The sequence below is a fragment of the Prinia subflava genome, chromosome 1 (genome assembly GCF_021018805.1).
Source record: "Prinia subflava isolate CZ2003 ecotype Zambia chromosome 1, Cam_Psub_1.2, whole genome shotgun sequence".
Classification (NCBI taxonomy): domain Eukaryota; kingdom Metazoa; phylum Chordata; class Aves; order Passeriformes; family Cisticolidae; genus Prinia; species Prinia subflava.
Genome location: NC_086247.1, coordinates 9,030,127 through 9,606,842, shown reverse-complemented (window position 1 = coordinate 9,606,842; position 576,716 = coordinate 9,030,127). Strand labels below are relative to the sequence as shown.

The 576,716-nt window shown below is 40.8% G+C and overlaps 2 protein-coding genes and 1 long non-coding RNA gene across 9 annotated transcripts; 1 reads left to right on the top strand and 2 right to left on the bottom strand.

The window, feature by feature from the left end:
- Positions 1–172,032: 172,032 nt before the first annotated feature.
- CYRIB (CYFIP related Rac1 interactor B) lies at positions 172,033–268,780 on the bottom strand. 5 transcript variants are annotated; one of them, XM_063411747.1, is made up of 14 exons: positions 268,701–268,780; positions 214,587–214,665; positions 202,837–202,873; positions 190,124–190,206; positions 189,040–189,122; positions 183,075–183,196; positions 181,284–181,389; positions 180,217–180,353; positions 179,510–179,587; positions 179,299–179,415; positions 178,114–178,193; positions 176,868–176,994; positions 175,240–175,310; positions 172,033–172,823 (listed from the first exon to the last, which is right to left on the bottom strand). In XM_063411747.1, the coding sequence occupies exons 5-14, from the start codon at positions 189,110–189,112 to the stop codon at positions 172,760–172,762; spliced, it is 975 nt and encodes a 324-aa protein (XP_063267817.1). In that variant the 5' UTR covers positions 189,113–189,122; positions 190,124–190,206; positions 202,837–202,873; positions 214,587–214,665; positions 268,701–268,780; the 3' UTR covers positions 172,033–172,759. The 5 variants fall into 5 exon arrangements, with proteins under 5 accessions (XP_063267817.1, XP_063267730.1, XP_063267642.1 ...); XM_063411660.1 differs by lacking the exon at positions 268,701–268,780 and adding an exon at positions 247,953–248,165; XM_063411572.1 differs by lacking the exon at positions 190,124–190,206.
- A 5,502-nt stretch (positions 268,781–274,282) lies between these two features.
- Positions 274,283–419,424, bottom strand: ASAP1 (ArfGAP with SH3 domain, ankyrin repeat and PH domain 1). 3 transcript variants are annotated; one of them, XM_063411061.1, is made up of 30 exons: positions 419,160–419,423; positions 400,275–400,361; positions 389,582–389,711; positions 345,088–345,160; positions 336,290–336,435; positions 332,716–332,790; positions 332,334–332,383; positions 331,867–331,996; positions 331,023–331,108; positions 330,212–330,287; positions 329,309–329,395; positions 322,758–322,858; positions 322,278–322,347; positions 321,065–321,152; positions 319,947–319,995; positions 314,210–314,373; positions 312,551–312,684; positions 311,406–311,497; positions 310,662–310,848; positions 308,149–308,234; positions 306,507–306,622; positions 304,240–304,307; positions 301,682–301,789; positions 300,120–300,348; positions 290,589–290,750; positions 287,667–287,733; positions 285,605–285,663; positions 282,796–283,298; positions 278,875–278,997; positions 274,283–276,945 (listed from the first exon to the last, which is right to left on the bottom strand). In XM_063411061.1, exons 2-30 carry the CDS (start codon positions 400,331–400,333, stop codon positions 276,871–276,873), a joined length of 3,393 nt encoding a protein of 1,130 aa, XP_063267131.1. In that variant the 5' UTR covers positions 400,334–400,361; positions 419,160–419,423; the 3' UTR covers positions 274,283–276,870. The 3 variants fall into 3 exon arrangements, with proteins under 3 accessions (XP_063267131.1, XP_063267261.1, XP_063267196.1); XM_063411191.1 differs by lacking the exon at positions 290,589–290,750 and having other exon boundaries at positions 419,160–419,424; XM_063411126.1 differs by lacking the exons at positions 400,275–400,361; positions 419,160–419,423 and adding an exon at positions 390,181–390,311.
- On the top strand, positions 390,427–407,889 carry LOC134557939 (uncharacterized). Its single transcript, XR_010082230.1, has 4 exons — positions 390,427–390,561; positions 391,051–391,780; positions 400,286–400,383; positions 407,578–407,889. It is a non-coding gene; the product is annotated as an uncharacterized LOC134557939 (long non-coding RNA).
- Positions 419,425–576,716: the final 157,292 nt, after the last annotated feature.

The following is a 576,716-nucleotide window of genomic DNA, read 5'->3' as shown; positions in this document are numbered from 1 at the left end:
ACACATTGGATTGGGGTAATGCAGTGGTCAAACCTATTGATTGCCTTCTACCTGGATTATTTCTGGGATGGATGGCCATAGGGCCTTGATAAATGTCTGTATGGACCAGCTGGTGATGAAAGGCACAAAAATGGTGCTTTCAACATTTTCCTGGGAACAAAGGTTCACTAAAGAAAGATGGATCCCTCAAAGGAAAAACATTATTTATCTATAAATGCCAAAAATCAACCAGTAACCCCCCCTAAATTGCATTCCATGGTAGATTCTCCTAGCATTTTGAAGCTTTTTACATGTCTAGCAATTTTTTAGACATGAAAAATTATGATCTATGTTCAAATTGGGTGAAATTCTCATGGCAAATGGATTTTTTCATTTAGTCTCCTTCAGATTATACTACTTGACCTCTATTGATTTTTATTTTCAGAATATTCAGTCATATCCTCCCAGATTAATGATCCATTTTGCACACTCAAGAAAAGAGATGCCATACTGGAACAGAACAATGATTGTAGGTCTCCTTCCTGTCAGTAACAGTTTATACCTGTGCTTCAGGGGCATTTGAAAAGTTAGCACTATAAACAATGCTGGTAATGTAATACCCTGTTAGTAATTCAATTTACTATCATTCAAAACAATGTAGAGTAATCCCTACATGATTCAAATTCTTTCTACTATTCAGCTGTGAAGTTATAGAATGTCAAGAAAAGTTCATATTTATTTTCATTCAAGCACTGTCCTTTTCCATTATTCTCATTGACTTCTTAGGTATGTTCACAAAAGTATGTTCAGGTGACTGAAATGAGCAGGTCTCATCTGTCTTTCAACATCCATTTTCACAGGGGAAAGTTAAACATAACCTGCTGATGATGGAGGTGCCAGTGCTGACTTTTAGTACCATTCAGAGATGTACAATGTACAGTTATTACACAATACAATGTGCATTAATATATGCTTAAATTTAGCATTTAAATAAAGGCTCTGAATAAATTAATGAGGTTTATTCTGACAGGAACTTCATCCTTCTCTGTGTATAGATTCTCATCCTTGGATAAGAATCTAATATACTGAAATTAATTATTCAGGAGCAGCATTTTCTCTGATCAGACTGAATCTTTCATTATAACAGTTTTGTGGAAAAGTCCATGTTTATACTACACCAAAGAGCAGGTTATTTGGGTGGGATTGGAAATAAAGATATTGAACATCTTTAATATGCTGGAGTAGATCGTTGCCAGCTTTTTCACAAATTCACTGGATACTTATGCAGGTTTGGATGGTTTACCTTGCATTTGATTTTCCAGCTGGCATTTAATATTTCCCTTCTCCAAATCAAGCTGTCAGATACTCCCAAGGTGCATCTCCAAAGTTAGTTGTGACTTTTAGAAATCTGGCCACCAACCCTCAGATCTTGTGTTTTCAGCTGTGGATACTATTGGTGTCTGTTTTTGAAAGAAAAATATGAATCTGAAGCCCCTTGTCCCTTGGGTTTTGCTGTACATCATGACCAGCTCTTACTTTTGAGTGCCACTACATCACCACTATCAAGATTTTTTTCCTTATTCTTGCATCATCACTGCAGTTTCCACCTCCACTTGTGTAGTGCAGAAGCAAACAATTGAACGGTGCTTAACTGAGGAGAGCACTTAGCCTGCATGTTCATGGTACTTAGCAATCACTCTCATTCACAGTTTAGGTACTTATTCTATGTGTATCCTTTGCAGTGAAGCATTTAGCCCATGTTGTGTTCATAAATAAGCTACTGTCACTAGAATCTTGGAAGTCACAGCTTTAAAATCAATTTTATTTACTGGCAAGTAATGATCAGTTCTTATTTATGAAGCTCAGTTAAGGATTGTTGAGCCTTCTCAGAATATAAAAGGAATTATAATCAGCTACAGGCCCTCTCTGGACCTTCCAGCCAAGAAAGTTTCAAGTGATGTGATTTGCCTGCGCTGTTTGTCAAACGCGTTTCCATGTCTCCAAGAAACAAATAATCTTGACACAGTGGAAACTTAAGGGATACTCCATATACAAAGAGGAGAAATCCTGCCTTGCCAGCTTCATCCCAGCTGTAAACCTTTTCAGTAGGCTGGCTCTGTGGTATGTGGAGAGCACAGGGCCTGCTCTGTACGTAGGGCCAAGACTCACTGATCTTAATCCTCCTGCTGCCAGTGTGGAGGGACTCAGTCTCATTCCCTCCATGGACTGAAGCCAGGGGTTTGCACCCTGGGGAGCTGAGAGGTGTTTTGGCCCCATGTTCTCACTTCTTTCTTTAAATAATTAAGGGAAAAAAAAAAAAAAAAAGTGATTTGTGCTTAGAAGCTTTAAACCTTCCAGTAACCTAAGAAAAAAAAGAAGTCCCTTTAACAAGTCTAGTACTCTGTCAAGTGAACAAGCACTAGGAAGAAAAAGCTCTTCATCCCACACAGAGGCAGATTTCACTTCTCCAGGGAGCACTTGGGGGAGCAGATGACTCCAGGACTTTTGATCTGGACACCTACAGTCATGAACAGAATAAGGACTGCTCTTGGCTCCCAGGTCTGAAGGAAAAAATTATCATCAGCTCCACAATCAGGTCTCCCCTAGGTCCTCTGGTAAAAGTTTGATATAAATCAAGTATGTTACCATGGCAGGGAGCCCAAGACTTCTGGGAAGCACACTCAAACAGCTGTTGTGCCAGAGACCTCAGCAACACTTCAAGAATGGAGGGTGAGCAGGCTATAATTAGGATGTTAAACTACCCATGGTTGTTTGCTCAGGAATCCTTTGGAAACCTCAGACAGTGAGAAGACGCTCACAGTGTATTTTCTGTTCAGGGGCAGACCACTGCCACAGACCTCCTTCATGTGTGAGTTAATGATTACTTTATCATCTGGCCCTTTGTTTTAGCTGTCTTGCCCCACTTTGCCCTTTCCACCATGCCTCCTTTTGCTATTACACAGATTTTAGATAATTCTCCTGAAGACAGAGATACTCAGAGGTAGACTTCCTACTCGTGTACTGCATCACTCCAGAGCCAGCATGCCCACAGCAGGACTTTAAACTCCTGTTTCTTGTTCAGTTTTGTGTTATCTCTCATACACTCCTTTCATTCTTTCTTGTCTCTTACAGAGTGGCTGTATTTTCTATTAATGAAATTTCAGAGGAAATATTACCATAATCCAATAATCAGTTGGATCTTTTTCTCCCAGTAATACTCTCTTCCCAAACAACAGAATATCTGCAAAGGAAGGGGCACTTATCACTAGTAAAAAATTTCAGCCATAGCTGTAGTAATCTATTGAACTGTTTCTCCCATTGTCTTTGGATGGATTTTTATAAAACAGAGGGGCACAGCTCTGCTCCACAGATTTTCAAGGAAAGCATTCTGTCAAACAGGACTGGCAAAGGTGAGTAGCACAATCCCCCTTTCCCCACCACACATGCCAGGACATAGAGACACCAGTCTGAGAATAGGTATGAGAGTGTCTGAAGCAGCAGTATCTACACCATGTGTGAAATTTGGGATGACACCTCCCAGTCTCAGTCCCCTGGGCCATAACAGGTTCTTGTAAGGGCAATGGGAGGAGCTGGTCTCTTCTTGACAGGTCTGGACCTCAGCCCTACAAAGCAAAAAACACAGGAAATGTTTATGCCAGGTTCAGGGAGAAGTTCACACTGGAGGATCAGGGTGTGGATTCACAAAGCACCAACTCCCCTTTAGTGTGGGTGGGCACAGCACCACAGCTTTGCAGGACACTCCATAGAATATTCATGACTAGACACTATCTTCTGCAGAGGGAAGGGCTCCTCAAAGGCATATTCAAAGAATCAAAGGGGGGTTCTTGCTCTGAAGAATTTTTTCCCCACTCTTTCCTTTGAATAAAGAGGAATACTAGAGGCAAAGACGGAGTAAAGTATTTTAGAGAAGTACTTACAGAATAGTATCATCTTCTTGTAATGGTCAGGGTTACTTGCAATATGTTCCTGATCAGACTTCAACCATTATATTCTACATTTTTGATGGATTTGAGTAGTCACGACAAATATCTCTAAGCCAGCAATAGCCAGCATGTCTGGTTGGTTGTACCAGTAACAATTTCAGTGTGTGACCTTTACCTGCTGCTCCCAAAGATATGGTGAGTTTGTATCCATTTCAAAGATCAGATAATTATTAGATGGTTTTCTAGGAGTAATTCTGCAATAAAGTCTTTGGTTTTACAGTCTCAGGGCGTGACTGAGGAGATTAGAAAGTAGTAATTCACACTCTTGATACCTGAGATTGATCTTGAAAGGAGCAGCTGTTCTCTCCCTCCCACAACCCCCAATTAGACACTTTGCATATATATCACACCATTATTTACTCTCCACAGTGCTATCTTCGTGTATACTCTGAAGAAATCATCAATGTTTCAGCTAGAACTATAGTGAAGAATTAAATACTCACAAACAAGGCATTTATCGAGTCCATCTTTCATAACATCAAATCAAAACCCACAATGCACAATTCATAAACTCTCAGAACTAGAAAAGAGTGATGAAATTTGCTAATCCATCATTTTGACTATGTGAGATTATTTCTGGCAGTGTGTAGTGCTCTGATACTGTCTAGACTTACAGAATTAAATGATCAGCTGTGCAGAACTGAGACCATTTAGTATGTTTGTCTATATGTGTCAAAAGCGGGATGATTTCTGGTATTTATCCCACATGTTTTCTCAGCGAAGACAATTTCTTTGAATGACAAGAGCATGATAAGGTGACAGTTTTTGATAAGCAAAAAGATTTAGATGTGCAGGTTTCTTATTTTATTTTTAACTGCAAATACTTTGATCGTGCATGTTTCTTGACTTGTGTCCTGGAGTCAAGGAGTTAGAATGTGAGTTTACTGCATCCATCTGCCATGAAAGAACAGCATCTGTTTACATTTAAAGACTTGTACTACCAACTGTTAGGGGAGATTCATCACCACCATCTACAGTAGGATAATGAAGCTCACTGATTTTGAGAAGTTAAGTTGCCATGAAATGGCTTAAAATCCTTTTTGAACATGGCTGCAAGAGGTAAGTCCCAAGTCATCCTTGTTCAAGTTTCTACCAAAGCATTTATTAGATATTAATTCTAATAAACCCTTTTCCACTTCTGAGCCTCTCATTTTTTTTAAATGTACAAATTTGTACTTGCCTATCACAGTGGTTGAGTATTAAGAGAAAAGAGTAAAATTCCATTTTTCTGTGACAATAAAAATGAGTCATAGTTCTTCTAAGATGAAAAACATCTTTCAAATGTTATTCAACTACTAAATACTGTCCCAGCTTCAGAATGGTGTCAGAGTTGAGCATGATTTGCTAATTACATATGACAAATCTTACTTTTTGAACTTTTTTTTTTCCAAAATTCCTGGGTTCAATATTCTTGGACAGTGGACAAGACACAGTTCAGAGCTGGCACTGAAGATGGCAATTCTTGCATCCCTTACATGCCATGCCAAATGCCTGAGACTGACCAAAGTGGCAAACTGAGATACCCCAGTTGACTAACTGTGGTTTTAATGGCAATCCTTGAGGAACAAAAGCCCAGTGAAAGAAAACAACACACCAGTGTCAGTGTGTTTCCAAGGACTGGCCAGAAATAAATAATCTGAAATGTAGTTTTATTCATGGCGTCATAAAGTTTAAGAACAAAAGTGCTAAGGCAGCAAATTCCAGTAATACTAACTAGCTAGAAGAAATAAAAGTAGAGACCACACCAACTGCTTAAAATGTGAATCAGTTTTGTGTGTATCTGCAAGAGAGAACTCAGGCTTTGTCCACTCTGAAAACCTCTTCCCAAAGAAAAGTCATTTCTCATCTGTGGTAGAGAAGGGCTATGGGGTATTTTCATAACTGAAAGTAAAGACAAGACAGTGAAAGCAAATGTTTTTTTGGTTTTTTTATCATGCTAGATTTCTTCATTTCTTCTGAACAGTTTTCCAGTCTAATCTCCATATCCTTTAGCTTTTACTTGGCTGAAAAACCCCAATCATCTTGTCTGCTGTTAAAATGCATAAGTGTGAATTAAATATATGAAACTAAAATTGATGTATTAATATAAGTAACAATTCCAGTGCCAAATCTGAGTGGGCTTTGTGATCTCTGATTCAAAGCCCAAGTGCTGCAGGTCTCTGGTGAGAAAGAGCCTTTTTGTCCCTGCAGAAGCAATTCCTCAAAGAGGATGTTCTCCTCATTCACTAAAAGCTTAGAGAGCAAAAGTGTGAGATGGAGCCATCCCAGAGCTTGCTTCATTGCTGAACTGATGGGTAGGACAGAAAAAAGGAGGCCCAGGAGAAGTGGAAAACATCTAGTAGCCTCTGCTTGACAGAAGGGGAGTTGTCTACATAGATTAACAAATACTCAGGATCCAGCCACCAGTTCTACTGCCCAGCAATGAAGAAGCCCAGGCATAGCCTCAAGTTAACTTTTCTGAACCCAAGCAGGTGATGAGTTTTGGTAGTCTCCACAGGAACTTATATTTTGCTCTACCAGTCAGTGTGTGAAAGAAAGGAAATGAGGAAATCCCTCAAAAATACTCACATACATTAGCTGTTTGGTGTATCACCCACCAGTGTTTGCATCCTGCTCAGAAGCCACCGTGAAAGGTCAGATCCTGATAGATAGAAACCATGATGTTGGGAGAAAAATGGTTCCTCAGAAGGTCTGGCTTCTAGTTATTGGCACATTAATGAGAAAGAGACAACCCGAGATGCAGTTGTCTCTCCTAAACTCCAGGATGCCAGGCATGGACATGAGTGCCTTACACTTATTTAAATTTCCTTACACCACCAGTGTAGCAGGGCTGCCACCCTCAGAACCACACAGCCTTAGGTATTGCTGCACATCCTGGTAGTGAGCATGGCCAAACCCAAGTTCAGAGGCATGCTCCAAAGTTAACAAATACATTTCTGGATTGCAAATCTTTATTACTTTTTAAGTGAGCCAATATACTGTAATGTAAAATGACATTATCGCTAATGAAATAAGGTAATTACACTAATGGCATGACCAGTGATGGTGAGTTCACGTTGTACAAGTTGTAATGAGGCTTCTGGATCAATAAGTAGCTCTTTGGCTGGTCACATCTGATGCACAGGGTACAACATTTGTGAGAAAAGCATTTAGGGAATGAAGATGGTTAACTCTAAAGATGCTGGTACAATTCTTCAAAGTCCTGGTTTTACTCTAGTTGCCCTAATCCGTCTTACTGCATATTTCACTAAATGAAGTGATACAGTTCTGTGTTAGAAAAACCAGCAAGCAAAAGGGTGTCATTTTTCTCATTTCCTGTAAATTATGAATGGAACAGGCATTATTGTTATTCTTTGGAAGACTTAAATGCTATTCATTCATTTAGGATGAAAAAATCACTAATTTTATTAGTAAAATCTTCCTGATAGAACCTTTCCCAAATAGTGAAATATTTTTCAATGCTTTTCTATTTTCCTTCTGGGAAAAAAAAATTATTCCTGTGCAAAAATATTTAGAAAAAAATATATTTCTCTGAAAAATCCAGTTCAGCATGATGCCTTAAGTAGGCATCACATAAGCAAAGCATTTCTCTGTGCCTATCTCACTGTTACTGCTGCTGGCAAAGAACATAAGGACAACGATACTGGAATCTTTTACCTGTCTTTTTCCCATGGAAAATTTTTATTATCTCTCCTCCCAGTGGAAAATTCTGTACAGTCCATATAATTAGGCTCTCCTTCTTCAGGAGCCAGACAAGAAAGAAATAAGTATCAGAATCAACTGGTTGGGAAGTAGCTTTGCAGCTGTGCCCTGTCCTCCAGCAGAACACCACAGTGTGCACACCATGCCCAGCCCTTCATCACACCCAGCAGCAGCACAGAGGGGGTGTGCAGCCAGCAGACCTGTCCTCCTGGGAATCTCCCTGGCTGTGCTTGGTGAGGGGCTGAATGCCTAAGGAATCAGAATTAGAGGGAGAAAATGGATATGGCTGAAAGCAAAACCATCTGAGCACAGGAACTGTCCATGCAGATCAGGATGACCCCATTTCAATCAGCCAAAGAAGGCTCCAGGCTGCTTTAGCTGCAGTCCTGAATTGTCTAGGGATATTGCTATTGATGGAAGCAACATGAATTCCCCTGGCAAGTTACTCATGGGACTTGAGGGCATTCACAGGACTTAGTGAGACTCCACTGCTATTGCCAAACAGCAGCAACAGCAAAAATAAGTACAGGGTATGACTTGAAATATCCCAGTAAGGATTTTTGTTTCTCTGAAGTTCTTTACAATGCACTTTCCACTATGTATATGCAGAAAAATTTACAGCCTTCTGCCTGAGGAAGGTATTAATAAAAACAGTGCTCCAGGCGTTGTGTTGGGGCTTTGTGGAATGACTAAAAGGCAGGAGAAAATGATAAATGACAACTTTAATAATAAACAACACTAAAATGTGTTCAAGTACTGTTTTGGTTGGTTTTCAAGCCTTTATTTGCCATTATTGAACTGGGTTAGAAGATGATTGCTTAATTGCTGTCCCACTGGGCCCATCTCGGAAATGAGATGTGTATCTCAAAAGCTTATCCCTCAGAGTTATGTTTTAAATAAGTTCCATGTCAGCTAGGTGATTTAGATGTAAAACTGATGCTGAGCAAGAGCTTACAAAATGAAACTGGTGATAAAAGAGAATTTCTAGTTTTCTGAAGAAATTCCATCATTATGAGATGTGTTTTTATCCAGTTTCAAAATATTTTAATGATATATAATCAGATGTTTTAATTGCAAAATATTTTAAATCTAGAATTTTATTCAAGTTTAATGCTATTAGTATTCCTTTATTATAACATAATTACAGGAGATTTCTATTTAATTGTAGCTGTTCAAACTGGAAAAAAAATTGTTCCCATGCCCCTTTTGTTTAATTTCTGTGTGTGGAATTTCCTACAATTTAATAAAAAGGAAGTAGTTTGGTCTAGGACAAGTATTAAAATATAAGTAGCAATTCTCTAGTGATTCTGAAATAAAATTTAAAAATTATAATCCGTCATTACAATAAGAAGCTGTAATTAAGTGACATAAAATGCCAAATGTTACAAGCTGATATTAGGGTTGGCAAAAAAATTATTTGGAAAGAATTCCAGTTTCAAGAAAAGCTGGTTTTAATGCAGAAAGCTTCAGTCCCACTGGTATTGGGAGCCACAGACTAACAAACCTTGGCAGTGCCTGTAGCACAGAACAGCTCACACACCTGAGTGGCTCCTGCCCCTCTTTAGATTAGGGACATCATACAGAGTTATTAGATAGGAACTTTTCTTCTGAAGTCTGTGGCTTAAAGGCTCCCCAAAACAGAGACCATGGGTTTGCATTTCAAAGCTGTTTGGGTCACTCTTCTGTGAAATTCTATTTGAATTTTTAAGCAATTCATGAGTTTACCACTCAGCATCCAGATTGTCAGCCAAGTTTCTTAGCCAGAGTTTTCATCAAGAATATCCTTACAAAGGCATTCAGCAATTGACCCATATTTGCTTTATAAAATAGTAGAAAGGATTCCATTGTCTCAAATGGAAAACTCAAAATTTATTTTTTTTAGGTCCCCAGTCTTCTTAAAAATGCCCGTTAAAAATCATTGCATAGACAAAAAATATAGCAATATCATTTCTATGCAATAATATTTCTATTATATACAATCCAAATCTATGGGTTTAAAGAGGCTGATTTTTTTTTTCTCTCAGAATTGAGTATGAGGAACTTTAAACACACCTGTCATTTTAATTATAACCCATTTCTCCAGTGGAAGCTAAGTCAGAAAATAGAAATTTCTAGGTAATTTCTGACTGAGAAAAAATCTGCTCACATCTTCAGTGAGGAAAACAAACTAAGCCTTGGTTGAAGGGAACTAAGCTAATCACATTCTGCAATTATTGAGGACAGTTAAAACATCATTTATAAAATAATGATTGTGTAAGTTATCTTATTGAATCCATTTGCCAATCCCTAATAATTTTTTTATTGCTGATCAGAGGAAATAGCTTTGCTATTGGCATCAGCTTGTCTATGCAATAGATTTTAGCAAGAAGCAGCTAAATATCTATATCAATCAACCAGCCTTGCTTTGCTTTGTTTCTAATATATTTTCTAAAACCCCCAAACAAACAAACAAAACTTTTCAGGTTCACACTCTGCAAAATAATTATTCAAATCCTGATGTCAAATAATTTTTAAGGTGTATGGGTTTCCTTTTTTTGGTGTTGAATATTGCCAAGTAAAGATGCCAGATTAATGTTTATGACAGTTCAGATCATGAAGATAAAAAATATGTTTTTGTGAAATACACATAAATTAACCCAATCTGACTGGCTGTTGTGTTGCTAAATCACTTGTTTCTATTCCCATGGTAACAAAAGGAGTCACCCCAAGCAGCCTCTCTCTCAGCAGTGTATACAGATTCTTGCAATGTAGCAGGTCTAACTTCCTCAGATTTTAAATTTCCTGTATTTCCAGGCACTCACTACCAAGATTATTTTTTTCTTCCTTAGCAAATTTAACTGCCTTTCCTGTTGAGAGAGGATGGTGGGAAGAGAGTCTTTATTTCTTCTAGCTTTAATGCAAATTTCTTCTATGAACATATTTATCATCAACAGCAGATAAATTCTACCCCTCCCATGACTTTTTCTGCTTTTCTCCATCAACTCTTCCTCCCTCCCACCAGTGGCCTGGCCATTCATCCCCCCAAAGAATCCATAGAGATCTTGCTCTCAAATCCTCTCCCAGCTGTGCAGGAACTGCTTTAATTTCCCTAGCAAAGGCTACGGCTGCTAACTAAATTATGGCTGCTTGATAGTGTGGAAGACTGGAACGAGCACTCTAAAAATGCAGATTCCCACCTCCATAGCCTTAGTTAAAACACCTGTATTATAGTTCATATCCTCTGCCCATGTACACGTGTGAACAGTACAGCTGCATGACAGCCAAGAAACTTTCATGTTTCAGAGGAACTTAATCCCAGAAAATAGTTATCACATGTAATTAACTCAGTGAGAGAGACACAATTGTCATGTCTGGTTACAAACAACAGCAGAAACAAAAGCATGAACTGAAGAAATCCTGGCTAGCTATACAGATATATTAAAGTCTCTGCTCTCCATAGACTGCAGTCATGTATTTTCCCATAGAGTAGGTTATCTAATTTTATCTAAATGGGGAAAACAGTGCTATAAAATATCTGTATATTAATTATGTATAGAAGTCTTTTTCATCATTTTTTTTCAAATCCCTCTCTGAAAAGTAAGTGTGGTCAGCTGACCCACAACAAGAAAAAAACCTTATAAAACATTTGTAAATAGGTGAGAAATGTGATTCACAACTGCAGGAAACAAGGGAGAAAACACAGAAGAAAACAAAGACCAAATGAAAGATGTCAAAGTTACTTTGAGCAATAGAGTTGAAAAATTACAAAGAATTCCAACCCTCGAGAAGAAACTGCAGACTCAAACCTGTCAGCATGATGGAGACCTTGGATGCCACGGCTCTCAAAGCCATCTAAGAAAGCTAAAAGTACTGCAACATGAGATTATTCTGACTTTTGGCAAGGGTTACAGAGCTGCACTTTGAAAAGCAGCAGGGACTCGTGAGAGTACATTACTTTACCATTCAGTCTCAATAGGCAGTTTGCAAGATCTTGCAAACTTTCCCTTGAGCGATCATCACGTTCTAGTGAATGGTACTTAGTGGAATGGCTGGAGGTTAATTTTTAAATCCCTCTGTGTCATGGTGAATTGCACTGCTTGTAACTGGCAATAAGATAATATACAGAGCAGAGTCAGGGCTGGCACATGTGGAATTAGTGAGACTTAGAGTGACTTTCTGTGTATTGCATCATTCCAGTTTTCTACAGTATTAGTGGCGTCAGTTGTTCATTTTCAGTTTGTTTAGATCTTTTTGGACTTCAGATGACCTTTTGTGGTAACATTAATTAAGCACAGTACAGGATATTTTTTTATGAGCTGTGAAGCCACACACCTATCATACATTTTATGCTATAATAATAGCAAAGAACAAAGAAATAGGTTTTTTCCCTACTTTCCTGCCAAAGATGAACAAGAAAGAGCAGGAGAAATGAAGCATAGCTCTCAGATCTGTTCTTCTTCCTTTTAACTGTATATGAAACCTTTTTTATGCTTTAGATATGCAGAAATAATAAGTGGCTCCTATGAGAGGTAATATTTCTGGAAGTCTAGAGAAACAATCAGTAGCTGCTGGGTAATTTATGTGCCTTTGCTTCAAAATGGCCCCAGTGTTTTTTTGTTCTAGTGTCTAAGAAGCACTGTTATAATTAGAAGCTTTTGAAGCAGGCAACCTGGTCCTCTGGTGGTATTTGCAGGGTTCCACCTCACATGTTGATCTGCTCCTCAAACTCGTCATTCCAGATTTATTTTCATTGCTGTTTTTATGTTTCCACGGTGTAACATTATTTTGATCTATTTTACAGGCCATAAAAACTGCAAAAAGGTTTTGCATGTGCAAATTCCTTTGAAATTGTGGAAGCTGATCTGACTGGCGTGCACTGTGCCATTCCTTCAGTCCCAAACATGTTCAGCGTTGCTCCGTAGTCCTGGATGGCTGCATTGCCTCCGCTCCTCTGGAGATGCATTTTTAATTAATTAATTCCAGCAAAATGATATAACTTTCTCCTATTCCTCCAAAGTAATGGTGCAGAACACAGTGTGCAACATATTTGATGTTAAGATCGAAATTAAATTAATCATATAATCATATAAACACACACTTTACACCCCTCCCATAAAGCTAGCTTTTCTTCACAAACACCGTTGAGATTTTTAAAAATAAACTAACAAAATAAAGTAAAAGAACACTGTGTTCAAGCTGTTTATCCAGGCTTTGTGCATAAAAAGGAAAGACACAGTTTTTATACTTTGATCTAGCAGCTTTAATGTGAAAAAATGGAGAGGAAAGACCTAATTTGTTGGTTTGAAAAAGTAATGCCACTCATTAATCAGAGCACTGAAGAGAGAAAACACAAAGTGACTTGAGTTGGCTTTTATCACACAGGTCTGATGATAAAATATCCACTTCTACTGGAAACCCCTCCATCCCATTTTCATTGAATACACAGTAATTCAATCATGACTAGGAATAATTTATTTGTAACAAGGAAGGTTTCTGTTTCTTCATAATGAGTTGATTATATCTTGTCAGAGGAACCTTAAACCCATCAAATGTCAAATGAATTATATCAAACATATTATTTCCATAGCAGCTGGATATGTGTAACTGATGAAACAGAGCTCTTTACTTTCATTTTGTATTGTGAATGATAAAATGTAGCTCATAAAATGGAGCCTGTGACACAAATTCATGCAGGTCCCTAATTTCCTACCTTTAAAAGGTCTGTTTCATAAATTTGATCTACTCATTAACTCCAAATATTAAGTTATAATTTGCTGGGGGAATTGTACATCAGAATGTTCTTCTAGGATTTTTTTTTAACATATAAATGAAAGTAATCCCTGTTCATGATGCATGCCCTGATAATGCACTTATCCAAAAATTAAATTTGAGATAATATTCGATCCCATCTGTCTCTAGAAGCACTTCCTGGAAACAGGAGTGTGGCAGGGGCACTGCTGCTGGCCCAAAGGATGGGACCAGTTTGGTACCTATGGCCAAGAAAACAGATATGTGGCTGGTCCAAGGGTGGGAGAGGGAGAGGGAGAGGGAGAGGGAGAGGGAGAGGGAGAGGGAGAGGGAGAGGGAGAGGGAGAGGGAGAGGGAGAGGGAGAGGGAGAGGGAGAGGGAGAGGGAGAGGGAGAGGGAGAGGGAGAGGGAGAGGGAGAGGGAGAGGGAGAGGGAGAGGGAGAGGGAGAGGGAGAGGGAGAGGGAGAGGGAGAGGGAGAGGGAGAGGAGCTCCTTGTAAGCATAACTGGAAGAAGAATCATGGAAAGACAGTGAACAGATTAAACACAGTCTGCAGCAGCTTCGGTAGAACTTTAAAGCAGATATTGACCTGTTTCAGAAATATGCAGTCCTTGTTCACTGCTACATGGAGCACCCCATTTTGTTAAACTTTTTGATGTATCAGAGACAATCTTTGGAGCAGACCAGGTTCAGCTCTCAGAAGGAAAGAAGAGGCTGCCATATACACAAGGAATTATTTTCCCTGGATGAAAGTAGGAGAAAGCAAGAGAGAGTGTGCAGCTCACACCCATCCACCTGTCCACGCTCCTGGTGTTCATGGGCACCAGTGTCTTCTCCCTCTTCATTGCTACACCTGAGTAGATAAAGTTTGCTCACTTTTTAAGTAAAAAAGCCCAGTGTTGTCCTGTATTTGTTTGGTGTAGAATTTAACATTGAACATTAACTCTTCCATAGGAAATGGCTGCTATGGACAGATAAAAACTGTAATCCCTCTGTATGATCTTGGGAATAGTACCTTTCAAATGGGATTTTTCTGAGCTTTATTCTATGTCCTTGAAATGCATAAAATGCTGAGCTTGCCACAATCCTCTAAGGGAGAGGGGGAGCAATGGACAGCAGCTGCACATTGGAACGAGTTGTTTGTCACTCCACACGGGGATAGCAGAAATTGCAGCTAAGAGATGAAATTTTCTTCTCTTTTACCTTGACTGATAACCTGAGGAGCCTCCAGAAGAGACAGAAACTCAGAGCTGGGAGGTAGCAGGACTGAGCAAGGCAAGGTAAAAGAGAAGCCAGGATTCACATCTTGTTGTAGGAACCAGCTCTGTGACAAATTATGCTTTTGACACATCACCCCTGAGAGTTTTGTAATGGGATTTTCTAAAGATGGTTGGGCAGCAGGAGGCAGCATCAAAGATGTTTCTTGTTACAGATGACTGCAACAAAATTGAGTAAATCCAGGTAATAATTCAATCAGGATCAGTAAAGCAAAAGTCTGTGCAACTGTTTCATACAGTGATCCAAGGACCAATTTTAGAGAGTGAAGACAGACCTTGTATGCTTGGAGGTGCTGAGATCCACCTCCAAAACCATGAGATAAATGTGTCAGAGAAAAAAAAAATTAAAAAAGGAAGTGAGTGGGTTTTTCTTTTAGGAAATTCACATCTTTGGACAGGGAAATGAAATAATGTCTGAGTACCACCTTCTCTTTGGATTTTTTTCCCCCAGATCCTAAACTCATTCTCATTTATAAAGTATTTCCTTGTTTTATACAGAATTCTTGTTCCTATGGCTACAGAAACACCACTTATGAAGAGAACCTGGGGGAGGTATTTCTTTATCCTGTGTTTAAGGAAGTGAGGTTCAAGCTAGAAGTATTTCTCTGTTTTACAAAGAAATATAGTTGTTTTAAATTTATCTCTTGCTTTCAATAATACATTGCCAGTAACAAAAATATGTCTGGGTGAGGAGTTAATAGGAACTGCCTCATTAACATTAGCACATTGCAATGTTGGTAAGTGTAAGTTTATTTGGGTTGTTGACATCAACAGTGGGTCAGAGCAGGTTGTACTTTGAACCAGGTACTACAGGACTCAGTTTAGGAGAAAATGTAGAATGACATTGGGGTTGTCAGCTATTTCAACACTCCTCCCTATATATTTCGGTGTGGTCAGTGGGCAGACAATAGAATTGGAGTAGGGAGGCATCTCCCTTATGCAATTCTGGTTTATTTTCAGCCTTAAATATCTTATTTGAATACAGAGTCAAATAAATTGGCTAGCTTATAAGGCATCGTAAGGAATCATATTTGTAAAGAAAAAACAAAACTTCTTCCAATCCAGGCTAATAGCACTGAAAAAAATCATTTGTGAACAAGAAGGTATTTGGACATTTAGTAACTGGTCTTACTGAACAGAATGCCAGACCTGAAACCCAGGATCCAGAACTTCTTAGTTATATTTTTCCCATTAGAATAAGGAGATGAAAGAATTTTGGTAAAACATTTCTGTTCACAAAACTGCTGTTTTATCAGTGTGATCATTCTCTAAGTGAATGGAAATATTCTGGAGTTTCCCAGAGTTGTAATATTTTAAGATAAATTATGAATGTATCTAATATTTTCTGTCCCACTGGTAGCCTTGCTCCTTCATTTATACCAGGAAAAAGTCAGAATAAGTGTGTACACCTCAGTGAAAGCTGTTCTGTTTCCTACACCCTGCAAGTGAAGTGGGCCTCCCACTCCTAGAGCCAGCCCTTCAGGAAACCTAGACGCCACTGCACTTTAACTGTCTCAATCTCACTGAGCTGTGGTTGTAGTCAAGTATGTAACAGCATTTCACACTTCTCCTCTCATCTGGATTACATAATAATGTGCTGATTTTATAAACAGCAACTACTCATTCTTGTGGTCAAGTTTTACTGGATGCACAAGAGAAGCATCTAACTAAATAAAGCTGGAGACAGGAAAATTGAATGCAGAGGAAGGGCAGGCATTCCTGGGCACATGTAAAACCAAACCTAGGCACATGTAACACCATGCCAGGGTTTGCAGACTGCAGTGCCACCATGAAAGGCCCCTGCATACACTTCCAGCCAAAAGATCATAAGAACTCACTTTCTTGTGGTTGTTGAAAGTTCTTTTGCTTGGCACATGCTCTTAAAACCCCTGCAAATGCCACTTACACTATTAAGGGCACGGGGCGGGGGGGGGGGGGGGGGGGGGGGAGGGTAATTAACTATTCATCTGCAGGAGATCAGCAATGCCAAAAAGTGTTAAAAATCAAAAGACTCCACATGTATAAACACAAATGTTTAGAGTGCAGTAAAACTAGTGAGGCAGACCCTCAAGCAGTCTAAATGCAATGGCTCTGCTGACCTCAGCAAAGCTCCATCAGCCTGGGCTAATCTGGGCTGTGCTCTGGTAAATACCTCCAGACCAGGCACCTGTATCTGTGCTGGACTGGAGCTCTGTGAAACAATTTTCTCTTAACTATTGTCTAAAGAGTGTGATGACTTACACTCTGTGATTGTTACTACTACTGGAGCAGCATGAATGCTCAGGGAGACCTTTCATGCAATGCTTCATTCTACAGCGAAGGACTTCAATTTCCATGTTGTTGTACTATGACAGTGGGAGGAAATACCTCTGTTGGACATAGGCCAGCTGAAAGAATGCTCAAGAACATTTACAAACTCATCTCCTACAGAGAGGTTCTGAAGTACCAGTATTTTGTAAATTTTTTGAGAGCCACATGAGTATATATACTCTGGACTGAAAACAAGGTTTGTAGTCCCTACTTAAAAAATATTCCATTGAAGTGGGCTGCTACTCCTCTCGGCCTGAGAAAAATTCAGCAAGGCCAAGTTTGAGGATGTGCCTCTGGGTCAGAGCAGCCCCCAGGATCAATACAGGCGGGGGAGGAAGGGATTCAGAGCAGCCCTGCCAAGAAGGGCACAGCAATGCAGGGAAGAGCCATTCCTCATTTGTTACCTTGTAAACTGGAGCATGGTGTGAGTCCTGCACTCAGCAGGAAAGTCAAGAGGTCTGCATACCTGTGAAATAAGAAAGAAAAAAGGACATTATGGAAGTTCCCTAAGTCAGAATGCCTACAGTTTAGGAATTCACAGCTGAGAAAACCATCTTGGATGTCATTATAGTCAGTAAAGACCCTGCTACTGAAATGTATGGAACTATCTCAGTTTAAATAGGTGCTGTGAGATCAAATGAAGGCAAATCAGCCTCCCCTGGCCCTTACTGATTACACCTGAATGAGCTTAAACAGGAGGCAAGCAGGTAGCTCAGATGCAAAGACCCGTGCTCTAGACACCTAAACTAAACTGCTTTTACTAAGCGTATATTAATATACTAAAGGAGACTTTAAATACCTGTATCTTAGAAGGAAGAAAGCCTTTTTGGCTACAGTCTCATAGTTCAGGCAAATGTGTGATCAAGGTGAAGTGTCTGTAATGTACTAGTGCAGCAACAGGTAGTATATGAGTGATTTTGACCCCACCTTTGGTTCTCATTTCTCATTGTTCCATTATATCAAGATGCAGCCTTGGAGAAACCACCTTAACTGTCCATGACCTTCCCTCATTTGCTGCAGTGTTTGGTTCTGATTCACTCTGTAAAACCTAAAGTCATCAATTTAGTTGGAAGTGAACAAAAATAATCCTAACCAGTTTTCTGTTTGTTTCTTTTTTTTTTTTTTTCCCTGAATCACAGTGGTTCTCCAAAGACGGTATCTCATAGGTTTAAGAATGAGGGTTTCAGAGCTCACTCTGGACTGAGCCATTTAGAATTGGACCCATCCTTCCATGTGGGAAAGACATCATACAGTCAGGTCACTCCTTTATGGGCCTCAAGTAGCCCAGTGACAAAGTAAGTCAGGCACAGATCTTTGCCATCTAGTGGATACTGTTTATCTCTAGAATTGGATTTTAGCTGTTGCATCCAGATCAAAATTCTTAAACTTGATGTAGAGCTCACATCTGAGGTTTCTCATCGCCTTTTTTGTTTGTGACTCCTCACCAGACAGCCCAGAAATGTTAAATAATCTCAGAAAACGTGGTTGGAAGTGTGCTTCTAGGAAAACTTTCAACTGAGTAGGGGGGAATTTTTCAGCAGAATTTCTTTTTATTTTTTAAACAATGAATGGCCAAGTTTAAGGAAACACTCAAGTCTCTGTGATAAATATACACCAGAGTCTTCCACTTGTTGTCAATAGATTTCTCTTTGTTCCAGTTGTCTGCAGCTTCTTATCTTTAAAACCCAGTTTCTTTTGTTTCCAAAACTTCTGGATATGAGAGAAGGTTCCACCTTGTTACAGTAATTTAGAAACACCTGTCACCATATATTTTAATGTGGCAGTTATGCTGGAACTAATCCCCACATAATCTTAATACGAAGTACTATGGGCATGGTCTACAGATAGAGGCTTTGCATTTCATGTCTCACTAGATTTAGAACTTAATTTTACTTCCGATACTTCCACAGTGTGTCTAAATGTGTCTTTCTTTGGCATGGTTGGTTTTCACCAGTTTTAGGGAAGAAAAATAAATCCTACACTTTCTTTTTTCTCTTGTTAAATACCAGTTATTCCCACCAAGTGATTATCTCTGGTCTTCCTCCTTTGGCCTGGTTGAACAGCAGCCTTTGTCAGCAGCATGGTGCTGCTCACTTGTTCCCCATGGAGAGATGTGGAGCTGTGTGCTCACACTCTCACTGTCTCAAGGATGAAGAAAAACACTCGAACAGATGCTCAACTTGAAGCATGATTCCACATCCTGTTGATAACCAGACACCTTCAGTGTAAACAGTAGGATAATAAACTTCAATTTAGAAAATAATTCTAATATGTAATTTGGTTTTTCCATGCTATTAATGTACCATTATCACATTAGTAATTAAACTTGTTTATTCAAAATCCTTTTGCCTTCCCTCCTGACTGAAAGTCATCAGCTGTTTGAGCTCTCACAGACAAAATTTTGTTTGATCATTCACACTGTTGGTCTCATCTTTATTTCTGGTTCATGATGTTTCGTGGGTTTTAACCTCTATTTTGATATATTTTAAAATATTTAAAAATACCTATTCCCTACACTTTTTATTTAATTATAACTCAAGAATATCTGTACACAGTCTGTATACAAAAGGCTATCTGGTTTGGAGGAATATGCATATTCTGGAGTGCATAAATACATATAAATACCCTTTTGTTTAAAGAGCAATAAGGTGGTGAGATCAAGTAATCATCAGTTAGGAAATGCCATCATTAAGGATGAATATACAGCTTCAGTTATACCTTGTGTGCACATTTTATCAAATAACCTTTAATTACAGAATGACAGATTTTTTTTTCATGTGCCCTCTTTACTATGCAAAGCAATTATACTCATTGAATTTACTCATTGCATTTTCACCCTCCAACCTCGCTAATAAGCGTCTGCTTTCATGTTTGTTTAGCACACTGTCTACCAACACTGCTCCAGATATAACTACTCTGGCTTTTATCTCATTTCTCCACAGACATTGGAACACTATTATTTTTGTGATTTTTTTCAGAAGTACTATCCCATGTAGTGGATTGAGATCCTTTGAACACCTAGGCTAAATTAAATACTAATACTAATACTAAATTAAACAAGGCTACAAATTTTGCTTCACTCAGCAGCTGTTTGGAGAAGAAGCTGTTATTCTCCTTCTACAAGTAGACAAAGTGAAAATAATCACCATGATTTTTCAACTTCCTGTTGCCCAGATATTTTTTTATGCACCATCTCTCCCAGACTCTGAAAACCAGTTTCAATTTCAGATCACTCCCAGGAGTGTTGGTTTCATATCTTGTCCGTGCTCTCCCTCCAAACTGAGATGACACAGCAGGGAACATCAATTGTCTGCACATTCTGCAGCTTCTCAGCTTCCCATGAAAGGAAAGATCAAGTTTTAGGCCAGAAGATAACTGTGAGGTACTCAGAACAGACTATTCAGCTGGATAGTAAAGTAGGGGAGTCCAAAATATTGGACTTTTCATGGTTTCAGCCTTCTTTCCTGCCAGGCTTGTTCTTACTTAACTACCTCTTAATAAACCCTATTCACCTTGCATGAATATCAAGATTAACCATCTCATTTACTCCAAAGTCCCCTGGATCATTTACCGAGCAAAAAAAAACCCCAGCACTACAGGTTTCTTCCCAGTTGACAAAAGTGTTGATATATTGCAGTGCTTCATGGTCAATAAGAACAGTAAGAAACATAGGGAGAAATTGCTGGGGAACTGGCAAAGAAAGTAACAAAATTCATTGTTTTGGTACATGCAGACACATTTGTTGTACCTGTATGTTGCCATGTTCTCTCTGCTTGGTCTGGCTTTTATCCCATCTGAAGCTGAGGGAAGATTCCCTCGTGTCACCACACCAGGATTTGGGTATCAGGCCAGAGGCCAGAGGATCACACCAACACAGTCTGGATCAGAAGTTGTGGGGAGAAGGGTATTCAGCTTGTGCTGTGCCATCTCAGAATGATATCCATGAGGAGAGAGGATTTGGAAAGTCGTCTGTCCCAAATACAATTCAGAGCAACTGTTAACTAGGATTTTTCCTTTATTTATAACTTAGCTGCTTATGCTGGGATTTCCAACATGACTTCAGCAAGAGATCTATCACTAATAAAGTTCACAAACCTCCAAATTTGAAACACTTGCTTCAAAACATGGTTTTCATAAAATGTGGTTCAACAGTAACAAAAATTCATATTTTCCCCCCTAATCTTTTTCATTAAAATAACTAGGGGTTTTTGCTGGAACTTATAAGTAAATCCCTCTCAGGCATATGCACAAAAAATAATCTCCTGAAACAGAGAATTGTCCAAAAACTTAAATGAAATTTTTTGCTGTTGGTGAAGCTAAAGTGCTGAAATCAGAGTCACTGTGAAATGTCAGACAAACATCACCATATATTTTCAAACAACCAGTCCTTTAAAACCCATAAACCCAACAGCACACAATGCTGTTGAACCCATACACAATTATACTTATACATTAACTTTTGTGTTTGGGTTTCAACTGATCTTTTTTTCCCATGTTTTCTGAGTTTCAAGGAGCAGAAAACAGAGTTTCCAGCACTGTACAGAATGCTGCAGACAGCTGCTTCATGCAACATTTGCAGAGCTTTACAGCAATGCTCTGCAGGAAAGAAAGCCTACTACTTCCCTGGAAGGGCAACTCAGAACCAGGAATGTCCTTTCAACAAATTGCCACAAAAATGGCCCTGGTCTCTGCAAATGCATGAGGAACCTCTCTTGAATTCATCTTACAGAAGCTGTAATACTTTAAGGTTGTATTTCCATTGAAAATCATAGCCTTTGCAACATTTTGGGCCACTTCTCTAAAAGAAGTACCAGCTACCACCCTTCTCAATTTCAGATTTTGAAAACAGTGAGATTCAGAGGTGGGAATGGCCCTACCACTTCTAGTGTGAAGCTCACCAAATACCATACACAAGCTTAGCTCAACATCTGTGAGTGTGGACACAAGAGCTGATAGTACTCATAGGGCTTTCCTCTCTTCATGCCATGTTCCCCTTAGTGTCAGGGCCCTTTAGAGCTAGGAGCTGTCCCTCCCTGCCCTTGGGATTTGCATTTAAACTGAGGTTTTGTCACTGGCCCTTGCCCATTGGAGTGGCATCACAGCTGTGTCTCTGCCTGGCCTTATACCTTCTCTCTTCAGCTGTCTTCACAAAAGCTGTTACCAACAAAGGTAGATACAGACAGATGAACTCCTTAACTCTGGAAAGGAGATGCACTCAGGATCTTGAGATTAGCACATGCATTCATTCTGATAAATTACGTATACAGAGGTTTTCACTGCTTCCTTTAGAATAACTATTTTCTCAAGCTCCATTTATACACTCTACTCTTTGATATCATGGCCTTTCTAGTTCATTTCTATGCTCATGGAAGTCTTTGCTTTCCTTCAAGTCTCTTGCTCTTTAATTTATTGCTGAATGAATATTCAGAGTTCTCCATTGGTCTTCCAGGACTTCATGACTGGTTTATAACCAGTGTTTTTTCCTTCCTTCTCATTAACTTCTTTGCCTGTACAACTAGACAGACTTCAGCTCTCAGCAGTAACCAAACCACTAAATTAGCAGGACAGCAATGCCTTGCAGTTTTTCACAGTTTGGTTTTGTTTCTCTGTAGCATATCTTAGAGGGAGCTATTTACTGTGACTGAGAAGCCCAATCCATTGGTGATTTAGAGCTGTAACAATATTGATGCAGATGAGCCTCTGCAGAGATATTTAATGACATTATGTAAATGTAATCAATGGGCTCGATAAAGCAAAACAATAAAAAAATACTGTTCATGTTATATATAAATAAATGCACATGGACACATCTATGTGCTTCCTACATAATTTCTGTAACAATGCCTATTTATACTACTGATTTTCCAGCTCTCTATATGCCATTTTAATAGTGTCTGTTTATACAGCCTTATTGAATCCATAACATTTAACTTGCTGATTAGGATCCTGACTTATGCCAGAAGATCATGAATCTTCTGACAGGAAGGAAAAAAAAAAAAAAAAGTTGAAATTAGAGCAATCCAAAATCATCAAATGTTGCTGTTCAAAACTTTCAAGTGTTTCTTTTTTAAAAAGAGAAATATATCAGAATTTTTTGGTGACATTCTGTCTACAGCTTGATTTCAGTACAGAGAGGTGAGTTTATAGTCTTCAAAAAGAAAGAGAAAAAGAGAATAAAATACTGTTGGAGTTTTTTGTTGCCAGGCTATATGACATTATCTCTTTAATCTAAAATTTCTACAATTACAGATTGAAGCTGGATTGTTAGGTAGTACAATATGGAAAAAATGGTAGTAAATTATGGAAAAAAAATAATGAATGGAGGAAGCTGTGGTAAGCCAATGCTTTCCCAGCTTCAACTGCTGGCTGACTACTGACTGTATCAGCACAGACTTTTGGGGGAATATATAGGTGTTAAAATGTTTATACATGAATCCTGATCTCACAGTACTGAATTAGATCTCTCAACAGGACCACAGGAAAAGCTCTGGTCCTTCATGTTGCATGCTTTCAACTACATAATCAATATAGGGTATAATTTCAGGTAACTGCTTCGATTCATGTTGGAGGTGATTAATAAATTGGGCCTCATTGTGATCAAGCTTAGAAGATGATACAATGTGTACTATATTGTGAAAGTACATGGCATTTCTCAAACAATGTGGCATGATATGATTTCAGTCTTGAAGGTCATAAAAGGATGACAGCGCCATAATACTACTTGTAGCACTCTAATGGAAGAAAGATGGTCCAGTGTTTAAGGCAGAAATATAAGGACAAAGCTGGATAGAAAAGGAAAAGTGTATTTGGCAAACTGCTGCTATTTTAACATTTGCTTCAGGATATGCTTTTCATAACATACTGTAGGAAAAAACAAGATCACTCTATCATCAAATAGTTTGAATGATGACTTTCATCAGGACACCTCTTCTGATGCAAATACTCGGGGAGGGTTCCCTATGAATGGATGAACACACAGGGTGTGTGGTCAATGGGGCTGTGCAGTCTGTGTCACTCTGAACTAAATGAAATTATTGCTCAAAATGGAGCATGTCCCAAAAGAGGGGATGATGCCCTGCCACTTGCTAGGATGCTTACGAGGAAAGTGGGAACTCAAAGTTCACTTGTCTGTTCTGAAAAAGCCATAAAGGTTATGCAGGATGTTTCACTTTGAACAAAACCTGCATCTTGACACAATTTTTCCACTACAACAATTTGGCATATGTCCAGGTCATTGTCTTTGGATTATCTGAGTTCAAATACTGGGGTTTTTTGGTGGTGGGTTTTTTTTTTGTTGTTGTTGTTGGGGTTTTTTTGTTGATTTTTTTGCGGGGTGGGGGGGAGATTGGTTTTTTTTCTGTAGGCATTTTTATGTAGATGGTAGAAAGAGATAGCAGTTGCCAACTTGGATTAAGATTTAGCTGGGTTGAGTAGTACTCTGGAGATAATTATCTTTTTCTGATAGCTATTTAGTCGAAGCAGTGTTGACTACACTCATAACTTAGTTGTCTCATTTAGGTATTTAATGTTCTCATCCATGAGTTTCATCTCTTCTTTTAAAATGTGTAATTCTTCCTCTCCCTGACAGGGAAGCTATAAACAAGTAATGTAAAAATGATCAAAAGTCTGATGATAGATGCAATTCTTTCTCCATTGATATCAGAGCAGAGAAGCAAACTACCTTTTAGTGTGACACAGACTAAATGAACAATGACAATTATCTCTACATGGGACATTGGGAGGGAAAGAAAAGGAAAAGAGAAAGGAATTCAGAGCCACAAAATTCACAGATTCCTAACAAAATGGAAGAGGGTGTATTGAAGAGGAGAAAAGCTGAACTGGAAGGAGGAAATAGGATGATAAATGGACAGGGGACAGTACATTTAGACTAATAAAAGACAAGAAGCAATCTTTGTTACTGTGTTTCAGTATCACTTCACTTCAAGTGCCACCAGGAACGTAAACAAAGGGAAGTGTTAACTAAATTTCCATCCCTTTTTTCCAACCTCTTAAAAAATTATTTGCCTCAGATTTCAGGCAAGAACTGGAGGGACTTTTTTCTTTACCCAGTTGAGATCTTTGTCACACCATTTTAAATTCATGAAGGTAGCTACGTCATTCATTAATACATTCTTTCTCTTTTTGAGTTTAATTATAGTCTGATCAGCAACTTGGAACTTGATATAAATCTCAAGGTAGAAGCTGCTTAAGAACTGCTTAAGTTCAATCTAGTAATTATTCTTCCTTAAAAAAAAAAAAAAAAAAAAAAAAAAAAAAGAAAAAACAGAGGGAAAGAAGAGAAAACCATGGAAGTCTTTGAAACAGCTGGGGTCAAAGGAGCTGTGCTTTCTTCTAATTGCCCCAATAAATTTTAAAGATGTTATTACTCTGTAGTGATTAAGAAATGGTAAAAAGAGATGCAATGCTATAACATCAAGGCCATTAAGCTTAATAGTCCTTAACTGATTGTCACCCCTCCCCAACAAAAATAGACACGCTGTTCCCGGCTCTCCCGTCCCTCCTCCATTACCCTTCCCCCTCACTCGAGGGCTTCTAAAATCACCTCCAGCCAAACCAAGGGAATTTATACTTCCTGCAATAAAATCCAAAGAACAGAACAGCTGGCAGCTGAACTTAAGATTGCTAAAACAAACATTGTGACATTGATGTGGGGAGGGATTTGGTTATTATTGCAACACGGCAAGGCTGGTTCTGCAGGGAAAAGATGCAAGCAGAGCTTTTTTTCAGCATGCAAATAAAAGGCTTTTTAAAAAACCAGTGAAACAACAAAAGCAGCACTATTTGCTCTAAAAATACCTAGAGGGGGGAAAAGAAAAAAACATTGAACTAAATTCACAATATCGGCTGCCTAAAATTTAGATTCAAATGACTGAAATTATATGAATAATGTTCCACAGAGATGCTGTTGTAAATAGGCCTGGCAGGATCATTATTAATTGATCTATTCTGACAAGTACAAAATATGCAAATGAATACATTATTTCATAACAATCCAATATATATCATGCTCAGCTTCTCTGGTGTATTGAGTCCTGCTTCCTGTGATAACTGTTAGCAATCTTCCAGAAACCACTCAACATTAACTTGAAGGTTTCATCAGACAGCCCATGACCATAAAATCTAAGCAAGTAATGAAGTATTAATAAGTAACTAAAGGCTGGATTGATGACAAGGGGTGGTAGATTTATAACAAGAGCAAGTGGATTGAAACTCCATTGTTACATGCTTTTCTCGTTATTATTCCACAGCAGAATATCTTACATTGCAGATTCTGATGAGAGTATTCCTTTTTCCATCAGGTTCAAGGACAACCCCTAAGCTTATTTAACCACCCCCTAAAATTTGGAATTCCCAATACAGAGAGTTAAGAGAGAGATTTTTTTTTCTCCCATTGAGGTTGGGCACCTAAATTAATGGTCTTTATACTAGATAGATTATTAGATAACTACAGATAACCTTCCAAACTACTCTGCACTGAGAGCATTGGTTGACTGGTCTTGACTTCTTCCTTAATCTGAAACCTTCCATTGATTTCTTCAAAATTCACTGATGTTTTTGTCTGCAGGATCCTATTGTAATGAGGACTGTAGCCTTAAACACTGCAAGGGCTAAATAAATAATCTAAGTTCTTGTTATTTGCACTTGCTAGTCTTTTGTCCTGTGTGAAAAGAGACATTATCTGGCATAATTTGCACTGAGTTGAAGCTATTTTTCTGGATGGAATTAAAAGCTTGAGGTGATATTGCAAGATTGCACATGCTGAGTAATGACAGAAAATTACCAGTCATCCTAAAAGGTATGGGGAAAAAAAGTGTTTCCGTGTTCCCTGCTTGAGAAAATGGGTTCAGGTTTGGGTCAATCAAAGATTTAATCAAAAGTGTCAACATCTCAACTGAAGAGAGATAAGCATATGAAATACAGGTTTCCATTGTTCAAAATGCATTAAATAAATAGAAAAGGGAATAAAATAATAGTAAAAAAGTTCATATATGTTTTTTCTAAGGTGACTCTGTTTATTCACAACTGTCCCAAAGTTAAGAAGCTCTGGCTTCAAGGGGAAGGAAACATTTGTCTTCAGATTCCAGCTATAACAATCTGCCTGTTTGCCATCATCTTCAAGTAACAATAGTGCAGCCAGGTCACTGCACATCACAGAGGCCTCCTCTTTGTAGATACAGGAGAGGGCAGAGGGAGACTAATCTCTCAACTATGCAAGAAAAGGGTGGTGGAACACAGGTCAGTACCCTAGGGAAAAAACAGCCTTTGCTTCCTAGCTGGGTGGTGGCAGCCCCCACAACTCCAGATGCTGCTTCTGACACCAGATGGTTCCCTGGTGGTTTCTACCTTTTCCGAACAGGTGTGAAAAATCTGTTTGATGATGAATTGCTCTGGGTTTCATGGTTGAGTTTTCAGTTAAAGAAGAGAAACCCGCTGATGCTTTGTCACCTGGGAAGTTTAGTCTGGGACATTGACATAGCTCAGCCATTAACCACATTATCTTCCAGGTTCATTGTTCAAAACAGCTTTCTAAGTTTTAAAATGAATATGCAGGGCTGAAGCAAGGCCTTTAAAAGAAGAATTCTCAGTCATACTTTAATTTATATATAGCTGAATACAACAGAGTCTTGGAAGTGTCCACGCTGAAAATGTGGATAATTCCCATCACAGACTCTTCCTCTCGGGTCTTTGAACCTGCAGCTTGTGTCCCAGTTTAGCTTAAGTGTGGGCCTTAATCTTGGCATTAGTTTTATTGGAGCTAAATGTATGTGGGAAGCTGCCTTACAGGCTTGGCTTGATTTCTGAAGCAGGAGACAAATCCTGATATGTTTTACAATTGTACAAGCTGAGCACTTTTTCCTTTAGGTCTAAAGTAATTCTGTGATGTAAATACACAAGAGCAACTATCTCACATCAAAGGTCAGTTTAGCCCCATTGTAGATCCCCATGGAAGAGCTAGGGAAAGCATTCAGGGATACTTTCCCAGAAAAGCATCCCAGCTGCCAATAATTTGCAATTTAGTGGTGTTCTAAACCAGACTTAGAATTTTTTGTATTTAATAGCCCTCAATGGATTTTTCCTTCATGAAGTGGTCCAGTTCCTTCCTGAACCTAGATCCCCCACATCCTGTAGGGAGCAGTCCTATAGCTTAACAGTGTGGTGTATGAAGAGTTGTCTCTGGACTTGTTTCCTAATACTTTTACATGACATCCCTCTATTCTGCAAGAGGCGCTTTCCCTGTATTGTTTATGATTTTACAGACTTCTGTCATTACTGTCTATTCTCTGGGTTGAAGAGTCATGATCACTTAGTATTTACTCAATAGGACTGTCCACGCATTTTATCACCCATTCTCCAACCCTTTCTGGTGTGGCTGAGGATGTGATCTTGCAGATTATGTTTAAACTGTATGGCCAGATCAGCTCTGACAGAAAGAGTTCTAGGAGTCCAAATATTCCAGCAGAAGTCACTCTAGTTTTGACAGTTTTATGGTAATAAAACTGATGCTGTTCTAAATTTGTCTCTAAAGGTCTTCTTGGTATGGCTTCTGCTATAACTAGAAGCAGAAATATACAGGTCTTCCAAACTAATACAGGGAGAAGAAGGGAGAGAAGGGACCTTGCTACCATTCTGTGCATCAAAATAATCATAGAAATCATCAAAATAATTATAGAAATACCTTTTTAAGAATCTGACACTGAAATGGCACAAAGTCACCTAATGTATCCGGTATTATAACTTTCACTGCCTTGGTCTTTCACTCTCTGTGTATTCATGTGTTGTTTTTAGGTATCCTTTGGTCACAAGCTGTTGGGTATGTGTACAGCTCTTAGCTGCATGAGGCAATGTAAGGTCCAACTTAAATAAAAAAATTAATAACAAGTCTTTAACCACTCAATTATTTCTTTGTATTTAATGGAACTTTTTTAGCCCTGGAACTTGAGCTACTCCTGAGAGTGTAACCATGCTCTTTCTCATGCAGTAAAAGTTTAGTATTTTACATTATCATTTTCCCACATCCTGAATCAGCCTAGATAAATAATTCCCTGCTTACTTATACTTTGGAAAGGAACTCTAGATACCATAAATTTTATCCAAATGATACCAAGAAATTGCTTATGATTTTACTAAAGTTTTATTCCATAAAAATATTGTCAGTTCTGATCAATTCCATGTTTTATGATTAGTAACACCTAATGTCTTTCCATTAGAAGATTGTGATCTTAAACTGACACAGCTTTGACTTACTTAATAGGAATATGTACCTTAGTCTTGAAGGCTGAGGTATTATGGATGCACCATACTGTGCAGAAGGATAAACCTTTTAGGGGCTGATGTTTTCATGGCAAGGAAGCAATATCAAGTGGAGGCTGTCACATCTCAATGTTGCCTCACACCAGCCCATGTACAAAAATAATTCTGTCCCTGTGGATGTTGATCAATAATTATACAATGAAGGCTTACATGATGATACATTTATAATCTTTTACACTTATGTCACTATTACTATTTTTCCATAGGCATTTGGAGGGGATGGATGACTGTTAGGAAACTTCTAACTGTATTTTAAAAGGTGTCTTTCATAGCACTTTTTAACAGCCTGATTTTTCACTGGCTGCCATGGGAAATTTGAGAATCTCCTATTCTCTTTTAGGATGTCTCAGAAACATGGGCCAATTTTCCCACTGTTTTTAGTTAAATAATCATATGTGTTTAAGCATCCTGAACTTGGTCATGACTATGCTGTGGAAGGAAATAAGTAGATGGTCCAAATCCCAAACAGGTATCAACATAAATCAGAAGGCTGAAGGTACATAGATGTAGGCAAGAAAACATGAACTACACCAGAACTACAAATTTGCTTTTGTCAGTTAAGATTTTATTTGGCAAAAATACCTTGAAGAAACCAGTACTGCTGACATGATGCTTTTTGAAGCTATGTCATGGGCTGTACTGGCCACCATTAAAATATCCACAGGGGTTTTCTGTCACCTAGTGTTGCCATGGTGTAGTTGGAGGATGAATCAACCCGTGCAAACAGCTTTAGGAATGCTCTATGGCAGAACACAGCTGCATTGTTAAGGTGAATGTGATGAACAGGGCTGACCTCTGTTCCTTATTGCAGGCCTGGGATGGGTTATTCTGGGGAAAGACTAAATTAAGTTTTTTGAAATCCCTACAAAAAGTCAAGAAAAGAGCTGTTGAATCAATGAATAAAATATTTCTACAGAGCTCTGTAAATTTAAACACTAAACTCTGCTGAAATGTTTACCTAAAAAATTAATATTTCCATTAAAATTTAGCAATATTCAATTGTATGTTCTGGTCCACATTTGTATAAGCAAAACACAAGAAGTGAGAAATTTCCCTGAAACTGTTTAGTTTATACTTGTGAGGAGGGATTCAGCCGGCATTCTACATCATTTGACATAAAGATGGAGAAGGAACATAACTTCTTCCTAAGACAGTTTTTAGACAGATACAAGCAACAAGACGAGGGAAAGAGCAGTGAAGAGACCCTGACAAATCTGAGGACTGGGCAATCATCCTCCATATGAAGTTTAACCAAAGCAAATGCCTGTCTCGATGATCCTTGTGGGTCCCTTCCAGCTCAGGTACCTATGATTCTATGAACATTGGCTAGTGGGATTCTGAAGAGCCCTCCTCATGAAGACAGAAATAAGGAACGCAGAAACTGCTCCACAGTTTTTTTAAGTTATAGAAGTTATAGAAGGTTTTCTTACTAGACCTGTCTAGGGGTTTTCTTATATTACACTCCATCTGAACTTAGTCTACAAGTTTTTTTTAAGTCAAGGGCAGTCTTTATTTAAGTACTACACCTTCAGTGGCTTGGGCCACTGAATGCTATTTTTAAGACAAGTGATAAAATTAAAAATGCAAAGGATTTTTGGATAAACTACTGATTTGTAGTCATTTCATCTGGGCTATGTACATAAATTTGTTAGTAGGAAAGTTAACATTTTATGCTTTGGAATGTCTTCCTTTTTCAAGCACAGGAGCTCATTAATGGAAGCTGTGCTCCTCCAGTGGAGGCCCCCACCACCATTAATATAACACCTCCAGGGAGCAACCAGAGGCACCACCCAGGTAGCCTGGTGTAACAGGAGTAATGTTAAAAGTGAAGTTAAACCCTTGTGCAGAATCTAGTCATATGAATTTGTTTCCTGTCTTCCCACTCCATTAGGGACCTCACAAGACAGTTAATTAGGGTCTTAGAGGATGGCTGATTATGGTGAGAAAGGAAGGAAAACCCCACTGGGAGCAGCAATCCTCCACAGCCTGGAATCTTTGTACTAGCATCAAGCTAGAAACTCTTCTATCTGTATCTGTTCACGTTGTCATGGGTTTATTGTTTTTTACCTTTGAGAAGAAGTCAATGGAGACATTTTTTCCTCAAAACAATACAATATTTTTTATCACTTTTAAACCAACACCTATGGAAGGCAATTAACATTGATTTCAGTGAATTTGGGGCTGAGGGTCAACTGTTTATCCCAACAAGAGAACAAGGGACACATACTCTTTGCTGGTCCTGTGCCCACATGGAAATCTTGTTGATCTTATGTACATATGGGCAGAGCAAAGCATAGCAGGAGGAGAGGCTGCCCTGAAGTTAGAAATGGCTTACAACTACTTAAGTTTCATCCATTGTAGCCTAAGCATTAAAGCCCATCCTTTGTTTCTAATATGATCCATGTGACAACAGTTGTTAAATTTTTCACTGTACTTAAGATGAGCACTAACTTAACCTGTAACATCTGACTGCCCACCACAGGAACCAAATCCTAATAAAAAACTCTCTTTGGGAACCAAATTAGAGATGTGGTCCAGAGCTCATCTCATACTCAGGGTCCTTGTGTTCTCCCAGGTCCCCAGCTGAGGTCTCTGGGTTTATGTGTTTACCAAGGGCTGTGTCTGGAGAAGCTGCAGTCATGTCAGCATATTCAGCGTCAAAACAGATATCCCTGTGTCCTCTGTGGGAAACTGGTCCACAGCTCAGAACCAACCCCAGGATCCCAGCTGACCCTCCAGATTAAGACCTTTCAAAAAGCTACAGGTAAATAAATGATTGTTATATAATTATTCAAAAGCTCTGACCAAAACAGTTGCTTACTGATTTTAGCACAAAGACCAGGAAAATATGTCAGGACTTTTAATGAATGAGAAGATGGTCTCATGGTCCCTTCTGAGCAGAAAGGAAAAATGAAGCAGTGGGAAACAAATCTTTTTTACCTTAAGGCCTCCACGTTCCAACCTGCTGGGAAGGAGGAAATGTTCTAAATTCCTCCCTGGATAAAGTACTGCAGCAGAAGGGGAAGACCTTGACCAAAGGGACACGGAGGGTCCTGCATTTGACATTTATGAGTGGGAGGCAACATTACCAGATGTTCATAAAAGCACAGCTTCCAAACTGAGTTCCGTGAAGCAAAATATCTCATTTCATTAGGTTTTCTGTTTCCCCTGTTGACTGAGCTATCCAAGAGGATAATCCCATACTGCAGGGGGCTGGGCTTCAGCAGCTAAGGCAGCTTTTCCATCTCTGATTACAGTTAATCCTCAAGCTTTTATGTGACAGAATACAGGACACTGCAAGCTGCTGATGGGTGTATCTTCACACATGGCCCATGTACAATCCCATGTCAGCCCAGTGCAGACTGTGTTCAGATCTCACTTGGAGAAAATCAACTCAGCTACCAGGTCAGATCAGTACAATATTTTTCTTGCCTTTTCCCTGTTATCTGGAGTAAGGCATTTGGAAGGATTGGACTCCACCCACACTACTGCCACCAGTGTTTCCCCAGAATCTCTAACTGCATGTTCTTCCTGTCTGGGCAGCAGCTTGGAGAAACCAGTGCTCCTCAGGCTTCATGTGAGGAGCAATTCCATTTCTGGATCTTACTCCAGAGACCTGGCTCCTAAATATCAAACATTACAGCACTTTACTTCTAGACTCCCAAACTATGCAAATCTGACCTTGAGCCACTCTAACATCTAAACATTGATCTTATTGAGCAGTAAGACAGATAGCCTCAGGTTTTTTTGCTCCCTGATATACACAGAACCTAACAAAACACTTTGCATATCTTTGCATCACATGGAAGCAATGGAATAATTTCATTATTGCAACTCCTCACCCTTGAAATCTAGAGCAGCCACCCTCATACATCCTGCCATTCCCCCCAGTTTTTATCTCCCTCACATGGAGGCATGATCCCACTGGGTTCTTCTTGTTGGGAGTTGAACAACACAGCCTTGTTGAACAATGCAGCCTTGCCATGACTAGCTGCACTGAGGCTGCAATTATCCTTTATTGCAGCCTACTGCAATTAAGCATGTCTGCATATGCACAAATCCATGTGTATGACACTGAGGGGTTGAAAGGATCTTTCTTCGTATATTGCTGGTCCCTGGGTCATAGGATTTAAACTATCTCTTCTGCCTTTTTAAACAGACACTGTTCCTTGTTGTTTCTCTCCAACAGCTGTGGGCTGCATCCTGCCAGCTGTTTGGTAGACACTTGGATCAGCTGTTAGGGCTGCATGTCAGCTGGATCTGGAACAGGGCCTCTTGGCTCAGCTACAAATGTCCTCACATATCTTGGTTAGACCTAGCCAAACAAACCTTGCATTAGCTCTCAAGATGAAGGAATGAGTTTTGAAGTGAATTAATCATATCCATGGGAATACAAGGAAAGGAAAATAATCACTAAGATGATGAATTGCTCTGTGAATGAGTTTGGGTTGTGTATGCATATGTCACCACAGATGTATTTCTGACATCTGTGCAACAAATGTTATGTATTTCAGGTAGGAACTCTAAAGGTTTATCACAGCCCAGCAAAAAAAGGCTTGGTGGTAGAGATTTAGTACTGGATTTTCAAATCCAGTGAAGTAGACTGGTAACAAAATCTCCAAATGCTTCAAATCGTCTTCTTTTATTACATTCAGTATTTACAAAACAGGTTTGCAGGCTAGTCAGAGAAGAATGACTGTGTGTGAACAGGGAGAAAGTTATCTGAGGCAGAAGACAAAGAGGGACTCTTCCAACTTTCACCTGTTAAAAAGTATAAAATCCAGACCAGAGTTAAAATTACTGGGAGCACAGGTGAAGCAGGTCAGCAACATGCTCCCTAGGATAATGTGGGACTCCACCACTGTGGATATCACCAGGCACCAAGAAACAGTGTGTCCCTGCACAGGTAGCCCAGAAAACAAGAATGGAGTGCAAGTCAGGATGGTGAAGGTTTTATGAAGACAGTTTAAATTCCACCGTTCTTAATAACTTTGTTACTTTGCCAATACATCCACTTAATGTGCTTGTCCTAGAGCTTCCAACTGGCTCCCAAGGCCTTTCCAGGTGTCTAAAGCATCAGCTATCCACTCTACAGCTGTCAAAACATACATCTTCACTTCTGACAGTTCCTTTGATGCAGTTTAAAATCTGCCAGTCCAAACTCTGTGGCACATTGGAAAATGGCAAGGACAGCAAAACTTGTGTTGAGTGTGATATGAACATCAGCAACCAAGGACTGACTTCCTCAAATTCAAATTTTTCCTGTCTCTGTCATCATTTTATCTACATTCATTGCATGGGAGAGGGTGAAAGCAGTCACTGTCCCTCATCTAAGAGCTGGGATTTGCTCTTCAGATTGCAAGCCCTCCCATACAAAACAGCTTCTAGTCAGATGTGCCAGCACTCATTCATCCCTAATGTGTGGGTTTCATGACAAAGGGATGAAAGGTGGGAGCTCCCAGATCTGCCCTTCTGAAAGCTGCTACAGGGAAGAATGTTGGGGACAAGTGAGCCTAGAGAAAGTAGGCTGGGGATTCCTCTTCAATTTCCTTTTGTCTCTTTTCAAAAAGTATATGCATTTTCTGTGCTTGTGCCAACATAAACCCCTGCTGAGCAGAGCTGGGAGCAGCAGCAGTGCAGCCACATTTGTGTGCAGATATGCATCTGAGACGTGCTGCCTGCTGGAGTTCTGTGTCTGGTGTTACCCACACCACTGGCATGGGCAGTCAGCAGAATTCCAGCTTGTTCTTTTCCCTCTGCCTTCCCTGCACAATGCAGATGTAGCATGAGGCCCCTTTGTGCCAGGGGCAGCATTCTGCATGGACAAAGCAGGGTGGAGCACATGTCTTCACTGCTGGACAGAGATGAGAGGTGTGGTTAGCAAAAGGCAAAAGAAGAGGAAAAAAATCTCTGCTCTCTAAATTTCTGATTGTTTTGCTGTTGTTATGATGATGGTAGTTGCTGATGTCTGTCTTCAAATTCTTCTGCCCAGGGCCCTTTTTATGCTCTGTGCTTGTGCAGTGCTTGAAACTGCAGCCATGCTTAGCAATCACAATAATAAGAGTGGAATGAAATACAAAGCTTTAATGTGCTACATATCAAGCAAGTCTGTGTCCATGCAGAAATCACCAGTGAATGCATGTGCAGAAAGGCAAGTATGGACTTGGTAAGTTTTATCCAGGCAAGAGGGGGCCAATAGGGAACTGACTTGGTGAAAATCAGGATAGCAGCAAGGCCCACGCGTGTGGTCAGCAGTAAAACAAAGAGACTCTGGGAGTTGAATAAAGCCCATTGTTTTCCTTCTACCAAATTTTTTTATTTTATGTTTGTTTGTAGTGGCAGACACAAATGTGTGAGGCCCTTTGCAACCTCAGTCATGCTGCAGACAAAGCAATTGGATAGAGATGAAGGCAAGGGTGATGCCTCACAAGCAAGTCCAGTGGCAATTCTTCACTTCCCAGCAGGACAAGGTTTAAATCTGGACGTTATGTACCCATGCACGTCTGGGTGCACATATGAAAAACAGTTCAGGTGTTTTCCTTTATTTAGCCATAAGCTCTACCCAAGTGTATACTGGATCACAGCCAGCTGAGTGAAAGAACATAATGAGGAAACTTGCAGAGGATGATGCTTTTAATCTTGGCAAACTTTTCATTGCTCTGATTTTCTCAGCCCTGAACACTCCCGGCTAGCATTTATTCACTTACCGTCTGCTCCCAAAATGAGCTTTCCCCTAGGTCTTCAAAAGACAAACCTCTCTTCCCTCACCAGAGCCTAACTTTGATCTTGGGGCTCTGCAGGGCATTTATCCAGACCAAAGTGCATTCAGAGATGTCTACACCTGTTCATGCCTTAAAATTCCACATCTGGTTATGTCATACTGAATCAGCTGAATTCCTCCATGTCTCACTGCCTCCTCCCCTCAGAGCTGGCAGCCCCAGCTCCTGGGTGTGCAGAGCACAGCTGAACCACTGCCATGGTGACTTTCTGCTTTTAATGCCTGGACACTGCTGCTGGTTCTCTCCCTGCTTGTTAGCATTGCTCTTCTGCTCTCTCAGAAGAGAGGGCTGCAGCACGCTCCCTCCCCTCCCTTGTAGGTGCATATTGTCACTCAGGGATTTGAAATTGGGATGTTAGACTGGTCCATGTCAGGAGCAGACCTCCATGAGTTATCAAACATGGACTAGTGTTCCTACTTCTGTGGTTTTCAGAGATTTTCCTTTGAGACTAGTCAACAACCAAAACAGTACTTCAGTTTCAGGTGTTTTTTCAATGTCTGCTGTTACCTTCAGAAACTGTTAAAAGAGGGCTTGCTTTCTTTCTTTACTGTTTGTACATAAGCTTCATTCACTATTTTTTTTATATTTTATGTCCATTAGAGGCTGGCAATTGTACAATGGTAAGTGGTAGTTTCATGACTTGTCATATAAATCAGTGGAGTTTAATAATTGCATAATGAATCTGTGTCATGTCTCTGAAGTCACATTCTTCTTGCTATTGGTTCTTCCTTGAATTGTCATTTTCTACTACCTCCCTTAGTTAGACACTCATAGCCTGGTGAAATTTTCCAAATTAAAAGAAGAATAAACCCCAGACTGTTTCAAGGAATAATCCCCTTTATAGGACTTTGTTGCTTTGATGTGGCTGTGGTTTCACATCCAAGTTTTTGCCCACTCTTGTATCTGCACTCCTGTTGGCACACTGACTTCTGGTGGGAAGATCAGTCCTAAGCTTGTTTCTTTGCCAGTTCTGAGACAGTTTTCCACTATACTCTCCAAGACTTCAAGTGGTACAATCATCTCAACAGCTGGTCCTCTGAATGCACTTTCATTTAGACATGTGGTTTTCCAAGTGTTTTGAATCAAAAAATGTCGCCTTTTGCAGGAAGTTTTAGGACAATTTTCTGCAATGCTGCCCCAGTGGCAAGTCATTTAAAAGCAAATAAGGAGCAGGCTGAACACTGAAAGCACTGTTTCTTCTCCTATTTTGTTTGCAGCTGTGGAATCAGGTGTTTGTTTCATTTTTGTATTTTTAAAGTCATGAACATTGATGAGAATTATCTGACACTACTGTTTGATAAGCTACTAACAAAGTAAAACAATTTAAATCAGTTTTCTGCAAACTCTTATTTTCAGATGATTTGTCCTTCTAGAAAGAACTATTCTTGAAGAGTCCACCTCTATTTTTTTAGAGTGCTCCCAAAAATTTGACATTTTCAAATTACTTTTATCACAAAGGGAGATGATATTACAGAAATAAAATCTTTGTGACTTAGATATGTTAGAAAATATAGTATGGCTCTGACATCAGGTCAGCAGTGTGATGACAAAAAAAAAAAATTCTTTACTAACTCCAGCACTTTTAGCCCTCTGAGAAAATATCAGAATACAATTGAGCTGAAGGATTTTCACAGGTGTTGCTCACAAAATGTGTACCTTGGAAATTCCAAAAATACATTTATTGGAGTCTCACACAAGAAAAGTGTTGACAGAAAACACACAAGCTGGGCTTATGCTCATCTCTCTTACCAAAGCAGGTCTTCAGCCTCTGTTCAGAGCACTTTTCTTTCCCAGTGAAGCTAAGGACAGTCTGGTCTGTAAAGAGAGGGGACCCAGTCCTGGCTCCTGACAACAGAGCAGAGCAGCAGACTCCTCTGTACCTACCCTGGCAGAAGTGCTGGGTTCACAGGTTTCCCAGAGGAGGTTGGATGTATCACTGGGCTGTGTAAGAACTGGCAGAGCTCTCCCTGGACAGTGCAGATGGGTGGTGAGGAGGAGCTGGCAGCTCTGGGAGAGAAAGTCTGAGCTAGAGTTTGTTATGCCTTTGCTAAAGGAGCTTAACTCCAAGAGGAGTGACAGTAAGCTGACACAGTTGAGTGGTTTGTCCTCTGGAATGTGGGAGGGTTTGTTTTTATCCCCTTTGCTAATGCACACAAAGGACATAGGCACTGTGGATCAGCTGGCTGAGGGACAGGATCACTTCCAGGAGATCCCACTGCAATAACAGAAGATATGTTCCAGTGATTGAGCAACCAGAAGCTGCTTCCCTGGCTGCCACTAGTCCTTTAGCACTCAAGAAAATCTTCCTTGTTTATATTTACCTTAACTGAATCCTTATCAGTGTGAAAACAACTCCAGAGGCATCAGCCAGCCTCTTGTTAAAGGTTGTACATTGTCCTGTGGCTGAAAATGCACTCTACAAGGTTGTCAAAAATGCCAAACCAGAGTAGCTGAGATTAAAGATCTTAGGACTTTTCTGGGAGCACCCTACTGTACATCTCACATGTCAAACAGGAAGCAGCCTGAAATCAGGGAAAGGCCTCAGCAGGAGAGGGGTGAGGATTTGCCTTTCCCTTTTTAAACTATTGTTGTACTCCAGGGATTTTTGATTTCCCTACAAGGAATGGAAGGGAGGGCAGTACTGGGAGGACTCCATGTTCCTCTTAATGCTGTCTCAGTTCTTTATCTGAGATGCAGCAAGTTTAATTCAAACACAAATTTTGTGAACTTCATGTGTGTTCCAAGCCCCAGAATTAAGAATATTCTCAGATGAGAATAAATTATAAAGCACCATGGAAAAAGAGAGTGAAGTTATACTGCTTTTAGCAAAGTTAGAACCTGATACTCTTAATAAGCTCATAGTGTAATTCCTCCTTAAAACAGTTGTCTTTGGTGCAGACAGAGGACAGACAGGTTCACTTTTTTGTCCAGCCAGTTTGCCCTGACAAGATGGGAGTGGCAATGATGTCAGTGTAATGCTCTGAAGAATAATAATGAAAGTTCAGAATAGTACAGTAACACTAAAAAATGCAGTGCTGGGGCAGTGGTGGGGAGGGGAGGTCATGAGGGTCATGAGAGCAACAAGTTACTCCTCTTTTAGTGGATGTAGGTAAAGCTGAACAGCAAAGTTCCTTTTTCTGTTCCTGTTTGCTCTTGTGTGAACCTTCTAACATAAGCCAAGATGACCAGATACTGAACCCATCAGCTGCACAAAGCAGCTGCATTTCTGTCTGACTCTGTGTCCCCTCTTCAAACATTTTTGCACCTTCAGCAGAATTTAATGGGGCATTTTGTGGCTTTGTTCATGTTCTGGGTCCACTGTGCCAGGCATTCACTCTGAGGTAGCCTTCACATAGATGTGGAGGTACTATGGAATTGGAGAACAAAAATGGTGAAGAGTCTGAAGGGGAAGCCATGTGAGGAGCAGCTGAGGTCACTTGGCTTGTTCAGCCTTGAGAAAAGGAAACTGAGAGGAGACTTCATTGCAGCCTACACCTCCTTGAGAGGGGAAGAGGAGGGGCAGACACTGATCTCTTTTCTTTGGTGACCAGTGATAGACTCAAAGGAATGGCCTGAAGCTGTGTCAAGGGTGGTTTAGGTTGGATATTAGGAAAAGATTCTTCACCCAGAGTGTGTTTGGGCACTGAAACAGGCTTCCCAAGGAAGTGGTCACAGCACCACACCTGACAGAGTTCAAGCATTCAGACAATTCTCTGAAGCAGATGATGTGATTTTTGTGGTGGTCCTGTGCAGGAATTGGACTCAACGATCCTTGGGGGTCCCTTCCAACACAGTGTATTTTGTGATTCATATTCTATTGTCCCGTGAGGGTGATGGCTGCTGAGCAAGAGACACATAGCAGCATCTCATGTCTGGTACAAAAATCACACTGCAAACCAGTGTTGTGGCCATCTGACCCTTCATGGCTACTTCCCACATGAGAAAAGATATCCAAATACACGGGGGGTAGTGTGTATGTTGTAAACAGACCTGGAAAACAGGTTTTTGTATTGACAACCCTGGCTCACTTCAGAGGAGAAGTGCTGTAGAAAGTCAGCCTGGGAAGTTGCAGCTGTTTGCAGAAACTGGCAGGGAATGATGGTTTAACAAAGTCCTGGTTTGCAAGGTTCAGGAAATCCCACCTTAGCTTCCCAGATTCTTTCACTTCTACTGGGTGGTGAGAACACAGAGTACTCAAAACATGGCAAAATGGGCTTGATATGATTCAGGTCAGCCACTGATGTTCCCTGAAATTTATAAAGGGTTGGATTCCTGCCCAAAATGATAACCCAGGTCAAGCCTTATTCCAGTTCTTTCATGGATAAGAGAAATTACTTTCTTGTTTAAGCAAGTCAGTGCTTCATTCTGGAGCTGTGATTTCAGACCTTTGCCTCAGACAGATAAAGGAGGAGTATTCATGTCATCGGACTTCAGATATCTAAGTAAGATCCTTAAAGGAACTTTCAAACTTTCATTGAGCAGAGCAGTAGCCTCAGCTCCTGAATTAAAATTAGCAATTGTAAATCCCATTAGGTGTTAATAGCCTTGAATTGAAGGAAATTTGCAACCCACAAGGAGCCTAAGTGAAAAGGTCCCAAGTTACAAATAGAATTATGCAGTGTAAATCTAAGTACAAATTGATGTTTGGGTCTTCATGACAGGCCACTGAGCTTATAATGACAGTTACCAATGTCAGAAGTATGGGAGAATGTGCTTGTTATTTTAGAGTTACAGAATGGCTTGTGTTGAATGGGATCTTAAATATCATCTATTTGCAATCCCCCTGCCATGGGCAGGGACACTTGCCACTAGACCAGGTTGCTCCAAGCTCTGTCCAGCCTGGCCTTGGACACTACCAGGGATGGATCACCCACAGATTCTCTTGGCAACCTGTATCAGTATCTCATCACTCCTACAGTAAAAAAAAAAAAAAAAAAAAAAAAAAAAAAAAAAAAAAAAAAAAAAAAAAATTCTTCCTAATATCTATCTAAACTGACTCTCAATTTGAAGCCATTCCCCCTTGTTCTGTCACTATGTGCAGTGGTACAAGGGCAAGAGAAAACAATTTATATTGTCAATACTAGTTGAGGATGGAGGGGAAAAGTGTGGACAGTAATAAAGAGCACCACTGCTCTCCTTGGAGACAAAAAAAGAAGCCAGCTATGTCCCACTGATATTCACAAGGAGTGATTTTGTCGGGGTGTGGTGCAACCCCTTCCCCTGATCCCAAGCAGCACAGTAGGTGCTGTAACCTGCTGTTAGAATCACTGGGAGACCTGTGGCCAACAGTTGGCACATGTAGAACCTATTATTCCACTTTCTACTTCTGCTGAACCAGAGGTTTCTGGAACAGTATGAATTAATTCCCAACACTTGTGTATCCTGCATAATTAATTTATTCGTGTGCCTGTAAAAGGCATTAAAATTTAAGAGTCTGAAATAAAAATGAATGTAATTGCAACTGGTTTTAGATTCCTTCCTATTCTGCTCAACCATTTCATTTTTACTGCCATTTACTGCTACAGTGTTTAATTGAAAGCTCTGAATTGCTGATTGCTGTTACAATGCAACTTCTCGGTGGGGAAAAATACACCCTTTGTAAATTATTTGGAAAGAAAGTGGTACCTTTGTTGAGCACAGTCTCAGATACACATGCGGAAAATCAGAATTAGGCCTGTGATAGGGCCTATAATTTCTGGCTTAATGAAGATTCATAGGACTGGTTTCAGTGAGAATATTGTGTGAGCAGTGAGAGCTCTGGCCTGTGTGGAGACACACAGCACACATTTCAGCAGGACTCTTACCATGCTGAGTCAGTCTGCAATTAGCAATATTAGACATTTATTAATTTGTTTTATCATAACTTCAAAAAACGCACATAACATATTTCAGTAAAAAACCCAAAAAACAACACAACTGAATATAAATCAGACATAACTTAGGAAAGCTGCACCCTGTAGAACTTACAAATCCAGCCAAAGGGTTGCTGGTCACACCATGTGAGGGATGCTCTGCATGTGCAGCAGAACATTATAAGACACTAATGTGCAAAGTGCTGTACCCAGTGGCAATAAAGCAGCTCTTCCCTAGCAGGAGTAGTAGAAAGAAGGTGAGTCCAATCGAGGGGGCTCATGCTGTAGGGAAACAAATCTATGATCAGGGAGCTAAATGGTGAGTTTATGCAGTGATCTCAGTCATTCCCTGCAGAATCCTGCTATTAATTTATGATGGAATAGAGCTGTTTGGACTGATTTTTTATTCCATTCCTGATCCAAATCATTGGCCAATATTTGAAAAACTAATAGATATATAAGCTGGGTTCAAAGCTGTCTCTGTTTAGTCTGTGGTTTTGATCACTCCTTTATCCTTGTTAAATTTTTGACTGGAAAAAAGCACTAAATTCAATGCATACTAGTTGTTAAACATTTGCTTTTTAAATTTAGAAATAATGGGTTCATCTTAATACCAACCTGATGGAGGGCATGGGAGGTGATTTTTCTTGATCATATCTCTGGGAAATAAAACCGCTGATGCTTTCACACAGCTCTAGTTTCCAGCCACTCTTACATTTTAATGATATGATCAATAACCATATAGATAGAAGGGACATTTCCTACCACACAAAATACAATAGCTTGAAACATGAGAAGTGGTTTCTGCATCTTTTTAGCTGGTGGTTAACCTCATCGAATTACTGCACCTGCCAAGGCTGTGAGAACTAAATACAGCTGGTGTCAGAGTCTGGCCAACTGAACCCAACCCTGTGTTAATTTGAGCAGATGAAAGCAACCACATGGCAGACTCTGGCATGACGTGAGGAGACTGCCTCAGCACAAGCTGGAGTGATTGCTCCCGAGGTGCAGAAACCAGGGCAAGATGCAGCTGATTGCTTCTCTCCTCACTGAATCCACCCCTGACAAATCAGGGAGTTATTCAGGCTGGAAAAGACCACGTTCAGGAAGCTTCAGGAGGACAAGGAAGTTATTTTCACCTCAAGGCATCCCAGAGAAGTTGAGTTGTCAGGTGGAAACAGGAACAAAGTGCCATAGGGAATATTTTGTCTAGGCACCTGTGAATCAGAAACTTTTATTTCCTTCCATGCCTTGCCCCTAAAATGACGTGTACTGATCCCTTCAGAAGGGGATGTAGAAGGCTGAGCCACTGAATTTTTCTCTTCTTATATGGAATTTCTCCTGAACCTTTTGCAAGGTCCCAAGAATATCTTGTTTGTCCTGCACTGAGCACAAGATGGACAGGAGAGGGATGCTGAGCTAGAGAGACCTTTATTTTGACCCCTTATGCAGTTCAAATCTCATTGACTCCTCTGAGAGGAGTCATCATATTTACATTTTTGAAATCTGGAACAGAAGCCTCCTAATGAGTCTAAGGAATGCAGCCAGCCTTTCCCTCTTCCTCCAGTGATGCATAATTTCCTATACTATTTTCTTGGATTTTATTTAGATTTAAATGACATGAATGTAAGATTATTAGGTCTCCAAAGTACCCTCAGTTCTACAGCAGACAACGGAATGAAATAATATACATTTTCACAGCAACTTGTGCTTACAAAACATTTGAGCACATATATGAACATGTAATGTCTTCTAGCAGGTGTTTAGGATTACATGCTGACTCTGTTAGATATAGCCTATCATGTATATACAGATTAGGCAAAGATATTAGGCATAAATTATTATATAGACACAATAGGAGGCATCACTAAGAAAATTCAAATTAAACAGAATTAGTCATGTGTTTACAGTTCATAGGCCTGGGGTTTTTTTAATGTTTCTGAGTCAGAGCAGTCATCTATGCACAGCTTTCTTCCTCTGGCCATGTATATACATTAGGGAGAATGCATAACACGGATCTGAATCCTTTTTGCCTTTCCCTGCTCTTCTCACAATGAATCCCCTTGACCACATTGTTTACAGTTAAAAGATTAGTCAATATTATTTCGATGTCTACTTTTTTATGAATACTGAGGCTGTATTTGTTTTCTCAGGGCAGGAAATCCTTAGGATTACATCTCAGATTGGAGAGATGCAAATCACAGTTACGTATTTACAATGAGAAACCTTATAACAAGGATGTCATTTGACAGATTGCCACACTCAGGTCAGGAGAATGTCTGAATGAAAAATAAGACAGGTACCAGACAATCTCTGGAGGTCCCTTCCAACCTGAATTATTCTATGACTCACGATCTTATTATTTTAGGGGACAAACAGCTAAGTTTGGTGACTGCAGCATGAAAAACAAAGAGTGAAGCTTTTCCTTGCATATCTTTCTTCCTTCATGTGGCTCCCATTATTTTTTTCACTTTCTTCTTCTACTTACCTGGAGAGTAATCATGCAGGTTTGATTAACTGGGATTTGTTGGGTAGAGGAGAACTTTTATGAGAAATGGAACTGTCATGGCAAGTTAGGTAACACCCTGTTCCCCTCAACTGCTCTGAAACTGCCAGGGTGAGTTAAAGATTTTCCACCTTCGGTAGTCAAAAATCAAGAAGAGAGCCAGGTTCTCAAATGCTCATTTCTGCTGGCATGCCCATCTCTGGGGCAGCATTGGCACCATCAGTTTGGGGAGCAGCACGGGTTCTCTGCACTGTGGATGGCTCTGTGCCTCTGTCTCCGAGCTGACACCTCAGCAGTCACACCTCTGCTTTAGCTCAGTCTGCAAATCTCAGCCATGTAGCATGGTTAGACCACAGTAGAAGAGGAAGTTTCTCAAAGTACAGTCATGGGACAAAGTCACGTCCTGGAGTGTTTCCAGAGAGTCAATAAACAAGGATAGCATTACAGTTCTTTTCATCTGAGGTGTTAACCAGCAACCTAAAAAACAACCTGCTTCTAAAGCAGATTAATTAAAGTTTGCAGGCTGATCTCAGGCCATTAAATGGAAAAATCTAGCCTTTTAATATCACAAAAATTTCAAACTTGCCACTCAGTTTCTGCCTACCCTTAAGAGCACAAAAGTGTTTTTTTTTCAGGGAACCCCTTCAGCAATGACATTTCTTTTCCTTGTAATTTATAAAGTGACCCGGTGATCTGCAGAGCCTCTTCCACACTCACAGTTTGTGCCAGTCTCTGTCCCCACACCCAAGGTGGTGAGCAGTCTGACAGCAGGGCTGGTGCCACTGCTGCCCTCCTCTACCCAATTATTTCAGCCTGTCTCTGCAGCAGGAGAAGCATGGCTTTTCACTTTCCAGACCAAAACAGGAACCTCATATCATGAGTCAACTCTAGGAAAGTTCTTGAGTGACCAGACTGTTGTTTTCTCTTACTATATGCTGTATAATGTAAGAGAGAGTCATCCTAACCATCATGGTTATTAATGGAATTAGTGGAGTCCAGATGTGTCGCTGTTGCCACGCTGAAATAACCACACAGACACTTGGAACTTTGCAGAGATCAGAGCAGGGGCCAAAAAGCCCTGATTTTTTTATTTCATTCCATTATATACTAGTAGAAAGTTGACCGTGGATTGGAAGGTGGAATTCCCACCTCTCAGCCACATTGGTCAAAAGAACTGCCAATCAACACTCTTTCCATCAAGAACAATGCAAAAAAATGACAGTGTTTACAAAAAACCATCTCTTGTTTGCGTGAACAGAGCGTGAGAAGTGAACACTTCTACTTTAATAGGAAAGCTCAGAAATCTAGAAAAACTCATGGCGACACAGATGCTGCCACGGTGAAGAGTGGTTCTAGATAAAATGAAACTCTTCCAGGAGGACTGTAATTTTCACTCCTTTTGGAGAACAAAAATGACCCGCAAGCTCTGCTCCAAATCAAGCAAAGGTTGAGTTTGAAGCTCCCCATCCAAAAAGAGCTGATTTGCCCTAGGTAAAAAGACTGTTTACATTTCTCTTACTTCTAGCAACTATTTTGCAAAGATGAGGTTTAAGCCTAAGCTTCCTTTTAGTGCCTTTACCCTCAGCCCAGCAGATAGCTGAGCAGGCAGCATAGATCACTGTCTATTCCTGTTCACAGAGAGCAAATGTGTGAACTGGCCTTCCATTCTCACATGAAAAACAAAACTCCAGCAATTTTCTCACTCATGGATGTTGAGAAGGAAGAACATAATGTGACCCTGCACCACATTAATCAAGATTTCATAAGTATCTAGAAGATAGGGAAATTTCTTGGTTTTCACTTTATAAGGCCTAGGTGACGTTCCCTGGTTAGATACTCAGCTACACATCCAGACTACTTTAAAGCAACACAAGCCTTAATTTATTGTACATTAGGATATCTATGCTATCCTGCAAGCAAATAGTGATCTGTAAAAAAAAAAGGGAAGTGGCAAAAAGTACTTTTTCAACAACATCTTTTAAATGTTGCCACATCATTAGGCAAACATGGATTAATCTAAACACGATCCAACAGTAAAAACTTCAGCTCTAATTAACCAATGTGAATTTTCTATTTAGGTGGTCCAATCAGTACTTAAAATGTAGCAAGACTCCTTTTGCTAGAACTAGATTTTCTGTTACATTATTTTTGCCGCAAAGCCAGTCTGATGTAAACTAGGAAAACTCTAATCTACCTCAGTAGTGATGGCTCAGATAGCTTAGTAAGTCTCAACAATATTACCATTTTTCCAGATATGTTTCTGGCATAACTCTCAGAAGACTCTTGTCATTTTGGAAGAAATGAGCCACAACAGAAACTCATTCACAGATTGACTTGCCTGTCACAAAACTTTCTTTTGCTGTGTGTGTCACATTAGGAAAATAGCAATAATAACAACAACAATAATAATAATAAAAATAAACTAAAGACTGGTAAAAGTTGCATTTTAGTGCTTCCAGCAGCTGTTGTAGGAAGTAAGATAATCAGGAAGGGAAACATATCATCAAAAATAACATTAACAGCTTTTGCTGGACTGCTCTTGTCCAGATGCCACAGAGCTAAATGACACTTGCTAAATATTAGACAAGGAGAAAATTGAAGTTGTTGAGTTTTCTAAGCAGTCAGCACACCATTTGCTTTACCTCAATTTTGGCATTGTAATTGTCTAAATACAGGTAAAAAAACTCCACTGCCCTACTATATTCAGAGCTTAGATTGCATTAAGTTTATGGCACTAGAAAAATATCTTTTCAGGATTTTGTTCAGAACATGGAGAAGTTCTGTCAGAACAGATGGTCAGAGATAGTAAAAGCTACACAAGGAGATTATAAACCAACAAGACTACTGACTTTTAATGGACTTTAAACTCCTGGCTTCTGCAGATGCCACCTTTCTTCTATGCCACAAAATCTATCAATTTGCAGTCCATCCTCTATAATGTAAGCAATTCCACAACGTCCAGTAACACTGTTCAAAATGTCAAAGCCTTTGAAAGAAACTTATCAAGTGTGACTGCCCTGTGTAACTGGCTTTTAGTTATGCTAAAGTGGCACTTCGAGCTGCATCTGCAATTTGAAATGTCTACACATAATGTGATTACAGTCTCTGCAGAAAAGGAATGACAAAAATAACAGAAAAATAAAGAAAATATCCCGTTCTGACCTGCCACTGGAGGTAGCCAAACTGCGAGCTGAGACTCATTCTCTCTCAGCCGATTAAGATGCAAAGGTCTGGCAGCTCTTAACAAGAGACAGCCACAGTAGATAATCATTGAGCCCTGATGTCAAACAAGCAGAAGTGGTGGTGTTGTGTTCTTATTGTAGAAATTCTACATGCAACCCACATAGCCCAAAGCTCAACTATGAATCATTCTCCCACAGATTTCAAAAGCAATATTAAAAACATTGCAAGTTCTGAACCTTATTGACACAAATAAAATCACTGAGAGAATGGAGACTGGATGAATTCTGTTTTCACGCAATGCCTTCTTCCACGATCATCTTTCCTCTTTAAAGATGGTTATTAATAATTTTAGTGATGAAAATGTGCTAATACAACAAAGATACGTTATCAGCAAAACTTGTAGACAACAGGTATGTATGTAAGAAATTTTTCACCAACTCTGCTCCAGAAAGATTACACTAGTCATCCAATGAAAAAATATCCATACATTACTCATTCCATTAATATGTAGCATATCATTTGAATTACATATATTTTGGAAAGATGCCCAGTCTTCATGTCAAGTATGCAGGAACCTACCACAGAGCACCACAGAGGTCCCAGTGATTGATGACACCTCTGTTCCACACAAATGTTTCTACTGTAAGGTTTTTGGTTATTACTCTTAAAAGTACCTAAGAGCCACTTTGTCTTACCACCTATAAGTAAATGTTTTTGCAATGGAAAGGTCAAGCTCTTTCTGTTTGTAAAGACTTCGTCCACACTCCATATAGTATTGAGATGTTTTCAGATTGTAGCTGGGCTGAACAGGGCTCCTTTCACTTAACATGTAGTTATTTAAAAGGTAGAATCTTACACACCTCACGTCTGTGTGCAGCATCAGAAATTCACCTCACCACTAGACAACAGGTGTGCATCACCCTGTCCAGATCCTGCTCCAGCCAGTGGCTGCAGAAGGAGGCTGGGCAACAGATTTTGAGTAGATATCAAATGTTTTGATGCAGACAGAGCCTGTCCTTTAAGTGGTAACAGTAATCCAGAGGCAGCTAAAATATCCCCCGGTAGCTCATCTCCCAGAGGAGCCCTGCCCAGAGGAGCAGACGTTATTTCCCACAGAGATCATGGCTGGCCCTCATTTCCTAATGGCTTGTTCTGGCAGGAACACTTGTACCCAGCCTGAGATAAAAGACTGAAGCTGACAGAGAAGAAAAAACTGCAAAAGCCAGACTGCTCACATAGCATTTGTGAGGCAGCAAAGTTAATTGCTGTGTAATTACCACCCAAGTAAATTGTTTAATGTGGTAAAATGTGACCAGGGTTGTTACTTCTGCTGCAAGCAGTGGTTCATGATGCCATCTGCAACCCATCAACAGATCACACAGTGAATATGCTGCAGATGTAAAGCAAACCCTCGACATCTCCAAGCATGTTGTTAAAAACCCCCATCAAGAGAAAGCTAACATTTCTGTTGTTTCAGATGTCACTGTGGCTATTTACACAGGGCTCAGTGGTGCCGCACTTGTTCATGTTGATGAGGGAAGAATATGGTTAGTTAACAGAAGAGCAGGTTGGCAATGGCTTCTGAAGTTAGTAAAAAAAAAACAGAGGGGTATAAGAGACACATCAGTGTTCCACCATAATTGGAAATCCAGCGATGTCATGTGGCGAGGGGAGTGATGAGGGGGAAAGGAATGTGGTCTGTCATGAAAGTGGCTTTCTGGCAATTTATTGTGGGATCTTGAGCTGTTCCTGTAAACAGCAGGCAACTGCTGGATCAGCTACTGACTCCTTCTGGGTGCAACGTGCTCAGTGCTCGATGCCAGCTCACTCCTAAACACACCAGGCACCAGTGCTCAAATCTGTAAAGTTGAGCTAATGCACTGAAAACAGAGTGAAATCCAAGTGCGTGGAGATCTGATGCAAACTGTTCATGGACCTGCAGCATCTTTTGCAGGGCATGGCCAGGAGAGCCAGAGCTCCCTGGGAATCAAAAGGTTTGGGCACAGACTGCTGCTGCCAGCACTGAGGGACTTGCACTACCCAAAGGGAGAACCTTTATATCTATTTTACCAGTATTATTTCATTACCTGCTATCTCCAGTTCAAAAGGTCATTGGAAATAAATAAATAAATATCATGACACTTTGAATCTGTGCTTTAAAACAGTGACCTATTTCCTGTTGCTGCACTTCTTGTCCCCACATCACATATCACTTGTCCTTTATAAATGCTTTGATTTGTTTTAAAGTTTTTCTGTATTTTTTAATTTTTTTTTTTCTTAATGAGAACATTTCAGAAATAGATAAAGGATCCAGGTACCACCAAATCTCTTTGCATTTTAGCTCCTTGGTGCCTGAGGTGCCTTTGAAAATGTCTTCTGTGATCCACAGTGACCCAGACACTCAGCAAATTTCATTCAAAGCAAAAAAATGAGCCCTATGAAAGGCTGTTCTTCCCACTGAAGGGTATCCAGGATTATCAGGACACATTACTTCATGAGGGAGAAATTCTTCCCAGCTTCACTGATTGTTGCACTTTGAGTCATCTCTCATATCAGGCTGCAGCCTGGTTTTGCTTCTTTGGTTACTTTGCACATAATTGTAGAGAGATGAAGGAAAAAGAAGACAACCTGCAAAGCAATTTTATTTTGTTTTGGTTTAAACCCAGGGAACAGCACTGCCCTAATACCACTTCTAGGTATGTGATGTGTTTGCTGAGCTGCCTAGAGAATATCTATTGGTGCAAAATCTGGAAGCTGCTCAAGTTTTTGTGCTTGACCCTTATGTATTAAAAACAGGCAGGTACAAGTATAGACACCACTACTGCCACACACACTTTTTGAAAAAGTATCATTTTACTTCTAGAAGTACATTTACTTCTAGAAAATTACCCACAGAAGCCTTTTCATCGTATAAAAAATGAGACTCCTTTTGACTTAAGTGAAGCTAAGTTCTTTCTTCAGATGAATATACACATCGATGTGAAGTGAAAAACTTGTTTATATTTTGGGGAAGAAAAGCAGCCTCTGGATTTTGAAGCTGTTTCCTTCCTGTCATGGAACAGTTGATTTGGAGCAAGAACTTGTATGCATAAAGCAACGTCAAAGAATTTATCTGAGAGACTCATCCACAGCTACCTTCAGCCCAGGGGAATTTAAAAATTTAAATTGGAACAGAAATCTTCAATGAAGTAAATTGCCATAGTTAAGCTGATTACAGCAGCTGAAGACTATTGTCACAAATTTGAAGGATATCTGCAGACTCTGAGCAATGTGGCACAGTCATAACACAAACTGTCAGTCCTCAGGTCTGTACATTTAATTTTCATGTACAATATAACGTTGCAGTGTTTAACATATGCTAATAACAACCGAGCCAAGCACCTTCCTGAATTCCTTTTCCTGATATTTCCAATTGCAAAGGTATTTTTATTGGAAAGGTAATTTGTAACATAAAGCAACACACAGCAGATTTTGCTCGTATTATCATGGGAGCAAAGCAGTAAATATTAATAATATTTACTATTACATAAGACACAGTAGTAGAGATGAAGCCATTGCTACTCGGTGGCATCTTCCTTTGCAGGGGATTTCAGGAACCAGCTGTTTAGAATTTTATGCACCAGGTAGGGGCTAACCCTGGCCACCCTTGAATCCTGAGAGATCCACTGCAAGGGCCCAAAACATTTACTTCCTTTTATGGCTGGTTCTATCAGCAGCAGAATGTGGTATTTTGTCATCAGTTTTATAATGTCTGCTCATCAAACTCTCTCTTTTTTGTTTTTATGATTCTCTCCTAGTAGGTTGAAGAGGATGGTGCAGGAATCCAGCACACAAAACCCTTCCTTGGCCCTGCACAGCTGTCCCTGTCCTAGGGCAGTTTGGGACTGGAGCAAATAAAGTGATCACACAGCTGTAGGAAATCAGCTTGGAAAATCCCCACATTTTGCTATTCTTAAGATTTAATTAGATTCTTAATAATCATCATTTAGCAATTATGTATTTTGATGGAAGCTGGTTTAATAAAATTATTTTCAGTGGAAAAATGTGTTATACAGCAAATCTTCCTTCAGTTGAAAGTTACACAAGAGAAGGCAGACATAACAAAGAGGTGGACAGATGGTTATTTCACAGCAGAAAACTCAACTTTAATGTGAAAATAAAGAATGCTTTGTTATTATTTCTAAAACAAACTATTCTGCAGCATTTTATTCTGGCAGTGATAGTCTTTTTATACTGAGTGAACACAAAAAATGAAATACAGACATTCCACATTTTCATGTAGACTGTAAATTCTATTTTCTGACTAGGTCTAAATACAACTACTGAAATAAACAAATTCAAATGTGGATTTAATTTTTTTTAATATTGAAAATATATTGGCTTTGACTAGAGTGTAAATCGATAAATGGTGTAAATAAACTTTGCAATAATTATTTTAAGGAAAAACAGAGGACCACAACAATAAAGACAGATTATTTATGGCATCCTCATTTTCTTTTAAAAAATGAGAAAAATAAATCCTTCACAGTTGAAGGCCAGTTTTGCATTTTCTTCACAAATACTTTTTCAGCATTTTTAGGAGTTCACAAATCAAGGCAAGGGCATGTTCTCTTGTTCTCATACTCTCAGTAGGGAAAGCATATCATTTTACTGAAAGGGGAAAAGGGCAACGAAGTTGATCTGCAAATCTCCTACTTGAGCCTTAGTAATTTTAGACAGGTGCCCTTTGCTTAGCAATACTTTTTTCTTGAAAAACTGTATCTTAGCACAAAGGAGAAAGAAATAATTCTAGACATGTGGCCTTTAGAAAGCCAATGGCTTACAAATTAATTTTACTGGAGGCTGTAGCAATTACACGGCTTGATAGTGCCATCTGGGTATTCACCTGAACCTCCCCACAGCCCACATCTCTCTCCAGGTTTCTCGAGCAATTTGTTGAGGAAATACTGTAGATCTCAACATGTCCTAAAAATGAAATATTGTGGTGCTCTCACTGTTAAGGATAATCAAGATCTGTGTCTTTGTATTGCTGTTCAAAACCTTTCAGAATCAGGTGCTCTGTATGTGGAAATTCACCTTTTGCCCTGCAGCTGCCATTTCTTTCTCTTAACAAAAGTCTCTGCTGAGATTGAGGATGCTCAGAGTGAGCTGCCAGCTCAGAGTGAGCACTCCTGCTTTCCAAAGGCATTGATATATCTTTAATTAAACTTTTTTTTTTCTTTTCCTGATGGAGTAGTGCAAGAATGCTGTCCAAATGATAGCACCTGTCTGGGAAATGAAATCTTTTTTACAGAGAGATAAAAATCTCTCAGGAGAAGTTCTATCAGCAAAGATCAGGACAAAGATTCTAATTCTGCCCAAAGAGTGGAAGACTGGAAGTAGTTATTATCAATAACATGGGAAAAGCCAGTTCAGATCTGTCATCTGCCCAAGAATCATAGGAGCACCAAACTCCTATGATTTTGAGTGCCTTTATCCACATGAGACTCAGAAGTTACTGCCCACTTTTTGCACACAGAACACTAAGGGAGTAAGAGTCATTTTCCATATTAAATGGGGATTTGTTTTCAAAATCACAAAGCGTTTTGTGTGGTGGAAGCACTTCTAGCCCAGTTCCAATGCTACCAGAAATTAAAGAAAACAAACCAACTATAACAAGATAGAATAAAATGAAATTACAAATTTATATAAGACAGGACAGAGACAAGATAAGACACTCCTTTTCTGGGAAAGAAGAGAAATTCAGTGATCAGTACTACAATCAAAAGCCTCCAGTGCCATTAGCACACTTAGTTTCAAACTTATACCAACAATAATTCAATGTCTCCCAAGTTTGAAGTATTCCTGTTCTGTAGTCTTATGTTTGGATCCAGGAGCCATGGACAGCACTAACCCCCCCCAGAAAATCCACTGCCTTCAGCAGGGTGTGGCACTGCAGAGTTCATCAAGCAGCTGGCAGAGCAGCCACAGCTACCTCACTGGGTTATGGTACTTGTGAGGAACTGCAGGAAGCTCTCTGAGCTGTGGCTCCTCAAACCCAGCCTGGGTTTCACAAGGCTCATGTCTGCTGTGGTTTCCTGGGAATCTCACACACAAAATTTCTAAAACTGCCTGTATGAAACATTTTGAACCCAAAGTGTTTTCAGAGGTATTAACATGTCATGACTTCTTCTCATTAAAATCCCTTCACCCACTTCTTATTAAACCCCCTGTTTTCTCAGTTATGTCACTCTCAACTTTCTGTGCTTTTTAAATGTTTGGGTTCTTGTCATTTCTGCACTGCTTTAGCTTCTTAAATATTCTGCTTTTGAAGTGCCTTTTTTTCCAAGTAAATCAACCCAAAATTTAAATAATTAAACAATAATTCACTGAAGAAGATAGTAGTGGCATTTTGACTCAAATGTGAGTTTATTTTCCATATTAAAATATATCAATATTTATCCTTATTTAAAGCATAGTTTTCTCATATAACGGAGCCAATATTAAGAGGACTATCTATCTTAGAAATATATAAGATGCCATTTTTCATTGTCTGGAGACTGCAAAGCTAAGGAATATTGTATCTGCAGCTATATGAGCATAGCTCTTGAGACAGCTTTGATAGGGAGACATGGGGTTTTTCCATTAATCATTCTTTTACTGCTACTTAGTTTCAGTCATTAACTTGTAGTGCCCAGAAGGCTTATAGCACAGAGAATTTGACTGCTGCCAGTGTAAAATCACCAGTAAGAGGCTGGGCTTTTTAAAAGATCTGTGGCAGTTTGTAGATGTTTTTAAAAGCAGGATTCAGAAGGTAAATAACTCACAGGTTTTGAAACTTGTGAAACTAGTTATAAATTGTCAGTGTGAATATAGACAAAATTATTGCAGTACCTTTTAAAAAGATGCTCACATTCAAAGTCTGGCTGCTTTTCAACAGAAATAAAAGCAACAGTGGCCTTGAATCAAAACCTTACATCTCTGAGGCTTGAAGTAATGAAAGATTAAAAATGCAGCTCTCAGTCTTCATCTTTACTCTGTTCTAAACTTTGGGTTAACTTTGCCTGACAAATTGAAGCCTTATGTTTACAGCTTGGCTATCCAGGGAAGGAAAAGGACATAGCCCTGCAAATGGCATTGCTTCATACTTCTCAGCACATCAGGGCAGACACATTATTTTATACAACTCTCCTTCTGAGCACTGAGGTAACCTTTTTTTCAAAGGGAAAGGAAATTCTTGAATCCAAAAACTGTATTTTTCCTCATATATTTAATCTCATTAAATTGTTTGTGCATAACTATCACTGAGTTTGTACTAATCTAAACACCTAGATAACTATTATCACCTGCATCTGAGAAATTCATCATCTTTTTCATTTGCTGTCTGCATAAGATACAGCTGATAATGGCACTGCATTATCTAAGGTGAAATTCAGCTTTAAGTAGTAGTGGGCAATATTTAGGTGATATAAAACAAGAATTAAATATGTTGATAGCACTTTTACCTTTGAAGACTTTTGCAGGAAAGGACAGTGGTTGAAAATTATGCCTGTGCATGAGACTGGTCCTCATTCTCCTTGAGGAACAAAATAACTTACATGGACCACATGCATAAGCCTGAATTTCAGTGGCTGTGAACTCTGAAACACAACCTCAATAAAAGTACATATGGCTCCAGATGTCTTGAAATAAATCTAGATTCTCCTGCTCCTGGCTACTGTTTCAAATGGGCCAGCTTGTTGGCAGGGCCAGAAGTGTATGGTGAATTTGATTTTAAGGTGAATGTTCTCCCTTTTTAACCTCATTATTTTGTCTGGAGACCTTCCTGCTGGTGGTTGTCTAGGGCAGAGATTACATTTCAATCTGGTTTGAAGTGGAGAGCTCAAATGGCTGCCCCATAGAACATGGAGCAAGAAACCTTTCACAAACAGGGAGATGACAAAAGGCAGCTTAACTTTTACTGCATCAGGCATCTGTCTGTTTTTCCAGAGTTCATTGTGGTTTTAGGGTGCTTAATGAAGGCATTTTTTCCAATTATATGTGATCATTTTGGATTTCTAAAATCTTTTCCAGGTAGAGCCAGTGTGACCCTGTGGAAATGGGTGCCAGTCCCATAACAATGATGGAGACACCATCTTCCACCAAGTTCCAATTTGTCTTTCCTTCAAGAGTGACATCATGATCAACCACAGCATTCTGTAACTCTCAGCTTCATGTTTTAATGGGGGAAAACATCCCTATTTACCACCCAGTTTTCCTGAAGATGCATTAAGCATTAAGGCTTATTGCTTATCTTCCTTGGAATCTGGACTCCATGCTCAGCAAAAATTATACTCCAAAAACTACACAAAATAATGCAATTTTTGAAGGTGGATGAATCAGACTAGTCCTATAGTACTCCCAGAGCTGAAAGAAATATCTCTGTTACATTGATGCAAAAGCAGCACATAGGGTTCACTTTCCATCACTGGGAAAGTTTCTCAGCCCTGTTCACAGCTACACTGGTGCATTTAAGGAGATACACACAAGAAGACACAATCTGACACAAGCGTGTGAGAGTCCCATAGTTCAGCCTGACTGCCAGATGTGGCACATCTGCAGTACCTGGGGGACCTCTGAACACAGCACAAGCTTTGCATTCTCCCTTGCACACCCCAAACTGGATGCACACAGCTCCTCAGGAAAAGATTTGCTGAGACTTTGTAAAGAAAATATCTTTCAGCCTCATCTGGCTCGGTATATGCCAGTGTCACATGCAGGAAGGGAAGCAGTGGTGGCTGTTTGGCACTGCCCTTCAGAGCCAGGCAAGGGGGCCCTGATGACAGCTCTGCCTCTCCCAGCACCTGATTTCAACATGAGGAGCAGCACAGCACAGCAGCACACATCAGCTGATGCCACTCAAATCAGAGTGGCCCTCACTTTTTTGTGGTCTTGCTCTGTTACTGACGATGAGAGGATGTGGGAGATCAGGGGTTGTTGCACAGATTTCATCCCAAGCCCCAGATGCAAAATGTGAGAAGTTCACACTGTACAGACGTGTCCCCTGCAGATCTGTGGCCAGGCAGGTCTCACTGAAGATAGCAACCTGTCCTCTTCCTTGTTCTGTGGTTCTTTCCATGCAAATCTAACAACGCTTTCTTTCTTAATTCTTCAGCAATGCTGCACACAGACTCCCCTTAATTACCTGATCTTACTTCTGAAGCTCTATTTTAACCTTTTTTTGCCATCTGGGCAGCAAGCACAGGCAGTGCCATAATAATCATAGATAAATTATTATTATTCACAAAATATTATTAGCAGCATATACAGGATATAAACAACACAAAATTATTATTTGAACACATAATGGTCCAAAGAATGGTGGGATTGATCCAGGGTCATGGAAGGAGGAGTGTGACATCCCAGGGAGGAAGGCAGATTTTCACAAGTGGGAAATGAGATCCAGGATAGACATGCAGTCCTTATTTTGGCAGCACTGTCTGGACAACCTGAAAGCAGTCAGGACACCATTGCCTCTGTAGACTGTATCATCTTCCCTTCAATACAAAACAAAATGCAGTGACCTTAGGTCCACTTAGACCTTACCTTCAGGTGGAAGAAGCTTCATCTTGCCTGGGAATATCAGGCAGAAAATTTCCTGGGCAGTCATTTCACTTTAAAAGCTTCCTTCTAAAACAAAAACCAAGTGAGATCCATTTCAAGGACATAGCCAGTACAAAGATTTAAGTGAGGGGAAGCAAGCAAAGGTTTAAGAAAGGTGTTAATCATGAATTCTTTTGACCCCTTTTTATTTCCCCACGTAATTGGTGATGCTTCACTTTGGTTGTTCTGCTGTTATGAGCAGGAGGGTTCAGCCCAAATGAAGAGTTGTCAGATCTGGCATGGAAATCAGGCTTATGGTTAGAAAAGGCATTGTCATTATGCTGGAGAGCTGTCTCAGGGAGGCATTACCTCAGTGACCAAGCTGTAGAGACCATTAGGCAAGGGAACTGGCCTGTATAAAGGCATATGGACTTTGAAGAAAATCAACCCTCAGCCTTTTCCATTTTAAAATAACATGTTAATTTAATTCCAGGAGAAATGTGGCATACTGAGCTGGTCAGGGAAACCTTGCCTCTGAAAGCATGTAATTTTGGCATTGGGTAGTGAAGATAGTGTTCCTTCTTCCTCATCTTTTCAGCTAAAAACATTATTTTTTTAGCATTTGGGTTGAAGATGATAGCTCTTTTTTTAATAGAAGAGGGTGGACAAAAGAAAGGTAAAAGATCTCAGATCAGGTTACTGTCCTGTGTGGATTCTGCCATTGGAAAGGGGCCTAAAGCCTCACACTGTTGGGGACAAGCTGAGTTCATAATACAGGGGAGTTGTCACTTACTCCTTTTACTGGGTAGAGACCACTGAGGGTCTTCAGCTGGTTTCACTTGAGCTGAGCAATTCTGATATTCATTGTTTCTGTTCCTCACAACAGCAGATCACTAGACCCTCTGATAAATAAGGCACCATTACAGTCAACCCTCCTTGGCTGTGGGTTAGCACTGGGCACACTTCCCTGGTTAGGAGTGAGGAAGCTCCACAGTGTGTGGATGGATCTGTTCAGAGGCTCAGCCCTTGGTTTGTGGGTGGTGTTGAGGTTCCAGAGGGCACAGATCCTCTTTGCAGTGGGGTACCTGGCTTTAAATGCACTGTGATGTGTTGTGACCTCCACCATGACTGGCTTCTCTTCCCAGCAGTGTTAAAAGAGGTATCCACAATAACAGATAGAAACAATTACACACAGAACGTGGCTCATGCATGATGAGCTGCAGCATAACACATATTTGTTAAGCCTGAGGGATCTGGTTGTCTCTGAGGCCAGGGCAGCAGGGGCCAGCTGTGTGTCCCAGTTTGCTATCCAGCAAGACACAAAGATCATAACTGGGGCAGGAAGGAGAGTCCCCACCTCAAACAGAGAAAACACAGCACTGAGTAGGTGGTGTGCCCCAAAATGAGGCAAGGGTTTCCTGATCCCACCTCTTAAACAGTCAGGGGAACAGGGGCTGTGATTGCCCACAGGAACAAGACACCCACTTGTGTTGGGCTCCAACCTCTCTGCTTGAGGCAGGGCTGCTCTGAGTGCTCACAGCCACCCACCCAGGGAGAGCCCAGGGCTCTGCACTGCACCAGCACCGTGCTGGGCCTGGCCTCCCACCAGCAATCCAACAAAACCTCTGTAAATATCTTCTGGCACACAGCTTTGCAGACAAGCAAATCTGAGCACATTTGTAAAGTAATTAACTTCCTTACAAATTGCTTAGATTTGCTTCTGTAATCATAAAAAGCCACACAATACAAATAGCACTGGCTTTCTCATTACAGAAATGACCCTGTTGCTGTCCAGAGTTGTCATTCTGCTAGGCTAGGATATAACAATTAGAATTTAGAGTCATAATCATCATTCTTCATCCACGCCTCCCAAAAGTAAATTTCTTGGGAGAGATCCCAGGGTGCAGGGGGACTGTTGTAAAACTGAAGAAATGTCATTGTGTTCAAAGAGTGAGAGAGATCAGAAAGCTCTCTGCTGACTTTACAAACTGTTGACATTTCTTTATTAATAGCTGTCACAAAGCAATAGTTTATCATCAGACTTTACTGTCAGTTACTGCAGAAATCCAGCAAAGGGAATCTCCAGCTTGAAGGAATCAATAAAAAAATACCCAGGTAAAGCAATGGCTTACCAAAGGCAAAATACAGCTTGTATGGCTTGATTGAATGCAAATGCAAATAACTATCTGGTTAAAAGGAAATTATGAAAACTAGAAACTAGATTTTCAACCTTTCTTCTGGTTGCCTCTCATAAAGGTTTTTTATTATAAAACTTCATTTAAGAATCTTATCTTTCTAGTAAATGGTTGAAGTAAAGACTCAAAGTTTTGCATTTATGTGCCAGTTGCCTAGTAAAAAGCAGAATTAATAAAATGTGATTGCTAGTGGGTCAATTTTTGCCATGCTTATTTCAGAGGAATACAGCTTATCTGCTTTCACTAAGCCTTGAGTTACATTAAGCTAATAAAACCTTTGGTTCCTCTTCACACAGACTTAAAAGAAAAGATCCTGTTTGTGTTCTGCTCTTTGTACCTTTCTTCAGCTTCAAACCCATGCTCTGTCTGTCAAAAAAATTCTCTTTGGTATAAAAAAACAGTGCAGCATGTATGATTTAAATTGCATGACCATGGCAGAATAGTGCTCTTAAACTGAATTTTACACTCTGAGCTGTTCTCAGCAAGGGGTCATTTCCAGTTTGCAACATGTCAGAAATACACTGTTGAAGCTGTTGTGTTACTAACCACACACATCTTTTCAAAACCTCACTTCTCTTGACTCTGAGTTTGGGGAATAATGCCATGGAGTCCAGGCTTCCTGAATCCTACAGCTGGAGCCAGGATTCTCTCCTCTCTGCATTTCCATCAAGCTTTATTTAAATTCCACCTAAGAAACCGGGATCTGGAAAACAATGGGTTCTGGAGAATTTCATGGTGACAAGAGGGATAGAGGAGTGTTGTTGGACAGATAAATACAAAGTGAATAGTCCACATATTAGTTACCCTATACTCGGCAGAATGGTGCTTCTGTGTCTTGACCAGTACAGGCAGAGTTCAAGAAAATATCTTAATATTTCACAGAGTGTGAACCAGTTGCAAAAGTAGAAAGATTACTAAACATTACTACTGGATATAGGATACCCATAAATTTATAGATTAAATCAATAAAAACCTTTAAAAATCAAGTGGAACATTGTCACAAGTTAAAGCAGACCAGAGGTTCAGGCAAACAGGCATAAAAACAACATCACAAAGATTTTCAGAATGCTAGCAAGGCTGTGTTGTATGTGTAAAAGTTGTTATGTGTAAAAATACATGTACTTACTAAAAACAGTAAGTGAAAGGTGAGTCACTGTGTATATACCAAGATTTAAGCAAACACCTCCTGTATTTACTGATACAGTTCTAGAGCAAATGGTTCTGGTGGGGAAGCAGGCAATGTTTCAGGTCTATATTCAGCCTTGAGTCTAATCTCTATCCCACCTCAAGGGCAGAGATAAAAATGGTTGGTAGGAAATGGCTTTGATTTAGGTACAGTGTCACCCTACTTCATTTGACTTAGTTCTGATCTGGTAATGAATGGTACCAAAGGATACTAAGAAAAATAGGTGGATAAACAACCCCTCACACTTCTGGAGATGTTCAGATTGCAGTGTTAACTGGATTTCATCTGAACTTTGGAAAAAATAATCACAGATAATGAAAAGAAGAGAATTGTTATCCCTTACAATCATTCCTGCCAGATTTGCCACGTTTACCATTTGTACATGCACGTACTTAACTATGATGAGAGTCCTTTTGAAATGCACTGATTGTAGCTTCTGAGAGCTAAATCTCAGTGCCCGGCCTGTAATTAACTCAAGATTTATTCATTTATCAAGATTCCTGAAATAAGCATGTCTAATTGCCTTTCTTTATTAATACATTCAAGAATGTTTAACATTTTACTGCCACTTAAACAAGAGTTCTAATAAGATACTGTATCAATTAATGGTCCTGTTAAAAGTCAGCTGGTATTTTTACAATAGCAGCAGAACTCCTTGTTACACATTAAACACCATGAAGCAATCATAAGGTCTGTGGGTTTGTTTGGAAAGGTACATTGCAATGATACACTGCCAAGATTTTAACAAGCGTCCCCCACAAGACATTCCTTCCTTAAGAGGATAGTAAAAGGCTCTTAGTTTTGGTCTTGCCCAGAAAAGGAGAATGAAGGAACAGGAATTCCACTAGTGTGTTTGTCCTTTAAAAGCAATATGCTTTTCCAAAGTCCTAAGAATGCTAAGGCACTACACTGCACTGCCTTTAGTTCTTGAAATGTGCTGGCCTTACAGTCTGCATTTAATTTTTTGTTTGAGTTTGTTTTGGGTTTTTTATTTTTGTTTTTGTTTGTTTGTTTGTTTTGAGGAGATCAATTTGAGCCAATCTGAGCCTAGTATGCATCCCACCCCTGTGCTCTGTGCTCAGGGAATTCCTCACCTCTGGGAATATGATGCAGTCCACATCTGGGTGAAGGCAGAGAAGCCTCATCAGAAGTGGCAACACCTTCCTTGCTGGAAAGAGCAGGACTTGAGAGCTCTCATGCACTAAAGCAGTCCTGCTTGGGAACTACAAATAACAGCCCAAAGGCACAAACAGAGCTGCCCAAAATGGCTTTTAAGCAAGGCATGCAGCTATTTTGAAAACTAATTTTTCTAGGGGTGGATTGGTCTTCACCCAACTTCTATTAAGATGCTTTTTTTCAAAGCCTGGTGATGATATGGGTGTAATTAAATAGTTGACTACAGTGTCAGTTAAAACAATGGCCTGTGATGTGAGCAACACACCACAAATGCTCTGCATTGTTTTACAGTGGCAATTTTCAGGACATCTTCAAAGAAACCAAATTGAATGATGCATGCTGATTTAGCAATCAAACTCAGTTACTTACTCAATATTGGCCAATAAAGTCATGCTTTTACTTACTGAAAGAATTGCTATAAACTTTATATGTTAGATGCATTACACCAATTGAAGTATTTTTATTTCCTTTGTGAATCATAGAATCATAAATTTCCATTAGCCACTGAACAGGGAAGAGCTGAACAATATAAACTGGGAAAATACTTGCTCACTCAGGCATAGTGGGTATGGTATTCAAACATCACCAGACACCAGGAGCTACCATTTTGGTGGCCACAAGTCTCTCTGCAGATTTATTTATTGAAAAAAAACCCCACCAAAATCTATGACCCTCTCTTTTCCTTTCTCATTATGGTTTCCAGGCAGCCTCATCTCACAGGGCAATAGCAGAGACAAGATAGCAGATAGCAAAAGAAGTAAGCCCTAAGAGATCCTTCATAAATTTTTGCTCCTGGTGTTGTGCAACAAAGGGCACACCAATCCTTCAGGCAGAAAGTTCATATCCTGTGCTTCAGCTGGGCCAAGAGGAAGGCAGCATTCATAGTCAAGCATCCACCAGGCAAAATGATCCTTAGAAGTGTGCAGTGGATCACCCTATCCGTACACTTACCTAGGGTGGCTCCAAGAGCAAAATTTTCTGTGAAAATGACTTGATGAAGAGGCAGTTTGATCTTGTAGAGATGTTTAGGGTTCACAGTTTAATCCTGTAGAGTTCTTTAGGGTTTACTTACCTATAGTGTAGTTGGACTTTGTGTCTCTATTTTGCTCCTGTGTCTCTCTAGTAATAACACCATCCCAAGAAGAGAAATAGTCTTCTTCTCAGGAGGGTTTCATGTGGCCTGCTTGGGCAGCCTTTGGGAATCTGACATGAGTCATGGGTCCTCAGAGGGCATGTCCATCCTACAGGACCAGATCAGAGCAGGAAGGAGACAGTTAAACCAGGACTGGATCAGAAACTCGGGCTTATGCGCTTTCCCTGATAAATTAATCTGCCCCAGTGGATATTATGCTAAACAGATGATTCCACCACATGAAACAGATCATGTACTGAAATGGGCCATGCAAATATTCAAGAGAAACAGAATACTTTTGTTTGTTTCGTGGTTAAAGACCATAAAACCAAAGAGTTTCAATCTTCACACCAATGATCCTGTGAAACCCGCAAGTGCTCCTTGCCACAGTGCCAGGTTTTGTACTCAGGGAGCCACTTGCAGTGGGATTCTGTTACCCTTTCAAAACAAAGACTGCATAATTGCTGGAAACAAACTGCTTGGCTAGGAGGGAATGACTCGTGATATTTTAAAAGCCATTAAAGGATACTCAGCAATCCTATTATCATCTAATTATGACATGGTACCAATGGAAGGGATTGACTGCCTAAAATATGCCCTGCTTCTTCTTTCTACCTTAGCTAGTCTAAGAAATTATTTAACTCTTCACTATTAAATGTGCTGCTCACATCCCTCATACCCATCCATAAAAGTCAACTCCTCAGTGCCAGAAATGAGGCAACAGCAGCTCCCTGGAGTATTTTCTGAGGAATGAACCAAAGTGCTCAATGCAGTATCATCATGCTTCCCTGATTGGCTCTATCACTGGTTTTGAACACCCATACAATGCTGTTTTTTTTGGTTTTGGTTTTGTTTTTTGTTTGTTTTTTTTTTTTCCTGGCTCTTTTTTTGTTTGTTTTCAGACTATTAAGACCAAAGAAAGAAATAATGTTAACAGTCAATAGCACTGAACAGGGGTTTAGATTATTTAGTTTATTTAGGGTTTAGTTCCACCAAGGTCATACCTAGGTCTCTAGAACTGAGGTTTAATCTCTCAAATCTCCATTGATAAGTCAGGGATAATCATTTCTCTGTCTGTCTGGTCTGCTTGGATTAACAACCTGCAGGAGGTTAATTCTGAATTCTTCCCTGGCAAAGGCAGCTTCTGCATGAAGCCTGAAGGTACAATTATAATACACATAAATATTAACACAAGCACCTTTTTCCCCCCAGAAAAAGCCCTTTAATTTACAGTCATCATTGTAATTTCACCTTCTTCAAATATCTTTTATTGACAACTAAAACAATTGAAAAGTAAACTTAATGACAACTAGCTTTGGCAGGAATATTTAAATGCAACCATCAGTGAACAAGGCAATGAGTGCAAGGAGGGTTTGAACATTGTGTCTGCTACTTTTTCCAGTGTCCTTTGGCTTCAGTACCTTTAGAATTGAGGTCACAACATCTCCCTTCCCCATCTGGACCACAGACATTTCAGTATTCTCCTCTGACATCTCCCTGCCAGCTAGTGGAGGTTTCAGAGCTAAGGTAAGAACACAGGTTGTCAACACAGTGAAAGGGAAAAGAGTGGTGCAAGAAACCAACAGAGTGACAAGCTGCTGAGTCAGCCAGCAGCAGAAGGAAGAGGTTTACATTCTGTCTACATGGCATTATCAGCCTACTTCAAAGTTATTACAGCTCTACATCCTGTAAAAAATTAGAGGGTATTTTAAGTGTTTGGGATTTAAGGTAGGGATTTATCAGCTTTCAGCTTGTTAATACTCAAATTTTCCTTGCAAACTCAGACAGGAACTTTTACTGTAGGTGTAAATGCAATTTCATTTTGTCACAGAAATTCAAAATTTCTAAAAAACGTTTGAACATTTTGAGATTTTAATATTAAAAAATGCTGAATAAAAGTGCTTTCCACTCTTTAGTGAATCCCTAAGCATTCTTACTGCCTGTGGCTCAGCTGAAGACTCAAATCCACAAGACATTAGCAGGCACAGTATTTTGGTTTCAATGAGCTGCACCCTTGACACTTACAAAAAAGAGAAAGCTATTTGATGTCTCTCAGGCAGGAGCACTTAGCTTGATCCCAAGGAAGGCTGTAGGTTATACTTGTCCTTTCCAGAGTCTTTGTGATATGAAATCGCTTCCTCTGATGATACCACAAACTGAATGTCCCCAGATAGGGTCAAACCTCAGAATTACAGGGAGCATCTCCAACCTTGCCCACTTGTTCTTTACATAGCCATTTCTAAACCAGCAGCTGGTTCAGAATATCAAGATCAGGACAAATTGTACTCATTTTATGGCTGCCCAGCTCAAACACAGGATTTTGTGGTCAGGAGAGCACCTGCTTTTGGTTCACAGAGACCTTAATCCTGTGTATGATGATGGCTTCTCCCCTGGGTGTCAGATGAAAGAGGAAGAGCTGATGCCAATGACCCCGTTACAGTGTCATAGGGGTTAGGATGGTTCTGAATCTAAAACAAGTGAAAAGATCCCACAATCTTCCTCCTATCAGTGTTCTGAGCATCAGCCATTCCACCCATTCCAAGAGTATTCTGGTAACTGACTGAGAAGCAGCTCGCACTGATGCTGGGACATGGCTTAATAGCTGTATGAATACATCACTGTTAAAAGAAAGCCTGTGATGAGCAAGCTTTGGAAGACAATGGAACCCACTGGAATCATCATCAACTCAGTAAACACTTTGGAATTAGTTCAATGTCATGAAAAATGGTTAAATGTCAGTAAGTTCCCTCCCAGTGTTATTGTTTTGTAAGATTTATCAGAGAATTGTAGAATGGTTTGGGTTGGAAGGGTATGGGTGCTGACAATTGGTCTGAATTTAGGCTTCAGGCTCTGCCAGGGTCTGTGTAAAAGACAGGCAAGCAACTTTCTCATTCTGGCCTGGGAAAATCTTAAGGAGGAAACCAAAACAATCCTTGGAAGTGAAAAACCATCAGTAGGTGGTGTTTTTCCAACATGTCTACTGGAAAGGGTGTTTACAAAAAGGGTGTAGACTCTAAGGACCAATCATATGAATTGTGCTGAAGTACTCTATAAAAGACAATGTAGAAGAATAAAGATTGCTCTCATTTTCTTCATCATATCAAGAGACTTGTCATTATTTCTATGCCATCCGAAAACCATAATGACAGAAGGGGCCTTAAAGATTATCTGGGTCCAAACTCCCTGTCACAGACAGGGACATCTTGCTCACCAGGTTGCTCAGAGCCCCATCCAACCAGTCCTTGAACACTTCCAAGGATCGAACATCCACTTCATCCAACCAAATTTATGCCTCAGAAGGGTTTAGAAACCCAAATAAGTGAACTGATGACTGTTGATGGATCCACCACAGCAAACAAGGTGTGAGATGGAGAACTGTGAGGAGCCCGAAGGCATCAGGATGTCCACAGGGGTCTGACCATGCAGGTCTTCAGCAGACCATGATCTGCAGGATACCCTGGTATGTGTGAAATGGTGCTAACTCCCCAACTCAGAGACAACTAAGTGTCAATGGACTTTCTTGTGTGTTGCATTCTACATGACAAGAAAGCCTATATTCCAACACAGACTTGTAAACAAAGCAGCCACAGGAGGGTTAAGGGGAAAGAAATTTTCATCCTGTTTTTATGTAAATAGACAGAAAGAGACAGTGATTTACTTAGAGTCACTGAGGAAGTCTGTGCTTCATAGACCAGTCTCATTCTGTGGTCTTAATCAAAGACCACACTCCCACAGCCCCCCTCTGTGTCCACAGACACACCTTAGTAGGGTGCATTGCCTGGAAAAGGGGTGCAGCTTTCACCAAATATTCCCCAAATGCTGCTTAGAACTACAGATTTACAAGGGTGTGCACAAGACAGAGACTCTTCTGGGTCACCCAAATTTTGCCAGAGAGAAGCTACGTCGGGAAAGTAACTGAGATGAAGGAAACTAAAATATTGCTTTAAGTCCCCCTGGATTCCCTCCAGGATCTGTGTTAAGCACTGCTGGCTAAACATGAGCATTTATTCTTCTCCTCCCTATTCTTCTCAAAAAGTGATGCTCCCATGCTGTTTTTAGGACCCTGCACATTACTGTGTGTTGTGCCAGGAGTCAGAACGTTCTGACTCTGCTTGTAACACAGCCTCCCATCGGAGAGCATCATTTCTGTGTGGTTAACATGGACACAGAAATGCTCTGCCTCCAGAGCCAGAGACACAACCAGATCATTAATTATTCCCATACCTTCAAAAACTTCAGAGAGAAGTAAATAGTCATGGAAGCTCATGCCAGGACTTGGACCTCACACAGCAGAAAACTCTTGGTTTTTTGGGATCCCATCCCCTCAGGTCTCTCAAGCTCCTTTCATGGACATGGCAATTAGTGCCCTGCAGACAGGATGGACATTGATGGATCATGTGTCCTCACTGAGTGATTGTGAGGCCTTCCCTTCCCCCATACTCTTGCGATTTAAGATCTTTCCTCTTAAATTTTACATTTCCTCTTCTGCTAGATATATTTTTTCAGCTTCACTTGCATGGGCAAGGGTTTGTCCCAAAGCAGCCTCTCCTCCCCCAGTTTCCTCTACCCCCTCCTTACTCACTGTGAATAAGACCTCTCTGTCTAAAGCAGGAATTGGTGAAGAGCCTCAAGAGTACCCATTTCTTGTCCTCTCCCTGTTTTGATGCACTGATTACCCTTTTGTTGGATCAATAGCCCATCTGTTTTTAGAAGTTTTCTAGCATTCTGATGCTAAATTAAAACAGAGAGAATCAATCCTCAGTTAATTTACCCAACCAGACAATTTATATCTCTCTTCTGATCTGCCATCATGTGAATTTATGCAATACTGACATACTGTTAGGCCTTCCCAGACAAAGTAAGTACTTTTATAATGCTAAATTATCCTCTTTATTAGTAACTCTCAAATGTGACAAACCAGGATATTTATTGTATAATTTTGCATAGTCCTTGGTTGAACTTGTTAAAACTCTCAGCTATTGTAATGGAGCAATTTGCTAATTAACAGTGGATTTTGCTTGTTTTTAATGGACTTTGGGGATACATTTTAGACTTAGATTAAGATTAGTTTAAAAAAAAGAGTTCTTGTTAATTATTTCAAATTGAGTGTTATGCTAATAGTAAACAATTAGTTCTTTCCTGACTGAAAATTAATGTTCTATAAATAATTACAAAACCAAGCTGCTGTGTGAGTCCCAAAAGGAGATGCCAGACTTAGAAAAGATTCATGACTCTTTCTTGTGGGTTAACCACCATGGCCTCACACTTTGTGAAAATTAGACATGAGCCTTTGTGGCTTCCTAGGGTTTTTCTACCCTGGCTGAAAAAAAAAAAATATATATATATATATATATAAAGAGAGAGAGAGGGAGAGAAAGAGGGAGATAACCTGCAGAGGGAATTTTTGACAGCAAATGTGTATGGTTACAGTTTGCCAATTCTCAGATCACTTCTCAAATAAAAGCTCAATTAAAATATTAAGATCCATCCCATCAGAGGTTTCTGTCTTGTAAGAAATATATATACTTTATACTTGCTTTTGCATAGGGAAAACTTGGAAAAGAAAACTGGAAACAGAGAAAATTGAGTTATATCCATTGATCCCAGTTTAGTTTCGTTGGTAAGGTAGGAGGCTGATATACATCTCTTACAGACCACCTAATTCTCTCACTGAACTCCTAGGAGTTATGTTCCTTTAAATGTTTGATTATTCATTTTGATTAATATTAGCTTTTTCTCAAGACTCTAAGCTCTTCAGTGTCTTTCCATGCCCTTATAGATGCAGTCTCTAGTCTGTGGAAACAGACAGACACCTCTTGTGTCTAAATCAGTGAAAGGTGGGATTCCTAAACTCACAGAGTAAAGGATTTCTCTTTAGCAAAGGCAAAGTTCATGTTGGCACAGGAAACAGAACTCCTCTGGGCACAAGCATCACTGAAAAAACTCTGGAGGAAAAAAGCCTTGCAGCAGTCTGTCATGGCCCTGCATGACCTGTCCCCAGCCCATTCCTCTGCCAGAGCTGCCGGGGTGCACGCTGTGCTGTGGGGTGGAAGAGCAACAAATACAGCCAGGAACCAGAGCTCCCAGACTCTGTCTTCTCAGCAGATGCAACTCTACAACATTCACAAACTTTTGGTCAGCAGCAGAAGAGGAAGAGCTGCCAGCAAGGTGGCAGCCCTTGTTCCTGATGAACATCAGGACTTGATAGCACTGCCAGGGATTTCCTTCCATCCTGCTGCACTGAGCTGTACCTGCCTCTCACAGAGACACTAATGCTTCTCCAAGACCAAGGACACCTCTCCCCAAACTGCAGTTTTGCCATTTCCACCTCTGTACTTTGGATAATTACATACTTGGCCTCCATCTGAAGCCTGCTCAACCACGTGCTGTGTCTTACATGGCACAGCAGAGCCACAGAAATCAATAAAATCTGCAATAAACTGTTGCCTTGCTTTCCTTCTCATTCCTGAGCATTGGCTTGGAGACTGTCAAAGCCTGTGATAACCCTGTCCTTCCTCTGGGCTACTGCCTTATTCTAGTATGAGGGAAAAAAAATCAAAAATTCCTTACTAAAGATGTGACATTTTCTGACTTTGTCATCTCCTCTCTCTGTGCAGCCTTCATGCCTTGCTCAGACAGGGCGCTGCTCTCATCTCTTACCTTTGTGTTAGCCAGCTAAACAGTCTCCCACCAACTCCTACAAAACTTTGAAGTGTCCAGAGACCTTTGCTAAAGAACTGATGAGTCTTAATGCCCAGGAAATATCCAAACCATAACAACATCACAGGAGAGAAAACATGGTAGCATCAGCTTGGAGCTGGATGAGTGTGTGTTTTCCTAACATACCTCCTGGGCTTGTGTCAGTCCTGAGGTCTTCCTCGAAACATGAGTCCTCAGGTGAGAGGGAGATGAATTCTGTCTGCTCTGTAAGTAAAATAGGATTTCAATTTGCTGTCAGAGCTTTAATTAAAACACTTATAGATCAACTTTACCGTGTCAAATTGTCTATGCCACTATTACTATAGGATGATGAATGTTAGCTCTGAAAACAGGCAAATACACTCCCCTGGACTAATGAGTAATTTCATAGCTATTGATTTTTGACTTTGAAAATTCTCCCACATGCTTCTGGGAATTGGAACTTGTTACAAGTGACCTCACAGCAGCTTTGGCAATTTTTTTAAACATTTTGTGAATGTAGAAAAAGAGTAATTTTGCCCATTCAGGTTTTTCTGTGGCAGGCATTACATGTAAGCACTTCCATCTCAGGTTCTGAAACCCAGACTAAGTGCTGAATTACTGTATTTAACATATAATACATAAGCTACAAGTTCAACTCTATTAGATACTGGTAAACAACCACTGTCTCCTTCTGTAAGAGCAAGGACATAATTCTGCAGTTAGTCTGAGTATGAGCTTTCTTTTCCATAATTTTGAAAAGTCAGATTGTGTACCAAGATAAATTTAGTCATTGTGATGAATCTGTTTGTGCCAATGACTTACACTGAGAGAGCACAAAATGGAAGCAACTGTTCCTGACTTGAAATGTATGTGATTTAGTACATAACAGGTTATTTCAAATGGTTGCATAACTAAACGGGCAATTTTACAATTAAAATTAATCATTTAATCCACATAAACATTGTGAAGCTTTTGGTAAATTCTGAGTGTTTAAATCAGTCAGTGCAGCACCTGAGCACCTCAGAGTCCCTAAGACATCATCTTCAGTTTGCTTCCCCAGAACAGCTGCTTTAATCATGGCTGTCACTTCTCTGCTCTTTGCTCAGCCCAAGTGCAACAGGATGTCAAGTCTCTCAACACTCCCTGAGTGTGGAGGCACCAGCAGGAGTGAAGAGTAGGCTGTGCACAGGGTATCTGAGACAGGGACAGACAGCCAACTTACTTGTGATTTATGGGTGTCTAAGGGGAGTGTCCAATGCCACACAAGAAATGATGGCAGAGCACCAGATTTAACTGAGACCCTCCTTGCCCAGCAGCTGAGCTCTGGGTTTCTGTAAGGACAAGTCACACATGCTCCATCCCAGAAGCTACCCCTGGGGTCACTCAGGGTGGAAAGTTACGAGGAATGAAGAAAGCAAGAATCAAAGAGACAGAGAAAAAGGAACCTTTTCTGACCAGACAAAAATGTACTTGAGATGTCCATTGCTTTAAATTTGCACACACATCAGCACCATAATGATGGGGCCATTTGAAATTGCTGGCAATTTCAGGATTGCACCTCCTGGCACTCCCTGGGATGGTCCATGGTGACAACTCAAGCAGAACAGAAACCACCTGTTGCCTCATCAGCACCCCACCAGCGTCTGACTCTCTTTGCCTGCCAGCACGGGAACAACCTTAGGACCCAAGGATCTCTCGGGGGACCCCCCCTCGGGGACCCCCCAAAATTTATACTACAACAAACTGTGTCAGTGTGTTTACAGTGGCAGTGGTGGCAGAGGATAAGAGACACATTTAGAGCAGATGACACAAAAACGAGGTTCAGGACAATGGTCAGGGTGAGGGCCACAGCTTCTTAGGGCAGCTGGACCTTGGTACAAAGCCTGGAAAGGCAGCTGCCCAATGTTCCAGCCACTCTTACCACAAGATCTCATGCCACAACAATTGTGCCCTGACCACATCTGTTCAAGGACCTGCCCCAGTAAATCTGGGCTTTATTGTAGCTGCATTAATTTATGGTTTGAGCTAAACCCATGTCCTGGGCTGACTTTGGGCTTGTATCTCCAACTGTCTGTTCTGTTTATGCTGGATATTGAGTTCCACACCTTTAAGACTGGTTCCAAGAGTGAAGGGGTGGAAGAAGAAGTGCACAGTTTGTTTTCAGAAGCTGCACTTGCTTCCCTGTATTCTGCTCCTGGACTGTGCTGTCTATGGACAGACAGCGGGAGAGAGCTTCCCTTTGCTTTATTGTTAGTTTTCAGCTAGCTGAGGCAGAGAAGTTCCCTGGACTGTGATTATTTTTTTCTTTTTCTTGGAACTGTTTAAACCTGTTCAGGATTGAAAAAGCCAGAAAACACCCAAATCTCACACCTGCAGCCCACCGAGGCCCAGAATGGCATTTCCAGCTCCAGAGGAACTGGGACTAATAGGAGACTTAGAGAGCCGAGCTACACCCACGGCAAGGACTTTTCTCTGAGTTTGCCATCTCTCTTCAGAGCAACGAGAGGTTTTATTGTTTAATAGTATTCTTTTTTTTAATGCTTGTGAACACTTTGTTGAATAAACAGTTTTTTTCACTTTTCTCTAAGGAATTTTTTTCCCGAGCCAGCTGGAGGAGAGGCCTCTTGAATTTGCTGTCTAGAGGAACCCAGTTTGGAGGTTTCCTCCCAAAATTTGCCCTAAATCAGGACGACCCATTACAACAGAAAGACTACACCAGCATAGCTGTGATCAAGTGTGTGACCCAGCTGGCTACAGGAAGGTGGGAAGGCAGCCTGGTGGTTATGCAGCTGTCAAGCAATAATCCAGCATTATCTGGGTCCCACATTCAATTAAAGAAACCATGCATATGCACTAGACATGCAATTGCATTAATCTCATCCATTGGCTTTATTTACGTATTTAATATTAGTGGCAACTTCTTCCTTCTCCCGTGGTGCTCTCAAAGACAGCCTGTCCATCACTGCAAATGTGAGGACTTAATTCCAGCTACTGCATGCATGGCCTCAGGGCACCAAAGAGCAGAACAACAGTGTGGTTTGATTAACCGAGTTCCTGTCTCCATCAGCAGCTGAGTCCCCTTGAACAAACACAGTCCAGCTGCTTCTTGTGCCGTTATGCATTTAGATTTGCCTTTATTATACAATAAATGAGAAATCAAGAGTAAACAAGAAGGTGAGGCGTTTATTGAGCTCCTTTACTGTGACTACTGCTTCTACTGGCATTTCCTTTGACTTTTGACCTTGCTTGATGCAAAGGCTCTGGTCTCCTTGCAGCTAAGCTGCGGCTTTCTCTGAAGTACATGGGCTGTAATGTGATACCTCTGGATATGGTACCGAGGGTAATTAAGATATTTGTTGACTTTTGTTCTGCCCCACCAGTGTGTAACCATGTCTGTAGGAAACCAATGTTTGCTTGCTGTTGAAGTGCCAAACACTGGTGCATAAAATCACCGAAGTTCCTGGTCTTCAGTGTTCCATGCTTCTTCATTACTAATTGAATAAAATTCAACTCACTGTGTTTGGTAAAAAACACATGAAGGTTCCATTTACAGTGCAGGAAATAAACATTTATAAATTGGTTATACAGTGAAGACAGTACTTGGCTTGCTTTTTAATGGTAAATGCCCAAGGCATCATGGAATTATTCAGCAAGAGTGAGGCCAGATGAAATACACTTGGCCAAATATCAGAGTCTCCTAGAAAATATTACAGTGCACCCTAAACTCTGCTAATGCTAGTAGTCAGTTCTCCACTGACTAAAAGAGACCTGGCCATGCCTGATGGCTGACTTTTCACCTACATTTTAGTGAGATAAGTCCTCTTTTTTATATCCTGAGCAATTTTCAGTACCATGGTTCCTTTTCATTGTTTCATACCTTCATACATCTAGTGATCTTTCATGAAGCAGATGATTTAAGCAATTTCTGGTTCTCCATCTTGTGGTCCAAACATCCTCAGCCTCTCCCTTTTTCAATTTTGTGGATACAGGACATAATTGATGTTGTTGATCACTTCTGCACATTTTCTTGTTCTCCTCTCTATCTCACTTTGTACATCATGCGAATTTTGATGGCTGTCAGGCTTCTTTCCTAAAGGGCATTGACAGACAAAATCATTGGGAAGTTGTCATAGATGTGGACAGTCAACAATGGGGCAAACTGGATGTTCCATGCACCTTCCTTACATCTGATTCCAAGGTCTGAACTGAATCATCAACATAATCCTTCCAGTCTGACACATCTAGCATTTAGTGGCACTCATGAATTTCTACCCACTTTATATACCTGTATAACAACAGGTATCAGACATAATAGAAGCAGTGAACTTTTATAACTCTGACAGCATGATCCATGAAATTCAGGTCCTTCCTTTGAGGCATAGAAGTAGAAGAAATGATTGTCATTTTCCTAATTGTATTTGGAAGCAAGACTTCACTTCAGGGAAGTTAAACTGAAATCTTCCCCAGTATTGGATGTGGCAGCTCCAAAGGCACTGGAAACTGACAGTACACTTCAGAAGAAGCATGAGAACTACTGAAAGCTGCTAAAACTAGACTACTGAGAATGCATAGTTTAGGAAATGGATTAGTTAGCAGATTATATGTTGTGTAACTGATAACAAGGTGAGATCAACGTTATCGCTGCACTGGCCTTGACTTTGCAAAAAGAGTTGATACTTGCAGGTCAAGTCCAGATTCTGCTTTCCGAATGAAAAGTTCACTAAGAGCAAAATAAATCCAATTAAAAATGAATACTGAAGTGCAAATATGGGCTGCAAAGGTCAACAAATGGCCCAGACAAAATTTACTTGGCAGAAAATGTGTCATTCATTAATCACAACAAAATGGAAAGGGGTCCATTGCTGGAAGAATGTGGCTGTGTAGAGAACACACACAGCTTGAAGCCATCAGATTCATGCTTTCTGCATATTCTGTCAGACAGCATTCCAGTTGGTTCCTTGTAGTTGTTTACTTCTGAGTTAACCACCTAGATTTCCTTTATCACCAGTGGAGAGAAACAGGCTCTTCTGGGGCACAACTTATCTCACAGTAAAGCTGACATCTAAAATACATCACAGAAATAATGTTATGAAATAGTATGTTGTACTATTTCTCTCCATCAACCATGAAAAAGCCATGGGTGACTGGTTGGTATGCATGTGCTTCTAACCCATTGACATCTAAGCCAAAGCAAGATTAATTCAGCTTTTGTCGTAAGCCAGGGACATGTCTACTCCTGAAATGCACCAATTATGGAATGAAAAGTTGCATAATCACCACTGCACTTGAGCACTGCAGCATTTCTGAACTTGGGTGGTAGTGCAGGCATTGCAGTAATGTCACCACACAGGGACCTGTTTATTCCACACACACACATTCACCCCAATTAACATAGTCCTTGGAGTCATCTTAAAAAAAACCAAAACACACTTTTGGACTGGCAGCCTCAATCTACTAATTAATTACTTCATTTTTACACACACTGAGAGTCTTCTTAGAGCCATGTTTTTTTTCCATCTTTCTGCATGACTCTTTTTCACATGATGAGGTGGCTACACTTCTGTAGAACAATTCCCATAGCCTTGGTAATCTGCTGGAGCCTGCTGGTCCAGCAGGTGTTAACCAAATAATTCTGAACTGAATTTTCACATACTAGTGAAAACTATTTGGGCAATCATGATATTAACAAGTTTAATAAAAAAAAGAAATTATTGCTTTTCTTAAACAGCAAATCTGCTTTTTTAAAAAAAATTTTGCATTCAGAGTTTCAAAGGCTTGGCTTAATATTAGACTGTAGTCAAGGGATTTAAATATGTGCTTGGGAAAATGACCTTATTGGAGTGAAGAAAGAGTGATGTGATACACACAGATGCATGAATATAAAATACAACAATACACACTGTTACTGATCTTGCTAACAGAAAAATTACCAATGGGCTCAACACAGTTAATGAGGGGTGGGGGGAGAGCTGAAGCCACATTTGATCCCATGTTTTTGGGGAAAACACTGCTCAGGAGGAGCAGCTGATATGGGCCAAGCCTCCCTCAAAAGACAAGTAACAGCAACCTCCATCACCTCATGGTACATAAGCCTGCTCCTGTCACAGGTGTATTGAAAGCATGTGTGGACCAGGAGGCTTTCACTGAGTAATGTGTTCTGTGAGAAAGATTGGCAGAAAACAAAGTGAAAATGGCCAGGTCCAATCCAGAGAACACTATGGAACTAAGCTTGCAAAGAGGGAGCAAATGTTGATGCAAAAAGTTGTCAGAGATGTTGTATGAGGCAGACACTACTCAAGCCATTGATTTTAGGAATCTGTTTTAGGAAATCTAACTTCTCCCATGGAAATTTAACCATCGCCTGTACAGATGTGTCTAGGCTCCATCCAAGTGTGCTTGCAGCTCGCAGCTGTGCAGAGGCTTCAAAGACAGATGCCTGAAATGTTTGAGCATTCTCAGTATCTATTATTAATCTCACCAAAAAGAACCTCCTGTCCCCTTGGTATAAGCAGACTACAACAAAGACAAACCTCACACAGCCCTGTTTTTTTTCTTTCAAGTGAAATGAGCAGTAAGGTTCTGAACTTTGGGGTAATCTGACAGCCAAGACAGGCTCCTACACCATTAAAAGCAGTGACACCCAGGCAAAAGGGAGAATCCCCTGCAAAAATAATCTTGCTAGGAAATGGAGATGAAATGTAAGAGAAAGAATAAAGTCAGAAGAATGGAATAATTTTCCTTTTTCTTAACTAATTTGGAGGATGTGGTTTAAATTTTGACCATTCCAATTTTAAATAATGCAACTGTAACAAAGTCACCCCACAGGACCATGCTTAAAAATACACACTTATTCTTTTATCTTTTTCTGATCAGTCTTTGAGATCTGAGTAACTCAATCCATGAAGAACTGAATATGCCATCAGACACCTTTCACAGCCACTGTACAATGAGCCCAGAGATGAGTCAGTCACTCAATATTATGTCAGGGGTGTATTGTCCACAGTAAGCTGCAGTATGGAGGATGGACACAAACAATTTACCTGTCTGAAAGAACCCAAATACCAGGGCATCTCCTCTAGTCTGAGGGATTCTTTAACCTTTTGATAAGGGACTATTACATCATTCTCCAGCAGATTTTGTTTACCTAAACCCAAGTATCTGATGCCATTTGAGATGCCCTTGTGTATCTGAAGTAGACAGATGTGATCAGTCTTCTAGATGTGACACATAAACTACATGAAATTCAGCCCTTCTCCAGCAGCTGAAGGTCAGGTTGGGCAAGGCAAGGCATCTGAAATGTCACCAGACCATATATTTAGGTTAATGATTGATGTGGAATACAGGTAACTCAAAACCTGTCCTAAGAAAGATTCTTCTCCACCAGTGAAGTTGACTTTCCTCATCTTCAGGAATCCTCTTTCATTTGGAAGCATGCCTCTGAAGATTTCCTGAGATTTCTATTCTGCCCTTTCTTAGGCCATTTCCACCCATTTTGGCCCATGATTATTCTCTCTAAGCTGAAGAGTCGTGAATGGAAAGGTGCAGGTACCTCTCTTGGTTTGATTTTAATGAGCTAAAGCACATCCTGGAGAAGGCCATCCTTCTCTCTCTCTTTCTCTCTCTTGACTATAACACCTCTGTTGGTGAAATCCTTTCGTTTGGCTTCTGAATTCACAGAATTCACAGAATGACTAGGTTGGAGGAGACCTTCAAGATCACTGAGTCCAACCCAGCCCTAACACCTTAATTAACCGTGGCACCAAGTGCCACATCCAGTCTTTTTTAAACACATCCAGGGATGGTAACTCCACCACCTCCCTGGGCAGGCCATTCCAATACTTTATGACCCTTTCTGTAAAAATCTTTTTTCTAATATCCAACCTATATTTCCCTTGGTATAGCTTAAGACTGTGTCCTCTCCTGTCAGTTCCTGCCTGGGGAAAGAGACCAACCCCCACCTGGCTACAGCCACCTTTCAGGGAGCTGTGGAGAGTGGTAAGGTCACCCCTGAGTCTCCTTTTCTCCAGGCTAAACAAGCCCAGCTCCCTCAGTTGTTTTTCATAGGCTTGTGCTCCCTAATAAGTATTAAGTAAATAAAACTGTGTGGATGAGTCGAAATGTTGGAGTTTATTAGTCCAAAATGAGAGTGCCTGAGAAATTTTTTAGTCCACAGTTAAGCCCAGAGTATTTGTAAGGTACATGTATCTAGAAAAAATACCATGTGAGATTGAATTTCTGCTTTTCTTCACAGGGACTCCAATGAGTACCTATTAAGACTCAACAGTTCTCAGATGGTTAATGGGACTGAGTGAATGTTGCACAGTCTGTGTTGATGGACATAATTAATTGTGGAGGGTCAGCTCAAGCATATCCTACAACTGGGTAAAGGTGGCACTAATGCAAATTGGTCAGCTGGGAATGAACATCATTAATTCCATACGACATGGCAGATAAACAGACTATGGAGAGATATGCATTTACAAACCATCGAAAGACCAACTTGTGTAGCGTTTATCCTGAGGCAGCAGTAAAGGTAATCAATTTGGATTTAAAGATGTTTGCAGAGATATGATGGACCAATTGAGATGAATGGTTAAGCCATGTACCTGATAGCCTGCACTGTAAGACAGTCAGTCAGCAGTAACTGGCATTGTAAAGAGCAAGGTTTTTGCTGTACACTTGGCCATCAGTGAAATTTCTGCTTCACAGAAAACAACAGAGTTTCAGAAAAACACTGTTGTCAAGTGGGATTAATATTTAACCACCCCACCAAGTAATTAACAGGACAAATTCCCTTATCCACCCATTCCCAGAGGTGATTGTATGCAGAGGTACTGGGCCATTACAATTTCTAGGAAAGCTGATTTATCTGCAACTGTCCTGTTCACCCCTTCTTCACCCTGAACCTCCAGTTCAGATTTAAGACAGGTTGCTTCCTTGGCAAGTATCAGTGAGAGCAATTGGACATGTCACTGGACTCACAGACCAGTAGGTACCCACCATATTTTCAAGTTCCCAAAAGAACCCTCAACATTTTTATGCAAAATTTATGTTTTCCCTAATGCAAATTTTAGTTCTGCAAAACTAGCATATCCTAGTAGGAAAATTCCCAACCATCTGTAAATATAAAGGCAAATTTGGGAAAAGACAAATTAGGTTTAGGCTCTCTCCCTCTGACTTATGTCTTTTTCCTCTACACCCATACAATCTCTGCAACACAGGCATTGAGTCATGGCTGAAATTATTAAGTACAAATTAATTAATAAAAAATAATAGTTTCCCATGAGTAATAAGAGCTCTATGGCAGTGTGCTCATAATAATGTAATTACTGATAGGGTTTCTGCTTAAATTGAGATCAACCATTGGCACTTTTCACACAGATACATTTCTTTCAATATTGTGTTTTCCTTTACATACAAAGTAAGCTTCCTTTTTGGAGTCCTAACAAATATTTAAAATACAAACCTTCTATAACTTGAAGACTAGATAACAATCACCTGATAACTAAGCATAATCTGTAACTAAAAACTCACATGCAGTTGAGCAAAACCTTCACACAATCAAAGCTTAGATGCCGTGAGCTGATGTGACTTTGCATGCATTTTGCAAAGCAGCTGCTCGTTGTCTTTTGTAACGCCTCAACAGGAGCACTCTAATGCATCACTGTGAGCTCCAGACCTCCACATTCTTTGGCCCTTTCCTTTCCAGCACAGCTCTGTATTAAATCTCTATAGGTCTGAATGTGGCTTCTTTGTAGCCTGAATATACTGCGAAGGTAGCACTTGTTAGCAAAAGCAGTTCTAATTTTGATGCTTTTATTAACTGATTGTTTTCAAACCAGATTACATGAAGCATAAGAACTCAGTCTCTGTAATAAAAGACCATAGGTTCAGCTGCTTGAAAATGGAGACACTTCTACTAACTGTGTCATGAACAGAGAAGGCACTGGGTGTGCAACTCTGAAATCCCTCTTATCCTGAGAACATGTTCCCATCCAGGAACATGCCTAGCATCTTCCTTTGGTACTAACATAGCAATACAAAGGAAACTAGCAAATATTTCACTGGGGAGGGGAGCAATTTATCAAGCTGACTCTATACAGTCTGGAAATTACTTGTTCTTTCTCCATCCTGAGTACTGATGATTAAGAAAAGACAAATGGTGTTTCACTCGCCATAGGAAAATATTGCAGTGCTGGATAAGACAGCAAACACAGATATTCTGCTGGGTCTTCTCATCCCCCTCATCATACTAAAAATGAAAGAAGGAGTTCCTTTCTGAGACCTCATATTCTTGCCTAGGTTTTTAATCAAGACCATACATAAGAAATTGTGTTTACCCAATTCTGATTTGGAAAATACTACATTTACCTTTTTTGTTTATTTTGCAGAGGGCTTTTCTCACTTTTTTAATTTTTTTTTTTAATTTAACTCCACTAGAGGGGCTGAGAATTGATTTCTAAAAGCTTTCAAGGAGAAAGGAAGGAGGAAGTCTTACTAGTCATGTCCAAAGCTGTTCTGTTTCCTGCACAAAGAGGAAGTCTGAAATATTCTGAATTCCAATAAATAGATAAAATAAAAATATCATCTCAGCTGACTAAAGGCACAAAAAATGAGACTCATCTTCCCTAACTCTGCCTGTGGTATGAATTTGCATCTAAGCAGAGTGTCCAGGCTGTCTTTGTGGGCAGTTCAGGGAGTGCCACACTAATGTGGGTGACTAGTTTAGGAAGTACCCTGGATTCTGCTGACAACTCTCCACTGACTGTAAATGCAGCCCAGGTGGCTAGCTCAGATATTGATTACTGCACTGTAGAGAATCACTTTAAGCTGATAAATCCCTCCCTGGAAGCCCACACTCTCCCCCAAGGGCCTGTGCTTCTGGGAAAGGGGGGGGATGGTTAAGAACTGACCCAACAAACTTTCTTCATTTTGTAGGACTTCAAATATTTGCCTTTTGTGGAGCTTATGGCTTTGCCAAAGTGCTCTGCAAAAGTGCTGACCACATTTGGATCTGAGTGTTTAGGGAAGATGGGAATTGGGCAGAGGCATGGCGGGATTTGGGAATGGGGTGCATAGCTGCAGGGGTTAAACAATCATGTAATCAGAGTATCCTGAGCTGGAAGGGACCCACAGGGCTCAGCCCCTGGAGCATCAGGACTGGATTATGGTTGAAAACAGAGAATAAAAAACATTTGGCAGGAGATAGTAACTGAAAAGGAGAAATAGACTTTGAAACAGGATGATAGGTAAAGACAAAGGGATGGGCTGTCAAGTGAAGAACAGGAGAACTTGCTGTCTACTGAGAAACTGGGATCCATGACTCCTTGCTTGAGGCTCCTCTCACTGGCAAAATGAATGATTGAGTGAGTGAATGAATGAATGAATGAATGAATGAATGAATGAATGAATGAATGAATGAAGTTCAGGTTTATTCTTGCTTCAATCATAACTTAAGCCCCTAAGCAGAACTATGTAGTACTGGAGGAGTAACTCCTGGAGATCCACAGCACCCAGCTGCAGGGGCCAGCCAGACTGCACTTCCCAATGTATGTGGTGTATCAATGTCTGTTAATTACCATTTTCACTCACCAGGAATCCGTGAAACTCATGTATGTCCCCACTGATGTCCCCCTTTCCCTCCTCTTCCATTGCCACTCCTGGGATCTATTTTCTTGGGTCTGGTTGATTCGAAACAAGAAAGTAAAGTTGTGCTGCAAATTAAGCATTGCAAAAGCCAGCAGCAATCACTGTGGCTGTTCCCCTTCCAAATTTAAGGAGAGTTTGCCATCTAGAGGGGAAGACAGAATTCTGATCTGTGGTGGGAGCAGCTTTCGATTTGACTACAGGCAGTTCAGTGTTACAAACTGGGCAGCAGGACAACGACAGGCTCATACCACATAAGGAAGAGAGTGAGTTGTTTCTTTCTGAGTCTGGCACAAAAAGTCATTTTCTTATCTAAATTGTGCAAGCTGAAACAGACAGACAGTTTAATTAAGCTCAGCAGATCAATGGCATTCACATTCAGCAGAGGAAAAACCTTGCCAGAGACTATTTTTTGAGCTAGTCTTCTCCACTAGGCATGTAGACACAGCTGGGTTGATAACCAGCAGTGGGTAAAACTTTTTTCCAGTGCAACTGTATGTTGCACAAATTTCTGCTGAACCCCAGAGCTTCATCTCATGAGAGTGGAAATCTTCCATTTTTCTACCCAGATTGCACCAAAAATTACTTATCTTCAGTCCAGTTTCCCCTGTATATTTTCTCCATGATAGATGTCAAAATGTGTTCTCATGGTTTCGTTTATTCTCCTGGGAATCCATGAGGGTTGTCCCCTTTTCCTTTATTTTCTTTTCCTATTCGGTGTTTCTTGACTGCATTAGGATGCGCTGTTCTTGCAAGCCGTGAGCTGTGCTTCCATCCATACAGTGGCTCTGCATTTCACCTCACTTGGAAATATTCCTGTTCCCTCAGAGAGGAAGGACTAGTTGTCCCCCAGGGTTCCCTTCCACCAGCCATTTCTGCAATCCTCTGGAGCACAGACAGAGCTAGGAGCAGACCCTGCTCCATGCAACACACCATGAAACATCTTGGGCCCCTGCTGAATAGGGCTCCTGGGGCTGCGACTTGGGGAGGGTGCTTCAGTCAAAGCACTCACAGACACCGAGCTGTTGAATAAATATCCCTTTTGTAAACTACCTGCAAATGATTAGGAACGACAACAAAGGCAAAGCACAAGGCAGAGACCTGCAAGCATTTCATGGTTTTGAACACTTGTTGGAGTCCATGTCAGGCACTTGGTCACCGGTGTGTTGGAGATGCAGGTGTGCACCCCAGCAGAAAACCAGGTCTGCCTGCAGGTTTCTTATGCTTTCCTACTTATTCTACTTTTCTTCTGGTGATTTTGTCAACTTGTCTTTGGTTTCCCAATGTCCTGGCACTCAGTTCTCAATATGCTCATGGCTACTGCAGGCATTGCTGTCATGACCTGTGCAGTACTAATGAAACCATCTGTTGGGTCAGCCTGGCACTTTACGTGCCATTCCAGGCTCTGATTCCATGAGATCACACAGGCAAAGCAGTCACAGCCCTCACAGCAGTGCCCTCATGTGATTTTAGGAGGTGGCTAAGCTACAGAAAAAGTCCTTTTTCTGGATGAGACGCTAAGCTGCTGTTGTGAACGCTTGTGACCTTTGAAGTTCACAGACTGTTTTCTCTAACAAAAAAAAAGAGCCTAAGTTAGAGGTCCTGTTTCTGGGTGGAGAAATGTAAATTTTGCCTCTGTTTGCCCTTCACTTTTAAATAGCACAGTAAACTGAGTTCTGAAGTGCATTCAAGGCCTCCTCTAGCTTATAAAAAGTGTCCAGGGACAACTAAATGAGATAACAATATAGATATTTAGATCCTTTCCACCCACTCCTTTCGGGCTGAGGTGCATGAGTGAATTCAGGCAGTTAATCAAGCTACTGATTGTCAGCTAAGCCACAGTAATGGTTGGTGCCTGACCATGCATGTGTCCTTAGCATAATGCAGCTGCAAAGTAAATTTTGCCAGCTTAGCTCCTAATGAAAATGAAGTCCATTGTAGAGGCAGTTTAAACTAACACACTTCTCGGTGGGTCAGGCTTAAGGCATGCACATGGTTAGTTAGCAGGTTTCATATGATGGGCATTATCAGTAACTCAATTATTCCTTATCATGTGCTCAGACCAGGGAAATTAACCATTTGGAATAGTGATGCAAGAGAGGATTGAACTGGCTGAAACTGCTCTGCATAAAGGGCTCACACAACTTGAGTTGTTTCTATGCACAACCTTAGCTAGAGATGAAGAAAATTCATTAGAAGGCTTTTAATTTGAGATTGATTTTGTCTCTAAAAATACACAGACATTCAAACAGAAATTTTGAGCGTGGTGTAGAAAGTTTGGGATGAGATTCTTTCACCTGTGTCACACAAAGAGTCAAACTAGATCGCCAAAGTGAACTAAATGAACTTGACATCAAAACCTATAAAACTATGAATCCTTGTGGTTCAGTAAGGTATAATTCACTGTTTATACCAACACTCCCTTCCCATTCCCCTGGCATCTTGCCCACTGAGGCTACATGTCTGTAGTAAAGCTGTGTGCCACGGCTCTAGGACAAATGAATGAGAAAAACTAACTGCTTAACAGAACAAAGGTATAACACATCAGCTTCCACTCCCTGATGCACTGGTATGTGGAGTATTAAAGGCATTTGAACCACAATCCCTGTTCAAATCAGCTCATGCATCCATTCTGGACAACAGAGCAGCATTTCAATTTCTTGCTGCTCTGGTGATTTGCTTGAAAGCAACATGTTGAAACTCCCTAAACCCAAATTCAAGTGATATTATGTCTATCCCATCCAACCTGGCTTTGAAGAATTCCTCATGTTCAATCCAAGATTTCTGCACTGGAACTGCTTAAGTAGGAGGCAGCTATTATATGTTGTGAAAATACATCATAGAAAAGAAAATTTACACTAGAAGATTGAAAGAAAAAGTGTTCCTCTGTCTTGGATTTAAAGCATTTTTTATTTGCTATTAATATTAAACTTTACTAGGACTATGAATTGAACTTAACTTCTGAGCCTCAGCTGGTATTTTGCAACTTTACCCTTCAGCCTATTTTTTTTTTAATTGAAACTTCTAGAATATACACTTTCTGTTCAGCTTTTGCAACTTCCTGCATGAATGAAATATCCCCTAACCCTGACCAGAAAACCCTTCCACATCTCTTTCAGAAATTCGCTTCAGCAAATGTAACATCCTCACCAGAAGGAAACACAAGCTATAAAACATGCTGCAGCCTTCCTTTCTGTCTGGCTTGCTTCAGACTTCATTCATAAAAAAAGAGAGAGAGAGAGAATGAGAAAAAGTGACAGTTGATTCAGAAAGTTGTACAATGTAAACACTCGTCCACAGATGATGCATTGAGGGTTGGCGTTGCATATCTTTGGGGACAACATATGCCTGTCTTCCACACTTGTCAAATCCTAACGGCCATTGTTATCAGCCCACAAAATTCCTACCTGTCACTGAAATTCTTAGAAAATGAGAAACCATAACAGACTGAGAAAAAATAACTGTGATCCTTCCTATTCTGCCACCGCCTGGGTCCTTAGCCTTTGCTCATAAGCACAATCCTTACTCAGAAGAGCCATCTTATTAATACTCTCAAGACTTCTCAGTCTTTTCAAAGGATGAAGATACCTGCATTACTTTTTTATTTATCAACAAATTTAGAACATTCCTTATGTGACAGAATTATTAATTCTTCTAATTATTAGTATTATTATTATTGTTTTCACTTTGCAAACAGAGAAACAAAAGAAAGTTAGCCTTCCTTTTCAGCCTTGATCTGGACCAGGATTTACGTTAAGGTTTGCCGAACACACAGGCAGGACAAGGATGAAAATTTCCACCCTTCTGGGACAGCAGAAATGTCACTTTCTTCTGAATTTTAAGGCTTTATGAGACCTTGCCCACAGCACACTCTGGGCAGAAGCAGTACCCTTCCCACCTTGCTAGGTCTCATTAGGGGGATGGAAATACAGACAGTCACCACAGCTTCTCCTCTTCTCTGGACCTCTCTTTCCATCCCAGCTCAATCGGAGATCCAGCCTCCCCAAAAAAATCCTTCTCGGCCCCTGCCTCAGTTTCTTTCTAGCAAGCAGTGGGGTTTGCACTGCATCAGGTCTCTGGAAGCAGTGAGCATCCAGCCCAGGGTGCTGCTTTCTGCCCGCTCCCCGCTCCGCCCGGCCCAGCGCGGGTGGCCGCGGCTCCCAGAGGGGCGGGCCCGGCACAGGGGACAGGGCCGCGGCCGCCCCCGGGGCTGCCCGAGGGTTTCCCACAGCCTCGGAGCTGCCTGTGAATGGGCTGCGTGTCAGCAGGCGGCAGGAATGCGGGGAATGTTCAACTGCAGGGCAGTCCACTTCGGGGGATTAAGGCACATGACTCCCAGACAAGAGCGATAGCCAGAGCCGCCCTGAAGGCCAAACCCCCCAGGGAGCACTTTCTTCCCCCCCAAGAAGTGCTCTGAAAGCGCCTGCTGCTCTGGCCCGCAGGAGGAAGCAGCATCTGTGTGTCTGATGCTTAGAGCTTCCTACTTTTCTTTGAGAAAAACTAGAGCATGGCCGGTATCTGATAGATTATCTTTCCTGGGGCAGAAGATGGGTTTAGGAGATGGGTAGGGATGGGGAGGTATTTCTTCAATGATTTCCGTTTCCCACTGCGTGTAAAGGTTACTTCCCTCCACTTTACTTCCCTCCATCACCTCGCTGGATCCTGTCACACACTTCCCACTTTCAATGAAAAGCAGAAACCGCCTTTCTGAATGAAACCACTTCTTCCTTAGCTGTCTTTGGGCAGCCAGGATCCCCTCCCTGCTGCATGTCCTGCTGCAGCTCAGTTCAGCCCTGAAACCCCTGCATCTCTCTTGGCAGATATTGTGGCAGAAGACCTTGGAGCTCTTTGTGCATTTTGCTACTAAAAATGGGCTTTGTGCAGTTCACTGCACTGGAAAACAGGTTCACTTGGTAAGGCCATGCAGTTTATAGTTTCCAAATCACACAGTGAAAGGACAGAACCATCTCTCATTTTTCTCAATAAATCCCACAGGCCCTCAAGCATGCCTGAGGTCACATATCTGAAGCACACCCTGAGAGGTCTCCTTGCCTCAAGGAGCTCAAGGAACCCCAGAGCCAACTGCAAGAACTCACTTCCTCACACATCACCTGGCATTACTGCCACAGGCTTCCCAGCAGGGAGGGGTCCCTCTCTCACCTGATTTAGCTCCACAGTCACTAAGGGTGAGAGTGGATTTTAGTACATTGGCCCAGTAATAAGTAATGGCACAGGTTTAGGTTCTTACAGGGTCCAGACCTGCAAAATATTTGGAGGTGGAAGGATGATGGAATATTTGCCTTTCCCTCTTACTTAACGATATAGGTTTTTAAGAGCATTTATAAAAAAACTCCCACGCTGATCCAAATGTTCCCAATTGCCATTTGAGAACTACACCTGCACTGCCAGTGGGATAAGCAGAGGACAGAAATGAGGAGCTCTCTCTGACTCTGCTCTATCTGACTCAGGGAGAGAAAGCACCATAACATACTAAAGGCCTGATTCTGCTCATTGTCACACTGCCCCACATCCAACATCTGCAAAGGAATCCTTCTCTGTTTATCCTCATGCAAATAAAAGCAAGTCTCCAAATAGTCTGTGCAGATTTTCAGTTACAAACATTTGCTTGTGGGATAAATAAATTATTATCATTAAAGCTATATACTGTCGAGAGCAGGTTTCACATTCCTCCTTTCTCCCCAAGAGCTCAGTGTCCACAGCAGAATACCATCTGGAGTAAGAACATGGAAGTTTGACATAGTTGGCCTTATCTTTGCTGTGCAGGACTGGAAAGCTTCATGTTTGTAAGCTAACACCCAGATCTTATTCTTTCTTGAGAATATACAACCATGCAGTCTGCCAGATAAGCCACTGCTTTTGCAGGTGATAATATGAGCACAAAGTGTGACAATGCACATTCAGATCTTCAGTTCCATTCACAGATTATTAAAATATTGTTAAGTGTAGGAATGGCTGTTCTGGATCAAACTAGAAGTTGAACACTCCAGTTTGCTGTCCTGAATCTTAGCTTGTGTCACATTTAGGCGGAGACAGAGGGGGTACATTATGTTTAAGGAACAGAGCAGAGCAGGTAATGTGCAGAATGATCCTTTTCTAATCAATTAGCTAATAAGAGCATTCCTATCATCATATGTTATCGTTGTCAGTATAGACCTCCTTCACAAAGTTACAAGACTTTTAAAAAATACTTTCTTTATTCTTTTGCCATCCATATCCTTCGGCAGTGGTTTCCCCTGGTCGGTTCTGAATCCTATGAAACTATTTTCTTTGCTTTGCTTGAAATTTAAGACTGTGACTTGACAGACTAAGCAGCAAAAGAAGAAGCAACAAAGAGAACTCACTAGAGAAGATACTGGCACTGATTGAACCAAACTGCCCGAGACAGAGAGGAGGTGCAAAGCTGGGCTGAGCCAGGGGCTGACAGGGCAGACATCCACTTGGTGCCCTTTAAATTTGGGAATTAATGGCTCAGCACTGTGGAGGTGAGGCAGGTAGGAGCTTTTGGCTGCAATAGGTAACTTTACCTAGAGCTTAATGCTCACTTTAAACCACCATAAACCACTACTGCAACCAGAAGAAGTAGTCCTGTTGTTGCTCCATGCAATGTATTTCTGCAATTTATTCACCATGCCTTGGGGCTAGTGTCTGTGGCTTTACAATAAATCAGAACAGTCAAAATGATTTTTGGTTGGCATTTCCTGAGCAGTTTTAAACCAGGTCACTGCCAAGACCCTGTTACCTGCAGAACTGAGAAAAACCTGCTCTTGGTGATGGCTACAGGAAGGGCAGGGAAAGGCAGAACTGCCCCTTTGGGTGGCAGTGGTGGCTGCTGCTGGCTTACAGAGAGCCTGGAAACACAGCACTTGACTCATGGGTACCTTTTTCTTGGTAGTGTGCACTTTGACCCCAGAACAGCTCAGCCCAGCACTGGGCCACCTCACTGAGGCAAAGAGGCTGGGTCTGTCAGCAGCATGCTGGATGATGGACACACTCCCCGCCGGACGGACACACACCCAGCTGGACGGACACACACCCTGAGCAGAGCCACTTGCAGCTCGCTCACACTTGCTTTCTGTAGACAGAGCATTTTCTCAGATCTTCACAACAACGCTATGAGCAGTTAATATACATATTAGGAAATAACTGCTCTTTATTGGCACTGAATGAACCTCTTTGCCTGGCTGAGACTTGGGAATGTAACATGTCATTTACAAAGCTGTCCCAAGAGAGCAGAGACAGATTACAAAAATATGGCTTGTATTCAGTCCATTTAAGTGACTAAGATGACAGTACAAGGATTATGCATTGAATTTACATGCTGAATGGTCACACTTAGAAACCTGACAAATTGCTTTGGAAAATTAAATAGTATTACCTTAAAGCAGAGACAGTGCCAAGTGCTCTCCCCAGGAAAAACAGAAGAGTAGAAAGGAAATTGCAAACACAGTGATAACCTTATCTGCTGCAAATGAGCGGCATAGTTTTCAGAATGGTGGTTTACAGGTATACAAGGCTCAGTCCCACTGCAGCAAATGAGCCACTTCCCAGCTTTGAGATATTCAAAGTAAACAGACAAATAAATTCCTATTTAAATTTTATCCACCAATCTGAACTTGGCTTAATAAGCATAGGGATCTAGTTACACAATTGCTCCTGTCCGCTCAAAAACAAACCTCATGTGATAGCTGGCATTTTTGATTCAGCCCGTGGACATTTAAAACAATGGCCCACGTGTTGCTTCATGCAGATGAAATACTCTCTTACACACTCACTGCACGACCCATGCTGGGCCTGAAGTAATTCAATCTACATCCTCCCTTAGTTTGAAACACACCATGTGATGTTATCAGCCTGGAATAACACCACTGACATCGTGTATCTAATCTCCACACGCTTCTCGTCAGAAAACAAAACCTAAGAATGTGCCCACCCCAACAGGAAAATAAGCAAAGAATGCATGGAGACAGAGTACTCAGAGCCACCATTCTGATGATTGTTTCCAAGAAAAATCATTACAAGTTAAAAGCAAACGTTTACCACTGAGTCAGATGCTTGACTTTGCTAAGTTTTAGTCACAGGCCTTTGTTATTTTTTTATGAAAAGACCAACTCTGATCTCATTCACAGTGGTTTGTACTCATGTAACTTCCTGGCTTGGTTTGAATTACTCAAGTCTCAATGGAAATGAGAATAGGGTCAGGATGAGGGAAAAGACTGATAGTTCATACAAAGGGCTACTAAAATGACAGAAAATTATGTCAAGGATCTCCCCTGCTTTTGTTAACTAAGGTTAATAGAAGGGCTAAAAGGCTTCCCCATCTTGCCCAGACAGCATTGGAAGATCCCAGTGCCTGCACGGTTCAGCTCAGATGTCTCTCTCCTGTCGTGAAAAACCAAATAAATGAAACTGAAGGCCTTTATTTGCGAGGCAGCTTCAAGAGCTGACATGACTGACAGTGCTTACAGAAAGGTGCCAACTCAGGACTGGAGGGAATTTCCTCGGCGCGGCACTCGGGCAGGTGAGATGAGGACCGCAGAGAGGCTGGAGCTTGTGGGGCAACAGCTCCCTCTAATGATGGCTGCGAGTGCCAGGGAGGGAGAGAGCCTCGGCGTTAGAAATCCGCCAGGAAGATCCAAAGAAGAGGGTCTCCTCCCGCTAATCTGGCTCCCAGATGGAGCTGGCATCTCCATTTAGTGGTCAGTCTTTACTGACAAGCAGCAATAAACAGTATTTTGACAGGAGGAACAGATTAGGGGTTGATTTGCTGTGGCACACACACGCGCTGTCTTTATTGACTGTGGGCCTGGCAGCTCCGGCTGACTTTTTTCGTTTGTTGTTGCAGGTAAACCCTTTGCCAGCACAGAGCAAATTAACCATGTGTAGGTAGGTACCTGTATACCTATACAAGGCTGCCTGTGTAATAAAAGGAACGTCAAGTTCTCTAGTGGTTGCACAACTTAGGTCAGAGAGGGTCATTTCTGACCAGGCTGTGCTGGTGTTTGACCCAGCTGCCTAACACCATTCCAGCTTTTTATTTCTCCCATTGATCTCTGCCTGTTTGGGGCAACATTTGCAGATCTGATCTCATCTCTAGAGAAACCAGCAAGAGTTTTCCTGGTGGTCTCAGGGAGAGAGGGGCTGACAATAGCTCTTTATTCACATAGCCATACAGAAAGCCCCACAGAACTCTTTCACGTGCACAGAAATTTCAGTGATTTCTAATGTTTGCCTCTCTTGTACCTTTTGGTTGATTACAAGGCTCCTTTTTCTAGAAGAGTTTTGATTTTTTTTCTCTGTGGAGCTATCAGATTTCCCAATAGCACTAGTTATCTGTGTAAGTAAGAGCTACATGGTGGGCAGCAATCACTTAGAAGATCTGGAATGAGCCCACACTCCTGTGGAGTCCTGTTGAAATTAATGAGTCAGGAAACTCTTCCCCTAAAATTGTGTCCTCTCTTCGTCAGGAAAGAGAGTCGCTTAAGAGAGTCACTTAAGAGGGTCACTTAAGAGCAGCCCACAGCAGCAGCACTCTTTAGTGTGATGCTGAAAGTTACCCGAGCTTAACTTGGACTATGCAGAGTGGTGTGCACTGCTGCAGGGTGTGTGAGGCCCTTCACAGCAGATCAAAGTGAAACACAAATGCTGCAGCTCTGGTGGCAGAACACCCTTTGGGTGCTGGCAGTCCACACTCCATATGTAGCAGAGACCATCCTCTCCTCCCAGGCAGACTTATCCTGCTAACTGCAAAGAATAACACAACCTCACCTGCTCTGTTTCCTGAGCAACTGCTGCCTCATTTAAAGATTTAAGAAATCAAAAGTTGTTTAAAAATAGTCACATGAAGCCCCCATGTCTGCTACCTTGGACCAAATCTAACTAATAGATTTGGCCGAGGGAAGGGCAGGGAGCTGTGTTGTGGAAGTTTAGGCTGGAATTTAGGAAAAGGTTCTTCACCCAGAGAGTGGTTGGGCAGCAGAACAGGCTCACCAGGGAAGTGATCACAGCATCAAACCTAAGAGAGTTCAAGAAACATTTGGATAACTCTATCAGGCACATGGTGTAATTTTATAAAGGACCAGGAGTGGGACTTTGGTCGTCCTTATGGGTCCCTTCCAACTCAGGGTATTTTATGATATTAAATTTTATGATATGTTTGTTTCCAACAGGATTTTTGAGAAAGCAGGCATTTAATTAAAATTATTAATTTGCCTAGGGAGACCTTAATTGAGGAGGGGGGAATGTTTGCTTGTAAGAAGTGTAAAAGCTTCTAATTGTTATTTAAGGACCCCTTTTTAATTGTCTGTGTGTGAAAGGTTATTTTCTATCTTTGTAAAAATACACTTAACAAAAGAACATACAGATAATCTTTCTAATTCACTTAGCAGTCTGAAACAGAAAATCTAAATGAGGTCATTGGCCTGATTTTCTAAAATTTAGTACTAGGAAACTGCAGTGCATGATGTCCTGTCCATGCCTAAACAGGATGTCTATATACTCCAGCTAGTTGCTGAAATTAGCATTTAAGTGCTATAGTAGCTAAGTACCAGTTTATTTCACCAGGTTTCCAACTTCACATCTCCTCCTGGGGCTCGCCTCTGGAACCTGGGATGTGGGCATCAGCCTTATATATAGTACTGTCTATTCCTACACACCACAAAGGAGAGAAAGAGCTTTTACTAAATTGTGCAATGAAACTTTGAATATGCAAGGTCAGGTTACATGATAAGAGTCCTTTCTGCTTTTAAAATTGATGGATCCCAGCAATGTGATCCCATCACTTGTGCAGTGCACCTAATTGATTGCACGTTTGCCTTGCACACCATTCAGGAAATTAGACACAGCTGCCGTGAGCATCACTGCAAAGAAGACTCCTGCAGGGAAGGCAGTAGAGTCAACATCTTGTGGCTGTCCCTAACAAATGGCACAACTCTCAGCAGGCACTTCCACAGAGGCAAGAGGAAAGTGAGAACAAACAGTGAGCAGAGAATGTAAATACCAGGCAGCCAAAGTGTAAAAGGGAACTGCTTTCCACAAGCCATGTTTTGACTGGAGTCCTGGGAGGAGAGGCAGCATGTACCTTGAAGCAATCACATTATCACAAAGTGAAACCAAGAAAACAATCCACAACTATTACAACTATTCTGAATCATTCATTCCAGCAATTCATCTCTCCTCTTCACAGGAGAAAGTTTTTGTGGAGGCGATAGCCCTGCGAGCCTTCTCTTTGCCATTACTGGTAGAATTTGAATATTCCATCAAACATATATTACATTGAACAGGCTTTTTATCCAAAAAAAAAGACATGTGAAACTCCAGTGCACTTTGCATTCACCAGTATCACTCTTGATGGGTTGAGAGCACTGAGCTCTGCACAGTGCACAAGAGTCTCCCTCCCTCTCAAGCAAAGAGAACACCAAGTGAGTTTCTTAATGCAGATGTGACCACTGAACCAAAATAGCAATGTCCTGAACATAGCCCAGCACCAGTATTCATGTTCAGTTTAGGAGCAGGAGAAAGTATGTCATTATCTACATATTTCAGAAAAAATAGATTGAGTTTTCTGCTTTGTGTTGGGTGGCTCTCTCTGGAAACACCACCTTTCCAAACTGTCCTGTGGACCAGCTCTTAAGTTTAATCACCCAAGAGATGGCCTGAGACCCAGTAAGAAATAGTTCATGAACATCAGCATCCTTATAGTGCTTTTCTCTATGAGCAGACCCATAGCTGTGCCACCTGTGGTGTACCCAGAGCTATGAGCCACTGCCTAGAAGGGGAAGCCACATCACCAGGAGCACAGCATCACAGCATCCCAGTGAAGGGAGGAGAGCACTGGGGATGCCAAATACTTACTAATGGGTGAGCCATGGGATTTGGAAACTCATGGTGTCAGGTAAGACATACCCAAAATAAAGAATATTAGGCCAAGAGGCAGGAAAGATTAACCTCCTTCTGGGCTCAGAAATCAGAGGGGTCAGCAGTGTTGGCTGCCTGTCTTCACTGAAGTGAGACTGCTGCCCTAGTGAGGGGTGGAGCTGGGTCCTCTGCACTGATGAAACTCCTCACATTTATGAATGCTTTTAACAGCCTAGCCCATCAATGCCAAATCACTTGTCCAGCTTTACTGCAGACAAAATAAAATTGTTGTAGCAAGATAAGCGTATCCTGCAAGGCTGGGATTTTCCAGCAGAGACAGCCAAGTCTCTGTTGGTGGCTATAGTCTCTGTTAAACTCAACTCCACAGAGAGGTGCCAAATGACCATAGCAGAGATTTTGGCAGTGGAACAACAGTTGTAATAAATGACTCTGTGAAGCCTTGAATGCACTTCACCCAAAGTGCTGCACTTTCTCCTGCCCTTCCAAAGCACTCCAGAAGTGTGGGATTTTGCTTATCAGCACAATGAGCCAGCAAAAGCCCACCAGGAAAGTTCACCACCACTCTCAGTGGTGTGAAAGCAGCAGCCACCTCACCTGTAGAAAAGAGAAATCCCAACTGTCTTTCCAGAAGTCTCCCATTGCTTCAGCTCCCAAGCCACCAGCCCCAGGGGAAAAAAAAAAAACCCACAGCATTTGGATGAGGCTCTGAGGGAGGAAGGTTGGCACAATAACTGCAGCCACAACTGAGCACAATAGAACTATGGGTGGCTTTTTTTCTTCCAGTTGCAAACTCAAGGGTTCCCAGACAGCCATCTCATCCTTTTCCATCCTCCTGGGAAATCAGTGTTTTCAGAGAGACAACAGTCCTGGTGATTCACCACCAGGCTCAGGCTTACCAAGAGACCTTAGAGAAGCTGCAGCATTTACAGATATTTGGCCTGTGCTGGGCTGATGTGTTGAGGAAACAGCCACACTGCTTTGCCCCACTCATTGCTGCATTGGTCTCCTCTTGATCTGGCATCACACAGATGTTTCCCATGCCAACATCTAGACTAAGCCAAATGGTTTCTTACATTAAAACCCTCTGGAACTGCACTTTTAAGTCTTCTATTCCAACAGACATTTGGCTTGGGAGTCCTGAACTGTCCTGTCTCAAAGCAAAAAAAGATGTGCAGGTCCAAACAGAATTTTAGCCCAGACTTACTGAAATGGCTAGTTGCTGCAGAATGCATGGAAAAGCGGGGAAGGCAGTAGGAGTCAGGCTTGTCACTATTTGACCACTTGTTGCTCACTGTACTAGCTCCAACCTAAACCGTGTCATGCTGAAGAGCACAAAAATAATGTGGAGCTGTGCCCTTGTGTGGGTGAAGCTTGGTGCCCCTTCATCAGTTTGTCCCCGATGTTTTACATCTAATAACTCATATTTAACGTCCCAAGCACACTCAACAGCTGAGTATTCACCTGGGTCCTGATGACACCTTTGCATGCCTGGTGACATCTTCAGCTGTCTACCTGCTCTCAGCCAGCACCCTGTGGAGGCTGATCCTCCACACAAGGACTCCCAGCATGATTTTATTGTATTTTCTTTAATTAATCTCTGCAGGAAGCCAAAGGTCGTTCCTGTCCCTGGAAGCAGTTCATTAGCTGGCAACCCAAACTTCACAGAGAGAAGCAACATGACAGTGGTAATGAAAACAAGACAAAAACAAAAAGACTGTGAACATTTTTATTGCCACTGGAGCCATCACCATCCACAGAGTATATTCAGAGCTGTCAGCAATGCCTCTCCTGATTTGGGACCCAGTCAAAACAAAGCTCAAAGTCAAATTTCTTGCCTTACCATTACATCAAATTTTAGTTTCATTCTCAGTCACGGCCTGCCACTGATTACATTATGAAATTCATTAGGGAAGGGAAAAATGCAGTTATTCCTTTGATGGAGCTGAGTGGTACTATTGCAGAATAGCCAGGAGCAACCAGGGAAAGCATGCCCATTAGGGGCTGGTGTAATCCCACCAGGATCACAGCCAAGCAGTCACAGCACAAAAGCAGCGATGGGGGAGATGCGCTGACAGAGCACAGGGTAGCTTTTTACAATGGAAGATGTTTTCCAAGGCCTCATCTTTTGGATCATATTGAGAAATAAATGTACATAAAGGTTCAAGGAAATGAAAAGGGAGAGACTAACTATATTCTAAAGGTTTTCCTGCTGTAGCTATGTGTTATAATAAAAGAACCTGGTGGCATGTTTTATGGTCATTAGTGGTTTAATTAGGAAACATGTCATTTCACATCGCCCAGTTCGCATCTCACTGCCATTAAATGGTTCATTGCCTATCGTTCTCACAGCAAAGGTAATGATACAAATGAATACAGGCTGCTCAGAAAGTGTTAGAAAGAAGAAAGCACCAAGATCTTTTACCACAAACAACCTCACACTTTAGCGGACACATAAATGAAAAATAAATCAAAAAAAGCCCAAGGGAAGCGTTGTTTCATTTCCACAGAGTGGTTGTGATTGAGCACAGGTAGTTTTCCCAAAGCAGTTGCATTCTTTGGGGCTAATTTGAACAATTTCCCACGGAATGGAGCCACCATGCTGGAAGGTTCGAAGCCGAGAGCTGAGGACCCCAAACAGGCAGCACAAAGGGGCACAAAGCCTGCACTGCTCCTGACTGCTTTGGATAAGAGAAGAGTGAAATTCTCACAAACCACAACTGACAAGGTGCACTGGGAGATTGGAGGGAACTTGTTTCTTCTGTTAGTAACCACAGGAGTTTCTTGTGGTCAGTAGTTCTGAGAACGGGAAGCTGGACAAGCTGTAGGTGCAGGAGGTTCTTGCTGTCTCTGGGGTTACCCACCCAGCCAGAGCTCAACTGATTAGGAGGGTATCAGAGTTACATAATGACATTTCTGGGATGTTTTACAGTAAATATCTGGGGGCCTCTTCGAAGAGAGGGATGGGGGTTGTGGATAGCAAAACCGCAAGAAATTGAATTTAAATGGGAGAACAATTTAACAAATTTTTGTAATACATAACATGCAACAGACCCATATAATTGTAAAATTAAATATAGCAAGTCAGGATTTAAAAGCTATTGAATCTTTTAGTGTGCTTAGACTTGGAGTTCTGCTTTTAAAATGCCTATAAATTTGTTTGTGATCCACAGGGATCCAACTCTCCCAACATCACACATGTGAAACATTGACATCTACCTCTGAGTTAAGCTCTGAGAGCTCCTGAAAGAGAAATTAAAAGCCCATTAAAAGAAATAGGCACTTTTAGGATGTTTTAATAATGATATTTTAGATATTTTCTTCAGAATGCATCAAACTTTTCTCTGGTCTGCCGTGACTACTGAGAGTGCATAGTTACAAGCCCACAGGTAGATAGATGTGCAGTAGATCCTTGTTTTACCCACAGAAATAACATCCCAATTGTCCCAAAATATGTTTAATAATCCAGAATAATAATGGGAACTAGTTCAGCTACCTACAGAAAGTCTTTTGTCTTTTCCAGGTTTTTGTCATCATAGGAGGCATCCCCCACCTCCAAATTACTTGTGAAATGAATGCCTTGTGCAGGATGAATTCATCAAAGGCCAACAAATTCAGGTTTTATGAGGCCAACGTGTTAGAAGGCATTGCTGCCCCTCACAACAGCTCAGGTGGTTTTGCAGACACAGTGGTTTCCTAGAAGCCACTTATCACAGAAATGACCATGAGGGATCATAATACCTGCAAACAGATCAGAGGAAAGTCAGCCTTGATACCCGTTCTTGCCTCCGGACAGCAAGTGGAAAAATGGTTTCAGTGATATACTTTTGACTGTTTAATAAAGACTCATTTCAAAAATACACATATTTCCAAGTGAGAACCAGCTCCATAAAGCAGGGAAAAAATGCCTCCAGTGTGTTTTTTTCTTCCTAGGTTCTTTAGCCATAAGCAAATCCAGGTCTGCTTCTATATATGTCCTACAGCATTAAAATTGTATATGGATTTTAGATGGGAATATTCATTAAACACCATCAACTCACAGCAGCATGGGGGAAAATCTTCCTTCATCATTTCACTGGATGGGAGAAAAGTAACAGAAAAGCTGCTATTGTTTGGATGTTTTTTGTGATAATGCTTTGAGAGACAAAACATTTCTCCTCCCAGCTCTAAAGCTATTGAAGGGATTTTCCTGACACACTCTAAAATGATTTATTGTAGGTCAGAGGGCAATTGGAAGAAAAAAAGATCAATCACACAGGAAGAGATAAGTTTTCCCCTTGATCTTTCTTTCTTTCTTTTTTTTTTTTTTTTTTTTTAGAGTGAACAGCTTGTAGGATTTTTGAACTGTTTCAGGGCTCTAATTTCTTCAGTGATCATATAGTTTCCAGTTTGCTTATGGTTAAGCCATTTTCTTTATCAGAAGAGCTACGTTCATGGTTCTGACCTCACAAAAGCAAAAATCTGCAGTTGTGCTGTAACAAATAGTCAGGTGAGATGCTGTGAATAAGATACGTTTAGTGACTGGAAAAACTTCTCTGAGTGAAGAGAAACATATAACAATCTGCAGTACTAGTACTCTGAAATACAACCCAGAGGCGTTAAGGTTCCATAGATGCCCCACTAATTCATCATGAATAATGTTAGCACAGCCTGGGTTGTCCCAAGGGTTACAGTAATGACTGGCCACTTTTCATGGGGAGCTGTGAAATGATTTTTTTTGCTCTGCATGCAAGACAGAGGAACCATTTAGGGGCAATAGACTGAGCAAAGCTGATTACATTCAGGTACAAAATCATTGCATTTGTAATGCAAATGTTTTCCTTCTATCTAATATTAAAAAAGGACATTGTCCTTTCACTTCTCAGGGAATTAGTGATGCAAAGCCTATTGCCTGTCAGGAGAACAGCATGGCTGATTCCTCAATAACAGTATTCAAAACAAATCCTTACCTGGTAATTCATGTTTATCTTTCTAGAATACTGCAAGTACGAGGAAATAAGGGATACAGCAGTTTTGTGCTCATTAGAATAAACACAACATTTGGGATTGCATTTATTAGCCAGACATTATTTGCATAGCTGTAGTGTCTACAGGTCCCTGTAGGAGCAGAACAGCAAATGAGCTCTGCAAGAGACAGAACCTTCTCCAAACTGTTTTGAAGCCAAGTCCACAGAAGATCTGTGGCACAAGACATGTTACAGGAGCTGGGACAGGCAGTGACCTACCCAGGCAGTGACAAACAGAACCAGCCACATCAGGGGCAGTGCCAGGTTCTAGCAGTCAGCCAGGTCTGATCTAGTGGTGCTGCTCCTGGCTGTGATTCCAATTCCCACTCTCTCTCTGTGTTAGATAGCTGGTGCTGTGCCCTTCCTGACAAAGCCTGGGTCTCAGGAAACACAGATGAAGGCGAGCAAAGCAAGGTCTGAGCGCTCTGATGCACAGGGAGATCTCCAGAGATGGGTGCTTGGCCAGCTTTACCACACATGCAAATCAAGAGGGATGGGTTTCAGCACAAGCCTGGACCTGACCTCAAACTCATCCCCTACATCCATAGAGAAGCCTCCTCATTTTTGTTCTGTACGATCTCAGGCTATGTGAGCCAGGAAAAAAATCATCACTTTCATTCAGGTGACCTGATAGTAAATGCATGAGCCTGGGTTATTTTGGGTATTTTATGCACCCAATTCCCAGGTTTAGGTACAGTGCCATGAAAGTCTCTCCTATTTTTGCCTCAGGTAATGTCCAGCACATAGTTGTCAGCTTGAGCAGCATAAGCCATGAAATTAAATCATACCCTCACTAAAAGTACAAGCAAATCATAGAGAATTGTAATGAAGGCTGGAATTTTACCCAGAGGTTTCACTGATATTCATCCAGGAAGGGTATCCATGTCCCCTCTGGCAGCATGGACAGCCTCCAAGGAGCCCAGAGTTCCAAAGTGGTACTTGGAATGCAAGTCCTAAGACCTGTGGTGCCAAATCCAACTGCTTATAACATAGGCTTATAACCTGAGCACACCTGCAAAGTCAATCAATAGCTGATCAATAGCATCTATGTCCTTTAGGGAGCAAGACAGACAGACCCCAGCACAGACAGACCCCTGACTCAGGAGGTCAGATCTCACCCTGAACCCAACTGGCTTCATTGCTACTTCACAGACTGTCACAGACATCTACTGCCAGCCAACTCAGATCCAGACCTACACTCTGAACGCCTGAAGTTAAAAGACATTAAACCCAGCCTTAAAAGCTTCTCTCATTTAAGCTTTGGTGAAAAAAAGCAATATAGAGAATGGCAAAGTGAGAAAGCAAGATCACATGAATGCTGGTTTCAGAAAATATTCCTTCCCTCCTTTCCCACTCTACAAAAAATAATGAATTTTGTATTACTAAAGGTTAGGAAAGATTGAGCCATCAATGATTGCTGTTCTTTATGTTTCTGTAATGAAAATGGAGAGGCATCAGTTTGCATTGTATCGTACAGCTACAACTCAGTTTACAGACACTGCTCTTAGTGTCTAATTTTTTTCATGATAACTCGTAATAGCCTTCAATGAAAGTTTCTTAGTACGAGATATGGGGTTCTGTCTGCTGGAAAAATAGCTTATCCTCTCAGATTTTCAGTAATGACATAAATTATTCAACATAAACTAGGTAAAGACTCACCTTTTCCATCATCTTCTGTTCTCTTCTGAAAGCTGGTTCTGTCCTAAACCCCACCTCAGTTAATTACATGGTTTACCAACTGTCCAGTCTGTCTGTTTATCAGTAACACAGGTTTGTGACCATTTGGCCAGTCCTGCTGGTGGAATGGAGCTAATTCCTTCTGTTTTTTTTCTTTTTGCAGCATGTGAAGGAGGGCACCTGAGTCACCCTGGGGATGCAGGTCACGCTGTCACAAGCCAGCTTGGCCACCACAGCCAGCTGCATCTCCCTGTCATCTGGGTCAAACTCCTCAGCTCCCAGGGGAGCTGAAATCCACATGCTGAGTCAAATATCCTTGAGCTAGAGGAAGCTACACTAAACATACTGCAGACAAACAAGAGCATGATATTCTAGGTAGGCTTATATTCAACTGTGACAATGTAAAATCATCAGATATCTGTGTGGGGTTTTTTTTACTCTATTATCCAGTTGTGTAATTCATAATGCATTAATTGCAGGTGTGGAAAAACTATATCAAGGTTTGACCACATCATCAGTGATCATAATCTCTTGAATGTGGTGATGCTGCTCTTTCATTGCCTGGCTTTTAAAGTATAGTCAGTCTCCTTTGAGAACACCTCTAGAGTGATCCACCAATTACAATTTCTGGGTGTTCTGTGAGATGGAAAATGAGAGAAATCATGAACATATTTGCATTGTTGTGTTTCCCTAGCATTAGAGAATCTGCACCAGGTAACCAGTGAGGAAACCACTGAGCTGCTCAATGGCAAAGGAGGAGGACAGAGAGCCTGGTTAGCCACAGTTCAAGAGGAGCCCCTGCTGATCCCTGGAGGGATTGCAGTGAGCACTGAGAAAATGGTATTTTACACCCTTCAGGCAGAGAAATATTGTTAATGTGAATCAAAATGTGACAGGAAAAAAAGAAAAGAAAGCTCAAAATCAGCTGGAGAATGAAAAACTAAAATGGATTCAGACAAATGTGCTTTAATCTCAGTTGGTTTTGCAATAGTTTTTTTTTTAATTGGGCATCTCTGAAAAAGGTTTTGGCCAAAGGAAGTTTTTTACTAGACATAATTATGAAAACACATGTGCTCTTGTGTTTCTTCTTTATTCATGTCCATTATTCACCCAAAATAAATATCACTCATCAGACAGACAAGCCAGCTGAAAAATTGGTATGGATTTTAGATTAATTCATAACAAATTGGTAAGACTAAACAAAACATCACTTACAGATAAGTACAGAATCATGATTTTGTGATTCTGTGAAAACATCATTGCATATAATTATTTTATTTCCTTGTTGGTTTTGTCTTGCTGGTTGAATATTCCATATTTTCCTTTCCCCACAGCTCTTCCAAAAAGGAGGTCCAACTTTGCTTGCATTTCTAATGCCCAGGATCAAGAAGGAAATGTGTGTCACAGGGCAGAATAAAGCCTGGTTTCCATAATACCAGGCCCAGGTCCCCCAGAGGACCACAGAGAGTGTGTGATTCCTGTACCTGCTCTGTCCACAGACCCTGCAGTGCCTCAGTGGTCTCCACAGCAGTGGGACCTGTGGTGTTCTACAGTCTCCCCTGCTTCCAACATGGGATTCCCCCATACACAGGTTTACAATCTAACTGCAAAGGATCTCATCTTCTTACATATGTACTTGCTATCGCCAGTTCCATCTAAATTTGATCCTTCAAACAAATCACATACATAAGTATGTAAATGATGCCACTATCTGGTAATTAAAAGATTGTGTGGTGCCTTCCTGAAGTGCAGGGTAGAGTTTAGGAAAAGACAGCAGGAGTCTGAATGATTAATGAACCCAGAGATGGTTACCAACATGTGTCTCACACATATGCAATATAAACATTCTGCCATTCAGTGTAGTTCATCTTAACTCAGAATGATGATGGACAGCAAAAGGTATCAAAACCTATATACTATAACAGATTGAAATTCAATCTGATATTGGGGTTCAAGAAGAATTAAGATTTACTGATAATCTGGGCAAGATTGTCACTAGCATTATGTACCCTGCCCAGAGTATGGACACCAAAAGCAGAGATGATAACCCCATAATCCCATAATCACAGACCCGTGGTATATTTCTTGGGGCTGTCCTCTGCAGGGCCAGGAGCTGGACTGTAATGAACCTTGTGGGTCCCTTCCAAATCAGACTATTTGGGGATTCTGTGACTCTGTAATGTTACCTCTCTCATGCTTTCATTTATGTAAATCTATAGCATTCATCTCTCCTGTCACAGTAACAGCCACTAAATTCTAGGATGGAATTCCTGTGTGCCATGTGCTCACAGCACCACTGTCAGAACAGAGGACCTTCACAGCTCTCCCTGTGCCAGTCCCACTGAGATAAAGTAAAAGGTGAAGTTGCAGATGGGAAACACAGCATCCTTTTCCTCTTGTTTGAAGAAGGGTGTCTGTGGGAGGAGAATGCAAGTTGCAGTCAGCCAGGATACAGATTTGAAATTCAACTTCCTGGGGATTTTTTGGCAAAATGGCAGGACATCTTTCATAAACATAAATATTCGGGCCTCTTTTTTATCTCTGGTATGTTAGCTGGGAACTTCATCAGCTTTATGCTGTCTGTTCTAGTCAGTGCAGAAAGAATACCCTTGCTAAATCACCCATCCCCTTCCAGAAGCTCCTGTGCTATTCCCTAGACACCAGAGTCTCATCTCAATTGACTTAGATTTGTGTCTTCTGGAGTTGTGTGAGCACAAAGACATAAAGCCAGTAGGCTTTTATAACACAAAACACTTTTTCCAAAATCTGTATGGCTTAAGTCCTGCTATCTAATTGACAGCACACTACTCCAGACAATTGCATTAAGAATTTTCTCTGAGTGTGCAAGGACTACAGCTCTCTGCTTCAGCAGTGGTATTGTCTGCACCAAATATCAAAATTTTGCAATATCATTGGTTGTTTTTACAAGATTGGAATATACTGGAAAATTTTCAGCAAAATAGGCTGGGAGCTTTACTTTAGGGAAATAAAAATATCAAAATCAAATATATTTCCTTGTAAAATTATGTACAACTGAATTTATTTTCCTGTTTAAAAAAAAAAAAAAAAAAAAAAAAAAAGGTAAAGTTACATTTTATTGTGGAAAAACTTTGAGGAAAAATCTTGAAACCTCACTAAAGAATTTACTGCACTACCACTGCTCACCTGTCACAATAGAGCAGAAAAGCTGAAAGCTATTATCACTTTTTGGTCTGGCTTTTTAAGTCACTAAGAGTAGTCAGCTTAGCTTCTTTAACTCAGTGGCACATATTCATGTAACAATCCTCTTTCTACTTTGTCATCACATTTGGAATCAAAGCAAATTTCAGCCTTTCTTGGGAAATGGAAGTTCTGAGTGTCACCCCACACAGATGCCAGTCAAGTTTGTCTCCCAAACTTGTGTCCTCCAGCTTTCTGGACCATCATTGGAGAGTCAGACCAGCCTGGTTCCCACTCAATATCAGCCAGTCACAATCTCCTCCAGGAAAGCCTTACAATAATTTAGGTTTTAAAACATGTGTAAGGTGATCAAGTCCAGCTGTAAACCCAACACTGCCAACTCCACTGGTGAACCATGTCCCTAAGCACCACATCTACACGTCTTATAAACACCTCCAAGGATGGTGACTCAACCACTTCCCTGGGCAACCCACAATGCTTGATAAGACTTTTGGTGAAGAAATTCTTCCTAATTTTCAATCTAAACCATTTTGGTGCAGCTTGAGACCATTTCCTCTTGTTCTTTGAGAGAATGGACAAACCCAAACTGGCTGCAGTCTCCTTTCAGGCAGTTTTAGAGAGTGATAAGGTCTCCCGAGTCTGATTTTCTCCAGGCTGAACACCCCCAGCTCCCTGAGCTGCTCCTCATATGACCTATGCTCCAGACCCTTCACCAGCTCCATTGTCCTTCTCTGGACACCCTTCAGCTCCTCAATGTCTTTCATGAAGTGAGGAGCCAAAAACTGAGCACAGGATTCAGGGTGTAGCCTTATAGTAGCAAGTACAGGGGGACAATCACAACCCTGGTCCTGGTGACACTTCTTGGCCACCTGGGCACACTGTGGCTCATGTTCAGCCTCTGTTGACCAACACTCCCAGGTCCTTTTCTGCTGGGCAGCTTTCCAGCCACTCTGCACCCAGCTTGAAGCACTCCAGGGGGTTGTTGTGACCTGAGAGCAGGGCCTGGCACTTAGCCTTGTTGACCCTCATACAAATGGCCTTGGCCCTTTGATCCAGCCTGTACAGATCCCTTCCTGCCCTCCAGAAAATCCCACCAACTTGCTGGCATCTGCAAACTGAGAGTGCCCTCAATCCTCCCTTCCATTTGGGAGTTATTACCCTGGGTAATAACTGCAAAACTTGTGTCCTCCAGGCTCTCGGGCCACCACTGGAGAGGAAGAGCAAGCTGGTTCCCCCTCTATCAGCCAACCATAACCTCCTCTGGGACAAGTAAGGTGGTAAGTCCCTTGTGTCAAAGTTATAGCTAGAGAGGTCTGCTAGAAAGTTCTGTGATGGCAAGCAGAGGTTAATGGCAAGATTATCAGGAAAAGGGTAAGAAAGAGAGGATTTAAGTAATAAATTTGATTTACAGTAAATTTCAGAGGGCATCCACCTCAGACAAGATCATGTTTTAAAAAGCCACTGTCAGAACACAGAGCAAAGTTCTGAGGATGAGGGGATGAGATGGACAACATTAGGGCTCACTTCATTTGTCTGGAGCCTAGTGAGAAGTAAAAGTGACATTTTCATCTAGAAACCACATTTCTTTACACTGTCTCTTGCTGATACTGAATTACAATACCTCAACACTGACCAGAACAGGAATAGTCTTGCAACACAGCTGTGTCAAAAAAAGTTTTATGCTTCTAGTGGTCCTAGAAAGATAGATATATATCAAAAAAACACAAACAACAACAACAACAAATATATATAAAGCAAATTTTAAAAGTTTGGATACAAAAAGCAGAGCAAACTGTCTCACAAAGTCAGATCTGAGATGAGCACATAGGCCTGGAAGGGGGTAATCTCTAGAGATGTGCATACTCACATTACAACTAACAACTGTACAGCTGTTCTTTGTTCTTATTGAAGGATGAACAAAGTATATTTATGGAAAGATGCAATTAATGTAAAACTCCAGCTGTTTAAAAGGAAACTTAGAGTTGTTTTGCACATCCTGAGTGTGTTATTCCTTATGAAGCAGCTGAACCTGGATGTCCTAATGCACATGAGAGCCAAAGGTTAGTGCACTAAGAGTTAGCCAGAGAAATGTGAATTAAGGTCACCTACACTCTGAATAAGAGCTTCTGTCCTGGCTTTTAGTTACAGTTGACAATTTCAATTCCCTTTCATACCTTTCTTACACTTGGATTCATCTCCTGATCTCCTGGTATTCTGTGGTCAGTGTGGGGATAGGAGGAGGTCTTTGTCCTCAGTGAGTGAAATGCCACGGAACCACAGTCACCTTTATCCTATCAGTACAAATTTAGAAATGCCCAGTGATCCATGAGGAACCAGCTCTGGATTTATCCTCATGCATGCAAATGGTGACTCTTGCTCACTTCACTTGCTTACAAACAGCTTTGGTGTCCAGCCAGCTCTAAACACTTGAATTTTTCTCATGACCAGCTACCTATTTATAGTATTATAAATACATTATGCATGCATTAGATCTCAAAATGAATCTGAACTCTCACAACCTTTCATACTGAGGATGTGTCTCCCCTTAATCCTGCTGCACAGATATTCAGCTGAGATCATTTCCTTCTCTCCCTGTTCTGCCTGCACTGAGCAAAACAAAGATGTAAAAGAAGCTCTACAAACAACAAAATTATATCAGAGAACAATGAATTTCTATCAGCCTTCAGATGATTTTGCCCTAGAAAAGGTACCTGGTCCCTTAGCATTAGGGGACTGCAGGCAGAGCAGTAAAGGGATGGCATTACTTTTATTCCCAATTCAGCTCAGCATGAGGTAGGAAAATAAGGTGCCCATTCCTACTTTTTTGACTGCTAGGCAGATAAAGCCTGGCACAGCTTTGATTACAGACGTGGTACAGGCACTGTGATACAATCAGTGCATGTAGCAGTCAAAGACAGGGATATAGGAATAGGAGTCCAAATCTAAAAAGCTGGAAAGGTGATGAAGTGTTGCAGGTGAATATGTTCGTTATTGACATTTCAACAAGCATGGCACACCTTGCCCAAAGCCCTTTTGTGAGAGAGGTGCTCTTTATGGTGGGCTGGAAGGACATATTAGCTGCTTTATATTTCCCACTCTAAAATCTATTCCAAGTGATCCTATACTTTGCAAAACCTTAACCTCATGAACACAGGTTACACACTACTTTTGCTTATTTTTTTTACATGTAGATATGAATCAATGAAAATCTGGAAAAGCTGATCAATACATTGCAATTACTAAGTAAGAAAATACATTAAAAATAAAAACTATTTAAATTTTTTTAAACATTTAAAACCTTAAACAAACACACAAACGAAAGACAACACAAGAGAATCTTTCTTTTGGATGTAATAGATTTTTGCCATTTTATTTAGAAAATTCTGGGACCAAAATGGCAGTTTTGCTGAAATTGCAGTGCTATGTGGCAGCAGAGGTAGAGGCTGCTACAAATGTGTATATCTAGAAACAGAAGGGAAAATAAAAAGAGCAAAGAATGTGGCACACAGAAGGCCAAACCAGCTTTGATCTTGTCAATCTGCAGCAAGCAACTGGATCAAGCCTTCATGAAGGCAAGCAAAGATACTGAAACAGGTGACTAAAAGCAGCCTTTCCATTGGAGAATCACATGTCTTGTTTGATAATATGCATTTAAGGAAAGGTCAAACTAGTGATGAGATTATAACCAAGACTGAAGAAAATGTTTCAAAATAGAATGAAACTTCTGAGAGCAATATGTGACAAGATACATGAGAACTCAAAAGGAGGGAGAAAGGGACTTTTGAGGTTTTGAGAACAGAATTGTGACTATTGCATCAATTGTGTTGTTTGGAGAGTTTATGGACTCCTTAACTGGAGGACAAAACTGAGAGACAAAACCAGGAATAAGATTGCAGCAAATATTCTAACTTCAGGTTAAAAAAGGCAATTACACCATAAGTGGAGAACATAATTTGCAGATTGAAAGCTCTGAAGGAAAACAGGTCATATTCAGATGGTTGGGTTTATCAAAGGAGCAACTGGAAGAAAATCAAAGGCTCAGAAAGAAATCGGAAAACTGCAAAAATTTTTGAAAGAAGGGTCATGACGAACTGCACAAAAACTAGATGTGTTTGGATAAACACAAACCAAATTTACACCTAACCTTTGTAAAGAGCTGCTATATTTTGTAACAAGCATAGTAATTTGCAAAGTCCTACCATAAAAACAGAGTTTACACAAACAGGTGTAAACTATATTACCTCTACCCAAGCAAACCTAATTCTTTATTGGAAAGACTAAAGCAATGTCTACATGGAGCAGATTTTACCTCGCACACCAGCAGATCCTTTTTTTAATTTAAACTATGTGCACAGGTCAGGGTGAAACCTGATTTACAATACAGAGTGTGAAGACAGATCAGTGACAGCAAGGGACATACAGGGGACACAACACTCCTGAAGAGGGGGCATGTGAGGACAGTCCTCTGGCTGGAGAGGTGGCACTGCCTAGAGACTCCCAGGAAGTGCACTACCAAAAAGATATCTTTGATTTGAACAGAACCTTCACTTTTTAAATTAAGAAAACCCAGCTTGGTAAGGAAAATGGAAGAAGCAATATTTATACACAACCATCTCCTGTCCATGGGCTCTGCTCTTCCTGGAGGTCGTTTCCAGCCAGCATGAGCACTCCTGTGGGCAGCAAACACTGCCCAGTGCCTTCTGCTCTCTAGGGAGTTTTTCCATCCATTTCTGAGGCCCAACCAAACTCAACACAGTCTTAGCACATGTTGCAAACTCCCAGGGTCCAGCTGCATCCTCAGTAATGCCACAGACTCTTTATCCATTAATTCCCTGGGTTGCTCCCAATGCAAAGGAGAAGGAAAGTGTCCATGATTAGGAAAAATATTCTGCCAATCTTCTTAGTGGATCATAAGCATTTGATCTGTGAAAACCAAAAGAGAACAAACCCTTCTTTCATGAGAACATGAAGCTGAGATAGAACAAAATTTTTAGAAGATAAACAATTACTTTGTCAGAAGGTCCACCTGAGGCACAGCAAACTGGGAGACCACAGATCAGAAGAAGAATGCAGGGAAATAAGAAAAGATAAAGGAAAAAATAAAAGAGAGGAAAGCAGGAGGGAGAAGTGATTAAATATGGAAATTACAAAAGAAAGCTCAAAATACCCAGAATGTAGAGAAATGTCATACACAGAACAATACAGACTAATACGATCTGAGTAATGCTGTAAAGAAAAGGTCATTTAAAAGGGCCAGAATAGACAAACAGAAGCAGCACAGATTGACAAAAAACTTTAAATAAATTATCCAAGACTAATATCAATTCCTTTGGCTGTGCTGAAGAAAAAAAAATCTAGATCATCATCCCTTTTTACCCATAAAGAGAATTATAGAATATAACCCCAAACATGACATCTCACATGTAAAACTTTTCTTTATGAGCCACAGAATACCATCTGCAGCAGTAATGGCTCACAGGCCACAAGTGCCATGGCTCTGTTTGGGAAAAGAAAAAAAAAAAAAAAAAAAAAAAAAAAAAAAAAAAAAGAAAAAAAAAAAGTTTGATTTAAAAATAGCATTATTTCAGCACTAGGATAGTTATATTTTATTGCTGCTATAAAAAGATGCTGTTAAAGGGTGCTTTAAAGAGATAAAGAATCAGACCTGGAACACAGCAATACCCTCTGAATAGGACTGCCACATGCAGAGAACACTTCTGTCCAGACCAGCATGTTATTTTAGGTGCTGATGCTGAAAAGCTGAGCATTTTCACCAAAAAAAGTGAAGCAGAAAATCTATCATGATCTTGGATAACACAAATGTAATGGGTCTGCAGGACACTGGACTGGTGTATTACATCAGAGGACAATAGCCTCCTGTGAAATTGCCTCCCTCCCACAAAGTCATTACTAATGGAAGACAGATCCATAGTTTCCACAACTAAAGGAAGATGAAAAAAAAAGAGTCTAGACTCTTGATATCAAAACCAAAACCAACAGCAGAGAGATAAAGCAAGAGAAGGCTCAAGGCTGAGCAAAGCAGATCTAAAACTCATGAGATGCTTTAGACATCCACAGGACAGAGATGGTCAACTCAGAGACTGCTTGAAACCTGGTGATGCCTCGTTAGAAATCTCAAATTTGCCTCTAAGTAGGAATGAGCTGTTAGAGTAATTGGTCCTTTAGGAAGCTTGAGATAAAACACAGTGTATTCCTCCTATCATGTATGAGTTGGAAGCAGTGGTCAAGGGAGCCAGCACTTATAGCAGTGGCTTCAGCAGCACACAGAGATCCCCTGTTCTTCCTTCCAAGCTCTTTCCTACAATGACAGTTTTTCTGATGTTATTGCACCAAAGAATTATTACAGTTCTACACCCCAGCCCCAAATTCTCCTTATTTCTGTCTTAAACCCAGTTCCCCTCCATGAACTGAGCCACCTGCTTTTCAAATCTCCTCATTCCTCTGTTCTCCACAAATATCTTGGACACTTACAGGCCACATGTTCCATTTTCTTCAAGACTGTAGGGGAGATGGGGACACACTGATTCTGTGGATTACATTGGCAGGGCTTATACATTGAATTTAGAGGGTTTGGTTGATTCAACAGCAAGTTCAAGATTCTTAATGATGTTATAAGTTGTGTTTTCAAATTTTTAAATGTGTTGAAAATATAGTCTAAAGATACATTGTGTTCCAATTTAGTGATAGAAAGGAATATTTAGATTACAGAGTTAGCAATCTAAATATTCCTTTCATGACGAAACAAAGGCCATATACCCAGCCTCTTTCTGCAGTTTTTCTAGGTCTTTCAAATCCATAATGCCATACTCAGCCTGCTTTTTGCATGTCCACTCAGAGCAAAGAATAAAACTGTTTTAATCCTCAGCTGTGACTGGAGATGTAGGGAGCCATACCCTGAACATGCACAATGAGAAATCATGACCTTTATTAAAAGCTATTGAATCTCTCTGCCATCCAAAATGAGACTGATAGCTTAACTCTTTTGGCATTAGTGAGAAAATATTTCCTTTAGAGCTGGCATAGCATTTGACTCCTAGCATGATAGAAAAATGCTTGCAGAATGAGTGGTGCTGCACTGGGGAGTTGGTTTGTGTGGGTCTGGAAGATGAGCCCCACACTGACCCTTCTGAACTGAAGTGCCCAGTGTTAGGTGACCACTGTGCATGGGAGCCCCAGGGATCTGCAATCACATCATTAAAGATCACTTGTTGATATGAAGAGATCAAGTTGCAGCTGCCTAGACAATTTTATCTTCTTTATCTCCTAATTTGGGAGTACTTAAATTTGTCACCATTGCAGGCTTCTTCTAATACTTATGAAAAGGACTTTTACAAAGGTTTTGACAAATATTACTAGGAACACAGCTGAATTCCTGTGCCTGAGATGGCAGGTCCCATTTGTCAAAGCTGATGGCAAATATCTGCCTTTTTATCTTTCTCCTAAGAGTGTCCCAGGGGCAGGGACATGGCAGTAGCAGCAGAGAAACAGGCAAGACCTCTGTGAGGTGCTGAGAAACTGCTCCTGGGAGCTTTGCAGTAACAGCTGCAGGGGGCTGTGTGGGACATTGGGTTTGTTGAAAGGAAGGATATTGCTCCTGTAAATGGAAGGGGAAGGAGAGGAACAGATATCGTGTCCTCAGCCTGTTCAGCTCCTGCCAGGAAGAAAAATCAAGGGTTAAGTCTAACTTCAAATTAAACTTATCACAGAGGGGAAGATTTGGCCTTTTATGTGGTTATCTAAGGTTATAACAGAACCATTTAAGAGATATTTTTAATTTACTTATACATAATTGAAAATGGATTAAGAAATATTATTCACCTGTAACACTAACTGTACTCCACCTGACCACATCAGTTAAGTTATTTCAGCTTTGGCTAGATTTTGGATTGCCTAAAAAACCAAAGAGCCCCAAGAATAAGCCACGCAGTCACAAGGGATCACTAAACATCAATTTAGTGAGATGAGAAACATTTTTTGTCTAAATGGAGATTAATCTGAGTAAGAAAGCTTTATGGACACACAAGAGAGAGCAGACCAGTGATACATAGGCTCAAGTATCAGCTGAGAAAGGGTTAAGAGTATAAAACATGAGGTTACAATGGAGTAAAGCAAAATAAAGGTGTCTGATAAGCCAAAGCAGCAGCTTTTCTATGCATGTGTATACCAAAGATTGGAATCTTCATGGCTTTGAAATCTGTTTTCACCTGTGATAAGTTAGGTGCAACATACAGCACTGGCAATAATTACAACCCCTTTGGAAGGGTGTAAGAGATGAGTGTAAATGATTACCAGAAACCAGGGTGTGCTGAGAGAGGCATTGACCAGCTTCCAACACTAGAAACAGCTCTTTTTTCTTTGTATTTAATAACTTCCCAGACAGACACACCACACTCATTTCTATTCCTAAGGAAAAAAAAAACATTTTAAAGTTATGATATTATTATGTATCAAAAAGCTATTTTGCATCATTTATTATTTATCTGCTGAGGCTTTGAGAGCACTTGAGTTTCATCCATGCATGCAGAAAAGATAAAACCCAGTCCCAAGAAATTTATTAGCTAAAATATTTGCTATAACTAAACTCGAGTCAGATTTACTTAACAGATTTCTAAATAGATTTAAATGGTGCAAACCTTTCTACAGACAATGTAAACTTAGCTTAGATGGTACTTACAGAAATTTAATATCTATAATTAGTGACTGGAATCAAGTAAACTGAAGCAAACCTCTCAGGTTTAATATGTTTATTTTGTGGGTTTTGTGTCTGGAATGTATAAGTGAATTGCAAACAAAAATTTTCAAACACATCATTTCTGTAAAAAAATCACTTTTAAAAAAAGTATTCTTTTATGTCTAGAAAACTTCTCATAAAACATAAACCAGCTTTTACCCATCATTTTGCTGCCTGACTTTATACTTAGCACCAGCTGCCTGGGTTTTTATAAGGTGTTAATAAATCTGCCCATACTATTTTTAAATAATTTGTCAGAGAAATGCTTTCTCATTCCTGCCATGAAGACTGAATCTGTCTGGGAAGTACTTGGCTGCTATACAGGCAGGTCCTGTAGAAAACCCCCTGATAAAGATAGCTGATTGTGTTGTAACCAAAAATAGCTTCTGCCTGTATGAGGGACACACACTGCATGGAAAATCTGACAGGGAAGAGGTGCTCAACACCTGTGCTTGGTGCTAATCAGGGCCAAGCCAAAAGTAGCTTGGAGCCTGACAGCCTCTCTGCCCCTTCTTGCCTTCCTCATGCACAAATTTAGGTACAGCTGAACTTTTGTGGGAAAGGGGATGGGCTAGACAGCTCCCATGAAATCCCTTCAGGCCCTGATGTCTGTTGCTTTACACTGAGAAGCTGAACTTTCTTAAATAGGAGCAGTGATGAGGAGAGGCTGGGGGAGAAGCCAAGAAAGCAGAGCACCAAGGATGGGCAATTGCACGAGCAGCATGGGGCTGTAACTTAGTGCAATGACAACCTCTGCTGCAGTGGGGACAAACTCTGGCCAATAGGGCTGAAAATTAGCTCTGCTTCTTGAAAGGGGCAAATGAGATTTAGGAATCTTTCTCAAAAGTCACTGGCGCTCTCTCTGGTAGCCCAGAAAAATTCATCATGGGTAGTAACGCTTTCCCTTAGTAGATCTTCTGCATGCATTTTTTGCTGAGGAATTTGAGTCAAAGGACTTTATACCACATCTAGTTCAAAGTGGGAGACTCTGGCAGTGGGTAGGTGAAAAATACATTAGAACACAGACCTGTGAAAAAGCATACCTGCATTTAGTCTAACCTTAGTCTGCCTCTTGAGGCAGAGGTTTGTAGTCCTAGGTCAGAGACTGTAAGAGCAGTTTAATACAGGTCTTTCCATTAGACAACCAACAAAGTGCTTAGTTGAAAATTATACCATTAAAACCTCACCATTATCAAATGGAGTGTCCACAACTTAGAATTAAATATGCAAAAAGGGATGATAAATGTATAATTTGGAAATGCAGGGCTCAGAAAGGCCTTACAGAGACACGATCTTCACCTTCTTTCTTTCAGTATCTCTGTGAATGCTCCTTTCCATCTGCAACAGCAGGCAGTCACTGCATCAAGCCCAGATACTGCTGTTGAACCAGGGCCCCCCAGTGCCCAGCCTGGGGCTCCCTGCTGAGGCCACCCCAGCCTCTGGGGTGCACAGTCTCACTCACACTTCCTGCTTTTCTCAGAACCTTCCACTCCTAGTGAAGTATCCAAATTCAACCTGTGCCTCTCTTGCTGCAAATATCCCCTGAGCACGCTTGGCAGGATGCTCTTCTCAGAGGTGAGGGAAGTGGGTTCAGATAGCCCAGGGTGCAGCACTGGCTGTGAGCCACAGCCCACTGATCTCGTGTGAATTACGTGGGAGAGAGGCAGCTCAATAGCCAACCCCTGTGCAAACCACAGTGACACAGTCCTGCGTGTGTTCATAGCATGTTTTATCTATTTATCTCAAAAACCTTGTTTACGGCAGTGGAAATGGATACCACTCTCACTCCAGCTTTACCAAGGAGCCAGTGAAGGCTTCAGTGCATTTACAGACTGAATTGCGATTTACACAGGTGTAAAAAATGTCATCCTTGGCATCAGTGGCTTCCTACTGAAAAAGAAATATTGCAGCTAACATGAGCATCCAACAGACATGCAGCAATGGCCAAAAAAATGAGCATCTCCCCTGGGCTCACACTATCTGCCTCTGCATTTTTCATAGTCGGGGCCTGATCTTGCTTCTATTGAGAAAGATGGAAACACTCCAAATGCTTTTGGTGGGAGCAAACGTCTGCCTCTATACACTCCAGGCTCCTGGGGTGTATATGTTGTAGAATGTATTCAAGCTACATGCCTGTATGTCTTTCTTATGCAGTTTCAGTTTTTATAAACTTCTGGAGTTTGCAGCTTTGTCAGCAATGACAATGGCAAGTCTCATTCCAAGTGGTACATTCCCAGGGAAAGTTCTTATTCCAAAGAAATGTTATTTCCCAATGAAAATCTGTTCTCATGAAGAATTTTTCCCTAGTTCTGTCCTTTGTGCTAATTGAAAAGCTCATCTTGCTTTCAGATGCCCTGCACACTCAGGAAATACTGGATCAAGACCTCTGATACTGGAGTGATTACATGCTTCAGTGCATCTCCTGCAAGAGTCAAAATGCACCATTGTGGGTCCCCATTCCAGATGGAGAGGGATGACAAACTGTGCCTGGTCATTTGTTCCTGCTCATCCTACACAAATAGTAGAAGCTGAGGCTTCCAGGTCCTTTTCTGTTTGTTTTCTGGGACAGAAGTCAGCAATTTTGGAAGGTCTTCTAACACACAGTACTCAACCCTGTAAATGTTGTCAGTAAACAAAGCAAGCACCTGGAAGTAGCCTTCAAGGTTTAAAAACAAATTCAAATGGCTTCTTCTAAATTTGCATATATATTCTTGATTTGGGCTTCTTCTGCTCATGCTATGCACTCCTCCATGCATTTCACATATTTGGATATAGAGCACTAATATAGAGCATATGTTCTCCATTTAGTTCTTCCTTGATTCTTGTTGGCATCATGTCTGTGGCAAAGTAAAAGGAAAGCAGCTGTTTTGAGAGAAAATACTTATTTGCAATACAAAAAAGCTCTTTACATTTGTATGTGAAAACAGTCAAACTCCATTTATTCTTTTTTGAGATAGACATGTTTGCAGGAAGAATATCCTTCATGACCATTTAAGTTATGAAGCAAGGGTCATGTTTTTCTGGAGCTTATATAGTAATGAAGTAGAAGAGCATGTTTTAAAGTGTGTTTACAGTCTTAAAACTACCTCTGTGTTTCATGTGTATAGAGCCAATTGGTATCTGCAATGATGCTGGAATCTTAAAAATTAAAGAAAAACATGCTTTCAAATAAATTACCTTGTCCATAACTCAAAAGTGTTCGTGAGCTAACATTTCCATTTCAGTCACTGATTTGCAAAATTCTGATTGGCATCTGTAAATCCACAGGGAATAAGCCTGCCTGGGGACCTTCAAAGTGTGAGGACCAGGAACCCAGGGAGAGACCAGTATGTACTAAGTAACCACTTGTAAATCTCACCAGTAGAAAGACATTTTGGGGACACACATATGGCAAAATTGAGTGAAGTAGATGTTAAAAGACCACACACCTGGAAAAAAACAAAATAGAAAAAAGACCAACAACAACCATCACCAAACACAAAATCAAAAAGAAAGAATTCAGAGTAGCTTTGCTATTCTTTTTCTCAATGGCTACAAGAATACATCATTGAAGTCAACACTGATGATTGGAAGGTTTTGCCATATCCTTTAATGGAAGCTGATACTGAGCAGATCTGGGATATTTTTAGAAGGAAATCCTGTTCCAGGAGTTGCAGGTGTTCTTTTGCTTCCTACAATTTCACCAAAATTACAACACCCTTTTGCATCAGTGTCAGAGAAGGGCTATGCTGATAGAAATACAAAGGAAGCACCAAACACACAGGCACCTTCCTTCCTTTGACTGGAAAACACTCTGGAATTGCCACGGCTTTAGCTCCTGCAGAAAGCCAATGGGACTGGTATGAGAACTCTTTGTAAAAGACACAGGCAAGGGGCAGATCTATGAATTGTATCACTTCAACCTTCCCTGTGCTTTCGTCTTTACCAATATTTCCTGATGCCAAGCCAAGGGGGTGGTGGTGGTGAAGGGGTGGGAAGTGGGGTCTCTTCAGGGGAGTGAAGGGGACAGCAAGTTCTTAATTCAGTTAACGATTGCAGGAAGTGGTTTGTCAGTTTGGAGGTAGTCCCTGCTCGAAGCCAGTGCCCTTCTCAGAAATTAACTCGCAGTTCTCTAAAGATAGATTGCGCAAAACACCAGGGGGCCCTCGGGAACCTGCGGGCACAATTCCCCAGACAGGGAGCTCCAGGGAAGCGGTGAAATGCCCCCCTTCCTGCAGCTGCTCTGTGGACTAAACCAACACTCACTGGAGCGGGTCTCTTATGCAAGTTCTCAGGTTTCATATCCGCAGTGACCAGCTTTTGTTAAAAATATGACAGCTGCTCCTGTCATTTTCTTTCCACGTAATTTTAACCGTTGCTTCAAACTGCACATGCATTTTCTGCCTTTCAGCAGTGGCAAAGGAGGTTTGCATTGAGCAAAGCACTTACCAGCAGTTGCCAACTTTGGCATTGAAGAAAAGGGTCCCCTTGGCACTCCTCATGGATGGCATAAAAGACTTCAAAAACTACAGCCAGTAAGGGATATCCAAAGTGACGTCCAGAGCGATCCATTCAAGCCATGTGACAAAGTAGGATTTGGTTGAATGTAATTGCAGCAAAACAGGAAATTTGTGGACTTCAAGGAATAAACCCCAGGTTGCCTTGAGCAATAGTGAGGATCTGATCAATGTAACTACAGAGCATCAGGATGCCTCATCCACATTCCCAGGAGCCATACAATAATTGCTTTCACCAGAGCCTCTAACATGCCCTGTGAAAGCATTCTATTCACCCTTAAAGAGTCACTTCCGATAATCCATCTGAATGACCACATTTCACACTGGTGCAAATCTAGATTATCTGCACTGATGTCAACAGATTGATTCAGAATTTAGAATCTTTGTATCTGGAGAACAGAACCTTTGCATTACTTTCAACACAAAGCTTCCTCAGTTAATTTATACTCCCTTTGATAACCAGAACTGGCACAACAGTAAAAAGGAGTGCTCCATAGACCCAGTCTCCCACACATGGCAGAAGTAACTACTTCATGAGAAGACATCTTAGAGCAGGTCCATCCTGGTCGATAATTGCAGGCCACACATCATGCAATACAACACTGCTATTGGAAGCATTATGGTCCAGTTTCCATCCCAATTCTCACCTCAGCAAGAATATATCTGCCCTACATCCAGAAAACGGGAGGCTGGATGTCCTTTCCTCAGTAATATCAGGTTTTGTTTGGTTTTTAAGTCTTTGGGATTTTTTTTTTTTTACCAATAATGCATTAAATGCTAAACAGTAGAGAGAGATGGGCTTATTTTCAGGTGTTTTAGTTAGAAAGTCAAAAAGCATGGCAGTAGTCCTTTCTCACAGACCTCAAACCAGGGCTTTTTTGTCAGCTGTTGCTTGGTCTTACCTCCCATGGCAGCAGCCCTGTGAGTATTCCCTTTTCCTTACACCTGCTAAGGATGGTAGAGAAGCAGAGGCAGTAACCTACATGCTTCACACAGCAAAGAACTAGAGAATATGCAAAAAAAGATTTCAAAAAGGCGTACAACAGAAATGAATTCACTTTGGATTGGATGTTCCAGAACAAGTGATGATAATTGAGTCAGGGTTAAACAGCTTTACTAGAACAGCTTTTTTCCATTGGAAATAGATATTACCATGCCCTCTCCTGGTCTGGGGCACCTCTATAGCTCACTTGCAAAGGTTGCTCATTTTGTATCTCTCTTCCTGAAACATTTACCCTTAGCTTTAAGCAACCTCCTCATTTGAAGATGCTTTCCTCTGCCTCTGTTTGTTTCCTTGTCAATCAGTCACACTGGCAAAGAAACCTTTTAGAGGGACCTGCAGAGGACAACTGCTCTGGAGAAAAAGCTGGAAGAGGGCACTAACATTTCAGTTGCTTCCCAGCACCAGGTACCTCTTGTGTCAGGGCTGGTCTCCCCAGCTGCACCTCCTAGCACAGGAGCTTGTTCCAGCCTGGGGACAGAAGGAGGTTGGAAATGGTGCTGGCATACACAGGACTCCAAGCACAGAGGCAGTTTGTTTGTGGCAGCAGCATAACCCACTGGCACTGTGATCCCTTCCTTGAATGTTGCTCAAAGACTCTACACACGTGAGTAAATGCTCCACAGGCTCACCCGACAGCACATGATGCAGCTGGCAGATGTGGCCTTGAATCATTTGTTACAAAGCCTCCCCATGTGCCTCCTGCATACTTTTAATTGAAAACATTAGCTTTCAGGAGAACTCATAAGATGGTCATGTGTTGTCCCACAGGGAACAGGAGTCTGCTGTGCTCCCCAGCGAATGAAACAGGCTCATGAATGAGTAGGCTCTGTCTTTCCAGCTTCCAGTTTCTCAGTCATGGCTCATTCTTGTGTTCCTCGTTTACGCTGAATTCCCACACTGGGCCCTCTTGTGTAATTTAGACTGAGATTTTCTCCCTTTTCTTTTCCCTCGCTCCCCTCCGCCCCCCTCATCCTCTGTACAACAGAGCTGGCCACACAGCAACAGAGGAAATGAACAACATCTGGTGAGATTGATTCCTCGTTCTTGTAAGCAGTGTAAGCTAACAGCTGTGTCAGGCATTTCATCCAGCTCTGGAGTAGAGAAGAAATCAATCACACATTCCTCTTTACCACACCTCCTCATCCTGGCCTCCACACTGGTCCTGCAAGATAATTGCCTGGTTCACTTTCCTGAAAATATACTGGAATCCCACCCTTTGCACAGAGCACATTCCTCAATGCAAACGTAATCATTCTTTTAAAATACATGAGACTATAAAGGAAAAAAAAATAGACCAGAGCACTTAAGCACATGCCCACCTGAAATAAAGGAGCTCTTTTGATTCCATAAAACAATGTGTGAGCTTACATGTGGGTTTTAAAAATCAGTATCTCATTTGGTGCCTTTAGATGCCTAAACATTATTGTATCCTATGGCCCTTGGTAGTACCTGGGTGTGGTGGTGGGTGTTGATAAGCTATGGTTTGCTCCTGTTACCCTCCCAGTGCCTGATGAAAGCTAGCCAGAGCCCCCCGACCCCCTGACATCACCTAGGCACTCAGGAAAGCTGCTTTTAGATGGACATGAGCTGTACTGTTATGCCCAATGATGCCATAGTGGCATCATATCTTGTTGGACTGAAACCCCTCTGCTGACCATTCTGGAAATCAGAGCATGGGGACAGAAGAGATCCAAAGCAGTAGCAGCCACCAGCAGTAGACATAGCAAGAGAAGGGCAATTTTCTTGTAACTTAGAGCCTCTGAGCCAGCTTTAGAGTTAAGGTTTAATCTCTTCTTTTGAGTGTTTCAGCCAACACTACCAAGAAGCCACCATTTCCAATTGCCAGGGCAGTTTCTGTGATGTGAACATTGGACCACTAAGAATTCATCAAAGATCTTCCCAACAAGCCTTCAGTAATAATTACTGCCCAACTAGCTCATTTGTGACCACAAAAAGCACAACACAGGTCAGGAAAAAGATTCAAAGGTGTGTTCAAAGTAGTGTTCATGAGAATCTGGACCAGTCGAGCACTGGGCAGCTGGCCCTGTTAGTCTCACAGCTGCACACGCAGCTCACAGATAAGGCAGCTGCAAGGAGCCACAAGGAGGGAGCTTCTACATCTGTCCCCTGGGGTGCTGTTCACAGCCATGCTGGCTTTGACTGCATTTCACTGTGATTCTGGCAAAAAGCATGGCCACAGAAGTCTAGAAAAAGCAGTTCATTTATCATTAACCTGGACAGGTATTTGGTCTATAATCACAGCCAAAACTTGGACCCCTCTGGCAGATTGTGCAGGCTGCATGCTGGGCTTTTCTGCAGAGATTTATCAGCCTGTGTTCCTGCTATCAAACTGCATTCCTGGTAGCTCTTCAGTTTAGTGACACTCACCTCCAGGTCTCCAGAGACATTTCCTGAAGGTCTTACAGGATCACTCATGACCATGAATAAAGCATGATGCTGAGAAGGATGGCAATGTATGATATTGCATGTGGCACACTATCCTGCACGGTTTTGCTAACACTGGAAATGGCTAACAAGAATGTAAAAACATCTCTGAGTTTTTTTAACCTCAAGTACCTGTGTCTCACACCTCTAGGGAATTTTCCAGTACTGGTGCAATGACAATCATCCTGAAAATCTGGGCAGTATTGAGCACAAAATCCCTATGAAGTAAAAGGCAGGACAAGATGTATCTTCCTTGTTGTCAGCTATATGCATTTGTAAAAGAGTACTCTTCTCAAACCAGGGGGATTCACTATAAAGTGGAATGAAGGGTTTGGAAGCAGAGGGAGAAAATAACCTATGAGAAAATGGGAAGCAGCCAAAAAAAGCCATATGTAATCAAGGGAGGCAAGTTATAGTGCTAGGGGCTTGCTTGGGGTTGAAGATTTTCCAATAAGCAATGCAACAGGGCAGATTTATGATTTCACCATAAAGTTGCATGATACCATTTAATGAATTAAACATTCGCATACAGGTTCAGAGAAAATATTACTGACTGGGAGAGCATAAAAGCATTGGGGCATTCTTCATGTTTATTACTCATGAAAAGCTAAAGAAAGAAAGCAATCACAATAGCAATGAAACATACTTTTCCACCCACATAGCATCTGATCAAATATTCACAGATGGAATTTATATGGGGGTTATGGCAGGGGTTTTTTTTTAAGCTGCAGTTATAAGTTAGGTTCTGTTAAAATCCAAATATACATATATATCTAAGGTATTTATAGGAGTCCTATTACCATAATAATTGAGCACTTCATCCCTTTTAATGTATTTATCCTCGTACCATCCTTAGAAGGGAAAATGGGCTATCCCAGTGCTGAGATGAGAACTAAGGCATAAGGGAAGCTATGGACAATAAAATGCCTTAGCTGCCTTCGGTTTGGATGCTGTGATGCCTAGAAATTAGGCATTTGGCCACATCAAAGTGCTTTAAAAATCCAGCTCTGGACAGCATCCTAACCTGTCAGTAGGAAAGACTGCATGTTCCCTTGGATAGAACAAGGAGAATAATCTAAAATAAAATTAAATTCCCTGGAACATTCATATTTTGGAACACTGACAAAACGAGAGAATCCTTCCACCCAGCAGAATTCAAGTAAAATGCAGTTGATAAATATACAGATCTAGAAACCAGGTGATTTTTTTTTAATTACATGGTCTTTGCAGCTCACAAAATCTTTGGATCCTAAATTCTGTGTAAGCAGCCTCTGAAAAGCTGTCTACCAGGAGCAGCAAATGGAAGTCCCATCAAATGGAAGGGGAAAAGCTCTGAGATTACAGTTTTGCTCTGTAGGCTTCAGTCCCACACCACCACAGCAGTGCCCTCATCCCACCAGCACTCAGCTGTGCAGGGAATGGCTTCCCTCAGTCACTACCCAAGTGTTTTCCACTCTGATGCCCAACCTGAACAGCTCCCTGATGAAATACGTTTATAGAAGTAGCAAGATTGATATTTCTGAGGTTATTGAGAAGGAACAAATAACTCCCATTTCAAAGCATCCAAAACTCTGTTCTTTGTTTGTACACATGTCACAGGCATGAAAACATCTCTTGTAAGCATGTGTGATTATGACAGTGGGGCAGGGAAGACTTGAATACTGTGGATTGGTTTTAAGAAGTATAATTCATCAAATAAATGAGGTTGAATATATTGTCTGAGAAGCAGAATTTCTTCAAATCTTTTCCCATCTCCAACTCTAAAGATGAGCTCAGAAATGCTCAGTCTCCAACATTTAAAGAAATGTTCTTGCTTTGGCCCGGGTAGAGTCATTTTTTCCCCAGTAAATAAATGAGGCTGTGCCTTGGAGGTATTCTGGACAGAGTGTTGATAGCACAGGGATGTTTTGCTACTGCTGAGCAGTGTTTATATAGACAAGGTCTTTTTGCTCCTCACCCCACCCCACCAACAAGGAGGCTGTGGGTGCACAAGCAGATGGGAGGGGTCTCAGTGAGGACAGCTGTCGTGGTTGGGGGGGGAGGTGAATTCCTCCAGGGGGATGTGGGCAGTCCAATCAGTGATCAGCTTTTCTGCTGGCACCTGGGTTGGTCACTCAGAAGTTTAGACACGCCTCTGAGGACACAAAGAGTTAAAAGCAGGAGTCTGAGGGGCTCGGCCTCTTTTCGGATCCGAGTGTCAGCAGAGAGATGTCTCAGGCCTCCTTCCCCCGCCCGGCCACGAGGCTGGGTGGGGGAGGGGAAACACGTGGTCGGCTCAGGTAAGCCGGAGCCCCCCCGGGGGTGGGGAGAAGAGAAGGGACAGAACTGGAACTGAGCTGCCCCGTCCAGGATGGAGGGGTGGAAAACTGTGGAAGTGCCTTCTGTGTGTGCTCACCCCCCTCCTCCCCCCAAACTCCGGGAGAAAGTGCCGAGCCATGTGGAGGGTTGCGGAGCCTGAGAATGCCTCCGCCTGCAGCACCCTGCCGAGAAAAAACTGTTAACCCTTGCTTGGCAGAAAGAAACTTTTCTTAGACATTAATTCTCATGACTGGTAGTTTTCAAAGAGAGAGAAGCGGCCTAGGACCAAGATGATAAAGCATGATTAGAAAGAACTCGATAGAAGAATGAGAGGAGTAGCCTTAGAGCTAGACTTTTCTTGCATAATGTCAGCCATGGACTGAACTTGAGTCTCTTTTAAACATAAACTGCATTTTTAAGTAGATACAGCTGCCCCTTGCTTTTGCTACAGTAACTAGCACTTGAAGTGAGTAGCCAGCAGAAAAGAAAGAGAGAAAGTGAGGTGGCACCCTCTGCCCTCAGGGCAGACCTGCTCCTGGAACCCCGGCCCCTGGATGAAAAGGAGGAGAGCTCGGCATGCAGCATCCTTAAAAAGCCCTGTATGCAGTTTTAGCCTATGAGACAGCAGTGAGAGCGCTAGACATAAGAAAAAGAGAGTGTCACCTTAGCAGACTTCTCCGGGCGGTGCTATGGGTGACATAGAAACACATAAGGGGTAGACCCGTGTTTTCTGAAGAACAGTCTGTGGTGCGAGAGAGACTCCTCTCTCCCTTGCTGAATTGAAGATTAGTTTGTTTTTGAGTAGTGATTGTTTGATCTAAAACCCAGGGGTTAGTCTGTGAAGAGTGATGGGTGGGGAGGTAGAAACTGAGAGAAGAAAATGTTCTAAGAAGTTTTTATTTCTGTCTCTGTGTGTGTTTAAGAGTATTTCTGTCCCTGTTCTTATGTAATTAATAAAGTTTTGGTGAGTTTTTTTTTTGTTTTCAAGATTTAAGCCTGCTCTGCTCTGTTCCTGATCACATCCCACAAGAGTTGTTAGAGAAAAAACATATATTCATAGGTGCACTAACATCTGGCCAGTGCCAACCCATGACAACAGCTGATCCCAGCTGACCCAAGGGTCATTCTGCACCATACAGCATCATGTGCAGCATATAAAACCAGGGAAGAAGAAGGGGGTAACATTTGGAGTGATTTTATTTGTTTTCTCTAGTCACTATTACAACTGATGCAGCCCTGCTTCCCTGGAGGTGCTGAACCCCTGCCTGCCCATGGGAAGTAGAAAATCAATTCCTTCTTTTGCTTTGCTGGCAGGCACAGCTTTTGTTTTGCCTTCAAACTGTCTTTATTTCAACCTGAGAGTTTTTCTCCTCTGATTATCTTACCCATCCCGCCAAGGGAGTGTGAATGAGTGGCTCTGAGGCTGAGTTGCTGGTTGGGATGAAACTGTGACAGAAGGACGTACATGTTACCTAAATCCACTTTGACAAAAACATAAAGTATATTTCCACAAATGACTGAGCTCTATATAGTTCCCAGTTACCAAATGGAAAGGAAGTTATGCAGCAAAATCCTCAGAGCACACAGGCATCTGGCTTGAATGCTGCATTCACTCCTCCCAAAACACACACAGATATCTTCTCTGGTCACTGATGGGACACAGAGGAGGAAGCACATCACTACATGCCATCATCAGCTGTGGCTGAACTCAGCAGCAGCTGAGAGTGGCCACCTCATTCTTCAGCTCGTCACTTCTGCAGGACACTGAGGCAGACTCTGCCTGGCCTTCTCCAGCATCACGAGCCCAGCAGAGCCTGGGCCTAGGACTGCTGACTCGTGGCCACCAGCAGGTTAAACAGGGACCTCCCTCAACTCCCTGCTCTGTTTCCTAGAGACTGTGGCACTGCAGAGGGTACAGTCAAACTGTGTGTGTTGTGGTTCCCAAACCATTTCCAATCATCTGCAGTCTGGGTGATTTTAACACAGCAGATGCAAATGGCCATAGTCCAAAAGTTACTTCACATGGAACTGAGCTTCCGGGAAAAGGAAAGGAGCAGCCTTTGGGAGAAGAAGGGAAGGAAGTACTGGGGAAGGCAATTAACCCTGCCATCTATGTTTTATCTTCCTGTTCTTGTGAATCAACATCCTTAGGAAAAAATCCATTTGGAACTTTGAACTATCCTACTAAAAACATCCCATGTTATTTTTTCAGCAATGTGTTTCAGTACATTATTGGTGTCATCTTAGTTGTTGTTTTAATTTTTAAAAAATGTTTCATTTGAAATGAGTAAAGAAGAAAAACCTCAGGCTCTTTTTTTTGGGAAGGTTTTCATTGTTTCTAGACTGAAGTTGCAATATATAAAAATCACTTCAGCTGGGTTTTGTCATTACTAGCAATAAAATAATAACTTAATGATTGACTATCACATGGCATTCAGCACAAAACCAGCACTATATAAAAACCAATACAGCACATACTAAATGGATTAAAATTGAACTAGATTTTTAATAGGAACTGTATGATGTGGTTACTTGAAATAGCTGAGGATTAGACTCATGACCCAGGGGGTCTCTTCCAGAGTTACACTCCTAAAATGCAATTGTTAATAGGAAATCATCATCAAAGGGAGGCATTTTCTGTCCATCCTGCAGAGATCTCCTTTTGTTATTCAACATCTTTAGCCGGGATGGTGAAGTTTTCAGAGGACACAAACACTTGGAGAACACTAAACAATAATGGGAATGAGCCAGTCATCCTCAAAGTTTAGTGGACACCATTATTCCAAAAGTTGCCCTGCAGTAAAATACACAATTTCTACATCTAGAGATCCACTCTAAGAACATATTCAGAAGCAGGTACTCAAATTCCTGTATGCTCTCCTGTAAAACAGAAGGTACAATGCTTGGATGTACAGAGACCATGTTGAGCCAAATGGAATGTTGTTATTACTTCAGCACCCAGTGCTGGTGAGTCCATTACTCAAATAACATTCACAGTCCAAGGAGGAAGTTGAATTACTGGAAAGGGATCAGAAAAAGGCTACAGCAATGATTCTATGTCTGGAAATTCTGCCTTAAAACAAAAGACGCAAGAAGCTCAGCCTCTAATTTCTCTTAGAAAAAACTCTGAGAAGCAATGGAATCACAGTCTGTATTTGGGACTGGAAAATATTTCTGACAATAAAAAGTTACTGAGTTTAGCAGACAAAAGGAATGCAATGTCTGACCAGCTAGAGTTTGAAATCACACACCTGAGATAAAATATACATTTTTAAATATGCTACTAATGAGTTCAGACAGTCACTGAAAAAACTTACCTAGAAAAGCAGTAGATTTGCAAATCTCATGACATCTGAAAGGCTAGTTTGTCTTCCATAGTGCTGTGACCTGGCTGAAAGAGGTATTCATGGGGATGATCAGGGCCCTTGCTGAGAAGAAAGCAGCATTGGAGATCAAAGCATCTTTACTGGTTTTACAATCTGTGCAGAAAGATAATCTGCCCACTTCTATGAACCATCCCATACAGCTCTTGGTCATCGTGTAGAATGTCTCAGGAATCTCTCCATCCAAAAAACCCTTTTAGTTTGACTTCAGTGAGTTACCTATTAGGCCTTTATTCTTTATAAACCCTTCTATTACTTGAGTTCTGTTTTCGTATCTTCTTTTAATCCAATGATTCCTTCTTGCCTTCCCATAAAGTTGTCATTTCTTTCAGATGCTCAGACTGATGAAAGAGCCATACTGAAATAAAAACTAAATGAGGTGAAAATATATCCCATAAAAACCCCCATTAAGGACTTTACGGAGAGATTTCCTACTCCTCTGGCTCAGATAGTCATATTTTATTCCTTCTAGGAAACAGAAAACCCTTAATCCCAGAAGAATGCTGCCAGAATCAAAGAGCAAGAAGAGGCATTAAGTTGCAAGAAGAGGAGGGGGAAAAGGAAGAATTTTATAGTCAGCTCTTCAACACAATGTGAATGAATGGGCTATCACCAGAACTACTGCATGGATCACAGGCACCGAGCAGAGAAAAATATGATAAACTGGAAATCTACACAAAGTCCATGGTCAGATAACGCTGGGTTAACATCGTGCAAAAGGCTGTTGAGTGCTTAATGAGCCACACGCTGTTGGGAAAGGCGTCAATTAGAGGGAAAGAACAGAAGAAAGGCGTGAAACGCTTCTGTGTGGGGGTGATTAATTAAGAAATTGAGGGAAACGGTAAATTTGACAGCTTCTCATCCCTTACACAAGAAACTGATTCTTCTCCAGAGCAAAATCTATTCTGTCCCCAACCAACCCTCAGGTTACTGCTTCCCCGGCCTGGTTTAATTCCTTTGTTCATTTGTTCTCGGTGTGTGCCTGAGTGGATGTTAATTCTTTTGTATTGCCATTTGGTTATAGATCACACAAGATCAGAATCAGTGCAATATAACATCTCAGGTTATGGAGAGTAGTATTTTGTGAAAGGTGGCTGGTATAATTGTCACGTCCTTTTTTCAGTCTGCTTAAGTAGGTACACAGTTTTGTGCATTATTTAATTTCCAATTTTGATCGGGGTATCCTATGTGTTTTGTTTTTCATTGTTATATATTCATTCACATGATATAAATAAACTTCTTTCACTTACACACCTCTGATTGTCTCAATTTAGTAACAGTCAAAGGTTAAACCTGCATCTGCATTTTAGTGAATCAACAAGGCATTAAATAATAGATATAGCTTTTCTGGACATTTTTATATGTTTTTGGAACAAACCCTGCCAGAACTTCTAGCAACTTTTGCTCAAGCCATGTCATGGACTGATAAATTCAACCAAGACTTGGGTTTATATAATTTCAACTACTTTTCCCTGAAAATGAGTCCTCATTATTTATGCAATTTTTCTTGTCTTAATTGTTGTCAAATTGAGATCACTCTCAAATTGAGATCTCTTCTAAGAGATAACACATGGAATTCATTGAGCATACAACAAAACCCACATTCAATTACATATTGACAATCTTGAGGGATAACAGCAATAAAATGTGGCCAAGAGGAAAAACAGTCCACGAGTTCTGGTGACCGAAGCGTTGTGGGCAGAGGGGAATGCTGCATAATCAAAACAACAATGAGGCCACCATAGAGAACCACATTGTCTTCTCCACACCCCATCACCACAGCACTGTTCCTGGAACCAGCCCTGCTGCTTGTAAGAAAGCCTCTTTGAAAATCAAACTCCCAGTTTTTCAAATCACATTTCACCATGAGGGCCAAAGATCCATCTGAACTGAGCCTGGCTAGTTCTTGGCCACAAGTACAATATGTTTTCTCACTCACTACCACCACAGCAGTCACAGAACAGAAAAAAAGAGATGTCATCTGTTGAACAGTTCTTTAGGAAGCCATGCATTTTGCCCATGATATGGACTAGTCCTGAGCAGATCACCATATCATAAGTTCTAGTGTAGCCTTTCTGTTGTCCATCTTTGGCTGTTTATCCAGTCTGAGTTGTTTGTCTGGACTCTATCCAGTCAAAGAAGAAGGATCCGTCTTAGCTTAATTCATTTACACCAGCAGAGGTGTCCCAGGTTGATGCCTGTCTTGCTCTGTTGATGATATATGCACCAAATGTGCAGATGGACATGATAGGTGGACTGAATCCCATCCATACTTCTGACTTCAGAAGGCACATTTCAGTGAGTGTGACAGTGAGCTTACTGAAATCCATTTTATTGACTTAACTTGTCTTTGAACAAGAGCAAGCATGAGCTAAGACCATGGAGAAGGATGCTTATTCTCTGTGAGACCTGTATCCTTCCCTGAAGGGGTCTATCCTTTAGACCCTGAAGGGGTCTAAAGCTGCCAGGATCCTGAATGGGACACTGCACTTGAATGGCTGCAAGGAGGTGCCCAAAATCTCTGCTTTCCTGATGTTCTCTGCAGTTATTTCTTTGCAGCACCTGGACCTGCCATCTGTACCAATTCTACAGAACACATCCCAATGACAACCCCAGCCCTTTGCCTGCTTTTGTAGAGATACATTCTCCCACCAAAAGCTGAAATAGCACAGGCAGCCATCAGGAGTGTCACTCAAACTCACACCTTAAAGCTCCAAGTGTATTTTCTTTTTATTCTCCTCCTTCTACTCACATTCAATCCCTTCCTCTCCTCTGACCTTTTCTAAGTCTATACATCATGAAGTTTCCATGTCACACTCATTCCCACTCTTGCCTTTACAGTGTCTATATAAGTTTTTATTAAAAACTTCAGCCCTGTTGTACTGCGATCTGAGCCACAAGAGAGTCAAAAGTCATAATCTGTATAAAATACTCTTTCCTAGAATTCACTCCCACTTTCTGCATTTGTTTGCAGAGTATCTTCTTTGGGAAAATATAAATAATTTCCCTTTTGACCATACTGGCTTAGTAGCATGATTGATAAAACCTACTAATTTCCTTTCTTCCCTTTAATGATACACCATGTCTGCACCAAAGCAAGTTGCACCTAGAGGAAAGGTCTCTTTTTGAAACAGCTGAGAACAACCTGCACAGCTCATCTGCCATTATTCATGACTTGCTTTATCAACTCAGGAACAGGATGACTTCATCCTCAGTGTGTTTTGGGGCACTATTTTTCATCTGGTTTGGGGATGAAAGCATGGTCTAAATGAAAGCAATGATAATTTCCACCCAAAAATATCTGTTCTCAGAAGTTTGTGACCAGACCTGGTCTTTGGGAGTTTTACATATGTCGATCATGGCTCCATGACTCATCTGGAGCTGTCATCTACCGGAAAGGATTTTTTCATTTCCATATACTTTAGCACTAGTTGTACAGGATGAGGATATACTATTCACTGACATTCCGATTTCACACATCTCTCCATTGTGCAGCCTGCATGGATCCAAGACATGAAGCTGAAAGATTTCAGGGATATTTTGCTGAAGGATGTGTGAGTGAAATCCATTTCCCTCCTGCAGACACATCTTTGGAATCAGCAATGCCTTCCCATCCTGTTCCCCAGAGGCAAACTATGGTCTCTCCACCATCCCGCTCCACAAACCTGGGACATTGCCAAGGATATCTGCAGCCAAAGGAGGGGAATGCAGTTTCCTGCCACAAGAAACAGAGCTGCAACTGCAGATGTTTAATGTGTACTCTTCTCTGAAGATCTGTGCTAAATAGGGAAGCACTACCCAGTTCATATGGAAGAACTGATGTGAGCCTTCATCCACAAGTCAAACTCCAACTGGTCATGGAGTTTGCATGAGGAAATGTGGGATAGGAGCAAATACCCTGGCACTGGTCACAGCTTTGTGTTACTCCAGTGCAAACATTGCTTACTACTTACACCATACTGCATAAGCCACTTCAAGGAGTGCCTTAAAACTAATGCTAAAACATTACAGAACAAGAATGACGTGGGGGATATAATTAAACCATGCATGGAGCTGCTTCACTCCACAGCCAGAGGTACCAGGCACCAGCAGTGGTTTGCTCACATGTGCAAGTTACCAGTAACACCTTCTGCAGCAAGGTTAGGACACAAATTCCTGGGACATGCTCCACAATTCAGCCTCTCCCTCTTTAAAAACAATCACAGAGGTAAGCATTGCTCACAGTGTTTGCTGCACATATCCCTGTATTTAAATTCACTCACTGAGATACATGACTGCTTCTTTTGGTCATACTCTAGGTGAGTTCATGTGACACCTGTAACTTATAAAGTAACATTTTCTAAGCTGCTGAGACATTTGTCTGTTTGACAAGTTCAAACAAGCTCTGTTCATTTATTCATAAAAATCTCACTTCAGGGCTCCAAAGTTGTGGTCATAGAATACAATTACTCACAAAGAAGCACATCAAGAAAGCAGGAAGATCCCAGACTTATTTTTAGTTTAGCAAATCAGTTAGAAATGGAACCTTTTTCTTTTCAAGTGTCAAAATCATATGCTTCCACCTTTTCTACATATCCAGTCTCATACCACGAGACAACTTTTGAAAGAATATCAGCTAACACGTTAGGTTACATATGGGTATAACTGAGAACAACATTATTGGCCTTTGTACAGACTTTGGATGTTAAAAACAAGGAACAAATGTCCTAAACACCCCATCTAAATCCATTGAAGGTTCATTTATCAGATAATTTATACCCATTGAAGCAAGTTTTCTGAAGCACACAAAAATCTACATACTAAGACCTGCTGTCAACAAAGGTTTTTTTAGACAGCTTTGCAATTTGGGCTTTTGTAATCACTCTTTCTTGCAGAGCAGATACTTCATATTCTAGTGACTGCTCATGCTGAGGAACCATCATTTCTTCAGGTATCTTGTTATTTTTGTGTTAGTTTTGCACCATGCATCAAGTTTTAGAGATTTATCCTTCATTATCACACCCTCCCTGACTGCCATTATATGCATAGAGAGTAGATCTAAAATTGTTCTGAAGCACAGAAATTGTCCTTCTGCATAGAAATTGTCCTTCTGCCATCATGCCCCATCCTCTTCCCACCAGCACTGGATACAAACCACAATGCAAATAATTAATATGCTTGCCTCTCTTTGGGTTAACTGATAAAATGAAATCAGACAAATGAATTTTTGGTCCCCACTGATCTTTGAGTACACTGTGTTATGACAGGGTGTGAGATGACATGTCAGATAATGTAGAGTGTCACACTCCCCAACTATTTGATGCCATTTAATGTAATGCATCCTGGCATGCCATGATGGGATGACACAAAATGAGAAAGAAGCCAAACTGGAAATACCAATTACTCACTCTTAACCCTGAGGCAATAGGGGGAAAATATGCCTGTGTCTGGGTGACCCTTGCCCTGCTTATTGCCTAGGCTTTATCATTCAGGGGGTTTGTTTCGGGCACTCCTCAGTCCGAGGTCATTACCAACCATTCCAATGGTCAAAGTGTCTGTAACCCTCCACTTCACTGGAAATCCAGGAGAAGCTGCAGAGAAATCAACTGAAAAAATTGTAAATTGCTGCTCCCAGAGTGTCAAGTTGAGCTGATATTTCGTGTCTAATGAGCTGCAAAGCCACAGGGTATAAGGAATAAAGAAAAGGCAGGAGGGAGCAGGGAGAAGGGAGAGTGTGCTGGCAGGCAGGCTGAGTCAAAGCATCCAAGGACTGCACAGACAGACAGGGTCGAGGCTTGTGAGCTGCCTAGCAGAGTGGAAACAAGCAGGGTGTAGAGCATTCCTGGAGAAGGTTACTCTCCCAGCCAAGCCTGGGAAGCTCACTGCCACCTTTCCCTCCATCTGAAGCAAACACTGTCTCCTACCAATAACTTGCTGTGGTATTTACTACCTAAACTGGTCTCTTCAAAAGATCTAAATCAAACCATTGCTTCCTCTTTGAGCCCTCAGGTTCTGAATGAGGGCACACTGTCACACCTGGGAAGGGTGGCAGAGTGACAGGGATCCCATGTCTCTCTGCTGCACCAGAACAGCACCTGTGGCCAGCATGAATTAAAGTGCCAAAATGTGCTTCATACTCCTGACTAATGGCACAAACAGGGTGATGGTTTCATGACAGCTGAGTTTAATACCACAGACAAGGCAGAAGTCCAAAAGGTTTCCGCAGTTTCCTTCTCACCTTCCAGCTTCACATCTTCTTTCACACTCACTACAGGGCTCTCAAGGTAACAATTTCCACTCACTTGCCTGTACCCCAAATTTCACATGCATCATACCAGGAATGAATTCAAGTCAAGGAGACAAGTTCCACTTGATCTAAATCTACTGTACCTTGTTTCATAAGTCTGTATGAGGCTGTGGTGTCCAAATACTCCTCTGCCAATCTCAGTGGCCAGTCATTTCCCATCACAGCAATCTTTTTGCCCTCATAACTTGTTCCTGTAACCCTTCCAGTAACTGTGCAGCTCAACTGTCTGTTTCTTCAAGCATCAGTGTGAATACCTATGGTTGCATATGCCTTACCCTCATTTGCTCATCATTTTCCAAGACCCATTATAATGGGTTGGCTGAAGACACTTGTTTCTTCAGATTTTTAAATGGAATTAAAGGAAGGCAAACATTTTTACATGAGAGAAAACACTTCTCATACAAATCCTGCCCTCAACATGTTCTTTGTTGAAACTTCTAAAATAAAATCTGTTATTTTTGAGCTTGTTCATAATACTCTTAAAAAAAAAAACATACATCAAAGCAAACAAATAAACTAAGAAATCCCGAACACAATTCAAACCAAAATTACACCTCCATGAATAATGTCATAAATATACATGCATTCTAAATATCTGTGAGAGGCTGAGTTGGTCTGTTTCCACTCAGGCTGGTGACCCTCTAGAAATAAAGTGATAGTATATTTTCACTCATTTATTCCTTGATTGAAAAAACATTATCCTAGTTATTGAAAAATATTTCAGCAATATTGTGAGAAAGATAGGGAAATGATCCAGAGCACATGAAGACATCTTCTTATATAAATTAAAAATTAGCAACTATGAATATGAAATGATGGCTCATAGCTACGCTGGACTTACATAAGGAGAAATAACATAATTTTCACAAAATTGGGAGATTCCTCCTGCCAAAGTTGAAGGAAGTCTAGATTTATCAGAAGCAGAAATAGTTTTGTTGGGCCATATGGTGTTGTTTATCTAATTTATTTGAAGATTTATTTAAGTGTAAGTTCCCCGTTTGTAAGAGAAAAAGCCCAGACAGTCTCCAACAGAGTAGAAAAACTGAAGAAATTGCAAAATCATACAGTGTAATTGCCAGAAGAAAAGTGTTAAAAGGATGCAATCAAATTCCAACTGATGGAATACTGAAAAACAAACAAAAAAATAAAAATCCAGACATCTGAAACTGCTGAACCAAATCAATGTGGCAACTGCAGAGTTTAAGTGAGGTCTCTGTATGAGGTCCTGAACAAATGATTGTGAGCAGGAATTTGGACATGAAACACTCTAAGTTCAGACACAGACACAGAATAAACACCATGAGTGACAGGGCTCAAAGCTACAGGGTTTTTCAGACCTGATGATGGCAGAGGTGGATTTTTTGAAAAACAATATATTCAACACCTGTTCAATCCTTGAGACAGTCCTACACAGAATCAAAGTACGTTTAGGACCTCCATGGAGGCTAATAGAGAAACCAGGAAACAGATCAGGCAGCCTTGAGGTTATCAGCAAGATTCACCTTCACCTGAAACAAAGAATATAGAGTTAAGGTGGCCCTCCTCGCCTCCAGTGAGCTCCATCCCTGCACGAAGAGACAAATAAAATTATTTAACACTCCCTTCTGACTCCTCATCCTATAGCCCATCTGAGGAAAACACCAGCATAGCCCAGCAATCAGTGCTTTTCTGTTAAAGTATGGGTGCATCTGTAGACATGTGGCTATACTGACATATACCCACATGAACAACTCTCTATAAATAGAATATATTGGTGAAACAAGCCAAATCTACTTCCCAATCCATGTTTAATAAATTTATGAGTATTTCTAGTTCATTTTTTCCTTTTGATTCCAGATCTGCCTGTGCTATGATCCTCCTGCATTTAAAATAATACACTGGTGTTCAAGACTTAGATTTCTCACTTTATAGACTATAAAAAATACAGTTAAACCTTAAAGAACAGGCACTACAAGAACATAAAGTCAAAAATATTCCACAGGAGCCTCTCAATTGCTTTAATTCCTTATTTTATTGCAGAAATACTTTACATGTTTGAGCCATTCCAGTCTCAACAAATTGGTAACTGCAGGTAAGCAAAATGCTTAAACCATTTGGATAGTGACCAAAATCTCAGTCTTGTCAATGACTGCATTTCTGTTGTTAGAGAACTGTTGGGGCTCTGTGAATCTAAAACTCTGCTATCTAAAGGTCAAGCATATAAGCAACGGCATTAGCTGTTTAGTTGATAAACCTATGAGCATCATAATATCCTGGAAATTACTCTTATGAGCATATTTTCCCCTGGAAAACCCTTTCCTGTAATTTTCAGCCCTTGATCAGTTGACACAGAAAAGACTCATCAATATCCAGCCCAAAAACCTACAGTGGGCTCTGCAGGAGCCCTTCCTGCAGGAGTTACACTGAGCTTTGCTCACAGGGCAGTGGTGTACATTTAGTGGAAAGGAGATGCCAAACAAAGATGATGTGGTCTCAGTGTGTGTGGTCAGAACAGCTCTTAGCAGAGCACGACACCTGTGTTTGTGCCAGCCCTGCTGGGAGGCTTCAGCAGAAGGGAACACACAGGTCAGAGTAGCAGACCCACAGTCTTATCCAAGGATTTTCCAGTCTGTAGTTCTGTGTCACTATCCCAGTATATGCTTCCAAGTATTCTGTTGGTAGAACATTCCAGAAAGCCTTGGATTTCTTTTCAATCCTCTAATAGTCCTCATGGCTTAAATCAGGAGCACCCATAGAAGATATTACATCACCCATACACCAGACATTACAGCAGAAATGGTCTAAGACACTTGATCAGGAAAATCTTATCCCAAAATTTATATTTCTTTCTAACTTGGTTCCTTAAGTAAATAAGGCTTAGGATACTGGTACCTTCTGTCAGACAATCCTTCACCAATAGCTTGAAGATGTGAATCCACATCAACCAAATGTGGCAAAGGAATGGCAGCCTCAGAGAGGCTGCATTCTGGATACTGGTAACTGATGGGACAAGGGCTTGTTACTGACAGCAAGGCCAATGTGCAGAAATTTCTTTTAGATATGAAGAATCCTTAGAAATGGTACCTCTCATGTTTGCCAATAGACAAACACATAAGAAACAAGATTCCTGAAGTTCTACTTCCCTCTAGGCAGTAGACTATACTTAGAAAGATCAAGAGTCAAACTCCTTGTGTTAACCCAAAGCAGAACATCTCCTTTTACAACTAAATTTTATAAATAGAGGGAAAGTAAGATCAAGACTTTAAAGCCCTTATTCACAATGACAAGCAGCTGTTAAGACATGACTTTATGTGACACTTCAGCTCATTCACAGCTGACTTGATAGTGTCAAGTCAGGGAAACATGCATCCTCTGGAAAAAGGTATTACTTGATATTTAATCAAGTATCAGGTGCTAACCCATAAACCATGCCATCACCTTAATGAGGTTTATATAGGTATAAATTTACAGTAGTTCTAAATGAAGTCTTGAGCATTGTAGCTATCAGATTTAATAATTCTACCTGAAGTCCTATTACTTATCATCAGAAGCATTTTTATCTCAGAACCGCAAACAACCAATCGTTTTCTAATTATCACTTAAAGAACAAATGATACAATGCAAGTTAAGAAACAGGAGACATAAAATGTTACTCAAGGCAAGGTCTCTGTAGGTAATCCCACCTGAATAATTAGCAGCACCATCTCTGTCCCTCAGGGTTTTAACAAACAGGAGTATACAGGGGTACATGTACAAACCTCTAATCCTATTTTGCAAAACTGATGACTTGGTCAAGAAACACAACTGATGGAAATTGGTAGGTACTCTGGAAAAAGTGATGGAACCAAGCCAAAAAGAACATTCAATACTCTGTTAAGATTGCCTAATTATAGTCTCCTAAGAGGATGATCTTCCTTATAGTCACAGAGGGTTTGGAGAATTCATTTAAATATTCCTTATAAAGACATATATGATTAAAGGTTTTGTGTTTGGATTGTTGTTTTCACTTTCACTGAAATCTTGGGAACCAGTCTGAGAAAGGATATTGTAACATTCCAGGAAGAAATACAAGCAGCAGGGAGTCCTCTTCCTTTCATCTCCTGCAAAGCAACTCACAAATTATATCACAGAAGACTGAACCCTGAAGTTCTGGAGACCTGTGGTCAGCCTTGGCAGGCATTTTCCCACCTTCCTATACCAGAGATTTTGGCAGGATTTTGAGAAGTCAGAAAAAGTAATCTGCTTTTCAGCTGACATAAAATGTAATCAGAGTATGCCAGGAAAACCCTAGGAAAAGCAAACCATGGTTCAGTGGAGCAAAATCCAAACAGATCAGCCATGCAGTTTTCCTCACTTTCACTAGGGCACCTGCAGAAGAAAGATTTGTGAGAGAGTGAATGACTGGAATTTTCCTATACAATGGACCTCCTGATACAGTTAGGAAAAAAATAATTAGATAGGAGTAGAGGAGTTCTCTGAAGCACAGAGGTGAGAAAGGAGAAAAAAATCAACTATAATAAAAAATCTTTGTTTTAAAACAATTTTTCAGCATGAGCTAAGCATTAGCATGGCATTTTGTTCTGTTTATTATTTGTACATCAGTAAGACAGAAATCTCCAAGACCAAGGTTGTTTGTGTTAGATTCCCCACACTGTCTTTCTAAATAGACATGACAAATATGGAGAGAAAGTAAGCAGCATAATTTTCTGCATGAGGAACTAAGAAAAAATTAAAAGGCATGCCTGAGGACATTGCAGAAATCACTATCAAGGCACTCATGATCCCAGTTCCTTGGTCACAGTTGCTAGCAAATGACTGCTGATACAGAAATCACCTGACCTAGCACATTAAACCACATGTTAACCCTCCCTGACTACAACAGCCTCTTATTCAGTCTTCAAGTGTTTGTAGAAAAAGGAAAATAAAGTACATTACAGGGCACTTTAAAAAATCTGATTTTTTTAAAATTATGAGCATTAAAATTAAAAAAAATTAAGAAAAGCTGCCACTTAGTTCTAGCAAAACCCGCTTAAGCATAATCTCAGACATCTCCTTAATTCCTGACAATAAGATCACTCTTGACTGTGGGCTCTTTAGATGCTCACCAATTATTCCTGCTTACTCCAAACAATTCAGCCCCTTACCTAAATTCTGTCTACTTTTATCAGATATCTGGTGCAGTGTCTGGACTGGCTGGTCTGAAGAAAACAAGCAGAATCACACCCTTGATATGCACTTTTCAGAAGGCACTAAGAGACCACGATGCCAAGTCTTGGACAAGCACAGCCAAGCACTGGAGCAGAGAAGTTATGGTCTCTCCACCCTTGGAGGATTTGAAAGCCCAATGGGATGAAGCTACAATCTCACAGCTGACCCTTCTTTGAGTAGGAGGCTGGACAAAAAAAAAATTCTGCAGTCTTTTCCAACCTGGGTTTATCCCATGACCTCATGATCTTACTGTGCCACACATATTCTCAGCAGAATTGGAAGTGGATTCTTAATTTAAAGATTTCCCAAATTCTTAAATATAATTCAGTTAAAATTATGTCTCACTGGAAGAAGCAGAAATAATAGCATCTCTTTTTTCCACATGGATTTGATACTAAACAAAAACTTCATTGGAGTCATTGATACCAGCGTTGGTGTTTCAACAGCAGCAGTCAGAAAGGCTCAGGTGATTTCCTAGAATTGCCTAGGAAATCTGATAGAAGTGTGATATGTGAGTTATTGAAACCTCATCTCCTGGCCCATCCTGGATCTGGTGCTCCCTTCTCTGCCTACCTGAGTAACAACTCTCACACCCAGCAGGGCCATTTGAAGCACCACGAGGCTCAGCCTGTGCATGTAGCCAAACATGCTGGTCTCAGATGAAATATGCTGAATTTGCTGAAGAGACAAACTGCAAAACACATGGACAGTAGGGGCTGTATCTTTTCAATGAGCAGTAATGGCTGGGCAAGGCAATAGGGTACAAACCTGTAACAGAAGTGAGTGTCAGTGTCTTATATATAACATCAATTGAGGCAGACAGATTTTGTCCTCTGTGTTTTTCAAAAATACCTATTATAAAGGGTCCCACAATTTAACTAGGCATATTCATCAATACTCAACACATATCAGAAGCATTTCAAAGTTTTCTTACTGGAAATTTACATCTCATATTGTTCCAGATGCAGGATATTATTTCAGTCTGAAAATTTTGATTCTGTTGTGACCATCTTCCCAAAATTATATGCCCCTGTTGTATGATGTTGTATGACATTTGACTGATGCAGTGTTTGCTGGATAATGTGCTATGAGCCATCACACAAAAGTTTATAGATACACTCTGGTTGGGTTCATTACTTAGGCTGTTGGTCAGTTTTCCAAATTGACTCAAATCCATCCACACAACTTTGATTTCAGTTTGCTGAAATGTGCAACTGCCAGCACAGTTTTAGTCTGATGCTGCTGTAGAATCATTTTACAGAATATTAAAAGAGAGAGCATGGGCTACCACTGTGACAACCTTGAGTTTTTGCCACTTCACAGAAGCCAGTAGCTCTATCAGGTACTAATATCACTAAGGACTTGGTGCACACAGCTGAGAAGCAGTGGTTTCATTAGTTATCATTAATCACCTCAATTCTGGAGACTGTCCAGAGGATTGCTTATCTCCAGATATGTGGAAATATAATGCAACTTTAATGCTCTTTATCAAAGTTTGAGATAAAAGACTTGACCTCATTGTCAGGTCAAGAGCATGTGCTCTGAGGGTTGAGGAGGGCTACCTCAGCCCAGTCCCTACACTTCAGGGTTTAATTGCCACATCTCTATTGCATGTTTGAGCCCCGTGTATGCTTGATTTAAGCTGTTTGACCCCACTGCCTGAGATCCCCATGTGTTGCATAGATCTAGATCTCCTAGCTTCCATCATAACTGTGCAAAACCACAAATACCAGCTTTGAGTTTATAAGAACAGCAAAGGAACATGCAAGTATAAATATATTTGAAGAAAAACCCACAACATTCCAATAAAATCATATTGTGCAACTGTTTAAGGTGAATGACGGTGTACAGTCAAGGATCTGCAAAAGTGTAACATCAATTAGAGGCACTGTGCTTTCTGTTCCTCTGAGCATCAGAAAACACATCAGATACGCAGCAACAGTTATGTAATAGCAAGCAATAATTTCCAGCAATTTCCACATCAGCATATTATATAATGAACACATTGATGTGGACCAGACCAACAACCAAGCCACAGGAGGATGGAACACCAGCAAGCAGATTTATAACTCTTGAAATGAAAAAATTAATAAGGGGAAGAAAAGAAGAAAAGGTGTCAGCTCCAATAGCATGCCTTTTCAACTAGATGTCTTCCAGGATCCCTAGAAACGCTGTGCAGCATGATTCCACAGAGCCCCAAGAAGGATACTGAATGGGTACAAGAGCCTCTATTTCGCATCAGGGGAAAGTAAGGGGAGGATGAGAAGTTGTAAGGATGAGAAGTTGTAAGGTAATAGAATGAGACTGCAGAAATTTGGATTCCCGTGTCAGTCCCAACAGAAATATACAAGGTGAAATTAGGAAAGTTACTCTGGGCCAAAATCCAAAAGCATCTTAAAATATTTGTTTACCCACACAAAACTTTAAATATTCTGTAGCTGGATATTATTGGTTTTATGGGAAGTTAGTATGAAATTTCTCAGGAATCTTTGTAAAAAAAATCTACTAGCACCTCTTGGACCTGGCACTGGGGATTAACCCTGAAGACCATACATGTGCTTTGTGTTATACATATGCTAATGTGTAAGCTGGAACTAAAATCTCCCTCTGAACACTGGAGTTGTTAATACTGTCTTCTCAGGTGTTCTCATGTTTAGGAGCTTTATGGAGAAAAGACAGTCAGTAACCTTCATTTTATTGTCTGACAGAGCCCTTTGGGAGGAACTTCTGGAGCAGCAAAGGAATCCAGGAAGGCTGGAAACTGTTCAAGAAGGAAATTTTAAAGGAGTAGAAGTAGGCTATCCCCCTGTGCCAAAAGATGATCCAGTGGGGACGACTGGCCTGACTGAACAAAGAGTTTTGTCTGAGACTTAGGGAAAAAAAAGAGTTTATGGCATTTGGAAGAAGGAGCAGGCAACTCAGGAGAACTACAAGGATGTCATGAAGTTATAAAAGAAGAAAATTAGAAGGGCCAAAGTGGAATTAGAACTTAATCTGGCTACTGTCATACAAGACAATAAAAATGTTTATATAACATTTACATTAACAAAAGAGGGTGAAAGTAAACCTCCATCCTTTATTGGATGAGGAAGGAAAAGAGTGACAAGAGAAGGCTGAGGTACTTAACACCATCTTTCCCTGAGTCTTTAAGAGGCCAGTAGTTCTCAGTCCCATGAGCTGGAAGACAGACACAGGCAGGAGAACGAAGCCCCCATAATCCAAGGGAAATGGTCAGCGAGCTGTTACAGCACTTAGAGACACACAGGTCCATGTGGCCAGACAGGATTCACCCAAGAGTGAATCAGGATTCACCCAGCTGGGGGAGCTGGTGGAAGAGCTGACCAAGCCACTCCACCATTTATCAGCAATCCTGGCTCAACAGAGAGGTCCCAGCTGACTGGAGGTCAGCAAATATAAACACCCATCTATGAGAATGTCTGGAAGGAGGATCTGGGGAGCTACAGTCCTGTCAGCCTGAGCTCAGAGCCCAGGAGGGCTACGGGGCCTTGGGTGCAGGATAATCAGGGGATCAGGCTCAGCCAGCAGGCATTCATAAAAGCCAGGTCCAGCTTGATCAATGTGTTCTCCTTCCATGATAAGGATACCAGCTGGGAGGATGAGAGAAAGGCTGGATGTGTCTACCTGGACTAATTTACTAAAAATTAGTAATTTACACCATTTTCCACAGTATTCTCCTGGAGAAACTGGCTTGCTATGGCTTAGACAGGAGCACTGTTCACTGGGTAAAAATCTGGCTGGATGGTCAGGCCCAGAGAGTGGTGGTGAGTGGAGTTAAATCCAGCTGGTGGTCAGTCACCAGTGGTGTTTCCCAGGGCTCAGTTTTGGGGATAATTCTATGTAATATTTTTATCAATGATCTGGATGAGGGAGTCAAGGGTACTCTCAGTCAGTTTGCAGATGAAAAGTTAGATGGGAGTATTGATCTGCTGGATGATAGGAAGGATCTGCAGAGGGATCTGGACAGGTTACATTGATAGTTTGTAATAACAAACCTATAAATAATTACTAATAATACAATTATATGAGGCAATATTAAAAAGTAATCTTTGAAGGGACAAACTCCACTATCATTATGCTCCAGCTCAGACCATCAGAACTTTTCTAAGGTGAAAAAAGACCCAATTCAAAGCAGAGTTAAGGTTCATCTCTGTCCACTTAACTCCCTGGGATAAGAACCCTTCCCAGGACATACCATGGAAAGCCACAATCTTTGTAACCTCAGTCTTGCAAAAAGCACAGTTTACTGTGACTGATAAACACATGGAAGAGTCATGGTGCTTCTTCTAGGAAAATCAATTGAAACTTTGCACAAACATCAAGGAAACCACCTGTGGCCCAAGCAAAAAAAAAAAAATCATTATCCCTGCGGGGGTTTTTCCAGCAGTGAAGTCTAGTCAGGGCATGATGAACAAAAATATCAACATATTAGTATCTATTCAGAAATGGCAGCACTGGGTTTTACAAGTGACAGACTGAATGCAATAAGTCTTTAATTCTGTCAGGCTGTTTGTTTCCAGAGTCCTGAAGGTTATATGGAGTAGGAGACAACTGTTTTTATATTCAGTCTGCAGAGTCATGACTCCAGGGAATTTTTTTTTGTTTTACCTTAAAGTCTTTGGAACATTAAATTTTATAGACAAAAAAATCACATCTGCTTTCAGACTTCTAAGACATTTACAGGTGATCTGACCTCTTTTCAGCCTCATTAAACTCACTAAATAATAGCAAGCAAACAATTACCACCCCACCCCAAGAGAAAAGCAGACAGACTGAGAAAGTAGGATGCACTCTTAATTGGCACATCCATGCACCACTGAGTATTCCTTGGCTCGTTGCTGCTGTGTGATTTAACACAGTGGTCTGTGCTTCCCCCTGGGTCTGACAGCAACGTGACAAGGGATTTTAAAATGTATACATCTGGGAAACATAATAAAGTAAAAATACTGGGGGGAAACCAAGGGAGCAGCTGTATATTTCTAGTAGGTTTTGTGTAAACAATACCAAAACACAGCTCTACCAAAGTTTGAAGTTGGGGAAAAAGTGACGTAAAGGTGTATTTGGATAAAAATTCATGGCTTAAAAGTGACAGAACCTGTGGATGTCTGGACTCACTGAAAATCATGCAATCATAGAATGATTTGGGTTGGAAGTGAGACATTTAAAGGCCATTTAGTCCTACCTTCCTGCTGTGGACAAGGACACCTTCCACTACACTAGGTTGCTCAAAGCCCTTTCCAACCAGACCTTAAATACTTCCAGGAACCTAAGTGTCTCAAATAGGGGACCTAAAATGGAGGAATAAAAACCACAATGCTCTTTCAATAGAAACACAGATAGTTCATTGCTTGGAATCTGACACCACCACAAGGATTTGCACAAAGAACTGAAATCCAGGATTCTGTAAGTGTTCTCAGTTTAGGCCAGAAATGTTTCTATAGTCATGCTTCACTCCCATTCCATACATAGCTCAGGAGGTGTTAACAAAGGCAGCACTGTGCCAATTCTTGATTTCTTCTGTTCTTCATTTCTTCTGATCTACAAAACATTCATCACATTCTTGGAAGGAACAAAAAGAGCATAAAGAAGTGACACCTGAGTGGTCAAGAACTGTGTGAAAGGAAGTCTTGGCAGTGCCTCCTCTCTCACAGTGACACATGGCCATATTGACCAAGGAAAGAATTTGCTCCAGTTATTGCCATTCTCCGAACTTCCTCCTCCTCCTGGGGAGAATTTTTCTTCAGTTCATTAAGCAGGCTTTGGTGGCAGTGCTTGAAAAAAATACTTAACATGCCAGAGTATTAAATTATCTTTCCACAGACATAAATGTGGATTTACAATCTTCTTTACAGTAGCCTCACGCTTTGGAAGTGGTCCAAAGGGAAAAGACTAGAATGTGCTTTGTGGGAAATCCTGGGAAATTCTACTTACACACATGTGCAACTTTAATCCTAAATATTTTGAGATCTCTCAAAAATATGAAGCAAGATGAGCTATTAAGGGATCAAAGATTGGGCCTCTAACTTTTCCCTCAAGTAGCTAAAGATGAATATTGATTACCTAAATATCTGGTCCAACAACAACACTTCAGTCCTGCCCCCAGGAACACTGCAGTGGTTGAAGGAGGAGTTCATTTTGCTCCGTCAAGACACATCAAGGTCTCTGCTGAAAGCACAAGCAATATTGTTAATGTAGCTCCACAGGACTGCTGTACCCTAGGGTGAAAACAGGTGTGACCACAGAAACATGAGCACACCCTGCCAACTCATTCCTCTTTCCAAGGGAAAATTTGACCACTGCCTGGAAGGGGTTGCTGCAGGCTGGAAATGAGAGATTGCCATCCAATTCTAATCCTGTCTGACAGCTCATTCTGGAATCACCTGTGAGACAGCAGGGACATCTCTGCACTTATGGACATCAGCATCAACCACATATCTCAAAAGTTTCTTCAGCTCTCATCAAAAAAAATTAATAGTAAAATTCTGGGCAACCCACACCCAGCACTGGGGCTCAACAACTTCTACCCTGGAGCTTTCAGAGGATAGAAAGAGTTTTCTCTGTTTCATATGGATAGGGAGATGTGGAACATTTAGTCCTAGGCATGATCTTGTGTCCCATCTCGGACAGCAGCCAGGAGCTGTAGTCTGAGAAGGTGGTGGGGGAACCAAGCTGGTCCATGGATGTGGACTAATAATGCTGCCTGAGGAATGTGGGGTCCTCCACTTTTCACAGCAACTGCATCACAAATCAAACCCTGTTCCTCTCCCCCTAGAGCAGAACAACTCATCTTTGAGTCAACCCCACAATTTTTACTGATATTATTTCTTATTATTCTGGAGATTTGGAGCAGAGTTAGTGTGTTTTATTTTCTCTTTTACAAAGAAAACTATCCAAATATCACTGAAGTCAAAAGGAGTTTTTAGCCCTTGATGGAATCTGGACTGAGAGCAACAGAGAAAAGCTGTATTTCAGGGGACACCCAGCAGATGTTCACTGACAGTGATCAATGGGTCCCAGAGCAGAGGAGGGAAGACTGGGAACACTGATCTCATTTGGCATGCAGACAGCATCTCCAGTTCCCTGCGAGTCCAGCTTGGTGGCAGAGCAATGAGCAAAGGTCGCCCTGGCGACCCCAGCCTGGGTAATGTCCCCACACTGTGCACTGACACACAGACCTGTACAGTGAGCTGTCAGAACAGGAAAGACTGGACACTTCTTCACAGTCAAATTGCACTGCCAAAAACTTAAGACAGAAACATGTATTTTCAGTCTTAAATCACACTGCTCAGCACAGACTGAAAAAAAGTTTGGGCTTAGAAGGCTGTTCAGAGTCTGCTTTCAGTAAAACAAGGAACTCTGTACCAATTTCCCTATTAAAAAAATCATAGCTGATATAGTAAGATTTATTAGATGAGATTACACAGAAGCATAGTATCATTTATGAAGATTACTCTCAATAACTATGAAGTTACTTTAAGAATGAGATCCTTAATAGAGGCTGCTGAATTCATTCTGGAGAAATCAATAACAATACAAATATCAACTTTTCAGTCACATAGTATAGTCACTAGGACACTGCAGACATTAAAATTGCTCTCCTTGGCTGCTGGAGAAGGCTCCAATGATTACCTTAGTGGAAGTATTTTGTATTTTTTTATCTGGTAGGCCAGGTCTGAAAGAGAGCCTGGAGATTTTGCAGATTGTGTGCAGCCTGTTTGAGCATGGGAGAGGAAGGCTGTGTGCTCTAGACTGTGTATCCCCATCCAGTACCTTACACACGGATCAAACCACTCCCACAGAGCTCATCCTTGATAGACATTGCATGTCTTTCAGTCATCTCTTCTCAAGGCTGAACAGGCCCATCTCCCTCAGCCTTTCCTCATAAGAGAGATGCTCCAGTCCCTTAATCACCTTTGTTGCCCTCCACTGGACCCACTCCAGGAGCTCCATGTCTCTTTTGTGCTGAGGAGCTCAGAACTGGACACAGCACTCCAGATACAGCTCACTAGAGCTGAGCAGAGGGGCAGGATCACCTCCCCTGACCTGCTGGCAATGTTCTTAATGTGCTCCAGGAAACCACTGATCTTGGGTGTAAGGACACTGCTGGCTCATGGACAGCTTGCTGTCCACCAGGACCCCATGTCCTTCTCCACAGAGCTGCTTTCCAGCAGATCAGCCCTCATCCTGTCCTGATGCCCGGGGTTGTTCCTCCCTGGGTGCAGGACCCTGCATCTGCATTTGTTGAATTTCAGTTGGTTCTTCTCTACCCACTACGCTCTTCCTTCTGCCCCCATATCATTTCCACCATCAGATATCACATCACATGGGTATCTTTGATACCTGTAAAACACTTCTGCAAAGGGAAAATTTGGCACATGCATATGTGCCCTCTGAGCTGGCTTCTTTTTACTGTTACTAGTCACTGTCACTGAGAGCAGTGGCTGAGATCAGGTGCTGGGAGCCGTGCAGATGCCTTGGAGCCATGAAGGTGCCTGACACAGACCAGCACATCTCCTTGGCTGAACACAGGGAGGACTATGTGACCCTCTGAGGGCATTGACCCTTTTTCTGATGCTACAGGTTTGGAGACAGTCCTTGCTGCATCACCTCACAACAGGCTCTGTGTCACACTCCTGTTCATAGAATCTCCTGTCCTAGAATGTAGATGGTGGAGGGAGCTTTGGGATTTCACAGTGAGACAATACTGACAGGGAAAGGAGCAATGGTGGATTCAGGGAACTTGGAAAGCCCAGACTCATCCCTCTGGATGTATTAAACAGATCAAGAAAACCCTTTGGATCAGCAGGACCTGAAAATATACCTAATGACTCTTTCTTCTGAGGAGCCCTGAACTCCTGCCTGGCAGAAGCAGTGTCTCTGCCTCCCACAGGCTGGACCAGAGCTGCATGCCTGATGGCACCAGCCAGGAGATTTCTGCTGGAAGAGGAACTCATAGCACATTGCATCCAGGAGGGGCTAAGGATGAGGAGCAGCTACCAACCTCCCACATGCAGTTACCTAAAACATCCTCTAAAATGTGACTGACCTGCAGCAAATCCATCTGCTGGCACATGAGGGAGAACTTGGTACCTTTTGCATCTTTCTAAACCAGTGGTAAAGTCTCTCTGTGAGCTGGACCACAGCACCCTCCTTGGAAGACCAGGCTGGAGCTGCTTGCCCTACATGTTCACTCTTCATCATGATTAACTCCTCTGTCACAGTGAGGGACACAAGCATCCATCTCTGCTCGGCCAACTGGAGTCACTGGCCAGCACAGCCCGTGCCATTTATCAGCAGCGTGTCCGTGGGAGAGGATGACAGCAGGTGCCATTTGTGTCAGCATCCCTGCGTGAGTCGACTGATTAATTAAAGCCACAGGGCCCCCAGGCTGCTGGAAGGGCAAGAAGGAGCAGGAGGGATCATTTGTTAGCTCTCCCTTAGCTCTCGAGGTCTCCTTCAAAGGCCCTCTGAATAGGTGAATAAAAATCCCGTGGCACCTTTGGGCATGGCAGTGGGAAAGGTGACGTTCCCTGGGAATGGCTCTTGGAGGTCACTGTTGGTGGAGGTCCATAGTCCAGGAGTGGGCATGAGGGCTCCGTGGACTCACTCCATCTCCTGCAGCCTTGTTTTTAAACACACTGCTTTAAAATGTGACAAAAAGGAAGAAAAATACCAGCAAGCACTGAGATAATTAAACAATTGTCCCACATCCTGTAAACGAGGAATCTCTATTATTCATGGACCAGAGCTGGTGGGTGTAATACCATTTCTTTTTGTTCTCACACCACAATGCATCCATCCAGTTTCACCAGCCCTCACATGACCCTCAGTTCAACCAATTCCAGTAAGTCAGGACAGACACTGATGTGAGACCAGCACCCATCCCTGTCATGCAAGGCCCCAGGCTGTTAGAGAAGGGCTCAGTGACAGACCCCAGAGCACTCCTTGCCCATTTCCAGCTAGGATGAGTTCTGTAACTGCATGAGTCCCAGTGACATGATATGCCATTTAACAGTTGCTCAAGGGAAATTCGGGTATGAGGCAGGTCTGACTCACAGGGGATGAGGCTACACATTGCACTGGAGCAGCCATTTGGGGTTCCCATCCATTCCTGGTAGAGATCCCAACCTACTTCTCACAGCACTGCCACTTCTCATTCACCCACAGTCAGACAGTTTTCCTCTCTGCTCTGGGAGGAAAAGCTCTTCCTGATACTGATCAGTGGCCAAAAGCATTTGCCATAGTTCCAGCCTAGGAAGTAGAAGACACATTTCACTGTGGAGAGACACCAGCCAGAACCCTGCCACTTTTTGACACTTGCTCAAATCTTGCTGGAGCAAAGGGCATTGGTTTCTGTATTATGTATTGCAATCAAAATAAAGAAAATTCATGAACTATTAGCACCCTAGGCGTATTGCCTATTTCCCGGACTCAAAATATCCAGTTGGCACAGCCTAAAGGTGGCTTTCACTCAGCCTGCCAAGGAAGGCTACTTCAGTGAAAGCACTGCAGCTCTCACATCCCAGCACTTGTGCACACCTTCTGCTCTAGTCCTACATCAGCTAAAGCTAGGAGAGTAAAGAAAAAAAAATTAAGGTGATTTTGCTGGAGACTGGATATGGATTTTTCATTGGATTGTCCAAGAGGAAAATACAGTTTTTCATATTATCAAATACACATGCTGACCCCTGATCAGTTTTCTAGAGCATTGCAACTGACAGTTCAGGGAAGAGTTTGTACAGAAGCAGATAAGTGGCTAAATTCCCTCTGCTCCCCAGCAGCAGTTCCAGGGACACCATGGTCAGCATCAGGCTAACATCTGAGCTCACTGAGGAGCATTTATCTGGATGTATCCCCCTGCATCTCTCAACCCTCTGAGTTTAAATGATAAGATGGCTCCCAGCTTGGTTACCTGGCAGGGAAGGTATAGTGTGGGGTTAATGCACCAAAGCTGACCCATCAGCCAGGTCAGCCAGCAGAGTTTACCCCTAAACCAGGATGGGCAAGAGTGATGCTCCTGAAAGTCTTGTGCAGCCTCATGTGCCAGATGTGACACATGATTGTCAGTCCCAGCTCAGCTGTCCCTGTATTTTGAGAGCGCAAATATCAGAGAGTTCACCATAGAACACCCTGTCCCACGTGTTGGCTCTTTGAGAATACAAGGGAAAAGCAGCCACAGAAGCTGAGACACTACAGGTGCACAACAGAGGAGACTCCATGACTTGCATTCACAACCAAAATTTTAATATCTGTATATCCAGGTGGGCACTATAATTAAAACTGATGAAAAAAAAGTCGTTTAGCAACTATCAAAGCAGAGCAGCATGACAGATGATTTGCTGTGCCTCCTTCACTGTCCTCTCCTGCCCCTTTGCATTTGGGGAGGAAGAAAAGCCCTCTGGCCACTGTGCACAGCATCAGCCTTCTACATGGGCCAAGAGAGGGATTGACAAGAGGAAAGCACAGGTGGGATTTGGACAGTCCAGACAGGGCAGTCAAGCCCACACCAATGCAGAGAGCTCTCTTCTCCTCTACCTCCTCCCTGTCACACTCCTCTTGTCTGCAGGACAGATCCTCTCTGATGTCTTCTCAGCCCCAGCCTGGAGTGAGCACCCTTCTTCTCCCCTTGGCCTTGCAAAGCTGGAGCCGTGTCCCTGGGAGCCCTGGCGCCAGCTCTGCCTGTGCCTTCCCATCCCGCAGCCTTTGCTGCCATCTACAGCCCCAGCGCTCCCCACGGGGACTGGCACGGGTTGCCCATCCCAGAGGAGCCCCCTGATCTGGGATGCTGGCCTCACTCTGTTCTCCTGCAGAACTCCCCACAGCTGGCTGAATAATGCATGGGCAGTAATTCCATTCAGGCAATTCACCCTTTTTTTTTTTTCTGCAGGTTTAATCGTTAGGAGATAAATTGCCCTCATCCCTGGCTTCCCGGATGAGGAATCGTTAGGGGCCAGACCTGCAATTTATTATATTTAGGCAGAGAGAAGGTTTAAACACTCTGGGGTGGGGTGAGGAAAGGATGAGCTCTCACAAAGACCATGAATTAATGCTGCTAAATACTCACCTCTAATCTCATGTGTTCATAGGAAGAGTGATTGCTTTTATTTTAGGAACAAAAAGAAAATGAGGCAGTGGAAACTTGCATGAGACCCTGCACAGCCAAGACCAGGCATTCTCTATCACACTCCAAATTACTTCAGGCTGCCAGTGGGTACATCCCCACATCATCCTCCCTTCTCTTGGTACCCAGAAGCATTTCAGAGCACCACCCCAATATAAAAATAACAAATGTTTGTTCCTATGGAAAGGGCTTTCTCAGTAAGTTTCCATGTATTTTTGGGATTATTTGCATATGTCCTCTCTCCTTGGAAGAAGACAAGAAATAGTTTAGTCATGTAATCTGGGACTTGTCCTTCATTATTAGTGCAGGAGCACTCACTGTCTGCTGGTCTGGCTTGATTAGAGTGCAGGTAGTACCTGGTCTTTATGTCACTGCCTACCTGCATGCCCTCCCTCTCTTCCAAGGAATACTTTACAGACGTTGCCAACATCCACTGGGAAGAGCACGAACCCAGGTGTGGTTTTTTTCTTTTAAACACAACAGGAGAGAACTGTGAACAGTTTACAATAGCAATACCCTTGCACCCATCCAATTCCAAAAATGAATGATTACTCAGTTTATATTTTAGGAACATTATTTCTGGGACTCAGGATTTCCTGAGTAGCTTCACAATGACCACATAGGTTATTCAAGGTTCATTTAAACTATAGGTGATTAGTCAGGTGTCAGACCACATGAATTACCTCTGACTTTCATTTGTTACAGTGAAATGAAGACTTTAGGGTAAGTGAAGAAGAGGAGGGTTCATGGGCCCATTTGGCCCCATGCATTTTGGCATTTGACACTTGATTACTCTGTATAGGGGGTGCAATTATAAAAGAAAGTTTTAGGGATGTCAGAATACCTTTTTTATTGCACACAATGAAAACCTTCTGCATAAATCCACTAGATTTCTCAAATCACCAATTAGCATGATCATAATTTGTGCTCAAGTAATCATTTTTCTTTACTGGAGGAAGAAAATAAACATTTTTTTCTCTCATTCCTAATCTCTACCAGCTTAACTATAAAGTGACAGAATTAAGACTTCAAGTCTTGGATTATCAACAATGGTTGGTATTTATGGAAGCATAAATACCTTTAATTCAGTACTAAGGCTCTGTGATAAATCCTTTGCTGATGTAAATTTTCATCACTTCATTAATTCCATGTTAAATAAGGATTGGCTGATTTTCACTAAGAAGAATGACTGGCCATAGCTGCTGGAAACCTGGTAAGTCAATTGTCAGAAATTTGTCATGCCTGATAATGAGACTGGAGAAGTTAGGAAGGCAGAGAAAACCTTTCTGCACCTGTCGTGACTCTCTGGTCTGCTCTGTAATTTAATTAATTTACAATAGCAGAGAATCTAGGTTTTTTTACCTCTGTGAATTAGAAAAAGAAATATTTCAAGTATCAGATCTGAGACTTAAAAAAAAAAAAACACCAGTATTTTAAAGTGTGTGTAGGGGGAAATCTATCAATCAGGCAAGGAAAATGTTTATGTAAAATTATGTAATTTTCCTTATATTTTCCAACTCATATAATGGCAAACCAAAGCATATGGTGCTTTGGCTCTATAGAAACATTCTCTCCTAAATATAAGAGCAAAGTTTTCTATTGGGAAAGCTCCTTAAGACATAGTCACACCCCCTTCAGCGTTTTGGAGTTATTCTGCACAGGAGCCTCACAGCTGCAGGTGAGAGGGCCAAATATCTCAGACATAAAGCTTGACTTGGGTTTAGCAGGCCTTTGAACTTGTCCCATGTCTTGCTGAGGATACCAGGTCACATCTTCAGTTTGCATGCCATTGTGTGCATAAAACACAATAAAGGCAGGGAAATCCCATTATTGCTGTAGCACCTAGAAATCTTCATAATAAACCAGGAAAACACTAGGAAAGTTTCCATTACAAGGAAAGACTGGGGGGGAAATATAAAATAAAAGAAATCAACTCCCTATGGAAGAATTTACATATACTAAATTTTTGATTTTCACAGAGAAAAAGGCTTTGTCATTCCAAACAAAAAAAAAAATTCTGTGGAGGTTGTTCCACCTGCTCAGTGGGAATTTCTGTGATTTACAGGAACAGACTGATGCTTTCAAGGAGCCTCGCATTGTCAGGAAAAGAAAGGGACTGATCAGTGTCCCCTGGAAAATAATAACTTCTACAGAATATTCTTCAACATGATAAATACCAATGCAGGTGCAATGCAGGTGCATTTTCCACTACTTGCATTCTGTAAGGCAATGCAAGTCAACAGCTGCTGCTCTCACACACAGTCCTGCCCTAAAAAACACACACCTACCATAAAACCAAGGGATAGGAATTGTTTTTATCACAGACCAGGTAAGAGTATGCTATTTCTTCCCTATAGCTGTTGATGGCAAGTATTTAGCTCTTGCTGAGAAGCTCTTGATTGCAGCTGGACAAGTTTAAGAACCAGCCTCTGCCAGCCTTAGCTACCCGAGATGCTCCACACCCCACACTCTGCCAGTCTTCATTCAGACGTTTCCAGCCCCACAGCTCTTGGTTCAGAGCTCCAGCAGCCCACGGGCCAAGTGACCCCACCCAGCCACGTCTGCAGGGAGCCCCTCATTTCTGGGTTTGCACAAACACGTGCACAGTTCAGGCTCAGGAACACCGGGGTGGGCAGCGCCTCCCCTCGCGCGCGCTCTGCCCCCACAAGGGAACGACACCAGACTGCGTCACTGGAGGAGGAAATAAGTCGTGGCTTGGACCACAACAAACACTTGCCCTCTGTCATCCCACTGGAGATCTTGTGACTCTGGTTGTCCCCACAGGGCAAGAATGCTCTTCTTGCATGTGTCTGCCCCTCACTGTAGCAGGGGCCTTGTTCAAAGGCTTGACATCAGTGACACAAGTGCAAAATCAAAGCCAGAGCTGGCTGCACTCCAAGGATTCATCCTGCTGCTGCCTCAGCTGTGCCAGTTGGAGCTAGTTATCAAGGAGGAGCTGCAAAAATGATACCTCAAGTGCTGAAGGGATTGGGAACGTCATGCATGGCGTAAACAGGAACTGCAGAGCTGTGGTGGGACCAGCCTGACCTTTGCGGTGTGGGAGAAGATGTGATGTGGGTCACTTCAGAGCAGCCTTACTCTTCCTCAGCCCAGAGGCAATGCTCAGGGACTGCTAATGCAGACAGCCCAAGGGTGAAAACAGAGGCCATTCTAAAATATCACATGGAATTGCTGTCTTCTGGAGACATGGACAGGTTTCTTTCCATCTGTATTCTCTTTGTACCTTAGCCTGGTTCCACAGGCAAGCCCAGCACCCAGGCTTGGGGCCCTCCTCAACATCCACATCTGCAAAAACTAATATGAAATCACACTAGGGAAGAGGAGAGTCTGCCAACTACAGGCTCAGTCCCAAAGCTATTTTTGGTTTCAGACCCCTTCTCCAGGAGCTGCCGGGCAGCTTCTCCATGGGCTACAGATTTCACTGCAATGGGAGAACTCCCTGTCTGATGTCTAGAGATACTGCAAATTCAGAATCTTGATTAAAGGGGCAATTGGTACAAGCAGAACAACACATTCTACATCCTCCCCTACAACATATTCCTGTGTCTTTGCTTTGTCTCTGCTTCCAGCACGGATAAGCAGTTTTTGAATTTCCTCATGTCCCACTCACTGCAGCATTAACACACTCCAAGTTTCAACCTGCCCACAGGGGCAGACAAGATACAGTTTTCATACAGTTTGCAGCCTGTTTTTGTTTCCCAAAATGAGTACTCTGCAGATCCTGAAAGGGTTTGTGTGTCCACAGCATCACCAGGAATCACAAGATGACACAAAATGGGAACACACTGACCTTCTGGCTGCTTTAAGCTCTGGCCAGCACCAGAGAGAAAACATGTAAGTCAAAAGTATGATCTTCTTGGGAGAATTAAGATGAAAAAGAGTAAAATGCACCATTTAAGTCTGACAGTTGTTACCAAACCCACATATCTCTCCTTACCTCCCTGCCACTGATTTATGAATCAGATGCCTCATCCTCTGGACAGGCAAACACATGTTTCACATTGACACAGGTTTCTTTCCCACACATCTCTGCTGTGTAAGGTGACCATTTGAACTCATTAATTCACCATACAAAGCAAGTTATGTTCCCTTAGCTGGTGTCCTACAGAGCTCAGGTTAAGGGCAGGAGAGTGAAAAGGGCTCCCAGTTTGGGGACAGGACAGGAAGAGGGAAGGGAGCACGAGAAAAGGCTGCACTCTAAACCCAGCACAACTTGTCTTCTCCCACAGCATATGGTGTGCACAGAATTTGAATGCAAAAAAAATAGCTCATTACTTCACAAGCTGAGCATATCTGTAACTGGTGGGTCCCCAAGCCAATTTTAGCTTGAGGAGGAAACACTGCAGGTTTTTCTCAACAAAGATACCTGGAGAGATTCAGGTTCTCATACAGTGTTTCATTGTGTGTCTCAGTCTCCCAGCTGAAATAGTGATGAGGCTCAGATCAGTCAGGTAAGAGAGGCTGAAATAAAGCAGATTTCTCTTGGCTTCACCCTCTTGCTGACCACATCTGAGGGCATGTGCTCTTCCCATTGTCAGACTAATGTTGGGAGGTCTCATATTTGACACCAGCAGCTTGAGAGAAACAAGCTCTTGCTCTTCCCTTTAACTGCTACACACTTTGGTATGAAAGAGGTGAGAAATTGTCACTAAGGTGCAGAGCAATAACAGCCTTTAGGTAAAGTGCAGATCCTGGCACCCCTACTGCTCCCCAGCTGTGTGTCCAAGCCCCATCTGTGCTCCACCACTGTGGTACCTGGACCCACAAAAAAACACTTTTACTGATACAAAAGGCTAAAGAACACTCACAGATCATGAGCAACGTTCTTCATTCCCTCTGTCAGAGAAATCAGTAGTAATCTGGCAAATCTGCACCAAATTCATACTTACCCTTGGATATCATTAATATTAGAGTTTGGGAATGACTCTGTGGCAAGCAAAAAAACTGAGGGAAGGAAGCAGAAAAAAAAAAAGGTAGACAAATTATTTTAAGGAAATAAAAATGTGGTTAAAAGTATTTCCATGGTCAAGAAACAAGTTTCTCCAGGAAATTTACTGGAGATGATATGTAAGTGCTAAACCAGAGAAACAGGTGAAAAAAAATCTAAGAAATTACCCACACTCATATATATACTCACTTTGTTAAAACCCCTAAAGCAAAAATTATGCCCCCATCTCCTACTGGACTTTGGGGTTCTTTATCATATTTCACAAAACAACATCTGTCACCCCAAATTGTAATGGAGATGAATTACTTGATTTAAGATGCTCAGTACTTCTGACTCCCACAGACAGCCCTGTGCAACTGCCTGAAAAGCCCATAATTAGTAGCCATAAACCATGGATGGAAAAAATCCAATGCCAAATATTACTAGAATGCAGTGACATTATTTCCAAGGGATTTTGAGATGCATCCAGAGCGATGGAGACCTGGCTAATTTCTTTCATTTTGCATTTGGCAGAAGTAAATGGAGAAAAGGGGTTACACTGAAACTGCCAAGCAGCACAAGAAAATGATAAATCTGCCATGCAGAAGTTGGACACAGCAGGTCACTCAGTATAGGGCATGTGGGGAAAAAATTTGGGTCTCCTCTTCACTACTTCACAATGCCAGAAAACTCAGTTGATGTAAATTATTGTTCCCCCTTTGACTTCAATGGCATCATGCCAGTTTGAAGCAACTGAGGATGTGACACAACAGTTTTCAGTCCCAGCAAACACTGACAAAGTTATGCAAAAACACAAGAATATAAGAATTTGAGGTCCAACATCCTACTGGGATAATGCCACTGATGGCCCTGGTATTTACATGAGACTATAAAATAGGCTTTTTAATCTTTTCTTGTCCTGACCTTGGGTTTAAGGTATTACAAGGGTGGATGTTAAACGAGGAAATAAATTCTTACAGCCAACAAGCAAAGGATCATCACAGCCACACTGCTTCTGAGCTTGAGTATTATCTCAGGCAATGGAAAGTTTAAAGAGAAAAAAGCCAGCTGCAGCAAAAGCGCCGGCTGTGAGAACAGCGTGCGTCCTTGTGTCCGTATGGCTGCAGCATGCCAGCAGGGGAAATGCCTGGAGACACTGACACCAGCCCACTAGGGGCCAGTTCTCCTGGCACAGCACTGAATTAACAGGAAAGAATCGTGTCCTGCACAGTTCAGCACTCTTACACTCACAAATGGAAAATCCTCGCCTGGGGAGAGAGGACAGTCCTGTAGGACTTGTAGTGAAGAACTCCCTTAACACAGGCTGGAGGATTTCCCATCCCCATCTGTCCCAGACCCCACAGTCACTGTTCCAAAGCTGAGGTGCTCTTGCAGTGATGTGCCAGGACATGCTCTTTCTTTGCTGAGGCAGACACTCAAACAAGATCTTTAACCAGCAAACCTAGCTGGACCTTGCCATTAAACCACTTCAGGAACTGAGTGACAATGGCCTTATGCCTAACAACCTGCAAGTGAGCACACTCTTCCAAATACCCACAATTCTGAATCTTTCCATTGGAAGCAAAGGCAATGATAAGTATAAGTATAGCAAATGTTCTGGAACAGTGACAGGCGAGGACATAGGCACAGATCAGACAACTCAATTGTCCTTCCCTTACTGTTCCACCAGTCTGACCTGCTTCCTGCAGCCTCGCAGCACCAGGGAAATATTCCTGTTGCAGCAATAAAGTTAACTGGATCTCGGAGAAGTTTAGTGCAATAGGCAAGACGACATTCAAAATTCCAAGGGAAATAAAAGCTGGGAGCCTTGCCTTTACACTGTCAATGTAAAGGACATTTCAGTTGTAAAGATTCTGCACTTTATTTCTGCTGCATCCTCAAAAGGCTGCAAAGCAATCTTAACAATAAAACCCAATACACAAAATTCAGGATCGATTGTGTTCTCATATGTTAGCAAGATCAAAGGTCTTGCCCTGAACTGGAAGAGGGCAGTAAGCTTTGACTTTCTGTCTGTGCTCTTCATCTGAAGCAAACATTGTGTATACACACACACACATACACATACATATATATATATATATATACACACACACAGACTACTTATGCAGGAGGAAACCTCTAATAGTTTGTCTTACCAAACATCCCCAGTGACTTTTATTACAGCACTGCAAGTTTCCTAATGTTTTATGTCCTCAGATCCTAAAGGGAACTATTAAAGGGCGGGCGTGTGATCCAGCATCCATTTGTGGATGAAGAATGCGAACGGCCGGCGCTGCCACGGCAGGGGGGCGGCAGGTCCTGAGCCTGAGCCATCTCCAGACAGCCAGAGGCAGTTCAAACCCTGCTGCAGGGATGTTAATCCCATCTCAGCCTGCAGTAAAAGCTCCCCGTGCCATTTTGCAATGCGGCAAATGTTCTCCCTTCACAGAGCAGCAATTTCTTCTCCTCTCGGTTATGTCTTACAGCATTTAAAGCCAGTGCCAAGGTTCCTTCCTTCTTCAAAATCTCTCAGACACAGCCAAAATACTTGCCAGATGTCTAGGGGAGCTACTGAATTAACAGAGTGAATATGCCAAAAAGGATTTGCCATTTAAAAAGAATATTTAATTTCCTTAGAACTTCTCTTTTCCCATTGCTGCCTCTCAATAAACAACTGTCAGCTATGTGATATCTCAGCTGGAAAGAAACCATAAAGATGATACAAAACTGCTAGGCATAGGAATTTTCTGTGCAGAGCTACAACACCAAGGGGCAGCAAGATGAAGGATCCAGTGGTCCAAGGGAGCAGCTCCATCCACAGGTTTTCATTTAGGAATTACAAATTATTGCCTCCAATCTGGAGTTTGAATCCTCAGCCAGCAGATGCTTATTTTACTTATGGCAAGATCTTGGCAGGAAGTCTGACATTTTCAGAAGATAACTGCAGTTAATAGCACAGATCCACTTAATCACTTTAGTCAGGACACAATGACCCAGTGTTGTCTTTTGATCTGATTTATGAAATGATGGCATCAACTAGAATAAAGCAACTGGCTGCTACAGTGTTGATGACATCTTCTGCAGTGCTCAAACACATGGTTTCAGGGAAAGGAAGAAGGAGAGTTAAAAAAGCTGCTGTGACAGGGGGTCATGTCTTCCTCAAGGACTCCAGCTTGCCATGCTAGCATCCAAATAAACAAAAAATGGGACACATTTTTTTCCCACAAGGCAAAATTTAGGCTTGGAAACCTGCACAATCCCCCTAAAAGAGAGTCTGGAGACATAAAAAAAAAATAACTAAAAGGGGAGATACATTTGGTATTTCAAGTCCCTCCCTCCTAATTCTCCTTAGCTACTGTCCCCTCTCTCCAGAGAGGCCACCACCCCCAAAGGGCTCAGCACATCAACACCACACTAAACAGAGCTGGCTCCTTACTGCAACCCCTCCAGGGTCCCTTCAGGCCAGCTCCTCACAGGAGTCACCTCCTCAGTTCCCCCACAGCCTCTGAGATCTCCCCCCTTATGATGCACCAGTCCAATCCCCAAGTGTCTGCTAAATCAGTGGTCTGCAGCCTGTAAGGTGTGGACCAACCAGTGTGGGCTGGAACTGGCTTGTGGAATGGGAAATGGGTCTGTGAAATGCCCAAGGAAAAACAAACAATCCAAAAAAAGGACTTCTCACTCATCAGCAGGACTTTGACAATGTCTATGGAGAACCCTGGTGATTGGTCAATTGTCAGGCAAAGATCATGATTAACATTTAGTTACCATTGTTTCTCATTGAAGAAGTTTTTAATTACAGCTTTGCACAGAGTTACAGTTCTGGTGATTTCACTGGTGCAAAACAAACCAGCCTGCAGGTTTTTCTTAATAAAGCTCAATGGTCCAATCACTAACACCACCAGTACACAGACATCAGGCTACCCAGTCCTGGCTGCTTCCAGTATAGAAAAAAAAATAGAAAAGTCAGGATATATTTGCACCAGAGTTTTATGACCTCATCTTACAGACACTTTACAACCCAAGGGTCCATGCCATGAGTTTATAACTGCACCTGTGCTGGCTCAAATGTTGCCCTTCAGAAAACAGCAGCAATAAACCCATCATCATGGAATCATCACAGAATGGTTTGGGTTGGAAGGGACCTTAAAGATCATACAGTTCCAGCCTCCCTGTCATGGACAGGGACACCTTCCACTAGACCAGGTTGCTCAGGGCCCCATCACATCTGTCCTTGAACATTTCCAGAGATCTGGCATCCCCAGCTTCTCTGTGTGACTTGTTCCAGCATCTCACCACCCCCACAGTAAAGAATTCCTTCTGAATATCTAATCAAAACCTATTCTCTATCCGTTTAAAGCCATTCCTCCTTATTTTATCACTATGTGCCTTTGTAGACTGATCTGACACACCTGACCACAGCCACGTAGATTCTCCAGTAGTCACAAGGAGAGAGAGGTACCTGGAAGTACCAGGGAATGCTTCAGCCTTGGCCTTGCCTCCTCCCATCCCACCTCTCTGCTGCCCACGGATGCCAGAGGAAAAACTCCCATCAGTTTCAAGATGTTGCATCAGCCCTTTGGTCTGCCACAGCCAAGCAGTGAGACACAAGCACCAGGAATGCGTCCTCTCCTTCCAGCACATCATTTTGCAGAGCATTCCCTCACACATAGCTTTTGAAAAAAAACCCAACCAACCAATAAAAACATATATCGTTGGATTTTCTTGAAAGAATCAATTTACTATTTCTAAGTGTTTGGATGAATCTGAAAGCCACAATCACCAGGAAATTTTCTAAATGAAGTTCTCACAAATGAGGATCATGTAATGTCATCCACCATGTATTAGTGAATTGAAAGACAGAGGGGGGAAAAATGGTTTTCACCACAGTCAAAATAAAACCCTAAAATAAGAATGACCTTTATGTGTTCTTGCTGCTGAATCTTCAGGTCTTGTATCATGAAAAATCACGTGACAAGATGCTGCACAAGATGCCAGGCATTTCCGGCAAACCATACCGACCGTAGAATTGTTAATTTAATCTTCCACTACCCGACTCTCCTCCTGACTGAAAAATCAATGCTAATAAGGAGCTTTGGGAAAAGACTCTGTTGATGCCTCATCTTGTATGGACTAATTTTAACCTGCTATCTAATGACTAAGTGGCTTTAAAGAACCTATAAACCCAACAAAGAGATTTTAAAATGTCTACTTCCCAAACGGCTCTCCCTGCTGATGAAGACATCTAAATGCATGAGGATGGGTTTATGTGCTACCTCAGCCACTCTGTCAGGAGTGCTGAGGGTGGAGGCCAAAGCCAAGTACTTCCACTGCATCAGCCCCTGTGATGGCGTGAGGAAAGCAGCAGCAATGAATCCAACAAAGAGCAATTCCACGTCGCTGGAGACGGTAATAGGATCTGAATCGGCTGCAGCTGAGGAAAAGAGCGCGGTGCTCTTTGCTCACTCAGATAAATTGCTGCTGGAGCAATAACCAAAGCCTGAGGACAAGTGTGATCTTAAGCATGGTTAGGCTGGTTTGACATGGCTTTGGGAAAGCTGTTCTCAATTCCCTGCTCCCCTATAGATTTCCTTTGGTACAACACCTTAACCTTTTTGTCCATTGAATGGAAACTGTTACTCTTGGATGTGAGCACTGTGTGGTTTTAACATCCACAGCAAGCAAACAAATTATATTCTGCTCTCTATATGTGGGCAGCCCTACTGTAAATCATGTCACCTGGAAACCACTAAGTTGTGAATTAGGATACAGTAATTTTTAAAATATTTCCTTTTATGACCAGTAAGCTCTTCCAGTTCATTTGTCTCTTCTGTTCCATGTTGTATTCCAATCTGTAATCAATAATCACATTAGTCTAATCACAAGAACAGCTGCTCTCTTACTTTTTACCCCTTCCTAGAGCTTCTAGCACTGTGAGTGCTCAATCTTTAAATCAAAGGTCTTGAGTTACCTTCATTTGCACTCAAATACAAATAAGCACAGCAGTATTATTAGCAGGGTGTTAGGAAGATGCTTTGCTTTTTGAAGATCTACCTATCAATACTGGAAAGTGTCTATGAATTTTTCTTCCAAATGCAAAGCTTCCTCCATACAAAACAGAATATTTACTGAGTGTTCACTGAACTTCCACAAGAAGTTCAAATTTGTTTTCCCTGATATTCAGCAGCTTTGACCATTCAGATTCAGGCAGATTCAGGAAAGGATGGATCCAAGATTAAATATTGACTCAGCCTGAGCAAAAGCTACCTCCCTTTAACAAGAGAGACTGAGAAATTCTTGACTTCCAGTTTCACAATTCCCTCCTGGACACAGTAAGACATTTATAATAATGCTTGCTATTAATGCAAATGATGGGGGAGAAAAAAAAGCCCTGGCTGCAGAATACAGCAGAGTATTTATACCAGCTAAACATCACTGTCTTATCACTGATAGGAGTAGGAAGGAAACTAAACTCTACCACATCAAACCAGCTTTTAACACTGAGATCCATCCTGATAATATCACAGTAGACAGTTTATCAGCAGGATCTCATCCATCACTAACTCCAAACAGGGAGTCTGTGATGAGGTACCATCCCACCAGAGCCCTGTCTCATTCCCCAGTGCCTTGCTTTCATCCCAGTATCAGCATGCCTGGCAGAGACACCAATCCAGCCCCCATGGGGCTAATCCCAGAGGGACCAAGATGTCTCAGAAGAGCTCTGTGCTCCAGCGAGCTGCCAGCTGCAGTGAGCCACTGTCACTTCAAACCTTGAGGCTGGAAGGAGGCTGCTCTCACCTGTTACACAGAGCCCCAGCCAGTGCCTCACAGGAAAATCAGACATTGCTGTGGGCTGTTCTGTGCTCCATTTCAGCACAAGGATGATATTTGGTAATTGACTGGAGACACATCCCCAAGCACACTGGGTGTGTCCAGACCACTGTGCATCTCCACAAAGCGGAATTCTGTGTCTGACTGCTTCCCCTCTATGCCAAAGGTGGCTGTGTCATCCACAAGGGCCACACCTGCCTCCATACTGGCACAACTTACCTGCCTCAGATTGCACAGGTTCCCCAGCACGCTGTGCCCATCCCTACAAAATCCTTTGTGCCCAAACAGCCCCATGCCTGGGTCAGCAGTGGTCCCCTTGCCTGCTCTCTGCAGGGCAGTAGGGGCAGCTCTGCCCTCAAGAATCATCCTCAGCACGTGAGAAGGATGAGGAGGGGGCTGGTCCAGCTGAGATCTTGAACCCCAGCTCCTGAGGTGGCTCTGAGTGCAGCCCCCATCAGAAAGGGCCCCCTTTGGGCAACCTGCTTTAGTACTGCCACCAACACAGAGTCACCAGGACAGAAAACAACCCCAAAATGTGGTGATGTTGTGTTTTTGTGCTCCTGCAGCAGAATGTTACATGAAATGGAAAAACTACATAGAGAAAAAAAAAAAAAGTGTTGTTTTCCAGTGATTTCCACAAACTTACCATTCTTTATTTGGTCATTCTACAGCTCTCACCCATCCTTAGATTATCATGCAGAAGGAAAATGGGATGAAGCTGAAAGATAACAAAGCCCTGGCAAGACTCCAACCACGATTAGACATTTTGATGAGTAACGAGCATGACCAGAGTTATAGCAGTAAATATTTAATGTTATTTTTGAAATGAAGTCTCAGGAAAGATGTAAACTCTCATGATTTGAGAGGCATTAGCTAACCTCTAATTACAGAGGGAAGGGGAGGAATGGAAACTTTTCTGAGATAAGGGATAACCTAACTGCTTGTTGCAGGGTTTCTTGGAACACCCTTGGTCTGCCCTGTTCTGGTCACTGTCAAAATCCTGGGCTAGAAGGCTTGCAGGTCTGAGGGAGCTTAGCAGCTCCTAAATTCCTAGAAAAGCAATTGTAACTTATACTTTGCTTGCTGCAAACATTTGATTTTCTACAGTAATTATAGAAATATATTATTATCGAAACCCAGATGTTTTGTTACAGGAAAACCATTACCATAGCTACCTCTTTTCTTTTTTTTTTTTTCCTCCCAGGAACTGTAATTAATAGCTTGTCCATTACAAATATCTGGATTTTATATATGCGCATATATACACACACACACTCACATAAATATACAAATTAGGTGCTGAAACCTATATTAAAGTGTTTTTCTAGCATATAAGAGAGGTAGAATGAGAAAAGAGCTTCCCATTCCAGGAGACCCAAGCTTACACATTTATAGGGGGACTATATAAAGCAATACAGGAAGACCATAGGACTCACTGATATACAATATGATCTATTAAATTCTCTGAAAGTTTAATTATTAATGTGCAGACTGCTTTACTTCTCTTTCCTCCACATAGTGTTGGATCCATTTATTGTTTGGGGACTTTATTTTCCCCCAATTAATTTTCTCCACCCATTTTGTAACAGCCAAAGCAAGAGCTCTTCAGCCTTGACTGGGTCCCTCAATACAAATGAGTCATGACATTACACCACTATGTGTGCCCAGGTTCCAGCCCCTCCTGCTTTCAGTCTGCCAAGGCAGGAATGTGGGGAGTGCTTTATTGTGGAAGCAGCTGGTCTTGGTTTTACAGAGAGGAGGACTAAAAGATGCTCCTTACAGCTGTGAAGGTTGATCATGGTCCTCAGATCCACAACCTTAACACAGGATGGTTTCACTCCTGCCCAAATGCGTGTTCTTTTGCTGTAGCAGGTCACCAAAGGAGTTTGATGGTAAACCACAGACTTCTGTCTACACCACCTAGTGATTTCTTGGGTGTTATGGGCTCAAGCACAGCAATCTTTCCCCCCACACCTCTGGAGAAGCTGCAAGCTGAGGAATGCCAAAGGTATGCAGAGAGGTGGCCAGAAAGCTTATGGACTCCCCACCCCTGGAAGACCAGGCTGAACAGGGCTCTGAGCAACCTGGTCTAGTAGAAGGGGCAGGGGGATTGAACTGGGTCCCTTCCAACCCAAACAATTCTGTGATAAAGCAGCACACAGGCAGGTGCCAGAACAGAACAGAACAACACACAGCAGCATTTTGGACTAATGAGAGCCCTCCACGTGCTGCAGTGCCAGATTTACAGCCACTGTCTCAGCAAGGGTGAGTGTTCTTTCTGCAGGAAGGAGGTACAGAAACACACAGGCTCTGCAGGTCAGGCAGCACCAATACAGAGAGCAGGGAGCCTCAGCAGAGATGCCCAAATGTCCCTGTTGGGGCTGGGGCTCCTTTTGGGGCCCTGAAGGAGAAAACAGGTTTCTTTAGGATCTGCCAAGCCCATGGAGCTGATCAAAACATGGCAAGCAAAGCACTCCAGGCAGTGCCATGACCAACAGACAACGGGGTACAGCGGCAGCTCTGCCATACACTGACAATGCCACCATGACGTGCCACTATCTCCACAGCAGTGGTGGCAGCCAGCTCACGAGCTGGAGTGCTGGGAGCAAGGGTCTGACTTTGGTGCAGACCATGCAACACAAGACTCTCCCACTGCAGGACCTGCACTCAGGCTGAGCCAGCATAATGAGCTTCTCTGGTGCCTGCATTCAGACAGCAAAATAAAGAAGTGAGAGAAAGGTGATTCCTGTGGGACTCAGCAAATCTAGCAACACCAATCCTGGGCAGCCCATTTGGTGTTGCTGCTCATTGTCTGAGACTTGCTATGAAAAATTCAGATTTTTTTTTTCCATTTTCCTGAAAAATTCGTCTTCTGTGAGATAGCTACTAATGGTCAGCAGCACTAACAGACACTGAGGGGTTGGGAACAGCATTTGCTCTGCATCCTGACTGGTTTTGGTCTTCCAGTGATGCTACTAAAGAGTTACAAGCCCTTCCTCCTGGCCCAAATTAAAATCTCATGCTGGAAACCTGATGTTCAGCAAGCACTGAGGCTGTCTGCCTGCTGAGAAATGGGCATTTCAGGCAACAGGCTGCCGATTAGAGGAGGTGACAGAACTGCTGAGTGGCCAAATCACTCCTGAAGAAGAAATACAGCTCGATAAGCACCCCCAGAAACTCACGCGATGTAAACTCGTCTGCTTTCCCCATTTACAGCCCACACCGTGCCTATCAGGATATCTGCTATTCCTGCACAAAAATCTCCCTAAAAAGGGCGTCTCAGATCTCATCGGTGACTTGGTCACGCATTGTTTAAGGTCCAGAGCCCTGCTCCCTGATGCTCGGGCATTGTGTGGTTTATCAAAGCATCAGGCTGTGTCTGCAGAGGGGCTCAGGCTGTGTCTGTCCCTCTCGGAGTGTCCCCAAAAGCCAGCCCAGCACCGGCCCCAGCAGCGCTCCCTGATCGCCCGCGCCGCGCTGAGGAGGAAGCGGCGCAGACTGAGCGAATTCCGATCCCCTTACACAGCCCCTCAGAGTCACTCTCTGGACGTCTCAGCACAGCCTTGGCTGCTTGCTCACACCCGAAAATGCAGTGAAGATTCAGAGAGCTAGACTCTTCCTTTAGAGGAGAAATTGAGTGTGGGATATTCCCAGCCTCAGGCTAATCAGACCCCAGAAATTTCCCTGCATTTTATGTAGCCTCAAGCTGTGGCTGTTGTTATTTACATTATTTAAAACACAAAACAAAACAAAAACACCAAACAGTTTTGGGGAATAAGAATCCATCAAAAGCCCCAAGCAAGGGGTGGGAGGGGGATGTAGCAGACTAAAGAAATCCCTTCAGTGCCCAGTATCAGCTCCTCCCTCACCTGCAGCAAAGGTTTAATTGTAACCTTACAGTGCTGACAAGAGTGGCACAGGAGGTGATGAGAGAGATGTACACACACAGATGCACAGAGCACTTTGTGGTAATAACTATTAATGCTGATGTAGGTTGAGACCACAGAAATTTCCCATGGTCTGACCTCCAGCTTCCCTGGACTGCAGAAGAAATCTATCCCCTGAGCAGATGGAATGGGCTTGTTCTCCCTTTGGATCTTTCTTTTAAGGGTTTCCAGATCCAAGCCCCAGATGAGCCATCCCTTTGCTGGGGAGCTATTTGGGGCTGCAGAGACCAGGACTCAGACCTGAAGGCTAAATATGAGTCCAAAACATGGGAGGGGCTGTGAGCTGGCCAAGTATGGAGCAGCACTCAGCTGGAGGGAAGCAGCTGATGAACTGTGAACAGCATCATTCCCCAAGCCTCAGTGACAAGAGACAGCTCTCCCTGCTACAGGTGAAGAGGGACTGACACTGAAGATGATGGTGCCTGTGAGGCTGAGTGTCCTTCAGCTAAGCAACCGACTGAAACCCTCCTGCTCTGCTTCCTGAGCAAGAGCTTCCCATGACAAGATCCTAGAGAGCCTTCTAACAAAACCCACACTGTAAAAACTAATTAAAATGTTTAATTAGCTTTTGATTAACAGCATATTTCAAAATCCTTTAGAGACTTGCAGATCAGCAGAGGCACAACTTTGGAGTCCAGGACTGTTCTGTCTTGAAATGCATTCCCTCCTTGAGAGCAGACACCAATTACGTTCCCGCTTCAATTGCTCCTCATTTGCAAAGCCAGAGCATGAAGCAAGTTGTGTTAATGTGTCAAAATGGGGAGAGAAATAAAGAGAGCAATGGATCACTGAGTCTTTGAAGGGAAAAGCAATATTGCAGTAATTTATAGGAGGGAGAGTTTGCGGGTGGGACAGTCACTCTCAAAGAACAGCGGCGCTCAGCCAGTAAATAGGGCTTGCTTGAGAAGAGCATCACTGCCATCTTCAGGATGGCTGCTTGCTCTTTTCCAACATGCAGCCGCTTTTCTGGGAGCAGTTTTCGGTTTACACAATACAAAACAAAGCTTTCTGCAACTCCAGCCAAAGTTATATTTTCAGTTATTATTGATGCTCTGTGGAGGATGTTTTGGTCCAGTGCTTTTCAGCTTCTGGATTTTGTCACTTCGAACTGCCTATGCAGGAACACCTCATAAACACAATTTCCACAGAAACTTCAATTAAGATGAAAAAGTCCTGTCAATCAGTCTGGGCTACTTCAGTGCAGTAACACTTCCTAATGGACACCTCTTGCCTTTTATTCAATCCAGATTAAATGTCTCTAAGGAGCCACCCTCTTACACTTCTCTTGCAAGATGTTTATGTTAATGTAAGGGAATTGTTAGGAAACTCCTCATGACATCAGCCAACTTTCCTTCCAGTGGCATTAAATCATCACTCTTCTAGCCAGAATAGTCAATCAGCTGCCACAAAAAGAAAGCAACTCTAGCCTGGGCCTCCAAGTGGCATTTCACTCTCAAGCACTTCAAGTCATTTCAAAGATGTACACTACTGAACATAGATTTATCACCTTAAAAACAACAGTACGAGTACTAAAGATGATAAAGGCACCTGCCTTAAAGCCAGAGAGAGCACAGCTAGGATGGCCACATTACTTAAGCTCACATGTCCCAGTAATGCACCCCAACACTGTTTCATTACACCAATGCTGATCAGGGGTCACATAGCTGGTTATGGGGACATCAGTTTTATACTGCAACATCTCATCTCTCTCTGCTCTGCACTTGGACACATCTCATGTGCCCCTTCACATGATGGGTGTGTTTCCAGCCCACTGGATGAGCTGGATGTGTGCACATACTCCTTTCCCAAGCCTGGACGCTGGCCCATCATTTGGCCACTGTTCAAGCATCTCTTTGACACAATAGGCACGAGTGAAATCATGCAATGCAGGAACATGGGGAGCAAGGATAAAATAAGCAGCTCAGCTGTTTCCATGCCTACATCCAAGGAAGAGATGGGTCAGGCCACAGATCAGACCAGATACATGTTCTTGCCAGACCAGCTCTGACTTGGGGTTGTCTTAGACTACCATGACCACAGAGGTCACCTCTGTCACCTGCAGCAGGAGCTCTCCCTCTTTCTGAGGATGGGGACATCAATGACACATCCTGAACGGCAAGGAACAGGAGGATGCAGAGAAACTCTCCTCTGGAGACCTTGGGATCAACAGGAATTTGCCACCTCTAACAAGGGAATCCCACAGCAGGAACCAGGACAGGGCACAGCAGTGCTATATCTCACTTCATCATCGTGGTCACCAGGTGCTTGTAACTCCTCACCTCAACCTGGACACCTCTGATCCCTGCAGTAATGTGCTGGCTCTGGGACAAGGCTCAAGCATGAGCAGGGAATGCAGGGCCCTGGGGCAGGAGCCTGCAGGGGGTAGCAGACTGCTGCAGTTCACAGCACGCTGCTGAGGGAGAGAATACACCTCCTGCATTTCTCCAACTCCTCTGGCACAAACTGAGGCCTCAGGAGCCATCCTAAGACCTGTCCTCAATAATTCCTTAGAAGCACATGGAAGATAACTGACAGCACCAACATACTTTTCCATATATGACAGGTAAAATGAATGCTTTCAAAAGGAAGACAAAAGGTCTTGTGTGAAGCTGCAGCTGCAAAACAGACATGACTGAGCAGGGCAACTGAGGAAAGCCTGCAAGTGTGGCCCTGGGAGCTCCAGGACCACTCACATACAACAGCAACCTCAGGAAGCATGTTCAGGACACAGCAAGTGTGTGTAACTTGTTACCAGCCTACCATGCACTCGAGCACTTGCTGGTGAAATGATTACAGCAGTGAATCCACACAGTAAAACATCCAAGGGTTCGACTGATTCAGCGGTGTCAGCTGTATCTGACATCTTTCTGAAGCATGTGGTATCCCTGTATATGTCCAAGAGATCATAAAGAACAGTGCTAAATCTGAAAAATTCCCTTGAGAAAACTCTACTTCTACCACTTGGCCAAGTCTTGTAATTTGTAAAACCTGCAGTACCTTGATAACTTCACCACTGGCCCATAGAACCCCACAAAGTCTCACTTCTCACTGCTACAGCTGTGACAGAGTCCACAGCATCACACAGATGGAAGAGACAGGGTCAGCTTATACCTGGCTAGATTTGCTCACCAGGTACAGCCCTTTGTTGTAACCTTGGCAGAAGAGGTCACCCTGCCCAGCCACCTTTCCCACAGTAATAAAACTGAGGGATGAGACCAGCCTGAAAGGGTCATTAGCACAGGGGGGAGCAGACCACTGGCCAGATCCAGGGCACCAAGTTGGTTGCAATCATCCAGTTTTTAAATATCCTGTGTGATAGTAATTCATTACAAAATTCATACACAAATTGATACCATGAACTTTATACTGGGATTGCTTCAGTCCTTGCTCCACTGCCCCTGAGCTGCTACTACTGATCTGCCAGCAGGCATTTATATTGGGCTTGGGAGAAAAAAAACCTTTCCTTAGGCTGGTAAAAAGACCAAAAGGGCAAGAAAGAGCAAACAGCTTGGTAATTTAGAACTAGTTTTCAGATTTGACAACAGAAGCTGCTTCACAGAGTTGAGATTTCTCAAGATTTTGAGAAATAAGCAATCCCAACCTCACAGCCAAAAAAGCCACTCTCAGGGATGCCTCCTGCATCCAACAGGACTTGTGACTACACGTTTGCAGCACCCAGGGAACACCACAGTGAACTTTCTACTGACACACTCCTCAAATCCCACAGCAACTGCCCCAACTGCTCCTTGCTAGTTATTTCACCAGTCTCAGTCTTTGCTGGGACAGAAAGACAACACCAAGCTTAGCAAACCCAAAGAAAAGGAAGATGAGCATCCTTCAAGTGAAGCAGCAGTCTGAAGAGTAATCACATCCCTGCTGCAAAAGACATGCTGCCATGGGCTGTGCCAGCCAGGAGAAAGCAGCCAGAGGATAATTCATCCAGAATGAGATGGTTGCACAGGAATGCTCCAAGCCCACATGAAACAAGCCCACTTCTGGGTCTTTCTCTCCAGATCTGTTCCAATCATAATAAAACTACACAGAAATAGGCAGCATTTCTGGTGAAGTGAAATCCCAATGTGGTTTAATAACAGAAGATATGGACAGGAAAGGACTCTTTTTTTTAGGAGAGACACTGCTATAATTTAAAGTGAAATTTAAGGAACGGAAATCAACATCACTCAAGCAGGCTGGTACTAAAGAACTGCAGAAACATTCCAGAGCTCAGGGGTGGCACACACTGTCAGCCATGCAGCCTCATTGCTGTCTGTGACACACATCACACACACCACTGTAGATGTTTCCCCCAAAGACTCATCTGTGCCTGCAATCTGAGGCTCACAAGGAGCAATAGTGTTTACACTCCGAGACACAGCACCATGAGAAGGCCTTTCATCCACAACAGCCACAGGCTGGTGACACCAGCACACAGCACAGGGAGGGTGGCTAATTTGAGCGCAGCATTTATTTTAACCATTGAGTGCTACCCAGCCCAGCTCCCCAAAATTACAGGCTATCACACACAACAGGGTGGTGCCATCCAAGCAGTGCAAATCTCCCCCCAGAACTTACACAGAGGCTTTTTAGTGACCCATACTCAGTGCTGGGCCTGCCAGCTGCTCTCCTGTCCACCGGCACAGATAAAATGAAGTGGGCAGGATTAAAGTGTGGTTTTGCAAGGAACAAGCACCAAAGCTTGAGCAGGAACACACAGCAGTTTCAGCTCAAAACTGCAAACAGCTGATGCCTGGTGCACTGGAAGAGCCTGTTTTCTTGGAAAGCTCCTGAGTGGGGAAGCTTGTGGAGCAGTGGGCCAAGCCAACTCCAAGGCAAGCCAGCTCTAATCTCCCGTCGCAGCTGCGTACACAGAGAAACTGCAAAACACAAATGCCAGAGGAAAAAAAGGAAAGCTCCAATTATTCTCAGACCACAAGAACAACATATAAAAGCAAAGATGCCGTCAGGGCAGCAGAAAGGAAGATCTGTCCAAAACAGTCGACTGAAGAAATTGTGTTGTTTCAGCCACCAGCCACGAAGGCAAGACAAAGAAGAAATCTGCTGTATGCCTGGTTCTGCCACGACAGCACTCAGGCCTGATTTACTGTTTCAAGCGCTTTTTAATAAAATCAGAAGTAAAAACTGTCAAATACACAAGTTGTGCTTAAAACTCACTCTTTGTAAAATAGCTTTCCTTTAGAAAGCTCTACTTACAATAATATTGGAAGCAGCATGATTTGCTCCTCCTGGGATTACTATTCCTTAACTGTATTTACAGCAACAAGGCTGACACTAAATTATTATTTTTCTCTTCAGGGTGACGAACTGATGAGGACAGTTTCCCTTTCAGATCCCTGCAAAAGGGTCAGTTGTATATGGTTTGTGGCATTCACATGATTCCAGGAAAGATTTTTTTTTCCTTTATAAAAACCCCAAACAAATCCAGTTTTGTCCTTCCTCAACTTGATTCAACTGTGATATTGCCAAAAGTACTAGAGTAGTATGTCAAAGAAAGAGTATTTTATTCCTGTGGCCAGCAAAGCGCATGGGTTGGTTTCTCAGTGACAGAGACCTTGGCTAAGCATCTTTGGCTGGAAAGAAAAAATGTATTGCCCCAAGAGAGATGAATATACAGATACCCACAGTACACACCTGAGCCTCCGCCAAAATCTTCAAGTGCCACGATTTACAATTTTGCAGATCTCTTCAAAACAAAGAAAAGATAAAAAGGAAAACATTTCTTGATTGTGCTGAAGGAATATCCATAGGAAATCAAGAATGGTCACACAGATACATTCTACCTGGAGCCAGCATGCTATGCAAAGTTACAAAACATTATTTGTCCACCAAATAAAGCTGAGAGACTCAAACTTGCCTGCAGGTTTCAAGTGTCCTTTCCAGAACACTGACACCTCATGTTAGGCATAATCACAATGGTGCCACACGTGAGGAGCACTAATGCTTGCTCCTCAATGTAAAACATGGCATTTTCCAGAGTCTTCTAGTCATTCTCAATTCTTGATCTCAGAATCCCAGACTGGGTAAGGCTGGAAGGGACCACAGGCTGGTCCAACCTCCCTGCTCAAGCAGGGTCATCCCAGAGCACATGGCACAGGATCATGTCCAGACAGTTCTTGGATATCTTCAGTGAGGGAGACTCCACACCCTCCCAGGGCAATCTGTGCCAGTGCTTGGTAACTGCACAGTAAAGAAGTTCTTCATTTTCAAGTGGAACTGCCTCAGCATCAGTTTCTGCCCATTGCCTCTTGTCCTATTGCTGGGCACCACTGAGCAGAGCCTGGTCCATCCTCTGGCACCTCCCCACAGACACTGACAGACATTGATGAGGTCCCTCTCAGTTTTCTCTTTCTGAGGCTGAACAGGCCCAGCTCCCTCAGCCTTTCCTTGTAAGAGAGAATCCCCAGTCCCTATGCTGGACCCACTTCAGGAGCTCCATGTCTGCCTTGTCCTGAGGAGCCCAGAACTGGACACATCACTCCAGGTGAGGCTGCACAGGGCTGGGCAGAGGGGCAGGATCCCCTCCCTGACCTGCTGGCAGTGCTCCTCCTAATGCACCCCAGGACACCACTGTCCTTGGCCCCAGCTGGTTCATGGACAGCTCTTCTCCCCCAGCCCCTTCTCCATGGAGCTGCCTTCCAGCAGCTCAGGCCCCAGCCTGTGCTGGTCCTGGGGTTGTTCCTCCTCAGGTGCAGGACCCTACATTTGCCTTTGCTGAACTTCAGACATCACTGCCCATCTCTCCAACCTGCCAAGGTCCTTTGGAAGGGCTGTAACTTTTCCCCTTCAATCCTTTCCCTTCCAAAAGAGCTTTAATTTCTTCACCAACCAATGTAAGACTTGTTGCTATAAATCATTACCCTAAGAAGAAACATTATTTAGTATGCTGTGATTATTCAGATTTTACAGAGTACAAATACCTAGATCCCTAGGAGTACACACAGTACAGAGTGAGGGGAGTTCATCTCCCCCCACTGGTATGGAAGGAGCCCAATGTGCAGGGTCATTTCTGATGGCTGTACTGAGGAGGCAGCGTGGGTAGCCCAGATGCAGGTTCTTCAGCAATGTCCACTGGATTGCACCGAGTTCCTCACCACAAACCCTACCTGAGTAACAATGCTCAGCGAGAGGGAAGCAGCACAGAGTGGAGAGCAAGAATCCTAAAACACACTAAGCTTAAATCAGTGGATTAGGCAACTGGTTACTGGTAATGAAACAGCAGAGTTTTCACTATATAAAATTTATAAATTTATTTTTTTGTAAAAATCCAAAGAGCACGAAGACATCTCACTCAAAATACTGGTAAATCAAACCACACTTAGAAAAATGAAAGCTGATTTTATTATCTTATCCACAGCCAATCATTTGACATGAACATGCATACGTAATTTTGCTACGCACACACCACGGTTTAACGTTAGTTATTAAAGGTTAAACATACAACATACATCCTTACAAAAATGAGTCAAAATGCAAACGTAACTTTTAAACAAAACAGCTTTTACTCATTTAAAAAAACTTTTGTGTTGGGTACCATTTTGTACAAACACAGTTAATTTAAACAAATCTGCTTTTAGTTTCCTCATGGTTGCACATGAAAATAAGCTGCAATAGAAAATGAAGTCATCAAGGGATTTTTAAATAGCAGAAGTAGGCAGTCTTGCCATGCAGAAGAAGCAATATTAAATATTAGTTTTTCAAAAAAAGAAAAAAACCACGAGTTTAAAAATATTTAGTTCAAGTCACAAATCTTTCCCCAGTACAGAGAAATCCAAATGCAACGCATAATTAGCTGCCACTTAGGATGGCTATTCTGAAAAGTAGAAATACTTTCCAGAATTGATAATTTTCATTGATTTGGCACAGAAAAGAAGTCTGAGCTTACTTAGGTACAAGAAAGTGATTAAAAAAAAGGGTAAACAGGAAGAGAGAAAATAAAAAGCAAGAATGAACGAGATAGTAGTTGCAATCACTAAAAAAAAAAATCTGTGCATCTCAGTCATTGCAGAATACTGTCTACAGCAGGTGCGAATTCCAGGTAATTGTTATTGCAACATGGATTTAATTTGCTTGGAGGTAGTCTCATCATTCAAATGCTTTGTTGTGTACCTAAACACAGAAATAAAGTCAAGATGAGCATAAATGCTATTGCACTTTAGCTTACAAATGTGTAATTTCTTTTGTTTATGGCTCAACCTGACTGTACCAGAGCAAAACCTTCAGCCATGGATCATCACCCACTCCATGGTCACTGAGAACACAAGTCACAGATGCTGATCAGAAAATGATATTACCAATCAGAACTATAATCTAGCAGCCTTGCACCAAGGGGAGCTCAAAATAAGCCTCAGCTGGACATTGGCTTTCACAATATGCTCACAGTACCACGTGTGACAGGTAATTATTCATCAGACTAACTCTGAGGGCTCTGCCCACAGGAAACATCTTCATATAAGACAGCTTGAGAAACTCTTCAGTGAGCAAACCTTCTTAGGATCCCTCAATGACAATGGATTTAATCACTTTTCAGCCTCATTTCCTGCTTAGCTACGTGACTGTGCTCCTAAAACTGAAGAGCATACACGTGTGCTTATTTCAGCTCCCTTCCCTTTCAAAATTCTCTTAGGATAATACCACACTTTTAAATCACAATCAAAAACTTGGCTATCTATATTTGTAAAAGATATCATCATTGCAGACTTTTTCTATTACTAATTTCCCTGATCTTCCTTGCTAGCTAATCTAAAGCAAATACAACTTACTTTGAAATTTAAATTTAACATGCTAAATTAGCACTTTCATTATTATCCACAACTGCAGTACTATTTTACTTGCTTACTTGATAAATGTATAATGACTTTTTAGTTTGGAAGTTAATAATACCGTAGATTTCAGCACTTTCTTGGTAATTTATACTTTCAACAAACAAGCAGCCTAAGGTTTTCTGAAATCCTGAGAAGTTATTGCACTTGGTATTCTGCCCATGTGAAAAAGCTGAACATGATTACAATATTCAGATGAATTTGAAATTACAAAGAGCTGATCTCCCTCCAAAATCCATACCACCTTCCATTTGTTTTTGAAACACATTATCTCTCTCTTGGGAAAACACAAGGACTTCTCACTGCTCCAGAATCAAAGACTGAGATTTGGATTTCATTTGTCACAATGACATCTTGAACGTGTTTTCATCACATGAGCACACAGCAGCTCACCCCTGCATCTCTTTCTAACAATTCCAAACATGGTTTAGAAAAGATTTAAATACCCTACCCAGAGAGTAATCAAATGCACAAAACCAGGACTGTTACAGCATCCATGCATGGAAAGGGTTGGAGCAGGGAAAGAACAGCTTGAGAGCATGGACTGGATTTATACTGCTACCCACGAAGTGAATTGTGTCATTAACCAAAAGTTAATGTCACTGCTCAGTGCAGTGAGCACCTAACTACACCTTCCATGTACTTTCATAGTGTCAACAATGATGGGAAAAATGGGCTACCAGTAAAAACTGGTGCTCAAGGCAGCTACAATCACAATAAACTAGTCAGGAATAAATGCTAAGGCAGCATTTTCCCTCTGAAAGCCTGTGCTTTTACTGATTACCATCTCAAAGACTGATCATGTTATGAAGTTCAGAGATGAACACGATTTTAGCATGGAAATAATCACATGAAGTTTCAAATAAGGCATGGATATTAAAACTTTTAACTAATAATCTGAAACAACTTTGCAAAAGAACCCACCTACAATAAATACCACATTATTTAATTTCTTACCACATCATGACACAAAAAATAAAAAGAGGGCAAATGAAACTAAAACAGAATCACTACAGATAAGGCAAACAAATCACAACTGCACAATTTCAGACAAGACAAACTAAAGCTTCCACATTCCAAGCAATTGCATGAGTAACAACACCCAGATAGTTATTTATTACCAATGTAATGATACTTTTCCAAGTAAGGACAAGAACAGAGACTTCATCTGCCTATTACATTTTTCCACTTTTTCCACTTTTTCCCTTTTTGCCACTTCTCCCCTGCTGGACACCCACACAACAAACACAAGACTGAGTAGACATACAGCTTTACAACCCAAATTAGCAGCTTTTAGATTAATGTACTGAATTATTAATTTTTCTTTACTCCTCCAATTAATGTGGCAAATTCTTGTCTCATCTATTTTACAGCAGAGACTCGTGCCATGAGTTCTTTCTGAAAATGAACTATTTCTACTTACTTACCATGCCATACTGACTCATTCTTAACCTGCATGCATGGAAAAAGTTATCTTAGAATGAACAACTGCAAATTCACAATCCTGTTAAAACCCAGAGGCTTCTTCAAACATCCTGGTCTCAAGACACATTAGAAGAAAAGCCTGCAATAATTACATTCACCTTTCCCTGTAGTAGTCACTGAATACTTTGCTGTAAAGAAAATGCCCTGGACAATTAATGAAAACTCACATCACAGCATTAAACCCCACCCCCCCCCCTCCAAGAAACAAAAAGGAGTACCTGAGAGCATTTAGAAGGCCTTCTACACTGTTAGGAGGCTGGTCTTTAAGAACTTTGATGCATCCTTTCATCTAGGAGTTAAAAAAATTACATTTTTTTTCCATGCTAATACCTTCTGAGTTTACAGGAATGTTTTATATTCAGTATGTCAAAGATCAAAAATAAGTATTTAAAAATAGCAGCAGTGTAAAGACATTTCCTGGATATTAGAATGGAATTAAGCTTTTAGTATTACATCTTCCTATCACAGACTGGCTTAGCTACTTAAAAAGCTGCATCAAGAGCATCCTCAGCAACTTTGCTGATCAACCAAGCTGTGTGGTGTGGCTGACACTCTGGAGGAGAGGGAAGGATCCAAAGGGACCTGGACAGGCTGGAGGGGTGGGACCTGTGAACCTCATGGAGCTCAACAACTCCAAGTGCAAGGTCCTGCAGCTGGGTCAGGACATGCCAAGCACAAACACAGGCTGGGCAGAGAATGGATGGGAGCAGCCCTGAGGAGAGGGGCTTGGGGGTTTGTTGGACGAGAAGTTCAACATGGCCCAGCAAAGTGTTCTGGCTGCCCAGAAAGCCAACACTGTCCTGGGCTGCAGTAAAAGAAATGTGGCCAACACAGCAAGGGAGGTGATTCTCTACCTCTGCTCTGCTCTTGGAAGACCCCACCTGGACCCAGCTCTGGTGTCACCAGAAGAAAAATGACATGGCAGTGCCAGAGCAAGTCCAGAAGAGGGTCATGAAGATGATCAGAGGGCTGGAGCACCTCTCCTGTGAGGAAAGGTTGAGAGAACTGGAGCTGTTCAATGTGGAGAATGCTCTGGGGAGACCTCAGAGCACCTTTCAGTGTCTAAAGGGAAGCTGGAAAGAGATATTTTATGAGAGCATGTAGTGATATGATGAGAGAGGATGACTTTGTTGTAGCTGCCCCATCCCTGGAAGTGTTCAAGGCCAGGCTGGACAGGGCCCTGAGCAACCTGGTCTAGTGGGAGGTTTCCCTGTCCCGGGCAGGGGGGCTGGAACTGGATGATCTTTAAGGTCCCTTCCAACCCAAATCCATTCTACGATAACTTTAGTGAATGCAACCTGTTTTATCAACCTTAAAAAAAGTGAAACTGTGAGCAAAAATACATGTTTATCATACATCCATTAAGAATGATTACATTCAGTCAGTGAAATAATGACCAACTGTAGTTAATACAATGGAATAATACTCTCTTTGCAATAACCACAAATCCACACACAGTAACAGCATGTATTCCACAGGCTTATTATCAAACAACAGTACAAAGTTGGAAACTCTAAGTGTGGTGGGTGAACTGATCTATGCACCAGTCAGTGAGGAACTCGCCAGGGGCCGTTGTTACTTTCTGATCTGGATCTTTCAACACAACCACCGCTGACAAGTATTTCTAGACATTACCTGAATTACATAAAAACCATTTTTTCATGAACCACTTACATGTCCAAAGGCCTGGTTTGTATTTCACACTACTTAAATCTATATTTTTGCTCACAGCTGTGCATTTAGCACCAACCCAGTGTATACATCTGCTATTAGGACCTGCAAGACAGAAAAAGAGCCTACACACAATTGAAATACGCAGTAGAGGATTTTGGAACAGTAAACTTACATCAATTTTTGAAGTTTTGGCAAAAGCGCCCACCGGATGCACGTGGTCATAGAGTATGATGACACCCACCATTACCCTCAGACAGAATGATACTGTTTCCTCATTTGTAAACCTGCTTCTATATTCACTGGAATTTAAAAACACAGCTTGTTATCTATGAAACACAAGATAACAGTACATACTACTAACACCCAAATTAAGATTAAAGAGAAAAATTCTACTATAAATCCTCAGAGAAAAAACAAACCAACCCAACCAAATCTACCAATCCCAAATTTTTGAAAGTTTTCTTTATTCCCTTCAATAACCTGAAAAAGTCAGATGATTGTGTAGCAAGTTACCTGAAGATTAATGAAAATTCTCAAACCTAAAACAGGATCCCTACTTCTACACCATTTGTTTTTTTCAGAGATAAAGATTAAAACAATACATACTAACTCTGTCTCCAATGCTTCCTACACTTTTCCCTGCCACCTTCTAACACACACTCAAACTTCTGATTTAGAAAAAAAAAGGCAAGTGAATGGACAACATTTAACTGCTTTTTTAAATGGAAGAGTCCATTCCTAAGAAGAGTGAGAATATAAATGCTTGGAGCTCTTAAAATACTCCAAAAGAAATGTCCTGTGGTATTTGGACGGAAACTCATTTATGCAGACATAGCTCATGCCCTAGTAATTTTACCAACAGAAAACTATTTAGAACACAGAAGAAATAGATTAAAAAAAATAATCAAAGATGAGTCTGACTTTGGTCGTGCTCCCAGTGCCTCTCAAATGCACAGAAGACAACTGATTTCCTCCATGCCTGGAAATTGTCTGTTAATTCCCCTGAGAGGAGCACTGTCATTTTGTTAGAGCCATCAGCCAGGCCAGTCAGCAAGGGCACACCTTCCAGAGTATTGCCCACAGCCCCTCTTTCAGGAGGCCCTAGGCAATCATGCTCAAATAGTTTATTTCTCTGAATTATACATGAGAAAACCACTTATAAAGAGTGCCAAGAGGTTGTCTAGCTTCCATAGCCATTCTATTTTTAAATATTAATATGTTCAGAAAAGCAGACCACATGATTTGCGTGGCTGGCAAAACGAGACAAGGTGGTTTCATGTCAGTGTAACCAACTAGGCTGGTAAAAAGGAAAACATCACAGGTCCTAATTACTCCAATTATATTTCTTCCATGCATCATACACCAGGTCTGAAGCAGAGAGGTGACTCATACCCAGCCCAAGCAGTGTTTGTACTCACGGGGTTTCCAGCATGACCCTGCACACACTCGCCATGGTGCTTAAGCAATCTGTTGTATTCTCTATGGGTAAATTTTTATTCTGCAAAAGAAGGTTCACAGTTTCCACAATTTAATTACTGTGAAATATTATACTACAAAAACTAAGTCAAATCAGTTATCTGCTGGCATAGCAATGTGGAGCAATTAAAAACACGACTATGGTAAGTCAGATAGTCCTTGCATTGTTTTTTTTAAATGTTATCATATAAATTAGCAATTTACAGAGTGAAGGCTACCACATGGGTTTTGCCTGCTTATTTGTAGTCAAGGAACTAAACCCCTGACTTTTGGAAAGTTTTGAAGGAGTCATCTAAGCTGCTCATTCAAAGACAAAAATTTCTATAGCCAAATATATTCATCTGCTGCAACAGCAAAACTTAAAATTGCAGCAGACAACCATCACAAATAAATGTAAAATAAGAGGACAGTTTTCTTAAGATATTTCAAGCTTAAAGCAGAACTCACGGAAAAAACAAAGCATTGAAAGACAGATGTAACTGCATTAATCATGTAAAGTACAATTATTTTTTACTAAGAAATAGTGAGCATTCTTTGCACATAAGCCAAAAATCATCACAGTTACCAGAAGGCAAGCACAGTACTTGTAGTGACTGGATTTTACAACCAATATTTATTTAGGTAGTCAAGGTTAAACAGGGATGTGTCAAAATATCGAAATACTTTTCTAGTTCAGGTTCCTTCTCCCTTTTGCAATAATGTATATACTTGACTTTACACAGTGTAACAAAAGTCTTGGGAAAGAGAAGAGGAAGCTACATTTCAATTCCATTCCCTAATTCAAGCAGAGAGATTTAAGCTGTTTCCCTTTCAATTTTCCAAAATTTCTGCTCCAAACCACCACAATGCAGGCAAAATACTTACCTGTCCCACCTGCCTGTCTGAGGAAAGCCATCACTACTGATGTGACACTATCCATTAAATTTTGGGGATGCATATAGAAAGTGCCTGGCTGGAGTTCCTAACTCTACAGCATCTGGGAAAGACACATTGCATTTCTTGAGGTTCCAAACCCAAGTTTTATTTCTAGATGCCAAGTTAGGGCTAGTGGAGGTTGTGCTGCCCATTATGTCTGGCCCTGCAGTGCTCTGAAGCACATTATCCAAGCCATAAATTTACACTCTTACCTCTGACACAAACTTTGTTGTGGCATCACTTAAGGTTTTCAACATTGGCGTCGCTTCAGCGTAAAATAAAGACATTCTGTTTGCCAACTCATTATTTACTTCATTTTCTCCCTCTGCCTAAAAAATAGAAGAAAGGGTTTAGTTGTTCTCTACATGGAGAGGAGAGGTGGTAGCAGAAGACTACATTTCATCTTAGCCAAGGGTTACCTACTGGGACATTGTTAATCCTCATACGGCTCAGGGTTCTTCTGTAGTAGCTGAAGTCGTTCTGTATAGCAGGATTTGTCATCTGTGTGGATATGGAAGGAAGAGAATTGTGACAAATTCAAGAAAAGTAAGGACAAGTTTTCATAAAATATAATACACCCAACAAGAAAATATTCAACTTCTTGAAGTGAAGCAAAAAGGCCTGTGACATGCTGGGAGCTGGTAAGCACAACATAAAGCTTCCTGGTTTCTCAGATTCAGAACAAGCTCTAACAGGAATGAGAAAAGAAGCAGTCTCCTAAATACACATTGGAAATTAGTAGGTTGAAAAAAATTGCTTTGCTAATTTGACTCCAAGGATCAAACCAGCAAATTAATTATCATTTCAGCTTAGTTCTTTGCACATTAGGAAGAAAATAGCTGGACTATGGGTGCGCACAAGCAAAAAGCAGCAGCATTATTCCAAGAGATATGCCAAATTTGGGTAAAAAACATGATTAATGTGAACTGAAATACAACAAGTGCCTAAAGCTAATATAATATTTCATCTGCTTTCCAGTTTAATCTAACTCTAGGTCACGAGAGTAAGCCAAGCATATTGGATATTTGAGTATCCACTGCACATTCTTTTCCAGAAGAGAACACAACCCACATCACTTCAGTAAACAGACTTGGCTTCTTTTTCTAGCCCTTCTGACGACAGGCTCTTACCTTGAGCTCATCAAATCTGAGTGTAAAGTGAAGAATTTCTGCAAACTGCTTAGCAAGAGCCTGCTCTCGCTCCAGGTGTTGTGTAGGGGAGTAGGGAGTGCTGGTCAGGGCGCCCAGCAGGCCCCGCAGTCCCGCCTCTGCAACGACAGAGAGGAGTTTGCAACACACAACTGCACCTGCTTCTTGTACCAACACTGGCTGATCTTCTGTGTGCTAGACTCAAAATACACAGCTGCCAAAATACAGGGTGAGTAACAATAAAGGGATTTGATCAGTTGCTTATCGATGTGTCAACTGCTGCCATATTTACATACAAATTGCTTTACAGACCAGGTCTTATCAGCACTGACAACAACAAAAAAAACTTCTGGAAAAGCTTTACTTAAGCTTTGTCTGCAACACTTGTGTAGAACATATTTCAATAACCTGTGTTAGAAGACTTCAGCCTTTAGGAGAAAACACAATTCAAGAGGCACACAGCTGTAAGCAGAAGTCATGCCTCAAGACAAATTTATAATCCAGCTTCCTGTTCATCTTCTTGAGAAAAATACATCAACCATTTTAAAAAGCAGAACTTGTGTGCAAAAAGTTTCCATGTTTTAAACACCTTTTTTACAATATGTTAATAAATTTGATTAAAAGTGAGATAACAACAGAAAGCTGGTAAAAACAAGTCTCAGGTTTTATCAGCATAGCCACCACCACAGTGAGTTTCTGAAGAGGCATGAAACACCATCTCACGTGTATGAGCCAAGATCAGGCACCTCCACACAGCAGATGATTTCTGGTGTTTACAGAGGGATAATACAGTCTCTTTTAAGTACTTTTGGTATCAGAAACACTGACAGAATTAATTCCTGAATATTGAGTCCATTATTTTCCAGTCAGTCAGCTGGTTACTGCTTTCCCTCGTTACTAAAGGAGTAGAGGAAGAGTAACAAGGATCATCCTATTCATATGAGCTCTTCTCCACAAAGGAGTTGACCTAGATGTGATCTCACCTAAATATGCCAAATACACTAATTAATTAAGACAACCCCCCTGCAAGTTAACACCTTTTCACTTACCTAGTCTTTGAGAAAATTCATAGAATTTCTTTAGTTTGCCTACTAGTGGAACAACTGCACTCCATGCCTTCTCTTGAAGCTTCTCATCATTTGGATGCTGTATTGCCTTAAATTAGAAAAAGAAAGGAGAAAAGTATTTAGATCGGGAACAACTGATGCACTGCTGACAAAACAACCCCAAACAACAAAACACAAAAAACCAAAACACCTATGCAGGACAATTGTTTGAAGAGCTAATAATTAAAAATCTACCTACTAAGAAGTTTTCAGTTGAGAGACAAGCATGTACTAACCAATGTCTGCTCCAAAAAGGTCTAAAAATTTGTGTTGAAAGTAAGCATCCTGAACAGGGAAACAACTTGGAGAGAGTATAAAGAAATGGTTAAAAATCAAGTTACTCAGACAAGAAAATTTACATAACCAGACCTAGTAATTAAAATTAACAACTTTACTGTGCTTACTCCAAGCAAAAAAAAAAGAAAAAAAAGTGATCAAAGCCCCATCTTAATGTTGGTATCTATCACTAATTCCCAAATTTGCAAAGGAAAAAAAAATGCTGTGAAATTCAGGCTAAATATTACAATAGGAACATTTAAGCATAATCAACAACATAAAGCACCACCAGGACACAGCATACACCACAGCTTTGAGGGATATATTTATAGACTTTGTCTTTACAGACATATAATACAAATACAAACTTCACAGACATATAATACCTTAATTCAACCTCTCCAGTTAGCAACTAGCAACTGAAAATATACCAAGAAAACAGAAATAAAAATGCTCATAACTCTCCTGCAGCATTTTCACTGACAAGTTCTTGATTTAAAGAACTGTTTCAGTCAACCATGGGCTGTGGCTTGCAGCACACTCCTCTCTGGTCCTAGAAAATTTCTTTCCTGTCATGTCTACCTCCTCTCAGAGGAGTATCTCTCTCCATGGCATCTGCAGATTCCTGATCCTGCAGCCTGTCCCTGAATACACTCCTTCTTTGAAGAACAAGCAAGCTATCTCCACTCCTCAGGGTTTGGTGTGACACAGTTATCCTTCTTAAACCTGCCTTATCAATTCCATAGAGAGAAAAACTCTCAAAGCTGAATGGCTTTGAGTATCTCAAATTGCTATGGAGTGAGCAGAGACTCCTCCTCTCTAATATTATTTCTTAAGGGTATGTTACAGTGAGTAACTCGTTCCTTCATGAGCAAAGCAGCCCCCATTGCTGCAAGTGAGGAAGAAAGAGAGGAGGTTGGGAGAATATTTATTCCACCCTTTATTAAACAAAGGAAAAATGGAGTGACATTCTGTACAGGAACTTTGCTTCTGTTCCAAACATCTACTTTAATAAATAAAAGCCAATTAAAAGGGATTGAAAATGAGATGCCTTTTGTGCTAGGATTACCAACCCAGGCTTCTCCAGTTACCATACAAGAGAATGTCAACCCTACTCAGTATTGCACTGTAGCCACACCATGCTCTTTCCAAATTCCCTGTTAACTCAAGAAGAACTTACGTGGGAACACAAAGAAAAATCAATAGCAATAATAGCCCAAAAATTCTGAGAAGCATCATTTGCTATTACATATGCAGATTAATATGACTGAAACAAGCAACATCTGTTTTGCTGTTAAAAAGAAACATTCCAGAGCAGAAATTCAAGACAGTGATTTTAATACACAACATGCTCTGCCAAAACAGCTCCTGCAAGCAAAGTTAAACCCCAGCAGTATTTGGTTAGGATCAGTCAATGAACAAGCACAGGTTGTGCACAACTGTAACGCTCTAGCTCACCTCTCGTATTTCATGGCCAGCTCCTCTATATGACTGCAAGTCTTCCAGTATTCCTTCTGCATCCTTTAACACTACATTCACCTGATTATAAATTTCCTTTTCAGATTCTGTAGGTTGGGCATCTAAACAGCAGAACATATTAAATGTATATATATTTATTTTTAACAACAACATGGAACTCAATAGGCACACCATCACCTACGGGACAAATTAGTCATGCAGCAACTCATCAAGAATTTTCATTCTCTGAAGAGCTACTACAATGTATAAGGAACTCCAAGAGACTAATCATATTCATTTTATTAGTCTCTTCATTTACCATCCCAAAAATTCACCTGGGTTCTATCTTCTTGACTTATTTAAAACTGAGTTAGGAAAAGAAATTCAGAGTTGTCTTTATGACTATCATATACTCTCACCTTGGGGTGCAGTAGAGGCTCACTGGAAGAAACTTAGCACTCAAAAGACACACCCACTGTAGGTAACACAGGAGGTGTCCATGTCTATTGTTACCTAGAAATACTGCATCAGATTATTTTCCATCTTGTCTGCCTCATCTTTAACTGCTTGGTAAAGGAGCCATCTCTTTTACTTCTGAATGTATTTAATTTTGAAAACATATTCTTTACTGCACTCATTGCCCAATCAGAGCTGAGAGTAAAAAGATCTAGTGTGAGCTTGTGTAGGGCTATCTTTTTTGTCCCCTGTCTTTAAAGATATAAGCTGTCTCCCATTTTTTATTAATTTGCTAAGGGCTTCCCAAAAGTATATTGGGTCAAAATTTCAAAAAGATATATGTACATTTTTAAAGAAATGTGATTCTGTAAGAAGTATGTTTTGAGAAGGATCAACAAAATGTTTTAACCTTTAAAAACAATCACCTTGGACAAGTATCTCAGACATGGTTTACCTGAACCAATTTTTTTTCTTTTAAAATGCTGATGGAAGCTATAAGGTTAACTCCTTTTAGACTCACATTTAAAAAAAATGTTAGTTACTAAAGCTCTTGTAAAAAAACCCCACTTCTCTGTTAACATGGGCAAAATATGTTATGGAATAAATATCATTGTATTTTAGTCTATTATTTCCAACGCAAAAAATCAGGGTATTAACAATAGATTATTTTTTATATGGACAGACAAAAGCTATCTAAGGACAATATATCCTCATGACTTTGTGCAGTTTGAAGAGTCTGGAAAATGTCTTTTTAAAAGTGCTTTTTCCATGATCCATATGTACAATTTCCCATGGAAGTTAGATACATCTTTATATTTGAAATAAAACTCCCACAGTATCTTAGTGTTACACACTAGAAAAAGACAAGGAAAACAAAGTTTGTATTAGGAGAAAATAAACTTTCCATACATTTCCTGTCGGGATTTTCCTGTAATTTTTGCATAATACCTCTTATTTTTATAGTTTAATGCATGAAGAGGGGGCATTATTAGCAAATATGCCTATATATAGACCTTGCAACAGTTTAACTGATATTTTGAGAAACATCAAGAATTAGCACAGGTTAAAAAGAACCTGGTCACTCCTTTGAAAATAAATAAATGAGCACCACATTGATTAGGCATCGAGTAAAAGTGGCCAGTGCTTTTCAGATCATCACAAAGGTCACATAATTTTGAAAGCTGCTGAAGACTGCTGTAAGAAATGAAGACAAAAAATGAGGGAAAAGAGCAGACAGGGAAGCACCAGTTGACTGGCAGCAGTTCATGCACGAACATGAAATGTTATAGTGAAATATAGACTAAGACGTGAAGCTCTGTAGCATTCCAGATTGTGTTGTTAAATAATGCAATCAAGACTTGTCACTTGGGTTGTCTCACACTGAGAACATCTCCTGCCTATTTAATTTTTCATGCCATTTTTTTCTTCACCCTCTGTAGTAAGGAGAGTTAATTTTTCAAGATTGGGAGGGGCAGAGCAGAAGGGCCCAAAAGAACTCCTGCTCCTTATTTCAAAACCCACCAACAAGCAGAACAGCTGCAGTATTATGATCCTTCATGTTTAGAAATAAAAATCATCTTCCAGATACAAATTTTATGGTCTTCACTGGACAGCTGGCTAGGCAAATCAACACCATCATCATCTCTCTTAGTGTAGGATGTAATCAGTCAACTACTGTATTTAATTTCCTTAAAATGTTCCAGGAAACTTAAAACAATGGTTGATACTTCATTTGTTGGGATGGTGGGGTTTTTTATTTGCTTATTTGTTTTGATTATTACAAACTTCTAAATATCAATCTATTTGAAAACCAAGTAGGTACTTGTTTGCAAAGTACCTAGTAGGTACAAGTTTGCAGGTACTGAGTTATTTCTTTTGGTATGTATTTCCTTTTTGGTCAACCCAGTCCTCTCCAATAAAAGAGATCTGTAAATCTGATTTGTCCCAACTCATTTCCTCTTTCCTAAAAGAGAGGTCAAATTTAAAAAGCAAATTTCAGTTATTTTATAATCCCTTCACAACTCATTTAAGATATTATTAGAATAGGGTTAAAAGGCATGATATAAAAAAATCACCTCATGCTGAGTGACCCAGAGCAAAATTGGTTTATTTACTTCTCAGTGCTGGTCAGGACATTGTATTCTGAAAGCCCATCATAGGGAAGAACAAGAGAGAGGTCCCTCTTCCTAAGCACAGTTATACCATCCTGAACAGATTCCCATTTTATAGGAGGAAGCATTCCCATATTATAGGAATTGCACCTCTCAGTATGTACCTGAGGGCTTAAGCTACAGGACTTTCACTTGAGAATCACTAATTGTGGAACTCCTTTTGCCCAGGGTGGAGTGCACAGAGCAGGAAAGGGAGTTGCACCTCTGGAGTTACTCTTGGCAGCTAAGAAAAAGCAGCCAGCAGTGCCAGGCATCCAAACAGAAGGATGAAGGACACACAGTTTCATGGATTCCCCTTCTCCCCTGTCCATTTAAGTTCTTGCTACAACAAGGCTACAGCAAGGCTGTGTCTTTATCAGCGATGCTTTCCCTAGGAAGAACAAACCCAGTAAACACAGAACAGCTCACCCAGATGTTCTGAGGTTTGACATTGTGGCCACAGGAGCTGACCCCTGGTTATTCAGGGCAACTTTACTATTTTTAATCTAATAGTAACTAAAGGAAAGACTGGTTCTGCAAGTAAATGGGAATTCATCTTTGAGTTTAATCAGAACATTACTGCACTAGACACAATATACACTTAGAGCTCAGAATGCTCACACAGTAATGTATTAGAGACAGAAGAGGAGACTTGAAACAATATACAAACACTATTATGTGAACTAAATACTACAAAAGTGAGACAACATATTGCATGCAGGGGGGAATGTGTCACACACATTTAATGACTATTAGAATAATATTTGGCTAGCCTACAGAACTAGTAGGGAGAAAAATTGGGGGTTAAAAGTTTACACTGCACAGCAAACTATTTAAGCTGAGATTTTTCCCAGGGAAGAACACATCAAGTCATTTGAAACTGTCTGGGACAAAACTCACAAACAAGGGGAAAAATGCCAGACTGCTGGAGATGAAATAATTTATTCATCTCTGTTGGCATTACTATGGAGAATGCTGTCTCTGTGGCTCCTCTGAAACCTGGCCAAGTCCTCTGGAGATAATGCAGGATACTGTCAGCGCTAGCTTGAGATCACCATCTCTAAGTATACTGTATTTTAGCTACTATTCAAATCAGTAAATTTGGAAAGGATTTGCAACTGACACAGTAATGACACCAATGTAAAAGTTGAGCTGTAAGTCTTCCACATTTTAGGTGGCTGTATTATGTAAATAATATTGACCTGTGCACTTTGCTCATGTTCTAATGGCACTGCACAGACTCTAAAAGAACACTCAAGACAACCATTTGTTTCAAACAAGTAAGGTGAATGCCCAAAGAAAGCATAAGCTTAACCAGTGTGGAGGCAAGGAAAAGCCTACAGCTCATCAAATTTTTTACATGGATTCTGATAGTCAGTCACACCAATCACTAGAATCTAGTACCAAGATAAACATCTGGGGGAAAAATAATGGTTAGAAGTCTAAAACCTTCCTAAATTTGAAGTTTCTAGTACTACAAAGCTTTATGAACATTAGGTTTTATTCTTTACATTACTATGTAAGAAACATTGGAGCCTGTTCACATACACGGATTTAAGAACAAAAGACTTAAAACTGTCTATTATTGGGCCAGGCGTAACATAGAATTGGCAAATTTGTTTTTAATACAGAGCTTACTTGTCCTTCCACACAAAACCACAACATTAACTATCACAAGATTAAGTGCCAAGTCTTGAAGAAAGATCTTGGCTGTGTCAAAGCCAAGATCCTGTCAAGGCAAGCTATCTGAAACAGAGAAAGAAGCATGGATACACAGTATAGCAGCAGAAACAAATGCAGAAAAGGGTCCAAAATGAACAAAGAACAGTCTAACAATTCAGCCATAATATAAGTTACCTAATTTCACTGCGTATGAAAGCATTTCATGTCAGCAACCTGCTTACTCTCATGCCAAATCCTGTTCATGCTCAAAACATGCATTTTAAAACAAAACTGATAGCTAAAGAATCTGTATTTAAAAAGAAAAAAAGAGCAATTTTTATTGCAATTTATTTGAGAACTATGCCTCTCCTACCCAGCTAATGTGAATTTCATTTACTCCAATTAAATTTTCAGTATTTGCAGATTGAGCTGGAGCTTCACAACTCCAATGGCCTCATACATGAGTTCTCCCACTTTATTAAATTTTATCTATTATGATGATATGTGAGAATTGGTCTTCCATGAATTTTGCTTTCTGATTTTTGTACATAGGCCTTGATAATCTTCCCTTTATGAATAATTCTTATGGCTAGCATCTTCCAATAATAATATATTCAGAAGAGACAAGTGATAAAAATCTACACTACAGGGTAAGGGTTTAGAAAGTTGTAACTTTAAATGTCACTGAAGCAAAACCATATTTCTTCAAGCATTTGCTTTCGTATTATAACTAATATAAAAAACTGCTACTGTTTCATCAAACAACTGAAAAACAATTCTGGGGAAAAAAAATACAATGCACTTCAAATTATCCATATTGTAATACTTCATCAGTTTTTTTATTATGCTATTCCATTGTATTCTATTACATGGTCAAAATGTATTTGAACATTAATCTTCTTATTTATGCTTGCTGATGTACAGCTGGCTAAAGAATCAGCACATCCCAAAAGAAAGTAATTAAACATGCACAGCAGAAGCCAGCAACACTTACCTGCCATTCTTAGGCTATCCTGTATCATGCAACAAAAACTAAAAGCAGAAATACTGACATGTGAACCTTCTAGAACCCCTGGCATTGATCAGACAAGCTACATGTCTCTTGTTTTCAAAATCAATTTCATCTCTATACACGTGGAGATCCCCTTTTAAGAAGGCATGAGGTTAAATTTCAGTGCCAGATCCAGTAAGGTTCACATATAACCTTTAACATGATGATGCTGGAGCTATGAATAGCTGTTGTGAGCCAGTCTGTGTATGCAGAATTATTAAGTCACATTGAAAGTGAGGAGAATCAGGTTTCATATTTCAGTACTTCTTTTAAGAAGCACGGGACAAAACTCATAAATTTGAGTAAGTCAGTTACAACTTCAGTAGGTCTCCAAATAATTACAACTACTCTTAACATTTTGATTAAAAGTAGGCAGAATTTTGGTCTAAAAAACAAGAAGCAAATCGGGTTTCAACAGTCAAATGTAACATGAAAGCCCTTTCTGAAATAAAGATTTTACATTTTAGGACCTGAGGATATTTTAGAAGAGGTTATTGCCTTCTACCAAAGTTTGCTGAACAATTATCCATAGCTCAGGCATGCAAAGCAGTTAGAAGGATGGCAAAATGAAAACATACATTTAGTACATGACAAATGCAGTCTACTGCAGGCAAAGAGTAATAGATATATAAAATCATCTTCTCACTTTCAAAATCAAGGAAAAAATTTGGCCCCTGCTCAAGGTCTGTGCATGTCAAAACTTTTAGAAGGTTCCCCATGTTAAGGTACCTGCCAAGACAAGAATGAGAGAAAAGAAAATTTTCTTTTTATAAGAAAGAACAGCCCAAATGTAGTTGATTGAAGCAGTGGGAAGAGAAGACCAGAGAGTTCCATTAGGCACGAGCCCGTCCTTCAGGCTGGGTGAAGGGACATCCCCACCTCGAGGATGCACAGCTGGTGACCCCAGCAGTGCAGCTTTCCTGTAAGAAGGGACCGTGTCACCAGCGTCCTCACAGCTGCCCTTTGGCAAAGGGACAGAATCCACTCCAAGGCTTTGCCAGGGACTGTTCTGTCCCAGTACACCCTAGCACCAGTGTCCTGAGCAGGAGTACTGCCTTGAGGGCCAAGTACCAGATTTGAAAGCATTAGCCATGCTAGATTTTAACCTGATGGGACAAGAGAAGGAAAGAGCTTTAATTTTGTCAGCCCTTATAATTGTGTCAGAAGGCCATTGTAGAAAACCACGTCGTGAGACATCATTTCAGTGTGCAGAAAATGCTAATAGAGATATGCCACAGATCTTTCACACAAGGTGCCTAAAATATCTGTGAAACTAAGACAGTTTCACTTCAGACTTTTGGATGTAAACAAAACACACATTAACTGCACGATGAATGACCAAAGCAGGATCAGGAATGATTTAGCACTCACTCTTGTGTACGAGAGGATCACAGTGAACAACTGCTCAGCACAGATTACTATGGCATACTGACAGAATTTCTCATTTCATGATTACTTGATTTGCAGGCAGATGGATGGACATCACTGACCACAGAGACCCAAAATGACTAAGCATATGGAAAGAAAATTTACACAGCAGCATGATGGTGGCTTGGCTACTACTGGCGAGGGGGAAAAAAGGAAAAAAAAAAAAGGAACAGAAAAAACACATGCAACTCTTTCAAATTCCAACTGTGCAATTGAGTCCCCTGGCCTTCACTGCAGCAGGTATAAGCAACCCTACTTTTACCATTTGAAAGGCACCAGCTGTGAAGGGCTGAGAGACTTACTTTCAAAATCCAAGAAAAAATGTGCTGCATTGTGGTCTATGTCCCTGGTTAGCACCTTAATGAGATTACCCATGCCAGCAAACCTAAAAATAAAAATGGCAAAATAATTTAGTTCCAATAACCATTTCCTAATTTAAGTACACGCCTGGGTCTCACTGGAGCAGAGCTCCCATTTCTTTTTGCACTCTGGATTCATCAGTTTCTGGTGGGGAGCAGAAATTGTACACTGTACAGTGCATTTCCATGCCCCTTCTTCTTAGAGAGCAGTGATTGTTGAAAAACTGCAAAAGTTACAATCTTTGACAAAAATAAAGATGTGAATTGCTGATTCTTTCTCATCTTTGTTTAATATATATAAAGAACATATGACCTATGTTGACTGAGCAATTGTTTTGCATAACTGCAGCACTCAATGCCAAACAAACCCATTATTGTTTAGGACAAAAGGAACCTCAAATAGAACTGGTGTTATCATAGCACTTTTTTACTACCTCTCTGTAATCCAAAACAGATTTCGGACAGCCTCTCAGTAGTAGTCATCTGTGGCCAATGAACAGTTTTCCCATTAAATCACAGAGTTACAAGCAAAACAAAAACTACACTTTTTCAAGACCAGAAGAAAAATCAAGTTTCAACAGTTCTTCTTATGTTTGCTGCCACATCCCAGCTAAAAGAAATGAAAAGTGGAAGAAAAATTAAATAGTTGTTAGATTACTTGAGATAGATAAATTATCAAAACAGTTTCAAATGTTACCACAAGTTTCAGAAATCAATACCTGCAACAGGAGCATGAAAACTGCATTTCATAACAAAGCAGCATTTTCATGAACCTTCCCATGTTTTACAGAGGCTGAAAATATACCTAACAACCATCATTCTGAAATGCTAAGAGTTCACTAGAGTGCTGCTGCAAGACAAGCAAGACACACCCAAAAATTTCATCACGAATTATTTAAGAATAAGCCATCAACAATCTGACATTTGGATTCAAGCACAAGATATAAAAAAACCAATTTTCAAATCAGTCTAATTATACCAAGCAATTTTTGCTTTTACTTAAGAATCATGTTTACCTGGAGGGAGATAGCATTGACATCACAAACCATTACTTTATTAGGAGTCAAGGAAACTGAAGCAATGTAAACTCAAACAAATTGTTTGGTAAACAAATTTTCTGAACCTGGGTTGAGACATATTTCTTGGTCAAACTAAGAACAGCATTCAATTTATGTTTTGGGATCTGCAAGATTCAGCAATCAAAGCTTGAGAAGGAAGGGGCAATTAATCCCAAATTGCTGAAAAGAACCCAAGTCTTTGCTGCATCAACTTCCACAGAATGACCAAATGACTGCTAAGAATCTAGGCTTTTAGCACTGTGGCTTTGAGTGCAACCCAGGGGACTCTGCAAACAGTGCTTCACCAGAAGGCATATGCTGGCTTTTTCACATGTTCAACCTTCTCCTTGAAACTTAAGGAAATGCAAGACCTGCTTCCTAATAATTTGAACTTATTTCCTGGTGAGAAGCACCTATTAATTCAAGGAATTTTTAAATTAGGTTGTCCACCTAAGAGACTCTTCTTGAAAACAAATCCATTAAAAAACATGGTTCTTCAAAGAGGTAGCTTTCCCAGATCCTTCTATCCCATAGCACAGCAAACTATTTAAAACTACACATGCACCAATGCTGTGTAAACATGCAACAGCAGAAAGCAGAGAAATTACTTTTCTGTATCTCTCAAACGTGTTCTGTAATACAGGACTAAATAAGCCACTTTATGTTTCAGAGTTTACCAGATTATGCTCTTCTTGTAGGGGAGCAGACAGAGGCGTCCTTAAATAAATTATTTTCAACAGGGCCAATAAAAAAAACCCCACAAGTAGAAGCTGCATAATGGTGATCCAGTTCACAGATTCAGATTTAAAACCCAAACCTCAATCTCAGAACAGCATATTACAAATTTCAATTCCAACATTAACAAACAAGCAGCAAACATGTGGCATTGAGTACTGCTAATGGCCTAAAGAGAACTCCTGTACCTGCAATTACTGCTGTGCTTCAGCTGCACCATCCCCTCCTCCAACAAAATATTTTCTGTATCTCAAAAAAATGCCTCTGTGTAGGTTTTGCCTTTGTTTTGATATTAACCAGTCTCCTAAGAGCTTACAGACTCATGCACATGGTTTAAATATTGGATAACATTACTTGTGAAGGTCAGAGTAGGGGCATGCTTACAGGGTTGAAGTATTTTGAAGTTCAGTTCACAGAAGAACATGTAGGCACTGCAGAAGAGACTGTTTCACTGAGCATCAAACACCTCCTAATACAAGTAAGGAGTTGGGGACTTGGTTTTGCAATACAAATACCTTTATCCCTCAGGAAAGCTTGCCAGGAAAAACATACAGTTTCTTTTCCAGGAGTTAATTTTAACAAACAGAGAAGCATAATAAAAGTTTTGTCACTACAATGGAACAGTCAAAGTTATATTCAAGCAGAAGATGCAACTGATGAGCTTCCCTGAGCAAAGGAAAGAAATTTGTGATAATGGATTAATTCAACTATGACAGCAGCAAGGTGACAAGATGTGCTATAGGAATTTTTTGTATGTATTTCATATCATGTATTTCAATTTACATGAACACAAAGCTGCTTGAACACTTGTTTGTAATGAGGTTCCTAACAAACCTCTCCCTCTGTGTGTTCATTGTCCTGAAAAAATCTTGATAATTTTTAGTCACATTCAAGTTTTGCACAGATGTGCAATCACGTCATTGTATATTCAGGTTTTATGGAGTGCATGGAAATCTAGCTGAAACTGGACAAACACAGTATTTTTGAACCTTGAATCAAGACACACTGTAACATTTACTCAAGGATCTCAAGCATTCCTTAAATCTGGAAGACCTGATGTGTTTTAAGAACTGTGAAAACAACCATTTCTCCCACTTGCAATCCAAAAAGACTTTAAGCTAGGAAGAGCTTGAAAACTCAATTTAGATAGATATTGAGAAGATGTAATTTCTCTAGCATTTTTTGGAGGACGCTTTCTCTCAGCTTAGCATTCCAGGTAATGAATGCAAGAGCCCAAAGGTCAGAATCTATTTTTCTGGCAAAGCTAAGCACTCCCTATGAGCTCTGAAATGACTTTTTAGAAACAAGACCATGGTGCCATCTGTGGAACTTCCCAGACTTGTGGAAATAGCTGCAGGTCAATATGCAACAGCTAAAGTTAGATGGTCCTTCACTTTCATACATTATTTTCCTTTAGAAGGCAGAGCTGAGCAGCTGGCAGAGCTGACCTGTTGTACTCAGGGGGAACACTACACAGGGAAAAATCAAATCTGACCTTTCTGAGAAGATGCTGTGTTAGCAGAACACCTGGACCAATCTAGAGTAAAGCGACCTAGCTCAGAGATACATCAGGCCCCTGACAGATAAGAAAAACATTTACTAGAGATTCTTGTTTTGTTCAATATGGCCCATCATATGCAATTATTCTGTGCCCAAAACACATGAAAGAAGGACTGCTACTAGCTCTAATACTAAAGATGATGACAATTTGCCCATAGCATGAGAAGAAGTCCACAAATCCAGCTATTAACATTTAGCTTCAGTGACCTCTTCTGCTATTTGATGCCCTGTAAAAGCATCACCAGCATGAAGATTTTGGTAGTTCTGTGAATTATCACATAGTGATATGCCCAGCCAGTATTAATTTACCAGGCTCTCTTACAACTTCCTTGCAAGTTCACAACTTCATCTCAGTAAGTAAAATGACTTGTTTAGAAAGTCAGATGTGGTTCCAGTTAGGCAGCCCTGAGCTTCCACTGCCTAGTCAAGAACATCTCACACTGACTGCACCCTTCTTGAGCACACTACCACATCAGTCAGCTCCAATTCAGGAAAGACCTCAGCAACCAGCAAGCACTACTCTTGATTTTGATGTCCTGCAGGTGGGGTTTGTTTTGGAGCTGAAGAGATGATTCAGAGCACTGACTGGAGTGACCTCTGTGGGTGCTAACCCACCTTTTCACCCACAATTCTTCCAGCACAAATGGAAAAAAATGCACACTGAAGCTGTAATCCTTATTAAGAAGAATTCTGCATATTGCAGTCACTAACATCAAAATATTCACATGTCCAGCCTAAAGTAAACTTTAGGTCACTACCTATTTTTTTCCACAGCTTCAGACCATCAACCTCTATCCAATTTTATTTAGTAGTCTCATTCAGAATACAGTAAACTTCAAAATCTGCAAACCAATTTCTCTCCCAGAGGTATTACTGATTTTAAAATTTTATAGTGCAGTGTCCAGAGGCAAGTCATTAGGTAAACTAACAGCCTAAGACTCAGTAAAAGCACACATGTAAACCACTGAAGATTTCTCCTGCCACGTATGCAACATCACGAGATCAGAGCAGAACAAAACCAGCAGTTTCTGTCCAAAACCTGACTGTCCCTGTGAGGCTGCTCAGAATCCCTGCTGGCATGCTCTGCACTCCAGCACAATACTCGAGCCACGTGGAGCAGGTTCTGGGAAATCAGAGCACAAGCCAGGAACATGGTTTAAACTTGACCTACTTGCAGAGGAAGACATACGGAATGCCACCCTGGATTAGCATGATTTGGCCCATTACAGCCTTATGGGGTCGTATGATGCTGCGTGGAGAGTCGTGATCAGACAAGCGGAAAGCAAAGGCATATTTTCAAAACAAGTCTTGCACGCATGCCCTTCCTGTGGAAAACATCCCCACACATCTCAGAGCCCCCCGCCCCCGGCTCAGCCCAGGGGAGATGGAACAGAAATACGTAATGTAAGGAAATTCATCTCAGCACCAAGGAAATTTCCCCTCTCACACCTGAGAGAAAAACTGGGCAGTAACAAGGATGTTCTTTGCAACTGGTGAGCAGCTGGAGAACTTACTGTCATTACAGGTAAAACACTACAAAGGTGTTCATAAGTGATATTTTCTATTTTTTTTCTACTGCAAGAATAATATGCTTTCAAACTAATTTAAAAAAACAGTTACATAAATAGATTTAAAAATTTGTTTGTCATCCCTGAAGAAAATCTGCTTCAAGAAAACACCAGCTTACCTTCTGGACATGTGTAGGCTATTCCCAATACTAAAATCCACAGTATGAAAACTGTACTCCCTGAAAATTTCATTTATAGTTAAGCACAACATTAGATGAAAAGCACATCTAATGAAACAACAAACATTTTGGTCCTGGCATTTGAGTTTTAAACTTCCATTTGGTGACGTAAATGTGGCATAAACCTCCAATTCAGAAATATTTCAGCAAAATATTAAGAAAAAAGATGCATAGCATTAAAAGTATAGCATTATAGTGGAATATCACCATGTTATAAAACTTGCAGTGTTACTACATGAACAAAACACTGAATGTCTCCCTATACTGTTTTTCTAGAAGGATAATCCTATCACAGGCTGTTTCAAGGCTTACTGAACAATAACTAGCCATGAACAGGGAGAAGGAAAAAAATAAAGAAAAAAGAAAAAGCAATGAGGCAGCAGAGAGGTGTCTGCCCACATCAGCTGAATCCAAGGCAGCCCTTAGCAACACACGGCATCACAGCCTGGCAGCCTATGGGATCCCGTGTGGCTTCCTCTGCCAATGAAGCAGCAAAGCTTCACAACCAGTGAGAACATTTCTGAGAGACTGCTGCAGAGATGGAAACAGGCTAAAATGCACTGCAGGAATCCCTTTTTTTTGATGGCTGAAACATTCTCCCTGGATACAAATGTGTTTTTTCCTAGACTAATGCATATTTATTTCTCTTCTGAATAGTGCTAGAGCAGCAGAGATGCCTTCTGACGTATCCTAATTTCATCTATTGATGTTTGTGGTGTTTTAAAATAATAATGACCTGCCCTGATACAAAATCCCAAAGTAACAGCATACATACCAGAAAATAAATAATTTGCGTCAATATTAAACATAGTAGCTACCACTCACTATCACCTTTAGATTTAAGAAAGGGAAGCTTGGTGCCATTAGCTTGAAGCAAGTCATATTTTGGATAAAGTGGTTTCATTTTCAGGATTCATCATAGCCCTAATAACATCCCTAATATTAAAGGTAACAGTTCAAATCGTGTCACCTCTGTAAATGTGCTGAATCAAACACATGAGTGAAGTGCCAGAGCCACCCTCAGTTTTGCACAAAACACACAGTTTTATTTCATTGATGGACAAGTTTTTCAAGCAAGCATTAAGATTTCAGCAGTTTTTACAGACTCTTTTGGGACACAGTTCCCAATCCAAACCCATGCCCAGACCTGCACACGGCTCTGCACTGCTGACATCCAGTGGCCACAAACCAGGGACTGCAAACCAACCACAAGAAGAGTAAAATATATGCAGGCCAAAAATCCCCCTCCAAACCCCCTAGAACAGCCTATTTCACTGAACTACTGGGGCTTCAAGCATTAGCATCTTATCTGAAAAGTGGAAAAATAAATTATATGGCCAGATAGAAAATGTTTTTGTACAGGAAAGTAAGTATTCAGACTACTGAAAAGCTGTTTGAAGCTGCCTCTGATGTCAATTCCTTTGGCTAAACTGACTGATACAATAATCTGTTTTAGCTCAAGTTGGTTTGTTGGGTTTTTTTTCGTTTGTTTTGGTTTTTTGGGGGTTTTTTTGTTGGTGGGTTTTTTGGGTTTTTTTTGAGATCACACATCATCAATAAAGTCTCCTTTAGAACAAAACTGAATTCAAAACTTGTCATATCAGGAGGATGGAGGTCTGCCAGGGAAAACAGACTAGTGAATAGACTCACATTCCTCAAAACCAGAATTGTAAAATACAGTCAGAGGAGTGTTTATTCAGTTCATTTTTCCTCTTAGAGGAAACCAAGGGAAAGGCACTGAAGAATCCACAGTTTCTTTAGAAGTAGTCTTAGAGCCTTGTTAATTTGGGAACATTTTAGTGGCACAGCTGACACTGAATAACGTATTTGACAGGGGCTACAATAAAATAACTAAGCATGCTCACACAAGTCTGGAATAAATCCAATTTGTCTGGAAGAATTATGCTTGTTTTTAAAACAGAACTTGTATTGAATAGGGCAGATACTCTGCTCCAGAAATCTGCTCTGATTTACCCTTCAACAAGTAACTGCACAATTTTTCCAAGTGTGAATCTGGGGTTAAAAAATAATTATTACGCTTTCCTTTTTCAAAAGGACAGAAGCCCGACATGCTTTAACTATATTCTGCAAAATGCTGCTTTTTAATTGCATGACATTGCAGCCATGGGGAAAACCCCCCTTTTTCAGTTCGGGAGGTTTCCACTGAATGCAATTTACGCTCTGCGTTCTCCTGCAGCTCTGCCATTGCCCGACAGAGGCCGCTGCCCCACCGCGGGATGGTCCCGGGATAGGGCCGCGGGGGACAGAGGGTTCCAGAGCCCGGGGACAGCCCGGGCGGGGACAGCGGGTCCCAGAGCCCGGGAACAGCCCGGGGACAGCCCGGGCGGGGACAGCGGGTCCCAGAGCCCGGGAACAGCCCGGGGACAGCCCGGGCGGGGACAGCGGGTCCCAGAGCCCGGGGACAGCCCGGGGACAGAGGGTCCTACGGTCCCAGAGCCCGGGAACAGCCCGGGGCCAGCGGGTCCCAGAGCCCGGGAACAGCCCGGGGGACAGCCCGGGGGACAGCCCGGGGGACAGCCCGGGGGACAGCGTGTCCTACGGTCCCAGAGCCCGATAGCCCGGGGGGACAGCCCTGCCCCTCCTGCCCAAACACCTCGTTCAGCACCCGCATCCCCTGGAAACATCGCCTGACCTCGGAGTCTACCTTTTTTCAAAGTAAACTGGGAACGTTTTTATCAGGTACATAAAGATACAAAACAACCCATTTAGTAAGAGTTATGGCATATTTACACTTTTTTTATTTTTTTAGATAAAAGCTGCTCGCTCCGTGAAAGATGGCATGCCTTTAGAACTGTGCTATACTACCACATTACTTAAGAAAGTTTCCTATTTCCAGAATGTCAGCCTATAATTTAAGAACCCTCAAGCTCTACTCTCCAAAAAAACCCAAACAATACAAACCGTATGGTAAGTCCTTCTCCTGCCAATCACCTCTGTATAAAGAAAAAAAGCAAAACCTCAACCAAAAATAAAAAGAAAAAGCCCAAAACTCCCAAAAGCAAACCTGCAAGTTGTATCTAAATGCTAAAAGAAGTATGTTTTCAATTTCTAACTAGTCCAGTTAATGTGATATTTTTCAGTTGGTATTTCACATGTGAAACAGCATTCCTCTTCCAGCCTAGTTTGATTTGGAAATGTTTTTTTTTCAGAGGAGCAGAATTCCCATCTAACAGGCTGCCACACGTGTCAGTCAGGATCAGAGCTGGACGAAGCTGCACTGAGGATCCCACAGCCTTGGCAGTGCTGCCATCTAATGCACCACGACAAGGAGTACAAGCACCCACATTGCTCTGCAACACTCAGGTAAAATGTTTTCTCTGATCAATTCCAAAAATGCTGTACCCCTTCAGTGCCTTGGCTTGCAATCCTGCACTAACGATGTCATGATAAATTATCTTGTCATCAAGCTATATAAACAGCCATTAACATATCCCATCTCCAGGGACTGGAATGTCACAGTGTCACCACAAACCTTGTATGAACCTGACACTGACTGTCCATCTGAGAATTCAGTTCAGTGACACAGCAGCTCTAAAATATCAAGAAGGAAAAGAAGACCCACGACTTTCCAAGTCACAGGACTGGAAGCGCAGGTTTCCATATTTCAGGACAGCTTTCTGATTATTCTGTGGGCTTCCCTTTTTCTGAGACACCAGTCAGACACAGTATGTTTGCAGGGTACAGAAGGCTAATGAAGCACATCAAGATGATGATGGTACAACAGAGGATGAGTAGCAGGATGATGCTCCTTCCCATCCCATCTGTTTTCAGAAACAGTAACAAACAGACAGGCATTAGGCAGGTCAGAGGGATAAAACTGTTCTCTACATGGTTGTTTATTTATTTGAAGCTTCAAAAGCAGCTCCTTGCAAGATCAAGGATCTACAGCCGTCTTTGTTACATCCAGTTACTTCTTCAGTTCCCCTCAAAAGACATACTACTAAACTACTTTTACTGAACCTGGATAGTTTTTCTTGTTGAAAAGCAAGTGTTAAAAAAATCCCAACTCAAAGAAAAACCCACTAGTCCAGATTTCTCTAGCTGTGCAAATATGATAGGTTTTTAATCCTATTTTCCATTTCTCCCATCATCTGAAATTTTATTTTAACCTTAAAATCAAACTAATGGTATCCAGTAAGGCTATGATATTGTAAGACAATTAATTCTCATCCACCTGTTGGAAATACAGAGAAACATTTGCTATTCTTCAGTGATATACAACCTGAAATCCATTAAGATCAGTAAAAAATATACAGAATATCATGCAGAGTTATGATATTCTGCAGTGGTCCATCTCATCTTGTCTCACAAGAAGTTTGCAGCAGTTCCTGGAGAAAACCAGGTAAATAGGCAGAATGGAGAGACATTAGGAATACTGAACACATTTAACAATCACATCTGGCTCTGTAAAATATTCCATCTGAAAATACATACACATAGAAGAACCACAAATACATGATATCCCTGTTCCTACTATTCCTTAAGCACCTGCTCACACAAAGGTTTAGGTTTTACTGAATATTTTTCATGTTTTAACCTTACTCAACAGCAACATCTAGTTCTGTTTGTCCCATTCTTTACAACTTAACCAAACTTTTCTCTAGTCTCCAGTTCTTTATATGTTGTTTGGGTAGGGTTTGTCAGTCCTTCCCAACTCTGAGCACTGGTGATTCTCTGATAATTTATGATGTGTCACGCATCTGGCAGCTAACTTTGTCTTGGCATAGCTGGAGAAATTGAAAGCATCAGGAGTCTGACATCAGAGCTTCTGCTGAACACCACACCACCTTGACTTACAAACATTCTCCCTTCAATACCTGAAAGACTGTTTGTTCACAGTTTCTTCAAAGAAAATAGAAGATATTTGCCATGTGCTCTAGTCGTTTGCTGGACAGCATTCTTCTTCCTGCAGGCAGCATCATTCCCAACAATGCACCTTAAGTTTTCCTAGCTCTTCTGGATCACTCTCACCTTCCTGAGCAGAAGCAGCACTGCTCTAGTAAGGAATAAGTGGACGATGTGTAAGGATGTGCAAAACCAAGTGTACACATGCAGAGGGAAGAGAGATGGTGATCCTGGAGCCTGGACTTGCCTAGATGGACGTGTGGTCTGACTCACTTCAGTGAGTCACTTCACTGACTTTTACAATGTATAATTTGCAAATGCACACAATGCTGTAAATTAAAAGTCTGCATTAGTTCCAATTGCAGCTTTAACAACACCCTCAAGGACTTTTTAAGTAAAAGCTATTAAAGGAAAAAGGTACGACTGCTGCTAGCACTGGATGTTTTTCTATTAGTGTATTAAAGATTTGGAAAATATTGCTGTATGCTTGCCCAGTTCCTAGACCCATTCCTTAACCCAGACACAAGTCAGTAAGAAAGAAGGACTGTGGGCCTGAACCAGCAACATCATAAACTCTCCTAAGAATGACAAAAATGTGACAGTTCATCAAAACCTGCAATTCTGCAAAGTAAGCATTTTAAAACATGAATTATGCACTAAAATAAAGACAATTACTTTAGTAACACATTTATATGTCATATATTGCTAATTCTGAGTGGAGGAGTCAAATAGTTTTGGACACAGCACTAGAATATGTTTTCTAGTCTTGTTGACAAAACTGATGACAAATTGTATCAGGTTTGTGTGGCAAGGTTGTGAGGGCAGGGGGGCTATGGGGAGACTCCTGTGGGAAGCTGCCAGGAGCTTCCCCCATGTCTGACAGAGCCAACACCAGCCAGCTCCAGGATGGGCACACCACTGGCCAAAGCCCAGCCCACCACTGGTGGTGGTAGTCCTCTGGGATGATGTATTTAAGAAGAAAAGGAGTTATGACACAGAATTAATTGTATACAGAGAACAGAAAAGTGAAAATGTATGAGAGATACCAAGAATACAGTGCAGACAACCCAGGCCAGTGAGGAAGAGGAGGGAGGAGGTGATCCTGACACAGCAGCCTGTGGTGAAGCCTATGGTGAGGCAGCTGTGTCCTGCAGCCCATGAAGGACCACAGCAGAGCAGAGATCCACCTGCAGCCTGTGGAGGACTGCAGGGGAGCAGAGATCCACCTGCAGCCCATGGAGGATCACAGGGGAGCAGAGATCCACCTGCAGCCCATGGAGGACCCTGCCCCGGAGCAGGTGGATGCCCGAGGGAGGCTGTGACCCTGTGGGAAGCCCATGGCAGAGCAGGCTCCTGGCAGGACCTGTGGCCCTGTGGGGGACCCACACTGGAGCAGCCTGCTCCTGCAGGACTGCACCCCACGGAAGGAAACAACACCGGAGCAGTTTGTGAAGAATTGTAGCCCTTGGGAAGGACTCATGTTGGAAGAGTTTCTGGAGGACTGTCCTGTGTGGAGGGACACCCCACACTGGAGCAGAGAAGGGCTCCTCTCCCTGAGGAGGAACCAGCAGCAGCAGAAACAACCTGTGATGAACTGACTGTAACCCCCACTCCTCATCTCCCCTGACTGAGCAGGGAGGGGTGAGGTAAAGAACTGGGGATAAAGTTAAGTCTAGTAAGGAAGGAGGGGTGGGGAGAAGGAGCTCTGGTTTGAATGGTAATAAACTCAACTAATTTTCCTAAGCTGTGTCTGTTTTGGCCGTGACAGTAACTAGTGAATTTTCTCCCCCCACCCTTATCACAATCCATGAGCTTTTTGTTGTATTTTGTCTCCCTTCTCCAACTGAGAAGGGAGTGCCACAGTGGCTTTGGTGGGCACCTGGCATCTAGCCTGGATTAACCCACTACACAAATCCATTTAACCAGCTTCCCAAAATTCAAAGGCTTTTTGACGATTAATCAAAAACAGAAGAAAAATAAATCCTACCTCAAGTTTGGTACCATTACCTTCCCAATGTGACAGAAGATTAATTGCTGTGCTGGCAAAGCACAATAAACATGAAGTATAACACAGACACTCTATGCAGTAGCTCAGATGACAAGCAGCAGGTTATAAAACTAAGAGCTAACACCTTCATATGAGCATGTGCTACCTCTTCAGTCTCACAAGCTGGTTCAGAGTACTGGTTTCTGGCATAAGGGATCTGGTTCAGCTACACAGTAGCTTTACTAAAGAGACAGAGAGAAAAACCACCAAAGCATTATCTCGTCATTCAAACAGTTCAAGAAGTTGCACAGTCTTCTGGGGTAAGTTCACACAAGTGGCCAAACCACTTTAACTCTGTGCATAATGGAAATGCCTTCTTTGAAGTAATGGGACTTCGTATCATTCTGGTGAAGAGTTTGCAAAATCAGCCTCGCCAGGCTGTGTGCTGAGGCCCTGTGCAGGCAGAAACCAAAACCTTGCAGCCTAATTTAGCATCTTTAAACAGAGAGGCATAAATTCAGTCAGGGATCAGGACCCCCAGAGAACACCACAAATTTCAACAATTGTTTAAGGAAAAGAGGGAAAACAAGTTCTTGAAGGGAAAGTCAGTAATATTGAAAGAGTCCCATTTTCTGTCCTTTAACTTACTACATTTTCGCTTATTTATCAGCGGTTTTCAAGCAGGTTAAGTTTCAATTCTTACCTACAGCCAGTGCTGCACTCTGTTCTTGGCCTCCAGTCTGTTTTAAAAGAAAAAAGAGATTGGGGAAATTAATTCTTTTACACCAGAAGTGTTAAATGTGATGCAATGTGACCTTGGAAAAACAAACATACATCTGTTCCAGACATACTGTTCTTGTGTATCTACTTCATAAACATAGGCCTGGATCCATATGCCACTGGCATTTTTAAAAAATATGCTAAGAAAATGTAATTCAGACCTGTGTTTTATCTCTAGGCACACAAATAAATAGGGAATGCTGTTATTTGGTGATGAATGTGTTTCCAGGGAAAAAGGCTGCCATATGAGATAATCCATAAACACACATATTCCAGAATAAATTTAATAGCTAAAGAGTCAAAGCTGCAATAAAATACCAGTGACAAACTGTTCTGCTTGCATTTCACATTGCTTTAACATGGAAATCACACAAGTTTATAATCCAAACACACAAATGTACACTTGAAAAAATGAAAGGCTTGCATGCTGACCTCCAGAGAAGGCATTTTCAAGTCATCACTGAAAACCATTTGGTTAACAAAGAAAACTAGTGTTCTTGGACAGCCTCAGTGTGCTGTACACATCCTTACCACCGTCCTAACATGGTGAAATAATTATGTTAGTAGTACAGTTAAAAGGAGAAGATATGGAGTATTACAGTAACTCAAAGCTTCACAGGAAATAACAGTGTAACATTAGCTAGGGAAGGCTCTGAAGATACACAGCAGCACAGGCAAGAAGCAGAGTGGAGATTTAGTGAGAATGACTTCACAGCCCAGAGAACTGAACATAAGCAAAAAGATGACCATCAGACACATCTACAGCTGTAGAAATTTAACTCTCCATTCTTTCCAGTGCATGCATCTCCCTCAAAGAAGTTTTCCCCTTGACCAGGCTTAAATTTGGGTAGCAGCTGCTTTTGCCTTTGCCCACTGACCTCAGCTTTCCCTTACTTTCCCAGGAATAAGCAACAGCCAGTACTTCAGGACAAAAACTTGGTTAAGAGCACTGTCTTTGTAGGAGTTGCTGCAGTGCACTAAAATGCACCCACTCTCATGAGGTATACTTTAAATACGTTTGTTTTCTTTCCCTTTTCATGTTTTCAGACCCCTCAATTTGAGCTTTGAGACAGCACAACAAAAATAAAACCCTGGAAATAGCTGGTCCCCTGCAGGTCAGGGCTGAACACAACTGACATTGCAAAGAGAAACTGAAACCAAGGCGTGATCCAAAACTACTGCAAGAAGCTAATTTCTTGAAAAAGAGTGAAAGAAAAGTCAGATAGGACTGAGTTGTGAACAAAAATAAATTCATTAGAATGAGCAGACTACAGAAATAAATTTGAAAATGAAAGGAAAAAAGCCCACTGTAGCAGCTAGACTAGGGACTTTAAAAAATAAAAAACGTGTCCTCTAATGATGCTAGTTCATTTCCAGCTAATAGAATTATTAGGAAGAAAAAGCGAGTATTGCTCAGCTCTTTCCATCTTTCTGGACCCAATGCTGCACACACAGAGACACAAGCACTTACCACCTGCAAGAACAACGTGCTGATGCTCAGGCAGCTTGTCCTGAAGGCTTCAATGAATGAGTGGAAGTTAATAATTAACAAAGCCTTATAGGACTCTTGTGGTTATGAAGGCAGGAGAAGAAAAACAAAGCCATTAGCAAAAGGGAAGCAGCCAGGAAAGCTGAGAATTATAGGTCAGTTGGACTATCATCAATAACAGGCAGAGAGATGTTAGCACAGGAATCCATTAACTGGTTTCCTACCTTTTAGTACCCATGAACAAGCCTTTGTGCAAAACAGCTCACACTGAGCACTGCTGATGCTGTTGCTTGGTTTATACTGGCAAGCTGATAGGTATTTGATTTTTTCACATCACGGTATTTTAAATGTAGACGTTAGCACTGAGCAATATAATAAAGCACTGCCTAAATGGGCAAGAAATTGACTTGCTGATCTCTAGTCCGTCAGGAGCATCAGCAAAGATACATTAAAAATAGACAGATGTGAAATGACTGGTGTAATGGATTCTTTACAGAATTAATTCTTGCGCTTTGGATGCACCTTAATTCAGACAAAAGTTTCTAAATGAACAACTCTTTCAGGTTCAAAGTGCATTACTTGGGTTTTCATGCTGGGATAGAGGATCTGAAAAACCTCTGAGCTTCCTTCTGACTTATCTTCAAGGTTTAGACCTGCAGATTACCATAGAAATACCACAAGCAGGCACAAGATGAGACACGTAAACTATACAAATTAATAGGCAGTGAAAATTGAGTAATTCACACCCAGCATTTTTCAATTCCTTGTGATTCTAAGGTGGTCAAATATTTAATGTTACGTTACAGAGAAAAAAGTTCTGGGCAGGAAAATTAACTTTACTCAATTGGTTACAGCTCCTGGAGTCAAACAGCAGGAAGATGAATGCATCCCATTCCAGGGATCTCATTTTAACACACAACCCCTTCCCTTGAACTGCAGCCTAACTCCAACACAGCAGAAATAGTCCTGAGCATATCTCAAGCCAACTCCAACAGAAATTCAAAGAATTGTCACAACAGTTGAAGACCCAAAATGAAAACTGTCTAGAGCCATCAGAGAGAGACAGTGAATCATCTAAACTGCAGCATAACAAGCATCATTCAGTTTGTCAGAGGAAAAGCCTGTAGCTGTCAACTCAAATGGTACCCAGATAAAAAAGATGTAGTCAGTAAACTTGGCATCATGGTGAATAATGAAACTGGAGAAAAAAACCCCAATGAAAACTGGCTAATCACTGAGTAAGCCTGGTGCTTTGGGCATCCACATCATATTGATGCTGCTTAACTCAGCAAAAAGTGAGAACAGATTTCACCTGAGAACAGCTGACCATTAACTTCTAGTATGAAACCAGTCTTCTGCCCAACTCTGGCTGAACTAATTAAAAAGCCTCTACAATCAGGTATGGACTTGTCAGTGACTGTCAGTCATGATTTGCTAAAAGAAACACTCAGGTTCTTCTGCCTATTAAAAACTGAAAACACTGAGTGGTAAGAAATAATTAACAACTTTGCACCAAGAATCTAAATTACTTTCTGTGTCCTCAACTGGTATTTCAGCTCAGAGAACTTCAGACAGTATTAACTGCACAAAGTTTACAACAATTACTAGCAAAAGCCTGCACAGGATTAATGTAATCTATGTGAAATACTGGGCATGCAGACTGAAGTTGTTTTCAAAACACAATAGACTGCTACTTTGACAGAGCAAATGTTTAAATTCCTAGTTTGCAGTTCAAGCCTGCACTAGGACTCCTCTTGGTAAGCATCACTAACTTGAAATCCATGTGAACCATCTGTGGACTATGGCTCAGACATTCTCAGTTCATTAATCTTAACAGCCCTTGGATACAGAAGATAACAGAATCTAGCTCAAAGACTACCTGCCCTGGCAATATTTACATACTCCTGCTCTCTTGGTTCACTTTCAGACTTGAAATAAGATCTGTAGAAACAGCTCTAAAAATCTTGTTACCCTTAGAAGCACACACTAAAATATATAACCTAACTCCAGTGCAAAACAGAACCTGCAAGTCAAACACATCCCATATCTTCTGGGTAATAAAAAGAGAAAACTAAGAAATGTTTAGTAATAAAATTTGATTTTTACTTCAGTAACAATAACAGATGTCTAACCTATAAAAAATAATTCATTACTAAGATCATGTTTCAAAGGGAATTTCAGGGCATCTGTAATGAACCCATGGTTTAACATCAATAAACCCAATGGGTTTAACATCAGTGACTGCAGACAAAGCTTCTTCTATATCTGTATGGCAATTGTATATGAGACTAAGATTAGCGAAGCAGGCTACCACTACTGCAGTGACCTCTGTTCTTCATAAAGAGCAAATGTACTGGTTGCTCACTATAAAACTACTTTTTTGACTTCTGATTGTAAAGCTCCAGCTCAAATCCTTCTTCTCCATTCATTTTCATTTATCTTGGTGAGGCAAAAATGCATCTTAGAAGTCCAAGTGTTACACTAAATCTTTCCCTATCCTGTGTAATTTCTCAGTGCTGCCACAGTACCTAATATTACTTGCTACATTCAAACCCATGTTTTAACTTTTCATTTAATGATAGAAATGAACTGTGAATGTATCAGGGGGTCCAGTGTTCCATTATAATTATCAAGCTTATTTCATTTTTCCTAACTATTATACTTTCACAGCATACATTATCCCTAAACTGTTACTGCTGCATAGCAGCTTCACTTCATATGATCTTAATGTCAAGGTGTCTTTTTTTTTCCCAATCTCTTTTGCAATTAGGTATCACGTTATATTGTTATGGACTTGGCAAATGGTGGGTAATGGTTGGACTTGATCTTGCACATCTGTTCCAAACTGTTCCAAGATTCCTTGAAAGCTCTCAGAAAGGTTTAGATGCGGCATTATAGAGCCATAGGAAGGACACAAGGTTTTACACATACACCCCTTTCAACAACTTAAGAAAAAAAAAAGGGGGGGGGAGAACTAAAAGATATTTGAGAAGCTTGTATGGCTGAAGAGGATATTCACACAAAACTAGTATGCAACACGAAAATTTATATTTCATCCACTTACACATATGTGTTCTGCAACAAACCATTACTTTGGTTTAGTGGAAACAGTAAAATAAACTATCATAATCTTCATTTTTGCATCTCAAAGCTCTACACAGAAAAAAACCCTGCAAATTGAACATCAAGTACAAGGGATTTTTTAACTAAATTAAAGAGTTAATTTAAATATTGCCAAATAAACTTTTTAACTCTACAGAAACAAGATGAGAAAAATACCTGTTGGGTAACCAGAAAACAAATAAGGAGTTTTAGTAAAACAGAGATGGGACTTATTTAGTTGTTTAATTTAGAGTTGGGTTTTAGCTTGTGGTTGGTTGCTTTTTTTGGTAGTGGAGCAGGGGATAGAGCTGTGGTACTTTAGTCCAAGCAACACAGCTTCTGGTTTTACCAAAAAAATAAAAAAAATAAAAAAAATTAAAAGCCTGCAAGAGTTATTAAAGCAAGTCCTGTGTCTAACAGTAAATTACTCAAACAAGTAACTTTCTACTTTTGGTAATATTATCTCCTGTATTTCTTTTGAACTTTCATTAATCCAAATCCTGAAGTGATTTACTACCAGGCATAAAAGACGAACAGAATTTTCAAGAACTGTCTGGAATTCAGGCTTTCAATCCTCAAATAAACTACTGAAAGATTCCTAAGGTAGGAAGAGATATGGGATATCATTCCTACACCTTTAAACAATATTGGCATTTGCTCTCCATTGCATGTTCAACTTCCCCATGATACCTGGCATCGCTGTTTTGCTTCCTTTGTTGTTATGCTGTTAACACACAGTTGTGAAGTGCTCCTGAACACCACCCGAGTGATTTAACAGCTTATTTATCTAAGATATACAAATTTATTAGGAATATGATGGAGTTTAACAAAGAGTTCTGGCTCAATATTATCAAAACAGAAATGAAACCATGCCCTGTCCCAGGAAGTTTGCACAATACAAACAGTAAGACAAGGAAAAGTCAGCAGGCCTTTCCCATTCACATTATTAGTGATGTAGGAGCAGCTCTGAGCAATGCCAAGATCCACAGCCCTATTCCCTAATGCTTGAACAGAGGAGTCCTTATTCCTTATAATCCAGATTTCTACATGGTAAAAAAAACCAAACAAAACCACTTTCTTCAGGACTGTATTGGGTCATATGAACAGCAAGGAACTTCTACCACAAAAAACCATCACCACCACCAAACTAACCCAGCCACAGAAGACTAGCCACTCACCATCTAAAAGATCTTTTTAGTGAGTTCTAACCATCAACTGTTCATCAGCAGTATCAAAAAGTGAGAGCTGAAGCCCTAGTTACCTGTCTGATAGGTAAAACTCTAAGATGAACTTGGACCTAAGATGATAATGCTACAGCTATAGAAGTATCCCAAACAGCATTTCTGCTGCTCAGGGACAATGGATGTCTTTATTTCAGATTGCTGAGAAGACAGTTTAGATTTTTAAAAGCCTGAAAAGCCCTTCCTATCGACACCAGCAGCAGTAAGTTTTGCCACAGGCTCAGGGCTGAGCAGTTCCTAGGTGACAGTCAAGCAGTTCACTTTAACTCCTTCTCCCCAGGGTCCTCAGTGCTGCCCCACTACACAAACCTCAGCAGAGGCAGCTCCTTGCAGTCTTAACTCGTCCACAAAAGGAGGCAGGACGTTCCAAAGGGTGACTCCATGAGAGCCTTAGGACAAGCAGCAATTTCTGTCGAGGAGGATAGAGGAGCTCTGCTCCCACCAGAGGGACTGTCACAGAGTTCAGAGACTCTTGAAAGTGCCTCCAGCTTGTCCAGGAGCTCTGTGAGCTCCACCTACACAAAAAATGCAATAATTGTTCCAGCTACTGTTAGAAAAAGAAGGCAGAGTATGAAGAAACTTTTCTGATCAGCTATACATTGCAGTAGTACAGTTTTGAAATTATTCTAGTAAAAACATGGGTGATTAGAATACTAAAAGCAATTGTATCAATTATTAGCTGTCCAGAAAGGAATAATCTAACCACGCTATTTTAACATGGGATCTCAAATGTTTATTGGATAGCACGTGAGATGAAAAAACATACAAAAATTACAGAATACATAACAAACATGAGAGAAAGAACATGGAAATGTCCAGGTTCAGCTCCTAGGGACTGTTGTCTATATTCAACAGCTTTGTCCAACAGGCAGGAAAATAAACCAAAAAACCAGGAGCTATACAACAAGGTTTTAATTGCTGCATTGTAATTTAATGGCACTGAGTCTCAACAGCTGCACACTATTTCTTTTCAACAGTTTCTCAAATTAATTCCACGATCACCTAAAAGGAGTCAAGCTGCATCAAAGGAAGTTCAGATGGGACATTAAGGAAAGCTTCTGCACTGAGGGTGTCACCAGAAGAGGCTCCCCAGGGAAGTGCTCACAGCACCAAGCCTGACAGAGCTCAAGGAGCTCTGGACAATGCTCTTGAGTGACACGATTTAGTGGCAGGGAGTCCTGCAGGGAGCAGAGAGCTGAACTTGGTGTTCTGTGTGGGCCCTTTTCAACCTGAGACATTCCATGATTTTAAATAATAGAACTGCAATTATGTAGTCAAACAGCAAGCTGAACACTAACAAGAACTAAAGGACTGTATGTCTATAGTTCAAGTGCCTACAGAGTTAAAAAAAACAACCTTCCCTCCACAAAACCTAGAATTATCCTTTAACAAGTATTTAAGAGTTCTTCTTTAAGTCAGGAAGTGAAATAAGCAACATCTGACATTAACCTAATAGAACAGACCACATAAAACTTAATATGAAGGTCCAGTCACCTGTCTCAACAAGCACAGCTTTTCAGGTCAAATGTCTTTCTGATGGGAAAAGTTTACATATTTTGCTGCCCCGTTTAAAAGTGACTTTTCAAAAAGTCAAAACAACCCTTAAATAAATGCATTTGATTTGAAGGCTAATTGGACAAACAGAATTAAACAGTTCATGATGTCCTGAGCAGCTATTTACAGGTAAAGAAAAATAGCTTTACCTTCATAAACAAATCCGCATGGCTGAAGTCTCAAGCACAGCACAGTTTACTAAATAAGCCTTTAAACCAAATTCAAAACTCTTTTTTTTTCTAACTACTCTATTAACTGTTGCAGTAGCACTACTACATGTAAAGGAAGGGTATTTTGGAAGAGCTCAACACTGGATTCCACTAGATTACAGTGAAAAAATCTTGTCACTGATCATTTGCAGATTACTACAATCTTCACTCAAGGCTTAACTTATTTTACATCCACTGTGGGACAAGATACCACATTATGTTTCCTCAGTATAGGCACATTATTTACATTGATAATATACACTATTAAACTTTAAAAAACACAGCATTGCACAAGAGCTTCCAACACCTCAATCTATCCATGTGCTATTGCAGCAAGGCACATTAAACAAGTCTCAAGATAAAATACAGCAAAGTATTTTAAATGTATAAAATCTTAAATGCATAAAATACATTAAAATTAAAATTTTAAAATTGTAAATGTATAAAATACAAGACAGCTCAGTTCAGCCTAAAACAAGTCAGCTGTTCCTCCTTTTTGCCTCGGACACCACCATTAATGTAAAATAAATGCACGCTGGTAGAATATCAGCATCATGATCAGAATTTCTACCACATCATCTTGAGTGTCAAAAATCACAACAAGTACTTAACCTCAATGTATTAAGAGCATTTACACAAACCCACTTTCACATGGATGAGAAATCAATTCAAGAGGCTCTGCTGAATTTACAGACAAACCTACAACAATATATTTAGAGCAACAATACCAATGAGACTGTTTTTAACTTGTGGTACAAATGGGAAGTATAGGTGGTTTCCGTTGTCAGAAAAACAATTTTTCTTCACATATTTACATTCTATAACATCACTGTGGCAGATTATTCTTTTACCCCTGATGTTCCCACATTACCCTGCTGGTGTCTGGGGGGCTTTGCATTGAAAATGTCACCACTTTCTATGTGGGTTACATAGATTTCCTAAAACAAACAGACAAACAAATCAACCCTTCTGAAAGCAGCCATTGAAAGTCACACATTTATAAAACCTATTTCCTTGTTTAATAGAGGAAACATTTAGCACTGAGCAAAACAAACAGAACCTAGCTTTATATTTCTTGCAGCATGTTTGACTTTATGTAAACTTCCCCACCAGTCAAAACCAAACAGAATTCTGTAAACACATGGAATAGGGCCTTACTCAAATACAGTATCTTTTCTGCATGAGATGCTTAACTTCAAACCTTTTTTAGGCACACAGATATGGGAACAACAAATATTCCTGCTTTTTTTAAATTTAACACATATCAAGGGATTTTCACGAAGACTAACATTGTTATTGAAGAAGTTTTAAAGATTCTTCACAAGAGGAAGCAAAACATTTAAAGATGTGTCAGCCAGACACATGTTACTTTCATAAGAGCTATACAAGCCACAACAAAGAGTTCTCAAAATTAACAAGAAAATGGCAGGTATGCATTTACTTCCACTTGGTAAACATAATACTAAAGGTGTTTTCATATTTATTAAAATTAGCATAAATGCAAAACCTGTTAATCCACCCACAGTGCAGTATCAGTACTGGAACAGAGACTTCACAACATGTTAATCAGTTTGCTTGAAACATCTCCCCATCATCATTACAGGGGAACAATTCTAAGTTGCATGGAAAGATTTTTAAATCTTCAAGCATGCAGACAAGTTCAAGCTGTGTCTAAGAGATAACATGAAAATGAGAGTGAATAATTATCATAGATTATTCATGAAGGCAGAAGACAATTATCAAGATCTTTTCTGAACGACTGATAATCTGGAAAAATAATCCCATAGAAGTTAAATTGGCATAATGAAAAAGAACAGCTAATAGAAGAAAAATAGGGCAAACACTGAAATGTTACTCATCCTTCAGTGTCTGAGATAATGGACAGTTGAAACATCCTAAGCAAAAGAAACACCATACATAAAATGGGCATTCACATCTACAACCATTTGGGCTGGTTTCCCCCACACCAAGGACCAGCTGGGTTAAAACTTTCACCTTGGCACCAGTCAAGCAATACCCAGACACAGACACGCTCTGCCCCAAGGGATGCAGCATCTGTATGCCACGTTCTTTTTTCAGCACAGCCCCAGAGTGAGGAGACCTGAGCTGGGAACCCAGCTGGGAACCTGGGTCAGGTCTAAAATACAGCAGAGCTCAGCAGGCTCTCAGCTCCTGTCTTCCCAAATCAAAGTTACTGCTGGAAACAGTGAAACCAACTTTGTGCAGCACTACCCCAAGCTAAAAAAGGACTTACTGATCCTAAAGGAAATAGTGAATTAAGACAAATACTTTACCACAGCTGCAGACAAAGAACTACTTGATAGAACTACCCAGTTTCACTCAGCATGGCCATCCTGTTAAACCTCTCTCTCTGAGAGAGATGAGGAGATGATGGGTTGGAAGAGGAAGCCAAAGCAGGGAAAAAGACAGAAGACTTCAATTTTAGACTAGTAAGCTTTTCAGTCTTCTGTAGAGGGCAAGCTATGCACCCAAATTTAGACAAAGACACACATTACTTATTCATGTCATATACAATCAGAATAATCCAAAGTACTGTCCTAAAAGTTGCTATCAGATAATTACAGCGTGGTTCAAAACTTATGTAGGCAATACAGTGCTTTGGTACCTCAAATGGAGGCCCACTAGATGCCAGAGGTTTTTTTTCTCCTGCAAGCTGAAGGTCATACACTTTCAAACCCAGTATTTAGGAATGAGTCTCATATGTATTTTAGCTTCAGCAACTGCAATTTTACAGGCAACAAAACTCTTGAAATTATCGCTCAGAAATAGCTGTACTATGCAAGTCATCTTTATATTAAAAAAAAGACTAAACAAGTCAAACTTTGTTTTTACTATGTCATTCTGACAGATGCACACTGCTGACTACTGTAAGCTTTCAAAACTTTCCTATCATTAACCTAGGTTTGGCAAAGTAATCAAACCAAGAATTTTAATATTTTCTCCAACAGCTACACAAAAGAACTTTATAAAAAGTTATCCTTGACTGCTTATAAAATTTAGGCAAATTAACTGGTGAGTGAAGATTAACTTGGCATCTGTAACCTCTTAAGTCACGAAAGCTTAATGTTTTCTTATTGGCTAGGATGTGTTTCTTTCCATATTCATCCTTGAACCCAGCCACATCACTCCATTTGGGCTAAGAACCCTCTGTTGACACAAGCTTAATGAGCCCTGCAGCTCAAGTGGCAGCAATAAACAAAGGTAAGATCCAAGCTTTACAGGAGGTGAATAGGAGTTGTAATTACAGAGGAAAACTGCTACTTCATCTACAACATGAAGTATTTGAGAAGTGATCTGTAACTCTGGTACCCACTATCAATGTACATATGATTTACCTATGTCACGACACTGAAATGTCCTAAATTCTCAGGTTTTCTTGTGATTGCTGTGTAATACTGTAGCTCAACATCTTAACTTAGGGGCTGGCAAACTGCTGTTAAGTGGTCACTGCTCTCCGCTGATGATCCTATTATTGTCCTGTACTCAAAAGCAGCCTGCACATGACTTGGCGTGTTTGCGATTCATGAGATATCCTTAGTTTTATTATCCTACATTATTCTCATTGAAAATTAGGCCTCAACAAACATCCATTGAATAATTACAAGCACATTAATGGCATCTTCCAAAGCATCTGGACTTCTGTTAAGGCTTCCTTTTTTCTCTCTCCAGACTCTGAAGCATTGTATTTGAAGTTTCACTGTTTGCACTATCACACTTCAAATAATATTTACACAGGACACAGTACAGACACATTGCATTCGTCTCAGCTAAAAAGGCAAACAGACTATGTCTAACATGTCATTACAGGAAAAAAAGTCTTTTTTTCCTGTTGAGAGAGCAGGAATTTAATCAATTTGTATTCCAATTTAAATACCTACATGCTATCCACTGCTATTGAGTCTTTTGTCTAGTGAGTTACAGACAGTTAGAAAGAAAAAATATTGCATGAACTACTTCTTGCTTTCAACAGATCAAAATACTTTGTACTCCTTGGCCTAAAATGTTATGGAAAACAAAGAAATATTCTACAAGCAAAGAAACTCAAGCAAGTGTTTACCAGTTAGTAGTATCTTCTTGCAGTCTTAACAGAGAACTCCCTTCTTCAGATTATTGATGCAGCAGCTCGTCCTCACAATCTGAAAAAACAGAAGAACCCCATTAAACATAAACAATACACGGTATTCCAATCATATAAACCAGTGTCAGGGGTAAATCAAAGTTAATCCTGCAGTGCCAAGAAATCTACATAATCCTTTAGGAATGCAAATGAAACATGCCGATTTCAAAAACACTTGGTGATTTTATGGAAGTGACATTACAAGCAAGCACAGAAGCATCCTTACGAACTCTTCTGGGAGTCAGTAAGGCTATTAGCTAGCCATGATCACAAGCATCAGAAATAGAGCATTGCATCTCAGCATTACCCAGTGAAGTTACATATAGTTACAGCACAAAAAATAGAGCATTACATCTCTGCATTACGGAGCCAAGTTACACATAATTGCAGCAGAAAAAAGTAGGTCTCAGTTCAAGCTTTATTTACAGTGTCACATATACCGCACACAAGGAAAAATACTTCATTGCTACGGTTTTCATCACCTGAAGAAAAATGCCACCAATGGAAGTTTTTATCTATCCGAACTTCTCTAGGGTTACTAGGATTTTCTGCTTCAAAACTAAGTTTTTGGTTTAGAAAAATCAGTATTTGTATGGTCAAAAAACCCAGCATTTCCTAGGGAAATGCAGCACTGAGATTCGATTGCAAGTACTTGGAGGGCATTTCAGCTCATTTGGAGTAGATTTATACAGCAAGCAGCCTACCTTTTTTAGTACAGTAACTGGATGGTGAACTGCTCACAACTGGTACCTTCCTGTTGTGATGAAAGGTTCCTAAGTCTTTGCCCTTTGGCGCTTTGTAGGCTGCTTCTCTTTCAAGGATTTCAGCTAATTTAAATACTTGAGCGTTGTCACTTAACCTGTCGCCAGTAAAACCACTGCTGCTCCTGCTTTAGGTGTTTCTGGTACCAGAGTGCTTCTTTTTAGTATCTCAGATCTCAAAGTTTCTTCCAAAGAGTGATCCTCCCATTTTGTCCTCCAATTCTCTTTCTGCTTCTTAAAGCAAAATCAAGCATATTCTGCAATGCATCTGTTTTTAGCATGAACTTGTTTAGAAATATAAAATCCCTGTCATGTCATTTCAAATCCAGCTGAAGAGGCATGAAATATTCAGTGTTAATTTGTATTTATCAGCTATCAGCAATTCCTCTTACATCAGGTAATCCTGATTAACCAGCATTTAACAAAAGCATGTTGTTTTGCAGTTAAATTTCTAATCACAAACACCATAACATTACTGATTTGTCCCAGCTTGGGAAGGGCAGAGGGAAGAGCAAGATTTATAAAGTATTGAGGGTGGGGAATGATTTTAGTCACAGTGAAAACTACCATCAAAAGATGCCACCCATTGCCTCCTGCCCTCTCTGCAAAGGAAAAACTTGCAATCTGAAGAGCACAGCTAGGACAGGAAAAAAAGGCAAGGACTCTGATATACTACGCAAAATATAACACTCAAATAAAACCAAGGGATCCTATTCACAGCTACATCAAAGCAAATAATTGCAACAGACAGCTGAAAAGCAAAACCAAAAAAAGAATAATATTAACTAACGATGACTTTTGCCAATTTGTGTCAAGGCAGCACCTAAGATAAGCAACTGCCTGTCAAGTTAATGTGTTGGTGGGTTTTTTTCCCTGCAAATGTTGTAAGAAGCACTATTTCTCTTTCTTGCAGAAGGAGAAATCTAAAAAAACACCCCAAACACATTCACTCCATTAATGCACAGGCTTTGTTTTAACAATTGTTCTGTCATCCTTTTCAGCCCCTTTCATTCATGAACCTCTTGCCAGACAACTGCATAGGTTAACAATTATCTTATAAACTGAATGTAAGCCATAAGATCCTTTCATTCATGCTGCTTGGCAAGAGCTGAGCAAAGCAATTCTATCTCTGCCTACAGTCCATAACAGGATTGAAAGTCCTGCTGTCTGAGTGACCATTTAAGAAACTCAACAAGTTCCTTCAATAAACTCAATCAAAAACATTTCCTTCTACACTGCTACACTGCAGTACGAAAAGCTTCTTATTCAGTACCAAAAATGGATTTTTTTCAAGCATGATTGATCATTTCATTAAACAGAAAAATTGTTGTATTTCTGCTGTTCCACTGGCAGGACACAGCATCACGTTGCCAGATTCAGATGGTTCAATCTCCTTGTAACTCCTGAAATCACAAGAAGGATTTGGGTTTACTGAAAGGAATACCTAAGCCCACTGGAGATGCTTCTGGCCTCTCCAGTCCTGCACTGCTCCCACTCGTGGCTGCTCAGTGTTTCCTGTGCTGCAGTTCCCCTCCTGACAAACCCATTCCTGCAGACTGGCTTCAGGTGAGACAGGGAAGCAACAGCTGAGGAGCAACTCTGGATGGGAGAATTCCACCTGGCAGAACTGTCATGAGTTACAGTGGATTGAAGAGATGATGGAAACATCCAGGAAAACAGGGGAAGCACATCACCTGTCAGCACGGGGCAAAGAATTCAGCCTGGTGTGATAGGAGGAACTGGAGAGGAAGGAGGCTCCTCACAGGAGCACTGGGCAGCAGTGCATACACAAAGGACATGGGTGCTGAAGTAGGAGCACATGCAGAAAAAGCTGCAGAAAATGTGGTTCCTTTGGAAGATCTCTACAGCTTTCAAGGCAACAATTCCTTATATATACGGTTCAGTCCATAAAATCTGTCAAGAGAGATTTTTTCTTTCTTTTTAAATAACAAAGCCCCAAACTGTAACCTATGGTATAAATAGCATTGCTGAGAAAAAACGAGTCAGCTGCCATCTTAGTTTACAGACAAGATTTGTTCACAAACTAATTTTCTTTACTTCAATAGACCTTTGTGGAGTAAATTAACACTGTTTCTTTGACAGGCTAATGAGACTAGCAGGTGAACAACAAAAGAGTAAGCTCATTCCCAGAAGATATCCTTGCCTGCCCTCCACACACTGTGTTGGCATAGCTTTGTAGGATGATGAATTCAAAAGAAGGAAGCAGACAATAAACCTACTTGTTCCTGCTAAAGTAGGGAGACTTCACCTCTTGATGTAAGCGACCATCCCTGACTTCATTAGTTTTGTCACTTAAGGGGAAGGTGGAATTAGTACAGCACCTGATTACATCTTGATCTCCATACAAAATTCATGCTCAAGAAAACCATTAACCATAAAGATGCAAAAAGCCTTCTGTGAATCGCACAGAGATTGCTGTTCCCTGTACATGTTTCAACAGGCAGAGGCACAGCCAAGGCTTCTCAAGCCTTCAAGTTTCACACTCACTGGAGCTACAAGGAAGAAAACTTCTGAAAAATTTACTAATGGCTACATCCTCAGGAGAAAAGGGGAAAGCCACTAACATAGGGCTTAGTCGGTTTTACTGAGGGATTCGGGGTACTCCATTCCAGACAGGTTGCTGAAATACTGAGGCAAAGCAGGCATTTATGGTCAGCTACAGCAGTGTCTACATAGGGCTTCAAATTAAATCATTTTGTAGTGTTTGCCACCGTTAAAGCAAGACTGACACAGCCCAGGTAAGGCCATGTCAGAGCTGGCCACATGTCTTCACACGCAGGTAATGACTCAGGGCTGAGATGCAGAGGGAACAGATGCAGAGGTCAGTCTGTCCTTAAATTCTGCCCAAACCCTCAACTGCTGACCCAGTAGCCACTTTCCAGTTCTCTGCCTTGCAGTCACATAATTGCATCCCAAGAACACTACTGAAGTGACCATCTGGAGTCGCCTGAGATGCCATTTCCTTTCCTCTTTATTTGGTAATCTACACAGCATCTTCAAAAGCCCAGACAAATGTAGATGTCAAAACTTAATATGCAGGTTATTTCAACTCAAAAGCTTTGTCTGAATTCCATTTAGGAGTAACTCCACCCAGCCTGCATACCTAACACTCTTGTACAGCTATGAACCACATTTAAAAATCACATTATACACATCATCTTTGCCTGTGCTTGATTTTGCTTAGTCCAAAACATAGAAAGCACAGAAGAGACAGTAATGTGGATTTAAGGTGATGTATCCTCCCTGATATAGATCACAACAGACTACTAGCCACAACAGCCCATCATAAGACATATCTAAAATGCAAAGTATACAAAATGAGCTGAATTAAAAATAAGCCATAAAGATCCATAAAGATAACTAAGTGTCAGAAGGCTTATGGTAGCTTACAAACAATTCTGGTGTCAGACGTAAGACAGCACACCCATCCAGCAGTCAAAACAACCCCTGCAGAGCTTCTGGCAGGCTACTCTTCATAGTAAATAGCTATGCAAAAAAGAGGCAGAAAGCAACACAACCAGTGTCCTACAAAAACAGCAAAGCATACAAATACTAGAATTCACTAATAGTTCCACAGCAAGAAAACTTGAGAATTTTATATTCTGCTGAAAGGATATAGACTACTTCTTCCCCTTATGAACATATTTTGCCAAAACTTTAATTTTCAGTTGACAGAGGAAATCTTCCTATGATTTGAGGAATTAGTGGTATGAGAACTATTCAAAAGTCCCCAGTTATTCACTTCTGCACAGCTGAGAAAGTAAGTTGTCATTCCTTTATTTCCAGGACAGAAATGAAACCAAGTGTTTAAGAACAAATAATTACACTGAAACTCAATAGTTTGAGCTTCAGCTGTACATCGTGCAGTTAATAACACATTCCAAGGTTAAAACTATTTGCCTCCAGAAGACTGCAGCTCTGCTTCCATGTAACACCAGAGCACTCTAGTGACATCTCAACCATTTTCAAAACCTAAGTACTCCTTTTTTTCCACTCACCAGAACAGCATGAGTTATGGCACTTAAGCATGCTAGTCCTTACCGGTTTGAGCTGCAAAACCACTAAATATGGTTTAAAATATATCTCTCATATTTATTCATGTACTAGAAGCTAATTTTGTGAGTAAATTAGGATCATCCAGTTAGCTAAGAGTTGCAAAGACAGAGATGGAAGACACACATAACCTTCCCTTGTCCCATGCAAACATTTGGCAGAGGTTTAAAGTATTATCAGCCCAACACAATGTATTCTCTGAAGTGTAATTTACCAAACAGAACACTGACCAGCTTTTCCTCTGATAATTACTCCAAAGTCATAGAAAGGATTTCCAGTTGTGAACACTTTCCCCTGTCAGTGCCATATTGCAGCTTTCAAACACTGGACTTGGTATTTCAAGTTCAGTATTGTGGCACAGTTTAGAAACTTCCTTTAAAAATACAGGTTTTCAAAATAATTGTAAGGATTACAGAAGGACTGAATTTTAGTAGATGACTATCCTTATCACTTTTTATTATTTATTAATCACAATTGGAAACAGTATGCTCCAATTCCTGTAGACTTTGCTCACACTGCAGAAGCACTGACTCCCACCAGACCATTACTGACCTTCAAGCCCTAATTCACCCAACTTCTCAGAGCTCTGTATTTGCATTTACTACAAACGCAGCAATAATAAGAAAGTAGCTTTTGGGTAAAAAACCCAACTAAACTGAAACTGCTAAATACTTATTCCATTTAGGCATACAATAAGCATATTCCTCTGTTTCAAAGATGAATGTGGAAGCAGTAAATATGTCAATCATTTAAATACCCTTACATTACACGGGCTTAAAGTTGAACTGTGAGCAGAGAAGAATATATTTGATGCCAGAATTGAAATAATAGGGTGAGTATTTTCCCCAGTTCCCTTTTGAAACAGAACTACTCTTTTGAGTGTGACTCAAGCCCTCAGAGTGACTCAACTCAGAGACGAAGAGGCAGGACACAGGTTAGAGAGCAGGTTTCCACAGCAGGGTAAAAAGGGCATGTACATACAGACAGACTGAGACAGGACTAATCTTTATCTGTTTCTAATAAGAGGACATTCTAGATAAATACAAAGGAGGAGGACAATTAAGTTCAGATCAGGTAACTTATACAAACTTGGTCAGAAGTGTAGAGTCCTTGCAAAAAGTCTGATAATTCTTATAATGAATGTCAAGAGCAGTTCTTTTGTCTTAAAACCTTACTGCCATACAGAGAAACAGGCACAAAGCACAACCTGGAATATTCCTTCACTCTCAAGTATAGATGCCACAATTTTTTTACCTCAGATCTGTTAGTGTATGTTTTCTCTTTGGATACACAACACCCAACCAAAGCACTGAATTACATTACAGAAACCAGGAATTATCACATGGTTTGATCGTTGGATCAGTTTCTTCCACTATCTACAGAGGCACAATAAAAGAAGATCCTCATGTGACCAGAACCAGCTGACCAGTTCTGCTTTCTAAGAGTTTTAACTGTTAAAGTTATGAGCAAGCTACACAAACTCTTCAATAAGTTAAGGCTTGTAATTATAGAAGCTGCATATCCCAACTCCAAGATCAGTTTAAGATCTCCCTTGGACAGAGAGATAGCCTAAGCAAAGACTAAACACAAAAGACTTTTCCACTCCATAAAAATTCCTTCTCACCAGGCTCTGTTGTGCTTAGTCTTTTCTGGAAACACACCTGAAGCTCCTATTCATAACATGGCCCAGCTTCAGTATCCTTCATATTTTTTACTTATAAAGTGTCCCAGCTTCACCTGGGAGGGAGGCACAAGCCTGCCTCTCAGGTAGACACCCAATTCAAGACTCCTTAAATAGAGGGTAGAGTCAGGTGCCCCTTATATCACCCATCATTATGCCAAGAAGTCTATAATTTAAAAATTCTGAAGGGGGAAGACAGCCTAGGAAAGATGCTACGAAGCCCTTGCTCAGGGTAGTTGGTCAATATAGCCTTTTTTCCCCATTTTCTAATCATCTGGATTTAGACAAGCTTGTTATCTAGTCCACAGAGAGGCACGCATTAGCTCCAGCTCTTAGTGATGTTTACAGTACCTAACATTATCTGATGAGTAAATAGCTTAAGCTCTTCGCTTAAGCAGTTTGAATAATCTTTTTAGGATCCCGTATTTGTTTAAAAAAAATAATTCTGCAAAGCTGATGTTTGGGACCTTGAATACAATGTCTCACCCTCAGAAGGTTGTCTGCCAGCTCTCAGCTTTTACATCCGCTTCTCACTACCAAGACATGAAAGGCAGCTGGACTCCTCTTTCTGCACAGGAAATCTGATGGATTTTCAAGTCACTCTTACACTCCCACATCCTCTCATTTAAGTCTGTACTGAGAGAGCACAAGATCTTTGTTCAAAGGGTACTTGTAGATGCCATCATCTCCAGAGGCACTTTTCTTACATTTAATGTGCAAGTTACAACCTCAGTCAAAACAGGAGCACAAGAATTTTTCTATATTACCCTGTATTTGGAGTAACAAAGGAAGCATTTAAGAACAAGTCTTACATTTTTCTGCTTAAGCAAAATAACAAACTCTGATGTTCAAATATTCACACACATGCTCTAGAGATTGCAGCAAGACAGTTCATGCCTTTGAAATGAAACTTTACCCTGGAACAGAAGTCAAATTAAAAAAAAAAAACAATAACAAAACAACATTTATTTTATTTAGAGATGTGTCACACTACAAAGCTTTTTTACCATTCTAAGAGTAGAAAGACTTACTTAAGACTAACAGATTCTGAAGAACCACTTTCCATGAAGAAATACAGCCACAAAACTCAAATATACGGATGAAGAAAAGGAACTGTATTACACAAAACTGTAGAATCACGGCCAGTATAATTCTAGTAGATACAAAGTTGTATTTAAGTAAAACTCCAACAACAGACATGCAGAGGTAGCAGCTTCCCTTCATCCAATTACCACTAATTGCAAGCAGATGCCAGCACATTCAACATGAGTATCATCAGTACAAGCACTTCAAGCATCCTGAAAAAAGTCCTAGGACCACCAACTTGAAGAGAATCATTGAAAACCAGGGATAAATTGTACTAGTATGTATAACCAGACTTGAGATTAAGGTGCCTGGCTTCTGCAATCTCCAAATTTAGATCAGGGACTCCACCAAACCACGTGATGAGAGAGTTGCTCTACAGGCAGAGCGTGCTTTAGGCTGCTCCTACATGAGAAACCCACGGGGCCCTTGACCACACCGTGCTACCAGAGCATGGGCAGCGCCACATATGAGTTAATGTTCAACCAAATGACAGGCAGAGGCTCCCGAGCTCCCCAGAAAGATGGTAACCAGGAAAGTGTGACAGGAATTGTGTACCAGAGGCACAGCAGTGAGCTCCAGCTTGGCCTGAGGTACACACGGACGCGCGCAAGGAGCTGGATCCACCACGTGCTGCTGCAGCACTCCTCTGTTCAAGGACCACGATTCAGTGCCTACTGAGTGTGCTGGATTTAGGACAGATGCACAGATTAATTGCACACCATATATGTGTCTGGCAGCTGACAGAAGGCTACACTAATACACAATTAGGAGCACCCAGAAAAGTTAAATCATCTGCTCTAAAAGGACTGACTGAGCCTTGTTGGCCTGTCTCAGTACAACTACAGAAAGCTTCCATATCTCTCTCAAAAGGAGAGTAAGGTAAAGCTAGTTAACTTTCAAGATGTTTAGTTTGAGGGTCATTGTGCCCAGCATGGGCTAAAAAAAACATTACCTACTATGGAATTATTTGTATTGCCATTCATGAACTTACACAATTTATCAAGGACATCTCATGTGGCAAAGACACTGCCAAAGAACTGGATGATTTATGGGTGTTCTTATAGCAGAAATCTTCTATAGCAGGAACTTTCCAACAGACATTTTCCAGCAATCTCTGAATACTGGAATGTGACAAAAACAAGACAGAGGAAGTAAGACGACTTACATAACGATAAATCTTGTTAATAAAGATATGCTTGTCACTGTAGCTGAACTAGAAAATTTCTTCTGCCTAATGGTATTGTCATAAGCACCACAGAAAGCTCACTAACAAAGAGAGCTGACACAAAGAGCAGTACAAAATCTCTTTGCTGATCAAGAGGTTTCCAGTAGCTTGTCTTTCAATAAAAATTAAACTGGCTTTCAAAGATTTAGTAACAAGACAAATATTAACTTATTCATTGTCTTATCACTCAAATCTAGAAATGGATGTTGGCCTTATGGGCCTCCATCTCATTTTTGTGCAAATTTTTATTTTCTTAAAAACACAAGTATCAGCAAAAATAGTATTAAAAAGAAAGCCATCAACAATGACTAAAATATTCCAGATCTGAAAGTATGAAAAGGTTTCACTTGGATGTAATTTCAGTTAATGTGTCACTGCAGAGAAACTAAACGAGTCCTATATTCTATTACTAACCTTGCCTCTATCTTACAAACATCTTTTATGAGGAGTCATTCAACTACAGAAACTCAGTCCACTCCTGGAGTAACCAGAGAAACCTGCATTTGATCCCTGTTTTTACTACAACTTCCTATTTGCTTCCAGGTAATTAACACTGCCATACCTCAGTTCCTTATCTTATCTTTCTTCATGATGAGGCCAAACATTCAGCACTAAGAAGAGGAGGACTTTAGCCAGGTGTGTTGTCTTTGAATTCTGCTACAGCAAGAGCTGCTAAAGGCAGCAATGAATAAAGGCATAGAAGAGGCTATTTAGTGACTCTTCAGGCAGTCAGTGGGGATACTCTTCATGGAGCACACATGCACAATACCTCCAAAATCCCTGCAATACATCACATTACAGACAGAAATTGCTGAAGCAGTAGACTCCAAAAATCTGATACTGCATTCCTATCCAGCAAAGATATTCATGTTAAACTCTCATCCATCAACTTGAAAAATAATGGAAGTTACTGTTTTACTGCTGAAAACTTGAGCTTCTTAAGCCTTTAAGTTAAGGTCCTACAGACAGTAAGAAGCTAACTAATCATTAGAGACAGTCCAGTCTAATCCTGGACATAAACACTAACTTCACTTCAATATGCATGTTATAGTTCAAAAACATCTTTTATTGAGAGTCTTTAGAATTATAAAATCATTCAAGTGCTCCAAACTGCTGGTCAAATTATACTTTCAGAAAAATAACAATAAAAATAATTTTTTAAAAATGAAAAGATGCACATGTCAAACAATGTGCATGAGGGGAAAAAATGAAGTTTCATCCAGATCAACCAACTTCAACACTGGCTACTGCTGGATTATCAGAGAAGAATGTCATAAGACATCCTGCAGTTAGAACACACTTCTTAAAAAACAACACTGAACCTACACTGGGACAATTTTCTAAGATGAAAAATGAGAGCAAACGTTCAATTTGCATTTTAGTAGGTATATTTAAGTCCAATTTATAGAAAAAGCTGCTCCCATGGAAGAAGCCTTCAAGCAAAAGGAATGTGTGCTCAGACCATTAACAGGATCCACAAATTCTATTCTCTCTCATACATCAACAGTCTATAACAAATCTATAGAACTAGTGAAGAATGAACCACACCTGGAAAAGTAAAATCAGCTTTTTGTTTTGCTGGTCACCAGACTGTCCTCCGTGATCACGAACACCACACTTATGACGCAGCAGAGAAGTCATTAAGCAGTTCATGAGACCATGGAAAATGTTCTCAAGAACCAGGCAAGGAAACAAGGATAGCTCAGAAAGGTGCCATCTCTAACTCTGGTTCCATGTCACAAAAGTAGATACAAAACCTGTAACTTCAGGCACACAGACCTTGCCCTATCACATCCCGTTAATACTGGAACACAACAGTAACAAGAACTAATTCACTGAGAAACCTCATTTTTGAGGCAGTTTCTGGAGCCCCACGTGCTGCCTTTGTGCACACATATGGCACCACAAGAGCAACACATGGTAGGAAATTAAACTCTGAGGAAATAATTTCTTCCTTAACTTAAACTCTTGTACACACAATGAAAGTTCTGATTATCACAAGGAATTATCAAACAGTATTTTAGAGACTTTTAGTTTCTTCCACTGAGCACTCTGCCTGGAATGGGAAAGAGCTGCTTCAGCACTCACTTAAGTCAAGGATCACTGTTACAAAAAGGTACATTGGGGTAGTGCCAAGCCACTAAAGCAGATTTATTTCAGAAAACAGAGCTATAACTTTTCTATGAGACAATAAAAGCTACTGCTCGAAGGCAGTGATTCTCAACCTCCTTCCAACTGCAGCTCTTCCTACTTTTTGTCATAATAAGCCCTAACTCTGCCAGCCCAAAGGCAGAACACTTACTTTACTTCCTCTAAGACATGTGACTGCAAGAGCAGGGGAATGGCAAACAGGATCATGGCACAGCACACAAACTAGAGTAGAATTAAGTCACAAAGAGTGACATGGAAGTTCAAAAGATACACAAGGTGACAAGAAGTGTACTTAAGACCAGATAGGGACAAAAAGAGGGTGGGGGAGAGGGACAGAAAAACAAGACACAGACAGAAACCAGCCCACAGTTCACTCTTCAGAACGCTGCTGTTGATGGGAAGCTTTTCACTATAGTCACTGCACCCTGGGCTCCCACAAAGCTGCTGTCTTGCACTCACAAAATAACAGCTCTAGAATTTCTGGTTTAAATTGAATTAATATTTCATACTATCAATTTTATGACTGTCAAAGTTCCATTGCAAGTCCTACTAAGTAAATAAAACAAATACAGGATATACATTTCACATCTTACACTAGTTTAGATATTTACAATGGGGAAAAAAAGTGAGGCAAAGAACTCTAAATATCATGAGCTCTTTTCATAAGAGCTGCTCTAAATTACACTCAGCCACATCAGCACCCTTCCTAAGTTAACACACAGAAGCATGCTCTACAGGGAGCAACATAACATTTTAGTGTTCTAACCTGAATTTGTTGCTACCTTTCATCAGAAACCAGAGCTCCACAGAAGTTTTCTTAACTATGAAATCTTTTGAAAGCTTGAGTATTAACAATGTTTTAATACATTCTGTTATCTGTGTGACTGTTCATGACTCTGAATCTGCCATCAAGCTGCATGCTCCCTCACCCTCAACAGGCTTCTCTGGAGTGCAAGCATTGTTATCAGCCATATTCAAATCAGTAAAGCACTCAAGTGTTGCAACACAGTTTAAAGTCAACACCATAAACACCATTCCCAACATGCAAATTCGTAGCTTTCAGCCTTTTCCTTAGTGTGCTGAAGAATAAAAAACTTACTTTTGGCCTGTTTACTTTTTAAAAATGGCTAGCTTGATATTTTAATAGAAAATGAGCACTACTGAAATGACCGACCCTTAAGACTTTGCTCCCGCTTTCAAAAGTTCTAACCAAGTCTACTTTTCCTTATTTATAGAATTGATACTCAGATGCTAAAATAGACACTATTCAAAGTTAGAGAAACCAAAACCTGTCCACATACATATCTCCCCCCGCTGCCCTATTTCTGAAGGCAAAGAGCAAAGAGCAAACAACTCCAGATCCACAACTTAAGTTACAAAAGACAAAAAAGATGTCCTACAACTATTTGAGGAGAAGAGGCCAGGCCAAACAGTACAAGTCCAGGAGAAATCTCAGTAGATGGAAGCAAGTCCCTGGGCAATTTATTCAAATATGAATAAACTTTGCACTTACCTGAGGGAAAAATGAAGAAGTATCTGCAGCTACCAACCTTGTTTTTATAAATCTCATAACTCAGAACTACTCCAAACATTAATTTTTACAGCTGTACTGTATCACAGTTAAGAGCAGACAGGTTTTCAGCCTACCACTGTTACTTGACTAAAAGGAGAAGTTAAGCAAGTTCCAGTATCTGTTCAGTCAGTCTAAATTAATGTACTTCTACTTTTAAAGATTCTTTAATTTACATTGTCTCTAGATAGCTATAACTACAAAGAAAAGCAGAAGAGCTTTCTTAATTGGCAAAGAAGTCTTGGCAGTTTGTTCTTTTCCATGGTAGAAAAGAGATAAAAATCAAGGAATACCATTCCTGGATGCTTTCAGTGAGGAGATAGCATACAAACTGTGAAGGCAATTTTGTGGTACATATATGAATAGGCAAAGAAAAAGGGTGAATTCAACACCTCCTGATAGGTGAAGGGAATCTCCCATTAAAACCTAAAATACATATAAAACTAATAAACTGGTACAACTGTACAGAAGTCAAAGGCAGGCATCAGGGCAATCCATCTCATGTTACTCCTGAATCACTCTGACAGTGAAGATTGCTTGTGACAGAGATCACAGGATTAAATTTATCTACAAACTTTTATTTAAAGCATTTGCCTTCACAACTTTGATGGGAGGATATCTTATAAAAGGTATCTGCAAGATAGTAAGTGGCTCCTACCTCAAAGATCTGTTCTATCATCAGACCTAAAAACGCCCATTTCTCCTCCCAACAAAAATGAGATTAACTGGTCTGAATTACCAGCTTTTTCTTTCCTTGAAAAACATCTAAAAACAGGAAGGAGGATGGAATTTCCTAGGACAGTTACAGACATAACCATTCAGGTCCCCACAAGTAACTTGTCACTGACAACTGTTTATTGAATTGGATTAGTAAGAATTATTGCTACTTCTTTACAAGTCTGATACTGTCAGAGGAAAAGCCTTGAGACAGAAGGTTGAGACTTAAAACTGCTGAAATTGAAAATGAACATAATGAACTATAAACTCTGAACAGAACTACTACAAATTAATTTAAGCTTAGAAGGAGCTACTGGACAGAGGTAGTGGTAGGAGGCAATATTAAGCACTTTATCACTGGGCCCCATTATCTCCCAGGGGAGACAGGAAGACATCTTTTTTTGCTGTACAACACAGAAAGGTTAGCTCTGAGAAGGCAGGAAATAAAAAAAAAAAAATAATAATCGGGAGGGGGGAAGGCTGTGATGCCAGGAACACAGTTAAAGCCATGCTGTAAATGATGTAACTGGTTCCGAGAAAGCAGCTGTAGTTATGGGTTACGCAGCAGCCTGTCTTTTCACCAAAGTCAAAATTCCACCAGTGTCAGTGTTACAACAGAGGAGTTCTGCCTATCAAGTACTTGCAGGATTTAGTATCTGTAGACATTTACACCTTTCCACCATCTAACAATTAAAAACAATCCCAACTTTCCTGTTTACAGATTAGAGTTCAGACTGCAGCTTTCATCAACCCCTTTAATTGCAAAGGCATTGCCATTCACACCACTGCTTCAGCCCAGCTCCAATCCCAAGCACACACAGCCCTTGACACAAAAAGCCTGACAGTCAGTCAGCATGTTATGGTTACATCCTCAAACAGATCTCAGCTTTACTTTTCATGTTTATTCAACACAATTTCTCCCAACGCATAAGAATAAATCAAGGTTTCTTTCCCATTGGTTTTACTCTTTAAAGACTACAACACCACAGACATTGTCAAGTACTCAGAAGTTCCCCAGAAAACTCAGCTCTGCCACCATGAGCGCTTATGTAGTGAGATTGTCTTATCTTCTGAGTTTACACAGCAGAGATTTATTATAAGTTGAGCTTTAGTTTGGTTTCTTTTCTCTTTTTTCTAACCTTCCACCCTATCTTTCATGCAGCTGAGCCTAGACCTTCTACTTAATGTCACTTCAAGCTGTATCATGGGAAGAAAAATACAGTCCATTCTCATGAGATAGTTTTATATGTCTAAAGTCAGGACTAACCAAGTGGTGCTTAATGAATATTGAGATAAAAAGAAAAAAAAGTACCTTTTCCTTATACAACACAGATAACAGCAAAAAGAATTTGCTGGTATGTGTAGAATTTTTTTTAATTTCCCCAGACTCCTTTCACAGGACTGTGCCAGTTACTTTAACAGTGGCCAGCAAAATGTGCTGTTGTGCAGTTGGGACAGCCATCATTTCCTGCCCATCTTTACACACGTGCACAAAAAGCTGCTACTCAGCAATCAAAATTCTTGTCAGTTGAAAAAAAGTCACTTATAAATACTGCCAAATTACTGTTTCAATTACATGCACAATTTATATCAGTTTTATACTAAGATACAGTTTAGAGTTTGTGTTTCTTTGTGAATATGACACAACTAAAAAGACTGCGATTCCCAATTTTATTTAAATAGAACAGTCTGCCAGCACTATCTGGAAGACCAGTACTTAACTCAAATTTGCTTTGAAACAACAGCTTTTAGTAAACCAAAGTCTTAAATAATGGCTACAGTGCAAAGAAATGTTACAATTGGAACAGATTTCTGAAAGGATCAGAAGTACAGCATTGATTTCAAATAAATCTGATCCTGGAAGGATGTCCTACTTAACTTCTTGGTAGGACTTATGTTTAACATGAAATGCAAATAAACAAAATCTTGGATTTTAGGATATTTCATAACTGCCAGCATCACATATGCCTACAGTTTCCCAGGCTACTTTCCCTGGCAGAACAGAGAATATATCAAGCATGAGTATGAGTTAAACTCTAGCTTTCTTTGACAACATGTTATTGACTGCCTCCAATGGACTTCAGATCTGTTCATCATTTTTGGCTGGAAAGAAGTTAATTTCAATTCTCCTGGTTGAGAAGATTAAACTATGTGTTTATGCAACTGCTGCTTCTTTCCTAATGGTAAAGGAGGGCAAAAGCTACACAACAGATCAAAATATTCACAAGTCCAAAAGTTAACTTGCTTATAGATATCTTTCTGATTTTGAACTACTCAACAGAACAAGATGAAAACAAGTAACTCAGACCATGAATGTATAATGCAAAATCAACACACATCACCAGATCAGAGAAACATCTCAAAACAGATTTTCCCAGTGCATCATTTCCTGCCAAGAAGCACAGAATCAGAATGGTTTGGGTTAGAACAGACTTTTAAAGGTCATCTAGTCCAACACTCTCCCATGGGCGGGGAGTTTTAACTCAATCAGCTTGCTCAGACCTGGCCCTGAATGCTACCAGGAACGGGGCATTTACCACCTACCTCCCTGGGGAACCTGTGCTGGTGTTTCATTATTCTCATTGGAAAACATTTCTTCCTTAGTCTAATTCTGGCCTCTTTTAGTTTAAAATCATTGTCTCTCGTGCTAGTGCAACAGGCTCATGATGAAAATCTGACCCCATCTGTCTCACAAGTTCTCTCTGGGTAGTGGAAGGTGCTCCAAGGTCTCCCCAGGGCCTTCTCTTCTCCAGGCTGAACGAGCCCAGCTCTTTCTACCTGCCTTTAAATAAAAAGTGCTTCATCCCTCTGATAGTTTTTGTGGGCCTCTTCTGGACTCCCTCCAACAGGTCCATGTCTGTGCTGTGCTGAGGACTCCTGAGCTGGACACAGTATTCCACATAAGGTCTTGTGAGAGCAGAGCAGAAGGGCAGAACCACCTCCCATGACCTGCTGGCCCTGCTGTTGGGGATGCAGCCCAGGACACATTGGCAAGTGCAAATTGATGGCTCTTGTCGAGTTTCTCATCCACCAACACCTCCAAGTGTTTCTCCTCAGGGCTGCTCTGAACCCCTCCATCCCCCAACCTGCACTGATACCAGGGCTTGCCTGGGCCCAGGTCCCAGGCCTTGCACTTGTCATTGCTGAGCCTCATGCTGCTCTGGGCAGACACTGTGCTGCCCTCCACATCCACGCTATTGGGTACCAGCAGGAGATCTTCCATGGCCGATGAGAGGTACTGAACTGCTTCTTGGTCAGCCAGGAAGGTCCAAGAAATGTCCCCATGGGACTGGCCCTGGCAGAGGCATCTCCCACAACAGAACTGGCTTGCTCTCACTGCCCAGAACTGCTCACTGCTGACTACAGCATCCCTGACACCTCCCACACTGACCTGACCCTCAGGCAATTCACTGCCATGAGGACAGGACCCCAGGAGATGTGATGGGATGGAGACACAGTCTTGTCACTGACCCAGCCTGGCAGGCTGGAAAAGTTGTGGGGGGAAAGCATAAAACACCTTTCCAAAACCACACAGAAAGTGCACGGCTCCCTTAGCACTGGGGTGGGGGAATCAAACCCACAGCAGTGCTAAAGTGGAGCCTGGGGGACTGGGGGCGAGTAGGAAGCTGTGGTGTAGTGAGAAATTGCTTGTGTTACATTATTTAAGTTCTTGCTGCACTTTTACTCGTCATTTTTTCATGTAGCATGCTGAACTACACGTAGGCTATTAAGGCCAGAAAAAAAGCAAAGCCACCAAACTAGCTATAAAAAGTTAGTTTACACAGGATTTTAAATACAAACAGGAATGACTATAACTAAAAATCCTGAACTACATCTGCTAGCAAAAAAATCCCACTTTCACAGCATAAGCCATCAAGTTCCGTTTCGTGCAGGTCAGTATCAACAATTCTGTTTTTATAGTATTCTCACAAAATAAAGAAAACAGTACTGGCACGGAAAAGTAACCACACAATAAATACAGCACTACTTTTATACAGAATTGTACAATTCCATACTAACTAAGACTAACAGGGTAAGTGCAGCTCTGTTTGAAAGTTACAGTAGTTGTTAACCAACAAGTATTTTCTTCCTGCCCTTCTTTCCCCCTAGTTTTAGCACAGTTAGCATCACACAAACAAAAGAGGGAGAAGTTGTTTCTTTTCCATTCAACAGGCGAACTTGTTTCTTCTGCTGAACACAGTAGCAAAAAAAAAAAACAAAAAAGAAAAAACACACCAACAACAAACAACCTCCAATTGAAGCTTAACTCAGTCACAAAATTTGGATTTGCAGTGCAGAAATGCAAACAAGCTGACTGATGCCAGTACGTAGGTGATGGGGGGGTTGATTAGAGCCCCATGTCAGCAGCTTTAGAAAATCACCTTCCACCCTGAAAAGTGACCCATGAATAATCATTCAGCATCCTTTACAAAGAAGACTACAACAGGAGTGACATGAGATCCTGACTCAGGACTACTTCAGAAACAGATCTCAAGGTATAGGATTTTGTATCTAGTGGCCTTTATTAACAAAAGATGATTGGCTTCCCTTACTCTATTCTTCAGTGTCGAAAAAAAATCTCACAATCAGTATCACAACCAGCACTACCACTAACTTTAAATACATTAATTTTCAGCATTGATACAAGAATAAGTACAGACATGTTCCCATTTTTACAGAAGTTTTAAACTCAAGCATTACTTAAAGCTGAATATTCTCATTGTAACAGAAGATTTTTTCATGGAATATCCTTTCTTTGTCCGCATACTTGCTAAAATCCAAAGACAAAGAAAATCTCTGAATTTTCTCTTTAAAAGGTTAAAGGACCTTGACACTATGCACAGCTATTACCCATTACACACACATGTATTAAATGCAAATGGGTGTTTTTTGCAATGTATGAACAGTCAAAATGATTCACACCAAGTGCTCACCTAGTCCAACAGCAAGTATTCAGGGAAATATCCTTGGGACCACTTCAGAGGTAATGCAGAGTCTGCCTGAGCTACAGGCTACCCCTGCACATTTGATATGAACATCTTCTGCCTTTCCAACCAATAGTGACAGCAAGTGCCACAGCCCTGTTAGGTACTGTGTGAGGGGAGAGGCAAGAAAGAACCTGATTTATTTTATAGATATTGCCTGATAATTGGATGCCAACTTCCAGTGCTGTGAAGAAAAGTTCTTGATTCTGTCAGCCTGTGCTATATCATTTATTTAATATACCTTTACAACATTGCCTTTCAATTTCCTTAAAATCAAGGTCTCAGGTATTTAGCTTAGTAAACTACATTTACATTCTAAGATTTCCAATCACCTCACACATTAGCTTGGTCTATGACCAGCTTTTACAAAAAGCAGACAGATATGTTAGCTTGCTAGCCAGGAAACTAGGTCAACCATTTACTGAAATCCATGCAGACTCAATCTCTGCACACAAACAGAAAAAGGTAGTGGTGGTGTGGTAGGGTTTTGTTTGGATCATTTGGACTTTTCAACCTTCATTAGAACAAGGCTGATCTACAGAAGCTTCAAGGAATTTCTTTAGTCTATTCCTAAAGCCCTGGATGACTGTACTCTTTTAAGCGACACCTGACTAGATTGTTAATACAACACTGAGCCCAAGGTCACAGCTTTAACAAAGTCCATCTTCTGCCACCCATTCTCCTTCCATCTCTACTTCCCTGAAGCTCAAATTGGAGCACAACAGATCAAGAGCAAGTATATAATGCAGAAGGTCCTGTATCAGCCATCAACCAGGTCCCAGTCACCTCCCAAACTTTTGTTCCTACTACCAAAGTGCTGGGAATCACCACTCGCCTCAGCTGCCATGAGAAACTGCTCCTATGGGTGTGCAAGTCTCTCCCCTGCCTCAGAGGTACCACCAGTTGTGATTTGTGCTGACTATTTGGAGGGGTTTCTTGCTGTTTTTCTTGGTTTTTTTAGCTATTATAAAACTTTACTTCAGTACATTGACCATCCCCCAATCAGGGGAAAACAAAACCAGTTACAGTAATACTATGAGGAAGGTATCTTTCCTGGGACTATGGACTATGCTAGAGAAAGTGACATGAAGACATCTTCTGTTTCTTAGCTAGCATACTAGTTTTAGACAAAGAAAATTACCACAAACCAAGAAGTTTAGTATTTATGATCACCACTTTGGTTTCTAGAGGTGTATTGAATACAAATTTCTTTTGGAACAACAGATGACAGGAATAATCATAGTCAGACCTCTTAAGTGACAAAATTATTAAAGTATCTATAAAAATGGAGAACCAGTGGTATTATCATCCTTCTACCCACACTTCCCCTGTTTGCACACCAGTGTCTGCAAACCTGAATCCACCACCTCAAACTCCCCTCTCACACCAGCAAGGATACAGAGCATTTTGTTCCCACAGCCAAAAAACATGGGGAAGGGAGAATGAGATTTGATACTCCTTTGGACTGAAATTATTTAAATGAGGGGGTAGGTTAGTTTTGTTGTAGTGATACACAAGATGTCATTACATGCAGTGTCTTTTTTCCATAAAGCCAGAACACTCACAGTGCCATGCTCTCCCTGTCATGAACAGTACAGCAGTTCCACACTTATTTGCACTTATTCTACACTTTGCAGAGCCCTCTGTAAGTTCAGCTTACAGCTGTCTGCTGTAAGTTCAGAACAGGAGAGCAGCCTTCATTTCGTGTTTCCTTCCTTCTGCAAGGTTGAGTCACATCCTTAGGTCTCCTTTTAGAAAGCTAAAAAACCATGTTAGGGAAAAAAAACAAAACACCACCCTTTAAAAGAAAAGCCTTGCATTCAGGGGAAGATACAGAACTGCCAAAGGCCACAGTTCAATTCTTTGGCTCATCTTCTGCTGTGTCAGACAAGAGAACTGCACACCTTTTTTCCTGCTAGAAGCAAAACCTGATGCTCTTCACAGCCAGACAACTTTGTCAAAGGATTTCCAAGATAAATGAAAGGCGTTAACATTTATGAGTGAATAATGCAGACAAATTCCTCATTTGGAATACAAATTACTCTATTTACTGCATTTAAAAAAAAACCCAAACCCAGCCACCCTCACATGGGAGAAAGCAGACAGTTCATTCAACTAGCTATAATGACAAAGTCTTTTTACACAGCAAGTTCAAAAGTAAAAAAATTAAGATCTGTATTTATTTCCTTTGGTCTTTCTAGCATTTTAAATAAAATATTTTAAGCCACAACTGCCAGACATGAAACAGTTCTTGCCTTACTTCCTCTGTTCTAACAACAGCAACACCACTGGGCTAACATGGGTAAGTTCACTGGTTACAACTACTACAAGCCCACAAGTTGTTTGTTTGAAGTCTGGACCAGTTTCACAAACCTGTTTTGTGTGGCCCAACCAGCACACAGGCTGGGGCAAGCAGAACTGTGAACTTAAGTGAGTCCAAGTTTTAGACGACTACTTGTATTTATGCAATAGACTACTACAGTTCATTTCATCACACTGAAATGGATGGACCTTTTCAAATCACCTACCCTGCACACCTCTATGACCAGAACAATTAGGCAACTGGGATTAGAGTATCTCACTCAACAACAACAACAACAAAGAATTAAATAATATCTCAGATCAGCTGGTACAGCTGTTTCTACTGCATACTCCATCTATTGAATTCTGAAAAAAGTATTTGCATATCCCAGCGTATTTCTTATCATGTTTTTAAACATGTATTTTATATTGATGTATTATAAATAGTATGTTTACAAATATTATGCACTAGAATATGCTTTTCTATCCAAACCTTACAGTGAGTCAGAAGCTGGGCCATGAGACAGATGCAAATATAATTTTCTTACAAATACGATAAGCAGATAGAATTGATCCCCTATTACCAGGCAAATAGACAAGATAACACATTCCCATCCTTTCTGTTCTGGGTAAGTCAAAGGTACTGATATTACTGTTTCAATCTTTATACATGCAGCAGTTTTCTACAAACACAAGTTAGACAAAATACATGCAAGTCAATAGTAAGAGGTGCAAGTCTCATTAAGATGGGATAGGTCTGGGGCTGAACCTTCACAAGTGTTTTCCAAAACAATTTCTTTGAAGTGTAGCTAGCTATTAAAACAACAATGCAGCATGTTTAAAAACCATGACCATACTATTTCTATTTAAAGATTAAATCAGTCCCACTTCATAAGGCACAGAAAGTCAACTACTTGGCACAGGTACTACAGGCAAAGGAGGTACCAATCACTAAATTTCCAGGCTGAGGACATGGCTACTGTGCAGAGACAAACTTACCCTACAGGCTTCCTTTAGTAAGAAACCTACAAAATTTGGAGGCAGAAGGATATTGACTCCACCTAAGAAAAAAATACTACCTTTTTTCAAACTTGTTCAAGAAAAATGACAAAAGCCAAAACAGATTTTCAGAATTACTGCCATGTAACTAAGCAATGCATAAATGTATTTCATTGTAAAATCTCGGGTAGTAGATGCTGAATTTAGTTCTTTCCAAATGATACTAGAAAAGTTTGAAGTATTGACCTTGAAGATCAATTTCACTGCAAAAGTAAGATTTTTTTTTTCTGGAAGCACTGCTTTGGAAAAGAGTAGTATCTCATGGCTCCTCACAAACAAGAAAAATTTGCTTCTGCACTACAAACTTACCCAGACCCAAAAGGAGTATTTGTCAGAAATCCAAACCAGACCACTACAGTCTGCCCCAATTACAAGTACTGAGAAACCCTGAGAACCAACAAAAAGGGAGAAAAGGAAGAAAGAAAAAAAAGAAAGGAAGCCATGTCCTATTCAACAAGCCATCCCCCATTCCAAAGCACAGTTCAAAGAAAACCTCTCTGGACTCCTGGCCTGACTGGCCCTGCATTCAGAACTGATAAACACCTTCTCCATCAGGAGCAGGGGGCTTGGAACTAGGTGATCCTTAAGGTCCCTTCCAACCCTAACCATTCTACGATTCTACGAAAAAAACAAAAGTTCAAACACAAAATCCAAACAACTTCCTTTTCAGGCAGCTTTGCAGAGGTTTGCAGAGGTGATTACAAATATTAATGATGCTAAGTTAAAGAAGCAGTAGGATAACAACAGACTTACTGTACTACTCTATTACACTCTACTAGTAGCTCTTTTTAGTTGATCTTTCTGGTTTAGGAGCATTCAGGGGAAGTACAAAGCACAGAAAATAATGACTGGTAAGAGCAAAAGAAAACACAAAGAATGCTATCTATGTCAGATATTTCCTGAAATACAAGCAAGAAGAGCCTTTTACGTAAGTGCTAAATAAAAGATGATAAGGAAGGACAGAGCAGTGAGAGTGAAACCATCCAAGCAGATGTAAAACAAGAGCATGAACCCCACCTTCCAGTCACTTCTATTCCAGCACTGCAGGCAGGACACAGCCTGCACATTTCCGCTCCGAGGCAGCCCTGCCACAGCAGCCTCAGCAATTTGTGCAGCAGGGCACGGCTGACAGCAGCAAGGCACAGATGATGTTACACACAACAACCGCCTGATGAGAGAGAAAAGACTTCTACGAGGCGCCCTCCTTCAGTGAAGGGCAGCAGATGAAGTGTAGAAATTCATACTCTGGGACTGCCTAAGGCAAGGGGAAAAAAGCACACCTTAAATAAACCAGTTTTAAATCGAGTAAAAAGCTACACACAAGCACTTTGAAGAATTAGGATATTTATAAAGCACTATGATGACTCCTTAGACATATCTAACAAGGCTTTCACTCACTGTCTTCAACTTTTTTTCTGTCTCTGGACTTCCAAAAAGTTGTAGCGTAAGCTAGAACACTGTCCTTGAAGAGAGATACGCTGAAGTACCAACACAAAATGGCTTATCTTTCTTGTGATTAAGTTATGAAGTAATATCTTGAACTGTGAAATTAAATTTGTGCTCATTTACAATGCAACAAAAACATAATACCAATCCTTTTGCAGAGAACAGCATTTTGCCAAGTAAATACTTTTTGTTGTTTTTTTGTTGGGCTTTTTTTTTTTTTCAAACACTGATTCAGAACCAGGAAACAGACCACAGCACAACAATTGTTCTTTTCATTTTAAAGAAAACGTTTGACTTTCAACATGCTTTTTTTTAACATGCTAAAATACTAAGACCAAAGATAACATGTTCTCTGAGGAAGTAAAAGCTTTGTAACTGTGGAAGCTAAACACAAATTACTGGAACTTAGTAAGTGATTTTTAGTTCCTTCACTGAAGCTATGGCATAGATATCAAAACCACAAAATTATGCAGTACTGAACCATTCTAGCAATGTTGTAAATCCAACACATTGTGAGAAATCAAACTTTATTGTACACAGCATTTTTTATTTCCTGACAACTGTCAGCAACACACAAGGCCTGCTGAGGGAGTGTGTGCATGTTTGTCCCCTGGCAGGGATGACCTGCCCTCACCAGATGGAACACAAGCATAAGGAAAGGCTGTATCACTCCTATACCAAAACAGGGGCTTAAAGTCACTGAAGTATTTTGACCAATAATTAAAATATTAGATTCCTAAAAGTTCATGTGAGTTCTACATCAGCTCAAATTTGCTTTGGATACAAACTGCCCTGCTTGAGCAGTGTCTTGAGACACAATCCAGCTGACTATCTGCACGGTGTGCAGACACACCAAGCACATGGGTGCACGTGTGGTGTTACAGATTTACACACACAAAAATCTATACACACACACAGAGTAACTAGTGTCACTAGATACACACTATATCACTTTATTGCTTTCCATCCTCTGGAGACAGATGGTTTTTGATTAAGTTTTTTTATTAGGTTGGTTGCTTTTTTTCCCCCTTTTAAATAAAGTTTTGTCATGACTGTACTTCCTTTTTAATGCTGCTACTCCAGCTCTATCCTGACTCACCCACACGTAGCTATGCTTCAGCATGTTGCAGTTCGTGTTCTTTTATAAAGTGTCACTACAATTCTTACTTGAACTGAAGAGACTTAAATTGAATAAATCCACCCACAGAGGTAAAGGTGGGCAGAGCTGAGAGATCACATAACTAAACACACAAAAAGCCTACATAAGGCCAGAAACAGCACCTGAGGTTCTAATTATTTAAAAACTTTGTTTGTGTGTCCTTTTCCACATGAAAGTGCCTCAGGTTTGAACACCAATCTCTGTCACATTCCCAGTATCACACAAGAAGTCAGCTGTGCTTCTGAGAAACCCAGATTGACTCTTGAGATCAAAAGCACTCCTATGATCATTCCCTTCTCTAACTCAGTCCTGAAGAGAGATTTGCTACCAGTGAATGCCACATTTTCAAGACAGAGAAAGTTTCCACCAATTTTTTTCTATAGCAGAAGTATTTCTTGTCCTCCAGGCCGAAAAGCTGGCCAGCCAAATATTAACTGAACATAAACCAACACAGTAGGCCTGCTAAGAAAAGGCAAAACCCCACAGCTCTATCAGCAGAGACTACTGGTCTTTTCTTTACCCTTTTTTCTTCCTTTTTTTTTTTTTTTTTTTTTTTTTGGAAAAAGACACCCTATATAATTTTCTAACCAGAATAAACTTAATTCATAGTATTTTTATTTAGAAAGAAGCTTCCAAGAAAAACTGAATTATGAGCATGATTCAAAATAAAAATAAATAAAAAAATTAAAACACACACACCATGAAAAACCCCAAGTGGGTAGCAAAACGTTTTTTACCACTCCTTCTACTGACAAAAGAAACAGCAGTACTTTTATAAGTATATAAGCAGTACTTATAAGTATAAAAGCAGTACTTTTATACTTCTTACCTTGGTTGATACAGTTTTATTCCTATAGAGAAACTCAAGAAGCCATAAGAGTCTCCAAACCAGAAAGAACTTAGGGGTGCAGTGGTGACAGAAGGACAGAACTGTCAAACTAAACAAACAAGTTGAGCAATGTGAACAACTGAGAGACTCCCACCAGAAAAACACAGCTCATCCCCTCCTTCCCTCACCATAAAGCCAAGAAAGGAATTCATTGCCCACAATTCTGTTAATTGGGCTGCAACACCACTTCAACTTCTCCATAACATCTAAACACCAAGTAGGTGTCTTTTTACACCGTGTGCCAGTTTGGCCCTAAAGCTGTGTGAATACAGCACACACAGGAACACATCAATACCAAACCTTAAAGGAGCTGCTAACACCAGAGCACAAGTTCTCCAGAGTCACACAGCCCCGGAATCAACACTTCCTCATTTCTCTGAGCAAGCAACATAGTTACAAAAGAAGAAACTAGAAACAACTTTGCCTTTTTGAATGGCCATGTCCTGCTGCTGCAATAACCAGCAGGACCTGGAGCTCTGCCTTGTTCTCCCATTCGATTGGACCAGCCCAAAGAGAATCCCAACACAAGAAATACGTGTGAGGTTAGAATTCACTTCTAAAAGGGAATCATAGTAACAGAAAAGTAGCAAGTTCTATGGGGATGTGGTTGCAATATGTAAAGCAGTCTAAAAGTGTCAGGTTACAGTCATTTCTAACCATGCAAAACTAACTGAACTTCTCTTCTCCGTGCCTTTACTCCTCGTGTAAAATAGGAAGCAAACTACTTCCTCATCTGACTAGATCATTCTGATAATAAATAACTTTACAGAAAGCAGCACCAGAGGAAATGAACTGCTTCTCTGGAGCAATCCAGCAAGAGCATGGTGCAGTCTAAAGCAATGAAGACTATTGAACACTACGTTGATGGAACTAGCACCAGACACTTGGGGAGATGAAGCAAGGTATTAATGGAAGAAATGGCCTGCAATTATGCATTAATGGCTGCTCGCTCTCTGCAACTTCTGGACTTTTGAGCACAGCTTCACAGCCAAACAGTACAAAATCTTAACCAGGAGAAGAGCCCAGACAATTTATCTTCATAGTGACATAGCTCATGACCAGAATCAGAACCATTTGCTATTTTTACCATTCAGAGAAACATATTAAGCTAAAGTGGTGAGGACATGTTGGCTACTAATGGCAATGGACAAAACTCTGTTTATTTCACTGTAGTCCCTCCCTTACAGATATTCTAACTCTGCTTTTACCATCACAAGTTCCTCGTCCAACAGACCTATCTGCCTTCTTTACAAACTTCTAGCTTCTACCCTTACTACTGTCCACATTTCCCTGCCCACCAACTCTCTTTTATGTATCTTCTTTGTCCAGCAAGTCCTCATTTTCCTTGATGTCCCCAAGATGCTGGGTGAGAGGCAGCATCATTCCTACACACTCCCTCAGTACTGACCAATACTTTCCACACAGCCAGAGAGCTCACAACCCAACCTCTCTGCTGGTTTATCATCAGCGTGGGTCTAACTCAGTCCCAGATTCTAATTAATACTCTTCCCTGCTTTTAACTCAAAGCAAGTTGCTCCTCCTCCTAGGTAATTTGCCATCTCTCCTCACCTCAGCTGTCCTCTCCATCCAAACCCACTTCTTCTTCCATGCTGCCTGCCTGGATACATGTTTATTAGAGCATGAGTTTTCATAGGACTGTAATGGGGTCAAACTGAGGCCCATTCTGGGCTAGGGACAGGGAGAAAAGCAACGCAAGAGGCATCAGCCCTGCAAAAACACTCTGCTCTAAAGCACAGACACACTAGAGTTATTTGAAGAGCTGTCAAATTTTAAGACTCCCATTACAACATCTGTTCCCAAGCTTCACTTTTGGCAGTTACGAAATCGTTTAACTGAAATTCCTTTGAAAACCTGACACAATATTAACATCAATATTATGTCACACTCAAAATATTAGGTCTTAATCAATAGTCTCTTACACTGCCATTTACTAGACTCTACTGCCAGTCATACCTACAGGAGTTTCCTATTGGGTCACAATTCTACCCTGTGTTTATTAAGAAGCCAGAGACAGAGAATAATGGTTCCCCCATAAAAACTTTGAACACTGCTAAAACCGTAAACTTCAGAAGAGCGAGGAAAACAGCTTGGGCTTCATTATACTAGTTGAAAGTTCTTGTAGGATTGCCCTCAAAACCTCAAGGTTGGAAATATCAACTAGATTATGCTATTCTGTTACTCCTGCTAAGAAATTAATTCAGTTCTGAACTCCCGAGATGCAAAGGTAAGAACAGATAAAGCATTTACTATTTTAGTTCTTAGGAGAACATAACTTTATTTAGTCAATTATACATGGGAAGAAGCAAAGTAGCCATACCAAAAAAAATTCAAAACCATCATAACAATTCAATTGCCTGTTCAGCTGACAAATCCACATCTCCTCACACAGAAGCAGGAAATCTAAACTCGGAATCAATTAACTGCCTCCATAAGCAATCCTTATACAATGCTCTCTCTTGTTTGTATGATCTTCATTTATATAAAAGGTCAGCATTTTTATCTTTGAAATGAAGCCTCATGAAGTCTAGTGATTACTTATTTCACTTTCACCTTTGAAGGGAACAGTTTCAAGTAACTGTATGTCTCAGCACATAAAAGGTGCAAATACAACAAGAAATGAACTGCCTTTTCATGCCCAGAATGCACTTTGCCTAAGAATTTTCACTTTCAAGGACACTAAACAGGAAGGTTTCGTTTAAACAACAAAACCCCCAAGAAAATAAACAAAAAACCAAACAAACAAAAAGAAAAAAATCCTGCTATGAATGTATTTCTTATTAATTCTTACAGCTTTCTTTTTTCAGAATAACAGTGCTAGAATTCAGAAAACTGTCTGGTTTGGGGATTTTTGTTTTTGTTTTTTTATTCAGTAGAGGGTCAAACTGATTTGTACATCAGAAGCTGAAACAAACATCTTTGTTGTGCAACACAAAAAGGCAAGAAATCTGTTTCCCTGAGGATGTTACCCTCAAAACTGCTGTAATAAAAAGGAGAATGAGCCATCATCCAGTGCCACACCTGACTGGGAGAATACACAATTAAATCTGACTTTTGAAGTTATTCAACTGCTACAGCCACTAGACACAGAAACGGGGCTTTCCAGTCACCTAATTTACAACTAGGGCTCCTAGGAACTCATCTATTACCTCGTGTAGTACACCAGAAAAAGTTACTCACGCTAACACTCCATTTAATTTAATCATCTAGTACTGAAGGAGAACCAGAATTGCCTCATGGCTGAATTTAAGAGTCTTTTGAACTACGCCAGTTAAACTGAATTTGCTCACAGAACTGCCTCCTGCTACCAGGGAAAATGTAAGCCCTGTAGTCTGAAGTAAAAAATGCTTTTAAAAATGTATCTAGGACAGCGTTCTGCTGTACTTTCTTATATATAAAGTGATTACCAATATAACTTGGGGGTTTTCTTGCCTGGTGGACACCAATTTCAGGTAAAGCATTTGCTGATGGAATCAGCCTCCCAGATAAATGTATTAACTGCCTACAGGATCGAGCTTTAGGTTTTGGTGTGGGTGGCAGACAGAAGGCCTGTTTTGCAAGGCATGCTATTTTTGTAGCTACAGCCACACCAAAGTGAATGCAGTCAAATCTCACAAGCTAAGCTGTCCCAGACCCAGTCACACTGTTTGCACAGGGACCACCTGGGAATCCCAAGTGCCGCAGATATAAGCCAGAGAATCAGTCCAACACTTAGTAATCAAGACCACAAACCATACAGCATTTTCACTGAACAGGAGTAAAAGAATAAAAATATATCCTCCCATACAAACATTATTACAGAGAACTAGTTCTATACACTTGAGGATTGTATGGAAGTACAATCTCTTCATTTCAGAGATATTTAGTCCCCACTTTTTCCTACAGTCTCACAATGATTTCACGTAGTAGAAAAAAAAAATGGCAGGTTTGGTCAGTCAGATACCATTCCCCAAAAGCATTATCAGAACTTTAGGTTAGTGCAAAGAAGGCAAACAACAGCCTTTCCCAAGACACACAAATTAGTGAATACTTGTCTAGGTACTAGAATCATAAAAATTATTTTTCTACCTGCTGCAAAAGCAATCCTAAGGAACACTCAAAAATAATAAGTCTGGAACCAAAAGTACTTTTACAAATCAATTACATGGACAGCATTAACACTGTCAGAGTTAACCAGAAATAAACTACTAAACATTTCATCAATAACATCATATTCAATAGCAACAGTAAATGAAGAGGGCAGCATAACCAGACTACAAAGGTTGTAACAACAGATCTGAGTTCATAAACCACAAACAGACTGAGCAGGACAGGGTCAGCCCTTACCTCACAACAATGACTGTCTTACAACTATCCTGAAATTCAAATGATCATGAGTGAAAAGCCAAAGAATGCATCATTTTCCCCACACCTTTCAATTATGCTTTGCCTGTAACTAGTTTCACTGCTTCCACAGTGAAGGTATTCTCTGTACATCAGGCTTTCACGTGACAGAGAGGACAAAATGCCATTTCCAAAAAGCAGAATGCAATTAAAACCACAGGGGATAGGGAACACAGGAGGAGAAAGTACTTTCAGCTTTACCTAGTGGATTCTAAAACTGCTCATTGTTTATTGTTAGTTTCTGTCAAGCTCTGCTGTTTATATGATTGCAATACACGTATCTCCAGTAAGCACTGGAACTGCAAATGTAACTAAGTAAACTAAGCAAATGTAAAACGGTGCCTATGTAAGAGCCATTACTCTCAGCACATTTGAGACAGTTGGAAACACTCTGCCAGCTGCAGCAGCCAACTTGTGGCACTCAAGAGAACATTCCTGAATCACAGAGGGAGGGAAATTGAGGTGATTTTATAAGAGATCCTGAAATTAAAGGCAATCAAATAAGCCCCTGTCTTTGTAAACATGAAGAGAAATGCAGATTTCTCTGCATTGGGTAGAGGTGTTAAATTTTCCATGATCACAAGGAAGAAAATGCTGATATGCCTAAGTAAAGTTTACGTGGCCGTAGATTAATAATAAAGGAAAATCTAAGAGGTCTGCAAGAGGACCATCCATTTAGTTAAAAGTGTTCTTGATGTATGCAAATAAACGGGAGTAGAAAAGACATCAAATGGTACATACAAGTGGCCAATATTAACAGCTGGAAAAGGATTTGAAGTCATTCTTACCCTGCCTAACTGATGCATGTATTTCAGGTGCCACAGCTAGCAACCAGTGCCAACGCTTCAGGGTCCCCAGTGCTCAACTCTTTCCAATCCAAGCAGCGCTGCCTTTATATCCCCCATCCCCAAACTCTCATCACCTCTGAAGCCCTTTTGACAGTCTGGAGGGGTTCAGTTGGACCAAAATGACCACCAGGATGACTCCCTGCATCCTGCTCCTAAGCACAGGAGCTGGCACTGGCATTCAAGCCTTGTGTGGAGTCAGCACATACACTCACATGAGCTGCATGCCTTGCCTATAGCACATTTGCTTGACAGCTGACAATCCATGAGATGCAATTTGACAATACTCAAAATATTTCGGATTTCAAGATGAATTTTCAAACATTTTTACGATGAATGTGTCTCATAAAATTGATTTGTAATGTACTTCAGGGTAGTTAACATTACCTTAATGAACAGGATCATTCTTCTCAAATTATGCCCATCTATGTCAATGACAGAAACTCTTGGTACAGTTAAAGAGAACAAGCCTTTAGGTAGGACAGGCAAACGTGACAACCTTGACTTACACTAGTGCCACCATTTCCTAAAAATCACCACACAAATGAACTACAACAGCTACACACAAACCAGTTTAAAAAACAAATCCCACTCCCTGCACACAAGCTTTAATTTTGCCTGTCTACATCAAGATATGCATTGGTTCCATCTATGCCCCCAGCAGGCAGGCAGGAACAAGAAAAAGGGGACTGCAGGCTGTTTGTGTGTCTGTATTCTCCAAAATACACAGCAAGAGGAGAAAAAAATCTGCATTTATGTTTACTGTGCCAAAGAAGCTGCAGAAATCCAAAGTGGCCCCTACATATGCTTTTCCAAATGACAGAGACAATTTCTGTTCCTGTATTACTCAATAATTCAGCAGTTTGCAATCCAAATATTCCCTGTCCTTCTGTCTCTTTACAGTATTAATTCCAAACGTTTAGTAAGCACTGTTAGAGTTCTAGTGACAGACACCTTAAGGTGTCCCCATAAGTGTCTTTAAACTATTGCATTCAATTAATTTAACAATAAATTCTTTTGCAAATATATATAACTACTGATAGACCCAATAAAAAAAGTTTCCTTTTTTCTCTTTATCAAGAGATAGATTAAGACTAACACAAAGCCCAGATAAAGGGACAGAATAGTTTTGTATGCAAGAAGAGAACTGCCTGACACCAGGTTTCCACAGCCAGTGCAGGGAAGGTTTCACAGGAAGAGGCAGAGACTTTCAGAAGACAAACTCTCCTGTAATCTGTCCCCTCAGGTGGCCCCAGCTAAACTGCAAACAAGGAAGAAAATCTAGAGCACCTGATGACAAATGGAAGTTGTATAACAGATGGGATCAAATTCATTCCATACTTTCATATAATTGTGGTATTTCTTGACAGGGATATTTTAAAACAGAACCTGGGATCACTTCTTTCCACAGCCCCTGCTCTCAGACAGCTAATATATGCAATAACAAATCTGACAGTCTGACTGGGATAAAAAGCTATCTTCTCTCCTACTCAAAGCTTCTGTTTCAACAATAGAATACTCTCTGTATGCCAGGCAAGAAACAATCCCAACTTCACTTAACAGCAGCATCTTATTCATGTGGTTTAGGATTTTGCTGTTAAGCTTGCCACACAGAACCAAAGACACATTCTGCAAAACAACACACCTTGCTGAGCAAAGATACTTGTCAGGGGGAACCTTTTAAGTCTGAATCCATGTTCCACAACCTTGACAACAGTAATCTCAGGCTATTTACTGTCCAACACCCAAATCTGCCACAACCTACAACAGAAAATGCTGATTAACTAAAAGACGTATTTAAAGTCCAAGGAATCAGAGCACAAATAAAAAGGATTGTGTGTCAATGAGGGGGGGGGAGAGAATTTGAGCAAAAGAAACTTTGCAATTTTTACCACTAGAAATAGTAATAAGGAAGAACCCAGATTACCAGATCGATCTAGAAAATGTTTTACTGGTTTGAGGATTAACATATATGCTAATGTACACTTGTATTTCCATATTATGTTACCAGAAACTCAGAATGATAGATCTGAAATGTTAGTAAGACTCCACTATCACAGCAGTATGACAGCTGTCACACTGTTGCTGACATTTGGATCCAGGATGCTGATGCTGTGGAACAGATAAAGAAAAAAAAAAAACTCCAGAAACCTTTATAACACAGTCTCTTGATTTCTCTGGGGTCTCATATGTTTCTGTGAAGAAACTTCTTGTATTTTTTTGCCGAGTGAGATATGACACCAGATTAAAAAGTAACAAAAAATTAAGTTGCAGGCGTCCTTATTCTCGAATTACATGGGAGAAAATTATAATGCAATTAAAATTTGATGTTATCGGCTATATAATGAATAGGTTAAAAACAACACTCTCCTGTTATAGACTCCCAATTCATCTTAACCCCACCTGGAATTGCAGCCCCAGCAGCAGGGCGCTGCACACAAACCTGCAGGATACACTGTACCCATGACAAATCTGCAACGATGCCTGTATTCCGCCGAACCCGCTGCGTGTTCAGCCACCCTCCGAAAGCTGCAGCTGTCCCTGCCAGAGCTCTCCCGCTCCCGTTATCCATTAACACTGTCACCGCATCCCGCGGCACTACCTGCATCCCGGGGAGCCGCCCGCGCTCGCACCGGGCGCGGACCGGACCCTGTGCCCGCCACAGGGGGAAGGAGGCGCCGGGGAAGCCCAAGGCAGGGCGGCCGGTCCCCGGTGACCCGCGTGGTTCCCCCGCGCCCCGGGGCCCCTCCTCGGCGTGCGGGGGGAAGCGGTGGCGGGACGGGAGAAGTTGCGAAGCGCCGGGGGAGCGGGGAGAGCAACAGCTGGGGCCGGGCGGGGAACGGGGGCCCCGCGGGAACGGGGCGGGGGTCGCGCCGCCGGCGCCGAGGGAACGCGGGGGATGCAGCGGCGAGCGCCCCGCCCGGCCCCTCCCGCCCTCCGCGCTGCTGGCACTCACCGAGCCGCCCCGCGCGGGCGATGCGGGACCGGGATCCGGAGCGGGACCGGGATCGGGATCGGGAGCGGAGCCGCCGCCTCCCCCGCTCGGCCGGAGCAGCGACGGAGCGGCGCGCGCGGGTGGCGGGAGCGCGCCGGGAGCGCGCGCGGGCGGCGGGAGCGCGCGCGGGGAGGGGGGGGCGGGGGGGGAGCGGCCGCACAGCTCCGCGGGCACCGGCCGTGCGGGCGGGCGTGCGCTGACCCGGATGTACCGGGGGGGGCGGCCAGCAGCAGGTGACTGCGCAAGCGCGCCCCGCCGCCAGCGCACTGCGCATGCACCTGCTTCGACTCCCAGTGTCTCGGGCACGGGCGGGGGAGCGAAAGAGAGGCGGGCGGGCGAGGCGGCGAGTGGGGCAACTCCTTAAAGGGGCCGCCGTCCCCCCCAGCCCTCAGGAACAGCTCATTAAGGTCACTCAATCAACGCTAGTGATCGGCCCCTGAGGCTTCTGGTGCTTTTGGTGCTTTTAAAGGCCTGGCTCGGGGGTTTAAAGTGTTCGCAGTTGGCAAAGCCAGGTTGGGAAGGGAGATGGGGTGCTCCTTCTCTGGGAAAAGCTGGCTTAAAGCCGTTCAGAAATGTCTTCCCAGGTGGATCAAAGCAAAAATAAATAAATAATAATAATTAAAAAATATGGACAGTTCCATCCCTCAGTGAACACTGCCAGAGCCCCGTACCACTGCGCTCAGGCTGATCCTGGAACACTGTCCATCTCTTGAAAACGCAAAAGACATGCAAAATGTGTTTTAAAAGCACAAAAAACCTCACATGGGTTATTTACCCTGGAAAAAGGAGCCTCAGGGGGTACCTTATGGCTTTCTACAGCTCCCTGAAAGGAAGCTGTACTCAGGTGGGATCCAGTCTCTTCTCCCAAGTGCCAAGAGACAGTAAAATAGGAAATGGCTTCACATTGCACCAGGGAAGGTTTAGATTGGATATTAGGGAAAAAAAATCCTCCTCGAAAATTCCTCATAGGGTTGTCAAGGGTTGGAAGGCTGCCCATAAAAGTGGTGGAGTCACCATCACTGGAGGTGTTTATAGGACAGGTAAATGTGGCACTTGGGGACGTGGTTTAGTGGTGACTTTGATACAGGTTTATGGAAGGGCTCAGTGATCTGAAAGGTCTTCTCCAGCATAAATGAATCTAAATTTCTCTAAACACAAAAACATATTTTAAGAACATCCCATGGACTTAATTATGTGCTGTCTATGCAGGGCCAGGAGTGGGCCGCAATCTTCCTTGAGGGTTTCTTCCAACTCAGCGTATTCTGCGATTCTCTGATTTTATGATGGTTTCACCTTCCATATCACACCCTTGATTTTGGTATCCTCACACAGAGACAATGCACAGTCTGAACTGCTTCTCCTGCTTGGATAAATTTGCCAAAGCAGATGGATTGCACAAATACCTTGTTTTAGGGCTTGCTGCTTTAGTAATGTTCCACACGGACCTACTTAGAAAGAAAAAATTTACAAGTTCTGCTGGTTTTGTTTTGCCTTGTTTTTTTTTCTTAACGTAACCTGGAATCTAGACAATGCTTTTCTAAGTTTTGCCATAAGGTCTCACCCGGCCTTCACACTGAGCTATTCTGACACCAGGGGAAGTTCACAGCGCATTCAGTGAGGCTGCACTGGGAGCGGTTCAGGGACTGAGCTGAGCTCGGTCAGTAGTGTATGAACACTGCCAGGACAAACCTGCACCCTTGAATAGTAAAGCGTTATCAGTACAGCTGTAACCAAAGGATATTTCTCAATCTGAAAGTGACAACTAACCACCTCATAGTCCAACCACTTCTACTAGTTTCTCTTCAGAAGCCTGATAGCAGTTTGTTAAGTGCCAAATATTAGTGACTATCAGCTACCCCCAAGCCCAGTGAGAAAACCCCAAAATGAAAATAGCTCAGAGGTTTATTTATATGTCAATATATTTCTCTTTTTATTTTCATACCTACATATATGTTGACTTAATCTGATAAACTTAGTTTATATTTAACTTGTTAGGATTCAAGATATATGGATTGACTATGATAATTTTAAAATAGTCTAGCTAAAAGAGTATCCTGGGATATGAAGGAAGCTATTTGTGTGTACAGTTCAGCTGCAAAACCTGTTTGACGAACTCAAAGGAAATCACCACACTTGAGTTTTGGTCCTTGGGTAGCAGTCAGGCAAGACCAGGGCTGGTGCACCACATACCTGCCCACTGCCTTCACCCAAGCGGGGAAAGGGGAGTGCTCAGGCAGGCTCTGGAGGCTCTGGGAGGTTTGTACTGACTGGAGCAAACAGGGGAGATGGCAAAGAAGATATGAAAAAAGATTTTCACAGAAGCACCTTCAGCGGAATGACAGAAGTTCCAGGTCTGCCTGTGTGTGATTTGTGTAAATGGCTGAACAAATGCATGACATCTCTTTTCACTTCTGCCACAGAAAGGGTTTTTTTGCAGTGTATACAAATTTTGAGGTGTGAATCGATGCACACTCCTTCCTGAGATGAAGCAGGTCACTACCACATCCTCATCCTCTCTAAAGTCCTCAGAGCTTTAAAAGTCTGTGTGCCAGGCAGGAGGTGATCCAAGTCCCACTGAACTGAATTCAAGGGAAACAGAATTGTGCTCTGAGTTAATCTTGGACTCATTACCATTTGGGCTTAATAGAAACTGGGCTTAATAGAAAATAGAAATAGAAAAATAATATCACCCGTCATACCATAGAACTTTGTTCTGCTACACAGAACTAAAGAACTAGACACAATCAGCCTCAGGGATGAACAGTTTTTGTTGCTCATAACATTATAAAGCACTTGAGAATTGGCAGGGAGGGGCTAGACAAAGAAAATTTCCTACTTAAACCATGAGCAGCATATGTTTATGATAACATATACTCTTTAGAATTCTCCAAAATTTTAAGATACCTTTGATTTGGAGCTCACATCTTTCAGAAGTACAAGAATGCCCAACACTGAGCATCACTGATGCTTTAACAGGAGCTGCACACTAAGACATCCACATCCCACATAATAATTGAAGCATAAAAAATTATTGAACACTGTGGAAAATGCTGCATGACTAAAAAACCCAGCAATTTTCTATTAGTTCTGCCTTCACTTTTAATTTCTTAATTGTTTTTTCTGAATGCAAAATTATTTTACTAGGATATCACTGCAGTGAATATTAAAACTCCCCCCCAAATAAAAACAACCCCCCAAACAACAACAATAAAACAGAATTAAAGATTATATTTGTATGTTACTATCATATAATAAAAGAGTGGTAACAGAACATAACTGTTCCTATGCTGCTGAATGCCTGAGGATTATCTTGTTAGTAGGAGTGTTGGTGCCAGGTAGGTATATCTGACAGGAAAGAAAACAGGCCAGGACATTTTCATCAGGAAAAAATTAATAAGCTCCAAATGTACTCTTGGATGTATATGTATTGCATATATGTGTGTATACACCAGTGGCAAAAGATGACTTTATTTTGTGTATGGATGGCCAGATGGATAAGTAAAACCACAGGAGCAAAGCTGCCCTTAGGTGCTGTGCACTCTTGGGATACTTGGGTTACTTTTCAGCCTAATGGTAGCCTAGGGGAGAGAGTCCAAAGGGAAAAAGAAGTGACCAACACCCTGAGCCATGTGAACTCAGTGAGGACAATAGAGAGCCCTGACCACAGAAAGCAGCCTTGTTTGTTCTGGGGGGGAGGACAGCAATAGCTCTTCCATTACATGGATGAAAATAGAAAGTAAACATCCTATGGCTAAAGATTATTCTTTCAAAGAAATGGTTAAAGAGATGAAATTTCATACGGAAAATGTCAAGAAAGGAAGAAAGGCAGCTTTGCAGGGCGCCCTTGTTACACTGTTGTGGTTCATAGCACCTTTCAGTTCACATAAAAGTCAGGTTTTGCCCTCCCCTGCCCAGATTTCCCCACATTCTCAAGTGTCACGGTAGTAGGTGAGGGAGTGCAGAGGCAGTCACATTTATACAGAGAGTCCTCTAGGGCTTTCATTTAGATAGTACAAATCCTCTGATATGAATGTTGCTCTTCAGAATATAAACAGTTGTAACAAAATATGAACGATCTACATAAATTTCCAGAAGCACAGACAAAACAAAAAGCCAAGGTCAAATCACTGGATGCTCATAAGGATCCCTGAAGTGCTTCCAGATACTGTCATGCCAAAGAGTTACAATGTTTTATACTTGCATGGAGACAGGCAGTCACAATCTCAGAATGCCTTTCCCTTCCCCGCCCCCAACCAAATAAAAAAGGTCATTTCGATATATAGGTGTCAAGTGGGAAAACTGAGATGCTTCTGGAGTTCAACTCTTTTTACCCTGACAGACCTGGTGAAATCCTGTCATCTCCTCATGCTATGCCCCAGTCACTGCACGTGACTCATTGCATCAGTCATCTCCTCTTCTGCCATTACAAAGTCCAAGATTATTTCTGAGTTTGCTCATCTGGTGATGCAGTTGCTCCCTACAAACGATCAGCACAGCCTCTTTGTGTGGGGAGCCTCGGCTAAAACACACAGCATGCTCTCAATTAATGAACACTTCTTCAAGGCCAATAACACAGGGGGGTTCAGTGCCATGGCAGTTGGACTGTCATAAGAATAACAGAGATTTTCCAAAATAAAGCTCTTTTTTTGTCCGCATTTTGCTGCCTTACCTCAAAAATACAGCTCACCTACATGAGACAGGGAAGAAAAAGGAGGAAAAAAGAGAAAATGTCAGGTGTTAAGCCTGCATTAGAAGATTACAGACCAGTAAGCATAGAGGAAGGTGGAAAGAGGAACTGCAGCTATTTTAATCATGTTTTATCTCTACTGGAAAATAGAAAGATAAATTAGAGTAGTAGACCTGCTACAGAATAGAGCAGAACACAGTATTAGACTCTGAAATCTTTAAGCTGCTTATAAAAGTTTATGAAATACAGAATTCCTTCAGTGATCCCTGCATGGACTCCTTTGCCCTGAGAAGTACTCTGAGTATTTGCAGTGGTGAACCTGTGCTGGTAGCAAACCAGCAAGGGAAGAGGCCTGCTAAGCAACTGAGATAATCCAGCATTACCAAGTTGAGGAGGTCATGGCCACAGACTGTGATTCTGAACTTATGGCACTCGGTGGAGGAAAAGCCCCAGATGCACCTGTTTGTGCTCAGTGCAGTGGAAAAGCTGTGATAACCTCAGCAGCTGCTGGGCCATCACCTTTGCTCGTATCAGAGGCACCTCTCTCCAGCAAACTCTGAAATGTCACTGTATTTATTCACTCTGAGTAGCAGTCAGTGCCTTTAAGTAAGGGCTTCACCAAGCCAGAGGAGGCTGCAAATTGGGGCAGAGGGGCATGTAGAGGGGCAAAGTTTCACTTGACCTCCCATTAGCCCCAGTCAAGCCAGTTTATTAAACAAAGTGAACCAACAGGACCACAGGGGGAATGAAATATATATCTGAACTGGAACTTTCTCACAAACATTGTATTTTCTTTTTCTTCTCTTCCCCATAGAATTTTTCAGATCAGCAGCATAATAGTATTCCAGTTAATGGACAGAATCAATGTTTCAGAGAACAGAGAAGACAATGTCCCAGAGAGCTAGACTGTCTCATGACCCTCTGGAAGAGAACCCAGTTTTTTGTTTTGGTTTGATTTGGGTGTTTTTGACCAAAAACAGTTGTGCAGCCTTGATGGAAACAAATATTCATTGATTTCATTGAGATTTCTGCCTACCTCAGGAGCATGAGACTGGTATTTTACTTTGATCACATCCTTTGTCATGATGTAATTATTGCAGGGTTTTGTTTATTGGTGGGTGTTTTGTTTTTTTTTCTTATTTTATTTTCTTTTTCCCCAAAGTGCTTAATTCATTTATTATTAGAAGCCCTCAGAAATGACATTTGGCTCATAAGTGATTTTTGGGCTGTGTCTAGGTGTTACCAAGGGACATTGTCAAGAGACGTTTCGTTTTGCCTCAGCTGTTTCCTTTGCTACAGCTGTTCTTAGTTTCCTCTTCACATCACAGGGGAAGTTGCAGTCTTCTGCTGGGGAAATAGGTAACTTAATTAAAGCACCTTAGGGAAGGGCTCTGCAGAATATTAATCTCAGGGGACAATTTCAAAATTCAATGAGTAAACATGGATTTCACAAAATAACAGTGTTAGGCACTGCTGGGCAAGGCAAAAGCAAGGGCAGCATCTCAGGCTGCATCCCACAGGATGTGATTCTTGAGCTCCAGTGGCACAACCAGGAGCTGAGGGTGCTCAGCTTGGTCCCATCTGAAAACTAGAATTCAGTTTAGTCAATCAAAACCTCAACTGGTTCTGCAGCATTCACTTGAACTTCCATAAAACAGATTTATCTTTGTTGTGATCTAAGTGATATTGAGTACAAGGCTACTGAATAATGAGAGAAAAAATAGACTATGATTTAGTTATTGGCTCACTAACTACATCTACCTCTTTAAAATTACAGTTTTGATGCAGTTATCTGTTGTATCCCTTTATACTGCTGCCCTCTTGCAATGCCATCAATGTACTTCAAAGAGCAGCAGACATTAAAACCATTTTTGTGTACCAAATTGCTGAATGTAAAGAACTTTGAAGAAACCCTTTCCTCATCAGTACACACATTTTCTTGTAGGTTCTATCATGACCTCATATGAAGTGGTTAAGTAGCACTCTCCTCTCTGGGATTAGAAATTCCCAGTCACCTATCACCCTCATGGGGTAGCTCCATAACCCAAATATGGTAGGCATATTTGGGTTACGAAGCAGAATCTTTGAGCACAATCATTTTAAGATGCCTGGGTAGCTCGAGGGACAGAAATAGAGTCCTTGCTGGTCCCACAAGCACAAGTCCCTCTAGCTGCAAGGAGGAGTTTGTGAGCAGAGGAAATGGAAAGCCATTTCTGTAATCTGTGAGAGACAGACTGGGTGCAGATGAACGCTTCCATGAAACAAAGCATTTAGGCAGGCACTTAAACACTTCCTCTGCTGAGCAACTGTAACACTGCACACCAGACATCTTTCTCTTCCTTTTTCCTGAGCAGGAATATGGCACCTAGGGCTAAATCTAGCACCAGATACAGCTGTTTAATATTCAGTCAGCAAAACGAGAGAGTAAAGCTGGTATTGCACATTTGTAATTGCTTAATTTTTTTCTGAGTTTTCCCTATTGAGTAAAAGATAATATTTTTTATGTCCAGGTGATAAACTCCACTCATGAGCTGGGAAACATTCTGTGCCTGTTTACGCCAATCTGGATCCATCTGAGACAACTGGATTCCTGGAGTCACAGCTTAGGTGCCTATTATGTTAATGATCAGACTAGACAGTTTTTCCCCATGACCACACCGCCTCTGCAGGATTGCATCACAAACCAGCAGGGCTTTTTAAATACGTGGTCATGTTCTCCTGATTCTAAATTATTCCTGTCTCAGGCAGTGAACAAGCTGAAAACCAGAAAGAAGTAAAATGGTCTTCTCTGGTGAGCTGCTAGGCTCTAACTGAAACTCAGACCACATTTCTGACCCAAATTTCTCTTGTGACATTAAGCAAGTAGGCTATGAAGCCTGACAGTGGTACCTCCCATTCTGACAAGTTCTAAGTGCCTAATGTGATACCATTAAACTTCAGTAATTTCATACACAAAAAGCTAAGTTGGAAATATTTACACAATGCCTTAAAAAAACACTGGTGCCGTTCCTACTCCAAGCAGCTTGCAGACTAAGTTGTAGATGAGAGGAAAACACAAATGCTGAGATCTTCTGGACACATTGGCTTTCTACCACCAAGCTAGTCCTAAACCAAGTAAGGTGGGTACAAAAGTTGGAGCAGCACAGCATCTCTACTACATGTTATGCAGTGAGGCTGATCACTCAGAGCTGTATTCTAGCTTGCCTTTGAACCCTTGGCCTATGACAGGCAGCCATTCTTCCTGTCCCAGGACACACAGGCTGCACTCCCCTGGAAATGGGGCTTATGGTGCTGCACACTCACCAGCATGTGTATATTGCCCAGTCAACCTGTTTGGGTCATCTCCTGCCTGGCTGGCAAGATGGGGAACTGCAGTGGAAGCACTGGGAATGTAGCAGGGAAGGAGAGAGCTGGGAGGAGCCCAGAAGTTTCACACTGAGAAAGATCCAGTGGGAAATGCAGGGCACACAGAATGCAAATCAGGAGACAATTACAATTCATTAGTTACACTGTTCACAGGACTCTATTTTTCAATTATATTTTCTTCTCTTCTAAGAAAAGACAAATAGTACCTGCTCCTTCATGCTCCCATTACATTGCCATTATTATTTTAATCTTAATTGTTTATCAGTTGAATTTTACTTTAAAAGGCTGGTAAGGGCAGATGTAGAAAATACATTTCTGTGGTTTGCACAAAGAAGACCAGCTTAAGCAGGGATGTGAGAGGGCCTGGGGAACCATGTGAAAGCAAAGAGAGGCATAAGGGCAGTGAGCCAGTCATAAGTGTGCATGCTTCTAAATGGTTTTAATGGGGTCACTTCTGTCCTAAGGCACAACACGCTGCTGCTCGGATGAAAGACTCTGCCCCTGAGCTTGTGAAAGGTTTTGCAGCTGAGTGTGACAAGCTTGGGTTTAGTGCAGAGGGGGCTCGCTCAGGACTTGAATGTGGCCAGATGGCAAAGAGGGGCACGTGTGCCCATTGGAAGACTGAATGGCTACCAAGCAATAAGGCAGAGAGTAGGAGATCACGGCGCAGAAAAGACCTCATGTCTTATTGAGACTTGGAAAAAGGTTTCAGAAGTGGATGGTTTGGGAAAGGCTGCAAAGGGACAACACTACAATATAATTGCTGTCAGTGAGAAGGAATGGCTGCAGGTTTATTCTGTGATAAACATTTAAATTGTTCAGTGCAGAATGTTTTAAAACCTTCCTCATCCTCATTAGTACAGCTAATCACCTGGTGATTGTTTTCTCTTTTCCATGTCATGTTTTTCTGTTATTGCAGAGAAATAGAAAAAATACTTTTAAACTAAGAAACTGTAATTGGGTAGACAATAACATCGGGTGGTCCAAACATGTAGCAGTTTAAATCTCATCTCATTTAAAGCCTTTCTTACAAAAGCATTTGTCAAATACTGTTCCCTCTACACTACTGTCCCTGCCACAAGAATATCACAGGCAGCCTTAGGAGAATTTTGTTACAATTAATCACTGATCATCTTGTAAAGGCTTTGTTTTGTTCTAAAAGGGGATAAGGGAAAAGCACACACATACATATAAGTAGCCAGAGCTTTAGGATAAAAGAAGTAAAAATATTGGTCATATGAGTTTCTCTCTCAGGAAGAAAAAAATAGAGACATTTACTAATCAAAAATTTTATTTTTGTTTGTTTGCTTTTGCTATCTTTAAAAATGCTTAATACATTGCTTGTGAGCTTTATGTTTCATTTTAATGCAGTTTTAACCCTTGAAATCCATTAATTGACTTTATGTTGCATTAAATACTGCAATCAATTCAGTCTCAATATTCTACATTTTTATTTCTGTAATAAAAAAAAAAGTTCTATTAGCTTTACTTGGCTCAAAACCAATACAGTGAACTAACCTTAATTATTAATAATCTGTTTCCCCTTCAATAAAACCTTTTGGACCTTTACTACAATAGGATGATATATTTATTTGGTGGGTAGGGTTCAGAGCAATACAGTGGACTCTCTCTGGGAAAGAATCCAAAAATAACTATCTACTTGATATCAACCCAAGGGATTTCCTAAGGGAATGGGAGTATCATTTCAGGGCAGATCACCAGTGGTTTAGGGGAATTAGACAAATTTGTGTCTGGGGAACAGATGTCTCAGGGTTTGTAAATGTGTGGGAGAACCTTTCCCCCCTCGGTCACCAGTTCAGGTCCATCCAGCACAGCAGTGACTGGAAGCTATTAAACATCTGATGAACTTCTGGGGCCTCCTGAAACAGGGAGTGGGATTCCTAACAAACACTTGCTAATATCTTGGAGCTGCTCCCACCCAAGCTGCAGCCTCAACAGCAATACACAGGCACATGAACTGGGAATAAGCATGGTGAAGAACATTTCATCTGCTAAATGCAGTAAGCAGGCTGCTTCTGGGCTGACAATCCAGGTTTAGATTTACTGCTGGCACTTTCTTGTTCTTGAAAAGAAAGAAAATGATGTATTATAAAGCACTGTGTTATGTAACCTTTCCTCACAAATGCCATCAGAAGGGCCCAGAAGCCTTACAAACCCACACTTGCAATGTCTCAGGCCTTGGAGAAGGTAAAGGAGTAAAGAAGGATTTGTTTTCATACTTAGAGGCCAGTTCTGGGAGTCCTGCTCTATGCTGCACATCCAGCTTTTGGGCAGGTCTGCTAGGGGAAAGAGGAGACAAATGCTGAGCATTACAACCACAAACCACAGCTGTTGATGGGAATTGGCAGGAGACCAGGGAATGCTGGGAAGCATAGATGGCCTGCAGCAGAAGGTAGGGCTGAGCAGGGCTCTCTGACACTTGAAGCTTTTTTATTCATCTCCTGGTGCTTTTCCACCCTGGCATCTGGTTTCCGTGACAGCGCAAGGGAGGGACGGTGTGGTGCAATTTTATGGTATGTTCTGCTGGGCTCTGCTGGCACTTCCTTGGGTAAACATGCCTCGCCTCGGGCTCAGCTTCCCCGGGCCCCTGCGTTCGGATTATTTGCAGTGCTTTGCTTTGCCAATGGCTCAGTCCAGTTGTCTCCCTATTTCATTTGAGGAAGAGGGGGTCAAGACTTGTCTACTGTCCTCCTGCTCCCTCAGGACAGAGCCATGCTGAGGGCAGGGATGAGCTCTGGCAAAGCCCTGCCCACTGGTAGAGCTGCCACCAGGACAGCTCAGAGCTCTGTGGTCCAGCACAGCAACTGGTGAGGCTGGAGCCAGGTGTGTGCCACAAGACCTTGGATGTACCCTGGTGCTCTCATTTCCTAGCACCCTTTTGAGTGGGCTCTCTTTATCCACTCATACCCTGCATGACTAAACTGTGCCCAAATTCAGGCTCGGGCTTCTGAGTAGTGCAGTAATATAAGTTGCAAAAAGCATGCAAGTTTTAATGTCTGAAAAAGGAGGAGGGGGGGAAAAAAAGGAAGGTTTCTGTAATGGGATCTGATGCTCACCCATTTTTGTTACAAGCATGTGCAAATCTTGCTATTCCGGTCCATTATATTCAACCATCTTATACTCAGTGGTAGGTGAAATGTCATACCTCGGGGTAAATTTTCACTGCAGTAGGCAGAGAATTTGTCCTTTAAACACCCTTAGTATTAATGGGACATTGATCCAGCCATTTAAACTCCAAGAGATACAAATGTCTCATGTGGGACCACTTTCAAATATGTTGATATTTTGATTCACAAAAAATAAGATACTTTTAGAAACAAATGCAAATTCATTTCATTCTAGATTTGAGGTCAGCTGGATACTGGAAGAGAAATGTGCAAGGAATGTTTAGTATGCTTATCAACTATCTTTTAATCTCTGTACACTCAAGGGATAAAAATTACATCAGAGAGAGGAAGGACAATTTCTAAAGTTCTCTGTATTAACTAGTGTATCTTCTCATGGGGCTGGAACCTAAATTCACCTACTGCACTTGCAATTTTAGTGCCTAGGGCAAAAGGAGACTCTGGGACAAGGGACCAAATTTCAGTGACCTCTGAAAATATGTCTTTCACACAATTGGATATGCTTTCATCTCTGAAGAGTTCTGATCCTGCTGAGATCCACTGGGGAAATTGTCAGTGTTTTACTGATGTCAGTGAAATTCACAGTAGTATTGGAGCCCAACAAAATAGTGCAGGAAACAAAATAAAACAAAGTAAAAACATACCAAGAGGGGGTAGCTTCATTTGTTCCCAGGCCAATGCTCTGCCTGCTCTTCCAGCTCAGAAACTATTCAGCACACTATGAGAAAGATGATCTAAATAAATATTTAGAACATGCCCACAACTGCCTGACAGTGAGTAGGTCAAACCTGAAGGGAACACAGCAAAGCCTGAATGTTGGTCTGGTCTCCATCCTGCAGGAGAGGGTAAAGCAGATATGGAGCAACTTTGGAGAAGGACCAGCTTGGTGAGTCGGTGGGTCTGACTTGGGTGTGAACTACCAGCACCTGCCCTTGGACCAGGGCTGGGGGAGCACTGCCATGGCTGCAGGCAGGGCACTGGGGGCAGACACATGGCTCACCTTCCTCCTGTCTCCCTGTACTTGAGCAGGTGCTGCAGCTCTCAGCAGAGGGGTGTGAAAGGGGATCTGTTCCCTGTGCTGAACCCCAGCAGGCAGGGCCAGCAGGGGCTGGCTCTGGTTTCCCCCAGAAGCAAGGACACCTCTAACTGCCCCCCAAAGCTCCCCCAGCAGCAGGGCTGACAAGAGGCTGAGGCATGCTGGACACATGAGCAGTAATGTGGATGGGGTGTGTGCTATAATTCCACAGGGGATTTCACAGGAAGCCCCTGGCTCCTCTCGAGTGGACGTGAGCATCCCTTGTTGCAGAAACCCCAGCTGGTGAATGTCACCTGACGGGAAACATGAGGACCCAGATCATCTCATGCATGAGGAACTGGGGGAGGAGAACAAACACAGGGGAAGTTCCTCACCAAAGTCCCCCTGCAGAGCAGCCTCTGCTCTTCCCCTTCCCCAGCAGGGCTGGTGCAGACAGGGTTGCAGTTCTGGGAGCCACTGTCCAGAGGAAGTTACACCAATTTGGGCACTGACTGAGAACACAACTTCCCTCGCAGACATTTGTACAGCAGTGCCCAACAGAGCTAAGAGGAAGAGGAAAAGCTCAGACACTGTGCAACATGCAAATAACTGTGTTGAGCTCTATGAAAACTGCCCAGGAACAGCTCCAAACTCATGCAGCACTGGGCAATGTGCTGATAGGGCATGATCTATTTGGTGGCTTTGAATCAGATGGTCCTCTCCAAGGGCTCTGGATAAGTGCTCCAGTCTGCCAGTGGGCTCAGCAGGCACTCAGGGTTATCAGGATCAGTCCTTTCCTACGTGCTCACTTGAACACAGTATTGTCCTTCTGGGCCCTCGCTCTCTTTTCTTGCTTCCTCAAACTGACTGGTATCTGCAGGGGCCTGCAGGGGAAAGAATTTACTGTTCCTGGGCCAGCTATGTGACCTCCTGGGAGCCCTCTGCAAAAGCACGTGGGGTGGCCCAGTCACCACACAGGTGGCCATTTCCCACAAAGCAAGAGTTCTGAGTACATCCACCAAGTGCTTCTCACATCAGGTAGTTTATTTTTTAAGAAAAAGATGACAGAACAAAGAGAACCCCAACAAGTTTAAAAGACCGGTTTTCTTGGTATGAACAGTAGCTACAGATCCTGGGTGCATTTATACCTCAATGTATAAATGTATTTTAGAGGTGTTGTGATTCACATTAGGCATATGGGGCGGTAGCAGCAGACCTATAATGGGTGCAAGTGGACCTAGAGGAGGTTTTGCTCATAAATGCAATTATAGTAACACTAGTAACCAGGATGTATCAGCTGTGGATCCTAGCACAAGAAGCCCTGGTATAAGATTTGCAACTTGGAGGCACTCATAAAACCATCTCCTTTCAAGCAGTAATCCTGCGAAAGGAATGTGGTCTCAGTCCTTAAATAGAGATGGGAAAGGCTTCTTCATTCACCTGTGATGGATTTCTGTGGGCCATTGCCAGTGATATCTGTGATACTCAGAGTGCACTGACAAGAGAACACTAACATGTACAGTAAATATTTCTTAATGCTTCAAGGTAAGCAGGATGCCTGACAGACCCACTAAAGCACAGAGAAAGGTATTTGGTCATCAGCGAGTCCTTCAGCAAGAGTTAGGATTCACAGGCAGGAGCACCTGCTCTCCTCAGTTCTGAGATTGCCAGAAGAGTCCTGGGAATTGGGGCCCTATTTTTTACCTATGAGTTTTGTTGACTGATCCAGACCAACCACCATGGAAGCCCAAATCATCCCTAGAGCTTGCAGACCCAGCCTCCAGCTGTCCCTCCATGGGATAGTTCAGAGGAGGTGCAACCCAGGGGAGCAAGGCAAGTCCAGGTCTTCTGTGGCTTCTCCCATTTGGGGATGGTCCCTGCACCTTGCCTGAAGCAGCCTGGGCACCTCACAAGCCTCCAGTGCAACTCCTGCCAGAGGTGTCTGGGCAGCAACGTGCCTGGCACAGTCCAGCCCTCCCTGGTTTTGCACCCTGCATGCTCTGGTTGGGAGAATGGTGCAAGAAGTGTGAATCCAGCCCTGCCACCCAGGGGGAAGCTCTGCAGCCACCCCTGGCCACTGACAGCCAAACCAGAGTCCTCTCTGGTGCTGTTACAGGAGGGAGGTCACCAGTTTAACTGCACTGGAGCAATGCCAGCCCTTTGAGTAAACTTCTCAAAGCTGCACTAAGGCATTGTTTAATTTTGATTTCCAAGTGACCTCTGATTCCTTTGGCTATGCTAGGGGTGAAAGAACATTCACTCCCAGGAGTTTGACTTTGGCAGTGGGCACAGGGCCTGGCATGGCAGTTCCCAGGGAAGGAGGGAGGGAGAGATGAGGGCTCTTGCTGTTCTCCCTCCCTCAAACACATCACCCCACCAATCTATTGCACAAATAAATCTGTTTTCATGGGTCATGCTGCAAATGAAAATGACGCCAGGATGTGAGATGAAAAATAGTCTGCAAAGAACCAAACCACCCGAGAGTTATTCTAGGGAGGTGAATAATTCAGCAACTGGTTTTTACTGCAGCCCTGTTAACAGAAACACAATTACAGAAGAGGAAAGTAAACCACAGCTGGGAAGAGGAAACAAGTGTCTCGGGGGCTCCTATCTCACCGAGGAAATGGTGGGTGGATCCAGGCCCCAGCATGGGACTCAGGCCACATCCAGGGCTCTGACAAGTGACCTTAGCACTCACAGCAGCAGAGCAAAGAAATGAAAGGAGTGTGGTAAAAATGCTCTGGCTGTTGCTAACACTTTGCAGTGCTGAAAGTAGCACTGAGTATTGGCACAAGGTTAGTGGTATCTGCACAGCTTTCTGCTAACTGGTGACTGAGCCCTGCGGGGAAGCGAAGCTGCAAGGACAGGAGTGGGACAAGGCGAAGGAAGTGTGAGCTGCAAACCTCTGCTTGCCTTGCTCAGTATCAGATGAATGTTAATTCTCTGCTGGTTTGCACAGCCACAGACAGGCCTGTTCCTACTAATTTTAGCCCTTACCTAATTTAAAACTACAGACATGTTATTTTCATCCTGGGATTTTTTCCTCTTTTTAACAGGTTGTGAGCTGCCAGATGCAATCTGCGTGGTTAAGAAATTGGTGCTGTCCAAGAGGAGTGAGAAACCTGTTGTTAAAAATAAAATGCAGACAGATCAAAACTGCACATTAAAACTTGGAGCTATCACAAGTGCCACCTCAGCTGCTTGTGCTTTGCTGAGGGCCTCTGGCCTGGTTGCGTTGTGGTCTGGAGATGCACCTTCCTCAAACCTCAGAGGTCCCAGCCCAGCATGGCCAGCTGTCTCCCAGCTGTGCCCACGCAGAGATTGTGCTGTGCCCCATCATGAGCACAACATAAAACCTGCACTCTCTACCTTCACTCCCTCCACCCCTTCACCCACCCTGCTTACACACCTTTGGTCCTGCTGCCCAAAAATACAGCCAGGCCTCCTCTGCCTGCCACTGTGCCTTTCCCCTGACATGGCCAAGCCCCTTCTCGTCCCTCTTCTCCGCCCCTCACACCTGGATCCGTCACCCATCTCCAGCAGAGGTGAATGGTAGATGAAGGGCTGAGCCTGCCCGCAGTGGGAGGCAACCCATGTGTTAGAAATGGGTGTGAAAAAGTGGTGAAATGAGGAAACATTTGTGAGAGGAAGTGAGTGGGTGGAGGGAAAAGCCTGGAGTGAACAAAAATCAACAAATAACACATTGAAACTTGAGCTCTGAGTGCTCAGGGTGGGTAAATGTACACTGAAATACAAAAAAAAAACCCCAAAAACAAAACCAAAAAGAACATACAAATGACTACCAGAATGCAAGTATTCTATTCTTGTTCTATACACCTAATATATGCTAGGAAACAAAGTACTGAAAATAAAGAAGGGGCTCAAAGTACAGAAGACGTCTTAAGATCTAATGCACAGCAGCACAGGTAGCTCCAGTGAGGGTGAGAAAGGAGGACAGCAGACCATGCACATGCTTCTTACTGGATCTAGGTTACTGGATCTCAAAGTCCAAATAGATGCATGGGCTCACTAACCAGACATGGATTTTAGCAGCTGTTAACAGACTGCATGTCCCTGTAAATTTGAATTATGTACTTTCAAGTAAAGTATTTGAAGGATAGTATTAAAAAACAAACAAACAACAACAAAAACCCCCCAGTTATTTCTAGAACAATCAAAATGGAAGCCGAGCTCTGTTGTTTCTGGTACAGCAGTAGTTTCTTAAATAAGATTTTTTCCTGACAGATGTAGCAGTGCAGGGACTTAAGAGTACAATTCCCAGTTTTTCAGCCTATTATATGTGCATTCCTGACCTGTAAACCTTTCCTTCCTTCTCTAGCCTTGCAGAGCAAGATTGACAGTGCTATGTTTTCACCAACACACCAAAAAAGACCTTGTTTTCTCTCCTTAAGGACAACAAACTTGGCCCAAAGGGGCTGTACCAGAAGCCAGCCATTTTTGCCCTCTGAGAATCAGCCCACGCAACCACAGCTCCCACTGGTGAGAAGTTACTCAGACAAGTCCCTCCTCTAACCACTCACCCAGTGAGTTGGTTTCATCCAAGTTGCTGCCATGGTCATGGAGAATGAACAACAGGCAGGTAAACAGCAATTATGGCACACACAGAAAACTGCCCAGTTTTGGTTGCATCTCATTCCTTCCCACGCGTTTCAAACCAGCCCTGTTCCACAGGGATCTTCAGAACAGGTTCCCTTCCACACATGGTAAGACTGCCCATACCCCTTCAATTTTAGAACAATAACAGAACTGACCTGAGAGCTGTCTGTGTGCTATTCCCAAATGTGTCAGTGGAGGAGCCCGAATGTGCTCGCTGGCATGACACCGCTCCCTCTGGCGCTGCGGCAGCGAGCGCTCTTGGAAAGCCGGCAGGGCGCCCGTGCCACGGGTTACGATGATTGCTGCTGACAGCTTCTTCATGGTATCACAACAAATTAGGTCACAGATTAGATTTTCATAGCACGGATTACAACTTGTGTCTACATCTTTTTCTTAGATAGAGAGAGGGTTGTGGCCAGGAGGTTTGGCCTCAAGATTGGGAACAAGGCAGATGCTTGGGACTGGGGAGGGTCCTATTTCTGGTTGAGACAAAGACTATCCTAGCAAGACTCAGATGGAATTCCTAGTTTTCTGCTGCAGTCAGAAGACTTGGTATTTTTCCCTTTCTATCCAGCGAGCCTTTAAGAAATGAGGTTGACCACTAGATACCCTGGGGTAGATCTTACAGCATTGTTGCAAAACAGATAGCGAACCCAGCTCTAGAAAGAAATTTCAGAAAAAGTGATTTTTTGTTATAGAAAAGCAGCTTGCACCACCTGAAAAACTGCTGGGAATGGAAACCAAAGCTACCTATTAGACTTATCCCACCTATTACCACAAGGCCACACATACATTCGGTTTGAACATCTCTAGTGCAGAAAGACCTCAAGGGAATAAATTCATGTGTGCAGTATTTGTTTTAAAATATACCCAGCAAGGACAGTAATAGAACTCAAGCACAAAAAAAAAAAAAAAAATCCAATCTATATCAAGCTCCACACAGAGCAGCACAGAACAAAGGTTTCCAACAGCTGAGTGACTGCAGACACTGTGCAAAGTGCTTCCTACCCACTGTGAGATACAGCCCTGCTGCAGATTTGAAAACCAGCTCCAGCAACTGTGTTCCAGCAGACTGTCAGGGCTGTGTTCTCTCCCAGCCACCTCCTCCCTCGAAGCTGAGCTGCTGCAGGGGAGAGAAGGCTCCTGGGAGCCAGCAAGCTGGATTCAGCTCCAGTGGAACCGTGCAGGTCTGCATGGGGCAGTGATTCAGCTGATAAGCAGGCTCACAGCCATGATAAGCACGAAAGGAAAACCCAAACCAGACGATCAGGAAGACAGGTCTTGGGCTGAACTAACTTCAGAGACAAGTCTTTCTAAGTCAGGGGAGAGAGAGGAGTGCAGGAATGACCTTCAGCATACAGAAACAGTCCTGATACCACAATGGAATCACCTTTGTGCTTAGATAGCCCACGGAGCTACACTGTCTCTCTAGGGGGCCTCTGGAGCAAAGCAGGTCTGCTTTTACCTGCTGGCAGACCAACCTCTAGTCCCTAATCAAGCCCCTGAGGCTGTCTGCAGCCAGAGGACACAGCCTGTCTTCCTGTTCCCAGGGCAGCAAGAGGAGCACATGATGCTGTGCCTGTGCCCTGTGTGCAGGTTTAGACAGGCTGGTGCTCAGCACGCTCCCCTCGGCCTCAGCAGCCCAGCTGCAGCACTGCTGGCCTGAATCATCGCCTGTGCCCCCAGCTCTGAAACAATCTCACACGTCACTTCAGCAGTTTTTCACAGGAAATATGCTTTTACTTTCAAAATACTCTGGGGCTTGTTCTCCTCCAACAAGCACAGGAAGTATCTCAAATACCAGTCTTTATTTTTGTGAGCCACTATGTATCCTCTGATACCTTTGAGTACAAAGAAATAAATAGTAGTTGAGAGTGGCTGTGCCCTGCCATGCTCAGAGGCAGCATTAATGTTTTTTAACTCCCCTCAGAGCATCAGCCTCTCCCAGTGCTCTTGCTGGGCACACTCAGATTTAGAGGCATGGAATGAGGCCTAATAATTTTTTCCTCAAGCCTGAGCTGTGCTGTGCCGATTATTGAAAATCCATGGCACGCGCTCCTTGCTGAGCAGTCTGAACTATCGATCTCAGTTAGAGAAAAGGATGCTCTGGACTTTATTGGAATTGCCTTTAAAAGTCCTGTTGGTACAACTGTTCTGCTGGATGCTGAACACTTCCTAGTCCCCCTGCAGAGCACTGCCTCAGACCTGTTCAGAGGCTCCTTCCTGCCAGGGGCTCCTGCAGAGCCATGGAGGAAACCACATCGCCGACCCTGGGAGAGCTGGCGGTGACAAGTGCCAGAGGGTGCACGAATGAGGGAACACTCTGGGCTGAGCAGTGCTCCCAGAGAGCCAGAGCGAGCAGCAGTAGGGATTGCTGTCTGCAACAGCAGCTGGAGAGCATCCAGCTGCCTGGACAGGCACAGGCTCCCAATCTCTGCCGAGCAGGGAACCCAGGAGGAGCCGTGCAGCCAAACGCTGCCTCTCTCTAAGGCACGATGACCCTGAGAAGCGCCAAGCACTGAAATGACCCAAGAGGGTCCTTCAGAGCACATGTAGGCACCATGAACATTCCCTAACTTCCCACAGCACCAGTTCTGGCCTCCTCAACATTAAACAGGCGCAGCCATTGCCAACCTCGTTTTCAGTCAAGCTCTGAGACAAAGAGGACATTAAACTTCCACCAAAATCCCACATCTCTTCAAAGCCCTTCTCAGTCTGGGGTGCAGATGCTGGGTTTTCTGTGTTTGAATGAAATAAAAGGGCCTTTCTACTGTTTTAATCACATACCTAACAAAACACTGAATAATCATCTTCATGGCTTTTTGAGTCTTAAATTAAAGAATGTAGACATTTTTTACATATATTAAGAAAGGGTTATTAGGGATAAGAGTTCATTTTTAAAAGTCAGAAGGGTAACTCTGCTCCAAACCATACAGCCAGGTAATCCTCACTGTTTAGGGGCTGCTCTGTGCTATTCTGTTTCAGCACTACCCCTTTTGGAAGGCTTGCTCAAGAGAGGGGTAGTTTTCACACAGTCATGATCACAACCACACCACGGCTCCTGCCCAGATGAGGAAGTACCAGATACCCCAAAGCAGAAGTGCTCACCCTCTCACCAGCCAGTCCAGCGCATTTCTGCCTGCTGGGCTGAACTTTTAGGTACAAGATTTGCATGAACGAGGACGACTGATAAGTCTTGGGCCTGGCACCCGGCATCTGTACAAAAAGGCTCCATCTAACATGGTTACTGCTGCTCCCAGCCCAGGACAGCCACAAACGGCACCCAGGGCACACAGCACCAAACCATGGCTTCCTCCTGAGGCCGACCAGCCCAGCGTGCTGCAGCTCGGCTTCAATCCGGCAGGGATGGGGATGGCGTGGGCTGGTGCGAGGGCTGTCACACCGCTCCTGGATCTGCCAAGTCCGTGGCTGGACCCTCAGGACCTGCCGTGCCCGGCCTGTCACCGCCTCAGAGACGGGAGCAGCTCCTCCTCGGCCCCTCCTGACCCCTCGCAGCCCCCGTGCCCTGCGGGAAGCAGAGCTCGGCCAGAGCTGCCTCCGGCCGTCCTTGTGCTGTGTCCGCGGCCCCACAGAGCTCCCTGCGCGGCGGGAGGCGGCCGGGAAGGCGCAGGGCTGCCCGGGCGGTGCTGGGCATCCTCCGCGGGGGCTGCAGCCTCCCTCCCGGGGATGGGGACAGAGGCCCCGGCTCCTTCCCGGCTCCTCTCCGGCCCGCGGCTCCCCACGGGCGCTCACCCCACGGCCTCGCTCAGGCTCCTCCCGGCTCCTCAGGCGATCCCCATCTCACTCCCGCTGAGCCGGCCCTGGCCGCTGCCTCGGCGCCCCGCTCCGCCCGCCCGGGGGGCGCGGGCCGCCCTTACCTGGGCACGGGCCGAGCCTCGTCCCTCCGGCTGCCGGCGGCGTCACGGCCGCAGGTTGTGGCTGCGGGCGGCGGTGCCGCATCGATATAAAAGGAAGCGGCGCGGGGGGAGGGAGAGGCGGCCCCGGCACCTTCGCCGCGCCCGGCTCGGATCCCCGGGCCCCTCAGCAGCTCCCTCCCCGCCGCCCCCGAGCAGCGGCTGCGGCTCCCCGGGCAGCCCCCCGGGCCAGCGGCACCCGCGGGGTGTTCACCCCGCCGGGCCGGGGGAAAAGGATGGGAGCAGGTCAGAGCCTTCGCATCAGCCCCCACATCCATCCCGGGGGGCAGGAGAGACCCTTCGTGAGGAGCCAGATATGCCCTGCCCTTACGGGCCGCTCTGGGCGAGCACGCAGGAAGCACACACCAACACAGCAGAGCTCGGGTGAGGCTCTGCAGCCATGGGAAGGGAGCAGGCACATGCCAGAGCACCTTGCGGGTTTCAAATGTAACAAAACCCAGCCATGTCCAGCAATCTCCTGGCTGCAGGCTCTCCTGGAGCTGCCCTGGCCCGAGCAGACCCTGGGGCTGCAGGCTCCTGCCCAGGGAAGGAGCGAAAATCCTGGGACAGGGCTGTTGGCAACTCCAAATGCAGGTGTTGGTCCCTGCTATGGTCAAGGCTTGGTTATGCAGCCTGGCAGCCAAGCCACTTCAGTGAGACATTGGCTGTAAGACTAGCTTTGGAGGATCAAAGAAAGACCTCATCAAGGCCTAATTTCTCCTTCAAACCCAAGAGCACTTTCCATCTCTAGAGCTACACTCAGAGTCCAGAGCAGTTGTGACATCTCTGAGGCACATTGTTCTGTTTCTTCTTCATCTTCTCCATCCTGCTGACAACTGATGACATCGTGGTTGCAGGAGTGAGGGTCCCCCCAGGACACGGCCTCTCCATCTGCTCCTCAGGAAGCTCTCCCTCCAGCAACAGATGCTGTTGTTCTCCTGCACCATCAATCCCTTTCAGGAAGGGACAGGGATTAGGTGTGGGTAACATGTCTTAAGGTAATTTCTCTAAATGGCATTTTCCTTCCCAGCTTTACTGTCAGCTGCTGGTGCGGGGCTGTGATGCTTCAGTTCTCTCTGCAGCCCCAAGGCCCAGGCCTTGCCACAATGGCTGCACGTCCTGTCTTTTGCCCAAAGCAGATTGAGGTGTGGGCAGCAGTGAAGCTGGGGTGCAGAGAAGTCCTGTAGGTATTGGGGCCCCAACACAGAAGTTCTTCATTAGGTGCCTTCTTTTATATTCCACCAGGCAAGCAGCTAAAGCTGTGGGTCATGGGCAGAGCAGGCACCTCTTCTACAGACAGAGGGAAGCGATGACCCCTAGCAGTCTCCATCAAAATAAACACTACCAGGGGTTCCATTTTGCATGAAAAACATTTAGATGGAACTGGCGTGGGCAAATGAGAGGAACAAATCCTGCTCTCAAGGGTTTTAAAGTAAAGAGGGTTTTTCCACCTCCAAATTTCTTGGGGTATGGTTGTTTTATTTTTCCCTCTCAAATTTCTCTACATCCCAGCAGGGAAGGGGGAACAGAAGGAGCTTTTCTGCTGCACCCACCAGCACCTCATCCAGACACATCTGGCTGGGAACATAAGTGCGAGGTTAAAGGATGTTCTGTTCCTAAGCAAGGTGACTGTTCCAGATCTGCTCCAAGGAGGATGTGGGGGTGCCAGAACCACATCTAAGGGTGCACCTGGCTCCTGTGTGAGGCTGCAGCCAGAGATTGCTCAGGCAGGGCAGCAGCACCTCCTGGCTTACAGCCAAATGTGGGGGAACTGGCCCTGCTGCTCCTTCTCAGGGCCCAGCAATTACAGCAGCTACTGGCATAATGCTGACCAGATGGTCTCACTGCGCTGCTGCCCTCCCACCCCAAGTGCTGCTAAGATCTTGCTGCTTCTCCTGGACAAGGAACCTTCACCTCACTGTGAGTCTGCACTACCTTGACCTCTCAGGTAAGTATATGGTCAGCCTGGAGGCAGTGCTCACAGGACAGCTGCTGACTCCTTATGTTGGTCTTTACATCAACAATGGAGTCATTTGTATTGTTTCAAAGGTGGCCAAGCTGTGGTTTGTGATCGCCTCCATCCCCTGCTCTTCTCACATCTCTACCTTGTAGCACATGTAGAGCTCAGATTTATTTCAATACTCAGCAAAAGTCTTGGAACTCCCTCTCTTCCAGCATCACTTGGTGTCAGTTCACTTCAGATGAAGATGTTTCTTGCTCTCCAGATGTCCAGATTGCCAAACTTCCCTCTTGAGCAGCTCTGTGCACCCTATCAAGGCAGGTTTAGCATTTGTTCTGTTTCTTTCTGTAGAGCTTGACCCTGTTTCTGGAGGGAGGACAGAGACTGAGGAGCATCCTGGATCTGCCCTTCATTTCCATGCTTTCATCCAGAGGTCAGAACTACTGCAGTGGTCCCGAAATTGCTCCACAAGGCTTTTTTATCCAGCTTCTGGGTGGGTTTCCACACAATAAAAAAGTCTCAGCTGAAATGTGAGCATGTGGCTGGCTGCAGCTCACTTACTGCTCAGCTGCCTGAGGCTCTTGCTTTCCTGCCTACAGTTGGTAAAGTAGGGCTACAGCTCTGAATTCAAACCCTAGAGTGAATAAAGGGAAGGCATTTGGGGATGGGAATAGATGCTGAATAGTCAAGTGATTACAGCAGTAGAACCTCTACTTATTTGAAAAAAAGTGTGCTTTGTCTTTGAGATGTCTAAAGCAGCAAGTGGCCACTGGTGTCAGGTCATTAGGGAAATCTGCAGGCTCCAACAGAAAACCACAATAAACCCCTGCCTGATCACCAAACAGCTGCTGACCTCTTTTGTACACATTCAACTTAAGGTGCATTGTCTTTCCTTCAGTCTGAAGTTCAGGAGCACATTTCAGTCCTTTCTGATACCTAAATTTTTGAATTTTATTTAAAGACTAAGAACCCCAGCTCAAAGGGACTGTTGACATGTACTGTAGCAGCGACGTGAGAGCAGGGAGAGATGAAAAACATTACTTTACTAAAATAGGTTTAAAAGCAACTTAACTTAAAACTTAGGTTTTAAGAGCAATGTAATTTTGCAGGAAGAGGTAGTAAGTTATTCCTGGAAGAAAAGACTGGGAAAATTAATTAGTTATCAAAAAACAAAGCCTAATATTACTGTTTTGACACGAACAAAGTTAAATACAAGACCCAACCTCCAATATAGCCATTCTAGAGCAGTTTGACTGCTTAGGGTTGATTCATCCACTCAATGGGACTGCGAGAGAGAAATCAGATTCATAATTTCTGGAGGTAACTGAGGCACAAAATTATATTCAAGCCCTGAGGGGAAAAAAAAAAAAAAAAAAAAAAAAGTGGAAATGGACCTAGCACCACACAGCTTTTCAGAGAAGAGCAAAAAGCTCAAGGGGAAGGGATTTTTCTGATTAGACACTACAAGAACCCAGGTCAAACTGGTAGGAACAACATTAATAGAGTCAACACCGGATTTAAAGTTCCAGGTAAGCTTAAACCTTGTTCAAAACATTCTTTAGGTGGTGCAGAAAATGACTGATCAGCTTCCCCTCTGCTCTGACAGCTTAGCAGATGTGACAGCTGTCACAAACTTTCCTCCCTGCCCCCAGCGTTACAAAAGGACTGGAGCAGACATCCGCCTTGCTGCAGCCGGGAGGATCTGTTCTGTAATTTGCAGAGGAACAAGGCAGAGCCTGTACCATGACACACTATCGTTTTTACTGTTCCCCAGCAGCAGCTGACCAGAACCAGCCAAGACGTGCAGGTTTTGTGCCCGCTGCAGCTTGGGGGGGTGTCAGCTAAGCACGAGTTGACAAACAGCACTTAGCTTATCTCAAGAAGAAACCTGAGCACTCCTTCAGCAGATGACAGAGCTGTAAATCTTGTCATGTATAGCCCTAAAAGAATCATTAAGACAACTTAGAATAGTTAGTTTGTATTAGATAAGAAAAATGTTGTCTTGCAGCTATGCAGAGGAAATCATCTTACAGTTGTGTGTGCATTTTTCATCCACCCAAAAAGCCTCCAGCTGTTTCAGAAGGGCTAAAGGGTCCAATAAAAACATCCTTGAGAGCCTTAAACTCTTAAGGTGAGCAGCTCTCTGTAAGAATGTCAGGCCTGAAGCTGAACTTCATTTACTTACGGACATTTGCTCCTCTGTCTAGTTCTGGTTTCATGGCACAGAATCGTTCCCAGTCCAGGGTGTGAGTGGCATGAAACTGTGTAACAATGTGGAGCATGGGAAAATAAAGTTGTTTTCTGTTGATTCTCAGCTGAAATACCACACAGAATTAGAGAGTTCTGGGGAGGGGAAGCATCTGAGAACAAATCAGATTTATATGGTTGAACTGTTTGTTTTCTGTTGTGCGGTAGAAAGCTATCTTAAGTTTCATTCTTTGGTATTTAATATTTGCACCACTTTCACTGGTATAGACTGCCAATTTTCTGTTTAACTATGAGCTTTATGTTTGCCAGGAGAAGGGTAAGGAAACTGAAACTCTGAACAACAAGGGAGTTCTCTGGGCATGCGTTTGTCTTGTTCTCTGCTGTTCCAAAAGTTATGAGACATCAATCTCAGTTTTGACTAAGGAAAAGAAATCAATAGATGTCACTGAAGAACACATAATACAAGCAGGACAGAGGCTGTTGGAATCAATGTCTCTGAATGCTGTTATCTGAAATATTGTGACACAGTAGGAATTGAGAAAGAGTATGATATTTAACCAGACTCATTCTCCTGTCCCACATCCATGCTTCCCCCCCCTCTAACTCCCCCATACTGAGCCTGTGTAGGTTTGAAAGCCCCAAACAAGTAAGCAGGATGTTCTGTGGCAGTGGGCATCACACCAGTGCCACAATGCAGTCTGAAGAAGCTCTCATCATAGCAGTCCTGAGCCCTGTGCATGGCAGCCACTATTCTTGACACAAACCAGATCTGATAGCTCCACACTCCAGCTTTTCCTCTGGCTAAAGGATGTTCTCGTTGCTTTCTAGCAATTTCAAGTGACTTGTTCATTTTGGAGTAGCTTTGACAGGAATGGGTCTTAAATGAGAAACATCCAAGAACTGAGTCAGGGATGGGGGAAAAATAACCTCTGCAAGCTGGGTCAGGAGTGAAATTCTAAGCAACAAAGTCACTCCATCCAGGAAAGATTAGTACTGCTCGAGTTGGTGTGAGAGCTGCTGCTGGGCTGGGAGATCCTGCCCACGGACAGAGTTTGTGAATGGTCCCTTCAGCCCCATGCGCTGCTGTGGAAACAACACACAGGAGCCCACAGAGCCTGCCAAGGCCAGAGACAAAGCAATCGAAACTCATGGACAAAACAAGTGGTTTGATGCTAACTTTAGTAAGTAAAGTTTTCCAGATAAAGGCAGTTGCATCCATATTTAACAGCGTTTAAAGAGATACACATTTAATTGCATTATATAAGGAGTGCTTTATATTCAAGAGAAAACATTTCAAATGTCTTAGTTCTACCTGTTTGGAATCCAGACTTTCTCCCTAGAAGATATTCCAGTTGACAAAAAGGGCCTCGTTCAGATATCTGGGATCAACTGAATACATTTATTTAAAAGCAATTTTAAATATTAAAAAAGTAGAAATTAACACATACAGTACTCAAAAACTGTCACATTAAATACATGTGAATAGACATGTGTACTGATGTTTTACCTTAACATTCAATGAGAAGTCAAGATTTTCACTAGTGGCATGACCAGATCTGATTTTTGTACATGTTGATGTACTATGTAATAAAAAAATAAATAGCAACTGTTGTTCAACAGTAAATAAGACATCATCTGCAGAGCAAACTTCCCCCTCTGGGGGCACCTTCCCCTGCCCCTCCCCCCAACCCTTTATCAGCTAATTTCCCATAAAGATTTAGACTTTCCAAATACTATGTCATATACAAAATTGCAGACAGTGGCTCATTGAGTTCAAATATAATACTGTACTTAAACTCAATCAATATCATACATTTTCAGATTTCTTATGACCCACAATAAGCCAGAATAAACAGAACTATTGTTCCTTATGGAACTCATTTAATTTTATAAAATGCATATGTATACTATTTTAAAGAGCGTAGAAAAGAATAGACATTTGACTCTACATAATTTTACATGCCTAGGTTTTCTTTATATGATTTGCATTTATCAGTTTATTTCAAGATCACTTAAAAATACAATTGACCACAAAAGTGAATAGGTTTTGTTCTTTAATGCAACTTAAAACATTGTAGTAATGGATAAAATGGAATGCTAAATAAATGCTAAACCTGACTTCCTTTCCAGGAACAGAATAAAGTTTGAAATACTGGAGCTGGTAATACTGAAGATTAGATGCCAGCAGGCTCGCTCATTCATTGCATATTTTTTTTTGGAATTCATTTTTTTAATAAATGATAAAACTATTAATAGTTGACAAATGTTTTGCATTTTTTTTCATGTGGGATTTAGACAGATATTTGTTTCTAAATTAACCACAAACAGAATTAAATATTCACTGACTACAGTCTTGTAAAACTGTATTAGAAATGAAAGCTCTCAGAAAGTCTGAGATATGCTTTTATGAAATGAAAATCTTTCCATGCAGCCAAGACAATCTGCTTTGAAATAGCAGCACTAGGTACTGAAGCCAAAATAACATTTAAAGCAAGTAATACAAAACTACATATGAAAGTCATGGAACCCGCTACAGACAAACCATGGGAAAAACACAACCGCATGATGTTTCAAAAGATTAAAAATTATGTTGAAAGTGACACAGGAAATTAAAGTTTCCAGTAATACATTGGAGTGTTTTCTGGCAATGCAACTTTATACCAACTTTCAAGAAACCTCAGGTCAAATGCAGCCTTCTAAAGATTTTCTTAGAAATTAGATTTGTGACCGTATGTCTGTTACTTCGTGCTTTGGGTTACGACCATTCCTGTCACAGTTTGGTGAACTCCATGAAAACCAGCCTTATCCTTGTGATCTGAGATCTATCATTACCAGCCTGATCAAATGCACAAGAGGTCATCTTAGCTTCCACTTTTTAGAGCATTAAAAATAATTTAAATTTATCCTTATATCACCACTTAAAAATTTATTTTAGGTAACTAACTTTTAGCAAGGTTGAAGACAGAGGAAAAAAATCCACAAAATCATTTTTCAAAGAGCCAATTTAGCTATAAACAAATACTGTTGCAAGCTCACATTAACCTGAATAGCAATTAAGTTAAAATGTTCTTTTCCTCAAATGTAGCTATATGACTACAGTACTACTTTTGTACAAAGGCAGGTTTCAAGTAAGCGCCTAAATGCATGCACAATGTCAACAGTTAACATTTGCTAGAAGTCCTTGATTACTAAGAATTCAGTGAAAGAAACCAGCAAATTTCACACATATCTACTAAAGAACAATATGACTAATTTTCATTAAAGTAAGTTTTCGAATGAAATAAATTTGTAACTTTTTATAGTGAGGTAATATCACAGGGGAACTGCAATCACAGTTTGGCATAGGTCCACATAATATAAACATGAAATGCTTGTATGCACACTGTAAAACATTACTGTTATCTGTAAAGTCAGTGAATATTTGTCTTCATAATTACACTTAACTGAGCACTATATTAAATAAATATCGAAGTGGGTTTCATAGCTGTAAACTGCATACACTTATGAACTGCAGACTGATCTTTAAATTGTCCAAAACCATTCACTCATTCTAACTTTCTGCTAATTGTATATTGAGAATACCAAGTTATTAGGAAGAGTCATTTCTGTACAGTTACGTGGGTGACAGAGACCACCTATGTTGGGAAGCTGGCAGTCCACACGTGTGGGACAGCACGGACAGAGATGGAAGTGCTAAATGCCCAGGATGGCTTCAACAAACCCGATAAGGCGTGCCAGGTTCCAAGGCTACCATAATACTGGCAAAGGCAGAATAACACAGTATATTTACAATACATATAATTCAACCTCATGAGGTGAAACTTAAATGAATTCTTAATTTGTAACAGCAGCTATATACACAGTTGTGCACAGGATTACAGGGAGGCAGCAGCGTTCGCTTTTGCTAAAAAGCCCGTCTTGCATGAAGAATGTGCAATGCTCAAGTTTGGGATTTGTTTGTTTTGACTAGTCTGACAGAATGTGCACAAAGGACACTGGAAAGACCCCTTTCCTCTCTGGCTGTCCTTCGATGTGGCCAATCTGCAACACAGGAGAAGAAGGTACATATATACATATATATTCATATATAGATGTGCATGTGTACACAAGGACTTCACAGACTGCATTCATTCAAAAGCTGCAGAACTGCTCACAGAGCCTCAGCAACCTCTTGGACAATCTGAAGCAGATCTTAGTTAACATTTGGATTTGTGTAAAGGAACAAAATGAAACTGCACGAGCATATTATAAATAAGACAAATGAAGCCAATTAAATCTAAAAAGAATAAAACTCATTTTTTTAGGAAACTTACATACATCACTGAATTTCAAGAATCTCACCAAAACAGAAGCCTGAGTTTCTTTTGTCTGATAGGCAGATTTTCAGTAACATCTCTGCAAATGACTTATCTTAGTTAAGTGAATAAATCCTGAACATCTCACTGAAGGGAATTGTTGGCTATATTTGTGAAGTTACTTATGATAATCTGCATGTTTCACTTAAGGTGATAAAAGCCCAGCTGTTTTCTCATTGAATTAGTATGATACCTAATGATTTAGGTGCATATTAGTGTTTATAACAAATCACAGTGTTGTCTGATTAGGTATCCTTCAGCTACAACTTCCTACATCTTTTGCATAAAGAAATACCTGATAAACTTAATCAAAGAGATTAAAAAATAATGGAATATTTCACATGAACTTTCCATGTTTAAAATGCATAATTATAAACAACTGTTGAATAGCACTGGAGCAGCAGCCCTGACTGACCACATAACCCTCTTCTCACCCTGCTACCGTGCTGCTCACTACTTTGAGAATAATGGTGTACCTTCCTTCCTCTTCCACAAGCTTACAAAATGGGAAGGGGAAACGTACAGGGCTGGCCATTTCCTCTTGGAGAGCCAAAGTTTTGAAGCACATGAGTCAACAGCCCTTGTTTCCCTTCTCAGAAACATTCAGACTGGGGCACTGCATGGAACTTGCTGGGCCTGTCCCTAAGGGGCTTAGAAAGCCACTTCACAGAACAGATGCAGCAGGGAATGCAGCAGGAATCAGGGTCTAGGTGATATGGGCAACACAAACACTTTTTACTGGGCACTGCTCTTTTGGTATCAGCTTTTCAGCTGAAAATCTTCTACACTCACATGATGAGTGAGAGGAAAACGTAGCTGGAAACAAAACAGCAAAGGTTGTGCTGCACTTAGATTAGGATATCACAGGCAGCCTTGCAATTAGAATTTGTTACACTCAAATGAAATCTGTCACATTATCCCCAGTAATAATTCTTTGGCAGGGAAATATGATGTAGCAGGGCTTTAGGAACATGAGCTGGATTGTCAGGAAAGGCTGGAGACTTCACATTGGGTTGAGAAAAACCTGGTGTTAGCACTCGAACAATATACAGTCCATAACAGGGGGAAGATGGTGTCAAACAGGGACATGAGAAGGAAGAAGGGAAAGAAAATGTTATCTGCCCCCCATTTAAGAAAAAAACCATCAGCTTATAGCATCAATTACAAATTATTCTTTAGATTTCCAGTAACCCCTGTAGGTATAACTTAACATTTTGGGTGAACTGAAGATAACTACACATCTCATTTTCATGGAGGGTGTAAATTTGTTAAATGGAGTAAGACTCACCATTTCTTTATTTAATGGAAGGCTGTGTGCATTGCAGAGGGACATGTGTAAATATGTGCTGTATAAGCCAGCAATAAAGCTAAACCTGGTGGGACTGGTTCTAAGATACTCTTCCCTCCCAAATAAAAGGGTTTTCTCTAATAGAAGTTTAAGGGCTGGTTGTTAGTTTAGGCAAAAAGAAACCAAACAAAAATCAAAGCAAAACAAAAAGAAAACCCACCACCTACAATCAAAAATAAAAAGAAATCCTCCACATTTGGAAGAAGAGGCTTTCCTATAAAAGTCATAAAGGAGTTATGTGGAATTGTAAAAGGGAAAGATACATACCCACCACTCTTGGTCCTCTTCACCAGTTACAATAATTACTTCTCCTTCAACAAATGTGAGTTCATCATCATTATCTGCCTGACAGTCATAAATGGTCTTCACTCGCCTAACTTTGTTTTTTCCCTAGAAACAGAATGAAGTTTGAGATGAAGGACATGAGAAACAGAGAAAAAATATGTATGATATGCCTTTTAGTTGTGTTTTATTTTTCAAGAAAGTGAAGACTATCAATTATTTTCCCTGCAATTGGGAATACAGAAATCTAAAACCTCTGCTTCAACAAGGATATTAAAAAAGTAAAATAAAAAGTTACCTACACAGTTGCAGGTTTTCTTTTTTCCTTAAGATTCAGAACTCCTAGCAGAACATAATGTGTAGTGCTTAACATGTAGCCCTTAAGAGGGCTTAAGTAACCTCTGCTTCCTCTGGTGAGCAAAGTTTAAATAATGTCCTTACATGGTTCTAGTCTGCAAACACCCTCTTTCTCCTTTAATACATACTTCATCAGAAAACCCACCATAAATAGAAAATTAAATCCAGTCTCCTCTGAATGCTCCAAGAGAGGTAAGGACTGAGGAAAATGCTGCATTGAAATCCCAGTATTCCTTACAGTTCTGGTTTTGGATCTAGTGCAAAAATACAGTATTCTTTGATTTCAAATCTGCTTACAGGACTGGAAATTATTTTTTTAGCCATTTTTCCATCCAAATGTTAGCAATTTCTTACTAAAATTACCTTGGTATCAGATGGCAGTACTATTTTCTGATGATAATTCACACTAGATATTCTCACAGCTCTACCATTCTGAGTCCAAGTATTTTCTAGGTCATACTTTGCTGCATACTGCTAATTCATATGAAAAAAGCCTCAGCCATGGACTCCTCCCCAGACATATGTTTCTTATGGCAGGGAAGATGACTTCAATGATTTCCAAATAGAGTAAGTAAAAAATATTCACAGCAAAACACTCTTGCTACTTTATATTCCTGTATTTTCATACCCACACCTCTTCAAAACCTACAGTTACTTCTTTTAACAGAAGTAATCAGATAACAAGAATGCAAAAACCCAAGAAGAGCAGAAGGAGATGAGAAGCAGAAGGGCTATGAAGGGAAAAGTCAGCAGGTTTAAAGGAATTTGAGCCAAAACTAACTTCACAGAGGAAATTTCCTAGGGAGTCTTTTCTTCGCTGTTACCTACCCACTTGAAAGTCCTCCATGTTTTGGCAAAAAAAAAAAAAAAATCATCCCTGCAGCTCAACAGCAGAACAGACACACTGAAAAAAGCATTCACACTAAATTCAAGATACAGAAAAATAACAGTTACAGGGGTATTTAAGGGAGAAAGCAGTTAACATAAAACATAAAAGCAGTTAACAACATAAAACTAAAAAAAACATACTCAAGACAAATGAAGAGAAATACCTGAAGATCATATGGGATCGAGGGTTTTTTCTATAGCGAAGGTTTGCTGCAGTGAGAAGTCACTTCAAAGAATGCTTCCTCTTTTCTTAAAGCTATATTCATATAATTTAAATAAAAATCTCATCTAGCACTAGGGACTGGAATTCAACAGAATGGGTGCTTGGAAACAATCCCAGCTTTCAGCTCCAGAGAACCTTTACAAACCAAGAACACTCCCTCCCAATCAATCCTCCAGTGATGAAGGGAAGCAACTACTCCTGCAAGGTAAAAACTGTCCTAACTGTTCAATAAAAAGAATAAAAAAATTCACATTCCTCTAAACTTCGAGAACTGTATGGAACTCAGCTTGTAAGAGCAGATGAGAAACGATGGGAATTACTCTAGTTTTATCACATTTTAACATTTTATTCCTTTCATGGAGAGCAGCAAAAAGAAGCATTCAAGCTCAAGGTGTATTTAATCATGGGAAGGTATAAAAAAGTATGGATATGTAGAGAGCACATATGTTCCAGAACATATTTCATTCATGTTCCAGAACAGTTTGTGGCATTGGTGTGCAAGGAAATGAAAGCAATTCCACGAAATGTAGTCTGGCACTAAAAAACAGATCCCCACCATCGACTCCCTGTACCCAACAGTGCTTATTAACAAGAGATTTTATGCTTAAAACTGAACAGTAATGAAATGCTGTGATCATTAATAATCCAGCCATGCTCTTATTTACATTCAACTTTTTTTTTTTCTTTAAAAATGAGTATTTTGTGTCCTTCATAGAAACCACCACACACACATAAAAGAATGTTCAAGTGCTCAGTGTGATTTCAGGATCACTCAGTGCAAATGTTGTTTCTCTAAAAATATCCTTTCAAATCCTTATAAATTACAAGCATTGGAATTTTTAGATTATATTTCTGAATAACTAATTTTCTAAAACTACCAATAAAAAAAACTATGCTTCTCATAAGCTTCTCCAAACGATGCCACTGTTTAGTGGCTGAATAGTCCAGGCCAGTGGCTGCTGTCATGGGTCTCACTGCCCACTGGGACGAAGCATTTCACCAGCTTTGTGCAGAGGATAGAGCCAGAGGATGAAAATGGAGGCAAGATACATTTCAGAGGAATTCTTGAACATTATCACTCGAGCAAAAAAGGCTGCACTGAACACAAAGAGATAGAGAAGTGTGCATGCAAAGATGTGCAAAAACCTGGTAACACACACACACATATATATATACTGGGAAGATATAAAATAGTTTCGATCACTGTGCTACAGCAGAACTATTTCATTTACTGCACATGTGAAAATGGCTGAGTTTAGAGAACAAAGAACCTTTCATCAGAATTTTTCTGTATACAGTAGGGTGACAGTTTAAAAAAAGCTAAAAGTAACCAAACTAAACAGGTAATCCATTATTTGCTTTCTTTTCTTCTTTAATAAAGTGAAAAGTAGCTGAGAATGACCAGCTTCATTTGCCTGCTTATATTTAAAAGTACATAAGTAAACAAACACTTTTTGATCAGATCCCTGTAATATTTAAATTCCAGAATACTCAGGAAGCCCAAGCAACAACTCTGTTGTTCTCAGTTCAGACTGGAGCTTACAGGCAAGACCATGCCAGAAGCCAAGTGATGGCTCCCTAGGGCTCTTCCTCAGACAAGCACAAGGCAGAAACTCATCCTGTGCTTTCACTATTTCACTAGAATGAAGGCTTATTTCCTTTTTACATAAGTGCTTTGCATGGCCAATCTGACAAACAAAGCCATCTCCCTTTTGATGTATTCTTCATGATGAAAATCTCAAGAGAGCTCTGGAGTTTCATAGTTATCTCAATCTACATATGCATTAAGAATCCTCTGTTGGAAATTGTACTGGTTAGAAGGATGAACAGCAAAATAAATTGGGGGTTGGAATCAAGTTGAAGTTCCAGATCTACTACTACACACCATGCAGAAATGTAAATTTTGCCACTTCATCAATACATCTGAACCTACACCTCAACTATTAAGTACATCAACATCAAATACTCACGACAGAAATATTTACTATTTTGTCACAGTTGACTTTACTTTAAATTTGGCATCTACTGACAACAGGTGCTAACATTCCTTCTTAAAGCTTACAAAGTCAAATGTATAAATATTCTAGCAATCTAAGGCACACAGACCTGTTACCAAAGGCAACAGAGAAAACCATCAGTTCATTCCGAGTTGAGACTGGCATAGATATAATAAATACATAAATCCCAATAAATTTAAATACACTCTTATGCTCCTAAGGTTATTGTTTTATGTTGCAAGTAGTTTGAGCCTGCAGGAGGCCTTGAAAACTCCCAACATTTGCTGAAGTTGCTTTGGGGCACACAAAGAGCCCCTCATTCCCTCTCCCAGCCCACAGCTTTATGTTGCCTTGAGTGCATAGCTCAAGGGTGCACAGACAGTCCTACAATAACTCCAAAGCGTTCCATGGATACTTCCAAGGAGCTGGAATAATACCTACCATATTTATTTTCCTGGGAAGTGGCACAGGGGTTTCTGGCAGGGTGTGTGCTAAGTCATTAGACTCTTCAGATGCTTGCCTTTGGACGGTGTCTCTGGATTGTACGTTTGGAGAAAGATCTATGGAGTGAGATTTTTGATTTGCTTCTGAGGGCTGAAGCTTCGGTGCTGCTTCTCCACCTTGAGATTTTGCCAACAGCTCTCCTAGCTGAGGTTTTGGAGGAAGGTCCTTCATTTGTGGCTTTGGAGGTAAGTCTCCAAGCTGTGGTTTTGGTGGCAAGTCTCCCAGCTGAGGCTTTGGGGGTAGTTCTCCAGGCTTTGGGGGTAAATCTCCCACTTGAGGTTTCTGAGTTAATTCCAGAGGCAGAGGCTTTGGGGGCAAGTCTCCAGGCTGTGGTTTCTGTGGTATATCGATGGACAGTGAGGGCTTCTGAAACATTTCCATGTGCTGATGGGATTTATCTATTGAAAGATGATGACTGGTTTCTATTTTTCTTAGTGCCACTAAAACAAAAAAGCAAAAGAATGTTTTTCACAATCTTAATATTTAAATATTAAAGAAGTTAGGCATATATCAAAACTGCAATTGTGTCAATGATCACGCAGTCACTGAGCCCTCATGACTGCCCATAAGTCCTCCTAGTCTATGACAAAAGCAAGATAATACAAAACCCTTGTTCACTGAGGTCTCATTTAATCGCTCCTCCTGGAGGCCAGCAGTGCTTATTTCAACAGTTATTAGATGTCAATTCATAGATTATTTACTTAAAATGAAATAAAGTGATCACTTTTTGGACCTAAACCAAAAAGCATGAAATATAATAAAAGACTTTGCAAAACCACCTATAGACCAATTGGCATGACTGTAACAAAATTTCTTTTTAATAACAACTAAACACACACAGTTGAATTCCATACAAAAAGCCATCTCTCAGCATTAGTACCTGTAAAATCTCTCAGAAGAGAGTGAGCACATATATCTATCTTTGCAGTGTATAGAATGTACTGTACTATGGGAATTCACACTAAAATAAAAAAAAATGAATTAACATATATGTTTACAATTTAGTAGAGATGAAAAGTTTTAAAATGTGTATTTTTCAGATTTGATGGAAGGAAAATGATACTAGATTTTCAGATAGTTCTTTTTCTCAGTGTCATCTATTGATTTTACTGCAAAGCTCCCTAAGAAAACTCAACTGAAATCTACCTCATAAACAAAACCATTAGTACACACAAAAAAATCTCCAACCCACAACCTCCTAAATCAAATAACCCTTATGTTAAAACACAACAAGGGGTACAAGAGAAAAAAAAATTACAACCTGTGATGAAAGCACCACATTTTGACTAGAAAGAACAATTTCCTTATGCATTCAGCACTGCTTTAGTATCCTATTGTACCAGCCAAAAAAGTGGCCTGACATTTCACTATGAAAGCAACAACACTCTCTTTGGATATCACCCACTTCAATAACATTTGCATGATATATTTATGGTTACTTACACAAAAATCCAACCAGCCCCCCAAAACCAAACCAAACCAACAAAAAATCCCATCAACTAAAACAACCCACCCCAAAACAAACAAACAACAGAACACCCCAAACCAAACCCATTTGCATAGTTTCCATGAAAGAAACTGTATAATTACTATCAGATGTCTCATATTTAAAAAATACTTCTGTGTTGATCCCTGTATATGGCTCTGTGTCCTTGCAGCAAATGTGAACACACTGATCATCCACATGGGTTTGAGATGTTAGCAAATGATATGAAAAACCCTGATGGCAGCCCTTATCAAAGTGCTTTGATTTGGTCCTCCTTAAATTTTCACCTAAATCATTTTAAATTAAGGAAGTGTTGACTTCCTTCACAGTGCCACCCTGGCACATCACTGCTGTCTCTTTCAAAAGCTAACAAGTCAGAATAACTGTAATTTAATAAAGTTGAACATTTACATTTGCTTTTTCTGTTAAAAATTACTTGCAGTCTCAATTTCAGACATTTAACTTCAGAATTTTGGACAAGCAGCATTTCCTGATCTTCAAGCTCAGTCGTGATCATCCACTCAAACAGATCTAGGTTTTGATGGATTCTGTATTCAGGTAGAATAGTCTAAAGTAGTTCTACTTTTTGCTTTATAGTCAACTGCTGCAACAACTCAACTAAACTAAACAAAACCTGCTGTAGTGAGTTTAAAGAGAGTAGAAAAAAACATTTCTAAAAGAAAGGTGTTCCCTGGGATGATGGTCTCAGCAAGTTTGTCACTGATTTATAAATGAGCATGTAGCAGTACCTGATTCTTTCCAAAGTAGTTGCACTGACCACAACCCTGATTCCCAGAACATGGCACAGATATAGTTTGCTCCAAGCTATCAAGAAATTGTACTTGGAGATATTAGGAAAAAAAATACCAATGAGGGTGGTCTAGGGTAGAAACAGAAGCCCAGAGAAGTTATCCATGGAGATATTCAAGATGTGATTGGACATGGCCTTGAGCAACCTGCTCTCATGACAGAAAGCTGGCCCTGCTCCGAGTGCTGGACTGCACCACGAGACCTCCTGAGGGCTCTTCTGGCTTCAATTAGTTCATGATTTATTTTTTCCTCCCAAGGTGTATCTTTTTCAGTTTAATAAAAGCTTTCTCCATCTTCCAAAATCTTTTCAGTTTTGTGAAGCTTTCATGGTTCGTGGCATTTTATAAATAAAATTTCTGCTGCAAAGATCCATATATTTAAAACAAGTATCTACTTTCACCCACATTTAAAAGATGCCATTATGAGAATAGCCACATAGAGATCTCTTACCTTTCTGAGGTAGTTTGGGAAGAACTCTAGGGCCAAGTGCAGTCTTTGCAGTCCCAGTGCTAAATCAACAGATGAGAATTATCAGTGCTTACAACTATTATAAAATATACTTATTTCTCATTTTCCCCCTTTGCATCCATAAATAAAAAAATCCCTCCAAAAATCCACATTTATTTTGCCCCTTTTGTAATCACTTTGTCTGTGGATAAATCCCAAAATTCAAAGCATTGTTAAGAATTAACTGGGGGTTTTTTTCAGAGAAAAAGACATACAAATCCTACCCAGCTTCAGTGCTATGGGGCAAATATATTCTATGAACTATGGTACATGCAAAAATATACTCTGAATATAGGTGAAGTTGAAAATCCAAATCTGTGGGCAGATCCTGAGCCTTAAGAAAAATTTGTTCTTCAAAATAATTGTACTGAAACATACAAAACATAATCTATGCTTTATGTCAGTGAAGTTTTCCAGGACTGAGCCTTGTAGCCTCCTGCACACGCATGACATTGTATCACACACACTCTCTGCTGCAGGGGGAGAGAAGGTCTTTACTACTCCCAGGAAATACTGATGATTGTAGGAAAACAACATGCTTTACTCTGTCAACCTGTATTACACGTTAGCTATTCCCATCAAAGTTTTTCCTCTAAAACCACACCGAAGTCACTTTTATAGAAAAGGAATGTGGAAGAAGAGAAGAAAGCAAATTGATTTAAGGCAGAAAAGTCTAACAATACATGAAAATCAGCTCAAAATAATGACTCAAAAAACAAGAAAAAAAGAAAAAATGACTGAGAGAACTGCCAGTGTATGTTCAACAGTGCAGAGACTCTTCGGCATCAACTGCCTTGATCCTGGTATTGCTTGTCTCTGCAGCCAACGTTTCAAATGAGCATGATGAAATACTTTAATTTCTAGCTCTTTTTTAAATAGCAAGAATACATCATGACATGACACTGAGAGAACAGCCAAGCTCAATCTTGATTCAATAATTCACAGAATCATAGAATATCCTGATTTGAAAAGGGCCCATGAAGATCATCAAAGCCCAGCTCCTACCTCGGCCTCTCTCTACTGCCATGGAGTACAAGGACCACACTTTTACCCTTGTCTCACAAGAATCTCGGATTCCAGCTCTCTGTGAACACTACCCTTTTTCCCTGAAAGCCCAATGCCAGCTGGATGGACTCAGCAAATGTGGGAAGCCAGCTGTGCTACCGCCAACAGGACCCCTGCCTGTCCTGACACGGCAGATCAGTCTGGGGGTGTCCAGAAACTCTTCCTACACATCTTCTGCTGTGCCCTGTCTGAGGTTACACAGCCATCCCCAGTCCCAGCCCATCCCACACACTTGTGGTGATGCCAGGCTGTGTGCCTGAGGCAGGCGCTTCCTGGAATTACCACGCTCTGAACCTCAGGCCTTTGGAATCACAGCACAGATAGAGCAGTAGCAAACTCTAAGTGACAGCAATGTATGGCTGTCCTTACTGCTCCAGCTATTGAAAAAGACACTTGTAATGGACAGAGCTGATGAACTACGAGCTAAAAGCAGTTTGTGTTACTGCAGACTGTGTGGCAGCACAGGAGCCTGACAGAGTGGAAAACAGCTAAACTGGAAGAGTGAGATGAACTCCCTCTTTCACAGAGCCATCTTCGATGGCAGCCTGTACCCAGAGTGACGCTGCTGCTACAGGCAGGACACCTCACGCTGGAGCAGATAAAATGAAATGCCAGCAGACATGAAAATGCAACTTTTGTCCTGCTGGCCTGTGGTCTAAGGCAGCATTCCCCAGCTGGGAGAGCACTTCTGTAGGAGCAGCAGATAGATTCGGGTACAAGCCATTCTGTCCATCCTGCTCAAAGGATGGATTGTGCAAGGACGGCGGGGAACAAAGCGTAGGAGGCTCAGTGTATTTGTATGCTAGTAAGGCATGCAGAAAACTAACGAAGAAACATAGCTAGGATTTCATTTCCTATGAAAGGCTTCTCTTTTCTAATTTACAAATTAGTTTTATTTATTTACATTTTCATCTTTGCCTTCATATATGCAGATTTTTACCTTGACTGCTGAGACATTCCCTCAAACTTGTTTGCAGCCTTAGTTGAAGGTGGGCCTAAATCATTACCTGAGATGAAAAAAACAACAATTTTTAAAAAAATCATTAGGATAACTGAAATATAATCAGCAGAGGGTGCAATTTAAAGCAAAACATGTATTACTCTATGCATCTTTTATGCAACATATCTAAAAAATACTTTACAAATTTATTCTTTATTAACAATTTTGCAGCTGAAAAAGAAGGAGGGACCAAAATAATACAAGATGACCTCTCACATAACACATTTTAAAACAACTCTCTGGTAGCTCTCATCTCCTGGCAAGGGAAGACTGAATGACATTGCTGTAGGGCATTTGTTTTGAAATAGTGTTTCAATTTTCTCTGTATAGAAGGAGATACAGCAGGTCAGTATCAGGTAAATTTATCACAGATGTTTACATTTTGCACTGTGAGGAACATCTTTGTAAAACCACCATAAATGTGATTCACAAAACATTAAATTCCTAAGGATTGGTATTTTATCCTATGTAAAGAATAGCCTTTTAATGACTTTTAATGACTAAGTTTGTATGTTCCCAGAATCTGAACTTTAGCCATTGGTAAAAAAAGAACCTGGGTATACAGAATTCTCTCAAAAGGCAGCAAAATCCAAACCCAAATGCTCTGGACTCCTTCAGAAGAAAGCTTCTCTTCATTAGCAATCACCATTTTCAAGGTATAATGACACCAACTCATTTGGTTTCGTGTCCTTTCATCCCCCTTTGCATCTCCTTTTACAGCACATCTTAATCTCAGAATCAGCTTCAACAACCATTAGTAATTTTGTCATTGAAATAGATGCAAAGTGACATTTAATAATCCAAGAACACAAAATACTTCTCATTCAAAAGAATGACACATTTTTCTAAATACCATTCTTGGCGCATTGATGTCTAAATGAAACAGCAGAAAAGGCTCATGCTGTGCCTTGCTAAAAATATGTTTGTGTTTAAAAGTGGTGCAAAAAGGAACTAAGGTAAAACAGCAAACATGTAGATCCTATGGATAAAGGAAGGAAAAATATCTCATGGTTGCTATGGAAATACAAAATAACCTAAATGACATTTTTAGAACATCTTTGAATAGTAACTCAATTTGCTTAGACATAAACTAAGGATTGCTCTGCTTGAAACTTCAATTAATGCACAGATTAGAAGACAAATGCTGAAATTCAACATAGCAAGAAATACAACAACACAGTAGAAAAAAAAGGAAAGGAAAAGCAGTGAACATCTGACAATATCCTTAAGCAAAAAACCACAAAGGCAGATACAAGAAACTCCCTCTTTTATAAACACAAAATTTAATACTTGCTTGTAAATCCAAATGGACTTTGAAACAAGCTTTTGTACAGATCTCAGCTAAAAAAAATTGGGAGAAGAGGCTCCCCTTCCATCCACTGAAGTTTAGCTTGCCCTGGAAAGCAGTGAAGAGACAGGAAAAACAATATTCTTTTCTGGCCCTGCTCTCACTAGGTGCTTTACTGCTACAGGGTTCTTCATCTCTAAATGCACACCTGCACCTTTCTCATATTTTCTTCTTCCTTTATCTGTTGCCTAAGGTGTTTAAGGAAATGTTGGCTCCTGCTTAGCATCTAATCCTATCACACCTTTCATCCTACTAGTGCTCCATTATACAGTATTCTAGAATATGGTACTTAAGGTGCTGGTTTAGACTTAAATATTTGGGAATTTTTACATATTTGAAGTTCAAGCTCTTCAAAATGTCTTTACTGCCTCTGAAAAAGTACAGGGCTGTTAGACTCCAGAACACAGGAAACATTTTTTTTTTCTGTATCCCAGACCTTTGAGAAGTAGAGAATTGAAAAGATTCCATTATTTTTATTCCCTGAGAAAAAGTCTTTGCTTTTCATTGGACTGTATTCTTTTCTTCATACTGAATCCTAGATTAAATCACACATGAATACTCTATGATTTACTACATTTAACTCAATTTGCTGAAAAACCTTTTAGGCTAGCAATTTTTTATTTTAGGCTAGTAACTGTGTGTTCGTGCTAGACTAGAGAGGATTCTCTTAAGGTACAAATAGTTTATGGATGATGGGCCTATGTAAGCACTGGATTCCAGTTAAAAAATTTACAGACTCATGGAAATCCTGCCACCAAGACTAAATCACAGAAAATTCCACGGGCCTGAGATTTACAGCTACCAAGAGAACTTGACTGCATAGAGCAATGTTTATTCAAAAGAGGAAAAATCTGAGTAGCCTGGAAAATAGTTTCCAAAAAGCATCTGTCAGAAAGGTATCCTGGTAAAAAAAAAAATAAAATGCACTGTTTCTGTGTAATTTCTGCTGGTAGCAGGATGCAAACCTATCAGTCTTTGTGTATGTACAGACAACATCACAAAAGCCAAATACATATTAAGACAACACATTCCCACCAGCGAGGTGTGAACACTGGACAGGAGAGGCGTGGCCCAGGGCCCAAGAAAAGCTCCTGTGGCAGCAGTGAGACCTGCACAGACACAGCCTGGGGCTCTGGGGGCCAAAGCTGCATCCTCAGCTGGCTCCTGAGCTGGGCACAGCAGCAGCAGCAGGGGCAGGGGCAGAGGAGAGCAGGGGCTGAGGGGCTGGGTGAGGGCAGAGCCTGGGCAGCTATGGCAGAGACAGGAGGCAGTGGAGGAGACTGCACTGGGCCCCAGGGGAGCGGGGAGGATTTTCAGCTTTCCCAAGTGAGACTGGGCTGCAGCAGCCCGGAAGGCAGAGTGACAGAAGATAGAACTGCTGATTTATCCGAGCTGACGTTACATCAAGCTGCAATCATTGGAAAGCAAGCACCAGGTAAAAAGAAACCAAAGATCATATATCAGCCATCATAAAGGTTTTCCCCTGCCCTTTTGTTTTGCATTTCAAAACTCACCCCAAGGAATTGGGCCCTTATTCTGGGGTCCATGAGGTAGTGGGCTTGGTGGGTCAGAGAGGGTTCTTTTGTGTCCTGGGGGTGGGGGAGGTGGTCTCTTCTTGGAAAGAGTGGAGCTGCCACTAGAGGTTTGAGTGCTTAGAGGGAGGGTTGAAGGTGGGCCTGCAAAATAACAAACAACCTTCTTACAAATACATGTGCATAAACGTCAAAGCAGCACCGAAAAATTCACAGTCAGACGCACAGCGAAGTGCAGCAAAAGACTAAAATAAAAAGACAAGCCATGCCAAAACACTGTTTAGATTAAACAACACATCCACCACATTTTTAACCATCTCAGCTGTGGGAATATAAGCAACTTGACAATAGAATGACATGTATACTTATGTTTAAAAAAATACAGGATTAATCATGCCAAGATTTCTAATTTCAGGCATTGTTCAAAAAAAAAAAAAAAAGAGGCAACATGAAATATTAAAATTAAGTAATATTTAGCACATGGGATTGAAGTTGATGTTAATTTATACCAGAATGAAAATGCTTTTGATATGCTCTAATATGTGGGGAGGTTTTTTAGCCCTCCAGACTATCCCCTACAAATATTATTAATAAATTGGAAGGCAGGAGCAAAGAAATACAAATATGCGTATAAATTTTCCTTTCACTTTCAAAACAGGATTTTTAGCTTGAGAAGATTTTCTGTAATTCTTTTTTCTTTCTTTCTGTAGATCAAATACATCAAACTCTGCATTCCAAAAGCAATGCAAATTGTTGTACATGCTATGAACAAAATAAAATATAGAGAAGTCCTTTCTGGGACTGAGATTAGATATTTCAGGGTAGCATTGCTTATAAGAGCCTATACAGTCACCCTTACCCTTAAATACCTTAATTTTGTTCTGATTTAATGCTGGCACAAGTATTATTCAACACAACGCATGTTGTACACAATATGGGAACAGATACAGCTTGAAAGACAAAATAACCCAGCAGGAAGACAGGAGTTTTTCCTAGTCAGCTTCACCATTGACCTTCACACAGGTCTCTGACAAGAAGCTCAGGGAAGCAGAGAGGGCACAACAGCAGCGCAGGGACGAGAGAAATAACTCGAAACATTTCTGCTGAGGCTGCAGGAGCTGCAGGAGATTTGCTGTTGGGGTGGTTTTTGTTAGTTAGTTTTGTCTTTTTTTACTCTAACCAACAACTACGACCTCGCTGCAGTCTTCACTTGCAGTAAGTTTTACTCATCAGACAGCTTTGCCATCAGTCCAGAAAAATGCAGAAAACTTACATAAAACTTTAAAAGCAAAGTCTATTTATACCTGAAATTTCAAGTCTATTGTCAGTCTATTTTTTAGCACTGTAGAACCACCTTGCCTGTTTTTGAAAAGCTACCTTATTTGAACAGTATTTGAGACAAACCCTTCATTTAGTTACTTGACATATATTTTACCATGCAGCACACAAAACTTAAGCTGCCTTCTTCAAAAATATATATGAATATTCTCTGTAAGTAGCCTGGAAATGATCAATGCCTGCACTATTTCCCAAATTATTATATATTATAGAAACATTGAAATCAGTGAAAAATAATATTTGTTAAAATTCCTTAGGTGAAACATTTAACACTGACAAAAGTAACATCAATGATTCTATAAGCATGAATCTGTTTGTGACATTTTCAGCAGGTGACCTCCCTCTTTGTTATAAACAGAAAAGAAAAATTTAATAGAACTGCCATGGTGAGTCAATAATTCAATCTAATCTCTTCCAGATTCAATCCTGGAAGGCCTTCTGCCTTCTGTGCAGGAGAATCTCTCAGCCACGAGCCAAACAGATATTTTGGGCCTGGCTTAATTAATTGGTTACTTTTGTAAATCAAATTTTATATTTAGCAATTGTTCCTCTCAATTTACTTCCAAGTTCATAAAACCATTAATTGACAATAACCCAAATGCCAATGCATTTAGTGATTGTTCCCCACTTTGCATCCTCGCCCTTCCTCATTTCAATTTCTTCCTTGAGCTTAAGCAAGCAATGTAACTTAAACTTGTTGATATGTTTCTGAAGGCAAAATCAACTTTTCCCATTCTAAAATTTGACTGATGATCCCTTAAACTCCTGCAAGTTACCGATTCTCTCTTTCAGAAATGTGAACGAAAAGCAGTTTTGATTCGTGATGCAATGCGGATGTACCTAGGAATGGCAGGGGGCAGGAATATCAATACCCGCTGTTCACAGGTTTTTCTCAAAGCCCGCGGCAGCCACGGCCGCGCTGTCCCAGCAGCGTTTGTCCCTTGTCCCCTGTCCCTGTCGTTTGTCCCTCGTTCCTTGTCGTATGTCCCCTGTCGTTTGTCGCGACAGCGGGCGCGGGACAGTTCCCACGGTGCCAGCGCCCCCTGGCGGCGGCAGCGCGCACTGCGCGGGCCCCACGCAGCGCCCAAAGCGGCTCAGAGCGGGAGGGGAGGCAGAGAAACAGCACCGGGCGTTTATGGCAAAAACTCAGCTTCAAACGTGAAATCCGTACTTTTATAGTTGCCAGAAAGAGGAAGGAATCTTCTCTACAACAATTAACTAGCATAATTTTTAAAAAATACTTTAAAATTATGTTATACGGGAATGTTTTAGACTTCACTTTAGTTATACATATCCAGACATTACTGAGGAGTTGAAAAAAAAATCCCTTCACCGCTTTCAGAAGTTCACATGGCATACAAATTGATGGGGAAAAGGTGTTCAAGGTATTACAAATTATACTTTCAGATTCCTAGCATTTCTTTCTGTATTAAACTTACAGAAGGAATAAATATGAATACAAAAGTCATACACTAATGATTACATGACTGAAATATAAAATAGCTTAGGTTCAAATAAAAACAAAATTAAGAAAACCTCAAAACATCATTTCAGAAAATAGTATAAAATGACATCAAGCTTTGAATAAAGAAAACATGGGGAAAGTTCTTGCATCAAACTCATTTTATGGAAACAACTGGTGAAATAATACAAGACCTGATGATGTATGAACTGTCTGTACAATTATTATAAAATACACTGTATCATGGGATCACTTAGGTTGGGAAAGACCTTTGAGATCATCCAGTCAGACACTGCCAAGTCCTCCCCTACACATCTCTGCTCCTGCGCCTTTGGGATTTCCTTCTTGAGGAATGTCCTGGACTCCTTCTAGACTGTCTCCCAGGGGACTCCAGTCAGCCAGGCTCCTAAACAGGCCAAAGTCTGTCCCCTGGAGGTCCAAGGTGGCAGCTCTGCTGATCCCCCCTCCTTACTTGTGCAAGAATTGTGATCCCTGTGCTCCAGATGGTCTGCATCACCCACAAGTGACAGCAGGGCCAGCAGGTGCCTTCCCTCGCTGGCTCCCTCACCAGCTGAGTAGAGGAGTTCTCTTCCATTCACTCCAGACACACCCTAGACATTCCTGCTCCAGGAGAACAAGGGCCAGCAATTATGAGACACCTCTTACCTGCATACAGGGCATCTCATCTGCCTCTCTCTCCTGGGTGGGTGGTCTCTAACAGATTCCCACCAGGATATCTGCCTGTTGGCCTTTCTCTGATTCCTGCCACCAAGCGTTCAACCCTACTGCCACCATCATTCAGCTCAGACACTCAAAACAGTCCCTGACACAAGGGCTGCCCCACTGCCTCTCCCTCCTTGCCTGTCCCTTCTGAAGGGTTTACAGCCATCCATCACAGCCCTCCACTGTGGGAGTCATCCCAGAGCAATGGCAGCTGCAGTTTTCCTCTGCACAATGGCTTCCAGCCCCTCCTGTTTGTTGCCCATGCTGTGTGCAGGGTATCCCAAACTTCAGTTGGGATATTGATCCTGACACTTTTTTGGGGGGAGAAGCCCTAATTTCTGCAAGACTGTTTGGAGGCATTTCTGTGCCTTTGCTGTCACTCCCCCACTACACTGAGAGAGCAGCCCAAAGGACCTCATTGGCACACACACTGCTCAAACACTGCTGTGCCACCCCAGGGTTACCTCGAGCAAGCCTGGGTTTGTCCCTTTCCCCTTTCAAATCTCGTTTAAAGCTCTTCCAATCTGCACTGATAACTCAGTGGCAGACCCCACTGCTCCCTGCTCAGGCTGGCAGAGTTACAGCCCCTTCCTGCACGCCCTTCCATGCACATTCCATCCAAAGTGCCACATCACACTCTGCTCACTTGCACTGTTTGTGATGCTCTCCAGGAGTTTCTTTACACACGTCTGGGCTCAGCCCTGTTGCCCCTGGCCCTGCCCATGTCCCCTCAGCTGCTGTGGCTCCTGCAACTTTGTCACTGCCCTGAGGTTCCCCTGGCTAAGGAATTCCTCCCTTGCTGGGACAAGGGCTTCTCACCTTAGTGACTGCATGCGTCTGTGTATATCCACATATATACACATAAATGTGTGTGTAAAACCAACACCTCAAAACAATTCCTGTGTGATATTACTAATTATACAAGGCTTGGCGAGATCTCTTTAAGCAGGAATCAGAGCAGTTACTAGATGGAAGGTATTTTGTGATTTTAACCAGGCAGCAATTGAGCCAGTCATTTCCTCTCCAGTAGATGTCTTCGTCATGATTTCTCACACAGTTGAGAAGTTCACATTTCATAAAGGACATTTTCCTAACACAAGGAAAAAAACCAAAAACCAGAAAGAAAACTCCAACAAACTTGATTTAGAAGTTTTTCCTTTTGCTTTTCCTCAGTCACTGGGAAGCAGATGCTTCCAGTACTAACTGTTGTCATGTTTTATCACTTTTTTGTATTACCAAGATCAGGTTTTCATGTGTAAATAGATCAAATAATCTCAAAATTATTGTACTAAGGTAAATAACTGGGTAAGGTGTGCAATTAGTAGTGCATTGCCCTTTAGTGTTTGTGCAGTTAGTGTAGTAAAAATTCATTTATGTACTTCTGAAACCATGCAGAGCTGTTACCACCCAATCAAGAAATGGTGGGTTTAGAGAGTAAAAACTTGATGTAATTTTTTTATTTTACCACTTAATGAGACATAGTGGGGAAAAAACAGAATTCCAGCTAATGGCAGAATGGACACTGCAAAGGAAAGTAACATATATTAAAAATAGTATTTCCATTAGCAAGTGTTGCTATACTTATTTTTAAATTTCTCATGAGTGACTTATTGCATAGATATTACTAAAAGCTTTTTCAGTTTGTCTTACTTCAGATCGTATATTTTCAGTACTGAAGAGAATAATTAAAGACAAAATGATCATGAATCACTCTGAATAATAAAGCTAAGAATTTGAATACATTGGTTCAACATTAGTATTTGAAGTGCATTAGATAATGAATACTTAAAAATCGTTCAGTTTAAAAAGAAAAAGGTAGAAGTTAAACTAAAGAATTTTGTGTTTTGGGTTGATTCAGAAATAGAAGAGCCCATGAAACCAACAGTTGTCAACTAGTCTTCCCTTCCTATTATGGTATTAAAAAATACAAAATCTTAGTGGGATAAGTAGCAGTTTTTAATCAAAATGTGCAACACATTTATAAGAATATTTTTTTTAAAGTGTCCTAGAGAAGTACAGAATCCAGCAAGCATTCAGAAGAAACAGGATGACCTCAAAGGTTGAGGTAATGGAAAAGAGAATAAATACATTTGAGCTGTAAATTAAGAACTTCCGTTGCAAATGAGTAGACTGTGTAATGCCTGCTACACCACAGTATGATACAATCAGGAGAAAAAAAAAAAGGACCAAAAGATTCTTTGATATGGTATTTCCAGTAGAAACAGCAAATTTTACTGCTGTCCCAACACTTCCACCAGTTGTACTTCAGAAAGCTGATTTAAAAAGCAAAGATACAAAGATGAGTTAGTGTGATGAAAGGATAACTGGAACCCCAGGAGAATTATAATATTCTCAGTCAGACAAGGTAAAATACTCTTGGTTTGTTTAGTGTAACACTCCAGGCATGGAGACCTGTGTGATTTCCATCCAGGCAGCGCCTTGACATGGCCACCAGCCAAAGAAAAACCACCAAAGCTGAAGGGCAATGTTGGTACATGCTCAAAGTAATTTAGCAAACTCAAGAAGATTCCTAATCCTGTGTGCTATGCACTCAGACAACTCTAGAAGTTACTAGTAAATTCAAGTAAACGAATTTGGTTAGAAATTGAGTCTGACTCAGTGAAGGGGCAGATAATGTGACTGTGTCTGCAGCAGCAGGGGACTGGAATCACAAAGAAAGTGCCTTCGGGTTTAGGTACCTCATGTTAGAGCTGAGACAGAATGTAAACTGTGCAACCTTGTAAGTGCTGAAGGCCCAAACTTAACTTCATGATACAGAATTTATCCCAATTTATGACCTCCATGCTCATCTGGGATAAACAGGCAGAACCATCAGAACAATTAGCTTTCAGCTAAAGTGAAGGTAACCTGGATCAGACTGCCTAACATTCCTCCTAAGCTAGTTAGCAACATTACCTTCACACTGCATTTCCAATGAAAGTTGTGCAAAATTTTATTTAGCTACTGTGGCAAGTCATGCAACTGCTTAAATTATGATTTCTTTTTTTTTTTTTTTTTTTTTTTTTTTTTTTTTTTTTTTTTTTGAAAGCTTTTTGTAAAACAATAGGCAGGAGACCTGCTGGATGTCTGGAGCCGTAATGCTGGTATAAGCTGAAAAGGGCAATAAAAAAGATGATTTTGGGAATACTACAGGCTAAAGACTGGACTAAGAACACAAGTAAGTTGAACCTGAATAAGCTTAGATAAACCACTGAAAAAGGCAAAGAGTGGTACTGCACTCATTCTGTACTTTTCCTTCTGTTAGGATTAACTAAATCTATAACAGAGATAGCAGCAAGTAAGATGTACCCACAAATGAGACAGTGTAGAGTAAAACACATGAAGGTTCCAGCATTTTTAGGAATATTTTGAAAAATTATCAAATGGAAAAATCTTCCAAAAAAATGGAAAAATGAGTTATAATGATGTATGCAGAAATTTAAAACATCCTCGTATCACTTCCTCCAAGTATTGTATCTATAAAATTATTTTTAGCCAGCATGTCCATTGAAAGCCATGAGCAAGAGTGATGTTCCTTATGTAAATTCCTTTAAACTTCCCTCCTCTCCCCAACACAACTTCAGTGGATGGCTTCCTGACCACTTTGGCCCCTCAGGAACACCACAAAACTTTGCTACCCAGGAACTTCACTGGGCAATGAAACAGAGGCCTACAGGGAAGGTTTTGTTTGGTTGGTTTTAATAAAATATGTCTTGGAAAGACATCTTCATCTGCATGTCCCAAAGGATGAAAACCCATGAAAGTTAAAAATTGTCTGCCTCCTTCTAAAATGCAGATCCACCTGCTATCCCTTCCCTGCAGACTCCCTGTCCTAGCAGGGGCCCGTGCTATCTGCCAGGGCCTCACAGCAGCACAGGGACAAAGATCAGATTATGTTTTCAGACAGAAGGTAAGTTTAAATTTAAATACAGATTCAGTGCTTTTGTTACGCTTGCTGTTTAGGGAGCTTAGTGAAGAAAGTAACACTATGTTTTCATATCATCTTAAACACAAGATATTCAAATGAACTTTTTAAACAAAACCACACATCTGACAAGTAAGCTTGTGTAAACTTCAATGTAATGGATATACTCTATTACTACTCATCCAAAAGTGGAGAAAAATTCTACAGGTTTATGTTTTCCTACACAAAAGAAATGACTCTGTTTCAAAATTCAGATGTGTCAACAGAGTCTTACGGAAGTGCAGAGTCTCTGCTTCATCTTCTTTTAAATAATCTGAGAGCTGGAAGAGGGGAGATAAGAAGGAGCAGCACAGTTTAAAATGAACCATAAGTGCATCTGAAATGATGCATCTACAGTAACCTTTCCAGGCTGATGAATTGTCCTATGTAACACAGGCATGTAAACAATGGAATTTTCTAATTTCACAGTATTGTTGAGTGGATATCAACCAAAACTCCACTCCAGCATCACTGACAGACTGCAGAATTTCAGCATGTTTGAAGCAGAGAAGCATAGTGACTTTAATGTAACAGTAGTTCCATTCATCCCCTCTGACTTACCCTGTGAATCTGACATTTTTCACTCTGATGAAGCAGTTAATGTCACATTAGAAGGCAATTTTGTGATATTGTAATATTATTTCATTGTGATATAAATAAGGATTTTTTGCATAATCTTTGACATGAAAACATAAAACTCAATGCCTCAATTATTTCTGGGTAGCTCTGGTGTTTGGTTAGGGTTAGGGTTAGGAACAACAAGGAATTTCCAGGAACAGCTAGAAAAATGCCTAACATTTCAGAAACCAAAATACATATTAGAATGAAATATGAGGGTAAATATTCCCCTTCCTGGAGAAAAAGACAGTGACAAAGAAATAAAGTTCATTCAAATCTATTGGAAACTGTCAACATACTAAGCAGTGTGAACAGATACCAGACACAGCCTCATTAACCTTCTTCAGGAAATGGGAAGTATGATTGATTTCCAAGATTTGCAACTTTATGACAAAAAAAAGAAGTTATCCTGGCTCATGAATGAACATTTAAGCCAGTACATTGTATTTGCAATGAACAATCCATAGCAGACTGTGAGACAGAGCATGTAAAAGGGATGGGAGAGCAGAAGGAAAAAGTAGAATCTTGTAATAACAACAAGCAGGTTGAACCAGTAAAGCTACATGGAATACAACTGAGTCCCCAGGGAAAGACGGATTACAAAATCTCATGTGAAAAATGCAAAGCCTGGCAAAATTGCTTTGCCTCGTAGTGGGAAACAAACCTGTTTAAAGGAGAGAGCCAAGGGATCCATTTGAAAGTTGCCAGTACACGACAAAGACTGATGGAACAGTAGTGCTTAAGCATCTGAACCATGTAAAAGCAAACACCTGATGCCAACACTGTCCTGTCCCTTTTACTCTTTCACATCTTGGTGAGAGCATCTCTGCATTTTTCCTAAACAAAGCCAATTACCAGTTGAGAAACTAAGTTATGGTAGTGGTAACAAAAGGGAACATCAGCATAACTGCTGAAATTTTAAACCATACTGTAACCCTCATCACAACTAAAGATTTCTCTAAAAAATCTGCTGTAAAAACACGATTTATCAATTTATAAATTAAACATGTAAAAAGGAATGAAAGGTTTCTTTGTCCTAAAAATTAGGCCTGCATAAATTATAATACAGTAATAAGTTTTGTTCCATAAATATATCCTCTAAACTTCAAGGTTAGGGATATCTAGGTCAAACTATCACAATCCACTGCAGCTGTAAGTCTCATAAAATTAATTGACTTCCATTTAGCAGAGTATTAGTTTATTCCTCACCCATTCATGTTCAGTGTTATGAATGAGTGCATTACAAAGTGTCCTCCAGGTCTTTTAAATCTGGAACATGCAATGTACCACACTCCTGCATCATGAAGAAGAACACACTGTATCTTGAAACATTGCAATGTCCTTGGTTAAAGGATGGGCAACAGTGGGAAAATCACTGCTTGCAAGTGTAGTTTGGAGACAGACTTACCTTTGCCAGCATTTCTAGGAGGAAGAGGAGGAGCATCAGACGTTGGAGAAGTGGGTGAGTCTGTGCTTACAGAAGCAAAGATCTGGTTGGAAAAGGCTCCATAGGAGAGTCTTTGCTTGTCTCTGGGAGTGCTAAATGAAGGGTGAGTCAGTTTGTCTTGGGGAGAAATGCTCGAGGAGTGACAAAAGCTTTGGGGTCTTGGAGATCTTTCCTTTTTTATAGGACTAGGCTGTGAATAGAAAAACAAAGATATGATACAGCTGTCTAAACACTAATTATAGTTAGTATGCTTGGAAAATAACATACCAGAACATAATTTAGTGAACATGAGCCTAGTTTTTTTCTTTGTTGGACAAAAAAACTCCCATTCCTCCCTTTTTCAGCAACTGAACCTGAAAGGTCCTCTCTTCTAAATGAAAATTAGGATTAGTACCATCAACATAAGCACAAAATTAGATTTAATATTAACTAAATGTCAAATAGGTACTAAATAAAATACCAATAAGAGCCTAGTAAGTTTTAGAATATAGGAGTAATTTTCAGGGAATATAGCACATTACTCAGCCTAGATAATTATCCTCAAGTATCAAGTATATTACCCCACTGATGCCTAGCAAAAATGAGCAAACACTTCTGACAGATCAGATTTATTAGGTCCCTGAACTAGCAATATAATCCATGATACAGCTCTTTTTAAATGCATCTAATTGCTCTTTGAAGAAATTTTACACATCAGTTTTTGCCTGCTGTACGTTAATGGGTGCATATGGAGCACGATCTGTTTCCCTGCAGCTCTGGTTCAGGTTATTATCTCCAGCACAGCATCCCTCATCCTCCAGAGGCTCCTCATACAGATGATTATTTTGTTCTCTGCTGTCCTTGAGGACATGCAAATTACTTAGCTTTCTGAATTTTTCAGTCCCAAGTTTCACAGAAAATGAGGAGCTATCCACATTTCTTTCTGCAGCACGCATATAAAATAGGAGAGGTGTATTCGCATTTATTGCAGAAATAGAGCACACAGTAATTAACTGACTTGCTAAAGTAGGACACTGAGGCTAATTTTTCACATGCTCTAGGATGGCAATTATTCTATGCCCTCAAGTTTTGCCTTTCCATTACTTCTTTGTTTAAAAAAAACAGGAATAAATAGCACTACACGGTTTGTGAAAAATAGAATTATTTATTCAATAACTAGATTTTTAATTAATTTATGGAAAAAATAAGTACGTAAGCTTTGGATTTCGTCCAGCTAAAATTTAACAACCTAGAATTCTTAAGAGGATAAAGCAACAAAGTAGTCCAGATTTGCTGACTTCTATTATACTGTATGTCTTGTCAAAGTCAAACTTCTGAAACAACCCATAATAACTAGGTTGACAAAGTATATTCAAAAAGCACTTAGGCAGTCTTTAACACAGGCTCCAAAATTAGAGTTTTTTTCCCCCAAAAAATATCTGCAAGAAAAGAAAGGCTAAAGTGGGTCTCAAATTACCATGTATTTGCAGGGACAGAGATGTTGGCAGCTTTTGTGCAAAGCTGTCTCAGTAATTCACACTCACCTTATCGTCCAAGTCATCGTCGCTTTCATCAATTTCCTCCTGCCGAAGATTCCATTCGTACTCCACATGCACGTGTGGGTTTAGCTTTCCTGCCTTGGCTTGAGAAAGCTGAAGGAAATAATAAGTCTTGTTAAAATATTTGCTGTTCTTTTGGTGTTAACTAAGTTAGTTTTGTAATGGCAAGAAGTAAACTGGAATATTTAGAAGTTTAAAATTATTCCAGGTTCAAAAAAGAACAAAGCAATTTCAGGGTGATCACACAAATGTCCTTCATTTGTTTGAGGCACAGAAAAACAGCTAAAAGGCAAAAAGGAAAGAGTTTCTCAAAAGGGGCAGAACTAACCATGTTTGACAAGCATTTGAAAAGATGACATGAAGGGAAGGTATATGGACAAAAGCCGAATTTATGTGTAGCCCTCCTCCAAAAAGGAAAGGCAAAACCTACTTATAAATTCTGGTACATACAACTGCTGCCCCATCAAAATCACAATCCTTGTACTTGAATCAAATGAAAAGGTATTTACTCTTTATTTAGATATTTTGCCTTTCTCTCTCACTGGATGAGGGCAATATGTCTTAAGCACAAAATTCCTTGACTTTGCCAGCCCAATTAATATATTTCACATTCTTCAACAGACAACTACCTCATGACCAGCAAAAAAACCTAATAGACTAGTTCATGGTTATTCTGAGGAGAGAAATTCTCCTTTACAATGACTAGATCTTCTATCATTATTTATTCCTTCATATCCTTTGAAATGCAGTCTACTTGATAGTAGTTGACTCAGGAGTGCTTTAACCATCTTCCCAAAATAAAATTTGGAATAAAGAAAGTATTTCCAATCTGTTATGTAAGTATTCACGAACCCACTTGAGATGAAACTGAATTTAATTACACAGTTAAGACTCCAGTTATGCAACAGAAATGAGTTTAGTACATCTATCATAATGCAAACACCTAGTTATTTATCTTGTACTTTTTTATAGCCCAAGGCAAACAACGTGCTCATTCATGTTTCTTTTTCACTCTTAACTCATTGTTGCTTTTGGAAAAAAACACACAGAAATCATTTTCCTCTTCAAAAATTAAAAAAAAAAAATAGGCATAATTGCTGTATGAGAGTTGAGTGAAATAATCAGTGAGGTATTAATGGAATTTGGATCACTATAACTAAATGATTAACTGCTAGATAAGCTTACTGATAACATCCACTTGACTGTTCTGTAACACAGCCAGTTGGTCCACACTAATGGCAGAAGTAACTTTTTAAAGTTACATTATAAAGAAAAAAGCAATCCACCCCAATTGTGTGCTTCATAGGTGATCTGCTTGATGCAGCTGACAGAATACTCAAACCACTGGAAACAGCACCTACTTACACAGCAGACACAGCAGTAACTGAGGAGTCAGTCCCACCTTATCAACCACAACAAAATGCTGACTTGCATCCACAGAAACATGGAAAATTTCTTTGATTTGTGAAGGACAAGGTCTTTTGATTATTCAGTAATTAATTCATGACAAGAACTTTCAATTGTCACAGAAAAGGTGTTAAAATTACCAGCTGCAGAGAAAAAGTAGATATCCTCAGATCATCAAAATGAGGAAAAGGAAGAAACAGAATAAAGTGGCAAGTGGTAAGTGTTTTGTAAATTCTTATGGTTTTGTCTTGAAATGTGAAACTGTCACAGTACTTAGACTTTTTAATATCTTCATAGTAATTAAATTCATTTGCCTATTAAATACATGCTGGAGGCACCTTAGAGGGCCCAGAACAAACAAACTGGTTGGTCTGATGTAAAATCCTTATTCCTGGCCAAGTGCTTCAGAGGTGTACCTGGGAAAATCCCTACCACCTTATTTCTTGAACACCAATAATCCTTTTGAGTTGTGTCTGTTAAAATCCCTCACAGATCCTCAGAATTCCAGGAGGTTTTTGCTTTGATCATGTTCAGTAGAGAGACAAAGTTCCACAGAACCTGGTGTTCTACATATTTTGAAACACCAACTTCCAGACATTACACTTTAGCGTCTTCTTCCCTTAAGGAGAGTAATTTTGTTTCAATTCTCCTTCTAAAAAGACTTTCGCCATCTCTGAACTATCTGTCTTGTTAAGTAATCTGAAAAAAGCCAAAGCAGGAAAAGAAAAAAAATCCAGACCTAAAAGGTCTTGACAGTTTTAATATTACAGGGGTTGCTTAGTACTCCTGATATGAAAGCCTCTAAGAAGAACTTTTCAGGTGATGAAGCCCAAATCTCCTTGAATGATGTATTTATTGACACATTGACCCTCCAGTACTTAAGGTCTTCAAATACACTGGTTATAACTAGTACTGTCACTAGAAGAAAGATCTTTTTCTCAAATTGTTACAAAGAAAATTACTGTTGTGTTTTAGGTAAGAAAGCAGTCACCTGTGGTAGTGCCTTCAGATCAACACACAGCCAGCTGGCAGCTTTACCACGTGTGACATACAATGGTAGTGATATATTAAATATTATCACATTTTTGAAGAAGCAAACACTCCCCCTTGCCTTTGCCCCCAGGCCCAGTTCTTACCAGTTCCTCACACTGGACAGCTTTCACTCTTCTTGCTGTGTCCAGAGCCGTCTCTCCAGCTTGGTTTACTATAAAATTAACAGCATAAAAAAGAGTAATCCTTTGAGATATCTTAAGAAACAATTTATTACATTCCTTTACTTGTAACACAGTAACTTCTAAAAGTGATCAAAAACGTCTGTTTATAGCAGCTGCAGCTCTTTAAGATTCCACTCTTACACATTTCATCAATCATCAGATTCTTTCTGAACAGCAGCATCTGCTGGGACAGCTCCCAAATCCCTCCTACCCATCCTAGCAGAGAATATAAAGAAGCTTTGTCATCTCAATCTTCAGTCAATGTCTTTGTCAATAAAACTCTTACCTAAATAGTCAGGAGAAGCAACGAGGCAGGGTAAAATAGATCAAACTCAAAACTAATTCTAAGACTTAAAAAAAAAGGGTAAATGTTGATCCAAGCAAATTTTACTTTGATTAGTATGTAGAGGCTTGAAGCCTTAATTTGAAGGCATTTGAACCAGATAAATATAAAACTTTCTAACTTTGTTTTTCTCAAAGCTATAAAATGGTTTACAATTTAAAATAACACCTGATCAGAAAGGGGATATCTGAGGCTGCTGGGAGCTCCTCAGGCACAGCATCTAATGGAATCCTTCCTAGATGCTCAGCAGCAAGTCTCAGTAAACAGAAGCAACTCCTAAATCTGATGTGGATAAACTCTAGATAAAATGTAATCTCACAGCACATCAGTAAATGTCATGGAGCTGGAACAGAGAATGCTCTACAGCACATCCAGATTGGAAATTTCTGTGATCATTTCTGTGATCAGGAACTGAAAATGATCAAACTGAGATCTATAATGTCTGTGTGAAATATTATGCAGAGAATGCCAGTTAGGGATCCTAGAAAATACAAAGCAGTCCTCTAGAAAGGCCTGTGACTTTGAAAGAATTCAGATCCTAGAAGGATTTACTTATGGAAAGATCAATCAGAGATGGCTCAATATGAAAAGAAACGAAAGCATAGTACTTCTTGTGTGAAGGTAACCCCCAGATAGCTTAAGGGCTACATAAATTCCTAACTTTTAACTTTTAAGTATACACTTGATGTTTCAAGATCTAGGTGAGATCACTCAAAAAAAACCCCAACAAAAGGAAGACAACACCCTCTCTCCCACAAAAAAAAAAAAAACAAAAAAAACCCCTCAAAAAACAAGGCACCAAAAAGGTGTGAACACTCCTCTGGCATCTACCTAGAAGAAAGTTCAACTGCTTTAAGTTGTCCAGATAGCTTTCCCACTATAATCCCTAAAAAAAGTCACATTGAATTCTCTGACTTATAATAATATTGGAACATATTCTTAAGGTCTATAAAAAGGCAAAGGAAACCAGTGACTTCTGCCACTAAACTGTGAACTTCAGTTTATACCACAGTTCTTTACCAGGCAGCTGAGGAAAGTAATGGTGATGAAGAAAAAGGGAGAAATAAAATCCAGTTTGCCTCAGCCACTAAAAAAACTTCTATATTAACTGACTGCATATAAATGTTTTATAGACATGCTGATCACATTTAACTCCTGGGCCTAACAAGCTGGATTCATGGCATACCTTCCTAACTCATGAAAAATGGGATCAGCTTTCTCAGCTGCCTTTCAGCTTCTCTTTGCACCTACGTGTGTGAGATAGGTGTAACACTTGCTGCACCTCTATCAGTTCATTTGTCACAATGGCATACCAAAGTTTAATTGAAAATAGAATCTCTGTCTGCTCCCAGTTAGGATATTCTCTTGTTCTCTAGATGGTCTCCCTTCTCTGATCAGTGGCAGTGCTGGCTGGGATGTGCTGGATGAAACCACAGCACCAGCTGCCATTGATATCAACAGAAGAATTTAGTGCTGTGTACATAAAGCCCATGTATCTAAGAGTGGGAATTAAGCATTTGAAACATTATAATATACAACCTCTAGAATAAACAATAAACCTAAATTCTAGGCAGTTTAAAATGGGTCAGAAAAGGAACCCTCTGAACTCTGCTTAGGGTTTGCCATTAGTATTTCATATTAGGAATTTTTGTAACTATTATCTTCTAAGAATTCCATTTCCTAACTGAATGTTTCCTTTTGGCTTGTTGTTGACAAGGTCTTCAGCTTTCTACCACAGTTTTATTTTAGAAGTTTACTTATCACAGAGAAATAAACCAAAGTGGCTAAAATAATGGGAAGAAATGTTAGGAAATCTGTATTTCCTGGTTTTCAATAATGAACTTACCTACATCAATAGTTGGCTTCCCCCTCAAAAGCAATTTCAAACACTCAGGCTTATTGTATATGCTGCAGTAGTGCAGAACTGTATTACCCAATGCTGTTTGTTTGTCCAGGTTTCCACTAAAAAAAAAAAGAACAAACAATCAAGAAAATTATAGTGGCTGTGCTATTAATTTCAGATCTAACATCTCTATAAATAATAATTGCATAAAAACTTTACTGGACAAATATGAAGTAGGACAAAAAAAATCAAATATTACTTTCAAAGACTATTAAGAATTGTTCCAAAGACACTGAAAATACCTGAGCTGTGATTGAAAAGGACTGAAAATCTACAGATGTTTATTCAAAAAACTAAAGAATTGAAACTCAGAGACTCAAACCTAGACCTCTCTAAGTTGTTTTCCACTTGTCGCTTCACTGTAGTTCTTTTTTCAAACGCGTTAAATTAGTCCAATAAAAACATCTGAAAAGTAATTCTGATACAGACAAAATAGACTAATAAATCCCATGCAGTCAAGGAACTATCAAGAGGACAGCTGTGAGAATGAACAAGAGTTGTAAGAAGGAATGTAAGGACAACAAATCGAGTTAGGGAAAAAACAGATGTGCAAAGGGGCTCACAGGGCTTTTTAAAAACTGTACTTCCTTTAGTTTTCAACTTCTAAACCCAGGTTTCTCAAAAACTGTTACTGACATTTTGAGAACAATAAAATATTTTCATAAACCAGAAAAGCAAAGCTAAGGAGATAACAGCTTTTCCCAGTGCTACCCATATTGGACAGTAAGAGCCCACAGGGATGTAAAGATGCTCCTAAACTTGAGACTGCCACAAAGATCCACACAGCAGACAGAAATACACACAAGGTTATAGCTATTTCAAGAAACTCTGAAGCTTCATAACTGAACAAAATAATTCTAAATAATCATCCAAAAGAAAAAAAATCCTTTAATAAGGCTCAAAATGTGGGCTTCTAAAACATTTTTTAAATTATGATCTCAAACAGCTTGAAAATACTGGAATTATTTTTCATTTGTTACTTTAATAACACTCTCCTATAATCAGCACTCACATATTTCATTAAAGTTTTTTTACTTCTATGAACATACCCTTTGACAACAAAGAACAACTCAGCCAATAATCTAGATGTTGAAAATTACTGAAGAAGTTTATGCTCTCAATAGCTTTAATACAGTTTATTAACTAATGGAACTCCTTTTTCAAAGTCAATCTAGCATCTGTTCTTAATTTTCTGAGAGAGATCCTTGTTTTCTACTCTTACCTTTGCATGTGTTCTGTATTTAGTACATTTACCTGCCATCCCTCCTGCACATGAATTATTTGTTTGCATGGCTTCACATCATCATGTGCTCTAAATCAAGGCTCTCTCGTGCACTACAGAGTTTTTCCTTTCATCCTATTTTTATGTAATTGCTTTCAATGCTTTTAATCAACACATCTTTCCCTATCTCTACAGATCGGGAGCACAAAGTTCAACTCAAAGGTACTAAACCATTCTCTTTTGAAACATACCTAAGGAGAAAGATTTTAAGTGATGAGCAAACACCATCTAAAGCACTGCCAGGACAACCCTGAACATCCAGGACTGTCATGTACAATTTAATAAAAAGTTAGCAATCCATACCAGTTTTGTACAAGGAAGTCAACCAGATGGAGAGAGGTTTGGTCAGCAGTCCGGACTGCTAAATGAAGAGCTGTTTCACCTGGCTCCTAAACACATGTAAACAGAAGTTAGATTTCTGTCTTATTTCTGCAAAGCTTATATATCAGACCTATGAGATACATCACATTCACTCTTTACAAGTCTTTTGAAAGAAAAATATTAGGAAATTGTGATGAAAATGATTATTGTCTTTTTTTATCTCTAAAAGACATCATGCGCTTTGAAAGAAATGGTATCACAGTTCCCAAGATCTCAGCTTTCCTAACCAAATTTTCACTTTTCCCAGCTGGATGGAACAACTCTGAGGAGCCTTTAACCATTTTAGCTACCAGTAACTGAAAGGGATCTTTCAGGGATACTGCAAACTTACTCAGGGAACACTGAGTAAGTTTGCAGTATGTGTTGCTTTACAAGAGCCCAGTGAGCACCAAGCAAAGTCACAGCATTAGCTCCTACAAAAACAGCACCACAAAAATCACAGCGCCACGTACACTGAAACTCTTACAGATTTGCAGAACAGTTGAAGTCGGAAAGGACCTGTGAAGGTCCTGTAGACCAACCTCCCTGCCCAAGCAGGGCCGTCAAGGACCAGTTGCCCAGGACCCTGTCCAGATGGCTTTGGAATACCTTCAAGGACAGAGACTCCATATCTCTGGGCAACCCGTGCCAGTGTTTGGTCATTCTCATAATAAAAAAAAAGGGTTCCTGGTGTTCAGAGGGCACCTCCTGTGCTCCAGTCTGTGCCACTGCCTCTGGTCTCATCACTGGGCACCACTGGGCTCCATCTCCTTCCACCCACCCTGCAGGTATTTCCATACACAGATGAGATGGCCCTGAGCCTCCTCCCAGCCGAACAGTCCCAGATCTCGGAGCCTTTCCAGGTGCTCCAGACTCTCACACACGTTTGTGGCCCCTCCCTGCACTCTCTCCAGCACGTCCAAGTCACTCTTGTTGTGGGGAGCCCAGGCCTGGGCACACACTGCAGCTGTGGCCTCAGCAGTGCTGAGTGGAGGGAAGGATCACTGCCCTTCACGTGCTGGCAATGCACCTGCACTGCCTGGAATGCCACTGTCACCTCTGCCACAAGGGCACCCTGCTGGCCCACCTCAGTGTCCATCAGGACCTCCAGGTCTCTTCAGGCAGAGCAGGGTGGCTATCAGCACAAAGCTGGTGCATGGCCATTTCCCCCATATCTAGGGTTTTATCTTGTTGAACTTGAATTGAATGAGACTTTATTTTCTATATATATCATATGCATTAATGCATTGAATAGAAACAGAAATGCTGTTTAATTCCATTTAAAAGCTGCACAAGAAACTAATCTAAATTTAGATTTCATTAACTCCTAAAGGAGTTGACCATAAAGGACAATTTAAAAAGCATATTATAGTATATATATTTAGAATTAAAGTCCTCACTTAGAAAATATTATTTTATTAAACACCAGAGAATTTACAGAGGAAAACGCTGCCACAAATGTTCTAACTGCAAACTACATTTCAATTGGTGCTCATACCTTTCTAGATATCACTACCTGTAAGAGCTGGGAAGACTGAAGAGCTAATTCTGTGGTAACTGCTGTGGATGACAAATACAGAAAGCTGACCTTGCAGTCAGAGAATTTGTGTTTCTATGATAAGCACTCTGTGATAGCTCAGGTGCTGAGACTATACTGAACTTATCCCTTTCACTGAACACAGACAGGCACTGTGTCCTTTGCCAACTTGGCTATTTGCACACAACTTTTTGAAAACATTCTCTGACATGTCTGCAGGTTGGGAGAAAACATTGCTGAGCAAGTGGTTACATGACATCAGTTACCTATTATCTATAAAAACATGTTACTTTGCTCATGATTAAGATTTATTCATGGATAATTGAGGTCAACCTGGACTGATTTTTCCAAACAAATGTTACTGATTTCAGAAGGAAGATTGAGTACTCAGAACTTGATACACACACACACAGAAGAATCTTCCAGGTTGAAAGAAATCGTACTTCTATAAAGGTCTCATTAGAAGCTGTGAAGTCATCAGATTTATTCTTTCCTTGTCTGCAGTAAACAGAGACTTGCAGACAGTCAATAATGTGTTCCTTCAGCCACTATTTTAAAAGCAGGTATGATATTGCATGGGTACCAGGTGACCCTGGGCTATTAAGTCAGTTCTTTGGGACTTTTCTAAAAGAGACACACTGCAGAACAGGTGTTTTTTCAACACACTATAGTGGCATCAAAACAGTGCATGATACCACTATTGCATTTCACACTCCTTTAGATCAACTGATCAATAGACAAAAGATAAAGTGTTCTTTTCCCTCCCCACAAGGATGCAACATTAAGAAAAGGAAGAAAAACCCCATCATTTTCATCTGTTATTTCTTTTGTTTTATCATCTAAAGTAGCAGCCCCAGGTCCTGGGCATTTTACACCTACACATGATTTAAAATAGTAATTGTTTACCTGATAAACTTACCTGTCCAGGCTCCAGCAGTGGCTCCATTAGCTCTACCCCCTCTGCATAGACTTGAATTAGTGCAAGTAAATCCCTGGATTTGACAGCCTCAAGTAATTCACTCAGTTTAGCTGCCGCAGATGTACAAGTCTTCCTAGAGAACTTATGATCTACATATTTAGCAGTGATAAATTCTTTACGTGCAGTCCTGTGGGGTGTGAAAATAGAGCTTGCTTTAGAAATTTTTAGAAAAATGGGTCAATGATTATAATTTAAAATCACCTTGTCTAACTTGGAAACTGAGAGGGGAAGAAAACTATCTGACAAAAAGTGTGTTATTTACTGTTACACTGCATGTCTTTCTTGCAAACAAGCCCCAGATATGGAATATTGTCAATTTTATCCTGTTTTCTTGTTATATACAAAAACTACTGAGACTGTGGGGAATAAGACCAAAAAAAAGCAAAGCTAATGCCATTTAGTCCACGGTGTTTATTATCTGAGGGTTTACTACAAAACTCAAAACCATTCAAGAGCCAAATAATGCACTTCAAAACCCAAACCAAGAGTTTTCTACACAGGGAAGCTGAGGTAGATAAAATGTGATTATATGACTGGAGGCTAAACTTCTAAGAAGCTCCACAGTGGGAATATAAACCTCCTCCTTCTGCCATGCCTTCTCCTGGCTTGGTTACTGTTTAAGACACTTCACATCACAGATATATTCCACAGTAAACTTAAAGAGTTTAAAGATTCAATACTTACATATCACTTGATGGACTGGGTTTAGGTGAAGGACTAGGTAAATTCCCTTCCATAATATCATTAAAACTAGTATTTCCTACATTCTTGGCCAGCTGTGATAAGAAAAAGAATAAATGAAGGTGAGGACTTTTGGGTTCTAACAGCAACCTAACAACGGGACTATTAATGTGCACTTTCCCCCCTGTTAATAAAAGATGGAAAACACGGGACTGAAAAACTAAAGCCCAATGATTACATGGAGATACAGAGCAATTAAAAAGAAAGAAAATGCTTCTATTATGCCAGAACTTGTACAACAGAATTCACAGTCACAGAATTATTTGCATTTCAATCTACCTCCAGCACAAAACCAGAATGAGGAACCAGCAGCATGAACATTGAAATGGGGCTGGTACACTGACCAGGAAGCTGCTCTGGGAAAGAAGCTCAGGCCTACTGAAGATCATGCTTAGTAAAATCTGATTTACATTAATAGTAACTTTGCAAAAAAACTCTATATTTCATGAAGAGAGAAAGTGGTAATGTTGAACCTATCCCCAAATCTAGATCTGCCTTACATCTTCTCTCAATTTTCCTATACAAAATTTCTGTAACAAGTGTCTTCTTTCTGACCAAACATAGCTAGGGAGATAAAACTACTGTAACTGTTCCTTTTTGACTTGTTTATCTTTTTTTTTTTTTTTTTTGGTAGTCTCAAGTCAGATTCCTTTCCTAACTTCAATATTACATGATTTCATTTATCAAATTAAGATTCCTCCAATATTTTTCTTTCTGAATTATCAACAGTCATTCTCCCTAGCCAAGTCAAATTAGCTTCATGTTTGAAACTCCATGAGCTTTTAGACTGCCCTGATTTTGGGTCAAGATCAGTTATTGAGAGACAAAATTCTGATGGCATTGGTTAAAATGGATGTCAATACTCATTCTGCAACACCTTAAGACATAAAATGAGAAGTGACAAGAGCACCAATAATATATGATAATATATAACCATGCATCTATAAAATATCTACAGAAACATGAAGGAGAAATTCTGCAAAAACACATTCCTTGCAAAAGATTAACAGTAAATTGTACATTTAGGTGTTTCCTACATATATGTCAACATTTGACTGAAAAATCCGAAATAAATCAAAGAAACTTACCAAGAGTTCAGACGTTCCTAATTTGTCTAATTCCAAAGACTGGATTCGAGAAATATGGACCCCCATTTCTCTGTGTATGCCAGAACACTCAATGCAGGTTAAAATGCCCAAATTAGTCGACAGCCATGTTGGATCTGCACAATTGAAACACAAAGTATTTAATCCAAGTCCAATAAAAGGTTTGCAATGGTGATAAGAGATGTATTCTGAAATGATTCTTTATTTAATGTGCCAAAGAATGAAAACAGACTAAGAACATTCCATACTTCTCTCTGGTGCAAATTTAACCACAAATTGCTACCAATGGAATGCAGTTTTTCAGATTTAGGAATAGTCCCAAAGGCACTGAATTTAGACTTATTCATTCACATTGAATGAATGTATTTTAAGATATTTAGTATTTGTTTTCTGTGCAAATTACTTCCTGTTTTTAAAAGTGACAGATCTCCCAAATTTGACCACCTCTGAAGTTTTAAAGTTTACTTCTTAAAATTTAAATAGTCCTTCATAAAAGATTAATCATAGTGCTTTCCAGTGTGTAAAACAGCAGCATGTTGAAGAAAATTTGAGGAATATTGACTAGTTCAGGGAAAAAAAAGTAACTTAAAAAATGCTGTCATGGAGGAGATCTGCATGTATAATTAGAATAGATTTTATACTACAAATGCTACATAAAAGAAGCATGACTGGTTTTTAAGGAAAAGAAGAAGCTCCAGACATATTCTGTGCACAAATTAATCTCTTCCTTGACCTTAAACAGTAACTGCTGAAGCATTAAGCCAAGAGTTTTAAAGCAGCAAGCTGGAGTACAGAGGTGAAGCTTAAAACTTTACTACAAATTAAAAGATGAATGAGAACTGTAATCTGAAGTTTCTCTAGCTTTACATAATGAAATAATTGAATGAACCAATTCCAGGATTTGACATTAATTATATACCAGTTTGTAACTTTAACTAGCTATTTCAAATTTGGATCAGTTCTGCCTCAGCGAGCATCTGCAAGATACACACGATCTACTCAGTTCCAAATGAGCATCACCTTCTTGAAGTGTCCCTTTGATGAGAAAGCTGTGACAGCTCTCACAGCTCCCACACCAGCTCAGTCTTACTGTGACCAGCTGCCCCTTCTGAAGCTCCAAGTGACACATAACTGACCTGTACTTCTGTAGATATTATCTGATAGGATTTAAACTCTGGGTCTCATCCTTTGCACAAGACCACTTATTCCACCTCTGAAAACTTCTGATGCTGCAATTCCAGTAGTCTCATGCCAAGATAAAGCCTCAGAGCAAGATCCTGGCCAGGTCAATTTTTCCACAATCATTGTCTAAATATTACTCACTTCTACTTAGTAGCATGCACAGGATCAGTGATGCCAAGCAACTTCCATTCAAGTGCAACAAGCATCTAGACACAGTGCAACAAGAACAGTTCAAACTCCAGAGGGGCTTGAACTGCTGGAAGTAAGCACAGACAACACACAAAAATATTTTAGTGAATTAAACGGAACTAACGTAGGAAAGTCATATTTGTTCTTTTAAAAACAGGTTGAAGACTGAGAAACATCACTTAGAAAATTAGTTTGCACTCTACAAACACTTCTTTAAAGAAATTACTTTGCTCCCAACAAGAAGATGATGACACGAACAAATGGGGATACCTGGTGAGCCACAATCACAACAGACTTCATTTCCGGGTAATCTCTGAATGTCATCAATAATGGCTTTTGTCAGATCCTCTAAACTGTTTTCACCTGTGCTCTGCTCTCCACGGAATGCCATATTTAACGCTTCTTCTTTGCTGTTAGTCAACACTGAGATCCATCTAGCACAAGATAAAGACCTGAATGAAGATCTGCATTTGCAAACACATGTAATCTATAAACTGCAGAAATTTTGTCAGGAACAAGGTATTAGTGGGACTACAGGGAAGGAGTGTATTGTGAGAGAGACTGAGGAGGGGGAAAAGAAAGAGAAAAAAGGCAAAGATTTAAGAAAAGGTAAATAAGAATGAGAAGAGAAACAGTCTTAATTCTAACATCCTTTTGGTGAACAATTTTAAAGTCAAGTTCTCAGGTTTCACAAATAAGCAGAAGTTGTGGAAGAGAAAAGGGGCAATTAAGCTCCTGTAAATTTAACTGTTTTATAAGGTGCCCAAAATCCTCCTAAAGTCTCCTTCCTGGAGAAAATGATAACCCTACTTTCTTCAGTGTGCATCTTTCTTTTCACAGAGGAAACAGCAAGCATGCTGGTGAATGTGTGGATTTCTAGTTGCCTTTTAAATGCAGGTCCCTGCACTAAGCAGAGTCAGACTGTAAAGCCCAAATTAATGACACGGCAACCAAGGGCTAAGGGTGACAGGAGAGTAACCACACCAATAGCCAACAGAAAATTTTAGGAGCAACAGTTGAGTGCAACAAATCAAGACTCTTTAATGATATCAGGCACTATTTCCTCCCTTCCCAATAAATCTGCAAGTTGTTGTTTATACATAATGTTTTAATTAAAACCAAACAAAACCCCTCCTTAGCAGCTGCTCTGCTCCATGTGGAAGTAAAGAGAGGAAAGCAGTTTCGCTGAGGAGCAAACATGTTACAGATGTAGTGTTGCTAATTTAGAAAGACAAGCAAATTTAAAAAAACCTCATAGGTAAAGTCATTTTAGATAATTTTAGATTTATTGCAATTATTTTTTTTAAAGTATAAATATTTTAAATTGGCAGTGTCCTCAATGCATTTCATGTTTACAATATTCAGATTGTCTGCAATCATCAGTCTTGTGAAATATGCAGAAATGGTTATGGTCATCTGAACAAACTAAGAATATTTCAAATTGAAATTCATAATTTCTCACTGAAATAACAATGAAAATATTAGTTTTAAAGGATTTCAGTGGGAAATTTATGTGTGTAATCTTAGAACACAGATTCAGAGCCTGAATTAATATATGGGCATTCCATATTCTATACTTCATGTACGTATGTTTTCTTAGTTTTTATATGCAGAAAATAATCTAAGAACTAGTGCTTAAAATGCTTCAAAATTTTTGAAAAATCAACCTTAAAAATAAAGGAGAAATTGAAAGTCTTGAGCACAAATTTGCTCCAAAAATTTACATGATGAAAACAACAAAGGTACATTATTCTTTCTTTCATTATTCTTTCATGAGAAGAACCCACACTAGAGGGCATTCTTCTGCAATTTTAACAATGAAATTCAATGTTATTAAAAATGAGAGGCAATGGTGTCTTGTTTCTAGTATTATAGCAATGTTTGGTTAAATACACAGAGTAAAATAATAATTAAACTCAGGCAAACAACATTTATTCTGACGTTTGTTGAATTCTTTCTGAGTTACAACTTGATTAGTTTGTTAAAAAGGCAGAATTTGAATAAAACTCATTTAAGCAGTAACAATTAAAAAATTATTAGATGCAATCAAAAAAATCAGAACACAACTGAGTCAGCTGTTAGTTTGATATAAACTTCCTTATTACGAGGACCTAAACTGTCAAAGCAATCATTATTTTGGTTGTGTTGGCTCAGGTGGGAGGAAGCCTCTGTCCAGGACTGGCACTGGGGCACCCAAGGGTGACAGCAAGGGACACCAAGTGTCAGCTCAGCCCTGACAAGCACAGGGACAGACTGCTCTGAACGACTGGGGCTGCTGAACAAGAATGCCCAGCTGGTCACCAGGCCCTCCTGGCAGGCTGCACACTCAAAAATAAACAATTCAAGTCAGTAAATATGGAATGTTAATTAAATGGTAACAGTTTATAAAACTCATTCTAACTGCTCTTTTTCTTATCAGTATTATTCGGGGTTTTTTTTCTTCCTTTATTAAAAAAATATGTATTTGCTCTATTTCACAATACTGCCAGTTCCAAATGAATAGACTAAAACCTTCTGGTAATACTTTGTAGTGTTCTTTCAAATAATTTAAAAATTAATCAAGTCTCACAAAATAGTCTTCTTGTTTTAGGACAAGAGGAAATGACCTCACATTGTCCCAGCAGATATTTAGATTAGATATTAGGAAAAAAAATCTTCACAAAATGGGTTTTTAAGCACTGGAACAGGCTCCCCCGGGAAGTGGTTGGGCCTCCATCCCTGGAGGACTTTAAAAGATGTGTGGATGGGGTGTTTGGGGACATGGTTGAGTTGTGGACTTGGTAGTGTTTGATTAATGGTTGGACTTAATGATATTAAAGGTCTTATCATTTACCTAAAACCAAACCTTAACCTAAACTAGTCTATGATGCTCTTCTACCTAAAACAATAAATAGGTGGTCCATTCATCTGTTAAACTTGTTTTTCTGAATATTAGTAATTTCTTATCATCCTTTAAGGCACTTTGTTTTGTTTGCTGGAGATTCACAGTTTTGAAGAAACAAGGCTAAACAAAAATCTGGCATCCTAGGTGCCTTCAGGAAATAGGAATTAATTAATCTTGCATGGAGCAGACTTCACTCACATTTCTCTTATTTTGCTTCAGTATTTTCAAGTCAATAAAAACTCTCCCCCAGGAATAAGAACCAGTTCAATAGTTTTGGGGTTTTTTTCACTTTGTAGTAAAAATTCAACTGTCTCTTCTGACAATTGATATTGCAAAACTGTTGTTTCCAGGTAAATAGAACAAGAATAGCATAATTTTTTTCAAATATTGATATATAACTTTTTTTTTTGTTTGAAAGAAGCATCAGACAGCATCAATGCCTTCAAACTCAGTCTTTCCAAGGTGAAAAATGTCTGAGGACTGCTGTTAAAAACTAGACTGAAGTTAGATGTCTGTTTCTTGAGAGAAAACTTTCTAAATCTAGTATTGCTTATAATCCAGGCATTTCCTGCAGGTAAGGACATGCTCTTGACCTTCATAAACAGGGTAAAAAAGAGTCCACCAGAAGGTGTTTGGCCCTATCCACAAGTATGAAAAAAAAAAACCCAAAAATCAGAAAGCAACTATTATTTTATTTGTTACAAATGATCAAGTTACTTTTCCCATAATCTACACATAAATATATATGTACATGCACATACAGAAACACACTCCCCCCTAACAACTGTACTTGATCTAGAGAAACTAATAATGCATCAAGAACTTAAGGACTGTCCATCAGTAATTAAAGGCCAACCAAACAGCAGCCTGGATAAAAATCAAGAAAGGCACTGGCCTGAAGAAAATGTTTGAGGGGAAGTAGCAATAAACCTGTAACAGAAATTAGGCTTCAGTGCTTTGTATGTGTGGGGTTTTTTTTTTTATATCTCCTTGTAAAAATTACTATTATTATTATTTAGTTTGAGGAGCTACTCATGGAAACAGTGTAAAATGATTACTAGGAAAATGTATGCAAGACCAGTTAAACTAAACTACAATAAAAATAAACACATCTTGCTTTTTTCTCTATTTAGATGTGAGTTTGTAAGGAAGGTAATTTGAAAATCTATTTCAACATTTTCAATTGGTTCACAAAGTAAAAAGGACAGAATAGATGCAGCACTAAAACTGGTGGGACAGAACCCAAGAGGAAAGGATCAAGAGAGAGGCACACCTATACCAGTCAGGAGGAAACTGAAACAAGAGGATAACTCTTAACTGAGGAGTTACATCAAGCAGTTCCTGCAGAACACCTTAAATCACTAAGGTTGGAAGTCCAAGGGGTGCTGTTCCCATGACACCTCAGATTAAATAAAGCTTTTTAGGGCCCACTGAGTGGCTGCACAAGAAAAAACAGTTTCTCCTCAGCACAATTACACTCATTCTGGCTCCTCAAGGGGGGCAGCAGAAGGGGAGGTGCTGATCTCCCCTCTCTGGTGACCAGAGACAGGACATGAGGAAATGGAATGAAGCTGCATCAGGGAAGTTCAGATGGGACCAGGAAAAGGTTCCTCACTGACAGGGTGGTTGGCCACTGGACAGGCTCCCCAGGGAAATGGCCAGGAAATCAACCCTGTGAGTGTTAAAGGAGCATCTGGACAACACCCTTAGTCACAAGATTTAGCTGTAGGCAGCCATGGGAGGAGCAGGGAGTTGGACTCAATGATCCTTAAGGGTTTGTTCCAGCTTGAGATATTCTAGGATTCTGTATTCCAAAGCAAGTAACTTTCTCAACCACTTGACTTTAGAGCAATAGAAAAAATTTCAGTGCTTCTAATAGGAAATAAAACCAGCCTAAAATTTCAAAACAGTGCAACAGGCAGGCTGCTAAACTAAATTTATGCATCTGCCTCTCAGAAGAAGGATATTGTTAATTAATTCTTCCCCTACCTTGCTCATGTGTAAAGACAAAAAACCCCAAGCATACCTCTTCACCTGTTAAACCAACTAATACAATAAAAATTAATTTATGGCAGAGTACCAAAAACTTACGACTCATAAGAATTAACAGTATTTTCTTCTTGACTAAGAAAATGACTGGAATCATTACGTTCCAGGATGAATGCAGTAATCATGACTAGCAAGTCAGCTTTGCACTGTAAGAGCCAGCATAAAGCTGTGGAAACACAGAAGGAAATAGCACAACAAAGAACTCCCCAGCCCTTTTATCTCACCCACGACTTCCAAAGTTGAGCTGCCAATGCCACTGCCACCCAACACTACCAAACAAGTGAAACACCCTACAAACATCCCCTGTACCTTTAAAACACACATGGGGCAACACAGTCTTCCACTACAATGTGGATATTTAAGGAAAGAATAAGGTAGCCTTTGCTGCTCTTCAGTAGTAACTTCATTCCTTGAACTTCTGGTGACATAGGAGGAAAAACCAGTGGTATGTGGTTCTTAGGAAATAATTCTGATGCAGAAGGGAGAAAGATTGTTTAAAAGGAAATAATCTAATTGGAAATATGCATTAATTAAACAAGTTTCTGGATTCTGAAGTTCGCAAATCTCAGAGATGTGCTTTGCCATTTATTCTAGGCCTACAAAAGAAAAAGTGCACTGCCTGTAGATATTTTCTATGGAAAATATGGAGATCTTTTATCTATTTATTATGTTTTATTTCAAGGAAAAGCTAGGGTGAAGTGGAAAAGAAGTAACTGCAGAACAGGGTTGACAGAGAAGATTTGAGAAGAATTTAAAAATATTTCATTTGAATCTTAATAATCTTATCTACAATATCATCTCAAGCACTTGACACAAACCAGGCACTGGAAGGATACACAGTCTAAATGGGGGTTTGGTTAGTTGGCTGTGGTTTAGTTTTGATTTTAAAGTTACTAGGTTTTAAAAGAGCTCTGTAGTGTAAGACAAAATAGTTTACATTTACAGATTCATAACAGCAGAAAAAAGACAGTGGCCACTACTTATGCATTAGCTGAGGAAATTATTTCCACTGTTATGTGTGATTTTATACATCTCTATTAGCAAAATAAACTTGAAAAATGTAAACATTCTTACGCTACGTATTCCTGTTCATCTTCTGCTTGAAAGTGGTATGTTCTGTTATCTGAAATAAAGAAACACATCTTTTCATTTGGTACATGATAGAAGTTAATTTGTCTACATATTTGGTACTAAAACACATTTGGCAGCTAAAACCTTCAAGAGCAATTTCTCTTAAAAGGCATCATTAATCCTTTATTCATAGCTATGGATAATAACTCTCAAAAAAATGAATAAAGGGAGATGAAACTAAATTTTGATTCACACCAATTGTATGTATTTTAAAATTCTTAAGTTTTGAAACACTGAAGAAAAATAAACACATGGATCAGATTTTACCCTTTGAGAAGTCAAAACTGAAACATAATTAGGAGAAGAGGGCAAAATTAATTTGTTCCTTTTATATAGTTTTTTCCTCCAAGAAAATTCTTTTACTAACCAACAGATAAAGACATGAAGTGGCTATTATCTCCCACATCAAAGGTTTCCTAGACTGTCCTTTTTAATGCAGATTTTTGGAACTGTTTTTTGATTAACACTTTGTATGTAAACTCCAAAAACACAAAGTTGACTCACCAAAAGAGTTTTTAAAACCAGACTGGATACAAATACCTGCTGTACAAGACCAAAATGGGAAAAAAAGGGGAACCACAGGAGCTTTAATGCTGAGAAGACAAGGCACTACCAATTTTCAGACAAAGATAAATATATTTTTAATGTAGGATAAGAGAGAAAGAAATTGGGTCTCCCTCTCTTCCTCATTCCCTCAAAAAGCAGAACAATGACTAAAAAGCAGGATAAAGCCCAAGATCTTTCCCCTTTCCTGGTGCATACAGCTAATACATGTTCCAGTGAGCTGTTAAACATCTCTGTAAGCTTAGGGAGCAGCACATGTGCTGCATTTCATGGCTTATCACAAACAAACAGTATTTATGTCACATCTACACAGAGAAAGGTTCTACATCCATTTGCTCATCATGAGAAGTTGAGGCTCTGAACACTCATGAGACTCTGTATGTGTCTGGATACAGCCTGAACTTTGAGCTCTAGCCTTGTGTTCTACTCAAAGCACCTTGCAATGACATTTTCAGAAATCCTACGTAATACAGGATGGTACTAAAGTTGCTACATACGTGATATTAGATCAAAGGACTTCTTATCTTCAGCATTTGGCTTCACTTGGCAGGTCAATAAATTCAGCTTAGCTGGTTGCCTGTTGGACTAAAAAGAAAATTCATTTTATTTTAAAAATGTATTGATTAAGGGTTATTTTCCCTTTCTGGGGTGTGGGCATGTATGATACTACTTAAAGCTTGGACATGCACATATATCCACCCTCAAAAAGCTGGACACCAGCATCACTTGGTCTGATTTGATCTCTCAAAATGGACACACTGCTAAATCTAAACAAAAATCAAAATCTTCACAGCCTCATTTCATCCAAAAGGGATAAAGAGAAAAAACCTTAAATTTACAATATGCTAGTATTAATATTTTTAATTGTATTTCATCAACAATGGCAAAACTATAATGCAGTTTTTCATTACAGCATGGCCATATTCCAAGTTTTCTCCCATTTTAAATGAATCAAAGATATAATCCTAAAACTTTAAAAGGGAAATGGAAAGCTGAAAATCTTGAGTTCCAGAATTCAGTATAAATACCAATACCAATATTCTGTGCTGTAATTAAGTCACTTAAGACATGATAATTAAATGTCTCTTTGAGGAATTTGGGGTTTATAGAGGTAGTAAGGTTTAGAAATTGAGGGCTGTCAGTGGAATTTGGGGCAAAGGGGGAAAAGAGGTGAGGAAATGGGACCATCTCCTTTAACAAGAGCAACTCCTGTGCTCGTTTCCAACAAGTTCATGTTTCACTCCTACAAGGCAGTTTTAGCACTGCCTCCACCATGACCACCTTGGTGCCACCTCACCACTGAGCCCTCCTAGGAAAATCCTTCAGATACATGCCTGATTCCAAGAAGTCATTGTGACCAAAACTTCCCAGCATTTCAAACTTTTAATTGAAAGCACTCAAAATACTAAACACATTCACTCATCTGTCAGACTCTAACCTAGTATCAAATACTTCCCAAGTTCCCAAATTACATGGTTCACATATACACCATGACAATCCTTTAAGCAAATCCATCAAGTATTAATTGACAAGTCTGTTCAATACATTTGCCATTTTCTTATTAAACTACTGATAAATTAATTTCATAAGCTACAGTTTCACAAAGCTGAAGTAACATCCTTTTTGTAATAGCACATTAGCAGCAACAGATTCACCAGGAAAGGATAATGCTATTTATTATTTTAAGATAAAAGCATAAAAATAACTTACCGTTGCATGTGAGATGGTAAGAATTCCATTTTTAACAGTGCACTTCCTTCTTTGCCATACTTTCCTTAACCTACATAAAAATATAGTATCAAGTTTAGTAAGTAGATGTGACTTCAAAACACATTAATATCATTGTCATTTTAAGATTATTAGCTTTAAAAAACAGATGCAGTCAAAATTTTATTAAATGCTTTACCAAAAGAAACTTGGAGATTTGTGACAGATCTTAATCATCTTTTAGAGGGTTATAAAGACAATAGCTTTCTTTTAACTATTAACTTTTTTTCTATGCTTGCTTGTCATGCTTTTTATATTTGCTATATTTAATTCAGCTCTGTGTTCAGGCTTGAACTTTGGAAGTCACAAATACTTGTGGCACATGCATTAGGATTATATGCCCAAAGCAACCACAATAGAAAACTATTAAAATTAGAGCCTGAACATAAGTAGGTTTCACTGTTATGTGCTACCAGAACATACCCATCACTCTTCTTTAAAAGATAACCTTTCTTCTCACTGCCATATTCCTTATTTCCCTGAAGCTGGTGCATACTGTACCCTCCTTGCCTGCTCTGTGAATCCTGAAAAAGAGAAACACAACATTAATGTTCACCTGATGTGCACAGTAAACTTTCCTAACCTTTAAGCCTATTTTATTTTTTCGTCTCTACAACATCACAGATTCATAAAGACTAAAAAGGAGAACTCCTGCTGCATGTTTTACATTCATAGGAGAGCTTGCTTTTACACCACATGATCTTGAACTAGATGCATATTTGAGATTTAATTAATACATTAGGCCTTTGATGCAAATATGCATCTCAAAACAAAGACTTTCAGAATATAGATATTTAATACTGCACAATCTTATAAGCAAAAAGTAAAAGACTAAGATAAAATTTCAAAAAGAAAACAACAGAATATAGCATGCATATATATATAGGAACACATATATAAAGAAAGGCAAATGCTAAAATTCACTTTTTTCCAATAAAAATATCTATAATTCATGAGTTTTAGCAAATGAAGTCAGCTGAAATAACTTTTGACCTGATCTAGAGAAACAATTAAGTGAAATGCATTAACTTGTTACAAGCACTTCAGAAAAAAAAATCCCCCAAGTTCATTAAAACATTGACTTACTCTCCTAGACTTCGATCACGAAAGGCAAAAGCAATAAAGGAAAGAGAAAGCAAATAATTTAAAACAAGAATTATTATTCACTTTAAAAAAACATGTTCCTTGAACATAAATTTTATAACCCCCACTGTTAAAACAAGGTCCCTTTTCTAAAGACCCTAGTAGAAAGAAGGCAAGAACTATTTTTTAGGCATATTGGTGTTTGTCTCATCCATAACAAAATATCATAACAAAATTCCAGGCAACCAGTCATATATGACATTGGCTTCACAAAACAACTAAGATGACCGCAGGATCAAATTTTAATATATCTTCCGAACTGTGTAATCTTTGAATTGCCTAAAATGATAGTTATATTGTATCCTCCACCACAGGAGCTAATTCTGAATTTCCACTGAAAAATATCAGGCCCAAAGTTAACTTTTAATTTTTGTAACTGTATGCAAAGAGTTATAATTAAGGACACATCAATTTGTTTTAAAATATGATTGTGAAACAATAACCTGCAAAACATTTGACAACATCCCATCTAAAAGAAAACACCAAAAAACCAAAGAATGTGAAGTTCCCTTTACTCTCTAAAGCAGAGTTTCTTACTACCACAACCAATATATTGAAGACTATCTTGGTTTATCCAGGGTGCTTACAATTGTTTTTCATTTTTGTAACAATTTTGCCACAGAGTTTAGAGAAGTGCTTTGGTAAAAGTGGCACCTGGGGCTGGAAGCAGCACAAAGGCTCCTGCGAGTTGGGAGCTGCCAGCACTGCTCACACCACCACCAGCAGCTCATATGTTAAAAACAAATTTCAAATCCTCATTGGAATTAGGGTCCTGCTGGTATTAGCATAGGAAAGAACAAAATGAGATAAAGTTCTTGCTGCAAGTAGCATATAAGATGGAGATTTGGGGAAATAAATCAAAATGTAAAATTGACAAAACAGACACAAAACTTGATTCTGAAAATTAGCTACATTCAACTTAGTGCTGCTAAGTTACATTTCCAGCAAAAATTAATGGACAAAAATAGGGAACAGAAGCCTGTATTAAAGGCCTGGTTTCTTTTAAAATTTAAGCTTCTTAGGATATGAGCACTTTACAACATACAAGATCAGATGCTTTACACAATTAAAAGTACACTAGTATTCATTAAAATACTTTTCCCAAAATCCATAAACCATAATAATTTTCCAAAATTAGATAACTCTTGCACAAGGTCACAGAATCTGCCCCAACTTGACACGAGGACAGCACAGCAGTGGCCACAAGAGACCCTGCATGCAGCAGAGCTCATGTCAGAGGTGTTTTCTGCAACGAGGCTGCAGCTCCGGCACTGCTGCACAGCCCAGGACCCAACACAGGCCAGACTCCAGGAACCAGGCCACTGCAGTCACTACAGCAATGTTGTTTTACTGGTGAAAGGACAGGGATGCCACAAAAATGTGTGAAGTCACTACAGATGCCCATAATGCTAAATAAACACCTTGAACAAGTGCAAGAGTGAAACAGGAGTTGCATTAAGAGACCTCGAAAATGTTAGGATGTCTCACTTCTCTCATAGCAACTGTAAAGAGGTTAAAGACAGAATTTACAGTTTGGACAGGAATCACTACTTCCAATTTCCTTGTCTCAGTCAAAGAAACTCATAACTATAAACAACCAGGGCCTCAATTTTATTATTTCAAACTGCTTCCCTGCCAAAGCAATGTTTGATAAGAGTACTTCTGATTTATTTACAAATCCACTGGAAAAAAAATCCCATTCATTTCACATTCTTTAATAATTCCATTAATCCATCAAATTTCCAGTGATGAGATTATAATGCACTGATATAAGTGGGAAAATGTATACTTAATCATAATCCACCAGGCCATCTGTCACAATAATAAAGTCTAGCTTTATGTACTTGAAGATTTGGATATACACATTGATGGAGCCTCACTGGTGAAAACTCAGGCCATGTCAGGCTTTGCTGTCTCTTAACTAAGGAGCAATGAATATGCTGCTTCAGGATTAAAGACTGAATATCTAAGTAACACATTGTTTTATCAAGCTCCTCAATTTCTGCTAGCATCATTACACTCTGACTCATGTCATGTAGCAGAGTCTCATGACTGAAAGTCATGTAGATTTTGAAAGAGAAACTTGAACATCAATGTGATTAAATGGTTATTTTATCAAAAAAAGCATATTCTTTCATTACAGCATTTCTCTGTCTGTCTCCTGTGATTTGCCTGGATATCTGAGAATCACAATACTACTCCTTTTTCTTCTAGGACACAGCTTCAATTCTCTTCAAAACAAACACTTTCTTTTTATATTTAAAACTTGATATACACACATTATATATATATATATATTTATATATAGAGGGAGTTTTTCAAGAGCCCTAGAATTTATCCACACTGTAATTACAGTCAGAACAGTTGCACAGTGATTTTTGGTGATGCCTGTGAAGCTACATTATTTCGACATATATTCAAGTTTCAGAATTTGACTTCACATTTGACTTCAAATTTGACTTTACTTCTATATTTCAGATGAGGTTTTGTTGCATATAGGTAAAACCTTACAAAAGGAAAGTCTGTAAAATCATGGCTCAGGCCTGTAAAATCATGGCTCAGGCCTGCTACTTCAGTAAAGCAGAAAAGGGCTATGGGAAGGTGACTCAGCTGAATTGGAGGTAGAAATACAAGTCATGGAACCATCATGTATTCACAGCATGGTGTATAGTAGTTGGTTGAATTATGTTTATTATGATTTAAAGCTATCAGATCAAACTGATAATGGGCTAACTGCTTAAAAAAGGCTGGGTTTTTGCAATGAAGTGGCTCTCCTTTGCACTTGCCTGGGGACTCTGCATTCTTTCCACTAAAACACAATATTTTTACTACACATCCAGGAAATAGGCAATCAAAAATCCAAGTATTGTATTTCACTTGTTACTCTGCCTCATACCGATCTATGAGCAATTTTGAAACTTGACTTGTATGGACTGTACCATATGCAGCCATGAATGCACAATACATTTCTGAAGAATATTCACCCTTTTGTCCTACTTTATTTCCAAGAACTGGCTGATTGTCAAGAAGCATGAACTCAACAACACATGAAGCATCCAGGAGAAGAGGAGATGTTTTTCTTTGCTTTCCAAATAATCAGCTTGTGAAAGAAAAGGCACATGAGAGGAGAGAACATCTTGCTGCTCTGTGTGTTGGGAATCAATTCCTGATTAAAGAATGAGCAGCAATCATGTTTAGAGTGATTTAGCTAATAGGGAGATGACAACTGTAATGCCTGTATGGAAAGCTCTGTGTTATGGAAGAGATCTAGTAAACACATGTGCACATTGGAGATGGAAGAGAAAAAAAAAAAAAACCAAACCAAGAATCACGAAACACTGTAAAGTATGAGATAAGGGAAAAGTGAGCACTAGAAAAAATTAGCAGCTTTTACAGTAAATTGGGATCTATTCAAAGGTGCTCTGTGGTACTCCTGTTAGCATTTGTGCCATGAAAGAAATTCTAAAAAACATGCAGAGTGTGTTGTAGGGCTGTGTTGTCCTTCAGAATGATGGGATTAGAGATGCAGGAACAGCCTCCTGGCCAAGGTTTGCCTGCTATCTGATGTGCACCTGTGTTATGCAAAGCAAGCATTCAAAGAAAAAACAACACCACTGTAGGGAATTACTCATCCATCATTCCTTATTAACTGTGGTTCCACATCAGTTAATTTATTAACTTCAAACTACACATCTATACACAGTGGCCATAATCACAATGGGCTATCTATAAATTACGTGACAGCCCATGAAAATACTTGCCCCAGTTACTAAAGTCCTATTTTTCAAAAGTTTCAGAAGAATTCCAGGAAAGTAAAGATTTTTTAGCGTCACACCACGGACGGGACATTAATGAAAACTATTTGAAGAATATATTTATTATTACATACACTGGAAAATCAGGGCAGCTTTTGAACAGAGAGGCTGTGTACAAAAATTTCCTGGAGTTCCCTGGAAGAATCAGTAAGTAAATGATGACTGATGCAGTGTACATGGACTTTCATCAGGCACTCATTCTTCCTTATGACAGGGAAAGAATTAAATGGCCACAGGATGAGAGGAAAAGTCCTCATGTGAGGTAAGTTAAAAGCACGAAACAGTCAAATGAGTTTCACAGAAAGCTGTGCCAGCACATGTGATGTCTAACAAACACAATATGGAAAAGGGTGAACAGTAAACTGTCAAATTTTGTTAGATGCCATTAAATTATTCAGGATACTCAAGAAAGGCTGACTGAAGAATTTCTCAGGAACTCAACAACAGTCAGTAGCTTGACAACAAATGACAGGTGAAGATCAGCATTAAAAAATGCCAAGTGATGCAGAGGAGAAGAGTAAGATACTGTGAGCTCACCATGAAGGTTCAGAAACAGGATGATATGGTTATAGCTTTGCAGATGATTAAACTTACACACCTCCTCTGACCAAAAAGCAAGCCAATGTAAGGTTTTATATGGAAAAATTAAAATAGAAAAAAGAAGAAAAAAAATCAAAAAAGTATCTAGTAAGGATATAATAAATTCACACACACTCAGATCCTGAATAGGGTATGCAGATCTAAATAAATAAAAGCGAAAAGATTTTTCCACACAACATGCAGCCATGGTGGGAAAGGCACAGCTGTAACATAAACTGATGGTTTGCACTTCCTCAAAAAGCAACTGCACAAATTCAAAGATTTCCAAGCCAGTCAGGCTACTAATGAGGGGGTATTCTGGGGAAGTATCAGTGTTTATTGCCCTACATTTTACTCTCAACACCCACTACTAACTGGCTGAGAAGCTTGGCTGAGTCAGTGACCTTGCTGTAAATTATGTTTTTATATATATATATATATATATGATATTAGCTATACTGTTAATTATGTATTTGGATGATCAGATATATTCAGCAGAATGGCATCTGCCTAATGTTTAGTTATAATTCATATTTAAGAACAGACACCTGGTAAATATGAATGTCTTATACACTGACAAGAAAACTGAACAGAAGGTAAGCAAACTTTTCCTGAAGGAAATCTACACTGACCTTCCCAAGAGTCACTGCCATCATGGCACATTCAGTATTTCTCTCAGACACTATGATTTTGAAAAGTCACAGTATTATCTAAGGTAAAAGCTGTGATGTTTGTTATCATGTTATCTCCTAGTTCAAGAACTATTCCAGAACATTTGCAATCACGTGTGCTTCCTTCCACTTTTGCAGTAGTTACTACATATCAGTGCATTTGATGATGAATTTTATTTTTTAACTGCCCTGTCTCAGCCTCTGCTGTCTGAATAGCAAACAAATTTTCTTCCTTACTATATACTATTAGCAAAAGGTGTTTGGACAGGAGAACAACAGCACAAAATCCATGTGAGTTAGCAAATTAACTCCAATGTGCAAACCACAGCTAAAGGCAGTCTCTGGTTCTCATTCTGCCTTGGGATCACCTGAGTCAGGAAAATCCTGAACATAAACTGGCTGGAGGATGGCAGAACACAAAATGGAAGAGTGCATCCCCTTCTCTTCATTTTCCCCTGATCAATCATTCCTTATCATTGTCAAGGACAGGATGCTGGGGTAGATGAAGCATTTGTCTGACCCATTACAATTCTTCTTACAGTACATTAAGAAAGCACATAAAAAAAGAGAATAATTTCTTTTCATATATAAAATGGAAACAGAAAACAAATGTAGAAACATTGTTTGTTGATATGTAGTTGAACATTGTAAATATTAGTTTTACCATAATGCTCAAAGTCCAACTCTTTTGAGCCAATAACTACAGAAATTTAACATTAATTAAACCAATTTCTGAATATAAGACTAGCATGTCTAAATTATTTACCTCCTTCTGATCAAGCTGCAGAGAAGATTTTATCAAATCCCGAAGAGCTGTAAGTTGTTTCTTTTCTTCATCTTGTGTCTGCTTTATCTATAGAAAAGGATCACAATTAGATGCTTCCTGGATGCAACTTTAATGTTTTATGCATTTCAATATACCATTTCAGATGTCCTGAAGAACTAGCTCAATTATTTTGAGTTTTTGTACTAGTTGAGTTTATTTTCATGGACATTTTCATCTTTATATCTTCACCTTCTATGTATTTATTGCTTGAAAAGCAAATTAAAATGAATGTATAACTTGATATGCACAATTCTGTTACATTGTAATGGCTTACTATATCTAATGCAGATAAATTATCCTCTGAAATATTACAATTACTCAAATAAATTTGACAGATGACTTAAGGAATGAACATGCAGTTTAATTTAGCAACAAATGACAATAGAAAATTGAATTACTGTAATTCTGATTACAGAATACAAAAACACCTGGGTGACATGTGATCTTTGATTCCATGTTATTACTTCTCAATGAACATCACAATTAATTTTAAAACCTTGATACTATCATTAAGTAGTTTGGTTTTAAAAAGTGAAAATGGTACTAAAATTAATGTTAATAATATAAGCTGATTCCAATACGCACATTTAAAATAGGTTTATCTTAATGTATGATTGAATTAGTAGTAGAATGAAAGCTACATTTCCTAACAGCTCTAAAAACTGCACATGAAATTTAACAGCCAAGATGTCTTTTCTTCATCTAGCTATGTTCAGTTTCAAGTAACACACTTCTCATTTATAAGATGCAAATGAAATATAGATCCTTGTGGTTATGCTTAAAATGTACATATATAACAAAATATTTTCATTTTCAGATGAAAATACTTGTAAGTAAACTTACATTATACAAGTCAGCAGCCAACTTTTCAATATATTGTTTAAGTTTATCAGCTGTTTTCAAGCCATCTTGGAAGAAACTGGAATGAGAAATATCTTTGATTTTTCAGGAATATATCGAGTTCATAACACAAAGTAGATTGTCTTGTGAAGAAAAAACCAACAGAACATATCCAGCTTTTTCCATGTTCAAAACTGAACAAAATAATTAAACAAATAAAAACCCCAACAAAAAACCCCTTTCCAGTAGTTTAAAGTACAGTATCTTTCAACAGTGGAGATATACAATTGTGACTTTAAAAAATATCAAATTAGAGAGAATACAGCCAATGTGCTTCTCCTACAGTAATTTCTAAAATCTTTTTTCTGTATTTAACTTAAATTCCTGTGTGTTTGCCTTTATGGTTATAATGATGACAAGGCTGTATCTCACCAGTTCCACCCCAAGGAAATCCAAGGAAATTACTGACATTCACAGTTTTAAAATTTACATAAAGACTAAAAACTATTAACTCAAATAAACAGATTCTAAGACATTTATAGAAATGCATTCTAGATCTATGCCTCAAGATAAAATTAATTTTTGTATGCAACATGCAAGGTTTTCCTTTGGCCTCTTTCTCTATCGCTGCCCTGCCCCACAAACTCACTCTCACACTCTCTACTGGAAGTTTACTGCCTCAGAAGAGGAAGTTTCAGACACCTGGCACATCACAATTATGAAAAAAAAGCCCTGATACATTCAAACAAAGGGAAACAAAACCTTCTGCCAAAGAGAAAATTGTAACTAAAGCTTAAAGCATTGCAGCACTTACTTGCACTGTGCATGGTAATATTTAATAAGGTTCTGCAGAAGGTCCACACCCTTTTTTGTCTTGATTTCATTGACCTTAATAAGATACTGTATAGACAATGGAAAACATTGACAATCATTTATCACATTCTTCAACAATTTAAAAACAACAAAACATCATCTGGTCAATGAATTGAACTCTGTGTTTAACTTGGGTGCTGACCCATAAAAACACCAGTCCACCACTGCTAAACAAACTTTTAAACAGGTAACAGTTTATCTGGCACTCCATAAAATTTAAACACTCCAAAACATAAAGCAAATTCAAGAAAAAAGTTTCATCCTTTACAGTTGTCCAAAGATTTTCCTTTTTAATGCTACTGTAGTCACTATTGAAATATTCTGAAAGTACAGACAGTGTACAACCTAAAGTAATCACTACTAAATGTAATAAAAAGAACTATTAATATAAAACATGAGTTTTACGGAACTAATGCATCACTAACATTTATCACTTTATTAGAAATTTTAGAAGGCTTCAGAAAACATATTGGAAGAAAGATATCAAAATACTGCTAAATCATAAACCTAATAAAATAAGAAATATTTCCACAGTGTATTTTCAACCCAAGAACCTTCCCACAATAATCTAAAAACAAAGAAAAGGAATAAAACAAAAAAGAAGCCATGTTTTGTACAAGAGTTGTTCAAATAATTCTTTATATTGCTGTACTGTGTCACATTAAAATGATTTCCTCCCTCTGCCCCATTAAAGGACAAAAAAGATTTCACCACCCTCAAGACCCACAAAGTCTGTTAATAATAAGTTATGGTGTTGCAATTAGGAACAGAAATTTGTTTCTTACTTCACACATCTGCAGCTGAAACAGCCTCCTCTCCTTCTCCATTTCCTCTGCTATCTCAGCTCCCGTTATCTCAGTCCTTATCATCCCGTGCTGTTTCGCATGTTCTCTTTTTTCCTTCTCAATCTTTGTACTGAAATTTTAATTAGAAAACATTTTTAAGAATTCCTTCTATTAAAATGTGATCTAGCATTATTTAGAGAAAAAGTAATAATTAGGAAGTATCAAAAAAGGCATTCTGAAGATAAGCTCCTCTACCAAATCCTGTATATTTTAGGTCTCCAGAGGCTATTGAGCCATGAAACTGCCCCTCCTTCAACTCTGTTCTCTAGACTGTGTGTTACTTGGGGAAAACAAGAAATAATTATATCTTAATAATAATAACAATACTAACAATACTACTGCTAATAATTAATTTTAAAAATCCCAACACCACAAAAAGCAAAGCCAAGTTGGAGAAAAATACTTACAATTTAGTTTCATAATCTTTCCAGGCTTTGTCAAAAGGCTTTTTGAGGTCCTTAAGAAATAGAAAATTGTCTTAGAACATTTTTTAACTTTTATTATCAAGTAATAAATAGTAACAAAAATACTGTTTTCTTCATAACTTTTCAGACAGTTGGAAAAAAACATTGGGTTTGAATCTCTTGGAAAGTATTGCTTTCCTGTGCACACTAACACAGCAATTTACAATGAAATTTTCAAGATTTCACTGCAGTCATGACAATTTTGTTCTTTGTACTTAATACAGATAATTAATAAATGCCAACATAAGAAATACTGTCATGAGTCAAAGGAAAATAAACACTAAACAAATGAACATGAAACAAAAATTTAGTTTGCAACACTTACCCCTTTAACACCTTTTAAGTCTCCTTTTAAGAGAGAATCCAAAGTGAAAATAACATTGTGGTTTAAACCCTGGAGCTAAAAACAAAAACATTATCATTCAAATGATTTATTATGATCTTATCAAATGACTGCCAACAAGTCTTTGAAGTTCACTAATCAAGTTGCAATAACCTTCCATTTTTTAAATTCATAGTAAATTCAAGTCTGGGAAGAATTAATAAACATTTACTTGCATGAGACATGGAAACATCATAATTAACATTTACTTAAACAAGGTGACATAAACCCAGAATTTTACAAATAGCACATAAGCAAAGTTCTGAAAGCACTTCAAGGCAGCATTCATCCTCCTGAAGCAAACATTTGGGTACAAATTTGGCTGCAGCCTCCTGAGTAAGAAGGACCTGCTGTGCCACAGGCAGGGAACACACAGAGCATGTGTTAATTCAACCCTAAACAGGAGTAAACAGGGGCACCAGCTCTTTGAACATTCCCCTTTTTTGGGAACGCTGTTGCCAAGGATGGGAAAGGGGGGAAATATCCTTTCCTTGTCCATTGTGCATATCCAACATCATCTTAAACTCTTCTGAGTTTAAATTTCACCCCACAGAGTTCATGCCTATTTGATCATCGACAAGAATATCAAAACAACCACTCAAACAGGTTCTTCAGATCTAGTGTTCCACTCAAACTCCTCATATATTCTAAAGGCACCATAGCCTTTTTTTCATTTTTCCAGGTAAAGGATAACCAACTCAAGCCATTAATTTTTGGGTTGAAATGACTGAACAGTAGCCAGTGAGTATGTCAGCTATAGAAAAAAACCACCAGCAAAACCCAGCAAAAAACCCCAAGCTAAATAGCAGTGTATCACTCCAATACAGTAAGAATTTGGAATAATTTATTACATCATTGAAGACCTGATAAAACATTAGCTCAAATGAACTGGAAACAGTCTGATACAACAAAACAGTCTCACATGTAGAACAAAGTAAAGGGAAAGAAACTCTTAACACATGGAAACACATATGAGAATTTAGTGAGAATTGTGAACAAAAGATAATTTGCCTGCAAAGATTAGCTAAGGACATTTACAGGAAAAGAAGGCAGAGAAAAACAGGCTTTAAACACTTAGAAAAAGGCAAGAACCATGTAAAATTTCAGAAGAATAACCTACAAGTGCCACAAATGTTCTGCCAAAACCTCATCTAGATCAATGTGAAGATATTGACACACTCATTTTCATATATCTCTTTCAAATGCTCAAATGAATTATTGCATAAAGAACAAAACCTGGAGTGGCCAAGTATGTAGAAGTAAAAAAACAGAGAAATTAATTCTGGTGGGACACACAGAGTTTGCTGAAAACACAGACCAGGGTTGGCAATGGCCAATCCCAATATTTTACCTTTATAAAATCTTACTGAAGGGTCATTGTGTGTCCTTAAGATAATAACAGTGATTCAACAACTTAAATATTATATTAATAGATGTCAAGTTTCAGACATTATATTTAATGATAACATCAACAGCTAACAGTAAAAAATGCACAGCAACTTATTTAGCCTTGCTAAAATGATTAATGGACATGCTTTTTTATTCTTGCCCTTGTGTGCTGAGCAATCATTTCTAAGTTATGCTTTCCAAAAGTTGTGTATGCAATAAAAGTTGCTGGTTTTACTTCATAACAAGTGAGTATCACTCTAAAAGTAGTCAAAAGTAGTCCCTCCATAACTGATGAAGAAGAAAGTTATTTTGTACCCTCCTTCTCCTGAAATATCCCTAATATCAGAATTCATATGAAATTTTCAATGAATCATAATTGAAATTCAAAGATTAAAAAAAAGATCCAAATTTGTGAAGCATTTTTAATTGTCTACTGTGTAGCTGTAGTTCTTATTTATCTTTATGTCTTTGAAGATCATTCATTATTTTATTATACCTTTATTAAATAAGGCATAAACCATCTGTTCTGGGTAAAAAAAAAAACCACCAGACCTACTATCCTGCCATTCATTTTAATAACTTCTGACATTTTTCCCATTCATTTTATCAACATAAAGCTCAGCACCTACTTTGCAGCTCTATCAGGGACACAACTGAGTCCTCCTCTCAACTGCCTTTTCAATGGACCTCAACTCCTATTTTGATATAAACATCTTTTTTTTCTTTCAGTGTAATCTTATTAAACAAAAAGATGCTTAAGAACAACATGGCAGAATTTTCTATCACGGGGAGAAAAAAAAAAGAAAAATTAATGGTTTTAAAATGCTGAGGCAATTGTAAAATAAGTTTGTTGTCTATTTGAGACTTCTGAACGAAGTAAATTAGTGAACACCCTATTTCAAAATCCTGTCAATGAGAATTTAGGTAGATAATGTTTCATTATCTAGCTGAAAGAGCATGAAGTTGTTTTGAATAAGTGTGGCTTCTTAAATTAAACGTGCTTTTCCCTCTTGATCTGTACTATTTTAAATAAATGAATAAACCCTGACATCTTGTTTGCTAGTTGAAACAGGTTAAAAGTCTCGGTGGATGCCCTGCTAGGAATGACAAAGTCCATAAAGCTTCCAACAAACTTGAGTTCTAGTCCCAAACTGTCCTTAAACTGCACTTTAATTCACACTTTAAAATACTTACTTTTAATTGTGTGCTAAATTTAAATTAAAGGCCAAAATAACCCAGAGTGACAGAAGTCTGTGCAGAGGAAAGCACAAGCCTCAGTCTTGGGCAATTGTCAAAGCCAAGGAATTTTGCTAGAGGGATCTGAGGTGTGATCTCCAGCACTTATGGTTGTGTTAGGGACTGCAGGAAGACAAGTCTGTAATGTCTCTTGTACTTCACACACCAAAAAAGCTTGGAAATAAGCCCAACTGTAAGAAAAATGTAAAACTGAAACTATGACTTTCTGAATATAACAGCTCCAAAGACCATGAAAAATGATTTCACAAGAAATGTAGCTTCATTACTTTCAGTGTTCAAAGATATTGGCTACGACTGTAGTTTTATTGTGCAGCTTTCAGAAATAAAAGGCCTAAGGCAAACTTTAAATGAGACAAATCTTTAAACCACCTTCAAAAACCTCGTATTTAAGCAATAAATGCTTTCTATATCACAGGGAAAGTGGAATGTTAAGACAATTTAAACATGCTCAAATTGTTATTTTTCTTCCAAAAAGTGAATGTTTCTCCTTTTGTGGTAAAACAAAAAAGCCATAACTAATGATATTGTATTCTTAACTAGAAAGACTTCAAGTTAAGGGATGATTTAAAGGGATGATTTAAATGGATGATTTAAGGTTCATGAGGTATATATCATCATCAATCACTTGAGAATGATTCAAGGGATGTCTCAACATTTACCTTCATAACTGCTAATTAACAATCAAACACGGAGTGTAACACAGGTGTAATAACACCTTTTAGAGATCTTCTCTGCAGAAATCATTGGTTTTGTTTTTGAAAAAAAGTGAAAGCATCTTAAAAATTATCTTTAGTCACCATGATCATGCAGTTCTTGTATTATACTGTATTTTGAGACAAGTTAAAAGCTAAGAAACTTTGAAATTCCTCACCAGGTTCTTCAACAGTGTTGATAATTCTTTAGTAAGAGTGGAAAACTTTACAAAAGCTGTGCCAAGATCTGGATTATCCCGACTTAAAAAATTACTTCCGAATTTATCTAGTACTTGTGCATAGTTTTCTTCATTTTGAACATGATCTGCAAAGAAATAATCAAAAGTTAGCTTTTTTTGTAGCCAGTCAATTATCATTTTAAGCTTACTGCAACTTAACAATAAACTAAAAACAGTACTTTGAGAAAAGTCACAAGTCAACACATTTACTGAAAATTAAAATAATTTTAAGATTAAAAAGAGTATCTAGCAATAGGCATATATATGCTTTTTAAATCATTAAGTTGAATTGTAATACAGCGATGAAGAAAATTCTGTAGCTATTGTAAGAGTAATAAGATCAATAATACATCAGTGGAACAGTATAAAGCTTGTTTTGTAAGCAACACCAGAATTTACAGCTGCCCACTACAGGAATTTCCCTGCATATGTGAACTTTTCTTTTGAAATGTTAGATATTTTTACAGAACAAAAAAGTCAAAAGTATCAGATATAAAACTAAGGAGACCAAGTCTGGATCTGTAAGTTCAAAAGAAGAAACATCTTACAAAGGTTCCCTTTTGCCTGCTTTGTACACTGAGTTATCCCAGATAACAGAATGTGTATTGGTACACAGCCAATTCCAATGTATTTAATAGAAAACTGCACATACAGAGAGGCCAGAACCAAGACCATGCAGTTGAAGGCAGTGAAAGTGAGAAAAATCCTTGACTCAAGAAGGAATTAGGAACTGTTGTATCTGAAATGTCCTTCCTGCTTCTATTTAGTTTCCTTCCTGGCACGCATTTGCATAACTTTTGTTACTTCCATTTTCATATCTTTAAATAGAGAATTTACCTCTACAGCCCTTTGGGAAAGACCTACAATCTTTATCTCTCTTAGAGGATATTACTGGTATTAATTAAATCAATATTTCACTTTAATGCATCTCCAAGCCTTATTATGTGGGCTTCTTTCTGCAAGCCACAAACACAAAACCACTGAGCTACAGCACAAGTTCTGCACAATGGAAAGGGAGCAAGGGAAAGAGAGAATAGTTGGTACTTTTTTCCCCATCCCCCAAAATCTCCAAGTTTTTTTTAAATTCAAATTGTGATATTGCCCGAGAGCATCTGAATTACAAGTTATGACTCAAAAGATAGAACAAAAGGAAAAAAATGTAAGTTTCAAAGAAGTCTCATGAATAATGTCTCATAGTGCACAAATCTATCTGGACATTAACAAACAGCTGATGAAGAGTTAAACAGTTAACTCTTCTAAGGTACTGCAGATACTCAAATAACAGTGCCCCAAAGCTCCAACAAAAAAAATGCCAAAAACCTGTTAAAAAAAGTACAATCCTTATTTACCAAAACCAAGCCCCAAAGCTCACACACCACACCTGTCACATTCTAAAAATCAGACATTACTACTGAGGTTTTCAAAAGGCCAAATATTTAATCATATGTTAATACAGAGTTGCAATTCAAGCCATATGTTTTTAAGAAAACTGTTCCAAAAGCATACAGTTTTAATCAAATAGCTTAGCACTGAAACCACTACATAAAAATAAAATATGCATTTTGTTTTGATGTAAGAGCTTTTGCACAAATATACACAGAGGACTTGATCTGTGAAGGAGCTTTAGCTTATACAGTCATGAGTGAGAAAAGCTCAAGCATACCCAGCTGTGCTGAAGGGACAGGAAGGATAATGCAAGGTCAGAAAGAGCCCTGCTAGATCATGAAATCCCTGTCCTTGCTTGGGAAGCACTTTTTACATCACAGTACTTCCCAGCATTTTGATTTTGAGCACTGTGTTCTTTCAGAGAGGATTTTAATAAATTATTTCATAAAGAGTGAAAAAGAGCTGAAGAAGTTTGTTTCCTTTATCTGTGGAAAGGCAAAAGAAATTCCTGGTAAGAAAGAGGAAGCACACCACTGTCCTAGAACAATATAGAGGAAATTCTCAAGAATCCCAGACTACAAATCACCTAAATCTAGAAATGAAGTTTTGATGGTGAAGTCAAAGGAATACTCCTGTATTTACCTCTGTAATTGCCACACATAGGCACACAAAAAGCAAGTACTCTGTAAGAGTAAGAAATTTTCCATTTCTACACAAGTATCAATGTTAATCTTGCAAAGGGAGATTAAATGTTTTCTGTTGAAGAGGTAAGGCAATCCCCTACTCAACCTTAAATGCACATAGCTGAAAAATTAAATCTGCAAGGTAGCCTATGCTAAAATAGGGAATGTGAAACCTGACATGCTCAGAGCAAAGAGCATCCTTTAATCTCACTGTAGGTTCCTCACAAAAAATCAGAAATTACTTCCTAGTGTCCTAACAGAACTTTCTTTGCATACAGAAAGCTGTATTAGGCATGTCAATATTTACCTTCTTAGATACAAGTCCTCATACAAGACTTTAATAACCCTGAGAGTGAGACAGGATCACTGACAACAGTACATACAGGGAGTAAGATGTGTCTTCCAGACCTGAATCATGTCTTTTCAATATCACAAGCAACGCTTGATGATGTGATGAAAATAGAGCAGCTTCCTCAGCCAGACATCCTGCTCCTCCAGCAGCTCCCTGGGGCATGCCAGAATCATGGAGCACTGAGGAAGGGCTCTGCACCCACTGATGAATGCAGCTCCTTCAAAGGGGCCTCACTCCTCACTCCCATCCCAGTGGGATCTGGCAAGCAGCAGCACCTGAGCCCGTGCAGAGAACGCCACTGGAGCGTGGCAGATGCGGTCCAGAGCAGCACCCTGGCCTGCATAGAGCAGTGCTGTGTTCTGAGCTCAACGCTGGGCATCTCCTCCATGAGCCACACCTTCAGCTCTGGGCAGCTCTCAGCAGAGAATTCACCTTTGGTTTGAGAAACCCCTCACAGCTCCCAGTGCACAGTAACTGTGGCAGCCCTTATGTCTGAACTCCAAGTGTATCCTGAGGAAATGTTGAGTGTTAAGAGGCAATAACAGGAATGCCTCTGGAGATGCAGACCCAGCTGCTAAGGAAGGAATGGCAGCCCCAGCAGCTAAGGAAGGAATGGCAGCCCCAGCAGGTTTGCAGCAGCCCTTTGCTGCACAGCAGCACCTGCCAGAAGCAGGGAGCTCTGAGCTCTGTAGAGGCACAGCCTGAAGGACTCCCAGGGCTGAATCCCAATCCCACCTTGCACTGCATTCCCACGCAGTCACCTGCAGCTGTCCATACCTAAAGTGAGCTTGTTGGAAACTTTTCCCAGGATGAACACAAAACACTTAAATAAGACTCTCAGAATTTGTACTCTTTCACTGGAACCCAGAGCATTCATTAAATTCTACATTCATTTCCCACTCAAAAATTATCAGAATGTTTGCATATGCCTAGTGAGATTCCTGTCTACTTGTGCATATTAAGAGTACAGAAGTACAAATACTGTGAAGAGTGGTTAAAGGATAGTCTTTATATGCTGGACTTACAAAGCACATCACTGAAATGAGAGCCTTAAAATTTCCTTCCTCTACCACAGTTTTTTTTCAGATATATTACTCTGCAAGCACAAGCACAAAATATTTAAATAGTTTTTCTTTTGCCACTGATTATGCCCAAAGAAACCTGAAGAATGAGTACATTAATGAGAATTAATTCTGCATATGTGGTTAACAAAAATAAAAATCATGTTTCAGAATTCTGATCAATTTTAAACTATTTTTAAGTTTCACTTCTAAAACAGCTTTGTTCCATGGATAGTCAGAGGGAAAATAACCAAGGTCAGAGCCAAGATACATTTATGAATGAAAGATGACTCAGAAAGGCTTTAGAGCCTTAAAAGCAAGAAAGCTGGCAAGGTTAAAAAGGATGACAGAAATTATTTGAAATAAAAAAAAACCCACAATCCTTCTCATTTAATTCTTCATGAAGCTGAAGTATAATGAGAAAATAATAGAAAAAAATTATTTAACCAGCATACAATTGTCTGAACATGATAACAATAACACCTTCTGGAATGAGATTGTTCAAGGGAAAAGTAATAAAAGCCTCTTTCCATATTTCAGAGCAAGAAGCATCTCACTGAGTCTGCAAGGTTCTCTAGACCACAATACAAGAGTACTGAGAGATAACCCAGCCTAGAAAAGTAAATTACTTCTTTTTGCATCTCTGTTCATCACTGACAAGCTTGAAGAAGTTCTCATGGAAGAATTTTCTTTCCCCTCCGCTTCAGAGGATTTACACCAAACCTAACAGTAGAAGACTTAAAATCTAATAACATGAACAATGGCAAGTCACTCAGATCCACATACAAAAGAATAAAAGAGGTGAACTATACAGTTGCAGAGAGAAGCTTCTTATTTATACCAGCCTCAACACTACAGGAAGAATGAAAAGCAAATATAATAACTATTTTTAGTAAGCTTCACAGAGAACTGACAATTCAAGTATGCACCAACAGCAATATTACTAATATATCCCCCAGGGTATTTGTAGGAACTACAGAGCAGAACAGAATTGGTGGACATGTGGATGAACACAAAATGCTGAACAAGAAACACAGCTTATATAAAAAAAAAATTTTACATCAAAAAACTCCCATCTCTAGGAGATTAAAAAAAAAATAGGGAAAGGAAGTCCACATAAAATTATTGATTATCCAAGAAGTTCTCTCCCTCACAAAAACACTGAAAGAAACTAAGCACACTAAGAGGGATGAGCCTCACAAGGAGGAAAGACAGGCAACAACAACAACAACAACAACAACAAAAAAAAAAAGTGGAGAAAAGAAAGAATAAAGCATTAATTTTCTCACCAGAGAGAGGTCATCAGTGAATTAGCAATCTCTACATCTACAACCCACCATTTGTGCAGTCTACAGCAAGAGGTTCCTACCAGGGTATTTCCCAAGTTAGAGGAATCTCATGTTTAATGGCCAATGCATCAGGCAGGGCAGCACATGAGGGAAAACACTCCTAACTTTAAGGAAATTATTGCATTACTAGATATTACAAGGAGAGGTTCTGGAGTTCTCTCACCTTGACATTCAGTACAAAGCAAAACAAAGCTGCACATCAGAAATTATGAAAAAACACAGCATGCAATGGAGTAATATCAAAATATTGCTATACTGGGCTTAAACCCTTAATATTGTAGTTCCTGTCCTTGTCCAAAATTCAATCCTCCTCTTTCCTGTTTTAGAAAAGGAAGTCTATGCTGCCATTTTGGAGAAAGAGAAAGTGAGGATGATTAAAAGTGATGGTCTCTGTAAAAAAGAAACATCAGAATAACTCTCAAAACCCCCAGAGCCCTGAATTCAGAAACGAGATACTGTGAGTAATAATGGAAACAAACCTATTTCAAGAGAGAGAATGGTCCACAGAACAACAAAGTTTGGATTCATCCACCAAAAGCTCCTCTGGCTCTACTCTAGTAAGGTTTGGCACTTCAAAGCCTCTTACAAACTTTCATGCCCAGAACAGGCAAAGCTCCCTCAATATCACATCAGATGAGTAATTTTGGTGGGTTTGAGGCCAATGCTGTGAAATATGGGCAGGGAGAGTCTCCTTCTCAGGTGATTTAAGATCTGAAGAACATGAACATGCACTTGGAAACTGCACAGGAGAATTTAACTAGATTAATGCAAGACTGTGAATGATAAATATTTACATTAATTCAAATTCCTTGGACAAAATAAGTTGTAGAAGTCCATTAACAAGTATCAAACATCACAATATCATTTCTGACTCAAGGTAATCCCTGGCCTTCATGTCAGAGTGAGCTGAGAAAGTGCTAAATAAAATACTTGAAATCTACTTCCTCAAGCATCTGCTGTTGAAAATTGTGGAAGACCATGTGGATTGCTGATCCATCTCAGTACCTTTGATCTTGTATGGATTTCATGGTTTTACTTCTTCTTTGTGTAAACTCTTTTTGATTATATTCGGGAGTTATCCCAGGGAAGTAATGGAAAAGAGCTATTGAAAAATCTACAGCAAAATTAATTGTGCCATCTACTGCTGTTACAATCCAATCCAAATCTTATGGGAAAGGAACTCAGGACAGATTCTCCATTAAGTTCAATCACCCTTGCCATGAGCTGGGTTCCCAGTTACAGATACAATCCATCATGCCAGAAGTAAACAGCAAGCCAGACAGGGAGCAAGTGGTGAGAAAGAGGTGTCTGCTTGTATGTCTCACTGGATTTCATAAACTGTCCTTTCCCATACAACACTTTCAGAAATGAAAATAGGGAAGGGACATTTCTAAGGGTTTTCTATACTCTTGTGTTGGTATGTTTTCATTTCCACAGCAGTAGCTCCAAATGTAAATATGACAAATGGGTGAGGGAAGTACAGGAAGAGCAGAGAGTACTTGGGTGATGTTAAAGCTCTTTGTAAGACCCTTGTGGTTCATAATTCAGTGCTGGAGAGGAACAAACCAACACACCACAAGGTTCAGTCTTCCTGAAGAATTCTGCATGAAACATTGCACTGGGTCACGGTCACTATTCAAATGTTTCTCAGGAAAAAAAGATAAAGAAAACAAAAGACCCAAACCACTACCACCACCAAAAAAAAACAAACCTCCAAACACCCACTCAACCCAAACAAAACAACTCCCCCAAAAACCTCAAAACCAAACAAAAACACCCCCAAAAAACACAAACAAAACTCCACAACCCAAAGAAACAACCAAAAACCCCACCCAACAACCCAAAACCACTACAACCCAAAAAAAAACTAGGTATGGCTTTTGGTAGAGTACGAAATGGATTACTGAACTGAAAAAAGAATTTCTATTGTTCCTGAAAAACTCTCTCACCAGTTCAGCTGGAGTTCCCAAAGGAGATTATAAAGCACAGGAGTACTAAAAAACCTTTTCCTACTCTAGTAAATTAATATGGCCTTAACTTCTATCAAACTATTACATTTTTAAAACAAAATTCAGATTTTGGGTTCTCAAAATGTAATTGGAGGTTTTCTTTTGAAATATAAAAATAGTCACATAATACTTTCTTGAACTGATAAGCCCCAATTCCTTTTACAGCTGTTTCTGGTATGCTTTACTTAAATATCAGCAAAATCCATTTTCATCACTGAAGCACAAGAAAACAGCTGGCTCAGCAATTTTCCTTGTACAAGAAGGCAAAAGGAGCTTGAGTTTTGATTAACTTCACATTCATTTTCATAAGGTTTCACATGTATAACACATTTTTTGTCGTGGTTTTACTAATCCCAGTTTATCAGTCACTGCATGAGCTGACTCCTGCACACAGCCTTTCATTGTTAGCCTATGACAGCAGCGTTCTGAAGAGGGAGCCAGAGGATTATGCATAAAGCTTTCCTGAGCCAAAAGAATTTCTACCAACCTGTACCTTTGAAACAAGGCTTGTTCAAAAAAAATTTAAATATGTAAAAAAACCAAACCAAACCAAACCAAACAAACCAGCTACCTATCTCTGCTCCTTTGTAAGTGCAGAGCACCCAATCAAAACTATTAAGCCTCCTTCTATCACTTTTATTAAATTGAACCACTTCATCATATAGTACTGCCTTACTTACAGATCTTAGCAACAATATTTTGTCACAAGACTCAAATGATAGCTATTTATATGTTTCAAAACAGGCAGAATACCTTTATCACGTTCTAAACTATTCATCAGTTTTGAAACTCAGTTTTTGGAACTCTGTTTAAGTAAATACTCTCAAATAGAAAAGCTTATTGGAGCATCTGAATACTTCTAAAAGCATAAAACTAAATACACATGCACCAAATACTATTCTCACTTTATATCAGGCTTCCCAGTCTATTGGGAAAACATTTATCAACAAGTGAAATTATGGCTAATTAAAGCATGGTGCTACCAAACCAACATCAGTGATTGGCAAATGAGAATAGTTAAGAATCTGTAAGATATTAACAATCCCAGACATTTCCATAAACACAGAAACTAAGAGCACCCAACAGTAGCTCTGTATATAGAAAATATTTGCTAAACTGATTATTATTGTTAGGAAATTGGAAATAGGATTTTCTAAAATCCAGTGTTTATAGCCAGAAGATTATTGGAAAGTGCACAGCTCTGTTACTCTATCTGCCTTTGGCACAGTTTCTAGAACTTAAGACAAACAGAGATAGAAGCATTAGAGTTCTAGCATTTTTAAAAACAAATTTCTATATTGATGTGTTTGATCACCATTTGTTACTGCACTCAAGATGATTATCTACTCATATTCTAACCGAATAACCTCCCATCAAAGTAACAACTTCAGTTCCATAAACATCAACAGTGTCTTCAAGCAAGCAAAACAATTATATAACTATACTATATTTAGGTAAGAATGCAAATACATTATGAAGGGAGAGCACATGTTGACAAAACAAAACCAGATATTTCTTTTTATTTATTTATTTTAAAAACTTTTAAACAAGTTCTAAATCTTATTTCACTTTTAAGTGCTTTCTAAAAATTCAGGTGAGAACACTGTTTTGTCATTGTTCCAGCTGAAGATAAATGCTTGAAATATTATGACAGCAGAAAATTTAACCACGGGATTCTCCTAAAAGGTCATTGAGAAGGAATATGAGGGTAAAAGAACTAGAGAGCACATTAATCTGACGTATAATCAAAAGTAAAGAAAGAAAATATTTAAGTCCAAACATGCATAAACAGATAAGCATTTCTTATGCTATACATTTCAACAGGATGAATTGCAAGACATGTCAAACTTAAAATTAAATGCTTTAGTTCTTGTGTGAAACCGAAAACAATGTCTTACCTTGCCCCGAACTGTATATTGCTTTTACAGATTTTTTCACCTTCTGTAGTGCAGTTCTGTCTTGATCCAATGCCTACAACAGGAGGAAGTACACAAACTTTAAATATTTACTTCATTGACTGCCAGAATATACTTTAACAACTAGAAAGAAACACACAAAATAAGTCGTTTCACAGGCTAGAAAAAGCTGCAGGTACAACTGATTCAGCCTGTGGGAAGGTCTGGGGTCATTCAACCCCTTCAAAATGAATTAAAGAATTGAACTGAAAATGTTCTGACAACAGAGTAGAACAGTTCTGACAACAGTAGAACTGATAGCGCTAGAAGAAAAACACTATTATAGTTTTGCAAAGGACAAAGCATTTATTCAAATTGCATTATATTTTGAAAAAAAAAAACCCAACAAAATAACAAGAAATAGCAGATGCCCCTACACTAGCCCTACAGTTTCTATTACAACTAAATTGCTTGTTGACATCTGTGGTTCTCCCACAGCAAAAATGTTTAACTACAGACTCAGATTATCACACTAACCCCTTGCACCAAATTCCACAACACAATTCTAAAAGTACAGCAGATGAAATCAGAAGTACAGTAGCAAATCAAAATAAAGGAACAATATCTGATTTTTTTGCAACATCATGTGACTGAAAGAGGAATAATAATAATGATAATGCATTTTCAAGATGACGTCTTTAAGAATTTCAAATTTTCTGCAATAGCTCCAAAATCCAGTATAAAATGTAATTAAGTAATGATGAATTGAGGATTAAATTTCTAATCATACACAGAAATGTTAAATATTTTGCTATATTTTTCCCCCATCTAGATTCCCATTTAGATCACAGGTAATGTTCCCACCACCTAGGTAATGTTAGATCAATAATTCCAAGTTTTAAGGAAGCTTGCTGTGTTATATTCACTTTCAAATCACTGGAGATTGGAGAACGTGGTCTCAGAACCACTGTCAGGACAGCAGCACAACAGAGCATGGGAGCTGGTAATGACCACACCATTCATGATGCACAAACTCTGTTACCCAAAAAGTTTAAACTCCAGAGCTCCTGAGCGTCTGAGGACTGGCAGAACAAGGCACAATGTCAGCTACTCCTACTTCCTCACAGAGGGACATCACCAGCAACATTGAGCAAAAACACCCCATAGGCAGAGCTTTCACTGTCAAAACTGAGATGGTTTTGAAAGTGAAAGCCTTAGAAAACTTCACAGCACCTTCCAATACCTGAAAAACGGGGGCTGCAAGACAGCTGGAGAGGGAACATTTACAAAGGCATGGAGTAATAGAGGAAGGGGGACTGGCTAGAAACTGTGAGTAGGTTCAAATTAGATATTATGTAGAGATTCCTCACTGTGAAGGTGGTGAGGCATTGGCACAGGTTACCCAGAGAAGTTATGGATCCTCCATCCCTAGAAGCGCTCAAGGCCAGGCTGGATGAGGCTTTGATCAACCTGGTCTACTGGAAGGTGTCCCTGCCCACAGCAAGGGGATAGGAACTAGATGATATTTAATTTTTCTTCCAACTCAAGCCATTCTATGATTCTACAATTGAAGAATATTCCACTGGGCATGAAGAAGCTCCAAAAAACCACATCAGGAGCTCCAGGTCAACTACAGTGTTAAGCACTAGAGATGGTTAAATATTGAGGCTCCTTGCTAAGTTCCAAACATTGAGTGCTCCCGTGTGTGAGCACTTACAGTAGGAATCCACATAGAGAGAAACCAATTAATAGATAATGGTTCTGTTTTGAGTAGCCCAATTTTAATCATGCAAAATGTTATAGCTGAACAATGCATGATAATCTGAAACAAAATAAAATTGAATGTTTCTGTTCCTTCACTGGAAACAACCATTTTCTCAAATCATACAACCACTCCTGTGGCAGCTAAAACTAGAACGTTTGGAACCACAAAAGCTGTAAAAATGCCTTCCGAGGCTATTTATCTCTGGCTTTTTTTTCCATTTACAGCAGAACAATGGATTGAAACATTAAGAACTGCAAACATCATTACTTCTTTTGCTCCCCACTAAAATAGTGGGTTTGACTTGACTTACATCTTGCCAGGAAAAGTTACCATTTTTAAATGTAATAAAATACTGGGAACTCTGTGTTCCTTTCCAAGGCAGTGCACAGCAAGTGCTTCTCTTTGATTCCTCTGCAACTGCTGTCAAAAGCTTTTGCTTCTGCCTGCCTGCTACGTCAGGCAGTTGCTATCATACATTTCTACTGAAGTTCTCTCCATCTTCAATGACCAGAAAAAAATAATGACTCACTTGTCTACTGAGAGTTTGAACATAGGATAAGAATTTGAAACTAATATTTTGAAAGAAAGACAATGGTTAACATTGATGAGATCGAGAGAAAACTTTGTGCTAAGGTCTAATATTGAACCAAAGTGGACACTCAGAAGAAAGAAACAAATACAAAAACTCCAGGAAACTTTCTCCTGAAGTTATCAATCTAAAAGACTATGACAAGCAGACTAGAAAAATTTCTAAATTGGATTTGCTATTGAATTAGATGAAATCACTAATGTGAGAGAAGGAAAGGGAACATTCATTATTTTAAGAGGAATCACTGAGCAAAGCAATATACAAAGATGACATCCACAGCCTGAAGGAGCCAGTGATCTAAGTCAGAATGACATCACAGGGCAATTTTGTATTTTTGTATTTGCAAATACAATTTTTATGTGAACTACTTCTTCACAGTCCAAAACTATAAATAAAACACACTTAACATACCATGTACACAAAACCTGTCTTCTAGGGTTGCTTAGGTGCTTTTGGGTGTTGAGGATTTTTGGTTGTTTGTTTTTGTTTTGTTTACTTTATATAACTGGAGATAGTTTGTTTCCAAATATATTACATTCCTCTTAGATGTCTTTTACATCTTTTAATTTTTAGCTGCACTTTGCTGCAAAGGAATTAAGTTGCACTCAATGCTCAATTCAATTATTATTCCAGACTAATATTACCTTCTCTGCATGTTAGGCAGGAACAGCCTTGCTTTCCCTAGTTAGGTGAAAACAAGCTTTTGCAGTACCCATAAATCTTCATTTCAAATATTTAGAATACTAAATATTTTAACTGCCTATTGTAGAAGACACAAAATCTGATCTTCCATTAGGAGTGGCACACATTTATATAATTGAAAATTGCAATGTCTTAGAGAGTCAAGGGGTTTCTGTGACAATCTCTAGGTATTCAGGCACTCCTTCCTGCCTATTAAACTCTTCCTTACCACCACCCACTCCTGGTAAACACTTCTTTCTTCATTTCCATGATACCATCTTGCAGGAGGCCTTTCTAAGCTACACAGAAGAACATTTTCTTACCCTCTCGTGCTTTTTGGAAAGACAAATCATTTAAAGGTACTTACACCACAAATTCACTACCTTATTAGCTGAACAAAGCCTTACTCTTGAAAATGGTCATTCTGGAGACAAAATAATGCAAAATCAATTTTCACAAAAACAAAAACAAAACAAAAACAAAAACAAAAAATTGAATGGAAAAATGGAGAAAGAACAAAAAACATCCATCATATTTGATCTGCTTAAATAAAATGAAGCAAAGAAAGCTCCTTGCTCCTCATTCTCAGCACATTCTCTGGCTGTGTTGAGGTTTCAGGTTGCTGCATTCACTTACATTGAAGCTTACGCTCAAGAAGAAAATCTCCTGATCATGCAGTATCAGCTCTTCTAACTAATCAGTGTGGAATTCCCCACATAGTTACCCCATATAATAATTTCTCTTTTCTGCTAAACTATGGCTGCTCTGAACCTAGCCTGCCATTTCAAAGCACCAGGCTTGTTCAGATGTGCACTGCTGAAGACTCATGCCTCAGCAGTGACATGCACTCACGTTGGCTACACCATGACCCAGCTCAGGAGCTGCTGTGGTGCCAACAGTCCCGTGAATCCTTTTGAGCACTCTGGATGTAGCTCACCTTCCAGTGCAGAACACACTGACAGACATTTGTACTTACAGCTACCATTCCCCTTTCACACAAGGTACCTCCTCCCTCCTAAGGTGTACATTTATTGGTAGCTATTAATACAAATGAATGGAAAACTTATCCACCTGAGGATATAAAACCAAATTAATTTTGGGCTGGAGACAAGGTGAGTTCTGCCAATGGATCATTTCACTGATGTAGATCACTGGGTAGCTGCATGTGCACTTTCACCAGCCTACCACAGCACACAGTTCAGGGCCAGGTCAGAAGAGGTACATGCTGACATTTCCCAGCCCACACCAGTCCTCTCTGCTACACATTTTCCACTGCTGTTCACACTGACAGACACTGCTTTTGCCTCTCCTCAGCCCTCAAGAGCCTGATCTCAGTGGAAGGTATTTATATTCTGGGACTATGCTCTGTTTTAATAACCTCTAAATTTTAAATCAGATATTATACTACAGTGCAGTGTGGAAAGTGGCAGATTCTGGTTCGCCATCTGTCTCTGAGGTGGTAAAAACTGTCAGGTTCACATTTAGATAAACCACTAATTGTTTCTTTAAAACCATATGCCTTTTTATTTATATATATTTATAGATTTTATAGGTATGTATATATTTATGGGCATATGTGTGCATAAACACTTATCTTAGAGTGTATTAGCAAGTGTCCCTGCTCATGGCAGGGAAGTTGGAACTAGATGAACTTTAAGGTCCCTTCCAACTCAAACCATTCTGTGATTCTGTATTTGTTCTGATGTGTTTGCACACAAAAGTCTACATACTATAATCATACTTATGAATATCTGAGGTGCTTACTGCTAATACACACGAAAATCATGGTTTAAAAAAACACATAAACCTTTCTTTCTAGATTAACACAAAACTGCTGTCCAGAAACCAATCACAAAAGTGCTTTGCACACACATTAAATTTACCTTTTCCAGAAATCAGCACCAAACCAGAGGCACACGTTTGCACAAAGGATGCTACTGCCCACTGAGTCCACTAAAGTACTAAAACAACAAATACATTTTGTGTACCTTGCAAACCTTTACAGTTTGAAGAGGGGTAAAAAAACCCCACTAATTTCTGTTTCAGCCTTACAATAACAAAAGAAAAAAGTGTCTCAAGACACCAATGATCACATTAATATGTCAATATATTATTGAATATTATTAATCCTCAAGTAGATTATTATCCAAAGGAGATTCATTTTCCAACTGGAAATTCACATCACACGTAGGAGGTTTGCCCTAAAGCATTCTAAATCCTACCACTACCAGAATCTGCCCACAAAAATAATATACCAGAGAAGAATTGTTTTAAACCACTATAATATTTTGCACAAGACAAACCCATGACAAAACCTTGAAGGTGATTAGAACATGCACAATCTATGTACTCATTAAAAAAACCCTCCCTCCATGTATTTTAAGGAATTACTTTCTTATGTTAAAAAAGTAATCCATCTGAAATATAAAAATATTTGAGGTTATACACACAAATGGGTAAAATGAATGCTTGGTAGTCATGTGCCTGTATTGTCAGACACAAGAATAATTATTTCATGGAACACAGAGATGATTTATCAGCTTCAAGGGACTAAAAGCAGTAAATCTTTCACTTACCAATTTACACACTTCTCTAACCCTGGCACAGAAGTTACTGCTGGCTATCCTATAAAACATGCTTGCCCTCTGCTCAAGTCTCAGTTACAGGACCCATGGAATGAAGCAGAGCAATAGCACCTTACAAAGTTATGGCTGCTCAGCAGCAGTATCAGCTTTCCTCACAATAAAATCCAGACTTTATTGGATATACAATAAACAGACTAGACAGCTAGTAAGTTATTGCATGCCACTGAAATTGCAACAACACAAACCCCTATAACTGCCACAGTGAAATAAAACCAAAAGAGAAGATTAGCTTCAAGTGTTGGTCTCCTGTAGCTCATTTATTCAGAAATGAGCAGACTTCCAAACCCACTTAATTCTGAACACAGAGAAGTGACTCAAACCACCATTTACCTTCCCTCTTCACTCAATTTTTACTGTTCCTGCCAGTCACCAGAATAAAAATTGTTTCCAATTGCTGGTCTCAGAACATGTGTACATGAAAAAAATAGGAGTTTTAAAGTGCTAAGAATTTTCTACAGACAACCTGTTGGTGTGAAAGGTGGATATAGAAAGGTCTAGCTTGAAACTCTCCTGAATTATGAAAAACCCAAAGTGTCCCAATGAGAGGAAACAAACCAAAACAACACATAACAAGGACTTATCACTGTAATAACTGATGCCAGCATCATTTCATACACCACCACCGACCAGCTGCTCCCACAAGAAGACCAATTAAAATAACATTATCTTCAAAACTTTGTCTTTTCTCTGAAAATTTCAAGCTTCAAGTGTTTTAAGCATAACCTAATGAAAAATCATTCAGTGATCAAACTGAGTGAATAGATTGTTCCTGAGAGCATTTTTTCAGGTAATGTCAAAATTTAACACAGACCCCATCAGCTGAACTTTCCTCGTGTCTGCTCTTAGCTACATGGCCTGATGCAACACAACAGCCTCTCCAAACTCCACATATGTGACAAAAATCACCAACCTCCAGTGCTGTAAAGGTCACAACAGATAAGCCAGCTCATTTGTGTGGGCTCTTAAAAGAACTGCAAAAATGTTAGCCACTTCATTATTCTCCAAATACTACTCAAATGGAAGCACAGTAGATATTGCCTGTAAAAGTGCAGTACTGCCAATTGTAATTTGTTTGACAACGGGATCCTTCTTTGCAACCAGACTCCTCCTGCCCAGCAGCCTTTTCTGCAAAAGCAAGAATGTAGACACTAGTCACTATGCATGTATGATCACTTCTGCATAAAATGAGTTTAGCACCACATTTTTTCTAATGAAATGGTGTGGATGTTGGGTTTTGTGCACACTTTGGCACACCTGGAAAAGCTTAACAATATTTTGTGCAGTTTCTTCCTGTAAGTTCTCAGTTGAGTTACATTAATACTTCTGAGTTTAACTTATTTTGTGCACAAGGTAGATTTAGAGATATCTGAAAAATAAGCTAAAAGATTTGTTTCCAGGAATGTTGATGACACTGATGAGATTTATTTTCTAACTTCTGTTGTGCAGGAGATGCTGGAAAGCCCACAACTGATGACAACATTTGAAACCAGCCAGTGACAGTTTCCTCCACAGGCTCTAAACCAGCTTCAGTGGGTAGAAACTAATCTTAGTGATAAATCTCAGAGAATTAGTGATTGGTTTGGGTTGGAAAACATCATAATTCCAACGCTCCTGACACAGGAAGGGACACTTATCACTAGAGCAGGTTTCTCAAACCATCAAACCTTCTCCAACCATCCAACCTGGCATTGGAACCTTCCAGGGATAGGGCATCCACAGCTTCTCTGGACACAATGGGGCATCCATAACCACTCAGTGACAATATTGTTATCTTTACACTGGTAACAACACACCTTGAGCTATCTACAACTGCTGGAACAGCTATTCTTCACTATACACAAACACTTTTTAACTCAGCAGTAGTAAAGCTGAACAGTACAGAAACCTAGAACGGCAAAACCAGTGAAAAACCCTTCCCGGTTTAAATGTCACTGCAGCACAGCTTTACCTATTTCTTACCCCAGCTGCTGATAAACACATTGGCCTGACTGCTGGGATAAAACACGGCTACAGCTCAGAAAGCAGCACACCCACAGCCAGGCTCCCAAAGATGCCACTGCACACGATTCCCAGGCTGCACACACGGCTCTTGCCAGCATTAAGGCTGCACAGCACCAGCAAGTGGTTGCACAGAATATTACCCAAGAATCTTCCCACATTACAAATGCTCCTGGGTTTAAAAAAACCTTGCTTTTTAGCAAGTTGTCAGTCTTTTTTCCTGTGACTCGATTCCTCTTGTCCTCATCAGCAATCTATTAAGTACTGTTTTAAAAGCACAAAGGGAACAATCCTAAACTAATAAAAGCCTATTCTTGCCCTGGATTCTTGCAAACCTCTCCTTACACTTTTTACAAATGTCAGGGGAAATACATTGATTTGGGTCTGAGTATTGGCTATCAAATACTACCCTACAAAATTACTTTTTTTTTCCCAGCATAATTTATTGAAGTTTCTTGTCATTTAAAAAGCCCAAGACATTACAAAGTGACTTCTCATTTTATAAAAATCTAACCTGAAAAGCTTATGTGCAAGTGATGTACCTAAAGACTAACACACACAAAAGAAATAGAACAAGATTATTTATTTTTGAGAACAATCAAACTCATCATAAGACAGTGAATATTTGAGGCAATTTTCTTTCAAAAGGAAATAAAGCGAGGAAAAGATGACATACAAACAGCATAAACATGTCCACATTCAGTATATGTGCCAACAGACATGGGGTTATTAAAAATGTGACTCTTAGCAACTTGAACTGGAAAAAAGCACAGATGTCTCTGGAAAATTGCTTCCCCCAGCATACCAGACCATAAATTTCACAAACAGGAGGGCTCTTCAGTTGCAACACCAGAGTTAAATACTACAAAATATTTTTGTCCCATGTTAACTTTTTTCTTCTTTTTCTGAAGCCACAAAGTATTTTGCAGCAGGCTCTGCATTTAAGCTGTTATCCCAGTAACTCACAGGCATTTTCTGCTCAGGGAGGGAAGATGCACTCAGTCAGGATTAGTTATTCTTACTGGCAGCAAAACTCTTCAAATATTCTACACAGTTTCTGTGAATGCTACAGAAGTCAAAAGTTACACCAAGGAATAAATGCAGCCTCTCCATGGTGTTGTAGGCACACAGTACAGTCACATCTTGTGTCTCCATAAAGTCCAACCCCAAGTGGCATTTTTGGGATCTTCTACCAGCCATTACTACTACTATTAGAAATCCTTTTAAGGAAAAAAACCCTACCCTGGCTGAGGTGAGGAGTAGACATGATCTCTTACTTGAGAACAGAAAGAATTCATGCTCCTCCTCCTAACTCCTGAAGAAATATTTAAATGCATACATTGATGGATGACTGCAATATTCCATTTCAGAATTATTCCATTCAGAGAAAAAGAGAGTATATTAACACACTAATACTGTTTGATAAAATTAAAAAAAAAAAAAAAAAAAAAATTGTGTCTGTTTTTTCCAGGCTGCAGTTTTCATAGGTTTCATTAGGTTAATTAAAAAAAAATAATAATAAAAAAAGGATTTCCAATTTTTCGTGTAAAAAGTTCATTTTACTTCCTCCAAGTAGACCTTGAAGGCTACTACAACATTATGGGACACTGTTACAGCCCAGTTTCATTCTGCTTTTGGAGACTGCAATGATGGCAGACTCAGTAAGATTTTATCTTACATCATGTTAAACCTCCAACCACCACCACTTACGAAATTCAGAGCTGCATTCACATAACCAGCTAAGAGTTTATAATCTTAAAAGCAATGCTCATTACAGGGCATAACACAGAATGACACTCTGGGATAATAACAGAGAGAATAAAAACACATCTAGAACTAATTTATAAAATAAGCATTCCATTTTTTTGCTGGTTTTAAGGTAAATTTAATAATGGAAATGAGACATTTTACTATTTACAGTAGGAAGAAGTTTTATTATATACAGTATATATACTAATTCTAATTCTGCTTAGTCTGTGCCTAGAGCTTTACAAAAGGCATAAATGAGGGGATTGGAGACCCCCCTTCAAAAATAAAAATAAAACAAAATCACAAGAGCATAATTTGGATGTGAAACATTTATTTTGTAATTTCCATGTCACGCTCTTTAATATAAATATATTCTCTGGACATATATAATTTAGTGGGAAAATTACAGAAAAGGAAACACAATAATCAGGATAGTCAGGTCCAGTATTTTAATAAAAGCCTCATCTAAAAGCTTTTATTTTCTTCTACATTGCCTTTCAATCAACATGCAAAAATAGCATAAATGTACAGTAGAAAATGAAGATGTACATCTCATCTTCATTGTGGTACAGGAAAACTACAGATCTCTACAAGATACAGAGGCTGAAGAAAACCAAGCCATAGATGCGTGTAATACATATGATTTAATTATACATATGTATGTTTAATTACCAGAATAATTCTATATACAACTTAAGACCAGAGTAAAATCTGTTTTCTCAATATACAAGTAAGAAAGGGAAATGACATGGGATATCAAAACTAAAGAAAAGACCTGTGTTTGATTATACTCTGTAGGGTTTATTTTGGGGATGCTGGCACACATTATGACCACTTGCAAACTGGTTATGCATAGAAAAGAATTTCTGACTCATGTACAAGTGTATGAGTGACAGCAATCAATCAAGGGTGTAAGAAGAGGACATTTTAACACCACTGAAATCCTACAGTGTAAAGGTAACCTTGAATTGACAAATTATGTTTAAGTCCTGACAGAGTCATTGGGACAGCACAGAATCTACAATTTTCCCTACCATACCAAGGACACCTTAAGTACAGTGCTGATTTTAAAGGTGCTGTTTTAAAACCACAGTGAAACTTAGAAGAACTTGGCAGCAATTTTCAGCATTTTAGGAAACATTATGCATACTTTGCAAGCAAACTACCTACTTCACAGCATTTTTTTAACCTAGTCTTGTATTTTGCAAAAAGAGCCCCATGCTATTTCTGGTTTATTACTGTATTAGAGAGCAGATGCCCTTGGAGAATATTCTGTAATTTTTTTTTAATAATATCACACTTCAGGCATAATTTATAGCCAAGATCCTAAACATAGCTAAACTACCCTAGCAACAATTTGCTTTAAAATACTCAGACAAAAAGCACTCACATTGCACAGATTCAAAAGCAAAAGTTAGTCAAAGAACACAACTTCCCCATATATGCAAGAGTTGAAGGAGAAGGTTCAAGTTCAGTGGAGGTAGAGAAGACCACACACAATCATCCTTCTCTTCCTCAAGCTTAAAACACTTTTGCTAACACTTGTACTAGACACCCACAAGGAATATAAAATAATTGTGCAACAAACTCTGCTGTGTTTATTTTGATTTGTTTTACCTAAACAGCAGTTTTAAGTGATGAAGGCTGAGAGAGGTGGGGCTGCTCAGTCTGGAGAAGAGAAAGCTCCAGGGTGACCTTATAGCACCTTTCAGTACCTAAAGGAGCTACAAGAGACAAGGGAGAATGGCTTTAAACTGAAGAAGGGTAGATTTAGTTTGGATGTCAGGAAGAAGTTCTTTACTGTGAGTGTGGTGAGACACTGGATCAGGCTGCCCAGAGAGGTTATGGGTGCTCCACCCCTGGAAGTCTTCAAGGCCAGGTTGGCTGGGGCTTTGAGCAACCTGGTTTAGTGGAAGGTGGCCCTGCTCAGGGCAGGGAGGCAGGAACTGGATGATCTTTAAGGTCCCTTCCAACCCAAATCATTCTATGATTCTATAATGAATATGTATGTCACTTCAAAAGAACACAGGCTGGCAATATCCTTCTCTACAATAAAGAATATAATTAATGTTTCAGAATGGAGAAAGGAATGTGTGAAAGCAAATGAAAACCAGGACTGCTACCACAGGGTAACAAGAGTGCACGGACAAACTTGATTCTTCCCATGTAGTTTTTCATGCTTGTATAATATGCAACTAGAACATATAAGTTACACTTAAACATAGAGCAAAGTAATGCCATAGTCTAAAATCCATCCAAAAGAGAAGTAATTACATAATGAAGTACATTTAATCAGAAACCAAGTTATTCATATTTTAGTCTAATGTTTCTTTTAACTATACATTCCCCCCAAAGCACAAAATCAAGACTAATACTAAAACCCATTAATTTATATCATTTATCTTGAAGTTACCTTGGTTTGCAAAAACGATTTATTCATTTCCCCACTCTAAATACTGTATTAGCTAAATCTAATGGATGCAGCTAGTGCTTCAATAAAATTAACATCAGTCAACATTAGTCTTAAAGATAATCACGAGGTTTCCACAATTAAGAAATAATTTTACATAAAAAACTAGACAAAGGTACTAGAACAATAATAGATAACAGGCTGCAGTATTTTAAAATTACATAACAGCCCAACAGCTCTCAAAGTTGCAAAGAAGAAGCTGTGAACACAACAGAAACTTCTGAATTTATGCTACAGTGTATTGGCTTGACAAACACCTTCAGACTTTGATGCTATGGGACATGACACAATGTTATCACCAATAAATATACTACCATTTTATGATCACATTTAGTGAGACAGACACTTTCTTCATTTTTACATTTCTGCAGCTTTCTTATAGTACTTTTGATAAAAATTTAATACCTCCAAATGCAATTTAATTCAGTAGAGACATATGAATAAAAATGGATTGTTCTCCTTTTCCTTAGGAAGTAACAACTGTTTCAGGTATCGTAAAATACAATAGAGGACCTTCAATATACACCAAGGGTATGTGTATGTTTAAAAGATGCACTTTGGAACAGAGAATGAATGCATAGAAAAAAAGGTGAGTAATATAACAAAAATTTGGACAGGAAAGATGAAATTGTTAAGCAAATGAAGGTTGAAATCAATAGCATCCCACATTCCAGCAGGTATTTTATGATTGAAAGCAACAAGACACCAGGAATCCCTGCACGTTTTAGTGGAAAGCTAGAGTGGTCAGTTGCTTCACAGGACCTGAAAAACATGGTTTTCCTGTTTCTCTTTCCTCTCCCAACCCTCATTCCCACTACTTTCTCTGTATCAGCACACTAGTGATCACAAAGTCAAGGAATTAGATCTGAATAAAGTTGCCTTTTTTGGTGTGTTCTGGCCATTGGAAATGAGAATGCACAACTGCACCCATGGTGGCTCTAAGCCCTTCAATGGATGCACAAACTTGCACACTCAGATCAGTGTGATCTTGTGGCCAAGAAGGCCAAAGGTATCCTGGGGTACATCAGGAAGAGCACTGCCAGCAGGTCAGAGAAGTGATCCTGCCCCTCTGCTCAGGGCTGGCAAGGCTTCACCTGGAGTGATGTGTCCAGTTCTGGGCTCCTCAGTACAAGGCAGACACTCCTGGAGTGACTCCAGTAAAGGAAAAAAAGATGATTAAGGGACTGGAGAATCTCTCTTATGAGGAAAAGCCGAGGGAGCTGGGCCTGTTCAGCCTCAAAAAGAGGTGATGGAGAAGGGATCTCAATGTCTACCAGTATCTAAGGGGAAGTGTCAAAAGATGGACTAAGTTCTGCTCGGTGGGGCCCAGCAATGGGACAAGAGGCAATGGGCAGAAACTGATGCCCATGAAGTTCTACCTGAAAATGAGGAATAACTTCTTTATTGTGCAGTGCCCAAGTACCAGTACAGATTGCCCAGAGAGGGTGTGGAGTCTCCCTCACTGAAGATACTCAAGAAACTTCTGGACCAATCCTGTGCCATGTGCCCTGGGATGATGCTGCTTGAGCAGGGACATTGGACCAAGACCACCCACTGTGGTCCCTTCCAGCCTTACCCTTTACTTTGGGACTCCAGGAAAACTGCCATGTGACCTTAGAATACAGATTATATTTCATACTTCAACTACATTAAGATCCATTCTATCTGAGCTGCATCCCTTGCAATCCACCTACTTTTGATCTGTCAAGATACACTTTGAGACTGTAAAACTAGAATGCTCAGAAAACAACTCTCCCAGAAGGCAGAAATATCCATGCAGAAAGACTGAATTCTGTCTTCTCCTTCACCAAGCAGGGGTGACTCTGTCTACAGATTTGCTGTTTAAATCTCATACTGTTTCTCTTGATCATTAAATGGTTCTGTCTTTCAGAAACTCAGTCAACTATTTAAACTACAGTAGCTCACTGAGGTTCCTTACACTATTTTTCATGGTCTGCACAAGTACATAAACCACGGCTGAAGAATAGTCTGAAGTTTTATGTTTGCAGCTACAGAATTACTGCACTTGACAATATGGAGAAAAATCTGGAAAGCACTTTATGTAACTTCCAGTGTTCTGTATTATTAACTGTCTAGTAACCTGGTTTAAATACCTCCTGCTGCTCTTGTAAGACCATTTATCCACTACACCAGACAGCACTCCAAGCAGACAGCACTCCCTCTCAGCACACTTCTTCCTCAGAGAAAGGTGGTATTTAATAAGGGAGAATTCAGTTCTCAAGGCCAGATGCCTTAACAGAGCACTAAATAGAAAGAAAACACTAAGAGGTGCAACAGAAGTTGTGGGAAATTGACAGTAGCTTTTCTAGAAATACTTCACCTTGAATTTCCTTTCACAGAGCAGCTCCTTCAAAAGTCTCCCCTATTCCTCCTTCTTACCCAAGACAGTAAGTACAACCCTTCAGGTCTCTGCAGAGCAATCACAGCAGGCACAAGTTCCATCTCTGGAGAGGAGCACATGGCAAGACAGAGGGCCAAGCACCCTGCCTGGCCTCACAGGCCTATAACAATATCAAATGACAAAGTGTGGTGGATATCCAAAGGCTGAACAGTCTGTTCCAACATAAAGGGTAGAGAACTTCAAACAAACCAGCGGGTAGCAAATTCACAAAAAGAAAAAAAAAAAAGGAAAAGTATAGTGCTTTAGACCACATAGGGTAAGCTGTAGAACTCCTTGTGAATTCGAAAATTATACAAACTTCAAAAAATAGAGGACAAAATGGGCAAAGTCATGGAAGAAAAATTTAGTATGGCCTTTAAATATAAATTTAATACCTTCGTTCTGCCATACCCTGAGCTGCATGTTAGTGGAGATGGGGAGGTCATACTGGAGAAGGCATCTCTACAACTCTGCCCTTTTCCTACACTCTTCCTTTATCCTCTAGTGCTGGCAATATCAGAAAAGCTCCTAGGTTTTTATCAACTTCTGGACTACACAGCTGTTCTTCCCCTCACTAAGGTCATTTCTGTTATGTAAGCTGTAACAAGAAGGAATTCACCCGTAGATAACCATGCACAATACGAAGCACAGACAAACCTCAGCAAAAAGATGGGGGAAAAAAGCCCACAAAAGCACTGTAGAAAATTAGGACAATTTTTCCTTTTCAGATCTGAGAATCAGTTATCATTGCAAATGCCCCAAAAGCTATTTACACATAGAAGGAGGAAGATTTTCTGAAGGATTCAACAGTAACTAAGTAGAAAGGAATTAACTGAACAGTTATGATCACCACATCAATGAAACATTTCATACATTTTGGTTTTTAAATGTACATACCCCTTTGACATTACTCCAGTTCTACAAGTCAAATTGATGTGCTCCATTCAAAATCAAATTAATACACTCAAAGTAAAACATACAATTTGTTCAAATTTCCGCTGCATATTTTACAGTATGTTTTAAACTAAAAAAGAGAACAGAACCTGATTGTTTCATGTATAGATTGGAGAATGTTTTATAGTCACAGAAAAAGAAAAGCATGATTTATTGCCAGTCTTTACAAGGACAGCTGTCTGATACTGTAACTTTTGCCCTATACACACCAAGAGTGAAAGTTAATTAACTTCTTTATATGACTCAAGGACATACAGTCTTTATGCAGTGAGTGGAAAGTTACTGAACTAATGCATTAAATTGAAACTCTAAGAGTAGAAAGTTTTCCCCAAAAGTCATTTCATTTTAATAAAACCCATAATCCTTTACAGAAAAATGAACTGACTGTATTAAGTTAGCTCCTAGCCTTTTAAGATTAACATTTTTAATATAGATTTTTTTTTTTTTTAATACATATACTTTTTTGGAAAGAACCTTGGTACATCAGACACTGGAGAAACACACTATGGTAAATTCAGCCCTTTACTACAATGAGAATAAGTAATGCTGCATTTGAGAAGTATTTACCCTGACCTAGAATGCTTTGACAAACAAACAAACAAACAAACAATTTTGGTGAATATCTACCAGGCAAAACACAAAATTCCAGTTTGTATCATCACTTGGATTGGCCTGGATTAAACTGAGGGTAGGGAAAACAAAAATGCTAAAAGACATGGTAGTGATGCTACTTTTAAATCAAAGTTTTAGTTTAATCACAATAGCTTTTATGCAACTCCAGCTGAAAATACCCCTGTTCAAAAACCGGTGGAACTGCATACCAAAAGAAGTATCACTGCAAACTGCTTCTACACATAAGCATCCATTTCTCATCTTGGTTAGAGACAGCTATGGGCTGAGCAAGCAAAGGTACTTACATCCCCATGACCATAAATCTTTCCTTGTGAATTCACAAGAGAATACTGTAGGATTCTATTTTTGCCTTGGTTTATTACAAGTTAGCAGCACACAGCTAGAACAGAGTAAATCCTACACCTGGCAACTGCAGTCTTTCAAAGCTTTCATGAACGTGGCATTGTTTGCCTGCCTGCAAGGCTGTGGTGCACAGAATGCTAAGGGCTGTATCCGAGCAGGGCTGAAGGCAGGACTCAAATAGAACGGAGCAGTAGAAAAGGAAGCTGTGTGCAATGATGCAAAAAAATCCTATTGCTGATTTGTATTCTGCCTGAATACAAGGAAGAAAGTAAGAAAACCTCTAGCCCATTCACATGAGGAATATAAATAGAAGATTCAGTAACGAACTACTTTTCTAAGCATTTGAATTTGGAACATGTTCAAATTCTAGTTATGTACTGAATAATCAAAAAAGGCAACACTTGTTAATCACAAAACTGGAGAGTTCCAGAATTTAGAAATAAACTGATTTAAGACAATGTGACATACAGTTTGTAGAATATACAAAATAGAAATCATACTTAAAGTCACATAATACAGTAGGTGATGGCAATGGCAGCTAACCATATCCCATGGTGCATGTGATTGTATGGTACATTTCACAATAGTTATAAGAAGATGAAAGGCAGAGCTTGAGGACCACAAACAAAGGATTATTTTACAGACATTCAACTGACAAAGTCATAAGCACTGAGGAAATAATACAAACAGAAGAAAAAGAAGCAGCACAGTGGAAAAGCATTTAGATACATGCCATAATAAGGAAGGATGAAGAACTGATTTGCAATCCTGAATCTTTTCAAGAAGTATATATGACTTGCAGCTGCCTCATCAGGATGGTGCACAAAAAAAAAAGCCCCTTAGAGAACATCAGAAGGGAACTTCTCCTAGGTGAAGCTTTGTTTTTGTTTAAAGGAGGAAAAGCAAACAAACAACCATCTCACATACTTCTGCTGTTCCACCAAACAGAAAACATATCTATAGCCACAAGTGGAGCTCAACAGTAGGATAGGATCTGTGAAACAAAACTGATCCGCATAAGATGCATTTCAAAAGGTTTACTCCAGGCCAGATCTAAACTGCTCAGTGCACTGAATGCTCAGTAATAACTGAGAGTGCATCCTCCAATTTATTTTCATACAAAAGTAATCCAGTTTTGTCTCCTATAAAGCTGTTCCATGATATAAAACACAGAATGGTAAGAGGGATATTAAGGAAATTTAATTCAAAACAACATTTATGCTCCAAACTAGAACACAGTGGTATTGCAAATTGAGACCCCTATCAAAGACTTCTTATTGTCAGATGAGTCTGATTTTCAAAAGGCGATAGTAAGATGACTATGCTTGCTCATCCTCCACTTCTGTAAGTTTTATGTTCCTTTCTATATATTCAATTCATTCATTGCTCTTGAAAGTGGGAACTATGGGTTACAGGTTGTGCAGAAAAGGGCAGATATGACCAAGTTACTGCAGGAAGAGGCAAGAGAATCTCTTGATAACAGGATTCAGAGGGCTTCACAAAAAAACTTTGAAGTAAAGATACTTGTTATATCTTAATGAAGATTTGCTATCCTTAGACATTTAATTTACCAAAAAACCCTATTTTGAACTGTAATCTTTAAAGAGCCTAATGGGCATGTTAGATATAGCCAGAGTCCACCTTGTACCATTTTTAGGCACACCCATAAGATAGCAGAGGAAAAAGACAACCATATGCACAAACTCCTCTCAATGGCTCACGTGTCACCAATTCCAGCAGCTCAGTAAAGCTGAGGTTCCATGTCCCTGGGTCTGGCCAGGACAAAGGTTGAGTGTGTACTTCCAGCAGACACAGAGAGCACAAAGGGCTCCTCGTGCTGGCTCCATTACAGCTGACATGGACAGAAGTACCTCACTGCAGGGTGACATGCCTCGTGCACAGACACCACTCAAACGTGGCCCTCAACCAGGCCTGAGACCTTATCAATCTGCAGAAGCTGCCTTGGACCTGTGAGTGTCTCCATCAGCCAGCTGGCAGACCCTCTGTTCTCTGTCTCTCCTGGATTTATGGCTGCTTCAATACCTGGCTCCAAGTCTGAGCCGCTCCCCAGGACAATACCAGCCCTGCTGCTGGTGCACACGGACACTTCCACGCTCTCCAGCTGACTGGGCACCAGCGTGCAGGGCCCTAACACCCAATGCTCCCACTCCAGTCAGGCCTGTGGGCTGACACTGGCACTCAATACTGCACACATACAAATGGATTTAGAAGAGAGCCCCCTCACCCAGCAATACATGACTAGACTCTTCATTTCCCCATGCTGCTCTCCTATGCTTCTGCTACAAATCACCTCGAATCCTCCTTTACACAATCACAGACCCTGCCTTTTGCTCATCCTCTAAGCATTCCATAATACATCCTGAAGAATTTATGGATAGTCTTCCCCTCCATCCCAAAATAAGGCTTGTAGAAATGATCACCTTCCTGTGGCTGACCTAGGAAGAGCCAGAGGTTAGCACTGGAGGAAATAGTTTAATGGCGAACATGGTGGTGGTGCTGGGTTGACAGCTGGACTTGACCACCTTAGTGGCCTTTTCCAACATTAACAATTTTACACAGTACAAAAAAGAGGTTATTTTTTAATAAAGATATATTCAAAAATTTGTAAATCATCGGAAACTTGCTAGGATGTACATGCCATTCCCTATCTCCTTAAAAAAATGAAGAAATTAATTTCTACAGAAATAAGGACTTGATAACAATTAATGGTAACTTCCCCATAGATAATACAGTCTAAAAATGAAAAAGAAAAAAAAGTTAAATCATAGCAAAGGCAGCAGTATTCTTACTTCTACTACCAAAGTGTCCAAGCAGAAGCCAAACTCCTTTGGGGTAAGAACTCTGCAAGTGTCAAAGTCTCTGATCTGACAGAGACAACACATGAAAGAAAATGAAAATGTTTTCCTACACAGAGGAGCAGTACAACAAGACAGCACTTGATAGCATGACAGACAGCACTCTTTTCAAGTTTTCTACTGACAACATGAAAGAGATATATGTAACATTTGAGCACACTCATAGGGAGTCCCTAGAAAGGGTAAGAAGCAACAGGAATTCAAAGAAGTTCCCTTTAAGTCTACAAGCAAAAGAATGCAGAAGGCCAGAGCCAAGTATGGACAAATGTGGAAGACAGCAAGAGACAGTAAGTTAAAAGTGGAAAGCTGTAAGGTTACTCCTCCCCAAAAAGTAAAAACAAAGTTGGAGGTGCACATGCAAGCCAGCACAGCTATTTTAGAGGAAATAAGGCACGCATTTCTCTAGCAGAACTGTTCAAGATAACACACATTCTTCATCTCTATCTGAGAGATCAGAAAATTCCAAGGACTGGATTAAATAAATGAACTTTAAAAAACCCTCACAACTACATAAAACCCACTGCAAAACCAGAAAATATCACCCTCACCTAGTTCAGACCTTGGCAAGATCAACAAGCTCCAAGCAGCTTCATTACATGCACCTCTGAAAGTGCTCTGGTTTCCCAAAAGCTGCCCTGCTGTGCGCTGTTAAAAATAAAACCCCTTTTGGTTACATTTGTTTTAACTTACTGACTTGAAAAATCTACAGCCAACTCACGTAACACTGTGTCCTTTCTGCCTGCTGTAAAGTTCTCTGGGCTCCCTTTTCTGAATCCTTACTGTGTTTGTCTAAGCTCACCCACCCCCTGCCCAATCTTTCTTCCACCTAGTCTCTTCCTCCTTCCACTTACACTTGGAGAATTTCATGGGTTTTTTTCCTCAATTCTCCATTATTCCCATTGTCTCTTTCTGTCAGTCAATCAGTGCCTTGCAAACAGCTTGCAAATCACATTTATCTGCAGCAGGTCTGGCTCAGAGTTCACAAAAAGCTCACATCCTTCCAAAAAAACCCTATGAATTCACTACATACCCAAAAACTAACAGAGAAGTGACGCATTTTAACATGATTTTTCAGCAGGTAACTGCAGAACAACCAAGGAAAACATCACATACTCACAATCTAACACAACAATTGTGTGAATTCATAGATGAATTGACCATTAATTAATATGATGAAACACAAATCTAAAAACCATGCTGTTAAAAAAAACAAAAAAGAAGGAATTGTTCCCAAGGTCCTATTACAGGCACTACTAATTAAATGGAAGGAAAAAAAATGCAGAACTTCCTTGATTTTCATATTTTATTCCAGAAATGGTTTCCCAGTAGACAACCCAAACCCACTCTGCTGCTGTGCCTTCCACCTGCACTCCTGGCGTGTGGCACAGCAGAATGTGGAGCTGGAAGAAAGGTGGGACTGCCCTGCTCAGGCTCATGCACAGACAGCACCTCCAGCTGCTCACCAAGCCTGGCCCTGCAGGAGCAGAGGCTACACAAACTTTGTCTGTGAAACTCTGAAAAATGATGACTTAGGTTTTGGCCTGTAATTATGAGTTTCACAAATAAATAGTTCACACTTACATGCTTCACACTGCTAATAGTTAAGTAAGACTTATTTTAAAAATAAGAAATTTAAATTCCAAGGATTTTTTTCAGATTGTTCGTTACATTACTTTGAGTGAAGTTTGTTACTACCTTGAGGTGTCTTCACTTAATAACAAGGTGAAACTACATGGTCACTTGGGTAAAAACATGTTTACCTGATGTAACAAATGTATGCATGCTCTTACATATGGGAACTTTAAAATTCAAACAAACAAACAAGCAAACAAACATCACCACTCCACACCAATTAGTAGCATTTCAGCTCTTTTTCTCAATTGTTTCTGAGTCTAAGAACTAAACCATCTGTACTATTTGTAGCAGCATGTAGCTTTATAAATTCAGTATCCTAGCCAAAGTAAAGTACTATTCCTATAACAAAGTGTCAATGATTTCAACTGAGATCATGTAATTCAGAGAACCCTCAGTCTTACAAGAAAGCAAGCACTTTCCATGATACAGCATTATCTTCTGAACCCTACAAGTGTAATTTAAAATGAGATGTGGTATCACAGACTCCTGGAGTTAGGTTGAGTGTTAGATTACAATCTGTGTACTGAATACCTTGAGGAAAAATAAAATCTCAGTTATATCCTGAGCTTTGTGAAACTGAAAGAAAAAGCATTTGAAACCAATTAGCTGGAAGTAATTGTCTACTTTAAAAAGATTCACTCATAGCTACCATATGATACTCTTTTGGTATTCATCTCTGAAATTCATAGCTGAAAGCCAAATAACTTCTGCACCTCAGTTTCACAGATGAGTGATACAATAACTAATCTAATACCTCAAAAGCAAAGATTCTACCCCTAGTTTTCACAAGGCAAAACTCAGTGTTGGTTCAACTGTTGCAATGAATACAAATACCTCTCTGCTCAGTAAGAGAACAGCTGATATAAAATTGACACTTCAAATTAAAACAGACTCTTACTAAAACACTTTGAATTTCAGAAAGATTACTGTGGAAGACACAGTACATGGCATGCTGCATTTTTGACCAAAGAAACTTAGACAAACCCTTTATTCAAATGCCAGGCCGTCAAAAACATACAACTATTTGAAATCAACTTTTCCCCTTAATGTCTTATAGAACACAGATGTCTTGGCAAGGTTGGCACAAACAAAAACCTCCAAGCTATTCAGCCAGCTGCTTTGATTTTGTTATGCCTGAGCAGTCACATGTTCAGTTGAGACCTCTATTCTGTTTATGCCTTGAGTCAGTATAAAGCTTTTTGCTCTTTATTAGCAGAAGCAGCAGGTTTTAAGTGATTTCTTGTGACACAAGGAAACAAAATAACTTCTGCAGAAATGACTCACCAATATTAATAAAAATAAACCCAAGTCTTGAAAAATCAGTAAGTCATTACCAATATATGAATGTCTATAGAGCATGCAACCTAAGCTGGGTTGTTTTGTTTTCCAAATCTTAAGATATATATAACCAATACACAGCATCTTAACAAATAAAATGAAATTGAACCACTAATAGATACCCTCTTGCATGCTCCCAGCCTGGAACAAACCCAGAGTAGCTTAGACCATGTTTTTACAAGTTCCTATTAAGAGCACTGTGCAATTGTTGCAGTTACCTAATTTACAGGCCTTCACTGTGTCTGCACCATACATTACCAAGGAGTATCACGACCAGAAAATACACATTCCAAATCATCCAGCAGTTTCCAAGCAACTCACTTGTCAGGAGAAGCATTATTTTCAAAAAGTATCAAGAGAGACACTAAAACATATATGTATCTTTTAGGGCCTCCAAAGATGAAACATAATTGCCAGCTTGGAGGCCAATCGATCTAAACTGCTGATGGGAAGGAATGAAAAACAAGCTGTCCACGATTTTGCTTTGCCTGTAAATAGTATCCTCTGAGCCATCTCCAGTGCTCTCAAGAAGAATAACACATCTGTGTGGTCTTCACAGTCATCACTGGTGCTGTACTATTGAACTAAGAACAGAAATTTTTCACTGGCATCAGTAAACATAAGGGAGTAATTTGTAACAGGTCTTGCTACAACTCATTCATCACAAATCACAGCAAATAGGGAATATTTGCAATAAAATGCTTATTAATATACAATTTAACTATTTCTACTCAATTGTGTTAACTTATTATACATTAACAATAGCTTTAGAGTATGCCTACTCTCGAACGAGCTATTCCTTTTCAAAGATGATTACAGCTGTGTTAAGAACAACTGAATATACCTTATTCTGACAGAATAAAACCAATTACACATAAAGTAATGGGGCTTTCAGTTTGTTTTTCTCAAATATTCATTCCCCACTCTGTTTACAGTTGATAAGCAGGTATGGGTTACTGTCTTACTGTTATTATCAGGAAAAATGTTGGAGGTCAGTTACCACAAAAACTGTAGACCTCATTGTGGCTATGCACAATTCAATGCCTGTAATGATACATACTTATCCCATTCAGTACACTGTATAAAATATGTTTACTGGTGCATAAAGTCACAGTCTGCACATTAAAAAAAAAAGCTAACTCAGATAAACTCTGCAGCATAACATACTTAGCAAGTCACAAAAAGGGACAGAAAATTTCACCACTCTCAGGCAAACACATTTGTTAATTGGCCTGTAAAATGCAATGTGCTACTCCGCAAGACACCTTGACCCATATTTGCCTCTGCAAGAAAGAAAGAAAAAATTGAAGAAAATTTTAAGTCTAGACCTCTCCCTCTTTTCCACCCATAGCTTCAAGGATGAGTCATAAACACAAACACTGCATCAAGGCTGGCTGTGCTCTCCACCAGGTGCAGCAGGAGGTAGGATGAAAGAAAGAATCCAGGACAGGCAGTTCTCCAGGTGACTCAGTGAAAGAGAGAGGGAGAAAAGCTCTAAGTGAAGTCAGTTGCAACTTGATTAAATATCATTCTCCCATTTTCTCCCCACCTCATTCAGAAACATTTGCGCTGTGTGTTGCCATTCACAAAGCCATGATGAATGTTTTAAATTTGCACTCTATTATACCATGGTTGGAGTTGATTGTGATTTTAAGGTAACAAAATAATACTGAATATTTAATTCCATCATGTAGCAAGCTATCAAAAGACAGGTGTGCTACCAAACACCTCAGCTGCCTATTACATCCTTCTGATTATTCAAGGGGTTTTCAGAAGCACAAGTCCCCACTTTAGCTAGATGTTCCAAGCAGTGAAGTGGTATTTGGTTAAGAAAGTCAAAAATTGTGCCCACACAAACTGAGGATTTTGTGCAGCTGTCTGAATTCCCTGAGGGTTTTTGACCCAGGTAAGTACCTGCTCACATCATGTGCATCAGAAACGCCTGTACATGCTCAGCAATCTGGACATCAGCACCCACTCATTATACCCATTCCTTAAAATCTACAAGGGATGCACAGGAACTCCTAAAAACACTGCATACACTGCCAGATCAACTCTGCGGAAAGTCTGGTTCCCCCAAAATTGTCAAACTTGCAACACATGCAATAACTCTGAAAAACTGATTTACATGTCCTTTAAGCACACTTAACAGTCAAACTAGTTCTTGGCAAATACTTTCAGGTAATTTCACATTACAGAGTCTTATGCAAAGCACTGCACTATCAGCACTGTGTGCTGATGTCAGGCATGTTTTGATCAATCTTTCACCACTCTACTCTCTAATCCACAGCCATACTTTACAGCTGTTGTTATCACAACTTGGATTAGGACACTCTCAAATTCAACATTAAAATAACTTCTCTGCTAGGTGCATGTGCTATTTAGTGCATTTGGTTTTTGTGGCAAGGTTTTGGTAGCTGTGGGCAGGGCAATAAACAGAGGTTGCAAGGTGGCTCCTGTGAGAAGATGTCAGAAGCTGCCTTCATGTTGAACAGAGCCAGCTCTTATTCCACAAAGGACCCCAATACATTTGGCAACATGTTTTTTAGTTTCAGTGGCTAGAATTTGCTTTTGATCTTGGGAGTAATTTTTCAAATTAATTTACAATTTCATTTAGCATTTAATTCACCATTCATTCAACTTTATAATGAAAGTCGCAACTTGCATGAATGAGATAAAGCTTTTCATGTATGTTTCTCGCAGTCCCTTTTAGTGAAACAGTAATCAGTAAATGCTATTCACTACAGACAGAAGCAGTACACATCTGAAAGGCTTGTGAGAATACCCAGAAGGTTGTAGGTTGTCTCCTCAGACTTCTCTTAGGCACCTGCAGCACCTCAGTGGTATCCCCTGCCTGAAAGCACCAACAAAGCTCAGCTGCTGCAGTGGTGCCCTGTGACCTGTTCAGGCCAGCCTGGGTCATAACACAATTACAGAGATAGGAATCCAGCTTATTCATCAGCCCTCAGAGAGCAATCCTCCCATCAATCACGCAGAGAAACCTTGGTACAGGCATCTACTCTGCTCCTGGCCTTAAGCTGCAGCCTCGTACCTTCCTACACAAACCACGTAGATGTTTCATTACTGCTATCACAATACTCTGACCTTCTGTGCAAGTTCCTTTCTCTATTTCAGTTTCTCTTAATCTGATTACTAAACACCCGTGACACCGGGCTGTAGCACCAGCTCACCCACCTGATTTCAGTCGGAAGTTTACAATGTGACAAGTGGAGAGAACTAAATGTATTGAGACTGAGGAAATAAAGTAAAAACAGTTTCCATTTGCTGTTAGTAACAAATCGCAGGGCATAACTACTCTCTTTCCAAACTGTATTTTAGTTTAAATATGACACCAAATGTAAAGTTCTGCTAATTTTATGAAATCATCTCTTAAGACTGTGAAGTGTTTCCATTAGACTTAAAAGATGAACATTTATTTAAAAATATCTGAAAAACAAGCACTAAGATACTCAGACCATAAACAGAAAATAAAATTTACATAAATTTACTATCATAAGAAAAATACATAAAGCAAGCACAGAGGATGATATCAAGACTGTAATATTTTAAGTACTGACTTTAATGACCACATGGGGATAACCTATCCATTCATATGGAACTTTAGTACTAACATGCTGAAAAAAACCAAAAAACACACCACAAATACAAAGGAAAAAAACCCAAACCGCATCTTCTCCATTTTCTCTTGTGTTAAATTTAATCCCACAGAAGTCAGAAAGCCAAATTTTCTAGACCCTAGGAGGTTGTCTGGGAAAGAGAAGCTAAATAAGAAACATTACCAGTTACAGGAAGAAGTATGAAACAGTGCAACTGCAGTTTGGAAAGGAAACTAAAAAAGGCAAAGTAAACATTACCTGGCACGGAACTACTCCCTAATGTACATCAAAGATCCCAAAAAACCCCACATTGTGAACACCTTCAGGCCTCAAACAAATTCCTACTTAAACCTTGTGATACATTTTGCCATCTTGTAAAGAGAAAAAGAAACGATATGAGAGCCACATGCTGAAGATAATATGAAAGACTGTTTCTCCACCCTGTCTGAAGAACTTCGTCTCCCTTTTCATCCCTTTTTCTTTTCACAGAACTTTTTCATTTTGCCTTCCCAGAGCAATTCCAGTTGTGAGGCAGATGCCTTGTTGGTATTTTGTCACATTTAAAAACTGCTAGCCAAAACATCCAGCTGGTAAACAAATATTCTCCTAAAAAGGAACCACAACTGGCCAATCAACAGGAACAAAAGCAAGGAGAGGCAGGCAATTCATTCTTGAGCAGCAAGAGCCAAGAAGCAGCCATTGGTGGGGCACAGTCCAGCGCTGCTCGCTCCCTGCTCCAGGCACACGAGCCTGGCGAGAAAAGCAGGCTGGGGAGGAAGGGTGGTGGCAAACCCCACTCCTGCTGCACATGCAGCTAACCCGGCTAAAGGCGACTTGTGTAACACCAGTGGCTCACCTCCCTTTGATAAAAGGACGTGTATTGAAATAAAGAACAAAGAAACTGCTTGGTTAACAAGTTAAGCCTGGAGGACTGATACCCTTTATTGCTGCCATGACAAACGCAAGCTGAAAGGCAACATGAAAAAAACAGAGCAATCCTTTGCTTTGGCCAACAGTGTAACTGAAAGCGGCTGGCTACACATTTTAAAATTGTGAATTGATGGTGTCCACTTGAAGACTGGTAATCCCACCTTCCTCCCTGACCAACCCTATTCAGGAACACGGCAGAGCAGGGACATTCTTCCTGCGGAGAGGTAGAACTTCCTGCAAGCAGTGCCACCTGCACACCCATGTCACAACTCCTCTTGCAGCACATGCAAGGAAGTTTCCATTTCCTGTGCAGGCATTTGTGTGGTTAATGCAGCTCCAGCAGTGCTGAGCACAGGCTCTGCCCCACAACAATGCACCAACACAGCAACGCACTGACGTAAGGACAGAAGAAAACGGGGACAAAATCTTCTCTGTAAAGACACATGGGTAACATTGTAAAGAAGAAATATTTTTAATTTCACTCATTTAACTAAGCAAGAGAAAAAACTGTAACACTGTAAATCATGATTTTACTAAATTACTTAGCCCAGTTTTGAGTATTCGTTCATGTTTTTGAAGTAGGCATCTGCCCAGCTCTCAGATGACAACTTCAGACCAGGATATTCTAATGTTTGCTGAGCCACAGAAGCGCTGTCTCATTTTCCACACAGAAAGAAGGAAGTCTCCTGACATGCTGAACATCACCTCAGTGGACAAGGGCAATGCATGGAACGTAGGTGCACCAATCCCACTTAAATTTAGGTGCTGATGTCTTCTGCGTACTCCTAAAGTAAAATTCTCCCACAAGTATCCCAGTCTTGCCCATAGTTTTAGCAATGGTCAGCTGGCTAAAACATCTTTTTTTCTGAAAATGTACAAATATTTGCATTATTAACCTAAGCTTACTTGAAAACACAAAAACTTTTTGAAAGTACATTAACATTATGTTTAATTTGAGATGGTTTCCTGGTGAAACCGTATAAATACTTACTCATATTAAATTAGTACTCACATATAATTCTCAGTATTACAGTTTTTCAACAAAGTATGTTGGAAATCTCCTGTTCTCTGATACATAATTTCAGATCTTCGATTACAATGTTTTAAGAAATTGTATCTAAGAAAATGAACATCTGTCACTTAAAAAACAGAGCTTTTCAGAAAGGCCACAATGATAAAAAAGAGCCTGTAAGGAAAGATTACTAAAAGAAAACATCCTCCAAAAAGATGAAGTCATAGATAAATAAGGAAATCATAGAAGCACTCTGCAAACTGTAAAAATTACAAACCAGGAGATCTGCAGTAACAATTCTTCTAAGTGCTTAGAAACCAATATATTTTTCAAACACACTGAAAGAAAAAAGCTTGTCTTAATTCTGCTGTGAACCTCCTCTCTCATTCCCACAACTCAAAATGACAAAGAAACTGAACAAACATGGGGAGAGGGAGAACAGAAATAACTCAAACCATGAGTTTTGTAAAGAGATACTTCAGGATCCAAGTCATTTAATATACTACATCCACTTTTTGGTGGACAAATAGGTTTGGTAGCAACCTATTTGACATAGCCTATCTGAATTTTCAAAAAGTTCTACCAATGTTCAACAGCAAAAGTGCTTGATAAAAAAAAACAACTGACATGAGATAAGGAGAAGCCGTTCTTCCAGAGCAGCAACTGTTTAGAATTAAAGGAAACAGGAATAAACTCCTAAATATCCATTTTGCCATTCAAGAGAAGTATCAGGAATCAGTTCTGCCACCTGTGCTGTTCAATGCATCCTACACTGTCTTGAAAGGATGTGGTTGGTGAAGTGACAAAGTTCACTGATGATATAAGATGTTCAAGAAAGAAAAATGACAACTAGATGTGGAGAGGTCACGTAATTTCACAAATTCTAACTGCCCATTAAGAGAGCAGATGAGAAAGATATATGTAAAGGCATAAAGCAATGCATATGAAAAAACATTTTTTTAAATTTACATATATACTGTGAGTCTCTGAATCAACTATGGTCATGGTAGATGAAATACATGCTACAGTTTTAAGAGTTTTCTTGAACCATCCTTGAATATTCAGGAGCTACCAGGATATCAAACCACTGAGGACAAAGTAAAAGCAGCACAAAAGGCATCGTTATACCAAGACGGAAGTTCATAGTACATCTGCATTTTGTTCTTTGTATCTCAAAATGCTAAAAGAAGGATATAAGAATGCAATTAGGTTGACCACAACTGTGGAAACACTTCCTAAGGGGGTGGGATTAAATATGTGTATGCTGATATTCTTCAAGCTCAAAAAAAGTGACTGATGTAAAGCAAGAGAAGTGCTCAGTCTGCAGGGAACAGAGGAAATAAACACGGAATGATTAACTATTTTCTCATACTAATAAAATGCCAAATGAAATCATAAGGATGCAAGTTTAATTAAAAACCCTGTTTTTTATCTTAAACACCACATAGGTAAGATGTGAAATTTATCTTTTCATAGATGCTAACAAATTCTAATTAATGAGAAGGATATTCTCATGCATGTGTTTCATAGTTTATCATCTTCAGCTCAGAAAATTTCTGAGCAGCAGATTGTTGAAATAGTATCACAGTTAAATTTTCCTGTTAATGTTCTACCCAAGACAGATGTTATTGATCAGTGATTGTTAAAGAGCAGGATACAGGCTTAGGGGAACTTGTGGTTTGACTCAATGTGGTGCTACTTTCTGCTGAAAAATTTGACAACCTAGACAATTTCTGAGAATATCTTGAGCAAGTAAACTTCTTACTGTTTTAACCATAGCACACAATTCTTAACCCACCCAAAGAACACTTCTTAACCCACAATGTGTTTCAATTCACATTGAAACCTAACCATTCATTTTCCTCATTATTGTGTCCTCATAAGCCAGCGAGTCTCAGTAGCTTTAAGTTAATGCAGCGACAGAAAATGGATAACAGGATAGAATACCAGGATAACTAGGATAGAACCAGCACAATTTAGAGGGGACATACACTGTCTTTCAGAACAAACTATCCACAAAACCAAAATCTACCAAGTTGTGAATAATAGATTTATTTCTGTAAAATAAAAGCAGCTTTTACAGAAATGGTTGTTATTTAAGTCTTCTGGAGGTCTTGTTGCAAGCACTGAAGCATTTAAGAGCCATACAGAGACTTGATATCAGTCAACTCTAGGCGCTTCAAGAAGGGAAAAGATATACAAGGTAAAACAGAAGGATGGGAAGTTGGGTGGAAAGTACCATCCAAATGTTCTGCTCAAAGTCTGAGCAGAAATTCATAAAACTTCTTTATAAAATACTGCTCAATTTAATTTTAATACTGCTGAAGATTTAAACATTGCTTTCCCTTTTCTCAGCTGAAATGAAAATTTTCTGACTAACATTCTGGAGCAATAACATGATGCTTCAAATAAACCAAAACTCATGAATCAGTTGAAGATTTTCCTTCTCACTGGTGGGACGTTGGAAATAGAGGCCTTTGAAGGTCCCTTCCAACTCAAATCATTCTATGATTCTATACCTCCCTAAACTTACCAACTGTCTTTAAGTTTCAGGAGAGAAGTGATATGCCTGAGTCAACTCTTTCTGCATCAGCTTGATTCAAATTAAATGCTCATATTGCTGAAGAAAGAGCACTGGTTGTATGCTGCATGAGCATTGCTTAGTGGGCCAGAAACCACAGACACAGGAAAGCAGCAGCTCCATTCAGTTTTATACCAAGGTGTGTTTACATTTTTTTATTGATGTGTGTGAATACACCCTGACACAGAGGGTAAAAAGTAAGGTTAGTACAGAACACAGTTGCAGGCTCCATTCACATCCTAATTGTTACAACATGTAAGACACATACCTAAAATGACCATCTGTCTCTATAGACTTTCATTTTAATTTATCCCAGACCATCTTCCCAAAAGGCTCAGTGGTGCTTAAACTGCTTTTTAAAACATTTTCAGTCTACTTTCATTATAAACTTCTAGGCTTGCATATTTCTCCTTCCTGTTGAAACAACTTGCTACTCAAATCCTGCATTGAAAACAGAAATATTAAATTTTCTTTAGCCATTTTATGAGACCCTACTGTAATTCAGAATTTTGAAATATGAATTAATTTTGACAGGGGCCCTGTCAAAAACAATAACATGACCTATCAGAGTTAAGATCTTCCATTAAGGTTAAATGTCCAGTACACCAGAGTTTTGTAAAGTTTTCTATGGTCAACTAATACATCCAATTGCCTTCCCGAGGAGACCTCAGTATTCTCTTAATTCAGCTAGGCTACTTGACTTCAAGGCAAGTTCTCAGAAATTAAGAAATTCCAGTTACTGGTCATGTGGACTACGCTACATGATTTTTTGATTACCCCAGAAAAAAATTCATGAACTGGACAGGGACAAACCACTTCTCTATCATTCAGCTGACCAAGAGATATAAATTTCTTTTTCCTGCAATTGCTTTTCATGGACAGGAAACAACACTAAAAAGACCTTCAGCATGTATAAGCAGTAGTTAAAAATTCACACTATCAACCCCTAGTATTTTATATATTTAACTCATCCACAGCTGTTTTGAGAGTGATCTAATCTTTATTTAAAACCTCTCAATTATGGTCAAGCTTTAACTTCATTTGGAAATTCTTCCAGCAGAAGCACCATAAACTCCCCAAATGGTGAAATTATGCAGCAGGTTGGTAGTTCAGTCCAGAATGGCTGGGAAGTCCTTCAAGCATTGCAATTCACTCACTGACATACAGGAATCACTAACACATTGGGTGTTCCTCACACAGTGAGGTTCACTAGAGGTGCATCTACTTTTAAAGCCTCGGGCCAAGCTCCAGCTCTACTTTATGCTGCTTTATGATGAACAAAGTTCAGGTTTTCTTCCTCTGCCACAAGATTATAGGTTTGTTTCAAATTAGAGTCATATAGCAACTTGATGAGAGAACGATACTCCAAAACGTCCTGTTGAGTAAGTCTAAATCACAGCCTTCTGCTTTTGGCACATGGACAAAGGTCCAGGTGCATGCTTACAACAGGCAAAATCACTCTATCAGAGAAGAGGCAACCATCCAGATATCTTTGTACACATTGTACATGTGCTTTCAGCACACTTCAGCTACAAGCAAGATGTCATCACTCAACCAGTAGTTTCCCAGTTTGAGTCATGAACCAATCAATGATTTCATACTGATGCCCAAGTCTGCAATTGTTTCCTAGGATTATAATATGAACTACACTCTGCACCAGCCACATTGTATTAACTCCTCATTTCCCTTTGCTTTTGTCACAATGAACACACACTGTGTTCACAGAAACAGCTGTATTGCTATAAGAACAATCAGCTATACCACACTCACTGCAAGACAAATAAGAGTTTTAATAAGTACTTGTCAATTTTATTGATGAGTTATCTAATGGCATACACTCATCTCGACCCAATGAAGTAGCACCATTACTTGCAGGAACAAGTTATATGTCATAAAGCAATAGAGATTGACAGAAAAAAATAAGCCAGGACAGCTCTCTATTGTTACCATCAAAAGGCAACAATAGAGAACAAAAAGTAAATCAAATCCAATTGAAAGGGAATACACAGAAAGGGAGAAAATTGCTTTGTATGCAACCAGGTTTGGCCTTCCACACAAACATTAAAGCTATGGAAAAATACCCACGATTTTGTAAGATGCAAAGAGATATGAATTGCTTTCATATTTACAATATGCACAATATTCACTGATTCATTTTAAAGGAAGCTGCTTTGCTGCAACTTGTTGCCTAATTAAATAGGATGAGAAAAACAGGAAGCTGTACTAAACTACACAAGTTCAGCAAATAGAGCAGGCTTTGCTGAAGGAAAGCAGCACCATTACAGCTGTTTTAACCACAGAAGAAAAAACATTTTTGAAAAACTTGTCCTAGACATGGCGGAAAAAAGCAAGCAAGGAAGCATATGGAGCACTTCAAATGAAATGGGGAGACAGGGAAGGACAGGAAGTGAATCTGAGGGTCTAAGTCAGCAGCAAAGAGCTTCATTAAACCTGCAAAGTGTCAGCAAAGAAAAAATGGCATTTCTTCTCATGTTTTCTCTGCCAGTTTAAACAACGTCTCCTTCCAAGCACTTCCTGTGAAAGCTTGGCAACAAAACTGCCAGCAGAAGATGATAAACGTTTTTAAAAAGGAGGGTTTAGAGAGGTCTAGCATCTCTTTCTTTATAAGTGTACTAGTGAGCAGACAATATTTGGGCACTTGGGCTTCTGCAGTGACCCCACTTCAAAAGATTTTACTTCTCTCTGTGCTTGAATAACAACACCTAAGGAACACCAACAGTTTTACCAAATCTGTAAGCAGACAGTTCTGGTATCATAACACTGAAAAATAATTTAGGTAGGTCTTCACATCCAAGAGCCTCTTTAGGTTTTTTTCAACCCTCCCTGAAAGAGGCTAGAGGTGGGGGGAGAAAAACCACAACCAGCCAAACAGGCAACAACAAAAAAAAAAAGCCTCACCACAAAACATCCCCTAAAATGATACCATGGTAAGTGCTACAGCCATGGCAATATACTAGAAAACTAAAACATATATATCCATCTGCCTCACAAAACAATCAAAATTTTATTGGTTTGTCCAAGTAGCTTTTCCCAAATCAAATCATAAAGCTTAATTTTGGCAAAGTCTCCTGTTCTTCTCATGAAGAACAATTTGCAAAAGAAATCAAAGCATCATTTACAAGGTTTGGAAAATGTAATGTGTGAGACCAGTTTTCCAGTAAAAAACAAACAGCTTTATCAAAACATTTAAGGGAACTTCATTCAGCTTTCTCTTTCAAGTTAGCTATAACTTATTGTCTGCTATAAACTCATTGTTTCTCTTAACACATTTCAACTTTGTGACTACCACAGATAATATAAATACTTTTCTAAGATAAGAGATTGGATTGGACAACAGACATAGTCATGATATCCTACTTGCATTGTTATAGCATCATCATCTTCATTTACCAATTTTCCCCATAATTTTGACACTTTGTGAGGGAAGAAAATTACAAAGCCAAAACACAACCAACAACATCCATGTATCTTAGATTTAAGCTACCTCCTTAAAAATTCTTAGTTAAAAGTCATCCATTCCCGCTGATTTCACAAACACCATCACCACTGCATATTACATTACTAAGAACACAGGGATGGACCATCAGGGTTCTGCTTACTTAGAATGTGGCACAGCCTGGCACAATTTGCACACTCTGTTATAATCATCCTGGCACCATTCAAACTTTATTAAAATTCAACAGTTTCATAAACTGACAATTAACAAACAGTTTTTGAAGGCTGTAAACAGGCAGTCTGTCATCACTGAACAAAAGCATCCTACGTTTGTTTTAACATCACCATTACATTTTTCTAACAGCTGTCTTCCTTTCCTTACTACCCACTGCACAGAACAGCTCAACTACTTTCACTGTGTGGTACTTTCAAGACTATGACACTGACACACAGAAGTATTAATTAAAATGGTTTTGTCTGTTTGGCACGAGCATCACACTCATGTGCTTTGATTGTCACGTGTTTTCTGTCACCAGCCTTGACTTCTGTAAGGCCTAGGACATGTTCATACACAACATCCTTGTCACTCATTAGAGAGACACAGGTTTGATGGCTGAATTATTCGATGGACAAGGAATTGGCTCACATTTGGATGACCACATCCAAAGAGTTTGAATCAATGGCTCAACTTCCTGAACCTGGTCTGGGCAATTCCCTGCATCAGAAGGCTGGGGGATGAATGCATTGAGAGAAGCAGTGTCCAGAAAGGCCTTGAGGATTCTGGTGGTCAAAAAAAAGAGAAATCAGACATGAGCCAGCAATATGCAGTTGCTGCACATGATTTTCTTTGTGCACCCTTGGCTGCACAAAGAAAAGCATGGCCAGAAGGTTGAAGGAGGTGATTCTCCCCCTCTGCTCTCCTCTGGTGAGGTCCCCGGAGTGCTGTGCCGAGCTCTGGAGTCCCCAGCAGAACAGGGCCATGGACCTGCTGGAGTGAGTGCAGAGGTCACAAAGATGATCAGAGGGCTGGAGCACCTCTCCTATGAAGGCAAACAGAGGGAGGGCACTGGGGTTGTCAAGTCCAGAGAAGAGAAGACTCCAGGGAAACCTTACAGCACCTTCCAGTACCTAAAGGAGGATATAACAGAGCTGGAACAGGAACGTGTAGTGATAAGACAAGGGAGGATGGCTTCAAGCTGGAATATAGTAGGTTTAGATTAGCCATTAGGAAAAAAATCCCCATATTCTATGATTTTAGAAAATGAAGTTTTAAAAACCTAACCAAAATAGGATATCTAAATTCTAGTGAGGTCTCATAACAAGACAACTCTCCCAACAATCAAAACCTGCTATATTTTATTCTTCCCTGCCTCCTCTGTCCCTAGTTTTCTGAAGTGCGATGGAGTAGATTAAATTTTGTATTAAGGGAGCTTCTTCAGGTGTATCTCCCTCTTCAGTCCAAAATTTTTGCTTTGAGAATCAAAAAAAATCAAAATATAATTTACTTGAAAAGTAAAATATATTAAAAGAAAAAGAAAATTAGTGTAATAAATTCAGGGTGGAAGCTCTAGAATTTAAAATTCAAATCACCATCTTACGAAAAGATAATAATACAAATTTTTAATCCAGCACACATAGTTAAGCTGTAATATAGTTTTAACTTTACAGAATAAATTGGCTGATTTTCTACAAGTAGATTGAAAGAGTAGATTTAAAAGCAGATTTAACAAGGGGTTTTTTTTATTTTACAAGTAGACTTAAAAAGAATTACGTAATTTTCCAACATTCAATAACTAATCAAACTATTCCTAAAAATCATACAAAGCCCCAAATTTGATAAGCTTTTTCAACTACACTTGCAGGGGTGTGAGTAGTAACCCATATTCTCTATTAAAGCAGTCATTCAATGAAGGAAAAATTATCAATTTTGGTTACACCAGTTTTATTAAGTTTAAATGTGCTGCTTTTCCAAGAATAAGCTCACTGTAAACTTCTACCTGCAAACACATGAAACTAAACAACCGCTTTACTCTGCCTCCTTATAGTCTAAAAGATAAAATCATGAAGTCCAAACAATTTTAAGGAGCCTACTTCTACAGTCAAGTGGAGTTTTGAATGTCTCTGAGGACAAGAGGTTTCACATTCTCTCTGAGTTCACAAGAATCATGGTTCAAAACAAACAACCTTCCAAAATAATAATAATAAAGAACGACAAATACACTTCCTCAAAACTAATCAGAATTTCTGCTTTATCGGTTTTCCCCCATTACATATCCTATATACTTGAGAAATCAATATGACCCTCCCTTAGTGTCTTGTCTAAGGTTGAAGCCTAGTTTTCCCTCATTAAGTGATGTGCTCTAGGCCCTTAATCATGTTGGTGATCCTCACCAGGCCTTGTGGCAGTCTGTAATTCCTTCCATGTATTGGTGAGCCCCACACACAGTACTTTAGATGTGGTCTCACAGTTGCTGAGGTGAAGAACCACTATCTTCTGGCTGCACTTTCACTAACACAGCCCAGTACGTGGCTGGCCTTTGTCACTGTGAACCCACACCCAACAACTCATCCACCCGAGTCCAAGGTTCTTCCTTGGAAAACTGTCTTTTGGCCAGCCTGTACTGCTGCACATGGCAACTCCATCCATCCCTGGGACAGGATTTCAGATTTCTCTTCAGTGAGTCACACAAGGCTCCTCCTGTATCAGGCCACTTCTTCAGGTCCCACTGAAGGGTGACTGCTGCCAGCACATTGAACAACTTGGTATTGTCAAAATAAACTTAATGAGATCACACTCAAGCCCACCATCCACACAATTAAAAGATATGGAACAGTTCTAATGCCAAAACCGATCCTGGAAGGCACCGATGCCACTTGCAACCTGCTGCCAGCAGGACTTTGCTTCATCGACCCCCATCCTCTGGGCTTGGCAACCCCCTCCATGTCCCACTCACCCTGCAGATCCCTTCCTGGTCCATCTCTCAGCAGAAGGCTTCCTGAGCACACCATGTCTAAGGTCTGACAGTCCTACAGACACTTGTTTAGCACAAAGCTACCTCCAGCATCATACTGATTTATAGCTCTTAACCAAGAGAAAGCCAAGATAGTAAAAGACTCTATGGGCATCATAAGTTGCTATTTCTGCATCAGAAAGAGTTTTATTTTTTTTCTCTTAAGAAACATAACAAGAAGGATAAAACAAGAAAGGTCAAGACAGAGGTGGCTATGTAAAAGAAAGAAAAAGCATGCACTTTCCAGCTTCACCAGCAAGAGCACAACTTCAGGCCTCTCCTTTCACCACTGACTAAAAGAGACAAGAAGGCCATGTGCACTCACAAGCACATCTACATGTGTAAAGGGGGAAATGGGATCCTTACAGCATTTTGGTGCTTTTTCACAGGATCATTAAAAGAAATATTTTCCATATTCACCACAATCAAGCCCACTGTACTCCAAAATCTTGTCACAATGCTTATACAAAACCTCAGCATTAGCTCATGGATAGCGGTATTTACAACCCATTATCTATAGATAGAGATAAATAAACCACATCAACACTTTCTCTTTAGAAATATTAAATAACTGTTTGTTGCACTTCTCAGCAGGGAGTGGACTTCCAGCTGCACTCCCTCAGGAAAGGAAACTCATGCCATTATCTCAGGGGTTTTCCTTTGTACTCACCAATAAACTTTAGACCTCTTGGCCAGTATCAAACAAACCTGGCTGAGTAAGTACCAAGGTAAGTACCAAAATCTGCTACTAACTGGACTCTGAAAAGTTTCCCATGAAATAGAAAAACACTATGAGTTGAGAGTCCTTTTTTTAGAACACGCTTATAGTGCCTACCTTTGCATTTGAAATAATACTGATAATTAGCATTCTAGGCTTGATTTGCCTAATGGTTTTCTTGCGAGGCACTATTCCGTTCAAAATTAGATGTTATGAGCTTTTTTACAATTACCCTCTGTAAATTTGCTTCACATCTGCTGTTTAAAATTGTTAACAACAATTTTCATTTGTATTGTTACAAATTACAAAGACAGTTATGAAAATTTAGTTTTATTCTTTGTAGTGAGAAAAATACTGGAAATTAAACCAACCAATCTCATTCTGTTCTGAATCGTTCACGTGCAGTCCTTCAGTGACACCCTGCTGAAACACAAACATGGCTTTGTGGGTTGTTTGCCCTCTCTGTTTTCTTCAAAATACGTTTTTATTGCTTTTTAACTATGGAAGGTGTCTCCAAAGGACTGAAATGTAAACTTTAAAGTCAACTTTAAGTCATGTCACTTTAAGTGTCTCTCCTCCATCAGGGCCAAGTTCCCATGACTACATGGTACACACTCTGTCAGGGTTTATCTGCACAGCATACTGAACAGAGTGCACCAAAGAGCACTTTCACAGCTTCCTAACTGATGAGTAAACATGAAGAAGCCTGTTGGGAGTTCAAAACAAGAAGCAGTACTTTTCAAAAAAACATATGAGGTACCAAATGCAGTAAGTACTTTCAAAAGTATGCCTAAAATGAATACAAACTCTCAAAAGGCAAAGCTAATTCATTTGCCATGACTGAAACTTAGAACTACCAGTGAGTGTTTCTTATTTTTCCTCACACCAGTCACGTTTAAATAAAAGGAGATTGCCTGCTTATTACAGCCAAATGCTTTGACTACTGCCAAATGAAGGGTAAAACTGATTACACACTAAATGAATAAATACTGCAGCATGGAAATGCACAAAAGCATATTCAGCTGCATTTAAAATACAAGACACTGCTGTCAACTCCACCTGTATCACATTTTCAGTATTGTGATTGGGAGTCACCCATGCTCTCACTGTGGCCTCTGTATTTCAAAATGCTCATGTGCCCATCTTTACATCTCTGTTGCACTTTGTCATCCAATGCAAAAGCAGCAACAATTATCCTGATTTTTATTAATTGCACAAATAAACTTTTCTTATCTGTTGTTTTTAGGATGGTTTGCTATCAAAAGCATATTTCTTCAAAAACTGAAGATTGCTCATGGTTGGTTACATAAAAAACCAGCTCTGAAGTACAAAGCTCTCTATGATGCAAGACTTTTTCTAACTGCCATAAGTAATAGTTTACAAGGTTAGGAAAAGCTGGGCTTAAGTCTAGTGCTGCTGGAGTTGCCTGGATTCAGTTTCTAAAAATAAGAGTATATTTTGATTAAAAAATGAATACAAAGAATAAGATGTTACAAATTATTTATTGCAAGTATATAGTGATGCTTCAAAAGAAATTAAATTATAGAATTTAACTGGTCTTCACACACACACACAAAATAGATCCTACCCATTATCACAGTCCAGGCCAATGAACAAAGTCTGTGCATAAGATCAACAAAAGTTCATTCAGAATGGAAATGCTCCTCTTCTTGTGCACGGTTTCCCCTGCCTCCCTTGATAGAATACTTTGTCACTGGATAAGGATCTTGTGGTGGAAAAGTGCAGGAAATCACCACAGAAGAGCTGATGTTATAACAGTTCCAGTGTTATACAAGTTTCAACAAAATTACAAGGAAGAAAAATGCTGTCCCCTCACCCTCATGCTAAAAGTCCTTCCTCACAGCAGAATAAGAAATATATGCACAAACTGAAGCCCAAAGGGAAAGCCACATATGGGAAACTGTGAAAATGATTCATACACAACACATTGCGAAAGAAATTTTTCTTAAAAGGCAAAATAAAAAAAGTAACAACCCCATACTTCCCCTTTCCCATATCTAATCTTAGAGACGTATCCAGGACATGAAGAAGAACATGAGAAATCTTCTTTCAAGCTATGTTAGATTACTTGCACCGAGAACAACGAAATGTGTATGGGGAGCCAGACAGTCATTCTTTTACTGATGTACATGCACACATCTGTTATAGAACCAGCCTAAACTAACAGACTGCTCTGCTCAGGCACATCAGCACAATGAGAAACAAAACAAGCAACAATCATTGCACGAAAAGTGTTGTGGAGGGTTGTTTGTGTTTTTTAATGCTTGGTGGGATTTTTTTGTTTTTCTGAATTAAAAACAAAAATATAAAAAACCCCTCAAAACCTGAAAGCAAAACACAAACACATCTGCAGCCAGTCTAATTGTCAGAAAGCACATTTTGAGTTTTCAACTTCTCACTCAAGCATAAAAGAAAGAAATAACATTAATCATTAAATAAGTTCAAGTACTACAGAAGTACAACAGTAAAACAGGCATTAAACTGCAAAATCAGCATCAGACACAACTGAAGCTATTTTTTATTTTATCATCAGCTTCTAGCTGTTCCTTCATATCTACCAGCCTGACTAAAGAGCATTTAAATATTTAAGCTTAATCTCGGTCTCCAGATAGTCCTGTACAACATCTGCTACTTTAGGAGAAAGACTCAGAACTGCCTGGTCATGATAACTGAGCTATCCCTTGAGTGCAAAGATGTCCTTTCAGCTGGAGCTGGGACACAGTGGAATGATAATCAAGACAGTCTTGTGGTGATCCCACATGTGCACTACTTATTCTCAGAACAGATGTCATCATTCTCTAAAAATTCCAACTAGCTCACAAAGTAATATTAACTCAGTGATTAAAATCAACTTTTCAAAATCTATTTGAGTAATACAAATCATGGAGCTTCTGTGGATATAAAAGCATGTCTGGTCAGAACAGAGCAGAGGCTGTTTTTTAAGAGACTCTATCAGTAATTTACCATTTAGGCTTTTTTCTTTAAAAAGAGAAATTAACCGCCCACTTATATATGCAATAATTCCCTCTTCATATGATCATTATACATTTATATAATTGTTTGGGTTGCAAGAGACCTTAAAGAGGATCTAGTTCCACCCCCTGCCATGAGCAGGGACACCTTCCACTAGACCACGTTGCTCAAGGTCCCATCCACACTGGCCTTGGACACTTCCAGGGATGGGGCATCCACAGCTTCTCTGGGCAGACTGTCCCAGTGTCTCACCACCCTCACAGTAAAGAATTTCTTCCCTATATCTAATTCAGCTTAAAGCTATTCTCTCTTGTCCTGACACTCCATGCCCTTGTAAAATGTCCCTCTCTGACCCTCTTGTAACCACCTTGAGGCCCTGAGAGGTTGCTCTAAGGCCTCCCCAGAGCCTTCTCTTCTACAAGCTGAAGAACTCCAACTCTCTCAGACTTTCTAAAAAAGAAAGGTGATGCATATAAAAGACATCTCCCATCTGCATGCAGAAATAAGTTTAAAATAACTTTATCAGATGAATGTAAGATTATGTAGAAGAAATCAACAGAAAGGAGTACAGATCACAAATTCTCTCAAACTCGACCCATAGTACAATATAATGGTTGTTTCTCTCCCTATGAGTTTGAGAAAAAGCCCTATTATTTTAGCAACAGAATGAACTTTAAAATGTATGTTTACTTGAGGTAATTACATAACACTCATGCTCTAAAAAAAAAAAAGATAAAACAACCTTGCAGCTTTTGGTAATTACTGTTACAGATGCCTAAGCCTGGCTAGAAATATGGCAGGGTCTTTTTTTAAATCTGGTGTGACTGGATGACAAAAAAAATCTAAGCTTAGTCTCTTAAAAGGAAAAACAACTTGCAAATCTTCCTAAATTTCAGTAGTTTTAAGCAATGTAGTATGAAACCTTCCTATTCAATAAACTGCTATAGAGTAGCATGTTCTTACTACTGCCTTTGAAAATACTATGACAGACTCAAATAAAGTTTGGGGGGAGGATGTTTTTTGTTTTGTCTTTTGTGTTTTTAATAAGTTGAGACCAGACAAGTCCTTTGGAGGAGCACTTCCATGGTTCTCATTTTGCGAGGCATGCCTTTGTTTTGTTGGGCCTTCCACTGAAAACTTATTGAATGCAAACTCATCAGAATCAGTAAACATGTCTGCTCTGGTTTTCCAGTTGAAACTTGTTCCAAAATTGCACCTAACTGGATCCAAAATCTCCCCTGAAAATGATTTTAATTATAAGAGGAAGAGTCATAACTAGGAGATAATATGTATGTAGCAAATTACCCAGTTTAACAGACTGCCCCTCTCACTGATGGACAGGCAAGTGAAAAAATCAGCAAATGAGTCCATCACTTCTTATTATCTCAGAAAGCCTGTTAGTTGTTATGCAGGAACAGTAAGTTCACAATTTTTTAATAACTTCAGGGAACTAGGTAAAGGCATCCACACACAAAACCATTTCTTTTTTGTCACGTTCTTCACAAAAAGGTGTTTCTGATGTAGCCACTGATCTGAGCTACCATAGGAATTACAACAGACTGAGAGGCTGGGAAACAGAGATAACTTCCATTAAATGTTTCATTTCCCTTCCATTTCTGTTCAGAAAACAGTTCCCGTTTGCAACCTCGCTTAGAATAAAGAAAATAATTAGTTAATCCACGAACTAGCTTATAGTCACTGAGATAGGTGCAGGTTGTGCTGAACTGAATTAGCTGTAAAATAACGACCTGAGATACTTCAGGCAGCAGTGCCATAACAGCACAGAGCCTGATACTGCCTGCAAAAGCCCAGAGAGAGCTCCAACCCAGATGCAACATTCAGTGAAAAATCAAACAGCTGCAAGGATGGAATCATCCCCTTAGCCTTAAAACAGCAGGCTCAACACTGAAGTTCAGGAGCTGCTAGAGGAGCTCTTAGGTCACCCACGGCACATCAACAACAGCAGCAGGAGCTACAGAACACCCACTTCAACCATTCATTTTCAACCCTGTGCTTCACAGAATTCACTGCTTTAGGTAAGCAGGTGTACAGAAACCAAAGCAGCTTGAAACAGCAGCAGCAAAACTGTGTCTTCATGTAGCTTGCACACACAGACTCCAAAAGAGCCTTTTGCTAGCCACATCCTGACTGTTTGCCTTTCCCCATGCAAATTAATAACTATAAATTTGGGAGAGTTGCAGATTTTTTGCACGTGTAACAGTAGAGCTTGTTTATATCTTGTTTCCCACCAAATAAAGCTTTTTTTGTGTTTACAGATAATAAAAAAATAATGCAAAACAAGTCTGGTTTAAACTACAATCAGTTTAAATAGGGCACATAAAACAGTTATACAAACAAAAGAAATTCAAAGAAGAGCAATACAGGCACCAGAAGCACCCACCATTCTTTATTCCTCTGATTTATTGATGTCAAATCTGACATAAAAACTTCTAAAACACACACAGTCCCCACAAACAGTGCAGAACACTGTGTATTTATCTTCTGTATTTTGTTTCTCGTTGGACAGGCATTATCACATTCACAAGCCTGCACTGATGTATCTCCCAAACCATGAAAGCATTACACTGTATTCTTACCTCTAGAATTAAGTCACCAGTGATGACAAAATATATATTTTTACTTAACTCTATGCATGCTGTTAACTGTATCAATAAGCATATCACTGGCTGTACCTATTCCACATAGTTAAGACCAGGGGGCAGCAATTCTGTCAAACACTAACCTAACAGGTTGATTTTTGACAAATCTATCAGCGGCCATGGCTTAGTTGCAAGAGAAAAGAAAAACCAAACTAGTTACAGTTATGGAAAAGTTGCAGATGTTAATCTAGGTTACATAATAAAAATAAAAGACATAATTTTAAATGTTAACTTACAATCACTCTAGTCAGTTGCTGTAGACAATAGCACTGTTAACACTTTGAACATAGACAGTTTTGCTATTAAAACTTTAGCTGCTCTGAATCCTGTGGAATTATATGTACATATGCAAGACTATCAGGCAAACACCGTAATTAAATAATTAATACTCTTTCCTTGCATACCAAATGTTTTGTTCATGCCAACACATTCAGCAGAACTAAAAGACTCTATTAAATCCATCTCCTAGATACACGCTGGCTCCTGAAGAATCGACAAATTCGTGATGAACTAAGTGTATAATCCAAAACAACAACTAACTGCAACCCATCCAACAACAGCAAAAATTTGTCTTTCAGCGTCATTATGCTTGTACCTTCAAGTGAGCACAGGGCAAGAGAAGTGCTGTACACTGTCATGCTTTAAAGTCATTTGGAATACATTTCCTCATAACCACTGACCTAGTCCATAGGAAATTACTCTGAAACCTCAGATAGGAAGCAGTGCACTGATATTCCTCGGAAACCAGCTCTGGAAATTTACCCATTTTCACACTTCTACTTATTGACAGCAGAGCAGGGTGAACATTTAAAATGACGCTCATAACAAGCATGAAAAAACCCCACCACTGAGGCTTCAAGGTTGAAGTGCTGAGACTGTATAATCTCTTCTGCTGCGTAATTTTGCTCCTCTCCTTCCACCAATTCTGTTTTCATATTATTTCCCTCACTCCACATTAATCTCTTCATCCTTACCTCATTTCTTAAACCAAGTCTCCCTTGGCAGATTTCTGCAGAGTTCTGTGCTCACTTGATGTAACGAGTGGCTGGGGAAAACCAACGCTCCCAAACAAAACTCACCCTTCATCTTCCCTCCAAAAATCCCAACATTCACGCATTTTTTTTCTACTACAACAACTGACAACACTGAAAACACCAAGAAGTACCACAGCAACATTTAAGTTCAGACAACTGCTTTAGGCACTAATCTTTGAGACGCCAGAGTAGGAAAGCTTTCTGTAACTAGCTCAACACAAGGGCAAAGTCCCACAATTAAAAGACCAGATTACATGCATACCAACGCCTCTGGCTCCTGTGGATTTGGGCGGGTGGTGCTGCCCCGTCCCTGATGCTCTCTCAGAGGCACACAGAAAAAAAAAATTAAAAATAAAAAGGAACAAGGATAAAAACCAGGGGACAGGGTGTGGGGTGTTGACGATTTACCTCTTCCAGCAGCGTGACCGTGTTCCTGCAGTTCTGCAAGCGGGTGGTGAAGCTGGAGGTGGTCGGGGAGTTGTAATCCTCTGTGGTCTCGGCGATGAACTCCGACACGGTGATCTGGTCCGGCATGATCCTGCCCCACCGGTAAAGCCCAGGAGAAGCCGGGCACAGATCCGGAGAGAGGGGAAGCCAAGTTTCGAGGAGAAAGGAGGTGGAAAAAAAAAAAAGAAAAAAAAAAAAAAAAAAGGTAGAAGGAAGATGTTAACAGCCAGCAGAGACCCGCAGCATCAAAGCACCGGAGCCGCAGAGGGAGGCTGAGGCTTCGCCCGCTACATCCAGGCTCTCCCCTGCCGCCCCCTCCTCCTCCGGGCAGGAGGTGAAGGGGGAGAGGCCCCCGCACGGCGCCCCTCGCTCGGCCCCGCCGGTGGGGAGCGCTCCCGCGGCCGCCTCCGAGCAGCCCAGCCCGGCCCCGCCGCGGCGCTGCGGGGAGGGCGGCGGGAGGGGAGCGGCAACCGCGCCGGGCTCAGCCCCTTTCTCCACCCGCGCCGACCCCCCCACGCCCCCCGCCCCAGCCGCCGCTCCCGCCCGCGTCGAGCACTGACTTGTGCGGGCTCGGGCTGCGCCCCCCGGGCGGGGGAGGCGGGGCCGGGCCGGGCGCGGCGGGGCCGCGGGGCCGCGCTGACGGGCACCGCTGACGGGCACGCGCCGCCCGCTACGCGCGACAACGAGGAAGCGGCTCCGCGCAGGCGCGGCCGCCGCTCCCCTCCCCCGGCCCCGCGGTTTCTGAGGGGGGAGGCTGCCACTCTCTCGGTTTCTTATCGTAAAAAGGGGCTTTTTGGTGTGAGCTGACAAGGTCGGGGGGTGTTGGGCTGCGGTACTGTCCCTAAGCGGGAGAATAAGCTTCCCGTGCCTTCTGGCAGCGGGGAGGGACCCTGCCCGCCTCGGGCTGCGGGTCCCCGCTCCCGGTCCAGGGAACCCTCAGGGTGAGCCAGGGGGTCTCTTGCTGCTTTTTTCTCCGTTCCTTAAGTTCGTCGCAGCCGGTCGGAGCCCCAACCGCCGGTGATGTAGAGCCGAGGATTCGTGCAGCCACCGCTGTGGGAGCCATCCCTCTCTGCAGTCTTGACTGCATTTTTACGCTCCTCAGACTTAGTTAATTTTTAAGAAGTTGTGCTGTGATTCAGAGAAGCCCTTGAAGCTGCTGTTGCCGATTTTGCGTTACTAATTCTGTTCCTGAGCCTTCCCAGAGCAGGGCTGTCTCAGTGCTGCCGTGGGCGGGTCGCACAGCCCAGCGCGGTGTCCCGGCAGCAGCGCTGGCCCGAGACCTGAACCGCGGGTTTACAGCCCTGTGTCCGCTCACGAGCAGAACTTCTGAATAGTTAACGTGTCCTTTATCCATTATTGCATCATGTAACTCAGGGAACTGACAGACAGCTCTAATGACTTTTTCCTTTTTTTTTTTTTTTTTTTTAAAGCTTATGTTTTGGGCCCCATATGTTCCTTTCTACAGAAGGCTAAGTCTCAGGAGGCTCAAGTAATTGTGGTCATCTGCTGCATCAGTGTGATTTATTTGGTCACACTGTGTGATTTCCTCCTTGTGTTTGGGATTCTCTCCACAGAAGCTGGGCCATTCAGGAATGGTAAATATTCTCAAATCTGAACAATTGAGAATGAGCAATGTTATATGGCTGTCTCCATTTCAAAAGATTTTATGTTCTCTGTACAAGTACCTACCACATTACAATGTGTCTAGGCTTGTACATGGTTTTGTAGGTAATTCAAATGAAATGCCTGTGCAACTCAAAAATAGTTGACAGTATCAACTAAAAACTGCAATGCCTGGGTAAGGATAAAAAGAAGATATCTGATTTGAGTATACCCATAAAAAAATGATTTCTATGCAGTTCTGTCAGCAAAAATATGACCAATACTCCTGAGCAATGGTCCTGCCTGAACATGTTTCTGTGATTTCATTGCCTTAGTAGAAGCCCTCCATATGGCCATGTGATTGCTGCTGCTGCTGCTGCTTCACGTGATCCAGCTTTCTGGCACAAAGGCTCTGAGCTCGTACAGATGATTGTTAAACGTCATGAGACTCTGAAAGGTAGAGTAGGCAAGAGGAGGAGGAAGCCAAGAAAAGAACTGTGTGGGAGTTGCACTGAAAAATGGATTTGGGCAAAAAGAGAAGCACTGAAGAAGGGAGAGGTAGGAAGCAAATCAATTAATGATCATGTTCATAAGAGCAGTGGAGGAGGAAGAGACCAAGAAGATAAAAAAGGCTGGTGGCATCAAAAGCAGTGTGGAAAGGAGAGTAAAGAACTGGCTGGGGGCTGGCCAGGGAAGAGCTGTTTGTAACATCCAAAAGAGCTGTTTTGGCCTATCCTGCTTGGAAACTGGATGGGTGAGGGATATGGCCCGAGGGCCAAGCAGGCTCTCTGTGGTCATCCCCTGTAATTTCCTGCCGAACATCAATCAGGGGCAGTCACACAGCTGTTCCTGGGCCACACTGGTGGTCTGCAGGTCAGCCACAGTGTTCACAATAGGGAAGATTCCTGATCCCTCACTGGCAGATTTCAAGTGAGGATAAATCCATCACACTGATGGACAAACTGGTTTAATTAATTGGGTACTCTCACTGTTAGGGTTGAATTGTTCCTCTTCCGGCTGAAGTTACTGAGCTTGGCCATTAATCTCCGGATTGTAAAATAACCTCATCTGCTATGCCACACAAATCCCCCCAGAAGCTGAGCCTGCTGCTAAAGACATCATTTCTTTGATATTATTTTGTGAAAATTTGAACTACAGAATTGAAGAGCATGTTCAACTAAGACAGGGAGTGGCAGGCCAGGCAAACTGTAGCAGTGAAGAGTGACAGAAGTGAAGGCAGAGCAGAAAGTAAGTACAGCTGAGCTTTTGTGTTTCCTTGTCAAAAAAAAGTTGTCTTCTAAAAAGACATATTAAATTTATAAGAAATAGAATGAATACAGAAGAATACTGGTAAATAAAGAGAATAGCACAAGGCCTGAAAATGAAAAGAAGATCATAATTGCCTTTTGGTCTGTTTTTGACACTTCTGAAATTGTTTACTCTGCCAGGGAGATTACAGTGCTCTGTTGTGCTACTTAAAAGAAGCATTTTCCCTTCCCCTATTCAAATGTTAGTAGAGAAAATAGCCCCATAGGCATGACCACTTTAGACTTGAATTATTTTCACTTAAACTCACTGGAAGCAAGATAAGTTAATTAATGTGATGTTAATAAAAATAAATTACACAAGCTGCCTGTAAAATGTGCTAATGTTTAAACTAGTCAAATTATGTAAGTATTTCAAATAGCATTTAGTGAATTTCAGATTTAACCATGTTTCCTGTTTTGAATTGCGATCAGTATCTGAGGTTCAGTTCTAAATTTGTAAGATGCACCTCTCTATAAATTGTCACTAACTGAAATCGGTGTTTCACTTCACAAATGTCAAAGAATAATCATCAGAGTGTGAAAGTTATATTTCACAGCGTCTGCTCTAACGCTATCTTAGTCTGTGCTAGATCCTGAGGGAGGCTGTGCCATGGTCTTTTTCTCATGGAAGGTTTGCCAATGAAGTGCTGCTTATCTCACTCCTCTTGGTATTCTGAAGTGAAATAAATCTCCTTGTCTGTCCTGGACAAGCTAATGCCAATGAGGATCATGCAAGCAGCACTGGAAATCACTTACTCCTTACTGCTGATGCACTGCAGTCAAGGAAGTTGTGCTGCCTTGCCATCCCACCCAGTGATTCAGTCTACAAATCCACTTGATTCCCTGGCTTTTATTGTGATTGCAAACAGGAGAGTTAATTACAGCAAACTGACAATAATTCTGCAGTACTGGTAATAGTCACCATGCTTAGGGAGAGGCTAAGGAACATTGCAGTGACAAACTACCAACACAAGTGTTGTGCAATAAACTGAATGGCAATGATAGTATTTTTCATTTTATAATATTTTAGACAGCTTGTATTTAGATTGAGGTCATCAGTTCACTCACAGGAGCTGAGCAGGAGGGAACAGGTGACGATGTTGTCATCATTGTGAGCTGTGCAGCATGACCAGTATGTGCCAGAGGTGAAGAGCTACATGCCACTTGCACAGCTCTTCACATCATCAATGCAATTAACTACTGAAACCACACAGCAATGAGGTAGAGAACAGCAAGATTATCTTTCTATTATAGATAAGGAGCCAGATAGATGAGCTTGTGGCCCTGCTGTGTTTGTGGCTGTCTAGCTTTAGTCATGCAAAGTCAGCTCTTCAGGGTATCAACACCTCATCTAGGCTGGAGCTGGCAGTGAATCTCCTGTGGGATGTGATTCTGCTGCCTGCAGAGACCCCCTGAGGTCACACTTCCCTGCTGCATGGGAAGCAAACTCACAGATGCAAAACTCAGGTGTGGTTGCTGCTTGATTTTTGGAAACAAGCTTGAGCCAAGTCCCTGGCTGTGCACCAGTGTATTTTCAAGCATGCTCAGACAAGCTGCCTCCAGGGCCATTTACAACCTCTCAGTGTGGCAGTGAAATGAATTCCTAGCTGGAGAAGGAAATCATTGTGCACATCGGTTCTGTACAGTGACTCCTGTTGATCAGTACAGGTGTAGTCATGGCAGGATCTCACAAATTCAGGGGATTTTGATTCTCAAGTATGAACATGATGATGCCTTTTTGCAAGTACAGGTTTACAACTACACTAATTTCTTGACTTGCAAGGTTCCCTTCTTGGCTGTTACTGCAGATAAAAGTGGTGATTTTATAATATGATAGACAGTAATGTTTAAACTAAAATAATTTAAAATCATTGAAAAGCACATGCTTTTCTTAGTAAACTCTATAGTTGTTCTTTTTATGCTCCTTAGCATCTCCACAAACATGGAGTGTCACCAGCTCAGCAGCAAATAGCAACAGAAGTAGTGGTGTGCTAAAATTCATCAGGAAAATATCTTTAGGGTATGTTTCTCTACTACACTGCTATCCTGATTATGTCTGTGGTTTGGTGGTAGATTCATCCATTTCAGCTAAATTCAGCAGTCAGCAGTACTTCCCATCCTCCTTCTGATCCTAACTCACTCCATGAGATAGTTGTATGACTTCAGCATCAGACATTCATGGCTTCTGATACCTGATAACGCTGATTTGAGGTTCTCTGAGAAAACATTTATATGGTAAATTACTGTTCCTGCATTTTTATAGTTTTACTTTCAGATAATTTCTGACAAAATTAATGGAAAAGGCTTATTTAAATTTATGGCCATAAGTACTAGAATATCCACAAATTTCTGAGTATCAGCTCTTCTCATTTGAGTTGGATACTGGGCTTAGAGGATAAAAAGTTTCAAATCAGCAAGAATCTCAGCAGGATGAGTTATGCTTTTGGTTTTGGAATATCTCTCATGCTAAAACTCAGTAAACTTTTTTGTTAATGGAACTTTCATAGTTTTGTTTTGCCAAGCAAAACCACCCCATTTATATAAGGACAAGTAACATCATCACTTTGTACTTCAGCGGGAAATGTTTAGTCAGGAGGCGTTTCACCTCCAGGAGCTGTGTCCTCTCGGAGGACGGTCGGACGGCTGACAGCCTTTTACAAAATGTAACAACTCTGTATTTTAACCTGCAGCATGTTTACACGTTTAATATCACATAAGTGCATGATGTACTCACAGGAAAAGGCAAAGTCTATTTTAAACACTGAAGCCTACATCACACATTGTGACTGGTGCTAATTTGCTTGAAGGGAACTTACATGGTAAACTGCAGAGTGTTTCTGCTTGAGAAGGAAGGCTGTTGGCTTTGACATTTGCAAACAAACCTTTGAAATGATTGTGTTACTGGGACAGAATAGTCAGGTAACTTTCCAGTAAAATAAAACTGCTTGCCTAGGTCACACTGCTAAACATGAAGAAGACCGAAATCCAGGTCCAGCAAACATGCTGATTGCAATTCTGTGGTTTTTAAGGGACAGTATTTGCCAATGTGGCTTATAAACTACATGAGCTGTGTCAAAAATTTGTGCTGCTGCTGTGACTGTTTTGAATGCAAGAATCAGCTGATTTTAATTTTAATATTGGCATCTCCTAACATTTGTCTTCATCTGGTATTTAAAATGAGATAGCAAATGTCTCAGAAACTACATGTTGTTTTAGAAACCTTTTAGCACTTACAATAGTGGCTTAAACAGAAGGTTCTTTTTGCATTCTTTCAATATTAAAATGATAGCAAAAAGAGAGCCCATTGTGTTCTCATTATAAATGACATTTTAGTAGCATTAAGATCTTGTGGTTTTAACGCTATGTGGACAAAGTGAAAAAAGATTAAATCAAAACATCAGAAATATTTTGCTGAATTATGTATTTTGCATCTTATTTACTTGAATGTCGTGGGCAAGTAGCTTGGCTGAACGATAAGGAAGCTTAAATAGCTTTCTCAAAGGACAGCTGAAAATAACAGCACTGAAAATGAAGTGCAGCATTGAGTTACACAAGATTAAGCTGACTAATCTGCTGATTCAGTTTTGCCTTTGTTTTTTGGTTTTGTCATGCAAGATCAAGTGTCAAACAGACAAACACGTAATGGCATTCCAGGCTCCCAGTAACAACAAGCAATGGGCTGTTCCCCTGCCACCTCTGCATTCTCCAAAGAGAAAACAGCAAAATGCTCACCTGCAGCAAGAGGCAGCAGGCTCAGGACAGACATGCTTCTTTTCTTGTTACAGGTGTACTGAATTTGGCATTTCTATTTCACAGATGTTTTTGGTTAGAGATGCTCATTTAAGAAACCTTACTGCAGTTCATAGGAAGGATAATAATGCATATGGAGGGTCTGGAGGGGAAGCTAGACAAGGAGCAGCTGAGGTCACTTGGGTTGTTCAGCCTGGAGAGGAGGAGGCTGAGGGGAGGCCTCACTGTGATCTCCAACATCCTCACGAGGTGAAGAGGAGTGGCAGACACTGATCTCTTCTTTCTGGTGCCCAGACACCTGACCCAAGGGAATGGCTGGACCTTCTGTGAGAAGAGGTTTAGGTTGGATATTAGGAAAAGCTTTTTCCCCCACAGGGTGGTTGGGCACTGAAACAGGCTCCCAGGGAAGTGGTCACAGCCCCGAGCCTGACAGAGTTCAAGAAGCACTTGGGCAATGCTCTCAGGCACATGGTGCATGGTCCTGCACAAGAACAGGAGTTGAACTGAGGGACATTGTAGGTCCCTTCTAACTCAGGATATTTTATTTCTGTGATTCTGTGTGTCAGGAGACAACAGATTCAAACACAGCTCTTACAACATCTACAGCACAGCAGTATATTCTTCTAGATGGACTGTTTTTTTGGCTGTCCAAAGATATGAAAGTCCTACGAGTGCTGGTGGATAAGAAAACTTTCAGTGGAGCCACTCACAGGTTTGACATTAACCCTTGCTCAAGTGAAAATAGGAGCCTGCTCATTACTCACAGAGATGGTCAGGCAAGAACTGCCTACCCTGAGGGAGGTGGTGTTCCAGCAGTACCCCCATCACTGCATTGCTGAGGCTGAGGAACACCACAGGGAAACCTGGGCACGGTTATCCTTGCATTTCTGACACTGAGCAAATCTTTGAAGGACTGTTGGGAAGGGCACTGCAAACGTGTTGGCACGAGAGCAGGCCGTGCCAGTGGGATTGCAAAGGGCAAGATGAAGCCAATATTTCATGAAGGTGTACTCTGATTGGAACAAGAGAAAGAAAAGTCCTTCCAAAGAAGGAATCATAGTAGCTAGATGCTTTTCCCCCCGCTTTTTTTTTTTTTTTTTTTTTTAATATGAGAAATAGCAATGACTAAAATCAGAGCGTGATACTGCAGAAATGAACATGTTGCAGGGCAGCTGGCATAGCAGGCTCTCCAAAATAAAAAGAGAATGAAATAAAGCCTCAACCCACATTGCAAACATTTCAATATTTTCTCTTTCCCTCTGGAAACGATATGGCTGTGTCATTATCAGGCACATCTCTGGTTCTACTGAGGCTGATGGCAACATGCAGAATTTTGCCTGCAGTGAAAAAGAAGGTTCAAACAAAAATGAACCTGGGAAGCAGTTGGAGAATGAAATAAAGGCTTTGTAGACCTGGGATCATGTCCTTGAGCTGCCACTCATGGCTCTCACATGGCAACTGATCTCTGTGTGCATCATTTCTCTATCTGTGGAATGCAGACAATTACATTTATTTTTCCAGGTGAACGCACACTGGGTTTTTTCAGCTGAATACTGCTGTATCAGAACTAGGTATTTTTAATATACATTTTGCTGTAAGAGTTTCAAAAAGTAGCTGAGGAATGAGAAGGACTCTCAGCCCAAACAATTTTGTCAGCACTTTTTTGGACAGACAAAAAGGCTTGACAGGTAAATGAAAGGCTTTCTTTCTACAAGTTATTAATGCTGTGAAAATATAAATCAGAAAGATCTGGGTTTGTGACAGACTTCTCCCTCTGTATTATAGATTTATTAGCATTACTTTGTGGAAAAAGAGGGACTAAGACCCTTAGGATAATAAACAGAAGCAATTTGTGCTTTACACAAGCTTTGCTAAGACAGTTTGCAGAAGTAAATGTATATGGGCCTACTGAGTTGAAGTTTAAATGCTGGCTTATAGTGTTGTCTGAGCATACTTTATTTCTCATAATTTCCTAAATAGCATCTCATTAGAGAAAGGCTGGAAATAAATCTGCAGATGTTGAATGTTATAAAAAAGGTCCTTGCAACCACTGAACGTATTAGCACATCTGTGTTTCCCTTATATAAGCTACTGTTTTCAAGGATGCATCACTTGGCTATACCCTAGACTTGAAAGTAGCATAAGAAATTTTCAGTTCAGGAGTGATGCCTTTTGGGTTTTATTTTGTCCACGTTTATTTTGTTTGTGTATTTGTTTGTTTTATTAAGGAAATCAGAAAGTTTAGCAATACATGAAATCTGAAATACTGTGAGGCATGTCTCCTTTATGCTCAAGCAAAATTACTCATATCTAAAATCATGGTTTGCAAGTTTTATTAATGTAGATGTTTGAATGTTGAAGTCATTGGGTTCCCAACCCAAGATGACAGATAACCATATGGAAGTTTTTGGAAACTAGTCTTTCTGTGTGTACCAAATTTCTGTTGGGCCAGTGTTCACATGGTGCTAAATGAAATTTAGCAGTGCAGAATTTCAGTCTAGAGGTCCATCACAGCAGCTCCTTTTGCTGATTATTCATTTACTTCTACTTTTAACCACTGAATTTGAGCTTGCAGCTTCCTAAGTTAACTGGCGCTCCATTGGCTACTGTAGAGGATGACCATCTGCTCATGTGTTCTGCCTCTAAGGATTTTTTTAAAGCAATGCTGATCTCAGAAAATTTGAAAGGGCAGCAGGAAAAATGTCAAAAATCTTCAGTTCCTAAAAATTTTGTGGGAAAATAAAAATGAGCAGGGGAAAAAATATTTCTTGCTCTTATGAATAGGAAACACTGACTGTCACCTTGTTCTTTGTCAAGTTAATCAGTATAGGAGAAAGATCCCACAATTGTCCCAGTCATGGGAAGAGTTTCAGTGATGTTTTGCACATCCTCAGGAGCTTCAGAAGACACACATCTGTAGGAAATTTGGTTTCATTAACTTCAGGGATGTCAGCACTACTTATTTTCCTTTTGGTGGTCATCCTTCAAGGAAATCTAGGAGCAGTACGACATAAAAATGTAACTGCCATTTCAAAATCAAATAGAAATAGCTCCATATTTTTTTTTAATATGACTAACTTATGAACTCTTGCTTATTTAAGACCTCGAGGACTCAAAAAGGAAAAATATGTGTAGCCATGTGACAAAACAAATGCGCCAAAGGAGGATTTGTTCAGTTTTGAGAAGACCAACAGCAGTGATTCACCCTCTTGGCTGGTCTGGACTGCAGTATGGTCAACTGATTCCCCCAGGGAGGAAGAAAGGATGAAAGTCCCACACTGCTCTGTGGTCACACAGGGAGCAGTGACCTGTGCCAGGGTAGCTCCAGCCCATGTGCCCAGTACAAAGTAAACTTCAGCCTTAACCATCGGTATTGTTGTTGTAGGGGTTTCAAGTCAGGCAATCCAAATGTAGCTTTTCGTGGTTCAGTAAAACAGAGTGAAAACTTTGAAACAAGAGAACTCACCATCCAGAGACTGAATAAACAAAAGCATATTTAGACAACTGCGTGCGATTCAGCACTTTACATCACGCAAAGAAGAGAGTCCCTCCTCTTTTCAAGCCCCCGCACAAACCTTGCCATAGATTTTTCAGGCTGATCTGAGAGATGTGTTATTTTCAAAGTTAAAACAACATCAGTTACCAGATCTAGATGAGTTGAAAGGAGTTACAATGTCCTTTGTATACCCTGCCCCCCTCATCCAGCTTTGAAATCTGTGAAAGCAAAGCAAACTATGTAATAAGTGTTGGTGTTATTTCCAATAATTGATCAGGTGGGCAGTGCTTTGTAAAGATTTACTGATTTATTGGAATCTTTGATCCTTGAAAGGATCAATAGATTGGACTTTTTCTGTAGAACACCCACTGTAGCAAAGTCTGAAATGACATTAAGCAGAAAAAATCTCCAGTGGCAGGTACTAGAATTGATAAAAGATCTGGCCTGCTTTTTCCTCTTTAGACTAGTTAATTATATTTATGTCTTTTGTCTTTCTTACCGATTCCATAGTGAATCTCTTGAAGAAAAACTTGAAAGCCTGGATGCTGAAGATCTCATGTCTCATCTGTCACAACCAGAAATCTACCTAGATGAGGAAAAAAGATCAAGTAAGTAAAACTGACCAAAGCTATGGGACTGACAAAATCACTTTTTTAAACAGTCAGTTTGAAAAAATGTGTGTGAATTCTTCAGTGATGGAAATTTATCTTATATTTTTTGATTGCTGCATTTGATATTTTGAGTTTCACTGTGGTAAACGGATCCATTAGAAATTCCCAGAAAAAGAACCTTGTTAAAAACTGCTAGAGCAGAGCTTCATTTATCTGCCTGGAAAAACTCTAACTCAATGTGGCAACTACTCAGTCAGCTGCACTGAGTGCAGTTCTGGTAACATTGCCTGTCCAAGTTGTCTGACACTTCAGAAGACCCTGTTTTCTGATATAACTTCAGTCTAACCATTCAAGCTGAAAATTTCAGTGTCGGGTGTATGCACCAGACTGATCTTTTTTGGAAAATGGAGATTAGATCTGAAGGATAAAGAGACTGGGAACAAGAAGTGTTCTGACGGGGAGTAATCCTGCATTTAGGAGAGGACAGAAGGGTATGGGGAGATATTCGTAGCAGGATATGGACAAGTGGTCTCACAGTTTTTCATCAGGTTTTTCTGCCATTGTATTGCATACTCTTTCCAGCTTAAGGCTTGTGTTGTTGTGGGGAAAGGAATGTGCTAGACATGCTGCAGAGCCCTGAGCAGGTGAGTAGGGCTGGCACATACCTTTCACTTTGGGACCTTCTGGGCTGTTCTTCATGTTTGGTCCAAAGGAACAAACTGGAAAAGACTGGCAGGGGCTTGAGGCCAGATATGTGTGCTGGGAAGGAGAATACTACACAGAAGCCATTGCCATGAGATGATAAAGCTGAGAGGTTGGGATAAGCTCTGTGAGACAGAGAGATGTGGGCTGCGTGATCTTGCACATGGGAGAGGTGACAAGGAGCCATAAGGATGAGATCAGAGTCAAACAGAGGGGCCCAGGCAGCAAGGGGATGGAAGAGAGGCCATCCCCAGGTTACAGCCTTTGATGGACCAGTCTGCCCATTTTCATTTGAGCATATCAATTTATCCCTTGATTCCATGAGGAAAAAGACAAATACTTCTCCATGAGTATTTTTTTTTAATTTTCTGTCTAAGAGAAGCGTTGCTATGCCTGTTGACCTATTTCCCCAGAGACTGCTGTAGTTTGTTTATGGGGTTTGTCCTGTTTGTTTTGTGTTTCCAGATATGTCATGTGGGTCTGGAAGTTTTCCAACCCTCAGCATTAAAAATAACATAGAATAATCCTGTCTCCAAGACTTACGAGATTCAATTAAAAATTGCGACATACAAGTTTTTGAATGGGATGTTAGTATCTCTCTTTTCCCTTCTTTTTCTTAGCCTTTAGGATATTTTCAAGTTATGTTGTCAAGAGCTCTTTTATTATTAAGAGGGTTAGACATCTGTTTTTTTACCAGCAGATTTAAGATTTTTACATGCTGGCTGGAAAGGATCTGAGATTTTACCAGGTATGCCACCAGCTTGGCAGCACTGGAGGATAAATGGTTACAGGCTCTGCTCATAAAGAGAAGGTGTGTCCTCTTTTGAAGTGTGCAAGAGAAGGAGTATCTGCCTCAAATCAAGAATGTTATGCCTGAATATTGTGTTACATGCAGGAAAAAAGTTGTGAGAAGGTGGCCCTGGCCCTGGCACTGTGTTTTTGTGGATTGGGAAAAGCCCCTTCTGGCAGACAACTGAGTACCACCATCTCACAGCAAAGCCATAGCCACTGGCAACCCTGGATGTGACTCAACCCGTGATGACATCTCTGCTGGTTCTTTAATTTTACAGCACACCTCTTCCTTTTAATTATATTATTCATCTCCTTAGGCAAAAAAAGTCACCATCATCACAAGTTTATGTTATTCAAATCAAAGCAAGAAATAAAAAATATATAATGGCTCATTACTTTCCAGATCGGATGCTGACCTAAGTTTATGAGTAGACAAGATTGACATTGGACTAAATTTTAAATGGATGGCAATTTATTTTCATAAGTCTAAAAAGTCATAGAATCTCTTTATGTCTCCCATAATAAGCTACTGAATATTATTTAATTGCTCATTTGCTGTGAGTGGTGCTACAAGCATTTTTGGTTAGATCTCAGTGGTTTAGAATGATTACATTCCCTTTCTAGGTCTCTACTCATTTTGGGGCCTCTTGATACAAAAGCAATCAGCAAATAAATTAAATATCAAAGAAATCCAGAAAAATATTTATAAAGAAATCAAGTTGGTTGAAGTTACCATCACTGATTGATAAGAAACAACACTGAGAAGGAAACGTATGGCTCTCCTAAAGAGAGGAATGGTGCCTGAGTGATGAAAGTGCTCATGTGAGTTCAACACTGACGCAGTGACCTTGGACAATTTATTAGGGCATCATTCAGATGGCAAATTCCTCAAGCCATATGCCCATTAGAGACATTTATCTGGGTAAAGAGTCTTTTGAGGCTAAATACAGCTTTTCTGAAACACTTGACCCAACGACAGTAGTAGAATTTGGGCTGTGTCAAGATGACATTTGGGCTCTTCTTACCCCACCCCCCCAAAAAAATCCCAATGCTTCCTGACTGTCCTTGGCAATGTGGGGATAACAATTACCAGATTTGTGGAGAGTCTTTACATAGACAGTATATGAGTGGGAGCAGGGAGTGAATATGAATTATAAAAGCCCAGAACATATAGAGAACAATGAAAACTGGAGAAATATGACTGCCTTTCACCCAAGAACACCCACACCTGAAAAGATAAAGTCTAGTGGGGTTTAAGTAAGGAGGGGGCCTAAGTGAGAAAAGGGTGACATTAATGGCAGCTGGGTGACACTCAACACAATACAGTAATACAATAGCAGATACTATTAGTCCTTAGATGAGGAGAGCATTTGTTCTTGTGCCTAGTTATAAATACATACAATTATATTGCATTAATTGGTACAATCTAAGTGCTTGACTAATCCTAATGCTTAGCTAATAAGAAAAATGAGTTGAATCCCTGTATTTTTAAGGTTTTAGAGCAGGGTAAATGTTGTGGAAAGCTAATGGATTCTCAGGAAGAGAATATAAAAATTGCCAATATACTAAGTAATAATCAAGAAAAAATTATGCAGGGATTTTGCAGAGAAGAGGAAAATATCAGGAAATATTTTTTACACTGTTTACTTACCTGCATTTGATATTGCTTAAACTCTGTGTGATTTCATGCGTAAGTCATTAATGACCTATTTATCTTGCTTTTTGTTTTAGAGGAGTTTTTTTCTTTCATAACAGACTATATGACCTGAGTAGCAGTAATATAAATCCATATTTTTAATGTCTAATGACTATTTTAAGGCAAATACTAGCCAGCCAATTTTCTCATATGCCCAAACTAGGGTTAGCCTAACTAGAAAAACTCAAACAAGCAAAAGTTAATATTGTTTCTACAGTCACTGATATAACAACAATAGTAGTTGTGCACAACCATGCTGAAAATCAACTCCCTTTATGTCCAAACAATAGCATGAATCACAGAAATCTGACCTTGATATACAAATGTGATCATGTAGTAATTATAGCTCTTGTGCTTTCTGTATAAACAGACTACTTTATCTGGAAATGCTGTAGGGTACTGCTTCATTCTGCAATTTGCAGCTAATGACTGAGCAGAAAGCTTTTATAACCCCAAAAGCTTTAAAATAAAGCAGGTAGAAAAATCTTATTTCCTGCAAATGAAAACAATAAGCTGGTTATTTGAACAGCAGTGAATCAATTCATTGTTCTATCTATGTTCTGTTGAAAAGCAGATATTACAAATTTAAAGATTGTCCTCAAAATCACATTTTGCAAAGGTTATTAAAGACATTTTCATGGGCAAAATATGGAACTAAATTACTCAGTCCAAGTGGTAACTGACATGTTCTTTAACAACTGTGAGGTTAACAAAAATATCTTTCATTTCATGCCAAAATCTGCTTGTTCTTTTTATGTCTGTATTGGTATCATCCAAACAGGATGTGACAAACATATGTTCTTTGGCTTTGCCCTAATCCATGATTTGGATAACACTATTAAGATGTGGTCTAACAAACTTCAGGGAAGCAAATCTGAGGATATTTGTCTGTGGACTTGATTTTAGAAGCTCCATCCTGACCTCATGAATTAGCTGTATGTGTTTTCAGTGCTTCCATAAAAATATACAATCAAAATATTAGCATGCTTACAGACATGGGCTGAATCCTGAAAGAAAACGATAATGGAAAATTAAGCCAGCACAGAGCTCAGGAGTGACTCTGAAGGGCTGAGGGACATCCTCTTGATGATGAGTCCCCACTTATGAGGATTTCCAAGAATCTCAATTGCTCAGGCTTTAGTCTAGTCTGTGTCCCCACTTATGAGGGTTTCCAAGAATGTCAATTGCTCAGGCTTTACTCTATTCAATCATCGCAGTGATGACTTTGGAGAATTCTAATTTCTTAATCAAAATCTTGTTTAGTGCCACAAGTGCTACCAAAGTTCATAAGTAATACATAAGTAGTATAGATTTTCATTTTCCCCAGGAAAATTTAAACCTGAAAAAATATCAAGATAGCTTTCTTGAAATAGAATATATTTTCCTTAATTCCATCCTGATTGGCATGCAATGAGTAATGAAAAAAGTAATAAATTGCATTACTTTTCTCTGATTCTTTATAATTAATACCTGAAAGTAACAATTCCAGTGTTTTGCACTAGACTGATATCAGGCTGACAGGGTTATTAATCTTCAGGTCATTACACCAAACTTTTAAATATATTGGCAAAGTACGACATTTCTTCTATTCGTCTTGAAATACCCTCGTGTTTGAATATGTCTGGAAAACCAGCTTAAAAATTCAGACCTTTTCTTGCATGGTACTTTTAGAAATAGCAACTGATTAAAAAAGGAACCTAGTTTTAGGAGATGGTTATTATTGTTAGAATGAAAATTAGTTCTCTGTCTCATGTGATATAATTGTCATATGATTATGACATGGATGGGCTGTGCAAGTGCTATAGAACCGTGGTTTGGAATTTGTGCTGCAAAACATAATTCTAAGACTGAACAGTTTGTTACGTATCGTCACTGTGGGATTTTATAGCACAGTGCCAGAGAGGGCCAGAGAGCTCAAGGGTACTTGTTTGGTCATTTTCTGCAGTCTTGTTCAGAGGTGAATTTTCTTTAAGACTCAGATATATGACGAAGATTTGTATAAGTATTTAGACGGAATGACTTTCTAGTCTTTGAAGCTTGTCTTTTGTTATTTGTCTAAGGGCTTCAGGATGGTGGTATTGTGAGCTAAATCTCCTTGTATCCACTTAAGAGTGACCTTTTCATCACTTCCGACTATATTCATCAGCTGTTTCTTGGGCTCAGGGAAGAATTTTCATTTTGTGGGGGCAGCAGCTAATCAGAATGTCTGCTGCCCAGCGCCAGACCTCTGGAGGGCTTTCACTGATCTTGTCAAGGGTATTTTTTTATATTCGATGACAAGGTTGCCGTTCGCAGTCCAAGATTCTGAGTTACTTATAATCCACTTTTGAAAACTGTGAGGGACTAATGACACACAAGGGTGCTTCCCACCTTCCCTGTATGCTTTGTCGCTGCTTAATTATTTACTCAGTACAAGGTTTATAGCAAAATGCCCTGTGCATGGTATATAGATTATAAATTATAGAAGATTAATAATATAATGTGAATATGACATCAAGCCCTCTTGTCAGTGCCCCCACTCATTCTCAACAGCCACTGATTGTGGGCTGAATTCAAGATTGGTCATTTGCTGTCTGAGTTTTTAGGAGGGAGTCATTATTAAAATTAGAAATGCAATCTGGTACATCTGTGTTAAAGATCAAATCATCTCTGCACAAAAAAGTTGGGTGTGTTTGAACATTCCATGTCCTTCCTACAGCAACTTTTCTACTCTGAGTTGGCAGTGCTCAGGCAAAGCAAGCACCACACCTCCTACTTCCAGCCTTCATTGATTAGTCAGGCACTCATGAGGTCATGCATTGTCCTGGTGTCTGAACACCTCACAGAAGTTAATGTATTTGATGTACATTTGTGGGATGGCTACAGCAGACTGAAGACAAGACCGTCAGGCTCCAGTTTGTGACAACCCCACTTTTCTTGACACAGCTCTGTCCTTCACAGTGCTGTGTTTGTCATTGCTTCCTCTTTGACATGCACCAAGCAGTACCACTCTTCTACTTAACAGCCCTGTGAAAATGTAATTTATTTTGGCTCTGTAATACCGCTAGCCGTCCTGTCCTTCAGCAGAGTGCAGAACTATCAAAGTGTCTGTAGAGAATTTCCCAAAACACAAGGCACATAGAAACCTCAATATAGGCATAGAAAGTTGTTCCTAAGTGTTCTCTTCAGGGCTGTATCTACCCATAGAGTGAGTCATGCCCAGATCCATGAGCATGGATATTTATGTCTTTGAAATCATATGTCCTATCTACATAGAAAAATGAGATAAACTCAAAAGTTAGTGACAGAACAGAACCTTTACAACTTAACCCAACCTCAGTCCATGTAAATGGGATTCTTTACCTCCGCTTTAGTGAGCTCTGACTCAACTTTTAGACTGTAAAGGTGGGATGTATCTGACAAAGTGTCTTTGCCTCGTCTGTTCACTCCAGACTCCTTTCATCGTGACTGATGATATGGTCAACACAGACAACTGCAAGTAGGTTGCATCTCACCTCACCCTACAAAACTAGAAGTTTAAAACAGAGATAATAAAGTAGATGTCTATAAAATCAAATTAATCACATGCTAAACTGCTTCTTTCATCCTACTGACTAAAAGAGAGAGTAGGGTGCTGATTCCAGAGGTGAACACCTACTCCAAAGATACTGCATGCCTAAGGGCACTGCAGCAGGGCCTTTTTATTTCTGCCTGAACTGTACCACAGGCAGGTATAAGACTATACCTCTAATTCTACATTCAGGAAGAGACGTTAGGAGGAAGAAAACAAAATAAAAAAACACCAGCCTTTCAATGGAAAATGACACCAAAAAGTTCGTGCACTGCCATGGATGCTGACATATTTTCCAGTGACTATTTAATGGGAAGTTGTACTGATCTTTCATAATCCGTTTGGTAAAAGTTACACAAAAACCCACAATAAAATTATATGTTGTAATGTAAGTTTTATCTTTTTACCAAAATCTGAAAAATAACTTTTCTTTCTGTTTCATTTTTAGCAGTTTCCTGTAACACTACTTGGGCTGCCTATCTTGGTAACAGCAGGAATTTATACCAAGACAGAAGTAAGCAAATCATACAGTTTTCAAGAAGTGGGAAAGCATTGAGAATTACTGCCTCCAGGCCTTGAAGGTAGTTAAAAGTGCAGAATAAATAACATTATATTCTCTAAATAGCTCCTGTTATTTAATAAAATGCTTGCTCAAAAAATTAATATTACCAGTGCATTAATTAGTTAAACTGACTAATGAGTTCCTAATATCTCTGCAAGTGACAGTGAGATGAGTATTTTGAATGCAGTCAGATGGGGTTGACTCATAGAAAACAGAGATGTGCATGGTGGGTATGTGGAGGTTTCCTCTGCCCTTCTGCAGCTGTGGAGCTGATCTGCCTGGTCCATGAATACTTACTTACTTACTTACTTACTTACTTACTTACTTACTTACTTACTTACTTACTGAGAGAAAGATAGAGACAGAGAGAGAGAGGAGGGAGGGAGGGAGGGAAGGAAGGCGCGGAAGGAAGGCAGGAAGGCAGGAAGGCAGGAAGGCAGGAAGGAGGAAGGAAGGCAAGAAGGAAGGCAGGAAGGAAGGCAGGAAGGCAGGCAGGAAGGAAGGCAGGCAGGAAGGAAGGCAGGAAGGCAGGAAGGCAGGCAGGAAGGCAGGCAGGAAGGCAAGGAAGGAAGGAAGGAAGGAAGGAAGGAAGGAAGGCAAGAAGGAAGGCAGGAAGGAAGGAAGGAGAGAGAGAGAAAGAGAGAAAGAGAGAAAGAGAGAGAGAGAGAGAGAGAGAGAGAGAGAAAGAAAGAAAGAAAGAAAGAAAGAAAGAAAGAAAGAAAGAAAGAAAGAAAGAAAGAAAGAAAGAAAGAAAGAAAGAAAGAAAGAAAGAAAGAAAGAAAGAAAGAAAGAAAGAAAGAAAGAAAGAAAGAAAGAAAGAAAGAAAGAAAGAAAGAAAGAAAGAAAGAAAGAAAGAAAGAAAGAAAGAAAGAAAGAAAGAAAGAAAGAAAGAAAGAAAGAAAGAAAGAAAGAAAGAAAGAAAGAAAGAAAGAAAGAAAGAAAGAAAGAAAGAAAGCTATTTTAAGGGCAATTATCTAGATGAGCTAGAGAAACCTGGGATGACTCAGTCCCCAGTCTCTGGAGAATTTGCTCTGAGCTCTTTGATGAATTTTAAAATGGCATTACATTCTAGGTTTTAATAACATAGCCTTTCTCCTCTTCTTCTGGCTCTAGGCAACTGTTGTTAAGTCCCTTTTTTACAAAAGCCTAAGAAGCACGAGTTAACAAGGCCAAGTCTCTGAGCCCAGCACTGCGGATCTGCTGGGTTGCACAGAGCAGGCGAGAGGGAGGTGTGTGCGTTACCTTCGGCATCGCGCCTGCCCACGAGGGCCTTTTGATCTGTCCTGCTACGGCTCTGTTTCACTTTCAGTTCAGCAAATTAATTGAAGGGGAAAGAGTTTTCAGTATCTCTAGCATGATCAGTGACAATTTATGCAGCTTTGGTTTCCTTCATCTGATATATTAATGAACCGAGTCTGGATCTTGACAAAACAAGAGACATCTCTGATTAGAAAAACCACCAGCACCAGAGGGAAATATTGGTCCCCATCACTGGTTTACAGTTTTAAGTTGGTTTCTTTGGTGAGCAGTTCTTGAAGTGTTAATGTTTTGCTGCTTGTGGTTGGAGTCACAAGCAAATCTGGCAGTGAAATACCAAGTTGAGGGTAAATTAAGAGGGCCTTAGACACTGGGAAAATTGAAAAGCCTGAGTCAGAGCCCATATGTGTCTTTAGCCAATAGCTGAAGGACTGGACACTTAAAACTGGGTTTATAGGAGAAGACACAGTAAGAAGGAGGCACCTAAACCACCTAACAGGGAATGTGAGAGGTGCAACTGGGCTTTGAGCAGAGCCTTAGGGAACTTAGGGATGTCAGTCTTTGCAGCAGACCTGTAATCATGAATCTGCTCCTGAATGTGGGAACTGAAGTCAGCCCTCCTTATCTTGTAAAAATGCAATGCCCTTGCAACACTTGAGAAGTTTATGGCATTGTGTGGCAGGAAGGTTCTGTGTTCATTCCCCTCCTCTGCCTGAGTGGGACCAGAATTTCCAGCCAGTTCCTGTCCTCTCCCACAAGCCCTTAAGATCACTCTGCAAGGCCTAGAAACTGTTAATAGTTGCAAAACAATCAAGTTAAATCTTCCTTTGTGAAACACAAAACCAACACCATAGAGTCCTGTGTATATATCTCAGATTTTTTTCCAGGGAACATCTGATCCAATTTAATTCAGTAAATCCCTTTCCAGCCATTAATCTCTAGCCAAATTTTGTTTTTCATTTTATTGAACATTATGATTTACTGCACAGCTCTCTGTTCATTATTACTTAGAGAGGCAGTTGTTCAGATTGTCTTTCTCTTGATCTCCTGATCAGGAAAATACTGTGCAGATGTGAACAGAAGTAAGAATATTACTCCTGTAAGAGAACTCTTCCCCAATTAAACATAATATCTATGAGGGAAGTTATGATCTTGCAAATAGTTCCTGCTTCTAAGAAAGACTTAACAGTACAAATGAGGCCAACTTTCCTTACACAGGTTCTAATGTTTGCTGCAAAAACAGTGCTGTAATTGACACAATTAATATTGCACAAATATCCTGGGAGGGCTTAAAAATGTTGAAATCCCACGTATATATCCTTCAGTACTTAGAAGAACCTGATCTGCCCAGCACATTCCAGAATGAACCTGCTTCCTTTCTGGGAAAAAAATATCTTGTTTCTGTCATGCAGAAGAAAGGACAAAGCAGAAACATATTTTCTTAAGATAACTACTGTCGAAACCAGAGGCTGTTGTCAGCATTCACACAGATGCTGCCTGGTCACTGTGGTGTTCCTCCTCCCTTGCATTCTATCTGTGGGAACCAGAGCAAAGCCTGCTGCAGTTTGCTTCTGGAGTGGGAGCTGGCTGGTACTGCCCACTTCTGGTGTTCATGACCACAACTCATCTCCTGCTAAACCTGGTAAACTCATATTTGCAGATGGCTGGAGGTGCTAAGGAGCAAATGCACAAACTGTCCTTTCTGGGCATCCCCTTTTCTCTCCCATCTAAGTTCCCATTTTGAAGGGAGCCTAGTGTCTTTCTACAAGATGCAAATTGACTTGTCTTCAACAGCCTGGCCCACCTGACAATTTCTATTTAAAACAGGCCTTGAACGATAAAAACAAATGTTCTGCAGCTCAGAGTGGAGTTCCATTGTCCTGCACTGGGACAAGGGAGAGGAAGCACTGAACTCTTGTCTAGCAAAACCCCTACTAGACTAAAATAATTGACCTCACTTTCAAAAGGATATTGAGATAATTTAATTCAATCTATCTAATTTGTTATGAGCTAAAGTTCTGAATTCTAGGCAACCATCTTTTGAAAATTACTAATTAAGATTTTGCCTTCAATGGCCAGCTTTAGCAAACAGGGTCCTCTCAAAACATTGCCACTGTACTAGCAGCCAGCACCAGTATGGAAGCAGTACTGATGCCAGGACATTATAATGCCAGGAAACACTTCTTGCATTAACATGGTGGTTTAATGACTTGTGATATTGCAAGGAGAGAGAATTTAACTCCTAGGACACATAACAACTGAACTGTTATTGCTCCTAAAGCCACATTGGCACACACAGGTTTGCATGAATTTATACCAAGAACCAAGAGGATTTGGGAACTCTGAAACCACTTATGGGCAGCCTGGAGGGGCAAATGCTGTGGAAGGTTTTCTCCCGCCTTGTGGTGAGCACATCATTACACTCCTCTGGAAATTCTCTTTTGGCCTCACAGTAACTGTGGGTTTTCCCTTTGGGAGGAGATAGTTAGAGGTTTCAAACAGTATTTTTTTTCCTCTAGTAATTTGCCTATTTTTTACAAAATGTGTAGGAGCTCTTGAGACCTCTGTTCCTCCATCTGTCTTGGTTGAGGGGAGGGTCAAAGTCTTGGGGAGACACATACACACACAATGCAACTGCCTCAGTCTCACTTGTAGACAGGCTACAGATACTGTTGAGTTCTCAGTGACACATTATTTAAATCCTATTTAAATAATATGAATTCCTATTATATACTTTTTTTCCTCAGGATATAGATCACCACATGGATAAGGTTCCCTTAAATGGTAAGGTGTCTCTCAGCACCAACACCATGGAAAAGTATTGTCTAAGACTCCTTATTTTCCTTAGGGTCAGTCTAAACCTGGTCTTACTGACTGGGGTCATGTTCTTTCTTGTGCCTCGTCTGTCTAATGGTGTAAATCTGTAGTAGGGGTTTACTTGTAAGTGTAACCCTCTTGCTCAAGCTGTAGCCATTGAAGGTCTCTGCTTAGGACACAGCTGATGTGACTCACAGGACATAGGCCTATTGCAGATCCCAGACTTGAGAAGGAGATACATGTGTTAGCCACTTGTGGCTGTTTGGGAAACCAAAGTGTCTTAAAATGGGCAGAAGTAGCATTAGAAATGATCCTTAAGGGAGGGATGTTTTCTCACTAAAGAGGAACCTTACAGCCAGGCTGTCCTTTGTGCTTGAAGGCAATGGAGGGGATGAAGTATAGGAGTTTATGAAATACCCTATTCAGACACATATATACCACCCTATAGGGGAAACAGCCTAATTACTGCTCTGAGCTTAAAGAAAAGCATAAATCTCAACCATCAAGCAACTTCTGTAACTCAGACCAGGTGAAAGGTAGGCTGTTGTTCGGCTCCAGCACAACATGACTTGCACCTTTTTATCCTTGTTCTTCTGCTACTGATGTCCTTTAAGTCTAATATTCTCAATAGTAAGGAAATTTGTTTCCACTGAGTCAAATCCCATTTGTCTAGGGAGTGTTAATAAATACCAGCTGTAGATCATCTTGGGTACTAGATTTTTAACCCCATCCTGATCAATACAGAAATATGATAGATCATTCTCTACCAAGCTTCAAAAACACAGAAAATAAAAATGACCTGTGAGATCTGGGCATTATGGCTAAGACCTATCTTACCATTGATTAAATCTGGAATCAGATTCATTAAGGACATATATAACATCAGAATTATACCCTGTTGGTTGATAATAATTCAAAAGCTCTATACTTAGTGTAAAATTATGGTACTCGTTAGTTTTAAATGCCTTAATTATTTAAAATATCTTCAGAAATTATTCTACTGAGGTAGAGATCCTCTTTGTTCATGAATATAGATAACTACTGAATTGTAGGAATTTCTGATCCTGACAAGCTTTGCTAAGTACTCAGCTACTAATTATGAACAGGAATAAAAGGACACCTGCTGAAATAATTATTAAAGGATGTGTGACTACAACCTACCTCTTATCAGATGGATGGAGCCAGTATCCTACATCAGCAGAGAATGCAGTCTTACACTTTTTGTGACAAATATGTTATGTAAATAATTACATCAGTAGGCATGTTAATTTGTGTGAATACTGAAGTGCTTGGATTTTAGTGCAGAAGGAAAGTAGCAATATAGTTCCATGATAAATTAAATAAATAAATCACTAGAGGTACACAGTGCTGGCATAGATCTTATTTACTCACAAATGAATCTGGAATATTTCCACAAAATTCAGTGTGTAGCACTACTATAAATCAGGTAGGAAACTAGGACTGTAGCCTCACTTTTAGTAATGATTTAAAAACTGTAAATTCAGGACAAAATTCCTTCCATGACTTTGCCTACTCATCTTTGTCTAACAATCTCTTGTACCTATAAGAGCCTTCTTTAAATGGATGCCTAAAACATGTATTACTTTAAGTAGGAAAAAGCCCACAAAGCATGTTGCAAATATCTGCAGGACAAGTATACCCTAAGCATGAGCTCTGAAAGCTCAGAAAATCCTCCAGATGAGATCCTGGAGTGCTGAGGCCATTATCTATGGAAATAGCGTTCCATGTCCTCCCTGTTCAACTCTTGCACCTTCCATGTGTCAGTCACTGCTGGAGACAAGATCCTGAAGTGTTGGCTGGGATGGTTTTATGTTCCCACGTAGAATAAGAGCACTGTGCTAAGGGCTTGGTGTTAGGCTGAATCCAGACACTCTAAGGCTTGTCCTAGTGCCTGAAATGTCCTGCTGCCTCTCGGGCTGGCAGGGCTGGACAGGACAAAATCGCTCTCTATGCACTTGGGCAGCTGCTATAGAAAGGACATGAAGCTGTGCCAGGCTTGGCAGGAGACATCTCCCTCTCCTTGCCCCAGTAGTTCTGAGGAGCACATCAACCATGTGCTCTGCATTTCCCATGTACACGCTCCCTTCTGGCTGCTGCAGAGAGGAACAAAAGCAAAGTGGGAGGCAGCCATGCTGCTCCTGCTGCTGCTCTGGGTAGTGCCATGCAGTGTCTTGCCCTTGGTCACATCATAATTCAGAGACAGAAGGTGGCAATCCCAGGGGTGTAGTTCAGCCCCTAACTAAAAGCTGGTTTATCTTCTCCTCAGACTGGAGAACAGATATGGAAGAATGTATGGGGTTGCAGGTCCTCCCAGGACCTGGGGGCACAGCTCAATTTCTAATTGGAATCCAATCCCCTCTCTGTGCCAGCAGGCTACAGTTTCTGTCACTGTAGACATGAGAGAAGCCTTGGCAAGGCCTTATTTACCTTTTCTCCAAATGAGTTTAATTTTTCAACCTTAAGGTCACACTCCAAAAGCCATTTGCTTTCCTAGATCAGGGGCCATTCTGGCAATTATAGATACAATATTTTTACCTGCTGAATTACAAATGAGGCTTGCAGTTGGGTGGAGATTACTTGTTGCACTTGTTATTTTTCACAGTGAACACTTAGGAGCATGTATATATGTAGCCAAGGAGAGGCTCTCTTAACCATGGACTGAGGATGCACTGGATCAGATGGCAATTAAAAGCCCATGGCCTCAGGGCTCAGAAACTACTTGCAGAATTTCTCACAGACTTCTTCTCCCATGGGGAAACATTGTAATCTTCAGTTTTATTGGCTTCTTTAAGCCCCAGACTCTTTAAAACTGGATGTTAGCATAGCCCCACAGCTCTGGGATAACAAGTGCTGAGACACCATGCAGGTGTTGGGATCTTTACCCCTGCAAGCTCACCTCCTTTCTCCTTTCCTCTCTGTCCAATAAATTCAGGTTTGAGGGACAGTAGAACTCTAATGAGGCATTTTACCAGCCCAGACAGATTTGATCTTTACCATGCCCTGCAGAGCCTGGCTGTGTAGTCCCACACTACCTGCCTCACCCCTTTCCCCAGGGATCATGCAGCAGTCTCAGACACTCTCAGCTTTACAGCTTCTCCAATTTCTTTGTTATTTTTTCTATGTCTTTATTTATGAAAGTGCTTTGCCAAAACAGTGTTCCCCTCATTGCCACCCCTTTTCTCTCTGTTTTGTTTCCAATCGGGTGTTTTGCTCTGACATATCAAATAAAGACACAAAACATGAGGTGGGAGCATCTGGCTCTGGGTGTAGAGCATTTTCAAGAAGAGAACTTCCTAGGTGTAAAACCAGCTTTTTCTCCCCTCTTCATGAGATCTTGCTGTGGGATGTTCGGGGCTTCCTGCTACAGCCCCAGGGTGGCCAGCAGCCCCCAGCCGGGGCTTCTCTCTCTCCAACACGATTACAGTCTGCAAATGTTTAAAGGCAGTTTCTTTTGAGTGAGCCACATGCTTCAAATTGTTATGTGGTTAACCACTGAGAACAAACCCCCACACAAATACCTAAGGATCAACTTGCTCAAGCCAGGGTGGTAGCAGTGGGGGCAGAAGAGGAGAGGGGAGACTTCCTCATTTTGCTTTTGATGAGAAGAAAATAGAGTTATCTTCTGACTTTCCTGAAGTGCCAGCAGCCGCCGTGTCACAGTGTGTGCTGGGTGATGCCGTTTGCACGTTTGTTTGCTGATGAAAGGAGCCTTGTTCAGCAGTGTGGCCATGCACACCACGGGCCACATCCTCCACTGGTGTAAATCAGCTCCTCTGGTGAATAAGAACTGAAAATGCAACCCCCACTTTCTGTGTGACGTGCAAGTGCCAAGCTGGGGGAAGACTTCTGCGCTTTGACATTGTCCTATCCCATGTCCCTTAACTCTTATAAAAGCTGAATACTTTTCTGCTGACTCACAGAGACAGATGGATTTTGTTAACTCCAGTCAAGATAGAGGAAGATGTGCTAAAAGCATCACTTGGCAGGGCTGAACCCAGCTTTGGGGTTGGGGGGGGGACTGAGCAAGGATCACATCTCACCCTATTCAGCATGGATGGAGCTTGGCTCCTGGCTGCCACATGGGAGGAGTGATGTGTGGTCTAGGCTGAGGCCTGCTGCTAATCAGTGTCTGAAATAATGACTCAGGCTGTCATTCCATCCCCTTCCTTGTGCCCCCTCTGGAGCTCTGCAGCTACCCAAAACCCAAGAAAGAGAATTGGAGCCAACAGCAATAGAAAAAGAAACACCCCAAAGCAAGCACAGAACTCAAATCCCTTTAGTAATTCCACTGCATCTGCTTAAATCTTCTTAAGTTACAGAGGACTTTAGTGAAGTAAATTAACTTCCCTTTGCTTTTGTTTCCTAGCATTTTTGAAGACTATGAAACTATTGAGGAGCAAATTGTCTTACAAACTCATGGAGAGAGTTTCCAGTCATGACTGGCAGAGCTGTTCATGTAGTGTTCCTGAGACTGGACCCAAATGGAGATGGAGATAATTATTTTCCATGGACCAACTTTAAGATCCATCTTAACTTTATTTTCATTTCTAAAATGGCAGATTAAGGACTCACAGAAGGGCTAGGATAGTCTTGAGGGGGAAGATACAATCCAAACGTGATCTGCTTTCTCATGTGTAAACAAAATTGAATTCTCTGCTTTTTGAGGAAAACGGAGTGAAAGGGAAGGGTTAAAAATTTTTGGATGTGGGGGACGTTTTCGTTGAAAGTGGTTTAGTTCCTCTGGTCCATTTGTCATCTGAGCAGTGAAACATCACTTTGCTTATGAAGTTAGCTCTGCAGGACTCTGTACCTGTCAAAATTGTTTATCCATACTTGCCAACAACAGCAAGAAAGGCAGGAGGACTGGCAGCCGTGATGGTGAGTGAGTTGGACACATGGAGTGAGGGCGCATGAGTCGAACCTCCTCACTGATGCAGAAAAAGAAAATGAGTGAGGGAAAGAACATTAAAGCATGAAGTGTCTAATCCTAGAGAGTTTAATGGTGTGATTCGTTACAAAAAAAGAAGAATTTGCAGAATTTCTTCATGGGCAACTGAGTAGGTAGGTCCTGGTGCTAGTTAGTCCTCGTGCTGCTGAACGCTCAGGAGTAAATGCCAGCAGAAGCAGCTGCTGGGGAACATTGGCACATTGGCATTATTGACCGTGGGATTATTGCATTTAGACAATTGAAAATTAATGTGATAATCACATATTAAGAAATTATCAAGGAACTATTGAGTGCTTAGTATTGTTATATGAAAATGTATAAAAAATTCTCAGTCTAAATCCAACAGAGCCTTAATCCTATGTGAGGGCTATTAGGAAAAGAAAAAAAAAGAGAAGGGGGCGGGCAGAGAATTCAGGTTTATAAAAAGAAACCCGTACACAATGAGCTGAAGGTTGTGCTTCTACACTTCCTGCTCTGGGTGTGAGCAGAAGAGGAAATTCCAAAATACCACCAGAAAAACTATTCCCACAGCATTCCCAACCTGGCTGAAACCAGAAAAGTTCTGACCGCCCTGCAAAAAGGGGGGCAAAAATTTCACAACTGACCCAGTCTCAACGATCTTGCTCATAGGAAGGCCAACAAAATTTCCAAAGCTAGGAGATTTGGGTAGACCTAGATGAGTCTTTGTATTTCCCCTGACTCATCATCTGTATTCTCTGCAGTTCAGGGATCATTGATGACATTTGACTTTTCTGCCAGCTTTGAGAGGAGCACATTTCTGCTACAGCCAGTTTGATCACATCCATGACCACAGACCTTCAAATTGCAGGGTAACTGCAAGGCAGGGCACCACAGTCCAGGCTAACTCAGGTGAGGGGTTCTTTGGCCCCCCTTTCATTTTTTGACAGTCAAACCACTAGAATGAGAGTACATACTACATGCACAGCAAGAACTGACCTTTCAATGCATAAAATGCCACCAGTTTCAGTGTTGCCCCATGTCAATAATTAAAACTGAATTCCTGGAGGTTCCCAGGCAGAAAAGACATTAGTTTGGTCTGGCTCTTCCAGAAAATGTTCCACTTTTAGCAAAGAAAACCTTGAAGATGAGCAGTGGGATCATGTTCAAAGAGTTGTACAGCTGGCACACCAGGCAACTAGTTTAAAACCCCAAATCTGAAAGCTTTGCGGAGAACTTGGAAAATGGCTCTTTTCCTTTATTGGTATAAGAAGGAAAGTATTCTGTCCTACTAACCCCCAAAAAATTTAAATATCAAAGTCTCGTTTGACATGCAGTACTGTGCACTAGAATTCAGGACTTGTTCAATAGTCTAAGAAAAACAGTAAAATTACTAGAAAAAAGTAAAATTACTATAAAAACTGGTTTTCCTGTAAATGTTTCCCTACATCTAAGCAATTCCTTACACAAAATTTTCCCCAACAATTAGAGAATCAAATGCCTGGACTGGCTCCAATGAGCAGCTTAAGAATGTTCAGCACAACCACAGCCTCCAGCCATGGGACAGAACAAAAGTTACAACAGTGATGATGCTTTATCTTTCACAACTTACTCCAACAACACTTCCATGGATGCCAATAATGAAATCTGTTTCAGAGGCCTGAAAGGAAGATTTTTTTATTTTCAAATTCTGAGTCACTGATTTTGAGACTGGTCAACTCATTGCATTTATGACTGTGGTTTAGCTAAAACCACCTAAGGCTGATAATGAACATCATCATGAACACACACATCCAAAAACAAAGCTAAAACCTTAGCTAAGCCCCATGTCTGAATGTAGCTTTCCAGTTCATTCAGAGCAGCATAGCACTCAGCATTTTCCCTCCAACAACAGAAAGCCCCTTTCTGGCCTCCCGGAACTGCTGCATGGAATACACTGTCACTCCTACAGCAAACTTATTTAGGAGACAATAAGGCAAATAGTTGGCACATGGATTCTTCTTAAAACTTAAATCTAGATCCACAATAAAATGTAAACGTCAAGGAAACATGCAAAGACAATCAGAAAATGCTCAGTTTTCTTTTAAAATTAATTTTTGCTGAGAGAGAGACATTGCAATTTACCATGTGGGCCCCATTTTGCAAGTCCTTTCTTACATGAGTTCTTTTTAAAGTCACTGAAGTTTAGGTGAGTAAAAGTTTCTTACATGAGAAAGGACTCACAGAATCCGGCCTTACACATTTTGCTACAAAGTTTACCTAGACATTATCTGCACTGTGGAGCAGTGTGTGCATTTTCAGGAACGAAAAATGGACTTCAGTCGTGTTTTTTGGAAAATGTTCTGACTTCAGCTTCACCCATCTGCTTTTTGCAGTTTGCTCTGCAGCCACATTGAAAGGCTCAGCCTTTGTCCCTGTCTCTGAGCTGCTCATTCCCAGCCACGCTCAGCCCCGGCGCACCATAACTCACCAGGACGTGTGCAGTCTGAATTCCCATTCCAGATTTGGTCCTCAAGCCTAAGGCCATTATTCCATCTCAGACTAAAATATATTCTCCCATGGGCAGCTGAAAAAGAGCACTTTTCTTCAGGTTTTCTTGCCACAAAATGATAAAATAAAGTGAAATAAAATAATAATAATAAAAAGGGAATCCGATGGACAGCAATCTTCAGAGTTCTGGCATCTGAGAGTGTTGATCAGCATCCATAAATGTCCTGACCGGTGAGGAGACACAGGCACTACAACTGGAAAGAGAGCAGGAAGGAAAACCTACCATGTGAGCAAAGTTAAAAAAAAAGAGGGGGGTGGGGTGGGGGGAAGAGAGAAAGAGAAAAAGGTCTGCTCAGTGGACAGCATTTGGGCTGATAGCAGGGATTTCAGGAAATCCAAACACTCAGACAGGAAATCTGAACACTGGATAAACATGCCATAATCTCCACAGATACAGTTAACGTGCAGCGTCCCTGTTAACCCATTGCCTGCCCGTGGCTGAGCCTGAAATCAGATCTGCGATACGAGACGCCTGGAAACACAGGCTGCCCGGGGGCTTCGCAGCCTGAGCGCTCAGGAGTCTGAGCAGCAGCCCTGCATTCAGCCCTGCCCTCGCCTTCCTTAACTCCGTTGATTTCTACATAGTGCTGCTGCGGTGAAAAGGTGCCAAATTTTCCTCCTCTGAGGAGGAGATGCACCCTGGGCCCTGCAGCAACCTGCCAAACTCCTGTGTGCCACTGACTGTGGAGACCTGGTAGTCCTGAGGTAGTTTTACCTGGTTCTTTTTCCACTTCTCTTTTGCTGTAACGCAAGATTTGTATGTCTGTCTGTGGGATATTTCCCAAATATTGTGGGATATTTGATGGTTTACTCCAGGCTGGTGCAGTGGGGACCCTCTGCTCCCTCCCCTAGAAATTGTAGGGACAGGCTACTTAAAGCAACAGGGGATTTTTGAGACTCCCTTTATGCCATTTTGTCAAGGAATCTAGTTCCATGGCAGAGGGGCTGGAACTGGATAACCTCTAAGGACCCTTCCAACTTAAACTAACCTATGATTCTATGAATCGACGAACAGACTCTGCAGTTCTTAGCAAAATTAAGATGAAACCTGTTTGGTTGGTTATTTTCAGAATATGCACTTTGTTCTTTGTGTCTTGTGGTTCACTTGTCATCATAAAAATATCACTTTTTGGCTTCTTAATTTGTTTCTTTTATATGATCTACCTTGGTTACACTATTAATGTAAAGCTTTTACCCAGTTACAAAGGCAAGGAGAAGCAATAATATTGCATAGAGCTGACCCCTTGCTCCCATAGATGTAATTAATAAAGTGAAGTTTACATGAGAGTTGCCAAATTTAAATTCATAGCATTACAAGCACACACACACAATTAAGCTCCCGCATGTTTGAAGAATTTTCTGGAAGAGGACAATTGCAGACTCCTCTGCTTTCCAGAGGTTATGGACTCCTAAGGCAAGGGCCCACTTCCAAAAATGCTTCCTTTCTCTGAAAATTGACTTTTTGGGACAGTCCTGCCTAAAGCGTGTTAGAAAGAAAACATTATGTCTTTATATTTTCTGATTCTCCTAAGATTTTATAGAAAAAAATTATATATATATATATGAGATAAGAATTAGAACCTTGAATTTCACTTACTGGTGGAAGTAATTAGACACAGAGGTAGTATCCACTGACTGGTGCCCTCGCTTAAGGCATTGGCAATTATCTCATCTGAAATGGCCCTAATGTGTGTCCCACATGCAACATTAACCTGTATCATTATATTAAGTTTCCTGCTAGGAACAAAATAGGAGCACTAAAGGAAAAGGCTTCCTTCAGCACCTTCTTCTACTTGCATTATGTTTCTGCTTATAATTTCAAAGACAGAAGCTCTGGCAAACCAGCATTGGTTACAGCATTCCCTGGAGGTGGCCAGGCTTGGACACCGTGCCTGGACTATGGAGTTAGGTTGTGGCTGCAGTGAGCCTGGCAGCAGATCTGGGGTGCAAAATCAGGCTTTGGGGGCATCCCTTCATCAGGAAGTTTCATCTGGTCTTCAGCCTAATTCTGACTCAGAAAATATCTTTCAAGTTGAGTCCTCCTGTTCCCAGTTGCTCTCCTACTGCTTTTTAGAAAGCATGAGGCTGGTGATGGGTCACTTCCTTTGAGCATGGTTGGAGCACAGTGGCTGCTCCTGAGCAGAGCTGATGAACAGATACTTTAGAGGCATGAAGTCATGTGCCTTGCCTAGCATGTGCTGCATGAAACAAGGACCAAAGGGTTGCTTGATGGTGTCAGGAGGGAACATCAAGTGGTGGAAAAATAGGGAAAAATTAAAACATGTCAGCGTTGAACTTTTTTTTCTTTTTTTCTTGTTCCGTATGCTTTGCCAGTAAGCTATTTCAGTTATTCACTTTTTTCCATAGAAGTTCTTCTGTTGTCATAGTATTTTTCACCTTTATTTTTCTTGTATTTTCCCCTTAGTGCCACTCTTTCCAGCAGCAAAAAGAATGCAAAAAAATAGAGAAAAGGTATAAGTGCAGCCTTTTCAGTATAACTGGAAAGAAATTTAAAAAGAGAGAGAAAATAGGCATAATACTTCAAAATATGTGTTTTGACCAAAAAAACAGACTTTTACGATTGAGAGACTTTTCATTTGAAAATGTTCAAGCAGCTCTAGAAAAAAAAAGGAGCTGGGGGAAGTGGGATATAATTTATTACCACTAACATCTGCTGTAAATCAGTTAGAGGTAGGCAAACATTCCCTACTAGGGCAGAGTTAGGTCAAGGTGAGAGGGGATAAAACAATAATTAAAAAGACTTGTGTCCTCCAGCTACCTTCAATAGGCTGTAAGCAGAAGAGCAAGTGCTTGCTGCAAAACTGGGTTTCTGTCTAGAAAAATTTCAAAAGGGTGGTGGGGGGAATCATTTCTATTTAATGGAAAACTATCGGTTTATAACACATCTCCAACAGTTTCCAGAAAGAACCACAAAAAACCCACAAATTTTCTGGCTTTCCAGTTAAAAAATAAGTAGAAAAAAAGGTTGTACTTGTGAAAAGTTTGATTTTATGAGATATTTGTGTCCAAAAACTCTACAAAAAGATGTTATTGTCCATCTTGGGAAAAAGGGAGAACAGAGACAGCATAGAAGGCAAAATAACGAGGCTGACAATAATAAACTTTACAGAAACATTCTGGCAGAAATGGGATAGAAAGAAATTTTCAAACTCAGGCAAGCAGGGTTATCAAAGCTAAAGAGTGGGTAAAGATTCCTGGAAGCACACAGCAGCTGCAAAAAGTCCCTCATCACCTCAGGAAAAAAAAGGCCAGTGGCTTTACTCAGTACAGATGTGAAGATGCTTGCTTTTAAATTGGGAAAAACCCTCGACCACATCCACTCTTAATGTACCCACAGCAGCTGAGCTTTCTGATCACTTGCTCTATGTCCCCAGGATGTACTGATAACAAAATTATCACTTTTTCCACAGAGAACACTATGGCTACTGAATTAAGACAAGTCAGTTCATTAAAGATGAAAAGGGTTTAGATATGCATGTGAAAGATAAAGCACATGAAATCATTATTGAGATCATGAGCAAAATGCTCAAGTAAGTTATCATCAACGTATGAGGCCCCAAGCTCTGTTACTTTTCATGTTTCAGTTACAAGCCCTATCGCTATAATAGTTAGGATTTTTTTTAATTATAGATTTGAAAGATCAGTTCTTTATTGCCCTACTTATTGGATTTGGAGAGGATTTCAACAGAATAATTAAAAAATTTGGAGAAAGAAATTGCAGGTCCCGGTTTTGTCATTCCCCACCCTTCAGTAACCTGGAGGCTTTACATCTTGAAAAAAAACGACTTAATATATTCACATGAAATTAATGCACTCTCCCTTTAGAGCATGGCCAGCCCTGTGTCTCAGCCATCCCAGAGCTCTCTCTCTCTAGCTACCAGAAACTGGATGCCAGAGAAATACTGTGACAGGCTAAACCACGTTTATCACACTGTGACTCTATCTGGATTTACTACAGTGTATACTAAAACTTTGCAAACATTAGAGAAAATTAGTAGAAAATACTATCCAAAAGGATTTCATAAACACTGACACAACTTACCATAAGCTATAAACACTATTTTTCTTTAAAACTTCTGTAATTAACTTCAGAGGCTTCTTGCTGCACTACAAAACATATCTCTTTGTGCAATGGATTTCAATTTTCACATTTCCTTGGAGATCCCTGCCACTTTTATTATTAGTCCTGCTCCTTCCCAAATGAGCAGCCAAGGAGGTTTACTTTTGAGATCAGCATCCCTGCTGGCAGTGTTGCACTAGGGAAAGCACCAAGCCCCCTCCATCCAGCAGCAAACCATGTGCTCTTGCATTGCCACTTTCCCCACTGTTCATTCAGTGAAATACAGCAGAAGCTGTGTTCTAGCAGGTTTAACAACATGTTTGTACATTTATTAAGCAAATAGCACCTCTTGATGTTATGAAAAGGTCCAGGCATTAGAAACTACCTTGACAAGAAGCACTTGACCCTTAGTGGTACCTACAGGCTGCACTAACACACAGGAGGTTGTACATGTTTAGTTTTCAACTGCTTTTAATTTTCCTTTTTGAAATAAGAAAAAACTCCAAGCTCTGAAACATTTCCTTTTTTTGCCTCTCCTTCATTGTTCCTTTTTATAATGGCAAAAATGGGGAATATTTTCATAGTCCTCTTCCCCCCCCTATTTTCTTTCCAGTGTGACATGTGAAGGGAGGAAACCAAAGATATGTACAAACAATTTTTTTAATGGCTCTGCTCAAAAAATGCTGTATAGAAATATACAGTATAAGGTACTAAAGAAATCAGATGCCATGTGAAGAGGTTCCCATGGTGTCAGAGTGGCTGGGACCTTCATCTTTTCCCAGAGATATGTGGACAGTCCAGGTAATGTTGAGAGACAACTCTAAGTTGAATTGTGCACCACAGACCCAAGTTGCAATACAAATGTTGTGTGTAGAAGTCTGACTCTCTCTACATCATTCTCTATAGCTTTCTAGGATGTCAGTTGTGCTGAAACGGCTGGGTTGGAAGGACAACTTGGACATGTGAGTGTCACATCAGGCTTATTCTCCAATTGTCACTAAAGTTTTACTTGGTTTCCTTTTTAAGAAGGGCTGAAAAAGGTGCCTCCTCAATGTGGTGTCACTGGTTTGTTAAAGAAAAGTTAAGTGAGAAACAGAAGTCAGGAATTCCAGACATTAACAAACAGCATGACAAACCCCAGTTGATCACCAGACTTGTTTAGTAATTAGAGGATTTTTTTTTTTTAAATAGACTTAAGTTTCTCATTCTCTGGGTCTTTGGAAGTCATATGAGCAATTATTTTAAGCTGTTTTTACAAATGAAGACTAAATGTATACATTAAAATTAGTGCTATATTTCTTCTCAATCCCTTATCACAAAGAGCTGAGCATTGAAAAGTATGGATGGCTGCCATGAGACTTGTCATAGACATGTGAGAGTCAACACTGGTATAAATGCTGCAAACATCACATGCTCTAAGCACTGAATATTTGGATGCAACATAGGCTGTGAGCATGAGTTGTTAGCCTGGAGAACTTTAGAGTGGTCCAGAAAATTAAAGGCCACTGGAAAAATATTTTTTTTTCTAATTGTATTCACAACTTTTGGAAATAGGTGGTTGCCATCATGGAAACATGCCTACAAAGAGGAAGATAAACCCAAATCCAGTTTTTTCCATGACTGTAATTGATTAGGAGTTTAGATTTTTATGCTTATGTGTATGCATGTGTGTGTGTCATCAAAATCCAAGCCCTAGAATGCTGATGAGGAAACAGGACTGAGAAACAAAGCTAAAAGCTAAAATAGAACTCTGCTGTGTTATGGTGCTGATGTATCTAGATAAGAAGGAGATGGCCCAGCATAAAGTTGGGACTGCTGCAGAAAGATGTGACTTTTGCAGAGAGAAAACCAGGGCAGTGTGGGTGGTGGGGTGGCCTCTGTTAGACCCAATGGGTCAGAAAATGCTGTATCCCATGCTCAGAAGGGATGCAGTGCCTGTCATCTGCTGCCAATGCACTTGGGACCAGCACCAGAGAGGTTTGTGGGGAGAAATAGTGATTAAGGAAGAGACTCGTTATTGTATAGAGACTGCAGCACTTCCCCAAAGAAGGAATGGGCTCTGCAGATGTCTCATTTCCATATTTCTCCTCATCACATCACTGTTCTGGCTTACACTCTGGTTACAGGCTTCTCTTTGGGAAAAGCTCCTTCATCTCTTGTGGGAGGTGGTGGCTGCCTTCATCCCACTCTCACTTGCTGTGAATCCCTCTGCAAGTGTTCATCAGCTGAAGCACTCATCCTGGCTCAGCCAGGATCTCTCATTTATGCTCTGCCATGTTATCATTGGAGGTATCAAACACAGTGTCTGAAGTCTATGAAGCACATCCGTGGAGGAAGATCATACAACACCCTGCATTCAATTAACCCCCTTTCTGAATAACTCTTCTTGGGCTAAATATCTTTCATTCCTACCTTTTAATTTCAGCTCACACTGTCTCACCAGCTTTGTACTTCAGAAGGAGGTACCCATATTCCCTGGCATTGAGGGCAAGCACAAAATAGCATTCATGTCCCTTTTCATGCAAACAAGGGATTGTGACTTTTCCTCTGGTGGAGGTCAGGTGAGGATCTGTCAGTCAATCTTTGGTTACTCAGTGACTAAAGGCCAGAGGTCTATAACCTATTCCAAACACCTTAACACCTTCTGACTGGCCTTTCTGCTGCCTGGAGCCCAGACCACTCTCTGCCCCAGTGGCTTGCCCCTTCTGATCCCTATCCAGTCCTAGGAGACAGATTAAATTGTTACTGAAGTTAAATTAAGCAGGTTCATGGCTAATGCCAAGTTCAAGCTCTTATGCTGGTCTTGGTCAAGTCACCCTAACTTCCCTTAAAGTGACAAATACAAGGGAACAGCCAAACTGCTGTCTAGTTGTGTTTTGTCTTGATGGCAACCTGAAGCAGGATGAAAGGATGTGCAGTAACCCTACTCAACTCCACTCAAACATTGCCCTGTACCTTCTGCTTAGATAAGACACAGCCTGGGTCTCTCTGGCTATACTTCTCAGCTTGATGAACTGTGCCTGAGGTTGGAGTCCATTTTCTTGGTAGGTGTTTTATGTTGGTTATATTTGCACTGTCTGTAAGTTCTGCAGCTCAGTTTCCAGCTCTGTACCTGAATTTTATGGTGAGCCCATGGCCTTTCTCAGACTGAAGCCTGAGTGAAAGCCAATTGATATGGCTGAAGCCTGAGTGAAAATCTAATTGATGCAGATGATCAATGGAACAGGATATTTCAGTTGGAAGGGACCTAAAATGTTCATCTAGTCCAACTGCCTGACCACTTCAGGGCTGACCAACCTGTTCTTGATGGCATGCCCTTATACCTCTTAGACACTGAAAGGCTTGTTGACTGACAGTGTTGCCCACCCCTCTTGGAAGATTGTTCCACTATTTTGACACCCTCTGAAACATGCTGAAAGAAGGGCAAAGCAGCCTGGGGTAGGGTCTAGAGCACAAGTCCCATAAGGAGCAGTTGAGGCAGCTGGGGCTGGTTAACCTGGAGAAAAAGAGGCTCAGGAGAGACATGATTGCTCTCTACAGCTGAAAGGAGGTTGTAGAGAGATGGGGGGTCAAGTCCCTCCCCCCAGGTAAGAAGTGACAGGACCTGGGTAAATGGCCTCAAGTTGCACTAGCTGAGGTTTAGATTGGACACTGAAAAAAATACCCACAGAAAAGGTGGTTAACTATTGGAACAGGTTTCCAAGGGAAGTGGTTGAGTCACCATTCCTAGAGGTATTTAAAAAAACATGTAAATGTTGCACTTAGGGTTAGTTGCAGTTTACCGTAGTTTAATGGTAACTTGGAAGTGTTGGGTTAATAGTCAGGCTTGAAGATCTTAAAAGTCTTTTTCAACCTAAAAGGCCTCTGTGATTCCATGAAATACTTCCTAATATCAAGTCTAAACCTCCCCTGGTATGGCTTTAAACCATTCCCATGTCTTACCAATGAATCCAAGGGAGAAGGGCTCAGCACGTCCCTTTCCCCTTCCCCTCCTCAGGAAGCTTTTAGAGAGCACGAGGTCACCCCTCAGACCCCTCTTCTCTAAACCAGACAAGCCCAGAGCCCACAGCTGCTCTTCACAGGACATGACATCCAGCCCTCTCACTGACTTTGCCTCAACAGGAAACATTCAAGGACCTTCAAATCCCTCTTCAATGGTGGGTCCCAGAAATGTGCAGAAGAGTCAAATACAGGCTTGAGCCCTAAGCCAACACAGAGGCAAAAACATCTTATCTGCCTCAATTCTCCATGTACAAATGGTCATAATCACAAAACCTTACAACATGTTACTTGGACACAGGTTGCACAGATGCTCCGGGAAAGGGATTTGTAAGGCCTTAGCATGAATTTTAAGGAGGGAATGATGTCTCATATTTCTACCATTGTGGTTCTAGTGGTCAAATTGGATTCTTTACTGTATAAGAAACTAGAGAAAATGTCATGCAAGGCAGACTCGATTACATCAGTTTTCCCTGTCTTGCTTCAAGACTTCATATACATTCAATATGAAAGCTTGGTTTTCTCACTTAAAATGTACAAGAAGTTTAGAAGAAAGCAATACTCTTGTCTGGGGGAGCTCCCAATCAAATAATTTCTAAAATAAGCCTGAAATCAAGAGCCACTGCTGTTAGCTGCATGAAAAAGGAGAGGAATATTAACTTCTGTGGGAGGAGGAGCTGTACCTTAAAAAAAATGTTGCTATTGAACGCGAAGCTGGTATGGAAAGCTCAAGTAATTGGAAACACATGTTCCTGGCTGCAGGAGTACAGCACATAAACTGCAGAAGAAAAATAATAATAGAAAGGACACAGAATATTTGAAAATATAGCAAGGGAAGTCAGCATTTTACAACTTGTTAATAGTGACTATACCTGAAATATTGTTTCACCATTAACCTTAAAAACACAAATGTATCTGTTGACTTTCTGCTGAACACCAACTTTAAAATAAAATAGAAATCTCAGGCATGTTGGATGATAGTATTACATAAGGAGAATATTTTAGTAAACTATCTGAACAAAGATGACTCATAATGATACAGATGAATATTTTATTTTAAACACAAAATGTTGTGAATTACTTAGCACCTAAAAATAACACGCCCCCTCTTAACTTTCAATGAACTGTGTTGACGTTGCAGGAGTTTCTAACTTTTTCAGTACAGCAAATCATCCATCTTTTGTAGTCTGTTAACAGAAATATCTCTTTTCAGGCCAAAGCTTCAAACCCAAAGCACACATAAACCCCCACACGCCCACACTCCCTTTGGTTTGCAGCTTTTTGTTCCGCCTCTCTCGCTTCTTGGGTAGTAAAAGCCACAGGAGGAAGGAAGGCTGTGAAATCTGCACAGAAAAATTAAAATTCAATGCATACTGTAAAATATACCATAACCATACTGTAAGGGAGTGTAGATCAGTGATTTAAATCTGCGTGGGTAGAGCTGTGGCAGAGCTGCCTCTTCCCCATCTTTGGTCACTTAAGTTTCTTTCCCTGTTGGATACGTGAATGTGTAGTTTTCACTTCTTGATTCATCCCTGATTTACCCTCTCTCTCTTCTCAGCTGGGGTGAGTTTTGCAGTTCTCAGATGTCTGTACACTGGCCCAGTTGCAGTCTGGAACAGCTCTGGTCACCTCAGGGCTGGCATACCCTACACCTTCCAAGGGTTTCTCAGGCAACTTTGGTCATGGAAACCTAGATCTTTCTTAGGCCATGTGCTCTTCAAAATCATCATAAATGACTTGGATGCAGAACTGGGAGGGATACTAAGCAAATTTGCAGATGATATAAAATTGGAAGGAGCCATTGACTCCCTCAGGGGCAGGGAGTCCCTACAGAGAGACCTCAATGAATCAGGACTGGGCAATCACCAACCATATGAAGTTTAACAAGGGAAAGTTCTGGATTCTGCACCTCAGATGGAGCAATCCTGGATGTGTGTATGGACTGGGGAATGAGAGGCTGGAAAAAGCACCACAGAAAGGCACCTGGGATTCCTGGTCTGTGGACAGCTGGGCAGGAGCCAGCAGTGCCCTGAGAGCCAGGAGGGCCAGCCCTGTCCTGGGGACATCAGGAACAGCATCAGCAGCTGGGCAAGGGAGGGGATTGTCCTGCTCTGCTCTGCACTGGGGCAGCCTCACCTGCAGTCCTGTGTGCAGTTTTGGGTGACACAGTGTGAGAAAGTCATTAAGCTGTTAGAGAGTGTCCAAAGGGGAGCAACAAAGATGGTGAAGGGCCTTGAGGGGAACCATATGAGGAGGGAAACATGGAGAAGAGGAGACTAAGGGGATACCTCATTCCTTGTGAGGGGAAGCAGAGGGACAGACACTGATCTCCTCTCTGTGGTGACCAGTGACAGGGCCTGAGGAAATGGCCTGAAGTTGTGTCAGAGGAGGCTTAAGGCAGGTTTAGTTTAGATATTAGAAAAAGTTTCTTCAGCCAGAAGCAGAGGGTAGTTGGTCACTGGAACAAGCTCCACAGGGAAGTGGTCACAGCCCCAAGCATTATAGAATTCAAAAAGTGTTCGGACAATGTTCTCAGGTACATGGTGTGACTCGGAGATGGTGATGTGTGGGGCCAGGACCTGGACTCCATGATCTTTGTGGGTCTCCAACTCAGCCAATTCTGTGATTCTGTGGGATATATTGGCTTTTAAAGTTGTGAAAGTATATATCTGTTTGAAAAACCATATGCAAACTGTCAAATTTCAAGGTGGTGTAATGGAGGAGTGAAGTTTCATGTACAGGGCCTCCATAGTGCTGTAATGTGGGGCGTGGGGGAAGAGGTGGAAAAGGAGCTTTCCCTGCAAATTCATTAGCTTGGATGACTCAAGCCTTTAAAGTTCCAGAAAGAAATAATTATTTAAAATAGATCAGCCTGAGACAGACAGCTAAGGTAGAAGTAGTGGCAGAAATAGCTACAGCATAGTGAACTAAATTTCTCAGGGGTTTCATATGGCTGAGGCTATTTCAGTAATCAATGGTGCTTCTTGCAAAAGCTAGTAATCCAGAGGCCCTGAAGTCAATAGGAAAAATTCCCTCAGTTTTTTGGTCTTCAGGTCAGACTTCTGAGTCATTCAGTGCTGTACCTATTTGTAGGGAATACGACATAATGTGGTCCATCAAAAGCCAATTCTAACACTGCGTGTCAAGACTGGCATAATATTGCATTTCACACATTTAATTTACTCCTTTTGCCAAGACCTATTGGCTTCTGATCATCATGCGCCATCTTAAATGTGTGGTTTAATGGTTTTTCTTCTGGTAAATCCCAGATAAATCTGTGGAAATAAAAAGGAAGAGCTCCTTCAGAGGACAGACAGAAATAGATGTCATATGCTATGGGATCTTGAAAAGCCAGAACAATGACCAGAGTATATTATTCCAGTAAGACCAGAAACTTATTCCCACACCTACAGGTGTTTTCCAGCTTTTCTGTGATGAGCTCCACATCTCAATAAAGAAATTGCCTCATGGGCACTTATTCTCCAAGTCATTGTACAACATCCCTGTGGCAATTTACATTACATGGAAAACCATACTGAAAAAGCATTTGTGCCTCTTTTTAAGAGGTCTTTAGAGGAATACGGGTATTGACCTTCCTGTAAAAGTTGACCATGGTTTCTGCTTTTGCTGTTTATCTCATCTCTTCTCCTTCCCTTGGCTCTGTTCCTTTCAGATGAAGTCCAGGATGCAAGTCAGCATACTGCAGGCACAGTGAGCTCACCACTGTGCCCTGGACCACAGCTGAGGAATCTCCACTTTCTAGGATGAAGTTTCACTGTGACATGCAAAATGCTAACAGGATCACAGGTCTTATTTAAAAGCAAATAAAAGAAAGGCAAATCAACACCCACAGTGATTACTTCAGAGAGAGCTTTATAGCCAAGGATAACACCTCTCCCTGATGCATTCTGCTCCATTTTTCCAGGGTCATTTGCCTTGCTTTTGCAGAAACAACAGGATGGCACTGGGACCTGAACTCTGACTCTCTGCTGTTTCTGCTGTTCTGGATGCTGATGCTGCTCTTTCACAACAGCTGAGTTAGATCCAGATGGACATGTGAGTTATCTTTTCTCTAAAGAAGAAACATCAACTAAACCCCTGACACTTTTATATAGTTGAGAAGTTGCTTCTGTCATTTCCTGGCATGAAAGATTATAGACTATTAAAGTAGTCTAATTGCTTATGGAAATACCAGTTTGTTTCTTGTTAAAGTAACAGATTCACATCCATTGCCATTCATTTTAAATACATGGTTTTCATCACTTTCACATAAAGAATGCAAAGGAAAAGATTTTTTTAAATTGGACTTGTAGAAATGAGCATGTTTGAAATTTCAAAACTGAAAGAAAGGTAGAGTTGACATTACATATAACTGTCCAGGAAAAGTATTTCAATACATAGAATAGTGTAAAACATGTGAATATTATTGCCTTCTTACAGCAAAGGTGAATCTTAAAAGGCTGGTCTATTCTAAAAGGCTTCTTTAGGACCTGGTATCTGCTCATATCATGCCATGGAGGACAAGCAGGGATGAGAAAATAATATGACAGTGATTAAAGGTAGAAATACAAACAGTAGCAGCAGGGAATTCCTTTTAGCTGATACCTATCTCAGATTTCCAGCTACTTAATGTCAGCTTTTGTTGTCAGATTTTTAATATTTGTTTATATTTAAAGGAAGAGGGTTTTTTTAACCAGTCAAAACATGTATTTGCATGGTTCACATAAAGCAAAAACAGAAAACTGAATTGCTGGGGAGCAAGCTAGTAAAATATCTGACATTTGGGTCACTCTTTCTAATTTAGAGAACTTTAATGTTTTCACAATAATAATTGATAATATGAGAGAGGTCATCTGAGTGTTCTTGACCTAAAAAATGTGATGACAACTGCCATAGAAGAAGGTTGCAGAAAACAGGAAAAAGGAAGGAAGCCATGGGTAGTCTTCATTTCAGATAACCTATGATTTAAGTGACTGATTCCTTGTGTGAGCTTTTCCTTTCTAGAAGCTCCTGATGCTTAAGAGAGGGTGTGACACAATGCATCAGCTGATGGCAATGTTAACTCCAGAGCTCTGGAGGAGATTGGCCAATGTCCAATAACCCAGAGCTTCTCAAACATGTCACATGCTGATAGCAAGATTGCAGTGATGAAATATTCCTCTTATGTCCATAGGCAGAATGTAATATGTGCATTACTCACATATGGTACTGTACCATGTTCACAGCTTTTCCCTGAGCTCACTGCTAGATCTGAAGCATTAAAGGGAAAATTTGCACCTAGTGAAATCTAGAGTTGTTCCAATGTCAGTGAAGGCTGGGGAGCCACTTTGCTGTAGTCAAGCATGCTGAGCAATGTCTGATTTTAATACAAATCAAAGCTCTCCTCAGCATGAGTGGAGGTTGCAGTGTTGTTTCTTCACATCATTCTCATTCTCTAGGGGTGTCTGGGTCATCTGTTGTATGTACAGAGATGTTGTCCCTCACCCATCAGCAGCTGCTCGTTGGTGTTCAGAAATGCAACCAGGACCACAAGAGAGCGGGAGCCCATGCTGGGAGGGTGAACCAGAAAGCTGGAATTACAGCACTTGGATCTTGGCCAGAAACACCAGGGTGAAGAAATGAACCCTCCAAATGAGCTACTGAGACCTTCTGTGGCAGTCACCAGCAGGATGTTTGTTTTCCATCTGCTCCATGGGACCACACATCCAGCCGCAGTTTCCCATCCCAAAGCTGTGCCGGAGCTTTTGTTCAGGACTGACTCAGAGGAAATGGTGCCACTCAATGGTGGCACTCCTTCAATGGTGAATCACTGTGTGACTTCCCCCAGTTTGGGGGTTTTCCTTAGAGATCTTAGAGCTCATTCTGCTGCCTTCTTTCCCAATGGCTGGATGGATGGAAGAGCAGGAGCTGTGGGATGGCAGCACAAAGAGCATCAACACTGCAGGCAGGGCGCTCTGTGAGCCCGCTTCTCGCCCCAGGCCTGCTCCAGCAAACCAATACACATATGCTTAACTCTACACTTCTGAGGCATAATCCCATTAATTTAAATGGGATTACTCATGGGCTTAAATTCCTGCAGGATCAGCAGTGAGGTCTGTTGCTGCAGCTGCTGGGTGTAGTACAATTAATGGTGTAACAAGAGTTTTGCTCTTTCTATACCCAAGGGCTGCCTTGCTGAACATCAGCACTGCTCATAGCCTCAAGCTTGAAAAATGAGCCCTTCTTCAATTCAAAGGTCTCCTGGGTTTTAGCTTTGCTTCGTCTTCCCTTACCTGCAAACCAGTCTTTCCTAAATTTAACTCTCCTATGGTTTCTGCCTCTTCTTCATTGTCCCCAGGCTGCATGAAGGATTTTTGTCTCTACCATTGCTTGTGGATCAGTGGATCACCTTAACTGCCTTGATCAGTACAGTGAAACACACACAAGCACACACCCACCCGCCCCTGCTTATCTTCTCTAAACAAGCATATTTCCTCCTACTTAACATCTTTCTGCTAATCTCCACCATCCTGCTAGAGCAGGCTGCCTCTGAAAAAAAAAAATAGCTTTTCTAATTGCCCTCAGGTCATTTCTGTCATTGTACCCTACTGTCAGCCCAGGGCTAAATCCATTGTCTGCAAGAGAAATGTTAGTTAAAGCTAAGGATGAAAATATGACCTAAAAGTACTTCCCACCTACCTTGCTTTTTTATATTGATGGAATTTTTTTTTCTATGTGGTAGCTGCTTTTCTATCTGAAATCATCTGGCCACTTATATTTTAAATGAATCAGTAAGGCTGTGAAGTTAGTGACTTTAACAAATAGCTTAATGAATTAATTAATCAATAGCTTGCTTTTAAAGGCTCATGCACAATGTTAGTACATATAAGTAAGTCTAACATATAGAATCAAGAGAGGCAGTCTCTGAGGGAAAGTGAATTGCTTTTGTTTAACTGCGTGTATTTTAACATTTTGGGCTTAGAAAAAATAATTCTCCCACTGGAGACCTTTTATGCCAAGTTTGAGCCTGGAGCAACTTTTTATGGCTCAGTTGCAGTAACCCCTTGAATATGGGGGTTTATAATGGAAAGTCTGACCAGCTTTCAGCTAAAGCACTTCTAACAGATGTTTCTGTAATGAAAGGGCTGTGTAGAACAGGCAACAGAGAGCAAACTGTATTTTGTATTTTGCAAAGATTACAGATGATTGTGCACAATTTATAAAGCAGTGGTGGCTTTAACCCAAAGTTGCATGCTCACACCAGGCTGTGCCTCATGTGTGTGCATACATTAACAGCAGAGTGTTTCACTAGCAGAACCAGCTGTTGAATGTAACTATTGTATAGATTTTAAAATACAGGTCACTTTGCTCTTCTGAACAGTGATTTGGTAGTGATGGTGGTGACAAGTATGCTTTCATTCAGAGTGCCCTGAAGATGGATAATTGGTACTCCATTAAACTGATCTGAGTAGAAACCAAATTGTCTGTGGCTCAAGGGAATTGATTTGACACTTTGGGACTCTATTCTCTACACTGTGTCATCCCAGTAGTCATAGACATAGTAGAATGGACCTCCTGGTCTTCTTCTCCAAAAGGTTGATGGGTGCAAGATGAGTGCTCAGGGTGTGCTGTGCTGGTTTGTCCCCATCTGGCTTGTGGGCCCTGGGGACACTGCAGATTTGAGCACATTGGGAGACTCTGGGGATGAAACTGGGCAGAGAATCAGGAAGTTGTGTCCTCACAGCACATTCTAACCTCAGAGACCCAGATGTCTTGGCCCTCAGTCACTGGAATGTGAAGTCTGTCTTAAAACAGAATTATAAAAAAAAAAAAAAAAAAAAAAAAAAAAAAAAAAAAAAAAAAAAAAGAGCTCAAAACTCAAAAAAGGGAGGTTTTATATCTGGAAATGTTACCAGAGGGCATTTTGGGTTTTGTTCTAATCTCCCTGTCAGTGCTCATTAAGTGGAGCGCAGAATCACTGGACCATCATCTGAGGGTGTGTTTGATGGTGCTGTGGAGACCTTGAGAGGCAGATGCAAGGCTTGCAGAGCCTTCCTAGGCAGGATGCAAATGGCATTTTTATGTCACACACACATTGATTTGTTCCAAATGCTTTCTTTTTTATGATCATGTTTTGCCAGTCTGAATTCCTTTTGAGTGAGCAGCAGCGACAATGTGTAATTAACATTCTCCTGGTTAATGCTCTGTTAATGTGCTGTACCCAGAAAAATGTGGTCCCTGGGGCTGTATTCATCACTGCCTTGCAGGTAGTTTGGAGTAACTGTGTTCCCTATATGAAAGCTTCACTTTTCTCCATCAGTGCAAGGAGCAGAGGCATCTGTCCTAAATGACTGAGATGAAGCTGCTTACAGCATCCTTCAAGTGACAGCAGAGGAGAAAAAATCCCCCGACTGACTTTATCAATTTGCATTTGATACAGCATGTTATTTTTAGGGCTTAGTTAACATGAAAGCATGTGGGTTCAGGCATGCTGGAGTGGGCTCCTCCCTGCCATTACATTTTGTGCTGCAGTGGACCTGAATGGATTCCAGCTGCCCATTGTGACAAAGCCACTCTACCCTTTCAGGGCAGCTTATGGCATCAGTGCGTTATCCTCGAAGCTAAATTGTCCACTTGTAAGTGTCTGGCCAAGTGGTTTTAACTTCTCAGTTATCTGCTCCTGGAAATGAGAGTTATCTGCTCATGGAAATGGTTTGGCTACTGTTCCATTTTCCTGACTTTGTGTCTTTGCTTTTTGTTTGTCATGGTGCTTCTTCCCAAATGCCACCTTTGATGTATCAGAGCTGAAAGGGTGCTCCAGCTGCCACAGGATCCTGAGGAGTGCACGGCCAGCACTGGAGCAGGAGCTTCCTCGTCGCCCGCCTGTCCCTTGGCTGTGGAATCTCTAGTTATGAGAAGCTCAACGTTTTCACCAGCCCTGCCTTATCTTTCTGTTCTGGAGCCACCAAGAAGCAACAGATAGCTTTTCTCTGAATGAACCCAATTTGTCATAACGGATTCAAATGGGGAAAGTTGTTTATCTTAGTGGAAGGACAAATAAGATAGAACCATAAGCAGAGAAGAAAGCAAAACTGGAGCAGTGCAGTGCAAGAAAGGTCTCTGGAAAGCATTCCCTTCAGCTTACTCTTCATCAGTCACTGTGGCTTAAAGGGATAAACATTTTATGCCTTCTTTCGCCTACGCCACAGCCGTCTCATCTGTTGGTAAATTTGGGCCTGTGCTGTTCTATCCTTAGCAGACCCCTAATAATCCTCCTCTGAAGGACCTGTTTTGATTTTTAAAGGAATTAGATTTGGAGGGCAATAAGCTGTAATCAAAAGTTCACTGCTCAGACTTAGGAACTGCTGATCTCTGATGTGCCTGCCAAAGCTGACTTTGGGCAAGACACAGACATCCACATTTTAGTTGCCAAAAAAACCAATGTCTGTATTGGACTGAAACTTTCTGAAGTTCTGTTTCCATAACTGAAGATGCATATAGCCAAATTTAAGCCCACAAAAATATTATCATTAAAATACATTGGTGCTATATATGTTATTTTAATGGGAAAGACTTGACAGCAAATTGTATTTATTCTGAAGTGACTGATAGTTGCATCCACCCCAAGTGATCAATACTAGGTCAAATCTGACCTATAGCAGTGAGTGATTTTCACTACTTACATATCAATGTTATAGATTATTTTCTCCCAGTGCAATGCATTTCCCCACACTCAGTATTTTAACCTCCTCTTCCACTGTCTGGCTTCTTGGCAGAAGGCTGTGGAGGTTACAGAGGAGCCAGAGTGAACTCATCCATCCATTTGCTGACCATTTGAAATGCTGGATGTCTTCTTGTTATTTATCCTTTCCTTTCACCGAGGCTCATATACGAACAGTAAATTAGCTGAAAGTGCACAGTGACATATTCTGAAACTTTAAATTTATGTGTTCATATATAAAAATTTCCATTAAAATGTATGAGGAAACTGCAGGAGTCGAGGGTGGGTTGCTTCATTTGGTCTGTACAAAGGGAATCTAAGGTGCAGAGTGGTAGGGAGTCAAACCATTTAGTGCCCAGCCTTTCAGAGAATGAGTGATAATGATAAATTTTAATCAGCAGCAACATCTTGGTTTGTGACAGCATTAGCTTCAACAGTTTATTGTCTTGATGCAGTTCACTGTAGCAAAGTGGTTATGAAAAATGAGGAGCAAGGGTTAATTTCTGGCTGCCTTTAATCTGATGGCAGAACTCCCAATGACTTCAAAGGGTGAAGATCTCACCTCAGGTTTCAGCTGGTGTAAGTTGACATTCCTCCATATACTCCAATAAAATCAATGAAGCCCTGATGATTTATTGCAAGTGAGAATCCAGCCCTAAGGCCATTAAGGACTGTAATGTATAAAGCTATAATTATGGAACCATAATTCCATCAAGAGCTTCTGGCGATATCATGGACCAGAGTTAAGTGAATTGTACAAATAAATGTAGTGGTCTTGCAGTGCAGTGGAAATACCTCTTTCTCTCTCTCTCTCTCTCACTATTAGGACAAAGATATTAAATATATTTTATCAAATCACAGCAATAATTGGAAAAGAAATATTAGCTGCAGATGTGAGATATCCAGGGCACCAAATCAAAACATGCATTTTGCAGCAGCCACTTCAAAATTGTGGAGGGTTCCCTGCACTGCCGTGATAATCCAAAGGCATAAAATCTCGTCTTGATTTTTATGTTATCATTATCAATCAGCTTTGATAGTATGGCTTAAATTTCAGTGCTGGATGCGTCCAGATAGCACATAAGTGTTTGGCCCTGTATAACACAGCAATGTAAGGATGAGAGCTAATGGCCTCCAGTAACACCAGGAGAGATTTCATTAGTTATTATTAAAAAAAAAGTCATAGAAAGGGTTGTGAAGCATTGGAACACACTGTTCATGGAAGCGATGAAGTCACCATCCCTGGAAGCATTCAAAAAGGTGTGGATATGGCTCTTAAGGACATGATTTAATCATGAACATGACAGTGGTTCTAGGTTGATGGTTGGACCTGATGATCTTAAATATCTTTTCCAAACTTAATGATTCATTATGCTAAAGCAAGAGCTGTGTGTGCATGATAATGTGCCTGAATGGCAGGAGTGGATGAAGCCCCACACAGGGAAGAAGGCTCTGTAAGTGTGTGGTATGGAGGAGCACAGATTTGGTAGGATGAAATTGATAATCTACTCTTCTACCTTTTTTCAGCCCTTTTTATCCATTCTATTTATAAATCTGTACCTGGATAATTAGTCTCTTAACTTGATAAAGACATATACAAATACTCAGTTATACTGTTCTTGCATATACAAACTGGGTATATAAAGATGTATGTGCACCAGTTGGTCTTCCTTCATTTGAAAATCAAATTTAAAAATCAAAAATCTGCTAGTCTCTCTGCAGCCTTTTGGGTCTCTGAAGCTTCAAGGAAATCCCGATGCAATTAATCTTCACTAGGAAGACACACCTGAATCACAACCCTGAGTCTCATGCAGTCTGGGGCATGAGGAAACACATGGATCAAGATTCAGTTTGGACTAGATATGATAATTCTGAGGATATAACTCTCTCTTGACTAGGAAAAACACACTTTTTGTTGGTTAGTCTCTTAAAACCAAGGCTGATAGAGGAAGAAATTTAAAAAAAAAAGAAAATTTGCAGAAGTGAAAAGCTTTGAGCAAGGTATTTTCCTCTTCTCATTTGCTCAGGTAATAGGATTTTTCAAATTACATACTCAGCTGTTAGGCATGAGATCTCACTCACAGCTTCAGGTATTTGTTGGAAAGTGACTTCAGATTCAAGCCTCCCTTGTGCCACAGTAAACTTTATTCTGTCTGTATTTGCTCAGTTGAAATGGTAAAGAAAATAAATGACAGATTTCCTCTGTGGAAAAGACCTGCAGAATATAACATTGGTGAAATCATGAGGATCTTCAAGAATAGGGAACTGTAGAGAAAATCAGACCTACCCCTTGAAATTCAGCAGATTTCCTGTCTATTCTACAGCATTTTATATGCAATTTCCTGTTAGAATTAAAATTATTAAAAAGCCCCCAAATAGGCATTAACAAGGCTGGAATTTCCTATTAAGTTGTGAAGGACTTTTCCATAGGGAACATGACAGGTTAACTGCTCTGAAAACCTTGAATCTGGCATGTGGTGGGCTGAGTGGCAGTGAGAGCATCTGCCCTGGAAGGTCTGCAGCAGCATCCCTCAGTGCAACCCCTGTTCCATGCCTGCAAATGAAACAACACCAGGCAGGCTCTGATTCAACAACCTGTTCACCATAGCCTCAAATCAGTCTCTGGAAAACCTCAGTTCTGAGTCTCATTGAAATTACTGAAAATGAGGCACATACTGGAAGTAAACTACTCTTTTTGCAGTGCTTTGCTATGTGAGGATTAGGCCTGATCTTAAGATGTAAGTGCAGCTCTCTTCTGCCTTCAGTGGGCTCTAGGGCAGGTGCTACAACAGCATCTCCCCCACACTAGGATATATAACAGGTTATTCCACCCACTGGGTTTCTCACAGGATGCAGAAGAAGTGAGTATAGCCTGAGGCTGAAGACATATGCACAAGTGAGATAAGGATCATCTATGGGAATTTGAAGTGAGACTGTCCTAGTTTATACAGCTGAAGATCTAATCCTGGCTATCTAATAAAACAGCTAAGCTTCAAAATCTTCTTGATAGACTGTGCAAAAGGAGCCCAAAGCTGGCAATTAGTTCTGTTTTTAAAATACTCCAGGCATACATTTTGAATATCTGCACATAATTCTGGGGAAGTGATTCATAGCAATGCAGGGGAACCTGAGGACACCTCAGAATAAATTGGACAGATGATAGCATACATCAGTTCCTCTTAGGAGCAGAAACCAAATTTTTATTGAATCCTCAGATAAGGAAGTGTCAAGGTTTACCCTAGACAGCATGTTAACCCTAGACAGCAAATCAGCTGCTCACTCAATCCCCCTACCCTTAGTGGGATGGGGAGAATCAGAAAAAAGATAAAACCCATGGGTTGAGATTAGGAACAGTTTAATAATCAAAGTAAAAAAAAAAAAAAAAAAAAAAAAAAAAAAAGGGTAATGAGAAGAGAGTTAACAAAAAGAGAGTGAGGAATAAACCCAATAAAGTCAAGTAATGCATGATAAAATTGCTGACCACTCACTGACCAATGCCCAGCCCATCCCTGAGCAGTGATCAGCCCTCTTCCAGCCAGGTCCCTCCAGTTTGTACTCTGAGCATGACATTCTGGGATGTGGAATATCCCTGTGGCCTGTTCAGGTCACCTCTGCTGGCCGTGTTCCCTCCTGGCTTCTGGTGCACCTGCTCACTGGCAGAGAACAGGACACTGAGAGGTCCTTGGCTCAGGGAAAGCACTGCTCAGCACTAACCAAAATATCAGCGTGTTATCAACATAATTCCCATACTGAATCTGAAACACAGCACTGAACCAGCTACAAAGAGGAACACGAACTCTATCCCAGATGAAACTAGGACAGGAAACCTCTTCTTTATATGGAAATCTCATCAGAGCTGAGTGGGATCACATGTTTTAGTACCGAGTCATCAGCGGGTTTCTCCTACCCCCATATACATTGCTGCATATGTTTCCACACACTCTACAATGCTGAGATATGATTGGTTTACTTGGCTGCCATGATCATCTGATTTACTAACTGTGATGAGGCATATGGATGCTTAATTGCAATATATATAACTTTAATAAACCTCTAAATAAGGCAAAGGTGCAGACTCCAGATACAAATTTTATGTTTAGAATAGTCTGTTTTCTAAAATAAGGAATGTGTGTTTGTGGGCCAGCTTTATTCTGGCTTGCTGTTCAGGCTGTTCACAGGTCCTGCGTGTGGTGAGTGCCAAGGCAGTGGAGAAGTGGGTGGAGTGGAAGGGGACAGCATTGCCATTGGCACTGCCATGGACACTGCCATCACCACTGCCATGGACACTGCCATCAGCACTACCATCACCAGTGCCATCAGCACTGCCATCGGCACTGCCATCACCACTGCCATGGACACTGCCATCAGCACTGCCATCGGCACTGCCATCAGCACTACCATCACCAGTGCCATCAGCACTGCCATCGGCACTGCCATCACCACTGCCATCACCACTGCCATCACCACTGCCATGGACACTGCCATCCACTCCTCATGACAGTGCTGCCAGGATCCCAGGCACAGTCCCAGCACCCCAGCAGGACTGCACTGGACACACCTGCAGTGCCTGGCTCTGTCTCCTTCCTGGCGTATGGAAAGCCAGGCTGGGGCAGGGAGTTGGGAGTGCAGCAGTGGTGTGGGATGCAGGTGGATGCTTGGTAGATTGTCAGGCATGCACCAAGAACCCCACAGCCACTGCAGCAGATGTGGTGGATGTGAACTTGCTGAACAGACTCATGCTCAGATTAGTAATGGTTTCAGCTCAAGCAGAGATTGCTTTTCCCAGAACAGCAGCCCTAAAAAATTCTCCCACACCATTGGTACTTTGCAATAGCTCTTTGAGTCACAGAAGTCCTCTATTAATCTGAAGATACTGAAAACATCTAATCTCTATTTTGACTGATAAATTAAATACTGCTAGGAGGTTTTCCATTTCAAAAGCACTGCAACTTGTCTGCACTGTTAGAAAAGTCTCCAGCGCAGTTCAGGAAGCAGCATGGGTCAGCCACCTCTCCCAGCAGGTAACTTGGAAGAGGGTACACTGTTCCGGAGAGAAAAAAAGCTCAGAATACAGCTTCAGGCTATTCTAAGCTGGTTGGCCTCAGTGACAGAGAAGAGGCCTGGGCATGTTTAATTTGTTATCAGAGGTGCAGCTGCTGTGTCCCCTGGAGCACTGCATGAAGTGAGACCTGGCAGGGTATTGCTTGCAGGTGGGCATGGGGAGCACCCACACCACAGGGCTAATGGGGACTGGAGACTAAATCCAACATCGCAGGAGCTTCCCCGTCGCCCACACATGATCTCCTATTCTGCAGCCTGTAGCTTGAAGTGGGACATCCAAAAGAGGGCACATTTCAGTGTAAAGGCACAAAACACCCTCTCTGCAATGGTTTCAGTCAGTGTCACTAAATGAGCCTGACAGAAGACCAGGCACAAGGGCAGAATAAGCATATTTTCAATGAGAGAGCTAATGTGGGACTCCACACTGTGCTTCAGGGCAGAAGCAAGAACATGAGGTCTGGCAGGCAAAGCCACAGCAAAGGGGTGAGAAGCTCATCCCTGCACCTATGCAAACATGGGCTTTGTGCTGGTACAAACCTCGTGGGAGTGCTGGGATTTAGGCAGCCCCATTTGGGCAGGGACCAAAGATCGAACAATGCCACCCATGCCTGTTTGCAAGCTCAGGCTGCATCACTTGTTCAGTTTTTGTTTCTGCTTTTGGAGGATTATTGAGGATTTGTCATGGAGAGCAGTGCTAGTCTCCCCTGAACTGTCTGGATACGCACCAGCCTACACAAACCATCTCTCTTGAGCTTTTCAGGTCACTGTACAGCCCCAGCAGAGCAGGATGGAGACTTTCCCATTGCCAGGCAGTCCTCTGTGAGGGGCTGAGTGCTCCTGAGTGGTGCCCACACTTGCCTTCCTCACAAGTGGGAGCTCCTGCCTTTTTCCACCACTCTCCATCTCATCTTACACCTTCCTTGTCCTCCCCCTGTAAGACTGTGCTCCAGTGCAGTAGCTGTCTGTGAGCAAACCAATGAAAGATTATGTTTTTAATTAGGATTTGATATTAATTGCCTTCAATGAGGCTATTTTCACATCACAGCTGACCAAAGCCAGAAGACATTAAGTCTGTCTCCCTAATAAATCACTCCTTCTGCTCCCCAGGGTTGGAGATGAAGAGTGAATAGGCAGTGCACACAGCACCGGCCTAATTATCTCCTAAAATATGCAGGCAACTCCCACAACAATCAACAGAAAGGCTCGTGTGCATCTGAGTGGGCCTTGTGTTATTATTGATGCTCTCACACTAAGGGGGCCATTGTTGCCTCCCCCATCCCTCTATAGCTCTGGCAGGAGTGTTTCCATGTCTGCCAACCAGGAGGATGAGTTGGAAGCAGACGAAGAGGAGGGGATATCTTTTTAAAGTCAGACAAAAGAAAGCTCAGCCCTCCCTTTGCCTACTTCCAGCCCTGAAACAAAGGCTGCGTATAAATCTTCCATTCCCACTGACTGGGCAGGTTTGGAGAGAGAGATGCCAGCTAGAGGTCTCTGACACAATTAAATAATCAAAAGGCTTCCGTGGATAAACACTGATTTGGCACCACAGCCTGATAAATCCTTCCCTAAATCCATATGAAACCTCCCAAACCAGGCAGAGAAATGTCCAGGGAAAGTCAGCTGCTCTGAATTCATCCACCACCATCACTGCATGTAGCCCTACTCCACTGGGAGCTCCTGGTTACCCACTCCATATCTCCAACCCCCAGAAGCCCAAATTTGTCCTCAAAATCCTGTCTGAACAGAGCCATACAACCCTTTAAGCCCTCTGCTCCTGCGTGACATTGCCTGGCCTTGGCTGTTGTATTTTGTACCAACAGGGGAGACTTGATTCCTTGTTAAATAACAGACATCAGAAAAATAGGGCAGGGAGGAACTCCTGGGCGCTGTCTGGTCTCTCTCCATCACTGCTGGTTAACATCAATGAGAGCCTTCCTGCTGCTGGCAGAACTGTGCCCAGTGCCACTGAGGCAATGAATGTCCCTCTGAGACGAGCTGAGTGAACACCTTCCCTTTTGGCAGCCTGTGCAGGTTCCTTCCTGCTTTGTGATAAACGTATTTTTCATCTCTGAGTGCATGTGACAACTAATAGAGGCTGAGGGCCAGATCCCCACCTGGTATGGGTTGGCAGAGCTCTGAGGAACACAGCAGACCTCTACCAGTTTAGATCAGATGAGAGGCTGACTGTACTGAAATCCCCACAAACTCTTTGAGCCAGTGCCGTTCCAGACTTTGTTGGGGCATCCATAAGAATTATTTATTCCAGGGCCCTCAAGGAGGAAAAGTACTTTAGGTGTTTAACAGAACAGCTGATGTGATGCTCCACCTTGGAGCAGGAACTGGATTAAGGCAGGGAAATCAAGAACACTTCTTTTACCTATCCTCCCATTTACAATGGAAAAAATAAACCTCCTCATTAAAGAGATGAAGGTTTAACAGACTCACACACACAGACACCCCGAAAAGTAAAATATTGAAAGTACCTTTACATTGTCACAATGGCAGGGTTGGGTTTCTGATTCTCTTATTTCACAACACTGCAGAGGACTTTAAAGGGATTGATGGCCCTGCAAGGCAGAGACTGTTGCCACTATTTTCTTTGGAAAGAACCTCACTGGCTGTTGGTTCTTACTACCAGAAAAAAATAACAAAAACTGAAGGGGTAAGAAAAATATGCTCCTTCAAGAGTTTCTAATAAAATGATAACATTGAGCAAGGCTGCCAATATGTTCCATGTCCCGATGAACTGCAGCAGAAGGGAAGAATTTAACATGCTTTGAAAATGCCAGTTGCCTGTTGCCAAAGATGCATATGATCCCAGTGCCAGCGGGGTAGGTGGCAGGGATTAAGATGTTAGAGGAGACGTCATCTTTCCTAGGCAATGTTAATTTCACTGAAGAAGACAATGTGAAGACAGTCCTGTTTCCTGTGAGAAAGATAGATCCCTTTTTCCCTCAGGGTTCACTCTGAATTCTCCATGGTGGCAAAACTGCTTTTACAGAAGCCCTTTTTACTCTCTGGAATATTTTTATGGTTACGACAACCAGAATGCAGGTACTTTTCCATCTACAGAAGGGATTTCTGTGGCCCCCACGGCTGAGAGCATTTCCTGGTTCTCTGCTCTCACATAGGAGGTTGGGACAGCTAAAAAACCCACTGTGTCGTGAGGGGGATGTGGCCCAAGGTCATGCCCAAAGCAGGAGTCAAAAGAACAAATAGATCTTGTGAGTCCAGGGCTAGTATCCTCAGCATCCACTTTTCTGTAAGCAAGGTATCCATGTAGGAGTGGTTCCTGGCTCTGCTGCTGCATCCCAGAGATGTGTCATTGCCATATTTTGTGGTTGTAATCAAACTGAGTTTATATTTCTGTCCTTCTGAAGTGTCTCCAGATGATCTTGCTCTTTCCTTCCAACTTTTTTTTTTCCTTTGTGGGTCTCCCAGTTGTGTTTGGTATAGACTGGGTGCAAATTTGGTTCCTGGTCTGGTCAGTCTAGGCTCCAGAGGCCTTTTTGGTCACCCCTGCCCCAGTTTAGAGGTTTTAAGCCTCTACATGTATGTCTACATTCCCTTCCTGCTGGGGTGAGCACTAACCACTCTCTTGACCTGAAACATGTGATTAGAAGCCATATTTCAATGGAAGTCAGGCATGTGCTTGAATTCTCTTCTGTTCTGAACTGATACTTTCTTGGACTGGAGCCTACATATTTTTGTATGATCCATCTTTGCCCGTCCACGTATCTTTACTGCAAATTATTCTGCAATACATATATGGCTCAGTAAGTGTATTGCTCTGGGGCTTTTCCACAAAAAGCCCAATTGATACATCACTTACTTAACCTCTTGAACAAAGGAGTTAACTTTACAGGATCAATTTACAAGCAGGGGCCAAAGCTTTTGGATGGAAACTGGCTATCATGTGGTACTCAGTTGAAAGAGCAAACAGCTTATTCATTATCATAGCACTGGATTCAGAAACAAAACAGACAGCAGAAAGAGCCTGTCTAGATCTCCAAACATATTGCCTGTTCCCTCACTGGAGCATGTTTATTTAAACCCTCTCTCTGTGCATGCAGCCAGTTGTTAGACTTAACTCCCAATTTCCTCACATTAGGAGTTTGACTTGGGCCCTACTGCTCTTCATCATGCACTGGAAGCTCCTATCAAAGTGAGCAGGAACTGCACTTCTGTACAGCTTTGACAGCAGCCCTCAGTTGGGAATCAAGGCCTGGGCACATTTGTCTGTGTAGGATGTTTGTGCGAGAGCACGTGCCACTCATCAGATCCACAAATGCCCATGTTTGTTCAAAACTCTTTGAACAACAGTCCCATACTCTTTACTTTACCTGCTCAATATTCTGCCTTTTTTTCCCTCTTCATTAATCATTCTCATGTCCAGGCACCCAGATGTGCTCATTTCACTTTCAACATAATGGATGCAGAGGCCATTAAAATGATGGCCTAAGTCTGTTAGTACTTGGCCATGGAAACTTAACCCCTGTCAGCAAACACTTGGTCACAGAAATGCTCCCATCATTCTATCACTGCTGTCTGCAAGTCCTTGCTCTGCAAAATGCATGTGGGCTAATCCTTCAGGATCTGATCCAAAAATTTACTGAAGCGAGTGGGAGTTCTTCTACCAATTTATTGGACTTGGCACCATGATTTTAAGGGAAAAAAAAAGAAGAATTATAAGAATGAATTCAACTGCTTTAGGCAGACACTATTTATAATGTAATGACATCATCAGAACCCTCAAAATTTAAGTTAGCAGGACACCTACAATTTTGTACATGTCCACCTACAGCAGTATTAATCGGAAATACAAACCCAGAAAAAAGTGATTTCAGTGAATTATTTTCTAGTTTTTGAAAATAACTTGGATTTAGGGAGATATCTATCCACTTCCTTTGCCATGTACCCATCTCTGTGTTACTGATTGGTACTGCTCTGTGGGGTGTGCTGGCTTACACTCAGGTATTGAGCTCTGCATTCACGGCTCTGCTGTGAGCCACCGGCAGTCACGGCCACAGCCAGGCTGCAATGAGGAGGGAGCCACAGCTGGATGAACACATGAGTAGCAGGGAGGGAGTGACAAGAATAGGGAAAACATGTTTTATATCAAAGCCAGCCATCTGGGCCCACTGCCTGTCCAGTGGGAGTGGGCTGTAAGTGGGACAGTACATGGTCTTCAGGCTCCCTTACTAATTACAGGGGAATTCACGTCCCTTTGGGAATTCCCAGTTTAGACTCACAATCCACAACACTAAGAAAAGCCAGCTTTGGACTTCCTAGTCCAAAGGGCTTGACTACTGAATCAGGCCCTTTGGCTACACAAAGGCTAGTGAGTTAAACAGGGCTAGGGCACTGGCTAGACACCTTCTCCATAGTTATTAATGCCTCAGAGGTTTTGACCATCCCAACCACTGTTGCCACAGATTCTGTAGCACAGCTGGGAGTACAGCAGGGGCCAGCAGGTAGGGAAGCTGAAGCTGTTTTGGTTTGAGGGTTCAGAGTTCAGTGGTGAGAGATGTATCACTTCACTTCCCCTTAAGAAGATGCCAAGTGTCCTGGCTTATTTTGTTTACCAATACAAGGTTTTCCTTTAGGTTTTGCCTTTTACCCAAGCATAATTTTTTACATCTAGGCTACATGACAACACTGTTCTTGACTGATATGGTGGGGTCTGCCTTGTCCATCCATGCACTTTAGGAGGAGCATCCCTGAGCAGGGAGACACCTGGAGCGATGCACTGATCCATTCAACCATGCCACCCTCCCACATGCTGTGGTCGTCATCTCCCCACAGAGTCAAAGCCCTGGCACAGTTTCTGCTCATAATAAAGCCCATCACTCAGTTTGCCTGATGACACAGACCTGGGTAGGAAACAGGCTTTCTGCTCTGGCATTGGAGGCAGTAGGGGTGAATTAGCTGGTTGGGTTTTGCTTCCAGTAACAGAGTTTAGGATCATCACTAGCAGATTGAAACTGACTTGAGATGCATCTTTGCATTTCTCTTGAATGCCAGATGAATATATATCCATAACTGTGGCTTGTTCTGTTTTGGGATTTTTCTCCCTCAGAACACCAACAAGAATCTCTGCAGAGATTTTGGCACAAAGCCTACATACATCTTGCCCTGGGCCAAGTGATGAGCAGGGACGTAAATGTGCTCACACAGGTCAGTTCACAGCATGCATGAGAGCGTCCTTGCTGCACTCTGTGGGTAGAGAGCCTTTTTTCTTACAAGAAGTCACAACTAAAGGAATTAGCAATCTTTTCTTCCTGTAAAACTTCAGGAGGTAGGCACCTACTCCTCTTATACACCTTTGAAAATCCCAGCCACAGTACTCAAGAGCCCCACTTTGAGCACCACTTGCAGCAGCCTGAGTGGTGGTGAATGGTCAGAGCTCCCAGGACTGGGAAATGCTACAGACATCATCAAAAGCAAAATAAAAGCAGTAGCTGTGTTAAAATGCATGTGGACATGTAGTGCAGAGAGACACTGGGTCCTCTTCATGAAGGGCAGCCTTGCCTTGAAATCTCTGAAATACTGCAGAAAATAATGGGGGAGGAAACAGGAAACTGCCTTGGAACTTAAGACTTTTGTAACAGGAATGGAAGGAAAAGTGCTTTGGGTCTTGTGCAGGTGAAGATTTGCTGTGATAGATTGATGAATTCAGTGCTGGTGCTCAGGGCTGTGAGCTGTGCAGGGCAAAGGGGGCTGTTCTGTGTGGGATGCTGACCCCAAGATTTAACAGCAGCAGAGCCCCAGCCATCTTTCTCTGGATGGATGTGGTCTTGTGACTTGGTATTTCTGAGGACTGAGAGCTTAGGAACCGCCTCATCCTGTTTTTCCTTGTCCCCTGCCCTGCCCTGGTAGGGATTTCTCTATCTGCAAATGTCTGCTGCGTGTCAGTGCAGAGAAATAAACAGAGCCTGTGCAGGCTGTTGTGGTTTCTGATTTGCTTGCCTATATATTCAGAAATTATCAATATGTTCTGAGCGAATCAACATGGCTTTAATGATTGGGAAGGAAAACAAACAAACTCCAGTCATTAAGTGCTAATCACACAGTTACTATATTACATAGTCAGACCTGGCAATGAAATATCCATCTCACTGCCTGCAAAGAGATCACTGAATCAATTTTTTGCATTAACGTTTCATTCCTTCTCATACTAGACATTTGTTCAGCTTGTTTATACTCACGCCACATGGCCACAAGCTGTGTAGTTAGTAATGAATGAGGGGAGACATTTATCTTTGGAAACTTAGGCCAAGCCAAAAAGTTGATGGCTTGTTTTTGTAGGAGAATAACACATGTGAGATTTACTCAGATAAATCCCACCAGTGGTAATGGGATTGCCTATGTTAATTGCCCACATAATAAATTCCGGTAACAGCAGCAGGGGTTTTACAGTCTGCAGTGGGTTTTTAGCATTCCATTTCTGATGATGCCAGCAGTGCAGGGAAGTACAATGCCATGGTGTCTCAGTAAACATAGGCACGTCTGAGAGCTGGGTTCACCCTCTTGGACACCAGATACTGAGTGCACCTTCTGCCAATCTCTGAGCTCAGTAGTGGGGTTGTGGCTGGACTGCCACATCCCTGCCCCAGCACCTCAATCCCTCATGGTGTCGGGGCCCTTCACAAACATACCAAAATGACAAGGGTTTTTAGCAGTTCTCCTCTTCCTCCTCCTCCCAAACCACAGCCATGCTTAAACCCACCACTGAGGCAGCCAAGAGAGGCTGCTTCTGGGGGTGGCAAAGAGCATTCTGCTGTGATTGCTGAAGCATGCTAACCTTGGCCACTATTTTCTCCCCCTTCTCTTTTTGCTCTATTTGGCCAATCCAGAACAGCCAGTGCCCTTGGAAGGTGATGGCATGCACAGGCAGGTGTGTGGCATATGTGTACTCTGCGCCATTGCAGCCTCCTTGCCTAGGAGAATAGAAAGATTTTGTCAAATTTGTGTGTACACAGACTGTGCTTCTGCTACCTCCCACTTTCCTTTCTCCTGAATTTACCACAGCAGCTCCCAGAACTCTTTTGCCCTTCTTATCCAGCTCAGTTTCCTTGTTTACTTCTCTGGTCCCATCCCATGCAAAAGGCGACTGCACATGAATGCAGCAAAAGAAGCTCAGTACATGTCAAAGTCTGAAACTTAGAAAATGAGTTATGCAATTTTCCCTGCCTAAGCTACTTAAACCTTATGAGAACAAAATGTTCCAGTAACTTTTTTGGAATAAAATCCTGTGATTGGGAGAGAGCAGAACAAGCTATTTGCATGTGCAGCCCCAGTGCTATCTCCATGCTGAGTATTTTGCTGGAGTCTGGTGGAACTGAGCTCTCCAGAACCGGTGTGTGTAGAGGCACACATTTCTCCTCTTCTTACAGCTTAGAGCAGCTAACTGAAAATTTAATTTCCTGAAAGTCGCCATTCTCACAAATACAACCAGGTGCCCACTCTATGATAAATCTATTTATATCTCCAGCCTGAGTAAAATGAATCTACTATTCTAAAATCTATAAGGGAAACTGGATCCAATACTCACGTGGACATGATCCTTTTCTGCTGGGAAGTTCTTACAGATAGAAACATTAACAGGATTTACAAAATCCATCTGTTTGCAACACCAGCATCTTGGAGTGCAGTCAATGTATTCAGACTGTAAGTCACAGCAGGTGCACAAACTGTGGCTGACTCACGCAGCATACAGATAGCCCAGTGCTGCTCCCCGTTTCCTCTCTTGACAAAGAGCATGTTTTTACTCACAGAATCATTGAGAAAAGCTGATTCAAATTTGCCAAGTCAGAAAATTCAGAGCTCAAATTATTGGAATCAGTGGATGCAATAGGGAAATTTGGAAAGTTGAAGTACAGCAACAAGATGCAAAGTGCTTCTGCTGTCATTCCCAGAGCCCCTTATGGCTGAGGAGCTCTAAGCTACTTATAGATATTAATGAATTAAAGCCACAGTATTCCTGAGTGCTAGGTAATTTTATCATCCCTTCTGCTAAGAGGAAAACTGAAACACAGAAAGTGGCTGGGCTGTGGTTTGTCTGCTCAGCTGCTAGAGGAGGAGGCTTTGGGATTTCAATGCAAACCGCATGGGGGTGGCGTTAGAAGAAAAGCTGTTGCCTCTTCTGGTGAGCAGGACTAGTGTTGAATGAGCAGTTCTTCTCACAGATACAAATGCAATGTATTCTGTTCTGCAAAATGACCAGGGGTCTTCTCTCTCCCCTCTTGCTGGGATTTCCAAAGGATCATAGTGGGAGATCAGGTGGGGCAAGTTCACTCAGTATGGGCTCCTCAGAGAGGGAGTAAGGAGGGAGAACCTTACGTAAGCTGGCATTTACTTGGTCTTAATTCTGATATGGGATAAAAAGGACCCTTTCCACATATTAAATATTCTGGAACTGACCAGGGAGTTGATCTTTGCAAATACAAGTATGAAAACTTGGGACTGCCAAGGCAGTTTTGTTTTCCTGTTTTTTTCTAAGTAGTCTTTTCTTTTTACTGTTGTTTCTGTCATCCATGTTGCTTTCACGTCAGATTTTGAACAGGTGGCCCATCCATGCCAGCCTCCATAAAGGGGAGAAAACCCCATTGCTTCAAGGAACTAAATAATGGAAAAGCTAATTCAGAAGAATTAGGTAATTATGAAAACAGACCAGATCTGACCAGCTGGGAAGCATTTTACAATTCCCCCATTTCGTCGGTATCTTTGATTTAAATGGAAATCTGGTGGTTGGCCTCATTCAGGGAAACCCCAAACCTGGATGCAGTGTGGTTTCATGGACTAGCTATATTACAGCATGTGGGAATGGAAATAGTCCCCTCCTTTTTGGCATCTGCACCTGGGTTTATCAAGTGGCCTCTCTGCATTGCCACTGGGGAGGTATCAGCCCTCTGAGTTGCCCTAGATCTGCTGCCTTCTTCAAGGTGGGTGGATTATTGCCTCCAAGTGTTGGTTCCTCTCATTTCATAGCTAGAGGAGACTCAGTGATGGCCTGAGATGCACTTCTCTGTATTTTATTTACCATCATGTGTTTAGATGACTCTCACCCTTCCTTTCCAGATAAATGCCTGGTTAAACCAAGGGCAAAATTTTAATATACTGCTGGCAGTAGTGCTGGGGAGATGTGGCTCCTTGTGACTGCTGCTCACGTGAGGGCTGCAGGGAGGCAGCTGGGGCTTGGCAGAGCTGTTCAGCTGAGTTTGACTTAGTGACTAGCAGGATATAAATGGCTGGGACACAAAGCTCGGAAATTCATTTACCTTCTCTCTCAAATGCTTTTTGCAGGTCACTAAGATGTTTGCAGTGTTAATGTGGCCTGACAGATATCACACTAACAGCAGCTTCCTGGATGCTGTCCTGGATTTGCTGTCCTCTTGCAAACGCTAACTCACACCACATCTTGCTGTTGTCTGTATTTCCAAGGCCTCTTCATGACAATCTCATGTGATGATGTTGTAGATTTGTAGAAGCTATCTGTAGCAGGTTTTATTATGACTTCAGTGCTTGCTTGTTTTTCTGATGTGTTTCTGCTGTTTTCTTCTTGCTGTACTTCCTTTTTTTTTTTTTTTTTTTTTTTTATTCTGGGAAAGAGATCTATGAAGGTGAGTCATGTGTCACACACATGGGGAAGGATCTTACTTCTGTTTTCCTGTCAGGAGGGTTGAGTCAAGAAGGACCTTTTGTCTGGAAATATTTCATCACCAGCAGAGCTGTGTCAATGAGTTGTGAATGGAGAAGCTGCTGAAGGAAGAGCAGATCCCTCAATTGCCGCCTGAAATGGACTGGGAAAGGCAGACCACCTGGGTAGCAGCAGTGGCAAAATATGAGGGGTCTTTGGCACGACTGGCAGCCAGTTTGCTTCTGCATGCTTTAAGTGGCACAGTATGGCAGCTGAAGTCCTCTAGCTCTGGTTCTCTTATGAACTTGGTGTTGTGGACCTGTGTAGCACCCATGCCATGATGAGATGCTGCTCATGCATGCTCTGCTCCAGTGGCTGGGATGCTGCAGTCTGGTGCCACAGCAGAGAAAAGTAGAAGGGGGTGATGGTGTGAAACCAATGTGTTTTCTTTCTGGCTGTACCATGGTGTGCAGCCTAATAGAAACACCACTGGCACCTTTCCTGCTCTCAGTGTGACCCAGCTTCCCGTTCAAGGTGACAGGGGGTGGTTTCTGGGTGGGCTGAAGATGGCAGGGATGGATTGTCAGTGCTGTCCTGTGTCCATGCAGGATGGGCCCAGTTCCCAAATGGTCTCATGATGGTCTCCCATCAGGGGAGAGGCAGGTGCCCTTGCTAGGGGAAATAGCCCTGCCTGGTCTGTCCCCTGTGTGACATATCTGGGTTTGTGTTGAAGAAGCTGTGTTTCATCTCACTGTGGGCCCTGTGGTCCTTTACATGCTGAATACACCTTTCTGATTAAACAGGTGAAACATGAAACCCAAACAAAGAATTAGTGAAAGCCTCTTTCATTTTCTGTTGCTCTTTAGTAGATGCAAATTAGTTCTTTTGGGAGGGCACCTCGCCTCAGTTCTCAGCAGCTGATTTCCCAGGGACAGGGAGGGGAGAGATGCAAATTAAAGAAGATCTGTGGACCTTTTTCCCAGCCAATAGCACTGTCTGCCATTGCACCCACATGAAAGCAGCTCTGCCTCAGTTTCCTCTCCTCACCAGAGTGCCTGGAAGTACAACAGACTCCTACAATGCTAAACAACATCTGAGGCCTTGCCCATGTCTCAGAGAAATTTGACCCAGTTTCTTCATCAAAACACCTGCACGACCAACTTACCTAAGCAGCACATCACAGTAAGAATTTTTCTTTTTTTCTCCACTGAATTATTATTTTTTTTTTCATGTGGCTGCAAAACAGATTCTTATTTGAATTTGATTTATTCTGAGCTGACCTAAATATTTTGCTTTTCTCTTCTTTTGGGTGCAGTATTTTTTACTGCAGGCTTATGGCAACGTTGCAGAGATCTCAGGGAGACAGGTTTCTGGATGTGTGAATACAATGATAAGTGATTTGATGCTGTGGAATATGATAATAATAACTGCTGTGAGGTTTCTGTGAAGTTGGACCATGCAGAAAGAATTAACAGAATTGATATTTATGTTAGATGTTGTGATTAATGTGTCTAGTGTAATTTAAGGATTGATTGCAATGAGATTAGAGGAGGAGAAAATAGGCTTTCTGAATATAGGGCACAGTCCAGTGGAATAGGTTCATATATGCAAAGTGATTTTCTTTTTTTTAGCTACTTGGTTTAGGAATTTGGTTTCTTTAAAAATGTCATGCTTTGATACTGAAGTCCAGGTCCACAATTTGGTATTTTCTGATGACATCCCAGGCCTGGGAAGTGCAGAACAATGAGGACAGCAAGGACTATCTTTATAGAGTACTTTGCCCCCCTGTAGTCCTGGCCTTTATTTCAAACAAAGAAATTTAGTGGTGGCCTGCAAAGGGAGGAGCAGAAGAGGCAGCCTGCACCTCTACTTGCAGGGAGGATAGGGACTCATATTTGCATTTCAGTAGGACTTCAGACAGCCCAGCACTGTTATGGTTTTCCTCAGTAGTGTTGGTGATGTGATATAGCCCTAATGTTTTCTCTGTGGCTTTACCCCAGCTGAAGCACACCCATGATGCTGCCCAGTCACACTGGGGCTGGGGGCACAGATTTAGCTCTCCTGATCCCAGTTATAAATGCTCTTGCTGGAAAAATCTTGTCTTTTGAGGGTAAAGTAGGAAATGTTTTTATTACACCAAGGTAATTTCACTTTGCCAATAGAAATGCCAGTCTAAGAGGACCTGACCAGCAAAGCAGCCCTGGGGCAAAGATAACCCAAGTCCTGCTTTTCTTACAGCAAGATGCACTGCATTAGCCTGCTGAGGACACTGACAAATGTTGAATGTGATTGCAATGGACACAGAGTATTGCTCAACCTTGGAGAATTTTCCCTTATGTTCAGCAGGGTTTATTTTGGACTTTACTGCTGCCAGAAAGAGCTGCAGTAGGGGTGCAAGGTTTCTGAGGCAGATGTAGGGCACCTTCCACCAGTATTTTGTTTAACTGCTGCAGCACCTGGTACCAGACAAGGCTTCTGGGGGCTTTCTTTCTGCAGTTTGGTTATACAGAACAACATCAGCAATTATTTGGTGAAAGCTAATTTTCAGATGAAAATTATGGCTGAGGCAAAGAGTGATGGATTGTTTTTCCCTCTGTGTGTGTGACAAGTCTCCCCAAGGCTGGCTGGCCACACTTTGCAGTGCAGCAGAGAGAACTTCTCTCTCACTCACAAAAATCATCCAGTGGTCCAAGTTCTTCTCACGTTGTCCCAAGCTCAAACGCTTTCCGTTTGTCTTTTAAGGCAGCAAGACTTGCCAGTTCCCCACATGCATGTGCTCACATGAACACAGAGAAAATATTATTTAATACTCACATGCATTAGATTTAACAGCTGTACAACTTCAGCAAAACAGGAGTCAGACCAAAATGTAGCTCATTGTTTTAATCAAAGGAATACCAGTCTTGCCAGATGGTGTATGTTTTTCCAAATGAACTAAAACAATGTCCACAACTGGATATGATACGGTCTTGTGCAATAACATAACTTGTTTTTGCATGCCCATGAATGGGAAGGCACAGACTGGTGTAAAACACAAGAGTTTTCATAGTAAGAACAGAATGAACTGGAAGGAAATTGAACCCAATCTGTTTTCTGTACTGTTCACTACAGCAGGAGCTAGCCCATGGATCAAGAGATATTTCTTCCAGCAAAGACAAACAAGGCTGATGATCTGTCTCCTTTATAAAGACTGTGGTCAATATGACTGACATTATGAATGACTCACAGCTAATGGGACGAAATTTAGAGACAAGCTGAAGGTGGAAGGTGCAGTTGTGGTTCTGGAGAGGATTGCAGTCCTGCTCTCCTTGCACAGATAAGGACACCACAAACAGCAATGTACAGAGTGTAGTGCAAACAAAGGAGGCACAGACTCTCAGAAAGGTGTGTGAAGCTGAGCTGATCAGAGGTTTCCTCAAACCAAGAGAAGAGCCAGGAAACACCACTGAGGTAAGACCAAGTCTCCACCATGAAGTGTCACACTCTAGTAGTGTCACTGTCTGTCCCTTGATCTTAAAGTACCACAGCATTTCTAAAACTCTTCTGCTTGAGCTGTGGGAGACTCCAAAGGTTGCCTTGACTCTGGGAGTGATATCTTTAAGTCACTCTGGAGCACAGGCTGCATCTCCACACGTAATTTCTCTCCCAGCACCAAGGGTGGATGTGCAACTCCTTCCACGTGACTGTTCCTTCTCCATCCACTGGCAGCATCTGACATCTGGAATTTACTTGGAGAGTAAAAAAAAAAAGTATTCCCATAGCACATCACTTCTGAGAAGGTAGCTGCAGTCGTTCTCTTTCCTGTTTGATGTTAGGATTTTGCTAAATGAAGAGGAAAGGATGGACAGAAGGGTCAAGCAGGCTGCTCCTTCTCCCCAGGCACTGACCCACACGTTGAGATACTTTACAGCAGTTCTGCTCATCACAGAGCAGATGGCTCCTGGAAGAAGGAGTATATTTAGGAGAAGTGTAGATACTACTGTGCTATAAACAAATTTCCCTTTTAAACTACTTGTTTCATCGCTGGCTGTGGATAAACATCATCTTCTTTCAATCACTGACTGCTTTGACAGCAGCAGCACCCACCACTGCCACTCCAGGTCTTGATCTGACATCATAAACCCTCTAAGTATTTCCTCTACTGGGTGGTTTTGATTAAATAACCTCACAGTGAGAATGGATGCACTTAATTCATGTGTAGCAGGATTTATGATGTCAATATGCTAATCTGGTTACTATAATCTTTTTTTTAAAGCTAGTAACCATGAAGGCAGCACAGGCAGGCCTGGCCACAGCAATTTCAAAGGCAGAAGGGAGGACATCCTAGTTCAGGCAGCAGCTAAGTACTTACAGGTGGCCTCTCTCAACCAGCAGGGTCCTAACTCCTCTGGCTCTCCATGCCTTCTCCACAGGTCTATTTCTAGGATCATCCTTTGCATTCTGTATATGTCTGTGAAAGCCATTCAGCAGATTAAAAAAGAAAACTCTCTAATTTAGTGAAGAGAATGTAATTAAAAATAGAATTTTGTAAAGATTTGTTCAATGTTTGGCTCAGGCAATAGACAGGAGGGTCCCCACACTGAGAGTTTAGACTCTTCCAGAAGAACCCAAGTGATTCTTCATCCAGGCTTTAAATGCCACTGTGTTATCTGAGATAACACCACCAGGGAAATTCTGTTACCACACCAGTTCACTGTCAGTGGAGGAGTGATCTGGACTTGCTCAAAGGCAGAACAAAATTGGTTTATAAAAGATCTGGCTGTTGTCATTGGTGCTGAAGTTCATGGAGTTTTCTATTTTCATATTGTTTCCTGTGTCTTCATCATGGTGTGCCAGCCTGAACATCAGGTTTGCTGCACCAGAACGCTCTTGAGATATGCTCAAATTCCAGCATGGATGACCCTCCTCTTCACCTCCCTTCAGTTTTATTTACAAGCTGAGAAGTCAGTATAAAAAGATTTTAATTTGTGTTCAGAGCCTGGAGGAAGATTTTGAAATGAATTTCCTACATTGCTTTCTCTGTAGTAACTTATTCATTGTCCAGTACAGAGCAGCATTTAGCCTTAGGTTGTGTATGTTCCCATTTTATGGCAATAAAAGAGGCAGCAGTGTGAAAAGCTCTTAAGAGCTCTTCAGAGCAAATGTTTCATAATTGTAGGCCATGACAAAATAAAAGTCACTAAAGAATTCAGAATGCACAATCCATAGCCCAGAACTAAGCAGCTGCCAAACTCTGAAAATAAACATCTGAATGGGCAGCAGGCTGCTGGATATGAATGATGATATAACCCTCTTTCGTTTAGCTGCAGATACTAAAGTTGTTCCTACTGGGTTTCTTTACTATATGCATTGTCATAATAGTTAATCATCTGGTTGTTTGCCTACATTTTTCTTACAAATGTACTACTCTTAAAGTCAGAGTACATTTCTGATACTGGTTTTGGAGGCTGTGATTATTGTTCATCAGTTGGTTTCTTGCTCTCACATATCTGGACGTTTTGTAACAAATCAAAAAAGATGATCTTAGAACTCAGGCAAGAGATCCTGGAGCAGTAACTGGCAGCTCTCTGAAATTCTTGACTGGGCATGTTAAGTGGAAAAAAAGCATGTCAATAAAATGCTGGAGCTCCTCAGGAAGGATGTTGCAGTCATGACAAAGAGTCATTTTCCTGTTACATTTATGGTTCTTCCATGCCTTGAGTCTGGTGAATGATCTGAGTTTCTGCATCTCAAGGGCACGAGGGTTAGGGGAAATGGCAAGGAAAGTGGCCAGCGAAATTTAGGGATCAGAGAAGCTGCTGTATGAGAAGGAACTAGAAAAGCTGAGTCTCTTCTGACTGAAGACAGCTGTGGGGGGGATAGGATGGGGACAGAGCCTCGAGGAGGTGCTGGGCTGTGACTGCAGCACAGAATTGACCACACCCCACAACACCAGAACTTCCTGACACTCACTGAAACCAGCAGGGGATCTTTAAAAAGCACAAAAAGGAAAGAAGTGTTGTGGGGTGTCCCAAACTTCTGACACTGTTGCTAGAGGAGACTGTGAAGCAGGCCATGAGCAGCACCCAGAGGGAACTTGAACATCTCTCTTCTGAGTGTCGGTGCTGGGGGAGTGAGTGGGAAATTAACCACAAATAGTATCTGGGCTTGTGTGTTCTCTTGAAATAGCATCTCTGACTGTCACTGGTGGAATAGATGGATGACAGATCTAACACAGCAGGGCACTTCTAATGAGCTTATGCTCTTATGCAGAGATGGCTTATTTATTTAAACTTCTAAAGAAAACCAGGGAAATTTTCAGCTAAATGGGGAGAATTTCAGGGAAAATTTCAGGGAGAATTTCAGGCACATTTGATGACTTCAAATAAAAGCTTAGTACCAAAAATTCAGGCCTCTATAAAAATCTTATTACTTCCTAATAAACATTCTCCATAGCATGCAATTCATTTTTAATCATAGAACCACAGAGTAACTGGGGTTGTCAGAGATTTCTGGAGGTCTCTCAAAGTAGAGTCAGCTTCAAAGTTAGGTCAAGCTGCCTGTTCTCCCTCTGTAGTACACCTCTGAGGAGTCTGGCTCCATCTCATCTGTAATGCTCCTTTTAGGAATATATTAATTCAGCAAGCTGTACAGAAGTGATGTGATTTTTTTCCATGTGTATTTCAGCAATGAGCTATAACCTTTCATTAAGACAAGATTCCTGTGTGTGGATATATTTTCTATGAGTGTTCCCTTCCCATCTCTCTTCCCCATGGGACGGTCTCAGCATAATTGTAGAGTGAATAACTAAATTCCTTGGAAAATGCAGACACCATCTTACAGGAAATTCCTATGATAACACAAAAGGGAACCTCAGTTCTCACAACTGCTTCCTCTTTTCTTCCAGACTTCTGCTAAAAAGGTGGTGAGAAAACAAAATCTGATTCTGATTTGCTCTGTACTTTCCTCCTTTTCCTGAAAATGGTGATCAGTGTGCCTGAGCTGGTTCATAACATGCATAGGAGGCAATACTGCCAAGGCTGCCCTTTCAAATAAAGGCCTGACAAGGGAGGAGTGGAGCTGCAGCATCCCAGGATCTTGAGAGGATATCAGTGTGAGAAGGAGCTTGAGGCAGCTGTGGTAATGAGAACACGCCAGCTAACCACAGATCACTTCTCTTGGGTGTAGGACAAGATGGTGGCTGGATTTTGAGTAAAACAGGCAAGGAGAGAACTTTTTATGACTTTCCTCTGTAAAAGCACACATGCAGACTTCTGGAGACAGGACAGCATTGTCCCAGGGACCGTGGGAAAAGACACCAATTACTCTGTGTTGTGGGTCTCATTTAGCCACTGCTGGGTGGAGTGAGAGGCAGGTACTCCTGACCCTAAAGTCCTGCTTACTATGGCCAGGCACTCTGCAGGGAGCCACCACCCTGGCAGAATCTGTGCATTCTTCTAAGATCATAAGGCAGCCATTACATTTATCTAGGCACTGTGGCTGCATTAATTCCATGGGGATCATTATATAGGGTCCAATTGCACAGGAAATTGAAAGTGGAGGAATAAAAGCACTGTAGGCAGCTAAGCTGGGTAACAAGAGTAGTGAGGCAGGATTTGATGGATGTTAACACTGAATCAGGCAGGATCCATCCTCTGAGGGCTCATATCCGGTGTGTATGAAATGCTGCATCACCATGCACTGTTTGCTGCTTATCTTCATGCGTGCTGGAGAGGGCCAGTATCTCTAGCTCTATGGAGAAATCCCACTTGCTGAAGCACAGGGTGGGACATGGCTTTGAGGAATGTGGAGGTCTTGCAGAAGCAACTGTGGCCCTCCCAAAGCAGGCACTTGGATTCACTGCAGAGTGGTGCTGCTGGAAGCAATAATGTTAGCACTGATACAGCACTTCACCCAAACATTGGGTAATTAATCTGCAAAGCAGCAGGAGATGTTCTTTGCAACTGGTTCTGTAAGCACAACTAAAGGACTGGAGCGGAGAGAGCTATTAAAAACCATGCTGACATCCAAATTGTCCCTTGGCAACTAAAAAAACCCTCCAGAACTTACCATGTCCTCTTTGTTTTATTAGTCCTCTTAATATTCAAATGAAGAGAGAGTTTTCCAAAGTTTGTCCTCAGCCTGCCCAGCTTGCAGAAGCTTGGCAGATTTCAAAGGAGCTGCAACAATTTATTGTGGTTCTTACTCCAGCGATTTTGTGACGATGAGTACATATTCTATCTGGAGAGTAGTTCACTTGTAAAGATTACAGTTAGCAGAACACTGTAGATTACCTGAGTTAATAGATTTACCCCTTCTCTCCCTTAGGTCTTTGTCATTTAAAAGTTTGGAAACAGCATTGCTTTTGCTACTGAGTTAATTTTCCAGTTAGTGAGCACTGACGACTTTTTTCCCTCCCCCAGTGAAGCTGCACAAGCACGGACGTGGGAGGAAGGAAAGAGTTTTGTGGTTACATCTCAGATTTGGAACCTTGGATGTCAGAGCTCTGCTGCCAGTGCTGTCTGTTTCCATGTGACTCCAAGCAAATCATGTAACTTGTTTTCCAAACTGTGTTGCAGCACTTGGTGCACCATGTCACAGCATTCTGTGGCTGAATTCTCTGACTGGTATCAAACAGATGATTTGCATTCTTTTAATATGAGTTTCTCTAAATGACCACACCCATGCTTTAAAGGGAAAATGAGCAGGGAGGGTAATTGTTTGGCCCCCTATGTAAATGTTGGCTTCTCATCCTGATGAGAGTCTGAGGTTTAATTCTCAGGGGTAAAATCCAGACTGTTTTAGGTCATGCTTACAATTCACAGGACATGGATGACTGTGATTGTGCCAAGGGAGGGCAGCTGTGGCAGCCCTTGGTTTGGGTACTCCAGCTTTTTGTGCCATGCGGTCAGGTATGAAGAACCATGTCAAGGTTTAAGGTTTCTCTTTGGGTTTTGATTCTTAATATCCTCTGCAGTTTGTCTGGTTTTTTCAGTCTCCACCCTGAACATGTATTTTCCTTCTATGTGTACCCATTACAGTTTTGTTGAATTAGTGAAGCCTTTTTAACACCCTTAGTGGGGGAGGATATTTAGACATTCTAGTGATCCTAAGTTAGTTCCTTTAGATCCCTTGGTGTTGCCATTATTTTCCAAATTTAACTTGAATTTTTCAACATTCTTTATTGCAGCTGTATTGATTTTATCACATATACCAGCTAGCAGAATAATTCAAAAGTGGTTGCTTCCTCCTTTTATTGCTAGTCCTGAAGTGGAAAGATGCCTTCCCAAAGGATTTCCCAGTAAAAAAATGGGGTAGTAAAGCACAAAGTGCTACACAGACCATTATGAGTGGCCCAACCACTTAACTGACAGCTCTTGATGTGGCTGAGAGGAGGTCAGAGAGCTGCATGAAAAGATTGGCACAGTGAAAGAGATACTGAGAAATGATTATTGACTATGGAGGGAGAAAGAAGATGGAGAGCAGCTGGGATGATGGTTAAGATGCCAGTGTGGATGTGTGTTTGGACAGATAGTGAAGCACAGGCAAACCACCTTTGTTTTGTTGTTTTTGTTGTTGCTGTTGTTTGGTTTTTGGGTTTTTTTGGAAATTAATGTGAGTGCACTTGAAAACTTGACCCCAGAGTGTTGGTGAGGGAACCGGGGCAGGCTCAGCTGGGTGCAGCAAGGAGGGGCACAGACAGGTGTGCACAAACTGCACAGGTTTTTACTTTGTTCCTCCTGCTCTTTTTGACTTATTCCATAGTGCACCCAGGACTGTGACTATTTCCACAGTCCTGCTCCCCATGGGGACAGAGCTGCATTCCCAGGAGCAGGGTTGGGTTTCCTTCATGTCCTTAAACCGGGTGGTTTTATCCTGGTAAAGTTCTCGTTTTCTGTTATTTGCTGTTCCTTTAAGAAAAAAGCTACCTCTGTGGTTGCCATGGAAAGCCCTGCATATCTCATGAGACTGAACCACAGAATTTATAGTGCAGCCTCAGAAAATATCTGGAAATATGTTTTCTGGAGAGCTGCAGTCCTCAGGAGCTTGGCAGTCTTGTAAATGGAGATGCCTCAGCTGGGAAAGGGAATTTCTTTCCCCCAGGCAGATAAAGCAGGCATGGGGATTTGATGGTGCCTCCTTTAGGGGAGCAGGGGACACCCGGGGAGCAGCTCAGGGATGCTGGGGTGGCCCAGTGCAGTCACTGTGGTGGAGGGAGCTGGTGGCAGGAGTGGGAGCCATTGGTGCCTCTTCATCCTGCTCCTCTGCCCCATGGAAGCTATGGGGGCTGACAGCAAACAAGCACACAAACAGTGTGCACAAGCCCTGCTGCTCCAACAGCTCACTGAAGAACTGGTTCCCACACCTTCCTCTAATCTAAAAACCACAGTTTCCCCTCATTCCAGCTGCCAAAGCCTACAAGCTCCCCCTCAACTTCCTTTGCACAATGCCCTACTTCATAGCAAAATGAAACTTGGAAGTGAAAATTAATTGGGATGAATATTGAATTAAAGACAGTCCATTGATTGAACTACCAATTTTCATTTATTTATTTTTTAGAGGGCCCATTAAGAATGCCTCAATCAATGATAAGATTACTGGGTCAGGAACAGAATGGAGGCCAAGTACAACTTTAAAGGCTCTCTCTAGCTCTGCAAATTTTGAATTTTTCTTAAAGTGAACATTACTGGCTTATTTTTCCAATCCAAGAGTCAAAGGAAACATTTGGGCATACAAACAAACAACCTCAAACAAAACCAAAAGCCACATATTGAGATCTCAGCAATCTCCTTCTGAGGACAGATTCATTGATATTCTGGTGTCATTGTGCTCAATGACAATGAAAATGTCATTTTAATACACAGATTTGCCCAAGAACAGTTTGGGGATACTGAATGCTCTCTCTGGCTTGTAAACGGGGGTTGCAGGACCCACAGGACTCGGAGATGAAACAGATTTACAGTCTTCTCCCATCCTTACAGAGCACTGTCACTGACCATGCTGGAGCTCAGGTTACCAAACATTTCCACTACATACCTCTGTTTTTGAAATACAGTAGTTTTTGCTGAGAGTCTTCCAAAATCAACATTTTCTAAGGTAGTTCTAGCTAAGGTAGCTCTGCTGTTCCAGGAGGGAGACTGGGGACACATTGCACAACCTGTGTTCACTTTGCACAGGTATCTAGCTCCTGAAAATCACTCCAGATGTCTCATGAGCCCAAAGATGGTGAAGCAGGTGCCTCATAGGGGACAGCTTTGTGGGGCTGGATGGAACAGGTTTGCTCAGAAATAATACAGCTCCCTAGTTCTGCAGTGCTCAGTGTTCTCTGCACAGACTGCAAAACTCAATGTGCAAAAAAGCCATACACAGAGGTGTAGGGGAGTCACTGAAATTATTGTAGAAACTGATGAAGCCCCTCTTACTGTGTTTATTCCTTATCTTAAGCCAGTTGCTGGGCCTTTCATGCACACAGGAAGGTCACACTGTGGTTTAACATCTCTTCAGCCCTCATCAGCTCCTGCCTCAGTTCACATCAAGGGCAGTAGGAAATGCTTTGGTGAAAAGCAAACTTGTCTCACTATCCAATCAAACTGGCAGGGCTTTTCTGCTGGTGCTTCAGCTACTGCTTCTACACCCACATGTAGCTCATCCATGCTGTTGTGGCCCTAAACTCCCTGCAGGCCCCCAAACCCCTTAATCTGCCTTGCAGCCCCCCTCCTTGACTCACAACCTGTCATTGGGCACAGTTGGTCCAACTGAAACATAATAGAGATGTTTTAATCTGCAGCTTTAATTCTCCATTTTCTTCTCCAGAGAGAGCACTAATTTCTTCTTCAGAGCTTTCTGCCACCCTGAGTTGCAGATATATTCAATTAGATACAGATAGCAGATATAGCCTTGCTCCTAGATCCATCCAGGTCCAAGGCACAAATCTGTCTGCAAATCTCTTCCCAGTACTTTCAGGTTGCTAGTCCAAGACCCTTCAGATCTGCATCAAGCTCTCCCAGCAGGGCATTTCTTTTGTATTTATCAGAAAGCAGAGATTTTGTGGGCACAGGTGAAAGGACAACAAATCTTCTCTTGTAATATTTAGTTCCACTGCTATGTGATGCCTCACCTCTGGGCTGGGCCCAACTTCACCAGCTGGAAGATGGGTGAGTGGACACAGAGGGGCCTGGACAATGCTCCTCCTACAAGGATCAGTTGGTGCAGTGACACAGTCATTTACTACCGTCAGTTTTTGGAAAGTTTATGAAAGAAGGAGTGCTCCAAGATTGACTTTTTTTTGCTTTCAGTTTACAATTTTCAATTTCTAAAGATTTTCACTGACAAAATACCTCTTGCTGAACTTGGTAGTATGACTACAAGGATGATGCCTGCAAACCATTTTTGGAAAAGCTTTAATATTAGTATAACAAGAAAATGAAACAATGCAAATATTTTTCAAATAATATCATCAAATTCTTTGCGAGTGCTCTGCATAGAGAATCTGTTTTGTGTTTGAGGCCAAAGACTTGTCACACAAAACAATTGGTGAATAGAGATACAGATACACTCAGCATGATGCACAAGTTTGCTCTTTGCTGGTACAGGCTCAGGCTGGATAATTTTCCAAATTATGTATTTTCCCTATTTCACATTTCCAATAAATCCCCTCCCTGCCTACACCCTCTGAGTTTGAGGGTGCTCATGGCCACCACACGTAGATCAGAGGTTTCTCCTGCTGAAAGCCTTTTGCTTCTGGTTAACCTCTGATGCAGTAAAAACCTTTACACCAACTTGCAAGCCACAGTCTCCTTCCAGTAGCCCTGATAACATCTCAGTGCTCACAGCAGTAACTTGCTGCTGATGCTGGGCTGTCCCTCTCCCAGGCTGGACAACAGCATTACCAGAGGCATGCTGCACAGTGGAATTCAGCAAAAGCCCTCCATATGTTTTATGCAAAAGAAAACATTACTTTTGGCACAAAGTTTTGCACCAGAAGCCAATTGCCACCAGAATACAGATGCAGGACCTGCCAGAACAAACCTAATTGCAATACTTGGGAGGTGTTTTGTATTTTTCTTCCTAATTGTGTCCAGGTGTGTTGAATTGTTTGAGGGAAATTCATGGTGTTGAGAAACACAAAAGGGAGAACTGTTTAGTTAATGATGGCAGCAATATATTCTGCTGCTGCTGAATCTCTGAAGTAATTTTTTGCTTTGTTGGTTCTACTATAAGTAGCATAAATCTAAATAAACAACATTACATGTAACAGCTACTTCTGAGATGCTTAGTGTTGGAATTTATGGATACACTAATATATGAATTAAAGGATTCTTTTTGAGTAAGCACTAATATGTAAAGAAAAAGAAGGGAAAATAAGGTAAAGATAATATCAAAATTGTCCAAATATTTAAAAATATGGCTTTCAATCAAACACAAATATTTTGAAGAATTTTGATCCATAAAACATTTTTACTATTTTTACTCTTCATCTTGGTTCAGTATATTTTTATGAGTTTCTGAAAATATTTGAGTAAAAAGGAAGTTTTATTTTTTCAGTTCTAACTTGTATTACAAATGGGGGTGATGGTATATACTGCAAATAAGACATATTCCTCCAAAGTCCTCCTTCTACAGAAGTTTCTTCATTGACAACATTGATATAACCACAATCTTTTTCCATTGTCAAATATTTTGTGGTTTGCCAGAGCTCACACACAGAGCTCAACCTAAGAACAGAAATGTACTTTTCCTACCAGCAATGCCTGAAGAATAAAGAAAAGAAAATGCTGTAGGATGGGCAAAAAGGAACAGGCAAGGGAAATGTGGAAGGTAGCTGATTTCTTTATTTGTGGCTGTGCACATGCAAGCACTTTTCCCAACACCTGTTAAATCATGTGAAAAACTCATTGAGCTCAATAGCTCATTTCAATGTCATTTGCTAACAAAAATGCATGTGTGTGCATCTCCCTAGAATGGCCTCTTTGGGTATTGGGGAGCCCTTCAAAGACAGTTCCTAAATCTATTAAATACTCATTGTGATTTTAAATGGATGACTCTCTTTATTTACCTGTGAAATGCTGTTTGTGGGTGGGCTGAAATGCAAAGTGGCCCCACATGTGGACATTGGCTTTATCTCAAAAATTGTCCTGCTCCCCAAACAGCAAAACAAGATAAAAGTCACGCAGTTCCAACATTAAGACCCTGAATATAGAAAGCTGGAAAAGAAAAATATTATTAAAGGCAGTGAGGGACTCCTGTTTCTTCATCTGTTGGTGTGGATTTTGCTGGATGCTGTGGGAAGAGAAATTAGTTGAAAATAAAGCAATGGGCTTCAGCAGAGAGGTGGATAATTACCAGCGGAATCTCAGATTATCTTGTTCCACAAAATAGGCTATGCTACCACAGGGAAGGAAGAAGGGGGAAAATTGCAGACAAAACCAGTTCAAAGTCTTTGGGCAGAGAGATCTGCTGCTTGCATTGCTCCCATCACCCGCTGCTGGGTGCCAGGAAGGGGGATTTCACTCCATGCAGTGGCAGGGAGGTGGCACATTGCCAGCTGATATCACCCAGGGTTTCATACTTGAATTTTCAAGGTGGGAAATCCAAGTTGCTGAGGGACTGTAGCAACATGGCACGTTGCTGCAAGATAGACCGCAGGCAAAGTGAGCTAATGTTGTGGTAACAACTATTTCCTGTTATTTTGGCATTGGTTCATTTTATCTTTATAAAGCATTCACTGGGATAAAAAGCAATTTCACCTTCCTTAAAGCACAGAGAGAGGCAGGAGAGCACAGAGACTGCAGTCCCACTGCCCAGCAGTGCTCACTGCACTGATACCAAGGGCAGGAAAACAAGACTGAGAACCATTTTTCCAAGGAATTAGCTGAGCACTTACCATGAAGTTCAGGCTGGCTCTGTGTTTTTATGCTGGGATTCAGCTTGATTTTGGAATGACAGAGGTCTGTCAAGTAAAGCAGTAGAAGCCAGTGATAATTTTTTTCAGCCTGAAGCCTGCCAGGGTGAAGTCAAGTTGCTCACAGGTTTTGAAAAAAATTGAGATGGTGGACTGTTTTTATCACATAAGTGTTTTGTATTATGAAGTTGCAGTGACAACTTTATTTGACAACGGGCGTCCTAAAGCTGGATTTATGGTATGACCAAGACTTGCTTTCAGTGATTTCATTGTCACTGGTAGTTTTTTCTTGTGATTCACAGAAATTTTTGTTTCCTCTGAAAGCTGAATCAAATCTGTGGCCCAAGTAAAAGACAATCACTTTCAGCTTGGTAGCTCTTACCATAGAGGCTCTATCTGACTTGGAAGATGGATTTTCAGACTGACTAGTTCAGGATTATGTTTGGTAGAAGCTGTGTTAGGAGGATCTAAGCCTGTGATAATAATTTCTATGGGAGGATGAAAGGTTTTCAATTGCAAGTCTGTCTCTGCTTTATTTCTGTCATTAAGTCACTTAAAAACACAAGCAAAATATTGCCTCTAATTTTTCTTAAATACAGTTGGTGCATGTATCACAACATTTTGCTTTTTCCTCTTGTTTGATTTCATTCCACATCTCTCTTGGTTGCGTGGGTTCCTGCGTTTCTATGGGCTGTCCTTTGACTAGTGCTATCACAAAAACTCCAGCTCATTTGTCCTTCAAGAGTATGCAGTGCTGTGGTTGTTTTGTTTTTTTTTTTTTTTTTAATCCTTTCTTATTCAAACAATCATTTTCTTTCCATTTTCACAAGAAAACCCTCAAGGAAAAGGTGAATACAAGCCTCCTGAGGTTCCCTGAAGAGGCTAAAATACTGTGGTACTTCAGCAGATGATACCACAGTAACATCAAGGATGATTCTGGGACCTAGGCAGGCTGAGAGAGACCATATCATTCTCAGTCTGGATCTGGAGTCTTTGGGGCTCTTTGCTTCCAAGGAACATCAGAAGGGGTGGCCAGTGAGTTACTAAGGCTGATGGTGGGACCCCACTGGTGTAAAGGTACAGACCATGGTTCAGGCAAATGTGTTCCCCTAGGTAGTGTGATAGCCACCTTGCAGATCCACAATCTACCTCCAGAAGGCTGCTGTGATGTCTCCTTACCAGCTGTGCAGACAACAAGAGGTACAGAAGGAAGGATATAACAGAAAACCAAAGTAGAATTATGCATGGAAACATGAGATCTTATTGAGAGTGTCAGGAGGTGAGAGAAACCACTCTGATGAGACATGCACACATTTTTGAGACTGGCAGATGTTCCTCAAGACACATCTTCATATTTTGTCCTGTATTTGACAAACCCCTGAGGATACCAAGTATTCTCTGTCACCCACACAGGGTAGAGCAGATTGAATCAGTGCTTTCCTTGCCTTTTTTTTTTTCTTTCATATTTTTCCATCAGTTATTTGAGATTACTTTGAGAAGGGCTAATGTTCACAGTGCTGTTCAGACAGCATCCAGGATGTGAAGGCAAGCCAGTTGGAGAATAACTGACTTGTCAAAACCAGTCTGAAATAATTCTGTGTGAGTGCAATTTGGGTGTTTAAAGCCAATCCTCTCTTTTACTACTTTAGCAATGCCCAAGTAAAACTATGCAACACTGTCTTGAAGAGAGGGCCAGGTCTGGGGTGCTGAAGTCACTGGAGGTGAGAGAACAGGAAGAGCTGGTCTCTGGAGTGACCATCTGTAACCCTCCTCCCTAATTCCTTCCACTTGTCCCAGTGACTCCAGAGAACATGGTGCAAATGATAAAGAGAACTTATGAGACTTAGGGGGCTGTCATCTGCTATAGCTCTGAGACCCTCAGCAACATTAAATGAGAATAAACTAAAAATGCTGACAGAACAGAGATATCTCTTTGTCATCCTCTCTAGAAATGTTTTTGAAGAGCAGATTTTCTCTGCACAGAAGACAGGAAAACCAAATGCCATCCCATGGGACAAAACAGTGTTTTGGAGCAGCCTGGATAACTTCAGAGAAGAAGATCACCCTTGTCCCTCAGGTACAGGTGGAGATCACTGAGAACTACAGGCTGGGAAGTGGCTGCAGGGCTGAGCCCTGTGGGACAGACCCAGGTCCTAAAGAGCTGATGGGGGCATGTGAAGGAACAGTGCCAGACTGGGCTGGGAAAAAACAATCTGGGTCTTGCAATCATAGGTGCAGTTGTTTGTAATGGCTGAGCTCTGGTGACTCTGACTTCAAATGACTCTCTGAAAGCAAGCAATTACTTCGTGATCTGAAATGATGCACCTAAATCCCTCTCCTGTCTTGAGGCTTACTGGTATTTATTTCTTGATGCTGGTTCGAGTGTTAACAAAATCTCTTTTGTGTTCATCAAGGACTGAGCTTGCTTTGCAGCCTTCTCCTCAGCCAAGTCTCTCCTGTCTGACGTGGCTAATGATGCAGATACTTTGGGATGTCCTGCCATCTCCCAGGCTTGGCTGAGAGTGGCCTGTGGGCTCAGAGGATGCACACAGAGGCATAAGTAGAGAGTGAGTCCAAGCAAAGTTGTGTCTTCTGAAAATCCAGTAGTTGTTAGACAGAACTGGTTGACACCAGCAATGCCAAAGCCCACTGGCTCTGCCAGTTTGCTCAGGAAAATGCAACCAAAACTGGGTGTTAATGGGGAAACTAATGGATAAACCCAGACCGAATGTATGGATGGAGAGAGTGACAATGTAGGAGCAGGGCAGGAGAGGGCAGGTTGAGGAGGGGGCCTGAGATCTTGGATTGTCACCATCCCCATGACACATCTTGCTCTCTCCTTGAGGTCCAGTGGGCCCCAAAAGCCAACAAACCAGGGCATGAGAAACTGGTAGCATATAAATAACATGAACGAAGGGTATGAGCCCACACTGGGCAGACAGAAGGAGGATGCACCAGGAGGGAGAGCAGAGTTTAATGCAGGAAGGCAGGAGGACAAAGCTGTGAGAACTGGCAAGGGCTCGTGCCTCAAACTGCTTTTTTGTTTCACTGTCGGTGTGACAAATATGTGAATGACACGAAAATGGCACCACCTGGGGTAGCGTCCTGATCTGTACTTTGCACTTTGAGAAACATTTCCTTTTGGAGTTGAGAGGGGGATGGGGAAGGCTGGGAGATATTTATTTCTCTACAGGTTGCTACTTCCTGGAAAAGTCGTGACCAAGGGCTCCTTGGGCTCAGTGGTTTGAAAAGTACAGGAGTGCTCCTTACAATGGAGGAAATAACTTTTCAGAAAAATGACAAAGCCACAGACAAGGTGGTGTCTGGGACAAGTTTTCAGCTGTGGCACTAGCAGAAAACATGCATGACAACCAAAAGGACATCCTTTATCACTGTGTGACCTAGAAAGTTTGAAAATAAAGAGGGAGAAATGTAATGGAGACAAAAAATAGCACTGATTTTGGAGAGACTCATTAGTGGTGACTTTTGATAGTTTTGAGCTGCAGATAGGCCTGTGCTTACTGGAGTGGCAGCAGAGGATGCTTTGGGAGATACACATAGCTGCTTTCAGACCTATTTTCCAGTTCATGGTTCTCCTGTTCTCCAGTGGTGCTCAGAGGCCCAGGTCATTGCTTTGGGAACAGGTCTGCTGTCTGAAGGACATGGAACTAGAAAGGGATTTGTTTGCATGGGACAAGTGGCATCTGACTAATCTGTTCCAGTTCACAGGCTGCTGCTTCCTGCTGGGTGTTTCTTTGAGCATCCTGGTTGTGCAGCCTGCAAATAGATTCTGAGAGATCCTCCGGCCCTGGGCTGCATTTCCTCCCCTGCTCAAGGTTACTTCTGGGCCCCAACTTCTTCACCACCTACTAGCCAGCCAGATCAGCCACTGAATCTCTAATGCTGCAGAGATTTCAAAGGAATGGAATGGGAGTGGCAGGATCTGGCCCTGTGGGAACAACAGAACCTGCTCCATTTTCTTTCCCTCAAGTCAGCCATGTTCTTGGCATCTTCAAACCCAACTCTCATGGCCATCTTTGTGGTGATTTTACACAGAGTGGTTACCCTTGTGCCTTGGGAAACACTGATTTCATAACTGATCATTGTGGTAATAAAGCAGTGCAGAACAGCCCCCTCAGTCCCCGCTCCAAGGCTTTATGTGCAGCTGGGAGTTCACCAGGGAGTAAGAAAATTTGTGGAAGAGATGTGGTGTGTGCAGAGAGGCTGAGGAAAGCTCTCTGCCTGAAATACAGACACAGGGATTGCTTCTGTGCAGTTGCTGATTGCACATTATTCTGACCAGAAGCAGCCAGGTGCTTCAGAGAAGCAGAAATTTCTCCACTTGCATATGCTGGGCCAAGATTTTTGTCAAGGGAAGGGTCAAGTTCCCGCCACATTTCAAACAAATTATGGGGATAGGAGCTCATAGAAGTAACCATGAGGACTAGAAAGAGCATTTCAAGCCCTTTTATCCCAGAGCAGCAGAGGCTTGAGGGACTGTATTTCGTAAAAGTTGTGCCAGTTTCTTGAGGAGACATCTTATTTTTGTCAGAAGCCAGCCAGTCTGCACAGCACAACCGTACCAGAGCCATACCTCTGCTCTGTCTGCTGGACCCAAGCCCTGGAGCATTCTGAAGCCAAATGCCACATCTGGCTGTCTCCTCTCCCTCTCTGCCGCCTCCGAAATGGAATTGCTGGTCTTTCTTAAAAATAATGCTCTCATCCCCAGAATGCACATAGAAAGTGACAGCAGTGGTATAGATTGAGACAAACAGAGTCATTTATCACATCCCTTTATTGGAAATCTTTAATAAGAGGCAGCGGTTTCACTGGTAACATCGATGACCATGAGCACAAGGTGGAGGGTGGGTGTGGGGTGTGGAGACCCCGGCCCTGCCAGCAAAGACTGCAAACAGACTGCCAGGCACGTCAGCACTCTGTCAAAACCAGAAAAATCCTGAGTTAGTCACAGCAGGAAGACAGACAGCAGCAACATCAGAGCACACTGTTGCATCCAAGTGGTTGGTGACTCTTTCAGACTTGACAGTCTTCCAGAGCGAAAAGCTGTACGCAGCAATAGTGCAAGCCCAGGACAAGGAAAGCAGATGTTCACATCTCCTCCCCCATCCTTGTTCCCATATGTTGGCTAAGTAGGTTTTGTAAAAGAGAACATGCTGTAAATCAGGGCTGGGCAGGGTTCACCAGTTGGGTTAAATGTGGCTTTTAGGGTGCACAAGTGAGCCACTGTAATTTCCACATAAGGAAACTACTGCTCTAGGCTTTCCCTGGATGACTGCTCTGGCACCTAAGTGGAATAGCTTGTACTTCCCTTAAGCAGACCTTACATTTTTACTATATTTTTAAGTAATCCACAGTTTCTTGCATTACCTGTGTACAGGGATCTTGTTACCTCTGCACAAGCCAGAGTCATCTGAGCAAGAAGATTCTCATCTGAAACTTCTTGAACCTGCCCATCTTGTCCCTTATGCTCCACACTTCCATGGCTCACAGTATTTTTTGCAGGATGGAGTCCTGTCATTTTGATCTTTCAGCATCAAATAGGCCATGAGGCTGTGATTTCTGGGGAGGCCAGATGAAAACCAGAATTTGACTATGGATGTACACTTAGGATTTTTGCATTCGTTTATCTCAAAATTGACAGTTTACGTTGTACAATATAGTTAGCAGACAACTGAGTTGTGGGATTTTGGAACAACAGGAAATATTCCCAAGCAACCTGAAGAGTCTATTAAAAAAGCTTTTTCAGCCATGGGCTGAGTGTTCAGGAAGCTGCTTCCTCTTGCACGTATTACGTCAGGTCCGTAGGTTCCTGTGGATTCTGCATCTTGGCCCTTCTCCAAACAGCTCCAGCTCCACCCCTGCAGCTCGAGGGGAAAATCCCCCGATGAGAACAGGCAGGGAGAGGCCCCATCAGGCTGCTCCTGCCTTCACACTAAGATCTTGCACAGCCTGAAGTCCTGTTCTCACAGCAGACCTGTCTGGATGTGCGGCTGCAAACCAGTCTGGCCTTGCAAATCATGGACTTGAAAAGGCTTCTTCCTTCTAGTACATTGACTCAATCACTTTATGAAGATTTATAAACCTATAATGAATGTGTAATTAGCAGTTGAAAGACAACTTCATAAAATCAATATACTCTAATGTACTCCATGTAATATACAGCCTTTTAGCTATATATTGATTTTCTTCCTTATAAATATTTTATCCCTTGTATTTCCCTTTTGCACTGTTTAATTAAGAAATTAGAAACTTTAAAAATTAAAATTTGCTGTGGAAGGAAAACATTTTATTTAATATAAAAGTGGCCTTGCAATCTTCCAGTATGCCTTGACTTTTTGTGGCCCAACTGCAAAAACATCCTCCTCTTCTTTGAATTAAAAAAAAGGTAATAGCTAATTTATATGTGTAGCATTTAAAAAAATCAGACTAAATAAAGCTTGAATGAAAACATGCTGAGAATGATTTTAGTCAAAGCAACTTATTTTTAAAGTAATATCTTTTCATAAACAACTGAGTAATATTAATTTTTAAATAGATACTTCAAAGTGGTTGGGATTAGGGAACACATAAAAATTATATTTTTTACCTGTGTTTTAATGGAAATTTTTGAATCTTGCTTTTTTCTTTAATTTCAAAATAGGAACTTGCTGCTGAGTCTGATGAAATGGGATATATATTTCTATGCCAAATTGAAAAAATCTTTTTTTACTTACAACAGGCCAATAGAATTTTTATTAATGATAGACATTTTATTACATTTAATACAAATTAACATAAATTTACATTACACATGCAAATCAATGGTATTTTAAATGATGTATAAACATTCCTTTACAATCTTAACATCCCTCAAATTACAGGCATTGTTGGAGAAATTAGGAAAACTTCTCTCTTCAGCTGGTTGCAAGAATATCAGAGACACTGTCCACACTGACTTGGAAGCAACTGAGAGACAAGAAAATGAGACATTGTTCTTTGCATAAGCTATTTTTAAGCATTTTTGGGGGTTTTTTTAAATTCAGTTTTTAAAGCCTGTTCAGAGCTGAGGCACCTGCCCACACACTGGTGTCTAATTTGTTCCACCAACATAAGTATGAGGATGAAAAATTTTGCCAGACCAGAGGACTTTGGTGTCCTGGTGTTTTGTGCTGCCTGAAGTTTGGGTGTGAATTCACAGGCTGGGCAGGATTCTGGCAGAGGTGAGAGATGCTCCTTCACCAGGCAGGAACACCAGGCAGTTGGGATGTGAGGACTGGGTGCACAAACCAGATGTAGAAATTGCTACATCCACGGTGGTGTCTGAAGCTGTTACCACCTAAAGGATGGGTGAATTGAGGCTGAGAAGGGCTCAGCACCCTTTTCCATTTTGGTGTCAGTATTCTAGTTTTTCCTCTGGAAAACAAGTGAGTTGGTGAACATGAGATCTGAAGTGGTAGAAGATTTGCCCAAGAGCTGGAGAGCACATCAGCTGCAGACCTGCTGTGACCCTGAGCAGCAGTATCTAGTATATAATAGTTTGTGAAAGAATAAAACATGCCTTTTTTTTCTCCAAACTGGGCATATGGGTAGAAATCCAGGTCTCCTCGTGATGGGATCCTTCCTTCTCTCCCCAGAGAATCGCTGAAACATCAATTCCATCCCCTACAAGAGTCTATCTAAATCCTGACCCAAGCCCCAGAGTCTGGGGGCTGCTATTTTAAACCTGACCATGGGCCTGTGACACGCTGAAGGAAAAAAAATCCCATTTCTAATAAAGAATCTTGTTATTTTCCAAAACTCACAGGAAATCTGCAGCACAGCTGGTGGTCCTGGAGGAGAGTGAAGGAATACCACTTAATGAGAACCTGGTGGGTTAATTAGTCTGTTGTATGATGTGGTTAGTCAATAGGAAAGAAAAACTCGGAAATTTTGAACAGCATAATCATGATTGACCTTAAGGTAGCAGTGGCCTAATAAGCAGTTAAATGTGTCTGAGCAAGGGGGGTTGTTTGAACAAAAGGGGATTAAGAGGAACTGTGCTAATGTATCCCTGCACAGTGTGAAGCAGAAGAAATGCAAAAAGGAATACATTGCTGATGCTTTTAGTATAAGAAGAGAGACTGCAGTATCCCCAGCTCAATATGTGATGTCTCCTTGGTGTCCTGACCCACAGAGTTTGTGGGTGCACTCAGAGGGGCAGCACAATATGCAAGAACCTAGGAGGGAATATGGGAAGGAAAAAACAAAAAGGGATCTGATCTTCAGGTTTATGTTTCTGTTTGACCATCTCAGATGTCCCAAAAGGGATTTGTCTTCCTGTCTCTGGCTCAGCTCCCCAGTCACTTGCACCCAGCCTGCCTCCTCTAATGACCCTTTCAAAACACATGCTCTTGCAACCTGTGCTTCTCCTTTTGGCTTTATGACAGATATTGCACTACGTACTCCATTTTAATTGGGTTTTTTTTCTTTATTTTTAAAGCATTTTCTAACTTGAAGTTTGAGATCTATGGTTATTCCTTTTGCAGCCAATTTGCAGTGACCTACTAAGTCACGTAGCCCTTCTCATGCACAGGTCTCTGAAGAGGAAGGCTGCCACTGCAGCAGTGCCTCCTGCCAGTGCAGGGTTTGTGTCTCTGCTGTGCCAGGGATCTCAGTACATCCCTTCTTTGGGCCTCCTCCTCTCATACCTCCATCTCTTCTCACCCAGCTGATTTCTGAGTGCCTTGCAGGGCTTTCCTGGCCTTGGCTTCTGTTCCACAAGGCCTCCAGCTCCCTGCCATTACTCTTTTATTGCTACTGGTTTCATTTCATCTGCTGTCCCAAGCCTGTTGCTGTTTCATATAAGCCTGCCAGATTTGCCTGCATGATTGTTCTTTTGTCCAAAAGAATGTTTAGCTCAGGGTATTTAGTGCTGATCTGGTTTTTCTATTGCTTTGTGTGTACCCAGGGGAAGAGGTTTTGTATTAAAATTCTCCTGGAGTGCTGAGTCACTTGAACTCTGCTACTGTGTCATGTGCTTGATAGTCTGAGTAGGGACCTGGTTATGTCATATCTTGCAAAATGTGTTTTCTGTTTCCCTGCTAGAGTTTTGCCTGAATGGCTTCCAAATTGTCCACCTACTAGAAGCTGGGAAAGTTCTCTCTCATGATGCAGTTCCCTTCTTAAATTTGTTTTGATCTTTTCCAAGAACCTGGCTGGAATCTGTTAGATGGGATACTTCTTTTTTTGCATGCTTTGCTCTTTTTATGTATTTCTGGGCATTCAGGAGGACTTACTCCCTGAGATTAGGCCAGCTGTATAATTCCCAAATGCCAACTGTTTGTACATTTGTCCCATCAGATTATAGCCACGTTAAAGCATGCTCAGAGACTTTCCTCTAATCCAGCAAACTCTTGACTACACTCTGCAAAACGTGTAAATGCTGCTGATAGGGCTTTCATTAGTGATTCAACATTTACCAGACCTTTCCTGTGGCTCGCTGAGACTAAAACACAAGCCCAGAGAAATTCATTATCCGCAGCACTTCCCCTAAGACTCATCTTGATGCAATCACCAGAAGACAGTTTGCCTTGAACAGCCCAAGTGCTCTGGCTTCTCTCACTGGTAATCAGCAGTGACACTTCTTTTTGTTGTGATTCTGTTCTGTGGTTTTGGGTCAGTGCAGATACCCAACTGTCTGCCAGGCTTTTGCTGCTGTTAGAGGCAGCCTGTGCTAGTTTCCAGAGATGTAACAATCCATTTTCTCTGCAGCCTTGTAACTTCCTTCCTCAGTGACTACACGGTGCATTTCTCATGGCTCATTGGCTGAAGAGAAGCTTATTTATAGCCTCAGTTCCTTGTCTTGTGCCCCTGTTCATTAGAGAGCTGACCTGCCGTGGCTGCTGTCTCACCCTGAGGACATTCTCTGCTTTACCAGATCAGGGTCTGCATTGTTCTGGGTCCTTTAAACCCCTGGCAATGCTTTTTGTAAGAGTTTCGTACTGAGGGTTTGTATTCTTCCGACATTTTAGCATAGTTGCCGCTCACAGACACCTAGTTCCATTTTCCCAGCCTTGTGCTGATGTTATTGTTGCTGGGATGAGCTCTGCAGCTGACTGTGCTGTTTGCATGGCAATGAATCAGTTGTTGATCCTGCAGGCCCGTGGTGGGCGGGCTGGGAGCATGGCTGGCAGCCTGCTTTTGCAGGGAGCGTGAGCCCGCATCAGGCAATCCAATTGACCCAGGCTGTGCTTCTCAAACAGCTTTGACTGTAACCCATCATTGCTGACGCTGTGACTTCTACTGGCTGGCCCTCTCCCTTCAGCAGATCAGCAGCACTCAAATATTCCAGGAACTGCCCCAGATTTAGATTAAATTCTCCAAATTTCTGTTTGCTTAGGATGACTTCATCTCCAGAGTTAAAGACTTAAAGGTACGTTAGCTGGAGGAGTCTACATATGCCTGAGATGTCTAAGATAACATTATAATCAATGAAGGTGCAGTCTAGACACCTGAAAGAAGAACTCAGCTGTCCAATTTTCAGTGTCCACATTGAGACAGAATGGCTGAGAAGCTCCTTTGCAATTCAGCTTGCCTGTAGTGATAAAGGAGGGGAATGCTGCTGTTTAAAACAAGCTCAGTGCTGTTTGAGACCCCCTATGATACATGGCAGTGGATTGGCCAGTATGGAATCACTGAATCACTAAGGCTGGAAAAGACCTCCAAGATCATCAAGTCCAACCTTTGACTGAATGCCACCATGCCCCCTAAACCATATCATATCACACTATCACAGAGAGCATCAAACAGAGACCAGAGAGTCATAAATCATAACAATATAGGTTGGAAAAACCTCTACGGTACTAAAAGGCAAATACTTGACAGTACTGAAAATACCACTGGGCACATCAGCCTCCACAACCATCTTCCCCTTTATCCATCTACCTCACATGCAGGCACATAGGACTGTCTGTTCCACTGTCAGGAAAGTGTTTGAGGTTACTTGAGATGCCCTTGGGTGGCTGTTTGCCCTCCAGTTGCTGTTCCTGGGTGTCTCATGGGGCATCCAGTTTGGGCAGTTGCATCTGTGTCATCATATTTACAAAGTGCCAGAGCATTGTCTCAGCTGATTAATCCTCCTCCTATCTCCACAAACCCTGTTGCTTCTTCCCTATTCCCCAGTTAGACAGTGAAGGACTTTTCCATGATCTTCTTGCCAGTACTCATCAGCCAGCTCTGAACACAGAATCATTACCAACTTTTGCTCTTTTCATGCTTGTGCTTCCTCATCATGTCGTTGTATTTTCTCTCTAGAGGTCTCAGTTCTCCCTGTATTTTCCTGCTTATTTCTCATTTTCTCCCCACTCAAAATGAAATGGCCAACAAAAACTCATCTTTTTGTGCTGTGTTGAACTAATAACATTTAGGCTTCCTTAGCTCTGCTACTAAGAGCTGCTTGCAAGCTCTTAGCAGCAGAACTATCTAAGAGTGCAATTCATACTCTACCAGACATCCTTAGAGAGTGTTAGGGATATCTCCTTCAGATTTCTTCACGTCACCTTTCAAGATTCAAGAACATTGATGAAGAGGTAAGGTAGAAACATTTTTTTAATGCTAAAGAAGAGAGGATGCTGGCAAATATCCTGATAGCCATATTCATGAGGATTATTTCTCACTGTTGATACCGTATTATTTCTGTATCTGTTGATACTGTATCTCCAGATTGCATGGAAGTAAATATTTCTTATTTACAGTACATGGAAAGCATAAGAATAAATGCGTAAATCTAATGGGTAAACTCTCAAGTATTTTATTTGATCTGCAATTGTGTCAAAGAGAGCACTTAATTGCTCCAGCCACTACCTTCAGTCTCTGACCTACATTTATGACAGGAACTGCACAAAAACCTACAAAGTCAAAGACAGGAATGGTTTTAGACAGCTTTTGCTGACATTTATCTGATGAATAAGAGACTGTTTCTGAATTAGAGACAAGTGTCACCTAAGCCCAGATTTCCAGTAGGTGTAAATGTGACTCACAAAAAAGGGGGTTGAAAGACTTCAGGTAAAAGCAACCCCCCTCCACCGTTCCCCCCCTTCCCCAACCCACTCATGTATGTTAATTTAAGAAAAGCAAACATTTGTAAAAGAAAGCTGTCCAGCTAGAAATGTTGAGAACATGTGTTTTCCTTGTTTCAGCACAGCCAAAAGAGACAAAGTTTGCTTTACACAGTATCACATTTTGCCAAATTAACAGTAACAGTACTATTAATATTTAATATTTATATGACATTGTCATCAGGCAGCCAATTGGGTCTGATCCCTGCTGTGTGAGATGTGCAGACACCAAAAAATGATCTAGATTATTTTTATTTATGTTGAGGAACTATTGTAATGTGCTGTAATCCTGTGGAGCCTGCCAAGATGTAGGCCCCATCTCCAAAAGGCTTAGGTGCATTTTTAGGACAATTTGTTTTTATAACAGAGTTTCAAATAAAGTTCTTCCTTTGTAGCTTTTTGACGTATCATTAAAAGCTGAGTTTAAATGTTGAATCGAACAATTATGGGATCTGGTTCTGATAACACCTGAGTAGTGCAAGAGTGAATTTCCCATGGCTGAAATACAACTGCAGAGGGAAAAGCAGATGTATTTTTGTCCTGACATGAAAAATTTGAACATCATGGATGCTCATACCCAAATTGTGTATGGGTAAAAAACCAGACATGTTAAAACCTCCAGTGAAGCTGGTGAGAAGTTTTGGTTTACCAAAGCCATCTGAATTTCCTTAAGGATTTGCTAGCCACATAAAACTAGATTTTCTGGGTATTATCCTCACCCTGTGGCTATACCATGTCCTTCAATTTAAGCATTGCAAGGAATGAGATGTTTGCCAGCATTTGAACTGGGTCCCAAGATCACAGTTTTACATCTACTGTCACCACCTGTCTGCCACTGGACCTCTCTCAGGTCATTATAATATGCTTACATTTTAATATCTTCTCTTTCAATACACATAGGTTTGATTAGAGGTTCATCCTGACATCTCTGGCCAGTTGGGATGGTTGAGCCCCCAGCTCCATGGACATGTGTAGTCCTAGCAGATTATCTAAATTGTTTCTTCAAAGAGATGAAGTGTCTCCAGCGTGGGAGCTGTTTTGGTAAAGCCTGTACCACTGCCATCACAGAGGCATCCATAATGGCTCACAGCTGCCATGGGAGCTGCAGCCAGGCTGTAATGCCCTCTCTGGTCCTGGCTTTGGTGCCTTGGAAAAGTCTTTGCTTTTATCTGCATCTATGAGAGAGAGGCTTGAAGGTTTCTATGGAGCATGCGGTTTTCTGAGACAAGAGTGTAGAAATAATGGGTTTGAAGTAAAAAATAGGCATGATTTTAGCTTCAAGTTTTGTGCTTTTTACCCTCTGATTGTCCCCACTCTGCAGTTTTGGTTTGCACTGTTTGAGTGCATGAGCCAAATGTTGTGCTGCAGGCAACCAAGCACCAATGTCCTCCATTAGCTGAAAGGAGCTCTGTACTGAGGACCAGGTTAGAGCTGTCCTGAAGTAAAACCCCATGGGTCACATGGTAAAACTGCTGTCCTTGGCACAAATGGCTTTGTGATGGTTGCAGTTTGCAACAGGATAATCTGGTGCTCCTGTTGCACCCCATCACTCGTGGATGTAGATGTAGCCTGAAACAGTGTGTGTCTGTGAGGAGCAAAAACACACACACAACCTCATTGCCTCTATGTGACAGCCTGTCTCCAGAACACCAATGATTCCCTGGGTATTCAGGAGCCTAGGGATTCTTCTTTGGTGAATAAACTGCAGTAGGAAGATGTGTTTGAAATTTCCATCCTGTAGGATCCTTAGCAAACTCCCCTGTGACAACTGCACTGAAGAAAACTAGGTGGATGTATGTGGAAAGTGTATCTTGAAGCTATATGCAGTGACAGTTCACTGCATTTATGTCAGTCCTTGCTGAGTTATTTTACTTGCATTACTTCCAGAATGCTTGCTACAGAACAAATTCAGGCAAAATAAATAATATAAGCAATATAATATCACACAGAGATTTTCCAAACATTATTTTTCTCTGCCAGCTAAAGGGATATTCTCAGCTCTGGAGACGACAAAAGAAATTTTATTCTGATCTAAGCATGCCTATCATTCAGAGCCTGGGAAATTAAAGCTTTGAACATCCAAAGGCTCATCTGTTCCAGTTCTTCCCTGACTTTATCCATGCCCCCATGTTATAATGTATAATCATAAGAGCAAAATTCACAATAAAATTAAATGGTTAGCCTAAATTCTTCTGCTCAGCCCAGCTTTTAGGTAGGAAAAGAGGACTGCATCCCATGTGGGATGCGTGTGAAGAAATACCATGCTGTGCCTCCAGAGTGGACTCACACATAAATCAGGAAACATTGCTCAACAGAGCATGCTGATTTTTTTCTGTGTTTTGGGTTTTGTTGGGTTTTTTCCTTAGACAGAAATGTAGTGGTGGTTAGGACTTTTTTAATGCACTTCATTTGAATTTAACTTCAGCTAGCAATCCTAAGACTTTAATAATCATGGACAAATTACATTCTAGCACCACCTCTAGTAACTTTCAATCTTCACCTATAAATCTGTATCATAGAAATCAGATCAATATTTTTCACAAGTGTCAATTCTAATAGATTTTTTAAATTACAGTGATATATATTTAGATTCCTATGCACCCTTTTCCTTCCCTCCAACCTATCCATTTACTTTTCCACCAAATCAGAGACAAATCAGAATTGTCTGAGTATGAGGAGATGTAGAAAGAAGCCCAGACATGATTTGCATAATCCTAGAGATGAACCTAAAGCTGTGAAAAACATAAATATTGTCAAATATGCTCAGATTTGAGTAAGTGGTGTTTAAGTGTTTTGCCCAAAAGTGGCATTTCAGTGGGATAGAACTGCTCCAAAAGTCAGGATGAGCTTGTCATTCTTGAAGGTGAGAGACAGAAAAGAAAAAGAGATACATAAAGATAGATTAGTTGATTAAAAAGCCACCTGTCTCATGTCTTTCAATAGTTCATCTGGCAGGGACTCATTCAAAATGCAAAACAGAAGGCTTTAGTTTCCTCATCTGCCAGATGAGATCTGAGCCCACCTTAACTTCCCAGGAACAGCCCCCAAGTACCAGACTGTTTGGTATCCCCCCATGCAGGATGGAGACAGAGGAAATATTCTTTCAGGATCTCTGATGGAGTGTATTCTACTTTGTTTATAATATTGAAATATTAATGAGAGTGATGTCCTGTGTCTCCACTGCAAGCCTAAACACCATGATATAGAGCTGTTCTCTCTGGCCTAATGAATATTTCAATATTCTATATAGAGTAGAACAAGATCTACAGGGAAAAAAAAAAAAAAACAAGACTCAGTATTTCTCAGCAGACTATTCCCCCGTGCAATAGAGTAACCTCCTTTATGTTCTGATCTCTGGGAGGGAAGAGGGAACTGAACCCCAACCTTCCACCTCCTGTCAGAACTCTGCAGCCACTGAATAAACAGGTGGTAGTGCCTGTTTAGGACATTTCTGAAACATATAATTTCTATTATTTTCTCTCTCTTTTTTTTTTTTCTTTTTTTTTTTTTTTTTCCTTTTTTTTTTCTTCACCTAGGAAAGAGACCAAAGCAGAAATCTATGGCTTTGTTATTTTCTTTTTGTTGTGAAAACCTGTAAATGCTTCATATTAGTTCATTGGGGCTTGTCAGGTTTTGTCCACAAATTCAAAAATTTGTTTCTTTCTCCTGAGTTATAATTGGTAGAAAGGTGCTGGGGGAAGGCAAGATAAAATTTCAGCTTTTTAATGTGAAGATCAAAAAGCAATGTTTGGAAAGGTGATGTTGGGAATTTTGAACTCCCAGTGATATAAGATCAAATATAGTCACTTTACAAATTAAGAGGGGTTGTTTCTTTGTGCGGTTTTTTGGGGGTTATTTCCCCTTAACTGGTAGGTACAGAAATTCCACATGAAAGTTGTTTGGTCCATGAACATGGGGAGCAGACCTTTCAAATAAGTACTATTTCTGAACAAATGCTTCTCAGACTATTGTTGCTCTTTCAGAAATGACTTGCTGGATTTACTTCAAACCTTAACAGAATATCTCTCCTGGATGCTCACCAAAGTACCTGAAATTTCAGCCTCTTGGGGATTGTTCTGCCTTTATTTTTTTGATCAAAGTGTGAGTAAGAGGTTCACAATCTGGTTTGTTAACAGCAATATCTTACAGCTTTAAAATAAATACCCTCTCAGTTTTTTTACCATTTTACCCTTCTGGTTTAGACGAGTTGCAATTCATGCCAAAAAAATGCCCTGCCAGCACTGAGGCTCCAGTTTCACTGCTTTATTGGAGCTTTAGCTATATGATTAGCCTGAGGATAGATTCACAAATAACAGCTGCTCAGCTGGGGTGTTTCCTTAATCCATGCCTGTGCCTTTCAGAATCAAAGCAGTACCGAGGCACGAGAAAATTATCTCTACCCTACAGAGCTCCTTAGAGTGGAGTAGGGAAGTGAGCAAATGGGCATTTCTCTGCTGGAAATCTTGTAGAGGCTCAGATGAGACAACTGCACTTCACTGATGGAACTACCCTCTGTTGACACATTTAATCTAAATTAATTTTTTCATCTTTATGCAACAAAATATGACCCAAATCGTCTGGGACATTGGAAAAAGAAAGACAAAAAAAAAAAAAAAAAAAGCTATAACCAAGCTGCTGTGTGAGCAGTACCCTGGAAGTGCTGAGAATGTTTTTAGTGTTTAGAATGTTTATTGTACATAATAAAATATATTTATCTTCCTGCTTAGGAAATCCTTGAATGTTCTGCATTTATCCATTTCTACTTCTCTGAACCATTCTTCATATATACTTATTTTTTCATAAGGAGAAATATAATAAAATATGAAATATAGAACCTGATTGTTTACATATTTACTCTGGCACAAATAGCAGTAGTTTCACTGAACACAATAGACCTCAGCCTCGACTGATGAAATCACTCTGGAGTTAATGATTGTGGTAGAAATCTATTGATTTATATTAGATAAAAAACTGGTAAAGTGAAACTGAAGGGGTATGAATGTAAAGTAAATGAGACAAAAAATCAGTGCCATTTGTTTACTGTTTTCATACCGACTGTTTTTGTGATACTGCTTTGTGAAATAATTCAATGAGTATCTTACAGCCAACTAAGTAGAATCTGATGGAAAAAAAACTTTTCTAGCTGTAATGAATCAAATTCTTTTAATATTAAGATCACTCTTCTATCTGAAAGCTTTTGGATATGTTTGGGATATATTTTGAGACAACAAGAATTATTGTGCTAGTTGCAGAAAGACCTTCTGTCCCTTCATCAGCTGAGTTTTTGAAGTCAGGCCCATAAGGTAAGTAGAACTGCATGAAGAGATTAAAAACAAAATTAAAGAGAAGTAAAACATGACTCTTGGACTATTGGACTCATGTGGACATTTACCCTTCATCAACACAGCTGTGTTCATACATAATTGGGTCTCGAGAGAAAGTTAAGGGAGCAGAAGCAAGACAAATGGTTCCTATAAAAGCAACATGTCCAGTACTTTTATCAATTTTGAAATATCTCTCTCTTACAAAGAAATTATTATTTTTATTTTCCCTTCATTACTCTAGAGGTCTGTTTCCTTCAAGAATTCAGAATAAAATATGCCATTGCTAGTGACATAAATAGTGTTTTGTTTCTGCTAACTGTGCACAACAACACTTTAGGGAGAGAGAATCAAGATCCTGCCCTTTCTTTTCCCTCTTGGAGGGAATATCTGACTAGTTTTCCACCAAGACTTCACTCTGTATAGCTATAAAAGTGGTGGAATCACAGTTGTATCTCAGATAATACTTTGAAGTTTTGCACAGCTCCAAGTCAGGCCATACCCTGTGTCAGCTTGGAGGGAGATGAGTAAGAGCTGGCAAACATCTGAAGGTCTGAGGTCTGCTTGTAGTGCCCATGAAAAGCAACTGCAGAAGTTCACTGAAAGAAGGCTGTGTGCCCATCAGTCTACCTCCTTTTCACCCATTATTCTGATTGGTTTCATTATAGTTTCTGCCTATGAAATTCTCAGTATCACTTGTCTTTATGGTAGATACACAGGTTAATCTTTTCTTCCTCCAGATGTATTACAATTTTACCATATGACATGTTGATAATTTTTTTCTTGATATTTTTTGCTTATTTCTGCAATATTGATTACCAGGTTTAGGGTTTTTCAGTTTGAGGCTGGTTGGATGTTTTTTTTATGTTCCTGTCTCAAAAGCAAATCCAATATTTGCCTGTTTGTCTCCTGGTTCCCCAGTACTTCAGTTGTCACAGCTTGATGTTCAGTAATATATATATCTGCATGACTCTATGGGTAATACTCCTTGTGCAAATTGCATCTCCTCTGACTGAAAGGAGAGCTTTAGGTGAATAAGTGCTGCCTCAGAGATGCAAACATCAGGAGCTGAGGTAATTTGACTTTTAAGATGTCATTGCTCTGAATTTGTGCATTGAAACAGAGGCGTCTGAAGATGATGCTCTGGGCTCACTGATGACAGTGGGAATTTCGACATGGATGTTCAAGACTCCTTCTCTGAGAGGTCAGGATAGTCCTTGCTGGATTTCAGGCATTTACCCAAAGAGGCCTTGTTCAAATATAGATCTTTTTCTCTAAGTACCATTTGTTATAGCCAGGCATTAACAACAGGACACACAGAGCTGTCACACACCTTCCAGCACACACCTCCCTCCTGCCCTGCAGCAGCCCCTCGGGGGTCTGGATGGGCATATGGTGAGAGATTGCCTTCTTCAGTGAAGCTGATTCACCTAATCCTTAAGTGAAATAACACCACACAGAGCAGCCTTGTTTAAGCTGCATATTTGTTTTTTTACTTTGCAGCTTACAATTATAGTGGAGCATATGGCAATGCAGAGGAGCAGTCGAGGTCCAGACCCCTGGGATGAGTGTAGCTGCAGTGTTACCTCAGTGAAACCAAATGACTAATGGCAGAGATGGCTCTGGTCCCAGGAGACATCTGCTGCCTTGCTGGGGAAAGCTGTGGTGACTGCACAGAGCTGGCTGATCAGAGCAGCAGAGCCCAGCCCAGACCTGTAGCCAAAACTGTGCTTGGAAATGCAGGAGGAAACATCACCAAGGCTGCCTTTGAGTGCCTGCAGTAGTGCCTAAAAGCAGCTGCACCTAGGATATATATTTATATATATATATATATTAGTAGTTTTCTGCAGTATCCTGGGACAATGGAATAAAGGAAAACAAGACTATTGCAAGAATGCTCATTTGTCTTTGTACTTCTACTAAGAGATCTTCCCTGTTACTCAATGTGTTGCCATCCCATTCGGTCCAGGAGTAACATGACAACAATAATAACAATATCAACAACAATAAATAATAATAATAATATATCTATGATCTCTCTAGGGACATTTGCACAGAAAATTTGCATTTCAAAAGGATACTTGCACTAATACTTACCTCCCAAATATCTGCCTTTGGAAAAATGCATACCATAAAACTCCCACCAGATGACAAAACCTGGTATGATTTGTTGGCCTGTTTTTGCTGCCTAAAAGAATTGTCTATTAGCTCATTTTCTAAGGACAACTCCCAAGACTGCCATGGTTTTGATCACCAGCCCTGTTTGTCTGTCCTCTGTTCACTCTTGCCATAAACATCACTGTCCTAGCAATATTTAAAATTCCCCTACAGTCTGTGACCATGTCTTGCCCCAGTGTGTATCAGGGGACACCAGCTGTGGTGTATCTGTTGTCCAGGGCAACTCCACGCTCCTGTGTGAGGGTCTCATTTTCCCACCCCACAGTGGGGAGGAAGGAAAGACCCTCAGGTGTTTCACTGCACTCTGTGAGCTTTTACCACTGCTTTGCTTGGTGCAAGTGGATGGTGAGATGAAGGACAGTGGGACAGAGTGCAGCTGCTTTGTGAAGGGCCATTGAAATGTGGGACTTATCCTGTGGCTGTCTAAATGGCAGCAACTGCTCAATGCTACTAAAGGAAGAGAGAGTAGCATTTTCAAAGGAGAAGGATGGTATGACTACAAATCCAATGGAATAATGGGATTTGTATGGGGGAAATGCTGAATCCCTTTCATAATAAACAGGTTTATGAATGACAGATGTGGATAAATAATGAATGCCTCCAATTCACAATTGAGGATTGAGTGAGCAGAAGATAATGTAGTTATTTCTGACTGAATTTTAAACACCACTCAAAATCTCAGAGTTTAATGTGAAGAAGACCTGTTCGATCATTCACTTCTGTTTATGCTCTTTACTTCATTAAATACTTATAATTTTGTAGACACAACTAAAAGCAGAAGTGGGCTGAGAACAATGAAATGTAAACAACTAATAAGAGTTTATGCTTTATCCAAAATGTTCCTTGAAGCTGTTTCACTATGAACACTGGAGCACAAACAGTGAGTGTTAATTGAGTGGAATTGGGTGTGAATGCATGCATCAGTCTTGTCAGCAGCAACAAGGCCAAAGAGACAACAGTGAGGAATATTATACCCAGAGAAAAAATTAGTTTGAGAGGCACCCAAGGCTGGATAAGTACTTCAAAGCATGTAATGTGCTTGGGATTTGAGCACATCTGGTAAAGTCTAAAACAGAAATTAGAAAAGGGACTAAATTTTTCTTATTAGGTCATCTACTCAATCTCCTTGTCAGCGTAGCATCCTTCTCTGAGATATTCCCTTCAGGGTTAATTTTCCATCATTTTATTAATTCTAATTTGGGCATTTTATCTGTACTGACACAGTGAATAATTAACACAAGGAACTCCTTGCTGAAGGTTAGCCTTGGAGCAAAGTGCTCAGCAGTGTTTCAAAAAGGTGTGGATGCATTTGTTAATAGCATCTGCACCTGCGCTGCTGGCAAATGGAACAGGGACTATCAATCTGGCACTACTGGTCTCAGGACAATTATCCTAATGGTATGCTGTAGCTGGATTATAAGACATTTGTATCAGCATCTAGAGCATCTCTCAGCTCACTTAGAGGCAGGAAATCAGGTTTCTAACTGAGCTAATGTAAAAGGGTATCCATCAGCAGAGTGGCTGGGCTGTCTGTGTCAGAGCAGCGATAAATATGAATGCAATCATGTTAAAGGCTGCACAGTGTGATTAAACCTGCTGCACACTCAGCACAAAGGATGTCCTCGGACCAGTGTCACTGTAGATGGGTCATCAGTGTCACTGTAGACGGGTCATCAGTGTCACAGTGTCACAGCTGCCATATGCTGCAGCAGGGAAACACAGGGAGGGATTCTGGCTGGGGTGAGCTGCTTCTGACCGTGTGCCTCACTGTGGCTGGGGCAAGGTGAAGGGCTGTGTTCATACCAGGAGTTTAAAAGGTGTCAGAAAACAGTTCTAGGAACAGGAACCTGATCATTTGTGCTGTGAAAATGCCAGACCCTGTCACCACTATGGCTTGGCTTGAATGTCTGTCTCTTAAACCTCTCCTGGGTATAATCTGGGGAAGAGCAGGCGACAAGGGTCCTTCCTCACAGGTGGTTTGAATGTGGCCACCCTGCTTTGCAGAGCAGACCCAGGTTGCTCTCCAAAAGCTGAGAAATTATTCTGACTGTGTGTGATGTGCAGTTACAGGTGTGGTTTGGGGTGCCCTGCCTCCAAACCTGTAAGTGGGGACCTCTGGGCATGGGTATGACCCTTGAATTGCTCACAGCAGGCTTGGAGCACCGAGGAGCAGAGCGTGAGAGCAGCAAAGCTTTTGAGACTTCACAGGAGGATTTTTGGATATGCTTGCTGTCAGGATGATGTTACCACCCTCACACACAAGGTCCCACATGGCCAGATCCTGCCTCTTTGTCTTTTCACAAAGCTTTTCACACTCCCTTGCCTGCCGCAACAATCCTCATCACCCTTTCGAGTCTCTGGGCTTTTACCCATATAGATCCCTGTACCAAAGAAAATTAAAGCTGTTCTTCCTTTGTTCTTTTCCATGGGCATACCTGACATACACAATTTCCAAAAAAGCCTATGCAGTACAGCTCTTACACAGAAGAGCGTAAATCGATAATCAGTCACATAAAAATAATTAATTATAAAATATATGATATGTGTATTTGTCTATGGATATGAATATACGTGTATGGACCTCCACTTCTCTATCTCTCTCTGTAGATAGGGGATAAATATAAGTCAAAAGAGAAAAACTAACAAAATATTTGAAATATTTCCATGGCCTTCCTCTCTCATAACAACCGAAGTATGAGAAATTTTTTGTCATTTTCCTAACAGTACTTCCGTGGCAAGGGAAGAGACAAAAATCAGGAATAAATACAGATTAGTGAAGGAATGAGAATAGATCCAGAATGTTCACCAGAGCACTGCAAGTGGTGTGTGCTTGACCAACATACTGCATGTTGTAACCAAATAAGCAATTCTAATAAAAAAGAAGAGCCATGCATCCAGAAGATAATATTTTATAGTTCATTTCAGAGGATTATATTTGAGATATCTGTTTAATAATACCCCATCAAACATAATGTCATGTAGACTGATGTGTAGGACTAGGAGAAATAGTTACCACTGAAGTGATTTAGGGTTAGTAAACCAGACCACCTACAATCATTGGACTCAAAAATGTACAAGTTCAGTTTTCAAAATGCTTCTCCAAGAGTAGCCTGCATGCCATATGTCTGCAAATGTTGCCTTCTACAGTACATACAAAGAAATCCAACAGCCTTGGAAGGCTCATATTTCATTTGATGCTGCTGCTGTGTTTATAAGAAACAGAAGAAAAATAATGATCTGATGGCAGAATATGATTTATGGCTTTATGCGTAGGAGTGGGATGAAAACCCTGCCTCCTGGCAGACAGTCCCTGGTCCTGCATCTTTCCAGTGGATTTCAACTTGGCGACAAACGCCCAAAAGGAGTGGGGTTAGGACTGACTGAATTTTCCATTTAGGAAAGGCTGGGAAGTGGCCAGATAACCTAAAAATGATTTTTGACCGAATAATCTAGGAGCAGACAAAAACATTTCCTTTAGTCTTCTGCACAGCATTTCACTTCTAACTACATTTTGGGTTTGGTTTAGGATGCAACTGCTGACTCTCTGCAGAGCTGACAGAGGTAAAGGCAAACCAGCACCCTAGATTGGATATTTTTCATGTGAAACTAGCACCAAACTTTAAAAAAACACACAAAAAACCCAAAAAACCCCCCAAAATCCCAAACCAACCAAACAAAAAACCCACCAAAACCCAAATAAACTGACATGGAGAATCTGAGCTACAAGCAGTGACAAGCCTTTAGAACTCACTGAGGTGGTCAATCTGGAGCCTCTTTCCAGGACTGGGACCAGCTTACACCAGCTGTTGATATCACATGTTGTGATATCAACATGAAACTGCATAAAAGGTAGTCTAAGCATCTTCACTATAAATTAAACAGTCAGAGCGGCTTTATTTTCAGTTTTCCAATGGAAAAAAATATGAGACATATAATTTTATATCAAATATCCAGTCTTGTTCACAGCACGATCTTGCCAGTTAAATGGTTTCAGACTTTCAGACGGGACAAGTCACATACAAGCCCAATTTTTGAATTTGTATACGATATAAGATACAGTATCTTTGAAGTTCAGAGTTTTTAAATAGCTAAGACATTCAGAACCCAACTGCCTTCAAATAACTTCACTGGTAGTTACATATTTCCCTGCCTTTGAAGATCTGTCTGAAGTGATATACAAAAAAGAGATTTCAGTTCTGAAAATTCTTCAGATTTTTTAGTCCTATTTATTTTTCAATTTGTGAACTTTGTAAATGGGGTTTGGCAAAACTGTGTAATAAAATGAAATCCAAGGATAAATTTGGACTTTATTGTTTTTTTCATGTTTTCCAGCATCAGTGGTAACTTGGTAATTGGAGTTGGTTTGGCCCCATTCCTAATTCTGACACAGACCAGAAGATACAAATCTGTGAACTATTTTTAAAGAGTATAAAAGAAATCAGCTACCAGTGTTTGCTGTGCAGCAGAGTGCACTGCAGGGTCTTTTACAAAAATATGTCAAGTCTGGATGAGAGAGACATATTTTCATGATTTATAATCCTGGTTACTGCAAGGTGAGCATTTCGTTTACATCTCTTACTGAGGCTCTCAGTCAGTGTCCCTCACCTGACTGTGGACATGAGCAACCATCAGCAGACAAGCAGAATGATTCCTGAGCATCAGCTGAACAGATTTTTCTGTAGGCTGTGGTGCAGTCACTGCTTCCTCAAAGTCCAAGAATGAGTAGCTTCCTTCTGCAAGTAGTTCCCCTAACTGATCCAGGGAAACTAAAAGCCCTTCACAATATTGTCAAAACAGAATAGAAATTAACTGTTCAACCATCCAAGGCACTGTTTATCTTTACTCTTGGCACTCCTGGTGCCTCGAGCCCCAGCGCAGCTGTGTGTAAGATGCAAACTACACGGCCCTGTGCTAGACCCGCACAATCCAACCTGTCAACATTTCAAGATCATTGGCAACTAGAAATCTCCATTCTCAATTAAATCAGATCTGCCTCACAGCTGATACCATCACTGACTTTCCAGTGACTTCTGGTGGCTGATCTCTGGTAAACCTCTCCCAAAACCACAGGTGCACTTGTGCTCAGTGGTGTAAGCCACAAGACCAAAGATGTCTGAAGACATCATAGATAACCAAATGGCCTGAAGACAGAATTTCTATTTTCCTGTGCTGTGGTGTTTTCTGAAGGTCAGGTTGAGGGCATATCAACATGGACACCATGGATCAACCTCAAACTCACTAAGAGGCAGTTTATGCTGGAACAAAACCCATTTACAAGGCTGACTGGTGCAGAATATCTGAAGGCGTTTCCACAAAATGTTGAAAACCCTGTTCCCACCCATCCCAAATACTCCTACACAGAAACCTTCAAAATGCAAGCAAGCAAAACAGGAGCAAAATAAAAGTTACAAATGAATGCTTAACATTTCATCTATTTTTTAGTCTTATGGAAATAAAAAAAATGTGACAACACTGCAACAAACTTTCTGTGAATATTTTTCTTTGTATGTTTTTCATTTTGTTTCAAAATGAACAGTACATCCATTAATTAACAAGGGTGGGAAACACTCTTCTGAGGTCAGAGCAGCGATAAAAAGTGCACAGCTCTGTATTCTGTGGTGAGACACAGATCCTCCTCCATTTGCCAAAATCCTATGTGTGATACTTGGCAAGTCACTTTGCAACTCCCTTGTATCTATGGTCATTTTTCTTCTTCACTGTTTGTACATATACTTGCATCAGAATGAATAAATTACAAGTACAGTCTCATGTTTAAATAGTCTCAAAATTATTAATTCCTGGTATTTGACCCACTGATCTAAAGTCAGACAGGTCCAGATTTTTAGCATTTGATAGAGAACTCTTGCAAACACAGAATATTATTTTTAAGAAGTAGATTTTTATACAGATGAACCACTATTGATGTCTTATAGGCCTTGGGCTTGTTGAACTTCTGGAAGTGTCTGAAATATTGCCAAAGGTAAAAGACAAAAAACACAGCTCAAGAAATATTGTCACCATTAAAATGACAATATCTGATTATATGACTCAGTGATTCAACTGACAGGTACTTTAAAGCAACTCAGATAAATGAGCAAGAATGCCCTGAAAATGAAATAAATAAAGAATAGTAAAAGGAAGGAAGAAAGAAAATGTCTCAAATTTTTTATTATTGTTAGATGGTGTTTCATCTTTTTGCCTTAAAGCAAGACCTCTCTGCCCCTGGAAGACTCCAACATCACCCATTTGCATTGCTCAAGTGAAGGTCATGCCTGCCTTTCCATCAAAAGTCCCTCTGCCTTCCTCCCTTCTCTGTTTCCCAGCCTTTTTCTGCCCAGAGTTTTATAACTTGGCTGTAAGAAATTGCTTCTGGGCTGAAAGTTGGCAGCAAAAGTCTGATTCGAGGCCAGGAATGATCCCCCTCCCCTCCTGGTTTTCCAACCCCTTTTCTTTTGGTCAGGTTTGAGGAGCAGAAGAGCAGAGAGGAGGGGGAGGGCAGCGTTGGGCACGGGAGCTGGCTGGCTCCGGCTGCCCTCATCATGCTTCAGTGGCTCTTTATTTTTCCAGCTGAAACAAGGGTGATTTCTGCATAATGTGGCAGGGATATTTTTGTGTGTGTGTTTGCATTTAAGCAGAAAATGGCTGAGTCATTTCTTCTCAAAGGCAATTTTACTGTGTGAGCCACTTACTTCCTGTGTGATTCTCCTTCATTTTAGTTTGTGTTAATGTTCAAAAGGGAGGTCCAAAATAACATGATCCTCTCTGGGTCAGCAAAAACAGCTTCACAAATTCTTATGTGTGCATCCAAAATTCTCCTTTAGTGCTGCAGCTGAAGAGAAATATTGAAATGATGGTACTGATACCACTGTAACAGCAGTGACACAGTAAAGACCCGTGAATGCTTTAGACAGTTTTCTTTAGATTATGAGAGTGCTTGAAGAACCAGACTAAAATCATGTTTCATTTGTGAAAGGGCAGTGAGGATAAATTCTGAATTAAAGTCACCAGTCTAAATAAAAAAGGGACAAAATATGAGGAGAGGAGGTGCAGGGGCTGAGGGTAATGACCTCTGTAAGGTCACCCAGCAGCTCTTGGCTCTGGAGGTGCAGCAGCAGCAGCATGGGGAGCAGTGTAATTAGCTTGTCGTATATTTGGTGCTGATGTTATATTCATGACTGCAGTATTACAGGAATGTGGCCACAGCTGGGGTGCTCACACAAAGAAAGGAGATGTTGATGTTGAAAGCAGCAGTGCAGCCTCTTCTCAAACACCCCTGTGAGCTGATTCTGTGCTGAGCCCCAGCAGCCTTTCTGTTTGCTCTGAGCAGTTTGTGACCTCAGTACTAAACATGCACATCCAGCTTTCATGTCACTTCAAAATACTTCCTTCTTCTGGTGCTTTTATGAGGGTTTTCTCGAAGGACACAATTGTCCAAAGCCTGCTGTGACACAGAGAAGGGTGCTTGAGGAGGATCAGCCTCGCGTGTCAATGCTCCATGGTGAAGCACCTTCTGGCTTCAAGTGTGAGTGTTCCTCTCTAGACCTGTGTTAGTCATGGGATCATAGAATGGTTTGGGTTAGAAGAAACCTTAAAGATCATCCTTCAAACCCTCCTGCCATGGGCAGAGATGCTATCCAGTAGATCAGATTGCTTAGGGCCCCAACCAACCCTGCCTAGCACAATTTCATTAAGCCACATATCCAAAGAAATCCCCAACTGTGGAAACACAGGGATCAGTGATTTCCTACGTGATATCAGACAGCAAGGGACAAGCCTTGCTTTGCTGGATCTGTGGTTGTGCTTTCTACTACTGTGAAATCATCTTTGTTGCTGCTTGCCCAGCTTGGTTCTGTTGCTGCTGCTGTTCCCTGACTGTGGTATCAGCCCCAGTGACTGCTGGGGCATCAGCCTTTGTGCCCAGCACCACACCCAGTCCCAGCACTGGAAGTGATCTTTATGCCCTGTGGAAAAATAGTTTGCGGTTGTCTAATTAAAGCTTATAAACAGTGGGGCCAATTATGGTTGCCCTAGCAACTTTAGTTCTGGTATTTCCAAACGTCAGGATTTGGAAAGACTTTTGCTTCTGTTCAGCATCTTCGGTTGTGTTTTTTACATGTATGTATTTCCTTCTGTATGTGATTGCACCACCCTCCTCCTCCTAATCATGCCCATGACTTCCAAAACCTCTTTTCCTCTCAACTCCCACACCTTCTCCTCCCTGACACTTGTGCAGGGACAGATGTGTGTTTCTTATTTCCATTTTTGGAACCATAAATATCTGGAGTGAAACTGGAGGTTATGGTTTGGTCAACCCCTGCATCTGCTGCCCAGGGCTCAGCCTTTGTGGAAGGACCCACTGCTGAACGCAGCTGACTCAGCAGCTCTGGGAGGAGTGTAGCAAAAGGAGATATCTTAGAGATTTTCATGGAGAGCAGCAGAAAGTATATTCCTGCTGTCTTAGTGCACCCTGAGTCAAAAACCCTGCTTCTTGCTATGAGGGGTGCTTCATACCCCTCAAACCACCACCAGAGCTTGTGGCTTGAAACACCCAAATAAAGGGGGTGTTTTTTAAAGGCACCTCTGTAACTCCTGTATATAGATTTCCCCAAGCATTTGTTAATGCACACCTGGAAGAATCTATTGACTTTTTTTTTTTCCCATAACACCAAAATGTCCTGCAGGTGCAAGGCATGAATTTTAATCCATATGACATACTTTGAAAAATGAGATATATCTGAGTGGTAGTGGATTATCTACACTCTCCTGTGAATTGACTCAGGTGGCTATTTAGAGCTTTCTCTTAGTTGCAGAATCACTTCATGATTGCAGTAAAAATCTCTTTTGGAAGAGGAAGCTATTGAAGACTTGAGGATTCAGCCTGGTTTCATCCAGCTTCAGTTTAGGCACTTAATTAGTATGCCTAGATTAGGGTCATGGTCATTGGAAGGTTTCCTCCACAAGCAATGGAAATCTCTCCAGACAGTCCTTGGATTTACATCCTGAAGTGAGCTCTGCCTTGACTTTAATGATGGTATAGCTTCAGCTCCTGGCTTAGGCACATTTGTTAAATATTTAGAGTCTTCCTGCCCAGCTCATGCAATTGGACAATTAAGGGGAAGGCAGCCTGGAGCCATGAGCAGACACAGCCTGACAATTGGTTCCAAAGCCTGGAGGGAGTCATCCCTGTGGATTGATGTTCTTCACAGCTCGGGGATGATGCTTTGTTCATTTTGCCTCTTGCTCAGAACTGTTGGGCTTCTCACTGGCAAACCTCCCTCTCCTGGGAAGCTGGACTGCCAACCTTGGGCACTCAGAAACCATGAGTCAGGTATCAGAACAATTGTATGACAGCTTTAAAAGCAAGGGGGTGTTAAAAAATAAAATGAAAAAAAAGACAGAGATATGGTTGTGTGCTTCTGAGTTTCCATCTGGTTTCTGAGGCTTTTATGTTTGACTTAAGATTCATGTTTTCCAATCCTTGTCCTGCAGCAGTGAGGTCTGGAAACTTCATTTTCTTCTAGAGAAAGCTGAGATTCTTGTGTAATGCATGTTTTCAGGAGCATGGTCTTTAAGGAAAAAAATGCAATAATGTGAGATGTAATAAAACATTGAGGTTGGCAGAGGAGAGATGTCAGACTGTGGCTCTGAGAGAGCAGCACTGATGAGCAAAGCACAGAGTGTTGGTATGAACTTGAACTCTTGTGCTTATACTAAGCTATGTGTGCTATGCCAGACTGGGTCTATAAGAATGTTGAATTTCCTCTTTTTCTCTGTATTTAAAGCCATGAATTTTCCTTCACATACCATCCAGAAATAACAACACTGATTTTGATTATTTAAAGAATAAAAAATTTGTCAGTAAACCAGTACTGCCCTATGTGAACAACTGAAAACTATTCATTCTCCCTTATTAGTTGGCACTGGCATTTTTTTTGTATTTATTGCATGTGGTGGTTGCAGTGCACCCCCACACCTGAGCAGGTGTTTCCATGTTAGGAAAGAGTTTGAGTTTCACCCCTGAACTTTTAAGGGAGAAGAACCAGAAACTTCTATGCACCTCTCACCATAATTGGCCCAGTGCCAGATCAAAGGCACCTGTTGGATCCTTTAGCTGTTCTTCAAGAAAAGTAGCTATTTTCTATTGGGCAGCATGCCAAAAACCCCTCCTAGATTGCTGAATACTTGAGAGAGAGCATGGAGATTCTTGGGACTTTTTGGGGGTGCTTTAGCTGGTGCAAGGGATGTCCCTGCCCAGTGCATGGCTTTTACTCTTTTGTTTGTAAAGTTTGTTATTTTCACTTTTTAATTAAAACCTTTTTTGCTTTTTCACACCTCCTCCAATCATGCTGTCTCACTTATTATTCTTAAGCCATTTCTGAGTGGCTGCTGGCAACCCTCAGGGTGTGATGCATCTTTGTGGGGCTACAAACACTCTGGCCCCACGCAGAAACTCATCATGTGGTTTCAATATTGTTTTCCTCTTTCTTTTTTCAAATAGGAGTGGCTAAATCAGCCTTCCTTACTCAGTTCCTGTGTCACTTGTGAGTGGAAATTTACAGCTTCTGAAGCTGAGGAGAGCTGGGAGAAGGAGAGAAGTCAGGATATCACTGGGAGATCATGTCCTTGTAAGAACTGCTCTGAGTCTCGGTACCAAACCAGAGCTGCCCCACACGTGAGCCGTGGGTCATGGTTTGGTCTGAGCCTGCTGCTGGAGAAATTCCTGGTGCAGGGGGAATAATGATAAAGAAATGTGGCAGTTTAATGGGATTTCATCTTTCCATCAGCAGTGATAATTGCAGTGCTCAGTCAGACAGGAGAGGCAGTGATGCTGCACAGCTCCCATGAAGTTTGTGTCTGAATCGACCCCTACAGTGCAGACCATATCTATAAACATCTCTTCCCTGGCTTACCTCAGGCTGTAATTGGTAAAGAGCACTTTAAACATGCTCCAACTGGCAGTAAAATTCTACTTTTGAAACATTGGATGGTGCAGCTTATTTGTATGTTTTGAACAATAGTGCAAGAGCAACTGTAGATGCTTTTGAGAAAAATTATATTGTGAAAAAGCCCCAGAGAATCTCTTCATGACCATTAGTATTTAATTGTGGAAGGCAGAAGTGGAAAAAAAGCAAAGGACAGTAAGTAATGGATCGTTATATTGTTATGACTCATGTTGCCTCAGAGGTTTTATTTTCAGCTGGTGCTGTGTGTATTAAGTTATTTTATTATTAAATTTGGACTGAGTGATTATGTTAAATTTGGGCCTAAAAGTTACCATCTTGGTACCCATGAGATGTGTGTAAAACATAAAAATATTGATAAAAGGATCCAGCAATGAGAATAGAAATGTTAAACTAATGTAGAAGTAGTTTTTACACCTGTTAAGCCTAGAGATAATCTTGGGAATTTACTGGGAAAAAAACCCATCTCATTACCTAAAAGGCAAAATATCCTGCCAAAAGAGAAGTAAAATTTAAAAAGGAATAAATTTGCAGCTTCTATACAAAGAGAACAAACCCAAACCCCAAAGAACATGTACACAAAATCAAAAAAACCCCACCCCAACAAAAAATTATCCCCCAAACCCCCCTCCCCCATAAACAAAGCAACAACAACAACAACAACAACAACAACAACCAAAAAAAAAAAAAAAAAAAAAAAAAAAAAAAAAAAAAAAAAAAAAAAGCAAACCCAAAAACACCAAGAAAAAATGTGCTCTAAAAATTAGGAATACTAAAATGTGAAGTCCAAATCAATCCAAATCTATACTAAATGCTTTGCTCTCTTACCACTGTTTACCCTCTCTGCCTCATTTCTAATCTTAAAGCAAAGTTTTCTCTCTGTCAAAGAAACTCATTTTGTATCCTTCTTTATTATCTCCCAGCATGTACCGCCCATTCTTTGGTTTTCTCTCTGGAACTTTGCCTACAAATTTTTTTCAAGGAAAGGGACTGTCTCTCATTATGTTCTATACAGACTTGAACACCATAGATCTTCAAAGGACCTAATTCTGAGGGAAAGTTCCTGCCAAATTCTTTACTGGTGGCCCACTTTTGATTAAATTTTTCAGCTTGGAACTTCATTCCTTATTGCACGTGCAACTTCTGCAATCAACCTCGGGCTCCCCGGGAGCTTTGCAAGCCCCTGATGCAAAAGGCCCGTGATGAAGAGTGGAGGTCAGGCTACAGAAAAATGGGGTTGAGAGAAGGCAAAAAACTGGAACAGAGCCATGAAAGAGGCTGTGAAAACTTTACAAAGGGGATAGAAGGAATGAAATGTGGTAGATCTTCCTCCTGGGACATGATGTTTTTGTCCATCCTGCTCTCTGCTTAGTAGAAACTCTCATCTCTAGCACCTCCCAGATCCTTCCTGAATGCAGCAAGTAATAACAGTAACAGTAGTAGCTGCAGTGACAGCAGTAGTAGCAACAATAATAATTATTTATAAGAACTACTGTCTTATTTCCTCCTTGGGTGCACCCAAGTGGACTCTCTCTGTTGTGCCTTCAGAGGACCCTCTATGTAATGTCATCATAACAAGCCTTTGTGGCCCGTCTTGTCTGTCAATCTGTCAGGCCAAGGCTGCATCAATGCTAATAACAAGGTTAAAAGTAAAGAGGGGAGCAGTAGCTCAATTATCATTCCAGGCACGTGGTGTAATTGTGCTGCTGGCTGCCGGCCATGTGGCTCTTGTGGTAGCAAACAGAGCTTTCCCTCAGCAGCCCCAGCCACCCTGTTTTCATATGGGCTGGGAAGGTCAGAAAAATCAATTAGCAATGTGGGACATTAACGAAAGCCAAGTCCAAATACAACTTCAGAAACACTTAGCTGGAAGATTAATGTATCTTTGAAAAACAACTGGACATCTGTGTCATTTTTCAGAGCTGCTCGTGGCTGCTGCTCCTGCTAGAAAAAGCCAATGTTCTCACCCTGTGCAGCAGCACCATCTCTTAGCTGCCACTGAGTAATTTATCAGACAGAGACTGTTGAACTTGATGTTGTCCATGCAATATCCACAAAAATTAGCTCATCTCCAGCTGAGATGATGTTTAAGAAGCAAAGAGACACCAAACTGTCTGAAGACAGAAACAGCAGCAAGGTGTGATTGCCCCCACACACACGAGGATGTGCGACCCTGCCAGTGCTGCCAGACCCCCGGGTGAGGGACCAGGCTGACATAGTTAAGGTTTATAGTTAGATCAGGGAATAAAACTCAGACTTCTGAGCTTTACGAGTTATGAATTCAATGTAGTACTACCTTGGGCAAGTCACCTTCCTTTTAGTGGTCTCTAATAACAATATCTGGCAGAAGTATTGTAAATTTTAATGAAGTCCTTCACTATCCTACTGTTACAGATGCTGAAAACTATAAAGTGTTATTAAATTCATTGTCATCTGGCATATCAGTCATCAAATGGTTTAATCTAAATTACACCTCTACTTTCTAATATAACTATTTTATTTCTCTCATGCAAGAATATAGAAAATAAAATTTCTTGTTGCCCACAGGCCTTATTTAAAGTCATATACATTTGTTGGATGTTTGTACTGTTTTCCTCACTGTTTCACTTTCTTATTTTAAGGGAAATGATTTAGAACTGCAGAAGCTACTCAAATTGTCCCCTGGGCTCATCTGATTTTACCTACTGAGTTGTATCATTCAGTTACAGTTTTGCTCCTTAATAGGTGTTTTATATTTTAATGTCATGGACACTAACAAATCCACACTGGGCAAGATGACAAGTTATGATGACTCTCTGAGAAAACAGCACTACATTTCTTAGGCTGGGTCCATGGTGGGTACATAAACCATACCACTCCAATGGTATTTGCACCACTTGCAGATTATGTTGTGTAATAAAGACAAGAACAGTTGCCACTCAGCTGATGTGCTTATTTTTCCTGATCCCCCTGCAAAGACAAGGGAAAAAACAACCCAAAAATGCTTCAGTAATTTATACAATTAATTAAACCAGGTGAGGATATAATTTCTAGGAAAAAGGAGAAAGGGAAGATCAAGTAGGTCAGTCATAGACCTAAGAGGGCCCAACCACAAACCACAACCTTTTAGGTTCCATCAAGCTAAGCAATGATTGTAAGTGTCCAAATGAAAAGGACCCTTTTTCTCAAATATGGAGTCACCAACCACCCTGGAATGGTCTAGAAGGAGAAGGTCTTAAGGGAGAGTTTCATAGGAAAATCATTTACTGTTACCATTAGGTAGAGGGTACGAGCATATGTTTGGAAATCTTTTTCAAAAGCATTCTTTCCCCTCATTTCTCTATCAGGGAAGTATGGGGGCAGGGGGGCGAAATAAAAAGGTTTCCCATGTCTCTGAACCACTTGATCACCAGTGTATAAATAGATCACTGTTTCAAAATGCTCAAAAAGTGCAAAGCCATTTTCTATCTCAAAAGCTGGAAAAGGTCATTAGGAGCACAGCTCATTTCTGTAATGTAAGGCCAGCCATGAAAATTTTCTAAAAATGACATTATCCTGGATGGGGAGTAAACAAAACCTGTATGTGACAGCAAATTATCTTAACAGTATTTGAAGTTAAATAATTTTTTCTTTCCAGTCACACAACTACAAGGAGAGACCATCAGAGCAAGGAAAGAAAGGCAGCAAAAGCTGAAAAGGAAAAAAAAAAAGAGAGAAAAAGAATTATCCCATTTTTGCCTACTAGAGTACAGATTGTCAGTATTCTTTTGCATCCCTGGTGTAACTTGGTTTTGGTCAGTCCAGTAAAACAATTGTTCCTTTAACTATAGCAGAGACCAATTTACCGATTATCTGTTTCCTAAAACCATTGAATACTGAGTATCCTGTTCCATTTCCTGTCAGATATTCCCATGCAATTAGATACAGGCAGTGGGAATGTAATGTAAAATGGGTATTTTGTTCTGAAACATGGCACTGTGCCTGTGCTCTTCCCCATCTCCTTGAGCAAAGTTCAAGTGCCAAAATGAAAGGCATGTTTAATACCAAAGGTGATTCAAGTTCAGGCCAAAAATAATTCCAGACAACTCAATTTTGAATTGTTTTCCTTCAGAACATTTTTTGGGGGGAAATGGAAATACTGCCGGGTGTTTGAGGCTGAGATGCTAACAGCAAAACCTCTTGCAAGCTATTCAAATATCAGCTGCTATTGTGTACAAAGTCCTCCCTATCACTGTGGAATTTGTAAGAGGAAGCCAATAGGATAGCCAGATTTACAATGTACTTGTAGAATTTTCCAGAAGGTTTAGTTTTCTTTATAAAAAAAATTAAAACCACTTTGAGGATGTTCTTTTCCTCTAATATTTTTGTCTGAATTCCAGGAAACAGGTTGTGCACATAAAATGTTTTTACTGACATTTGACTTTGTGTAATTGTACTTCAAGAAGACAGCCTTGGTAGCTTAAACCTGAAGTTAAAAAATTGTAAGTTAAATACTTGTGTGAAATAATGTAAATAGAAAAATCCATATTTGCATGTTTGAAGAGTTTTGCTTTTCTTGTATAGTGTTGCAGAACATCCCTAAACGTCTTCTCTTTTCTTTTATTTTTTCTTGTTAGATAGCATCCAGTCTTTTCAAATGTCTTCTGAGGCAGAGAAGTTACTCACTATGAAAATATTTTGAATGTCACATCCAATAGAATTGAAACATGAAGCCATGGATTGGTATCCCAGCCCATTCAATATGAATTCTTGGATCAGTCCTTCTATCTGAATAGGCTCTAAAGACAGAGTGGCTTTGGAGACAAGGATGTGATATGTGATATAAGCTAACCATGGTACATAGAGGGTCCCCAAAATTGGATTTGATAGTACTGTGCTGGAGTAATGAAATGGAGTGACACACCAGTGGTTTTGGGCTTAGCTGTTAAAGAAAGGTCCTGATGAAGGTGATACATTTGAAGTTTTCTGACCAATTTATTTCAGTTCTGTGCAATGGAATATTTCAGTTCAAAAGTGGCAAAGCAAGAGGAAAAAGAAAAGGCTTTTTTATCAGATTCTGTGGCAGAGAAAAGTGAAGTCTTCCTTTCATCCAAGAAGACTGACACTTGTTTTGATTGAAATGCAGAAATATCCAGAATCCAAAAACTTTGCACCTTCTTGATTACAGTCAAGTAGGGAATTGAAAGGTCACAGAATCGTAGTGGGGAAATGACTCCTCCCAAGGACATTGGAAACAAATGCACTTGCAGGCCTCTTGGTAGAGGATAAACCAAGGAGATGGAGGTTCAAATACAAAATACTAAATGAACATAAACTAGGCCTGAATGGAAGGTATAAGGTTTGGATTGTATGTCCTTCTAACCACACCTGAGAGAGGCAGAAAAGCAGACAAGGTTATAACCTATGCAATGCTGCTTAGAAAACCCTGCAGGAGGTGGCTGGACAGCCATTCCCTAGAGGCTGCTGTGGGAATGCCATGGGGTGTGGTGTGTGATGGCCCAGAAGAGCTCATTCTGATTCTTCTGGGCCAGCTGCACCAGACCTTCCTGCAGCAAGAAGCTGAGGAGCTCTGTTTCATGCTGGGCTGGACCTGGGTGGAGATGCAGCACTGAGCACTTGGGCTCCCAACAGCCCCAGTGGAACCAGCTGGGTTGTGCACTGCATCCAGCTTGTCTGTGCCTGGCTGATTTGAGTATTTCTATTTCTCTGAGATGTACTGTTAAAGAGTCTCAGCAGGGAGACCTGTGAGAAAGCTCTATAAAAAGTGATACATGAAAGAAAGATAGAAATCTGTTAAAAAGAATGGAATAGCAAGCATGAAACAAAAATTCATTAAAAATGTATGACCAGAATAATAGCACTAGCTTTGTTTTGGCATTGGCAGCCTGCAGAAAAAAAGATGGCAGAGAATCATATTACACAGATGAAAAGGAAGGAAGGTGGAAAACTGGATTAAAAAGATAGCTATACACTTCACTTTTAAGGATTATCCATTGAAAACCACATAAATCTAAGAACATTAAAAATCAGGAATGCCAAAAGGGGCAGTTGTATGGTGCAGAATTAATTAGGGAGAGAGAAAGACAAAGGCAGAAACCACTTCACAGGAAACAGAAAAATGACTGTGAAATCTGCTGACTTCAGTGATCAGCATCTGGATCTCCTCGCCAAGAGGACAGAGAGAAGAGATACAAGCAATTATATGGAGACCTTACACAGAATATATTTCATTGATATTTTCAAATTATTGCATAGTTGTGAGAATTGCTTTCCAGGCTTTTGAGACCAGAGGCTCCCTTCAGAAAGATGCTGCAACCCACATCCTTACCTTGTAGTTCTGCTAGGTGCTGAGACAGATGTTTTCCTGTTGACATCTGCCCTGCCCACCCTTTCCTTCCTGCTGCAGGGAGGGATGGTGAACCGGTGAAAGTATTTTCAGATTGTGACAATTGCTCCAATATATTTTGCACAAGTAAATAATTATTTTGTTGTGGTTTTTGTTTGTTGAAAAATTGCAAAATAGTAATACATATTTCCTAAATGGGAAGGTCTTTAAGATCCTCTAGCCCAAACTGGGGCCTCCTAAATTCCATGAAACACCAGCATTTCCACACAAAGCACATCACTTCTCCCAGTGCCAACTGGCATCTCCCATTTATTTTCTGTCTCCCGTTTGCTTCTCCCTATCAGGGCAGCAGAGCAGGCAGAATCATTTTACATGATGAAAAATCAGCTCAGAAGGAATTGCCCAGTAAACCTGGATTATAGCTACTGCTGAAAAGTGCCAGCTGGAGGCTTCTGGAGAACTTCTTTAGCCACAGTCACTATCAGTTTGTCATGGTCCCTGGTCCTTTGAATAAAGCAGAGGATTAGAGGATGGCATCTGTGAAGAGCTGGAGGCACCCAGTTAATCCCTGAAAGAGTGGAGCTGAGCAGCCTCCTCATCCTCTGGGCTGCCTCTGCTTTCCAAACTGGAAGCACCCCAGGGCATGTTAACCACTCAGCACCAAGGGTAGAAGTGATCAGAGGCTCTTGGTAAGAGGTGCAGCCTCCACTCACTCGAGTAAACCCACGCTATATGAGCCTGGGGCATTAAATGGTCTGGAAAGTGGTGCTCATCCTTCTCTTTTTTGCCTCAGCATACACAGTACCCCATGTCCTTTGCTGTACTCTCCTTCACACAGCTCCATTCACTTCTGAGCTTTGTCAGGATGGTGGATGATTATTTTTTTAAGCCAAAGCCAAAACCCAACTTTGTTCCCATGGACAGAGAAGATTAAAACAGAATAATTGAGGTTAATAACACATTACCTCAGTGTGAACTTCAGAAATGAGTTAGCTTGATTCCAAAATATCTTGGTAATACTTTGAATGGATTACAGCTTCTTTTTAGGAGAGAAAACAACCCCAAATCCTCCTTGGCTGGGTTTAACTGTCCGTGTCATACTCTGCAAGTTTGTGTTGAGTCAAAACCCCCTGGTTTGCTGTGGACAGATTATAGAAACTCGTTAAAATTAGAGCTGGGATCTGAAGTCACTAAAGTAGCTGAAGGCTGGGGAGTAGAAGTAAGGCAAGTTTTAAAAGCTGCAGCAGACTTGAGTTGTGAATCCAAGGATAAGAGCACCTGTCCCCAGATCCCCTCTGCCAATGTTTGCCCTGCTGCATGCAAGGCCAAAGTCAGTTATCTGCCAAAGTACTCTCAATGAAAGATTTTCAGCCTGGCATGGACTGCTTGGAGGTCGATAGAAAACACTGCATAAGATTTTTCTGCAATAAAAGAGCCTAGAGTCCATGTCTAGACAGAGAAAATCAGGAACAGGCTGGGGCTTAGGCATTTAAATACATAGAGACTACCATGGTAATTCTAGCATAGCCAACACCCATCTTAATGTTATAGGCTCAGAGTGTTTTAAGAAGAGCAGATTCCTTAGGGTCAACTCCAGTCTTCATCTGTATCCTTGAAAGAGAGAAGTCACATCCTCAGTGTTTCCTTGCAGTGAGTCCTTGTGAAGAAGCTGCACCTGCAGCTTTCTCTGCCTGGGGGATGTTTGCAGTCTCTGCTCCATCAGCTGCCAGCGTGGCTCCCTCAGCAGCAGAGCCACTCCTCTCTGCATCGAACTCATCATGCACAAAGTGTCCAGAGAGATGCTTGGCAGCAGCCAGAAAGAAACAAAGAGGTGATTGTTTATAAAATAACACCGGTCAGAAGCCCCCGCAGAAGCCCTGGCTTCTATTTTGCCCAATATGCAAGGATAGACAAGGTTTTTATTTTATAAAGTTCAATAATGAAATAAATAAGGCAGGCAAATGCTGGAGAAACAAGATTTGGTTTTATCCCATAAGCTAAGAAGGACAGAACCTGCTGGTTATCACATTTATTCCAAACCATTACCCCAGATATAAGGCTTCAGAGAAAGACAGTAACTGCTTTTGTTCTGCTTTTGCCCACGTAACCAATGTCTGTCCAGGAAAAATCAGCAGGCTTCCTTGCTAAGTTTACATTTTGATGAAATGACATTTTTTTTCAACAATGAAAAAACAAAAAGGCAGCAGAACTCCTCATCACATCTGGCTAAAGTTCACTCTGCACAACAAGCTTGACTTAGAAATGTTTCCTTGAGCTCCTTCATTCCTGCTTTGCTCTCTGGTGCATGGAATCCTGGGAAAAGTATGTTTGTTCTGAAATTTTAGGGCATTTTAGCTAAATCAGAGTAAGCATTTTTTGAGGAGAGACTGTAATATTAAAGAGTTTAATTTTCTTGTCGATTTTGGTGGCAGAAGGGAAAAGTAAAAAAAAATCCAGACCTCAGGACAAGCACAAACTAGCAAAAAAATTTTTTTTATATATATACAGATACATGTACATATATATGCATATATGAACACACACACATATATATAAAAATAAAATATTTACTTTGTTCCTGCATAGAACCTTTGCCTATTTACCCAGAAGGCTGATTGATTCATTTTGATGCAATCTGAACCAAATACTTGAACCTCTGAGAACTTAAAAACTTAGTGGTATTTCCAAATTTTTCATAGCTCAGTGCTTGTGGAGTTTTAATTGCTGCTGGGGTCTCTGGAAGAATTTGTATGTTCAGGCAGATAAGCTGCCCTGAAGATTGAAGTTCCTTGAAGCTTAAACTTACATAGGAATTGAGTGTACTGTATCTAAAGTCTGGTGCTGATGCCACCCATGTAAATTTTATAGCCATGTTTTAAAACAGTGGAATTAATCCAATATATTTTCATACCTGTGAAATAATAGCCAGGCATTTATTTGTACAATCAGGCAATTATTGTACAAAGCAATTAATTTTTTCGTTGGATCTTGCTATAATCAATAAGAAGCCAGAGAAAAAAGGACCATGTTTCTTTTCTCTTACACTTGCAAACACAGCCATTAGTAGAGACAGAGGCTCATGAATAAACAAAATGTTACTGCTGACCTCTCTATATACATGTTTTAGACCCTTTGTTGATTGTAAGTAAGCAGTTGATTTAGACCTGAGTTAGAATCTGTGTTTTGACTGTATCTGAAATATCTTCAATAAACCTTGGATTCTACTCCAGTGTGCAAAGTGAATAACCACAATTTAAATTTTGCATTACTTCAATTCCAAACACTTAGCTACATGTCAACAAACTCATCTAAACAGACACTCTTTCCTTTTTGTTATGGCTTCTCAGAGAAAGAGAGGGAGAAAGACTCAGTTTTCTGAAGAAAAGCAGTGTGTGGATGTTTGGTACCTCCTTGTGACAACAATCCGGGCTGCTGCCCTTCCACTGAGCAGCAGCTCAGTCATATTCCCAGAGGGGATGCTGGGGCTCCAGGTGTGGCTGCAGTCAGCTGGGGAGAGGTGAAAATCCTTTTGCTTGCATTTTGAGACCAAGCCAGATGGCAGAGTGACTCGTGGGTCAGACGTGATGTGGCAGGTAATGGTGCCTTGCAGCCCCTTAACCTGGCTCAGCTGCTGTGCCAGTGAGGAACTCGAGGACACACTTAACTTTTTGCTGTTAAAAATGAAACTTGGGCTTGTTCTTAGGTGTTTTGTTAATCAGGACTGGATTTCATCACATGTTTTAAGCTCTTGTCTTTGAACTTTTGATTGGTTGTTAAGATGTCTGTAAGCTATGCAATAGAGGTCTGGTCCTTTGAAACTCTTGTCATATTCCCTTCAAAATGACTAAAGGAAGCAGTAAATGTACAGACTTCTTTAGGAATAGGATTTAAAAATCACTCTTTTAAACTTTATGTGGATATATTATGAAATATTTGCAAGTGTATGTAAATGTATTAAAGCATGGGGCTGTAAAATAGTGATCAAATATAAATATTTAGGGTGCTCATACTGTAGATTACAATCCTCATGGTGATGGAATTGCAGTCAAATTTTATTTCAGTACAGACTGTCTAGAAACTGATGGCATATTGAGGATAGATGTTCACCTTACCCTCCATAGATTGCCCCAAACTAATGCCTTAAAGTGAGCTGTTTGCTAGATAAATCTTCTTTATCATCTATTTGTTTTGACAATGTTACTTCAAGGCTCCATCTGTCTGTCCTCTATTACATTTACCAATGGAGGGAAAAAATCAATAAACTATTACTCTCCTGAAGACCCTGTTATTGCATTAGAAGGAAAAACATATTTGCCTGGGTATGTATGGGCTGAGGGGCTGTGAACTGGAGATTTCAAAACTGTTGAGTGCCAGCCTACTGCAGCTTGTGCCATGTGTGGAGCCCAGAATTCACCCTTTAAGAAAGACCAAAATATCAGTGGCACCGTGAAATAGATGACAATGCCAATGACCACTTGGTTTGTTTTTACCTGCATGGTGAGAGTCTCTGGCAGGCAAAGACTTTGCCTTTGGTCATTTTCTACCCCTTACTCCACTTCTATCAGTTCCCTTTGTTCCCACAACATCCACTCTGTCCAAGCAAACCCCAAGGCTGCGGGAAGAGGCTGCCACTGCTCAGCTCCTGCCTCACGCTGTCATCTCGTGACTAGGGGCATGTCAAATGGTGTAACTGGAAATCAGACTGGCAAAACAACGGTTCCAGTCTTTGCACTTCTCCTTCCTGGCCTGCTAAACCTACTCTTTCTGACTCAGCAACAGTCAGAACCATCCTCATAACTGAGTATATAAATATACTTTTTCTGCCTCGGTTCAACACATGAGGCAGTGAGAAATAAAATGAAAAAAGTTTCAGATGCTGTAAGCTTCCTATGTACCCTTTCCTACATAATCCAAAGTACTGAGTCTGTAGATAAGAAAATAGCCTGCTGGGATCACGGTAAAAAACATCCTGTTTATGCTGCTGATCACTACGATACCTCAGAGAACCCTGATGGATGATGTACTTGCAAATAATGTTTACTCCATGGAGAAAACTTTAAAAAATTCTTACCGATTGCTGCCCTCAATGTGGTTCTTTCAGGAGCTGTGGGTATAATAAAATGGTTCTTGGTTAGAAAAAAAAAAAATAATTGTGGTTTTTGTCTGCTCAGATGACATTAAGAATGTCAAACCATGGAAATTTACCAGGAAAAAAATCAGAAGTTCACTCAGCTGGAGATATCAGAGACATGCCAAACTCAGAAGCTGATACCCAGCACCCCTCATTGAATTAAAAGAAATAGGAATATTCCTAATTTCAAATAATTTATTTAAGTAAGTGGATCCACACAAACCTAGCAGGTGTCATCCACTGTGATCCATGTCTTTAACTCCTGTTGAGGTCAGTGTCTGCATTTTCTGTCTTTACTGAGATGACCCTTAGCCTGCATTTCAGAGCAGACCCACCACTGGACCTTCACCAGTGTCCTCTGCTGGATTTAGGTGGAGCTGGGATATGCCCTTCAGAACATGTGGAATTTTTTTGGCTCCCATGTTGCTGCTCAGCACTTTTTAATCAACATGCAAGCTGCAGGGTACCCACCAGGCTGCTGTGTAAGGGGAAGACAAATATGGCTATAAACATGGATACATGTACAAGTTTTAGTATTGCACAGCCACAGCTATTGAGACTTGGATGCACACACTAAAGCAAAGTGAGGAATAGCTACTCATTCCAATGACTACATTCCTAATGAATAAATAATATTTGGCCGGGAAAGGAGAAGGAGCTTGGCTGAGTCTCAAGCCTTGTTTGGACTAGGGTTCATATTCCTACACCAATAGTTATTCAGGGAATGCAGAACAGCTCTTATAGAGGATGCTGAAGTCAGCTGAGAGCAGCAAATTGAATGCTCAGGTACTCAACCAGATAACTGGGCAGCCAAGTCCAAAGATGTGCTCTGGGTATGGATCTTGGTCTGGATGTCCTGACCTCACCAGCTGCCCTAACAATAACATATTGACTTTGCTAGAGGAGTGAAAACATCTCTCTCTTTCTCTCTGGCATTTTGACCAGAAACCCTATCCTACTATGGAAGCCTTTCTTATGAAAATTTCATCAAAATGGGCATATTCCCAAGAGAAATCTCCATTTCAATAAAGTGGCATTTCCCAATGATAAGCTGTATTTCTGGAAAATGCTCAAATAACTCTACTGCTTGGCACCTGTTTAGGTTGCTAAATATTGGATCAAGTGATTCACATTACCATGGAGTACCATAGATTTTTTCATTATATGATACTTGGAACAAAGGCTCTCTTTTACAGTACCAAAAAGCACTTGGGGCAGGGTGAGAGCTCAGGGGTGATCAGGCCATTAAATATGTGAAGCTCCCATGGAGGGTCAAAATGCTCTTGTTTTACTCAAGGTGAAGCACTGGAAACAGTGCCTCCCCAAGGGGTATCTGTCCCTTCCTTCTCTCCCTCCCACATTCCCCTGACATGTTTCTGCACACACAGGTTTAGGGAACTTAAACTGGTTTTAGAAAAAAAAAATCCAATGTAATTCTGTGAAAGTGATCTTGATCCACCATCCACCACAGCTTCACAGCTGAGAGAGTCCAGCAACAGCTCAAGATCAAATGCAGGTGGGCAAAGGAGCAAGGGAGACTTGTGGGGGCTTTGTTGCTGATGGCAAAGAGCCAGTCTGGGGGGCAGAAGACCAAAGCTAAAAAGTGTGACATTTCTCCTATCTCAAGGAGATATTTGGTGTAAAGATCTGATTCTTTCAGGCTTGGTTCAAAACTTACCAGCACTCACAGAAATCAATTTTACTGACTTCAGAGTTTAGTGGCCTCTAAAGTTATTCCGTGTTCTGATTTATGTGTAAGAGCCAAACCAAATAATGTTTGCTTTTGGTAGGACAGAAATAGTAAAGCCCTGAGGATATTTTCTTTTCTTCAGAGATTATGAAGCTTTCTTACTCAGATGGAAACCTCAATGGTAACATTCACCCTAATTTTATGCAACTCATGTCTTTACATAACTAATGATCAGGCATGATTCATCCTACCTACCTGAGATGTCTGTTTTGGGATGGGATAAATGCACCCCAGGCAACATTGATTCTCTTGATTACCTCCCATCTGACCATTACAGATGAATCCTCTTCCAGTTGTTGGAAATAGAAAACAACATCTCTTCAGAGGCATGTTAACATTTGTGTCATGATGTCAGTACCAAGTTTCTTGATGACTCAGATGGCATAGCTTCGAAGGGGTGATGCACGACTAGTCTGAAATCCTTATTTTCTCTCTGTTTATGCACACATATACACAACAGAGCTACTTTAAATACATAAATGCTGAAAGCCCATTTTCTTCCTTAATGGATAGATTCTCCATTACAAAGACTCAACTCCTTGAGCCTGGCACCCTGTGGGGTCACTGCAAAGTGGATGCTTACTCCTGTTGTGAGCTTTACATCTGCTTAGCACAGCTGTGAGTGGCCAAATTTAGCACAGGATGGCAGAGAACTGAATCCTGAGGAGTTTTGTTCTCTTTGACTTCAGATTTTTTATCTCCTCAGTGCACAGTTTAAGCAAGGAGTTTCCAACAGACAATCAAAACGTACACTTAACCCAGTGAAGATCTGTGGAGAAAACATTCTCTTTGACAGCAAAACTGGTGACTAATTGACGGCAGGTCTGACAAAATCATCAGGAAATCATAAGATAAATAAATACAGGTGCATTTCCTTCCTCTTCTCTCTGATTCCAATAGACACAAATTAAATGTAAATGATTACTAGAAAAAACTTCTGTGTGGTATTTAGTGGCTTTAAAGGCCATTGGAGTCTAAATTTTTTATTCATTCCCACAGCATATGGGAGATAAGAGACAGCACGGCAGGATATGGTGCTGTGGAAAGAAACCCAGCCATTTCCAGCTGGTACCCTGAATCAATGTAAATTCATTGCTCCTCTGCTATGGCCATGGATGTGACTCCTTGTGACACGAGCTCCTGTTCACTGGACCCTTCTTTGCAGGGTGGCATAGTCTCCATTGTTAGGACATCCCAGGGAGCAAGACATAAATGAGTGGCTCTTCCAAAATTTTTTCTCAGCTTCCCTGTTGGTGGGATAATTATAGTTTTAAATTACTATTATTAACTTAATGAACTGTTGCTCCTTGAGGAGAATACTGTAAGGAGATTTATCCTGGTCCTGGCAAACAGCAATTGTCTGTTCCAGCTCAGATGCTGGGGGTTGCAGAGACTTGGCCTGGCCTTGTCAAAAGTCCTCACACTGGTGGACTTAATGGTGAGTGAGTTTCCCATTCTCTCAGTTTTCAGGCCCATCCCAAAATGTAGAACTTGAACACTTGTGAGAATTGTAGGCCTTGTAAGCTTTCTCTGCTCAAATAGGATGAATACTGAACAACTCAGCTCCTATTTTGGAATGTTACCACAGAAACCAACAGGTTTTAGGGATGTTGGTAGGATGGAGACTTTAAAAGATTTTTTTTCATCACTTTGTCACTCTGTTTAAATTTGGGCCAATAAAGTAAGTCCAGAGCAGTGTGTCTGCAGAGAGCTGTGAGGCTGAGAAGAACCCTGTGCTCTTCTCTTCCAAGGAAACATCATGAGAAGGTAAAAAGCATGGCAAAAGGTCATTGAAGAGAAGGCAAGGTTGGGGTTCATGCTATCTGAGGATGAATGTAGCACTTTACATCACACAGACGTCAACATCTGGGTTAGTCCTTGTGTCTTGACAGATTTACTTTTCAGATTTGACACCTATTCCCAGATGGAATAGACTGCCCTGTGGAAATTCCTTTTGCTCTCCACTAACTACAGAGAGAGTCTAAACAGTTCAGCTGCAGAAATCTACACTGGAGCCCTGACAGTAGCCGAGGCAACAATCAATGCACCAAGTGAAGCAGCAGAAGCAGCTCTTATGGAGATCAGAATGGGATCTGGGTTAACACTGTGAACCCCAACCCCTTGACTAAACTGTGCTGACACATAATTTTTCACTGCAAGAACTTGATGCAGAAAAATGCAGTGCTCTTGCTGGTGAACTCCCACAGTAGCTCCCTGCAATGATGTCTGGATCAATACATAAATGTAGGAAAGGCTGGAGTCTGTCAGGTCCCAGGGTCAAGTGCAGAGTCACTTTCTGTCCATCATTTTCTGCAAAGACTCCTAACTAGCTTAGTTATTGGCTTGTTTCCAGTTAGGATTTTGCAGCTGTTGAATCACTGCTTCTAGGGCTAAGTCTAAACCTGAGGGAAGTATTTTTGGGATAAAAATCCTTGTAGTAACTACAGAAAAATGTGTCTCATAAAAAAATTAAATCTAATTTCTGTGGGGAAAGTAGGGTTAAACACTTTGTGTTTAACTGTGGGTAGTCCTTTGCCAGACTTTGCTTTGCTTTCTTTGGGGCTCTAGTCTGTTCTGCCTTCCCAAGGCTCTCTTGGGAATGACTGGATGACTTTTCCTTGGAAGTCAAGGCAGAAATGTGAAAGTATGAGCACAAATGAAGAGCTCTTCAATGAAACAATTAGTTCAAACAGAGAGTGAGAGGAGTGCATCCCAAACATATCAATATCAATGAGACCTCTCTAATATGCCTTGATATGCAGTTGTACAGACCTATCAAAGATGTTAAAGAGACAGCTAAAGTGAGAGGAAGAATCCTAAATTTGAGTAAAGTAAAAGTCATAGATCAAACCTCATTAATGCCTGTCGCTAACAACACCCACGTCATAAGAAATTAGCACCTCTTGGCACAAATCCCACATGTACCAAAAGCAGGTAATGCACAAGAAAAGGCAAAGAAAGGGGTGAATATTAAAGCAATCACTCAAAGGATGGATTCAACTCCTGATCCTAACTGCGCATGAAGTAAAAATTAAAATGTCTATAGAGAAATTTTATAGGCAGAAAAGCAGCTGGGTACACCAGAGACCAGAGTCAAAGCTTAGAAGCTGTGAAGAGCAGATGAAGAACTCAGTTTGATCAAATGGGGATGATTAGACATCAGTGAACTGAGAAATAATGAATACTTAAATGAGTAATGAGGCTAAACACTGATTAAAACTAAGCACCTGTTTAGAAGGAAAACCAATCATTTTAAAGTACCAACAAAATAAAGGTTGAAGTCAGAGCAGTGACAAATATTGCTGTGACAGAAAGCCCCTACAGTACTCTGGTTGAATAGAGATAACAGAGGTAAATAACTTAAAAGTCATGAATCCAAAGGATGTGTATGTTTGATTTTCTCTCTTTTCAGTACAGGTCAAAAGGACTTGAATTTGCAATCATATTGGTGGAAATGAAAAAACCAGAGGAGAGCTGGGGAAAAGAAGAATTGTTCTGTGTCTAATTTACCGTGAGATGAGGGGACACAATGATGAGCCACATAGTCATCTTTCACTGTTTTGCTGCTCTGTATAGCTGCAGTGGCAATACTATGTCTGTCATCCATTACCTTTTGGTGGCTATAAATGTACTATTGCCACTTGCTGGCAGCAATGATCAAGTATCTGAAATTCTCCTTATCTCTAAAAAGACTACTCTAGGCACATCTCACCTTTGCTGATCACTTTGACTGGCTTTGTGGCCCCCACTGTAAGCACAAATCAACAATTTTCTGTTGAGTTTGGGGACACAAGAGCCTTTGGGAATCTGCTTTTCCAGCTTGTTGTGTCTGTTTGCTGGCCATGCCTCTCATCAAACCTGACAGGTTCCATTTTCTCCTGGCCATGTGAGGCCAATGATGAGTGTGTGTACATGTAGATGTGTCTCTATGAGGGGAAGGTTGGCACTGCACTTCTGACGGAGGGAGGTACAGATGCTGCAGCCTACTCACTCTCTCTTCCCTTGGACTCCTACACTCAGCAGCTAGAAATACCCCAGAGACTGCACTAACCTACACTGGCTGGGAACGGTGCCAAAGTGGCTGTTGGCTGAGAGCTGCTGAAATCTGCTTCAGCATGGCCTTTCATACCCTCTGTTCGACCCTCCTAAAACCCTGGGGGATTAGTACCCCTCTGAGCCTCATTACACCATCCATCAAAGAGTCCCCACATGAGGGTAAATCTCAGCTGGCCAAGGAGAGCTGGAGGTTGGGCAGCACAAAGACCTTCATTCACTCTCCAGCAGAGGCTCTTAATTTTTAGGCTTGCTAACTGCTTATATACAGTGTGAACTGCTCAAAGTGACTGCTTCCTGGGATAAGGAATTAAAACAAGTAAACAGAGAAGCAATGTTAGCATGTTTCTGCCCTACTATTAAAAACAGTTTTATGACCTGAAAAGGATATGCAGACTGATTTTGGCAGTGATCACTCATCTAATCTACTCTGCACATACATGCATCTGTGTTCTTACTTACAGCATTAGCTGTCACCATGGGACTCTGTCTTTATTTTCTTCAACAGATTTTTAGTGGGTTCTCTAGAACTCAAAATAAACAAGCTCTCCTGGGGAATATGTTTGTCTTCTCAACCCCCACGTGCAGGTTGCAGCATGATTCCTGCTGGCTGTTTGGAGATTTATATTCCAGAGCTCTGCACAGACCTGCCAAGTAGCAGGATGGGAGTGGAAGCCAACAGATGAATTATAGAAGTTGCTGGGGGTGTTTGCAGCAGAAGGAGCACTGACTTCCATAGAAACACAGGGGCTGATCTTTCTTATCCTTTTGCATTTAATACTGAAATTGTCATTGTGGATTACAACACCTTCTACAATAGGATTCCCCTATTGGCCAAACATCTCCATACCAGCTCTGCTGCAAAATATGATGAACTATAAACTGATCTGAATTACTTTGTGCATATGTATCTCAAATATGCAAACTCATTCCTTTTTGCAGGCACCTTCACGTCTCTCAGAATCAAAACCTTTGTGCCTGCAGAAATTGATCTTTAAGACACAGGCTATGAGCTCTACTTCACTATGTGAGTCCATTTGATAGACTTAGGGGATTCTATTTTTTAGTTATTCCATTTGGAGAATTGTCTTACATGAAGAACTGACATGACAAAAAAAGTCTAGGCTGGAAGAGAGAGATCACCTAGTCCAACCTTTCTTTGAAAGCAGACTTTAGATTAGGTTATCAGGGCCTTGCCAAGTCAAGTCTTGAATATTTCCGTTGAGGAAGACTCTTCTGCTTTTTGGGCAACTAGTTCCAATGTTTAATTGTTTTCACAGTGAAGCATATGGTTTATATCCAGGTCAAATTTCTCTTAAATCCACTTGTGCCCATTTCCTTCTGTCTTCTCACTGTTCATCCTTGTGAAGAAAGTACCTTCTTCTTTACAACTACCATTAAGTATTGGAAGATTATGATTAGATTCCCACTAACTTCCTCTTCTCAAGGCTGAACAAACCCAGTTCCTTCAGCCTCTATTCATATCAAGTTCTCCAACCCTCTTGTCATGATGAGATTGTCTCAGATTTTTTAGCAGCTCCAAGTCTGATCTTGGCACTTATTGGTCGTGTTGAGTCAGGCACAAAACACAACTGCAAAAAATGACCTGTCTCCTCTTTATATAGCCCAAGGCAGCTTTGCAGCAGTGGTGTAAGAAGATCTTGGGCAGCAGAGCTGGCTGGGAGTTCTGCACCCAGTCTGTGAGGCTGCCAGGCTGACACAGCTCAGCTCTGCTAAGCACACACACAGACACACAGGCACACTCAGAGTCCCTCCCTTGGAAAGCGCGTTTAACTCATCTCTTTAGAATGCTTAGGCCATATGGTTCTGATTATTTATAAAGATAAAAGTGTGTATTTTTCTCCATCTAAAAATAACCAGACTTAAGGAAGGAAGATGCTTTTGTGTAAATGATTTAAAAATAGAAAGGTGCTAATCCCTGGAGAAAACCCTCGCTGGTGTTGGACGCGGTTGCAGGAAGCCCCTGAGAGGACAGGACAAGGGGCCTGTCTGCTCAACCATGCTTCAACAGTGTCCTTTTACACCCCTGGTGTGACCACCCTGACTGCTCCCTCTTGAGCTAGTGCACATTCCTGCAGAACAGCAGGGCTGCATATAACTCATGGCATTCTCTGTGGTGGCTTCTTTCCTCCCCCTATGCTCTGAGATTTTAATAATGTCCCTCTCACAGAATGGGGCTCTAGTGAGGCTGGAAGGCTGAAGGCTGAATATCTGTGAATGCTCAAACTCATTTAATTCATGGGTTTGGGGTCTAGGCTGCCATGGTGGAGGTTGCTCTAAGCTGCACAGGAGTCATGGCCAAGATGAACTATGTGATATATGTGGTGAGGAAATTCAGGTTTAAGATGGGTGTGTCCATCTAAGGTCTACACTGGGTTGGATGAGGGCCCCCCTGGTATGGTTGAAGAACATGAACATCCCTCTGTTTTGCTGCTCCCTCTCTGCTTTCAGGCTGATCTCATAAACAGGGCACAGTACAGCCTGTGGCTCCTTGCAGCCACCATGTGTCCCCTCCATCTCCGTCACCCTTGGCTGGCTGTGCTGCACCTTGGCACAAGCACAGAAGGCAGCCAGGCCATGGTTGCCTTTTTACTGGTGGTGTTTGGCTGTTGGCTGTCCTAGAAACTGTGTCCTCCCACTGTACCTATCCTGCCAAAGGATTTTGGGAGGTTAAACCCACTAACATTTAGCAAGGTCTCAGATACAAGTGTGAGCACAATGCAAAATGTGAGTACGATTCATTCTGGTTCAAATACACAATTAAATTTTGAATTTCTTCTCAGTTATGACACCTTTCCTTGTGACTTTCTCTGTCTTTTTGCTGATGCTGAGCAAGAAATCCTGCTTATAAGATTTATAGTTACATAGAGTTCTCTCTAACAAGGACTTTCTATGGCACAATTCATAACCTTCCTTCACCCCTTTTCATCCCTAATCTCATGCTGTAGGAAAGTGTTTCTTCAGTGTGAAATTGTGAGGGGACCAGCTATTTCTGTCTCCCTGACATTTCTCATTACAATCTTCTTCATTCCCCTAAATGTTTTTTTTCTGACTGTCAGCATTGCACAAGCTCTTTTATGACAGTGGAGAAGATCTGACATTTAGCTGAGCTTTGCATTGGTTATTTGGGTGTAACAGAGCCATGAATGGTTTTTATTGATACTATTGTCATTTTCTGAAATTGCTCTGGGAATGCAAAAAGCCATTATTCTGCATCCCAGTTTCTCTCCCATGGTATTTCCTGGCAGGTCACTGTCTCCTTCTAGCTCCCTCCAGTTTCACAGAACATCCACACTTGTGTTCCACGCAAATCCTATAGGCTTTCATGGCTGCAATGATGCAGCACCTCTCCATTTCATCCTCCCAACATTTCCATGAAGAAGTGAAAATTGTACCCATGCTGTACGTGGGGATCTGGAACATAAGTAAAGCCTATAATTTGTTTTTGCATGCTGGAAGTCTGTGGGAGGTCAAGAGCTTAACTCAAATTACCCCCTTGGATGCAGGTGGTCTCACATCTGGATGACCTCTTCATCTTTAAAACTACCTCCTTCCAGCCCTCTGGGACTCCATTTTTGCTTCTGTTTCTCAATCAGTGCTTTCACAGCAGAGTTCAGGCTCGGAGCCTTGCTCTGGGCTGCAGTACAGAGCTCTGAACTGGCACTGGGTCAGGGAGAGCACTGCCAAGGAGTGCCAAAGCCTCTCAGCAGTGTGGTGGATGACAGCCAACTCCAGCCACATGGCATCTTCCTCCTGTGCTTTGGGAGCAGGGACAGGGAATTAGTCTTTTCCACCTTGCCTTCAAGTGGCCAGCAGTGGAAATGTTCTCAGTCATGTCTCATGGGAGATCCCATTCCCTTATGCATTCCTTCAGAACTCCCTGGGTTGAGGTCCAGTTGATGAACTGCTGTAACTTATCACATGAATAATAATGATTACTATGGAGTACAGAGTTTTTGAGATAAAATTCTTGGACTTTTGTTTGATCTATGATAGAAGACACAAAAAACTCTTGAATCAGGATTCCCTGCTCATTCAAAACAGATTATGAAGAAACTGTTCTGTTTGCCACCTTTTTTTTTTTTCCTGTGAAGGACCCTGTGATTAATTATTGACTAGTAGTCAGGAAAAGGGATTTCTTCTCTGCTGAACAACAGATACCTTCTGTTTTCATGCTGGTGAGAATTGGTGTTATTGTTTCAAATCCTCACAGGATATGCATTAATTAGTAGCAAGAGTAAATTCCAGAGATCCAGCGCTTATCCCTGACTTGTTTCTCCAACATAAAGACTGCCAGAGGAATTTCTCCTTAGAGACTTTGAAAAGCCCCAAACAAACCAAGCCTTCAAAGCAACAAGCTGCAGAGATATGTTGTATGTTAAAAGGGAGGAGCATTATTTCTGTGTGAGTCAGAGAGTCCTTCTGGGGCTGAAGGAGCATCTCAAACATAGAAAGATATTCTGTTAAGGTGACCTCCTGGTTACCTTCTTCCATCACAAGCAATTCCTAATTGTCAGATGTCATCCTTTTTGTTCTTGTTGCAGTTGATTTCAAGGACTAAGAAGAGCAAGGAATTTTCCTTCAGGCAAAGAAAGGTAGCTGGAGATTTACACTTGTTTTCAGTGGAAGTACACTAAATCCATATGTCTACATTTGGAAGCATTCTCTGTTGGTTTTGGACATGAAAATAATGAAGTTGAGATTTCTGCTTTGCAAAAATATAAAGTCTAATGGATAGAAATCAGTCCACAGAGCCAATTTTGGATTTTGTTCTACATTTTTTTTGGATTTAAAGAACTTTGAAAGGTAGGTTAATTCCAGACCAGAGGAGATAAAAAAACTGGAAAAATCTTATTCCACTTCCAACTAACTAGCAGAAAAGGAGACTGCCTTGTTTCAGATTTGTTTCCAATACATTTCCCAGATTCTTGTTTGCTCATATATCTTGAGATTTTTTCTTGCTTGAATTTTTTTCTTTGTAGAAGTTTTAAAGCCTGTCACTAAGCTCAGAAATAGCATGGGGCCCTGCTCTCATCAGATAAGACTCAGCAACTTTACTTAAAAATTTCTCTTTAAGTGTTAGTCAACTTCAGGATCTGCAGGCTAGGAATATATGGATTTTTCAGAAATTGTACCGACACATCAGGTTAGAGCTGAATTTAAGTTCTGTGAAATGAAGATTCAAACCAATAGAAATATTTCCATATTTAAACATTCCAAGGAAAACAATTTTAATTGGAGTTATTCCCTTGCTGGATTTAGAAGCCAAACACTGCATCATTTTGCTAGAAAAGAAGAGCCAGATTTTTTAGCTTCCAGTAAGTTTCACAGTCTATTTTCATTCTTTATGTGGAGTGAAGTACAGCAAGTATGGAATGACAAAAATTGAAATGCAAATTAAGTTTTTAAAATTATTTGCTCTGAGCGATACAGAAATGCAAATGCACTGAAGGATATGATCTCAGGATTGAACATTTCCCCTGCCTAATTTCAAATCAGAGAGGAATTTCTGTACTTTTGAATTGCATTTTAGGGCTGATGTTTGCAATGCTATCCCTGGTGTGTAATACAAAGGAGTGTTAATTATTTAATGATGTGGACAGGCAGTCCATGGGAATGGGGAGGGTGGGAAATAGGAAAGATGAGTAGAAGGAAAGAGAGACTGCAATGCAATGTAAATAATGAACTTATAAAATCTGTCCTGAAAAAACCTTCTGGTTCACCATAGCAACAAAAGCCAGGAGCATGGCATGGGCAGCATCTCCATCACCCTCAAAGGCTGCAGCTCAGGAAGGGAAGTGAGTGTCTGGGATGCTCTTTGCAGAGGGTTTTTTTGGGATCCTTTGCCTAGAAGTTTGGAATCTGTTCCCTTAGCTGCAGATGCCTTCCAAGAGATGCATAAATGTCCTTTCTGGCATCCACCTTTTTCTTTGGCAGAGCCTGAACCCTTCACAAACAGCGACTGCTTCCCAGAAGAGCACTGTCTATGCCAGTCCTGAGGAATGATCTTCCATACTTAATCCAGGCTTGAAGGCAAAATTGACCTTCACAGCTTCTTGTTTCTCCACTTAGACAATAAATGCCATATCAGTGCCCTCTCTCAGACCCCAGACCATAGCTAAGACAGAGTTTGAGAGACCAAACCAGAGAGGAACAAGGAAGGTGAGGTTCCAGCAATTCTGTAGAATCTTGCAGTATCAGGAATTTATTTTTGGAGTTGAAACTGGATGCTATTTTTGTGTCTACATGAGTCTTGAAAGCCAATTCTGTAGATAACATTGTAAATCACTTCAGTAAGGAAGCAATTTCCATTTAAATAATCCTGTAAATTTGTGAGTTTCCAATAAAATTGCCAGGGACTGGGCTTTTGTCTTTGGGGGAAGCATGTCTAGATCTGTATTGCTTCATAGCATTTTTTCCTATGTGTTAGAACTTGGGAGAGTAAAATAATTCATATACCAAGTAGAAATAATAAATTATCAGTGAAGGCAGCTTAAAATTCACCGTACATAAGAAAAGATGGATCATTATAACTTATTATGAAGTTCCCTTTCTGCCAAGCTTTGAGGTTCAATGCCATAACATAATAAAGCCAGTGAAGCTCAATGATTAAGCTCTGCTTCCTCAATCCCTTTAAATTCAGATGGGAAAAAGGCAGGGACGGCATATGACTTACATGGTGATGGAAGGGAATGGTAATAATGCCGAGTCAAAGAGAGGTAGGTCTGAAACACGCCTTGGGGACAGCAGGTTTGTAAATAAATTAACTTGGTAATAAATTAACTTTATATACTTCCAGGCTGGGCAAGAAAGACACAGAGGAATTCCAGCAAAGAGTAACAGAGCCTGCCAAGCAATAACCTGCTGATTTTAGGGTCCATTCTTGGAGAAGCTCCATGCACAAAACACCCACAGACAACTGAACAAACAGGGCCAGATTTGTTCCTGCACTGCAGCCCCTTTCCCACACTGGTGCTTTCCCAGCATGGTACATTGATCTATCAGTGAATGATGTGGTGCACCCTGGCTGGTGGAAGGCACTGAGACACAAGGTGCCCTTGGAGGAGTTTTGCATTCATCTCTCCTTCCATACCTACATTAAAACAATCACAGTGACACCTAACCTATTTAGTGGCTGTGGATCTGACATCCTACAACAGAAAAGAGTACTTGGGGAACTGCAGCAGCCTGCCCTTCCCAGCTAATCCAGGCAGGAGGGGATTTAATCCTTTTTCTTCCCTCATACAGTGAAGGGTAATTCAAGGAAGGAATAAAGGTTTTGAAGTACAGTAAAACTCATGTTGTCCTCCTGTGTGCCCTCATCCTGAGAACAAATAGCTCAAAAACCTGGTGGTGCAGCTAGTTTAAAAGATCTAAGAATTCGTTATCCTGATGTCTTCACCCTCAGATTCAACGATGCACACAGATGGGCTCATTACTCCTCATTTCATCCTTTTCTAATGTTTTATAAACTGAGTATTGAAAATCAATGTAGGAATTTTGAAAATTGTGTCCAGAACCCTTCAATCAGGAAAAACCCAATCCAGTATCAACAATTGCTGAACAGTTTTATGGTTACATCTTTAAGGCTTTGGAACAACAACAACAACAAAAAGATGTTACTTGTAGCAGTTGCTGCAGTTGAATGTTAATCACCCCAGACTACAAAGTTTTGTTGACATTTGTGGACCTTGAAATTATGTGACCTAGATTCTGCATCTCCTTTTCCTCATTTCAGAAGTCCAGATTTAAAAAGCAGATCTCTGTTTGTGAAACTTTAATGATCTGCAATTTACACAAAGAATGGGACACTCAACAGACAGCTTTCAACATTGCATTTTTTGGTAGGAAGTTTTACTGTGCAATCCTTCTTTCCATCCTGCATCCATGTGCTGAAAGTGTATGAAGTTCTATGTATTCAAGGGTGGTAAGATTGAACCTTAAATGGAAATCAGGGTGCATTTCCATCTCTCCTCCTCCAGTATACTTTGTTTATAGAGATGTCATGGTGTACTCAAATATAGCTTTCTACTTGTTAACACAAAAAGCATCTCAGCTCAATTGAGGAAAAGTGGGCAATTTGCCTGTCTAGATTTCTGAAAATAAAGAATTTTATAGTGAAGCAAACTCAGATAACCTTCCCAAAAAGCTACATTTTGCTTTAGGTCTGAAATATCAGTAGTTTGTTTCCATTTTCTTTGTGAGAAACTGACTATTAAACATATTTTTCTAGGCTCTCTCAGCTGAAGGATGTAAGATCTCTTTAGTTAAAGGATTTTACAGGGGAATTAATGGGAGAAAGGTTGGTAGTATTGGTTTCTAGGGATAAGTTTAATTCACTATCAAACATAGAGAAATCAATGGTCATTACATGCATTAGAAAATCCTGCCTGAAGAGAGAGTCTTTGCCTGTAAGGTAGAGAAAAATGGTGTTCTTGAGGAGTAGTTGATTATCTTCATATATGTCAGGAGCAAACATTACTTCCTTGACATCCAGATACACACAACAGCCCAGCACAATCTGTCTCACAAATGGAACTTGTACCACAGGGGCATGGAGTAGAGAAACAGCTTGGAAAAGGAAAGAAAAGGAAATGATATCTCCATGTGGTTAGGCAGAGGATAACAATATGTAAGAACTAACAAGTTCAAAAAAATGGGAAAGAAAATAAGCTCTGCAACTCAAAATGGACAACTCAGAAGGTAGCTAGGATTGGCCACAAGAGGTGAATTGTCTTAGAAAAATTAGGAAGGTCTCCTGAAAAAAGAAGAGTAGAATAGTGCAGCCATTTTCCAGGAGAATGTGAGGAAGCTTTTAACTACAGAGTGATCCTGAAGTATGCAGGGACAGTCCCCTGGTCCCCTGGCAGTGACCTGCACTGTAGTGACATCACAGAACCATTGCAAATGGGACAGACACCCCTCTTGGATGTAAAGAGGAAGGATTCTGGGGAACAGAGGTGGGTCCTCCTGGCTCTGTAAATTGGGAAGGGAAAGAAAAAAGAGCAAACACACTTCATCTCAGCTCATGTAACCATTATGTGTTCATATATGATTCCAGGTCAGAAAGGCTGCTGGAAAACACCTTTGAAATATCGAAGTGTGAGATGTTTAGCAGCTACAGCTTCTGCCTGTCTTTGTGTTGGACAACACAACTGTCTTCTCCTTAAACCTCTGGTTGCAATGTGGGAACACAAGTGGCAAAGCTTAATGAGCTCTGTAAATTCATTTTCTGAATACTTCTGAAAGTCCATAAATTCTGATCTTACAAACTCAAAACAAGAAAACTGAGTTGCTTGGGTTGGTTGGATGGTTTTTAAAAGTATCGTGTAGGAAAATGCACCTATGGAAGAAGGATTTCCCTGATGTAAAGAATAGGAAAAAAGTGGAGTTAAAAACCACAAAAGAAAGTTACAAGTTTTAAAATATAAGTGATTGATAGGAAAAGCTAAAGAGTTATTAGAATAGCAACAAATTCCAGGACTGCAAGCAATAAGAACAAATATTTTAGGGGAGAAAAGAAAAGCTAAGGTCAAGTATAAGTTCTTTACCAGATTCAGATGTAAAATCATGTACAAAGTATATATAAAACCAAAAATTTTAAAGAAAAATTATCTGCAGATATTTCTGTTCTGCATTTGAAAATACAAAACAAAAAAGTCTAAGCCCAAGTGATGTGGATTGAAAAAAAAATAATATCCATATCAAAAGAAGATATGAAGCAGAATTTGATACCAGATTTCTTCAAATAAACAAATGAAGAAAATAGTTTACATTAGGCATCAAGAAAGACTGAGGCAAGAATTATCCAGATCTGCTGTGGTTAGGTGATAATTCATCCTGGTAAATAAGGCAGTGCTGTATCTTCAGACAATTTTTTTTTTTTTTTTGATTCCTGTGTAAGAGAGAAAAGGGAAAAATCAGAGACCATCAGTCAGTCTGACGTTTCTTATGGGCCAGACAGTGGGGCAGTAAGTTCAGGACTCTGTCAATGAAGAGTTAGACCTTAAGAAGGTAATTGATGCCAGGCAAAATGGTTTTAATGGAATGTACATCTTGTTAAACAAGTCTGTTATCTCTTTTTGATAAGATTGTAGGTTTGGATGATTAAGACAGCTGTGCTGAGGAGATACCTTTGGATTTCTCCAAGGTGCTTCACTTAATATTGCCTGACACACTGATTAAAATCTCGCATTAAAGGGAATCAGCTGGGCAAAAATAGATGGATGAAAAGCTGTCTCACTGACATGGAGTTATGAACATAGCTGCTGCTGGATGAGGCCATTAGTAAAGGACTTGTCTGGTCACCAGCTCTTGGTCAGATAACATATGATGCTTTCACCTCTGATAGAGCAGGTGATATATATTTGCTTTTTAACATGTTATGAGAGAAATGATTAGAAAGGTGTGGTTTTTTAGTTTTCATCCGGAAAATTAAGGCTCATAATGGCTAATCAAGGTGCAAGGACAGGAAAGAAAGAAAAATATCACTGCAGGAGATATATATAAAAAAAAATATATGTTTGTAGGAGAGTGGACACAGAACTGGACGATTCATGAACTAAATATTTCATCCAAGTGAGCTGATATCCTTCCAAAGAGATATGGGAAAGAAGGAAGTCCAGAAGGGGTCCAGACTCAAACACTAATTGAGAACTATGAAATGAGCCTTTCTTTAGAAGATTTAAAGAAAACAATCTATTCAGGTTATCCATGAGAAAGTGGAAATGAAGGATTTGGTCCTATCTGTGTCCCTGCAGATTGCTGAGAACCAACATCATATACAATAGCACATTAGGTAAAACTGATCCCTACCTGAAAAAAGATGAATCAAGAGGCCTCTCGGGGTCTCTCCCAGCCTTGTATTCTCTTATATTGTGACATGATGTGTTTTAAGGTAGAAAAAATGGCAGTTTCCTAGTTGTGAGACAAATTAGGTATTTCAGCAGCTACCAGTAAAGGTGCTGAACTTGCCCTCACTTGAAGTCCTTACAAGGAGATTTGTTATCCTTATTAAACAAAAGCCTAGTCCAGATTTTGGGGAAGATTACAGTGGCCTGTGCCACCCTGCAGGATCCATCTGTTAATCCACAGAATAGGAGTATTTCTGTCAACATATCTTTGCACCTCCATGCATCTTCTCTGATTCTTTAAGCAGTACCTGAGCATCTCACTGTCTTCTATTTTTTTATATTTGCATAATATATACACATATATGTGCACACACCCACACATAAAATTACACTCCTGAGGTTAAATTTCTTCATGGTGCTCCTTTAATATACAGCACTAGCTTCACAAAGTTACCTCTGAAACGATAAATCTGGACTTTTCTGGGGGCTGAGTTACTTTAAAAAGCCTGAGAGGTGGGAAATAGCTTTCAGCTGTATCTTCAGGCTGCTCTGTAAGTCTCCTGAAGTCTCCTGGGACACACCTTGACTACTTTGTCACCCTTTGTGCTTGGCTTGGGTCTTCTCATAGGGAAGTATTTCAGCTTTCTTCCAAAAAGCTTGTGTCAGGGTAATCTCCCCACATCTGGATGACATGGAGCATTTTGGACCTTTACTAAGAGAAATTATGTTGGCATTGAGTCCTCTCATTGAAGTGAGAGGTGAACAGATGGGTGTTTGGGGGCAGACCTAGGGCTCAGTGCTCTGCACTGCTCCTGCCTCTGGGTGAGCTGCAGGGGAGCACCCAGAGGTGCCCCTTTCTTGCACCCATTTCTGCAGCAACACCTTATCTCTGATGCATGAAGAAATTCCAGTCATGCTGAGTAAATTTCCGAGAAACAAATTGTCTTAGAAGAAAACTGACATGCTTCTGAGCTGTCATGTAATTATTGTAATGAAATCTTTTATCATATTTTACGATATTATTTCATGTTTATAAAGAAGGTTGGAAGTAAAGCACACACTTTTATTACTTTGCAGAACCCAATGATTAGCAATATTCCTACAGTCTAGGTTTCCAACAAATAATTGTCTGGTTTTGTCTTGTTTGGAACTAAGATATTCATAAATTATTGTGATTTTTCCATCAAAGGTTTTTCTCTTTTAGTGCCTTATTTTTTCAAGTGATATCCCAAGCAGTATCATCCTGTAATAATTGAGCAATATGGCCAGGCTAGACTGCAGCACTAAGAAAAATATATAGAAGTTTTGGAAAATGTCAGAAATAGTGATGTGGAGAATACAATAATCAAAGTTCACTCTCTCTGAAGTCACTGTCTTTCAAGATTTGCTGACAGGAGTTCCTGAAACTGAAAATTACTGGGGGTACCAACAATGATTTAGGGGACCAGAAGGTTAGGGGGGGGACAATTTTCTTTTCAATGAAGCTCCCCTTGCCCTTCTGACTCAGGGAGAAAAGCTAGGACTGTTATATTGCTCTCATTGTTAGCAGTACTTTGTCTTTTTTGACTTAGCATTAACATTTTTCCCCTTATCAAACAGGGCTTCCCCATTTAGCATAGATCTTAAAAAAAAAAAGAAAAAAAAAAAAGAAAAAAAAAAAAAAAAAAAAAAAAAAAAGAATGGGTGCTGTCAAATCAGTGTGCATACTTATTTTGTTTTCTGAATTCATTACTAGGTCTTTAAAAGCACTTTCTGATTTATTACTCCTGAGGTAATTATTAGAAATATTAAGGTTCATGGTGTCTTGTCTCCTGCTGATAATGTTTCTATTATGAGCATTTCAGAGAGAAGCTGATAGCTTTTAGTCTGCTCTACACCACAAAACTAATTCCCCCTGATTTCAGTGGGAGCAGGGTAGCATGCATTGATTCCTACTGATTTCAGTGGGATGTTAGGAAATGTCTAAATAGGAATTAGAAACCTAAATACTTTGTTGTAGCAGGGATTTAGGGAGTAATAGGATGGATTTCTGTAATAAGCTGAGAGCTCATCAGCAGGAAGTAACTAAAGAGAGGAAAGACGTGGAATAGTCAGATAAAAGCTGAGCACAAGCCATAGAAATGGTGCAGGTGTGAAGGAGTTGCCTCCTGGAGTGTCTCAAGGGGAGTATCTCCAGCAGGAAAGTGTTAAATTGTGCTGCAATATTGCACTGCTCTCCTCACCCCTTTGAAAAGAAAGATGAGTTTACACTGCAGCAGGCATAGAGAGTGGTGATGCTGGGGGCTTGGGAAAGGAGAGTTCACCACCTGGAAGGAGTCTGACTGTCCTGGGAGCTTGTCTCCTCTTGCAGAAGAACGAGTGAGGAGAGGTGGGGCTCTCAGCTACAGACACACCAGCAGCTGAACACCGGGGAAAACCAGAATCAGTTAATTTGAGGAATACAGCTATAAGAAAAATGAAATACTAACTGCTCACAGATAGATGTCTGAAAATTAGAAAAGTGCTCCTAAACGTTGCAGCTATTGTTGAGATTCTGGAAGAACCTCCAGTAGTGATAATGAGGACAAAAAATATTTGGTTGGATCTTTAGTTTTGTTGCCCTTTTTTTCTTTTTTTCTTTTTTTTTTTTTTTTTTTGAAACATGATCAGCTTATAGATGGAACTTGATGATATGTGACAGCCAGGGATGAGACTTTGAGACTTGTCCCAGGAGATCCTTCTAGTATCCTATTCCTAGGGATTTGTTAAGGATTGTTTAAACACAGGATTGTCCTCTGTCTCAAGCAGGCAAGGGTTTTCAGTGGAGACTAATTCCTGTCAACATTTTGTACATGACAAGAAAAGCCTGGGTCACAACAAAGCCTGCCACTGTCTGTGGTGTGGGCAGCCCAGGGAGCTCTCCCATTTTTCTGGGGTGAAGAGCCATCCCTGAGGATGACTGAGAAAAACTCAGGAGTGTAAATAATGGTCTGTGCCATTTTTAAAAGTCTCAACAAAGATGCTGCTGCAAGAAGTAGGACAAAAGAACAAAGAACGAGTATGAAGCCAGTTCTTTTGCAAGAGATGGGAAAAAAAAGACCTCTGTCCTGCTTGTGCCCTTGGGACTATTTATCTTGTGAAAACCTGGTGTTTTCTCTCATTATTTATTACTCTCCTGAAATAAGCAGTACTGAATCTGGAGCCCAAGGTTAAAAGTTTTTTTGGTGAATTGAAACAGTCCAATGGCCATCATTCTGACCTGCTGGCTTTTGTTCTGTCACTCTGAGAACATGTCACAGAGTGGCCAAGTTGACCCTGGCTCCCAGGCTAGCTTGCTCAGCTTGAGAGACCTGAGTGTGCCCAGAGGGTGTCTGCTTATATCTTAGCAAGCTGAATAAAGCTTGTGAAATCTCATCATTTCCACTGAGCCTTACAGTGCTTAGACTTGAGCAACTTCAGTGCCTGTCAAATGAGGCTTTAGGCAGATTTGTAATGACCTTGAGATGGACAATACTGGAGCAGCACTGAAAGAGCAGCATTTTCAATTTGAACATCTTCCACCTTGCAGAGCACTGCTCTGCCATGATCTCTCAGTTGGAGAAAGGGAGACTGAGGCAGTGTCAGCTTACAAGAGCCTCCTTTAATTAAAAATAAAGCACCTCTGTGAAGGTATTGTGCTGCTGGTTTTGTTGAACATGTACCCACTCCTTTCAGTCATTCTTCTCATCCTGAGAAGCAGCTCAGGCTGTTCAGCTTCCAGAAGCTGAAATTTGCTTTTAGAAATAAGAGCAAATTAAATTCTGTGGTATTTATTGCTGGGAAGATATTTACAGAAGGTGTTTATGGCTGATCATATTATCTGAGTATCCACTAGCAACAATGTGCCTGGCCACTTGAACTATATTTAGAGAAAATTAAAATCCTATTTTAGTCTAGTATTATTTCTCCAGTCACACCCAGGGGGTCCTTAGGCAAAATGGGCTTGTTGTGCAGGAGTCTGTACATATGCAATGTGGGAGTCAGGAGTCTGCCTCAAAGGCTCCCATGATCAAAGTATAAAACTGTGAAAGTGGGACAGAGAGGCTGGTAATTAGCTTATTTTGAGAGCTGTGCTTAGGTGTTGTAGAAATTCCCTACTGTCTGTGCAGATCCTGGGAAATGAGTCCTGATGCAACTCACTTATCTCTCCCCTCAGTTTCTGATGCCAAACTGAAACCAGGCATCTACTGCAGCTGTATGTGACTCTGAATGGGGCTGTACCTGGAGAGAAATAAACCAAGATTCGTCTCACCCTGCATTGGACACCTACGGAGTAAAGCCCTGCCCCACTTGGTGAGGAGACACAGCATCTTTAAGGTGCATTCTGCCAAGGTAGATGCCTAAAGCAGACCAGACAGAACTCCCCCTGAAAGTGCCTATTTCTTTCTGTTCCCTCTGAAGAGTGTTTAGTAGTCACATGTGTCGTGTCAGCACACCCTGGTTTTGGCTGGAATAGAGTGAATTTTCTTCTTAGTAGCTGGTACAGTGCTTTATTTTTAATTTAATACAATAATAACTGCTATCACATTCCAGCTGGGGCTGAGCAGGGCTTACCCTGAGTCAAGAACTTTTCAGTGTCCTGTCCTGCTCTGAGCAGGTGAATGGAGTCATGAGGGAGCATGGGCAGGACAGGTGACCTGAACTGGCCATAGGGATCTTCCACACCACAGAACATTTTACTCAATATGTAAGCAGTCCCAAAAACCTGCAAAAGGAAGAACTCTGTTCTTACAGTGGTCAAAACAACCACTGGATAGCTGGAAACATAACCTGTGCTCTTTGCATAGCTTGGAACACTATACTGGGCCTTGAAAAAAAAAGATTTTAGGAGCTATGGCATCCCGGAAATAATTGACTCAGACAATGGTACTCATTTCTGAAACGATCTCTTAAACACTTGGGGGTGTATCACATCCCACAGCCTGCCCCAGCCTCTTGGAAGATGGAATGATGCAAAGGATTGTTAAAGACTACACTGAGAGCAGTGGGTGGTGGGACCTTCAGACATTAGAGATACACATTTAGCAAAAGCCACCTGGCTGGCCAACACTAGAGGATCTACCAATCAGGCTGTCCCTGCCCAGTCACAACTTTTATGTTCTGTAGAAGAGGATAGAGTTTTATGTAGTGCCCATCGAAAATATTCAGGGGTTAAACCACAACCCTCTTTTTTCCAGCTGAACTGTGTATTGTCTCAGCATTATATTCAGATTCAGTTTGTTCCTTGATGGCAGACACATTTTGCCTTAATTCCTTATAACTGACAGATTTTTGTTACAAGGTGATCATCCATTGTGAGCAGATGAATTCAACTCTTAAATGGGCTACAGCTTCTGTGCATGTTAATGAAATCACAGAAATAAGACACTGAGAAACAGGCTAGAAATACAGAACAAAAGGTAACACAATGTGTGTCAGAAAAATGCTACTTGCTCTATATAGTGTGTAGAAAATAGCTTAAGCCCATTCATTGCCATGATGGGGGATATATAATTTGTCATTTTGATATTATCAGCAAATAAAGCATAACATAATTGAAGTTAAAGACCAAAGAGATAACTGAAGTCCTTTTTAGCTCTTTCAAGCTTTGCTGTAACTGCACTGGGCATATTGCATTAAGTCTTAACTACTGGAAATTAGAATGCATTCAGTAGAGCAATAAAAATGATTAGGGGCCTGAAATTACTGACCTAGGAAGGAAAGATGAGGTATGTTATAGCACACCCTTGGAAAGTTGAAATGATGAGCTAACTGACCCACAAAAGGCTCCACATGTGATTTTCCACACCACACAGAATTTCAAAGGGCCACAGTGTACGTGAATACCAATTCTGATATGTCAGTCAGAAAGGTAAAAGTCCAATTTAATCCAGAAACACAAGCTATATTCCTTGATGAATCTTCAGACCCTGAAATGTTGTTTTTATAAACACAAACCAAAAGGCTCTAAAATACCTTTTAAAATTTTTCTTTCACAAATTTCTTTTCTGAGTACTTGGGTGCCTTTCTCTTAGGACAGAAAGTCAGATCAGGTTGGTGAGACACAATGCTTTTAGAATCCTTATGCAATACTGGCAAAATGTTTTGTCTTTCTTCAAGGACCCTTGGGCAAACTTCCTGTACATGTCAATAGAAATTCAGTGAATAGATTGAAGTGAAAATATTGTCCTGAGCAAAGAAATTTTTTCACAACTCTGAATTTGTCACTGCTCTATTTTGAGTTTTAATTGCCACCTAGAGCATTTGGATGACATCAAAAGTCAAAGAATTCATCTGTAAATATTTCGCCAATGCCAGTGGCAAGAGTCTCTAAAAATACACAGTAGAGGACAAAAGACTCAAACTGAACATCAAAATTATGTCTGAAAATGTTGACAATCCAGTGAATTAATTTACTGATTGATGGCATTGTCCTGAGCTTTGCCCAGCCAGAATCAAACTGGAGGTATTGTCCCAGTGCACGCTCCCCACGGGGGGTGGGCAGGGCACTGATAACCAGACTGCTCTTCTGGAGGGGGAGCAGAGTGGGGCCAAGAACTTGAAGCTGACTATGAACCCTTTGAAGCAGGAATTATTATTCACAAGAGCTTGCTGTTATAAATAAACTGAACCACATCAAAGCTGAGGAGTTATGTAAGCATCCAAACACTGTCTTTCCAGAACTCACAGGATCTGGACTGCACAGGCCTGAGCCAAAGTCACAAGTGAGAACTTAGGCTGCTCTTAATGATCCCATCATGTTTAATGATGTGTAGGAAAAAGAAATAAATTAGGAGTGCTTTTACTGGCATGGTGAATTCCAACTTTAATATAAATCAAATTCAGATTAACTGTTTTGCATGTACTTGTGTCACTGAGGAGTTTGCAGGATTTAAGCAAATCGTTTTGCTGGGTAAGCATATGGCTAAGTGCTCTCTGAAATAGAGATGTTTTCCTGGAACATGATTGAAATCAGAAAAATATTAAGACTGAAAAGCAACACTGGGATAAAATAATCCAATCTTCTCTCTACCAGATTCCATAAGAGGTCATCAAATGGATCCTGCATTACATATGTATTTCTGGGGAGACCTGGAACACAATTATCTTCTTGATTTATAGATCTGCTGTAGCAGTGCTCTGGCCTTGAGTTAGTTATGCCAGTGATTAATGCTGTCAGAGCACTAAAAAGCACCTTATTTCACCAGTTGTTCATCACTCTGATTATTAAAAAAAAGAAACTGTTGTAAAACCCCAATGCATTTTAGGGATGAAAATGTAGATTAAGAGGAATTGCTAGAATAGACCCTATTAATTTACCTTTCCTTCGTTCCCTCCTTCTCACTTCCTCTCTGGTCACATCTTTTAAAGTCATTAACTCCTTAGACCTGGATCTATTCCTTTTGCCTTGGATCTAAATCACCCAATTTGCTCAGGCCATTATAGTAGTCATAGTTGATATCCAAGTGTAAGGCTAAGACTCATAACTTTAAATCGGAAAAGCACCCTAGGGGAAAAATTATATCAAAGAAAATTAATTAATGGAATAGGAACCTCCACTTACCAGTTACTGAACATTTGACAGCTTTCCTCAGAATGTGATCTGCACTGGACTTGTTCTCCATGTCTCCTGTGTGGAAGGAATGGCCTGCCAGGCCTCTCCAAGGTACCTAAAATTCAATATTGTAGTACAACTTTGTCAAGTCAGTTCAAAGATCTAAAGGCATTCAAGGAGTGCTACGATGTGCATGCTTAGGTAACCTCACATTTTCATAGCCTGGCAGCCTGTGTGCACACAGGTAAAAGAGAGGAACCCTTAAGGAGGCAGGTAGAGGGATAATTCTCTACCAGAATTCTTTTGTTCTCCAGGGGTAACAAACTTGCTGGTAGTATCAGCAGATCAGGTCTCTTCTGTAGTGTCCAGGGTCAAGCTACTGATAGTGGTTAAAAACCAACATGTCACTCTAATCCAGCATCTTCAAGGTGACACCTGCCCTGCAGTACCAACAAACACAGTGAACAACAACTCATTCCCACACAGGGGAAAAAACAGAGTCCTTGTATGAATGGCTGCCCTGAGCTGGCTGCTCTGCACTGTGTGAGCTCAATGGACCTGCTCCCGTTCCTTCCTCGGAGGCACTAGCAGAGAACCTGCTCCTTTTCCCTTTGGAGGAGGACGTGGTGACAGCCTGGCACCTCTGAAGTGGGTGGGGGAGTTGCTAGGATACCCTCCAAGGCTTCAGGACTGGGTGAAACCATGACCCAGTTCTATCAGCTGTGTCTTTGTAGGTGATGTCCTGAAGGAGACTGGCTTAGACAGGTGTGCTGGGTGTCAGAGGGCCACTGCCAGCTCAAGGCTGATTGAAAAGTGACCTTTACTGCTGCACCAATGGAGTGACCTGAGAAAGGCCTGGGTGACTCATGTGGTGGTGCTTTGGGAAAGAAGAACAGCCAATTTTTAAGATGACAGAGTGACTCAGATTCACAGGTTCTCTCACCCTTCGTGTGTGCCCAAACAATTTTAAAACAATTTTAGATAACCAAACAATTTTAAAACACTAGTATGGTTTTCCTAGATTAATATTTTTTATCTTCACATACAGAATAAATCTTTAAACTGAGTGTGATAAAATATGACTGCATTTACAGAAATGTTATTTTTTTTTTTAATAGTATATTCCAGCTCTGTTCTTTTCCTGCCCTGGTCTCTCTTTTTACTTTATTTTCTCACTGGATTTCTCCTTTGATTCTTGCCCTGTTCATCTTTAAATCTTTCCCAAAGTAAAAATTCAACACAAAAGGTCCAAGTTCTAATCCAGCACTTAAAATCACCAAGCTGACAAGAAAATGTTCTGTGAATACATTTGAAATATAAAGAAGGAAAAGAGAGGATGTAGCACCCCACCATCAATGGGAAGAACAAAAAATGGGAAAAGACTGCACAGAAGACTGAAAATAATTGTCATCTTTTGCTTCACTCTTCTCCCCCAAAAATGTTACTTATACCTAGATACATGACAAAAATAATTTTAACAAAGAGATTGAAATGCAAATGAGCTCCGGGAGGGAACCAAAAGTCAATGATTATTTATATAAAATAGACGCTGTCAGCTCAGCAGGACCTGATAAAATTGAGCAGATTTAAGGAATATCCAAGACAGCTCTGAGTTATCTGTGATAATCTTTGAGAACTCAGCAAGGGCACTGTGGTCCCAGAGGACTGAAGGAAAGCACACATGGGATCAGGCATTTCAAGATCAGCTACTTTAACTTTGTTACCTAGGTAGACACAAGAAAAGATCACTAAATAATCAGTTTCTTCAGGTTTGCAGGATAATAAAATATTCCTAAAGGTGCTTCCACTTAAGGATGAGTCATGAAAAGCAATGAGTGCAGCCATGTCAATAACAAATTGGGCCAAACTAATTTAATTTTCTTTTTTGAAAGAGAATTGGAAAATTATATGGACACAGAAGATGAGGTCTGTTTAGAAAACAGTAGATCCAACTTTACTGATGCTGTTGATGATCTTGCAGTTTGCTCTAGTGTGTACACTAGGAGAATAGAGTTCAGGTGCCTGAGAGCCAAAGTTCACTGACACAGGAGTTCAGCAGGACAAATCATGGGTTGTGTCAGTCATTTCTCCTTCATTTCCACTTTGATTAAGAGGGCCCTGGGTTAGGGAGCAGGGTCTAAATGAAGGCAGTGGATGTAAGTATGTTTGAGGATCTACAGAGAAAGAGATTTTTACAGTGAGAGAAGTAGGTTCAGAGGGACTGAGTCTGGTCTGCTGAGCTGGACATTATTTTGTGAGTGATTTTGATGATGAAGAGACAACATCGTCAGGACAGCTGAAGAGAACCCTGGATAAAGTTGGGCTGTGAAGTCTTGGTAGGAGATCAGCCTTGAAATTAGATTTGAATTGGAGAGAATGTCTGAAAATGGTAAGATGAAATTCCATCAAAGTCAGGAGCCAAGTGCTACACTTTGGAAAGGTGGACAAATACGAGTTGGTTAATGTTTGCTTTGGTGACACTGCCAAAAAGAGAATGGTGAATTTTCTTGGTTTGGCAAGACAGGTATCTGTCAGGGAAAGTTGGAGCTCTCCTTGGAATGGAGAGTGTAAACCCCCTCCCTCCAAATTATTATGATTTTGACATTAGGGATTTTAAAGCTAAAATATAGGACTAGGAATAACAGTTCTTTACTAGGAATATTAAAAATACAAATGCAGTAGTACAAAAAAACAAGCAAGCAAAAAAAAGTCCTAGAAAACCCTGACAGAGTCAGAGCTATGACCTGACACCCTGTGGTCAGGGAGTTGGAAGCAGTCCAAACAAATCCTCCTGGTGAAACAGATGTGGTTCTGTGGAGTAGAGATGATCCTGTAGAAAAGGTTCTAGTGATGGCAAGATGAGTTTGGTCTTCCTCCAAGAATCCAGTGGCAAACAGGCTGCTTGGTGTTCCTACATCTCAGTTTTTACCTTGGTAGAAATGGTTTGCTCCCCCCTCACTGGGTGGAGGATCTCACAATGGGATGGTTTAATGTGTCATGTCACTAGTGAGCCTTAATGGCCCATTAACAGAAGATATCCCCCAGGGTGGACAGTAGTAAAAGAGATAAGAAACACTGCCCCACCTGGCAGGTTTTAACAGCTGGTCTGTTATCAGAAGGCATCTGCCCCCCTCCCCGCTGGAGTTACAAGAGATAAAGAAAAAAAAAGAAACATCTCCCCAACTGGCTTCAACAGATGAAATAGAATACACATTTTTTTGGCTACATAACCCAAGACATGAATACTGGGGATCACAAACTGAAATTACGTTATAGAGGGGCATTGTTGCAAACATTTTCGTCTGAGAGGCATTGTGCAAGGTTTTGGATGTAAAACCAGAGAAATGTAACTTTAAAAATAACCAGAACAATTTTAAAATAAAGATATAGGCAAAATAAAATAATCCAAATGAAATAGACAGAAAAAAAATTGAAGGGGCTGTCAAAAAAGTATTAATCTAGAGAAGAAAGATTAAATATATTTAGTCTGAAAAATGGTGTGATGAGGCCAATGAGAATGTCATCATTTGTACTTATTGTAAGACGGGAAAATATCAGTTCACATTAATCAATTTAATCATCAAGGAAAATTTAAATTACACATTAGGAACATATTTTAAATATGAAAGATGCATAGCACAAACAGTATGCATACTTTGTAGGATCTTCTTCAATGAATTTTTAAGATTAGGACACAAACTTTTCACAGATGATGTAAGTATAAATGCTTTTCCTTAGGGCAAAAAGGTCCTTCTGGTCTTCTACTTCCATGAATGCCAGATCAAGTGATGAAATTAATTCACCCATCCATGCTGTCTGCATGCATTGTCAGGATGTACTGATGTGCCCTGAAAAGGGATGGAACGACTGTGGTGCAACACCAAGGAAGGAACTGACCCTGGCCCATGGCAGAGACCCATTTCTTGAGACTTTGTAGATATGGTTTGCTATATAGAGCTTCTTCTGTCTCTATAAACACCTTGGTGGAGCTGTTGGGTTGGGACTAAAAAAAAGTGGTTCTGGAAAAAGTTAAATTGAAAGTTTAAGAGAACAGCAATATCTTACAAATCCATATAATAATTTGCATAAACCTTGTTAGAATGAAAGGAATGGAACAGTGCAGTAAAGAACAGAGGATTAAAACAGTGGGCTTATAACTATGAGCTGGCAATTAGGAAGGATCCAAAGAAGTCACATGTGATGTCAGTGTTTCTCCATGATAGTCATTAAGAAACTGGTAATCTTTGTTTAATGGTATAAAGTGCACCCACCCTTTCCTCAGAGATGCAGTGTGCCTCTGGTACACAGCATTGCCCTGCAGCCACACCTAACCTTTGAGTCCTTGATCTCCACATCTTGACTAGCTGGAGCTTATTTTAGGGAAAGTCCAAAGTAACATTAGAAAATAAATTTCAAATATGTGTCTATGCTGAAACCAAACTGAAAATTTGGTAGTCATTTCTTGACTTCAGAATACAGGCAAAACAAGTGCCTTCAGTGGTCACACTCTTCTGAGAGACAAGAATCCTTTCAAACACCATTATTCACCTTCACTGGTATCATCTTAGGTCTTAAGGTGAAAAGTAATAAAAAGTTATGTAGAGATAGGAAGGTTTTAAGCAATTTGTCTCATTACAGTCTAGATCAGAATTTGGATCTTCTGACTCTGAGGTCTAGTTCTGGGTTTCAATTTTCAGCTGTTGTGAAATTGAACATATCTAGATTTTTATAATTACTTTCCATTCCAGCACAGCAGCTATGAAAATCCTTCATGACTGCGCAATATTGATCTAAACTTGTTAAAATGTTATTTCTATTTCATGAACTCTGAAGACACCCTTTTAAGGCTTCTATTTCAAGGAAATTTTTGAAAGCAATTTTTAATCCACTCTCTTCCATCCTTGCATATTTTTTCCCTTTCTCTAACTAATGCTGGCAAATTATGCAATGCTTGGCCCAGAAACAAATTTATACAAAAACAATTTGTACACTCTTGCTTTAAACCTAAGGGGACAGTAGTCAAAGTCACATCACTTTTGTTTCCACTATGCAGATTAATTAATTCGTGTTCACAAAGCACTCTGAAAATTTTGGCTAGTGGTGCATAAGTCCTGTTAATATCATAAAGAATTATCTCCCTAGCTTGTTTCAACAGACAACAGTGTCAGAAAGGAAATCCAGTGATATTAGTGGCCAGCTTGCTGGTATTGTGAGATAGATAATTTTACTGGAGAGGACAGAAAGTTAGATGAAGTTTTGCTGGACACTTTCATTTTTTTGTCATAGTTGACACCTGGCTGGCAGCCACAACAGAGATCTGAGAGAAAGTGGCACATTTAGGTGGCCTGTGCAGGCCAATGTCTCACACAGGAAGTGTTTGGGGTGGAGCTTTTGATCTTCCCCTATCATTCTGAGGTGTGGTAGAGTAACTCAGTTCCCTTATCATAATCATCTTTTCCTATCAGCAATCACTGTGCAAAGGGTCATGCAATGTTTTCATTAGTCCCAGAAAACTGGAATTCAGGTGAATTATGGATAAAGGACAAAGCATGTCCCAACATGATTCCTTCCTTAGGTGGGAGAGAATGATGAAGCAGCTGAGTCATTCCTAATGCCTCTCTTTACTTAAGGAGATCCCTGTATCTTTCTCTAAGCCCTAGATAATTTTGATGGGTGATACAGTCTAAGTCTACTTAGAGCTGTATTTTCCAACAGTGGTCAGCTCCAAAGACCACCCAGTCAGAAAACTGTTTTCCACCCAGTCAGAAAACTGTTTTCCACCCAGTGGTGGAAAACAGATCTCCTTGTTGTCTAGGTAATGCAGCTCTGATTCCAGCAGCTTTGATAAAAATAAAGCCCCAAAAGCTTCAATATGCAACATAGCTGAGGAAAGCCATAGATACTTTATACACAGGCATAACTCATTTATCAGACCTTTTAATTATCCAGATCTTATCTCCAAGTGCACCAGATGTTATGCAGTGTACCATGGGACTTGGACATTATGCTGGCTTGTGTGATGCTTGGCTTGGGCCTTCTTCTAGTGGTTCTGCCAGCCTCCCTGGTCTTCTTCAGCCAGGGCCTGAAGACCCTTCTCACTGTGATTATCTGTGCTGTTATGATGTCTCTGTTTTATTTATTCCATCTGACAAGCAATGGAATGCTTGCATACAGCTGGTCAGAAACCACCCATGAAGCAGGCACAAGACAAAATGACAAAGCACAGAGGCTGTCAGCTTTGACTGCTCTTACTCGTTGCCTATTTCAGTGTGTTGTGTTGCCAACTGGTGTTATAGGTTGTTCTCATAATTAACTGTGCAAATCACACTTCCTGTATGTGTCCACACATACAAGAGTCCTTACTGTTGTTTCAAAAGCACATTGAAAGCTCAGTTAAATTACAGGTATTCTGTTTCTCTTAGGCCCTAAATTGTGATTTTAGTCCTGTCCCTGCTGGACATCTCAAAGTTTAGCATTACACACAAGATCTGTGTAACCTACTCCCCTATTGAGGAGTCCCCACGATGAATGTTTGCTCATTGCCAGGGCACATGCTCATGGCCAGGTTTTCACAGTCAGGACTTCTCTAAACACAGATTTCCATTTTCATGGCACACCAGCAGCTGTGACCCAGGCTTGTGCCCCTGTCCTGCTCTGGTGAAGCTGTGCATTCTGCATGGTCCTGTTCACTGGGAGAGATGGATGTGGAAAGTCTGATGAAGAGAGTGCTGGGACATCCTGGCTGCGATGCTATCTGTGTCCTACCTGTGGGGTAATGTGAGCCAGGAGCCAGTGGTGAGCCTCATGTTCAGCATGTGGAGTTCTCCAGGTCTGTTTTAAATGTCTGTGCCTTGGTGGTGGCAAACAATACTTGCCAGCTGGTCTAAGCAAGCTGATGAAGCTCATCCCTTCTCTGACCTTATCGGCTGGTCTGAGAGATGATGTAACCTCTTCCCCAAACTTTGCTTCCCCCTATATATTTATATATAAACAACTACTCTCCTATTTGTAAACCTAAGTGGTGCACTGCTAAAGAGCCTCACAGACAATTCTGGCTTATATTTTCCTTGGATGTAAGTGTGGTCTCCCTCATGTAGTGCCTCCAGGAAGCTCTTTCATATGCAATAAGGAACACAAAGAAAGATCATATTGCCATCACTATTTATCATCAAGATATAGACTTTAAAAAGGCTTTAAAAGATCAGATTTAAACTAGCCCAGTGATTATTATATTGCTGTAAACCAGCAATGGGAAACAAAGGTCAGAAAGGAAGGAAAACATTAGGAAAAATAATAGAATAACTCAGTATTGCTTTATATAAAGAAAAATGGACTCAGGCTTGTCAGTGTGCCATTTATTAAACATTGTCTTACATTTGCTTTGCTATTTACTTCAAATGCCAGAGAACCTCTGAATTGGCAGCGATGAATGGAAGTTTTCTGGCATGCAGCACCACCAAGTTCAAAAGGAAGAAATGTGATCAGACCCAGTCAAAAATACCTCCCGTTTCATACAGTGTCTCTTGTGTGTTTATTTAACTTTTTTTTAGTTGCATAAGGCAGAAATTATGAGATGAGAGGTTACCTGGTAGCCTTCTTGAAAAAAATGGCTATTTTGACCCATCTCAGCAACAATATTGTCTTCAAAAGAGGTCCTTGGCTCAATACAATCCTTCAAGGTAGGCCAAGGTCACAGCAATGTTTAAATATTGTATGGTGAATTGCTTCCAAGCTTGAAAGCACTTTGAAAAATAAAGATTCTTAAAATTACTTAACCTGTTTTCAGATTGGGACAATGAAGAAAAGGAGAAATAGGTTTCTCTGATAAACAAATCAGTGACAGAGTCAGGAGTAAAATCCACCAGCATTATAATGTAAGGATTCTTAAACAACATTAGATCATAAGTCTTCTGAAAGAGTTATTTAAATGTAATTTCAATAGAGCTATGAAGTTTTACAGTAGCTGAAGAGCTCAGAACTTCTGCAGAAGCATCACCTTGAACTTTGCTCTTGGGAAGAACTGGTTAAATGAGATTTTTGGTGCTCATGTATGTTGAGTCATAGCAGACTTGTTAAAGATCACCTGCCCCAGAATCTCAGCAAAGTAATTAAGAGATAATCTGGAGTAACTTGGCCACGATGTGATGGGCATGGGATGCCCTCAGGCAGAACAGACAGTCATAAAGCTCCTTGCTGCTGCTAGAAACAGCAAATAAGATGTTCTGTGTGTGGTTTATTTGTGAAGGCAATGCTGTTAGAATAGCAGCCCTTGTCCCAGAGAGTCTTCTGGAAATACGTAGGTATCATGCAATTACACCCCAAATGCATGAGCTCTTACTGTGTTATGGGAAAGGACTGCAGACCATAGATGAAAAAATTGAGGTAGTTGCCTTTTTTATGGGATCAACATCTGGGCAGTGTAGGCCACAGAGAAATGAGAACTTTTGGTGTAAAGGTAAGCACTTTCTAGACAAGGAGCTAGTATGGAGAGCCTTCAGCCCTGGAAATAGCTTATTTTTTCTCCCTGAGCTGTCTGAAATGAAAAGCATTATGACTCTGACTGTTTAAAGCTACAATTAATTTGCAATTGATTGATAACAACCTTCTTACCCCACACCTCCAGCCAAGAAATTAGGGGAAGTACTGAGTGACTGGCTTAAGGCTACTCCCTGTAAGCCCAGCACATGGATGGAGTATGAAAAAGACAGGTTTGGGTTGTTCTCATGCAGAGCCAGTAAATTTTGGGCTCAGGCTAACCAAGCATTTGTTGAAGGAAGCAACAATGGGTGTAAATGCCTGGAGCAGGCAGGACTGCCTGAAGAGAGGAAGTCTGACTGTGATGGAGACTGACTGCCAAGGAAAAAGTCTTCCAGGGACCTGCCTTGGTACACCCTTTTCCACTTCCCATTCTTCTCAGTGGTGTGGCAAGAATATAGGGCACAATGTCTTGATGGCTGTTGGAGATTAAAAGGAGCTCTTATTTCTGAATGTGTGTCCTGGTAAAGCGACCGGATAACTCCTGTCAACAGAGTGCAGGGACCAAGCTCCACCAACTTTTGTTTAAACCCTGCCACTGCTATGTCTTCTGACACATATCCCAGGAGGAAAGTGGCTGTGCAGCAAGGCACAGGCCTGCACAATATTCAAGGCTGAAGCTATGTCATCCAGCCACTGTGTCAATCCCAGTTACATCCCATGAGGCTACCACAACAGTTTGACAAACTGGCAAACGTGGTTCAGTCCTTTTAGTCAGTCTTTGCAAAACAGACTGCATAAAATGCTAGCTATTTCTTAAAAGGGCCATTTTTGATATTTCAAAGGAATGTTTAGGTTCCAAGCAGTCACCTGATAATCCCTGTCCTCCATCAGCTGTCACCCTGGTCTCAGAGACAAATATTTTAAAATACTTTAGGAGATGTTAATTTGCTCTTCCAAGTTCTTTAGTCAGTTTGGGGCAACTTGACCATCAAGACTCTGGCCAGCAAGTGCTTGTGCACTTTACCTGAAGAACTTGCTGCATTGCAAGGAAATCAGCTTAATTGCATGTGGTCTATGAAAACTTTACTGTTTGAACTTTCATTTTCCGATTTTGATAAATGCCTCCTTTTTCTTGAATGGGAACTGGAAGAAGCACATGCAAACTCCTTTGGCTGGTGCATTATTTCTGTTTCTTGTCAGGGATGACTTTAGTGAGGACAGAGGGGGGTTGAAGGGCATCCTGCTCCTTTCTGGCAGTGGCAGCTGCACTGTGGCCAGAGGCTGCTGCTGTGACTCTTAGCATGGCCATACAGATTCCATCCCACCCATCCCAGGTCCCTTCAGTCTATCCGTCCCTGATTCTTTAGCATCTCTTCAGACTAAATTTTGATGAAAGCAGAGACTGCAGCTGAGGGTTGAAATGATTCTTGCTATCAACAAGAGGAAGAAATAGGAGAATTCATGGTTGCCTTTCATCACAGGGGGAAGAAAAAAGCAATATTTTTTTGAGGACCCTCAGCTGACCTCAGCCTGTTCTAACTATGAAGGTTGGTGTTTTTTGGTTTGTGGTTTTTTTTTTTTTCCCAGTCACTAGGAAAACAGAATGACTGTCACCATAGATGTTCTAAAAATATCCAGGCAGATCACTGGACTGCTCCAGGGAGGCAGTAAGGTCGCTGCAGGAGATGACAAACCAGGCTCAGATCACAGCAGATCCAGGGTCAGGACTGCCAAGAGCTGCCTCTCTCATTGCTTGCAGAATGCTCAGAATTTACAGGTGCTAATCCAAACTTTGGGACAGCAACTTGTCCTTCAACTACATGAAGAGATATAAGGAGTGAAAAGATTACCCAGTTTGATGCTTTCATTTAGGTAACCTTTGATCATGTGTTTATCTTCCAAAAAGATCACCTGAAAAGTACAGCAACTTGTGGTCATTATGACTTTATGCTGTGCTTTTTTTCCCCTTTCTCTGCCCTTGTCATTCCTCTTTTCCTTGCATAATTTGGAAAAGCAGGTTTGTCCTCACGCGAACTCCAATGTCAGCTTGTGACTGTAGTTCTTGTCAGCTACATCTTTGCATTGATTCATAGCAGCTGGTAAATTGAGATACTTTTATAATTCCTAGATCTAGATGCTATATATGAAACTGGTTTGTAATGACATTTTCATGTATTATTATCTCTGCTGGGAGAAGAGCTGCTTTCCATATTGTCAGTTCTACTTTTTAACAAAGATAAATTTATGCATGCAGGAAAACACTTGAAAATTATCATAAAACCTGTGAAGGGAGAGATGAAAAGACTTTTAGTTTGTGTATTTGCCCAGAAAATGTTTTGGTTTTTGTTTTGTGTGCAATGAACAATGGGAAGGGTCCCCATTTAAGCATTTTGAGTGATATAAAAAGTCATGGGCAGCCTGAGCAATGTATTAAGTGGAGATATTTCTCTGAGTGTGTCCAACGTGAACGAAGTGCCTTAGCAGAATCAGGAGGAAAATGGTGCAATTCCTTGTGGTCTCCCAGTGATTCTCCACATACTCTTTTGCTGCACTGGTGGGCAGCAAGGTTTGTATTTGGGACCTTTAACCTTTCAGCAGGAATTCCCTTGGAGTTCTCCATGGTAAGACATTTGCATTTGCTAGCCAGGCTGGGAAGAGGAAAACTGTAGGAATTAATTGATGGCCTTTGGAGAGCTTGAAAACCTTAGACTCCCTCTGGAGTCAGTGGAGAAGAGCATGTCTGGGCAGGAACCATGGAAGAAAGTTTTCACTGTGATGTTTGGTCTCCCTTTCCCCATAATTGAAGGGAATGTAATGGATTACACGGGAGCTGACTCACACTTTTGTTATTTGGGTTGCAAGAATCGTTGTCTTCATGCTCTGAGCCAGCCTTCTGCTTGGGAAGGCAAGTCTCCAGTGCTCTAGGGTTGTCAGCTCCTTAATCAATGTGCTGACCCTTGCCTGTCCCCACAGGTAGCTGCACCTGCCCTCAACAGTTTGCATAAGCAAAGTTCAGTGATTGTACATTACTCAAAAAAAGAGCATCACATTCTGCATCATGGATTCAGGCTTGATTTGCTTTATGGGGGTTACTTTGTCATGACTCTGTCTTGTCACTGTGCAACCCCAGCTTTCTTGTAGCATCTTCAGATACTGAAAGGGCACACTAAGGTCTCCCTGGAGCTTTTTCTTTTACAGACTGAGCACCAGCTTGCCACACAGGAAGTTTGTTGGAGGGAGTAACAGTGCATATATATTTAGAAGGAGGGCACCTTGACAGATTTCACCAAAGTGACTAATTGCTTCTGATAGAGGACTGTGAGACATTGACACCACTGGTTTTTGAAACTCTGCTGGAACCTGGTGTTGACAGCTAATGGATGAGGATGGTGCTGAACAGGGACATAAACATAAAAAAATGTCTAGTTAAACTTGATCATGGTTTAAAACTGGGAGAGAAAACAGAGCAGTGAAATTCTACAGAAATGTAGAAGGACAAAAATATGCAGAGAAACATTACTCTCTAGTGTCCAGGACTGCAATAAATCAAGGGATAAAATGCACAGATACTGTGTCATTAATATGAGGTTCCAAGTGCTTTTAGACCATTTTAATTAATAGCTCAAAGAATTGTTGTAAGCCAGAAGAGTAACGTCAGCCCTTCAAAGTCCATATGGACTGGAGAATTCAAACGGCTTTTTGTCTCTTTAAGGAGGAGAGAGAGAGAATAGACATAGATTTTTGACTTTTCTTTTTTAAAGAAGTTATAGATGCTCCATCCCTGGAAGTGTTCAAGACCAATTTGGATGGTACTCTGAACAATGTCTAATGGAAGGAGTGTTGGAACTGGATGACTTTTAAGTCCCTTCCACCCCAAATAAGTCTATGATTCTATGAATATACAAAATCCTATTTTCCTGAGAGCGGGAGAAATTAAATGAGCAAAAACATCCCTGCTTCCTGTTCAAGTTTCACAGCAGTTCCTAACATAAAAGCTCCTAATTTTGCCTACAGGATGAACTCTTGGACTCACTAGCATGAGCCTTCACTTTTTTATGCTCCCAGATTTTTTCCCTTGACCCGTTGCTTCACTCTGCCTCTTACTGGAACAGTCCTGGAATCATAAAATTGTAAAATGGTTTGGGTTGGAAGGGATCTTTAAAGGTTGTCTAGTCCAATCCCCTTGCCATGAGCAGGGGCATTTTCAAATAAGTCAGGTTGCTCAGAGCCTTGTCCAACCTGACGTTTCCAGGGATGAGCACCTACCACCTCTCTGGCAACCTGACAGAAAAAACTAGTTTTTCACCACCCTCTTGTAAAAAAACTTCTTCCTAATATCCAATCTGAACCTACCTTCTTTCTGTTTAAAGTAATCTCCCTGTATCATGACACACCCTTATAAAAAATTCCTCTCCAGCTTTCCTGTAGGCTTCTTTTGATGCAGAAAGGACACAATAAGAGCTCCCTGGAGATTTCTCCTCTGCAGACTGAATAGCCTCAACTCTCTCAGCCTTTCCACACAGGAAAGGTGCCCCAGCCCTCTGACAGTCTTTGTGGCCCTCCTTTGGAATCACTGGTATGAACAGCCTGTGATGAGAGTCACTCCAAAATCGCTTTAATGTACCTTTTCTTCTGTTTCATAAAATGATATATTTAGGTGGAACTGTTACTGCTTTTTTTTTTTTTTTTTTTTTTTAATTTCTATAAGGAATTTGGCTGTTCTTATCAGTAGCCTACAAATGGAAAGCTGACAAAGTCCCTAAACTTCTTATCTGGGTTAATTGGTTTACTAAATGCACAGATTACCTGAAAACTTCTTGGATTTTGAGTGGCTTGGACAGGCACTTCAGTACCAGGATGTCAGTCCTTGGAAGACCCTTATTCCTCAGCAATCCATTTTTCAGTTCTTCACATTTCAGAACACAGCTGCAGGGATCCTTGGACACTGCTGGAGTCTGGCTCTCTTCCATTCTTTTTTTTTTTTCCCTTTTTTTTTTTATTTTTATTTTTTTTCTTTTTTCTTTTTTTCTTTTTTCTTTTTTCTTTTTTCCTTTTCTCTTTTTTCTTTTTTCTTTTTTCTTTTTTCTTTTTTCCTTTCTTTTTTCTTTCTTTTTTCTTTTTTCTTTTTTCTTTTTTCCTTTTTTCTTTTTTCTTTTTTTCTTTTTTTTCTTTTTTTTTTTCCCCAGAAGCTGTCAGATACAGCTCTCCTAGCTTCTTCCTGTTCTCTTTGCCTCCTCTAAAAAATGTGGTCAAGAGGTACTACAAATGCCACCCAAAGGGTTCAGAAAGCCCAAAGTGCTCTTATACATTCCTGTAATCACTCAGAAGATGAGTATAAGACAACTAAAATGGAGCCCAAAAAGATCCTGGTGCTGTAAAACCTTGGTGTAAAGGCTTTGACATCAGCAAGAGATTTGCATTCTACAGGCCTGAAGGGATGTTGTTTTGCCCCCTTCTTTAAGGCAGTATTGAGGTCAAGCTGACTTTGTACTAGTGAATCATCTATGTGCCCCCAAAAGGCAATTTCAACTAAATCAGATGTGATGAGCAATTTTTAGGAATGAAAAAAGTCTGAATTTCCTAGGGACAATGTCCTTATCTGAATGACAGTCACAAGGGGACCAAGACTTAAAACAGGCATAAGACTCTGTTAGGTTACTGTTCCACCAGACATCGCTCAGACACTCTCCTTGCTCAAGGAAAGGCACCTTAGGATTCAGTACAGGGGGATAAATCATGTATTAAATAATGTATTTCCCTTCTGAAGCCACTGCTATGCCCATTAAATCACAAATCTTCCCAGCACATGGGTCTCAATCTGATCAGTTATTTGGCTTAGCATGGCCTGTGGGCACACGATGGGCAAGGTGGAATCTTTGCCCAAATGCTCTTTTCAGGGTCTCCCGTATCTCAGAGCTGCACATTTTTTGAGTGCAGCTGAGCAGCTGCATAACCAAATGCAAATGAGATGTTAATTAAGCAGAAATAGGTAGAAAGCTTGTCTGTTTTCTTTCTTCAAGTTCAGAAGCAGGTGATCTGCTTTACCTCAGTGATGCCTTGGCACTTTCTTAATTCATTCTACCCTACCCTGTAAAGAAATGACTGGGATTACAAGCTCAGCACCTGAGAAAATATGAACCAATTATTTTTAAAATCCATCAGTGAGTGCCTATCAAGGAGCTTTCTGACAGCAGCCGTGTTGTTTAGGAAAGGGTTTATGTGGCACAATAATTATGTCAAGTTGTCCCAGCTCTGTGGAGACACAGCATACAGAAATGGCTTTGAATGTGCTTCAGAAATGCAGCTGGTCATGCTCCTCTTCCCAGCAGCGTTTTCCAAGGGTGCTGGAATGGGAGGGAGATGACAGTGAAATGCTGGTGCTGGTGTCAAGGCACAACCCACACTGAGCTGATGCCAGGGGTGGTGTCATCCACAGTGCCAGCAGAAGCCATATGATTAATTAAGAAATAATGACAGGGCATTTCGCTGTTCAGAGGTGTTTGTTTGGGTGTAACAGAATAGTGGGGTTTTTTTTTGAAAAACAACTTTTCTCACTCTGTGAGGGCTTGTATGAGAATGAGATTTAGGAAAAAAAAGTCACATCAGTGTTTGCCTGCTGAGAGCTCATAAGCAGCTCAGGAACAGGAGCAGCACAACCCAGATGGAGGGCAGCAAGCAGCACAGACCTGAAGGATCCACTTCCAGACACAGCTGGCAGCACCTGCAGAGCCTGGGTCCTTTGGGTAGCAGGGCATCCTCTATCTTGTGGCAGGGGCTGTGAGCCTTCCTGCTGTGCAGATAGCCCTCCCAAGATTTCCATCCATTCCTGGCAGCAGCCTTAGAGCTTGGGCTTAGCAGAGAGCAGGGGTTCTGCAGCGAGCCGAGGCTGCTCCTGCAGCTCTCTTGCGAGCCCTAGTGATGGCAGGACCTGCCTGCAGAAAGGCGGGTCTGAAAACACAGCCCTGCTCTCACAGGCAGCCTTTGCTAGGAAAAACAGAACGATGTTTCATTCCTGTGCTGAGCAGGTTTCTCTTTCCATCCTTCTCTTCTGCTTCTGGTCCCCAAGAAGACAAACACCAGTGAACATCACTGTCCTCCACAGTGGCTTGCAGAGTGGAGAGGCTTGTGTTGCATTTGTCCCTAAGAGATAAGAAGGGGGCCAAGACAGAACTAAAAAAGGGAAGGAAGTGTTAGTTGAAATAAGAATGAATAGTTCCTCTTCTGACATCCAAAATCCCAAGACACTTGCATTCTGGAGTTGTGGACCTTGTAGCAGAGCCATTTTAGATCTCCTTCTACCAAGCAGTGAAGCATTTGCTTCCATCCCATGGTGAATGGTCGTGTGGAGCAAGGAGAGGCTCCCAGCTGCTGTCTGGAACAGGTCTGCAGTTCCCAGATGGAAACCTGACTTTCTACTAGACCTCAGAGCAGAAACAATGGGACACTGTTATGGGGTTTGTTTGTTCTATACAGTTCTTTTCCTGCTTTTAATCACATGTTCACTTTAGCCATTAGAAATTGGGATGCTGAATATTGATACACACACACAGGTAGCTCAGGTGACTTTTTTTCTCAAGTAATGTTTTTATAAGTGCAATTTTGCTTTACAGAAAAGTCAGGTTTAATGGAAAAAACAAACAAATCGTGCTTCATATTTATGTTCATATCTGCAGGTAAATGGTGAGAGGGAAATCAGAACATGTGACATGTTCCTTAATTCAGCAGACATCTGATGTACTGCCTCTGGATTAAAGTAGAATTACTTTTTGATCTGAGATCCACAATAAGTGACTGGCAGACATTGTTAAGGAGTACATTTGTCTGATTCATGCTCCTAGTGAAGGTGCCTCTGTCCTAAACAGTTCAAATCAAAAGACAGTTTGTTTAGCTCTTCAAATACAGCATCTGTCTCTCATTAAGTGAATTGCTGAGAGCTGTCAGGATATTGTTTCTGGACTTTCTGAACAACTGACATTTAACTCAGGCTCTTTCTCTCCCATCTGATGAAACTAGAATGAGTATGACAGATGAGGAACAGAAACCAGAATCAGGCAAAATTCTGAAAACATGTGCATACATACCAACATATCCTGTTAATTTTTATAGTAATCTTTCGGAGTTATTTTACTGCAATAGGCCATTTCTACAGCTTAAAAGATCTTAAATGTCAAAAGACATTTTGCTTGACATGAAATGAGTACAGTTAGAAACAAAATTTGCACTTGATGGTGTGAGTTCTGGTCTTGTGTAGTATTGACTTTTATATTTATGTTTATCATAGGATCATGGAGTAATTTAGGTTGGAAAAGACCTCCAAGACAATCAAGTCCAAATATTAACCCAACACTGTTAAGTCTGCCACTAAACCATGTCCTTAAGCACCACACTTAGAAATCTTTTAAATACCTCCAAAGATGCTGACTGAACCACTTCCCTGGGCAGACTTTTCCAATGCTTGACAACCCTTAGGTGAAGAAATTTGTCCTAATGTCCAACCTGAACCTCTCCTGGTGCAAATTGAGGTTATTTCCTCCTATGCTGTGACTTGTTACCTGGGAGAAGAGACTGATCCCCACCTGAGTACAGCCTACTTTCAGACAGGAGTGATAAGGTCCCCTCTGAGCCTCCCTTTCTCCAGGTGGAACACCCCCAGCTCCCTCAGCTGCTCCTCATCAGACTTGTGCTCCAGACCCTTCCTCAACTCCATTGTCCTTCTCTGAAAGTGTTCCAGCCCCTCAATACCTTTCCTGTGGTGAGGGACCCAAAACTGAACACAGGATTTGAGGTGTGGCCTCACCAGTGCCCATCACAGAGAGACAGTCACTGCCCTGGCTCTGCTGGCCACACTATTGCTGACAGAACCCGGGTGCCATTGGCCTTCTTGGCCACCTGGGCACAGCTGGCTCATGTTCAGCTGCTGTTGATCAGCACCTCCAGGTCATTTTCTTCTGGGCAGCTTTCCAGCCTCCTGTCCCTAGCCTCGACCACTGCATGGGGTTGTTGCAACCCAAGGGCAGGACCTGGCACTTGGTCTTGTTGAAACTCATACAATTGATCCAGCCTGTCCAGATCCCTCTGCAGAGACTTCCCCCCTTCCAGCAGATCAGCACTCCACTCAACTTGGTCTCATCTGCAAACTGACTGAGAGTGCCCTTGATCCTCTCATCGAGGTCATTGATAAAGATGTCAAATAGAATTATCCCCAAAACTGACCCTGGGGAACACCACTGGTGACTGACCACCAGCTGCATTTAACTCCACTCACCACCACTCTCTGGGCCTGACCATCCAGTGAACAGTGAACCTGTCCAAGCCATGGGAACCCAGTTTCTTCAGGAGAATACTGTGGAAAACAGTGTCAAAGGCTTTACTAAACTCCAGGTAGACAACATTCAGACTTTCCCTCATCTACTTGGAGTGTCACCTTGTCACAGAGGAGCTTCAGTAAGCTTTTATCACAATAAGACAAAACCCCTCAAACATTTCTATATATTTCTACTGTAATGAGATCAACATTTGAAAAAAAGAAACTAAACTACTCTGAATATGATAAAGCAAACCTCTAAGTCATTAAAGATATAGAAGTTTTCCATCTGGCTATTACTAGATCTGAAAAGGCAGATTTTTGTGAGGAACTTTCAGAACTGAAAGTTTAGAATTTCCACCTTGTTCTGAGCCAGCTTCTTTTTCATTGCCAGTGTCTGGCCTAGCTGTAGAAATACAGCAACAAATCTGTTCTTCCTGGATTTCTAATTGCTACAGTCTTCTGAAAAGCTGTCTGGCAAGGGTACTAGATTTATCTTGAAATAGAAGTAGTTTGCAGACAAAATAGTTGAACAAAGGCCTCATTTCTTCTTTTAATACAGGCAGCAAGAGGTTTGCCACTTATTTAAAAAGAAGGAAATCTGGATCTATATAAAGCTCTGGATATGTTTCATCTAGGCACACACATGTCCAGGCAGACAGCTCACCATTCCAGGAAAAATCACCCAGTTTACTCTAAAATGAATGTGAAAAGAGAACCAAAGAGACAAAAATATCAACTTCACCATCTGTCAAGAAGATCCTTTTTGTTGCCATGACCACACTGTGCCTTACCCAGTCATAATCCAGCTCCTGGTCCAAATCACTCATCTGAGATGCTCAAAATAATTTATAGACATTCATTTTATCTATCAAAACCTGTGTGTGTAAAGCATAAAATGACAGATAGATAAAATGAGGGCAGAGAAATGTTAAGTCCTTAAAGGTGTTTGTCTTCTCATCCCTTAAATTCATGGAGGGAACACCTGGTCTTGGATCCCAGATGTGCTTTCCAGATCATCACCTTCTCTTTACACTTCACACTTATACATCACCTTGGACACTCTCCTTCAGCTCATGTGAATTGTGTTCAGCCTACTGTATCCCAGCCAAACATCTCCTCAGGTTTCCAATCCTATCTCCTACAGTCAGAAATTAAAGGGCAAGTTAAACAGTCCAGGAGATCCTGGCTGAGGGGCCCCTTTGTCCTGCTGGGTTCCACAGGGGTGACAGACCATGGAACAGCTTGAGGGGCTGAGTCAGGCCTCTGTCAGCCCTTGGAGAACCAGCTGCAGGTTTATTTTACTATAAGAAAAATAAATAGAATGAAAATATCCCCCCTCCCGCCAAAAAATTTATCTTTTTCTGGGTAAAACAGTTCCATGAAATTATACATAACATGACTGAAAATACCCAAGAGCCAGTGCTTTTTAAGGTCAACCAAAATCTTTAACACATAAATAATAATAAAATAATACTTAAGTTCTAGGGAGGCATTTTTGCTTTCCAGGTACTTTCATAACATCAACTCCATAATCCTGATAACTGCCAAAAAAGTGTTTTAGAGATGAGAAAACTCATGAATTATAGCTGTTAAAAAGCCTAGTTTAAGGATATAAAGTGACTTTTAGCTTTTTCTGGAGAATATTGAATACTTGAGATGTCATAGCAAAATCTGCAGTTATACCATAAATAAAAAGCCTGCATATACAAACACAAATGTTCACTTGCATATCCTTAGAGAAGAGAGAGGAGGAACATAACATTTACCAATTTTGTGGCTGTCCTACAGAGATGTGTAGGGCAGTGCTACCTGCCTGGTTTCTGATTTGAAGGTGAGAGGTACAAGTCCTTGTTTTTTATTCCTTGCTGCAAACCAAACCTAGAACTGCTGAAAAATAGCAACAAATTGATATTAGCAGGCAGCATGAAGGTCTGCTTATACAACCAGCTACAGTTTAAAATAATTGTTGGCTCTGTTCCTCTACAGAGGATTCATCTTCTATTAAATTTAAGTTTGTAGCGAGAAGTTTGATATGTTAAATCACAGTTTGTTGTAAAAATCCCAGAGTTTCTTTCAAAATATGAAATCTTGTCTCAACTATTCCTGTTATCATCCATTATTTTGGCTATCCATTATTTTTGCTATCCACTGGCACAAGGGTTTATGTGTTCATAATAAGCTGTTTCATGAATTTTGAAGATGCTCTGCTCTGCAGCATTAGGCTGGGATAATTTTATCACTTTTTCATATTTCACCCAGCCGTTTTGGATGAGCTGTAGATTGCTAACCCAGAACTATTTTTTTTTCTCCTCAGATGTGAACTGTTCTGGAGTTCTGCATTTTTCCTACTTTCCCTCTGAGCCAGGTTTTCTCTAACAACCAGATGGCTGCTAAAAACCAGGGAGACCTTTAGGTGCTCTTTATGAGTAATATTTTAGTAGAATGGTACAGCTACTTAGTAGATGATCAAATAGAGATTATGTCAGGATACAGAAAACATGCAATTAAATAATAAACAGTGACTGAAAATATAACCCTGGGTTATATTTTTTTTAATTTCAATTGGCTGCTTTTAGCTGGAACAAGAGCAAAGGACTGTATAACACGTTTTTAAATCTTTATCATGTTCATAAGGTATGGTCTTTTACAGTTTCACTCAATAAATACATTGAACCAAGCTAGTCTTCTGAAGCCATATTTCTAAATTAATCAGAAATAACATGCTGTGGACCAGTTTGAGATGTGAGAACTACAGTGTTAATCCACTGACTGAAACAGCAAGAGAATGTTTATTCTACAAGTAGATATTCACAGCTTCGTGTGAAGGCTGTAAATCAGTTTAATAACCCTCCCTGGCACAGGTACTCCCTCAGTGGAGCATCTAGCAACTGCCTAAATTGGATCTGTGGCCAGCTGGTCAGTCCTATAAGTGGGCAAAGTAACAGAAAATACTAAAGTGTTACAAGTATAGAAGTGTAAAATGAAACAGATGGGTTATAGTCATTCCACCTCACTGGAAGATTCAAGAAAAAAACAAAACAATAAACTAAACAAAATTGCTCTTTGGAGTTCTAAATTAATCTTATCCTGCCAGATTGCTGAACATAAAGACCATACTCCTATAATATACTTATTTTAAAAAAAACAAACACGAAACAAAGGTAAGATTTCAAAGACTGGTAATCTCAGTCTGCATGGTTAAGATTAATGGATATGTCATTTGTTTATATAAAGCTCTATATTTTCAGTTTAACATTCCAGATATTCTTTTAGAATATTTTCAAGAAAAAATAAAGCAAAATTAGTGTTTGTGATTGTGGTGGGTGGACACCAGGTATCCACCAACATTCTCTGTCACTACCCTCCTCAACTGGATAGGGAAGAGCAAAGAGAACAAAAGGCTCACCAGTTCCACCATGGACAAAGAGATTTGTTTTGGAGGAATTAGCTTAATTTATTACCAATCAAATCAGACCAGGATAATGAGAAATAACCCCAAATTTCAAAACCACATATATTTATAGAGATGACTCACAATGTGAAATTTTGTCTTGGGCTTCCTGTTATTTTTTCAGAGATATACACACACACCTCTTTCCTCCTCTGAAAAAATAAATTGTGTGGTAAGATAGTGCTCTGCTGTGTCATTGCGCTTTCATATGCTTCAAATCCACAGCAAGGCTGCTGATTGAATGCAGGACTGTATAAGCCCCAGAGAAGTTTAGGTGTTCTTAGGATACCAGGGGCCAGCAAACAAAGATTTAGATATATTCTCAACAGTGCATGCAAAATAATTCTTCAGTAATTCCCAAAGGATGAGTGTAGGAGGCAGCCCTTAACCCTTTCTGAGGCAGCCACATGGAAACAGAGCACTCCTTAGAACTACAAAAGTACTGATCATGGGGTCATGTTGCCATGAGGTTTTTTCCTGTGTGTCAAGTGCTCATATTGAAAGAGAATATGCAGCTTCTCTCCCGCTTGTTAATGTAAACACTGGCCATGTTTTGCTAACTGTCTCTCATTGTTTACATATTTCTAGTTGGGAGGAGAAAAGGTGATGGATGGTTAGCTTGACCAGTGTGGATTGGAAGGTGGGAATTTCATCTTCCAATGGATGGATGTTGGAGTCTAGAGCATCCCTCTGGCCACCCTGGAGGGTTTGGAGACCGGACAGGGGGGTCTGGGATCTGTACAGGGGGGTCAGTTAGACCCACACAGATCCCAGGAGGACACTGACTCTGATTCCTGTCCATGGGAGTGAACACTCATATGCAGGAAGAATCAAAAATCCTAAGAATTTAAAATAAGTAGTGGATGGTTTATTATAGAATATAAATATAGAAATTAGGATTCTTAGCATATGGGGCTGAAGAGACAAGATGGAGGAATTGGGGAGTGGCCCCTGTCCTCCTTGTTCTTGCTCTCGTCCCCCATCTTGTGCTGAGCTGGGTTTTAGAGATTGGCTTAGAGTAGAACTGACATGTTAGCATAGGTAGTAGGTATTGGTAAAATTAAATAAATAATATTTATTTAATATTATTAAATATGTAATATTTAATAATAAAATGTAAATATAAATAAATAAAAATTTATGTATTAAAAATACATAAAATAAATGTAAATAAAAAATACGTCTCAGACAGTGGTTGGGTCAGGGGTACCATACTTAAGGTGCAGGGCTCTCTGATCCGCCCAGTCCCCCGCGTGTCCTGCTCTGCGGAGACACCTTGCAGAGCTGAGAAAGAACTAAGATAAGGTACCCTGCCAGGGAGGCCTGGCAGAGCTGAAAAAGGACTGAGATAATGAAGAATAAACAACCTTGGAAATGTGCACCGGCAGACTCCGTTTGTCGTCTCTACCTCTGGTGTGAAACACTTAGGGCAAAGAGAAGACTGAAAACCTTATTACCCCTGGGAACAGCAACCCAGAGGAAACTCCCAGGGAACAGCAGCCTTGGGAGAACCCTTATTACCTTGGGGGTCAGCAACCTCAAGGAGAATCTCAGGAAAAAATAACCTTGAGAGATGGATATTATAGGAGATGTATATAAGTGACTTTGTAAATAAACTTCGGGAGTTCCTGCTTCCTGCCCTGATCTGCTCGCAACCCAGAAATGTCTCTGGAGTCCCTCATTTACCGTCAGGCCCAGCAGGGGCAGGGTCATTAGGGTTGAAAAAGACCTTTAAGATGGTCAAGTCTGACACTTGACCAAACACCACAATACCAACTAGACCATGTCCCTGTGCCACATCAAAGCAGAGGGACAAAGGAATGATCACTTCCCTAATCCTGCTGACCACTTTATCCTTGATAGACAGACCAGGGTGCCGCTGACCTGCCACTGACATGGGCACATTCTGGCTCGTGTTCAGCTCCTGTCAACCAACACACCCAGGTCCTTTTCTGCTGGGCAGTTTTCCAGCCCCTCTGCCCCATCCTGGAGCACTGCAGGGGTTGTTGAGACCCAAGGGCCTGCCCTGGCACTTGACCTTCTTGGATATCATACAAGTGACCTCAGTCATCAATCCAGCCTGTCAAGATCTCACTGCAGAGCTTTCCTACCCTCCAGCAGATCAACATTCTCACCCAACTTGGTGCCATCTGCCAGCTGTCTGAGGGTACCCTTGACCTTCTCACCCAGATCACAAGATACTGAACAGGACTTATCCCACTACTGAGCCCTGGGGAGCACCACTGGTTGCCATCTGCCAGATGGATTCACCACCCCTCTCTGGGCCTGGCCATCCAGCCAAGATGCTCAGCAGTCCAAGCCATGGGCTGCCAGCTTCTCCAGGAGAATGCCATGGGAAACAGTATAAAAGGATTTACTAGAGTCCAGGTAGATTACATGCACAGCTTTTCCCTCATCTGCATGATGGGTCAGCCGATCACAGAAGGACATCAAGAAGTCCCTGCTTTTTATAAACTCATGTGTTTTGGGCCTGATTCCCTGGTTATCCTATATGGCAGCACTCAAGGTGATGTGCTCCATAAGCCTCCTGGGCTCTGAGCTCAGGCTGACAGGACTGTAGCTCCCCAGACCTCCTTCCAACTGTTCTCATAGATGGGTGTCACATTTGCTGACCTCCAGCCAGCTGGAATCACCCCAGTGAGCCAGGGTTGCTGGTAAATGATGGAGAGTGGCTTGTTCAGCTCTTCCACCAGCTGCCCCAAGTACTCTTGAGTGGATCCCAGCCAGTTCCATAGACTTGTGAGTGTCTAAATGGCTCAGCAGGTCACTAACTACCTCCTGGATTACAGGTCTGTCCTTCTCCCCATCCCTGTCTGCCAGCTCAGGGGGCTGCTTGACCTAAGGATATCAGTCTTACTGTTGAAGACTGAGGCAAAGAAGGCATTAAATCCTTCAACCTTTTCCTCCTCCTCAGTGACAATGAAGTATGGAGATATTCCTTAGCCCTCCTTTTGTTGATGTATTTATAAAGCACTTTATTATCTTTCACAGCAGTGGCTGAGTTCTAGCTGAGCTTTCACCTTCCTAATTTTCTCTCTACATGACCTAGCATATTTGAATTCTTTCTGAGTTGCCTGCCTCTTCTTCTGAAGGCCATAAACTCCTGTAAGATCTCTTCCACACACTCCAGGAACTTCCTAGACTGCCTCCTCTCTGCTGTGTCGAGTTTCCAGCAGACATTTGACAAGCTAAAAATTCCCACAAGAACAGGGATCAGAGATCATGAAATATCAGCCTGCCACTTATAGAATACCTTGATTGCACCTTCACTGGGATCAAATCTCATTGAGAGTAAACTTAGCCACTGATACCCCACATTCCTTGCAGGGCTATGGCAGCAAGCTCAAGAAACCACTGAATCAGAGCCCTTCAGGTGGCTGCTGTGTGAGCTGGAAGTGTCAATTGTATATGAGAGCATGGATTTCACTCTGAAACTCGTTTATTTTTTTGAGCAATGGCTGCTTCGGTTTAAATTTGCAAACCGTCAGCTTTCCTGGAGGAGTCCCTTTCTTGGATGTTCTTTATCTTATCATTTTCCATGACATGTGTTGTACTGTAATAGTACAAGTGTTATCTTGAGAACAGTGTTCCAGTGTTCTGTGGGTGCTCTCCTGCAAACTGAATTTTCCTCGTCCTCAGTTCTACTGTCACTTAGCAACCAAGAGGATTATCAGTGAAATTCTAAATATTATCTTGTCAAGGAGGTCAAAACACAAAATAAATTAAATTGCTGGGGAAAATACCACCTTTTCTTTAGTTTGCTTGTTTGTTTGTTTTGTTTGCCTTGCTTCAGCAAGTAGAAGATGCACCAAAAATTGCTAGTCATAGTGAATTTATACTGCAGTCTAAGGATCTGGAAGATATCTCCAGGAATGGATGCATTTTAACACTCTTTAAGTCAAAAATAGTCCAAAGAGACATGGAGGTGGATCTACTGGAGGCAGAACCATGGCTTAGTGTAATATCACCAGTAATACCCTTCTGATGTTGTGGTTTAATCAAATATTTTGTGCACAGAGGTCAGTGACCCTTCCCTTACTGGAAAGGTTATGTAGAGAACACTGAAAGATTAGGTCTGTGCAAGAATTTTAGAGGGTCTTGTGGTACACAAGGAATTTAGACACATAGTACACAAGGACTTGGAAATATTGGGTTCCACTGTCTTAACTTATCATTATTTGTGATTTGACTTCCTGGATCACCCAGGCTGCAGACTATCACTCAGCATTGTTTAATACCCATGAGTAGTTAAAAATGTATATTTTCAGAAAAGCAGAGTGTCACAGCATTTAAAGGGAGATGGCTATTTAATCTGGTTGTAAAGAAAGATTTTCAGTGCTTAATTATCCATTAAAACATGTTTTACTTCCAGTCTGAATTTGCCTAGGTTTAAAAAAGACTGGATTCTGCCCTTTTTTGTTACATTAATCAATCTTTTTAGAGGTCATCTTTTCCTCATGGAAACATTTATATTCTGTCATCAGTTTATCTTCTCACTGTGATTTTTATTAAGCTTCCCTATCAACCTTCTTTAGTCTTTCTCCCTAGTGCTGTCTCCAGCCTCTCCCTATACTTTTCTGGAACCTTTGTTTCTTGGAAACTAAAGAAAAGGAACAAGAAAAATCCCCCAAACTTTGCAGTGGGTGGAAGACATCATTCTTCAAATGCAAACCTTAGCACTGAGCTCAGCATCCTCTCACTGAGTTCCTCAGGCAGAGGTAAATACTTTAGACCTTTTCCTGATTAGCTTTTGTTTTCACAGTTGTGAATGGGGCTGGTCTCTTCAGTGATTTATTATAAAAAGAGTCAGTGTTCATCTGGCTATCCTCAGGGAACTCTGAGCTGCCTTTTTAAGAAACACAGTTCATTATTACCAAAGTGCAACACAGTCACTGTGATGAACCTTATTGTGCCTGTTCTAAATAACATCCTGCATGAGTTCAGCTTGCACATGTTCCAGATCACACTCTATGACTGAGGGCTGCTTTGAGAAACTTATCAGGTTGTGGGTCATTCTGCAATTTTACCTTTTATCATTTCTCCTGGCTAGTGACTAATGATCATGGACGATAAGTATGGAATAGACTTCAGTAGGCCATTGAAACTATCCTGCTGAACACAGGCAATTATTAAGAAAAGCCCCAAGCAAGTGAGGTTCAGTGGCCGTTCTGAGTGAAGTCACTCCAGCTTCACAGTTAGCAGCACACAAGGGCAGGGGAGGGTAGGACCAGAACTTCCATCTGTCCATCTTGAATTCTTGGCACAGGTTATCAGGTACTTGCTTACACTTGGAGGTAAGTGCCTGTCTCCAGCAAGGTCTCAGCTCATGCTTTTGAACCTGGAGACTTTTGGTGATGGAGTGGCAGCACAGTTGTCCCCTGGGACTCTGTTGGGATGACAGAATTTAAGACAGACAAGCAGCTCCTTCAAGATACAGCTCCTTTATCTCAGAAACCAGCAGCCCAAGCAGACAAAGCTTTCCATGGGAGGAGGTAGCTAAAAAGTGGAGAGCCGTGTTAATATCACAGCAGAGAGTTGTGCAGGGCATTGCAGACTTAGGCCATGCAACTGAAATTGATCTTAATGTTTCCTACAGAAATCCACGTGGTTCTGATAGAGTTGTTTCTTATTAAATAGGGAAAAAATGAACAGGCAAAACCATCTTGGAGCATATTTGTAGTTCAGGATAATATTAATTAAAGAAAAAGCAAAAGAAGACTTTTATCTCCATTTTCAATTGCATTAATAGCAGCTAAGAAGCCTTCAGAGGTCCTGGGGCCTCTGAGAAGAAAATATTGCTGTCTCCTTTCTGCAGGCTGGGATCCAAAAGGCAGAGAGATAAGCTGACCTGGGGGTGTCACACAATTGTCATTAAGCACGAGTTGTTAAAAGACCCTCAGGTGTCTTTCATTTCTCTGCACTGCTCAGGTCTGACTTTCATTTCTCTGCACTGCTTAATAGATAATTTCTTCATTTATTCAGAAAATATGACGTGTTGCTGTCAGCAAATTATTTGTTTCATCTCCTATTTGTAGCCAGATAAATGATAAAATTAATCTGTTTACAAGAAGCCATGGGACCATGTCTACTCACACGTATGGTAATATCATAGTAGCAACAGGTTTCTGACATATTTTCCTGATTTTTTGCCACTAAAGGTTTGACTGTCACTTATTCTCTACTTGCTTTCTTGTTTCCTGCTGCCTGACTCTGAAGTTCTTACACCATTAATCCAGAAAGAAGACCATGGTGACAAATTTCTAGGATCTCTGGCTAAAGGTTGATGGATTACCCTGACCTATTATACATCATGTGACAACCTGGATTCTTCTTGGGATGCTGCTGGCATAAAAGGGACCTGCAGCATTAAGCAATACTTGAAACCTACCAATTACACACCTGTTTGCTTTCATCTGATCTTCTCACTTTTGGGGGTTTTTTGTGCCTTCAGAAGCCTGGGAACTATTCTGAACACTCTTCCTTCTTCTTTGGGGTTTTTTTATGTGATTGATTATTCCTGGCTGGACACCAGGTGCCCACCAAAGCTGCTCAGTCACTCCCTCCTCAGATGAACTAGGTGGAGAAAAATAAAACAAAAACCTCATGGGTGCAGATTTTGTTGTAGACAAAAGAGACCTTGGGGTAATTAATCTGATTTATTGCCAACCAAAGCAGGATAATGAGAAATAGAACCAAATCTTAAAACATCTGCTCCCCAGCCCTCCCTTTTTCCTTGGGCTCAATTTCACTACTGATTTTCTCTGCCCCCTCCCTGCTTGCAGCATGTGGGCACAGGGAGTGGGGATTGAGGTCAGGTCATCACACATTGTCTCTGCCACTCCTTCCTTCTCTGGAGGACTCCTCACACTCCCTCCCTGCTCCAGTGTGGGGTCTCTCCCATGGGACACTCCTGCAGTTCCTCTCAAAGTGCTCCAATGTGGATCCCTTCCATGGGGTGCAGTCCTTCAGGAGCAGGCTGCTCCAGCGAGGGGTCCCCTCAGGGTCACAAGTCTTGCCAGCAAACCTGCTCCAGCATGGGCTCCTCTCTCCACAGGGCCCCAGAAGAAGGAAATCAGTAGTGAAACACACCACAGCATTGCAAATTAGCAATAGAACTATTTTAACCCTTTGCCTATTTCTGCCTTTCCACTATTTACTGAATCTGATGGGCTTATGTCCTTTGTGTGAAGCTGTATTTCCTCATCCTTAGTAACTTTTGGGAGCTCTTCAGATCTTCATAGGTCTACAAATCCTGGAAGATCATTATTAACCTTCAGGTACCAAATACTTATAAAACCCAACTCAAATAATGTGTGTGCCATCCTACTGATTGCCTAAATTAACTCCTACAATGAAATGAGAAGACAAAATTCTGTGGCTGTTGGTCTTTCCACAGCATGACAAATACACAGTGAAACAGCAACACAGGGGCAGGTATCAATAATAGCACAGAAAAAGGGACACAGCAAGTGGCAAGGAGTCCATGTGCAGGGGTGATCCTTATTCCAGTCTGTATGGCAGCTGCATTTTCCCAGGATGGCCCATGCTGCCTCCATCCAGGACTTCCAAAACATGGTGGGAGGTAAAAATTTCCTTCTTGGGATGATAATCTGGTACTTTTTTCTTCCCTTTCAATCCATATTCCTGTAGTGTTTGTGATGTTGAAAGCCAGGGTGGGAATTTTAACATTCTTTGTATGTGTGTTTATGAACCATGAAAATAAATTTTTATCACTTCTGTGCCATTGGCTGAAGTTTAAAATTTGCCTGAATGGTGCCCTCATTTTTAGCAGCATCAGTGAAAGGAAGCAGTAGGAAAGCTCATAGACTGTTTCCACCCCTTTTTGGTAGTGGTTGAACAACAAAGAAACAGCAACTGATATTCTCACATTAAACATTTTGTTCAATATTTAAACATCAAGGTGTAAATTTTTAACATAGTGCAGGAATCTTCATCTGTGTCCCTCCTGTGAAAAGTAATAGGAGGCATGGAGCTAAATCCCAGCACACCACATTTAATATTTATCCCTAAAGGGTCCTTCAGCTGCTGAAAAGATTTGAGAACACTGCACTTGCTCAGGGTTTTGGAGGCTTTTCAATATCACCTAGCTGATTATGTGTTTTGCAAAAAGCATATTAACTTTATGCCTTGCAGGGCATATGGAGAGGAGGGGGAAGCAAAATAATTGTGCCAGGCTGCAGGCTACAAAAGTTGTTTGTAGGGTTTAAAAGAAAATCAGAGTTAATCAATCCAGCCTAAATAATTTAATATACTAATCTGACAGAGCTAGATAAAAGATAAAGGAGCTAACAGAGCCCATTTATTTACCATCCTATATTTTTAGATCTTGGCCACAAAGCATGTTTCTATTTATACTACCTTTAATTTAAGCTCCTCTTTGTGCCTATGCAACCTCTGTCCTCAGGTTTTCATCAAATCTCTGAAGAGGCAATGGCACACACTTCCATGCTAGAATGTTTGAGTCAGTAGCAAAACGGATCCTGATTCCCTCTCTTATCTGGGGTAAGCTGTGTCTGCTCTGTGTTCCACACAGAGTACTTTCCCCTCTGCACTTTCTGAACAGATCAATTCTTTTGGAGGAGGAAAACCTCCACCCACAGCTGCCCCTCAGACTGCTGGTGTAGAGAATGAAGGGTGGTGTCCCTCACGATGGCTCTGCACCCTGTGATGCAGTGTTGGGAATGGAGCAGAGGATTGGGGATTCAGGGGTGCACAGGGCAAGGGGCAGGATTGCCCCAGGGCTCTGGGGTTTGGTGGGAGGGCAGGTGAGGCACTTTGCTCTTGTCCCCATCTGTGCACTGGGGGTTCTCCCACTCGTTCTTTTGTCCTACAGATACTTGGTGCAAGAAGTGTTTCTACCACACATTTCCCACCTGTGCTTTCCCTCCCCAAACTGCTGAGTGAAAAACCCTCATGGTCACGGGCTGCCTCCTGGACACTCCTCAGGTGTACAATGGACTATTTACTAGTCTGATCTTAAAACTGCATTCAGCAGAGCAGGCACAGCCTCACAGTGTGAAAGATCCCAGCTTTGCCCAGTTTTTCTCTCCTTGGAAGGAATCTTGGTTCAAACAATTATTGGCCTGAGTTTCCACGCCTAGATCCAGAAGGAGTCATGTGACACTCCAGATTTGTGAAGAAAACTTTACAGGGCTACAGTTGATTAATGAGATGGAATAATTAAAACAGTATATGGACAATTATCTAGTAACTAGCTGAGCTAATGATTTATCAGTTAAGAGATTCAGGAATTAAAAAATTCCATAATCTGATTAGGATTGTCTGTGGATTTTTAAGTGACGATTAAAGTTTGAGACAAACTTTATAATTATGATAAATTTTCAGTATAAAAATATAAAAGTAACAAACATTGAGGCATGTGGCAAAGCAGAGAGGGCTCTAGTGGATCTACTACAAACAGAGTATCTAACCAGAATATTTCAGGGTATAGATGCTTTATCATTATGCTTATAATATTTTAAGATAAATGACATAATGAATACATGATTCCTATGTGACCTCAAAATAAGCAAGTTTAAAAGTTTTTCATGAATAGATATACAAGTTAGTTGTCTTGTGGAGGAGTCCCATCCAAAATGCCAGGAAGGTACTACAATTTTAATGTGGTTTTCCCATACGAGGGAGTCTGCTGGGCTTGTTCCTCAGTGCAGGGTGGTTACATGAGGATTAGGTGGGAAGGGGAGGGCTGATCCCACATGGAGGTTCCAGAAGATTTTCTTCCTTCCTCCTGACTTATCTCCATAGGTTGGCTATGCCTGCAAGCCAGGTCAGCCTCTTCCTCTTGAGGTGGAACCAACAGTTAAGACATACCACTAATCTTTCAGTCTGACTCTATTATTTATCTGATAAAAAATCTGATAAAATATTATCATTATCTTCAGTGGCAATGCTTGCAGCAATGAATCAAAAGGAATATGAGCTATAGTCTGCTGCTATGGTGGAGACTTGATATGAGATCTGTCAAATAATGAATAAAAAGCAGTGGGAATCAGATTTAACCTCTATAGCTGCATTTTTTTAATCACTGCTCATAACTGTGTAACATGCTTTATTTCATTTTGCATATGGGGTTCCTTAATATGCTCCCCTTAGCAACTGGCAGTAGAAATAGGATATGGTCCTATATTTCCTATATTTTGTTAGAGATTTACTGAGCATTTGTAGGTACATTTGTGATTTGTGGGAGCACCACTTTGCTTTGGGACAACACAATGAGCAGCATCCCTGCAAAACTCTACAGGAACCTGCATGAAGGCAGCAAAGGTGGGCTGCTGTGGAGGATGGGCTGGCTGAAGCTGGAATACATTTATGGAGGATATTGTCAAACTTTCATTGTCCTACCTTCGCCTCCCTGCAATGACCAAAAGGCTGAGGAACAATGATGGAGTGAAAGAAAAAACAAACAATGCAAAAGCTGCCTCTGAAAAAAAATGCATGTGTGAAACCAGAGAGCAAAATCTCCCATTAAGTTCACTACTGAATTATTTATCTGAATTTTAATTTTTGTGGTTGGATGGAGTCTTTCAGCTCAGCCACATGCACTGAAAGTTGTTTGCTGAATGCCTTTAGAAGTACTCTGAAGAAGTGATCATGATACATTACAAATCCTCCCTTGCTCCTGTTTCTCCTGTCTTGTTCTGCACAGGAAATAAGTTGCTGCATTCTTTCTGGCATGTGGCATTTCACAGGGGTGGGTGGAAAACAACTACAAAGTGGAAAATAACTACAAAGTGGAAAACTGTTCTTTTTGAATACACAGGATGCAAAAATGACCTTACAAAAAGAGGTTCCTTCTTGTCTCATGAAGCCAGAATTGAAAGGAATTTAAAAATATCTTATATAGCGGTATGTAGCTAAAACCCCTTTTTTTTTTTTTACTATTAATTTCAGTTAAATCAACCATGTAATCAATCTGTTGAGAATAATGCTGTAATTTCCTCTGCAAGTCAAAAAGGCATGACCTATCTGAGGAAGTTCCCTGAAAGTCACCAGATACTGAAAGCAGAGCAGAAATTTAGATAGATGGTTACTCTCAAGCCACAATTTGATTTGTAAGGTGGTGTTCTCTGCAAAGGAGTTGTGATAGTTGTGTCAGACAAGTAGGCCATCAAACACCAGGGAGGAAGCAGCCCTGACATGTGATGAAGACCTGCTGACCAAAAATACATCAGCCACAGCTGGCAGAAAAAAATAGGAATACCTCTAATTTCAATATCTTCTCTTAGGGATGCTGGTTGGAGATGTGGAAAATTATGTCAGGGAGGCAATGAAAAATTCAACCCTTAAGGGAATAAGGTAACTGCAAATTTGAAAGCTAATTTGGGCAAACTCTAGTGAAAACTTTTTCCTTGGGCTCTGCAACTATCTAATAAAATTTAATGTCCATTTGAAATGAAATTCATTTATTTTTATTTGTTTTACATGAGTTTTTAACAATAAATCATCATAACTTTCATCTAAAGCAATAAAAGTTGTATGTCTGCAATCACCTGATAGAACTGCCATCCAATTTTAATTTCTTATTTTGTTAAAGGTTTTTACATTGACTGCAACAACTTGTTATTGCCACCAAATGTAAATACTTCAGGGTACTTTTCTGCCTCTATGTCACTGGAGAAAGATCACAAAAGTATTTAGCTGGGAAGACCTCAATATAAAATAGAAGCAAGTGAACACAGACTGTCTGCCAAGCACCGCCATAGGAGCAAACACAGAATGTGATCATAGTTGTGATGGATGTAATGACAGAAGATGTTGCTCTGAGGGGTTAAACTTTGACCATCTCATGTGAAACACATGTTTATCTCTATATAGCTGGCAAAAGAGTAAGTTCTTTACTAACTCCAGCACTTATCCCCCTGCATGGGAGCTGTGGGGAATGAAATGAAAATCTGGCAGATTCATTTCCCATGAAAATGCAAAAACTCTTTCTTGAAATGTTTTATTTCTCATTGTTTCTCAGCTTGTACAAGAGGATTTAGCTCGATAGTTATATTTGCATCAGTTTTTATTGCATTTGAGGCATCATTAACCAAGTTGAGGTAGTGAATTAAAGTGCTCGTTAGCAAAATTTAATATCCTGAATTTCACTTTGCATAAAACATGAATTTACATGACGTTTTCAAGGTGTGCATCTTCTGGATAAAACTACCATTCCTTCATAAGAAAATGCAGGAATGTGCTACCTGTGTGGTGTATGAGGAGAGTTTCTGGTGATGTTGTATAAAGCCTTCATAAAAGAATGAGGAGAAAATTGACTCTCCTTCTTCTGAAGATGTAGCAATGTCAATCACAGTTATCTTGATTAGATGGCAAGAAGGATAATTGCTGTGTAAAGTCTTCACTGATTGCTGACTATGTAAATGTGAGGGGTTGATAAAACACCCTGGCAGCACAGTTGTTAACTCTCTGCAGCTTTTCTGGAATTTTAAAGAATGTATATGGACGTGACTGGAAAACAATGGTATAGAAACAAGTTATTCCTTTGTCATGATGCACGTCTACCACCTTATACAAGGTAACCAAAACATTATTAAAAGGCAGATTTGTAAATCCCACCCTGTGAGGGCTGAGGGAGCATTGCACACTCATTGATTTGTAAGGATTGGACCTTGGATCTTTCTCCTCTGCATGGGCAAAAAATGACATTGTAAAAGGTCAGAGGGAGCTGTCCAAGGGACAGAGTTGTAAAATGCATATTAGAGGTTGGTCCTGTGAGTAAGGAACAAACACCTCAGGTCTCTGGTGACTTTCAACAAATCCTTTCTGATCTTTCTCAAATGAGGTTTTTCATACTTTAGCACTCCTAAAGTAATACAACTGTACCAGTAGTCTTCTGTTATCAGTAAAATTGATGCATGGCCTCAGAAGGACAAAAATTAAAGGTGATTAAATTTCATTTGGGGGTTCATATCCTGTTGTTAATGTTGTTAATGCCCTTCTTGGTCTTCCAGACTGAAATCTCAAGTCTCACTTTAACATACCTGTACAGATTATTTTCCTTTGTTGAGGGTTTGACAGATGTCACAAACTAAAAATCCTCCCATCCCTGGGCATGACCTGATTAACTTTAGTCTGAGGTTATTTTTAAACCTCATTTTACACTGCTTCTTGTCAGTGGTGACAATTCATTATGATAATGAAGGTTAATAGAGAGGAACTTTTTTCCATCAGTCATAAAAGATGATCTTTAATTTTCTGTACAGAATCCTCATAAAAATTTGCATTTCCTTGAATGGCAGACATAATAACAATTATAGAAAGGGAGTTTCTGAAGAGAAGTACATTAATATCAATGTCAATATTAGTCAGAGGATTAAACAAAAAATGTGGTCATTGAAAAGCAAAGCAGGAAGACAGTGAATGGTTATGCCTTGAAAAAATAAAAACAAGGTAGAATTTTATCAGAACCTTTTAAAGAAGCCATTAAAGAATAATAGAAGGTAGAATGAATTTGGAAGATCTTGTGTATGAGCACTAATGCCCAGCTCTCTGCAAAGGATGGAGCCAGACCTTCCACCTTCAATTGTCTTTGCACAGAAGAGCTGATCTCCCATCTAGGATTCTAATTCTGATTTGCATTTACATTTCCAACAACTTGGCACCTACTGCCCCAAAATCCAAGATTATACCTATGGGGGACTTTATCTCACTTAGATCTAGGTGTTTGTCATACAGACTCCTATGGGACCACGGGATCCCTTTGTAATCAGCAGAGATCTCTTTGGTACAGATTTGAACCCCATGATTGTGGGGTTTTGGTGTTTTGACAGAGCAGACCTGCATCATGACACTCAAGGACTGACATAAAGTCCAGAAATCCTCAAGTAGAATTCATTTCAACTGGTTTCTTGTGGGATTAAGAGCTCTCAGAGTCAATTACTTCCAATGCTGTCATTTGTATTGAATTTATCAATGTTAAACCTTAATCACAATTGCTTTGTATCTTGTTGGGACCTATTCAAGAGACAGAAAGGCTCCAGCTGGTTTTAATGAGATAGGGGAGAAGCCTAAGGTAGGCATTAAATGTGGGATTTTTTGCCGTGTTCTGACACAAGAATCTTGGTTTATATGTCTGCTGTGGGAAGCCTTCTGTCGAAATAAAATTGGGTTCTCCTCATGGACAGTCAATTATTGATGTATTTCTTCAGAAAATGTTTGTTGTACCAGTCCTGTGAAAAACAGATCTTTGGTGGGCTAGTTCAGATCTCATTAGAAAATATTCCTTAACCTGAGGTGCACAAATGGGAATTCGTGTGTTCTAAAGGCGTCTAAAGAAGTATATGCCAATTTATGCAGAAAGACCTCTCACTGTAAAGAGGAGACCTGTAGACTTTGTGCAGGGCTGGATGAGCTCCCAGTGAATGTCTGCTGAGGGCTGGTCCTGGGCAGACGACAATGTCTGATAAACTTCTAGGAAAGCATTATTTTTGCTTATTATTTTTGCTTATTATTTTTGCTTATGTTTCCTATGTAACCACATAAGAATAAAATGTAACTGGTCAAGACTGTGAAAAGTTACTTTTTGGTAGTTTGGAAGCACCTCCTGGATAAAAAATAGACATTTAGATATCCTTACCTTTTTAATTTGACCAGTGGCTCATTCTTCCAGTAAACCTATGTCTCAAGGCAGTGATTTCAATGCTAATTACATTTTTTCCTAATTAAAACAGGTGGCTGAATTACGGGTCTATTACACAGACCATTTCCTGTTCTAGGAGTGGTAGATCATTGTGCTGCTGTTCTTCAAGCATCTAACCACAGGTTTGGGAAATTTTTTGCCTCTCACAGAATGGGGCAAAGATTTTTGCAGCCTCCTATTCCTGTGAATAAATAGTTTCTCTGCTATCTGAAAATCTAAATCTCTCATTGCCCTATCTAGATCTCTCGCAGCCTAAATTTCCTTAAGCATAAAGCCAATTAGAAGCATAGAAGAATATCTCCAAAACTAATTAGGCCTTCTTAGCTGAGCTCTTAAACCCTCCAGGTTGGAGCAGATCTTGAGGCAGAGGCACCTGCCAGGTCTGTGCAGCTGCTAATGAGCAGCTTTGTGGCCCAGGTGATGCAGACATAGCTGGGAAGCAATAGCCTGGAATCTACACTCACTTTTCCATCATGGGCTGGCACTGAGGTGTCCTGGCACGGTGCAACAGTGAGTGAAGGGCTCTGAAAAATCTATTCCAGAGGCACCCAAGGGCAGCCAGGGCGACTGCTGAGATGCTCAGGTCCTCAGGTGTGCCACATTTCTGAGATCTACAAATCACCTGTCAACCACCAAAAGGTTAAGGAGTCTTCTAGAGCTTCTCAGCATCAGAAAAGCATCATTGTGTTATTTTGCTGAACGCTGTCTCTCAGGGCCATGGCTGCCTTCAGTTCCCTTGTGCTCAAATGTGCAGGTGCAGGGTCAGCTGTTTATCAGGTATTATCAAAAAGGTTATTTTTTTTTCTCACTTCCCTTGAGCTGAGACGTGTCTAAATGACAAAAAATGAATTCATTTAGTTGAATAACACTCTAACTTGGAAGGCATCAGACAACTGATAGCTCTGAAAATCCAAAGAATAGTGCTCAGAAGATGAAAGGAAAATGATCCTGGCAATTGTTGTCCCTTAAACTGCAAATAAAGTGACAGTGGTCTTCTTGAATGAGGAAAACACTGTGTGCAGAAAAGCATGGGACATATTTTGAAAACTTGATTTTTGACAGAATTACACTGCAAAGGTTTGTCCCCTGCAGCTCTCCTTAAAGCCAAAACAGCCTTCAATTTAAAGGAGATAATAAGAATGGTGTGTGAATGGATTCCTACCCAGAACATGAATTCAAAATGTCTTTGCAGGCAAGTATGCTAAAAACACTGAAACTGCAGCATATTTGAAGTCATGGCTAATGATTACAGCTAGAATCAATCTTTTTTTAACACCCATGTTAGTGGTTTAAGAACACTGAGTAGACTCATTGTTAAAGGGGTTCTTAAGCCTTTGAATTAAAGGCAAATGTGAATACCAGTAACAATGATGAAAGCACAAAAGCTGCTGGCGAATAAAAAGTTAGGTTTGGTTAAGAGGTAAATAAACAAAATGATCCAGTCAAAATGATTTTTTGTTTAGGCAGTAGGTAGAGGAATATTAAAAATTAATAGTGTTGGCTAAAATGTAGAAACAAATATATCTGTGGGAATGTTATAGATAGAAGTGACAGGGTTTGGATCAGCAGGATGCTTTCTTCCTTTTTATCTTGCTTTCTAGGACTCTGCAACTTTTCAACAAGCTACTACTGTAACCTTTGGTCAGCATAAACAAACTAGGCAAAGTAAATAATTTAGCTGAGCAGTGTCAGTATCTGTATTCTGAGCATCACTCTACACAGGACTATGCAATCAATGAAAATCCAAAAGAAAGAAAATTGAGGCAATTGGGGAAAATTTAGGAAAATGGAAGAACTATATATAGAGAGAAATTAGATATAGATATAGATAGATATAAAGGAAAATGTTAGATGTCAAATTGATAAAGCTAAATAACGTGTTGTAAGCAGGGCTGGGCAGAGTTCCAGACCAGAGAGAGCAGCTCTGGCATTTCTGACATGGCAGTTCACTGCTGTGCAGGTCTCCCAAAGAGGGTGAGCAGCAGGGAGGGTGGGAGGGTACCATGCACCTTTCTTGAATAGCAACTGGTGCCAAGAAAGCCAAGACCATCCTGGCTGTTATCAGTAAAGGGCGGCCAGCAGGACTGCACTTGGCACCGGTGAGGCTACACTCAAATTCTGTGTCCAGTTTCGGGTCCCTCATGAAAATAGAGATACTGAGATTCTGGAGCATGTCCAGAGAAGGGCAATGGAGCCAGTGACAGGTCTGGAGCACAAGTCTGAGGAGCAGCTGAGGAGTCTAGGGATGTTTACCCTGGAGAAAAAGGAGCTCAGGGGAGATGTTACCACCCTCTACAATTCTCTGAAAGGAGGTTGTAGCCAGATGGGTGTTGGTCTCTCAGACAAAACAGTGTGTTAAATTCACAAAGTGTGAATAAACAGGGTTGTCTCCACAGTTTGGGAGTCAGAAACTGCCACAGAACTGAATATGTTGCTCATTACTGAAAATCAATAGGTGAGATACTAATTGACATTCCTTCTCTCATAATTTATGTTGTGTTTTCTGAGTGTTATATATTATTGTGGGTCCAGTGAGTGGAAAACTGTGATTTGACATTGTGTTTGCTCATTTTGCCACATTCTGTATGAGGACACAAGAAAAATGATTGCAGAAAATTAGGACCTGAAGGTGTTGATTTGTTTTTAATGCTTTGAGCACAAGATTGGTTAAGCTGTTCCTTAAATTGAACACAAGGAAAATGATACCTTATGGGCTAGGATTTCTGCAGGTGGTAATTAATGTAGCATCAGTCAGTGCAACAGAGCTACACCCATTTGCACCAATCAGTGATCTACAGAAATTTGCATTGGCTTGGAACAGTGTCCTGATTTACTTTGCACACCTTCCCCACATGTCAAAGCAATATGTATTTTTGCTCTTCATGTTTGGACTGTTTGTTAATGAGATACATGACAGGCAGTGCATGAGCTTACAGGTGTCAGTGATGTAAACAAAACAGTAGTGACTGTCGCACATTACTGATGATAACACTTGCCTGGTTCCATCATAAGGTAGTGCTCTCTCCAGCTGTGTGTTGCTATACAGTCAGAGGAGATAAAAAAGAGCTTGGGTTCACATGGGTGGAGAGCATCAGTGAATTGCCAGACTATTTTGCACAGTGGATAACATTCATCAGCCTTAGAAAGGCACTCACAGTTAGTTATGTCAGGCATTACATGAACAAATAGAGCATTTTTGGCCTGAGAGAATGCAAACATTATGCAGCTTGGTCAAGTGGGCAGGGTGTCCAATTCAAAGAATGGAATATGCTTGCTTGCTCTGTGACCTTGAATAAATTGATTTGTCTCTTAGTTTTTCAGTTATCTCATCTGGAGAACTGTGGCTGTGTTGCCGATCTCCACTGAAAAATATTTTGGGATAATTTGCTATAAAAAATCCCAGTGATGCCTACTTCATTATCTCTAGCAGAGCCCAGTGAGAGCACTTTAGATTTAGTGCCAAGCTCATAGTAGATGAATCCCTTCCACTACAGTGATTCACCCTCTTGAACCGAGGTTCTGGCTCACAACACTTACCACTTTTGACAAGATATTTTCTATTGCTTCCTGAAAAATTGATGGGGATGTAGCTGTTCTGCATTGTTCCAGCATCATGAATGAATTGCTTGCTGACGAACTTTCCCACTCCAACTACCAGATGTCCCTTGCTAGGATTTGTGGCCTCCCTCTTTAAACACTTTCAAAGTAATTCACCGAATTTATACAAAGAATGTTCTTTGGTTCTCTGGATCAAATGATCACAGAACAATTAACACAGAACGTTTGTAGTTGTTCTGAATTTGGGAAGTCACATACACCAAAAACTGAGATAAAGCACAGTCCAACAGGAAGACCTGCAGTGATAATCTCTGAAAATAGGAAGGTGCTGATGGAATCTTTGGAAACATCCCCTCAGGTGATCTCACTGTGTTTCAGAATAGCAAGATTTTACATAAACTCTAATTTTTGTCTTAGTTTAGAAGTAGCTGTGAAGTACTGCAAAGAATGCACTGATTTCATGAATTAATCATTCTGGGGGAGGGGGAAGTGGCATAATCTCCCAGATTTATTTCTTTTAGGGCTGACATTTAGTTCCCTAAGTCTCAGGGTTATTGTTTCCCTGAGATTCTCCTTGGGGTTGGTGTTCCCCAAGGTAATAAGGGTCTCCCAAGGTTGCTGTTCCCTAGGAGTTTCCTCTGGGTTGCTGTTCCCAGAGGTAATAAGGTTTTCAGTCTTCTCTTTGCCCTAAGTGTTTCACACCAGAGGTAGAGACGACGAACTGAGTCCGCCAGTGCATGTTTCCAAGGTTATTTATTCTTCATTATCTCAGTCCTTTTTCAATTCTACCAGGCACTTCCCTGGCAGGGTACCTTATCTTAGTTCTTTCTCAGCTCTGCAAGGTGTCTCCGCAGAGCAGGACACGCGGGGGACTGGGCGGATCAGAGAGCCCCGCACCTTATGTACAGTACCCTTGACCCAACCACTGTCCGAGACGTATTTTTTATTTACAAAATTTTACCAATACCTATTACCTATACTAACATGTCAGTTCTACTCTAAACCAATCTCTAAAACCCAACTCAGCACAAGATGGGGGACGAGAACAAGAACAAGGAAGACAGGGGCCACTCCCCAATTCCTCCATCTTGTCTCTTCAGCCCCATATGCTAAGAATCCTAATTTCTATATTTATATTCTATAATAAACCATCCACTACTTATTTCAAATTCTTAGGATTTGTGATTCTTCCTGCATGTGAGTGTTCACTCCCATGGACAGGAATCAGAGTCAGTGTCCTCCTGGGATCTGTGTGGGTCTAACTGACCCCCCTGTACAGATCCCAGACCCCCCTGTCCGGTCTCCAAACCCTCCAGGGTGGCCAGAGGGATGTTCTAGACTCCGACACCTAAGCACCCTCAAAGAACTAACTTGGCTGACTGGTACATGCCAGCATCACCCAAAGTGACATTTGAAGGGGGTTTATGGTGGATTTACAGGGGTGTGCTCCTTCATGTAGTTCAATTAATGGTGATTCCAAAGGCTTTTGAATGCCCAAGGAAAGAGAGACTTGGGGCATCTTCTTGAAAGCTCATGGGAAGGGTTTATGGTGGTAATAAACTGCCAGAGTCAGGAAACTTCAGCCACTACTTAAAGATGTGACTATCTGCCTGCTGATTATGGAATTCAGCCTCTGCCTCTGATCTGAAAGAGATCATTTTTAACTGGAGAGGAAATAAGAGGCAGAAATAATCTCAAAGTTACATATTTAAAGTGTCTGAGCTGATGTCTTCAGTGCCTTAGAGAGGCACCAGGCTTAGTTGCAATGCAGCACCTGCAGAGCCCTGCATCCCCCAGGCTTTCACAGCACTGCTCCACTGGGATGGCAGAGAGACATTCAGGCCTCTCAGGTTTATGTCACACATTCTGTGGATATTTTCTTTGACAGTGGAGTGAGCTGGAGGCAGCCTTGGCTGCAGCTAGTCTAGAGATGATTACATTATCAGCTCTGGGCCACCCTGTATTGGATAATAACATTTGGCTACTCATAAATAAACATCATGTGGAGCCATTAGTCAGAAATTAAAGATGTTAATAAACTGGTTCTGTGAAAGGGAACCTACCAGGGTTATAAAATACTCAGGTCAATTGTTATGATTTACCACCATAAAGTTACTCTCTAGGTTCATGATGCCACAGGACATCCTTAAATTGCCTGTGAGTTTTGTCATTCCTATGGACTTGAGTAATCCTTACAACATCTAACGTACAATTATTATGGGGTTTTTTGGAGTATTTTCTGCTCTTCCCTCTTTCGTATAAAAAGACTGTCTGCGTGGAAAAGTGTACTTTTTATTGTCATCATCATAAATAAAAAAAGCATTTACCAGGTAATAAACAAGGACCTGCATAACCTTCATCATCCATCATCTCAAGAAGACCCACAAATATATAAACCTCAAAATTACCTTTCTTCAGCTTTGTTTTAGAGATAAATCTGTATTACCCTGAAGCATAGGTCTCTTCTTGGAAAATCTTGGATGACAATGTACTTGCAAAAGATAAAGTCATCTGTAATGTGAGATGACTGCAAAGTGCATGTGACACTGAGAACCTCAGACCTGAGGTGAAAAGTCCAGCTCTCTTATAGACCTTTTTAAGTAGTGAAAAAAGCTTTAAGTTTTTCCTGTAGCCTTTTTTTCTCCAGACTGAACAACTCCTCTCACAGGAGAAGTGCTCCAGCCCTGTGATCAACTTCGTGGGTGTCCTCTGGACTTGCTCCTACAAGTTCATGTCCTTCCTGTGCTGAGGACCCCAGACTGGATGCAGCCCTGGAGGTGGGGTCTCACCAGGGCAGGGTGGAGAGGCAGAACCACCTCACACAACCTGCTGCCCATGCTGATTTTGATGCAGTCTCTGGATTGCACATTTGGCTTTCTCGGCTGCAAGTGCACATTGCTGAATCACAATAAGCTTTTTGTCCCCAAAGTGAATTTCTGTCATGTGCTAATCTTGACCCATTCCCCATCCAGCCTGTACTTGTGCTTAAATGTATATTTACATAATGCCGGTGTATACAGTACATATAGATATTGTATGTATGTATAGATGTCTATTTTTGTCCCAATTCATTAAGGGAAAAACTGTTTCATGCTGGTTTCACCTGTCCTGGATGATGCTGTTTCACCATACAGATATTTGACCTTGAGCTGTTTTACCATACAGAGATTAGCACCAACAGAGAACCTGTTTTCTACTGTGAAGAAACTGTGTGAAATGGAACAGACTCCTTTCACAGACATCTATCTCCAGTCTAGGTGAATTTAGGTCAGGATATATTTTGGTGAATGAAGGCTTTTATTTTCATCCTGAATGGGAGTGTTTTTGCTGTTCTCACACAAGAGGGCAGCAAAGGAAAATGGTTGGTAAAACCGA

Excerpts from the sequence above, each read along its gene's own strand:
- CYRIB (XM_063411747.1), bottom strand. The coding sequence starts at position 189,112 with ATGGGGAACCTTCTAAAAGTTTTGACATGCACAGACCTTGAGCAGGGG. Across the intron at positions 178,194-179,298 it reads CAACAAAGTTTGTGTCAGAG|AATAAAAATTTACCCATAGA; the intron begins GTAAGAGTGTAA and ends CTTCTTTTGCAG. Across the intron at positions 175,311-176,867 it reads CCAAAACTTCAAAAATTGAT|ATGAAAGGATGCATCAAAGT; the intron begins GTAAGTTTACTG and ends TTTAACTCCTAG.
- ASAP1 (XM_063411061.1), bottom strand. The coding sequence starts at position 400,333 with ATGAGATCTTCAGCATCCAGGCTTTCAAGTTTTTCTTCAAGAGATTCA. Across the intron at positions 389,712-400,274 it reads AGAGATTCACTATGGAATCG|GATCATGCCGGACCAGATCA; the intron begins GTAAGAAAGACA and ends CCGGTGGGGCAG. Across the intron at positions 336,436-345,087 it reads AATATACAGTTCGGGGCAAG|ATCATGTTCAAAATGAAGAA; the intron begins GTAAGACATTGT and ends ATTTCTTTGCAG.